This window comes from Mirounga angustirostris, unplaced genomic scaffold, assembly GCF_029215605.1.
Source record: "Mirounga angustirostris isolate CCGP_5_RB_7025 unplaced genomic scaffold, mMirAng1.0.hap1 SCAF_7, whole genome shotgun sequence".
NCBI lineage: Eukaryota > Metazoa > Chordata > Mammalia > Carnivora > Phocidae > Mirounga > Mirounga angustirostris.
Window position 1 is genome coordinate 58,003,827 of NW_026991715.1, and position 568,344 is coordinate 58,572,170.

Here is a 568,344-nt window from a genome sequence, read left to right on the forward strand (position 1 = left end):
AGATCTGAGTGAACGGCATACACCAGCTTTCTGCCCAGTTCCAGTCCTGAAAAATCTGAGGAGGGAGTCGCGCTGGTGTCTGTGATGGTGGCCTGGGGGCCAGAATGTTAGAAGATCAGAGATCAGAGACAGATCTTCTGCCTCTGTTTACCCCCGTCTCCTCCCCGCCCCCACCCCAGCTACCCTTGATCTTGCCAGGGAGCAGATTCCAAGAGAGAGAGCCACTTTCCGAACCCTGGGTCTGCCTGCCTCATTCTGCCCTTCATCCAAACTGTGTTCAGTCTAGAGATGGTCGGTCGTCTCCGTTGTTGTAAGTTGCAAATGAGGAAGAAGTCCACCCTCTAGAGGCGTTTGGAAAGGCAAAATGCTGCCTTGAGGGTACCACCTTTCTGAGGGACGGCGCCCCCGCACCCTTGACACTGGGCTTTCTAGCTGGTAGCGCTGAAGTGGGTCTTCTTCCTCTAGCTTCCACTAGTCCTTGTGCTCCCGGCTGCCAGCTCTTGAGTGGAACCCCAGCCGGCTTAGTCCAAGCAAGGGGCCCTCTGGCGGACAAGGTGGTTTGGGGCTGCTTGCTTTACCTCTGGAATCCTCCTGGCCCTGGAAGACAGGTCAGCAGGACATTCCCATGGGCTGTCAGCTCTGCGACCTTCTCACCCCTCAGGCCTGCCCCTCCTCCAGGCTCATCCTTTTTATTCATCTTCTTTGAAATCTGAAGCCTCCTTATAGACTTGCAGCAGTGACCAGCAGCCAGGAATAAATCCCATATTAAAACAGTATTCCTGTTTTTAACTCTGTCTTGTCAAAGGGTTATCCTTGTTACTTATTATAGCATTTCCAGCAGGCTGCAGCCCCGGGTCCCCGGGAAGGGAGAGCCTTTGTTTCCAATAGCCATTCCCTTCAAAGCCCCATCCTGACCCCAAAGGCCCTCTGCCTCCTTCTCCCCTTCCTAATGGTGCTCCTGGAGCTCCAGAGTGCAGAGTTCTGACTCTGTGAAACATTTCTTGCATGAACATAGCCATGAATCGATCACCCCTTGAAGTCATTCAGGTCTGTAAAGGGGGCAGCCTGGTGTTGGAGGCTGGCAGGAAGAGGGTGGTTCCCTGGGGAGGTCAGCCCAGGGCCAGAACATCAGCAAAACGCCAACCCCAAACTGCAAAGGTGGCAGAAAGAGGGAGAATCAGACAAGACTAGATGAGATCTCTTGGGCTGATGCCAGCAAAGCAGGGAAAGAAACGGAACCGCCTCTCACTTCTGCCTCTGTAATATTCCTGGAGAACAAAGCTAGCATTCACACAACCCGGGAAGGTAGCCTGTATATTATTCTTCCACGTGGATTCATTTCCCTACCTACCTACCCCTTGATTCATCTTCTTCAAAAAGGCGCATGTGAGGACCCGAGCAGGGCTGTTTTAGTTGAACACAGCATGTACAATCACAACTACCAAAGTAAGATGTGTTTGTTCATCAGCCCATTCAGAAGCAAGAGAAATGTGCATGGATGTCATTGTCTCTAGTCTTCTTAGCTTTCTGAAAGTTAAGATGGTCCGGTAAGCAAAGTCCACTATCATAAATGTCTCACATGTCTGTTGTAGCACTAAATGTACAAAGTCTCCCAAGCTGCAGAGCTTAGCAGATGCAGAGTTTTATTTGAACATTGGCTGGGTCAGAATGAGATTAAATGAGCAGAACCCCACTTTGTGAGACCTGACACCATACATCCCCTTCACAAGGGCCTTTCTTGGCCTTCCCGTCACTTGATCCAAGCCTCGCAGGTGGCCCAAGAGGGATCTATTCTAATCTCCTGGACAGTCTGTGGTCACAAACCTTCTTGGTCACCACCTTTTCCACCTTCCACGCAGTTTTCTCTGCCTCCTTTGCATTGTTCCCATCACCTTGATTTTCTCTGAGAGAGCTCAGGTTGTCCCCGAAGTATGTGGCAGGGCCTGTCTGGCTTGTTGTGGGGTTAGCCAGCTTAAGATAGAGCCGTGAGATTACACAGGAACTCAGCTCTGTCCACGGAGCAGCCTGCTGGCGCCGGGACCTGTGACCAACATCTCGTTTCATCCACAAAAGAAGAAAAACGAGAGTATGTGCCAAAAGGGAAGCCTAGGAAACCGTTCCACTTGCTCCTGTATTTCTGACTCCTTTTCTATCCAAAATGTCCTCCTAGCTCTTTGGAATCAATCCAGAATGCCAAACCCAGAGGCCGGGGATCACCTTACACCCAGAGTAGTGACCCTGGGAGAGAAGATAGATGGGCCCTAGCCGCCTCCTTCATGCTGGACTCATCTTCGCAAGCACCAAATAGGTTTAGTCTAGGAACGGACAAATTACCAAGTAGGCAGGTTGTTTGGGAAGCCCCTAGGAATAGGCCAGAAAACATAGTTCCTATATTGTGTGTGTGCTGCCCGCTTCTTAGGATCCTGAACATTATCTCCACTCAGTGCTGGTTTGATGGTTATCATTGCCTGTTCAGGAAAGGGACCCACCCCCGCCATGGACACGGTTAGAAAACTCTCTGGTCACCATGCTCTCCCAAAGGCTGTCCCTGTAGCTGTCCTCTTTTCTCCCGTTTGTTCTTGAAATAGGAAGACCTAGGGCTGCAGAAACTGAGTCTTGAATTGATACCCCTAAGTTGGCAAATGCACCTTCATTTACAAATCTCACCAAAGCAGACTGCAAGTATGCACCAAAACCTGCTTCGCTGCTTCTCTGGATGTCTTTAGAGATCATGGGAGAGGTGGGGAAAGAAAGGTAGTGTCGGAGACAGTGCAAGATACCGCAGAGAAGGTTCCAGTGAAGGGCACACTGGAGCCTTTCTAAACCCTGGGATCATTTCAGAGTCATTTCGTGGGCATACCTTTTGATTCCCTCTGCCAACCAAAATAGAATATGACAGTCTCCAGTCTTTTCTATTTAATATCAAAATGGCCCTTATCTGTTCAATGCACTAAAGGCTCTGAAGTCAGAGATGTCTGATTTTGGCTTTTACCTGGTATCCTAGAAAGACAAGTGGTCGGTTGGTAAGGTTCATATTGGTGTATATTTGGTTTTCCTCTAACCCCCATGTCATGCTGAACTTAGTTCTGTGACCAAAGCTACAGAAACACAAGTTATGTGGCAACAACAGAAAGAACTCTACACCACAGGGCACTCAGATGAACTATACATTTCTTACGGTTTTCGCTTCTGCCAAACAATGTATGTTTTGAGAAAAGCTTTCCTCGCAGTATGTATGACGTAGACAAAAGAAAATTCTCAGTGTCTCCTAGACATATGTGTCCCTTTATTGTCCCGGGTATGGAGTGCCAGTTCTCCGTGTGATGTTCTCTTGCTCCATCCCTCCTATCAGCAGCATCCCACCAACCAGACACAGCTTTGCCAGAGCCTTCTTGGCTCTTTCTCCGACAATACCTAGATCTCAGTAATCCCAGAATTCTGAGTTACAAGGATACGGTTCGTGGATCTGTCTAGGCCCTTGTTTAAGGCCGGCGAGGCTGGGTGGGGCAAAGAGGTGGCGAGAGCATTGCCTGGTCTCTTGTCCTTTCATGTGATTATTCAGTACATACTGATGGAGCTCTTCCCTGTGCTGGGTTATAAGCCGCTAGTGAACGCTTTAGGGACTTGAGTGAAGGCAGAGGAAATGGGCGTGAAAGAGAAAACAGCGGCTATGGGGTCTCATATGGAAGCCCCTGCCCTATAAACACCAAGTGTTGTTTTCCCAAATTTAAAAGAAGCCCTAGCCTACGGTGGGCAGTCGAGAAACTACTCAGGCATTGGGACTGTCTGTGACGGGAGGAGAAGGCCCCTCAGTTTCTGGGCCTTTGTTGGAGGGACTGCTAACTAATCCTTGGGAAATGAGAGAGACGAAGGCACACATGCTGTTGCGTTGAGTGCCTGGGCATGAAGTCGCACTGAGGTGTCACTCAAGGGAAGGTAGCAGCCACAGAGATCGCCCCTTCTCCGTAGAGACGCTGGCTTTTAAAGTCCCGGAGTTCTTTCCATGGCCCGAGACGAGAGGTGGGGGCTGGGAGGTCTGGCCCAGAGCGAAGTCAGCGCCCCCCTCAGCGGCAGCCCTGTGCCCTGGCCTCAGCTTCCCGAGCTGTTTCCTTTCTGATTCTGAAGACTGGCGTCCACTGTCTTTGCAGATAGGCTGCAGACGCTTTGCCCCCTCTCTCCTCGGCAGATAAGCTCCCCAGAAAACAGGTTCTGACCGTTAGTGGCCTGAGCTTTTTGGATTTCAGTTCAAAACCAGTGCAGAGCTGTTGCCAAGCGTCTTGAAGGCACAAGGACCTTTGGGGCTCTGGGGCCTGAGGGGAAGCAGAGCAGAGAGAGTAATTAATTGGTGGGGACCCCCTCCCCTCTGGGAGCCCCGATTTCCTCTTTCACCCACAAACCCTCTCCTCCTTACCTCCCCGCGGCCGTACACACTCACTTCCTTTCTTTTCCATCTATTCTTCTTCCTCCTTGCCTCCTCTGGTCACCTCTTGACTCCAGCCGTGCACAGAGGCCAGGCCGAGCTTTCCTGGCACACTTGGGACTGAAGGGTGCGCCCATCCATTCCTCTGGTGGAGGCCCAAAGGGTGAAGAAGGTGTTGAATGGCAGTGGGTGCGGGGAGTCTAAGCTCCAGACTGTGGGTGTTGACACAGCTCCGTGAACCAGAGATTTCTAGCTGCTTCTCCCTCCCGTGCGTGATGAGATGGCCACCATTGGCATGGGACCCGAAAGAGGCCCATTTCTGGGGCAGAAGTCTGAGACCTTAGCATTGGACTCCCAAAAGAAGGACGAGGTAGCCCGCAGCAAGGCTCTCGGAATTCATTGACCCCTGGGAGGTAGGGGCACTGCTCCGGGCCTGCAGAGGGTCTGCTCGGTGCCAAAGGCTGGGGGCTTTCTATTCCGATTTAAATGCTGACATTGCAGAGGCTGCCCGCTCCCTGCCTACCCTGCCAGTCAGACTCCCCTTAGAGCCAAGAGTGCCCAAAACTAGGAGGAGGAGAAAGCAGCCCTCGGCCCTCTGTTCAGACTCCGACAGGGCTTAACACCAGCCTAGCAGACCACCCTAGAAGCAGGGGTGTAGAGTGACTGGCGGAGCCTGCTCACGGGGATGGGGGCCCCGAAAGCCAGCGATGTGCGGGAGCAGACTCAAACCCGTTCCCCAGAGGCAGTCCTTTCGGGCATTTTGTGAGCCAGTTGGGAAACACAGCCATTATACTAAACATTAGACTATGTAAACTTACAATAATAAATATGCGAAAGTCATCGCTTTCTAATTATTTTACCACACGTTAGCATCACCCGTGTCCTTGGGGTGATGGACACTGTGGTCTCTGGATGGTAGAGATGCTGTAGACTGTTGCACACATCTTCCCAACTCCACATTCAGTGACGTCACATTCATAGCTTGGAATCAGCCGGTGGGGGTGGAGGGGAGGATTTACACCGTGGAAATCTACCAAGGCTGCCGAGCAGACTCTTCGCCCCGAAGCCCCGACCGCTGTGTGGCCTCCCACAGCACGGACCCAGGCCACACCAAATTGAGTCCTGTAGGTTTGTGGGTCAGCATCGCCCACGTGTCCGAGGGAAGGAAAGACTTAGCAAGCTCAACCTCACGTCAGTACACGAAGGGTTTCTTTCTGCATTTGTATTGACTCAGAACAGGACCCACCGTGCAGAGAATCTGCCGCTTCCTATGGGTATTGCTCCTTCGGGGAGAATGTACAGTAAGTTGACTAATGTATGCTGTGCGAACAAAAATAAGCTCGTTTGAAGCTATGAAGTGTCTCCCCTCCCACACCCAAGTAGGTGTCCAAGAAGGAAACTCCTTCCTTGCCCTTGACATTCACCAGGCCTGCCTGGATAGAACTGGACAGATTTGCTTAATCTCACTTCCACCACTGTTGTTAGACATTTATTGTGCCAAATCCTATGTCCTGAATCAAACAGAAGAAAAAAGAAATGTTCTTTCTTGATACGTGCTTTTATGACATCTAAAAAGTGGTTATGTATCCTCGACCTGACCCGGGAACATGTTGAATAGATCATGTGTCCTTCACTGATGTCTAGATACTGTAAATAAAGTCCTGCGAGGGCTTTTTTTCTTTCAGGTAAACCTCCATTTTTGGACACATGCTAAGCCCACCATCCACTCTCCTTTGCAGTGAGATCTTGGCAGGGGTCCCGTCCTTGGTTTTGGCGTTCGGTTGTTTTGTTTTGTTCTGTCTTGTTCCTTTCCTGTTTTCACTGCTCTGTAAGACCTCCTGCTGTGAATGTTCTAGTTACCCCACTTGTACTGTATATATGTGCTGCATGTGTGAACCCCAATAAATTCTGTTTCAGGTTTCTGGAGTTTCCATCTTCCCTACAGCTGGTCCTATTGTGAACTCATCTTTCTGGTATGCTCCTCTGTGTCTGATTCCCGATAGCCAAAATGTTTGACCAAGTATGTTTTAACAAATGTCCCGAGACATCCATGCGTATCCTTGTGAACGGGCATGCTCCGTGTGGGATGACTCGTGTACAGCATAAATCTATCAGATGTGGAAGTGTGCATACATTTACTTGCCAGATACCTAACACTCATGTAACAGCTGCAAAGATATTTAATGTACATCGGATTATTAATAAAAGAGCATTTTTTGCTCCATTATATTCAAATAAAGATTGCCGTGCGACTGACTTCTCTTCTAAGCATGAATTGACCCTTTAAAAATAAGGACTGTCCTTTCTATGCTTAGGCATCAAGAAAATCTGTTTCCCTTGATTCGGGCTTATTTGAATTGTTTCTGTGGGCCGGGATCATGGGTCCTGAGGTATTGTTGATGTTACAGGAACACTTTCTGATTGTTAGCCAGGACCATTGGGAAGAAAGTGTTCGTGGGGGAGCTGGGGGCAGAGCACGTGTCTGTGTTCTTTTGCTCTAGAACAGGAATAGCAAACAGATTTTTATCTAGCCTATTAACTCACTTGTCTGATGGTGGCTGCTTGGAATGGTCGTCTGAGAAGAATGATGAGAAAAAATGCTGTGTTTCGTAGCACTGCTATCAAAGGCAGAAACACGGACTAATCCCAGAGGAATACCTCTCACTGCAGGTCACCGAACCCCCAGCTTCAAATATCCGTAGGAATAAAGGGAATTGTTATTCCCTATAACGAAGACAATTCCAAGGTTGGTTATGACATAGCCAGTCAACGTCACTGAAGACCCAGGTTCCTTCCACCTTTCACATCGGCCATCCTCAGCAGACTTGCCTTTGTCCCCTCAGGGGCATGAGAGAGTTCCAGCAAGTTGAAGCATCAGATATTCGCACAAAAATATAAGAACCAGAAGACAGACTATGCCCTCTTTAGGACCCTTTTTGGAGGACATTCTCAGAATCCTCTGGCAGACTTCCTGTTACATCTCACTAGCGGGACTTGCATTATTTGCCTATTCCTCAACCAATCACTCTCAAGGGGAATGTAATGATCATTTCTGGCTTAGACTGATAACATTCCCCTCCCTCTAGAGAGCTCAGAAGGAGTTCTCTCTCCCCTAAAACACATGGCTTCTGACTACCTGAATAAAACTGAATTTAATGAGCAAGAGTAAAGGAAGGTAGCCATTGAGTAGGCAAGCAATGGTGGGCCATGACTTCCAGAACCGTTCTATGTAACACTCTTGCCATACTCAGCTATTTATAGTTACACCTAAAATAACTACAACTAAGTTAAGAACTCCATTGCTCAGTCATACCTAACCACATTTCAAGATGCTCAGTTGCCACATATGGTGGGCTAGTGGCTACCTTATTGGACAGCACAGATATAGACCATTTTATCATCACCAGAGGTTCTGTTGGACAGCACTCCCCTAGACATTGTGCACTCGCTTCCCTCTTGCAGGCTGTTCCTTCTTCTGGGGCCTGCTCACACTTCTTCCCAGGTTCTCTCTTCCAAGGTTAGATCCTCTCTTTTTGCTCTAGCAACTTTGTTCTCCCTTTCCCTTCTCCCCACCAGACTGGAGATAGCCAGCCCATCACATCATATTGGTCTTCCCCCTTTCTCCAGCCCCAGCCCACCTGATTTAGAACCAATTGATTACTCAAGAAAATTTACCATTTGCCCCCTTTTTCTTTCTTTCCTGTTTTATGATAAGACTCTCACATGAAGAGGAATAGAGGATTCCACAGGCTAAAGAAACCTAATAGTATCAGGGGTTATGGCAAGCATGGGAACTCACCAAAAGATACTGAAGGTGCCGATGAGTTTCCCCAAGGATCATTGTGAGATCTGACAGAAGCATCCTCAAGCCTGGCCTAGACCAGTGGGGGCAAAATGCCAAATGTGAAATTCCCAGCAATCAGTATGTTAACACAAGGCAACATTAGTCTTGAAGGAATATCTTTTCCTGCACAGTGATGTCTGAGACAGCGAAGGTGCTATTATTATCTATATTAATTTGCTAGGGCTGCCCTAACAAAGTACCACAGACTGGCTCGGGCTTATTTTGTTACAATTCTAGAGGCTAGAAGTCCAATATCAAGATGGAAAAAGGGTTCATGTCTTTGGAGGCCTTCCTCCTTGGTTCTAGATGGTCTTTTTCTCTCCATGGTGTCCCATGGTCTTCACTTGGCAGATGTCTGTGTCTTAATCTCCTTTTTGAATAAGGGCCCTTGGATTAGGACCCATCCTAATAACATCATTTTAGACTAATTACCTCTCCAGAGACCGTATCTCCACAGGCAGTCACAGTCTGAGGTACTGGGGGTTAGGACTTCAACATAAGAATTTCTACATAAGGACACAGTTCAGCCCAGAACATTAGCCCAAATGCCACTTATGCTATTGTGTATGTATATTGTGTATGGGATTGTATGGTATGTGTGTATTGTGTGCAGAATGGGATTGAATTTGCCTGTGGTCACATGGCAGAATAGCAGGGCTATCTTGGATGTGTTCACTCTTGTGTGTGCTATTCATTCAGAGGGGGACATAAAGAGAGACAGATTGGGGAATAACCCTTGGGCCCAGCCCTCCTAAGCCAGAAACAGACAGATAACTCTCGAGGATACCCCAGGGCAGGCTCGCCAGCCTTTGAGGCTTGTGTTATGCTGTTCTTAGACCTGTGAGTCTCCCTCCTCAGGCTCTCTGCTTACTAGAATTCCAAATGAGACCTGCTCTGTCTGTACAATAATTTTCTCTAACCCTGGAGTCGGCAAGGGTGGCTCTCCCCACGCCACCGCAGCCTCTCGTGGGCCGGCAGGAGGAGGGTGGTGCTCCCCACGCCAAGCAGCTTCTCGTGGGCCGGCCGGTGAGGCGTCCTCCACGACTGTGACCAGCTCGGGCGCTGCTTGGCTGCCAGGGGAGCGGGGGGCGGGGCGCCCCGGGAGCGGCAGTCGGCCGCAGTCCCTTTGTTCCGTGCGGAGAACCGATGCAGCGTCCCCTCCTGTAATCTGCAGTCCAGACACCAGGTGGAGAAGTGAAAACCACAAAGAGGACAAGTTCTTGAAGGAAAGGCCGGCTCCCGCCCTGCAGCTGCTGGAATGGCCTTGGCCGGAACGAAGGGTGCTGTGGGCTGGGAGAGCTCGGAGGACGCAGTCAGCCCCACCCCTGACTCCAAGGGCACCAGCGGCCACCTGCCTTCAGCCCTATTTCTGTGCTCCCTGCCCCCGAGCCCCCAGGGCGGCAGAACAGACCCTATGTACAGCAGTTGCACTCGCTCCCAGCTGCTCACACCTGCATCCTTGCTCCTGAGAGAGCGCCCAAAAAAGCCCTGAGAAAGCCAGTGAAGTCTCACCGGCAAATTCCATTTGCGGCTGGACGGAAAGCTACTGCACATTGCAAAAAGCGAGGCGATTTGTAAGTTTCCGCACCCCCTCTTCTGGCCTCTGAAAACATTGGATGTGTCCCAGGGCAGGCCAGGGCTTTGTGTGCTCTTGCACCCTAGGCTGGAGGATGCTGGCGGCCTCCCGTGTCCCTTAGAGGACGCCTGTAGCACTTTCTAAAGTGCAGGAAGCTGGGGCTTTTCCAGACCTCAGAGTCCCATTTCTCCATCCACACAGAACTGGTGAACCTACCGGAGGAGGGGGCAGAATACCACTGTTGCTAAGAGCATGAGTTTGAGCAGCGTCAGTTCCAGGTTTGGGGGTTTCTCCTTAAGAAGATTATAATCAAAATGTTAGCTACCAAAGTAACTATTTAGAATGAGAAAAGAAGAGGGGCACCTGGGTGGCTCAGTCGGTTAAGTGTCTGCCTTCAGCTCAGGTCATGATTCCAGGGTCCCGGGATCAAGTCCCTGCCCCACGGGGAGCCTGCTTTTCCCCCTCCCTCTGATGCTCCTGCTCTCTCTTTCTCTATCTCAAATAAATAAATAAAATCTTGGGAAAAAAAAGAATGAGAAAAGAAGCTCCCACAATTTACAAAGTTTTAAAAGCTGATATATATTGCAGACCGTAGCAAAATTCCGGAAAAATAACACACTATTATAATTAATTAACTGCCTGATACATCTATTTTTTTTCCTGTATTATTTGGCTGCTTATTCTCTGATTGCCTCTTCATATGGTAACAGTTTTGTGATATCATTGTCTAGAAAGGGAATAGAAAGATACAGATTAGTTTTGATTACTAATAGTTTTGGGGTGTTTTCTTTTTTTTTGAAAGTTTCTTGTTTCTTCTCCATTTCCCACATACCTCCTGTGCTGAAGACAGACACCACATTCACGTTTGCAGTCCAGCCTCTGGCCCTGTGTGTTCGAGTCACAAGGCCAGGTGAGTGGGCACTGGGGACAGCAGGAATATTCCTGGAAGCCATTCCTTCAGAGAGACAGCCTGCAATACTTAACGATCACAGAAGTGAGTGTGAGCTACATCAGTGTATCTCACCAAACCCAAACTCAATATCTCATATTTACCCAGCTCAAATTCCTCTCAGCCAGCTTTCCAAACTGCCTAGCTCCACCCAACACCGGGGCAAGTTTGAGGGAGAGAAGAACGGTAGCAAGAAATGGTAGTTTTAACTGACTAAGGAAACCAGCTATTAAGGTTTTCTTTAGTTTTGTAAAATTTTAAATAACATATGACCGTTTGAATACGCTGTTAAGGCCCTCCCAAGTGCCTCGAAGGGACCTGCGCAAATGGGGGCCTTGAGGTTTATGCTTCATTAGCTTTGTGGTAAGCACTCCTCTGAGTTTTGGAGTCACAGATGTGGGTTTGAATCCTGACCCTGCCACTTAGCAGCTGTGAGGGCATGGAGGAAGCTAAAATTAGTCTTTCTGCGTGTTCATTTCTAGAACTATACATTAGAAGTGATGCTGGTTTGTATTTCGCTGGGATTTTTAGGGATTGAGGAAATGTGTGTAAAAAAGCTTAGCAAAGCACTTGACACGAGTCCTCAGGACGTGGCAGCTAGTGTGATAAGCCAGATTGGCTCAATTCTGCTCTTGGAGGCAGGTCTGCACTTCCCTTCACTCTGAGGATGTTGAAGAGCTGTGATAACGGGAGCCAGATCCTCCTGGAGGCCTCACACAGGATGGAGTCCTGCCATTGTCTGGCTCTCACAAGGCTTCTACAGGATCCGGTGACTACTAGCTTCTCCTGTCCCAGGCAGGCCTGACGGGCACCTGGACCTCTCCTGACCCTGGCCGCAGCTCCAGGTGACTTACCCACAACCCCCAACTCAGCTGTCATTCCGCTTCCTACAAAGACAGCACAGACAGCGCTCTGCCTGAGAGCCGGGGTGCTCAGCTCCACAGCAGGGGCTCTGGCAGCCGGGAAGAGAAGGAAGGAAAAGTGGCGGCACCCACACCAGATGCCAGGACCTCCCCGACTCCAGCGGCCCCTGAGTAGACCGTGTGGACCTGGCACTTCTCCTCAAGAGCTGCCTCCTCCCGGGTGGCTGGGGCTTTGCCACTCAGCCTGCTCCAGACACAGAATGTTGTCCGAGTCTTCTCCAGGTACAGCTGCTGTGAACAGAGCCCAGAGGAGACTTGCTTCTTCGGGACTAAGACAAAGGCCAAAGAGCAATGGTTCCCAGCAGGCCAAGCTCGCAAAACGGTGGAGGAGGAAATGAATAATTTACGGGGAGGAAAAAGAGCCATGTTAAGTGCCCCCTGCGCACAAGAAGGCACGACGAGAAGCCAGGGATGGCCCAGGTCTGGAGCCTGACGCTGTGCAGGCCCCACAGAGGACCCTCTGGAGGTCCAGGTGCGACGCCGCACCAGCAGGAGTCAGGAGCTTGGTCTCTAGACTAGGTGGAACCTGAATTCAAACCCTGGCTTCCCCACTAGTAAGCTGTGTGGTCCAGGGCGAGTTGATTAACCTCTCTGAGCCTCAATTTGTCATCAGTAATAGAGGGATACTTACATCACTCACCGAAAGGACTGAATGCAAGTGTTTAGCACATTGTCTTCGTGATGTCTTTTGATGCACAGAAGTTCCTAATTTTAATCTACTCTAATTTGTCAACCTTTCCATTGTAGGTTAGTGCTTTAACGATCATATAAAAAATCGTTTTCTACCCTGAAGTCATGAAGACATTCTCCTCACCTAGCTACTTTATTGTTTTTCATCGCACATTTAGCTCTACATTTAAGCTGGAATTCATTTTTGGGTACCTTCAGTATCGATCAGAAGACCAAAAGACAACATTAATAGAGTGAAAGGGAAAGCTGCAGAGTTAGAAGATGTCAGCACTTTGAATAACCAACAAAGAACTTTTATCCAGAATAGATGAAGAACTCCTACAAATCAATACGGAGAAGACAGATGACTCAATAGAAAAGGAGCAAAGGTCTAAATGGAAACTTGAAAAAAGATGTCCAGAAGAACATGGCCATTGAATATATGAAAACAAGGGGCGCCTGCCTGGCTCAGTAGGTGGAGCATGTGATTCTTGATCTCGGGGTCATGAGTTCAAACCCTACACAGGGTGTAGGGCTTATTTTAAAACAAAACAAAACAAAAAAACAATGAATCTCATGAGTCATCAGGGCAATGCAAATAAAACCATATTATGACACCACTAAATACCCTCTGCCCCCAGAATGGCTAAAATTGAAAAGACTGATAATACCAAGTGTTGACAAGGACCTCTCATCAAGGAACTGCCACTTACTGGTGGGAAGGTAAATTGGTATGATCGTTTGAAAATGGTACAGAATTCCTCTCTTTGGTATATGCTCAATAGAAAGGTTTCTATACTTGCATCAAAGACATGCACCATAATGTTTGTAGCAGCCAATGCCAAATATGGAACAGGCTGAGGAATTCCTACCATTGTATTCCCAGTGCCTTGGATCATGACTTACACATAGTAGGCACACAATTAATATTTGTTAAATGAGGGACACCTTGGTGGTGCAGTCATTTGGGTGTACGACTCGGTTTCTGCTCAGGTCGTGATCTCACGGTCATGAGATTGGGCCCTGCGTCAGGCTCTGTGCTCAGCGCAGAGTCCACTTGGGACTCTCTCTCCCTCTCTCTCTTCTCCTCCCCACTCCCTGGGCTCTCTCTCTCTCTAAAATAAATAAATGAACTTTTAAAAATTTATTTGTTGAATGAGTGAACAATCTGAGGATGCAGTCCAGCCCGTCAGCCTGCATACGAGGCTCTCTATGATCTTGTCCCTGCGTCCTTCCGCAGCCGCCTTCCCCTCTATCCCCAACTGCATACATCTCCCTGGCACCTAGGTGCTGGCAGACACTGCCAAGCCTCGCTCAGGCCGCCTCTCCACCTAGAAGACCCTTCCACCTTGCTCGCTTTCTCAGGTCAGGCTTCCCCAGAAATAGACTCTGGGAGAGAGATTCTCAGGAAGGAAGTGTATCGGTGAGTGCTGTTGGGAATAGTGCCCATAAAGGAGTGAAGAAAGCTGCCCTGGGCAGAAGGAAAGTTTACTGTGACAGAACTGCACCAGGGGTGTCCACTGATCCCACGCAGCTCTGCTTATGGGACAGCTTTCAGAATTGTCCCAAACTGAGGCAATGGGGTATGGCCTTTGTACTCCTACCAATGACCTATGGCATGAGGCCATCTGAGGAAGGGGACGACCTTGGGTGAAGCAGTTCCCTTTGACAAGGGAAAGGCCGGGGAGGGATTCAACTGTGAGCTGTGGGCAGACAGCGCTCAGGGCAGGAGGGGAGCGAGTGCTCCGGTCTCAAAGCAGGATCTGTGCTGTGCGTCGCAACACACACTGCACCTCCTCATTTCTCACAGGTAAGATTGCAGCCTCACCTGCCCCCAGGAAGCCTACCCTGACTTCCTCTACTGGCCCCCTCAGCAGCTGAGCTTCCCTAATCTCCAGGGTTCACCTCTTTGTGGTAAAGGAGCCTGTGTGTCTGTCTCTTCCAGCAGACTAAAAGAGCTGGAGAGAGGAACTATATTTCATTTACATTTGTCTCCCTAACACACTTGATGCCTAGCTCGACCAGAGACCATACATTCATAATTTGACTCTATATAATAAAACTAAATCTACAGGTGTCTCTATTTCTTTTTTTTTTTAAGATTTTATTTATTTTGAGAGAGAATGAGCGAATGTGGGTGTGGGTGTGGGTGTGTGTCTGTGTGTGTGTAAGCAGGGAGAGGGACAGAGGCAGATGGAGAGAGAGAATCTCAAGCAGACTCCATGATGAGCACAGAGCCCCACAAAGAGCTTGATCTCAAGACCCTGAGATCATGACCTGAGTCAAAATCAAGAGTCAGATGCTTAACCAACTGAGCCACCCAGGTGCTCCAGGTGTCTCTATTTCTCAATATAGTGTAGCGTAATGGTTAAGAGCATGGATGCTGGAGCCAAGTTTTCTGGATCTATTTCCTGGCTCTGTCACTTTTAGCTGGATGACCTCAGACAAGTTGCTTGACTGCTCTGTGTGCAGTGTTTCAGCAATAAAAACGGAAAAATAGCAACTACCTCTTAGGATTGGTGAGTCAATGTGCAATGCTTAGAGCAGTGCCCAACACATAGTAAGCTTGCAATAAATGTGAGCAATTATTACGAAAGGCATGCATATTCTTAGCAATTCCGTTTAGGCTGTGGGGAAATGACCGAGTAGAAAAAAGCCCTTGCAAGTCTTGGCTCTCAACAAGAACTCCTAGAGAGATTTTTAGCCTTCATTTCCATTGCGACCTTTTTCATGGTCACACACTGGGAGGCCGTGTCACCAGACATTCCAGAGCAAAGACTCCAGGTAGTCAGCTGAAGACTTTCTTTAGCATGTGGGAGTCAGAAGCATTTGCACACGCGGGCAATGGACACCAGCTCCTCGTCGGTAATGGCATGACCACAGCCATCAATTCTTGCTGACATTCAGATGCCAGGTTCCAGTTCTATGGAATGAAGGATACCTGTCATCCTCTTTGTCTTGAGCTATTTTCTGAGCTGTTTGTTGAAAATGATGCAAGAATCAAACAACCACAAATCTGCTGTCCTGAGTGCCCGCTTCCCCACCCCACTCTCCATGCTTGCAGTTCTTCTTGAAGGGCCATAGAGCTATGGAGTTTTCCTGCCAGTACACCTGTCTACCTGACTGTTAGCCTCCATTCTCCAGAAGAAGCAAAGGGAAGGAAAACGAGAAGAAAGACTGGGGATATGGAAATAGGGGGGGATTTTCCAAGGAGGGAAAGTCAAACAGGTTCCCCTCCTTCTCCAGAGCAACCCTTTTCCTGAGGCCCAAGATAATGTCATGGTCCTGTTGAGATTCTAATGAGCCCAGCAGCCGAGTTATGTGGTCTTATTTTTCCTGTGTGAAATCCTTCATTCAAGTTGGCTCAAGAAATGATATCCAGATGGGGAGGAGAGGTCCAGAGACCCCAAATTGCTGATCGTTGCAAGTTTATTAACCCACTAAAAAATACCAAGGAACTACTCTCTACCCCAAATCACTGTAGTCACCAATAACAGATAAGACAGACATGGTCCTCCCCGTTTTCAAGAAGCCTACATTATAATGGGGTAAGACAGACAATAAGGAAACAAATAAACAAATTAATTAGGATGGTCTACAGGACTGATACACAAAACACAAAGCTGGATGATACCCCTTCCATCACCAGGTAGGAGCTACTTTAGATCAGATGGCCAGGGAAGCCCTCTCTCAAGAGGTGACCATTGACCTGAAGAACAAGAAGACATCTCAAAGCTCAGTCCGGACTAGAGCGTGTTTTGCTCTGGAACTGTCTAAGTGAGGGAACCCCTTCTCCCCCACAAGGAGACAGCTACAAAATCAGCTGCTGGGCTGTATCAGGAAGGGAGTGGGGACTGTGGCAGCAAAGAGAACTTGCTGCTCTCCTACACGCGGCCATCTTGGGTTCTAGTGGCCCCCTCTAGGGCTGCTCGTGGTTTTCCCATCCCAGACACTGAATCCGTCCATAGTGCAGACACCAAAGCTGTGACCAAGAGCCACGTTGCTGTTCCATAGCTCTAGTTGTGGTGCAGGCAGACGATGTCTCTGGACTCTGCTCGCAGACTCCTTGGTGTTGTGTGGCAAGCTCAGCACCTGCGGAACAGCCCTATTCCTTTCAGTGCTGTTGCAGAGGGATGGTACTTCGTGGGTGCTAAACCTCAGCTTAAAAAAGAAAAAGTCTCGCATTACCCAACAACCGGAAAAAAACGAAAGACCCATCATGAATGTCAGCAACCCCACCCACCCAAAAAGAGAACTCACAGGACAATAGATTTTTTTGTATCCCTCCAGATTCTCTTTTCATATTTGTTAATGTGCAGGAATATATTTTCCACAATTTTGATCAGCATCAATACACAAGTTTGTAGCTTGTTTTTTCTACTTTACGTTTTTCCTATGATACATTTCTCCTCAGTAATATTGTTCCCAAGTGTCATTTTAACAGCTTAAGAGAATCTAATTATGTTGCATTTCATCATTTGTGTTTGCTTGTTTTTATTACATTTTTGAGGACTGAGATTATTTGAAATTTGTGTGTGTTATACAAGGTCCTGCTAGGGACATGTGGGTAAGACTTGGTTTTTCTTTTCTTTTTTTTTTTCTTTCCCTCTCTTTTGCCTTGTGGAAATATTCCAGAGTGAAGTGACCAAGTCAATGGGTGTAAACAGTTTTACAGCTCTCGTTAAATTTACTAGACAGCTCTCAGGAAAGATGGAGCCGGTTTATGGCACCAGCCAATAGTGGGTATGTGCTCCTTTTCTTAGATCTGCTTCTCAACTGGACTTTATCCATATAAAGAGATAAAAGTGCTGCAAGCAATTTGAAGGAATTCCTTGTTTTATAGAAGAAAAAAAAAAACCTCAAAGCCTTCCTTTAAACCCACTGGTAGTTATATAACCTTAATTTAACCTTAGCCCTGATACTCCATAAACAGACCACTCTATGTACCCTTGTCTCAGGCAGGCCTTTGTCTTCACTTCTCCCTCCTCTGAAAACTCTTTCCAGAAAATCACGTGGCTTGCTTGCTTACTTCAGTCAGGTCTCCTCACCGCACCTAAAATGCCACTCTGCCCTGTCACTCTCTCTCCCCTCACCTTGTACACCCCTCCCCATTGCCTGACACAACGTGTGCCTTCTTTTTTCTATAGATAGTATCTGTGTCCCTCTTCTAGAATGTACATTTCTTGAGAACAAAGACTTAGTCTCTTCTATTTGCTTCTATGTTCCCAGTGCCTAGAAGATGCCTCGTGCACAGTAAATATTCCATAACTACTGCTGAATGAACGAGGGAGTGAATGAACGAAGTGTCTGATTCCATCATCAGTCTTGACATTCTGAAGAGCAGGGTCTGGAAACCTGTGTGAGGCTCACTGGTGAATCTAAGAGTTTGCTGGCCATAAGTTCCTAACTCAAATGAAACTGATGAGTCCTCTCGCCCCAAAAATGTACACTCACAGAACTTACTGTGTAATTTCGAAGGGTTCTGCCTGGCTGAAGCTCTTGGTGGGTCCAGAAACCTCAGCTTGGGAACTTGTGCTCCACCGACCACAGCATAACCCGGAAATCACTGATGGGCGGCCTTACAAGCCCAACTTGTTTTAGTTGGGCCCGTAAAAGATTAACCGGCACAAAGGTTTTTAAAGTTTTGCACTGGTTGCTCCATAATGAAAAAATCTGAAAATTTCATTGGAAAACCAATCCATATTTCTCAATTCTCTTGGAAATTCAGAAGACCTGGCAGCACTCAGCCCACATTCCTAACTGAAGATAAGCAATCACGGCCCCAGGTGACATCTGTCCCCACTGCTCCCCCTGCTTCTCTGGTTAGAAGCTGAGTGTTCATGGCTATTTGTTACTGGGCTCAGACTGTTGTTTTCTTAAACCTGAGTTGAGGGGAAAGCAAAACAGACCTCTGCCTCTTATTTTTCTCAAGCCACGTTCACTTCACGTATTGATGTTACATGCCTAGCCACTGCAGGAATTTGACTCGGGACCCCTTATCTAACTCAACCATGAATTATAAGTTGAGGCAACTCAGACCCAAAACGGTTAAGAAACTTGCCCAAGATTACATGGGGCCTGACTTAAACTCAGGTTTCCTAAATCAATACTCTTTCTCGTGCACTGTCTTCTCAACTGAATAAAGAGCCGAGAAATGTATCATGTCATTAGAAACCATGCATGTCTGCAAATCTCTCAGAATCGGCTAAGTTTTTCAAGGTCATCTCTATACACCTGCCAAATGCTCAGAGACATCCAAGCAATGCCTGACCTAGTGAATGAACAAACGAATGAATGAATCAGTTTTCAAATTACAGTTTAAGCTGGGGAAAAGTGGGATTCATTTAAAATTAAGCCACCTTTCACGAACAATGGAGGGTATAATTTTAATTCTGACCACTCATTTTTCTTTTCTTTTTTTCTTTTTTAAAGGAGATAGAAGTGTATTGACTACACCACGAGGGAGCAGCCAGCAGGACACAGAGGAGAGACTGTGTGCCACAAGGCGGTGAGGCCACGGTTACAGGGCAGGGGGGGGAGTATGGGGATATACAGGATTTTCCTTTTCCCGTAACTGTGCCTGGTCAGAAGTAGCCCATTGGTCAGTTAGAGCCTGTGGCTTACTGAGCCTGTTTGCGTTCAGCCTGGTGGTCGGTCGCTGGGGGCCCTTTTACCTCACTCAGATGTCCATTGCTCAAGCCTGTGCCTAAAAGCGGTATCTGCATCCCCCCCCCCCCCCCCCCAGCGACAGAGCGGCAATGACAAATCTCTGGCATTCGGGCAGAGGTCTCGTCTTTAGCAGCTGCTATTCATGCTGGCCGGAGGCGGGGGGGGGGGGGGGCACTGTCCCTCCCTAAGCTTGTCGGTCCGTCAGGGGTTCTGTGCGCTTACCGACCAGAGCAGGGTGGTATATGAATGCGCTGGCAAGCCATTTCAGTGAAACTCCTTGGTGGCCAGGTCCACGGGATTTAGGGGGAGGGGACCCTCTGGTGGTATGGGCTGGGATCCTTGCTGAATCGTCATTCGTATATGGATTGTTGGGTTCGCTCAGACACGTGGGACGGTATTTTGCCGGTGGATCAAGGTGGCAGCTGGATGGGCAGGAACAAAGGAGAATGGGGAGGGGGCTGAAAGAAGCTAGGTGGCTGAGAGTCAGCCAGTGTCAGGAAGGGCCCCAGCCGAGTCTGAAACACGTGCAGATTCGCCCCGATGAGCTTCTGCTGTCAATTGTTCTGCACACTGGGAACGGAGGCCTCAGGGGGAACAGAGTGGGAGAGGAGAGGAGAGGGGTCCTTTGCCCTCATCGGCACGAGCAGTCGGACTGTCGGCTCTCAGACCTTCAGACCACACCAGGGAGCCGCCCCGGCCAGAGCTCTTCAGTTGTCTGACGAGTACTAGGGTTAAGGTCCACAAAGAGAAAGGAGAGGGAGAGAAGGGCCCCTCTGAAGGGCAAGAAGGGAAATCCTTCACCCTTCCCAGGAAAAGGGCGGTCTGGCTGGTTCTCCCCTGGGGCTTCGGATCCTAACCGAGGAGTAACCTCCGCCGGAGGTCATCAGTTCCCCGAGGAGTCCTGGGGTCGGTCCACCAGGGAAGGTCCCCAGAAATTCCCAGAGAATCCAGGATGAGTCCCCGACCAACCGAGGGTCCCTGTAGGGGCCACCAAATGTGGGGTGACCCGATCGGGTGGGAGCTGGTGGCGAGGGCTATGGGATCCACCCAAGGCAGAACAAAGAGATAGAAGTTTATTGAATCCACTGCACAGGAGCGGCCAGCAGAGCAAAGGAGAGACGGTCGTGCCCACTCATTTTCATTTTCCATGGGATCAGTTCTATTATATGAAACGCACAGCTCTAGCCCACCACGTGAGATTGGTAGCCAGCAAATCGGGTAGGGATTAGCCACTCCATCTTCTGGAGGACACAACTGTGTTTCATTACCCTCATATGTTCATTTGATTGTAAACACTACAGGCTCCTTTAAATTTCCCACAGCTTGAGTTTCAAGTCATCAAAACTCATGATTTGTCCTGATTCCAAGAGATAAGAAGCAGGTGACCCGAGCCGCTGGTGCTGGGAGGTGCTGCAGAGGTTGCCTTCCTTCGGACCGCTGACGCTAACCCGGCTAGACACGGGCCCCGACTGTTCTGAAAATCCATTCCTCTCAGTCTCCGGCTGAGTATTGCCTCCCTGTGGGAAATTATTCTCCATTTTGACAGTGGCAGTGTTTGCCCTAGAGTAATAAATGAGAGCCAATTGACCTTTTTAGGAAAGTCGTTATCATTATTATAACATCATTTTAAAAAGCATTTCCTCCTGAATATTTACATCATCCAAACCCTGAGGACACTAACTGCCACTTCCAGTGGCCCACGTATCTGTTTTCTTCTACTTTAGGAATAGATGACCTGTTTTTAGCTAAATACACGGCCACAGAGTAAATACCACATTTCCCAACTTCCCTTGTAGCCAGAAAGAGCCATTTGTCTAAGTTCTAGCCAGGGGCATGTAAGTAGAAGTATCGTGTATAATGTCCACAAAGATCAGGCTGCCTAAATGTGGGCATGATGGCTGGATCTCAAGCAGTCATTTCAGACCATGGCGCAGAAGCCAAACTGAGGATGGCAGAGCAAGAAGCTAGAAGGAGCTTGACTTCCTAATGATGATGGAATTCCCTGTGATTTTCAGCTGAGTCTAATGCTAACTAAAGCAACTAAAAATTGGTCAAGAAGGCTGAAAATCATTTTGGTAAGTAGGCAGTTAATTATATTTAATTAAAGATCAGTGCATGAAGTTCCTTTTCACCATTTCCAACGAGAACACTCACTTCTGCATTAGGGGTAAGTGAAAATGATGTTTCCCTTTCTTTACATAAAAATCAACAAGTGCTGAAAAACTTCTGTAGCAATTTTTATGTTTTATTATTTTTTGAGGTATAATTGACGTAACATCTAAGTTTCAGGTGTACAACATAATGATTTGTTATTTGTATATAGTGCAAAATGATCACCATAATAAATCTAGTTAACATCTGTCACCACACATAATGACAAAACCTTTTCTCTTGTGATGAGGACTTTCATGATTTTCTCTCTCGGCGACTTTCAGATATGCAGTACGGTATGGTCACTATCTGTACAGTACATCCCCATGACTTATTATTTTATAACTGGAAGTTTGTGCCCCTTGACCTTCTTCATCTCTTTTGCCCCACCCCCCACCCCCACCCCACCCCCACTCTGGCAACCACCAATCTGTTTGCTGTATCTATGAGCTCAGGGGTTTTTTTGGTTTTGTTTTTGTTTTGTTTTAGAGTCCACATATAAGTGGGATCATATAGCATTTGTCTTTCTCTGCCTGACTTACTTCACTTGGCATAATGCCCTCAAGTCCATCTATGTTGTCGCAAATGGCAAGATTTCCTTTTTTTATGGCTGGATAATATTCCAGGTGCATGCGCGTGTGTGCGTACCACATTTTCTTATCCGTTCACCCTTCAGGGGACACTTAGGTTGTTTCCATATCTTGGCTGTTGCTATTGCTGCAGAGAACATGGGGGTGTATATATCTTTTTGATCGTTTTTGTTTTCTTTGGATAAATACCCAGAAGTAGAAAAGCTGGATCATATGGTAGTTCTATTTTTAATTTTTTGAGGACCCATTATAGTGTTTTCTAGAATGGCTGCACCAAGTTGCATTCCCACCAACAGTGCATAAGGGTTTCTGTGTTGTCACTGCTGTGCCCTCAATATCTGGTCTAGCTCCTAACACTTAATGGAACTTAATAAACATTCATGGAATGAATGAACTTTTGTTATCTGAACAGAATGTTTTTCAGTTAAGAAAAAGATATGGGGGTGCCTGGATGGCACAGTCGGTTGAGTGTCTGACTCTTGGTTTTGGCTCAGGTCATGATCTCAGGGTCGTGGGATCGAGCCCCGCGTTGGGCTCCACACTCAACAGGGAGTCTGCTGGAGATTCTCTCTCCCTCTCCCTCTGCCCCTCCAACTCGTGCTCTCTCTCTCTCTTAAATAAACAAATAAATCTTTTTTTAAAAAAAGAAAGAAAAAAGGTATGAACCCCAGCAATCTCAGTGTTGCACAGAATCCAAATAAAATGTTTTAGGGTTACATTAGCAACTTTAGAAAAATTGGTCTTATGTCTGGACTGGTGGGATGATTTCCAGGTACATCCTTGGGAAGTGACTGCCACTCAGGCAGGCAGGGGCCCGGCCCTGCGGGGAATCAAGCAAGAAACAAGTAGGGGGAAGAGGCGACAATCCCCCACCCGCACACCATCCACCCTCTGACTCCCCGCCTCACCCCCAGCCTTGCCTCAGAGCTGCCGCTGCAGGGCCACACTGGGACGTCAAACATGGGATGCTGTTTGCCAGCTTGGCTAAGAAACAAGGCCTCCTTCTGACCATCCCCCTGCACAGTCATAAAGGAGAAGGACGCATTTAAAGTGGAATTGCACACGTTTCCTAGCGGGATTGCTAGGCTTTAAAGGGAACGCCTCAGCTGAGCATTGCTGCCTGCAGTGGATGAGAACATCTACCCCAGCCCCATCCTTGGCACCTTTGCTCCCAGTGCAGGTGCCTTCCCTCCAGCAGCGAGAGCCAGCCTGGACCAGTCGCTGGGAGCCCCTGCCAGGGCAAGAGGTGTGCTGGTACTCAGGCCCATGTTGTCAGGTGCCTTCACGGAAGGATCTGGAGACCCCTCGGGTTGGTTAGCCAATGGTGAAGTATTTTAGGATGTGCAGAGAACTAAGGAAGAAGGACCTAGCCATACAGCTGCGCTTTGTGCCCTCCCCCCAGGACATCATTCTGGATAGCAGAGCTCCTCAAATATCTCAACCCCAGTTCCAGAGTCATTCTCTGGAATTCTCACACTGGGGTTTCTCCTCCATTGGGTTGACTCAGCTTTTCTCTCTCTCCACTTGTCCCTGCTGACTAATTCTCTCTATCACCCTCCTCTCTGCCTCAGGCTTCTGCTGCCTTTGCCCTATGGCCCCTCTTTAGGACCATCCTACTGTCCTTTTCCCTGTCCATGCCTCACAGACTCCCCGACAGTAGTGTCTGATGGGTCCAGCCTGTTACCCTAACAAAGTTCTCGAGCCAGACCTTGGCCATTGGCCAGCCAGTGGGAAGCTGCTGTCGGGTTAGGGGCCAATTCCCAGCTCGATCAACTGTAACTGAAGCCACACATGCAGAGTGATATGGTAGAAACCATTCATTCATCAGGTGTGGGAGTCTACATGCCGGGCTCCACCCTGGCATGGAGAGCAGAGCAGAGCAGTGAGGAAAAACACAACACAAGCTTCAGGCTTCACGAACATCACTCTCCGCTGGGGGTGAGGAGGACTGACAAGAAACCGACTAAAAAGGGAAACATGGGATAGATGTCAGTTAATGTGATGGGGAGAAACCAAGCCAGACACGGTATAGAGAGTGCAGGGAGCAAGGGGTGGGGGTAGGGGTCAATTTCAAGTAAGGTGCCAGGGCAGGTCCATGCGAGAGAGTGACATTTGTGTCATTAGGGACATAAAGAAGGGCAAGAAGGAAGCCTCACAGGGCATGGTAGGCATGATAAGGCTTCTGGAGACACGGCCATGTCACTCGGTATTGGCTTTGTTGGCACTGAGCATCACAGGAAGTCCTGTCCTCTGGTGCCTCACAGAGAAGAGGGAGGTGCCTCCATAATGTACAAAGTGCAGCATCTGATGCTTGAGTAAAGTCAAGAAGGACCGGAGCCCAAGGGGCATTGAAGGAGGGAACCAGGGGACAGGCACCATGCTCTGTGTGCACCTGTCCCTGCTGTCCCAAAGCCTTCCCACAGGAGCAAGGACGCGGTGGACTTCCAATTAGGGACGATCTGGTTCAGTGGGCCCTAACCTGAAGGGGGGTCAGGACACCTGGGGGCCTCGCTACGTTCAGATTGCCGGGCTGTCCCCAGCAGTGCTGACTCGGGAGGGCTGGGTGGGGCCCAATGTTGGGCACATCGAACACTTTCCTGGGGAACGCTAATGCTGCTGGCCCCGTAGGGCCCTGTGAGAAGCTCTGCTCTCCCTTACACTCTCATGCCTCCCGGACCCTCAAAGTCTGCTCTTGCCCTCCCCTCTGCTCCCTCCTCTGCTTCTCCCTCAAGCCCAGCTTAGAGCCACTTCCTCCAGGAAACCGGCCTTCTCTCCAAGGCAAAATCCCCCTGTGCCCTCCTCAGCCTGGGTTCATGCCGCCCCATATCTATTTGCTTGTGGATGCAGGTGCCTGAGGGCAGTTTCTCCAGTTCCAAGGATGGGCTAAGTGGTAAGCGGAACCGTTTGAGACCCCTGGCATTCTCCCTTGGCATCTGTGAGGAAGGCCCTGCTGGGACTGCATCCCAGCTCTGCTCCTCCCGGGCTCTCCCACTATTGAGACCCCATTCTCACCCGAGCTCCCCGACTCCCCCCAGACTTCCTTGTTCCAGCAGGTTCAGGCCCACTGTTGTCAGAACATCTGGCCATCCAGGAAGCTGAAATTCTTTCTCTGACAAAACGATCTGTCGTTTGAAGTTTGAGGACGGCTGTTTTACTCAGAGACTCGAATAAGCAAAATCAGGCCCCAGAAGGGCAAAGCATGCACGGGTCAGCGAGAGACTCGGGGGACCCAGTCCTTCCACCATGCCTCTGCCACAAGCTGCGTGGCCGTGGCCAAGCCCCTTCACGTGTCAAATGAGGGAACTGGACGAAGGTCCTTCTCAGCTCTCCAATTCCAGGATGACAGAACTGAGTTCATGGAGATGCTGAGCAAAGACACCCAGCCTTTCAGCAGGAGGGGGCCAGCCGTGGACGGAGATCTGTCCTTCCTCCCAGGCATTTCCTCATGTTAGCTCTGCCCGTGGAGTCAGAGGTCACTCCCTCACGAGTCCAGGTGAACTGTCGATGGAGGTGGCTGGGCGTGGAGACCGCAGAACTACATTGTCACCCAGTGGAAGTGCATAGACAAGGGTTGGAATCTTAGCATCACCGCTGGGTGACTTTCAGCAAGTTATTTAATTTCTCTGAGCCTCAGTTTCTTCATCTGTTCAATGAGTACAAAACCAGTATCTATCTCAGAAGACTACTGCGAGCATTCAGAGAAAATAATAAACAGCAAGCACCTAGCACAGAGGCCGGCACAGCACGTATGTTCAGCAACTGTTAGTTCTTTAGTCCACGTTTGCTTCCAGGCTGGCCCCTAAAGGAGGAAAATATCTTGTACTCTGAACCCCAAAGTCCTTCTTATCAGCTTCTGGTCACTCCCGATGGCCTTGCTGGTCACTTATTCATTCAACCTATGTTTATTGAGCCTCCACTGAGTACCAGATATGGTGTGAAGACTCAGCACAAGTAGTTACAACACAGTCCCTGTTCTCAAGGAGCAAGAGCTCTGCTTTCATTAGCATTATAGACAAGTCAACAGCCATGATGTGATGGGACACATCTATCAGGTGTAAGCACTGGATCTAAGCAGGTAAGAGAGATCAGAGGAGACGTCCTGGGCAGGTGACATCCAAACTGATTCTGGAAGGGTGAGGGAGGATTGGCTGGAATGAGGGGTGGCAGGGTAGAGGCTTCTAGGGAGAGGGGGAAATGAGTCTGGACAGGTGGGAGCAGGATCATATCACCAAAGATCTGTGTCCTATAATATGGAGTTGAGACTTTAACTTAGGAGTAATACAGAGACACTGCAGGATTTTAAGCAGGGCAGTGGCAGCATCAGCTTTGTATTTGAAAAGCTCACCGTGGCTGCTGGGTGGAGAACTAATGAATGAGAGGTAGGGGAGGTGGCAAAAACTAGAAGAGCGGAGAGCAGTCCAGACAACACCATGCTGAAGGTGGTGACAATGGAGAGAAGAGGAGGAATTTGAGGAATGATTACAGGGTACCATCTGCAAGACTCAGCAGTTAACTGGGAGACTGAGTGACAGAGAGGGAGGAATCAAGAATGATGCCCAGATTTCTGGTCTGGGCAGCCAGATGGATGCTGATGTCATTAACCAAGGTGGTAACCACAGGAAAGATGGGCAGGCTGGGGGTGGGGTGAGATCAATTGTAGGAGATACAGGGCATGTGAGGCTGAGGGGAGAGACTATTAAAGGTGGAGCATACACTGATTCCTGAGAGAGCCTTAGAAGAAAAGGTTAAGGACAAAAAAGGAAAGGGGCCAAGAGTCAATGGTGTGAAGGCTCTGGACGAAACCAAAGGACATACAGTGCAGAGCATGGTGGGAGGATGAACATTAGACAGGGGTGAGGCCTACCTTGGCTCTTGGGATGAAGGGAAAGATGTAGCCACAGGTGTGCGAGTACGTCAGGTCTTTCTTGACATGGGACCCAGAAGCCCTGCCCTGCAAGGTCCTGCCCCACCTTGAACACATAGTTGGCCTCGGATAAGTGACTCTGTGCTTCAGGTTTCTCATCTGTAAAATGCAGACAACCTGGAAGGGTGGTTGTGAAGCTTAAATGAAAGTATGTGTGAACATGCTCAGAACAGTGGCTAGCATCCAGGATGCTGCTTACGACATTAGCAGTCTTCCCCGATGTGAGCTGACCCACACTGTGTTTACCTGAGTGCTCTAGGGATCTTCCTCATCCGAAGCGCCTTTCTGTTTCATGCCCTTTCAAAGGTGGAATTTTTTTTTTTTAGCTGTCCATTAAATTCCTATGTCCAATCTTCTGTTCATCTGCAAAATCAAAGATAATAAATAAGCTGTGCAGTCTAGTGTAGGGATTCTACAAATGGCCCAGCACTTAAAAAAAATTTCTGGCCCTGTCAGTTTCTGGGATTTAGGGCCATGGAATCTGTATTTTTTAAAAATATTTTATTTATTTATTTGAGAGAGAGAGAGTAGAAGCAGGGGGAGGGATAGAAGGAGATGGGAGAAGCAGACTCCCTGCTGAGCAGGGAGGCCCCTGACACGGGACTCGATCCCAGGACCCCAGGATCATGACCTGAGCTGAAGGCAGATGCTTCACTGACTGAGCCACCCAGGTGCCCCAGGAACCTGTATTTTTGACATTGGTGTGATGAAAAGAGCAGAGTTTGTAGTAAGTAGAATCAAATTTTCATCCTGGCTCTACGCTTAAGTAGTTGACCTTGGGCACTTGTCTGAGCTTTTGTTTCCTCTCCCATGAAATGAGGGAAGAAAAACCTGTTCATGGAGTTACAACGAGGATCAAATAAGATAGCACAGGGCGAAGCCCCCTGAAGGCGGTCCTGTGCCTTGCGGGATGCAGGATACTCCCACTGTGCTCCGAAGTCAGCTTTGATTTGATGACTGAGCCCTCCAACGCGTCCAGGGAGGCGGTTTACCAGAATCCCCCACCATAACAGCTCTATACCACTCATAAGAATTTTTGAGCATTTCTTATTATGGTATTACATGCCATCCCCTTGAAAGGAAGTGGGATGTATCTTAGTTAAATTTATATTCACCATCCCCCTTGTTGGGGGTAATACTTTTTTTTTTTTTTTAATCTGTCTTCAGCTAAATTTTGTTAAGTTTCAAAGGGAAATCCTCTCAATTTGGTGTCTGAAGGACTCCAGTTCTGCGGGCCAGGATTTCGTTTATTTTTAGTGGGGTTTCTTACTTCTTGGCATCAGCTATTGCACTCTGGAAGCCTCATAAAGCGGGTCCTCCCACAGGCACCCCCCACCCCGGGAACCTGCCCGCCATCCTCCTTTCAAAGGGTCGAGGTCTTCTGCCAGAGCTCACCCTGTGAAGCTGAGCGGGAGGGCTGCTTCTCCGTGCTTGCATCAGAAACCCCAAGTGCAGTGGCCGACCAGACTTTGACCACACTACCCCAGGAGGTCACCCAGACGCCAAGGGGAATTTATAGACAAGGAAAATGGAGCTGTGCTTCACCGGGATCACAGCCAAGGGCAGCTCAGACTCGGCCATCCTCTCGCTCAGGAACCTGTGGGCTTTCTATGGAATGAGATACTCCACAGGTAGCCCCTTTGAACTTGAATCTTATAGTTCCCTCACGTGTCCTTATTTTGGTGTTGAGTCGTTTTTCCCTCGGTGATCCTGGGTTTGAAGGGCTAAATCGAATGGTTCTTTGTAGATAGGAAGGACTCCATTCTGTCCCCAGGGAACGCTAAACAATGGGGTGCCTCCGTTTCTCCTTCACATACATTTATCTCAAATTTGCTTCCTCCAGCCTTCCTTGGCATTGTATTAGTGGAATGATTGATCATCGGTGAAATCGATTCAGCTTGCCATCTATACTCCCCAGGCATGGATTTGGCTCCGTTTGTGGGTTTTTTAAGTTTTTAAATGGACAATGCTGATTTTAGCCCCACGTTGCTCCCTCCGCAGAAGGTCCAGTCACTTCTTTCTTTTTTGCCTGTGTCTTTTGTTCTATACCAACAATCCTCCTGGCCACTGTCACACCCAGTGCCCGGCCCCAGCCCCACAGAGGGGTGGGCAGTCGAGGACTGAAGGAATCCCCGAAGTTCCGTGCCCTCTGCTCCCTCAGGGGCCTTCAGAACCCAGAGGGAAGCAGGAAGCAGAAGGATGTCCCAGTAGGTTGGGAAGAGCCTTCTTCCTTTAATATTTATATATTTTTTTTCTAAAGATTTATTTATTTATTTGAGAGAGCGAGAATGAGAGAGAGTACATGAGAGGGGGGAGAGTCAGAGGGAGAAGCAGGCTCCTTGCCGAGCAGGGAGCCCGATGCAGGACTCGATCCCGGGACTCCAGGATCATGACCTGAGCCGAAGGCAGTCGCTTAACCAACTGAGCCACCCAGGCGCCCTAATATTTATATTTTAAATTGAGTAACTTTTCAAGTATTTATCTGTTTTCAGGTTCAAGGGCAGCCACTATGAACCTGGATCTTCAGTGAGTGATGAAATCTGAAGAGTCTGACCTCTCAGCTGCCTGGCAAGTGGGGAGACCAGATAATGTCATTCCTGGCTGAAAACTTCCCCATGGCTTCCCATCTCCTCTAGAAGGAAATCCAAAATCCTGCACAAGCTGCCCAGCCTCCAAAATCCATCCCCTCTGGGCCTTGCCATCTCCAGCCACACCTGCCTCAGGCCTTTGTCTTCTCCCTGCTGCCTGGGATACCTTCCCTTCTTAGCAGCCTCTTTTTTGTTTGAGGTCTCACACTTATATTTCACCTACTCAGAGCCTGTCTCTGGCCACCTGGTCTGGAACAGCCTGGAACAAGGGCCCTGACTTCAGGGCACAGGTCTGTCCTTGCCATCTTGCCTCTCTTCCTATGTTTTCCCCACGACCCTACTAAGAACCACTGCTCAGGTCCCCACCTCCACTTCATCTCACTCCACAACTCGGTAGCATTCCCCCGACGTCTGCCAAACATCCTCCCATTTCTTTCTTTTCCCTCCTGTCTCTTCCTCAAGAAAAATCATCTTTCCCTGTGTCCTATCTCTCCAGGATCCAGTGTTGGGATAAGAGCTGGGACTCTGGAGACATAAATGCATTCAGCAAACCCTGAGAGACTATGATGAGCCAGGTACTGTGCTGGGCCCTCATTTACCCCAGCGCTTGAATCCTAGCTTTTGAAATTACTACTTGGGTGTAATGGTCCTAACCTCTTGGACCCTTAGGCTTCTTATCTTTAAAATGGGGCTAGTAAAGTCTATGGTGATGGCTAATTTTATGTGTGAACTTGGCTGGGCCACAGTGCCAGATATTTGGTCAAACATTATTCTGGATGTTTCTCTGAGAGTGTTTTTGGATGAGATTAACACTGAAATTGGTGGCCTCGGGTAAAGCAGATTGTTCTCTATGATGTGGGTGGGCCTCATCCAATCAGCTGAAGGTATGAATAGACCAAAAGGCTGACCTCCCCTGAGCAAGAAGGAATTCAGCCAGCAGGTGACCCACAACATCAGCTCTGCCCTAGGTTTCCAGGCTGCCAGCGCACCCTGCAGAGTTTAGACTTGGAGACTTAGTCATATGAGCAAATTCCTTAAAATAAATCTCCCTATGTATGTATATATCCTACTGGTTTTGTTTCCCGGAAAACCCCAAACTAATACAATTACCTTGTGGGATTTTATAAGGGCCATTGGCACTAATAATCGTTGAGTGCCCACGGTGTGCCACCCACCTTGCTAAGGGTTTACCATACATTATCACAGGTAATCCCCAACAGCCTTATGAGCTGGTCTCGTTCTTATCCTCCGTGGACAGCAAGACGGTGGAAACGTAGATGGCCATCACTGACAGTCAGTAAAGACTGGCTTGACGGTGGTTTGAGGGGGCAGTTCATAGAGGAGAGACGTATGTGCGTGACCAAATGCCTGGACTTTGTACACTCTCATTTCGAACCGGTCCACTTAAATAACTTCTCACTGATAAGCTCGTACACTCAAACAAGCCGCCCATGGCATGGCCAGCTGCCAGCGAAGCAGAAGGTCGGGGAGAGCCGCAGCTTGCAGGGGACTGTGGCTTACAGAGCAGCGGCCAGGGAAGTGCCGCTCCACATTCACCACAGGACTGGCCCTGTCCGCCCTGACTGCTGTCGCCGTGCAGTGGGGCAGCACTTGGCCTGCTCTGGGAAGCAAGAGCCCCCGGTGAGAGGCTGTAACTCCTTCCGTAATGGTTCTCTTGGCTGGCCATGCTAGATGTTTCCCCAGAAAATTCCCTTTACCCACGAACAAACTTTATTTGGCCCTTTTCTTCCCAGTTAAAAAAAAAGGTTTTTAAGAAAAAACTTGGAAAAGTCTTTTAAGGCAGGTAAGTGTGCAGTTTTCTTCCATGCAAATTGGAATGAATTGTACAAAATCAGGGTCCATTTACTATATTCCATTTAGCGTTTGGCTAAGAGCTGTTCTGTGTTTTCTTTTTTGACGTGCCCACAATCCTGTGAAATAGGTATCGCTTGACAGATGGCGGCACAGTGGCTCGAGGGACATGCAGACTCGCCTGGTCACACTGCTGTAAGTAATGTAATTGTTAAGCCCGTCTCGCTCCAGTGAAGGAGCCTCACCACGAGTGATGGCCTGGCAGCTCTGGGGAGGGCTGGTGACTCATGATTCTCTGCTTCTGCCGGGGAGTGTGCCTCGGTGGAATGCCTGAAAACATTCAGACCTATTTGCTTTCTTTACCTGAATTCATTCATTCTCTCATTCATTCATTCAATGAGCACACACACTTAGTCTGTGTCAACATGTTCTAGATGCTAGAAAAAAGACAGTTCCTGTCTGGCCAAATGCTGGGTTGACATCACGCAGACGGTAAAACATTGTAAATGCCAAATTCAGCAAAACCTTCCCTGAAGGATCTCACTTTCTCTTTGTCCTAAAAACTTTTTTTTTTTTTTTAAGATTTTATTTATTTATTTGACAGAGTGAGAGAGACAGTGAGAGCAGGAACACAAGCAGGGGGGAGTGGGAGAGGGAGAAGCAGACTTCCTCCCTGAGCGGGGAGCCCAATGCGGGGCTTGATCCCAGGACCCTGGGATCATGACCTGAGCTGAAGGCAGACGCTTAACGACTGAGCCACCCAGGCGCCCCTGTCCTAAAAACTCTTAACACTGCTTTTTGCTAAGAAATATCCTCATTACTACACTGTTCTGTCTGTTTGGTTAATATTTGTTTTCTTATTAATCCTTTCCAAAATCCATGCCTTCTGAAACCTGGGAAACTATGTAGGAATTCCTTGAGAGCAGAGGTCATGCACTTACCAGCCACTTAATGAATATGCTCTGACTTCACCCAAATCATTTCTGACGCCCAGTAATTTCCCTGTAGAATCAAAATGTGCACACTTACACAGTCATCAATTTTATTTTTAAGCATTGAGGTGCATGCTCTCAGTTTTCCTATCACATTTTTTTCTCCGGGATCTAAATCAGACTGTGAATCCCCGTGTGTGGAGTAATAATCTATGATATAACCTGACATGCAGCTCTGTAAATCTCCCATTCCTGCAAATCTAGGGAAATCAGAAATGTTTGCCAGGGACACATTAGCTTTAAGAACTTGTTTCCAGACTCCGTGTTTGTTCCGGCTCTGTCTCTCCTCCTTCCTTCTTTTGCAGTCCCTTGGATCACAGTGTGATTTTTCATACAGTAACTTCTGGGCTGTGAACAAAGACTAAGTGACTATGAAAAAGGCCATTGCTCCCTGCCTATTGTTCCTTAGCGTTCCCAGGCCCCAGCCGGGTTCTTGTTTAAACACAAGACTTGTTAAGTACTTCCTAAAGCTAGAAGTTTGGAGAAGGAGAAGGAAAAGCTGTAGGAACTGAACCAGCTGCCCATCTGGTGATCATAGTACAGAACATATAGAGGTCAGCCATGATGGAGGGGACAAGGCAGAGGGGGGAATGTAAGTTAAAGAGCCCCCTTTCTCCCTGGGCTGTGGGAGCCCATGCCTGTCCTCACCTTGGCAGCGCTCCAGCCTTGTTTGACCTTGGAGCTCTACCTGCAGGGCAAGGGAGAAGCCAGTGTTTCCCTCAGCAGTGCTTGGTAATGTGCCAGGAGGCCTGGCGCCCTGCCAGAATCACAGGTGATTCTACCTGACTTCCGGTCAAGGCCGGCCCGGCCCCAGAAGGAGGCCCTGACTGAAGTTCCTTGGAGGGGACCTCGGGAGGTGGCTGTGGGGCTGCGGAGCCCTTCTCTCCTTTCCTGAGATGGCTCTGGGAGGGGCGTAACCACTGCACTACCCTGCCACCTGGTCATAGTTCTCAAATGTTGGTAGGGATGGCACTCTCAGGAAGGGATGGCACCCCCCCCGCCACATACACACCTGAGGCTGGCACAACAGTCAGATCTGCTGTACAAAAATCTCTCTCCGCCTGGCCTGTCACCTGGTCTAAAATTCACACCACTGTACTCTGTCCGGTAGGTCCAGAAACCCTATGAGGATGAACAAGTGTCGTTTGAGAGTGTAAGATTTAAGCCGTGCGCTGATTGGTCGGTAAGACCGTCTAGGGTGAGGATGCCACCTACAAGAGAGCAGGGCTTTGAGAGCCAGGGCGGAACTCTGCAGGGGCAAGTCTGAATGCACGAGTGAGTCAGAAAAGGCTGCAGCACCACGTTCTCAATAGATATTGGTGCTGATAAAAGTAGGGGAGGAAAAAGGCTGTGAGGCAGGACCAGGCTGCACACTTAGCCCCGGGGGGGTGGGAGGGTAGAAGGGCCTGTGGGCTCTGGCTGAATGGGGGCCCATCTCCCACCGAAAAAGGCAGTCACCGACCACTCCCAGCCATTGCTGCCACATGAGAACGGGGACCCCACTGGCCAGCTTTGGCCTTTTTTTTTTTTTTTCAAGGAGAAGGGAAAAACCACAACCAGCTTTTTTAATATGTTGGCATCTAATTTAATTATTTACAAACACTATATGGGCCTGCATAGTACAAGCTAAATAAAATATCCTTGGGCCTCATTTGGCTACTAGGAAATAGCGAGAGAGTAAAGGAAGCGACTGCCCAGGGCCATACAGGGGGCAGCTGAGACACTGTTCTTCCTAGCTCTAGTGCATAACATAAAATGATTTAACAGGCAGGAGACCCTTCACAATCAATCAAACCCATTTAAGCCAAGAGCCAAGTGCAGTATTGTCAACCTCTTTACACCTCAGATCCATGTCTTGACCCTGAGAAAAAAAAATAGTTCAATACATTCTTTTGTCTTCTTTCTCCTCTTCCAAGCTAAAAAAGAAAAAAAAAAAAGAAAGAAAAGAAAAGCTAAAATGTAAAGCTTCAGCAGGAAAATTTCTCTGGAAAGGTGGCACTTAATTCTAGAGGAGACCTTTGTCTCCCAGTCATTAGTCAGGAATGTTCCAGGTGAATCTCCAAGCCAACAACATTTAAAACTTGGATCAAAGCCCTGAATGACCTTGGGCAAGGTTCTTAGCCTATTTGATTCCCTTCTTTTGCTCACTAAGAGAAACTTCTGTTGGGCAGAAAAAGCACAAAACCAAGAATGGCTAGTCATTTCCCAGACACCTTGCCTCAGTTTACTCCTCCATAAAACTAGTGGAACAAACCTAAGGCCTTTGAGGGCCAAGGGTCTCTCAGCCTTCTACATAGCGCACTCACCTCTGTGGAAATCAGGATTGTCCTCCAGCCAGAGTGTGAAATGGGTGATGTTTGAATTCTCCGAGCTTCATCCTCCCTCCTCCCAGGTCTGGTTACCTGATGCCCTAGCTGAATTCTGGATGCCCTAGGGACACCTAACTGAATAAAAACCTGGTTATTTTACTAAGTGACATAGCAAGGTATATGTATATGAACATAAAAAGATAGAGAATATTATGTATATGTGAATATCACTTGGACCAAAAACTATATGATGAATTTGTGCCCCTTTTTTAAAGGTTCAGAATGTCCTAACCACTCATTTTAGAAATCACATTCAGGACTTTCATGTTGAATACCATGAAGTGTTTAGTGTTTGGAACTATCTGCTCATCCTGACTTGGAAGCAAGTTTATTTATTCAGCATAAAAGGAAGTATTTGAACACACAGTGTGATTCTCTCCAACATTTAAAAGCAGCAAGACTGGACAAGTGACTTTTAGGACAATAAGATATATTTCTCTGTTCTGAATACCATCTTGCCACCTTAACGAAGCTCAACGTGAAAAAGGACATGAGTTTTAGTAAACATAGGGATTTATTTAGATGATAAAAATGAGCTCTTTTTTCTAAAATTCCCTTCTGTTGCCTTCTTCATTCAGTTATCTAGTTTTGAACCACTCTTTTGTAAAACTAAACATGTAAACAAGGTTTTTGAGAATATCACATTATTGCCCGGGTGAATAGAATGACTTTCCCATCCCACCTTTATTACTTTACCTAGCTGGCCTTTTGGAATGACAGATTTGCATAGAAATTGGGATAAGAGTGGGGCGCCTGGGTGGCTCAGTTGGTTAAGCATCTGCCTTCAGCTCAGGTCATGATCCCGGGGTCCTGCATTGGGCTCCCTGCTCAGCGGGGAGTCTGCTTCTCCTTCTCCTTCTGCCCCTCCCCCTGTTGTGCTCTCTCTCTCTCTCTAATAAATAAATAAATAAAATCTTTAAAAAAAAAAAAAAAAGAAAGAAAAATTGTCTCATATGCAGAAGAACTGAACCAGAGAAAAGTCCAGCACCTGCTGAAGGAGATGATGCATGAGGATGAGAATGGAACAGAAGGCAGGTTGAGCCCCAGGTATCCCTGCTCTGGGGAGAGGGCACACCCGTCCTTCCTGCATCTCCCCGGGGCTCCTCTCTCAGATACTTTCTCCAGGGCACACTTTCACCCTGTTCACAGCTCAGCTCTCCCACCTCCATTCTAAGAAGCCAACTGATTCTCTTCAAGCCCCTCCTGGCTTCTTCCTCTCCCCCAAGTGATCATTTTCATCACCCCTTCTAGATTCTTCCCTAATACATACAGCCTTGCTTAATCATTTGGTAGCTACCAGTAAGGAACGACGTGGCCCGGAGAATTCCATGGAAGCTCTCTTCTAAGCCAGTGAGTGGAAACCAGCATCACACTCTGTGCCGTACCGTGTTTTGTTGAGGCTACACTTGGCTCCTTGCCGCCTATGAGCCCCAAGACTTTTCTTTTTCTATTCTTAGGCATAACCTACCATTCTTCTACCTTTCTTTATGAAGCTTGTGTTTTTCCTGGCCCTTCTTTTTGCCCTGGCCCCTAGACAGTGGAGTGATTAGAATGTGCTGACAGAACTTTTGTCCCTCGTTGTAGCAGCGCCTGGAGCTGGAGCCTCTGCAAGATGACTCACTGCTTCAGCAGCATTTTTCTCTCGCTGGAGTCATGCCCGCCACGTGGTCCTGTCCACAATGGGCAGCTCCTGGACAAGACAAATCCATCATCTCGTTTGTTTCATTTTGCTTCCTCTTTCTGGAAGTTGAACAGATTGGCTGGTTGGTATGAACAACCTTGCACTGAGGACACGCAAGTTACTTTCCAAGGGGCTCCAAGATGTTTTTCCTTCTCGGAAATGTCAGTTACCCCTCTTTTCTGGATTTCATTAGAATGTTACATGCAGGGGCGCCTGGGTGGCTCAGTTGGTTGGGCGACTGCCTTCGGCTCAGGTCATGATCCTGGAGTCCCGGGATCGAGTCCCGCATCGGGCTCCCTGCTCGGCGGGGAGTCTGCTTCTCCCTCTGACCCTCCTCCCTCTCGTGCTCTCTGTCTCTCATTCTCTCTCTCTCAAATAAATAAATAAAATCTTTAAAAAAAAAAAAAAGAATGTTACATGCAATTCTTCTATGCTGCTGCTCTGTTCTTTCCTAGGTGGAAGATATTGCAATGCAGGTACTTATTACTTTGGGTGCAGGTCATCTACCAAGGTTTAGCTCTCTGCTGCAACCAGATTCTGCTTGAACATTGGCCATTTACGAGATTCATGGTGTTACTGAATTTCTCCTCCACAACAAGGCTTGTCAGCGTCAAAGGGCCAGGGAAAGGCAAGAAATTGATCTCAGAACCCCAGTTTGAGGGTGTACCAAGAAATTAATTTTGGAGAGAATTGAGATTGAAGTTAATCACTTGTTGATTTGATGAATATTTATTAGGTCTCTACTATATGCAAAGCAATGGGTTTATAAGCAATTATTGATAAAAGTAGAAAGCAGTTAAACCATAACAACAGATGATTTGTTAAGAGCTCCAAGACATGGAGACCCAAGAACTCTTTGAGGAAGAAATGAAAATTTTCCAGAAATAGTAATTTTATATTTTATACATTAGCTCTTCTTCTACATTTTCCTTAAAAAAAAAAAGTCCTAAAATAGTCCTAAAATAAGACTCTTTTATCAATGAAGCCTGACAGAAGCATCATGGGAGAAGAATCAATGCCCACTTGGTGTAAGATTACAGGAGCCATGGGGAAGTGTGACCTCTTCTCTTTGTGGCCCTTGGACACTAGAGACTGGGGATTTTTTTAAAGATTGATTGATTGATTGATTTAAAAGTTTTATTTATTTGAGAGAGAGAGCAGGGGTGGGGGCAGAGGGAGAGGGAGAAGCAGATTCCGCGCTGAGCAGGGAGCCCGACTCGGGGCTCAATCCCAGGACCCCGGGATCGTGACTTGAGCCGAAGGCAGACGCTTAACTAACTGAGCCACCCAGGCGCCCCACAGTTTATTTACTTATCTTAGAGAGAGAGAGGAGAGAGGGAGAGCATGCTAGCAGGGTTCAGGGGACAGAGGGAGAGGGAAAACAGATTCCTGCCGAGCTTGGAGCCTGATTCGGGGCTCGGCTCGGGACTCCACACAGGGCTGGATCTCATGATCCTGAGATCATGACCTGAGCCGAAAGCAAGAATGGGATGCTCCATTGACTGAGCCACCCAGGCGTCCCTGATCCTGGAGATTTTTTAAGGGACTGAGCAACTTAATCAAGGGAAGTAAACATGAGTGGAATTCTGAAACCTAATTTTTGAGACCAAGAACTATAAAACTGACCAAGACCCTAACACAGATAAGATACCCAGCGTTAGCTAAGTTCTATTGAAAATTATATTATCACAGAGATGCACTAGCTCAAATAGAGGAACCAGAGAATTTAATGCTACAATAGAATGAAGAATGGAAAAATCATTTAAGATTTATTTGTAAGTATGTTTACAAAGAAATTAGTGCAAAAATCAAAAGGAAAATCAAAGTGAGCTCGGGTCTTCTGGCGCATTGGAAGTTTGGAATTCTAGGTACATCTGTAGTGATCTTGAAAAGGAATGGCATGTGAACTGGGGACAGATTTTCAAAATTTTGATCAAAGGTTTTGTTGCCTAATGAAGACTCCACCCAATGGAGGAATCCTCTCTATAGCAGTTCCAGCTAAATGCTTTCTTTTCAAAGAGCATCTCATATAATTTCAATGAAGTATTTTTTAAACCTCAAGTTTATTCTAATTAACAGCTTTTCCGAGAAGAGCTTGACCCACCACATTTTAAACGACACTGAAAATTAACGTTGTAGTTTGAAAAAGGTAAATTCCTAACTCTTTTCCATTTTGTTTAATTTTACCTCCTGGAATGTTCTCAGTTCTCTCAAGAGATTGTAGAATTCACTCTCAGAGTGAAAGCAATTTAAATTCATTTAAAAATTATTTGGGGCACCTGGTGTCCAACTCTTGCTTTTGGTGCAGGTTGTGATCTCGGGGTATTGAGGTAAGAGCCCCTCATCGGGCTCTGCTCTCAGTGTGGAGTCTGCTTAAAACTGTCTCCCTCTCCCTCTCCCCTACACGCATGCTCAAGTACGTGTCCTCTCTCTCTCTCTCTCAAATAAATAAATAAATCTTTTAAAAAAATATTTGATACAGGAATTTAGAGGATGAAATAAGCTAAATTGAAAGAAGGAGAAAGTCAACACACGGGAATAGCCATTGGAACAGCCCAGGTAAGAGCTTGAATCTGAGTGGCAGTTGTGAGGATGAGAGCAAAGAAGAAAGAAGAGGGGCACCTGGGTGGCTCAGTGGGTTAAGCGTCTGCCTTTGGCTCAGGTCATGATCCCAGGGTCCTGGGATCTAGTCCTGCGTCGGGCTCCCTGCTTAGTGGGAGGCCTGCTTCTCCCTCTGCTTGTGCGCTCTCTCTGTCATATAAATGAAGATCTTTTTTTAAAAAAGTCTTAAAAATGGGTCGCCTGGGTGGCTCAGTTGGTTAAGCGACTGCCTTCGGCTCAGGTCATGATCCTGGAGTCCCGGGATCGAGTCCCGCATCGGGCTCCCTGCTCGGCGGGGAGTCTGCTTCTCCCTCTGACCCTCCCCCCTCTCATGTGCTCTCTGTCTCTCTCATTCTCTCTGTCTCAAATAAATAAATAAAATCTTTAAAAAAAAAAAGTCTTAAAAATGAATACAGCAAACTGAGGAAAGATCCATTAGTAGATGGGGAGGAGGCTGAGTGGAATTGGTTGATTCTGATTGTTTTATCTGTTGAGTTTGAGGTGATAGTCGCACTTATAGTATGGCAAAGGGCAGGCATTGGTGATATCTGCCTTCCTTGCAATGCTTTCCTTGGTTCACTATTGGCTTTTACTCTTGGCCTCGGGCTGACCAGATCCAGATGTGAAGTTAACTCTTAGCAAGCCTAGTGACTGAGCGTTAGCAGCTGGTTAACTACCAACAAAACACAATAAAGTAAGTTGGAGAGGCGTTAAAACCAAGAGACACCATCAAAATGTTTAAGCAGTGGGGCACCTGGGTGGCTCAGATGGTTAGGCGTCTGCCTTCGGCTCAGGTCATGATCCCAGGGTCCTGGGATCGAGCCCTGCATCGGGGTCCCTGCTCGGTGGGGGGCCTGCTTCTCCCCCTCCCTCTGCTTCTCCCCCTACTCATGTTCTCTCTCTCTCTCTCTCTCTATCTCTGTGTCTGGAATGAATAAATAAAAAAATCTTAAAAAAAATGTTTAAGCAGTATTTTGTGATAAAGTGAGGCAATATCTACTTAGACAATAGACCAATCATATGGTCAACCTTCCACCCTTTCATGAAGCGAACAGTTATTCTTGTTGAGCCTTAACAGGGGGACCAGGAATCATTACCCAATCTCCAAATAGAAAGGCAGTCATCAGGAAATGGGTCTCAGCAGCCCCTTAGGGAGCAGTTGAGTTTTGGGGTAGACACTATAACCCTCATCACCAGATAATAAGCACCTTGCTAGAAAGATGTGTATGTTTGCATAATCAAATTGCCCTTATCAATATCTCAATGAGGCTTTGTTTTGAAATAATGTAGATTTGCCTTAATCAAGAAAAGTAAATGAATCTGAACTTTAAAAGCTGGTAAACCAACATTTTAAGACATTATATGTGTTTTGACTATGTTAACAGAGTGCATATTTCTTTTAAAAAATATTTTGAAAAGCATTCCAAACATACAGGAAGATATAAAGTGCCAAATACTTACATGTATACCACCTGGATACAACACATGCCATATTTGCTTCTGTTTTTAAAAAGGAAATGAAATGCTCAAGTACGTGTGCTCTCTCTCTCTCTCAAATAAATAAATAAATCTTTATTTATTATATATAGAATTTGATGTTCTTTGTCTACCTTCTCAGCTTCCTTTCCCTCCCCTAGTTTCTCAGAGGTTATTGCTATTCTGAAATTGGTATGTTCTTCCTGTGCATGTTTTTATACTTTTGCTACATGCCAATGTCCCAGTATGTATCATATATTATTTTGTATGTACATAACTGCACACAAAAGCCATCACATAGTATTTTCTTATTCTGTCATATTTTTATATATCACAATGTATTTATCCATTCTGCCAGTTAGGGACATTTAGGCTATTTCCAGTTTTTCCTGGAATGAACATCCTTGTACACATTTACCTGACTGTGGAAGCTTCTCTAAAGGATCTTAGTAGATGTGGAATTACTGAATTTCAGGAATTGTACATCTTTACCTTAACTAAAGATGGCCAAGTCATTCCCCCAAATGATTGCTCAAAGGACACCCCTCCTGACACTGTATAAGCATTCCTAATATTCCACACTAGTTATACATGTTAATTTTTGTCAACCTAGTGGGTGTTTTAATTTTCATTCCCCGATAAAGAGTGAAGCTTCTTTTGGAATATCCAAGCTCTTCTAAGTGAGCTAGAAGTTTGTTTGCCTCTCAAAACAAAGTGTTCCTGAAAGGGAGTATAAGAGTCAGAGAAAATGAAAGCTAGGACTAAAAACTACTGCCAAAGATAGATCAATCTGAGATTAAGGTAAAAACATACTTGAAGTTACAGTGAGGAGGAAAGCATGAATGATTTTTAAAAATCATTTTGCTGAGCACCTTTTAGACCTTATCTAATTAATACATATAGGACCAACAGGGAACTGCAAGGGATTATCAGTAAAACTATAATCAAAATCAGTGCCTGGACACAAACTGGACCCCAGGTCTCTAGTTCTTTGTGATGGCATATACATGATGATAACTTGAGGGCATTTGTTGTAGGTTCTATAGCATTCACCTGCGTAAAGGAAATGTGTCTAGTAGAAGGTGAACATCTTGAAATTTGTAGTTCAATTTCTTAGTCTAAAGAAGGGAGATGAGCCTCTGTGCTGGGGGAAACAGTTTAGACTCAGATAAACCCAGTGCTGTCAGTTACCACTGTGAGGCTCTCCAAGTCTCAGTTTCTTCAGCACTGCTACAGGATTGAAAGTAACAACTATTTCTAGTCTACTCCGTGGTACACCTAAGTAGGTAGCAAATTCATGATTGTATCAAAATAATTGAGCAACCACTACATTCCAGGCATTGCTGCAAGTCCTGGGCGCACAGCAGTGAACATTAGATCAAGTTCTACCTGTCAAGAAGTTCACATTCTGGGACAAACAATGAACAAATAATCCACTATGTGGAATGTCAGAGGATAAATGCAGCTGAGAAAATGAATTCGGTGTCAAAGGGATAGAAATGGAAGGGGGTCCCCTCGAATCAATGCTGCATTCTCCTCTTGCTCATTGCCAGGCTACCCTGGGAATCATCTTCTGAGTCACTGGAGTTCTAACCTTCTTGAACTGTGAAATGGGAAAATAATAATAGAATTGTGTGTGGTTTTATTTACTTGCTAAAATTAAAGTTTAGACAGTCTTTCCAAACTTTGACTTGCTTAGAACTTCCACTTTAAAGCAAAGGGAGAAAGGTACGATTGCTTACTGATTTAACATTAACAAAATAGTTGAAAGTTGTCCAAAATTATACAGATTTTAGTGGAGTGAAAAAGGACATGAATGAAAAAAAATGTATATATAAACAAAATGTGTAAGGTACAAAAAGCAATGCTTGGAGACTCTCAGGAGGCCTGGAATTTAGGCTCTATTCTTCCATAGCCAAGGAATCTCACAACCTCTCTGTGTTGCTCAGCCATGTCCATGCAATGATGCTACGAGGCCATCAATCCTACAGTTATTAAACCCCCTGATACGACTACTCCTTCCTTTGTTTTTGAGAACTGAAACACTGATGGTTGCATTTATTTGTTCTGATTCTTTTTTTTTTTTTAATCTGATGTTGGACTGTAACAATTTCCTTTTTAGCTATAGAAGTCTCCCTTGCAAAGAAGTGCAGTTCCTGCTTAGCCTCTCTCTTTTTCTGGGACAGGGTATGAGTTAGAAAATCTTAAACAACTCAAGGGCTCCCAGGATTTGGAAAAGGCTCTGAATCATTTCTTTCTTGTCATTGCTTCATACTTCACTTCTTTGGGTAATGCTATGAAAGCACATTGTTCACTATTCTGTAATGTTAAAATGATCAACAACACGATATTGGGAAATCACCAAATTATTTCAAAGGCGAATGGAATGTTAGAGCTGCAAGCCAAGACTTTTACTTAAACATACTTTTTTTATCCTGTTTGATGCTCTTGATATTATTAATCTGTTATAAAAACAAAGTTACATTTTTTCCAAACACCTTTATGTTCATTTCAGTTTGTCAAGAGGTAAGTCTTAGAAAACCATCTTTTAAAAACAATGCTGCAGGGCGCCTGGGTGGCTCAGTCGTTCAGCTCGGGTCATGCGGGTCATGATCCCAGGGTCCTGGGATCGAGCCCCAGGCTTCTCCCCCTACCCCTGCTTATGTTGCCTCTCTCGCCGTGTCTCTCTCTGTTAAATAAATAAATAAAATCTTAAAAAAAATAAAAATGATGTTGCTTTAAAATTGTTTTACTAGGTCTAGTTTTTCAAGGTCATCTTTTGTTTCACATGAAAGAAAAAACTCTTTTTGCTTTATTAAAAAAAGATTTTTTTACTAGGTGGCTTCAGTTTTTGTTTTTAATATTCTTGCGAGCACAATCAGATGGCAAAGTACGCTGACACAATGCCTTGTATTTATTTGACTCCCTTTCCAATATCAAGCCTTAAGAGAAAAAGTAGCCCAGAATTCTGCAAATAAGTTTGTTTTCTGAAATTCTGCAGAGACGTGATCTAAGAGATAGTACTGTTACCCAGTGAATGCAGACTGAAATCCCAAAGATGAATTCTAGCACTTGCAAAAAAAAATCAGAAGCATTTGCTTTTATGGTTTCTTCTTAGTGTTAAGTTCTCCATAGAAACATTAGTTGTGACAGAGCTTAAAACCACCCCAGAGCCCTCAGAGAAGAACTGACCAGCTAGAATGTGAACTTAGAACGACTTTCCTGCAGAGCACCTATTTTTGCTTTAACCTTAACTTTCTACCATTAACAGATATTTACTTATTACATCTGTGACATCCATCTAATTGTTGATGGCACCAACTTGCTTGTGTTAAAACTCCCCCTTTATCACTTACTGACGTGGACCTCACTGAAGTTCTCCTCTCTTCTACCTCTGCCACAGTCCCTTCTCAAATCCAGCCCATAATCTGCCGCAAGATTCCCTGAACTCCCTTTCATCATGCAGCTCCCATACCCAAAACATTAAGGGCTTCCAAATGTCCCTATGATAACATCCAGTCCCCTTAGCCTGACGTCAGTGTCCTCCATGATCTGATTCCCACTCTGAAGCTCCCACCCTCACCTACCCTCATGCCCTACCCCTTGACCTTTGTCCTTGCGGGTCCTCCTGGAGCAGACATTGTGCATCCAACTCTTACCCACTCTCCAAGGTCTACCTCAAGGCACACTTTCAAATCTTATCACCTTCCTTGACCATTCTAAGTTTATGAGTTCCCCCTCATCTCTAAAGAGATAGAATACACACTTTCGGGGGGCCTTAAAATCTTCCACTCACACTGAACACTGATATGTGCAAGTAAGAGCTTCACAGTTAGTACTTAATACATGGAATCACAGAGATGGAATGAACTTTAGATTATCCTCCAATTCGGCATCTTCCCAAGTGTAGAAAGTTCTCCTTGAACATATTCAGGTCTGGGTGAACACTGACTGACAGGGTGCTGTAACCTAAAATGTGGCTGTTTCACCCTTGAATTGCTCTTATAATTAGAGGCATCTGCTCTTTAGGGAAGAAAAACCCCACTCATTCCATTCCAGTCAGGTGAGAATCTAATGCTTCCAGAAAAAGGAAAAAAGGGGGGGGGAGGGGGAGAGAATCCTCTTGCTCGCCTGAGTGAGAGTTCCCTGAGTCCAGCAGAAATCCCTTGTGCCTATTCTCTCCCAGAACCACTCTAAGCAAGGTCTGCACATCTGCCCTGTCAGCATCACCCGCAGCTTGTTAGAAATGCAAATTCATGGGCCCCAGCCCACACCAACTGAACTAGAAACTCTGAGGGTGGGGCCCCAGAATCAGAGTTTCAAGGGACTGCATCACCCCTATGAGATGGAAAGCAGCTGGCCGTGGTCTGAACCTTTGCATACTTCAAAAGAGTGTCACTATGCACTTTCTCTCCAGTTAAATAGTCTCGCAACTCTACCTCAATTATTTTATTTTGCCAGCACGTGGTCACCCATGCATCCCACGTTTGACAAACAGGTGAGGGCACAGGTATAGAACAGTCTCACGTGCCTCCAGATGTTATCACTCTGGGGCACAAAGAGAAAAAAAATAACAGCTCCAGGGGACCGCGTTAGAAAACCCCTTTTAAAAGAGCCACAAGCAGTTGAATTTCCTTTAAAGCTTAGCCGGAAAAGGGTTTTGTGGGGTGCGACCCCACCTGGGCCCGGCGACGGTTCCGTACCCTGCGGGGGTGGCGTGGAGGGGGAGCGCGCCGGAGGGGAGCCGAGGATGACTCGCAGTTGTGTTTTGAGCGGTTGCTTGGGTAGTGTTTATCTTGCTCTCCCAACACACACGCACACACTCTCAGTTTCTTGTCATGAAAGGGGAACCCTGCATTTTGTAGACAAAGAGTCGCAGAAGCAACTTTCGAAGGAAAAAAAACAAAAAGAAAGAAAAACAAAAAGAAAGAAAGAAAAAGGCACCGCGCAATCTCCCCAGAGGGCAAAGAACCGCGCTGTTTGTTCTGTAACTGAGCAACACCCCGGGCGACGGGCGCTGCCTCTGTCTTCTGCGGTTTTTCTAGCTCTTCCCCGCGTGGGTTCACTTCCACCCTCAGAACCCTCCAGAAGTGAAAAACCAGGCGGGGCGGCCGCAGCCCTCAGGCGGCCAGCGGAGCGCGGGCCCCAGCTGCAGGGGATCCCGGCCCAGCGTCGCGCTCGGCCCCTTCCTCCGCCCCGGCGGGTAAAGGGGCGGGCTCACGCGGCCCGGCCGCTGCGCCCCGCTCGCGGTAGGGGTCGCTGCTACGCGGCGCGCGCTCCCACCGCGGAGAATAACGGGGCCCGGGCGGCAGGAGAAAGGAAACCTGCCCGGGACGCGGCGGCGGCCGGGACGGAGCGAGGGGCGGGAGCTCACTTTTGCTCGGGTGGGAGCGCGCGGCGGCTGCAACGAGCGCCGACCGGGAAGCACCGAGGGAGCGGGTCGCCCATCTCGGGGCGACCAGGGGAGGGCAGCGAGAGGCCGGATACGAGCGCCCCGGAGGGGCGCGGAGCCGGCGAGCCTGGCCAGCGAGAGGAGCCGCGGGGGGCGCGCCTCGGGCGGGCCCCCGGAGCCGCGCAGGACGCCCCACGAGGAGTTGCCGTCCCTGCAGAGACCCCGTTATGGCTGTGAGTACACTGGGCGCGCGCGGCTCGCGCCGGCCTTGGGGAGCCCCCTCCCCGGGGACCGCGTTGGAGAAGCCGAGGGAGCCGGGTACGCGCCGCGGAGGGAGCGGGAGGGCAGCGGCTGTGTGGTGGACAAAGTTGAGAGCCGAAGTTGCAAAAGGTAGTGAGCAGCGTCCTCCCGTTCTCCCCACAAACTCCGGTTCCTCAGCTGGTCACCCCAGTCCGTCGCCCGGAAAACCCCACTGGGGAGCGTGGGCAGCGCTGGGTCGCGCTCTGGGACAGGCCAGGTTGGGGGTTTAGGGGTATCAGGTGAGGAGCCCTCGGAGCTCCCGGCCGTTGCCGGCTGGGGCCAGGGGGTGGCGTAAGGGACCGGATTGTTCCGACTCCGGAGGAAAGTTTGTTTGCGGTGGCTACAGGTGGGCACCGCACGTACGGTGCCCACGCACTCCACCAGTGGCGACGTCGGCTCTCCTGGAAGGGCGGGCGTGGGCTTCTACCCTGCTCCCTCGGACTGCACCTGAACCTGAGCAGCGAGAGCCAGTTTGCACCCCACCGCCGTGAATCCCATCCTGGTGCTGCTGCAGGGGGCAGCGCCGGGCCCAACCCCTCTCTTCCCCGCTTCCCTGGGACCCTGTCGGGACGCGGAGCTAGGCTTCGCAGGATCCGGCCCGAGCCCGCGGGACTGGGCCGAGATGGTGTAGATTACCCAGCCAGGGGCTGCCGTTCGGGGAGGGGTTGCTTCGGCGGATCGTGAGTGGATAGAGCCAGATTAGCACCACGTGGCTTCATGCACAGAGTTCAGAGTCTTCGCTAACCGTGTGCCAGGAAGTATTTCCTTTAAAACAAACAAAAAGTTGGCGCTCCGTCTCCACGGTTGGCCCTGTCAGTGAACCGATGGCCGAAGACCACTGGTTAATCTTTTGCCCTGGCTGGCCTTGTGACAGAGGAATCACGTTTGGGTTAAGGTGGTGATACCTGCTGCAGGGTTGTTACGTGTGTTTGGGAGGGTGGGGTGGCTGGTGGGGAGGGCCACCGGCTTGCCTAATTAAAAAAGGGGAGTAACTTGTGTAAGTTCTTCCTCCGCACTAGGCTGGGAATGGAGTGTCAGAGATAGGAAGTTCGTTTTTGCCGTGTAACCCTTTTGGTGTCAGGCAATGAGGAAGAAGCCCGAGGAGCAAGCTGCAGCCTCTGTACAGTAGTGAAATGCACAGAACAGTTCACCAGGACCCAGTTCTTTGCAGCCTTGATTGCACTTTAGTAAACCACAGAGACAACTGAGCTCCTTGGATTCAAGGAGGCATGCTGTGGTCATTCAATGTGTGTGGTGTCAACCACAGGTTGGTGAAAGTCTTTTATTTATGTGACAAGCTCCCAGAACATATGGCAGCTTCCCTGCGTCCAATTATAAGATGACCACAAAGTCTGGAAACGAGGCACATACACACCAAGAAATGGCTTTCGATACCACATTTTAAAGCATGGTGTGTTTGGTGGGTCATGTCTTACTAGTTCAGTATGCTTATGCAAACTTGCAGTGAATGAAGGGCATGAATGCAGCGTCTTCACCCGCAGAGACAGATGGATCTGTGATGTTTGCTTGATTTTATTTTTTCCGTCGATGTACCTGTGGACTTAGCACACTCCAGAGGCAGCAACCAAAGAGGTTTAGATCATACAACCACAAAGAACACTCCACATCGCCACTTTCTCTGGAAATCATTGTCCGGCTTTTCTCACGAGTCTGGTGCGATGGAGTTGGAATCACTCCCATGTCCTTTCCCCTAGCTCACGAAGCGCTTTGGTCATGGAGTAAAATAAACATGTTTGATGGTTTCCACACTTCATGGTCACCCTAAAATATTAAGGCTTTAATAAAGTAGCCTGTTCTTAAAATGAGCATTTCTGTAATTTGCTACCGGGTTCATAGTTTATTTGAAAAAAAAATCTAATTGAACACACTCTACTGTTAGCCAATGTTAGGTAACACATACTATTTGTGCAAAAGGAGACTGTGATGTATCAGAATACATAATTTTGGTAGCGGATTGATTTTTTGGGGGGAAGGGGACCCTCCGTCAACACAACACTGCAGATATGCTGTGAGCTTTTCACAGGAAGTCTGGGGAAGGAAAATGCACTGTCCTTGCTGAGTTGTTTAAAGAATTGTGCTTTTCTTGTCTGTGGGTTTGGTAAGTACAGGTTCCATAAGACCTTGAACTATACCAAACAGGCTTTATCCCTGACACTTAAAAATAAGCAAAGCCCCAATATATGCCCCATACATGGTTGTTATTTCAGTTCTAGTACTGGACATTCTGAGTGAAAGGTATTTGAGACTGGGCTTTGAAAACTTTTTAGTAGTTGGTATTAACTGTTAAACTTGTTTTAGGTCTGGTCTTCTGCCATCTCTCCTCCCCTTGAAATGTAATTTAATTCAGTAATTCTTGGACAAAGTAAATTCATGGACCTCAGGGCTGTTACAGTATCTCTCTTCTCCACCAGGCTGAGTGTCTGCAAAATACCACATAGTAAGTTGTACTTGAGGGATTTCTCGATGAGTTCTCTGTGAAGGCACCTTTCTGACAGGAGAGATTGCTGATGTCTTCCTGATTGGCACACTGGAGCACTGAATTAAAATTAAATAGATCATTTCCTATTTAATTCCTGCTTTTTCCATTTTGGCCACATTCTCCTGCAGCCTTTCAAATTACTTTGTGTCCTGTTACTACAGAACAAAGCTGAAATAACTGCTCGTTCATGCCGTGCTGCAGGAAAGCAGTGGCAAAAGGTAAAGGTGGACATTACTTTAGTAATTTAGACATAACCGGAATATTGTATGATAGACTATCATAACCAGAGTATCTTTCCCCTACGTTCAAAACCAAATTTATTTTTAAATATTTTATTTATTAATTTGAGAGAGGGCATGAGCAGGGGGAGGGGCAGAAGGAGGGAAAGAAGCAGGCTCCCCACTGAGTGCAGAGCCAGTTGCCAAGCTCCATCCCAGGATCCTGAGATCATGACTTGAGCCGAAGTCAGACGCTTAGCCCACTGAGCCACCCGGGCGCCCCCAAACCAAACTTAAATGACACTTCAGCTTAGGTATGATTTGCAAATAATTTTTGTGCTGTTGTAATGAACTATGATGAATTAGCCAAAGTAATGCTCAAAACATGTTGCCGTCATGATCTGTCAAAAGTTTTCTTCCAGTTACTTGAGAGTTAAGAATACCACTGATAGCACAAGAGGGGCTTTGTGATTAGACTTAGATGATCTCACTCAGAATTGCTAATTCGGTCAACATTTAAGTGCCTACTGTGGGTGGGTAATCAATGTGCTTTTAGCAAGAACTGTGGTTATTTGCCCTGGCAAAACTTCTCTCATGAGAAACATTGTAAAACTAATAGTGATCAATGTTGCACTGTTTCTTTTAAAAAGTGCAACCTGGGCCTAATAGAAGGTGTATGTATGTATGTATGTGTGTGTGTGTGTGTGTGTGTTGGGCGGGGGCTGTTCTGGCTGTTGCTTTGAGCTTTTTTCTCTCTCTCTTTTTTTTTTTTTGGATAATGCTCCTGTTCGAATGACGAGATTTTTCCAAATCGCCTGGTGACTGGAGTATTGGGGTGGGTAACGAAACTAAACCTCTTAACCCTTTCTCAGTACTAATCTGAGAAGAAATCTGAGTCCTGAACAGGTTAAATTCAGGCATTACATCTGTTTAGTGCATCTTGGCTTCAACATGACATCGGTGTTTTCATGTGACTGCAAAAGATTTAAGATATCTGCTGTGTTATCATGTGATACTGTCATTAGAAAGTCAGGTCACTCCTTCATGTGCTGTTGTTTTGGTTGAGTTTTTCAAAAGGATCTTCAGGGTCAGCCACTAAAGTGTTATTTTAGTATGCCTTTGATTTTAATTATACATGTTGTTAGCCAAAATGACTTGTTTGGGAGAGTTTAAGCTTGTAATACCAAGTTTGTTCTAGAATTTAGTATTTAGGGTGTTAGCTAACCCCTTTTTTCTCTAGGGAACCTTTGGTTTGCTGTTGCCCCTTACCCTCCCACTATGCAAGCTTTTTAACAGCTCATTTTACTTAAAAGTCTAGTATACAGACAGATCTAACGCACCAAGTCTTCATGGTAACCAAAGGAGAAACAAAGGCCGTTCAACCTCTGATCTGATAGTCAGGTGTAGTCCTACAGGGCAGGCAGCCGGGGGAATTAAGGTTAGTGAGCTTTGCAAGAGCTGGTGCTTTTCATGTACAACTGTTACCATCTGCTCATTATTACCTTAGAGAGCGCCCGTGTTTCCCCATTTCACAAAGGAGCTGAAATCCATGATAATGTCTCAAGGCCACACGGCTGGCTGGTGACAGTGGGAACTTGAAAGCTGGTGCTATCAGAACCTGAAGGCGCCTCTTACTGGCTGTTGTCAATTTGTCTCCCCCGAATTACTCGGAGGGGTTTCACCTCTTTCTGTTTCAGGTGTTGGGCATGATTTTCTCAAACTCCAGAAACCTGTAGCTATTTGGATAGTGTGTTCTCTTAAAAGTAGATGCATAGCATTGTCTAAACTGGATTTTGCCTCCTCCCCGCCCCCAAGGAAAGCATGGAAGAATACCTGAGCTTTTTATAGAGTACATCCAGGCTTCATCAAAGGGTTTTATGTATGTGTAGAGACATCCCACCTCCCTGCGAGGCACTGAAATGAAAGAAAGGTTTTTCCATAATAGTGGTATGCTCCAGTGATTCCAAATGGGATAATTTGTAAAACACACTTGATTACGTATACTGGCCGTGCCTTAAAATCTGGAGTTTATGAGAAATCAGGCAGAAGCTTGCAGTGAGGTGACCGACTACTGAGCCAGGACTTTTTCACTTAACCGTTCTAGTTTATTGTTCTCCCTTGAAGGGCAGAGTGGTGGCCGTGAAATGGCAAAAGCTTTGGAGTTAAGTAGATGTGGGTTTGAATCTTGACTCCAGCACTGAGTGCCTGTGTGGCCTTGGGTTTTTCTCCTGTACCTTGAAGGGGGGTGTTTCATATTTCTGTAACGGTGGCTGATGTGGTTCTTGGCACACATTGCTAAACGAACTGTGGAAATTTCAATTAATTGAGCACCTAATCCTACAACAGATGATGGGTGAAAGAAAAATGATGAAGATGGTAACAGCTGTAAGAGAAACTGGGAGATAAAGAATAATGCTTATGCCTCTGAGTGCACTTCCTAGTTCTGTGGAAGTAAAGACACGAGAGTGATAGATTTGGATGGGGCAAAAGGAAGGCTTCATGGATCATGAATTTGAACAAGACCTTGCGAAAAGTGGGAGGGAGAAGTGAAAGGCATCTGCATGTATTAGTTGTGTGGGCAGTGTGTGCGGGACGGAAGCTTAGGTGGTAGGGATAGTTGCTGGGGCAGAGTCGTGTAGCCGGAAGGGCATTGATCCTAGAATCCTGTATTTGTAGACAACAAAGGGCAATTAGAGCTGTCTTGAGGGAAGTAGCTCCGCTCAGTCTCTTACTGAAGTATCTTTTTCTTTGAAACATCTTTTTTTTTTTTTTTTTTAACTTTTCATTAGATTTTTGAGTGGTGAGAGGCCCAGTGAAGTGGGGAATGGAGGGAAGGTTAGGTGTGGTTGGAGTGCCTGGTGCTGGAAACTCCAGGAGGGCAGGTGAGGTTTGTGCATTTGGTGTCCACTCTCTCTGCTGCTCAGAGGTCCCCTCACCATGCTTCTAGGTTTGGGGATTCCTATGGATGGGCAGGTTTGTCAGAGAATTTTGCTCAGGGTAGGACAGACGTTGCTGAATGATGATGATGCTTATGGTACTGAAGACAATGAATACAGAGACGGGTAGGCATGGACCCTACTGGTCGCTCGTCGACTCCAGCCAGGGAGACAGACAACTAACTCTAAACGATCCCAGCTTCTGTAAATTCTCTGAGAACAGGTGAGAAGAAAAGGTACAGTTACAGCAGGACCGGGATCTTGACAGGTAAATTATTGGGCAGTAGGGTTTCTGGCACCTCTTTTTTTCATTCTCTCTATTACTTGGGGCAACTTTTCCTTCTAAAATTTTACTAGAGATATCGTGCCCTCAAACGACCTGCATCTCAGTTTTGTGGGAAGACGGCTAATACCACCTTTCCAATTCATCATTTCGATGTAACGGAACTCTCAGCGGACTCTCCTTTCGTCTCGGAATCATGGATTAGGCTGTGGGGGTCAGTGTGCCTGAAAGCATCTGACAGCTGTTGCTCCGGACAGCGCAGTGGTTTCAGGGAGCACTTTCTGGAGGAGCAACAACAACAGAGCATCACCTGAGAACTTGTTGCAAAGGCACCCCCCCCCCCCCCCGGCCTTCTGAATCATCATCTAGGGGCGGGCTCACCGCCATTTCAGTGAGCCTTGTAGGGGATTCTGTTGCACTGGTCAAGGGCAAAGGTGAAAAGATGTTCCTAATACACAGTCACCCTCCTCACAGTGCTTGCAGGTTTTCGTCAGATAAGTGTAAACACATGGCTCCGATACTGAAGGCTTTATTTAACTTACTCCTTGTGTGTTTGATTTGAGCACACACCTGGCACCACATACAAGCCCGGGCATTGATTTCTATACAGATTTGTGTTTATCTTAGAGGATTTATTTTTGTCTCTCTTTAAGGTTGCTTTTCTCTCTTCTGGGAAACGAATGTGATGTGGAAGATAAAGTCCAAAATCTCCATGGCGGAGGGATTGAGACCCACTTCCCAGGAATTTCTAGGTGGAGGTAGTACTCTTAGGACCCACTGGGAAAACTTTCTGTGTAAAAGGGAGGCGCTAAGTTGCAATTCTGAGCTCTAATACTGGCATGGCGCCTGGACAGGAAGGGTTAAAGGATGTCCTCTTCCTCCATCTTTTTCTTCAGAACAACTTGAAGTGTTTTTAATTCATTCACTTATTCACTGTTTTTAGAACAGTTGAATATGCTAGCAGAAATACTGTTGGACTCAGGTCATCGCCACACTGCAGGGAAACTACAAATCTGTTCATTTTGCTACTGATTATGGACAGGAGGACATTCCTATGATTTGATTGGATTTTTTTCCTTAGGGTCCTCAAAGATGACTTTTTTTTTTTTTTTTAAGATTTTGAGAGAGAAAGAGCAGGGGGAGGGGCACAGGGAGAGAGAGAGAATCTCAGGCAGGCTCCCCACTGAGTGCAGAGCCCCACATGGGGCTTGATTTCACAACCCTGAGATCATGACCGGAGCCCATCTCAAGAGTTGGATGCTCAACTGACCGAGCCACCCAGGTGCCCTCAAAGATGACTTTTAATTGTTCTCCTTTATCCATTACTATCAAATTTCTCAAGGAAGACCTTTTTATATCATTTAAAAAAGTAAAGATCAATTAGTTCCTGGTAATTTTTTCCATTCCCGTGTGTTTTTTGTTGTTGTTTTTTACAGATATGAATTCAGTCTTAAGTAATGTCAATGCATTTCCTTAGTCATCTCCATGTAAAAAGACTGGATTTGCAAGTGATGGAAGCAACATATATTTCAATCAAGTGATGTTTATGTTCATTATCAAGCTGGTAGCTTGGTATCCTGGCACTGAGAAAATGTTCAGTAAATATTTGCTGTTATTACAGGTTTTCCTTAAAGCATCTGTACTGTTTCTCCAAAGATGGAACTTGTTTCTATTATCTATTAAAGATAATCAGAGCGGCTTTCAAGTGCCAGGCAAATATTTAATGTTTAGATTTGTTTTCAAACTGTGTGGAAATTAGGGAAGTTATTTTCATTTCTCTGTGCCTTAGTTTACATACTTGTAGACTGCAAGCGGGAAGGTCCATGCTCAGAGGGTGAAGTGATGTAATACATGGAAATGTACATGTTCAGAATGTGCCTCTGCAGAGTCTGTGCTTGAATGTTGGAGGAGCGAGGGTCATGGCGGTGGCAGTTCTCCCTCATCATTCCTGCCCCATGCCTGTCTCCCCTGCTCTTTACCTTTTCCTCTCCTGAACAGAAAGTGGACTTAAAATCCTGGGCCCAGGTGTGTCTGGCTGGCTCAGTCGGTAGAGCATGCCGCTCTTTCATCTTGGGATTGTGAGTTCAAGCCCCACATTGAGGGTGGAGTTTACTTAAAAAAAATTTTTTTTTTTTAATCCTGGGCCCATATTATGTTGAAAGCGAATACTTATGGGGAAAATTTTTTAGTTATCTATGGAAATTGAGTGAATCTTACTTTGAGTGGAGATCAAATTATCCTTGTTAATGTATATGTATAAAAAAAAAAATCCCAACGCGTTTCACTGCTGTTTCCAAATGATGTTGGACTAGGATTGGATTCCTGCACTGTGTTTTTCTGTCTTCTTAAAAATGATAGTGAAGTTGTCAGCTGCACATCTGAGTGAGGAACTGTTGCTTTGCATTACTAAGCATCCTGTTGTCTCTTTCAGGGTTAAGTCGATTGCTTTCGTGGCTGCTGCTGGTTTGAAAGCCCAAGGGTTTGTGATGATCTCAAGATGGGCAGGAACTACTTGAAATAAGTGTTAGTATTTATGCTTGGTTCCCCTTGTAGAGTTTGGCGTGGCGAGCAGGGTCCATCTTGTGCTGTGGGGGTTTGGAAGGGAGGCGAGGAAGAGGAGGAAGTGCACTGGGTTCGTCTGACCTCCCTCAGGCCTTAATGCCTCTAGAAAGTTAGTGAAACTTAAATTCATGGGCCCAGTGAAGCTCAACGGATAGGAATAACTGGGGAGTGTGTTGGACCCAGGAGAAATGGAGAATCTCGGCTGCTTTTCACCTTGGCACTTGGAGATGACTCATTCATTCAGCTCTCCTTCTCTACCAGGCATTTTATTCTAGCATGTTTCCTATAAAAGTTTTCTGTCAATCCCTCTAGTCTTCACTGTCTCAAAAAGGGAGACTTGAGACCGGCTAGACTTCAGTGCTACATGGCTGTTGGTTACATCTGCCACTTTCTCGTTCCTGGCCTGAGCCCTGGGCTGACCAAGCAGGCCTCACAGGGGTGGGGTGAGGGGGCTGAGAAATGTTTGTCATATAGTCAGCCTCACGGGTTAGGAGTTCTCCTTTCAACCACCCCTGAAACTGTACTGCCCCTATATGAGGTCCAGGCAGGCGGCTTCCCAGAGATTTGCTCATATTGAACGCTTAGAAGTTTGTCTGAGTAACGGTTATTAATAAAGCTAATGCATGCATGCTTTAGCTTTCATTCTGTAGCTGAGATTTTCCGAAGGACAAAAAATTACTTAAACATATATAGAGATAGTTACCTACCATGGGAACTGGGGTGACACCCATCCTTTCCTTTCCTTTAGCACTAATTCTGGGTATAGTCTCAGATTTCTTCCTTCATTCTCTAATAAAATGTTTGCTGTTGTCTGTCTGAATTAGCCAGTAATTTGGAGGATTGTGCTTACATATTCCTCTTCAATGTAGGCTCTGGCAGGGGTGGGAATACTATTTTAAATTGATTTACCATGAACTCAAATCAGTTTTGAAAAATAATGTACTACATAGATTACTCTAAGGAAAAACATGGACAAAATAAAAAAAAAATACCCTTGAGGGTCAGGACTGTGTTTTGGTTACTGCTGTGGCACATAGGTCAACTGTCATGTCAGCAGTTGGTCTAGCTAGGTAATGAGGTAATGGGTGAATTAAAAAAAAAAATGTTTTTCCTCTTCAAATTTTTTATGAACATGTTTTTTATAGTTAGGTTATAATAGTTACCCTTACCTGATGAAAATACAAAGTTCTTGTGGAGAAAATCAGAGTCTGAAAGACAGGTCTGTTGTCAGGGAAGGATTCAGTGGAGATCTGATTTTTAGGGGTGTGTGTGTGTGTGTGTGTATGTGAGAGAGAGAGAGAGAGAGAGATAGAGAGGGAGATGGAGAGACCGACTGAGGGGTGAAGTGTTTAGAGGTCCAGGACTCGTAGTTGTTAAGCTGTTGGAGATGGGATAGAGATGATAGGTTGGATGAAAAACAAAGATCAGCAAGGTCGGGGCCCCTGGGTGGCTCAGTCGTTAAGCGTCTGCCTTGGGCTCAGGTCATGATCCCAGGGTCCTGGGATCGAGTCCCACATCGGGCTCCCTGCTCAGTGGGAAGCCCGTTTCTCCCTCTCCCACTCCCCTGCTTGTGTTCCCTCTCTCGCTGTGTCTCTCTCTGTCATATAAATAAATAAAACTAAAAAAAAAAAAAAAGATCAGCAAGGTGATATTAACAATGGTGACAAGAAAAAAAATCCTAGCTGGGCAGTAGCTATTTAAGGTTTTCTGTTTGTTTAGTAATCTCCACACCCAAGGTGGGGCTCAAACTCAAGACCTTGAGATCAAGAGTCCCATGCTCTTCCCACTGAGCCAGCCAGGCACCTCAGGTTTTTAAAATGTGTGAAGGGAGGGCGCCTGGGTGGCTCAGTTGGTTAAGCGACTGCCTTCGGCTCAGGTCATGATCCTGGAGTCCCGGGATTGAGTCCCGCATCGGGCTCCCTGCTCGACGGGGAGTCTGCTTCTCCCTCTGACCCTACCCCCCCCCCATGTGCTCTCTCTCTCTCTCAAATAAATAAATAAAATCTTAAAAAAAAAAATGTGTGAAGGGAAAGTGTTAAGGAACCTGATTTGTCAAAAGCAGTAATGACCCCAAAAGTAGTGTGTCCACAGTGACAATAAAGATGGTCGACATGACAGTAGGGGATTATTCTCTTGACTCACAAGAAGTCTCAACAGCCTGTAAAGAGGTAGACTACTATTTATTTTTCTTTCATTCAACAAGAAGTGCAGCATGCTGTGAATACGATGGAATTCACACAGTTTGCAGACCAAATGCCTTCAGAGGTCAAGTGTGATCCGAGTCTTACATAAAAATAAGAAGCTTTGGAGTGTCCCTTCAATGGGAGATTGCATTTGCTGCCTTAGTCACTCAAATTGGGAGGAAAATAATTGTGAACAGTACACAGATAACCGTGCTCAGGAGTCCAGAAGCCTATTGGCCTCTTGGAAGCTGCCATTGTCCCCTGCAGTATCTTACACAACCCAGGTCGCCATGGTGTAAGGATTGTCACCCTGGAACCATGAGAAACGTGAGGCACTGTGAGGACAAGGCCAGCCTCTAGCATCGGAGAGCTTAGGTGAAGGTTTCACTTGCTTTGTGACGTTACCTGTGACTTCCCTGAGCTCCTGTCTGTATCTGAAAAGTGAGTTTATGTTTACCCGAAACGGGATACGAGGTACGGGAGATTGCGCTGAAAATGATTCAAGTGTGTATATGTGTGCTCGTGTCTGGGAGTAATTTTGCCACTTGAATAACTTACTGGTGTAGTGTTACTCATGTTAGTGTTGATCACTTACTCATAGATCTGCCTCGAAGGCAGCGCCACTCAGAGGTTTGTGACATATGCTGTCTTTGGGCCCATATTTGAAATGAGATTTCTTTTCTTCTTCCTCTAGTTTGAAAGGCAAAGATAAGACTTGCGGTACCATTACCTGTGAGATGTGAACTTTCTAAATCCTACACAGGATCTTTGGCCAGATCCTTCCTTGTCTGGCTGAACATTTCTTTTACCAGGAAGTGTAAATAATGCACACACAAGTGAACAGGAGGATCTTTAAATTTGAAAAGACTTGTCAAGAGTCGTGTCTTTGAGACCTGTGCAATAGGCAAGTGTTGCATAAAGGGAAACTACTTTATGGGACAGGGGAAACCTGAATGCTCAGCAGTGGGGGATGAAGCTAGGGAAGGCAACTCTGTTTCTCAATCTGATGCTAGAACTCCTTTCTTTCCAGGGTGCCTGTGTGGCTCGGTCAGGTAAGCGTCCGACTCTTGACCTCAGCTGAGGGCTCGATCTCAGGGTCATGAGTTCAGGCCCCACGTTGGGCTCCATGCTGGGTGTGGAGCTTACGTAAAACAACAAAAACTCTTTTCTTTCCAAAGTTGAGATGCTGTGATTTATTTTTAAGTAAAGGAAGGGTGGACGGCAGGGCAGCTGGGGTCATTTGGGGCTTGAGCCGAATTCTCAGGTCTGCTGGGTGTCAATAGTGGGCCAGCTTGCTAGGTTAATAGCACATCTTGGTCGAGGACTCGTGTAATCCGTAGTTAGCAACCTCGCTGCCTAGTAGAATCTGCACAGGAGTTTTTGTTGAGCAAAATGTTGATTCACTGGATCCCATCCCCCAGATACTCTGTTTATTTGTTTTGGTATAGAACTCTGATGTGGGTATTTTTATTTTGTTGTATTTTTCAATTTTTTAAATAAAATTTTCGAATCCCCAAAGCCTCCAAGTACAATACAGTGAACACCCGTTCCTTTCACTTAGCTTCACCAGCTTTTACCCTCCTGCCATACCACTCCATTTGCAGACACTGGCCACTCACTGCTAAATGCTCAGCTTCCATCTTACATGCCAACAAGGACCTTCACCTCCCCAGCTGCATCCCTAGTACCACCAGTACCGTGCGTTCAAGTCCATGGTCCAGTTTGAAATTCAACACTAGGATTTTCCCCAGGTGTACTTCATAACCAACTTTATGGATCCATGGTCCAGTCAACTTTCTCACATTGTTTTTGGCTGTTAGGCCCACCCCCCACCCTAGCCTTCCCCAGCCTGAAATGGCCACTGTCACCTCCCTATCAGTTCAAGGACACTGCATGCCCCGAGGAACTCAGGCCCATTTCCTGGCATGAATGCCTTATGAGCGATGTGGTTTCCTCCCAGCACACCGCATCAGGAGGCCACCGGGTCCAACCTCCTGCTACTGGTGATGAATAGATAGTTTTAAAAACTCCGTAGAAGATTCCAACGAGCAGCCAAGGTTCGAAATCCACTGAATTAAAACCCCTCGCTCTGTGTGTATGCGAGTTTATCGTAAAATACACAACATAAAATTTATCATTTTAAGCATTTTTAAGTGTACAGTTCTCGGGCATTGGGTACACTCACAGTGTTATGCAATCATAACCACAGTTCATCTCTAGAGCTTTTTCATCTTCTGAAACTGAAACTTTGTATTCATGAAGCACTAACTGCCCATTTTTCCCTTCCTCCCAGACCCTGGCACCCACCCTTCTCCTTTCTCTATGATTTTGATTACTCTAGATATTTCAGGTAGGTGGAATCTGTGATTTCTATCCTTTTGTATCTGGCTTACGTCACCTACTGGAATGTCCTCAAGGTGCATCCAAGTTGTAGCATGTATCAGAACTTCCTTTTTAAGGCTGAATAATATCGCATGGCATGTATAATATACATGGAGTAATATATATGGTGTGGTGTATATACACACACACACACACACACACACAGCATAGTTTGTATATCCATTCATCCATTGACGAACACTTAGTTGTTTCCACCTTTGGCTATTATGAATAACACTGCTGTGAACATAGGTATGTACAAGAATGAGTCTCTGCTTTTGCTTCTTTTGAGTATATACCCAGAAATGGGATTGCTGGATCATATGGTAATGCCCTGTTTAATTTTTATAGAAACTACCACCCACCTCTCACTTTTCAGTAAAGTGAATTGAAGAAGCCTCAGAAGGGTAAAGGATCTGGAGTTTAAGGAAGAAGTCAGCATGCAGGCCTCTAGGCTCCTGTTTCAGTTACCTCCCCAGGGGTGTGTGTGGATCGATGTCCTCTTCATAGGGGATAAAGACCAAGGGTGGAAAATCTAACTGTGGCAAGGTTTACTCTCTTACAACCTCAGGTGGTATGCAGAATAAGGGTTAGAGTGTAGTATTTCCTTAACTGTATGCATAACTTCTTAAAAGAGTTTAGTTTTGGACTGGTAATTTAAATAAATAGTATTAGTCCATAGAAAACAAGTTGCCCTTGGTTTCTGTAAGTAGTGCAAAGGGAGGTAATAGATTGCCTCTCTGGGGCTGGTCGGATTTTTAAAACAGAATATTTTAGTTAGCTCCTCCAAACAGTAAATGTGTGGCCTTGGGCAAAGTCTTAACTTCCCTGGGTCATGTTGTGCCAGTGTAAAATGGGGATAATGACAGTGGAATGAATTAATCTGTATAAAGTCCTTGGTTTCTGATACAGAGAAAGCACTCATTCAGTGCAAGCCATGAATATAATTCCATCAGTTTCAAAGATGTTATTTAGATCCGATTGTCTTTGGAAGCATTATTTGAAAGCGGGTATTTCTAAAGTGAGTTACGACTATTTTACTGGACTTGGCATGTGTTTGGCGGTCTGTGACGGGCAGCCTGCAGCCTCTAGAATGCGGATTCTTAATCTGAAAAGTGGCAGGCGCGAGTGAGAGCCAGCGCTGTGAGCAAGTGTGGCCTGAAAGTGAGGGCGAACTGTTTCCCAGGGCTGAGTATGGGTCATTCTTACCTACAGCTACAGCCGTGGGGTCCAGAGGGAGAACGTGTGTTTGGCGGGTTTTGTGTTCACTGTACCCTGCGTCAGGTGGATCCAGGACCGGGGAGCCTACTCTTGGGGAATGATGGTGATTTTTCTGTTTCCTGGTTGAACATGAGCTGAGAATTTGCAGATCATTCTAACTCCATCTAACCAAGTTGCTGTGTGTTAATGATAAGTCCGGAGCTTGTGCTAAATATAGCGTGTGAAGTCCCAGGGATTATTTAACAAGAGAAAATGTTAGTTCTGCAGAGCCAGTAGCCTAGGAAGTATTGAAAATTGGACAGTTGCAGTTGAGTGGGAAACCCTGATCTAACCCTGGTCTTGGGCCTGTCTCTGGTTGCCTTGTACAGTCTGGGGAGGGACGTCCCGTGGTGCTTCATGTGTTCTGGGAGTGGACGGGACCACGAAAGGTGCAGAATGTGTACACAATTCTAAAAAGAGGGCTTGGCTTCTGCCTTGTTCTGTCAGTTTAACTTCTGAAGATGCTGATGATAACATGGAGACAGAGCCTTCCAATGCTATTAGAAGCATTCGATATGAATCGCCTGATTTAATCCTCACACTGACCCTCCGGGGTTAGGAATGTTATCCCTGTTTTATAGGTGGGCAGAGTGAGGTACAGAGCAATTAAATGGCAGAGTCAAGATTTGAATCCAGGAGTGTGACTCCAGATTTTGCCACCACCATTCCTGTTGGATAGGAGTTAAAATTCGGGTTTTGGCGCTTGGGACTCTGTCGTTTGGTATTCCATTTAGCTATTGTATTAGTTTCCTGTTGGTAACAAATTAACACAAACTGGGGGCTTACCTGCAGTTTGAGTAATGTATTTTCTCACAGTTTTGGAGTCTAGAAGCCCAGTCAAGGTGTTGACTGGGCCATGCTCCCTCTGAAGGCTCTGCTGGAGGATCCCTGCTTGCCTCTTGTCTTCCTTGCTTCTGGTTGTGGCTGGCAATACTTACAGTTACTTGGCTTTTAGATGCATCACTCCAATCTCGTCCTCCGTGATTACGTAGCATTCTCCTGGGTGTCTCTTTGCTCTTCTTATAAAACACGAGTCACTGGACTAAGGCCCATGCTAATCTGGTGTGACCTCATTTTAATTCATCGCATCTGCAAAGACCCCATTTCAACATAAATTCACATTCCAAGGTTCTGAGTACATGTGAATTTTGGTGGGGGGCGGGGAGCTCTTCGACCCAGTTATGGCCATTAACTTGGGGAAAAGGAAGAATTGTAGACATGGTAAATCTTGAGCACAGTGACTTTGGCTGCTCATAAACAGTTGGTAAGTATAGCCATGAAGAGGTGCTGCATTAGGGGGTTGATTGGTACCTGCTATTCTGTCAAGCATTTGCTTATCACCAAAGAGATGAAAGAAGGAGGTGCAAGCAGGTGCAGGGGGAGCAGATAACAATAGCAAAGAAAGGGTCTGGCGGCCTGGAAGGGTGATGATGCTATGGCGGGAGCGAACCTAGTGGGGACAGCTGTGATAGCAACACCAGTGAGCAGCAAGCGCCTCGTCCTCGTAATTGAAACCTTCTCTCAATGACGTAAAGTCTTTTTCACGCATTCTGATTAAGAGCACTGGGTGGTGTGGGGTCATTTCTAGAGCAGTTGGTATCATTTACTTAGCAGTGTCCGTAGGCTTAGCCAACAGTTAAGCAGAAAATAGGCTCATTTAGAGGTCATTTGATTGGGCTGGGTGGCTGAGATATACATTGTTCCCAACATAATTTCTATGGCAACAGGACTTTCTGACATTAATCCATAACTCAAGTTTATGAATATCCACTTCCCATGTTTTGCTTTGGCCTGATAAGCACAGAACCAGACTTGGGGCCCATGGAGAGGACTTGTGAAGGCATGATGCATTGCTTTCAGCGTATTTATATTCCTTCTCCCTTCATTGCTCTTGTTTTTTTACCGTTTTTCTTTATTTATACTGTTTTTGTTTTGTTTTTTACTAAATATCTTGGTTGACCTGCTCAAATACTCTTAGGAAGGAAGTGAGACATAAGTGTTCATGCAATGAAGGAGCACTTAGGGCGGTCTCTGCCCTTCAAGAGCTGACCTCCACCAGAGGAGACAGCACGGTGTCGCAGAGCCCTGGCTTGTTGCTCATTGTCACTTGGCTGGGGTTTGCTCTCCTGTGAAATCAGAGTGTACCTATCAGGTGGCATCATTAGGACAAAATGGGAGAGCCAGGGTGAAGCACTTAGCACAGGGCCTGGCACGTACAGAGTGCTCAGAGGAGCAAAGAAGGGTTCCAGAGAGGGGATGGCATGAGCTGAGGCCAGAGCTGGGAATGTGTGTATGCATGTGGGATTCATGAGAGGAGAAGGGAGCAGAGGGGATGGGGGATCTTGGCTGCCATAAGGCCAAGGATTCCTAGGCTCTGAAGACACAGTGACTGGGGCATCATTTCTGCTCCTTCCTCCTCTAGCATTCCTTCTCACCTGCAGTGACTCTAAACCCATGTGCACCTTGCTTTGTCTGCCCCTGGATTTGCTCCATTTGGAGCATGTGCTAGCTCGGAAAATCAGGAGGCCTGTCCTCTTCACTGATGCCAGCAGAATTGATGGGGGAGATTTGAAACCCCTGGTGACCAAGACTATTTTGGGAGATGGATTCCTCATTAAAATTTTATTTCTTTAGTTTGCTTTTTCTTCTCCATCCTCTTTATTTACTGCCTTCTGTTATATATAAACTTTTGAAGTCTGCATAGCGGACAGCTGTTAATGTTGCCATTGGAGAACCACAGACACAACTTAAACTGATTTTTTAAAATTTTTTTATTTAAATTCAATTTAGTTAACATATAGTGTATTATTAGTTTCAGGGGTAGAACTGAGTGATTCATCAGTTGCATATAACACCCAGTGCTCATTATATCGTGCACCCTCCTTAATGCCCATCACCCTGTTACCCACCCACCTCCCCTCCAGCCACCCTCAGTTTGTTTCCTAGAGTTAAGAGTCTCTTACAGTTTGCCTCCCTCTCTGTTTTTATTTTACTTTACTTTTCTTTCCCTTCCCCATGTTCATCTTTTTGTTTCTTAAATTCTACAGATGAGTGAAATTGTATGGTATTTGTCTTTCTTGGACTTGTTTCACTTAGCGTAATACCCTATAGCTCTATCCACATCATTGTAAATGGCAAGATTTCATTCTTCTTGATGGCTGAATAATATTCCTCTTGGGGGTGTGTGTGTGTGTGTGTGTGTGCACGCACACCTCTTTATCCATTCACCTGTGGATGGACATCTGGGCTCTTTCCATCGTTTGGCTATTGTGGACATTACTGCTATTAACATTGGGGTGCATGTGCCCCTTCAAATCACTGTTTGGTTCTCTGGACAAATACCTAGTAGTGCAATTGCTGGGTCATAGGGTAGCTAACTCTTCGAGGACTTCCATACTGTTTTCCAGAGTGCCTGCACCTGTTTGCATTCCCACCAACAGTGTTAGAGATTTTCCCTTTCTCCACCTTCTTGCCAACATCTGTCGTTTCCTGACTTGTTAATTGTAGCCATTCTGACTGGTGTGAGGTGGTATCTCATTGTGGTTTTCATTTGTATTTCTCTGATGCCCAGTGATGTGGAGCATTTTTCTGTGTGTCTGTTGGCCATTTGCATGTCTTCTTTGAGAAATATCTGTTCATGTCTCCTGCCCATTTCTTGAGTGGATTATTTGTTTTTTGGGTGTTGAGTTTGATAAGTTCTTTATAGATTTTGGATACTAGCCCTTTATGGTAGGTCATTTGCAAATATCTTCTCCCAGTCTATAGATTGCCTTTTGGTTTTGTTGATTGTTTCCTTTGCTGTGCAAAAGCTTTTTATCCTAAAGAAGTCCCAGTAGTTCATTTTTGCTTTTATTTCTCTTGCCTCTGGAGACATGTCTAGCAAGGAGTTGCTGTGGCCAAGGTCAAAGAGGTTGCTGCCTGTATTTTCCTCTAGGATTTTGATGGTTTCCTGTCTCATTTAGGTCTTTCATTTATTTTGAGTCTATTTTTGTGTATGGTGTAAGAAAATGGTCCAGTTTCATTCTTATGCATTTTGTTGTCCAGGTTTCCCAACACCATTTGTTGAAGAGAGTGTCTTTTTTTCCATTGGATATTCTTGCCTGCTTTGTGGAAGATTAGTTGACAACTGACTGATTTCCAATGACACAGAGAAATGCCTATAAAATAAAGTGAAAAGTCATGATGTACCAAGGGTAAGTTAGAACTTAAATTCTATAGGGGAAAAGACTGAAAGGAAGTACATCAAATTGCTAACAGTTTCAGATGGAGCGGTTTCCTGTTCTTTATCTTTACTAGAGAGACCTGTAATGCTATTAAAAACAGGGGAGAAAAGCCCCACATTAGATTTCATATCATTCCTTCTGATTGTGAGAGACTAAGTTCTTTCCTATCTGACTTGACTGACTTGGGTGAATATAGCCTCAGGTAGAAGTTGTGGTGTGATCCAGCAAATTGCTGATGAATCATCTTGCCTTGATTTTTCTGCTACCTTTTCCCTGAGCCTGGAAGCTCCATAAAACCATCCAGACCTCCTGGGTCAGAGTGTGTGTGTGTGTGTGTGTGTGTGTGTGTGTGTCACCTGGGAATGGGAGATTTTCGTGTGTGCTGGTGTTAGAAGTTGGAGGATGGACTGAATTTGATTTGGAAATTGTTGTGTAACTAACTTCATGGCTCAGGTTGAGAGTAGGTTTTCCCATGGCCTGTGCCAATACCCTCTTTCTTGACACCCTCAAATCATAAGATTAGAATGCCTTGGCTGAGTTCTGGGTTTCTCTTCATCGCGTCCAGTCGTTTTCAGTGAGCAGAGTTTCGGTCAGCTGGCATGTCACCAGAAAGGGCCAAATTAGACCTAATTGCACATCAGCTTTACTTTCAGGTCTGTTGCTTACTGTGCTGTGCAGAAGCTCGCCAGACCTGGAGCTTTGTGCTCCCTGGGAATAGCTTGCCCCAGAAGAAAGGTTACAGTGGAATTCATCGTCCAGACCCAGACATCTTTGTGGGGAAAGGCGAATTCTATCTAAGGTGTCAACTGGGCCATTGCTGGGCAAACTGAGACCTAGGGCCCCCCTGCCCCTTAGGATGGATCTTTCTCTGTCCTGTGACATGAACTGCCCTTTCCTAGATAGCAACCTTGGGAAGAGAGGAGAAGCCAAACCAGTTGGAGAGTATGCGGGGCATTTGAGAAAAGGGGAGGCAGGGTGCCTTTTCAGGGAAGTTGAGCTAAAAATAGAGCGCGGCCATTCAACAGTTGCTTGGACACTTCAGACGCTGGGGTTTCTGCCATTGTTCCTTTTCTCTGCATTCCGTGAGTCCCCGTCTCATTTTCCTCTGTGTTACAAAGGAGCCTGTCTTCATGCTGCGTTGGCTGGGATGCAGCCCCTTTAATATGCCGAGGGAGCTGGACGAGAGGATCACCGAGGCCTCTCGAAGCTCTCTGAGCCTGTGATGTTATAATAGGTAACCTAAGGCCTGCGCTGCATGGGTAATGAGGAGGCGACAAGCGGGAACCCTTCCTGCTGAACGGGCAGGGCCCCAGATCCTCTGTCCCTCTGTCCCTAGCTTTCACACACTCAGGGGCACGCTCCTCTCAGAGCCAAGGGTGGGAAGCCGTTGAGCGAGGGGAGTGCAGGCCTTTTACTGGATAGGGAGTTTCTTGGTGGGGTGAGCAGTAGGTCATGGGGATGCCGAGGGGGAAGAGAAAATGACAGTATAGTTAATTCTCTAGGTTGGGCTTTCTCAACCTCAACCCTTGGGACATTTTGGACAAGGCAGTTCTGGGTTCCGGGGGCAGTGCGGGGAATGTGCATTGTGGGATGTTGAGCGGCATACCTGACGCAGAGGATGCCAGTAGTCCCCACCCCCACCCCCACCCCCGTATGACAACCCAAAATGTCTGCACACATTGCGGAATGTCCCCAGTCAGGAATCTGCTGCAGGTAAAGAAACAGAATTGTTCTCTGGATATTGCTGTGTTGCTGGGTTTTGTTCTGGCCCAGCTCCCACCTTAAGCTTTTATAATACCTTTTACTGGACCAATTAGTGTTTGTGATGGTGGGTGGCGATTTAAAATGAAAGAGCCTCACTTTCATGCTCTGGGATTTGGCTCTGAAATAAAGTGAGCTGAGCTCTTCCCCCTTCCCTTTCCCGAGTGCATGCATAATGAGGCCTTTCTCCTGGGAATGGGATTATGTTTTTTCCCACCTTTTAGACCTTTTTTTTTTTTTCCAGTATTTCTACCATGACTAGAATAACAGGTTTTATACTGAGAAAAACGTTAAACTTTTAAAAAGGGTTCTCTAATAGAGCACATGTCCCATGTTGAGGTGCTCATGTGTCCTGTGAGGACTTCGTTACGCTGCAGATTCGGGAGATCGGGGCATGAGATTCTACAAGTCAGATGAGCTTCCAGGTGCTGCCCACTGTTGGTTCATAGACCTCACTGTACATAGTGAGGCTTTAGGAAGGACCAACTCTTGACAATTAAAGCAAAGTTGGCAAATAGGTCCAGCAAGATAACAGAACACTCTGAATGAGGGCAGCATAAGGCTTTTGGCAATGGGCTCTGCAAGGGGCTGCCCACAGACCTTTCTGTGGGCCGGACGTGATTGTCTGAGCCTGGCTGTAGCCTCGTGGACCGTCAAGCCGCAGGAGGACCAAAGCTTCCAGCCATGTACCTGGCACTGGGCGGAGCAGGTGAACAGACCAGCCTGGGACAGATGGCTGCACCCTCTGAACGGGCACTGGAGGGGCAGGCCAGCTCTAGAAAGGCAGCAGATGAGACCATTTTAGACTCTGAGCTGTTTGCTGGCTCCCTGGCTCCAGTTTGAGTAGAGAGAGTCACACAGGGGAACCGGCCCCTGTGAACAGTTTTGCTCTAACTTGGTATTTGCTCAGCTCTGCAGGGACAAGAGCAGCCAGGCACCTGCTCTCCTACCAAGGGACTCTCTCCCAGCATATTAGGCAACATGAGCAGTTGGTGCTGTTCTTGTTACCCTGAAGCCTTTGTTTCCGTGGGTCTGCTGGTACCAGGGATGGAGTGGGAGAAGGTACTTGGAACTGTGGGAAGAGAGGAAAATATTTCCAACTGGCGATGCAAGGGAAGGTGGGAGCCCAGGCCACCCACTGTTCTTGTGCCTGGAGTGGGCATTGGATAGCAATCTGCAAGGACAGCAGTGTCTTTCTATGGCTTGTTAAACCAACTAACTTAAAGAATATATGTCATGGAAGTAATAAATTGTCATCCAAGTAAAAAACCTGAAATGTAAAGAAAAAATTTCAATAATCATTCATGTTGTTACCCAAATATAATTATTTTGAGGACTCAGACATATTTCTATCCAGTTTTTTTTTTCCTTCTGTATCTGTTTTTTTTTAATCTGTGTTAAAATTAGTTAACGTTCCTATCACCCTGATGAGGGTGTTAAAAGTAAATTTGTGTTATTCATAAGTTTTCTAATTTTTCAAAATGAGGAGAGTGCCAATCTATGCAAGTCTTTGTGGGAGAACAGAAATCAGTGTGTTCTTAGACTCTCCAGAAGTCTAGAGATCCTAACTAAATCTTAAACCCCAAGTTCACAGGGGATTTGCATTTGAATATCTTTGTGCCAGCTGAATGAAAAGGGACACACACACACACACACACATTTTGTTTATGTTGGATTTTAGCACTTTTAAAAAAATTTTTTTTAAGACTTTATTTATTTGCAAGAGAGACAATGAGAGACAGAGAGCATGAGAGGGAGAAGGGTCAGAGGGAGAAGCAGACTCCCTGCTGAGCAGGGAGCCTGATGCGGGACTCGATCCTGGGACTCCAGGATCATGACCTGAGCCGAAGGCAGTTGCTTAACCAACTGAGCCACCCAGGCACCCGATTTTAGCACTTTTTTTAGTTCTCTCATAGTATCCCTCTAAGAAGGGAAAGCGTAGGCCCCTCTAATTTATAGGTGAGGACAGGAGAGTTACAAGGGTTTTAAGACTAATAGGAGGTACTAGTCCAGACCTCATCGTCTTTCAACATGTCTTTACAGCAAAAAGTAATAAGATTTGGGATAAGAGAAATGTCCTTGCCTGAGTTAGGCACATAGGCCTATGTACACTGATTCACTTGGATAGTGCTATGTAACAAATTACCCCAAAACTTTGTGGAATAAAACCACCCCTTTCTTACAGTCTCTAGGTTGGGAATCCAGGCAAGGCACAGTGGAAAGGACATGTCTCTGCTCCATTAGCTGGACCAATTAGCTGGAAAGGACTCAAAATTCTGGTGTGAGGGGAGACCGGAATCATCCGGAAACTTAGCCACTCAGATGCCTGGTACCTGGGCTGGAATCACCTGAAGGCTGAACTCACCTGAACTCAGGAATCACCTGAAGGCTGTTCGCCAGAGCACCTATGGGTAGACTCTCCCTGTGGCATGGTGGCTGGCTTCAGAGAGGGAGGGGTCAAGGAGACCAAGAAGAAACTGCATGGGCTTTCATAACCTAGCTTCAGAAGTCCAACACTAGGGGCGCCTGGGTGGCTCAGATGGTTAAGCGTCTGCCTTCGGCTCAGGTCATGATCCCAGGGTCCTGGGATCGAGTCCCACATCAGGCTCCCTGCTCCTTGGGAGCCTGCTTCTCCCTCTGCCTCTCTCTCTCTCTCCGTCTCTCATGAATAAATAAATAAAATCTAAAAAAAAAAAAAAAAAAAAAGTCCAACACTAACCACTTATACCACCCTCCATTGGTTGAAACCATTGTGAGTCTGCCCAGATTTGTGGAAATGGGACCTAGACTCTGCCTCTTAATGGAAGGAAGCAAAGAAATTGTAACCACTTAAAGGCACATAAACTATTTAATTCACGCTATGCTGAAGCACTGATTCAATAAAAAAGTTACCTTGAGTTAAAGTTAGCAAAGCCTTATCAAGAATGAGTTCATGGTAAGGAGGGAAATAAAAGATGTGCTTTGTATGTTGTGAAGAGTTAGTGAAAATAACTCTAATCACATTTATTAAACACAGTACAGGAAGTCCAAGCCACAGCAATCAGACAAAAAGAAAAGGCATCCAGGGTGGGGGGGGGGTGGGGGGCCTGGATGGTTCAGTCAGTGGAGCATGTGACTCTTGATTGTGGGTTGTGAGTTCAAGCCCCACATTGGTTGTAGAGATTACTTAATGAAATCTTTAAAAAAAAAAATCCAAGTGGGTAAGGAAGAAGCACAATTGTCACTGAGACTACACTAAAATAAGAAGATTTTGCACAGCAAAGGAAACCATCAACAAAGGAAAAGGCAGCCTACTGAATGAAAGAAGATATTTGCAAGTGATATAACTGATAAGGGGTTAATATCCAAAATATGTAGAGAATTTATACTACAACACCAAAAAGATCCAATTTAAAAATGGGCAGAGGACGTAGATAGACACTTTTCCAAAGAAGACCTACAGATGGGCAACAGACACATGAAAGGATGCTCAGCATCACTAACCATCAGGCAAATGCAGATCTCAACCACAGTGAGAGCTCACCTCACAAGAGTCAGAATGGCTATATCAAAAACACAAGAAATAATGAGTGTTAGCCAGGATGTGGAAGAACAAGGAACCCTTGTGCACTTGGTGGGAATATAAGTTGATGCAGCCACTATGGAAAGTAGAATGGAGGTTCCTCAAGAAATTAAAAATAGAAACATCATATGGGATGCCTCGGTGGCTCAGTTGGTTAAGCGTCTGCCTTCAGCTCAGGTCATGATCCCGGGATCCTGGGATTGAGTCCCACATCAGGCTCCTTACTCAGTGGGGAGTCTGCTTCTCCCTCTGCCTCTGCCTGCTGTTCCCCCTGCTTGTGTGCTCACGCACGCTCTCTCTCTCTCTCTCACAAATAAGTAAATCTTAGAAATATCACGTGACCCAGTAATTCAACTACTGGGTATTAAAGAAAATGAAAACACTAACTGGAAAATACATATGCACCCCTATGTTTGTTGCAGCATTATTTACAGTAGCCAAGATATGGAAGCAATCCATGTCTACTGATAGATGAATGGATAAAGAAGTAGTGTGGACAGACACACTCACATACATACATACAATGAAATATTACTCGGCCATAAAAAAGGATGAAGCTCATTTGCAACAACATGGATGGACCTAGATGCTGTTATACTAAGCGAAAGAAGTCACAGAAAGAAAACTACCATACGATTTCACTTATATGTAGAATCTGAAAACAACAACAACAAAACCCAAACAGAAATGGGCGCATAAATACAGAGAACAAACTGGTAGTGGCCAGCAAGGGGAGGGGGGATGGGCAAAATAGGTGAAGGGGAGTGTAGGCTTCCAGTTATGGAATGAGTAAGTCACAGGGATAAAAGGTACAGCCCAGGGAATATAGTCATTTGTACTGTAGTAGTGTTATATGGTGACAGACGGCAGCTACACTTGTGAGCGCAGTATAATGCATGGAGTTTTTGAATCACTGTTGGTGTACTTAAAATTGATGTATCATTGTCTATTAACTATATCTTAATAAAAAATAATTAAAATAGTTGAAGTGAACAGAAAAATTGAAGTTAACCTAAGAGCTTGACAGCTGGGGAGTGGTTTAATTTATGAAATATGTGTGTTAGCAATACCACGCAGCCTTTAAAAAGAATGATGTAGCTCTATATAAAGTGACATGGAAGTATGTCCATCTATTAAGTGAAAATACTATTTACAGAAAAACATGTACGCAGTGATTCATTAACATTTTAATATTACTTAGACGTATCTGTGAAATTTTAGGAAACCATCTTAAAGGAGCGCCATACTGTTAGTGGAGGTTTCTAATGGGGACCGGAATATGATCTGGGTGGGTCTTATGTGTGAAGGAAAGGGAACTCACTTGTTACTCTCTCTAGTTCTATGCTATTTAAATTTTATAGTGACTTTAGTATTCCTATCTTGCTCTTAGGAGTTAGTATGTGAGATTTTAACTTTTTTTTTTTTTGAAGATTTTTAAAGATTTAATTATTTTAGAGAGAGAGGTGAGCCAGAGAGAATGAGTGGGAGGGGCAGAGGGCGAGAGATTCTCTAGCAGAGTGCATGCTGAGCACGAAGCCTGACTCGGGGCTTGATACCATGACCCTGAGATCATGCCCTGAGCCAAATCCAAGAGTCAGATGCCCAACCAACTCTGCCATTCAGGCACTCCGAGATTTTAACTGTTAAAATGTCATAACTTGACTTATTTCCCAAAAGCTAGAGCGCAAGGGGTCCCATGGGCTATCCATAATGGCCTGCCTCCTAGGGCACAGAGTATGGTGGACTCTTGGTGAACATGTAAGTCAAGAGAGGGAATTGCTTGCTTCCTGGGCCAGCTCTTACACCTTACCTTCCTTGTCTTTTATGATGCGAACTGCAGCAGTAAGTGTGCTATTTGCGCGGGGAGGAACTGGTCCGCTTAGCGTGCATTGTAGGTGCCAGAGAGATTTAAGAAAAACTGTCTTTTTGTCGTTGATTAGTTTTGCTTTCTCTTCTCTGTTCATCACCAAAAAGTCTCCTCAATGGCCACACAGTTCCTGAAAGGCATGGTGGTTCCAAGTGACCTTTCCACAAGGGCTTTATTAGAAGTTAAGAGTAGACATACTCAGGTTGGGTTGAATCATTTAAGCTTGTATTATCTCTTAAATGAAATTAACTATACTCCTGTAATCAAATTGGGGAAATTCAGTAGCATTAGAAAAGATTTACAGCTTTAATAAAATTGAAACTGGTTTATTTCTGAGCTACTCTTCTCGGGTTGGTTTTTTTGAGCATCGCAAACTCCTCAAACTAATAGAACAGGTGGAAGCATGAATATAGACCCAGATCTGTATTTTCAAGGTATAAGCCCTCTACTTTTTGTCTTGCACACAACCCACATACCTTATTTTTTAAACAGTCTTATTATTTAAAATAATACCATAATGAGAGCTGGTAAGGGGACTTAACCAATGCAGCGACTCAGCTGTGTCCTGGCTTGGCAGATGCTTTCGCCCTTATTGAATTTACCATGAGTAGGATAGACAGAGACCTAAAATAAGGGATTATGAGAGGATTGGCTTACAATACGGGGCTGGATATTTTGTTTGCCCTTTCTGACCCACCATACTCTGTGCCCTAGGAGGCAGGCCATTATGGATAGCCCATGGGATCCCTTGCACTCTGGCTTTTGGGAAATAAGTCAGGTTGTTTATTTTCCTTGCTTCCACCTTCCCCAGGCTGTTGGTTAGAGGTGGTGCTGGTTTCCTCTGCTGAAAGACACAACTCCTATCAGATGGCTCTCTCCTGCTGTTGTTGCTTTTAAGTTCTTGATGCAACTACTTTGTCGTCTTGTCCCTTCAGACCTAAGAGAGGTGATGGCGCTTCGCTGTGGCTAGCTCCTGGGGATCTCAAATCCTTGCTAGTTTGCTTTACCTTGTTCATGCCTTTATAAATGGTTGCTTTCATTAAACTCTTTCCTTTTACCCTGTTTGAGTACCATTTCTTTCCTGCCTGTAACCTGAATAATTAGATAATATCCAGATGAAGAATTTGAGGCTCAGAGAACAGTGAATCTCAGAACTGGGATAAGAATCCAGTCTGTTTTGTGTCAAAGCCTGATTCATAAACTCGGTGTTTCACTATTTGCCTATAGTGACTAAGATTCTCATCGTCCTCTTGAAATGGAAGAGAGACCTGAGGGAAGTTTGCCACCTGTTAGATGTGATTGTTGTTTGGAGGCTAAACAAGAAACTAGCTCTTACACATTTGAATAAGCAACCTACTTCAACTTCCATAGTTGAGAGTTTTTTGTTACTTTCTTTTGGAATTGCCATGAAGATAATTTTATCATTCAGGAAAGGGAAAAATATCTAAAGTAATGTTCAGTTTGCCACTTAATTTTCTAGACTTGGCTTGGGTTGACTACTGGGTGTTTGCAAACATCTGATCCCATCTTTAAGGACGAAGTTTCAGGATTTTTAAAAGAAATGCATAATTGAGTTGAAGGGCATTCCCAAAGAGACATCTAAAAATGTGCTCAGTAATGGCAGCCAAGTTGGAATGAACATAGAACTTCTTGGGCAGCTATTTTGAAAGATAAAATATTTATTTCTGTGTGTGATCTCTTGACTCAGAAATACCAGAATTTAATCGTGTTACCTGAGTCTTCTCTCACTGCATCCTGACTCTGTATTCATTTACTTGACCTGCAGAGGACTTCTAGGCCAACTAGGAAGATGGTGTTTGAGGGCGTGCCGCTCATTTTTGCCATATAACAAGAGTGATCTTTGAGGTAACACAGCCTAATGGTTAAGAGCTGGGCCATTGAGCCAGACTGCATTGGTGCCGGTACGAGCTCCACAGATGCCTGCTCAATGTCATGGGGGCTCTGTGCCTTGGTTTCCTTATTTGATAAGTGGAAATAATAGTAGGTGCCTTACAGTTTTTGTGAGGATTACATTAATTATGTAAAGGAGAATGTCTAGCACAACTATAAATGCTAAATCGTGGTTAGCATGTTGGGTTTTTTGTTTATCTCTGATCATCATCACCATCTTTAGCCTGGACTCCATGAATTCTTCTGCCCTTTGCGTAAATCACATTCCTTCGTAGACCTTGTCCATCAAACTTGACTAACCTTCTTGGAAAGATACAGAAATTAACTCCCTATTCCTTCCTACTTTTGAAGAGATTGTGTCTAAATCATGGAATAGGAGAAAAGGAACCAAAGGAGAAAGAAGAGATGATGAGCCTAGTGGGAAAGTGAGCATGCTGGGAAGAGAAAGCCTACCTCTAACAATGTTGTTTTTTGTTGGTTGGTTTGTTTGTTTTCACAAAGCCAGTACTTCAGCTTCAAGCACATGTGTGGGGTGGTTCCTACTGCATCTGTTAACAAGCCCGGTACCCTTTGCCATTCAGTCACTACCTTTTGTGCCTCTGTGTTTTCAGCTTGCAAAGTGTTGTTAATATCTGTTACTTCCCTCCCTCCTGGTTAACTTTGGTGGACCTGTTGCAGACAAGCATCCCTCTTTTTTTTTTTTAATTTTTTATTGTTATGTTAATCACCATACATTACATCATTAGTTTTTGATGTAATGTTCCATGATTCATTGTTTGTGCATAACACCCAGTGCTCCATGCAGAATGTGCCCTCTTTAATACCCATCACCAGGCTAACCCATCCTCCCACCCCCCTCCCCTCTAGAACCCTCAGTTTGTTTTTCAGAGTCCATTGTCTCTCATGGTTCATCTCCCCCTCCGATTTCCCCCCCTTCATTCTTCCTCTCCTGCTATCTTCGTCTTCTTTTTTTGTTTGTTTCTTAACATATATTGCATTATTTGTTTCAGAGGTACAGATCTGTGATTCAACAGTCTTGGACAATTCACAGCGCTCACCATAGCACATACCCTCCCCAGTGTCTATCACCCAGTCGCCCCATCCCTCCCACCCCACCCAGCAACCCTCAGTTTGTTTCCTGAGATTAAGAATTCCTCATATCAGTGAGGTCATATGATACATGTCTTTCTCTGATTGACTTATTTCACTCAGCATAACACCCTCCAGTTCCATCCACGTCGTTACAAATGGCAAGATCTCATTCCTTTTGATGGCTGCATAATATTCCATTGTATCTATATACCACATCTTCTTTATCCATTCATCTGTCGATGGACATCTTGGGACAAGCATCCCTCCTGCATCAGACATGCAACAGCTATCAAAGTTAAAGGAATTCTGCTTTAAGAAAACAAGCATGAAAAACCCCGTGTGCCATAAATCAAGAGGGCATTCAAAGCCTGAGTGTTGAGTAGGAGTTGGAGCAGGATGGCACATGGGGAATGAAGTTCAAACCTAGGAGGAGTGGGGAAAGGGCATCCGGCTCTCCCTGTATTAACTCTAGGGATCAGAAAGAGCTGTTCTACCCACAAAATGGGGAGTTGAAAAACTCTGCCCTCTGGCTAGGGAATTGCCATGGGAAAAGAGAGGAACCCATCAAAAACTGGGACCCAAAGCTGCATCACTCATAGATGAGGCAGTGGAATTCCCACCAGTGTGATCTGAGCCCCTCCATCTCAGATATGATCACAAGGTTGTCTAAAACCGGTGGGGAAGGTTAAGGGAGCTATAAAAAGGGATTGGGCTATAGAATCCTCGTTGATACTCTAGCTACTCTACCTCTCACATTTTCTGTAGGGGATGTTGTAATTCTCTTCTTCCCATCCTTCCAATTAAAATAAAAACGTATGGTATGATTTATTATAAGAACTCTTTCTCAACTTCCAATAGCCTGATCTCATTTTCTTAAATGAAAAGAGTATTGCAGTAAAACTAGGTTATAACATTTATAGTCTTGGTCCTGATACAGACCTATGGATTGACTTACCCCCGTGAATAGCTCCAGGAATGCATAAGTATGCTGTGTGCATGCTGGGTGTGTGGAATGGGGAGGGGGCGGAATGTGAGTCCTTACTCAGAGTAAACTGAACGTATTTTTAGAGCCACAGGTCAGGTCTGAGAGTGCACTTGGCTACTCGTGCTACCTTCACTTGGGCTGAGAGGTTAAACATTGGGTGTGTGTAACCTGTCTCCTCACTTACTGAGTCACTACTCAGCCAGAACCTCTCCCCCCTTCTGGTTTTTTTTTCTTCCAAAGTTTATAATCGTCAAACAGTAGGATATAGGAATAAAGACCAAGTTCATTCTGCTTGGATCTAAAGAGATACATTGAAAGCTTAAATAAACCATGTCCTGGTTGAAATTTTTTTCTGGAAGAGGCTGTACAATGGGAGTGCCACAGTTTATAATGAGAAAATAGAATCAAGTTAATATCCAGAGTTTTAAATCATCATTATAGAACCTCATTTCAATCTGGGGCGCCTGGGTGGTTCAGTCAGTTAAGCGTCTGCCTTCAGCTCAGGTCATGATCCCAGGGTCCTGGGATTGAGTCCCTCATCAGGCTCCCTGCTCAATGGGGAATCTACTTCTCCCTCTCCCTTTGCCACTCCCCCTGCTTCTGCTCTCTCTCCTCCAAATACATAAAATCTTAAAAATATATATATAACAGTTATCTGACCATAAAATGGATGGAAGCAGAGGTTATGGTAGATGTATAAATCTTAAAGTTAAACGTTGTCCCCTTGCATATATACAGAGAGACAGAGCTGTGTATGGAAGAGCATGGGTTCTGCTCTCTACTTGGAAGGATAAAGATAATTCATAACAGATATGCTCACGCCAAGAACTTATTTAGAACCAAAAAGCTTTTGGGTTATATGCTGGGATGTGTAGAGAATGAGCTTGCTTAGTTTTATCTACCAAATTGGAGGACATCTACCTTCCAAGAGTTTTGAATAACTTGAATGAAGAACAGACTTGGAGCATCCAACATCAAACAGCCCATATCTGAAAAAAGATGTATAAAAACAGATGGAATGAGCTATCCCACTCATGGGATAAGTGGGTCAAGTGCCTCGAATGGGATACTTCCCAGGAACAACAGATCCCCGCTGGTTGTGCATCTCAGCTGCCCGCACATGCGCAGCCAAGTGTAAGCTAAGCTGAGTCAGCGTCGAGACCTGTACGCAGTGAAACCCGGGGCGGGTGGTGCGCAGGCCCGTGCGTCCCGCCCCGTACACTTGACACGGCTGCTTGCCGTGCCCGCCTTACCGAGTGCGGAGGTGGGGACTCCTGTTTTAAACACTGCACCACAGATGAGCTGGGGACTAGAATGCACAGTGGCTGATTTCTGAAAGTGAGACTGAAATGAGACAACTCGTGCTTAGTGGCCCTGAAGCTGTGCCCTGGGCACTTCTCTTCGTGCCCCGTTTTTTCCATGCGTTCCCTCTTTTCTGCACGGAGGGCGGTTTTTTTTAATAAGAAAAGTCATGAATACGCGGTTTGGGGGAACCTAGAAGTGTTCAGAGGTCGAGAGACGGCCCAGAAAGGCAGGTTTGCGTCTCCTGAAGGCGATGGGCCAGTAAGTCCGGGCGGGTGCTAGACTCCTTCCCACGTGTCAGCCGTGATCTCAGACAAGTGATTCAGCGGTTCCAAGTCTCTGTTTCCACATCTGTATAATGTCACAGGATCACTGTGGGCTCAATGCAGCAATACTAGTGCCAGGAGAATCTGCCATGTGAGCACTGGGGGAGGGGGGGGCGGTGGAAGGGGGATGTGAAGGAGCCAAAACCTCACCAGCTGCTCCCCCCAGCCCCTCTCCTGGTTCCTCTCCTCACTCAGTCCTGTAGCCCCGCTTCTTCACGCTGTCAGTCACAGCCGCCTTTATTTTCTTTCTGGACCTCTTCTTTCTGCCCTTCATCATCTTCTAGATAGCTCTTACTCTTCCCAGCATGACCGTGGAGGGTGGGGGGTGGGGATGCTGGGTTGGGGGAGGGTCTGGAGCTGCCCAAGACCATGGCAGAGGAATCTGCCTCAGAGGGCAGAAACCCAGGTAGTGCTGCCCGGGGCTCTCTGACTAGGGGAGACTTCAGGATGGAAGTGGATGGTGGACTCGGAGAGGGAATGGGAAGCCTGGATTTTGAAGAGCAGATCCAAGACTTTTGGTTTAATCTCCATCCCCACCTCCCGTGGAAGCAATGCTGAATATGTGCCAAGGGAAAGCAAATCCTTGTTGACTGAATACTGGTGAACTGGCAAAATAAGGAACTTGGCTTGAGTATTTAATAGTAATTACAGTAATTTTATGTCACTGCCTTAACAACTGAGGCCCAATGAACTCTGTATGATTCCCTTGCAATTATGTGTATTATTAGATGTGCTAGGTTAGCTTTGTTGAAAGAGCTTTTTATCAATAGAGTGAAACTCTGCCCTGCTCTTGGAGTATGAGCTATCATGTGGTGCCATCAAACAACTGTTCTCCTTTCAACTACACTGCTTAGAAGCAGCAGTAAAGTGTGCTGGATAGTGTTCCTGTTCCTCTCAAGAAATGCAGAGACCTTTGCGAGAGTGGGGAGGGGCAGAGCGGAGACTCTGAAGGCTAAGGAGTGGGGCAGTTGGGGCAGAAGACAAAGCACAAGACTGCATCTTGAGTGCGTGTGCACTTCACTCATTCTTCATTGACTTCTCTACCTGTGTCTCCCCACCAAACTTTCTCTCCTCTTTTTCAAACCTGACTTCAAACACTTGTAATCTAGAAAACTGGCCCTGATTAATCCCATTGCTGAATAATCTTTGCTCTTCCCCTTGGCTTTTCTGTTCTCTGTCCTGTAACTAATTTGTCCTTTTTCCAAAGGAGCTTTCCAACATGTCTCTGGCATTAAATAGGCGTTCTGTTAGATCGTAAACTCTGAGGGGCACAGAGTCCTTTCTCCCACCCCACTCCATCCCTTCTCTCTACCCCTGCCATGCACTGGAACTATTCAGCCATTAGTTAGAGACTTTGCCACATACCAAAAGAAACATATTCTGTTGTTGTTGTATTTATTGGATTTTATTACAAGGCATTTGGAACGCATTTTAGGACTCTGCATCTCCATTAATTCTCAGTCAGCATTTTGCACCTAGTGAACCAATAGTAAGTTTCCATCCTCACTGGGCTTCATCATCATGGACACTTGCGCTACATAAATGCTAGCAAGGTTCTCATGTCTGGAGTAGAAACAGCGACTTAATTCTGCAATTGTATTCAAATCCTCTAGGGAGCTGGTGGCTGACACACACTTTGGCTGTCTCCTCTGATGTGCAGTAAACATGTGGTGTAGTTTATGTACAGTACCGTGGTCCAGTCCCCAGCCAAGAAAGAACTGCTGGAGGGAGATCAGTTATTAATTTAAGTCTGAAGCAGAAGAGCATGAATTCTATTTTACATGGTTGCTGTTCTGGCTGTTGTATAAAGCTTTTCAGTCTTGGACCAAAGAAGCATAAGATCTTGAAAACCTTGGTGTCGTTCATCGTGCTCATAGAATATCCACTTTTCTAAACTTGGGACCTTGTACTGCATGTTAGAACAAAAAGCACACAAGCCAAAACCAAAATATTTTCAGCTTTGTTGCCCAAGTGGGGTAAATTCTTTCCCACAAGAGGGCCGTTCCCAGGGTATTTTATACCCTTTTCGAGAAGTTTACAAAATTAGGGTTTGTATACATTCTCTGCAGCCTGCAGACTTGACGTTAGCTTCACCCACTCTTGCCAGCTCAACTCCTTTCCCACACCAGCCATTCTGCTTCCTACTACTGCTCCCTGTACTGTTGACATAAAAGAGTAAAAATATGTTTGTCCTAAGAGAATAGGGTACTTCCAAAAGTTTGTTAAAAACTAAACACGAGCCAAGAGTTGGTTTTAAATACAAACCAGGTCTGTCATCTAGCTCTGGGACCTTGAGCAAAGCATTTAAACCATTTTACTCTTAGGCAAGGGGAAGTAATTTATACTTGTCCATTTATCTGTTAGGGCTGTTGCCATTGTAGGAGACAATTTTTGTGGTAACACTTTATGAATGTATAGGACTTCTCTGAAACAAAGAGCCCGACTTACTTGGTTTAAGTCCTGCTGTTTGATATTGGCAACAAAGAGCCCGACTTACTTGGTTTAAGTCCTGCTGTTTGATATTGGCACCGTATGGGATGTAACATGATTTCTCACAAGTCTGGTCTCCCACCAACCCTCGATGTGTGAAATGATGGTGATTTCATGTCCTTCTCAAAAACGGAGAAACTTTTTGATCATGATAGCTGGCCTAAATTGCATTAGCCAACAATCCAGTTGAAACGTATTCTTGATCCATGACTGTATTGTCAAAATATCTCCATTTGCATGGTATGATCCATTTAAGAGCTGAGTTTTGGCATAGTTAAAAAATTGACGGTCCTGAATCATGTGTTAATTCACACTCACTAACAAACAGCATATGCTTGCATTAATAGTGCCCTTATGTTCTACATCCTAGCCTTCTAATTGAGTCTGTTATATTAAACTTGTCTTCTAAATATACGGTGAGATTGGAAGGCAGCTCGTTAGTATATTGCTAGAAGAGTGGGATGCTTCCACTTTTCTTCTCTTTAATTAAACAAACTTAGCGTTCATGTAAAGTGGCATATCAGGGGACTTTCTGATGCTGAGCCATTTCTACCTCCACCATCTGAAGTCACAAAATGAGTTGGCTGCTCCTTGTTGGCTTCTTTTTTCTTCCCCTGTACCATGCTCTACTTCATCCTGTTTGTTGCCAAATTCTGCCCTTGCAAAGCATCACGCTATGTTTTTCATTCTTCTCCCTGATCCAGACTTGTAAGGTTTCATGTCACACGGGTGTGTTGGAGCCTTCTCTTCATTTTTCAGATGAGGTCCCCTTCCATTCATTCCATTTCACTTTGGTCTTAACCCCACCTGTTCTCTCCCATCAGCTTGTCTCACCCAAGCATTTAGGCATGTAAGGCCTTGAGACAGAATATCATGGCCTTAGTCGTCTTCCTCTCTGCTGTTTTTGAACTTCCGTGATCTTTTTTCCTCATTAAGCTGATTAATAATCGTTGCACATTTTCAATTGTCTGATCCTTCTCCAGAAGTTCAAATGGAGCAATTAGTGCATGGAAGGCATGCTTCACAATGGAACTGGCTTTTTTTTTTTTTTTTTAAGATTTTATTTATTTGAGAGAGCGAGAGAGTGTGTGTGCAAGACGAGTTGGGTGAGGGGCAGAGGGAGAAGCAGGCTCCCCGCTGAGCAAGGAGCCCAATGTGGGGCACGATCCCAGGACCTTGGGATCATGACCCAAGCCGAAGGCAGAGACTAATCAATTGAGCCACCCAGGCGTCCCTGGCTGTGACTTTCTAGATACAAGGATGATGTGTATGATTCAAAAAAGTTAAAAGACCCCAGAGGACTCCTTTTAAAAACAAGTGCTTTAACATTTACTATTTCCTTTTAGGCATTTTTTCCCCTCAATTACAGTGCATGTAATAACATAACCTTACATAATTATTAAGGATATATACCCATTACATACTGAGTTTGTGTATACATGTGTGGAATTCAAATTTTGCTTTCTTCAATTTATGTAATTTCAAATACATTCAGTTTGCAAATTATATGGGGCTACACACTAAAGCCATTGAGTGAAGGGAAAATTAAGTATAATCAATTATCCTTGAAAAACTAGCTGATTATCTGTTGTCTTTATTATGTATATCTATATATTTAATATTTTATAACTTATTTAATAATTGGTTATATTACAGTTTAACTGTAAAATAATTTTAAATGTATGTGATTTTTTAAAGTATTCATACAGCAGTTTCATGGGGTGGGTGGCATTATTCCCATTGTACAGATGATAAAACTGAGTGTCTAGTGTAGTGATCTATAACTGAACGTGGCAGTATTACAGACATATTTAACCCCAAATCCACTTCCCTTTCCACTCAGCCACACCTCTTCATCACATGTTTTTGTCCGTGTATTCAGAAATTCACCTTTTGGGGGGAAAGAGAAGTAGAATAAAGGAGGGCCCCTGAGGAAAAAAAGTGTTTAATTTTCTTAAATGTGTTCTCAGTATTTATTGATCATATAACTTTGCTTATGATGTGATGTATCACATAAGCACGTTAAGTACTTATGTTGACATTTTTGTTTTTATTTTGCCCTTCTTACTACCCCTACGTTCCTGGTAAGTGTAACTTGGCAATGCTGAGTATTACCTTAATATTTTTTTCCTTCATTGAACTAAATTTGAGATGACTGCATCTCTGAGAAATAAGCCTCTCATTTTACTTTCTATACTTTTTCAAGATAGCATTAATTTACATGGTTTGCAGTAGGAAGAACAAAGTCACATAAATCTATCTGCTGGTTAGTAACATCCTCCGAAAAGCTTAATCACCACTGGGCTGGTCATCAAACACAGGCAGGGAGGCAGTGATATTGTGGTATAGTAGAAAGATCAGAACTTTGGAATCTGGGTTGTTTGGAATCCCAATTCTGCCATTTACCGGTCTTTGTGATCCCTGGATTACCTAAACCTGAATTACCTAAACTCCCTGAGTTTTTTTCCCACTAGAGAAGTAAAGATTGAAATTCCTATCTTAAAGGGGGGATGCAGGGACTAAGAGATAATATATATAAAATACCTGGCACATAGTAAATGCTCATTAAGTGTTAATCTCTTTCATCTGCTATGTTTCATGCATGCGTTACAAGGAGCTCACACTGATTAGAGAAATAAGACCTATGCCCTTGGGTGATTGGGTGGCTCAGTTGGTTAAGCATCTACCTTTGGCTTAAGTCATGATCCCAGAGTCCTGGGATCGAGTCCCAAGTTGGGCTCCCTGCTCTGCAGGGAGTCTGCTTCTCCTTCTGCCTCTTCTCCCACTTGTTCTCTCAAACTTTCTCTCTCTCTCTCTCTCAACTAAATAAATAAAATGTTAAAAAAAAAAATATGCCCATGAAACATGCAGGAAAAACACCCTACTCAAAACCAAGAGGTGGTTTTGTTTTCTTGAATAGTTGTGATTGCTTATTTTCTCCTAATAGTTGAAGAAAAATTAGACTAAGACTCGGTATTCTATTGTCTTCTAAGGCTCAAACAGCTTTGTAGAAATCTCTGATATTCTGGTTTACTTGGGGTAGTTTTTCAGAGGGTAGGGACAGAGTGTTAGCAGTGACTTGCTACTCCCTGAGAACAGCCCAGGGAACTGTCATTATATAACCTGCTAAGTCTGTTCAATAATAGTAAAATATCATAATTCCTATGAGGTATTTAAGTTACAGTAAGGGGTACCTGGGCAGCTCAGTCCGTTAAGCGTTGGACTCTTAGTTTCGGCTGGGGTCATGAACTTGGGATGCTGGGGTCAAAGCCCTGTGTGGGGCTCTGCCCTCAGCATGGGGTTTGCTTGGGGTTCTCTGTCTCCCTCTGCCGCTCCTCCTGCTCATGCACGCTTGCTCTGTCTCTTTCTCTCTAAAAATAGATTTTTAAAAATCTTTAAAAAAAATAATCTATGTCCTTATCTATAGAGAACAGGGAGAATAATTTTAGGACTGGTTCTACATAATTTGGAGCATTTTGCACTGACCATCTTAGGCATAAACAGTTCATACTCAAGTAGAGATGACTTGAATTCTTTTCTCTTTTAAAAATAGTAGAAGCTCATCCAGACGAAAGGTTTTACAATTCCTTCTGAAATTTTAACTGTTGGAGCTACAATTTTTAAATTGGCCTTGGAAACTTGACAGTCTTTTCTTCCTTACTGAGATCTGTGTAAGGATGATGGAGTGTGTAGGAGCAGGCAGTGAACAAATGGAATTTTACTTGTGCCTACTTGGAAGCAAAAGAAGTGCTTTTTACTCCTCAAATATTTTTTGAAATAATGATTAAGAAATCCCAAATCTAGGGCGCCTGGGTGGCTCAGTTGGTTAAGCGACTGCCTTCGGCTCAGGTCATGATCCTGGAGTCCCGGGATCAAGTCCCACATCGGGCTCCCTGCTCGGCAGGGAGTCTGCTTCTCCCTTTGACCCTCCTCCCTCTCGTGCTCTCTGTCTCTCATTCTCTCTCTCTCAAATAAATAAATAAAATCTTAAAAAAAAAAAAAAGAAATCCCAAATCTAGCAATCATTGCCTTTAGTTCTTCCCTCAATTGGAACAAAGTCCTGGATCCTTCCCATCCCAATCTGCGGGGTGGACCTTAATAATCTCTCTATGGACTGCTTTGAATTTCTAGACTATAAAAAGTGCAACATTCTTCAGGGGCACCTGGGTGGCTCAGTCATTAAGCGTCTGCCTTCGGCTCAGGCCATGATCCCAGGTTCCTGGGATCGAGCCCCGTGTTGGGCTCCCTGCTCAGCGGGGAGTCTGCTTCTCCCTCTCCCACTCCCACTGCTTGTGTTCCCTCTCTCGCTGTGTCTCTCTCTGTCAAATAAGTAAGTAAAATCTTTTAACAAAAAAGTGCAACATTTTTCAGATTTGCACAGTGAACCAAAATGAATTTTATTCTCTGTGGAGATGTAGACATGAGGTTCTGTTCTGAAAAGGTGTCCTAAGTTTTGAGATTCAGACTTGGTAGAAACTGACGGCATTTTAGATGCTCAAGCAAGACCACATTCTTTTTTTTTTTAAAGATTTTATTTATCCATTCGACAGAGAGAGACACAGCGAGAGAGGGAACACAAGCAGGGGGAATGAGAGAGGGAGAAGCAGGCTTCCCATGGAGCAGGGAGCCCGATGTGGGGCTCGATCCCAGGACCCCGGGATCATGACCTGAGTCGAAGGCAGACGCTTTAATGACTGAGCCACCCAGGCGCCCTGCAAGATCACATTCTTGTGGGAAACATGTTTGGAACCTTTTGTTTCCAAGTGGGATCAGAGAACCCTCTTTTGTAGGTATGTCTGAAAGCAATGTATGTCGAAAGCATATTTGCAGAAGAGGATTAACACAAAGCCTGAGATATTTTGTTCTTTTTCTTGAGTAAATATGACAAAGAGGTTTCCTAAGTCTTCTGGGCCTTAATAACCTCACTGAAAAAGGAGGTGGGTGGCCGGAGACTCGAACTCTTATAAGTAACTTGTGTAGTTTTGGACGGTTACCTTCTTTCCTCACCTAGGAAATTCTCCTTCCAATGCTGAGTTTGAAGATTTAGGGCTTTGCCTTATTAAAGGAAGCAACCACAGTGTCTTATAACCCTGTCTAACCAGAATATCCTCTGAAGTTGTGTGTTGCTTTACAACTTTGGAGAGTTCTTAGAAATGTGTGATGGGAAAGAAGTTCCAGGAAAAGTGTGGAGGGCAGGCTTTAAAGTTCACCTTCCCTTAGGATCTGGCCAATGTGGCTGTGTTACCATTAGGGCATTGGACTTAATAGGACTAAACCTGTAAAGGACACAGCATCTCTGCTTGTGAGCACAAAGCTGAGCACACCACTTAGCAGCTTTTATTGAGCATGTACTACTTACCTGGCACTTGGTAGGGGTGGATGAGGTAGGAGCCCCTGTACTCAGTGTCCCATAATTTTAGGCACTTGGTAAAACTTCAGATGTTTTTAACACATGTCGTGGCACTCTGTATCATTGTTAAAAATTCTTTAGAGTACCTGAGAATATGCATCGGGTTGCATACAACTTCAACCTCAGTTTTGTATATTTTTCAAAAGAAGACTCAGATTAGGGAAGTTGGATCATGTTAAGATCAAGTAGCTGGGAAATGCTTCAGGAAGCTGGTGTGAAGCCAGAATTTATCATGTGTCAAGTTTATTGAGTGTTTCGCCTTAGTGGAAATTTTGGACTGGGGGTTCTCTCATCTTTATATTCCACCCCTGTCACTTGCTCATTTTAGGGTCTTGGAATCAATTCTCTTCCTTCTAGTTCATTCCTTGGGGTATCTGTCTCTGGTAGCCATTCTTTAAGTCCCCAGAATGGGGAGATAACCACTTGGCTATGCTCTTCTGGCTAAAAGCTGATCACAGATGTTCCAAGCTGGTTCAATACACATTTGAATTGAATTACATATTCAGGACTGAAGATTTTCAGGGCTCCTTAAAGAAATTTTGAGTCACCCAGAATCATAATGTGTGTATAAAATGCTAAACTCTAGTATGGTACTATGAATTGATACTTTATACCATATTTTTAACCTGCTTTTCCTTAAAGGGACATGTTTTAAATACTACCATTTCATCAAATAGAGCTTCCCAGTCCTGGTGTTTGTGATTCTTGCTGACCCATCCTCCATTGGAGGGAGTATATCCCTACCTATCCAAGCATCCTGCAATTATGTCACACTTTGAGTTGTTTATAATAAAAACTTGCTGAGGGACCTCCTGTGTCATGCTTTGTATCCAGTCCATAGAACAGACTGGCACAAAGCAGCCCCTCAAATACTTGTTGAACAAGTGAATGAATTTGAATACCAAGGAGATGGTGGCTTTGGTGTCTGTGAGCGTGAAGGAGCAAGTAGCGGAAATATAGTGACCAGGCAAACTCCTTAATGAATGAAGTAGGTCTTCAGGCTGTTTTCACATTGGATTTTGTGGGCATTCTTTGGAAAATGTACTTCTTAAGTTTCCTTCCATCGCTAAGAGTCTTACTTTGAAACCTTCTCTACCAATTCTTGTTCTGCTCCTTACACCTCTGAATAAGCCCTCTCATGTGATTTCCCCAGAATGTTAGCACTTTAAAATACCATCTTTTAGCCGGCGTCCGCTAATGTTACAAAAGGCATTTTGTGAGTTGCTTATAGTTCTGGAAGCTGTTCTTCACAATGTTCTCGTGCCTCTTAGGGTTTGAGGCAGCAAGTAATGGTGAACTTCAGAGGAAATCACAGTTAGTCAAGCTGCCTTAAGTTAAAAGTGGTTCTGAAGGCCCTTGGGTTTGGTGGTGACAAGCGTCTGTCCTGGCTCACTCTGATTTAGCAGCGGCGGGGCCTGGGGCAATGAGCAGCGGCTGCAGAGCTGAGGGATCTGGGCTCCAGCCCAGGCTGTGCCAGTGACCCAGCCAGTAACCGCACGCCATCCTTCCCCTCGCATGACCCATTTCCTAATTTGTAAGAAGGAGATAATGTCTGTCCTTCAGGGGGATGATGAGGGCCACACAGTAACAGAAGAGAGTGCTTAAGTCATGTTGAAGTGAATGATTTTATCAGTTCCGTGAGGCTCTTTAAATGGCAGGGTGATTATCCACGCCAGGGGTTCTTATCAGAAATTGCTACTTAGTCCACATTGAATAATGCAGAAAAAGTAGCAGGCAACTTCTGTGCTCCAGAAGGATTGCCTTCTGCTGTGATTCAGACATTCTCACACTCAGAACCTTAGCATATGCTTTGACCATAGGTCATGAAGGCAGGAAGGTGAGGCTGAAGTGGCTGTGGTTGGGAGGGCAGTGGCCAGATAGGTGGTCCCGAGGGCCAGGTCGGAAGGGAAGGAAGGTGTAAGCAGGCAAATCAAACTACCCACATAGATACTTCAGAGCCCTCATATTCACCATTCCTCCTAAGAGATGATTTGTTTGTCACATATTCTTATCGAGCACATAGCCGGTGTAGGACAGTGAGCCCGACACGTTGAGGACACAAATTTGCCTTCTAGGAGTTTACTATTAAATGAAGCAGTATAGGAGGTGCCAGGAGAGAGCACATTTTGAGTGGGAGCAGACAGGGAAGACAGGGAAGGAAGTGATCGTTGAGTTGAGCCGTCAAGATGGGCAGAATTCTATCAGCTGTGGCCAATATGTTGGAAACTGCCATTTAAAGCTTTGTGGGGTGTGTATGTGTGTGTTAATTCAAGCATTAAGTCAAATCTTCCCTTTGGATGGGGTGATGTCATAGTTAGAGAGCTTCTCAGCAGCTTTCCTGGAATGGTGGGTTCCTGCGTGGCTTGTGCAGGGAGTTGGGGGTCGAGGTCTAGGAACTGAGTGCTGTTAAGACTTCTAGTTCCTCCTGGGTCGGTTGATTGAGGTGGGAGGAAGTAGCAGCCAAAAAGGAAGGTGGCAGTGAGAGTGGCTCCTTTAGAAAGTGACTCCTGCACTCCTACTTAAAAGTTGGGGAGGGTAGGACAATCGCGTGGATTCATACTAGGAGTTTTATATTGTTTTCAAGCTTTAATGTGTCTGAAGTTACTATAAAATGAAAGTGTCCTGTCAGAAATAGGAGACCATCTTTAGACTGAAATTAGAACAAGAAACTAGAAATCATGAAGTGTCTTGGGGATGAAGTGTTAGGAACAGTGGAAATGAAGGAATAGGTGAGGATATGTGGGCATGCCAGTTGCCTTCTAAGAAAACACAGGATAAGAGAAGCATAATTTGCAAAATATCTTGATTACGGGATGATGCTGAGCTCACTTCATGAAGGTAATTTTTCAGCACAGGGTTTTGTGTTCTCTGTCTTCAGGGAACCGTGATAAATGTGAGGGGGGCATGTAGATGAATCAAGAGTCCTTTCCAGTACAGAACCCATTTTGTAGAGGGAGATGTGACTGAGCTTCTGTGATGAATGATGTAATAGAAAGGTGAACAAAAGTGCTGGGGAAATTAGGTGTATCCTCACTTGGAGATCCACAGAATTTTGCTTGAGAAGATGTCACACACAGAAGGTGGGAGAATGGCTTTCCAGGCAGAGAGAAAGTGGAATGCAGAAGCACTAAAACCTAAAATGTTGTGGTGTGGTGCTGGAATATAGCGCTCTCTGGAAGAAGTGGCTGGAATGCAGCCTTCTTGTAGGGCAGGAGTAGGAAAGTCTGCTTGATCTTTGTTCTGTAGGAAATGGGGATCCATCACAGGTTTTGCGAGAGAGAATAACATCTGCAGGACTGTGTGTTTGAAAGATGCTCTGGTGGTAGTGAGGAGAACGAGTGGAGGAGGGGTGTCTGTGAGGTTATTTGAGGGTGTTTGCAAGAGTCCAGGGGAGAGGGGTGCCTTGGTGGCTCAGTCGTTAAGTGTCTGCTTTTGGCTCAGGTCATGATCATGATCCCAGAGTCCTGGGATCGAGCCCTGCATCAGGCTCCCTGCTCAGCGGGAAGCCTGCTTCTCCCTCTCTTCTCCCACCCTGCTTGTGTTCCCTCTCTCGCTGTGTCTCTCTCTGTCAAAAAAAAAAAAAAAGAGTCCAGGGGAGAGACAGCAAAGACCTTCGATCTTGAGGTGGGGGTGCAGAGGAGGTGGTTCCAGAGCTTGGTACTCCTCCTAAACTTGAGATCTCTCTTTTAAAGTTCATACCAGATTGAGTTTATTAAGAAAAAGAAGATGCTTTTGACAAACACGAATCTTTGTTGACCCTTATTGATACTATTGGTCCAGGATGAGGTTTCCCTGTTTGAAGGAATGGAGCCACACTGGGAAGTTGAGAGTGGTAGAAAGGGAGGATAGGATAAGGGTGGTGAGATGTGTGGAGACATCTGCGTCTTTGGCCCCAATTTTGTTATACCCAAGCCTGTCCTGGTGCTCTTCCACATCTCCCCTCTTCTGCTGGTTCCTTTTCTTCCTCATTTATAAAAAGAGACATTTTCCTAAGTTCTTCCATTCTGTTTTTTTTTTTCCCTATCCAATCCACACATTAGATTCTAGCCCTAATGTTTCTACTTTTCACTTGTGCAAATGACTTCAATCCTGTTTGCTCTGTAAAGTGGGACAAATTACCTGCCTCATATTGTCATGAGACTTACATGAGACAGTTCATAAGAAACACGGCCTAAGGGCTTGAAACAAACTAAGCACTTGGTAAATAAGCATCTAGCATGTTTTTATATGCTTAGGGAATTTTTTTTTTTTAAAGATTTTATTTATTTATTCATGAGAGACAGAGAGAGAGACAGAGGCAGGGAGAGAAGCAGGCTCCCCGCGGAGCAGGGAGCCCGATGCGGGACTCGATCCCAGGACCCTGGGATCATGACCTGAGCCGAAGGCAGACGCTTAACCGACTGAGCCACCCAGGCGTCCCATGCTTAGGGAATTCTGCCATATTTTATATTGATGTAGATTTAAGCCCTTCTTTTTTGAGTTCTTTAAGGGTTCTGGTATTATTTTTAGATCTTAAGCATTTAGCATTGTACTTGCTCCAGTAAGAGTTCAAAATTTGGTCTTCATTCCTTTTGTTTGCCACGATGATATTTTGGACTCATCAGTAGGGCACGGGATTGGCCTTTCTTAGGGATGGACGGGTGACTTTAACTCTTCTGCTTGGAACCAGGGGTGTCATTTATGAAATGGCTGATTGGAACTTGTAGCTGCAGAAGAAAAGAGCATACTGACATTCCTGCCCCATGTGACCATATCCCTGCTACACACATATCTTGTGTTCATTGGAGGAACAATGTAACAAACTGGAAACCAAATTGATTTTATAGTTATCATAATTAAAGTTCAGGATTGAAGAAGGAAAAGGAGTTCCTTGTTATGAGAAAAGAATGTTGTCATGAAAATGGATAGCTAAGAGTTGGCAGATGCGACAGGTGAGTGCTGTTGAGACTCTGGGCAGAGGAAATGCGCTCAGGAAATGGGGAGGCCATGTTCTCTATAGAAAAGCAAAGCTGAATTGTGGAAGTTTATAAACTAGGTTTGTGTTGGAATAATCTTTATTATTATAAAGATAATAATATCTTTATATTTGTGGGCTTGAAAACTGCTCACTTGATGGCTCCTTTGTTTTGTTCTTTTGGATACCTGTTGACCAGGAAGGTTAGCCTCACGAAGGCCAAGAAATATGTGAAGGAGGAATCTTAGAGTTTGGCATCTATAAAATAGGGTTTGCAATGGATGAGAAGCTTTAATTCCTTTTAGGAGTGGGAAAACACATGTCCTTGTAGATTATTTGTTAAACCTCAGAATTTCCAGGAAGGTCCAAGCTGAGCCACTGGGCCAATTCTACAAGCTTGTTAAGGAAAGTTGTTGCAAGTGGACCATGCTCTAATTGACTTGAGACTGTCTAAATTCTATGGCATCATGTCTATGAACTATGGCTGTTCTCATTCTATGTAGTAATTTTAACCCATACTGCATTTTTTTTTTTTTTGCTAGCAATGACATATTGTAATAACGCAAAAGCAAATCTTTCTATGCCTGATGTTTCAATACCCCTGTCTTTCAGGGTCCAATGTTGAATTGTATGAGTTTTTTTTCTAGTTGTTGTCTCAGGTGTTTATTTGATGAATTCTGCCCTTACGAGTAATGTGACTCTCTCCTCCGTTTTTAGCTATCGTGGATGATGAAAGGCTCTCTGCAGAGGAGATGGATGAGAGGAGGCGGCAGAACATTGCTTATGAATATCTCTGCCACCTAGAGGAAGCCAAAAGGTAAGATCCCAACGTAGCCTATTTGCGCACCTTCTCTTAGATGCTCTTTGGGATCCTACACTTTTAACACCTCATTTGCAGTCTTATTGGTAGCAGTGTAACAGGAGAAGGACCACCTGTTTTTTTTGTAAATGGTCCGGGGAATTGAGAGAAATTTGCTGCCACAACCAGGGTCAAGGCACTAGGGAAGCAGCTAGTACTTCTTCTTCCTCAGATTCTCCCAGGAAATCTCTGGCCAAAGTGCAGATTTTTTCAAATTCCTCATCTCACTGGTTTGGATGTGGGGGAGCAGCAAAGACTTAAATCAGCTTCCCTTTTTTAAGTTTTTAATTTGAATTCCAGTATTGTTAACATACAATGTTCATTTTAGGTGTGCAGTATAGCGATTCAGCAATTCTGTACGTTACTCAGTGCTCAACGCAATAAGTATACTTTAATCACGTTCCCCCAGAGCTATTTTTCTCACCCCCACCCCAATAATTATAAATGCCCTATAGGACGGTATCATTTTGGACTGAAGTCCATCGGTCACTAGGTTAGAGAGTAGGTTTATGACTGCAATCTCCATTTTAACCCATGGGTGTGTGACCACTTAGGATATGTTGTCTCTAAAATCATATTGACTCTTGAAGACTTTTTAGATTATAAGTAAATGTTGGTTTCTCTGAGGAGAAAGTGAAGATAAACTAATTTGTACTTAGGACTCTGTGTCAGAGGACTCAGAAGGACTTTGTCCTATGCTGGGTGAATACTGCTACAATGCTCATATGCCATGAATTACATTCTCATTTAGTGCTTCCTGCTGTGATTGAACAATAGTATTGTTCCATGGACAGATTATATGTTCCAGCTTTCTTAAGTATATAGAAAATATTTAGGTACTGGTCATTGGTATTATCTCTAATCACTGTTAAATAGCTATCTACAGAGCTAGAAGAATGAAGTTTTTTTTTTTTTTAATTATGTTCAGTTGGCCAACATAGAGCAGTACATCATTAGTTTTTTTGTTTTTGTTTTTTCTTTTTATTAACATATAATGTATTATTTGTTTCAGGGGTATAGGTCTATGATTCATCAGTCTTACACAATTCACAGTGCTCACCATAGCACATACCTTCCCCAATGTACATCATTAGTTTTTGATGTAGTGTTCAACAATTCATTAGTTGCAAAGAATGAGGTTTTAAATCAGTGTTGCATAGAAGAACATTCAGTGACACATGAGCTAATTTGGCCTCAAAATTGCATGAAAGGGGATTTCTCTGGGTTGTTTAATATTTTAACAGTATCTTATAGATCTAAGCTCTGAAGACTACATTTAAAGGTTATTAAATATGTGAAGTTGACAGGCTGCAGGTCACTGAAGACTCAATATCAGTAAGATTATGAAAAACATGCTTTTAGTCAAGTTGTTGATAACAAAGTTAGATAAGGAGAGTGATTCATAAACATTTAAAATAAACATGCTTTCAGAGAAAACATTGAGGGAGATTTACCGGAAATTTTCTTCTTAAACACACTTTGTGTTCTAAGTTTTTGCCTCTTGTTTTTTTCTAAGTGAGAAGCAGTGTCACACAGAGGAGATGTGTGACTGGGAGTCAGTGGACTGGATTTCCTGGTCCCAGCATTACCACTTAGGAGCTCTGTGACCTTGCGCAGGTCATCTAACCTGTGGGAAATTCAGTTTTATCTCCTCTCTAATGGGATGATAAATATGTTAGCGCAGTAAGGAGTTTTCATTGTGTCATAAAATAAAATGCTTAAATAATAAAATCTGTTAGTGCCCCCTGCCCTACATCCTGGGGTTCCCCTCCCTAAAAATCAACTAAAATCAAAAAGGCATAAGTGTTCTACAAACTAGAATACCAGTCAGGTATATGATGATAAGCATAGTTTTCTCCTGAATGTATCAAATGTATCAATACAGCTTGGAAGCTTGTCATATTCTTTAACATTTTCAAAATTTTGTAGTTGAATTTTGTTTTAGAAAAGTCAACAATTGGTCCAGGTTCTTTGAAGAAAGTTTAAGAATAGTTTTATTGAAAGAAAACACTATAAAATACACAACTTTTCCTATAAGATGGTTTTATAAATTTTTTTACAAGAAGAGATCAGATGTAATATGTATTTATGAATCTTATTAATATCTGGACTTTTTTGTGACTTTCAGGGAACCTGATTCTTGGTCATGGAGTCTGTAAAAAATTATGTGGTCATTAATACATATGTGTAAAATGTGAGCTATGTATGTGAACTATGATTTCAGAAAGCGTAATGTATAGAATTCTGATGGTCCTGAACTCAAGAAATGGGTGAATTAGTTTCTGTTCAAAAAATTGAGAGGGTTTGGCACACGATTGTTTTACAATGCTCACGCCTTCGGAATATGTCATAGTGGATTTATTATAGTGGGTGCATGTGCATGTGTTAATGTAAGTGTGGTTGGCTGTTTCTTGTTTCTTAATTCAGTTGAACCGACTTTGGTGTATTTTAACTAAAAATGTGTAAGTTCTGTCTTTGTGCCTCTCTTTTTTCATTCCAGAGGTGAGAGCTGGAAGGATATGTTGTATGTCCTGTAACTCAGCATTTGTAAAAACTCAAAATTGTAATAGTCCATTATATATTTAACTTTGCTTTTATTAATTTCAAAATTCTGTGATAATTATTAAACTATTTAAAAGTTGCTTCATTCAGAGGAAATACCGGTACTAACACAAAAAGAATGATGGACTACTATGAACAATTATAAGCCAACAAATATGTTTAGGATAACCTAGATGAAGTGGACAAATTCCTAGAAAGACATAAACTATCAAACTGACTCAGAAAGAAATAAAAAATGTGAATAGACTTATAACAAGCAAAAAGATTGAGTTAGTAATCAAAAAATTGCCCATTTTTCCAAAAAATACTAGAGGAGGGAACACTTTCCAACTCATTCTACTAAGACCAGTCAGTATTTCTTTGATACCACAACCAGACAAAGGTAGCTCAAGAAAATGATAGACCAATATCCCTTATGAATACAAATACAAAAATCCTCAACAAAATAGTAGTAAACCAAGTCCAGAAACATATATAAAGCATTATATTCCACTAAGTGGGATTTATCCTAGAAATGAAAGTTTAGTTTAACTCAAAAATCAGTCAAGGGGCGCCTGGGTGGCTCAGTTGGTTAAGCGACTGCCTTCGGCTCAGGTCATGATCCTGGAGTCCCGGGATCGAGTCCCGCATTGGGCTCCCTGCTCAGCAGGGAGCCTGCTTCTCCCTCTGACCCTCCCCCCTCTCATGTGCTCTCTGTCTCTCTCATTCTTTCTGTCTCAAATAAATAAATAAAATCTTTAAAAAAAAATCAGTCAAGACAATTCAGTGAAGAAGAAACTGTCTTTTCAACAAATAATCCTGACACAACTGGTAATACACATAAAAATGAATTTGGGTCCCTATCTCATGCATAATCTAATCTAAATGTGAGAACCACAACTACAAAACTCCTAAAGGAAAACAGGAGCAAATCTTTGTGATTTTGGGTTAAGCAATGGTTTCTGAGACTTGACACAAAAAGCACAAGCAAAAAAGAAAATAGACAAATTAGCATCATAAAAATTAAATCTTTTTTGATTCAAACGGTATCATCAAAAAAGTGAAAAGTCAACCCATGAAATGGGAAAAAATATTTGCAAAGCATGTATCTGATAAAAGATTTGTATCCAGAGTAGATAAAGAACTCTTATAATTCAACATAAGTAAAAACCTAATTTTGAAGTGGGCAAAGGTTCTGAATAGACATTTCACCAAATAAGATACAAATGTACAATTAGAACACGGCAGGGTGCTTAACATCATCTGTTAGGGAAATGCAAAGTGAAACCACAATGAGGTACTACTTCATACTAGAATATGTATAATCAAAAAGACTGACAATATCAAGTATTTGCAAGGATGAGGGTAGGTGCTGGTTGGATTGCAAAATGGTGCAGCTACTTTTTTTGTTTTTAAAGATTTATTTATTTGAGAGAGAGAAAGAGTGGGGTAGGGGCAGAGGGAGAGGGAGAGAGAATCTCAAGCAAACTCCCTGCTAAGCATGGAGCCCAACATAGGGCTCGATCTCATGACTCTGATATCATGACCTGAGCCAAAACCAAGAGTCAGACACTCAACCAACTGATCCACCCAGGTGTCCCAGTGCAACTACTTTTTAAAACATTCTGGCAGCTCCTTAAAAAAAATTAAATATGGAGTTACCAAAGGACCCAGCATTTGCACTACCAGGTATATACCCATGAAAACCGAAAACCTATGTGCACACAAACCTACACACAAATGGTCATTGAAGCATTATTCATAAGAGCAAAAAATAGAAATAATCCGAATGTACATCTACTGATGAATAAACAGAATGTGGTATATCCCTACAATGAAATATTCATATACAAAAATGATATTAGCAAATCAAATTCAATAATGTATAAAAAAAAGACTATATCACAACCAAGGGAGATTTATCCCAGGTGTGCTAGGCTGGTTGAACATTTGAAAATCAGTTAGTGTGATCTATCACATTAATAGGCTAAGTAAGAAAAATTACATGATGATGTCAGTATATCAGTGCAGAAAAGGCATTTGACAAAATCCAACACTTAATCATGATAAAAGTTCTTAGTTAAAGAGGAATAGAGGTGAACACGCTCAGTTTGAGAAAGACTCTGAACAAAAAAATATCGTTCTTAAAGTTAACATCATACTTAATGTTGGGAAACTCAAAATTTTCCCTTTAAGGTCAGATAAAAGGCAAAGGTGTTCTCTCCCCACTCCTTTTTAACATTGTACTGGAAGTTCTAGCTAATACAATAAAATAAAAAAAGAAAGCATATACAGATTGGAAATGAAGATATAAAACTGTATTTCTTCACAGATGACATAACTGACGATACAAAACCTGAAAAAACTAAAAAAAAAAAAAAACAAAAACAAAACTAATAAACAATTACAGCAAACTTGGAGGATACAAGATTATATATAGAAGTCTATCGTTTTTCTATATACCAGCTAAGAACAAGAGCAATTTGAAATTAAAAACACAACTCCATTTACATTAGGCTCAAGAAGTGACTTAGGCATAAATTTAATAAAATACACACAAAATCTATATGAAGAAAACCATAAAATTCTGATGAAGTAGAAGAAAAAATTAAATAAATCGAGAGAGATTCCATGTTCATGGATAGGAAGACTTAATATTATTAAGATGTCACTTCTTCCCAACTAGATCTATAGATTTAATACAATGTCAGTCAAAATCTCAAGTTAGTTTTTGCATATTGACAAGGTGATTCTAAATTTTACATGGAGAATCAAAAGATCTAGAATAGCTAACACAATATTAAAGAATAAGGATGGAGACTGACACTTCTGGTTTTCAAATTTAATATAAAGCTCCAGTGATGAAGACAGTGGCATTGGTGAAACATTAGGCAAATAGATCAGTGAAAAAGAATGGAGAACCCAGAAATAGACCCCTATAAATATAATCAATTGACCTTTGACAAAGGAGCAAACAAGTACAATGGAGCAAAGATGATCTTTTCAACAAATGATGCTGGAACAACTGGACATGCAAAAAATGAATATAGACCTTAGACCCAATACTCTTCACAAAATACACCATTATACCCTCCACAAAAAATACCTCAAATGGATCAGACTTATCTGTAAAAAGAAAAAGTATAAAACTTTAAAAAGATAACAGAGGAGAAAACTTAGATGAAATTGAGTATGGCAGTGGCTTTTAAGATGTAGCACCAATGGCATGATCCATGAAAGAAAAAAAAAGGGAAGCTGGATATCATTAAAATTAAAAATTTCTGCTTTGCTAAAGGCAATGTCAAGAGAATGAGAAGACAGTCCACAGATTGGTAGAAAATAATTGCAAAAAACGTATCTGATAAAGGACTCTTACCCAAAATTTGCAAAGAACTCTTAAAACCTAACAGTAAGAAAAGAACTAGATTAAAGAATGGGCTAAAAACCTTAATAGACACATGACTGAAGAAGACATACCGATGGCAAATAAGCATAGAAAAAGATGCTCCACATCATATGTCATCAAGGAAGTGCAAAATAAAACAAGAAACCACTGTACATTTAGCAGCATGGCTAAAATCTGAAACACTGACAACACCAAATACTGTGAGGTTATGTAGCAACATGAACTCTCTCATTGCTCATGGAGATGCAAAGTGGTATAGTCACTTTGGAAGACAGTTCTACAGTTTATTAAAAAACTAAACATACTCTTACCGTATGATCCAGCTATCATGCTCCTATTATTTATCCAATGGAGTGAAGTCTTAGGTCCACACAAAAAAACTGTACATGGATGTTGATGAAAGAATTTTTTTAAAGATTTTATTTATTTGAACGAGAGCGAAAGAGAGAGAAGGAGAGTGCACAAGCAAGGGGAGGGGCAGAGGGAGAGGAAGAAGCAGACTCCCTGCTGAGCAGGGAGCGTGATGGAGGGCTCCATCCCAGGACCCTAAGATCGTGACCTGAGCCAAAAGCAGACACTTAATCGACTGAGCCACCCAGGTGTTCCTGAAAGATTTTTTTAATAATAATAAAAGTTGAACATGACCAAGATGACCTTCAGCGGGTGAAAAAATAAATACACTGTGGCATATCCAGACAATGGAAAGAAATGAGCTATCAAGCCATGATAAGATCTCAAGGAACCTCAGATGCATACTGCAAAGTGAAATCTGAGAAGGCTACATCCTATATGATTCCAGCTATGACATTCTGGAAAAAGCAAAACTGTGGGGACAGTAAAAATTATCAGTAGTTGGGGGAGGAGGATGAATAGATGGAGCACAGAGGATTTTTAGGATAGTGAAAATTCTCTGTATGATGTCATTATATATTTGTCCAGACCCACAGAATGTGTAAGACCAAGAATGAACCATGATGTAAACAATGGAATTTGGATGATTATGATGGGTCCATGTAGGTTTATCAATTAGACCAAATATTCCAGTCTGGTGCAAGATGTTGATAATGGGAGAGACTATGCATGTGTGAGGGTGGGGGGTATATGGGAAATTTCTGTACCTTCCTTTCAATTTTGTTGTGAATCTAAAACTGCTATAAAAATGGTTGTAAAGAATGAAATACTGGGATGCCTAGGTGGCTCAGTCGGTTAAGCATCTGCCTTGGCTCAGGTCATGATCCCAAGATCCTGGGATTGAGCCCCACATCAGGCTCCCTGCTCACTGGGGAGCCTGCTTCTCCCTCTCCTCCCCGCTTGTGCTCTCTCTCTCTCGCTGTCTCTGTCACTATCTCTGTCTCTCTCACAAATAAATAAAATCTTAAAGAATGAAATATTGATACATGCTTCAACGCAGATGGACAGTGAAAATATACTGAGTGGAAGAAGCCAGGCACAGAAGGCCACTTACTCTAGAATTCTGTATATATGAAGTGTCCAGAAAAGGCAGATCCATGGAGACAGTTGGTAGATCACTGATTGCCTAGGCCTGGGGGGATAGAGGAGTTGGGGAGTGACTGGTAATTGGTATGAAGTTTGTTATTGCAAGGTCAAAAATGTTCTTAAATTGATTGTGGTGATGGTTGCATAATTCTGAGTGTACTAGAATTGTATACTTTAAAAGGGTAAAGGTATGGTATATAAACTATATCTTGTTAAAACTGTTATTAAAGTTCCTTCGACCAGACTAACTTGGAGAAGACCTTAGTAAAGCTGTTAAATAAGATTAAATGGTATTTAGCAGACAAAATAGGAATAGAAAGTATGCTTATGATACATGGCTTGTCTAAAATGTTCATTTTATAGTCTTTTGAGCATCTACCATGTTATAAACAGCTACAGTAGGATCACTTTGGGGGATGGAGATAAAGCAGCTAATAATGTGCTCAAAAAAGCTTACTGTTTGGCTAAAGCTTTTATTCATGAGCTTTAAATTCTTTCCTTCATTTACATTTGCTCTGTTAATCTCTCTGCATGTGTATGCATGAGTATCTCCCTGTATCCAGCCCACCATTCTCTTAAATATCTCTGCTATGTTCACTTCTTTCCCTCATCACGAGCCTCTTGAAGCCTTCTAACTTCTCTTGCTGGATTAATTCAGTGGTCTCTGACTGGTTTCCCCACTCCTCTGGCTTCTTTATCCTTAATCTGTATCATAGTCAGATGAATTTCTTCAAAACTCTGATGTGTTGTGGCCAACTCCATTGAAAACCACTCAGTGGTTATTTAGTGGTTAATTCTCATGGAATAAACACTAAACCCTCTTACAGGGCCTCATAAGCTCTGCATAGTCCTGTCCTTACAGCCTGGACTCCAGTTTTATATTGTGCCCTGTTCCCTAATTGTCTGTATTCCAGCCACATTCACTCCTTTTCCATGTTCCTTCCTGTGCAGGACCTTTGCATGTACTATTCCCTTTTCCTGCTTTTTCATAGTCAGTTACTATGGTCTTAAGATCTCAGCTCACTTTTTCAGGGAGTCCTTCTTTGACAGGGCCATCTAGGTCAAATACCCCTATTACAAGGTACCATAACATCATATCTGTCACATACTTGAATGAAATACTTAATGCCCAGTACTGGGTTATTATCATTTGCTTACTAATTAGGGTTAGTTGTACTTCGTTTTCTGTATGTTTTCGTTTTCCTGGAGGTAAGAAGTAGATGTAAATTAGATTCAGCGCAGACAAGATCCTAGATAGTTTGGCTAGACTTCCAGCCTAAAGGTAAAATTTAACCTTAGTCTCAGTGAAAAATTCTATGTTGCAGTTAGATGGTTCCTGCCATCTGTGTGACCCAATGGGTTATGAAGCTGGGAATCCTAGACATTGAATGATAACACAGTAAGCTAGAAGTTACCCAGAGAAGGACATAGAGTATTTTTCGGTGAAAGAAAGAACGACTGACTGAATGAAGAGAGGGAGAGGTCACCTGTATATTAAGATGACTTATGGCTGAAATTATTGCTCCTAGTTGATAAAATTATGACTTATGGGCATATGGACTTTTAAGTCTCAATACTAATATTAATGACAAGGAAAACTATGAAAGGCATATTTTTAGGACCAAAAAAGAGAGAGAACTGCTTTATAAAGTGGCTCTTGACCCAGTGTTTCTCCATAGGCTAAAGGGTTTACATGATGTTGTGAAGAACCAATCATAATTTTGTTGGGAGGCAGAGGATATCTGACATATATACTAGTTACCCATGACTTTGTAACAAATTACTCTAAAACTTAGCAGCTTAAAACAATGAACATTTATCTCACAATTTTTGAGAGTCAAGAATCTGGTCATATTTGAACTGGGTCCTCTGGCATTCAATCTCTCATAAAGCTGCAGTCATCACAAGGTTTAAACAGGGCAGATCTGCTTCCAAGCTCAGTGATAGTGTTGGCAGGATTCAGTTCCTGATGAACGTTTGGACTGAGGACCCCGTTCCTTGCTGCTATTGACCATAGGCCTCCCTCAGTTCTTTGACAGATGGGCCTCTCTGTGGCGTAGCTCACAATATGGCAGCTGGCTTTCTTCAGTGAGCAAGCAAGAAAGTGAGTAAGAGGGAAGCCAGAGCCCTTTTGTAATCTGTTCTTGGAAGTGGTGTCCCATAGTTTGCTGTATTCCATTCACTAGAATCAAGTTCCTAAATCCAGCATGTGTTCAAGGAGGGAAGATTACAGAAGGGCATGAGTTCTAGAAGGCAGGAATCATTAGGGGCCACCTTCCAAGCTGCCTTCTATAGGGTGTATATATATATCCTTTTGCAGCTGACCCCAGAAAAAGTACCTAAGGGGGTGGAAATCCTCTTTATTACTATCAGAAACCAAATCAGGAATTGGATGTTGTCTTGGTCTAAATGATTATGGTACTAAGGCTATTTATTCCTTGATATTTTTGAATTGTGAACTATTTTGGACTAAGCATTTCATTCTTCTGCCATTTTAAGTATTATGAAATGGATTTTTAAGTTTTTGTTCAGGTAGACCCTAAAAGCTGTCTTGGTAGTTTCTTTGCTGTGAGTATTTTGCTGAAACGGGGCTGTTTAGACAAGTTGGAGTAACGGTACTCATACAGGCTTTGAAAGTCTCTCTCTGATGCAAGAAATCCCACCATTTAAATTAAAGGAGCTAATTTTCCAAAAAAAGAATTAGTTCTGCTGAATAGATTTCATATTGACCTCTGCAAAATATATTTGAATAATGAAAATGAGTCTATTTTAAGAACTTCATTTCTTTAGTTTTTTAGGACAACTGTGCAAAAAATCTGAGATGGAGAACTTTCTTTGGGAAAACTCTGGGTTGAGGAGGGAAATCAAACTGGAGCCATTATGAAGGTCAGGCAATGGGATTGGGTATCTTGGCAAGAAAAGGACAGGGACTATGCAAATCACACTTGAGCAAATAGTTATGAATGGGGCTGCTGTTTGTTTCCCAAGGAAGTTCCTGAAACATTATATTTCTTTTTTAAGGAAAGAGAAGATGCTGGAAATCCTCTGGTGTGCTTACTTTTTCTTTCCTACCCCTGAAAATAAACAAAGCAAAAAAAGCCTTCCCTCAGTGATGGACTTGTTTAGAAATATCATCTTCAAAGAACTCTTTATATGAGCCAAGCTGTTCTTTGTATTCATGAGTCTGGGACAGTTTCGTATGTGTCCTGGAAGAGAAACAAAACACGGGTGTGAGTCCTTTTGTGTCCATGCTTACAACTCAGATACCAAAAAGACACCTCATTGATTAGACCAAGTCTCGAGCTCTGGCCTTACCTAGTAGGGAGGTAGAGAATTAGATCTGAAAGGAGAAATGCTTCAAAGGTTGAAGCAAGTGAGAGCGGTGAATACGGGTTTACTTAACACCGAGTATTTGTGACTACTTTAAGAAAATGAATCTTACGACTGGGGAATGCTTTGGAGAATCCATTGGATTTCTTCTACAGGCTTGGACCTCACTGTCTTTTTTCCGAAAGATGCTGCCTATGGCTTTGCTCATAAGGGACTCTGATAGAAACTAGGAATTTGGAAGAAAATAGCTTTCTTGGTCATCGACCCATTGAGAGACTTGTTGAGGCTCTATAAAAAAGGTTAATGAAATACTAAGGAATTCTTTTTTTTTTTAAAAGATTTTATTTATTTATTTGACAGAGACACAGCGAGAGAGAGAACACAAGCAGGGGGAGTGGGAGAGGGAGAAACAGGCTCTCTGCTGAGCAGGGAGCCCGATGCGGGGCTCGATCCCAGGACCTTGGGCCAAAGACAGACGCTTAATGACTGAGCCACCCAGGTGCTAATACTAAGGAATTCTCAATGGCATTTTCAAAACTTAAGTAGCTTTTCTATTTCCATGGCATTTCCCCCTTCCTCCTTGTTCTCTTGCTGGCTCTGATGTCACCTTGGCCGTCCAGTGAAACAAGATGAGGTGCAGGGTTGCTCCACACAGTGGCTGGCAGGCTGGTGGGGTGGTGGTACCGCTGAGTTGAGAGCAGGGGCCCTTCTCAGGGTCTGACTCCCAGCGAGGGGTGGAGGGCCTGCCTCGGAGGAGTGGCCTGTTTGGACCTGCCTTCCAATTAGCTTGCTTTGGGAGCCATATGCCATAGAGGTCCAGGCCCTTTTTGACAGCCCAGGGCTTGTCCCCTTGAGGTGCATATCAACAATAGGGAGATGGAGTCCCCTCTGAGGAGAACAAGTCTTCAGAATTAGCCATCAGGGGATAATCTCAGATAAGATTTGGTCTTAATGGGGTGTATCCATGGCACAAGAGGAGGTGGGGTACCGGCCAGCCCAGCCTGCCAGGGTGTGATGCTTGCGGCCAGGCCCTCAGGGGCAGTGTTGGTGCTGAGGTCCAGCTGGGCAGTAATCGGGGATTGTGTTGTGGAACTGGAGTAGAAAGGTCAGATACTAAGGATGTAAAGGGAGAAGCCGCAGGGTTTGGCAGGGTACTAGATTTGAGGGACAGAGGACACTGAGGAGTCAGATGCTCTGGGACAGATCCAGGGTTCACCTACCCGACTCAGTCACACACATTGTACAGTCTCTGTCAGGTGAGCCTGGGGTTGGAACACATAGTTGAGAGACTTCTTTAGTTGCACATATTTTGTGTCCCAGCCTTGGGTATATATTGGGCAGGTGCCAGTCAGGTGTGATCTGACAGATCAGAGCTTAACTTTTCAGAGTGCTGGTATTTTTAAATATAAACCATCAATACTAATCATCTCCAGCCAAAGAGAAGTTGAGCAATTGATATTTGATCCCAAAGTTTATATTTGTTTCTCGGGCTCTTTGAAGTTGGAGAGCTGGGACAGGTTAGGAATTTTCCATGGTCTCAAACATACTTTACTATAAGGGTTATTAGGTGAGTGTCCACTCACCAGGCACAGTCCCCAAAGCACTCAACTTACAAAGGGTTATATCCCCATTTTATACATGGAGGAAACAAGTCCTGGACAAACAAGGAATTTTTCCAAGGTCACAGCAAATAGGTGAGGTAAACAATATTGCAACCCAGGTCTGTCTGATTTCAGAGACTGTGCTTAAAAACTAACACACTGTCTCATTTCCTTATTTCCTAGTGTGTTTTAATCATGTCTTTATTATAAGTTCAGAATTGTTTGATTTTGGCGGTCTTGGTTTTTTAGGTTCTATATAGACTAGCTTTCTTCTAGGTCTTGATGAACTTTTACTGCTGGAGCTTTGATGGAATTAGCACATATGACCAGCCATTGTGTTGCTGGGTTTTTTTTTTTAATTTTCTTTCCCTTTCTCCTCCCTCCCCCTCCCCTTTTAACCTTTTCTGTTGCTTGCTTGCTTGCAGATGCTTAACGACTGAGCCACCCAGGTGTGGGGTGGCTTTTTTTTTTTTTTTTACCTTAACATATAATGTATTATTTGTTACATAGGTCCAGGTCTGTGATTCAACGGTCTTACATAATACGCAGCGCTCACCACATCACATACCCTCCCCAGTGTTTCTGTTTTGTTTTAACTAGTACTTCGACTAGTAGTTCTGGGAAGAATTTACCTCCCTCCCTTTCTTGTCTCTTATCTGTCTGTGTTCTAGTAGATTTCTTGAAGTTTTAGTAGGAATTGGCACTTTTCAGTGAGGTAGATTTTCTTCTCCTCTAACCCAAGCTAGTTCTGGTGCATCTTTGTTCTTGGTTGGGTCTGGATTCTACATTCATTACATCATTTTTGTTTTGTTTTTTTTTTTTGGTTCTGCCACTACTAAAAATGGCTTGAAAGAATGCTTTGCCTTCTTGTTGAAACATCAAAAGGTACAAATGGCAAACACCGCTGAGGTCTCTTCCTTCCTGTAGGCACCTCCCCACCAGATGCTGTCTCATGCTGTGATGCTTATAATTCATAAAACAGTGTCATTATTCAAGGCCTTAGGGGAGGAGGGCTGGTAGGGAAAAACAGTTGTAGAAATTTGCTAGAGATGATTTTTTCGTATCTTCCATCTGTAGAATGGTCTTCTGTTGCTTTTTTGGTGTGAATACTTGTTATCCTCTAGCAGAGTACAAATTCTCCACTATGTATATGGGGACAGTGAGTCTCAGAGCAGTTCATCAAGTCACTGATCCATGGTGGAGTTCCTGGTAGATTTGGGATCAGGATAAAGTCTCCTGGCTGTTTGACACCTGTTCTTTTGTCCCGTGATTCCAACTCAGGTTGATTAGAAAAAGTATTAGTCGAAAGTTCAATGGTGAAAATATACAAAAATAAAAAAAATTAAATTTAGGTTGTTTGGTAAATTCAGTTGAAGTTTTCTTTTAGTTATATATTGAATTCATAGTGTGAGGAAGTTAGCCATTTGTCCACTTTTTGTCAATTTATCTTATATTTTGCTGAGAAACTTGAGCGCATTTAGGTGCTAGAACAGGAATTCAAGAGTTCAGTTCTAGTCACTTCTGTACCCTCCTCATTTAGTCTTGCTTGGCTTAAATGGTCATTGATTTTTCTTCCTTTCAAAGAATTAGCAGTACAGTTGTTCCTGCCTCAAAGATTTCACGGGGCAAAAGTTGAAGCAGACACATTACCCAAGTGAGAGGGTGACTTTGGAAAGTGAAGCTCAAATTCAATTGTCTCCTGCATCAGGATCACAGGGGCACTTGTGCAAATACAGGCTTCTGAGGCTTATTCCAGACCCTACAAATCCATCTCTAAGAAGTGGGGCTCTGAGGTCTGTATTTTTTTTTTAAGATGTTATTTATTTTGAGGTCTGTATTTTAACAAATGGCTCAGGTAGATGTTCATGCACACTGAAGTTGGAGAATCACTCTCTCAAGAGAGAAGAGACCAGCATCTAGGACTGATGCTGTCTCAGCAGCTCGGGCTCTCCCACCCCAGCTCAGATGAACCCAGATACCCCTTGCTGTGTGACCAGAGGGGGAGGGGCAGGGTATTGACGTGTCCTCTGCTGCAGTGAGAAGGATGGAGGAATGAAAACAGCTGCTGTAGAAAAAGTGATAGTACGTCAGCCAGGGTTGGGTAGGGAGCCTGGGCAGTTTTTAGAACTTTGGTTGGCTTTCGAGTTTTCCTCATGGAGCCAATCAGCATATTCATGTGAATTCTTCCAACAAGATGAAAGGAAATGAATCGGGCAGCTGGGTTCAGGGATTGGCATGTTGGCTCTGAGAAAGTCACAGAAAGAGGAACCTCAGGGTATTAATGTGTGAGCATCACTGACATTGGATGGCCTTGAGATCCCATCTTGATAAGGAAGCTCGTGAAGCCAGGATGGCTAAGATGGGGTGGCAGAGCCAAGGAACTGCCTGTGATGAGGATGAAGGGCAGGACCTGTCAGAATAAGAAGTAGAGAAGTGGGTAAATGGAAAGCTACAGAGATTTGGAAGCCTACCTCTTACGGGGGTAGTATTTGGGGGTAATATAAGGTCCAAGGTGGGGCTCGTGTGTGGCCGAAGTGGAATGTAGGGGAAACCTTTGCATGAAGGAGGACGTCTTCAAACCGTGCTTTGGGTGTTCCCAAGGTCCTCCATCTTCTTGAAGCTTCTGCCAGCAGAGGTGAGCAGGGGAGGAACACAGTGATTGTGGCAAAACAGCAAAGTTCTGGAGGTCAAGAGAAGAGCAATGAAGTTGGGAAGTGAAACAGAAGTAAGGTGGAGGGAGAGGACTTGGAACAGAGGTGATAGGACATGGCCTGGAAGAAGGTAAGCTCAACTGGGAGGGTGATAAGGGACCCTTTCTTCCCTGGTCCTGTGAGTTAAGGAAATTGAGGGAACAACCATCCTGCTTTATGGGAAGTAGTATGATGAGGGAAAGGCCAGATTGCCGTTAAGACAAGCAGGTAGGGAAAGTGTAAACAAAAAGTTGAGAATATAGGAATATTACATTTTTAAAACGGGTCAGGAGTTCCAGAGGCACATTAGAAGGAATTAGTCGATCTGGGGCGCATATAAGAGGACTGTTCAGTAGGACTCCGTGAAACAGATGAATGTATCCAAAAGAGTGCTGTGGGTCAGCACTTGTCAAAGTTAAGTGGGAGACTGAAACCGCTGAAAAACAAGGTTAGGTTTACTTAACTATGGATGGGTTCCTTAGAGATCTTCTGTTACTAATTTATTACTGTGACGTACACTTTAAGCAAGTGACTTTAAAATCCTGTGACCCAGAGTAAAACAGGTTTATATCATGACCCCAGATAGCTGTGTGATGATGTGTGCATGTGTGTCGAACTAAACAACAAACATTCACAAAGCCACACTTAGCCTTTAATATATACAACACACCCTGACATTTACTGTTCTGTTCTAATTCATTTTCTCAGAAAATGCTGGTCACGATCCATTGATTCATGATGCATGCAGCGTTCTGCCTGCTGCTGGACAGACGTGCGTCTACTGTCTTAAGCCTGCTGTGGTAATACTAGGTGCTGCTTCCTGGGCATCTCATGCATGAAGAATATTCATTTCTTTGTGTTGATCATAGTTAGAGCTTATTGTGTGATCAGGAAGAAGCCAAGAAGTCTGTTTGGTCAGGGCATTCCTGCTTAAAATCTTTATTGGCTCCACACCTCCTACAGGTTTGAAATGCACCTCCTTAGCCTTGCACAAAGGTCCGCACTTGTCTTACCTGATGAAGTCTTCCTCCAGTTAATCATTCCCTCCTTGTCCTTTTCCCACTGCACTTAGTAGAGTTGATGATAATTCTTAGTACATGTTGCCCTTCCCTAGCCATCAAGGAGCTCTTTGAGGTAGACTTTTTTCTCTCAGAATCCCCGGTGCCTCACCCAGGGCCTGGCACAGAATGGGTATTAGGTTGGTTTGGCTGAGCTAATGATGTAGGGATCTCAGAAGTCCTGCCTGCCATTTCTTGTCCAGGGTGGTTTAGCCTAGAGGGGCCTTGTGAGGGGTGCTAATTCTCTTGACTGAATAGTTCTTGCTGATAATGGGTGATTTTCACTTGTGAATTGTATGGGTCCCTTTGGGCAACACAGACCAGCCAACTGCTTTGGCATTTTATTGTGGAAATGGTGGTCCCAAAATGGTTGTAGTCACGTTTCATATATATACTCCATTACCCACAATACTCAGTGGTGTTCATGCCATTCCTTTCATGGTTTTGGATAATGTAGGACTGGGTGCTGCTCACCTTTCCATTTTAGTGGGATACTTTGTCTAGTTGTGCTCTGTATTTATGATGTAATGGAATAGGAATTTTAAAAGACCTCTGTGCAGATAATGCTGCCCACCCCTGACGATGCATTTTGCACAAATAAGTTGGAATAGGCTTTTTGTGGATCAGAACTGCCTACGGTCTAACACATACCAACAAGAAAGATTCAAGGATGGATTAGCAAAGGTTCAGCAAACTTCAATGATAAGTGGGGACACACAGAAGTCCAGCGGCTAGGTCAGACAATGAAATAAATTGATTTATGTAGTGTAGACCTGTGTGTGTGTTTTGAGAAACTGTAGACAAAAACAGTAGATGGAATATTCTTTTCTTGTTCCTGATGTGCCTCCAAGGCTCGATATAGCCAGAGCAAAGGGAAAGTAGTCAGGCTTAACTGGGGATGGCAGGAGGAGGGCAGGCAGGAGTGACATCGTTTCTAGTAGTCCCATGAACAAATCAACAGAAAAAAGTGCAGGTAACTTTAATTTTATTTAATCCAGGATATCCAAAATATAATTTCAATATATAATCACTGTATAAAACTATTGAGATAAATTCCTGTCTTTTTTTCCCCCAGCACAACTCAACTCAGACTAGCTGCACTTGAAGTGTTTAATAGCCACGAGAAGTAGGGGCTACAACATGGTTGGGACAGGCTCTATATGCTGAATGCTTTAGTCTCTGGGGGCCTCCAAGGAACTTCTGACCATGCCAAGCAAACAAAGGGTGCAGAGGTAGATGTGTTTTGTGTACATTGGAACCAAAGTAAAGCTTTAAGAGAGTAGAAATGAAGAATTCACCAATGAGGTGAACTTGACTTTTTTCTCTCAATTTCCTTCCCACATTCACATCTAGAACAGAAACGGAACTTGCCAAGATTCTTGAGGAAATAGTAAGTGATATGCAGTGCATTCCCCTTTTCTGTTTTTAGCTCTGCACACACCTGAGTCACAGTTTTCAGGGATGAGCAGGTTAATACCACTGCATCTTTGCAGGAGACATTGTGATGGAGGATGGGGATTCCTGCCACTTCATCCTCTGCTTCTGGTGGTTTCTTGCTCTGCTCATGAAGTTTAGTAACCAGAATAGACACTGAGAAGGTAGTGATCAGGAAGTCACTTACTGACCAGCAGCCTCTGTGGGTATCAAATCCATGTCGCTTTTGTCCTTTGCTCTTACTTAATAAAGGACTTAATGATGGACTATGACAAAATTGGCCATCATATTTTGAGACATAATGCAGTAAAATGAAGACCTGTCTACAATGCTTAATTTTTACAAAGGTGGTGATGGAAAGAGAGGAGGTGGGTAGTACAGGCATAAGAAGTAAGCCAGCCCAATATCAACATTTTAACACCCAGGACTAAGAACAAAGTCTCTACTGTTTAATAAAGGCCAAGAAGGATGCTCTTTCTACCTAGGCAGACATTTTCTAAATTTTATTCACAAGACCGTTCCTTGCGTACAGCTGTAGAAACAATAGAAAATATAGCCTCTTTGTTATCAGAGCAGCATTATCTAAAATGAGCAAGTTCAGTGTTCTCATCTGGCCTTGAGTGAAAGGCAGGTGTAGAGGTGACATGCTGATTTTGTCCTCACCATATGAACTGTATAGTTGATTTCTTTTCCCTAGTCCTGACTCTGTTAGTATTTGAGTGACCTTGAGCCAAGCACAATCTTGGTGTCTCAACCTCCTTATTTTTGAGGTGGGTCCAGGAATACCTTTCATACCACCATCCATAACTTTACCTTTGATAAGCAGGCTGAGAGTTGAGTAGTACATTGGTGTAAATTATAAAAAAGTTGAAACATGAAACAAAATACCTCTTAAACTCCACTGTTTATTACAAAAACATTTTCAGTGGTAGGAACAGCTGTGAGTCAGACATCCCACCTTAATTAGAGTCAAAGAATGTGTGCCTTCAGCTGCTTTTTATTGATTCCGTTGGCACGTTTACTTCCTGTCTAGTATAAATAGAGGTGGAGTAAGTTTATGCAGGGAAGAATGAACACGTCCAAACAGCCTAGAAGTGGAATCTTCTTTCTGTAAACAGTGTATTTGATACCAGATACAGGCTCCTCTTTTATAGCGTGAGGAGAGGAGGAAATTGCTTTTTAAACCTGGAAAGACACACATTGGTTAATTATACCTTTTCATGGTAGAGTATCCATTGAGGAAAAACTGTGACCAGTGTGGCATAAAAAAAAATCCAGCTTTTCAATGTAATTCTTATTGGATAAGTCATCATCTCTTTCAGGGAGAAAAATAGGGTGGTTAAAAAGTGTTGGCCCTTTGACCCTACCGCCTTGGGTAGGGCTGGAAGTTAGTCCCTGACTATGAGAGGTGACTTGGGCAGCAGGTCACTTGGATTTCTTTGAGTCACGTGCAGAGATGGCTGCAGGTTTCCTTCTGGCCATCTGGAACACCACAGGATGGCACGTTTTCTGAAATAAATCTGAAATCAAGCTCATTTGGGTTCACCTCCGCTCCCACGCTTCCCCATAGGTGGAGTGTCCATGTACGCCTGCTCCTCCCTAGCTCTATTCTTATTTGTGTCCCCTTATGCTAGTCCTGATGCCTCTTCTCTCCACCCCTGCCCCCATCCCATGCCAGTCAAGCAGAACTGGGAGGTTGGATGGAGGACTCCACATAGACAACTCCTTGGCTGCTCAGAGGACTGCCAGGAGTTGCCGCAGAATGGGCAAGAATGAAAATTTTCCACCCCCCTGTGAAACCTTCTATAATTATTAAAGTAATAGGGGGCTGCAGTGTGGGTAGCAGGGAGAAGCCTGCCTGACTTGGGGTATCAGGAATGCAAGTTTTTTGAGGGCAGAGACTGTCTCATCAGTCATATTTCTTCTTTTGCTCTGCAGCACTTGTTTTCCAGCAGGTTCTTTTAAAAGGTGTGGTAACTAAAATGAATTTCAGCTTGGGTCCCAGATGTTCCATTGGATGGGTCCTGATTTAAAACCTAAATTTAAGTTAAGCCCAAAGTAAAGAGCAAACTGAAACTTCAAAGAACCCAAAACAGAGCATGTAATTTCATGTGCTATGAAGACTTATGGGGGTGCTTCCCCCAAGTGCCAACATCATCTTGGGTCTATAGGAATAATCTAGTCCAGCTGTCATTACAGATGGGTGGGGCAGGTTATGACAGGTGGCTCTGAAAAGCCCCCCAGATGGGAGGGGTGTCTAGAATGCCAGCTGGCCTCCATCCATCTTCTAGATGCTCTCTTTCCCAAACCTGAGCACCACATTCTCATTCTTTCCTGGGGTGTTGCCCTGTCTTGTTGGTAGGCATCAGAACATGGAGGGAGTTCTCTTCTCCACCCTGTGAAGCAGTGACTAAATGCATCAGGCCTATCAGGTGGTTTTAATTCTTTAAAATAGTTGCATCTCTGTTTTCTCTTTAGCATGGTAAGGTTGGGTGCTGATGGGCAGAGGCAAGAAAACTGATTTTCAGAGCCCAGGCCAGAATCCACTTCTCCAGATGATGGTGCTTCTTGCATAACTATCTTGAACCTATTGATCTGTAAAGATTTATTAAATAACACACAGAGACGTGGGCAACAAAACACTATTTGCGATGGCTTTGAAATACTTTTACATTAGTGGTAGGTTCTAATCAACTGTGGTGTGGTAAGGAAAGAATTTTTTTTTTTTCCTACCTTTTCATTACAATAGGGAGTAAACATATCTGAGTTTTCCTTGTTTGTTTGTTTGTTTTTAGTGAAAACTACTTAGTGTTGCATTTGCCTGGTGTTCTTAAAGCCTTAAGTGGGGTCCTACTGTTCGGGGATTTTTATAGAAATCACTTTTCTGTGTAATACAAACACCCATTGGGGGTCAGAAGTCTGTGGTCATAGGAGAAAAGGTCAGAGCTGGGTGTCAGAGCAGGTCTGGTCAGATCCCTCCGTGTCTGTGTGTCCTTCCTGTCGAGGTGCTCCATGTGCTCGGTGCCCTGGGCAAGGCTCCAGTGAGAAAACAGGTGTGTGCTATCAGGCACAGCCTGTTCTCTGTTGCTTCTGGATGGGGGGGTGGGGGTGGGAGTGGGAGTTGATCTTTTCCGATTGTGTTTTAGATACTTGACATATTTAAAGTACAATTTACCCTTGAGTCTTAATTTTGAGTTTCTCATAGCCTCATGGGAAGATTTTCAATGACTTCCTCAGGACATAGACTTTTTCTGGTTTTAATATTTGGTGGTAGAGTGTTTTTGTTGAAAATTTAGTCCTTAATGTTTAGATTCACCTTTTTCTCCTTGTAAAAATCCTATCAGGCCAAATTATCTAGAGTCGCTATGGTAACTTTGGAGAAATTGAGAAAGCATATTAATGCAAAAACCAATATGCTTGAATAGTCGATTGCATTTAAAATGTGGAGGAAGAATTAGCTTTGGCGTAAAGATGTGCAGTTGAATCTTCATGGAAAAAGGTGATAAGGACTAAAAAAACAAAAGCTTTATAGCTTGAATAGCTTTTCCTGAAAATTTTAGCCATCTTTTTTGTTTTTAATGACTTCAGGATCTTTTATTCTGCATTTTGGAGTCTCCTGCTCCTCTAGCCATCTTTTGAATAAAACAAAACTTAATTGGTTACAGCCAAGAATAGTATCGGTTTAGATTCTGCTCTGGTCTACAAGACATTGATTTAAAATTCTGCCCAATTTATTTCCCGCTCCCCCCCATATCATTTCACCCATAGAAGATTAACTTATAATTTTAGTTAAAATTCATGCTTATATTAATAGACTGCTTTATGTTGAAATAAACTCATATTTTCCCCTGAAACATAAATTTCATCAGTTTCAGCTCCTGTGATGCAATTATGAGCCTATTAGGTGCTTCTGTTTGTCTTTGAGTAAGTATTGCTGAACACCTATCAATTAATTAGGGAGAATTTTCCTAAATAGCTTCCTGGATCCTTTGCCAACTATCTGGAATTTTGATATATTATTGGTCTTGGCAGTGCAGAAGACTATTACAATTCAATTTAAAAAAAAAAAAAATAGTCACTCCCTTAGTAGAATGAGTGTTATCATATCCTCCAAAGTGACAACCATTTAAAAGAAGCTGATGACCTATTTGAATATTACATAAAAGATGACTGATTTTAAACTTTCTCCAAAAAATTTACTTTTATCCCTGTAGCCACCATTACAAGCTCAGTTATAAGTGATAAGCTAGCTTTTCCTTCTCACACCTGTCCCAAGTACAATTTTTTCACCTACCAGGTTAATAATCATTTAATCTATAAACCATCTGGAATATAAGATGTTTAATTTTTTTAGTCATCAGCATTTTCTCTTTTTTTTTAAATTTTTTATTGTTATGTTAATCCCCATACATTACATCATTAGTTTTAGATGTAGTGTTCCATGATTCATTGTTTGTGCGTAACACCCAGTGCTCCACGCAGAACGTGCCCTCTTTAATACCCATCACCAGGCTAACCCATCCTCCCACCCCCCTCCCCTCTAGAACCCTCAGTTTATTTTTCAGAGTCCATCGTCTCTCATGGTTTGTCTACCCCTCCGATTAACCCCCCTTCATTCTTCCCCTCCCGCTACCTTCTTCTTCTTCTTTTTTTTTTTCTTAACATATATTGCATTATTTGTTTCAGAAGTACAGATCTGAGATTTAACAGTCTTGCACAATTCACAGCGCTTACCAGAGCACATATCCTCCCCAGTGTCTATCACCCAGTCACCCCATCCCTCCCACCCCACCCCCCACTCCAGCAACCCGAAGTTTGTTTCCTGAGATTAAGAATTCCTCATATCAGTGAGGTCATATGATACATGTCTTTCTCTGTTTGACTTATTTCGCTCAGCATAATACCCTCCAGTTCCATCCACGTCGTTGCAAATGGCAAGATCTCATTCCTTTTGGTGGCTGCATAATATTCCATTGTATATATATACCACATCTTCTTTATCCATTCATCTGTCGATGGACATCTTGACTCTTTCCACAGTTTGGCTATTGTGGACATTGCTGCTATAAACATCGGGGTGTATGTACACTTTTGGATCCCTACTTTTGTATCTTTGGGGTAAATACCCAGTAGTGCCAGCATTTTCTCTTAACTGAGTGCTTACTCCATGCCAAATGCAGGAGTGCTATTTCTACTCATTGTGACCAATGTGTGTGTGTTTATTGGTGTTGAGTATTGTCAGCTTGAAGGCTGGGGGTTAGTATCACTCTAAGACAGAAGCTGAGCTTTTTAATATCTTTTATTGAGGTGGTTGTTTGTTTATGTACTGGTATGAAAATCTGAATTTGATAATGTTGTCAACTGGCTGCTGAAGGGGTGGAAGGGCTCGACTCCACCACGTGGCAGTTTGTCTCCTCCCACTTCTCCATGGCCACCCCAGCCCACTGGAGCTGAGGGCACGTGGAGCTGGGGACACGTGGGCACGCTTTCCTGTGATGGGGTTGGAGAGTGGAGGGCAGGGTCTCTTTCTAGTGTAGAAATAATCTCATGTTCTTAAACTGTACTTTGTAAGAGATTACAGACTAACCGAAGGGAAATGGGGTGAAAATCCTGATCCCCTCTGTGATTTTGTTGAGGTAAGCCAAGAGACCGGGAAACAACTTGAAATGGACCAGGTGAGGATATTTTTAGAACAATGGCCATTACGCATGTATAGTAGTATGTGTCTGTGATGGCTGGAAGTATAAAAGCTATTTGGCTGGAAAATATGGTCATTATTCTGAGTAGCGTTGAGCTCATCCAACACCTAGAGTCCTGTTTACTGAAGAAGGGGACAAATGGACGTTGGGTAGGCGATAGCGGCTCTGCCTCATGCTGGCTGTACCACCTCATACCAGGCCAGATGTACTTTGCTGTAGGCAACACACGGCCCGCCCTTATGGCTCTCCCAACAAACAGTTGCCCAGCTTATTTCAATGAAGGGAAGGTTGAGGATGCTAAGTTAGCATATGACAGGGAGACCTAGTCAGAAGATGAACAAGAATAGTAAGCTTTCATTGATGGTGTGTGTTTCTGAAATCAATCTCCTAGAAGGAGGTTTAAAAATTAATGGTTGGTAAGGTCAGGTACGTACTATGTGGGCTGTTCATTTAACTGAGAAAGATCATAGCCAGTAAGATACTCATTAATAACCAACGGACATGCATTGTGGTCTTCATCACAGCTGGCTTCCTTCCAATGGAAAAACAAAGTGAGTCTGGTTATTTGTATGTAATAACTGGTGGTTGTAAGGAGCTTTATGGTTCAGTTTATTCCTCGGAGAACCTTGTGAGGTAATACAACTGATTCTTGAGTTATTTTATGTTCCTACAAGAAAAGAGAAATCATTTCCCCAGCATTGGTTTATATTTATATTTTGTTCTCTATTAAAGTACTACCAGTCCAGCCTCCTCGTATCAGTCAAATATGTCAATTGAAATAGCAGTCAGCTGAATATATAGACATAAGAATTATCTTTTGCTATCCCTGAGCGTTCACCTTTGCTTGGTGGCTGATCGGTAAAGTAAGCATAAAATTGGCCCACAGAGGTGTTGGGAAGGTAGAGTGAGAATTTGGGGGAAATGTGTGTTAGTGATGAGAATAGAGTTTACAATCAGTTCTGAAGTTGCACTGTGTATCTTTTAGGTGAATTTTACTTCAAAAGTTTTTTTATTAGTTGTAAATGGTCAGTATGAGTGTACAGTTGACTGAGTAATGGCTCCTAAAGATACTAAGTCCTAATTCCTGGAATCTATAAATGTTACTTTATTCAGGAAAAAAAAAGGTCTTTGCGGATGTGATTAAGGATCTTGAGGTGGGAGAGTTTCCTGGGTTATCTGGGAGAGCCGTAAGTACAATCACAAGTGTCTTGTAAGAGTAAAACAGGAAAGACAGCCATATACACAGGAGGGAACTCGACTGATGTGGTCACAATAAGCTTAGGCACTCATAGTTCCCTACTTTTAGGAGTTAAGCTTCTTGGCTTCCAGCTCTCATTTCAGGGTGTTGACTATGTATGTGGGCTGGGAATCGGGAACGCCTGGAATGAGGATAGAGGGCACGTTGGTCAGACATTGTGTTCTCCCCTCTGTCCTGGTGAGGGGCTGCAGGGTGCAATTCCCCCTCAAGAACAGAAAGCCCAGAGCTGAACTGAAACAGTGATTTAGAAAACACATGTGTCCAGTGCTTTCAAAATTCAAAATGATGGACTTATACTGGGAAGTCCTGAGATGGGTTGCAGAAAGATGCTGGGTCTGGAGAAGCTGGAAAGGCGTTCTGGGCTCTGTGGAGCTGCAGGAAGGCCAGAGCTTGGCCTTACTTACATCTGTGGGTTACCCTTCTCTAACCATGGGACCTTGAATGATTATGAACCTCTTATCAGTGGTTTCCTAACTGAAGGGGGAATAACACCCATGTCACAGGACGGTTGTGGGACTAGAAGTACCACTGGATAGAGAAACTGAAAAGTTTGCGCACAGTTTCCTTGGGGATTGGGTGTCCAGTGCTTGTCAGTTCTTAATCCCCACTTAAATTATTATAAATGAGAGGTGTGAAAAGAAGGAGAAATTCTTGTTAGCAAGTAATTAGTGTGCTATTCAGTATCAAATTATCCGTGACACTTGTTTCTTATGTCTATTAATCGCAGCTAAGGTCCAACTTAATTCTTCTGTAGACTTGCGTATTTTCTTTAAGAATTACCAATTAATAAGCTCAGGGGGGAAAAAAAACAATCTATAATAAACACCTATCTTTTAACATTGGTCTAAAGTGGTAGGGTAGAATTTAACTTAATAGTTGCTCTACAAAGGATTCTCTGGTTCTGAATAACTAAAGGTCAGCTTTCTGGAATAAAATTCTTCTGGTCTGAAAATATCCCAATTTAGGGAAGGGAAAGAGAAACTGAGATTCAGTAATTCATCTTTCTGGAATCCGTCCTATTTGTTTAGGTCATTTTGGGGAATGGCGTGATGAGGTTCTGCTTTAGTAAGGGAGGCGTGAAGGTCCAAGGTACACGTTGCCTCAGAGGAAGAGGTGGTAGATTTGCCCTTTCCCTGTAATCCTGTAATTCCAGACTAATCCGCAGCCTCTATTAGTAAGATTACCCATCTGTTAGCTTCAAAACCAGAGGCAAAAGTCTTTGCTGCCAGATTCTCTTGGTGTGTGTGTTTGGGAAGGGACAAAGCTAATAAATACCACCTACCTTGACAGGCCAAGCACCCAGCTAGGTTTTTATATCCATTGGTAGAGCCATTCTCATAGCAGGCCTATGACGTAGGCATTACTCCCCACTTGAGTTAGAAAACCAGTGATAAGAGGTTACATAATCTTCAAGGTCACATGACTACAAAAGAGTGGGGAAAAAACCCTCCAGATGTAAGGTCAGGCTCCCACCCCAGCTCTTCCACTGTGTCCTAAACACCTCTTCAGTTGGGCCTGATACAGCTTTGGTCCCCCCATCCCCCCACTCCCCGCCCAACCTCTTAGTTGGCAGACTTGCCAGAAACCCACATTTTAACCGTTGGACCTGTGGATAAGCCGTTCTGGAGAAGGTAGGCCTGGTAGGAGCAGAAAGGCCCCTTCCTTCCAAACAGAACACGCAGTCTTCGTCTCACCTGCTTCTGTGTTCCCTGGTTTCAACCCTATAGTTTTTGTCTTCTAGACCTCACTCGTTTCCTGACACTTGTCAGTTCTGAAGTAGTTTTTTGCAGGAAAGCATCATTTGCCAGTTAAGATGGCCTTTCATCTTTCTCTCTGACCTCTGTGACATAAACTTGCTGAGAAGAATACTCTGTCTTGATAAAATTGGGTTGAGCCCAGTACTCGTTGAGTCAAGCTAAGCTATTGTTTTCATGAGGATTATTTCTGACTCCTATTCTCATTTCCCTTATCACCCCCACTCCCATTCACACACAGAATCCATGTACACGCCTCACATACACTACACAGGTCACCTCCCACCTTCAAGATGAGTCACTTCAAAATGAGACTTTAACCCGGCCGCAAGGAAATTTCTTAGCCCTTCACATATGTGTGGAGAAAGCTCCTTTGGCAGTCTACCTTGCTGTTTGAAATGGATGCCTCAAACTTGAGTGTGCTGGTTGGAAATAACAACTCACTTTAAGCAACATTGTTCACTGAAATGTAAATTGCCTTGTCCGTTCTCATTCTTGTAAAATTCCCAGGAAGAAAGTAGGTTTTACATTAGCAGTGTTCAAGAAATAACCTTTCTCCTCATATCTCTTTTTCAAGCATATAACAAGATTATAGATGATTGATTTATGCAGCTCTGATCTGCTATAAAGGTTTTTATATCTAACAACAGTAAAAACATATTCTTGGGAATTTTACCAGTATGAGATTGTTAGTAATTTGGGGGAGGAAAGGTAACTTTGGATTTAATTCCTGAATTAATAAGCTGCCATCACCCTGGAATGCCGATTTTCTTTTCAGTTGTTCCTTTACCCACCTGTGAAGTACATTAAAGCATTTATCAAATGGTGATTTAAATCTAAAAATACAATGCGGTAGGACTGAATGTCCTGTGTTTGGAGTGCTTTTAGAGAGCATTGGGATTTACAAGGGGTGAGGTATACACGGAGAGAAGGAAAGATTCCATAATAACTGAATAAGACCTCAAAAGTATCACTCAAGTACAAAAATATGGCCTAAAGCATAATAGGGCCTGTAAGATAAAAGCAATTTTGTTGTTATTGTTATAATAGCCAGCAGGCGTTATGTATATTTTAGGTCCTTTCAAAACTTTCCTTCTGAATACTGTTTTATTCCTATTCTGACTTTCAAACATGATCATTCCATTTTTAAAATAGTATTGAATCTGTGTGGCAGAATATATTTAAGATGCATGAATTACATTCAGAAGACTTCAGGACCAAAGGGCTGAGCAGCCTTGAGCATTCTTCTTTAAATATGTAAGCTTAAAAGAGTATTCCTTAGCACCCCTGAAAGGAAAGTTCAGTAAAATGAATGTAGCATTTGAGATTTTTATCTTGCATTTTTTAAAATCTTGGGTTTATCAGTTGGAAACTTTTTTTTTAAAGATTTTATTTATTTTAGAGAGTGCACATGTGTGAGCAGGGAGAAGAATAGAGGGGGAAGGAAACAGGAAGGGAGAGAATCTCAAGAAGACTCTATTGAGCGTGGAGCCCGATGAGGGGCTTGATCTCACAACCCCAAGATCATGACCTGAGCCAAAACCAAGAGTCAGACGCTTAGCTGACTGAGCCACCCAGGCGCCCCCAGTTGGAAACTTCTAATGGCATTATCACAGGTTTTTTTAGTAGTAGTGAGGGTGACGTGAGTAGTATGTGCTTTAAAATGGACTTGCTTCCTCTGCTTCCACAAACTTTGCTTTCTCTCTCATACATTGTCCTTGATGTGTTTAATGTCACATTTGTATAGACCTGAGGAAACCCTACTGTCACTGTTGCTTCTCCAAATGGTCAGATGTGGATGTGTGTTTTAATTGCTTGCCAGATCTTGAAAAGTCTGATTAGATGGAATGTAATGGGAGGCACTGAGAAGATGCATTTCTTCTCACACTTCCTTTATGAAAAAAATTGAAACCATTGAATAGATGTCTTTGATAGTTGTGTGAAATAGAATTGGTAACAGTGGTAGGGTTTGTAGGGTTTTTCATCAGTTTGAGAAGGTACAGACAATCCCCTCATAGTGTGTCTTATCTTCACATAACGTTGCTCTTTGTGTCCTAACATGCACTTGAGCCTCTGTCATCGATAAATAGGATTCCTGTCAGTTGTTCTATCCCTTTCCTGCTCGCCTACTGCCTCCTTCCTTCAGAGTGAGCTCCTTGTGGTTCTCTGCCTAATTTGTAGATCTTTGAACACATTGTCCGCTCTGCTTTGAATGTCTGTCCCCTTCCTTCTTGCATCACTAGGTCTGACATGTCCCTGAGGACATTTGAGTTGAGCCTTGGCCTTCAGAAGTTCACCCTGGTTTTCACTTGTTGCTTCTGGCAGCTCTGCACACACAGTGATTCTTTTTTGCCTTTTCTTAGACTCCTGCAACCCCTGATACACTTTTCTTACCCTTCCTGTACTGAGTAGTTGTCACTGGCTTGTTCACCTGCCGTCCTGGCCCACTCCCGTGGCCACCCCAAGCACACAAAGCAGTGTCTGCAGTAAGACACAGCCCTGTTCATTACCTTGGTAAGAATTTCACAAGAGCAGGTCATCAGTAAATACCCACCAATGATGTGACTCTGTTGAGGCTGTGGTAGGGGATTCAGAGAAGTCGGAGATGCTCTTGGCCCCAATAGTTCTTTCTCAGGCTTGGGAAATAAGGCACGCCCTTATTTCCTTATTTCCCAAGCCTGGGGGAGAGTGGCTGAGTTGGTAAGTTGGTCGGCTGTAAGTGGGCCAGGGTAGCATGAACCAGTGGAGTGTGTCCAGGCTTGCTCTCACCTGGGTGTGAGCTGGGAGTGGCTCACATCTCCTGTCCCCAGAGGGTGGGGAGCAATCACGCCTGTGGTGCTGAGATTTGAAACTGAGTGAAAGGGTAGCCCAGGGATATTGCCTTGAGATGAATGGGATTTCTTTAAGCTGGGGGGGGGGGAGGAGCACAAGGAAAAGATTAGCTTTGAGAAGGGACAAGGTATTTGGGCAAAAGGTTGGAGCCCAGACTTCCTGTTCCAGAATTAGTAGTGGGAGGGAAGATGGCACGGTACGCGAGAGACCAGCTCTGGAGAGCCTCGACTGGCAGGCTAAGATGTTTGGATGTTACTCTGGTATGCAGAGGAATGTTTGAAGTTTTTGGAGTTGCAAAGTGAAAGAAGCCAACAGTTACAGTGATGAGAGGGGAGGGAGATTGGATAGGGAAGGAGGTTCTTAAACTAGTCTAGGCAAGAAGCAAAATATAAGTCCGTCCCCCCCCCCGCCCATTCACTCCATCAGCAAAACTGAGCCCTATGTGTCAGGCAATGCGGATTCAAAGGTAAGTGAAGTAGGGTACCTTCACAAGAAAAGGGTGCGAAAATATCAACATCACCTCCATTGTCAGGCTGAGAGTGAGAAAATTGCCACCTACAGGAAAAGGCATCGGTGGTGATGGCGTAGTAAGGTGATAGAAACTGCAGCCGGGTTATAGGATGATGCCAAGATCACACATGGTAGATTGGGCTTCTGTTCACAATGAAATGAGTGCTATCCTCTGTGTGCTAGTAGTTTCTGCCAGGAGTTTGGTCCCTTTAACTGGTCCTGCTTGTTCTTTCCTTGTCCCCCCACCCACCATACTTTGTTCGCAACACCCAGCCAGGGCGAGCCTTTTTAATTGCAGGTCCGATGATGTGACTTCTCTTCCCCAAACTTTGCAGTGGCTCCCGTCTAAGGGTGTGAGCCACGGTCCTCATGGTTGTCCACAAGGCACCCTGCCCGTTACCTCTCTGGTCTCAACTCCTCCTGCACGGCCCATTCTGCTCTGGCCCCTCTGGCCTACTTGGTGTTCCTCAGATTTGTCTAGAATGCCCTCCCTTGAAGCCTCACCCCTGCATGTCTCCACATCTGATCTCATCTACTTGAAGTTGGCTCATAGGTCAGCTGACCATCCTATTTAAAATTGCAATCTGGGGCGCCTGGGTGGCTCAGTTGGTTAAGCGACTGCCTTCGGCTCAGGTCATGATCCTGGAGTCCCGGGATCGAGTCCCGCATCGGGCTCCCTGCTCGGCAGGGAGTCTGCTTCTCCCTCTCCCACTCCCCGTTTGTGTTCCCTCTCTCGCTGTGTCTTTCTCTGTCAAATAAATAAATAAAATCTTTAAAATAAATAAATAAATAAATAAATAAATAAATAAATAAATAAATAAATAAATAAAATTGCAATCTGTCCCCAAACCCTTGCCTTGGCCCTCCCTGTCCCTGTGACCCTACTCTACCTGTTTATATTCATGACTTTAATTGCTTTCAAACACAATACATTATTTATTACTACCTCTGCTCTTACTAGTATTACTGTTCTTCATCGGACCTCTCCACATTGCTCCACCCATATGTAGGCTCTTTAAAGGCAGGAATCATCACCTTTTTATTAATTGATGCATCACAAATGCTTATGGAAGTGCCTGGTACGGAGTAGAAGCTAGAAAATATTTAAATGCATTGTGGTTTTCCTGCTATTACTCATAAGGCCTAGTTACCTACCCCTCCCCACCCCATTTTAAATGGGTTTTGGTCATGGAAAAGGATAGTTGATCCTATCATGGTCTACATTTTCTATATGTTTTACCTAATTTTTGCTTTCTTCAAGTGACCGGCTTTCTCTGAGATTTTTAGAGCAAAGTCTTATGAAATATGTATGATAACTAGAGAAGAAAATTTGAAGTCCGTTTTTCAAATAAAACAAAGTTATGTGGCAAAAGGTTCCCATCACATTATATCATAGAAGTTTTGTGATCTGCAAGGCTGAAATGGACTTTCCTATAAGAATCTGGCAATGCTGAAAGGTAAGGTCCTCTGCTGCTCTAACATGCATTCCCTGGATGCATTTCAATAATGCTTGACAGTGAGCTCTCCATCATAACTGTCTTGGGGGAAACTGTTACCCCCACAATTGTGTATGACCTTTATCATTCTATTACCTCTTAATTCTGGCTCTACACACACACACACACACACACTGAAAAAAACTAAACAAATGAGACAGAATACAAGGTGGAGAAAGACTAATTGCATAAAAGGACCACAGTTAGGGGATTATTTTTGTTCTGCTTTTTGTCACCTCACCTGCTTTTCTTCTGTGTGCACACATAGCCTGACATCTTAGAAGTAACTTCCAAAGGTGAGTTCAGGGCTCTTTAGAGTCTGAGATGGAAAACTTTCAGGCAGACTATGTGAGTGTTTTTTTTTCCTCAGTGAAATAGTTCCTTTTCCAGAAGAACTGTTACTACAGCTTTTTATTGTATAACTCATTCCTCAATGGGGTTGTTTATGTGCAGGGGGGCAAACATTGGTTCTTGGGAAGCAAAAAAACTGTGTATAAAGGACAGATGTATACATGGTCCATAAATAAATACACAATATTGCTATGGCGTTAAAGTTTCATGGAAGGGTAATTAAGAAAAATCTAAACTCCTGGGGGGTGGGAGCAGTAATGAAAATAAGGTTCTGTAAAACCACTTTGACCTAGACTCAGAGGCACCAGCCTGGGAATGGCCTCTTCTGGACATTCATGCTTTTGTCTGGGGTGGGGGGAGTTATTTTGATAGTTGAGGAGTGAGCTGTGTCCAAGGGCCTGAGTCTGTAGGCAGAACATGCAGATCCATTTGATGTGTCAGGCTCTCTCTAGTTGAACAGATTGAATTGCTCAGGTTACCTGGGATCCTGCAAGGCTGAGTGGAGGATTCACTGAGCTTGCAGGGACTGGCTGGCAGGAGCAGCACTGGGGAATGTGAAGGGTGTTTGGAATGTCCCACATAAGCGACCTCCCCAAGAAACAGCTGATCCCTTTTTCTTGATGCCCTTGCCGTTAATGTCGCTCCCTTTGCTCTCTTGTGATTCTTCCTACTTGAGTTTCTTTTTCTAACTCACCAGTCCTCCTCTCCCCATTTCTGTTTCAAAGTCCTGGGAGAGAATCGAGACAACGAAGTCCTGCCATCCTCATCTGAGCAGAGCTGAATGCAGCGGCCGGCAGGCCAGACCCGTGGCCACCAAAGATGGGCAGCGCTCGGTCAGCTGCTGTGTCAGCCCTTGTTAGGAACAGGAGGGTGCCACACAGGGTTTGGACATAGCTGTCTGTGACTCAGGAGTTTCCTGAGGCCGCTCTTCTGATGATTGTGGTCATGATTCCCTCTGAATGTAGCTTCCTGAGAGTGAGGTGCGGGCATCCTGAGGCTTCACCTGCCTGATAAGAGGTCTGAAAAATTGGAATGAGTGTTTGGCCTACATGGTCATCACTGAAGATTTTCTATTGGGGTTTCTTTCAGCATCTACTTGGACAAAGAATTAATTTTAAAGTTTTATTCAAGCGTCTTAAAGCTTGTCTAATTCCTTAACATCAGGAGAGGAAAAGTTTGCCCAGACTTTCCAAGTATCTCAGAGATGGCCCTTACAGCTCATATGGTTTCTTTCCTGAAGTGATTGTGAGGAGCTTGAGGGTTGAGCTTATTATTCTCGTCTGTTTCTTTAGCAGTTACTACAGCGTCTGACATTTGGAAATTTTCCAGTAAATTATGTGATACGACAGTGGCCTTGCACATGGAAGAGGTGATAGGTAACTGAAAATTTGAACATCATCAAAGGACAAATGCTACAAAGATCTATTTTATCTCAAGTCAGGCTATAAGGGGTCCTTACTTTGGAGTATAGGTCTGCACCTTAATATTTATTAGGTTACTTTTTAAGAGTGTTTTTGTTAAAAATTTCTGAGCATCTATTATGAAAGAAAAGAGGAGAGGGAAAGTTGCAGAAGTAAGTAAGACAAAGATGAATCTCCTTAATATATAGAGTCTCTTTCAAATAAGTAAATAAGAAAAGAATATTCAGTTGGAGCTTTTTTTTGCCCACCTTAATACATAATTCATGTTTAAAAAAAGTAAGCTTATGAAACATTCAAACTCATTGAAGAAAGGCAAATTATATAAGGATCCCATTTTGCCTATCAAATTGACAAGGACTAAAATCTGATCACCACTCATAGGGTTAAGGGAAACAGGTATTAATATCTCTTATGTAGGAGTATAAGTAATATATAATCTTCTGGGAGGATAATTTGGCAACAAATATTTTTATGACTCAGCACATTCCTCCACAAGAATGTTTGCCACATTTACAAAAGTGAGAAAATAAAAGCAACCTGCCTAAAAATAAGTGACTGTTTAATTACATGATATAAGCAAATGATGGGTATTTGGTCATTAAAAATAAGTTTGTGGGGGCGCCTGGGTGGCTCAGTCGTTAAGCGTCTGCCTTCGGCTCAGGTCATGATCCCAGGGTCCTGGGATCGAGTCCCACATCGGGCTCCCTGCTTGGCAGGAAGCCTGCTTCTCCCTCTCCCACTCCCCCTGCTTGTGTTCCCTCTCTCGCTGTGTCTCTCTCTGTCAAATAAATAAATAAAATTAAAAAAAAAAAAAAAAGTTTTAAAAAATAAGTTTGTGAAGTCTAATATTGTGTAACTAAATAGAATCTACAGAATCATATCTATAGTATGTGCTGTATTCAGAAAAATGTATTTTTAATGTTATATGTATTACTGGATCAAAAATTACACTTCTTGATAATTTTCAAAAGTTCTTGTTATTTATTTATTTATTTATTTTTAAAGATTTTATTTTATTTATTTGACAGAGAGAGACACAGTGAGAGAGGGAACACAAGCAGGGGGAGTGGGAGAGGGAGAAGCAGGCTTTCCGTGGAAGAGGGAGCCCGATGCGGGGCTCGATCCCAGGAACCTGAGATCATGACCTGAGCCAAAGGCAGACGCTTAACCGACTGAGCCACCCAGGTGCCCCAAAAGTTCTTGTTTTTATAATATCATTTTATACAATATCATTTCCATAATCAGGAAAGTTATTTGATAATATAAAACACAGTATATGGAAGTGAGAGCAATCTTGGTTACTTAATAGATTACACATCACTATAACATATTAAGGATGACTTTTCTTTAAAGATTCTTCCCCAGCGGTTAAACAAGGAAAAGTAGTTTAATAAAAAGCCCTTAATGTTCACATAAAGTATTTAATAGGTTACTGAAACAGAAACAAGTAGAGGCAGCATAGAATCGTAGACAGAACACACATTTCTCAGATGATCATGGGTTGGGATCATGGCTGTAGCTGTGGGACCTTCGGCATTGGACCTACAATTTCCCCACTTATGAAATGAATATATTAACCATCTTTGTCCTCATAGGAGTGTTGTGGGGTGCAGTTACTGTGTGGAGGGCACTTAACACAGAGTGTGACTCAGTGAACAGGTGGCTCTTCTTAGGAGGAGCAACCTCTTAGGAGGAGCAACCTCTCAGGAGGGGCATAGCATTTTCTTTAAGAGAAACAAACATGAAAGCCATTCATTAGGAAGTGATTGCTCACCCTACAAAAAATGACAGTTGTGACGGTGTGTTACTTTTCTGTTACCTAAACTTAACAGCTTAGAACACACACATTTATCATCTGATGGTTTCTGTGGGCAGAAGTCTGGCCATGGCTTAACTGAATCTTCTGCTGGAGGCTACCACCAACATGGTGACTGGGGCTGGGTTCTCAACTGAAGGCTCAACTGGAGAAGCATCTCCTTCCTTACTCTTGAGGTTGTTGGCAGCATTCTGTTTCCTGGGGTTGTAGGATTCATAGCAGCTTGCTTCTTCAGAGCCAGCAAGTGGGGAGAGGAATAAAGACAAGCACAAAGGCTTGTGAGAGCAGAGTCTTACATAATGCAGTGTAATCATGGGGTTGCCAGTCTATCACCTTTGCCATATTCTTTTGGTTAGAAGTACATCACAAGTGCTGCTTGCCCTCAAGGGAGGGTGATGACACAAACATGTGAATACCCTGAAGGGGGATCGTGTAGAGGGGTTGCTTTGCTGCGAATGATATTCATATGTGTTCCAAACACCAAAGGGAATGGGCTGTTTTAGAAAGTGATTTGGTGGAGGAAAATATTGGCTTATATCTTAATAACCTTGGTTGGAAAGCAAGATGAAACCGCCCTGTGCTTTATTCATATTAACCCTTAAAGGCCAGCAGCGCTGTCATCTGTGGTTTGGAGATTGAGAACGCAGCTCTTCTCCTTGAAAAACCTGGTTCTCCTCCAACCCAGGGAGCTTTTCCGGGTCTCAAGGCTCATTACTTTGTAAGTAATCGGTAATTGAAATATTACTTCAAAGGTGACTTTTCTTTTTTAAAGTGTAGGACTTTCGTCTTTTGTTATTTCTGCACTCTTTATAATAAGTACTCGTTCCAGTGAAAATAAACTTTGCTTTGTCTCACCCAGAGTCATTGTTAAGCTTTAAACTTTCATTTGTTCTCTAGATTGAAAAAAGCCATTTGTTTTGCTTTTAGCTTGGCATTCTCAAATGAGAAGTGTGGCATTTTGTGTTCTCTGCTGGGCTCCCCCTCCTTGCACTGGCTCAAGTTATGATTAGTCAACTCTCCTCTGTATGGGAAGATGTTGATGAATAATGCTAAGAATTTCATGGGTTTCATAAAAGCCCAGATGAGATTGCTGTTTGAGATGACTACACTAAAATACAAAATGTAATGTTTTGAAGGTACATTCATAATCCACAAGATGCAGCTGAGTGTTGGATCACACCCGTAACCAAGCCATTGGAGGCCCAGATGAATATCGGAACTTTTTTCCTGTTGTGAACAGATGTACCAGCTGCCCCATTAACAGCACTTGTAGTGGCTGCAGGGTGGAGTCTTGCTGATTAGACTCTGGAGTATTTTATAACATCTACTTATCATAGCCTAAGTGTATGGCTGACTGACCAAACTCAGCAAGGCATGGTTAAGTCATGCGCCATCTTACAGTAGTAGAACTCCTGTGTGAGGAAAAACCAAACCTCCCAACTCTCGTACCAAAGAGACTGTGTAGTCCTTGCTGTACGCATTCTGATAATGCCCAGCATCTGTATTAGAGTTCAGGACAGAGAGATGCCCAGCATTCTCTTGGGCTGATTATTTGCCAGAACACTGGATTAGATAACAAGTATCTACACGTTTCCATTGTTCTTAATGCCACACGTGTGCGCAGCGCTTAACTTTTCAGAATGTTTTCGTATCTTTTGATTGAATGAACACATCCATACTGGGGACATGAGTCATATGGTATTATCTCTATTTTATAGATGAGGAAACTAAGGCTCAAAGACTTGACTTTCCAGGACTGTGTCACACAGAGACAGAAATAGAGCCAAGGACACCTAGGTCTAAACCTCAGATACCTTTTCTGAACGAATTGTGGTGAAGGGCAGGGAGTCCATTTGAATCCTACCTCTTCTGTGTCCCAGCTCAGTGACCTTGGGCTTCAAAGCCTGGGTTTTCTTATGTGTGACATGGAGAGACTGGGGTTGTTAGGGCAAAAGGACAGTTTAAGTGCAATCTCTAAACCTGGTGAGCACCCAGTACGTGGCAGCCATTGATAGAATTTATTCTGCTCTTCTTCTCACAGCTGGGGTGTTGGTTGGGCTCCCTGGTGTATCTCCCTCAAGCCCACAGGATCTGGGTATCTAAAATTCTAGGCCTACAATCCACAGTCAGTGAAAAAGAGAATGCTGGTGACTTCCTAAAAGTTATTACACTGGGAGTGACTTGATCTCTCGGGTCCTAGATCATCCTCCCCCCACAGGAGAGTTGCTGTGATGTGGCACAAGATCCTTTGAAGGCAAGAGGATGAGCAGAGCATAGTAGAAAACGTAGAAGGTGGCTTTTGGGCAAGCCTTTGGATTTGCTATTCAGATAGATTAGCACTTTGTTTAAAGAAAAGTGGAGTAGGGAGGCATGATGGGTTTTGGTGTGACATCCAAAAAAAAAAAAAAAGTGAATTCTAACCACCTGGCAGGGGTTTATTTAGATTCGGATTTGCCACTAGTACATATAGCACAGTCCTGACTGCATTAACACAAGAAGCCATCTCTTCTTACCCACTCTCAAAATCCATCTCGTGTGCTAAGAGCAAATATCCTGCTGTGATGAAGTCTGTGTCTTTCATGTGTGTGCCAAGGAAGGTTACTTCTGGGACGCAAGCACCTGGGCCCTCAGTCCTGCCCTCTGTCTTTGAATCACAGGGAAGCTCTACCCATTGACTTCTGAGCAGATGTCTTTTTAAACCGCATTAAAAGCATTGTTGCCCCGTATCCGGATCTTCTTGTACCCATTCAAAAATAAAGCACCTCCGTTACGAGGAGAGATCCCTCTGCTTTCCTGCATGAGATCTGAGACATGGTGCAGAAAATCAAATTCTCTGAGCTCTTTTAAATTTGAATACCGTAGCAAGTTGTCTGTGCAGTTGTATGTGTGGTTTTTTTTTTAAAGCATGGCATCATACATAGGCATGTGCCCACCTGCATTTGATGAAAGGCTAAAATTTCCAGCTAAGACAGTATCATCAAAAAAGCTAATCAGTGCTGTAACCCAACTTAAGTGTTGGGCAAGTTGCTTAAACTTTCCAGGTTACTTATAAAATGGGAATAAGAAGAGGGCGCCTGGGTGGCTCGGTTGGTTAAGCGACTGCCTTCAGCTCAGGTCATGATCCTGGAGTCCCGGGATCGAGTCCCGCATCGAGTCCCGCATCGGGCTCCCTGCTCGGCAGGGAGTCTGCTTCTCCCTCTGACCCTCCCCCCTCTCATGTGCTCTCTCTCATTCTCTCTCTCAAATAAATAAAATCCTAAAAAAAAAAAAAAAAGAGCTGCCTCCTAGAACTGTTACTGAGAAGATAAGCTCTCAGTAAAAACTCATTTGTTTTTTTGTGTTTTTTTGGTACCTAGAAGCCCTTGTTTTACTTTCTTCTATCGCTTGCCCCTACTTTCTGAGTGTGGATGTCTCCTAAATAAAGGTGAACGCGGGTGCTGGTTAGCAGTGCTGTATTCACTCACCGGTGGAGGACGGGGTCAGAGAAAGGGAGTGTTCTTCCTGCTGCAGCTAGAGTATGCCTCTAGTCAAGGGCTTGGTGGGGTAGCATTGTCATAACAAGTTCTTTGTTCTTAATATAGAAGCTTGGAAAATACAGAAATGCATAAAAGTTATTTACAACCTTACATAGAAAGAATGAGGCCTCTTGGTGTCTTCACTCCCTGTGGTTTTTTGACTTCAGATATTTTTGCGTGTGAAACGTGTCATGCCAACAGAGGTACATACGACATATGTGCACAGCTTAAGGAATACTACATATGTGGGTACCCATCCCCCAATCGAAGAGCTAGAACATTGCCCGTTCCTATAAACCTGTGCACTTGGCTCTTCACTTATTTCATTTTTTTAAAATCAAGGAGGTTTGATTTATATAGTTTCCTATTGTGTTCTTCTGCCTACTTTATCATATGCATTTACTTATAATGTCATCATTTTAGGTTGTTTTCTTATCTTTGGAGCTTAAAGGAATGATAGATCATGAACTGGCCTTATCCTAATGATAATTGCTGCTGGTAACCTAATATATGCCGGGCACTCTTTCTAAATATTTATTTAATTTTACCACACCCTATGAGCTGCAGTAGTTCCTCCAACTAATGGGAAAACGGAGTTTCAGAATGTTAAGTGAGTTGCCAAGGTGATACGATAAGCAGCAGATCTGAGATGGGAGCCCAAGGCTGTCTGATTCCAAATTCCTTGTCACTTCTACCCCCACCAAGCTGACTTAGGGACTATATATTGGAAGTGCCATGCACATTGAAGGGATTGGCCATTAAATGTAGCATTTTTGCCTAATTCTAAGCAAGAATAACACACATGATGAGGCTCTAGTTTTTAGATGGTGCTTGTGCCAGAGAAAGCCAAATGGAGGCAAACTTCAGCAAGAAATGTGGGAAAAGAACAATGTCTTGATCATCTGAACGGAATCCCATGTAAAAGGTCTGCTTTTGTTTGGCGGGCCCGTTGTGTTGGGTTGTCTGGTCCTCCCCCGCTCGCACTCCACCCCCATGTTGTGGTGGAGTGAAGTCTGGGCTTTTATGTTCTAAGTCGCCCCCCTGCTGTGTTTTCTGTATCTGTGCATCTGTAATTACGGCACAACCTGGGGGAACAGCTCGACTCCTTGCTTTGCCCACAGAGACACTGTCCTGTTGAGTCTCGAAGACTGAAATGGTTGCTATGGTTGCCGCACAGGGACAGTGTCGAGCTCCGTGGGACTTGAAAGTCACACTGCTACGGAGTGTGGAAGGGCGGAGACTCAGTCTGGCACAGTTACAGTTGCTCATTATATTCTGTAGTGTAGTCACTGTGGCATCCTTGGTCTATCCCGTGAACTTGAAGACATGTACAGATACAGACTGTGAATAAGAGGCTGTGTTTGTTTAGGTAGAATAGCATGTGTCCTGGAAATAATGTGTAGTCCCCGCATGTTATGCTGTAGCTGTTAAAGTTAGTGAGGCCACGGGGCTTCCACGGACAGGAGTGTTCGTTGAGACAAGCCTCACCTTCAGCTTCATTATAGTGTCTTGAGGTACGGAAATCCACTGCCTGGGACCAGGGGGTAGCAGAACACTGTTAGGATTTTTCTCAAATAGCCATTAAATGCCAACAGCCACCACCACCTGCTGAGGAAAATAAAAGGAGTGGTGGAAAGTAGCCACCATTAAACAAACATATTGATAGGTTTGAATTCCTACACTGTGGGTGTCCAACCTATATGTATTGCTGTAATCAGAGTTCATGCTGGAGTTAAAATAGATTTTTCAAAATGTAGTGGGAATAATGCAACATAAAGAGTTTAATGTGGTGGCGCCTGGGTGCTCAGTGGGCTAAGTGTCTGCCTTCGACTAGGGTCATGATCCTGGGGTCCTGGGATCAAGCCTTGTGTTGGGCTTCCTGCTCAGTGGGAAGTCCGCTTCTCCCTCTCCCTCCGCCCCTCCCCCTGCTCGTGCGTGCTCACTCTCTCCTTCTCAAATGAATAAAATCTTTTTTAAAAAGAGTTTAATGTATCTTGACTTAATGTCTGAAGTGTGAAATAATTTTAAAAACTTGGAGAATTGCAGAACATTCTCTTATGAGAGGTTACCCCTAAATAGAATAAACCTAATGAAGTTCAGATTGACTTTTTAATTTTTTATTCTATAAAACACTTTATTTTCTTGGGGTGCTGGGGTGGTTCAGTTAGTTAAGTGTCTGACTCTTGATTTCGGCTCAGGTCATGATCTCAGGGTCGTGAGATGGAGCCCTGTGTTGTGCTCCATGCTAGGTATGGAGCCTGCTTAAGATTCTCTCTCTCCCTCTCCCTCTGCTCCTCCGCCCCACCCCACTTGCACTCTCTCTCTCTCTCTCTCTCTCTCTCGGGAGATGAACCATGAGAGACTATGGACTCTGAGAAACAAGCTGAGGATTCTAGAGGGGAGGGGGTTGGGGGATGGGTTAGCCTGGTGATGGGTATTAAAGAGGGCACGTTGTGCATGGAGCACTGGGTGTTATGCACAAACAATGAATCATGGAACACTACATCAAAAACTAATGATGTAATGTATGGTGATTAACATAACGTAATAAAATAAAATTTAGTAAAGATTATTCTTAAATTTTTAATTTTATCATGGTATAAATGACTCCCATCCTCCTCCCCCAAATGACTTTTGATGCCTTGCTTTCTTATGTTGGTATAGAGTCTTAGTAAGCAAGTCTCACGGGTTGCTTTTCTTTCAAGCTAGACTGGTAGTTTTTGATGGCGGTGGGCAGGGGGGCGGGTATCCTCCGTTGGATGGGGCTATCTGGAGAGGTCTACCTAGAATTTTACATCTCACAAGAATCCATCTCATTGATGGATTCTTTTCAAATTGCCCCGCTAAAGCTGCTGAATCCCTGAACCATCAGAGCTGGCAGCGTCTTTCACTGTGCCCTTGACCCAAGACCATCATGTGCTAACTGAGGAGTGTGCGTCACTAAAATGATGTCAGGATATGTTCAGGTGTCAGGCCCACGAGTGCGTTCCTTCCACCCAGTCCTCCCCACCCTTGCCTTCCATCAGCCTTCTGCCACTGACTTCTGACAACTCTTTTTTTTTTTTTAAAGATTTTATTTATTTATTTGAGAGAGAGAATGAGAGACAGAGAGCATGAGAGAGGGGAGGGTCAGAGGGAGAAGCAGACTCCCTGCCGAGCAGAGAGCCCGATGCGGGACTCGATCCCGAGACTCCAGGATCATGACCTGAGCCGAAGGCAGTCGCTTAACCAACTGAGCCACCCAGGTGCCCCTGACAACTCTTATCCTGGTGCTGGGGAGGCAGACAAAATCTTAGGGTCAGTACTTCAGAGTGAGCGAGGGCAAGGGAACTAGTCACTCTGTTTCTCCACTGCTCAGGTTCCCTACTCATAGGCCTTTTTGGCCTTCCTAATTGTTGTTATTGCTACTGTTGCGCTGTTCCTCTCCCCACCGGCCCCCCATGTGTGCGCTACTCCGTCTAACCAACGTTTACATGTTCATCAAGACTCAGCTATGGGGGGCGCCTGGGGGCTCAGTGGGTTAAATACCTGCCTTCAGCTCAGGTGGTGAGCCCAGGGTCCTGGGATTGACCCCGCATTGGGCTCCTTGTTCAGCGGGGAGCCTGCCTCTCCCTCTCCCTCTGCCGCTCCCCCTGCTTGTGCTCACTTGCTATCTCTCTGTCAGATAAATAAAATCTTAAAAAAAAAAAAATTCAGCCCTCGGCTCCCTTCTCTCCTTAATCTATACTTTCTCTTTGTGATGTAGATGGATGAAAGTAAGATTTCTTCTTTAGGAGATGACTCGTAAGCGTCTGTTTCTAGGCCAGGCTACTTCTCTGAGCCTCAGATCTGGCTGTCATTGCAAACTCAACATTATCTGCTTCTGTGTGCTATTTCAAACAAGCATTGAGATCCAAACTCATGACTTTCTAATACCCCCCACCACCACCACCATAATCCTTCCCCCAGCAACAGATGTGCTTTCCTCCATGTCCTCTTGCCATGAAAACACCAGTATCCACTCAACTCCACAGCCCAGGAGTCCACACCACCATCTCTCCCTCACCCTCTATGCTCAGTAGTGCCCACTTTCTATCAGTTCTGACTCTTCAATCTCTGCCCTTCACATGGTTCCATCTAGTGATCTGGGCCTTGCCTCCCTCATTCATCTCTAGCACCCACCCCCACTAGCCATACTCCTCCTCACCTGTCCCTCAGATGGACCCTTCCCACCTTAGAGCCCTCACACAAGTGCCCTCTTCCTGGCTACTGCACACCATCCTACTGGTTTCATGTTAAGGGCTGTGTCCTTAGAGGAACCTTCCCCTGATGCTTAGAGGAGGCCATTCTTGGTGATATAAGCTCTTAGGACCTGCATGGCTCTCTCAGAAGAGATTTAGTCCCATAAGAATAAGAACTGTGTCCTTGCTCTCAGCACAGGCTTGGTGCCTAGAGCAGGGCATGGCACTGGGTAAGCACTTGGCAAATACTTGCTTAGTGAATGAATGAATGAAGCCAGACTCAGTATCTAGCAGTTTACATACATCATCCCATTTGAGCCTCCAAGTCATGTTCAGAGTGCTTAAACAGCTTGCCAAGGCCACTCTGGAAGCAACAAAGCACAGCAGGGAGTCACCCCAGGGCCGGGGAGTCACCCAAGTCTAGGATCTTGCTGCTCCCATCACCCACTCTCTAAAGGAAGAAAAAGTTACTGCTGTTAGATTTAATTAATAAGTTTGTGATGATAAAAGGAGACAGGAGCAGGGATTCTTCATAAGGAAAAGTGAGGGAGAGTTCGAAGAGATTTGAATTTTACAGGTGCTTATTTCCTTAGTTTCTTTTTTAAAAAAACCTCATACATCATCAGCTTGGGGAACTGCGGAACTGGATCAGCAGATTTCGCTGCCAAACCTCTTAAGTGACGTTCCAACTCCACCTTCCACTGCTTCCTGAAATGTCTGTCCTTCAGAGCCACACAGCTTATTCCTGATCTCCAGGCTTGTAGCATTTCATCAAACCACTTTGAATCTCTTCACTCTCCACCATTTTAGTTCTGGTCTTTTGAGACCCCTTTTATCCACTGAAGAAATATCTGTTGACCACCCATTATGTTCCAAGCACTTTTTTTGAGAAATCAGAGAAAGGTCCAAAGTGAACTGGAAAAGGAATGAAGGAAGAATGGCAAAGAACATGAGGGCACGGCCCTGCTTAGCACCAGTTTGTGCTAAGATGGAAGCAGGGCAGGAATTGAAGAAAAGAAGGCCTTCATGATACAGTAATACAAGGGTGGTTTTCAGAGCCCCTCCAGAAGCTAAAGACCAAGTCCTGGAACTGAATAAAGATCAAGTGAGATGCCTACAAATTCATAAGAAAAAACCAAATGCTTAAAAGATATGTGGCCAAAGAACAGGCCAATTCACAGAAAAGTAAAATGACTTAAACTTGTAACATGCCCAGTTCTACAAAATGACATAAAACCACTGAAATTTTTTTTTACCTGTGAATTTAATAAAATAATGCAAAAACACACCACATGGATAAAGCTCCCATCTGCTCCCTCTGTCTTAGGTATCCTTATCCCTTTGCACTTGGGTGGAACCCTTTTGGTGAACAGTTGGATGATGTGTGTATGTGTGTAATCAGACATGTGTTTTAAAAATATATGTACTATATATACATATATGTAAAACTAATGTTTCTCTTTAAATTCTGCTTAAGCAATCTCAGATACAGTAAAAGCCACATGCTGTCCTAGCATCACTGATGATAGTGAAGAATTGGCAATGGCATAAATGTTTATCATACATTTTTAGATTTATTTTAGAGAAAGAGAGCGTGTGCAATTGTGGGGGAGGGGCAGAGGGAGAGAATCTTCAAGCAGACTCCTCACTAAGCATGGAGCCCGACGTGAGGCTCCATCTCATGACCCATGAGATCATGACCTGAGCCGAAACCAAGAATCTGATGCATAACCGACTGAGCCACCCAGGCCCCCCGTTTATCATATTTAATCTAGGAAATCATTGGAGCATTAGGTAGACCTTACAAACAATGGTTAGAAAGACTGTATAATAACACCAGAAAATGTTTGATTATGTTGAGAAAAGCAAGACACAATTGTACCTTATAGACTACCTCTATTACAGTATTTGTCATCTTGTGTTGAAATTACTTGTCCTTACTTGACTGTCTTTGTGTCTAGACTTGGGAGTGCCAACGGCAAAGAAGGGCTCATTTATACTACAATACATGATAAGTGTATCCACAGTGCTTTGCCCATGATAGATAGTGCTGAATGAATAGTAAACTTCGTTCCCACCAGACAATTCCCAAGAGCTAACCATTTTTCATGTTTTGTAAAATTATGACAAATGGTACTTAAGAGATTTTCTTTTTTACATTGTATACATTTAAAGTATTTTCTTAGGTTTCTTGATTGAATGTTAAATGAAAGCATTGATAAAAATTCTCCAATGTAGTATTGTAACTACAATAAAGTATCTACCTTAAATGAATGTTTAGAAATGATTGGTGTATGGTCCTCTTACAGAAATCATTAGGGCAAGAACATAATACATTTTAGATACTCTGCCTTAGAGCTGGATTCTTCTAATTCTTACTCTCATTGTCAGAAATACAAAGTATTTGGAGACAAATTTTAGTCAAACTTGACCATTAACCAAAAGATAGAATATGCTACTAAAGCAGAGGGTTCTCCAATCTTATCCCAAGAGAATTACTGGGCACAGATGGTGTGAGACTCAAAGTGGGGATCTCACACTTTGTACAAGGCTTTTGTAACATTGGAGGGGAAACTTTAAAACCCCTAAGCAACCCTGGGCTTGGTGTGTTTGGATCCTTCCTCCATGCCAAATTGATGAACGCTTATCTTTCTGCTTTAGCACTTTGTATTCCATGAAATCAGAACCTTGTAATTGCCTCCTTTATTGGTGACCTTTAAGAGATAACCTGGGCTTCTTGGGATCATTCTGTAAAGAAACCACAGCCTAAAGTGTGATATCATCTGTTGCATTAGGAAAAAAGCTAGTTAGAACTAGAGTGAGACTGGAGAGCTTCTCCAGTGCTATAGCCTGAACTGAGGATGTGGACATTCACAGATATTTAGACTCACAAAGAAGCTATAAGTCAAAATTTTTATTAAAAAAAAAAAAAAAATAGTTCCTTCTAACTATTGCAGTGTTTTGCCCCTAATAGCTATTTACTATGTATATGAGTTTTAGAAAATGTTGCCTTTGAATTCTCAGTCTTGGCTAATTTTAATGATCCTTCATTGGTAGGAAATTCACAGACCATGAAAAAAAATTAATCATTACTATTTATTGAGTGCTTCCTCTGTGCCAGGCATGTTTTAGGTGTATTATTTCAATCCTTATAGCACTCCTTTGAGGGGCACGGTATTGTTCCTGAAATACATTTTTAAAAACCCCTGAGTTTTTAGAGGTTAGCTTGCTCAAGGTCAAAGCACTAAGGGAAAGTTCTGGGCTTGACAGAGGTCTGTCTGTTATCAAAGCACCACTCTTAAAAAAGATGATGGTGGGCGCCTGGGGGGCTCAGTTGGTTAAGCGACTGCCTTCGGCTCAGGTCATGATCCTGGAGTCCCTGGATCGAGTCCCTGGATCGAGTCCCGCGTCGGGCTCCCTGCTCGGCGGGGAGTCTGCTTCTCCCTCTGACCCTCCTCCCTCTCATGCTCTCTGTCTCTCATTCTCTCTGTCTCAAATAAATAAATAAAATCTTTAAAAAAAACAAAAAAGATGATGGTATTAAAGAGGGCACGTACTGAATGGAGCGCTGGGTGTTATACGCAAACAATGAATCATGGAACACTACATCAAAAACTAATGATGTATGGTGATTAACATAACATAATAAAAAAAAGAAGAAAAAAAGGATGATGGTCTGGAACTGTGGTAAAATTTAGTATATTAAAACAATTAAATTGGTTTGTGGGTATGTTTCATGTGGGAATTCCAGGAATTCCTTGTAAAATAAATTGTTGATACTGAAGTTCAATAACTTCCCATCTTTCAAATAAGCCACAGAAGTATTGATCTGACCTTGTAGAAGAGTTAGTGGAAGCTTTTGGGCCAGCTGCCATCTAAGAAAAAAAACTGTATATTCCAACTATAATACATTCTGGAGAAGTTAGGGCAGTGAAAACTATTGGGTATAGTACTATTAATAGTGGATATGTCATTATGCATTTGTCAAAACCCATGTATTAGAATGTGTGACACCAAGAGTTAACCCTAATGTAAACTATGAACTTTAGTTAATAATTATATCTCAGTATTTATCAGTTGAAACAAATGTACCACCCTAATGCAAGATGTTAATAATAGAAACTGGGAGGTGGGGGTGGTAGACCTATCTGTCCTTTTCCCTTGATTTTTTTTTTTTTTTTTTTTGTAAATCTAAAACTCCAAAAATAAGATCTTTTTTTTTTTTTTTAAACCTCAACTCATTCCCTCCAATTCCAGGATTTCCTTCATTTTTAAAATTACGGACCCTGAGTCCTAAAACATCAAATACATTTAGGATTCCATTGTCGTTCCTCCCACTCCTGGTCTTTTGCTATCTGTGGATGAGCTTCTCCATATACACTTCCTCTGTCTTTCCAGCTGCCAGTATGCTGGCTGCTTACATTTGATCTACCCACTCTCAGCCTGCCCTGCATGCTGACATTGGATTCCTCTTCCTGCAATGTAGCCCTGATTATCTCCCTCCCTTGGCCAAAAACCATTGTTTCCCCTCCCAACTCACAATTTCTTTATCAGCATCAGGCAGCCTGTACTCCTTGAAATTTTGTTAGAAGCAATTGTTTCTTGAAATCCCAAGTGATGTCTATCAGTACACTGTTTACAACTTTTTGTTGACATTGACTCTCATGGTCTTAGGTTAACATTATGTTGTACCTGCCTTTTTCTCCCCGTGCAGTTGGACTATGTTATTTGGTGGTAGGGACTGTATTTTCCCTCTACCATTGTTCTTGAATCACTATAGTGCTTTGAATACAGAGGGCCAAAAGGTTGCATTCAGCTCAATTCAGTGTATCTATGTTCCCAGTCTCCTTAGAGCTCTGCTGTTAGGTGAAATGAAAGAGAAACCCATTGCCCACATGACAGGCAGTGTGATACACAGAACAGTGGCTGAGATGTCTAATGTTACAGTGTTTTCATTTATTGGTATTTGATCACTGGCACATTTATGTGGGGTTTGTAGCCACTACTTTCCCCTATTGTGTCTTGAATTAAGAGTTTAGATTAGGGGGGCACCTGGGTGGCTCATTAGATTAAGCATCCAACTCTTGATTTTGCCTCAGGTCATGCTCTCAGGGTAATGAGATCGAGCCCCTTATCAGGCTCCACTCATGGAGTCGGCTTCTCTTTCCCTCTGCCCCTCCCCCCACTAGTGCATGCTCTCTCTCTTCCTAAAATAAATCTTTAAAAAAAAAAAAAAAAGAGTTTAGATTAGCAGTAACAGTTTTAACCAGTACATTTTGAAACAAACATCTATCCACGTGCTTTTCCAGAAGAAACTCTTGTTGCGTAGTAAATGGGTGCTTTTGTTATCTTTCCTATTAGAAGATTGAAAATGATATTTTAAAAATATTGTTGCTTTGAAAACTTTACATTCTTAGAGGATTCTTGTGACTATTTGTCAAGTAATTCTTAAATTATTATTATTATTATTATTATTTTTTACCTTTTGTGGCTTAATTCCAGTATAAGATTTTCAGTGGAGTAAAAGGAGTTGTATGTATTTTCTAGGTCTTTTTCTTTATCCCAAGTAGAAGGTGGAGTGAGATAGAAATACTTATAGCTCAGTTATTACCTCCAACATTTAAGAGTTCAGCTTGAATAAAAATAATTGACTGGAAAGAATAAAGAAGTATGCATCTATAGAACCAAATTTGTTTCTTATTTGCTTTCAAAACTGTGTAAGCAAAGCACATTTCACCAAGATGAACTTCAGCTTGAGAGATGTCCAGATGTTAAATGGCAGGACTCCAAATACTGAATGTGCTGTGCTTTTAGAAAAATAGTCTTTTTTTGTTTTGTTTTCTTTTGTTTCTTTAAAAATAAAGGTCAAGAGAGATATCAGCAGGAAAGTCAGAACAGAAGTGGATTTGGAGATATAAATGTTCTCACTGAGGAATAAAGGGGGTAGTCTTTTAAAAAGGAGATGCAGTTTAATATGTAGGAAATGGGCTAAAGATTTCAGTTGACTATAAACTCAAGTCAGTAACAGAATTTGATGCCAAAAAAGTACTAAAACATTAGGTTGTTTTAATCTGTTTTACTGTTTTGAGGAAAGATAAGCATTCTATTAAGGTTTCAGGTGGTACATACATTTTTAACTTATGCATTTGTTTGACTTACAAAAATGACAAAGCTATGACAAAACTCATAATAGTTTTCTCATCAAATTTCAAGTCTATTGGATTATAGTTGAATTAAAAATTATTTCCTAATTCTCCAAGATGATAGAAATAGTAATTGGTCAGAAAAGCCCAAAATATAATGAGAATTGTAGAAGAGGTGTTGGGGGTGGAAAAAGGGAAGAGATGGGTGAGATGGAAAGTTGTCCAAAGCATTCTCAGTGCTTTAAAATAGAGTAGAAGGTAGCCTTAGAAGATGTCAAGTGACTATTTGACATTTGTGAATTAGATCTTAGACCATTTACAAGAGAATTTCCTTTGCAAGTGGTCTGTAGGTGGTCACTTTTGGTTGTCTGGTGGCAAGAGGAGTTGCTACCTTACTTGAAATTTTATTTCCAGTTCCAGAAAAACATTGTATTTTAAGATTTGGTAAAGATGATTCCATTTGTAAGTGCTTGGTTAAGCACACACATACACACACACAGAACGCAAGATAGTGATCCCCTTCTCTATAAATGTGGTATGCCTAAGCAGCTGAAGATAGAGGGAACTGTTGGTAAGACAGATAGTGAAGAAAATGGCAGCCAGATACCAAGTAATGGTAGTCAGTAATAATTTCAGTGTTCTATTTAATCTACAAGGAGGATAAAATAACTTTTTTCCCTGAGGCAGATTAATGCTTAAAGGATAAAGGAAATACATTAGGGATTTCATATGCCCTTAGTCCAGAATATTTTATGACTTTATATATCACTGGATGCCTACATAAATATGATTCATCCATGTGACGTAATTTCAGGGAGATGAGTACACACCTACTCCTTTTGAACCTGCTCAGTGTTACTCCAAATTTTGTTCCCTCTAACTGGAGTCAACTCTTCATAAGTAGATGATACAACGTGCATATGCAAGTAACAGTAATGTATGTAGTGGGTTTTGCATTTCAACCTGTTCTGGTTTTAGAATGATTTAAAATATTAAGTATATAGGAAAGAAAACTAAAGCAGAGGTTTTTCTTTTTTTTTTTCTTTTTTTTTTATTTCACTGGAGGAGTTGGGAATTAGAGAGTTGGGTAGCAATAAATAGAAGTTAGATCTATCAGCCACTGAACTGCATGATCACTGAATTGTTTCCTAAACTGGAACATGAGCTATTGTAAGGGTTAAGTGAAAACCTACCTACTACAGCATCTAATTTATAGTAGGAACTCGCTGAAATGGCAGTGTTGCATAAGTGGAAAAACGGGTATAAAGAGAGTTTGGGGTTTCAGCTTTTACATACATTCACCTATGGTGGTTCCGCCTGCCGATACTTAGTAGTAATTGGACCAAGGTTATCTGCACAAAGTCACCTTGAGTTTATCAGCTATGTTCTGAAAACCATCGACGAGTCAGTGGCACCACAGAAAAGAATCACTTAGAATATTTTCACTTGATTCTCAATATTTAGGGGAATGATAAAAATTCTCTGAGAGAGCTTTAAAATTTTGCGTTTGAATTTAGTTCACCAAAAATGACATTTGGGTCTAGTGTTAATTTTAGTAAATTAAAATGATCGAGTTTCAAGTGTTTGGTTTACACATGTTTAAAACTTGTGAGTCAGCACATTTCTGTCAGAAACTTAGCATTTTAAAACTAAGATCTACTCACACACCAGAAGACATAGGACAATGAGTTGACTATCCCAAGAAAGGCATTTTTACTATATTTTAAAGTAACATTCACTAAATTTTACTTTTTTGGTGTAAAGTTCTGCAAGTTTTAACAGTTGTATATATTTGTGTAACCATGACCACAATAAAGCTACAGGACAGTTATATCACCCCAAATATCTCATTTGCACGGCTCTTTTGTAATCATACCTTCTCCCTTCTTCTTACCCTTGGCAACCCCTCACCTTTTTTCCAGGAAGTCATGTGAATGTAATCATAAAGTAGTAACCTTCAGACACTGGCTTCTTTTACTTAGCACACTGGCCACATTTGAGATTCATCTATGTTGTTGTGTCTAATATTTTATTCCTTTTTTTTTTTAAAGATTTTATTTATTTATTTGAGAGAGAGAGAATGAGAGAGAGCACATGAGAGGGGGGAGGGTCAGAAGGAGAAGCAGACTCCCTGCCGAGCAGGGAGCCCGATGCGGGACTCGATCCCAGGACTCCAGGATCATGACCTGAGCTGAAGGCAGTCGCTTAACCAACTGAGCCACCCAGGCGCCCTATTTTATTCCTTTTTATGGCTGTGAGTAGTACTCCATTGTAGGGAGGTACTACAGTTTTTTTGAAGGACAGTTGGGATGTCTTGGGTTGTTGGTAATGGTGAATAAATTTATAGAATCCTATAAATATTCACATACAGTTTTGTGTTAAAGTAGATTTTTCTATCTCTGGTATTAGTTTCTAGTAGTGGGATTGCTGGGTTATATGGAAAGTACATGGTTAACTTAATAAGAAGCTGCCAAATAATCTTCCAGGAGGGCTGTGCCATTTTTCATTCCTGCCAGAAATGAAGAGTCTAGTTGTTCTGCATCATCTTCATTACCACATATTGTCAGTGTGTTTTTTTGTGGTTTTCTTCCTTTCTCTCTTTCTCTCTCTTTCTTTCCTTCACCATTCTGATAGGTGTGTCGTAGTATATTGGTGTGGTTTATAATTTTATATTTTCCTAATGGCTGTTTTTTTCATATGTTTATTTGGTAAAGTTCTCGGCTGAATTATTGAGCCCATTTTTTTTTAAGATTTTTATTCATTTGCCAGAGAGAGAGGGCACAAGCAGGGGGAGCAGCAGGCAGAGGGAGAAGCAGGCTCCCCGCTGAGCAGGGAGCCTGATGTGGGGCTCAATCCCAGGACCCTGAGATCATGACCTGAGCTGAAGGCAGATGCTTAACCAACTGAGCCGAGCCACTCAGGCACCCCTTGAGCCCATTTTATTGTTGAATTATGGGACTTCTTTATATGTTTTGACACCAGTCCTTTGTTGGATATATGATTAGCTTTTTTTTTCAGTCTGTACCTTGTCTTTTCATTCTCTTTAACAGTGTCTTTAACTGAGCCAATATCTTTAATTTTGATGAAGTCCAATTTATCTTTTTTTTTTTATGGTTTATGCTTTTGGTGTCCTGTCTCAAAACTCTCAGCCCAAATCAAGATCACAAAGATTCTCTCCATGGTTTTTTTTCCTAATAGTTTTATAGTTTTGTGTTTTACATTTAGGTCTTCGATACATCTTGAGTTAATTTTTGTATAAGATACAGAGTATAAGTAGAGTTTCATTTTTTTGAGTATGGATTTCCGATTATAACAGCACTATTTGTTTAAAAGACTCCCTTTTTACTGTTGAATTACTTTTTTTTTTTTTTCTTAAATTTATTTGACAGAGAGAGAGAGACAGCCAGAGAGGGAAAACAAGCAGGGGGAATGGGAGAGGGAGAAGCAGGCTTCCCGCAGAGCAGGGAGCCCGATGCAGGGCTCGATCCCAGGACCCTGGGATCATGACCTGAGCCGAAGGCAGACGCTTAACGACTGAGCCACCCAGGCGCCCCTTGAATTACTTTTGTACTTTGAAAACTCAGGTCGTCATATTTGTGTGCTTTTATTTGTAGACTCTATTCAGTTCTTTGATCTAGGTGTCCATCCTTTTGCAAATACTACAGGAAGTCTTAAAACTCAGCATGAGTTCCCTTGATTTCTTTTTTTTTCCCTAAAATTGTTTTAGCTATTTAAATCCCTCACCTTTCTGGGGCACCTGGGTGGTTCAGTTGGTTAAGCATCTGCCTTTGGCTCAGGTCATGATCCCAGGGTCCGGGGATGGAGCCCCCTCATCGGGCTCCCTGCTGGCGGGGAATCTGCTTCTCCGTCTGCCTGCCTCTCCCCCTGCTTTTGCGCTCTCTGTCAAATAAATAAATAAAATCTTTTAAAAAAATAAATCCCTTTACCTTTCTATGTAAAGTTTATTATTGGCTTGCCTACTTCAAAAAGAAATCTGCTAAGATTTTTATTGGAATTGTGTTAAATCCATAGATCAATTTGAGAATTGACATCTTAACTAGATTAAGTCTCCTAATTCATGAACGTTATTGGTCTCTCCATCTGTCTAGATCATCTTTGGGTGCTTTCATCAGTGTTTTGTAGTTCTTTGGTTTTTTTAAGGGGTGAGGGTAAGAGGGGCAGAGAGAATCCCAAGCAGGCTCCCCACTGAGCGGGGCTCCATCCCAGGACCCCACCCATGATCATGACCTGAGCTAAAGTCGAAAAAAAGTTAAAGTCTATTTTTAAAGTAAAAGCGTTCACTGATTCTGATGCCTTAGGATTTTTCACCTTTTTTCTAACAAAAATGTGGTTTCTTTAGAAATCTGATTTCATCTTCCTTTACTGCCGCAGGAACACCAGGAAACTCAGTCACTCTAGATTTTTATCTTATTTAGTGCTGGACCCAGGCCCTTAATGATAGAATGCCCTCCCTTGATAGGACAGTGACCATATAGACCAATTTTATTTTATTTTATTTTTTTTAAAGATTTTATTTATTTATTTATTGGAAAGCGAGCGAGAGAGAAACAGCATGAGAGAGGAGAGGGTCAGAGGGAGAAGCAGGCTCCCGCCGAGCCGGGAGCCCAATGCAGGACTCGATCCTGTGACTCCAGGATCATGACCTGAGCCAAAGGCAGTCGCCTAACCGACTGAGCCACCCAGGCGCCCCCCAATTTTATTTTTTAAACCAGCTTCTTGTAAGCTACAACAGATTAGAGAGTGTCCTGACATCACTATTTCCTATTTCTCTTCACTTGAAGTTATGGTTTCTGTCCTTGGGGGAAAGCAGGCAAAATCTAATTTGTAATGGACAGAACTAGTTGTCCACTTAAACAATAGAAAACTGAGTCATAAATTCTGTCTTCATAAAACTCCTCCATACTTTTGGAAAATGAGTCATTTTTAGGCAGCGTCTGCCATAGATAGTTGCCAGAAAGTGATCTAACTTGGATAAGCCTGATGCTTTGTGAAAGTTTCTGGGCCCCTGTAGAGAAAGTGTTAGGAACTAGAGATCATTTTATGCATGTCTGTGTGCCAGGGTAATCAGTCCCTCAACACAAGTCAATGTAAAATTGGAATGTTCTAGTTCATTTCTTCTCCAGCATTAGCCTGTTTCAGAATCACCTGGAGAGCATGTTTAAAAGCAGGTTGTTGTGTTGGGGCGCCTGGGTGGCTCAGTCGTTAGGCATCTGCCTTCAGCTCGGGTCATGATCCTGGGGTCTTGGGATTGAGCCCCGCATTGGGCTCCCTGCTCGGCAGGGAGCCTGCTTCTCCCTCTCCCACTCCCCCTGCTTGTGTTCCCTCTCTCTCTGTCAAAAACAAAAAACAAAAAACTTAAAAGCAGGTTGTTGTGTCCCACTACCACAGTTTCTGATTCAGAAGGTCTGGGATGGGCCCTAAAATTTATATTTCTAACAATTCTCAGGAATTGCTACGGCTGCCGGTTTGGGGACCACTTTGAGATTCATTCCTTTAGTTTCTCACTAAAAAGACTTGATATTTAAAAAAAAAAAATACAGCCAACTGAATCTCCCTAAGATCTGGTTTATAATGAAATCTTGCTCATAAGTGACATTCTCAAGTATTTGGGTTATTGAAAGGGAACAGGAACTCCTCCACTCAAGAGCCCAGTCTATTGGAAACGTGGAGGGAGGAAAGAAACTGTGTCATGTTGCCTTATGCCCTCTCCTTTTGTCAAAACAGGATGGGATAGATACCTAGAAATTGAACTGCTTACTATCTTAAAATTGGAGATCAGGTGCTCTTGCCTGTGGGAGGTGTAGGATGTTTGAGTGTATTTCTTTCATTTAGTCAGAGAATTTCATGTTAAATAATTTTGTAGGTTGAAAGCAGACCTGACTCGGATGCAGGGAGAAGAATTTAGCAGTATTCAGAAGGAATTTGCAAGGGGACTAGGTGATTCATTCTAACATGCTTACCTTGACCTCTGTGTGTCTTGGGTAATATGATAGAGTAGAAAGATGGATCATAAACTAAGAAACTATGTGGTGTTGTGTGCCTCAGACACTCAGTACAATGGCCTTGGATAAGTCATTTAATTTACTTGAGCCTTGATTTGGCCAGGAAACAGGAGCTTTTGTCTTTTAAGTTCCTCTCTGGTCTTGAGATTTTGTTTACTTACAACTGAGTGATACCCTGTTTTAATCCCTTACCACCATCCATCCCTATTATAAATTGAATACCTTTCTGAGAACTGCATAATACCCTGATGTCAAAATGACAGGAAATGTAATTAGCAAATTCAAGAATTTCCTTTCAGTCCTAATTTTCAAAAGAAGAGCTGTTTGAACCATGCTCTATGTTCTGTTCATTAGAGATCTTGCCATATCACATTCATATTGCCTGTGTTGAAATACAGAATTCTCGCATCTTTCTAAAATGTACACACTTACTTTCGTCTGCAGATGTCAGGTAGACAAGGCCCAGCTGAATAAGCAATGAGGATGTAGCTTGTCACAAGTATGGAAGTGGAGGAGTTTCTAATACTCTCTGTTCTATCAGCTATGTAGTAATAGCTCAGCCTTCTTCCTGAATAAAATGATAGAGCCTGTTCTGGAGCCTACTTTTCTAAAGTGCTTTGAAGAGAAGAATTTTCATCTAGTAAGTAGTAAAGAGCTCCTGATGAATAATCGTGTTTCTTTTAATTGGCTTAAATTGAGATGATTAGGAGGAAACAAAGGTGGGGCAAAGATTTGGGATTTTAGAGACTGGTTATATCCTGATTTGGTGGTCATATATACACTGGGCCTAGGACACACTGCAGGCTTTACTTAACCTGCTTTTTGACGTAGACGAGATTAGATAGATACTAAGTGCCATTTGCCCAATGAACATTTACCTGTAGATTTAAGAAATCTTAAACTCAAGCAGGAACCTGCACACAACCTGATCTTTTTATGAATCTTCAAATCTGGGGCACCTGTTCTGAGATGGATATAAGCTTTGTGGGCTCACTCACTGTAGGAAGGGGTTCCACTACAAGGCATAGGACAGCCCACTCTCAAATTCACCTCAGAGTTCAACAGAATTAATCCTGGTCTTGATCACGTGGGGAATCAAATAGCATTTGCAATTGAATGAAACACGGTACCTTAGCTGAAGGTCTCACTCCCAACCTCTACCCGACGTCTCGTGTGCATGACTTGATTATCTATGCTATGTATCCTAAACATTTGACTTTTCAAAACTCATGAAGCCTGGGCTAATTGTTGTAGCATGAGAAAGCCACTTGATAATCCATTAATAACAAACCCAGAGACCCTGCCAGGGTTTCTGTTACTGCTACTCTCTAAAAGCGCCCTGTGTTGGAGAGTCAGCTAACACTGATCCAATGACGCACAAACTAAAACACGAGGATTATGGAAAAACAGAACTGTAGGCAGTGTTGACCATTCAAGCCATGTGTCTGGGCATAGTGTAGGCCACAATTTCTCACTTTGCTTTTAAGATGGAACCACAAGGAATTTCTTTGTTAAGAATCAGGGAACATCGGGTTGAACAAGCCAGAGGAAGACATGATATCATGGGCCAGTTAAATCAACTGAGAAATATTTTTATATTAAAGAAATTCTTCAACCTTATAACCTCGGCATTCACATTCTTCTGTGTATTGAATGGAAGATTCTTTTGAAAAGGAAGTTAACATAAATGGCCTTGTCAAAGCTTTAGGGAAAAATCTATAATGTAAGACTCACTATTGAAAATCTGTAATTTCCGACTAATCTTCTATATGTTTATGATAACATCAGGATGTTGACACCCTGCGATCGCTTTATGCCCTATCACAAATGTATGCCTTGTGCCAATGTATTCAGTGAGGAAGCTCTCTTTTCCTCTGTCTTCTCGTTGAGGGAACCCATGGCTGTACATTATGTATGAGTCTGGTGTGTTATGCAAGCCCACTCCCATGAGACTGCCATTAAGTCTGGCCGTGGGGGAGAGCTGCGTCTTTGAATTTTCAAACATCAGGAAGATGTTACCTGATACTCAAAGAATCTTGGCTGCAGCTGAGCAGCCATCTCTGGATTAGTTTACTGTTGTTTTATAAGACTGCTTTTTGTTTTAACCTCTCATGCCATTGTTGGCTGATGGGAATCATGTCATGCTGGCAGGCAGTCATGGGGCAGTTCTAGGATTTCTGATAAATGGAGTTGCCCATGTCATTCTTCATGTCAGCAAAATGCTAAGTTGGGTTTTGGGCCATCGTACTCAAAGCTAATTGGAGACTGAAAATCTGGAGCCGTGCAAATTAATAAATACGGGTACTCCTTAATAGTAGACAGTACATTTCATTGATTTAGTGGTTGAGTCTTCAATGATTGCCCCCCTTTTTTTAAAAATTCTGTGCAGGGAACCATCTTATGATAGTTTGGGAAAAGAGAGAACCAGGGAGGAAAGGAGGATGAGGCAGGCTAGGTGGGGAAACGAAGAGAGGGAGAGATTCAGGGGTTAGAGCAACACTTCTTCTGTATGTATGCCAGCAGCTAAAAAAGCCTGGGTTTTTTTTAAAGATTCTGTTTATTTATTTGTCAGAGAGAGAGCACAAGCAGGGGGAGCAGCAGGCAGAGGGAGAGGGAGAAGCATGTTGCCCGCTCAGTAGGGAGCCCGATGCAGGGCTCGATCCCAGGACCCTGGAATCACGACCTGAGCCGAAGGCAGACACTTAACTGACTGAACCACTTAGGTGCCCCCAGGATTATGTTTTAAATGCATAAAATAAGGCGAAAAGGACTATAGAGGAAGCCAATTACACTGAAAAACAGTAACCAAAATATTGAAGAAAACAAATATGCGTTGGAGTAGTATGTGCTTGTTTATTAATGCACAAAATCACAAGCTCTAGTGGTAGATCTAATGACTGTTAAAATTTATAAGTAGTGATGAGCTTTAATAATTCTTCAAAATCAATAGCAACTGCAGAGTGATATGGACATTTCTATTGGTGACAAAGTCAGGTTCTGCCAGTGCCTATGCTGGTTGGTTGCTCAGATCCATCATTAAAGGAAAATGCTAAATTTCAGGTAGAGATTAATGAAAAATAAAATGTCCTTATTTTCCTGTCCCAGTCCCCAGACCAGGAGTCCATAGATCTCAGGTTAAGATCCCCCTGGTGAGAGACGTTTGGCTTGAATATTCACTAGAGCATTACTGTAGGCTGTTCGACCTTGGCCAAGCTAGCTTAACCACACATAGTCTGTTTCCTCCTCTGGAGAGGGTGGATGATACCTACTTTGCGGAGTTGATGGAAAGCCTTAGAATAGCTTGCCCAGCCTAACTCCTTGGGTCAAGGTAGTAGGCATGCTGGTTCCTCTGATGGGCTTTCCTTTAATAGTTAAATGATGAAATAACACTCCTGCTGACAGGTCGGGACTGACTTTCTACTAAGGAGAGAAACCAGAAACAGATTATACTGACAGAAGAAAACTCCTTTTACCTTTAGATTCTCTTAATGGTGGTTGACCTGTAAGGGGCATAAAGAGTGGGGTCATGGTATAATATGAAGGAAAGGAAGCATTACAAAATTTGAGGGAACGAATGTATTAGGAATTTTCCTCCTTGCCTTGTGATCCACAGCCTTCACTTGCAAAGAAATAGCTTTCTGCTCATTATAGGGGTTTGAACAGGAACTCGAAGTGACTTTGCCATGTAGCCCATTGGGCATGAGCTTTTCCATTTGCCCCATAGGTCCCTGGATGCTTGATTGGCTGCATGTTTGACCGGCTGCATGTCTTGGCTGTTTCTAGAAGAGGCAGATTTACTACCTTCTTAGATCACACGTACTATACCCACAGAGCCCCCAGAAGTCTGGTTACTCTATTAGATTCCGGTTTAATATGTGAGGTGTGGGTCTAGTTTTATTAAGGAGAAACTCAGAACGGCGGATGCCCTGGTTTTGTATGAATATTTTCTTAAGCAAACTTACCTCCAGGGCACAAGGATGTGTTCTCTTTCTGGCTGGCCACACGAGTAGGTCTGTGCACACTGCCAGGCAATCCTTTTCTCTCTGATGACTTTTAAAGGCAGGATACTGTGGCGTTTGATCAGTCCCTTTAGTGGGGGTGTGAAGTCTGGGAGGTAGTGGAGTTTCAGAGTTTCCTTGTCCCTTGGGTAATACTAACACCCCATTTAATGTCTCCTTTTCATCAAAACCAGATTTGTCGTCTCACTTATTTCCCAGTGTCTGGCTGAGATAGTGATCTTTATGAAAACAAACTGGCAGTAACTCAAGCCAGATAAGATGGGAGAGCTGCGCCTCGGCAGAAGGAAGCTGTTAAGGGAACAGATGGAGACAGTATATAAACAACTTCGAGAAGGTGTATGCTTGCTGTCTCCCAAGGGCTGTTTGAATCAGGAGAGCTGCTGGGGAAGCCTCCCCCAGCCCTGCCAGCCACCCTCCTTCAGCCGAGCACTTCTAACAACCCCCGATGCCCACAGTAGATGTCTCCTATTCTTGGACATTTGTGAATGCAGAAGTGGGGTCCAGAGAGCAAATACGGTAAACTGTTACAGGGTATGGTTAGAAAAACAAGGTGTTGCAATTTGTAGAGAGTTACCAAATCCACTGTGTAGAGATTACTGATTTTCAACATATCATCATTTATTAAATCACCAAAGGTGAAGGCCATCCTTGTCATGATAAGCTCAAGGAAAAAAATAGGACTTTTAGGAGGTTCCAGTGCATTGCCCATCGCTCTGATTGTTGATTATTACTAACCAATTTCCTGACTACATATGGATGGGAAGCTCTCAGGACAAGGGATGGAAACCTCTTATCTGCATTTATGAGAACTTACGTCGTGGCTCTCTGCAGTTTTTACTCTTCTGTTAATCTAAATTCAGAGTACCTAAGCTCATGCCTTATCCTGTATTAACTTGCTAACTTACCTCCTTGTCTCATGATTTTCTTTCTTCTGATCCAACATGTCCAATCAGAAGGAAGATTTTATATCCCCCCAGTGTTACTTTCATAATGTCAGCCTCTTATTTAAGAATCTTCCTTTGCTTCCCTATCACATCTCAACTCCTCTGGCCCTCAGGCCCTCAGGTGATACCCTTTTATTTAATCTTGTTCTCTGATCACCAGTGTGGATCTTTGGCTTCATGAGGGTGGCTCGGTCATGGTCAGATACAGCTTGTTCCTTTTTATCCTTTCTTTGATGGGATTTTCTCTCTGCCAAATTCCACACGTTCTCCCAGACTCCACTCTGGTTTGTCCTCGAGCAGTTGTATCTTGGCCCACAGTGCCTCACCAGCATCCTTGCAGCCCCCTCTCACACATTTGGATTATTTGGTAAATTGGGTTTTATATTGGCCTTCTGTTGTTTCACATAAGTTGGTTGACTTGTTTCCCCAGCAGGTTAAAGTTCCTCAGTAGAGTGGACTCTGCTCTATTTATTTTACGTGTTACAGTTGCCAGCAAATCATCAGGACATGGTAAGTGTTCAATAAATACTTAGAGGGGGCTGGCAAAAGGTGCTGAGAGTTAGATATGGCACAGGAGGAGAGGGAGCTTTGATGTGGTCATCAGGATTAAGTGTGTCTGTTTTATAGAACCAGAAACTCAGTTTTCCCCAATTTATTCAGAGTTGATCCAGGATCAGCTCAGGGAACTAATTTATTAAAGCCAAGCTTAGGGGCACCTGGGTAGCTTAGTTGGTTAAACCTCTCACTTCGCCTCAGGTCATGATCTCAGAGATCTGAGATTGAGCCCCACGTCTTGCTCCACGCTCAGCGGGGAGTCTGCTTCTCCCTCTCCCTTTGCCCCTCCCTCAGCTCGTGTGTTCTCTGTCTGTCTTTCTCTCTCAAATAAAGAAATAAACACTACATCAAAAACTAATGATGTATGGTGATTAACGTAACATAAAAAAATTTTTAAAAAAAGAAATAAAGTCTTGAAAAATAATAATAATAGATCAAGCTCAGGTTAGTGATCACTAGTTTACTCACAGTAAGAAGTGTGACTTCTGGGCAACTGGCACATCTGTGTCAGCTGATCAGGGCATCCTTTTCCCGGATGCCTTAGGATCCAGGAGGATCCTGGAGGCAGGGTTGCCAGAAGATTGCTCTAGGGCCCTGCATGGCCAGGATTACCGGCTTGAAGCTGCTCCGAAACCGTAGCGTGTGCTCTCTAGACTCCGGGGACGTAGTGCCAAGTTATGCTCTTGAGTTGCATATCTCCCTAGTAGGTGGCTCTGCTTTTAGGAATTGAAGGGCTGATCTACACCGTTGGGAGTAAAACCTGGTTAGTGGCATTCTAAAGGCCAGATCTGATTTGCTGGGGGAGGAAGGGGAAGGTGACTTTAGACCATAGCACAGGTGCACTCAAAGGCCTTGGATCAGAATTGCCCAAGGTATAACCAGCTATGTGACGGGCTGAGGTCTGTGCATGAGATGAATGTCATCACTGCACTGAAAGCATGTGTGATTGTATAAGGGGGGTGCATTTTGGAAGGGGCAGGTGGGAGTGCTGTGTGACGCTGAGGGGAGGGGAACACGTTGGTAGACAGGTATGACTGATGTCTGCTAAGTTTGTTTTCCTGAGGCTAATGGGGCCAGTAATTTTCATATGAATAAGGGATGTTATGAATAAGCTACCTTCAAACTACTTTTACTGAATAAAAAATTTTACATGGAACTTAAGAGTGTACAGAATAATATATATATATATATATATATAGGCATAAAATGCTTATTTTATTTTATTTTATTTTATTTTTTTAAAGATTTTATTTATTTATTTGACAGAGAGAGACAGTGAGAGAGGGAACACAAGCAGGCAGAGTGGGAGAGGGAGAAGCAGGCTCCCCGCTGAGCAGAGAGCCCGATGCGGGGCTCGATCCCAGGACCCTGGGATCATGACCTGAGCTGAAGGCAGACGCTTAACGACTGAGCCACCCAGGCGCCCCATAAAATGCTTATTTTAAAAGTACAGTTTAATGTGAATCATAATGAGTTGTGGTTTATTTATTTATTTATTTATTTATTTATTTATTTATTTATTTGCGAGAGAGAGAGAATGAGAGAGAGCACGAAAGGGAGGAGGGTCCGAGGGAGAAGAAGACTCCCGGCTGAGCAGGGAGCCCGATGCGGGACTCGATCCCGGGACTCCAGGATGATGACCTGAGCGGAAGGCAGTCGCTTAACCAACTGAGCCACCCAGGCGCCCCATAATGAGTTTTTTATACTCTAAACTGGCAGAAGCTGTGGGGGATTAATTCCCAGAATACACTTATTCTTTTAACACTGAGTATCTTTAGAAGCTTAGAGCTACATGTTTTTGAGGACCTTCTTTGTCCCATGGACAGCATCAAGGGGGTGTTTTGAAGTGGCTCAAGCTCACAAAGGCTGGTTGAATAAATACTAATTGATGGGCTGATAAAGGAGGGTTTACCACCTCTGAGCCACTGATGATCGCCAAATGTATATAAGAAGCTGAATGGGGAGCTTTTTGCAACTACCAGTAGTGATGTTTGCAAATGGGAGTAAAGAAGGTTCACTTGGTCTAGAACAGGTGTTGGCTCATTTTTTCTGTAAAGGATCAGATATTCTTGAGAGCCACGGTGTCTCTGTTGGAATGACTCAACTTGCCTTGTGGCATGGAAGCAGCTGGAGACATACAAAAACAGATGTATGTGGCAAAGTCCCAATAAAACTTTATTTATGGATACCCCCCTGAGATATTCATATCAACTTAGTGTCCTGAAATACTCTTTTTTCAAAGTTTTTCTACCATTTGAAATATAAAAAATACCCTTGACCTACAGACTGGAATGTGCCAATTCCTGGGTATAATGTAGAAATAGGATGGGTTTAGTTAGGGAAGAAACAGTACAATATACAGGCTACTCTATGTAGTAGTGCAAAAGGGACCTTCACCCTTTTCTTGGCAACTGATAGTTGTTAGACTATTCAATTTCAGAACCCATGATGTTCTTAGCTGGTTTCTTCAAACTGATTAACAGCTGTCCTAAGATACTTGATCTATAACCAAACTACTGTTTTTGTCTCTGGATTCACAGGCTGTGGTTTAGTATTATTAGGTTTCTCCTGTTGCAAAACACACTGTGTATGTACACAAATGTGTGTGCAAATGTACACACACACACAAACATACACACACATATGCACGTCAGAGGGAGGGCTCTTTACCTTAAAAACTTGAGGTTCTTCTAATTTTTTTTTTTTTTTTTACCCACCGCTCAATGGTTCTTCATTCATTTATTAACCATGTGGCAGTTTATATCCGGATGTACATCTTAGTTTTCTTTTGGTAGAGTCCTGTTTCTTCCCACTCTGGCTGACAGAGGAAACCACAAAAAGACTTCTTAAAATTAAGAAAACAATGTAACTTCAGTTGTGAATCTTGTCTACTTTGAGAAGGATCAGAGTTTGAGGTCCACGGTCGATAGCCACGCCCCAGAGAGAGAATTCACTCAAATGGGAGCATGTTGTGAAGAGAGCTGAAACATGGCAGACAGACCTTAACCAAATAGCCCAAAGGTGTGTGTATCCTCCTGGTGAGAACTTCTGCTGATCCATGATTAGCAGATTAAGACAGATGGATTCTCTTCCTGGGAACAGTGTTTTTGTTGTTGTTGTTGTCTTTAATGCATTTAATTATTCAAGGAATACATGAATGTGGTTTTTTTTCTTTTTTTGTTATTGTTATGTTAATCACCATACATTACATCATTAGTTTTTGATGTAGTGTTCCATGATTCATTGTTTGTGTATAATACCCAGTGCTCCATGCAGAACGTGCCCTCCTTAATACCCGTCACCAGGCTAACCCATCCCCCCACCCCCCTCCCCTCTAGAACCCTCAGTTTGTTTCTCAGAGTCCATCGTCTCTCATGGTTCGTCTCCCCCTCCAATTCCCCCCCCCCTTCATTCTTCCCCTCCTGCTGTCTTCTTTTTTTTTTTTTTTTAACATATAATGTATTATTTGTTTCAGAAGTACAGGTCTGTGATTCAACAGTCTTACACAATTCACAGAGCTCACCATAGCACATACCCTCCCCAATGTCTATCACACAGCAACCGCACCCTCCCACCCCTCCAGCAACCCTCAGTTTGTTTCCTGAGATTAAGGAAGTGAGGTCATATGATACATGTCTTTCTCTGATTGACTTATTTCGCTCAGCATAATACCCTCCAGTTCCATCCACGTCATTGCAAATGGCAAGATTTCATTCCTTTGGATGGCTGCATAATATTCCATTGTCTATATATATACCATATCTTCTTTATCGATTCGCCTGTCAATGGACATCTTGGCTCTTTCCACAATTTGGCTATTGTGGACATTGCTGCTATAAATATCGGGGGGCACGTACCCCTTTGGATCCCTACTTTTGTATCTTTGGGGTAAATACCCAGTAGTGCAATTGCTGGATCGTATGGTAGCTCCATTTTCAACTTTTTGAGGATCCTCCATACTGTTTTCTAGAGTGGCTGCACCAGCTTGCATCCCACCAACAGTGTAGGAGGGTTCCCCTTTGTCTGCATCCCTGCCAACATCTGTCATTTCCTGACTTGTTAATTTTAGCCATTCTGACTGGTGTGAGGTGGTATCTCATTGAGGTTTTGATTTGGATTTCCCTGATGCCGAGCGATGTTGAGCACTTTTTCATGTGTCTGTTGGCAGTTTGGATGTCTTCTTTGGAAAAATGTCTGTTCATGTCTTCTGCCTATTTCTTGATTGCATCATTTGTTCTTTGGGTATTGAGTTTAAGAAGTTCTTTACAGATTTTGGATACTAGCCCTTTATCTGATACGTCATGTGCAACTGTCTTCTCCCATTCTGTCGGTTATCTTTTGGTTTTGTTGACTGTTTCTTTTGCTGTGCAAAAGCTTTTATCTTGATGAAGTCCCAATAGTTCATTTTTGCCCTTGCTTCCCTTGCATGTGGCGATGTTTCTAGGAAGAAGTTGCTGCGGCTGAGGTCAAAGAGGTTGCTGCCTGTGTTCTCCTTTAGGATTTGGATGGACTCCTGTCTCACATTGAGGTCTTTCAACCATTTGGAGTCTATTTTTGTGTGGTGTAAGGAAATGGTCCAGTTTCATTCTTCTGCATGTGGCTGTCCAATTTTCCCAACACCATTTGTTGAAGAGACTTTTTTCCACTGGACATTCTTTCCTGCTTTGTTGAAGATGAGTTGACCATAGAGTTGAGGGTCCATTTCTGGGCTCTCTAGTCTTTTCCATGGATCTGTGTGTCTGTTTTTGTGCCAGTACCATACTGTCTTGATGATGACAGCTTTGTAATAGAGCTTGAAGTCTGGAATTGTGATGCCGCCAGCTTTGCTTTTCTTTTTCAACATTCCTCTGGCTATTTCGGGATCTTTTCTGGTTCCATACAAATTTTAGGATTATTTGTTCCATTTCTTTGGAAAAAGTTGATGGTAGTTTGATAGAGATTGCATTGAATGTGTAGATTGCTCTAGATAGCATTGACATCTTCACAGTATTTGTTCTTCCAATCCATGAGCATGGAACGTTTTTCCATTTCTTTGTGTCTTCCTCAATTTCTTTCATGAGTATTTTATAGTTTTCTGAGTATAGATTCTTTGCCTCTTTGGTTAGATTTATTCCTTGGTATCTTATGGTTTTGGGTGCAATTGTAAATGGGATCGACTCCTTAATTTCTCTTTCTTCTGTACATGAATGTTCTTAATGAGGATGAATCTAATTTCACATTTGACATTAAGCCCCCCATCCTATTCCACAGAAGGGTAACGGTTCTCAATTTTTGTCCTTCTAAACCCTTTTCTATGTGTTTATGTACATAAATGTTCACAAAATGTGTTTCTTAATATAAACCAAATCATACCCTATGGATTATAATGAAAATTGCCTTTAAAAAAAAATAATACATCTTAGAAAACACAGGTCAGGATCTTTATTTTGGCTATGCTTTCTTGAGAATGGGAGTGAGAGGATGGCTGAGGGGACGGGAAAATCTTTCTGTGATGATGCTGTGGTGAGTTGGCCTCTGTTCTCAAGGCCTGAGAGAATTAAGCTGACTCTCTCATGGGGTGCTCTTCAAGGGCCTCATCCCTTACTCCCTCTCAGCCCCTGGGAGCCTAGTGGTCCACCTCCAGTTCTGCCTCATGACGTCATGTTGCCCCTGCAGATAGCCTTACAGGTCTAGACCCAAGACAAGCCATGGACTGGCTCATTCTTGCCTGGACCATCTCCGGCCCATGGAAACATCTAGCACTCTTTGCTCGAACAGACTCAGAGGATGAGCCAGTCCCCGTGTAGCTTTAGCATTCCTTCACTCCCTAGTTATGAAGTCAGCTAGCCACACTGCCTCTTGTGTTCTAGATTCCCAGGGTTGAAGTCAGACACCGGCTCTCTGTGCTTCCTTAACCATGGAGAACTCCTGTGCAACTCCCCAGTTGGTCTCCCCAAAAACCATCTCATGAGGCAAGAAGGTGATAGTCCCACCCTTCGTCTAATGGGGAGAGGGAGCCATGTGGGGGTCTCATAGAAAATCTTTCCAAAGAAATCCTCCTTCAGATCTTTCCCTGGAAGCTCATTATGGGAGAGAGACTCAAGTCTGGTTCTTCATTGTCTCCCTTTGGCACACTTTCCAGGGTAGCCTGTCTTATAACTCACTTTGATACCTGGTATTGCTAGTTTCTTATGTTACAGTAAAAACTTCCAGTGTAGCATCCTCCTCATGTGTGTAAGGTCCGGTTTTTCTCTTCTCTGAGGAAAAACAGAACTGTTGGATTGTAGGGGTTGTGTGATAGAAGACTGTCAAATTATTCACCAGTAGGGTCTCAGGTACATGCCACACACTTGCCAACACTTCATAAAATTGATCTTTAAATTTTTTGCCAATCTATTAAATAAAAACCTGTGTCTCACTATTAAAAGTTTTTCTTTACTAGGCAGCTCTTGATGTGTTTGTCAGGCATTTTTAGTTTTCTTTTCTGTGAATTGCCTTTTAATATCCTTAGCTCAATTTAAAAAAATGTCTTCTTTATTGATTTATAGTTCTTTGTATTGTCTGAATACTAATCCTTTGTTATGTGGTAATAAATACTTTCTCTAAGCCTCGCCCTGCCTTTTAACTTTGGGAAACTGGACGGCATCAAAGATACCATAAATAATTTTCCTTTGTATGATTTTTTATTATGTCTGACTTAAGAAGACCTTCCTTCTCCAAGGTTATAGACCTACTCCACTATGTACTCTTCTAATGTTTTCATAATTGAAATTTTTTAATATGTAGATCCTTAATTCACCTGGAATATTTTTGTGAACAGAACTCTTAATTTTTTTCTCACATGGAGAGTCAGTTCTCTCAACACTGTTGTGAAAAGCCAGCAGCATGTTCTTTGGCTACTGGGATAAGAGTATTCAAAGAGCTAGTTAAGAGGATGGGGTGGGAGAGAATGGCACATCATTGCTAACCATCCTAAAGGCCAAGATGAAGAGACCTCTCAGTCCAGAAAAAACTGCTCTTGTAGCAATGGACTTTGAAGATCCACAGTATACCAATGGATTGGTATACTGTCAGAGTATTAAAATAGAGGCAGACTAAAATTGCAGGCAACTTATCCATAATTGCCCATTTTTTAGCAAGAAAAACCTTATTAAACATTTTCTACATGAATATTTTATCACCTCTAATAGTGAAATTTCTTCAAAGAATGTTTATGAGATACTCTTTTTTTTTTTTAAGCAAGCCCTTCATTCATCCCCAGTAACATTTTTTTTCAGATTAAGACTTTTTTCTAGAGTAATTTAAAGTTCACAGCAAATTGAGCAGAGGGCACAGAGATTACCTGTATGCCTTCTGCTTCCACATGTACACAGCTTTTCTGCTTCTCAACAACTCTCACCAGAGTGCTACATTGCTTAAATTTGTGAATCTGCTTTGACACGTGATAATCACCCAAAGTCCATAGTTGACATTATGGTTCCCTCTGAGTGTTGTACATTCTATGGATTTAAACAAATATATAATGATGTACTTATCATTATGAATACAGAATACTATCAGAGTACCACGTAGAGTGGTTTTACTGCCTTAAAAATTCTCTCTGCTCCACTATTCATGCCACTCCCTCACCTGGCAACAACCAGTCTTCTTACTGTGTCCACTTTCTCGCCTTTTCCAGACTGTCTTATACTTGGAATCATACAGCATTGTAGCCTTTTCACATTGGCATCTTTCACTTTATAATAGTATTTAAGGTTCCTCTATATCTTTTCATGGCTTGAAAGCTCATGTCTTTTTAACTCTGAATAATACTCCATAATCTTGATGTACCACAATCTGTTTATCCATCCACCTACTGAAGGACATCTTGATTGCTTCCAAGTCTTGGCAATTATGAATAAAGCTGATATAAATGTGTGTGTGTGTGTGTGTGTGTGTGTAGGTTTTTGTTTGGAAATAAATTTTCAACACCCTTGGGTACATAACAAAGCACAATGCTGAATGTGTGGTAAGAGTAGGTTTAGTTTCTTAAGAAACCGACTGTCTCCCAAGGGGGCTGTACCATTTTGCATTCCCACCAGCAAAGAATAAGAGTTCCTCTTGCTCCACAAATACTACAGTATTTGGTATTGACAGTGTTCTAGATTTTGGCCATTCTAAAAATGCGTAATGGTACCTCATTGTTTTAATTTGCATTTCCTTGATGACATAAGATATGGAACATCTTTTCTTAAGCTTATTGGCTATCTGTATATCTTCTTTGGCGAAGTCCCATTAGTACTTTCCAATTTATTTTTCCAAAACCCTTCCAATTTGTTTACAAACGTTGTGTCTAAGAGGTCAGGGAAGATGATAAAAATGACCAGTTAACCTGTGCTGAAAGACTTGAAAACTGACCTTTCCTGCATCTTCCTATCTTTGCCCCAGATTTCCTAGGTAGATGGAGGCTCATTGTCCTCACCATTGGAAAAGTAGCCCCCAAAGCATAGCCTAAGTGAAAAATATTTACTAAGAATTCTAAGCCTTTGTCAAAACCCTCTGGTGTTTCTTTGATGATATAAAAGCTAGTAGTGATTGCTGATTTGAGTCCAGGATTTTTGCTCTATTTTATCTAAATCCTTGCACATAGAATCAAATGTTTGTCCCTTGGGCAGAGGACAGCAGGTGTTAGGACTATGTGGTGGGAACGGAGCAGGCACTTTCTAGAAGCTGAAAGAAGGCCAGTGAGGCCAAGCATCAGGCAGGGGCTGGAGCTCAGAGCCTTGTGTCCACCTGAAGTCTTTAATGGGCCTGGTGCTGAAGGCAGTGGATAAGTCATTGAAGGGTTTTAAGCAGAGGAGATCAGTTTTGTACTGCACAAGAACTTTGGCTGTGTGAGGGCAAATTGGCATTGGGCAGCCGCAGATCCCAAAGAAACAGTTGAGAAACCTTTGCAGTTATCCAGGTGAAGGATACTTGAGTACTTTACCTTAATTGTGTTTGAAAGTTTAAAAATATTGGGGCACCTGGATGGCTCAGTCGGTTAGGTGGCTAACTCTTGGTTTCAGCTCAGGTCAAGATCTTGGGGTCCTAGAATCGAGCCCCATGCAAGGCTCCGTGTTCAGTGGAGAGTCCGCTTCAGGATTCTCTTTCCTTCTGCCCCTCCACCCACTTGCTCTTGCTTTCTCTCAAATACATAAATAAATCTTTTAAAAAAACATTGAGGTCCGTTTTTTAAAGTAGAATAAAAGCCTTATAAGTTACAAGTATGGTATAGAGTAAAACTTTTTAACCTCAATGCCATTTTTTAATTTAAATTTAATTAACGTATAGTATATTATTTGTTTCAGAGGTAGAGTTCAGTGATCCATCAGTTCTATATATACACCCAGCGCTCATTCCATCATGTGCCCTCTTTAATGTCCATTACCCAGTTACCCCATCCCCAACCCACCTCCCCTCCAGCAACTGTCAGTTTGTTTCCTATGATTCAGAGTCTCTTATGGTTTGTCTCCCTCTCTGATTTCGTCTTGTTTTATTTTTTTCCTCCCTTCCCCTATGATCCTGTTTTGTTTCTTAAATTTCACATATGAGTGAAATCATATAGTTGTCTTTCTCTGATTGACTTATTTCACTTAGCATAATACCCTCTAGTTCCATCCATGTCATTGCAAATGGTAAGGTTTCATTTTTTTGGATTGATGAGTAATATTCCATTGTATATATATATATACCACATCTTCTTTATCAATTCATCAGGGCTCTTTCCATGCTTTGGCTATTGTGGACATTGCTGCTATAAACATTGGGGTGCAGGTATCCTTTCAGATGACTATGTTTGTATCCTTTGGGTAAATACTTAGTAGTGCAGGTGCTGGGTCATAGGGTAGCTCTATTTTTAACTTTTTGAGGGACCTCCATACTGTTTTCCAGAGTGGCTGCATCAGCTTGCATTCCCACCAACAGTGTAGGAGGGTTCCCCTTTCTCCGCATCCTCACCAACATCTGTCGTTTCCTAACTTGTTAGTTTTAGCCATTCTGACTGGTGTGAGGTGGTATCTCATTAAGGTTTTGATTTGGATTTCCCTGATGCCAAGTGATATTGAGCACTTTTTCATGTGTCTGTTGGCAGTTTGGATGTCTTCTTTGGAAAAAAATGTCTGTTTATGTCTTCTGCCCATTTCTTGATTGGATCATTTGTTTTTTGGGCGTTGAGTTTGATAAGTTCTTTACAGATTTTTGATACTAGCCCCTTATCTGATATGTCATTTGCAACTATCTTCTCCCATTCTGTCGGTTGTCTTTTGGTTTTGTTGGCTGTTTCTTGTGCTGTGCAAAAGCTTTTTATCTTGATGAAGTCCCAATAGTTCATTTTGCTTTGGTTTCCAGCTTGCCTTTGGAGATGTGTCTAGCAAGAAGTTGCTGCCGCCGAGGTCGAAGAGGTTGCTGCCTGTGTTCTCTGGGATTTTGATGAATACCCGTCTCACGTTTAGGTCTTTCATCCATTTCCCTCAGTGCCATTTTTAAAAATCATATTTGTTCAGGCCTGGTTACAAAACTTGCAGGGTCCACTGCAGAATGAAAATTCCATGTTCAAAAGTTAAGAATTTCAAGGTGGTTACAACAGAGCATTAAACCAAATGTGGGGCCCATAGAACTGCCCTGTAGCTGACCCTGAGTCCATGTGATAGAGTGACCTGAGTCAGTTCCTGAGAAGCTTCTCTGCCTATTCCAGTGTAGGGCTGGTGACTCCCTTGCTGTAGGCAAAGGGGCAAAGACAGAAGCAAGCTCGTGTAGCTAAAGCCCTTCTTAAGCTTACTAGTGGTGCAGAGAGTGTTGAAAGCCAAACTGAAAATAAGTATTATGACTGAGCTAGCTGAATGAGGATGATGGTAGAAATTATCAATCTTTATTTCTTGTTTTGATGGCTGTGGCTGATGAAAACATAATTAAGAAAGGGAGGTACTATTTGAATCTGTTCCTTAGAACTGTTCCCTCCCTCCCGCACCCATTTAACTGGTTTTCTTTTTTTCTTTTTCTTTTTTTTTTTTAATTTTATTTATTTATTTGACAGAGAGAGACACAGCAAGAGAGGGAACACAGGCAGGGGGAGTCGGAGAAGGAGAAGCAGGCTTCCTGCTGAGCAGGGAGCCTGATGCAGGGCTCGATCCCGGGACTCCGGGATCAGGACCTGAGCCGAAGGCAGGCACTTAATGACTGAGCCACCAAGGCGCCCCATGGTTTTCTGAGAACATATTCTTGCATAGCTTAGGAAACACTGGTTTGGGCAAAGAAGATTCCTTTCCAAAAAAATTTTTTTCTTTAAAGAATTGGTGAGACACAGCTTTTCATCTCAGTTTGAAGTGTTACACCATTTTCCTTTTGTTTGGTGCCTCTAGAAAATGGTATGAAGAGCTTGCTGGCCTTTTCATAGGAAGTATCAAAAATTTCAAGTTCTTTAATTTTGAAAATTGAAAGTATAATGTGTACATACATTTTTACCTACTGATAGCACAGAGGGAAGGATAGTGGCTTTGTCATTTGGGATATTCTGAAATTGGATGCTGTCTTTTTTATTGGTAATAAGTTGTCTTGGTGAGCTCAGTACCAGAGATTTCTTGAGGGCAAAGTGTGAGAACACCTTTTAAAGCATAGCTTACATTTCTAGGGAGAAGACCTTGTGCTCACTCACTCAAGTCCTTTTCAGCAATTTTCAGTGACTCAGAGCCCTGATATTTGCATAGTGATTCAACCAGCAAGGAGACTGGCTGCTGAGATAATTTGGTTAAGATAAGTCCTCTGGTTAATACTTTTAAAAGGTTAATAAAGGCCTTTCCTGAGTAGTGCACTCTATAGTGGTTTCCAGCAACTTGTGATTATCAAAAATGCTACCTTCAGAGCTGGGTAGTAATAGTGATATTTAAATATTCTTTCAGAGAGACCCACAAGGCCAGTTCTGGACAGTTGACATTAAACACTGCAAAATTCCACACGACAGCTTGGCAAGTTTGATTCGGGTGCATTCTGTTCAGAACTAGTTTCTTGTTTTTTGTGTTTTTTTTCTCAATAGTGGTTTTGTCTCTCTGCTAAAGGTCAGACTGCAGTTGTCCAGTACTGGTGAATTTCCTTTGTGAGACCAGGGAAGGGGGTGGACATACTGACTTAGTTTTATTATGTATAATAAGCTACCACAACACCAGGTTTTATAGACTGGAAAATGTAAATAAAATCATCTGCGCTTTAGAACTGCTGGTGAGCACCTGCCAATTCTAAAATCAGTTGGGACATGTGTAGGCCTCCTCTGGGTCCCTTTCCCCCTCTCTGCTCTTTGGTGTAGTGGGGCCGAGCCAGCGTGGGTTTGGTTTAGAGTCGGGCTTAGTTTGAATCCTGGTCTCATCGTTTGGACCATTGAGGTAGCACAGAGATTGAGTGGCTTCGGTAATGTGGGGTACCACCACGACGTGGCAGAGCTCTTAAGTGCCTGCTATATAGTGGGGATGGCATATGCATTCATTCAGCCGCTCACCACGTAGGAGAGGGGGCAGGATTTGAGGGTAGACCTGTGTGGGTCTGGTTGCATGCCCTTTCTCTTCCCAGGGCCTTGGGGGTTGGCAGAGGGCTTTAGCTAAAGCCGCTCCCTGCGAGAGTTCGACCAGGGGTGGCCCGTAGTGAACCTTGGCCTGAGCAAAGCTGCAGTGTAGTCCTATCGTACAGTTTTGCACCTGCACAGAGTTTAAGAAGAGTTCATCATTTACGTGTACTTAGGCCCACTTTCAGAATGACTGGTTTCTTGAGGAGCCTCACTCAATCTGTTCAGGGTAACAGCATGAAATAGCTTTCAGGCACTTTCTAGGCACTGCTTATGACTGTGCTCTGTCCAATCCCAGTTCCAGTCCCTGGATGATCTGTATTGGCCATGTTCTCTAATTCTTCAGTCTTTCTAAAACTCCCTAATCTCATATCCAGTTCAAGCTGTGTACCTCTCCTCCTCTCTTCAGAGCTCTAGTTCCTCCCCATGTGACAGGAAACATAGCAAGGGTCCAGCAGTTATTGAACTCGGCAAGTCACAGTCGGTGGTGAGAAAGGACTTCCATCTGGTTCATTCTGAGGTTAGGGGTCTCTGCGCAGATACTTTATATGGCTCTCTTGGGGCTGTGCTTAGCTTCCCCTCAACCTCTCCTGCACAGCACCTGTTCGGGGGTTGCTGCATCTCACTTGGGCATTGCTGGGTGTTTCTGTCCCGTTCATGTTCCCAACTCCTCCTCAGAGTCCGGTGCCCTGTTGCCGGGCTCAGCAGCTGCCTGGCAACCCTAGGGCTCCTGCCCCACTAACTTGAACACCTCGAAAAGGAGTTCTGCAACTACAGGGTTCCCTTCCCACTTTGCCCAGGGCTTAGAATGAACTGGAATGGAGTGGAATATTCCCACCTTCTTTCCTGAAGTACTACACCTGGATCCCTCTAAGTTCTGCTTCCATGCAGCTCCTCCAGCGGGCTTCCCACCTTCCACATCTCTAGCTCAGAAATGGATGCCAGTCTCTGTGTTGATGGGTATCCTCCCAGTCCAGGTGATGGATGCCAAATTCTCCCAAGTCCCTAACATGCCCCTTTCTGCTCTTCTGCCAACCTGGAGTGGGTCTGTGGGTTCTGCAGCTCAGCAAGCAGCCAGACAAGGAACAGGATACCTATTTCCCCTTCTTGCACGTACCCCAGTCTGTCCTAGGGATTGTCTCAGAACCCCTCCCAGGCTCCTAACTCATTGGAGAAGTAGGTAATGACCTGCACTAGAAACTTGCCCTCTACACAAAGCCAACATCAACCGTTCTCCCTTTTCTTGGGGGCTGGATGGAGAGAGGGGCTATGGTCAGCTGGTAGGACTATTCCTGTGATCTCTGGGTAAGCAATATGGGGCATTGTCTGTCCCTACATGTTTATGGCTTTCTAAGTAGAATACTTAGCCTCATTGTCCTCAGCCTTGGGTCTTGGCAATAAAGCTAAGAATAAGAAGAAAGTCCCATTCAATTATTTCCTCTTCATATTAGTAATATTCCCTTTCTTTAAATACCTGCCATCGAGGGGCGCCTGGGTGGCTCAGTCGGTTAAGCGGCTGCCTTCAGCTCAGGTCATGATCCTGGAGTCCCCAGATCCAGTCCCGCATCGGGCTCCCTGCTCGGTGGGGAGGCTGCTTCTCCCTCTGACCCTCCCCCCTCTCATGCTTTCTGTCTCATTCTCTCTCTCAAATAAATAAATAAAATCTTTAAAAATATATATATATTAAAAAAAAAAAATACCTGCCATCGAGTGCTGGGGTTGTTTTTTTCCATGCATCCTTTTTTGCAGAACCAGGTTAATACTTAGAAGTACTGGTAGGATTTGAGTTGTAGCCTTAAAAATAAATCAAACTTCAAGAAGGAACCACAGGAGTCTCCATGGACTTTTCTATTGTGTGAATGTTTGTGTCCTCCCAAAATTCTTACGCTCAAATCCTAATGCCCAATGTGATCGTATTAGGAGATGAATTTAGGAAATGATTAGTTCATGAGAGTGGAGACCTCATGAATGGGATCAGTGTTCTTATAAAATAGACCCCACAGAGCTCCCCAGGCCCTTCTGCCATGTGAGGGTATGGGAGTAGGTGCCAGCCATCAGCCAGGAAGAGAGCCCTTACCAGACCATGCTGGTGCCCTGATTTTGGTCTTTGCAGCTACCAGAACTGAGACAGACATCATTAAAAAAAAAAAAAGTATTTATTTGAGGGAGAGAGCGCACACAAGCACAAGCAGGGGGCTGCAGTGCAGAGGGAGAGGGTGAGAGAATCCCAAGCGGACTCCCCACTGAGTGTGGAGCCCAATGCAGGGCTTGATCTCACGACCCTGAGATCTTGATCTGAGCCAAAATCAAAAGTTGGATGCTTGGGCGCCTGGGTGGCTCAGTTGGTTAAGCGACTGCCTTCGGCTCAGGTCATGATCCCAGGGTCCTGGGATCGAGTCCCACATCGGGCTCCCTGCTCTGCGGGGAGCCTGCTTCTCCCTCTCCCACTCCCCTTGCTTGTGTTCCCTCTCTCGCTGTGTCTCTCTGTCAAATAAATAAATAAAATCTTAAAAAAAAAAAGTTGGATGCTTAAGCAAGTGAGCCCCCCAGGAGCCCCCCAAAATTATTATTAGCTGTAGGGTTGGGAAGTTCAAGCTTCTCTGAGAGGCCTTCAATTTCCATCAACTGACTCCTTGCCAGTAACTTGGAAATGTAAAGGTATGTTCTGCTGGAAAGATTGTTTGATAACTGCTACTTCTTCACTCACCTAAGAAAGGGAAAATCAGAACAAACTGACAGTCACTCCAAATAATAGATTTGACAATCGGGAGTGAGTAAGCTACTTTATTGTTCATTTATTCAACACATACAAGAGAGAAAAGGGAAGTCCCTGGAGGTATGTGAGTGAAATGGTGATCCCTGTCTGGGGAAAATTAATCTGGCAGCGGTGTGTAAACTGGATCATCTGGGGAGGGGTTGCTGAAGATACGGTGCCCTAGTCAGAGGTCAAAAGCCAGACCAGAGGTCAAAGGGCCTGAATAGTGTGGGTGACCATATAGTAGAGGGCACAGGAGAGATGAAGGGAGAGAGATGCAGAGTTGGTAGAAGCCAAGAGCCGACTGGAAGGGACATTGCATCATGAACAGAAACAGAGAATTAGAAAGGAAGATCAGTTTGAAGGTAGGCAAGTTCAGGGCCACCATTAGACTGAAGTGCCTTTGTGAGAAGGAAAAGGCACGAGCGGGGGTGGAATCCTTGGGCCCATATTGGTTGCTGAGAAAGCCAGTAGGTAAGAAAGGCTCCTCCTCTTGACTACCTTCTCTATGTATATCCCTGTTGTTCTTTTTTTTTTTAATTGTAGTAAAATATACATAACAGACGATTGGCCATTTTAACCATATTTAAATGTACAATTCAGTGTCTTTAAATGCATTTATAATGTTGTATAACTGTCACTACCATCTATCTCCTGAACTATTTCATCTTGGAAAACTGAAACACATTCCTCATTAAACCCTAACTCACCATTCCTACTCTGCCCAGCTCCTGGGAACCACCATTCTCCTTTCTGTCTCAATGAGTTTGACTGTTCTAGGTACTTCCTATAAGTGGGATCATACAGTATTTGTCCTTTCATGTCTGGCTGATTTCACTTAGCATAGTGTCTTCAAAGTTCATCTCTGTTGTGGTATGTATCAGGATTTTATTAAGGCTGAATAATCCATTGTGTGGATTTACTGCGTTTTGTTGATTCAGCCATTGATGGACACTTCGGTTGTTTCTACCTATTATGAATAATGCTGTTCTGAACATTGGTATACAAGTATCTGTTTGAGTCCCTGTTTTCAGTTCTTTTGGGTATGTACCCAAATGTGAAATTGTTGGATCATATGTAATTCCGCTTCACTTTTTGAAGGAACCGCCAAATTGTTTTCCACAGTGGCTGCACTATTTGGCATTCCCACCAATAATCTAGGAGAGCTTCAATTGACCTACATCTTCACCAACATTTGTTATTTTCTGTGTGTTCTTAAAACAGCCATGCTACTGGGTGATAGATCACTGAGGTGACACATCGTTGTGGCTTTGATTGGCACTTCCTCAATGTCCCTATTATACTTTTATGCAGCTTCTAATGTAATTTATCATAAATGTACTCATTGTGTAAATAGAGTGTCTTGCCTAAACTATACTTTTCAAGAATCTGCTAAGAAAGAACATCTGTTAACCTTGTACATTTATGGCCAAACCTTTACCCATCTGAAAACATACTCACGGGGCATGTTTTCACTTCCCTTTGTAATGTAATAAAAGTTTAAGATGTGTTTCATTCGACATGCAGAGTGTTTATTTCTTAATTAGTTCTGAGCATTTAAAAATCAGAAAAACTTGTAAAAACTTGGATTTCCCACTTACAAGGAAATCTTGAAGGTAGGGCCCCAGTGGTTCCTGCCCTCACAAGGCAGCAGGGCTGAGTAGCACATAGCCCTCTCCCGGCCCAGCTTCACCCCTTGCCAATAACTGCCTCACCCCTGCAGTCATCTGTTTGCAGGGCCTGCTAGAATGGATTTTCTGAGGCTAAAGTTAGTCTCCATTTATTCCAGTTTATATTAATAATTTAGGCGATTAGAAGTGACTGATACTTATGCTCTACCTAGCTACTTAATACCGCCACTGACACTTTCCGATAAATTCTGAAATCTTGTATCTGTCGTTGCATGCCGCAAGCCCTTTGGCGCAAGTCTTGCCAACACATTGGTCCCAACTGGTTAAAGGTTGCGTCAAATCGGAGTGTTTCTTCTTAGCTGAAATAATTGGAAATCATGTTTCTGTATACGCATAAGGCACAGGTACGCTTCTAGGTCTCTCACGGGCTGGCATAGTGGCTCTTCAGTGTGTCACCCTAATTCTCAGTCCCTGCTTGTTGTTCTGGTCCACTGGTGATCATACTGAGGAAACTGCTCTTCACCTAAGCGTGATATTTGTGTTTCTAGGTGTGTGCCCATCCATTTAATATTCTGTGTATCTGCCAAAATTATGGCTTCCGACATAAACAGAGTGGATGCCTGTGGTCTGGAAATACAGTTAGCAACGTCTGTCGATACTGCGATGGTAAAGCTGATCAGTGATCGGCTTCGGATCCTGTATCTTCCAGATAATCAGGACTGGAAGGTGTTAGGTGAGGCTGCCTTGTGGCCATAATGGAGGCATCGTGACACGATGGGCCAGCCCCACAACGCCCTCGCAGCTGGATTTGTTATTGCACGGAGCTGGCCGGACTGTCGATCAAGCCACATTTCCTGAAACCTAAGAACACCAGGGTGTGATCATGTTCTCTTATAACCGGCTCCTGTTCCCTCAGACCTTGGCCTGACTCTCCTTGTGGTTTGCAGCGTGGCTCTCTCTGTGTGGTCGCGAATGACTTCTTCCTTGAAGGTGAAGCGCTAGGTGAACAGGAGGGTCGTGGTAGAAGAAGGATGTGAGGAGGCCTCTCAGTGCTTGAGGGGGACTCCGCTCCCGGCCTCCGCTCTCCAGGTTTCTTCTTTGAAGCTTGTTTGGTCATTTGTCTAGGCAGCTGAGCTGGAAGGCTCGTTGTCAGAAACCGAGTTGGCCCCAATGGTTTGTGCTTCCTGTCAGAGGGGAAACCGGTGTGTGTCTCTCAGCTGTGTGTGTGCATCTCCTGCTTGCCAGCCAGTTTATTTTTGTGTCTACCACTCTTTGCCTGTCGGTTGTCTTGTCCCTAACTGCAGCATAGTTTGAACTTCATTTTCTCACTACTCTAGAAGTTTCCTTTCTGGCTTCTTGCCCCTCCCCACTACAAACGCCACTTGTGTGTCACTTTTTCCCCACAGCGGGTGGGACAAGATTCCTTTTTATTCATGTGGTGGACTTGCATTCCCCTCCTCTTTTAAGGGTTTGCCACAGAAAAAAGTTTTCTCTATTTCTGATGTCCATTTTAATACAGAACAATGAAGAAATTGTTAGACAAGTGAAGTAGTACTTAATTATCTGTCTGGAAATTCTGGCGTAGCTCAAAGGCTCTCTGAGTGAGAATTCACTGTGGATGGCAATTAAGGTGCCCAATTCTCGAACATGCTGTAAGAGTAGATCCCACAGGCACCATTGGCCTGATGACCCTGTCTCCTCCCTCTTCATGGCCACTGCACCCCAGGTAGCTGCTATTTTGACTCAAGAGCTAGCTAGCACACAGTAAAGAAATTGACTTCTACGAAAAGGACCCAAATTGGGGGCACCTGGGTGGCTCAGTTAAGCGAACGACTCTTGATTTCTCCTCAGGTCATAATCTTGGGGTCGTGAGATCGAGCCCCACATCGGGCTCTGTGCTCAGTGCGGAGTCTGCTTGAGAGATTCTCTCTTTCCTTCTCCCTCTGCCCCTCCCCCTGCTCACTTTCTCCCTCTCAAATAAATAAATAAAATCTTAAAAAAAGAAGAGGACCCAAGTTGAAAAAATTTTTTAATATGGCTTTGTTAAGATACAAGATACAAGGATTCTGGGGCTCCTGCCATCAAATCCCAGGGGCATCTATACTTCTCAGTGCCAAGACCTACAGACTCAAGGGTGGGGACATGTAACAGAGAATGTAATCCCCAGCTGCTTTTGGTCCTGGGAAGATAATCTAGGTGGCTTTAATTAATAATTAACCTACATATAAAATCAAAGATGTCCAGCCAAGTACAGCAGCCAATGCTGCCACCTGGTGAGCTGATTCTGGTTGAGCAGGGTGAAAAGGACCTGGGAAGAATGGTATCTAGCCAAGGGAAACCAGGGTAGTCGCTTAGAGAGAACTGGGTTGGAGTCTTACTGATTCTGGTGTAATTGGAACATTTTGCTTCTCAAGCCAATTTTGTAATATTATGTATACAGGGTGGGTGGTTGTTTAGTGCTTTGAAATGTTTATTTGGTCATACATGCACATGGTACAAAATTTAAAAGGTCCAGAAGAGAGTACACAGTGGGAATTAAGTCTTCCTTTTTCCAGTTCCCCTCCTGAGGTAGCCACTCTTGATAGTTTCTTTTGTAGATTACAAGTGTAATTTCTGAATAGTTACATGCAGTTGTAATACCACATATATAAATATATAAACACTTCATACACTCACATCTTATTCTATTATGTGAGAATAGATTGTTATGCAATTGTATGACACAATTGTGTACACAATTGGGAACATGATTAAATAGTTTTCAGTAATGATAATTTCCTGTAATCTTTTAATCGTGATTTAAGCAGAGGGAAAATTAGAATCTGGGACTGAACAGAATGGCCATTCTATAAAGCAGCTACTGTTGGGGACCATGGAACATGTCTTAGGAAGTGACAGGTGCAGAGGTTGAGCCAATCACACTCTTGAGGGTATGGTACATAGTCTGACAGGTCACACAGTGGTGTCCACGGGTTTGTGCTGGGCTCTCTTTAAGTTCTTTGTAGCCTTAGTTTCCTCCTTCCCAGAGGCTACTATTGGGATATGTATAAAATGTACCATTTAGGTCTGTGTGCATTTTTGTATCTCATCTTGTGTGTAGGTACAGTTGATCCTTGAACAACACAGATTTGAACTTAAAAATATAGTAGACCCTTGAACAATGTGGGGATTATATGATAAATACAGGACTGTAAATATATTTTCTCTTCCTCATGATTTTCTTAACAATTTTTCATTATCTGACTTTATTATAAGAATAGATAAATAATATATCTAACATACAGAATATATGTTAGTTGACTGATATCAGTAAGGCTTCCAATCGACAGTAGGCTATTTAGTAAAGTTTTTGGAGAGTCAAAACCTATATGCAGATTTTCAACTGTAGTGGTGAGGGTCGGTGCCCCTGACCCCCATGTTGTTCCAGGGTCAACTGTGTTTTTAATTTAGGCAAATGTAAGGCTATCTTAGTTTTAGCTTTTAGTTATTTTTAGTTTGAGGGTTTTTTGTTTTGTTTTACTAGGCTCTGAAAGTTCCATTCTTATTGCTAGGTGTACATCTACTTTGCTGCTACCTATCCTGGTGTGGCATAACTGAGATTTTTGAATATAGTTGAAGCAGTTGTGGTGACTTTTACCCCAGTTTTTCTTTGATCTTAGTTTTTGTTTATCATAAACACTTTGAAAGAAATCTAAGAAACCTTAAAATTCCCCCAACCTAGTGTATCAACTTTTCTAACTTTTTCATAGGTGGATATACCTGGCAGAATTATAACCAAAAAAACCATAAATTGGCATTATTGGTTTTTTTTTTCACTTCACTACATCATTGTTCCTCCATTTTTCTAAGCTACCATCATAAATGTTCATGGCTACATAATATTTCATCTCTATCTATAATATCACAATCTCTTCCGTGAAACAACTTCTAACTGGTTGATGTTTTAATATCACTGTAATTAACATCCTTGTGCATACAGTTGGTCTTTTGTTCTTGTCATTTTCTTCTCTTATTTTGCCAGAATAGATGGGAAGCAGGGAATTACGGAGTCAAGGAGAAACGTTGTTCTGTGGCTTATGATGCATGTTGCCACATTCTTCCCCTCTCTGTGTTTCCAGAAATGAATGCAAGTGTCTGTCTTCCATTTAAAGCGACTTCTTTTATTTTTAGAGTGTTATAGTTGGAGCTGTTGCCATGGAAATTGATTTATCAGTGTCATGATGGTCAGCGGAGAAATGAGGAACTGCGGGTTCTCTGTGTCGAGAAGGAGTTGTGGAGAGTGCCATCTGCTACCTGCTTGTGTGCCCTTTCTCTGCCGCCAGGCCTCCTGCATGTGCAGCCCCTCGTGAGTCACGAGCCCTTCCGCCCTACACCGTCTGGGTCACCAGTAGCCAGCTGGTGCACAGCCCTGCTTCAGTCTGGCCTGGGGAGCATGTGAGCTGGGAACTGTAAACATGGTCAAGCATATGGAGGAGAATGGTGCTGGGGGTGCTGCTCCTACTCTCTGCTCCTCATGTATCCCAACTGAAGGGCTATTAAAAAGTGGCTGGCTGCTTATAAAGATGTATATCGGTGAAGAGGAGGTGGTGTGGGAGTGGAGCGTGGAAGGCGTTTGCAAGAACATTTGTTGGATTCTTTTCATTCTCCTCTTGGTGACAATGAGTGATGGCATCTAGTGAGTCCCTGTTTGTCATTTTCCTTGGTACAGCTGGCAGTGAGGGTGGGAAAATCAGTAATTACTGGGCAAAGGACATAGCTGGAGGGGGAAGGGGCTTTGGGTATGGTACTGAAATCACACGTCTGGCTGGTCAACTTTTCAGTAGTGTCTTCTCTCCCTGTTCAGTACTATCCGCTGAGAACTACTATTTTTGGGATCTGTAAGACTCCAGAACTAGTTCTTATATCTCTGTCTGATTTCCCATCTCCAGGAGAGGGTTAACTTTGAACACAAGATACCTGTTGCTTAAGGGAAGGAAGAGAAGAAAGGAAATTCACACTGGATGCAGTTTGGGCCAGTTACGTTTCTTACGTTTTAAAATATGGCCTGGCTTTAGCTATGGCATTCTCTTGGTGTTCTAGAATGTCTGTTTAATAATTCGATATTGCGTATTTGGATAGAAAGTAGGAGAGGGTTGTAAAAAAGAGTTGAGAGTAGAAAGGAGCTGTGGCAAATTACCTAAATTCACGATGGGCTTATTAACCTTGTTGCTTTCATTTTCCTGCGACGTTGAGGCAAAGAAATGTTGAAAAGTGCAAGAACAGTGATTATTTTGTGGTTAGGTCATGTGCACAATGCAGACAAAACCAGGAAGGAGAATCTGCTTCATCAAGCCTTCAGTTGTTATTGAGGCCAAAATTTATGCGGAAGCCTCAGATGAGTGATGATTTGCCAGGAAACTGCTCCTGCCTAGTACTTGATGTTCTTTTTCTCTGCACCCCGGCTCATGGTTGCCTTGCCAAATGGAAGGTGTTTTGCACTGTATGTGAACATTACAGCCTCATCTCACCTGTAGCAGGTTCTGAGAAGCCAACTAGGCAGAATCCAATATTTTAGTTCACTTTTCCATAGCACTTTGATTTGCTGGTTTTCCCGCAAGGTGTCCTACGCTCCAGTAGTCTCCCTCCAGAGGACTTGGGACCTTACATGTACAGGTCAGTGTGGCCAGACTGCTCAGATGCATAGGAGAGACCCTCCTTGGAGAACACGTGGAATCTGATGGATCCGTTGGAACATTACACTTGAAACTAATGCTCACCTGCCTACCTCCTTTTTCTTCCTTTTTATGAACAACTATTTCTTGAACACCTATTGCATGGCAGGCCCTTTCTTTCCTGGGTGACTCCACATAGGGTATCTGTTTTAGTTCTAATGACATCTCTGTGAGGTCACTGGTGTTGTACCCAAATTTCTGGAAGGGGGAGCTTTGGTCCAGGTTGATGGTTACCTGCCAAGGTAACATGACTAATGAGTTGTAGAACTAAGTTTGAAGCAGGATTTTTGGGGAACCCATAGCCCAGTGATGAGCTGTACCCCACAGATACCTCTGAAACTGAAAGTCTTTCCAGCCAGTCCCAAAGAAAATATTCTCTCCATCTTGTGTGGAGAGAATACAGCTCACTTTGGGAAAACCAGTCTGTGAAGATCTAAACTGGCTTATTTTAGTTTCAAAGAAGGCTTCCTTGTGAGTTCCTGCTTATGAAGTGAACATGGCCAGGAAGTGAGTGTGAGCCCTGTTGAGCCCACTCATCACAAATGATCTGTCAGAGCCAGTGCAGTGTGGAAGACACGTGTACTGTGGAGGTGACAGGCTGGACTGAAGTCTGTTTACGGGCTTCTGTGAGCAAAGTAGGACTTAACTCTCTGAGCCTCTTTCCCTCTCTATCAAAGGGAAGTAATACTGGGGCGCCTGAGTGGCTCAGATGGTTAAGCGTCTGCCTTCGGCTTAAGTCATGATCCCAGGGTCCTCGGATCGAGCCCCACATTGGGCTCCTGGCTCAGCGGGGAGTCTGCTTCTCCCTCTCTGCCTGCCTCTCCCCCTGCTCGTGCTCTCTCTTTCTCTCTGTATCTCTGTGTCTCAAATGAATAAACAAAATCTTTTAAAAAGGGGGGGAAGTAATACTGATCTCATCAGGTTAGTGCAAAAATACATTCACAGAAGGGCTAAGTGCCTGCTAAGTGCTGAGCAGCGTGCTAAGCCTTGCGTTGCAATCCTTTGAGAATGGCATTACCAGTCTCCTGGGAGCCCCCTTAGAGTGCAAACCTGGCTCTCACACACATGTATAAATATTTGTAGAGCCTCTACTAAATACTATTTAAATCTAAGAAGGAAAGAGGCTAAGAGAGGAACGCCTTGCACAGTATGAGTCAAAGAAAGCCAAAAAACCTGCACTTGTTGCCAAGTCTTCCATATTACTAGATGTGAAACCTTGGGACAATGAGACAGATATGGCAAAAGTAGAGGAGTGCGTCCAAAGCATTCAGGCAGACGGCTTGGTCTGGGGCTCTTCTAAACTAGTTCCAGTGGGATATGCAATTAAAAAACTTCAAATACAGTGTGTAGTGGAAGATGATAAAGTTGGAACAGATATGCTGGAGGAGCGGATCACTGCTTTTGAGGACTATGTGCAGTCCATGGACTTGGCTGCTTTTAATAAGATCTAAAATCTACATCATAGATCATTGCCCTTAAATAAAAGCTTAAAAGACAATAAATAAATAAATAAATAAATAAATAAATAAATAAATAAATAAATAAATCTGTAACTTGTGTAAGGTAATAGCTCTGTGTGTGTGTGTGTGTGGTGTGGGGCTGAATTAGCTAAGGGCTGCCACAGACTGGCGAGAGGAAAAGGCGTGTTTGACATGGTAGAAGGCTAGCATAATTGCTGCCTCAGGAGAAAATGTGTGGCAGGGGACAGCGAAACAAATAGTGCTGAAGGACAGATGTAGTCAGTGGGTTTTGTTGGCGGTTGTGCAGAGGGTGGTCCTGGGAGATAGCAGTGAACAATAAAAGCCATGGATAGCTACCACTAAAGGGACTTACGACATGCTAGGCGCTGTTCTCATGCTCTTCTTCTATTAACCGACAGCTCTCTGAAGCAGTAATACTATTAGCCCATGTTACAAATTAGGAAACTGAGACACACAGGTTAAGGGACTTAGCCAAGCTATGGGACAGATAAATGGCAGAGTTTGGGTTCAGTCTCAGGTAGTTGGCTCTAGAGTTTGTGCTTTTAACTATTGTGCTTTATGCCTCTCAGGTACAAGGACCTTGCTCTTACAGAGTTTACATTTAAAGTAGGTGTCAGTCAGACAAATAAATATGATATAATCTGCCAGTTAGTAATAAATGCAGTAAAGGGAAATGGAAGTGAGTAAGGGGTTTTAGAGGATGATGGGGTTTGGGGTTCTAGCTAGTGTATTTGCTTGGGCTACCATAACAAAATAGCATAGAATGAGTGACTTAACACAAATTTATTTCCTCAAATTTCTGGAGGCTAGAAGTTCAAGATCAAGGTGTCAGCATGTTTGGTTTCTTCTGAGGCCTCTCTGACTTGTAGACGACCATCTTCTTGCTGTGTTCTCACATTGTCTTCCCTCTGTGTGTACATAGCCCTGGTATCTATCTGTGCTAATCTGCTCTTGTAAGAACACAGTCATTCTGAATTAGGGACTGCCCTGATGGCCTCATTTTAACTTACTATCCTCTTTCTCCAAATATAGTCACATTCTGAGCTACTAAGGCTTAGGATATCTGCATATGAATTTGGAGGGGACACAGTTCTGCCATAAGACTCCACCCTCTAGACGCCCCAAATTCATGTTCTTCTCATATACAATATGCATTTGTCTATATCCCAATGGCCCTCAAATCTTAACTATTCTAGCATCAACTCTAAGTCCCAGATCTCACCTAAATACCATCTAAATCAAGTGTGGGTGAGACTAGTGGTAAGATTCATTCCAAGGCAAAAATTCCTTTCCAGCCATAAACCTGTGAGACCAGGCAAGTTACATGCTTCCAAAATACAGTGGGGGGACAAGGACAGGCCCTCCCATTCTAGAAGGGAGAAATTGGAAAGAAGAAACGGCCCATGGATCCCAAACAAGTAAAACAAGCAGGGCAAGTTACATTAAATTTTAAGGCTCAAGAATCATCTGCTTGACACTCTGTCCTTCAGGCCATCAAGGTGGTGGCCCTGCCTTCCAGGCCCACTGGGACAGCAGCATGGCCCGCTGAAACCAAGGAGCATACAGACGCTGGGCCTGGGGTGGGAGGGCAGCCCTGTCCATCTCTGAATCACCTTCAGGCTCATTCTTCCCTTATCTTGTTCATAGCCAGGTAATTCTGTTGTCCCATCCATAAAATCCCAGAGGTTTGACAGCCTGTCTTCATCTTTGCCTTACCTCTTGTCATGGTCCAAGTGGGCAGTGTCTGCTGGTATCGCCCCATCGGTACACATTCCTGACTGATGAGATGAATGAGGGGCACTCTCATGCACTGATGATCCAGCCATACCCTTGGTGTTCCCTCCAGAACACGCTTTCTTATTTTTTGCAAGGTTGAAAACCTGAGAACTTTCCAAATCTTCAAGTTCCGCCTTTCTGCTTAACTATTCCTTCTTCAATTTCCTGGTTTCCTCTCGTGTTTTACTATAAGCAGCAAGGCTCATCCAAGCTGTGCCCTTGATTTGTTATTGTCTCATTTGTTATATTCATTAATGATGAATCTTGCTTTACTTTCCAAGCCTTGAACCCAGGTTGTGGACACGGTTAGAGGTACATGGAAAGACACATGCACTTAATGTTTGCCTTCAGAAGCAGCTGTATTAGGTGTGTCAATCAATAGGCTTGTATTTAAAAAAAAAAAAAAAAAAAGTTTAGAATGTTTTCTTTTAGTCTTGTCCTGCTTCCATCCTCCATCACAAACTAGATTACATCACAAACCACCATTTTCCCCTCTACTCCCATTATTCCAGCTTTTGTCAGTATTTTAGTGTTTGCTACCACAAGACTCTCTTTTGGCTCAAGTGGTCTGGTGTAGTCAGCAAACCAGCTCTTTTGTATATGCAAAAGAGACAGGAACTTGAGAATATACGTTATTTCATTATTTTCTCTTTATGAAGTCGTACATAGTTAGGAGAAAAAAATGATACATGAAAAGATTAAAAGTCTGCCAGTTATGTGATTACACAAGAAAAACTGCTGTTAATATTTTGCAATATATTTTCCAGTCCATGTGCACTTATTTAAATATATGTCATTTTAGAAATAGAATTATGCATTTCATAATATTGCATCCTGTCCTTTTCTCCTAAATTTACCACCAGTATTTTTCCATTTTCTTTTCTTTTCTTTTTTTAAGTAGGCTTCACACTCAGTGTGGAGCCCTATTTTTCCAGTTTCTTAAATATTTTTTGAAAGTATCATGAGTGGCTGTATAACATTGTAAACAATGGTTAGAACATGATTTTGTTAGACACGTAGGTTATTTGCAGATTTTGTGTTGAACAGAAATCCTGGACCATAGCTATATTTATTAAATTGTATTCACAAAGTAAAACACCTGGGTTATATTTTAAGTTTCTTCATGTATTCTTTCAAGAAACATATAGTGTGGTGGTTAATGTACAAACTTCAGAGTGATCTTTGAATTCATACTTTGCTTTTCCCACTTATATACAATCTTGGACACTATATTTCATCTTCCTTGGTATCTGACTCCTCATGGCTTCTTTTTCCATTTTTTTTAATTCTTTCTTTTTTCTGGCTCCACGGGTTTTTTTTTTTTAGGATTTTATTTATTTATTTGACAGAGAGCGAGATAGCAAGAGCAGGAACACAAGCAGGGGGGAGTGGGAGAGGGACAAGCAGGCTTCCCACCAAGCAGGGAGCCCGATGTGGGGCTCGATTCCAGGACTGTGGGATCGTGACCTGAGCCAAAGGCAGACGCTTAACGACTGAGCCACCCAGGTGCCCTGTGGCTCCACATGTTTTTAAAGATGATAACTCACTGGGTTACAAGAAGAGTAAATGAAACTTTATGAAGCACCGTGACCAGAACTTAACAGGTGCGCAATAATTGTTTACTATCGTATCATCAGATTGCTTTTGAAAAAGTTTGTACTAGTAGACAATAACTGTTTGAATGTACTGGGGAGAAGATTGTGTATCTAAGAACATGCAGGCATGTATATTGGACACCAGCAGAGGGCAAAACACATTGGAAGATTCTAAGAAGGTATGACTTGTGGCCCCTCTCATTCTTACCCTGATCTCTGGATCCCAAAGGCTCCAAGGTTCCCAACACTTGTTCTCAACTATATGTATATCTTTTTTTAATATATTTTATTTATTTAGTTGACAGAGTGAGCAAGGGGGAGAGAGAGAGCGAGCGAGCTCACGAGCAGGGGGGAGTGACAGAGGGAGAAGGAGAAGCAGGCTCCCTGCTTAGCAGGGACATGGGGATCAATCCCAGGGGCTCGATCCCAGGGTCCTGGGATCATGATCTGAACCAAAGGCAAATGCTTAACCAACTGAGCCACCCCGATGCCCCTCACATATATGTATTCCTTTAATCCCCACATTAAAAACAAGTACATGTTTTGGGTTACATTTTTTTTTAACCTTATAGTCTCTTTGCTTTATGGAGTGTCTGCCTACCTAGAAATTTTAGAACACGTAAATGTCTTTTTTGTGTTTGTGTATTTGTATATGCCAAGCCAGCCATGTGTGCAAGCATATTGTACCATCCGTACATCCAGGTAGGTGTTTCGCTGGGCCAAGCCTAAACAGAAGTACAGTAAAGTCTGATTTGGGCCTGGAGTTAAGAATGATCAATAGAGGGCGCCTGGGTGGCTCAGTCGGTTAAGCGACTGCCTTCGGCTCAGGTCATGATCCTGGAGTCCCGGGATCGAGTCCCGCATCGGGCTCCCTGCTCGGCGGGGAGTCTGCTTCTCCCTCTGACCCTCCCCCCTCTCATGTGCTCTCTCTCATTCTCTCTCTCTCAAATAAATAAATAAAATCTTAAAAAAAAAAAAAAGATCAATAGAGCATGTATGTGAGCAACTGTATTCTGTAAGATAATTTACCATTTTTTTCAAAATCTTCAAAAATTAATCCAACCTGTTAGGAATTGGGCTCCAAAGTTTGCAGGCTTTCTTATATCATCGTCTCAGGCCGGTCTGCTTATTTCTCTTTCTTCCTTATCCCACGCCTAAGGGAACACAGGGAAGGATAGTACCATTCATACATTCAGTATCCTTCTCTAAGCAGTAACTCACCCACAAAGATTCCCTCAAAGAAAAAATTGTTTAAAGAGAAGGGAACCATACGCATGACTTCCGAGGGCCAGCTCTCTGCCCAACGCTGTCCTGGTGCTATTCAATTTAATCCGCAAAGCAACTTGGGACCCTTGGCTTCCTAACGTCATTGATAACCTGAGACTCTGATCTGTAAGCCGAGGGGCTTTGCCTGATCCACCACTTGGAACAGTGTCTGGAAAGTAGTAGACTCTCAAAAATAGTAATTGGATTAAGTCTCTCAGGATTCTACATCTGGTAAGGGAATAGGCCATATTCAAACTCGAGGCCATCTAATAATTGTGGCTAATGTTAGCTGAGTTCTAAAACCGGGTGCTGGGCACAGTGCCAAACATTGTAATGTATGCTAATTAACTCCTTGCAACAGCCCCTCCCACCACCACCACCACTGAGGACAGATTCTTTTAAATATCCTTGTTTTAAAGAGAAGTCACTGGCGTAGGGCTGGAACTAGAATTTGAGCCCAGAAAGTGTAACCCCTATTGCCATGGTTTTAGTCAGCAAATTGTACTGTATCTTTTAGTTGCCTGCTATTTCATTATATGAAATGTTGCTAAGTGTTCTAGGAAAAAGGGGTTTTGTGGCCCAAAACTTCGGGGAAACATTAGGTTAAAGGAAATTAAACTTGGTTTCCTACTTTAGGAATTTTCTGAGCTTTCAGCATACTACTGCCGCTTAGGAATCTTCAAGACAGGATATAGAACATAGCGTTTTTTAAAATTTACTTGGTCCCCCTTTTCCTCCAAGGACACTCTTAGCATCTCCTGGAGCCGGCATTCTGTAGAACACAGTGGGGGAAATGCTTGCCAAACTCAACAGATTCTGCTGTATCCTCTCCCTTCTAAAGAAGAGAGTAAGAAATACATCCACCCTGGGCCGCCTGGGTGGCTCAGATGGTTAAGCGTCTGCCTTCAGCTCAGGTCATGATCTCAGGGTCCTGGGATCCAGTCCCGCATCGGGCTCCCTGCTTGGCGGGGAGCCTGCTTCTCCCTCTCCCCCTACTGTTCCCCCTGCTTGTGCTCTCTCGTTCTGTCAAATAAATAAATAAAATCTTTAAAAATAATAAAATAAAAAAATAAAAAGAAATACATCCACCAAAGTCAGCTCCATTCCAGTTAGATCGTGGAGTTATCTATTGATTCTTCTCATAGTACTGCATGTCTGTGTTTTAAAGAAAATAATTAGTGCTTTTTTTTTTAAACATTTCACGTCACTTACTTACAGTGAACTAATTGAGTATTGTATGAGAATAGGATGGACCCGCCTTAGTTTTGCAGTGTGTGATTCCCTGCATCCCTGTTCCCCTGAGCTATTAAGGCTGATGGAATTGTGGTCACCATTTTGCATCAGCCTCCAGCGAATGAGAAAGGTTGACCATGAAAACTGAACCCAGGCCTCCTGACATTTTACTTCTTATTGGCACAAAATGTGACCAATTACACTACATGTATAAAAATACCTGGTCTTTGTTTTTACTCTTTTAAATAATACCTCCTAAACTGATTTTCAAAACATTTAAGGAGACAAATTGACTTACAGTACTTGAAAGTTCACGAAACAGAACATTGGGGTAAAATAACGTTTGTACAGGGAAAAAACACATACTTTCTGTTTTTTGGCCAGCAGTTGTACTTTCAGGGTATTTCTTCCATACAGTGCTGTATGATAGAGACCAAGATTTATAGTTGGTGATTTCCTGAATAACAATTCAGATAGCAAATGCCTTGGTGAAACAACTTTCATATGTTCCGCAAGGCACAAAGTAACACAGTAGAATGGATCATTTGTCTCATGGTTTTTATAAGGGTTTTTTAATTTTGTTTTTTGGGTCTCTTTCAAGACAAAATGACATTAGTTATTTCTCTTTTTCGCCTTAATCTAGAAAATAAAAATAAAAAGTAAAAGATGAGGAGAGGCTGCTTAAATGAAAAAAAAGGAAAATTCCTTTCACTTCTCAATCCTCTGTGCCCAGTGAGTGATCTGAGCTTTCCCTACAGAGAGAAGGGAAAACAGACCAATTCTGGTTTTCATTCCTGAAGGTTTTTAGGTTGATTTTTTTGAAGACAGGCTCTTGATGACATGAGGTCTTTGTAACTTCATTTTGTATGTACATGCTGTATGCCCTATCCATATGTAAATCATATATAGATCAATAAAATAGGAGTCTAGAAATAACTTTCTACATTTGCAGTCAATTGATTTTTTTTTCTTTTTAAAGATTTTATTTATTTATTTGAGAGAGAGAATGAGAGAGAGAGAGAGAGCATGAGAGCAGGGAGGGTCAGAGGGAGAAGCAGACTCCCTGCCGAGCAGGGAGCCCGAAGCGGGACTCGATCCCGGGACTCCAGGATCATGACCTGAGCCGAAGGCAGTCGCTTAACCAACTGAGCCACCCAGGCGCCCCTTGATTTTTTTTTTAATAAGGACGCCAATTTAATGGGGGAAAGTATTGTCTTTTTAACAAATGGTGGTGGGACAACTGTAAGTGCACATGCAAAAGAATGAATTTGGACTGTTTAGTCTCAAAATCTATAAGAAATAACTGAAAATGGATCAAAAGTCTAAATGTAAAAGTTAAAACTGTAAAGCTCTTAGAAGAAATATTTGTGACCTTCAGTTAAGCATCGGTTTCTTGTATTTAACACCAAAAGTACAGGCAATGGAAGAATAAATGGGACCTCGTTGAAATTAAAACGTGTTTTGTTCTTCAAAGGACAACATCAAGAAAGTGAAAAGACAACACACAGAGTGAAGAGAGAGATTCAAATCAGTTATCTGATAAAGGACTTCGATACCAAATATATAAAGAACTCATATAACTCCATTATAAAAAGACAACCCAAGTAACACATGGGCAATGGATTTGAATAGACAGTACTCTAACAGTACTCTAACAAAGATATACACATGGTCAATAAGCAGATAAGATTTTCAATATCATTAGCCATCCAGGAAATGAAAATAACCAGAATGAGGTACCACTTTGAATCTACTAGCTGTAATCAAAAAGACAGCTAATTGTGGGCAAGAATGTGGAGAAATTAGAATTCTCCAACATTCCTGGTAGGAATATAAAATGTTACTGCTGCCCTGGGAAACAATCTGGAAGTTCCTAAAAAGACTGAACACAGAGTTGCTTTACAACCCAGCAATTCCACTTCTAGGTATATACCCAAGAGAAATGAGAGCCTATGTCCATCTGAAACCTCGTACACTAATATTAGTATACAAGTTAGTAGCATTGTTCCTGAAAGCCAAAATGTGGGAAAAACCCAGATGTCAATAAACTGATAAAACGTGATATAGCCATACTGCGGAATATTACTCAGCAATAAAAAAGAATGCAGTACTGATACATCCTACACCATAGATGAACCTTGGAAACAGTATGGTAAATGAAAGAAGCTAGTCACAAAAAGCCAGATATTGTAGGATTCCCTTTAAATGAACGTACAGAATCGGCAAATCAATAGAAAGTACATCAGTGAGTTGGGAGTAATGGGGTAAATGGGGAATGACTATTAATGGGTATAGAGTTTCTTTTGGGAGTGATAAAAATGTTCCAAAATTGATAATGGTGATGATCTCACAACCCCATAAATGTTTAAAAATCATTGCATTGTACATCTTAAATGGGTGAGTGTATGGCGTATGGATTATTTCTCAATAACACTGTTAATAAAACAAAATCATATTACATAATTACGCTGTCATACTGAATTCCATTATAATTTTAGACTCATGGGCTAAAATTTAGTTTAGACTTTTAAATGACCTGTTCCAGTCCATCCAGCTACTGATGGCAGAGACAGACTTCCTGAACATCAGGCCAGTTGTCTCTCCATTGTGATCATTAGAGGAAATTTGACCCAATAGGCCATAGAAATCATGCTAAGGAATTGGTATTGGTTTGGCTGGAAAACACTGGCTTCTGTAACAGATAAGCCACTGAGTTGAGGCTGACAATAGGAGTGTAATTCTTGCTGTGTAAAGTTCAATAATGTAAGACAAGGATGAGGAGGCACAGGGGCTTCTTTACCACAGTTATTTAGGGACCCAGGCTGATGGGAGTGCTTCTACTTTCTCTTTCAAAGCTGCCATGAGCTTTATTTTATTTTTTTTTTTAAGATTTTCTTTTTCTTTTATTTCTTTATTTATGTTAAGTAGGCTCCACACCCGGTGTGGGGATTGAACTCACAGCCCCAAGATCAAGAGTCACGTGCTCTACTGACTGAGCCAGCCAGGCGCCTCCTCCCTTGCCTTGAGCTTTAGTATCCTGCCAGCAGGCGGCGGAGGAGACAGTCGGGGGAGCTCATCTCTGGGAGACTTCCCTGAGGCACGCCTAGGGACAATGCTCATCATTTCCTCTCCTAGTCTGCGGTCAAAACCCAGCCACGTGGCCCCACACAGATACCGCGGGACTGGGAAATGTGGACCCTGGCCAGCAGCCACTCCTAGCTGTCTCCTAGCTTCTGGGATGTCTCCTAGCATTTGGTATCTCTGCTCCAGGTTCTTTCCTTATACTTTTGAAAGGTAGATTGGAAGGATTCTCAACCCACATGACTGTGTCCTAGTTTAGATGTTTGCACATTATAGTTTGTGCTTCGTTGTGAGGTATTTTAATACCTTCAGAACAAGGTTAAGTAGCCAGTCTATCTGATTTTTTGGTCAGAGTTTACCACCTGTCCCAGAAGAATAGTCTTGCTCTCAATTTTTGTTCATCATCCACTGACTAATAATTAAGAGGAGTTTCCAAGTAGTATATTTTAAAGGCTCTTTGAGATCTTGTCTAGGCTTACGGGAGTTCTCTAGGAGGTGACTCCCCTTGGAGAGGCTCTAAGTTTTTCATACCCTGCTTGAAACATTCCCTGCTTGAATCCCTGCATGAAACAGCACCCATAGGAGGCAGCCTATGCTATTTACCATTCATCATTTCAAGGCAGGTGACAAAGAGGGAATTCTAAGAGGATAATTGACACCCCAGGAAATTTACTCAACTTTGACAGTCCCTGTACTCTTCTCTGACCCTATCCTGAAATAGCGGTAACACATATGTCTCCAAACCGTGGAACTCTTACTCCTACTCTGGAAGTAGCCCAGGTGAGTCGTGAGAAGTTCAAAGTTAAAATTAGAGGAACAGAGGCCCTGGCACCTTTTTGAGGTCTTTCGGTTACCCGTTGTGTGGCATGGGGCTTTACTGAGCCCCAGGTTATCATCTAAAAATGGTGATCTTTTTTTTTTTTTTTAAGATTTTATTTATTTATTTGACAGAGAGACACAGCGAGAGAGGGAACACAGCAGGGGGAGTGGGAGAGGGTGAAGCAGGCTTCCCGTGGAGCAGGGAGCCCGATGCGGGGCTCGGTCCCAGGACCTGGGATCATGACCTGAGCCGAAGGCAGACGCTTAACGACTGAGCCACTCAGGTGCCCCTAAAAATGGTGATCTTAATAGCACCTCTTCTTTATGAGGTGATCTTGAGGATTAGATGATAATCCCCATGAAGTATTAAATACAGGTTCTAGCACAAAATAGTGCTTTAATATGAGCTGTCATTGATACTAATAGCTTCATCATTTATCGTTCAAGGAAGTGAAAGGAGATAGCCCCATTGATGCTTAATGTTGCAAAAATGCTGCACTGACATATCTTTGGCAGTGTCCTGAAGATTTTATGATGCAGCTGTGATGCTTGCAAAAGTTTTTCTTATGCACTCAGAATCCGTCATTAAATAACAATTTATGGGGTACCTACTATGTGTAACCACATTGCCAGGCACAAAGGGATTAATTATAAACTTGAAGAAGAGATGGCCTTTGCCTCGAGTAGTTCATAATGCCGTAAGCATTAGCAGTGGCTGTATTTTAAATAGGCTGTAGCTAACCTAACTTTGTAGTATCCATAGTGTTTGAAGCTAACTGCACATATATTCTAATATAGACAGAAATAAGTGTAATCATCTTTTTGTTCGCAAGCCCAAGTCTAAAAAATGCCATATTTCACTTTTTATTTTAGCTTCCTGCCCTTTGTTCTGTATTGTCAATTTAACCCCCTCCACTACCAATTGTCAATTTACCTCTCACCCACCCCTCACACATACTCTCCAGTCATGGGATTGTTATAAAGCAGTTATATATTGTGTGAAAAACAGTTTCTTAAATTGTCAAGCTAATTATTCAAAAGCAGATTGTGTTTTAAAATGAATTCTCATAATGCTGTGATTTGTAGTTTATGTAGATTAGAAAACTGGCCTAGCACAGTGGATTTTAACTTGGCCAGATTTTTATTTAAAAAGCAACATTATTATTGATTTCTTAATTTTTAAAGAATTTCTCAAGCCTACGTGCTCTTACTTCAGTAATGTGAAGCAAGGCTCCTATAAACCAAATACCCCTTATACACCTTGTATGTGATATGTGAAAGCCAAGTTCTTCATCTCGTTCTACCAGTTCCTTATTCTCCCAGTTTCACAGTTTCCCCCTAGGATCTTAAGTCTGGGAAAAATATGATCATCCCATCCCTCTAACTCTCTACCCCTTTAGCAGAGGAGAAAACAGGCCCCAAGAGGTTCCGGTACATACTTGGGGGCACACAGTTAACATGGGGTTGGATCCCCATGCAGAGGGCTCTCTTCACACCAGACCCCTCGCTCTGGCCAGCAGTGTTTTCCTTTCCTCTGACCTCCTTTTCTAAGCTGTCACCAAGTCCTGTTCTTGCTTCCTCAGCGTGTCTCCTGGTTTCCCTCCTTCCCATTGCTTCCTATCTAATTCAGCCCCTCTGTTCCTCACAATGGAAAAGGCCTGAAAGAGCGCTTTGTCTCGGGGCATCCATCATACAAGATTAATTTTCTCTAATTACCGCTGTCAGCGTGTCACTCCTTCGCCGCGAGGCTGCCAGGAGCTCCCTGCTTCCTGTGGCAACAGATAACAGCACTGCTCCGGTGCTAGGTCCTGCCGAGCCCAACTTTATATACTCAGCTTCATTTCCTTTCTCCCCCTAACCCCAGAAGCCCAAAGTCTTCTCTGGGTTTTCTCCATGAGTTAGCCCATGTTTCCTCTATGCCTTTAGTCTGTCTCGCTCCCCAGTTTCTGGTGCTTCTCTGCCTTTGCAAATACTCCGTTTTTCTAGGCCAAATCCAGGTCCCATCATCTTTTCAGTGCTTTCCCTGATTCAGTCCAGTGATCACCCAGTTACCCTCCTTTATTCCCAGCCTTATTCTTAAGCACTACCATGTAGCATTGGGAATAATAACCTTTCTTGTGTGCTTCTGTGGTTTTTCCTTGGAATCTCATTGCGTTTTCAATTATATCTAATGCTCTTTGAAGGCAGGGCTTATGTTTCTATTTTTCTCATATATTCCACATTTTACGATGCCTAGTAAGTGGCCAGTAAATACTGTTTATTAGGGCCTCTCTGAGCTTTTAAAAGCTGCTGTCCAGAGCTACAAGCAGTTGGGATATTTTGCAGTGTTCACTGCTTGGATCAGGATCAGTTGTTAATATTGCAGAACAGTGTCCTTCTGTGCCAAATGCTGATAGGATCAGCTGTAGATGTGTGAATGATCCTCAGGCAGGGACTGGCCATAGAGGGATGGTACTCACACTAATAGTTCCTGATTTGTGGATCAGTGGCAGGGAGGTGAGGGCTCCTTCACTAAACACCTGCACATCTGCCTCTTGGATCTTACAGTAGGTAATAGTTACTTGACAATGGATAGGAATAGCATTATCTTCATAAGTCTGGCAAATTCTTGACACACCGGTGTGAAATGTGAGCTGGCCCAGTCTCCCCTCCCACAGCGTGTCTTTGAGCACGTAATGACCTTGGTGCTTTTTTTTCCTACAACATTGGCACAGTGTCCTAAGATTTAATCTGATCTTTTTCTGAGATATTTTTTCATAACTCAGCAAATACTGCATTTTCCCTCCAAAAGTAAGAACGTTGTAGTAAGTTTCCAGTATTGGGAAATGGAATGTGTATTATTTGGGGAAAACATTCTGAATTTTTGATGTTCCTTTTCCATGCCTTCTTACCTTTTCCGGTAGTCATTTCTGGACTGAGGCAACTACAGATTTTATAGTACCTTGGACTCTGCTTTCCCCCAGGCATCAGCCCTACAAGTCTCTCCTCCACTCTGGGTTTATAAACTTGGAATTATTTTTTTCTATAATGTCAGCAGACTAATTCCACCCATACAAAATGGTTTGGCCATTTTCCTCTTTGGCACAAAAGAGAATTGGCTGCGACTCAGGCAAAGATGAAGTTGACAGGCTCTGGCATGGAAGTGAGTTCAGTGGCTCTGGGCTCTGAGTCCCCTTTTTTCATCTCGTATTCTGAATCCTTGCCCACCCAGAAAGTCCTCTCTTCCCATCTCAGACAGCTAAAGATGTTTCAGATCCTGCTCTGTTTGTTAATTTCTCCAACACACGTAGCAAAATGCTGCGTCTCTTCATCTACACAAAGTGACCCAACTGGAATGACTTGAAAGTTTTTTTTTCTCATCCTTCTAGGTGGATGGAAGTCTGCTTAGTTGAAGAATTGCCACCAACCACTGAACTGGAAGAAGGGCTCCGGAATGGGGTTTACCTTGCAAAGTTAGCCAAGTTCTTTGCCCCCAAAATGGTATCAGAGAAAAAGATCTATGATGTGGAACAAACGCGTTATAAGGTAACTGAGATCTAATTGGTTTTGGCTTCCATCTAAAAGTGAAAGTTCAGTATTGCCTTTACTTTCCCTGCGTTTACTCTTAGTGTTTCTACAGGGATTTTGTGGAATGGGAGGCGGGGTGTCCTTCGTCTTTGAAGCCTGCTAATAATCATTCCTGAGGCAGCAGCAGTTTTAAAAGCAGAATGTTTCTATTTCTGGGCTGAGGCTGAGACATGTCTGATTTGTCGGGCTTCCCAGCCCCCTTCCATTATTCCTTCATGGAAGTCATTTTTATTAGCACCAGTGAATGTAAAAATGAGGGCGTTCTATCCCCTCTTTTTTTTCCCACCACCGACGCAGTTTATTACTCCCCTTGTTCTCATCAAGGAGTAAAGTACCCAGCTGGGACTTGAACTTGTGGCCCCAAAGAGTTAGGGCCAGTGTGATCAAATGAGCAGTAACACTGAATAGTCAGGTAGGAATTCTGTTCCATTGAATGTTTAAAATAAAACAAGACTAATTTTTTTGCACGCAACTTGTTTTAATTATTTCATGGCTAATTTGGGAGGACACATGGGGAGAAAACAAGACCAAAATAAACAACAGTCTTGACTTTAAATATGATTGTTTGAGAGACACATGTCTAAGTATTGACAGATAAAGGGATACATCTAGGATTTGCTCCAAAATAATCAGGAGGAGGATGGAGAGAGATTCGAGACTGACCATGAGTTCATAATTGTTGAGGTTAGGTGATGGGTACATAGGAGTTCATTATACTATTCATCAACTTTATGTTTGACATTTTTCATTAAGAAATGAAGGAGGAAAAGGAAAGCAGCAACCTAAAAGACCCCTCCATTAGATATGTCTTCAAAAGGACTTTTTAAGTGCATGGTATTCTCTTCTGGAGTAAGATATCACTTACTTTGGGCCAGGATTTCTAAAGCTTCCTTGAAATGTAATTCTTTATATTCTTAATTTATTATACAGTTGACCCTTGACAAATGAGCAAAATTTACTTTTAAAATGTGTATATTTAGGGGCGCCTGGGTGGCTCAGTTTGTTAAGCATCTGCCTTCGGCTGAGGTCATGATCACGGGGTCCTGGGATCTGAGCCCCACATCGGGCTCCCTGCTCAGTGGGGAGTCTGCTTCTCCCTCTCCCTCTGCCCCTCCCCTTGCTTGTGTTCTCTCTCTCTCTTTCTCTCTCAAATGAATAAATAAAATCTTTAAAAAAATAAAATGTAGATTTAATTCAGAATAAATGTTTGAGTAATCATTTAGGCTAACCATAGACAAGAGGAATTAAGACATCATTTATGAGTCTGTTTTCATATTCTCGTCTAAAAGATAACTGAGTAAAAGTTTCTGCCTTGGATAATGGTAGGAATAAATGTGTTTGTTAAAGTACTTTTGAGTTGATTAAGTCATGTGTTCCTCCCTAGAGTCTTAGCTCATTCTGTTAGCTTTTCATAAGGCTTACCTGAATCAGTGATCGAGTCAGGCAAAATTATTTTATTTAACTTTGAAAAATATTTTTTTAGTTCATAAAAGAACAGAAAAAAATTATATCCCCACAACACAAAATAAATTGTCCACATTTTGCAGCCTGATTTTTCTTTCTTCATTGCTTCTATAATGGTTATTACCATGCTCCATGCTCTAGCCCTATTTCTACTAACAGCCATGTAGATTTGATGACAGAGTTCAAGTGTAGTTGGGCTGGGCTCCAGCCCGTCCTAAAAGGGGGCTGTGGGTATTTTGTTTTGACATTGCCAGAAATGAGAATCAGGCCAGCAAGAGCGTCAGTGGATGGTGAGCCTCCAAGGAGAGGGTGGGCTACCTCTTTTCTCTTCTTGGCACGTGATACACCTTTGAATAGAAGTGTCTCCAGTTGAGCTGTGGACCCTCTCATGGCAACTCAAACAGGCACCACTTCCTCGTGGCATCAGAGAACCTACTGTTTGAATGAACAGTAGCTTCTCTTTGGGATGGAGACAGGGGAAATATTTCCAGTCTCTTGTTACAAAATGAAATACCTGTGGAGCCCAGGCAGGTGATGACATTCCTGAACAGAATACTGAGACAGAAGTATTGTGTTTGCCACCCCCGCCCATCATGTCCTGGAGGACGGATATGTGGAAGAAAGGATGATGCTAGGAGAAGGGCAGAGAAAAGGGAGGTGTAGCAGAGGGAGGGGGGTGGTGTCAGTTGTGATGTGGGAAGAAGTACAGGCCCAATGGAAACTCCCCCTCTCTTGATTCACTGGACAAATGAGCCTTTTCCCCCTCTTTTATTAAATCTCTGAGAATGCCTAATGTCTTTGAAAGTTTTTAGTGAGTTACCATGTAATCATAAAATTTTAAGGCCATTTCATTCGTTTTACAAAATTGAGAAGAGTCAAATATTAGTGAACAGGAGACTTAGCTTCCTGTTCTTGGGTTCCTTAGGACTAAAGCCCGTCCTGTGGTCCTTTAAAGGAGCCCTGAAAATCACGGGACTGCAGCAAAGACGTTGAGACACAAGGGAATGTTAGTTAGCCCAGCCCCAGCCCCTGGATATGCCATCTGGCAACCATGAGTTCAGGGAGCACGGGCTCTGACAGCAGGTTCTGCTTAGACTGAAGCCATAAAATATGAGCAGCCTGTTAAGCAGTGTGTCTCTGAGGCAAGAGCTCTGTCCTCGAACTCTAAAGGCCTCAGTTTGGGCAATAATGGCTCTGAGTTAAGCAGATGGGAGCTTTCAGTGCTGTTCTCACCCTCTTTGTCTGCCAGCTTAAATAGAACCCTCATTATTTTAAGGTCAGAAAAATGTCCTAGATATTAGATTTAAACCTTCTAATGACGAATATCCTTTCCCTGGCTACGTCCACCTCCCACTCCCTCCAGGTCCCTGTTCTGGGACTGTGTGACATGCCATGTGTGCTCCAGGTCCTGGTCCTGTCCCTCTTGGACACACCGTGGTATACTGTAAAGATCGCCTTGTCCTGAAAGCGGGGACTGTGTGTGTCATCTTTGCACTATCCTCAGTGAGTGGTGAGGGATGTAGCCCATGGTAGGTGCTAGGGAAATAGCTGTGGGGTAAAAACAAACAAACAAAACAAAACAAAACAAATGACAGTAGTTTCAAACAAGCCAAAGGACTCCATTTCTTCTGTGCTTATTTGATACTTGGGGTGCTTCGAGCCTGACACTCTTCCTCCAAGTGTGATACTAAAACCTGCTGCAGGACCACACTCGATGGGTGTGTTTAAAAATGTGGACTCGTGGGTCCACCCCACCCCCAGACGACTGAGTCAGGCGGAATCTCTTGGCCAGGGACCCAGGAAGCTGCATTCTTAATAATCACCCCAGGTGATTCTTTTCTTATGTATTACTTGGGTTTGAGATAATCAACCATTATCTAATGGTAGATAAATAATATAATAAATTTTAATAAAATTATAGGGAGGGCACCTGGGTGGCTCAGATGGTTGAGCGTCTGCCTTCGGCTCAGGTCATGATCCCAGGGTCCTGGGATCGAGTCCCGCATCGGGCTCCCTGCTCGGCGGGAAGCCCACTTCTCCCTCTCCCACTCCCCCTGCTTGTGTTCCTGCTCTCACTCTCTCTCTCTCTGTCAAATAAATAAATAAATAAAGCTTTAAAAAAAAAAATGAGGGACGCCTGGGTGGCTCAGTCGGTTAAGCGTCTGCCTTCGGCTCAGGTCATGATCCCAGGGTCCTGGGATCGAGCCCCGCATCGGGCTCCCTGCTCCTTGGGAGCCTGCTTCTCCCTCTGCCTCTGTCTCTCTCTCTCTCTCTCTCTGTGTCTCATGAATAAATAAATAAAATCTTTAAAAATAAATAAAACAAGTACTCTAAGAGCCCTGAATTAAAAAAAAAACATATATAGGGAAAAAAGATAAAATTTTACTATGATAGAAATACATACGGGGTAGAATTCATTTATCCATACAGCGCTTATCCCACCGGCCATGTGCCAGGCACTGTTGTGTGCACTCAAGGCAGAGTAGTGAGCAAGGCAGACATGATTTCATGGCAGTTAGGGTTGGGGAGACAGACTATAAGTAAATGAACAGTTGTAGGTTGCGATGAGTGTATGAAGGAAGAAATTAAAGCCAGTGTTACTGACAGATAGCTACGGGCAGAAGATGAGCTTTTCTGAGGAAACATTTACTTCTGAGGCAGGAAGAATGAGAAGAAAATCATTCCTGTGCAGCTTTAAGGGTGGGAGAGTAGGGAGGACAGTCTGGAGACAAGGAGACAAGGAGCCTGTTTTTGAGAGACTTGAGGAAGAAAAGAGCTTGGACAAACAGAGTGGCTGAAAGTCTATGGTGAGGGACAGTTGTGAAAAATGAGACCAGGATGGAAGATATGTGACTTCATCCTAAGTAACTACAGAGGAAGCCACCGAAATGTAAAACAGAGGCATTATGGCTTGTGGAAAATAAATGCTATGTGGAAAATAAATTAGAGGATGAGGGTGGAGGCAGTCCAGTAAGGGTATAACTCAGCCTGGGTTACAGGTAACAGTAGCCTGTGTAGACAAGAAGTAAATGGATTCAAGAGGGAAAACAACCTGGAGAGGGATTAGAAATGGATGGAGGGCCATGAAGAGAATATGGCTGTGTGGACAGTGGGATGTGACTAAGGACAGAGTGCCAGGTCTAAAGGGGGTGGAGTGGTGAAAAGGCCAAGCCTTCCATGGTGAAGGCTTGAAAGATGAGTGCGTGTTCCCAAGGTGGTTAAGATGGGCAAGAGAAAGAGGAGGAGGGAGGAAGAAGGGCATTCCTGGAGCTTGATGAGGACAGAAAACAGTATCTTTCCAGACACGACATTGATAACTGTAGACTTATAATAGATGTTGACTATTTAGGTGAGTGTTAGGTAGGGAGAGCATATACAATGGTTAGTAGTGTGAGCTGTAGAATCAAAATACTTCAGAGGCTGGCTTCCTCACTAACTTTGCCTCTGTGAGCCTCAGTTTCCTCACCTGTAAAGTGGGAATAATAATAATAGTAGTAGTAATAATAATAATAATAGTATCAACCTTTGTAGAGATATTGCGAGGAAAATATGTGATCATCCATGCAAAGTGCTTGGCACAATGCCTGATGGAGGTGCATGCACTATGAAGCTTAGAGGTGTGGTTGTGAGGCTCTGTGACCAGTAGACTGAGTAGATTATCTGTTTGGACTTGGAGTCAGGAGTCCTACAACCTGGTCTTGACCCTGAGCTTAACCAGTTAAAGCAATTCAAGTATCTTAAATTCTTGGACCCTGCTGTCAGTTTCATCCTCTACAGAATAAGCAAATCAGAATAATTATTGGCTTCTAAGCTACCTCATTGTTCCAAAGTGCTTTGATTCTCTTGTGTAAGAAGTTACATCCAGAGAAGACTTCAGTAATTCCTCATCTGTTCAGTTTAAGCTAGAATAACCTTATTTGCTGCTGAAATAGCAGAAGAAAATCAGCATGTACTTTCTAGCCCACCAGCTGGAAGAAATTAGGTGGATGGACATGAACAACTCTTGCCTAAATAAGACGATAGACATGCCACCTAGTCTAGTATGAATGCGTAGGGCTGGTGAAAAAAAATAGACAAGGTGAAAGTGGTTATCATGGACTAAGATTATTTTGGACTAAGATATAAGAATGTTTAGAAGACTATTTTTGTTCTAATTGAAGTAAATAAATTGAAGATGTTAACAACGCACATCACGCACTGAACTTTCTTAAATATGTACACCATAGGATTCTGAAGTCAGCATTCCTCAGATGTTTAAAATGGACAAAGGATTTGAAATCTCATTTTGTTTACTGCAGAAATAGGACCAAGATAACCTCCCTTTCTCAGTGTCTCTTTCATGAAGCGCTAAACCTTTTTCTGACCTTGAGGTGAATAAAAGTTGCAAGCCTGGTCTTATAGCATATAATAATTATAATAGCTAATATTTATTGCCTTTTTAGGGTGCTCTGTGCAACTAACTGCTCTATGTGTATTCTCAATTCATCTCCTCAACTCAAAGAAGCATACTGTATACCCATTTTATGGCTGAAGAACCAAGGTTCAAAGAAATTTGTAACTTTCCTGAGGTTACCTAGCTAATAAGACCACCAAATGGACAAGGGTGTCCGTTTCATGATTTGGGTCGCTGAAGCCCACCAGACGAAGACTGCCCGGAAACCAACCTTCAAACAGGGGTCAAACAAAATCAGGCTTATTAAACTTGTTGTGGCAAGACCAAAAAAAAACCATACCCCTGAGACTATAAGCAGGAGAGAATAGGGGCTTAGTGTAGAGTTGGGCTTGTACTGGTGATTCTAATATGGATTTAGGGAAACAAGGACCAGTTATCTTCGGGGAGTTGTCAGGAAGCAGGATCACTGTGGTGTTTCAGTACTTTTTATCTAGGAGGTGAAAAGTTAGAAGGGAACTAGACTGTCATCCATCAACACAGTTGTTCATCTTAGTTGGAACAGCAGGACGATTAGTTACTTTGTGCTGCCTAGGGTCCTCTTCTCTGTCTTGATGTGATTGTGGATTGTTTCCATCTTGTCCCTCCATGGTCACAGAGTGGCTGTGTCTGAGAATTGTTTGTATTCCGTAACAGTTGTTTATGCTGAGTCACCCTCAGACGGTACCCCCTGGCTCTTGATTCTCTGGGCTCCCTCCTACTCCCCCTCCCTCTCTCTCCCCCTTGCCCCTCTTCCCTCTCCTGCCTCTTCCCCTCTCCTTCCCTCTCCTCCACTATTTCCTCCCTCTATGGATTTCATAGTAATTGCTGATTTTTTCCGTCTAAAGAATAATCCACCATCATTAGGTCCTGTGTTCTGTCCCCAGGGAATGTTAGCACAAGGAAGGTTTTCAGATTCAGAGACCTCATCTTGAATCTCAGCTCAGCCACTTAACACCTATTTGACCTTAGGCAAATTAGTTGATCTTTTTGGCCTAGGTTTCTTCATCTCTAAAAAGTGAAAATGATAATTGCCTTGCAGAGTGTTTTGAAAATCTGAGATAATTTACTTACAGTGCTTGACACACAGAGTTCAATCTGACCACTGTTAAAAAGGCATAAACATTTGTCTAATGTTAATTTGATTTATACTTCATAAAGTAGAAGTCTAACAGCAACAAAAATATTTTCTGTTACATAAACTATTTGATTGTGGAAGGTCAGAGAAGATGGGAAGAGCCAGGCTTTCTGAATGTGATTCTCTACTACTGGATATTATATAATGAAACTTGCTGTAATTACTGTTTTTACATATATTAAAATTAAAAAATGCATAACGTTATGCTACTCATTTAACTAATTAAAAATACAAGGTAGTGCTAAGGCTCTCAACATTTCAGTACCTGATAAAACTGGATGAGATACAGGAAAGGTTGCCACAGTTACAGACTGTGCAGGAAAAAATGGCGGCTGAGGAAGTTTGTAAAGAAGAGCTGAAGACATAGAAAGCCTGTCGTCGTTGTACGCACAGTAACAGGTCTTGTAAAGCATTTCCACTGCAGGTTTACTTTTTACACAGGCAAAGGTTAGGATTAAGTCATAGGAGGATGAGCTACTAAAATTACCCCTGAACTGGGGGGTGGTTTTTGTTTCCATCTTTGTTTTTTTCTGTATATTTTTCTACCTTTTCCAGGTTTTCTACAGAAGTCCTGTTCATGATCAGACAAAAAAATGTTTTGGCAGAACCAGAAACCAGGACGAAGGCATTTAGTCTTCTAAAAATCCTGTTTTTCCTGAAGTTGCGAGGTTTCTCAGCCATAGTTGCCAAAATCTTGACACTGTGTGTGTGTGTGTGTGCGTACATGTGCACACGCGTCTCAGACATCCTGAGGCATGTGCTAGACGTTAAACGGTCCTTGAGATTCTAGTTCAGAATTACCTCACATATGTGAATTGTGGAAACTGGAATGGCCCATTACAAACAGTGTTGCTGAGATCGCCCAATCTTCTTTGTTGTGTCTCCAGTTGTTTTATGATTTAATAACTCTATTTTAAGAGAAATACAGTTGGAAAACATCCCGCTAATGAAAAAAAGTTGTTACAAATGACTCACTTTCCGTGTGGTCCCTTCTTCTCCCCCCTCCCCATCCCTACTCTAGAAGTCCGGCCTTCATTTTCGACACACAGATAATACGGTCCAGTGGTTAAGGGCAATGGAGTCTATTGGTCTACCCAAGGTAAGCCTGAACTGGGAAGCCAAAAGGGGTCATGTAAACACCTCATTATGAAAAAAGATGTGGCACACTGAGATACGGTAATGCGGCAGACGGCCTTTTTGACTCAGGCACGACAAATGTGAGGACTACACAGAAATGTGGAAAGGCCTGTACAAAGTAATATATGGCAGGAACTCAGGATGAAGTATGTACACAGATGGAGAGCAGCTAGGTTAAAGTGAGTATAATATAAATTCACAAGGTCAGAACAAGCACTAGCTGGTAGATAGTTCATTTGAAATAGCCACCTCCTTTTTAACTTCAGATTCTGTATTGTACTTCCGTATATTGTATCACTGTACATTATAATGACAAAGGCATTTTTATAAAGTATTACTATAGATCATATTATCATTTTGAATGTTAAAAGCTAGAGGACTATAGCTCTTCCTCTTGACATAGCTGTGCGAAATAAAACTCAGCAAATATTCAGAGCTTGTTAAATTGAACGCGTGGGTGCCCTTAAGCCTGAGACACAAATAGACAAGTAGAGGAAATGAGGAAATAATTACATTTGTTAGAAATTGTAGAGTGATTTCTTAAACTTCTTATTTTGAAATAATTTTAGATTCACAGGAAGTTACAAAAATAGTACATCTGTGTGTATTCTTCATTTAGCTTCCCCCAGTGGTGACATCTAGTAATTGTAGTAAAATAATAAATTGACATTGTTATGTTACTGTTAACAAGACTACAGACCTTACTTATATATGCATTGATTTTTGTGTGTGTGTTTCTATGCAGTTTTATGCCATGAATGTATGTGACCACCAGCACGGTTAAGAGACAGATACCACAGAGGAGTAGGTCTTGACATGGCATCCTTTCCTAGCCCTGTCCCCTGGCAGCCACTAATCCATTCTCCATCTCTGTGGTTTTGTCATTTTGAGAAGTAGGTAATCTTTTGAGATTGACTTTCTTCCAGTAAGCATAATGCCCTCGAGATTCATCAGGTTTTTGTAGGTATCAATAGTTCACTCCTTTCTATTGCTTATTATGTACAGCTGTTCTGAAGAAGTGATGTAGGAGTGATCCTGCTTGAAGGCAAGGGGACAGGCTACTGATGTAAGACCTTTGTTGATGGTGGTATTATTAATCCAGGTTTGAATTTAACAACCCTACCACAACAAAAACAAAAAATTCCTTAATGTAAATTATGAAGGCCTGTTTTTCAATCTATTCGAGCTTCTACCTGATTTAGTTCAGCTTATTTTATCTCAAAATAGTCAATATTGATTCAATATTGATTTCTCCTTCCATTTTTAATCACATTACTTTCCCTTCTCCTAAAATGCCCAGAACGTTAATTGCTGTTCCCATCTGGGCACTAGTTATAACATAGAATTCATATTTCTAGATTATCATTTAGCAAGTACTAACTGGGTAGTAAACAGATTAATAAGGAAAGAAAAAAAATTCAAATAGGATTTTCCTGTATGAGGCAACATACTTTAAATTAGGATAATTTTGTTACGTTTCATAGATTTGATTTAAACCTTATCAAATTGTGTGTGTTGGGCCAGGTTTTCCTTAATTTTAGGCCAAATAAGTGATCCATGTAGCAGATGCTGTTTTAACACTGATTTTTTTTTTTTAAGTGCTTGATCCATTACATTGCAGGGATGAGAGACCAATAGTGTGCTGGATTGATGGATATATTTGACCACTACTAATGTCTTCATTTACCAATATTAAGTGCCTACTCCGTGTTCAGCATTGTGTTAACTTAGCTGGGGATACGGTGATGAGTAAAATGTTCTGGGCAACTCTATGAATTGATCCCATCTTACTGCTAAAAGAAGTCCTATTTCATAAAGATTTTTCAAAAGAAATGAAACAATATTTCTATAAATACATATTTCCATACAGAGAGATATAAAGAAATATAGAAAGTTGTTGAAAAGAAAGGGAGTGGGGAGCCATAGGGTTCAGTTCTGCTTCCCCAGTAGACCTGTTCTTCTGAACTGGGAATCCTCTTCTGATGGACGCTGTAACTGTAAACGGGGTTGAGGGAACATTGAAAAGAAGTTTTCGTTGTTGAAGTTTCCTAGGCTGCAGACGTTTCTTTAAGCGCTCGGTGGCTCTACATTGTGGCTGAGGAAACCTCGCTGCTTTCTTCTCAGCTTTTTTCAATGTCCAGTAGAAAATTGCACTTGAGTATCAAGTGCTATCATATGATAAAGGATGTCATTTTAGTTTTTATGTCAACTTTTATAAAATATCTGCTGAAAGCCAGCAATGCCAGTATGTTTATCTTTTTCTTAGAAGCTTCAAGGCTAATTATTCATTTTTTGGTGCTTAGGAACAGAGAAGTTTGGTGCCCTATTCTGAAATCTGTTTCTTATCAAGCTTTTAGTTTCAGGTTTAAAAGTAGTGTAAATGTGTATTAAAAGCCTCAGTGTTCAAACATATTTAGGTGTTTATGCAAAAAAGTGATCAGGTGTTCAGAAAATACAGGGATGTTCATTGCAGTGAAATTTAATAGGGACAAGTTGGGGGCAAAAAAAAAGTTCAGCCTTGGAGAACTAGCTTAAATTATCATTCAAAAAAATAAAAGAATCACAAACATCTATTAGAAATAATATTCTAGTAGAATAATGAAGGGGATGGAAAACAGTCATCTTCTATGGAACTATAATAACACTATACTAACTGGGGTTATAGTATTACAGTTTTGTTTTCACATACAGACATAAACATAAAAAGAGACACATATTGAAAAAAGACTGGAAGAAAATATACCAAAAGGCTAATGGTAACAATCTAGGAAGTGAGATTATAGGTAATGTTTCTTTCATGCTTCATTTACTTTCCAGATTTTATTTGGTAAAATGTATTCCTTCAAGCAGAAAAGAATATCAGTGTGTGTTGTGTGTGTGCATACCTGTATACACAAGTGTGAGGCTAGGTGTTTAACGTTACAATAAAACACTGTACGCTGGACACCCTTCTCAGGCTAGGGTACCTGTAGGCAGTCACAGGAATGACCCTGCTACAGAGAGCACAGCCTGACCGGGCTTACCACGTGTGGAGTAAAACTGCCACCCAGCCTTGTGGATGCAGCCTTCTGGCAGTGGCCTCCTGGAAATCCCCCGATCTCCTGAGCCCACTAGGAGGCATGCTGTCAGGGGACCAGATGCACCAATGGGTCTGCCTGTAGAGCGAAAGGGAGCAACAACGGAGGGGTTCCTCTACATTTAAATAAATACAGCAAAGACAATCCAAGTAGCATCATTTGGGAGATTTAAAGTAACTGTGCAAAGCAGAACATAATAAAACACATTGTTTCTTTTGTTTTCCAGATATTTTATCCAGAAACAACAGATGTCTATGACCGGAAAAACATACCGAGAATGATATACTGCATTCATGCATTGAGGTGGGGGAAAAAGATACAACTAAGAGTCGAGGAAGTAGATTTAAATGAAACTGTAGTTTCTGTTTTAGAAGAGGGATTTTAAGTTACTTAAATAAGCTAAAGAAATTTTTATTGGATTGGGTTGTTTAGAATTTGGCACGAATTTTTTAAATTGTCACATAAGTACAATCCTTGAACTGGAAAAATATTTTTCCTGATTTTTTAAATCTAATTCAAAACAGAATACCAGAAAATTAATGAAAGACCTGTAAGTATAATGAGAAAATTTAAGTTGAAACTTCTAGGGATCTCATAATATGTTGCCATGTTCATATTCTTGAGTTGTGATCTAGTTTACCAGTCTAGCGAAATACATCAAATGAGCAGCTTTAATGGTCATTTTAATTTTGATATTCTTAAATTATCATTTTGCTTCAATTCTCATTATAGACTAAAGAAGTCCAATATAAGGATAGTTTCTTTTGACCTTTGCTCAGTAGAACTTGCACCATGAGGGTAAAGAAGAAGCATAAGAGTTGCTTTGAGTTAGTCAAATCAAGATATGTTCTTTTTTTTTTTTTTTTTTTTAAGGAGAGGAGGAGGGCAAAAGGGAAAGAGAGAGAGAGGGAATCTTAAGCAGGTTTCAGCCCAGTGTGGAGCCCGACTCAAGGCTGAATCTCACAACCCTGAGATTATGACCTGAACCAAAATCAAGAGTCGGACACTTAACCAACTGATCCACGCAGGCACCCCAAGATACTATCATTCATTAATTTAAAGCAATTGTTTGGTAACTTAATTTTTGAAAATGCTTAAATTGTGCTAGTTCACAGATAATTTTTTATCTTACTGGACTGGAAGAAACGTTATTTTTAGATGGTAACAAAGATGATTTTAAAAATCCGGTTTATGGCTGTCATCTTGCATTCACGCAGGTAATGGCTGGAAGACTTCATGTCTCATTAAATTTTAAAATTCTTCTAGAACGTCTGCCTTGTGTTTATATCACTAGAAGTCATTTTCCTGGCAGAGTCTTCTGTGTAGAGGTTTATATTAACTTCTTCCTGGCTCTTTTCCTCTCCAAAGGAAAAGGTTTCTACAATAATTCATTGCACTGCTGGCCTACTAGAAAAGAATTTTGATTCTATCATGTAATTTGACTTTTCCCCCTGATCAGTACTTATGAGATTTCTTTGGAAGATGACAGTTGCTAGAAATACAGACCAAATGTAGGTGCCTTTCTTTTTATTCTAGTAATTTAGAATGGGGTAGAGGGCGGGATCCCTTCTATGCCTGCCACCTCATGTGTGGCTAGTATATCATTATGCCAGCAGTGTTTCTAAAAGCTTTCTGTGCAAAAGTGCTTGTCTTGAGGAATATTTTCAAATGGGTTGCCCAACATTCCTTGTCAAATATTTTTCAGAGCTTAGAATGATCACTTAACACTGCACTTAGTACTGCTTTTGTGACCTGCTAAGCCAGCTCCCATTAGTTAATGTCATTATCATATCCACCCATCGTAGTGCTAATCTCCAAATCTGTGGCATGCTCTTGGAGTATCTTGGACAAGCTTAAATTGATTTCCCGACACCTGGGGCGTTAATGTTAAGCTGCTTATAAAGAAATGGTGTGCTAAGTTCCTTTTTAGTGATGTCACTCTTCTTGCACAGAAATTATATAGAACTGCACTGAGGCTTACAAATCGGTTTGTGTTCATTTCAACAACAACTTCAGCAGCTTGGTAATTGAAGAACAGGCAATTTCTTATTCTTGCCACTTGTATGCGAATGTTGGTGTGATATTTTCTAGGACTGTTTTTCTCAGTCATGCGATTACTCATGGAAGTCTCCATTACTGTTAATCATTCTGGAGCAGATTCCTCTTGAGCCTGTCCCTCACCAGATCTGACCTTAGGAAGGATCTTTACTGTTTACTTAATAAACAGCATTCCCTGGGAGACTTTCCTTCACTTTTCTCTGTCCTAAACTTACTGTATGGCTGCTTCTTGGTATAGAATGGAGAAGTCTCAAGTATATCTAAAGTTTTTGTCTATCAAAATTTTTTCTCTCGGGACACCTGGGTGGCTCAGTCGGTTAAGCGGCTGCCTTCGGCCCAGGTCATGATCCCAGGGTCCTGGGATCGAGTCCCATATCGGGCTCCTTGCTCAGTAGGGAACTTGCTTCTCTCTCTCTCTCCCTCTGCTTGTGCTCTGTCAAATAAATAAAATCTTAAAAAAAAAAAAAATTTTTTTTTCTCTCAATGGTTTAGAATGCAGTCACTCAAATGAGGCTGATATTCTGCTCTGTTGGCCAAGACACATTTGGGAGCTGGGTAGCAGAGCCCTTTAATAAGGACAGTGGGTTCGCTCTCACTGAATAATTAGAAGTGATGCTGGAAATGAACACATACATGTCTGGCCATTATATCCTGGCTGGGGATACAGCAACATTGCTGGTGTAGAAAGTCATCATTACTGGACAGGGAATTGGGCAGGTCAGAGGTTCTGAGTATAGATCAGGAGCCAATGGAAAGATCCCCCAGGTACCCAGGCACTACCTTCCTGCCACCCCAGCCCATGGGCCTGGTGTGATCTGCAATGTTAGCTCTCAGCCTCACCAACTTCTCTTCTGCTCCCTGTCTTCTTGATTTGGGCTTACCAACCTCATTAGGATCCTCTGGGGTTTTGCCCTTGCTTCCTGTTTGTATCTGCTTTCCATTTTTCCTGCCTGGTCCTCACCTTTTCACTCTTATTTCTGACCCTGGTCTTGTTGCCTGCCACTCATTGATCCCTTTGTGTGCAGCTTGATGTTCTCAGTGAAATGCAGCCAGTGACGGTCAGCACAGCAGCCCCAGGGGAAATCCTCAAGCTTCGCTTCCTGTAGAAAAACTCACCTCAGTGAGAGGTGACCTCATTCTTTTTCCAGAGAAATGTTTGTTATCTTTTTCTTATTCAAAGTAAAAAATATAAATTCTCATCGTGGGGAAAAATTGGAAAACTCCAAAAAAATACCAAAGGAAAAGTTAGCTAACGTACCCATTATCACAACACCGATATATTATGACTGTTTGGTGCATTTGCACTTAAAATGTGTATAGGGCATGTTTTCTTTTTGTGGCTTCATTTGGAATGTATGAAAGTCTGCAATGAAAAGAAACAAGTTCAAGAAGTGAGAGCCTTGCTAACAAGTTACTGCTAATGATTTTTTAACTGGGCGCTTATGCTTGGAGAAAGAAGAACACTTTTTGCCTGTTGTTCGTTGCTCAATTTATAAAACATCCATTAAATGTTTAAACATTGGTTATAAGATGAAATTAGTTGAAAAATTTTAGCAGAACTGATATTTGGAACACGTCAGATATACCTTAAGGGCAGATGAAATACCCGGATATATCATTACACACTGACACACTTAAACCCATTCTGAAAGATCCACACTGCAAGTTTCACTCATTTAATTATTGATGCACTAATTTTGACTCATGCCAGGACTAGAATATATTGACACTTAGCCAGAGTTGACATGATCATAAGGGCACCAAAACCCAAAGACCTTCACACCTGCCCGGGTTATAGACCTGGCTTCTGACCGCTCAGTTGTCAGGCAGAACATGGTCCCAGTTTGGCTTCTTTTTCCCAAGGTGAGTCAGGCCCTGGCTACCAGGCGTCAGTCAGACCTTTATAATTTTCAGTATATGGCTTCCAGGTAGGTTTTTATTTCCATTCTGGTCCCCACCCCCAGCCCACCCCGCTTCCCCCAGAAATGATTTACGGCCTAAGTCTCGCTTGGCCAGTGTTACATAACCCGTTGTCCTGTCATAATGATGTATTGGCCTGATCTGTTAACATTATTAAAAGCTTATATATGCCTTTTGAATATTTTCGTGAAATTGGTTGGGCGTTCTGGAGGTTCCTCACCCACGAGATGAAGGATTGACTCTACCTACCGTTCTTTGGTAGATTGTTCATTTGGCTGATTTATCATCTCAGACTATGTTTCTGGATCCTCTGTCTGCTTGATGATGATGCGATTGTCAGTGCCAGACCCTCTTCTTCCCTGGATGTTTCTGTCTTACACTGTGTGTTCTTCAGGCCTTTCTTATCTTGGGTCACTTCCTTGGTTTTCCATGACACTCTGGCTTGGAGTTCCTGGTTTTTACTCTTTTGGTGTAAGTGTAATATAAATAGTATAAAAATATGTATGGTCCATAGACAGATATAGAAAAAACAAAGCACCTGTATTTTTTTTATTATTATTATTTATTCATTCGAGACACAGAGATACAGAGAGAGAGAGAGCGAGAGAGCATGAGCAGGGGAAGAAGCAGAGGGATGGGGAGAAGCAGGCTCCCCGCCGAGCAGGGAGCCCGATGTGGGCCTCAATCCCAGGACCCTGGGATCATGACCTGAGCCGAAGGCAGACACTTAACCATCTGAGCCACCCAGGCACCCAAAGCACCTGTATTTTAATAATATGTCCCATCTTGCTAAAATCAGTACAAGTAATTATCCGTGTCTTACTTTATCAACTTGTATTACAATTTCCTTTCTGTACACTTTGTATCATTCTCTTTTGATGATGGTTGTGAACTCCTGGCCTTTCACAGACTTCACCAGGGATAGTATCTTCTGCTCTGATGGATCGGATTGATTTACTTTGGTCAGTGGGAGCTCTTTGGGACCAGCGCCTTTGTCCTTGTAGCACTGTCCCTGACATTACTGGAACTATCCTTGCTTTGTGGTCACAACAGGATGTTCCAGTCCTATCGTAATTATTTCTGCTTCCAGACATGAAATCAACTCCCCTCCAAGGAATCCTTTACAAGTCATATGTTCATAATGATTTATCTCGTTTGATAGATTAGGGTTTTAGATTCTGCTTTTCTTACCATACAAAGTTTCTTGGACCATTAAGACACTGACAGCACCAAGCTGAAGATCAGCCTGCCTGCCCTCTGTGTCATGGTTGGTGCTCCTGCTGCAGATCATGTCACAACCACCCCAACAGTCATGTTTTCAAATGCAGTGATGATGCCAAAATAGCACACGTTTGGGGCTTGCATTTGTGATCATGGCACTGGTGACCCCAGTCCCAATTAACCAGTTGTCATTCCAAATGCACTGATTGCTCAGGGAAGAAGGGCCCCTCTACAGCACACAGCAGTCAGGTAGCTGCCTTGCTTACCAGGTTGATTAGGTATCTGGCCCTCAGGCTTTAATGCCGAACTCTCTTTGTCTTACGCTCTATGCCCTAAGGACCTTTTACCTTTTAAAAAAAACCAGTTGATGGCTTATACCAGACTGATGGTGGGTCTGGCAGAGAACATACTTGTATTTATAAATAAGCTTCCTAGAAATAGTTTTTAACCCAAAGGGCAGGTTCTACTTTTGTGTCCTCAGGAGGGATATGCGGAGATGGCAATATTTGGGATTAAGATGAGAGGGATGATGACACTTTATGTAGCTTTCAGATCACTCCTTGTTCAAAATTCCCCACACTCTAGACCGTACTCTCTCCTCCTCTTCCTATCCTGAAATAGTATCAGGACTCTATCTTCTTGTCCTGCTAAATTCTAAGCTCTTCGAGACCGTGAACCATGCCTTGTCACCTAACGCAGCACATACACACCACTGATGCTAAATTAAGTCTCTCGAGTTCATATTTTTTAAAATTTTAGCTGGGGTAAGTGTGCCTCAGGATTCTTTTTATTTTTGATTGAATATTAGGTGAAGAACCCTGGATTTTGACATGATACTGGCAGTGATGTATGTGGTTAAGATGGAAAAATAATTTGGTTCTCTAGATAAAACTATTTGAAACATGGAGCCAGTGAGGGAAAATAGTAAAAGGTTCTTAGTGTTGAAAATAGGGAAACTGCTGTGATAAGTCCTTAGGAAGTTGTTAATTATTATTAATTGGTTATTAATAAAGGACACACTTATTTAACAAGATCATAGTAATAATAAAAACAAGTATATGCCTGGTACTGTTCAAAGTACTCTACAGGTAAAATCTCATTTAATCCTCACCATATACCTATGTGGTCCATATGTTTAATAATCCCATTTTATCACGAAGGCAGTTGAGGTACAGAGAGGCTAAGGTCACACAACTAGTACATGGCGGAGTTGGAATTCAAAACTAGGCTGTGTGACACCAGGTCCTGGGCTGTTACTGGCTTAGTCGTTGGCCTCAGAAAGGAGTCACGTGTTTCCATACTACTAAGAAAACTCTAAAGACAGCATCCGACCTGAACTTGAGCACAGGCTACTCAGCTGTTAATTTCAGGAAGTTTTAAAATGAGAAATCACGGAACCTCAGAAATGGAAAGACCTTGAGAAGTTTCTTTTGTCCAGGTCTTCATTTCGGAGATGAGGGGACTGCAAGCAGTGGATTATGTGAGGGGCTCAGAGTTACACATCTAGTTGGGGCCAGCCTGGCAGCCAGAATCCGAGTCTTAGGATACTGGTCCCATGGTCTTTCTGGTTGGCCCCCAGGCTTTGATTTATAAGCATTCATCTCACATACTACACCATAAAGTGAACTGCACATGATTTGATGCAGAAAAGCTGAAATAAATTCAGCTCCTACCTTGTAAATTTGCATTTCATTACTATAGCACCTTTTAATGTGTATATTGAAAGTAGTAGGAAAAGCCCTGATAGTATTTTTTTTTTTTTTTACTTTATTGCTTCCTGTACTTGAACTGATATTATTTGTACAAATGGGAGCACATGGACCAGAGAGGCTTCAGCTACCTCAGGACAACCTCTCTGTAACTGGCCTCTAAGCTACACAAGTGCGCTGTCCCTTTGGAGTATTAAGAGCCTCCCTATTCCACACCAAGTACTTTCTTATTTGGGGAAAGCTAAGGGATGGTGACGTTCATTTCCTTGGCTTCCTTTGGAACTGCCTTAGCCCTTTGTATTGGCTCTTAGGCACGAAAGGTGCTTAAAAAGTTGTGTGGAAGAGCTCCAAGAAATTGGTGTCTTTTATATTGGACAGGCTCTTTTTTTTAAGATCAAGACTCTGGATTTCCTATAGGCTTCAGGTAGTGAATGGCCTCATTTGAATTTAAATGCTTGGGAAGGAGTGGGCTGCTATGGCTGATTCTTCTAGGCATGGGAATAGTGGGTAAGTACTGAGTAAACTGCCCTTTTGAGTAATCTGCTTGGAAGTGCCTCCCACGCAGAAATTTGTTATAAAACTCCCACACAATGAAAAGTGGCGTTTTTTAAAAAGCTAATAATTTAAGCTTCAACACTGGAGGCAATAAATGTAGAAAATGGGAGCCAGATAAAAAATATACATTAACGTTTAAACATTTTTGGTAGATGTATATATACGCAAATGAGATTTCTAATTGATTCATACCAATTTCAGAAAATCTCTTATTTAAAATCACTTTAAAAGCCAAGATTGTTTGATCCAAAAGGTAACTTCTCAGCACCACCTTGTGGTAACTTTTAGTTAAACCTGGATGTTGGCTTACGGTAGGATTTATATTAGTATTACAGCGTACAATGGAGAAGTAGAAAGTGTAATTGGAAATAGCCACCTAATTTCTTCAGTACCACAAGGGGAAATTAGTACTCTTGTTTCGTGTAATACTTATAGTTCCTGTTACCAACAAACCTGTATTTTGTGGAAGCCTAAACACGTTTATTTTAGGAACAGTGTAGCAGAGAAAAATATTTTTTATGTAGTGGATATTCCATGCATAGTAATTAAGTGAATGGATAAACAGAGAAGATAATGTGAAAACAATTGACCTGAAATTACTAAAGTAGTAATTTAAAAAAAAAATCATTTGCCATAAGAAACAATGCTATCCACTGACCACACAGACGGGATGGGATTGACTGGGAAACAAGACCGAAGACCACAGCCCAGAAATCCCAGGATGCAGCAGAGCAAGGAGCTGCCCTGGGGCTTGCTATAGGCAAGCCAGAAAAAGAGATCCCAAAGCCAGCATTAACCCAGAAGCCCTGATGTGACAAAGCAAGACATGGGGCACCCTCGTGGTGTCAGCCCCGCATTCCCACAGGGTCTCCTTAAAACTGGCGCCTGTCCTGGGAACCTGTGGTCAACAATGACAGAAAGCCAGTCCCAAGCCCCAAGATGAGCCCCAGATCAGGAAATGCCAGACATTTGAGGGAAACCAACCCTCTGAAAGTGGCATTAGATTCAACAAGAAGAAGTAACAGTCAAGGAATAAAGGAAAATATGAAAATAGGTGCTATTGGTAATTTATTCAACTCATCTACTTAACAAGTACTTATTGAACACTTAAGCTTACAAAAACAAAGCTAAAATTAAGAAAGAGGAAAATTGGAGGGGGCACCTGACTGGCTCTGTCAGTGGATCGTGCAACTCTTGATCTCGGGGTTGTGAGTTTGAGCTCCACGTTGGGTGTGGAGATTACTTAAAAATAAAATCTTAAAAAGAAAAAAAATGGGGCACCTGGGTGGCTCAGTTGGTTAAGCATTTGCCTTCAGCTCAGGTCATGATCTCAGTGTCCTGGGATCAAGCCCCAGTCCAGCTACCTGCTCAGCGGGGAGCCTGCTTCTCCCTCTCTCTCTGCTTTTCCTCCCCCCACAACCCCGCTCTGCTCGCTCTCTCAAATAAATAAAATTTTAAAAAACAAACAAAAATCCCCACGGTGTTAAGCAATTATAGATAGAAAATTGGTTGTTAGAAGACATTTTATGGATGCCTCCTACTTAAATTTTATTGTCACATCTTCAAAGTTTCTCCCATTAAATTATGTTTATATTTTCTTTGTAGATTAGTTCATGTATATTTTTAAATTTAGTTGTAAAAAGAGAAGAGAAAGATGCAAATCAGATACTATGAAAGAAATTGAAGAAAGAATGATTTTTCTGTCATTTCTTAATGTGTGGCTTTTATTTTCCTAGAATTCTTTTGCAGCTTTGCCATACCTATCCATTTAATTCTGTTTAATTTTGTAGTACGTGTTAGTACAAAGGAACTGTTGAAGAGGTTGACATTTCATTTGTTCCGCATGATGTGGGCTCCCTTTTAACAGGAATATTTTTTCCATGTAATAATGAGTTGAGAAGTGGTTCGTAAAATATTATAGTTTTGAAAATGTCAGCCTACTAGTTTTAATCCCAATGACTTGTTTGGCGTAAACCTTAGCTAATAAAGGCTTCAGAGGCTGTGTAAATAGTTTTATATCCCTGAGTATCTCTAAAGACCTAAAATTTAAACTAAGGAATGTGGGGCACCCGGGTGGCTCAGTTGTTAAGCGTTTGCCTTCGGCTCAGGTCATGATCCCAGGGTCCTGGGATCAAGCCTCACATTGGGCTCCTGGCTCAGCCAGGAGCCTGCTTCTCCCTCTCCTGCTGCCCCTGCTTGTGTTCCCTCTCTCGCTGTCTCTTTCTCTGTGTCAAATTAAAAAAATAAATAAATAAAATAAAATAAGGAATGTATCCTGTCTTTCTAGCTTTGAATTATGAATACATAATGCCTATATTATACTGAAGAATGTTCAGAGTCTAATATGTTTTCCACCTGTGGGTAAGATACGAAAATCATATTGGAATTTAGTACTAAAATTACAATTACCATATGTTTAAAATGTCATTTGTTCTTTGTTCTCTGGTTGTGGTTTTGAGGGAAAAGGGGAGAAACCAAAGAAAAGTAAACTCGCCCCCTCCAAAAAATATTTAAAATTCAAAAAATCATTAATAGGCTTTTCCTGGAAGAAAGGGACATAGAACAATTTGTGTTTGAAAAAATGTTTATCCTCAGAACTAACAAAAGGGAATGCAGACTTAAATAACATTTTTGGCTATCAGATTTGCAAGATTTTCACTGCTAGTATTCTGTGGTAAGTGGACCAAAAAAATGGCGTTCTCATGTGGTAGAATAAGGTCACACCCTTCAGCAGGTTCTTAGGTTTAGCTAAGCATTCAGTGTCTCCTAACTGCCGTAAACCATGTCTGGTACCAGTTGCTCAGAAGGATCGAGAAGCCGGGAAAATCAATCAGCTGGAAGGGCAGCATTAGGGGTTGCTCTTCAGTGGGAGACTTCATGACACTCCCCATAGCTGCCCACACAGCCATCTGAAAGCTGTTTCCTTTGGTACCCCAGGTGACCGCTTAGGTGCTGAGAAGTGACGCTCCTCTTGGTGGGTACGGGAGCCTCCCTGCTATAGAGCCTCAGCCCCCTGGAGCCATGGTCTATTGTAACACCTTCCCATTGGGTTTCCCAGTTTCCTGCAAGGAGTGTGGGAGTTAGAAGAGTCACCAAACTTGGGAATACCTAAGCATATGATGCCTGCTAGATATTTATAATCCCTTCAAATCATTTATCAATGAGGGGTTATTTTTCTCCTCAGCAGTGATACTTACTAATATGGTTATCAGTGTACCTTTATCAGGTTCCTAGAGGAACAGAGCTAGAAATTGAAAAGTCAGATTCTTTCACAGAAGGGAACGGGGTTTTGTTAACCCTTTACTCACAAAGAATGAGTGTGATCTCTTTTTTAGAACACAATTTAACACTATATACTGAAAGCTTTGATTGTGCGTATATCCTTTCAATCCAGCAGTATTGTTTTTAGGGATTTATTGTAACAAATACGATGTATGCGCAAAGAGGTATCTGTATATAGGTAGGTTATCACGGTATTATTTGCGATGGGGAATAATTAGTGACCGTCTAAATGCAGCTGGTTAGGAAAAATACGCTATGTTCATATTATGAATACTCTGTGGGTTTATGGAATAAGTTTTTCCAGGAAAAAAGACATTAAAAGTCTTTATATCGAAATATTTAGTGTTTAACTTTGATGTTCTGCTGTGTAATTTTTATTTTAGCCACGAATCACTAATTTTTAACTTTGACCATATGTTACTTTTCTAAATGATTGTGTTTTACAGAAATGACCAATGAAGGTCACTTTAAATACATGCTTCTTAAATTAAATAATCATACATTTTAAGAGTTTAATACCATTTAAAAAGGCTTGATCTTGAATTCCTTTAATGAAATTTTATACATTTTATAATCTCCTCAGGTGTATCTCACCTCAGCATCTAAAGTGATGATCTCGAAATGTATCAAGCCAGTGAAATCATTCTCAGTTCATTTTCTCATATAAGTTATTGTATAATTTCTAACTTCTAATTAAAATCTCATAAACTAAAAACCTATCAAAATTGATAAAGTGAATACAGATTTTTTTTTTTTTTAGTTGGTCTATAGGATTACTCTTTGGGGCTGAGGAGGTTAAATCATTATGGAAAGAAACTGTGGTTCAGTGATTAAATAGGAAAAAGCCATATAACCACATATTTGCATATTTGGTAAAATTTAGATGCCAGCCCTCTGCTCTTTTTGTCAAGTTATGGGTAGGTTAGTGCATACCATCATTACGTCCTAAGGGGTTTTAAATACACAAAAAAACACACACACACACAATTTATTTTCCATCTTCCACTTAGTAGTATGCCCACATCGTGGTTTATCACCCCATCTGCTGACAGTCTTTCCATTCTGTTTGTTTCAGAAAATATAAAACAAATAGGTCCTCAAGGGGCATGTGGTACTTCAAGGAATATTGAAAAGGAAAATATAATTTGAGCTGTACTTTCAACAAAATAAGAATCATAGAAGGAGGATCCAAGGAAATGTTCATTGGATTTATTACTGCCTATTTTGTACTAATTGTGTTTCTTATTCTCCTTACAAATGGGTAGTAGAGAATTAGTTGACCCTATGGAAATGCCATGTACTGAAGAAGATTGGTCTTTGGGACTTAGCCTATGATTGTAGTTCCTGTCCATCAGGGACTGTTACCTCAGGACTCAGTTTCTCCACCTAAGAAATGAATGGATTAGATGAGATAATCTCTTAGGTCTTTCTCAACTAAAAAAGCCCTTAGGACTTAAGTAATTCTTAATGCTAAGATTTATGATGATAAAACTTCTGAACTGATAATTTTATGTTCTGTCTTTCAGTTTATACCTGTTCAAACTAGGAATAGCACCCCAGATCCAGGATTTGTTGGGAAAAGTAGACTTCACAGGTATTACTCTTTATTTTTACGTTGTCATTTTACTAAGAAATGTATCAATACTTGTCCTTTTGATAGCATCGATTCCTGTTTTTCCTCTATATTGATCAGAGGAGAAAACTTTATTATCTTGTTTGTATTCGACCACTTTTCCTTTCACCACATTTGTGAAATGAGAAATAGGCTGACTTCTTCCTAAGGTTCTTGTTTAGAAATGCCCCACCTTCTGGATGAAGACACTTTTTTCCCTTTTTTTTTTAAATAATGGCACTTTTAATATTCTTTTCTGTTTTTTGTTTTTTAGAGAGAGTGCACACTCGTTGGGGAGGGGCCGAGGGAGAAGGAGAAAGAGAATCTTAAGCAGGCTCCACGCCTAGCGTGGAGCCCAATGCAGGGCTTGATCTCACAATCTGAGCCAAAATCAAGACTCGGTCACTTAACCGACTAAGCCACCCAGATGCCCCCTTTAATATTCTTTATTCAGAAAAATAAGCCTCGGATTTCTGGGAGAGAGACCGTGGGATGATGACATTTCTTGATGTAAATATATTCATTCCTGTTTCCATCTCTGTGTCTTTCTTTGATATTATTTGTTGTTGTTCTTTTTCAGAGGAAGAAATTAGTAATATGAGAAAGGAACTTGAGAAATATGGAATACAAATGCCATCTTTCAGCAAAATAGGTGGGATTCTGGCTAATGAACTGTCAGTGGATGAAGCTGCTTGTGAGTCTATTTAAAATCAGAGCTTACTATTGACATGAGACTTACCTATACCTTATTTCTTGATTTTGGTTAAAAGAAGGAATATTTAGAAGATACTTTCAGCCCCCTTTTGAAGTTTTTATTGTATGTATTGTAGATGGTTAAGTTGAGCATATGAGAATATAACCATGTAATTGATTTATTAGACTTTAAACATCTACATGTGCAATGGGAATAAGAGTTTTCAGAAATACCTTTATTCAAAATATTTCTTTGCCGTTTGTGTGTCATCAGATTTTAGTGGTAGAGTATATTGCTATATTATCCTTAAGTGTTGCAGGTTACATTGCCAGTATCATTTGGAAACAAACTGGTACTTTAACAATGTCCACATACCCCTTCAGCCCTCAGGGGTTGACATAGGGCTTGGTTCATTTTAGCCATTCATAAATTCATAGGGATGACATGGCAGATGCTGAGACAGGACCCGAGCGAGATGGGCAAGTGGAGAGGTTGTCAGAGGGGTGCTCTGTGAAGTGTCTAGGGTGTCTTATTTGGCCTTTTTAACTCGAAGCCAGAGAAGAAAGTAAAACTGCTTACATTCATGCAGTGTCCCTGCAACTGTCCATGTTGTCTTTGGCTCATGAAAATCCTTTTTTTCCCTCTTCCCAGTGCACGCTGCAGTTATAGCCATTAATGAAGCTATTGAAAAAGGAATAGCGGAACAAACCATTAAAACATTAAGAAACCCAAATGCAGTTTTAACTTTAGTAGATGACGGTCTCGCACAGGAATACCAGAAGGAACTCTGGGAAGCCAAGAAAAGGAAAGAGGAAAATGCAAGACTGAAGGTATGTAATTAGATTCTCAGTAACACGGCTCTGAGTGGCTAGTTTGAAAAAGCCTTGAGGTTACAAGCGATCATTTTCGATCACCTGGCAGTGGTCTCTACAGTGGTCTGTACAGCTGTAAGCAGTTGGTTTGCCTGGAATGTGAAGGGCAAAGCAGACCGTGCACTACAGAAAGAAAGGAGGCTTCCTTTTCTGCTGATTCTTGCAGGCTACAAGGATTGAAGGTCATGTCGTAGACTTATTACTTACCCGGGAAGTGTGGAAGTAATGGCTCAAGATCTTGCCTTGTTCGGCATCACCTGTAGACCTTGTATTAGCTGGGTCACCTGTAGATTTATTGATAGAGGTTCATGATTTGGTGTGGTAAAGCTGAGAGCTGGTGTTTTGAATTCACTCTCACATTTTGCCTTCCCATCTCTGCAAGGCAGCCTGACCCTGACTTGATACTTCTGCCTTCCCTCTAGTGTTACTGAGGACTTTGTTGACGTACAGAGCTTCCACTTCCTGGCCAGCTTTCTCCTCCTTAAGCTCCTGCCATGTCAGCCTCAGCTCCGTTAGCAAAACTTCCCACTTGATCTTACTGCCTTCTCTGACCTGGTGGCTTCTGCCTGCATGTGGCACGCTTGCCCACCCTGCCCGCCTGCCTCAGTGTTGGCTGCTCGGCTGCCAAGGTTCTCCTCTGCATCTCTCAGTGTCTTCTCTCCCTCCTGCCTCTGCCTACAGGGATTTTGTAAGGCCTGACCTGCAGTCACTTCGGTCTCTGTTCCTCCTCAGACAAGCTCATCCACTTGCTGAGGAAATCAGCTGTCAGCTTGATACCAGGCCCCTCGAATGCTCCTCCAGATGACTTCATCTCTCTGTCCCATGCACCTTGCCCCTCATCACCTAGGAAGAGTGTTCATCTCTACCCTGCCCTTCTCACACACGTGCCTCTCGCTGACCTGCCTCTGGAATGACTGCTACGATGTTTTAGAACTCTGCCCACGCCCCCCCCCCCCCACTCCTGTATTCTATCCGTCACTGCATTCTATTGCCTCTTCTTGCCAGGCTTACATCTGTCCCACACCTTCTAGTCTCACCACTCTGGCCCCAGCCCTGCCTCCCAACCGTGCCTCAGTGTTCTTGCACAGCTTCCTTACAGGTGGCCGTGCTTCCTCCCATCCTGCAAGCCAATCCCTCTCAGAGCTAGAGATTGCAAAATTATTTAATCTTTAGCTACAGATCAGATGTCAGCCCCCACAAAGCTCCCTGGGTTCCCTACTGCCTACCGAGTTAAGTATAGGCCCTTCGCTTGGCTTTAAGAAGCCTCCAGAATGCCCACCCAACCTCCCCATCATTCTGGCTAACCCCGAACACACGCTCTATGCTGTAGCCCAGCGTGCCAAGCTGTCTCACCTTTGTGACCAAATCCTGTGGTCTACATCCTGCTCCCTGCTCTGCCCTTAACATCGCTCTGTTCCTCCAAGCCCTCCTCAATTGTTTTCTCTTTTTCAAGTGTTGTTTTCCAACTAAATATGTACTTCTCCTCTAAAATGTATTCTCTTCTATGTATAGCTGTTATTTATGGTGTCAGTTTTATTAGACTGAATCAAATGAAATTGCCAACATTCCACTGACTTCAGTCTACCAAAAAATGGCAGTATGGTCAAGTGGTCCAACATGCTGTTTGCCACGTTAGACAGGCCTTTTCAGAGAGTCACTGGGGCTGCTGTTTGTCTTTGCCAGGCCTATCTAACCCTAGTTCCCTGCACAGAGCGAGCACTCTTCAATGCTTATATTGAATTCAAATGAATATAAGTAAACGGTTTTTCTCACTCTTTGCATTTTGCTTTTGAATACCGAGCTTTGGACATATTTTATTTAACCTCAGGAATCAGTGAAGACTTTGTTTTGTAGAATAACTGTATTTCAGAAGAAGAAAGAGATGCCTATGAAGAACTGCTGACCCAAGCAGAAATCCAAGGCAACATCAATAAAGTCAACAGTAAGTAGTGGATTGCATGAAGGAAATGGCTACTGCTAAAACACACAAATTCTCCTCGTCAGAATCTCACCAAGACTCTCAGCTGGTATCCTTGTAACACTGTCTTATGTGATGAAAATTCCACTCAGTGTCAGTGTTGTTCTTAATTATGGTGCATGGTCTGGCAGTTTCCCATGGAAATTTTAGGTGATCTTGCTCCACTGCCCATGCAAAGTATCTCAGAGTATCTTGAAGCTAGTTTAGCTCTCCCTTCCTGTTTTATCATAGGTATAGTGTATGTCATATTTTGAACCTATCCCTTATTGGGCTAACAGGGAAGGCTATCTAGTAAAAGATTATGACTTAAGGATTATCATTTCTTGCCCATGATTATGTGTCAGTGTTTGGAATTGAAAAGGTATTGTTGACACCTCTGCTCTTTATTACTTCCCAGTCATTAGTCTGCAGTTTGTAAGAATTGTTTTCTTACAGCGTGTAGAGTTTTTTTTGGCAAGTCAATGAGACTGGATAGGCAATGACATTGCATGGTGACGGGTTTGAATCCTATGTCAGAAAACTCAGGTAATTAAAATGAGCATATGCAAGTTCAGAGACATTAATCTCCTTATTAGTCTCTTCTCCCCTCTAATAAAATTTGGTTTCACTTGAAGCAGTAAGGAATTCTACCTGACATTTATTTCCCCTTGGGCAACCTAAAGAGCCCCTATATACACAAAAAACAAATACGTGAAAGATCATTTAGCCCATTAATAAAGCATGTGAACCATCTGCCAAAGTTAAACTTGGGAGTATCCACTAATTACAACACTCCTAAACTTTCTCTTTGATTCAACCTCATAGATGAGCTTTGAATGTTCTTAACACCTTCAAAGAAACTATAGATTTTACCATAAAGTTTGCTCCCAAGTCACGGTAGAGACCTATCGAAAGGGTTCAAACAGTAATTAAGGAGGCCCAGAGAAAATTGATGTAAACATCTAGGAGTTAACAACTAAGTAGGTTTGAGAATTTCCCTCACACACAAAACTGCTGAGAGCCCCCGGTAACTCTTTTTAAGGGAACACCTTAACACTGTAGAATGCATGTTCCTCTTCTTTTATTCTTATTTAATTTCGAACCTGTTGGTGATGATACATGAAACACAATTTTAAGTTTCTCTTTCTGCTCTGTTTGAAAGATGAGAATTTCATTATGCTTGACAGAAATGAATCGCAGGAAGAAATTAATATTCCCAGCAAGACAGCTGAGGTCTATAAACTCAGTGAAGAAGTGATTCCATAGCCATCTGCCTGCCATCCTTTATTTTTGAAAAGTTTATAACCACTAAAACAGGTTTCTTATTTATTTTAAATAAAAGGCCTTGTATAAATGTTTTAATACTTACTGACATAATTTCCTGACCACAAATTTAATGCCACGTTGCTTATACATTTTTAAATAAAAGGTATAAGATGATTTGCACTAATGCATAACCAGCTTAAATTATGAAGGGCATTGCCGTGTTTGATGGCTTTAAATGTGTAGAACATGATGATTCTGAAGTTTTTTTATCTCTCCCCATCTGAAAATTTATAGTCAAGCGGAACTAAGAAGAGTCTTGAAAAACCCCTAAAGTATATTTTAATCAGTGACATGACAATAAGACAACTCTATGCTTTAAAATATATGAGTATAGCTACTTGACAAGCTTTTTCTCAACCCTGTAGGTTATTATACTAAAATGTTAAGGTGTCTACGTTCATAATAGCCAGAGAAGTGATGTAAGTGACAGTTTTGACAGCAATGTCACCGGATCTGTCAGCGGAAGCTTCAGCTTTGTCTGACCTGCAGTCATTTAACTTTGGGTTTGGCCCATGCATTCCATTCATTACAAGACATATTCTGTTAAGACCAGGGCTGGAAGTTTGGTTAAATGCACAGTATAAAAGAGTGGGACAGCTCACTTTATTTTTTTTAGAAGAAATGGTTCATAAAGAATGTCTTAAGGGTATGATTTCTGGTACTCTTTTACCATCCAGTGGTGCAAACTCACAAAATGGAGTTTTCAGAGGGGAAGCAGGATCCTATCCAGAATAATGACAGACACAGCTGAGAGGCCGTGGGTGACACTCACAGAATAGCAGGGGCCACGCGTGTCCACTGACCTTCCTTTCTGGGATTTTTTTTGTTGGCTGCATCAATTCTTATAACAGAAAAAATAGGTTTAGGTTCTTAGAGTCCTTTAGAAGAAGTTTAAGTTTTTGGTGGGTGTAACTAAGAAGATTGCATTGGCTGGAAGTATTTCCTGCTATTGAATGATGTGTCTCAGGAGAAAGGTTATGGAGGGTAGCTCCTTGTGAATGAGTTACAGAAGGTGAATTGTCATCTGTTCAAATGGTTAGAGTAATCTTAGCTGCAATCTAGTCATGTATTAGGGAGACAGACTAACCCTTGAAAAGCTCTAGAAATCTATGGGTCTGTGTTATTTCTGCTATCCTGAAACCTCCTTTTTTTTTTTTTTTTTTTTTTTTAAGATTTTATCTATCTGTTTAGAGAGCATGAGTGGGGTGGAGGCAGAGGGAAAGGGAGGGAGAGAGAATCCCAAGTAGGCTCCCTACCCAGAGCACAGAGCCCGACATGGGACTCGATCCCACGACCCTGAGATCATGACCTGAGCCAAAATCAAGAGCGGGACACTTAACTGACTGAACCCCCAGGCGCCCCTGAAACCTTCTTTATGGGGCAGAATGGTGCTGTTTCTGTCCAGTTTGCCGTTGCCTGGTGGCACAGTTGCCCGCTCATTCTCCCAGTTCATCAGCAATTCTCTTCGGTTTTCTGAAAACTATGAGGAATCTCCTGTTTCAGGCACTCTTGGTTTGGTTATTAAAATTCAGATCTTGGGGGGCGCCTGGGTGGCTCAGTCGGTTAAGCGTCTGCCTTCGGCTCAGGTCGTGATCCTGGAGTCCTGGGATCGAGCCCCGCCTCAGGCTCCCTGCTTAGTGGGGAAGTCTGCCTCTCCCTCTCCATCTGCCTCTCTCCCCTGCTCATGCGCTCTCTCTCTCTCTCTCAAATAAGTAAATAAATAAAATCCTAAAAAATAAATAAATAAAATAAAATAAAATTCAGATCTTGGGCAACCCTCTGGGGTCCCCTCCCTCTTTGGGAGCTTTGTACTCTATCACTCAATAAACTTTACTATCTGTCAGTAAACTTTACTACTGGTCAATAAACCTTGCTTTGTTGCCAGAAGGAAGGAAGGAAGGAAAGAAAGAAAGAGAGAGAGAGAGAAAGAAAGAAAAAGAGAGAGAGAGAGAGAGAAAGAGAGAGAGAGAGAGAAAGAAAGAAAGAAAGAAAGAAAGAAAGAAAGAAAGAAAGGAAGGAAGAAAATTAAAATAAAATAAGATTTTTAAGGTCTTCATAATCTGAACATTGCAGCTGGTGGAGATCTCATGGAACTTATGATCCAATCAGATAATGTAAGCCGACACATTTCTGTGATCAAGGTTTTTGGGTTTTTTTTAAGGTGAATTGATACTGGCACAGACTTACTTAATCATAGAAATTTTGGTTATAATATTTTTAAAAAACACCTCTGAAATTATTTTTTCTTAAAATCACACTTCACAGAACACAAGAGGTGAGAGGGAATGTTCTGAGAAAAATAACATCAGGGGGGCACCTGGGTGGCTCAGTCCGTTAAGCATCTGACTTCAGCTCAGGTCGTGATCTCAGGGTCCTGGGATCGAGCCCCGCATCGGGCTCCCTGCTCGGCGGGGAGTCTGTTTCTCCCTCTCTCTCTGCACCCCCCACTCATGTTCTCTCTGTCTCTTTCTTTCGACTAAATAAATAAAATCTTCAAAAAAAAGGAAAAGAAAAATCCCATGGAATCAAGCAGCACTGTCTCCCAGTGCTAACTGTGGGTTTCCATTGGTGCTGCTTCCGAGGGAGGATACAGCAGTGGGGAAAGGCTGGCTTTGGGTGTTGACATAGCTTCAGTGCCCTTGCAAAGGCAGTACTAATACACAAGGAGTATTCAAGAACAATGCCTATGGGACCTCTATGGCCCAGCTCTAAACACTGTGGGGTTCCCCAAGGTGTGAAATCCTCAGGGACTAGAACAGTGGAAGAGATGAGACCAGAGCCGATCCTGACGGGCAAGGTTTTGTAGGGAAGTCATGCTAGACAAGAGTGATCTTCTAACTCCAGCTCTGTCAATGCTGAAGTCCTTTTAGGGACTTTCTGCAAGGACTGGCCTGACTTCCAGTTACTGAGCTACCATCTTCAAGTCTTGGCCTGCCCTCCAGCTGCAGCTTTTGAGAGTTCATGGAAAGGGACTGCCTAGATTCTAATCCTTGGAAAGATGGGCTGGTTGGGTCAAGCAGCATGGAAACAGCGGACACTCTGACGGAATGTGACACCCCCAACCCCCACTCAGGGCTGGCTGCCGTAGACCACATCAATGCTGTCATTCGGGAAGGTGACCCCGAGAATACACTGCTTGCACTGAAGAGACCGGAGGCCCAGCTGCCCACTGTTTATCCCTTTGCTGCTGTGATGTATCAGAATGAACTTTTCAACCTCCAGAAACAGAATGCCATGGTAAGTCTGAGGACACTCCAGCTACAAAGCTGTTAATTCTGAGTCGAAGCCATGAGGAAGGCTCTTTAGGAAAGGTGAACGGGGCGCAGAGTCTTTAACTTGTACCAATCCCTGTTCCCCTGGCCTCCCTGTTCCAGGTCCACCGACTGCCTTCCTCTTTAACTCCCGCTTTTCTTCTCCATAAAGAGTCTGCCTAGTTAGGAAATGCAGGCAGCAGTCTACACAAATACACGTTGAAAACAAGTTGCTCTTATTCTCTTAGTCTCTGATTTTTGAAGCACTTTGAATAATTTTTTAATTGTACTGAAATTTTTTAAAAAATATATCATGTTTTTTGATATAGAATAATTAGCTGCGAGTCTGCATTTCTAGAAATGAAGAACATTAGCACCATGACTTTAACTTTTGCAAATTGAATGCTGCTTGATATGCTTATGGTATTAAGTAGTAATATATAAGGTTACAGTAATTAAAACCATGTGTACTAGTACAGGATTAACCCAAACAGTGGAATAGAATAAAAAGTACTGGAAGCAGAGCCAAGAATTGAATATATGAGAACGCTAGTATTTCAAAAAGGTGGAGAAGAGAATGAAATCCTTACGAGTGTTTAGCCATTTGAAAAAGAAAACATGACCTCACTACGCATATCAGAATAAATTCCCAACATAAAAAGTTAAATGTAAAAAGTAACTTAAAAAATTGAAGTTCTAAGGAAATGTAGAAGAACATTGGATCTTAAAAATCAGAAACAGCACTGTTCCACAAAAAAAAGGGAGGGGCGGAGGCCAAAAGCATGAACAGCCAAATCACAAGGATCAGCATATACAATGACAGACACACACACACAAATGTTCAAACTCAACCAGAAGTAAATGTAAATTAAGATACAGTTGTTTTGGGAAATCGGATTGGTAGCACTGAGAGATCTAACGTCGTGTAGGCATAAATTTGGGGCAGGAGGCATCTCCTCCATGGCCGATGGAAGAATGAATGGGACACCCTTTCTGGAAGGCTGGTCTCAGTTAAGTGTATGCAGGTCTTTTACCCATTATCCTGACAATTACATTGCTAGGAAAAGAGCTTAAAGAATATGAATCAAAAAGTTGTATTCACAGGGATTGTTTCACAGCATGTTCTGTAATACTGAGAAGCAAGAAACAAACCACATGTTTAACAACAGGTTGCACATGCTAATATCAAGTGGAGAAAATGAGATTAAAACGTCATTATCTAGAGGGTTTTTTGTACTATGAAAATTCTGTTTAAAAAAACCTCTATAAATGTTTGTATGAATTAAAAATAAATAAATGGATATACACTAAAGGGCTTGGGTGGGAGGATTTGTTTTCTTATTGCATACCAAGACTTCTTGTTTTCTAAATAGAAAGATACTGTTTTGTAATAAAAGAAAAATAGGTCATGTTCTGAAATTGCGCTTAAGTTCTTTCATTGATAGTTTCTCCTGTACCACCAGCTTTGAAGCCCAAGGCTACTCACACTCTAGCCCAGCCATTCATCCCTAACTGGTCAATGGTCAGCCTATGGTTGTCCAGTCCCACTGCTTCTTTATTTTCCCTTATCCTTGCTGCTGAATACCACGTTAGATATTTGTGGACAATTACTGGAAGGGGTATAGGAGTTGAATCTCAAAATGTTTCCATCCTGCTCTTTTACTTGTAATTTTATACCTCCTTTATGTGTTAAACTTGTAGTTAATATAAGAAACTTGGACAAAATTTGCTTACATGCTCCCTATAATAACCCCTTCTTCCCATTTGCTTTGGAAGGTAAAATTATGCCTTGTTACTCTAAAATCCACTGCTGTGGGATACCTGTGGAGATCCAGAGAGCTATAATGCATTTTAATATAAATATTACATTTTATATATTAAATACAGAAAATATCCTAAATGTAAATCCTGTTTTTTCTATTAATTTTCTGCTCCCTCTGTGTTCCTTCAATATAATGGAAGAAATAACCCTTTTGAAGTTGAACCAAATCAGTATAAAATGGTTAAATGGAAGAGAACATTGAAGGGGGAAGCTGTTCGAAAGTCTCAGGATGTGGTTTTCTAAATTTTATTTGACTGTAGTTGACACACAATGTTACATTACTTTCAGGTATACAAGATAGCCACTTGGCAAGGTTATACTGTATGCTATGCTCACCACAAGTGTAGCTACCATGAGATGTATTTTTTAAGCCAAATCCAGAATTATAAATCATACTTGCTTTATTCTAAGATTGACTTCACATTTCTTCAAATATCCAGACTTAATAGTATGTTTTAAAATTTCTACCCAATTATTGGGGCATCTGGGTGGCTCAGTCAGTTGAGCATCTGACTTGTGATTTCTGCTCAGGTCATGATCTCTGGGTTGTGAGATCGAGCCCCAAGTTGTAGGGCTCCATGCTCATCGGAAAGTCTGCTTGGAGATTGTCTCCCTCTGCCCCTGCCCCCACTCACTCACTCTCGCTCTAAAATAAATCTTTAAAAAATTGTAGAAAATAACATTTCTACCCAGTTATTAAAAAGTGACTCAGATTAACTTTTTTGGCACTAGAATTGATATTCTTAGCATAATGAGTTTGGTTTACTTTTCTGGGGTTATAACTTGTAGGTAAAACTCTCCCCTCTTTGCCTTACCCTTACTTTAAACTGAAAATCACTACCGAAAATCTTAGCCTCACACTCTCAGACAGAGACAGGCTTGTCTAATCCTTCACTTAATTATTTGGTAAGTCTGAGCCTGTAAGCAGCTAATAGAATGGGTGGTGGGAATCAGCTAGGGCAATGCAGATGTTTGAGGAATCAGAACCTCTGGTTGTCATTAATTCTGTCCCTTAAATGATCAGCTAAGAAAAACCCAGAACCTGCTCACTTGTTCTTTAAAGCCAATGAAAAACAGGTGGCCACTGAGCCTTCTTTCTCCTGGTTTCTCAAAATCTTTAAGTTTTCTTTGTTCTTTGAAATACGCGTTCTAAAACCCACCACATACCTGAGACTTGTAATTTGGGAAACTTGTATTGCACATATTTTCCAGCAGAACTACTTGGCCCATGAGGAGCTCTTGATTGCAGTGGAAATGCTGTCTGCTGTTGCTTTACTCAACCAGGCCTTGGAAAACAGTGATCTCGTTTCTGTGCAGAACCAACTCACAAGCCCAACAATAGGCCTCAACAATCTGGATGAATCGTATGTAGAACGGTAAGGGAACATCTTCCAAGACTCCCTTTAATACAGAAAGGTGTGTTTGGCAGATCTTGCAAATTAAAGATTTGCTCCTTGCTGAAGAAATCCATAGATCTGTACTTGATTCCTCAAAAACTAGTCTACTTCAACAGTCCTAATATGAATCCTTTTTTACAGTATTTCTTTTAGGGGGAGAAAGAATCTAAAAATGACCATGTTGTGGCAATTACTGACTGACTTTGTAGTTACCAAAGATGATGTGATAGGCTAAAAATAAAAATGAAAACATACCTTCCTGGGGTGCCTGGACGGCTCAGTCGTTAAGCGGCTGCCTTCAGCTCAGGTCATGATCCCAGGGTCCTGGGATCGAGCCCCGCATCGGGCTCCCTGCTCTGTGGGAAGCCTGCTTCTCCCTCTCCCCCTGCTTGTGTTCCCTCTCTTGCTGTGTCTCTCTCTCTCTGTCAAATACATAAATAAAAATCTTTAAAAAAAAGAAAACATACCTTCCCTTGGGCTTTTTTTTTTTTTTTTTTTTGGAGACCACTGAATGTAGAAGAGTTGGAAGAAACTTTAATCATGATCAAGTCCAGTTATTTTATTTTACTGATGAGGAAACTAAATTTGGATTTATGGACCCACAGTTGGGCAACTGAAGCCCAAACCCCATTGTTTTGATTGTTAAACCCAAAGAATCCTGAGAGCACAGTGGATCATGGCAGTGGGTGACAATCTCAGTTTAGTGTCTTCCATTTCATGTCTCTGAAATATGCTACTAGATAGTACAGTTGATAGTCTAAAACACTACAGGAGCTCTAGAGAGAAAATTAAGGGGCCAGAATAAGGAGTCCTTTAGAGATTCTGTAAAACCGAAGCCCAAGTTAAAATGAGTGATTTTGTAGCCTGGATTCTCGATAACCAGTAGGGGGCGATGTCTGCATAGATCCTGACAAAAGCTCTTTTCAGTACTGATTCCAGCTGAACTGCTTAAATAGAGACTGGGTCATTCTCTTGGATCATGACAGTTGTACAAGAAAATGTAAAAGACTTTAGATTTTTTTTAAATGCTTGACTCCTCATCTGTGTAGAGAATGGCCCCAAAGTAGTAGGACAGAGGATTTTCTTTTTTAGTCTTCTTGGGGAAACGGATGTTCTTGTTCTACTTAAATTTGGCCACCTGATGAATATAACTCCTGAGTCTGTTCCCAAGGTAATTTATTTTATTTCTCATGGCACCATTCTCTTCCCCAGGCTTAGAAACCTCCGGTTCTACTCGTTTTCCTCTGCCAGGCACCCTTGTGCTGTGAACAGCCTGCTTATTTCTCCCCATCAACAGCCATTGTGTGTGTGTAAAACCTGCAAAATGTTGCCATTTCCCAGCCACCGCCTAACTGGACTTGTCACCTTTGCTTCCGTAGTAACTTCCAAACTGGTCCTCCTGTGTCTTTAATGTCCTCCTTCATTTTCACCTAACCAGACTTGGCTGCCGTCCCTCAGTGCTTGAGTGGAAGACAGAGCTGGTGAGCTGGTCACTTCCTTATGAAGCTTACAGCCCAGTGGGGCTCTAATGGGACATCTTGGTGTGGTAATTGTCACGACTGTCCCACAGATTGCACATCCTGGCCACTGCCCTCTAAATAACTGTACTGCCTCCCTCCATATCACCCATTTTGATTACCAAAATTCCTCCATATCCGCCCCCCAATTTACAAATAACCCATCAAGGAAATGGTCTCACACCCCATTTGAGAACCACTTTTTCCCAGGGGAAAACCACAGATACAGCCTCAGAGTTCAAGTATTCTATATGGGAAAACTTGAAAAAAAATTGTTCATTTTAATCATGTTTTTAAAATTTGACCTAAGCACTTTCTGGGTCAGCAGAATGACCAGTACCAACATGAGATATCAGGGTCCCCTTTGGTTCTTGGGCTGACAGTTGATCCAGCCCCAAGTGATCTTCCACAACCTCAGCATTTTACCTTCATGGTCCACTTTTTAACCCAGTTCTTGGAAGCCCAAGTTTTCAAGTTGAAGAAATGAGGCTCCATCTGGGCCTCTCCCCAGGGTTGTCCAGGTTCTTCATAGCACCAGGGGTGGGGCAGGGCCACCTTGATGAAGTCATACAGAGTATCTACCTATTTGCCATGGCCTCCACCTTGGCCTGTGGTTCCCCAGAAAGACTCTTCTAATTCTCACAAAAGTGATGGAGAGCTGGTATTGGCTCTGGGCATCTGCCGTCCCAGATTAATTGTTCCAAAATGTAGTTACGGTTACAGTGCTCTCTATTTGATTGTTCCTTGTTCTCAGCTGCAATAAGAACAGACTCCTCTCTCTAAGCACATTCTGACTTCGCTCCAGTTGCATCCCTCCTTGTGTGTCACGCTTCCGTCAAGCTGCATGTGAACACACTGTGTACTTGCTGGCCTGTCTACTGTGCGTGCTCCTCTCGCCACTGGGAATGGGGTGCCTGTCACCTCTCCGGGCACACTGCTGGAGCTGCCTACCACAGATGATGCTTCCACAGATTATTTCCATGCTTCTCCCCACGCCAGCTAATGCCATCTCTCCTGACATTAGCGTGATGTGGTTAAAGGAACATAGACAGCATCGGGGCCAAAAATATTGGAGTCTGACTGTTGACAGCCTTTTCTTCATCTCTAAAGTGTAGAAACCCCTACCTCTGCATCAGAAGTCTGTTGGAAAGGCGCTGTTCCTGGTCTGCCCATAGCCACCAGTGCAGAGTGCTCTGAGAGGCGTGGAGGGACAGGACTTGGACCTCTCTGTGAGGGTGAACGGCAGAGTGTTTTCTATAGCTGATGCCTTAGTCCTGGAGACTAATGTTCACATGGAAAAGGCTTTGCAGCTCTGTTGGGTTACTCCTAAAAAGCTCTTTCCTTTGGCTACTGTTTGTTTCTCTCTAAAGAAACGATGGGCGATGATGAGGATTTTCCTGTGTTCATCCTTAAGCTTTCTGATTTTATTCCCCCTGGATCATTTAGATGTTAAGCATGTGAAATGCCCATAAGGATTTTGCCCTTGCTTACAGAATGGTCTCTGTCCCAAAGCGACACTCAGGAGTGCAAGTTGACATTTTGTTATTGTTATTCAATATTATTGTTTATGTATTACTAGTGTAACAGAGTGTTTCTTAGGCTTATAAATTTTGGTAAGGTAAAAATCTCAGACGTGACCGTTAGCCACTTTCAGGCCTGAATCTGGTGACACCTTATTCAGCCACAGATTAAAAGGTATCACTACCACTTCCTATTTTGAATGTTTTTTTCTCTCAAACTACCTTCTATAGAAGGCACCGAGTGCTACCTTAAAGCATGCAGAATTTTGACAAAATCGGTCACAACCAGGAAAACAGTTTTAAACTTAATGTGATGTTACTTTTTCTAACCTCTGCTGTTAGCAATCCAAAGGTGCTATTCAGAAGTCAAAATGCATGGTGAATAAGTATGCACATAGAAGTTGGCCTTTATTTCCCTGGTGTAACGCTAAAGCAAACTAAACTCTTGACTTTCTCTACTTGGGGCTAGAACAGCTCGTGTTAGCTTATGTTTGTAACATTGGTTCTGTGATTTTTAAATGGGAAAAATGACTATTGAGAAATGGGTTTCTTAGTACCATATCAAGATGGATAATTTTCATCCCTAAAATTTCCCCAAACAAGACAAGTAATTGAAGTGGCTGATCAAGCTCTCTTTGCCAGAGGGTTGTGCATAGTGAGGAGGGTCAAGGGTCAGAAATGAGGGGCAAGAATGCTATAGCAGTGAGCGGACACAGAGGGAGGTTTTTGAGTAGCTGCTGTGAAGCCTGAGGAGAAATGGACAGGTGAGGAAGGACTTTACTCATGTCCTACATCTTCGAGAAAACATACATTGAAGATCTGTGTTACTCAGCAAGGTTTCTGGAACTGCATTTGTATTTTATTTGATTCCTCACTGGGCATATTAGGCCTCAAGGTAACGCAGCTGGGTTAAGGTTACAGGGGTAAAGGGCTCTAAAGCTCAGATTTTGGAAGGAACAAGAAAAATTATAAAAAGAACCCTTGATGCAAAGGTTGAGAACCATGATGGTTCTAAATTTTACCACATAAAAGTTATCTGAAGCCTGAGCAGAGCCAAAACAGGCAAAGGGAAGGAAAATAAGAAACTGAAGGGGAAAAAGTGATTTCACAGAGTTGAGAACTTAAGGGTTTTTTTTTTTTCCCCCTTTTTCCTTGAGTTAGGTATGAGGTTGGATTTTGAAGCAGTTTCATTAAACAGCATTTGTTCATAAAGTATCATAAAGAAAAAACACCATTAATATAAGTGAACTTGCTATGTGTTCACAAAGTTGCGCTAGACAATTTTATGTGCCTTTCTACTCTTAATCTCATAACATCTACTTTTGGTCACGTGCCAAATTTAAGATGCATGAGATGAACAAAGAATGAATGTCTCTGATAAGTATGATTGTTTTCTCTTCCACAGTTACACAAACACACTACTCACCTTTAAACTGGAAGCCTTATCCCAAGGGCAAGATAACTTAAGCTGGAATGAAATTCAGAATTGTATCGATATGGTTAATATTGAAATTCAAGAAGAAAATGACCGTAAGTATAAAACACTTTCCTTCTCTCAGTATAATGAGAGAATAAGGTATCTGCACAACTTAGTTCCCTAGATTAGGGCTGCAAATTTTTGCACATGGAGTTTATGAGAGCATACTCCCCTGATAGGCATGCATATATTTATATATAAATTTTATGCCTATAATACTGCACCAACATATTACATACATTACAAAACATACACAAAAAGACATAAAAGGATAGAATGAAAATGCGTAAATAGAAGTCCTCATGTTTTCTTATTTATTCATACTTCAGAGATGACTATTCTAAATAACTCAGCTTTTTAGGCACTCAACTTCATTTTGACCTTTCATTTGGACATTTTTTAAAAATACAACATATGTTGCTACCCAAGGGAAAAATTGGAATGCAAGTCTTTAGGATCACAAATCATGAGGATTCACTGTGTATCTAGAAATTATGAGCTACCTGCAGGAATGTGGACAATCCCAGGAGGATATGCCCTGAAACATGCTTTCTTGAATGTCACCTTACCTCCTTATCTTGCTTACAAAAACAGAGTGAAGAATGGGGAGCTCTGTAACTCAGCAATCAGTGTAGTCACTGCTTTTCTGTAGCATGAACTGTCAAATTCAAGTGTAGAGCGGTCTTTTCCATCATAAAAACAAACAGCACCATCATCTTTGGCTTTGTCTGAGCTGTTCGATTTGTCGGCAACATTTGGATTAAGATGGCTGATGTCACTGACCTCCCCTCTGTTCTCCAGCTTTCCCTTATTTTTCTAACTTGTCCTAAGTTTGCTCACAGAGTAAACAGATACTTCTCTCACAAGCTTAGGCTGTTCTAGTGTGTTTTGGTGAGGTCTTAGTTCTGGTCTTCGAAGGCAGAACCTAACTTTGGGATAGTAAAATCACTCTTGACGTAAAACATACGACTTTGTTACTTGATTGCATTTGCATAATTTTCTTTTCTTTCTTGACTGTTTCCTGTGAGCCCTGTGCCCAACATCAAGGCAGGGTTTGTTTTGTTGTTGTTGTTGTTGTTGTTAAACATCTCACTCAAAGTCCCTAATAGATAACAAGAGTTCAGATATGCTGCCCTGACATCCAATTCACAGATGTACCACTGTTCCACTGATCCCTGGACAGTTTCTTCATTGTATCCTTTTTAAGTTGTTTAAATCTTCAGTTCCTCTTCTCTGACCACACAGCTTGCTGCTGCCTCTGCATGTCCTTGGAGGGAGGCATTGCAGGAATCCCTGTGATCAGATGCTTTGCACACAGCCCACTTAGCTCTTTTCCGACACATTGCCTTGGCTGGTGGTTCTTGCCAGATGTCAGTCAAGAGGGAAGCACTAATTTGAGCAGATGTTCAATATCATCTGGTCTGGGGGCCTGTTACAAGGCTCAAACCCCCAGCCCCTTGCCCTCCTGCCCTGCTACTTGACCCTTAGCTGCACACTCTTGAGTTACCTGCACTGGTGGTTTGGGTGCTTTGGCTAATGCAACTCAAGGGTAGGACTCCTCTGTTTGGGTAAACAAAACAAAGAATCAGGTGCCATCTTTCTTTTCTAACTTGTCCCTAGTTCTTTCTGACAATACTCTGTCCAAGTCTGCTTTGGTGATTTCTATGTTCTGCTAATATGGCAAAGGTGTGTTAGTTCTCAGTGCTAAATGGTTGTATTTTTACTCTCAATCTTTTTTTTTTTTTCCTTTAAGATTTATTTGAGAGAGTGAGAGTGTGAGCAGGGAGAGGGTAAAGGGAGAAGGAGAATCTCAAGCAGACTCCCTGCTGAGCGTGGAGCCCCATGTGGGGCTCAGTCTCACAAACGTGAGATTGTGAGGAGCTGAAACCAAGAGTCGGACGCTTAACCAGCTGAGCCACCCACGCTTCCTTTTACTCTCATTCTTAACATTGATTAAAAAGCTGGGTGAAGGATGCCATTTTGTCCCAGACTATCAAATAGAGCCTTTACTTTTTTTCAGGAAAAGAAAAACAAGTAATGTTTGTATAACTTAAAAAAAAAAAAGAATTTTTTTTTTTGTAGGTGGGTATTATTTCTAAGCAACAATATCTTTGGATTGATAAGGCATTATCTCTCTAGGCAACTGCACTACTGCTCTTTTCCATGGGCTGTATCACATAGCCACTATCATATTTCTTCTGATAATCATGTTATGAAGGGCATATGCCATAACCACAACAGTTATTTCAGAGACTTCCTTATCATATTTCCTTTCTAGAATTGGTAGCATTCAGTGCAGAATATTTAATACTCTGTGCTTTGGCTTGTTTAGTTATGTCAAAATGAGGTATTTTCAAAGTTCTTGAAGTATTGAGTTTGATATCCTATGTTTAGGTAATTTCTTTAAAAGCTAAATAAAATAATATGCCATTATGAACTGGCATGAATTGCACAATATAGTAATTAAATCATCTGAAAGAGCTAAGGATTTTTCATGGACATCTTGAAAGTGCATTATCCTTCCCAACCCACCCGTGCCACACACTCCAAGGTCTAATCTTGTGTCTGAATTGTGATGTGGATAAGGATATGCAGCTAATGGGACATGATAAATGTGGGAGGAGAGTTTAATGGAGAAGCTGCTAAATACATTTCCTCAGACTTGGATGCTCTGTTGATTTCTTACTGGAAAGTTTACTTTTCCCAGTAGAGCCATAGAGGAGCTTCATTTTAACTATGTAGCATAGACAAGGTAGTTTTCTTTCTTTGAATTTTTGCTTCAATTTGGTAGGTACCCTTCTTTGTAGGTTACCTCATCTGATGTCTTAAATATACAATCTGTAAGAGAATGCCCACTCTTTCATTTGACGAGAACGTTATAGTCTTGTATATGTTTTAAAAAATTGGGTCATGCATCTATATACTGCCTATGAGAGATTCATTTTAGACCTAAAGACACCTGCACTTTTGAGGACATGGAGAACCATTTATCATGCCAATAGACATAAAAAGAAAGCCAGAGTAGCCACACTTATATCAGACAAACTAGATTTTAAATCAAAACTGTAACAAGAGATGAAGAAGGGCACTGTATCATAATAAAGGGATCTATCCAACAAGAAGGTCTAACAATCATAAATATTTATGCCCCCAGCATGGGAGCACCCAAGTATATAAGTCAATAACAAACATAAAGAAGCACATTGATAATAATGTAATAATAGTAGAGGGCTTTAACATCCCACTTACAACAATGGACAGATTGTCTAAACAGGAAATCAATAAGGAAACAATGGCTTTGAGTGACACACTGGACCATATGGACTTAACAGATATATTCAGAATATTTCATCCTTAACTGGCAGAATACACATTTTTTGAGTGCATGTGGAATATTTTCCAGACTAGATCACATACTGGGTCACAAATCAGGCCTCAACAAATACAAAAAATTGAGATCATACCATGCTTATTTTCTGACCACAATGCTATGAAACTTGAAGTCAACCACAAGAAAAACTTTGAAAGACCACAAATACATGGAGGTTAAAGAACATCCTACTAAAGAATGAATGGGCTAACCAAGAAATTAAAGAAGAAGTAACAAATACATGGAAGAAATGAAAATGAAAACACGACAGTCCAAAACTTTTGGGATGCAGCAAAAACAGTCTTTAGAGGGAAATAGATAGCAATACAGACCTACCTCAGGAAGCAAGGAAAATCTCAGATACACAACCTAACCTAACAAACTAGATTTTAAATCAAAACTGTAACAAGAGATGAAGAAGGGCACTGTATCATAATAAAGGGGTCTATCCAACAAGAAGATCTAACAAGGAGCTAGAAAAGGAATAGTAAATGAAGCCTGAAGCCTAAAGCCTAAGGGAACTAATAAAGAGCAGAAGTACATGATGTAGAAACAAACCAAAAAAACAGTAGGACAGATCAATAAAACTAGGAGCTGGTTCTTTGAAAGAATTAATGAAATTGATAAACCCCTAGCCAGACTTACCAAAAAGAAAGAGAAGGGACCCAAATAAATCATGAATGAGAAAGGAGAGATCACAACCCACACCACAAAAACACAAACAATTGTAAAGGAATATTATGAAAAATTGTATGCCAACAAATTGGGCAATCTGGAAGAAATGGATAAATTCCTAGAAACAACTAAACTACCAAAACTGAAACTGTGAGAAATAGAAAATTGGAACAAACCCATAACCAGCAAAAAAATTGAATCCATTATCAAAAATCGCCCAACAGGAGCACCTGGGTGGCTCAGTTGGTTACGCATCTGACTCTTGATTTTAACTCAGGTCATGATCTCAGGGTCATGGGATTGAGCCCCTCATTGGGCTCCACACTGGGCAAGAAGCCTGCTTGAGATTCTCTCTCTCTCTTCCCAACCTTCTGCCCTGCCCTACTTGCACACTCTCTCTCAAACAAAACAAAAACAAAAAAACTCAAGTGAAAGTCCAGGGCCAGATGGCTTCCCATGGGAATTCTACCAAACATTTAAAGAGTTAATATGTATTCTTCTCAAACTGTTCCAAAAAAATAGAATTAGAAGGAAAATTTCCAGACTCATCCTACAAGGCCAGCATTACCTTGATTCCGAAACCAAAGACCCCACTAAAAAGGAGAAGTACGGGCCAATATCCATGTTCATCCGGGTGAATCTTCTCAACAAGTACTAGCAAATCAAACCCAACAGTACATAAAAATAATAATTCACCACAATCAAGTGGGATTTATTCCTGGGTTGCAAGAGTGGTTCAGTATTCGCAAATCTATCAACGGGATACACCACATTAATAAAAGAAAGGGTGAGAACCATATGATCCTCTCAATAGATGCAGAAAAAGCATTTGACAATTACAGCATCCTTTCTTGATTAAAATTCTTCACAGCGTAGGGATAGAGGGAACATACCTCAATATCGTAAAAGCTATATGCGAAAGACCCACAGCTAAAATCATCCTCAATGGGGAAAAGTGAGTAAAGTCTCAGGATACAAAATCATTGTACAGAAATCTGTTGCACTTCTATATACCAATAATGAAGCAGCAGAAAGAGAAATCAAGGAATCAATTCCATTTACAATTGCACCAAAAACCATAAGATACCCAGAAGTAAACCTAACCAAAGAGGTAAAAGATCTGTACTCTAAAAATCGTAAAACAGTTATGAAAGAAATTGAAGATGACATGAAGAAACAGAAAAAAATTCCAAATAGAAAAAATTCATGAATTGGAAGAGCAAATACTGTTAAAATGTCTGTACTACCCAAAGCAGTCTACACATTTAATGCAATCCTTATCAAAATACCACCAGCATTTTTCACAAATCTAGAACAAACAATCCTGAAATTTGTATGGAACCATAAAAGACCCCGAATAGCCAAAACAATCTTGAAAAAGAAAGGCAAAGCTGGAGGCATCACATTTCTCGACTTCAAGCTATATTACAAAGCTGTAATCATCAAGATAGTATGGTACTGGCACAAAAACAGACACATTGATCAGTGGAACAGAAAAGAAAACCCAGAAATGGACCCACAACTATGTGGTCAACTAATCTTTAACAAGGCAGGAAAGAATATCCCGTGGAATAAAGACACTCTCTTCAACAAATGGTGTTGGTAAAACTGGACAACAACATGCAGAAGAATGGAACTGGACCACTTTCTTACACCACACATGAAAATAAATTCAAAATGGAGGAAAGACCAAATCTGAGACAATTTGAGACAGAAAACCATCAAAATCCAGAGGAGAACACAGTCAACAACCTCTTTGACATCAGCTGTCACAGCTTTTTACTAGACATTTCTCCCGAGGCAAGAGAAACAAAAGCAAAGATGAACTATTGGGACCTCATCAAGATAAAAAGCTTCTGCACAGTAAAGGAAACAACCAACAAAACTAAAAGGCAATGTATGGAATGGGGGAAGATATTTGCAAATGACCTATCTGACAAAGGGTTAGTATCTAAAATCTAAAGAACTTAACAAGCTCAACACCCCAAAAAAACCAAAAAATCCAGTCAAGAAATGGGCAGAAGACATGAATAGACATTTTTCCAAAGAAGACATACAAATGGCCGACAGACACATGAAAAGATGCTCAACCTCACTCATCATCAGGCAAATACAAATCAAAACTATAATGAGATACCACCTCACACCTGTCAGAATGGCCAAAATTAACACAGGATACAACAAATGTTGGTGAGGATGCAGAGAAAGGGGAACCATGTTATACTGCTGGTGGGAATGGTGAGCTGGTGCAGCCACTCTGGAAAACAGTATGGAACTTCCTCAAAAAGTTTAAAAATAGAAATACCTTATGACACAGCAATTGCACTACTAGGTATTTATCCAAAGAATACAAAAATACTAATTCAGAGGGGCACATGCATCCCGATGTTTATAACAGCATTATCAGCAATAGCCAAATAATAGAAAGAGCCCAAATGTCTATCTCTTGATAAATAGATAACGAAGAGGTGATGTGTATATATATATATACACATGTGTATATATATGTATATATACATAAAATGGAATATTACTCAGCCATCAGAAAGAATGAAGTCTTGCCATTTGCAACAACATGGATGGAATTAGAGTGTACTATGCTAAGCAAGCTAAGTCTGTCAGAGAAAGACAAATACCATATCATTTCACTCATATGTGGAATTTAAGAAACAAAACAGATGAACATACGGGAAAAAGGTAAAGAATAAAAGGAGAGAGGAAAACAAGCCATAAGAGACTCTTTTTTTTTTTTTTTTAGATTTTATTTATTTATTTGACAGAGAGAACACAAGCAGGGGGAGTGGGAGAGGGAGAAGCAGGCTTCCCGTGGAGTAGGGAGCCCAATGTGGGGCTCGATGTGGGGCTCGATCCCAGGACCCTGGGATCATGACCTGAGCCAAAGGCAGACGCTTAACAACTGAGCCATCCAGGCGCCCCACCATAAGAGACTCTTAATGATAGAGAACAAACTAAGGGTTGATGGAGGGAGATGGGTGAGGCATGGATTAAATGGGTGATGGGTATAAAGGAGGGCACTTGTTATGATGAGCACTGGGTGTTATATGTAAGTGATGAATCACTAAATTCTACTCCTGAAACCAGTATTACACTATATATTAACTAACTAAAGTTTAAATAAAAACTTGAAACACTAAAAAAAAAAAAAAGTTGAACAAATAAAGAGCTCCGTTTTGGATGTGTTGTTGTTGTGGGAGACATCTTACGTAAGCAATAGACATTCTAATTCCTCTGTTCTACTTCTTGTATCTTATGTTTTGATTTTGGTCACAGTAATTGAGTCTCTTTTTTTCTAAAAGTCATCTTTTATTTACATTTTTTATGCAGATGACTTAGCAAATTCCTAAGGATATAGTTAGTGCTTAATAAATGTTTAATAATGTTGTCAAAAATAAACCTCTTTTCCCCTCAAAAAAAAATAGAGAAGTGGGTCATGGCCTAAGGCTCAGCAGTGGGATTTTCCCTTTTCTTATAAACAGAGGAAGTGATACAGATGTGCCCAGGGTGCTTCTGGGTAGGTCTTTCAGCTCCTGTGAGGTCATTTACTATGACCTCAGCAGCTTGTATTCTTAGAAACGTAACAAACAAAAACTTAAACAAGTGATTTCAATCAAGTCAGCTGGAATGCACTCATTCCCAGGTGATTGGCCATTAGGAACACGCGTTCTCTTTCTCAGACATAGTTCTGTTAAGATAATTTTTGGATGGGGTGTTTAAAAGTATTTAGAACAGTCTACCAAAGGGATTTCATGTCCAGGGAATGACATGAAGTAGTCTATGTTCTCCAGGTTATAACTCCTACAGGGTAAAATGATAATACCTTATATATATGGATAGTACTTACTTTCCTGAATTCTTCCAGTGTTTTGATATAATGTAACTTGCATTTTAGAGAAGTGTTTTTGCTTATTCTTCAAATATATTTAAGTGTTATAATCTGGAATAATTTCTGGGCATTTTAAATTGTCCCTTTCCTTCTACAGATAAATCTTTTCATTCTTAGCAAGGTAGTATTTATGGGTCATCTATTCAGGAGATATTTAGCTAAATATTTAACTTGAGCATCAGAACAAAGATAGTTCTTAAAAATTACAGTACCTACTCTGTTTCATAGCATGTCACGTTTGTAAAGTGACTTGTGATTATGTTTGAAAAGTAGCTAACAAAATGACAGTAGTTTGGCTCTAAGAATGTTTATTTTGTAAGCACTGCTTGTTAATGTGTAGTTTCTTTACTAGTTCTTATCCGTCAGCACTAACCTGGGAAGCAAAAGCCCCCTGTTAGTGTGTGTATGTGTGTGTGTATGTATGTGCATGGATTTTTTTTTTATCAGTACATTACTGTTAATGTATTTTGTCTTCCTTATGATTTTCTTAGCATTTTCTTTTCCCTAGCTTATAAGAATACATATGTAACACATAAAAACATACAAGATACTTGTTAGTTGACTATGTTATCGGTAAGGCTTCTAGTCCATTGTAAGCTATTAGCAGTTAAATTTGGGGAGAGTCAAAAGTAATACATGGATTTCTGACTGCATGAGGGGTTGCTGCTCCTAACCCCCACACTGTTCAAGGGTCAAACGTATATAAGTATATTCATGCAGATACATGTATACGCTGTAGTATTTTATGACTGGCTGATAGTTTATTTTTAATAATTAGATGGTACTAAGAGGGGGCCTCCAAATAGATATCCTTTGCTAGAGTTGTAAAAACTTGTCAAATTCCATAGCTTGGCTTCTGTATTTTTCATTCCTGTACCCCTAGGAATTGTAGCTGTAGGACACATCACAACCGTACCATTTCCTCTTTCTACCAGCAATGTATGAGAGTTCCAATTTCACCACATCCTCACAACACTTGTTATTGTCTCTTCTATTATAGCCGTCCTAATTGATATAAAGTGGTATCTCATTGTGATTTGGATTGCATTTTCCTAACAGCTAATATGAGTATCTTTTCGTGTGATTATTAGCCATTTGTATATCTTTTTTCAAGAAGTGTGTGTTCAAGGCCTTTATCCATTTTAAATTGGCTTTTTTTTTCATTGCCCTGTTATAAGAATTCCTTATATTTAGGATACACATATATAAGGTATACAAGTCTTCATCAGATACAGAGCTTGCAAGTATTTTCTCCCAATCTTTAGATTATCTTCACCTTCTTTGGTGTCTGAACTTCTGTGTCTGAAGCACAGAAGTTTCCATTTTTACAACATCCCATGTATTTATCTTTTTCTTCAGTTGTGTTTCTGGTGTCACAGCTAAACTTATTGCCTAACCCAAGGCCGCAAAGATTTACTCCTGTGTTTTCTTCTTAAGTGTTACATAGTTTAAGCTTCTACACTTAAGTCTGTGACCCATTTGGGGTTATTTTTTGTGTATGATGTGATGTAGGGAGTCCAACTTCACTCTTACGCATCTGATGGCCAGTTGTCCCAGTGCCGTCTGTTATAAAGACTTTGACCTATTGAGTTGTCTTGGCACTCTTGTCAAAAATCAATTGACCATAAATGTAAGGGTTTATTTCTGAACTCTAAGTTCTTTTCCATTGATCTGTACATCTGTCCTTATGTCAGTACTGTGCAGTACTGATTAACTGTAGCTTTGTAGTAAGTTTTCAGAATGAGAAGAGAACTCCAGTTTTGTTGTTTTTCAAGATTGCATTGGTTATTCTTGGCCCCTTGCATTTGCATAGTAATTTTAGATTCAGCTTGACAATTTGTTTGAAAGAAGAAGGCAGCTGGGATTTTGAAGGGATTACACTGAATCTATAAAGCAGTTTGAGGAGTATTTCCATCTTAACAGTATTAACTCTTCAGATCCACGAACATGGGATGAGTTTGCAATTTATTTAGGTCATCTTTAATTTTTTTACATGGTGTTTCATAGTTTTCAGTGAACATGTCCCGTGCTTCTTTTGTTAAATTTATTCCTGTTTTCTTTAAGTAATTAGAGTGTATTTGTGATTGGAACCTATTCCAAATGGAATTTTCTCCCCCATTTCATTTTCAGATTGTACAATGTGAGTGTGGAGAAATACACTTGATTTTCCTACATTGATCTTGTAGCCTGCAGCCGTGGCGTGCTTGTTTATTAGCTCTTACAGTTTGTCGGGGGGCGGGGGGAGGGGCCCATCCCCCTTTCTAACTAAATCTTTGTCATAAGTGATTCTAGAGAACTTATAATGGACTGTGACTTAAGAAGAAAACTTTTTTTCCCCTAGGAATTGTGGCTGTAGGACACATCAATGAAGCTATTGATGAAGGGAATCCTTTGAAAACTTTAGATACTCTGCTGTTACCGACTGCTAAGATTAAAAATGTAGACCCAGACTGCGCCCAGCACTACCAGGATGTTTTATACCATGCTAAATCACAGAAACTCATGGTGAGTCTCAGTAGGTTTGTTGCTTTTAAATTTACAGAGTGGCTTGGGGAGGGGGGCTGAGAGGGAGGATTTGCTTTACTCGTGTTTCCTAAAACTTATGAGCTGCTTGTCCCAGCAATTGCCTATGGATCAAAATGGAAATAATAGGGCTCTTTTTATTTTTGTGTCAAACACGAGGAGGAAGGTGGCTCCAGAGCTAATTACTACTTCTACTTTAACTAAAAAGTCATTGGTGGTTAAGTTCTTGTTCAGAGTCCAAGTCATTGGATATTGACTGAGCACATACTGTATGCTTAGTACTGTGTATAGCATCCGGTAGGGGGGGAAATGATACAAGGAACACATGACATTTGAAGTTCTCTGTCCTTATCCTTAAGATGCTTAGAAACTGAGGCAGTGGGCATTCTCATATAGAATAGTTACATAACAGTGAGAGAAGTGTATGTCAAAACAAGTCCTGCACAGAGTGATGCAGGGACAGGGGATTGTTGTGACCTAAGAGGAGTGGTCGTGGAGACAGAACAGGAGCTGCACCTGAAAGGGAAGGAGGAGCTGGCTAGGCGGGTGGAAAGCAGGAGGGTGCAGGGAGGGAACACAGGGCCAGGAGGGTGTGAGCATGGTTTGTTCTCCGCACGGGAGGAGACCGACCTGGCTACAGTCCCCTTAAAGAGTGGAGGGTTTTTTCCTCGCTACAGAGCTTATACTGATCGTGGGAGGAATTCCACAGACGCTAGCCCCTCTTGGAAGGGTACTAAGTGGCGAAGTTTATGACCTCATCCCTGAGAGTGGTAGTGATGCTACCTGGGACCTGTTCGTAGCTGCCATGTCCCCAGGTGCAAACCAAACCCCAAAGGGTGGATGTTTCCTCTGTATAGGTCTTCACAACCCAGAAACGGCCTCATCCAAAACAGGAAAAACATCTTTGACTAGAGCAAACATTAACTGAGCACCCGCTATTTGCCACGCATGGTACTAAGTACTTGTATGCATACCATCTCATATAATCATTATAATCCATAACAGCCATATGAATGAAATCTCTTTATTATCATCTTATAGATAATGGAACTTAGACTAAGTCATGTGTCCAAAGCTATCCAAAAAGTAATTAGTTCTGCAACCATGACCTGGTCTGATTCAGAAACATATATTGTTGTGCATTAAGGCAGATGGAAGAAGATGTTTATTGAAGCACTATAATAGCAAAAGACCCAGAACACCATAAATATCCATCAAGAGCGGGTCAGTTAAGTAAACTGCAGAATATCCATATAGTGAAATACTCTGTGGTCATTAAAAAGAATGCGTGAATCTATATTGGACAATCTTCAGTATGTATATCGTTAAATAAAAAAGCGTGTTTCCACATGCCTCAAAATGGGATACACACGAATTGTAAGCATATGCTTGTATGTGCATAAAATATTTATAGAAGGAAACATCTTCTGGAAGGTGAACTAGAAAGCTGGTGTAGATGGGAAGACACTTTTTTTTTTTTAAGATTTTATTTTTAAGTTATCTCCACACCCAATGTGGAGCTCGAACTCGCAACCCTGAGATCAAGATTCGCATGCTGTACCAACTAAGCTAGCCAGGTGGCCTGGGAGACTTCTTTCTTACTCTGTTGTGCTGTTTGGGTTTCATTTTTTACAGAGGGAATGTATTACATGCTGAATGTTTCTAAACTTAAAAAGCAAAACAAAAAATAGTGTAAAGAACTCACAGAGGGCTGTTTCCCCCTGTAACTTGGTTTCTGGAATAAGACCTACTGGCCCAGTCAAAGTGTTCCCTTCAAAGCAGCTAACTTCAATACAAGTTATTAGAAATACTTTGTCATAATGTAGTCTCGAGCAGCATTCAGAAGCGTTGCCTCTGGCAAAGAGAATTGAGTGGTGAGGGGAGAAGAAAAAATATTTTTCAGCATTTTAAATTTTGTACCATATACTACCTATACAAAAATAGTTTTAATAAATTTTAAAGTGTCTATGTTTATATGGATGTATGTGTATTTATATATACACACGTATAATCGTATACGTGCGCGTGGGCACGCGCATGCACACACACACACATCCTAGTCATCCCACACTACCGAACTGGCTCCTTACAGGTGAAGAAAAATATCCCCCGATGTGGGGACTTCTGAGATGTTGGGCTTCTGACAGGGATGGCCGTAACGTTGCCTTACCCCCTGGGTGTTAAGGATGCCGTCAGTAAATCATCCTCATCTGACCCTCCCAGCAGCTGGGGGGCTGGGCCCCCTCTCCCCTGATGTGAGGGAACATGAATGTTAAATCGCAGGCCAGGGGATAGAAAGGTGAGACTGAAACTCAAGCCTTGGGTCCCCACATCCCAGGGAGGGCAGAATGGGTCTCCTCCGTCTGCTGTTCCCACGGATGGAGCCATGGTCGTGGCAGAAGCCACACTTGCCAGCATTGGAAGATAAAGTTACTTACTTTGGAGACAGACAGGCACCGCTCCAGGATTGGCTTTGTCACAGAATAACCAGAGATTTTAGTCAAGTCCCTCAAACTCTTTGTGCTTCCTTTTCCACATGGGTCAAATGGGTGTAGTAGTGCCTGTCTTAAAGGATTATGGTAAGGGTCAAACGATGATATGCAGGTGTGATAATACATCTTTGTATGTTTATATATTTCTATTTCTACATATCAACATATAGTTATATCCAATTGCGTTAATTATGAATATAGCAAATATTACCGTGGGCCCTGACGGGTTGCCACACAGGTAAGGGCTGAGTGATGACTGTGTCACAAGGTCCTTACTAGACACACAGATTGCTGCACCCGCAAACCACACTTGGGATCTTCTGGGTACAGGATAGAGATAGACCCACAGCCCACATGAGGTTTGTCCTTGAAGTGAACTTGACTCCACACACCTTTCATAGGCAGGCTGTGGAAGTCCCCTCCAGAGCTTTCCAATCTAATGACTTGAGGTCAAGAGGGAATGTCACAGGACCTCGCTAGGACACTCAGAAGCCTTTGCTGAGTGTCCACACTTTGCCAGCTCTCTCTCAGGCTTGCTTCCTAAGTCTAAGAGCAGTAGCTTTAGTAGCGGAAATAGAACATTAAATACGAGCCTAAGGATCTGGGTTCTAGCTCAGGCATTAAACCACTTTTGGCCTATAAAATTAGGAGCTTGAACTGTATTGGCAATAGCTAACACATTGAAAACATTACCATTCCAAGCAATGGATCTGGTTTGGTTAAATGGCTATTTTTTAAACACTGTTTTCTTTCTCTGCCCATTTGTTTTGAAACTTGGTTTTTCTCAGCCTGTTCTTTCCCTGGAAAAAATCTGATTCTGTTATTTATTTGATGAGGTCTCTATGTGTGTTTTTTAATCTCTGCTATTTTGTTACCTAGAAATTCCAGTTTTTGATGGAGGTTATTCTGTGCATTGCCTTCCCAAGGTCTGGCCTTGGAAAATAATAGAAAAAAAATTATATTACTAGTACTGTCAGTATAAAGTAAAGTTTGTGTGAAAGTATACAGCTGTTAATGATCACAATGGATAGCGTCTGCATGGAACTTGTGGCCAGCTTTATAAAAGATTGAGAACATTGATGTAAGTTGGTGAGAATTCTTGATCCTTGTTAATAATATTTCAAGTGTAACCTTGCCTGGGCACCAAATTTCTTTTGTCTCATGGAGAAAGGCTGGGCTATAGGCATCTTAGCACATACTTAGCAGAAAAGACATTTTCTATGTCTCTTCACTAGAGGCAGTGAATTGTGAGCTATTTTAAAATTAAAGGCTTTCCTTGAGAACTTAGGAATTAGACCCCCCAAAAAAGTTTGGTTTTGCTACATGTATATTTACTACATAAGAGTTGTGTGCTTTTTTTTTTTTTTTTTTTAAGATTTTATTTATTTATTTGACAGAGAAAAACACAGCGAGAGAGGGAACACAAGCAGGGGGGAGTGGGAGAGGGAGAAGCAGGCTCCCCGCCGAGCAGGGAGCCCGATGCAGGATTCGATCCAGGGACTCCAGGATCATGACCTGAGCCGAAGGCAGTCGCTTAACCAACTGAGCCACCCAGGCGCCCGAGTTGTGTGCTTTTAACAAGTGAATATTGGCTGCATTTTTCTTCCCTAGATAAAACTGTCTTCCACATGGTGACTTTATTTGCAGAAACCAAGTCCTTTCATTGAAGTTTTTGTCATCTTAAAACTTATTATAGGTTTCTTTTTCTTTAAAAAAAAAGTTTGTTTTTTTTTAAGTAATTTCTATACCCACCATATCTTTACACCCAACATGAGACTCAAACTCACAATCCAGAGATTAAGAGTCTCATGCTCTACCAACTGAGAGCCAGCCAGGTGCCCACAAGTTTCTTTCTCTTGCTTGCTTTAGCGTTTAACTGATTTTTATTCTTCATGTAACCACATACCTACTATAAAAGATAGTCATGTGTGGGGTTTTTGTAGGGTTTTTTTTTTAACTAAATCCAATGAAATAGGAAAGTCTGAACAATAAAACAATTCTTTTAAGATATTTTATTGTTTTGATAGTCACTACAAAGTATATGGTCTATGCACATTCCCATGGACTTGAACATTTATGTCAGCAATCCTTCATATCCTTAACTACTAATATCCCATCTCCTATCTAATCCCTAAACTAAGAGAAGTGTCATTGACTTATAGGAATATACTGGGCATTTATAACAAAATATTTCCCCATTAAAAACTACATATAAGGAAAAAATATTGGAGATGTTATTTTAAACTTCTAAATGACCTCATGAGTGTGTTCTAGTTTAGCTTTTTTTTTTTTTTTTTTTAATGCCCAACTAAAAATGATGTCTGATGCTGTACAGGGTACCTTGCCTTCTCAGTAAGAATTGAATGGGCTTTCATGATGCTTAGATGCTTTGGGATTTTATTCATTCACTCAGCAGCATGATATACAAAGCATGAATCTGGGCCCCACAGAGAAGACTTGGACCCTGAGAAGACTTGGATCTACAAGAAGCTAAAGAAGGGAGAGGATGAGCCCCTTCTTTACGTGGTACTTAATTGTTAATGAAATTAATATTTGTATGTAAAGGAGCTACATATAAGTGTCAGAATAAAAATACAAGAAAGGGAGATGAGAAAAATGAACTTCTAGCTTGACAATCAGAAGAATGGTCCATTGAAGACTTTAAGAGATGGAAAGAATTAAGGCAAACATGTTAAAAACAGCTTTATAGTTAAGAGGCAAGAGCAAAGAGTGGAGAAATCAAGATTACAACAAAGCAAGAAGCTTGGCCATTGCCTACTTGGCAGGCAAGGTTTATTGGGAAGTAGAGTTGAAATGTTAGCCCTGAATGGCAAGCTAGAGATTTCTAGTATATTCCAAAGCAGTGGACAGTCAGTGGCAGTTTTTGAACTGGGGGTTTTGAGTGATGTGCTCAATCTGCTATCTGAGGAAGAGTACTCTGGTGGTGGCCAGTGAAATGGAGGATAGGCTGGCAGTGAGGAGAATGGCAAGAAGGCAAAGGTTGGACTAGGGTAATGGACCCTAGTGATAAAAATAACTCAGAGTGAGCTGACGAGGTAGCCACCAGCATGAGAGTGGAGGGAGACAGAAAAATTAAAAATGATGCCAGATAGTGAAAACGGAGATCTTAGCTTCTCCCTGTGCTTCATTGTGTCCCACCTCCCCCGCCAAGACACCTAGAGCAGAAGCCTCATGGAAGTGGGGAAGATGGAGATGTAAAGAGCTTGAAGTACCAGTCAGGCATGTGTGTCAGTTGCCCTAAAGAAAATGGTGATATCTTTGTTCCTGCAGTGACATTCTTAAAACCCTGAAAAAGTATTAAAGTAAAAAAGTGCTCTTGTAATATTTTATTCTGAAGCAGTATTTCTTAGGAACTCAAAAATGGAGCGACAGGATAGAACTCCTTGTACTAGGCATATGTTATCCTAAGAATGTATGTTTTCACAGATAGCCTTCCTTATTCTCTAAGATGATTTCACCATCGTAAGGTAAACAGTGGAGTGATCTATGATTTTTGACATGAGAAAATAAAGGAGTGGATCTAGGCAACTATTTAGGCTCCCAAGGCACAAAGCTATGAGATAGATAAAATATAAGCCATCAGTGTTGTTGTAGTAGTAGTTGGCATGGTGAATAATAAGTATAATATTGCTTGGAGCAAAGCAAATGGTAAAAATCACAACAATGAGGAGACTCGCCTTAACATAGCACAACCATCTGTCATCATATGTATTAAGCCTCCGAATGATGGCTGTGTAGCAGTAGATAATGACCACAAAGGGAATTAAGAATCCAAAGAATGCCAAGGAGATGAAGTAGTAGAGCTGGAAGGGAGACGAGGACTCGCATGTGTTGTGGACATCATGGCAGGTGATGATGTCCTGCTGGACAAGATAATACTCCTGCTCCAGGATGAGAAATGGCAGCATGTATAAGAAAACCATTGCCCACACCAATCCACATGTTATGAAGGCATAGGTGCGCTTGGGCAGCGCTCGGTAAGTAAAAGGATGAACGATGGCTAGGTAGCGGCTGATACTAATGCAGGCGAGGAGCAGAATGGAGCAGTACATGTTGCCATAGAAGACGAGTGTGGTGGCCCGGCACATGACCTCTCCAAATACCCAGTTGTTCCCATTGAGGTGGTAAGCTATCTTAAAGGGCAGCGTGACACAGAAAAGAAAGTCTGCAATGGCCAGGCTGGTGTAGAAGATGGTCATACAGATAGATCTAGTCCTAAAGAAGAGCATCCACAGGGTCACCGCATTGGCTGGCATACCTACTGCAAACACCAGGATGTAGATGGCAGGTATCAGTTTGGTACTTAAGGAGCTGCTCAGGTAACCCATGGTAGAATTATTCACGTGAAGATTTGAAACACGTTCTTCAGGGCACTTAATTTTTACAGTTGTGGTAGTTTCTGTCCAGCCTTCTATGGCAGAAAGGGGGAAGTCTTCAAAAGAACTGAAGGGGTCTCCACGGAAGGTCTTAATAGGTAAGGTTGGTTCTGCCAAGGTGCGTACATCATTTTCCATGCCTGTAATTGAGAAGAAGTATTAACATGGATCATTGCTGAGCCCATGGCTAAGGTTCAGGAGACAATAAAACTAAAAGCCTTAGGCTACATAATTTCTGTAGTTGTAGAATTGAGGATCATTTTTATTGTCAAAAATCACTATAAATCAGGTAATCAACAGGAATGCATTTGGTATATATCATATGCCCCAGCACTGTGCTCACCCATGCAGGAACAAAAATGAGATGGCAACTCCTTGCATGTAGAAAGTTTATAATACTGCTGGGGAAAACAGTAATAGCATATCAGACCTCTACAGGCCAAAGTCATGTTGACTATAAATCATACAGGCATCCAGACAGTAGTTAACAGATTTAAATGTTTGAGCAGAATGTCAGGAAAAAGATGAACATGAACAAAGATGAGCAAGGTTCATGGAGAGATGGAAATTAATAGATGAGTAAGAATCTGGATGGTGAAATATGGACAGAGGCATAGTGTGGGCTGGTATGGGATGTGGGAATGTCAGATAAGTTAATTCCCCAAATGTTTATTGCATATTTATATGCCAGTGATAGAGTTTTAAACTCTATGTCAGACTAGTGGAGAAGATGCACAAAAACATGTCCTCTTACGCTCACAAGGTGCATCTGAGAGATGAAAGAGTAGGTTCCAGCCAAATCTCTGAAGGGCCTCTTACCTATACTAAGAAATGACGTGCCCATTCTTAGATGCTGGGGTTATGCACATACAAAATTGTGGACAGAGGCATGGCCACTGTGGCAGACAGCGTGATGGGTCCCTAAGATTCCACCTGCTAATGCCGGGAACTGTTGAATATGTTATTTTATATGGCAAAAGGGACTTTGCAGATGTGATTTAGGATCTTCAGATGGCATCAGTGTCCTGGGTTGGCTGAGTGGGCCAAATGTAATCCTAAGACTCCTTGTAAGAGGGAGGCAAGAGAGTCAATGCCAGATATTTAAAGATGCTGTGCTGCTGGCTTTGAGGATGAAAGGGGGAGCCATAAACCAAGAAATGCAAGTGATCTCTAGAAGCTGAAAAAAGCAAGACAACAGGTTCTCCCCTAGAGTGTCCAGAATGAACACAGCCTTGCTGACACCTTGACTTCAGGACTTGTGACCTCCAGAAATATAATCTGTATTGTTTTAAGCCACTCAGTTTGTGGTAATTTGTTCCAGCAGCAATAGCATGCTAATATAACCCTGATTTGACTTATATTTAAGATGACTTTGGTGACAGTGTAGAGAACAGACTGAAAAGGTAAGAAATTAGAGGCAAGGGGGACTGATTTGGAGGCTACTGTAGTCATTCAAACTCAAGGCGGACAGTAATGGATTAGAGCAATGGCAGTAGAATGACGAAGATGAACACTTGAGACTGATGGCACCTCCAAGGACTTGGCATCCAGTTGGCTCTGGTGGCAATAAGGGAGAGGCAGGAGGCAGGTTTCTCCTCTAGATGATGTTGGCCAAGAAGATGGGACAAGGGACAAGAGGAGAGGAAACAAAGGAAGAAAAGATGGAAATAGAGAATATAGTCAATGATCTCATAACACTGTATCGTGACAAATGGTAATCACACCACACAATGTGTAGAACTGCTGAATCACTAAGTTGTGTACTTGAAACTAATGACACACTGTATGTCAACTGTACTTCAATTTAAAAAATTCCATTTATGAAAATTGGAAATGGAACAAAAAGGAATAGAGACACAACTACATACTATAAATGTTGGGCATTGGTTGGCAGGCTAATTTTAATAATCCTAACTTATGCAAGAGCAATTTCAAAAATACACTAGACCTCAATACTCAAACCGATTTCTCATTATATAATTTTTCCATAAATTAATCTTGGAGATGTACAGAAAGTAGATCCTGTGAAATTTCTAAGATGGACTTTCATGCTGATTTCAAACCTCATATTAATTTAAAATACTGTTGCTCTACCAATTACATCTTTTCCCGTGACCTCTGGATTCCTACATGTTGAATACTTGGAGTTAGTGATTAATAACCTGGTTCTCATTCAAAGCCAGTTTCTCTTCTTGCTGTAATCTCTAGCAGTTCACCCCCAGGTGAAATTGAAGCCTCCCTCATAACCTTGAGATTGCACACACTGAATTCAGTGTATAAGACAGAAAGTGTTGCCTGAACAAGGGGGGACAGGGAGGTGTTCAGGTGTCATTTACGGGAGAAGAGATTAATGAAAAAGAAAGAAAAATCTGGGAAGTGTTCTGTGCCTGTGTTTGGATGTGAACTCTGAAGGTGTGTTGCGTGGTGCTTGAGTTCAGCCACACAAATCGTTCTCAATTTTGCATTTTGGAAAATGCTTAAATTTGATATCACCCATAGAGAAGTGCCTTGGGAAGTAAGCACAAAGCTGGAAGACGGTGGCTGACCAACATGGTGTACAAGCTGTTTCCTTTCAAGATCTGATAAGAGCTGTTTGAAACGAAGTGTTTGTCAGTTTGCAGAAAATTCCTGTGGTTAAGCAAGACATGGTGCCTAAAAACAGAGTAAACAGTGACTTTGTGAAAAAGTCTTGATTCCTTTTTCCATGAGAATTCCAGATCTGGTTCAACTTAAATAAGTCTTATTCCTTGGAGTCTGGTGCGCCTTCAGAATAGTACTCATTGTTAAGTTTTACATATTTTTTAAAAATTTCGATGAATTCTTTTTTTTTAAAATGTTTTATTTATTTGAGAGAGAGAGAATGAGAGAGAGAGAGCACATGAGAGTGGAGAGGGTCAGAGGGAGAAGCAGACTCCCTGCAGAGCAGGGATTCCCAATGTGGGACTCGATCCCGGGACTCCAGGATCATGACCTGAGCCGAAGGCAGACGCTTAACTGACTGAGCCACCCAGGCGCCCCTCGATGAATTCTTAATACAGTCTTCCATTTGGCAGAATGTTTCTGAAATGTTTTTAACTTGGGGAAAGTTCTGAGAAAAGGACTGATCCAAGGGGACCAGATTTCAGCCTCTAAACAATCGGTTCTTTGCTCACGTTTCTCCCCCCACCCCATGGAAGAAAGCAGATGCACTGCCTTTTCCTTTGTCACCTTTAAATGCCCCCTGTTCACCTCTACGAAACCCCACCAGCATCTTGAAGGAACCCCCTTCACAAACTGCTTTTCTTTTGCTTTTCTGCTGTATTCGTGTTCATCCACACCCAGAAAGAACAGTCACTTGTCCTTTTCATTAATCACACATGTGCTATTGCTCTGAGTGGGTTCTCTTGGGACTGTCCTACAACCACCTTGGCAACTGAAGCAACGTGCCTTTATGGAGACTTGGTTTTGCTGCATTTCTGTTTATTCTACTTCATCGCTGCCCCTCACCCCAGCTCTCCCGCTCTCCCGCTCTCCTGCTCCTAACAATGTTGGCAGGAGAATGACCTAACAGTAAAAAAAAAAAAAGTTGTGGATCCAGATCTTTTGCAAACTGGTTTATTTTGGAGTAAGCAGGAGGTGACAGGCTAACATTGTGTTGAGTGAAATAGGAAACACATAAAGAGTTGAATAATAGTATCTGGGAGATCTCATTTCTCAAACTATAAAAAATCATGTGAATGTAGGGAAAACTCCGTGATACAAGAAAAAGTCAAAAAAGGTATTTCATTAAGAAACACTAACTTGTTAGCATTACTCATTGAAAGACCACTCTTTCTTTCTGAGAATATCCTTGTTTCCCACCATTTGTGCTTCAAGAGAATGTATAAACTTGGGACTTTTTTAAATTTCTTGAAAATGTGCTATTTTTGTTGATTCAGAGGAAATTCTTAGAAAGTCAGAATCTTCTCACAAAGAAATTTGATTCTTCATTTTAGAGATCTAAAATCTTGCCCACGCCACAAATTTTTAAATCTCAGCAGAGAACATTAGCTTTTGGCAAGGGTTGAATAGAGTGAACAGACCATAGCTATTCACTTCTGTGATGCTACCTTTTAATAACAGACACTAAGCTCTGCCTTTGGGGTTGCAGACTGTGTGAAATGCAAAGAAAATTGGATGCAGTTCATTCTTGCTACGCAAACCAGCACCCCCAACATGCCCCATAAGAAAAGAGCTTACCGCTTTGACAAAAAGTGGGCGACAGAAGTATTACTCCAGCAGCGAAGATGAGGGCTTTCATCTTGGTGACCTGAGTTCTGTTTCCCAGATGTTATTAAATATATAGAACTAGGGAGCACAGTTCCACCTCAGTTTCATGTGTTAACAGCAAATGGAAGCCTTGTTCTCTCCTTAAGAGTGTGCTGTCCTGGGCTCCGCAGACTGGGAAACTTGCCCAGGTCCTCTGAACGGAAAGGATGTGACGGTGCTCATGTTGCAGTGTGCATGACTCAGGCTGAGCCTCTGAGCACATTACTTTATCCCCAGAGAAAATCACTTAACTCTTACCCACCCCTAATAATCCGTTCAGAGTAGATGCTGTAATTCCCAACCATTATACTTCTGTGCATGGAAAGAATGTAGGTAACATACAGTCCTTTCCAGAAGTAAGCTGACCGTAGATGTTGAGTAGCAGTTAGTTTTGAGACTGTCACCTATCTCAATTTTATCCATTTATAAAAAACACACTTCCAGAGTGTAATTTCTACTCAGCAATTGAGCTGTCAGAATTTATCCTTTCCTTATCCTCCCAGCTCTTTCAAATCGTAATTCTTAAACTCTTTACATAATTATAAATGAAATGAATTATGGAAAACAAGCATTTTTTAGGAAGTTAAATGTTAGAGCTTGATTACTTTGAAAATTCTCCATCAGTGTCACACTGGTCTGAATTTGTCATCACTCCTTGGCCAGACTTGGTTTTATGGTGTTTTGTTTTGCCGTAACTCAACATACTTGTTGGTTAAACTGAAATCATGATACAACATTGAAACGCAGAGAACTCTGTTCATTCCATGGTTGTTGGTGAGCAGGTCTATAATAAGCTTCTTTTTTTAATTGTGGCAAAATAAGTGTAACATGCAATTGACCATCTTAATCATTATTAAGTGTACAACTCAATAGTATTTAGTATGATCACATTGTTGCACAACATATAAGCCTTTGTGAGTAGTTACTTCCCGGAGGATATGATTTAATGTTTAGTAAAAAAACAAAACAAACTGCATTATAACAGGTTTTTCTGTAATTAACACAATTTAAGGTTAAACACTAAGCCAAACGATCCAACAGCATGTTGCATATAAAATGCAGCAAGAATCAGAAAGTGCAGGTTTCACCTAAGACTTACAGGCTGAGGGATAAGCCAGGAAGGAATTGATCTGTGTAAACTTTTCACACTTGATTAAATTGTGTCACAGGAAGAGTTTCACAATCAAAAGTCAGTGTCAGATATTTCAACTACATAATATATGGTAACAGAAGCTGAGGCCAAAAGTTATTTTATCCGCAGAAATAAAAACCAAAGTGCCACAAAATATTGAAAGGGGTACTTTTTTGTTTAATTAAAATTGTCTAGGACTCATCTAAATTCAGGAATTTATGTCTTGATTTACAGATGGTCTAACTTCTCTTTACTTAATCCATTTGTAACTCATATGCTCAATCTGGCTCTTTAGCTAGAGGTGGAACCCTGACCATCCTATAAATATAGTTCCAGACTTCTAGTGAGCAATTTAAAAGGAGACCTTAAACTGGTAGGATTCAGTTTTTACTCATCCTTTAGTGTAATGAGTCATGATTTAAGCTGTTGACTTAAATTCATTTGCTTTGTCAGTTTCTCTTTGGTTTGCCCTATAAAACGGATACTTTAAGCTTTGAAGTGGGATTGTTAACTTCTCATCTGGGCAAAAGTTTGTATGGTGTATCTTCTATAGCGATAAGTTATGGAGGAATTTGGTAAATACTCTTCAAAAAAACTGAAACATATATAAATGAACTTGTATGGAATGTAGTTTTTAGGCTGTATTTGTCTCATTTCAGAGTGCTTTCCGCAAACATTATCTCAGGTTAGTCTCTGAGGGAAATAGTATTGAAGCCTGCTGGAGGAGCTGCTGCATGTTATTTCTCCTTCCTGAAACCCATCCATCTATCATGAGTCTGAAATGATGGAGCTGGTTCTCCATAGCTCTGATGAGCTACTTTCTGTTCATCACAGCCTTGCTCTTGCATTTAGCACATGACACTTAATACTACACATGGGCAAATGTCTCCAATTGTTTAAAAATAAATGTCTCTTCTTCCTTGAAAATATTTAATTTTTCCTGATAGTATTTACTTGTAATCTTGGGCAAGTTTATGTAATCTTGGCAGTTACTGTCTGGAAGTCCCATTTAGTTACATTATATGCCAGCACCATGTTTGTAGTATGATCATCACAACCAACCCAAAAGTAAAATGAATCGTAAAGATAACTTAATACCTTTTGATTGCTTTTATCACTTCTGTTCTGAAGCTGTCCTTAGCTACTGTTTTCTCCCCCCTGTAATTCACCCCTATATAAGTTAATCCTTTCTTGACTGTAGATCATGTATCTACAGCTATTATTACCATGATCACATTGTATTATAATTATTTTTACATAAATGTATCTTTTCTACTAAACTGTTAGCTCCTTGAGGGTTCTTTGCCTTGTTTTTGTCTCTCTGTCTGATAAATGTCATTGTATTTCCCTCAAATTTAAAATATCCTGTGGTACTCTGGGCCACCTTGGGTACCACAGTTAGTGATTAAGGGAGAGAGTATTCAGAGAAGGCTTTTGAGGAGGAGGTAACATTTGAATTAAGGCCTGAAGGGTCAGAAAGAATCAACAACCACACAGCCGGGGTAGAATGCTGGGATCTGAAGGAGGCTGGTGTGCACGCCTGGGACAGGCAATAGAAGAGTGTGAGTGAAGCCAGAGGGGTCAGCAGGGCTGGATCGCTAGATCCCCACAGTCCCTGGGAAGGGAGTTTTGTTTTCTCCTACATGCAGGGGAGAACCTGTGGAGGAGTTTAAGCAGAGGGATTGTCTAGTGAGATGTCCATTTTGAAGAAATCATCTGCTCCCCTGTAGAGGACCACTGTGGTAGAGGGCAGTCTTGGAAGCAACAAAAACAAATAGACCAATGCACCCGTCCAGGTGGGATATGATGGTAGGCTGGACTAAAGGGGTGACAGTAGAGAAGGGAGAAGAGGTTGGATTTGGGGGTTATTTCATTAATAGTTTGTACAGTGTTATGACAGTGCTTGGTAGGTGCTGAATGAGAGTTTGTAGAAATTATAAAAAATAGGCTCCTGAAAAGCAGTTACTGATTCTGTTTCATCATCATTCACTATTCTTTCTTTTATTCTGTGACAATATTCCCAGGACTCGGAGAGTGTTTCCAAAGTTCTTTGGCTGGATGAGATACAGCATGCGGTCGATGAGGCCAACATGGACAAGGACAAAGCAAAACAATGTAAGCCCTCATCTCCTTTTGCTGGCCCCATTTGCCTTGCTGGTTAAGCCACTGAATTATTTTTTATTTAAATAATTTTTTAACTTCTGTAGTTTTAGTATCTGAAAAGATTTGGATCCTTAGCAATTTCAGTTGTTGAGTGTCTATACAAAAATAAGCTTCACTGGTGGTGGCACTCTTTTCAGTGATTAGGGGCTAACTAATGAAATGTGAGGGTGTTGTTGAACAAAATCCAGAAAGCAAAAAATGGTTCCTAAACTCTGAAATTTGTAGTGTGAGCAAGCCCTTTTTTTATCTTGGTCCTTAGGAAACTAGCCCAATCTGCTTAGTAAATGCCTTTCCTCCCTTCCATGTCTTCCATTGTATTAGTCAGGATTTTCCAGAGAAACAGAACTACATACATATTTTTCTCTGGGGGGAAAAAAAATAAACACAGCTATATATATAGTCCTATATCTGTGTGTATCTGTGTGTGCGTGTAGATAAATAGTTGTTTCTCTGGAAAGTATGTAGTATTTATATACACACATATATAGAGAAAGAGGGAGATTTATTTTAAGGAATTGGCTCATGCCATTGTGGAGAGCCTGGCAAGTCCAAAATCTGCGGCAGGCCCTAGAGGCCAGGTGGCAGCTCTTAATCACCAGAGGCAAGTGGGTGTGGTTGCTGTAGTGGAGAGCAGAGTCAGAGCCGTCCTCAGAATAATCTGACTCACACAGAGACCAATGGAATTGGCTGATTGACCATGGTGTTCCTAGAAATGAAAGAGACCGTCTCCTAAATTCATACTTGATTTATACAAGTGGAAGAAGGGTTCTAGGTCAAATGAACAGAAGTGTAACTTGAATAACAAGAGCAGAGAGTCTTGTCCCCTAAATCAATTCCCGTATTTAATCATTTACAGACCAAGAACCCCTTGAATGAAGGGGAGACCCAGTCCTCTTGAGAATGGACTGCTACACTATCAAAACTTTACACAGTTCATCTTTCTTCCAGGCTTCCCCTAAAGAGGTCTACGATCTTTGACTGTGGTGGCTGTGCTGAGGTGAAAGGACACAATCAGACTTTTCAGGGATTATAGGACACTGGCTCTGAACGGATACTAATTCCAGGAAACCCAAAACATCCCTGTGGTCCACCAGTCAGAGTAGGGGCTCACGGAGGTCAGGTGATCAGTGGGGTTTTAGCTCTCTCTTCCAGTGGGTCCTCAAACCAGCCACGATGACTTCCCCAGGTCTAGAATGCCAAAGTGGAATGGACATACTCCGCACCTGGCCGAATCCCTTCATTGGCTCATATGATTAAGCTTTTAATTTTATTCTAAGCCTCTCTTTTCATAGAGGAATAGTGTGAAAAAATCACATGGCATTCTAGAGTAGCTTCGAGAATAATACACTAACACTCTACATATACAAATAACCTACCTAAATGAAGATTCCTGGAAGTGTTGTTCATTAACCTGTCCATTCATGGCACAATTAGGATGTAAGGTCATAGAATGCTGTTGAGATACCTTAGTCTTGCCCCCAAAGATGTGCTTTTAAACTTTGGAAGCATCCCTGGGGAACATCTGGTTTTTATTTCCTCAGCCTGGGAAAATATGTGCCTTTCTCCAACCTGAACTTTTATACCCTTAGGGTCTTTGAAGTCTTTCCGTTCTAGCACTCTAATCCTTAAGAAAAAATAAGATAAATTTGAAATGTGTCCTTAAGAGATTTAAATTTAAATATAAACCTAAAGGAAGCCATAGTTTGGAGAAATACTTTTAAGAAATGAGGTGGTAAAAATAGGCACTCAAACAGCCTGAAAGGGTTACCCTTTTTCTCTTAGAAATCAAACCAATTTAGAAGTCATTTCGTTCATTTTTTTCATGTTCTTCCTACCTGTGGCCTGAAAGTGTGAAGTTGGTTCTGTTTTTTCCATTGAGACACTCATGGTTCTACTGACTCTGAAAGGCAGAGGCTTTCTCAACTATGTGTGATGGTGTACTCCCGACCTACACATTTAAAATCCTGTCTTCCACTTCTGTCCTGTGCCTTGGAAGAGTTGACGTAGTATCTTCTATGATAAATAATACCAAAAAGATGTTCTGAAGTAAAACCTTCTATATTCTGACATCGAGATGAGAATTTTCCAGTTTGTCAAAAAGGAGTTTAATCTTACCTTTAAAAGCATTCTTCATTCTTTGTATGAAGACTTGAAACAGATTCTTGTCACATGTTGTAAGCCTCAAACCCACTCCCAGATAATCCAATAAAAGAAAAAGTGTTGCCCTATATGTTTTACCACAGACAAGACTTAAAAGGACAGAGTAACTCAAGTCTCCTACGTTTGGGCCCATGTTCATGTCCACTGGAGCCTCTTGTTTTCTTAAAGTAGGTCTGTCTCTACTTTTGACTCCTGAGAGCAGTATTTCCCAACCTTCTCCCATCATTGTACCCCAAGGAATCTTTCTAGATAGATTTTCCCTAAGTACTTCCCACCATGATATTTTAATACCACAGATAAATTGTGTATCTGTTCATGTACCATATGTAGGCCTATGCTTTATACACAAAAAGATGTTTTGCCCCCTCCCCCCAAAGAACCAATTTTTTGCCCTGCTAGGGATTATTTCACCTCTTGGGAGAGAATACATGCCTTAGAGAAAGACTGCCAGTATATGGCTTAAGATGTAACACAAGCAGTTCTTTCAGGTCTCTTAGGAGATTTATGGGAGGTTTCTTAATTTGTTCTTTACCACAAACATCCCTGACTTTATGTAGACCATTTATCTGACATCTTCAATTATCTGGAACTAAACCACATCCCACAGATGAAGCAAAAAAGCAATCAAAATCGATGTCTCAAAGCCTGTGCCCTGGACCTGGTTTCCTCTACTCGTTGGAGACCCCTCGGACAGATACCTGGAGCCTGTGTGTTCTTCTCTCAGGCGTGACACTAACAAGTTCGGTTGTGTCTCTTCCCAGCTCAGAGCACATCAGAAGCCACAAATTACCAGGCAGTTAGGTGTTGGCTGCTCCGTGCAAACACAGCAGCAAGAAGAGAACTGGTGGGGCAGGAGGGGGCAATGAAAAAGCAGAGGGGTTTGAGGCCATTTAGTGCAGGAACAAAGAAGCCCAAACACCTCCATAGTACTTGAGCCACTCAGGGTATTATAGCACAGTATAGTGACAAGAAGGACTCTTCTGGCAGCCCTCAGCAAACATTAAGCACCTACTGTGGACCAGGGACTGTGGATAAAATGATGAGCAGGAAGAGACACTGTTCTCTTAGGGTTTTCTCCGGGGCTTTAGATTTTTCATGGAAAATGGTTCTTTTAAGAGGAAGAAGAAGCTTCAGTTACCTAGAAAATGAACCTGTGGACCCACCACTCACAGGTCAGTACTCCATGATAAAGCACATTTCTAGATGCAAGAAATGGGTGCCTTTATTATACCCATCTTTTTTTTTTTTTTAAAGATTTTATTTATTTATTTGACAGAGAGAGAGATAGCAAGAGCAGGAACACAAGCAGGGGGAGTGGGAGAGCGAGAAGCAGGCTTCCCGCCGAGCAGGGAGCCCGATGTGGGACTCGATCCCAGGACCCTGGGATCATGACCTGAGCCGAAGGCAGACGCTTAACGACTGAGCCACCCAGGCGCCCTATTATACCCATCTTTTAAGGAATACACCATTCTACTGGGTTAGTTGAAGCTGTCAGATGTAATTCACATGAGGATTCTTTGTCATTTACTTGTCCCTCCTGCTGCTTTGAGACCACAAACCTCTCAAACACCAGGACCACATTTGTCCCATCCTCGAAAGCTTTCCTGGAGAAGAGGAAAGGGGAACTGTTGATCCATTCCTATTAACTCTTATAAACACAAGAGCATACTGCTTTGCCTTTTGTTCTGCAGCAGTTGAAGTTTGCTATAGAAGTTCTTGATTCTATATGTACTGTTCCAGATTTGTGTGACCTTGATTCTACGCTGTTGAAAGTCAAACTCCATTTTTCTTGCCCCTTCAGCTTTTGTACTTCCATGTACGTGTGAACATAATTTGATGACATCAATATACCATTAAGCATGTGTATGGTAGAGTTTGACATGTGTGTGTGTTAGAAAAAAAAAGAAAAGAATATCCACCTCTCCCCTTTTCATCAAAAACTTTTTTTGTCTATGAAGTATTTTAACCTGGTTCCTTCCATTTTTTCGTTCTAGATTTCTAACTCAGTGCATTTATGGTTTGTGAAAACAGTACTTTCATTGGTTAGGCCAGAATATTCTTAGCTGGAACTAAAGTGGATAATAAAGAATTCACCATGTTAACTTTGTTTAGACATGCAAGAGTTCAGTGTGGTTTGATTTATGGGGAGAGACAGAAACTTAAAATGGGATAAGATGTTTTCTAGGTCTAAATTGGCTTCAGAATTAAGTTGATTGTGTATGCCCACCAGCTATACCTGTTGCCTTTCTAGAACATGTGTTTAGGTGGTTAATGACAAATCTTGTGAAGTGTACTAGTGCTATACAAGAAAATATCAGGATTTTTACTTATTCTAAAATAAATAAATGTCTTCCTAAGATTAGTGACCTACATAAGGACTGCATATCTACTGTTGGTATGCATTTACTCCACTTAGAGATCACTACAGTGAGTAGGACCTAGTGTCTTCACACCACATGAGAGTAACCTGGTAATACCATGATTTTTAATAAACTGTGCTTCTGTGGGACCTTGTTCTTCTTAAAACCTAAACTGGTAGGTGAGTTGGTGACCGTCTTGGGTATATGTGTTGCATACTCCGAAAGGGTAAAAAAGGTTTAATGCCAATGCGTTCCTGAAAGGTTGAATTGTATCTTTGCGCATCTCTAGGGTAAGTAGAAGATAACCATTAACAAACTTTTTTTTTTCCATGATGCAGGGGTTACACTGGTCATCGATGTTAATCAGTGTTTGGAGAAAGAAAAGCCAAGTGATATTTTGTCTGCTTTGAAGTCTTCTATGTCTAACACAAATGACATAATCCCTGAATGTGCTGACAAGTACTGTGATGCCCTTGCAAAGGCAAAAGAGCACAAATCTAAAAGTGGTAAGCTTTTTAGTCATTTAACACCAACTAAATGTCATTTTGAATATGACGCTGTCTGTAGTATTGTATTAATTTTAAGACAAATACTGCTTTAAAATGAACATTTCTAAAATATTTTTTTGTCTCGGGCTTCTGGGTGGCTCAGTCGGTTAAATGTCTGCCTTCGGCTCAGGTCATGATCCCAGGGTCCTGGGATCGAGTCCTGCATCAGGCTCCCTGCTCAGCGGGGAGTCTGCTTCTCCCTCTCGCTCTGCCTCTCCCCTGGCTTGTGCTCACTCTCTCTCTCTCTCAAATAAATAAATAAAATCTTTAAGAAAAAATAATATATTTTTTTAGACGTAGTTTTTTTTTTTTTTTTGAAAAGCTCAGATTAACTTGGTGGCTATACATGGGTGTTACCGTAACCTTGAGAAAATACAGTATTTAAGGAGATTTTGCTTTATCTAGGGCTTGCTTATTGATCCATTTCTCTAATGATACAAACTGATTTTGACACTAATATTTCTCTTTATCCTTTTTGAAACAAATGGTCCATGATTGCACAATCTTAAGTAGGAGTAAAGAGTAATTTTGAAAATGTGGAATAAAGTAGAATGAACTGGTCTCCAAGGGATCAGATCAATAACCTCAGCAAGTATTTATGCCTGTTCAATCCAATGGCAGACCATGAAGTGTTAGCTCTGGAGAGTAGCTTTGAGATCATGAGCCTTATACTCATTTTTCAGATTTAGAAACATATTCATGAGATTGTGGTCAGAGGGAGACTATGACAAACCCAAAGAGGTTAATTTTTGATAGTCCACCGTTCCTTTAGTAGATTGTTACTGAGCACTTCATGTCCTATCAAGGATCCAAGTGTCTCCTGACTCACAGGCTAGTGTTTATTTGCACCACGTCATAGGTCATGGACTACTCTTCTTTGGGAAGCTATGTGAATGGCCCAAGAAGTAGAATTGGAGGATAAAAAGGGTTTTTTTAGTTCAACGAGAGGTCTTTCCCATAGTACACTATGTACTTCTAAGTTTATCTGATGTATTTCCAACTCAGAGATTGCACCCCTCAATTCAGCAAATTGCCCATTAATGAAGTGTGAGGAGGGTTATTGGCCATTCTTTCTAACTTGGCATCTGCTCACCTTTGAGCTCCTCTCTGTTCCCTTCACATCTCTTCATCCAGAGTCACCGTAGTGTCCCCTACCTCATCCTTCATGGAAAAAGACTTATGCAACAGTACTAATGCAGGGGTTAAGTTCAGTTTCAAGTCCATCTTGGCCTAAGCTTAATTAATCTTCTGTCCACTACCCTTGCCTACTCCTCTTCCTTTGTGCCATATTCTGGTGCATGTAGTCATATATCCCCAGATTCCCAATTCAGAAACCTAGGAGTTACCTCAGATCCATAATGATTACTTGTGATCATCCTCATTTGACTGTACAATATATGTTCTAGTAGGCCAGCATTTCTACACAGATAACAGCTGTCTGCCCGTTTGGAAAGAGATACATCTCTTTTCCTGGGCAGTGACACACAGAACAGTTGAGAAGCACTTAAAACCAAATAAAGAATCAACACACATTCAAGGGCCTTGAAGTTACCCCTGCTTAGTTATTTGAATCCATTTAAATATTGTATAAGGAAATTCACTTGAACTTCAATTTCCCTATAAAGACATTTACTCCAAGGCTCACTTGACAGCAGTTGGTTTAGATTGATCCAGGTCAGATCATTTTTATGTTTATTTTTGTGGTTGTTTTACCTCGCTGGTCTGGGACAGGAATCATGGCCATTCAGCAAAATAAACAGATTTCTAAATAGGAAATAAAGCCCATGGATTCATGAGGAGGAGATACTCTTCTTAACTAATTAAGTCATGAATGCCATAGATTTTTTTTTCTAGTACATTCTCCGCCCCCCCCAAATTAAGTCCTTTCTGCAATTTTTTTTTTCTCATTTTGTGTGGTCATGTAGAGCAAGGTGAGGCAAACCAGGACATTTTCCTTCTCCGTACTTAGTGACCTTAGTGTTTGCATATGCCAGTTTTTACTTTAGATAAAGTTGTCTGTAAAGATGAGTCACTTCTGCATTGGTTTAATGAAGATCATTGGCTTTCCCTAAATAATGGGTCACAGTCCTTCCAGGTCACTCCTTCTCAGAGAAGTTGCTGGAAGACTTTCTAAGCAAAAAGATTCTTGCTCATTGGTCTTCTCTGTCCATTTTTCGTGCTGTTCACATCTACCAGGGACATATATTCTTTGTTTGTTTTTCCTTCTTGTTGGCCGTTTATGACTCTTCTCATCCTCATGAGACGTTTGAGGTCCAGAGCCCTAGCATTAGACATCCCTCTGTCCTCCTCTTGATTTGGCTGAATTGAGAGCTGCCATTGAAAACATAGAATTCACTCATTTTAGTGAGTCATTTCTCATTTTTTTTTTTATTTAGGCCATCTGAGTGCTTGGTGAAAAATTGTTCATTAGATTATTTTATGTATTGGAGAAACTACATTAATGTTGAAAAGTTCAGTGTTTCACTCTAGAATATAACAAATTTCTTTCTTTAGTGTCGACTGAAGGTTCATGGCTCAAACTTAGCCTGCAGGATAAATATGAGTACTACTACAACATCGATTCAAAAGAGAGTTCCTGGGTCACACCTGAACCATACTCGCCTAAAGAATCATGGCTCATGGCAAAAGAAATTGAGGTAGGAGGTTCGTGTTTAATGAAACTGTACTATGAAAAAATAAGTGTGATTGCCTTTCTATTTTTGAATCATGGAAGGGATGGGAGGAAATAACGGATTTATCGAAGGCTGGACATAAAGTAAAGTCTTCATGAATGCAGTTGGATGTGGTTGCGTGGCTACTAACTTTTACAATTATTTCTGTGTTGGCATACTACCACCAGACAGATCAAGGGGAAGAAAGCTTCTGTCGCTTGTTTGGAATGGTACATGATCCTAAGAAATCAATCTTCAGGTTTGCCCTGACCCAAAAGTTCAGTTAGTAGTAATTTCTTGGTTATCAGTATTTGGAAAGTCGTATTTCTTTCCCCCTCACAGCCTACCACAGAGACATGTATGTCCTTTAAAAAGTCAGTAATGCTTTCTGGGGGGAAATACTCTTGAAAAGATGTTCACAAGATTGCTTTGGACTTGAGACCAAAGTTGGACCCACAAGATGTGACTATTGCTGTTTGATGCATGCATTGTAGTATGTTCAAAGAGAAAATACTAATAATAGTTTAGTCCCATTTCAGAAAGAAAGAACACACAAATGTAGGTCTTACAAAATTGTTAAAAGTCACCAGCATCAAAGATACTGCAGTATAGCAACTTTGTGGATGGAATCACCAGTATATTTGCTAAAACTCCGGAAAAAGCCTATGGCCTGGGGCTGAGAGAGCCACCAGAACTCCTGAATGACGAGAAGACAGTTAATTAACTAATTTCAAATATTCAAGATTGCCACAGTTTACAAGAAAATACTAAGGTGGCAGTGCATTATCGGTGCTACTTTGTAGAAAAATGAAACTGTAAAAACCAGATGCTGTAGTTGAAAAGACGTGTCAAACTGTGAAGAAGCAGCATCATAGGGTTATAATTCGGAGCCAACAATAGCTCCAATGGCGTCCAAAGATGCCTTAGGAGTCACTTTGTGAAACTGAGCATCATTCTATTAGGATTATTGAAAAGTGGAAGATCTACACTGTTTAAAAAAATTATTTCTTCTAGACAGTCTAAAAGTACTGATTTCATGAATGTGAAAATGTCTTCTTTTGAAGGTTTTTAAGCATTTTTTATGAGATCAGTTTTAATTTTTTTAATTAGCCACCCATTGATTGCAGTCACACCGGATGAGAGCATCAGCCATGGAAGTGAGTCCAGTCTTGGCTTGCATCTCTCAAAGAACATAAAAAGCAAACGCATTTCGTAATCCACATAAAGACTTTTCACAGTCCCCCCTTCCTCCTTTTCCCTCATTCATTCTCGTTCAGACAGTTTTCCCTGTCTGGTCATGGTAGTGCCTGTCTCTCCTCTCCCACCCCCTTTCCTTCTGCCCCAAGTCTTTTATTTTCCCCCAAGTTTATTTTGAGCCCCTGGCTCTTTGCAGAGGTCTGCCAACTCTGGCCTGGACAAGAAAGGGGGCAGAGGAGCCAGAAGACTTCATGGCCACTGCAGTCTTTTCCTTGGCAGCCCTGGCGAGGGAGGAGGTGATGCATATGCATATTCATACTGTAATCATCCTTGTCCCGTTTACATTCTGGAGCTCAGGCCTCACACCTGGTCCTTGCCGGCACCTCCGCCTCCAGATCCTGAGATCACTCAACCAAATTCTCAGAGCACCTGAGCACCAAGTTCAGAGGATTCCAAAAGCACGTTGCTAGAAAGAAGCTAAGCCAGTTCATCCCTTGGCTCTGGTCAAATCTGTTTTTAAACCAGGCCAGAAAGAGTTACCCATATCGTTTTCTCAGAGATATAATCTCCAGACGCTGTTCTCTATGCTCCTTTCACCTGATGTGTGAAGTGTAACCATAAGAAATATCTCTTGCCAGGACATCGTTGAGAAAGTCACAACAGATTACGCTCGCAAGAAGATGTGGTCTGCGTCTGATGATTTGCTTCTTCGCCTTCAAGCCACAAGTGCAGGATCCCTTCTTAGGAAAGAGTACGAAGCTAGGAAATCATATTTGTATGAACAAGAAAAGCATGTGGTCAAAATACAGGTATGTGAACCACCTACCACTAGTTACAGCAAACTGTACTATCCCCCTGAAGATGCTTCATTTGATAGTATGACAGTCAACCACCAGCATTCTAATTAACAAATCTGACTGCAGATTTCTCCCTTAATCATTGCCCCCAAATCTGTTTTAGTAAGGCTCAGAGATGGGAAAGACGTTAAATGATTTTTCACCTTTGGAGACCATCAAGGGGCACTGTGGACTCGCAAAGGTCTGCCTGCCACCAACCTAGTCGGAGCCAGAGGGACTCCTGAGATCGGAGTTGAAATCCTGTTTCTCTAAGAAGCTGGATCTCCTTGTATCATCTACTCTCTAAACCGGGTGCTTTATGAATTGGTGTTTCGGTGGCTAATGGATGTTGAGTGGCCCCTGTTTCTATGTTCTTCTAGACAGAAAGAACAGAAGAGCTAATGAAATGGATTTAGCCTCTCCAAGAATACATTCTCCCTTACATACTCTTCATTTAGGCCTGCAGGAGAAATCCTCCTTTCCTGACTGGTTGGTTTTGAGCCGTTCTTAAGCTTGCATGACTACTCTGAACTTTCTGGTTGCCAGGAGAGGGACTGGCCAAATTTAGATATTTTCTCCTCTGTATTTCGCTACCACCCTCTACCAACCACCATGCTGGCTTCCAAAGGACTATGTGTCTTTTTCTGTGCATCCAAAGTGACACTATTATTGACGGGAAGCATTTGGTGGGTTTTTGCATTGGCCAATAACTAAGAAATTTCCCACACTGGAAGTTTTTAAGTTGAAGATTCCTCTTTTGTGATCACTGGTGTACTTACCTGCTTCCTTCACCTCACTATAATATTGTTCCAAGACAGGAAATAACTTTTTTAAATTTTTATATTCTTGGGTCCTGTGTATGATAAGCGCTCAAATATTTGGATTTGTTCAGAACTTAAGATGTTAGAAGGCAGAAATGATTAATTTTTAGAAGAAATTTCTTTCATGAGCCTGACAAAGAATTTTTATTAGCTGAACCAGTAAGTTTTCCACTTTATTCTTCTTTAAACAAATGGTAGGCAAAACATACAGGAAGTGAAAAAAAAAAGCCTGAAGATAAGATCCTCTACACTGATGCTAAGGCTCTAATTTTACACAGAATTATAGATTGTCAGCCAACCTGACACAATTTGGACCAACCCTAAGCTGTCCACTCTCGGGCATGGAGCTGTATTGTATTTGGAGAACATTCTTTGGGGCACGTTGGTATAAAATCCATCTGATATTGGGACCCAGGGCCGAAGTCATGAGAGGGCTTGGGAGAAGGGCAGAAGCAATGATCTGCAGCCTTTTTTCCTCCATCTTAGCAGAGCCAATAATACTGAAGAAGAAGCCATAGAACTGTGAAGTCGCCCTTCCTTCCTTTTTTTTTTTCCTACTCTTCTAAGGGTTTTCTAAGGAGGAGGGCAGGAGGTATAAGGGCAAGCTATAGACTAGAGATGAATACAGATTCAGCAGAAACTTGCTGACCCACTAAACCAGAAGAGCATGAACCAAAGGGGATTATGCTACTCTCATTTTTTTGTCAGTGTGTCCAATCTACCCTGAACTAGGGGAATGATCTGAAATGTGAGGACTTTTCCATAAAAGAGCTCCATAAAAGAGCTCAATCTTCCTAGCTGGCTGAATGAGTCCCAGACACAGTAGTCTTAACAAATTCAGAGAGAAGGCTCCCAGGCTGAGGGTAGCCACACCCCAGCTCCACCACCCTCGGTCTCCTCCCAAACAACTGAATAGTAGTACAGAGAATATATGGCGTCATTAGCCAGTCCTCTGTCTCAGTACTTATGGAATATATCAGAAGGTATCCAAGGTGTCTCATGAGAAAGTCACTGTCATTCATAGGATTTTCCCCCTGTAATGTAAGGTGTCCTATCTCTCTCCCTGTAGAGAGACAGAGAATCTCTTGAGAGCAGTGAGAGAGAAAAATGCCATACTATTTTTGAGCGGTGAGAAGGCCCTGGTAATCTCTACATTTACAAATGAGTGAGCCAGAAAATAATCTCAAACAAAAACGAGTATTTTATGGGGCACCTGGGTGGCTCAGTTGGTTAAGCGACTGCCTTCGGCTTGGGTCATGATCCCAGGGTCCTGGGATTGAGCCCTGCATTGGGCTCCCTGCTCCGCGGGAAGCCTGCTTCTCCCTCTCCCACTCCCCCTGCTTGTGTTCCCTCTCTCGCTGTGTCTCTCTGGCAATTAAATAAATAAATAAAATCTTTTTTAAAAAGTAGTATTTTATCTCAAAAAAAAGGAAAATGAATATAAGTTGCAAATATAAATTAAGTAAACTAATATTTAAGGACACTCTTGTCCAGGAGACAGAAGAATTTTTATGCTGAAGCTCTTTCATGCTTTCAAGGAATTGAACAAGACATGGACTTAGTGAAACAAGACAAAACGTCGAAAGACAACTGATATCGAAAGAGGGAAAAAGAAATAGTGACATTATAGAATGTAAATGAACTCACGACTGCAGAATGCACAACCAACACTGAGAATAACTGCAGCATGTGGACAGCTTGAGAAAACTCTCAAAGTTGAGGAAAAGAATAGATCATTTGAAATGTCATTCTCATCTGAAAATGATAATACTCATTTTGTGGCTGGGCTCTGAGAATCAAGTGGGATCATTGACATAACAGACTTGGCACAGTGTGCAGCCCTTAGGTGCTCAGTAGTGTCAGATATGAGGAGTTGATGGCCCCAAGGACAGATAGCAGAGCCAACATTGAGACTGCTGTTATGATAAGGGAAGACATCAGCAAAACTGAATGGGGAAAAATAGATAGCTGTGGTTTGGTTTTGGTTTTTTTTCCTTGAACTGAGGAATGCTGGAATGCCACTTCTTAGGAAAAATCATAATAGTGACAAACACCCAAACTTAGCCCTGGGAATTAGGGAATTACTGAACTTCAGAGAGTGCCACAAGCATCCTGGCACAGAAAGAGAAGCAAGCTTCTCTGAAGCAACCTTCAGATGGCCCGGAGCAACAGGAGAGTCTGCAGGTGGGGAGGAAGGGGATGAACTGGTGGGACAGTTCTTCATCATGTTGGTTTAATGTAAGTGACTACTCTAGAAGATCAGTGGATTTTCTACCTTGAAACTGAGAATGAAAAGAGATCAATGTTGAGGGCTTTCTTGGCTAAGAGACCACACAAGAATTTGTGCTTCAGAAGTTGGAGTTGGTAATTTGAATATTACTGTCCTGGATGCCCAATTACCAAGCAAGGCAACCGATTTAGCAAGCCAAATTTTCTAGAGATGGACAATTATAAAATCTGTAAAACAGAGCAGTAGCCTCTGAGGTCTAGATATTTTGAAAGAGTACTTTGTTAAATATGCATTACACAGAAAATATATTTATGGTAAGAAAAAAAATAACAAAAAGATGGCTGTTATAAATTTTCCCGCATGTTCTGATACCAGTCAGAGAAGGAGATTGACACTTCTGTAGACACATTCTGTCTCTAATTGTCTGCAAAAAGCTGCTTGTAAATGGCTTAAAATTTTGTCTCCTTTTGCATTTTCATCAATAACTCCTTTCTTCCAACTTTATACCCATAATCATTTTTAATAAACAGCATCTAATTAGAAAAGCCTGATTAGATAATCAATCAATGTGATACAATACATGAATGAAAGAAAGAACAAGAACTTCTCAATAGATGCGGAAAAAGCATTTGACAAAGTACAGCATCCTTTCTTGATTAAAACTCTTCACAGTGTAGGGATAGAGGGTACATACCTCAATATCATAAAAGCCATCTATGAAAAACCCACAGCAAATATCATACTCAATGGGGAAAAACTGAGAGCTTTTCCCCTAAGGTCAGGAACATGGCAGGGATGTCCACTATCACCACTGCTGTTCAACATAGTACTAGAAGTCCTAGCCACAGCAATTAGCAAAAAGAAATAAAAGACATCCAGATCAGCAAAGAAGTGAAACTCTCACTTTTTGCAGATGATATGATACTTTATGTGGAAAACCCAAAAGACTCCACCCCAAAACTGCTAGAACTCATGCAGGAATTCAGTAAAGTGGCAGGATATAAAATCAATGCACAGAAATCAGTTGCAATTTTATACACCACCACCAAGACAGAAGAAAGAGAAATTAAGGAGTTGATCCCATTTACAATTGCACCCAAAACCATAAAATACCTAGGAATAAATCTAACCAAAGAGGCAAAGGATCTGTACTCAGAAAACTATAGAATACTCATGAAAGAAATTGGGGAAGACACAAAGAAATGGAAAAACATTCCATGCTCATGGATTGGAAGAAAAAATATTGTGAAAATGTCTATGCTACCTAGAGCAATCTACACATTTAATGCAATCCCTATCAAAATACCATCCACTTTTTTCAAAGAAATGGAACAAATAATCCTAAAATTTGTATGGAACCAGAAAAGACCCCGAATAGCCAGAGGAATGTTGAAAAAGAAAAGCGAAGCTGGTGGCATCACAATTCCGGACTTCAAGCTCTATTACAAAACTGTCATCATCAAGACAGTGTGGTACTGGCACAAAAACAGACACATAGATCAATGGAACAGAATAGAGAATCCAGAAATGGACCCTCAACTCTATGATCAACTCATCTTTGACAAAGCAGGAAAGAATGTCCAATGGAAAAAAGACAGTCTCTTCAACAAATGGTGTTGGGAAAATTGAACAGCCACATGCAGAAGAAAGAAACTGGACCATTTCCCTACACCACACACAAAAATAGACTTAAAATGGATGAAAGACCTAAATGTGAGACAGGAATCCATCAAAATCCTTGAGGAGAACATAGGCAGCAACCTCTTCGACCTCAGCCGCAGCAACTTCTTCCTAGAAACATCCCAAAGGCAAGGGAAGCAAGGCCAAAAATGAACTGTTGGGACTTCATCAAAATAAAAAGCTTTTGCAGAGCAAAGGAAACAGTTAACAAAACCAAAAGACAACCAACAGAATGGGAGACGATATTTGCAAATGACATATCAGATAAAGGGCTAGTATCCAAAATCTATAAAGAACTTACCAACTCAACACCCAAAGAACAACTAATCCAGTCAAGAAATGGGCAGAAGACATGAACAGACATTTCTGCAAAGAAGACATCCAAACTGCCAACAGGCAGATGAAAAAGTGCTCAGCATCGCTCAGCATCAGGGAAATCCAAATCAAAACCTCAATGAGATATCACCTCACACGGGTCAGAATGGCTAAAATTAACAAGTCAGGAAACAACAGATGTTGAAGAGGATGCGGAGAAAGGGGAACCCTCCTACACTGTTGGTGGGAATGCAAGCTGGTGCAGCCACTCTGGAAAACAGTATGGAGGTTCCTCAGAAAGTTGAAAATAGAGTTAACCCTACAATGCAGCAATTGCACTACTGGGTATTTACCCCAAAGATACAAATGTAGTGATCCGAAGGGACACATGCACCCCAACGTTTATAGCAGCAATGTCCACAATAGCCAAACTATGGAAAGAGCCTAGATGTCCATCAACAGATGAATGGATAAAGAAGATGTGGTATACACATAACACACACACACACACACACACACACACACTGGAATATTATGTAGCCATCAAAAAAAACCAAAAACAAACAAACAAACAAAAAAACTGAAATCTTGCCATTTGCAATGACGTGGATGGAACTAGAGGGTATTATGCTAAGCGAAATAAGTCAATCAGAGAAAGACAAGTATCATATGATCTCACTGATATGAGGAATTTGAGAAACAAGACAGAGGATCATAGGGGAAGGGAGGAAAAAATGAAACAAGACGAAACTAGAAAGGGAGACAAACCATAAGAGACACTTAATCTCAGGAAAAAAACTGAGGGTTGCTGGAGTGGAGGGGGCGGTGGGAGGGATGGGGTGGCTGGGTGATGGACAATGGGGAGGGACATACCTCTATGTCCATACCGCTATACCACCACTATAGTATGGTGAGCACTGTGAATTGTGCAAGACTGATGAATCACAGACTTGTACCCCTGAAACAAATAATACATTATATGTTAATTAAAAAAAATTTTTTTTTAAAGAAAAGCCTGCAATCTCATGGCCTAGCACAGGAGTTCTAGTAGCACTGAATAAGAAAAGCCAGTTCTGGTGGAACAAAAACTTACAAACTGAAAAAGAATGTGTAATTTTGATAAATAAGAGGCATATAGTATTCTACTTCTAGAGACCAAAATCTCTATACCCAGCAAAGTTGCCTTGGTTTGGGAAGGTAACAATAAAAATACTCATAAGTGTAAAATGATTCCAGAGAAATCTACATAATCAATAAAGAGATGAAATACAAAATGAAATCTCCAGGAAAATCCTGTTGTTGAGCATTGAATCCTTAGTACATTAAAAAATAGTACAGAATGGACAAATGGGTTCGTTCTACCAATATAAGAATGCATCAATATTCCCATCAGCCTTTACTATAACAGATTATTCAGAAGGTTTGTAAATCTGAGCTAATAAGATTAATAGTGTTTCTGGAGTTCAGATAATTCCAGAAAAGCAGAAGGAAGAACTTGAGCTAATGCTAATACCTTATTTGCTTTCCAGTTTGGATTTAAAAGTGGGGTATATTTATATTTATATATTTTTTTCACATTTCTGTGCTTTAAAAGTGCCACCCACAAAAACAGGAAGCACCAATGAGACCCATCACAATGAATGTGTTACTAGTTAACTTGCCGTGGAATCCAGTAACCCACAGTTAGGGTCCCCTTCCCCTAGTCTCTATAGCCATCAGGACACTTTTGCAAGCAGTTGTTGATGACATCAGAGATCAGTTTTTCCAATGATCTCAGAAATGCCATACCGAGAGATCCCATGGTGGCATTTTCTAAATGGGCCATCAACTAAAAATCCTTTATCTTTGCTCAGATCTTTATTACTTGAAGTGTAGAGCATATATAGCACTGTCATTACCTGGAACCCCCACCCACACCCACTAAACTCAAATCTGCATTTTAAAAAGACCCTCTGATGATTTTGTATACATATTACAGTTTGAGAGCACTGTGAAGCTCACTCCAGTTTTAAATCCTCAATAATTCACCTTCCTGTATAATTCTTTATCATCATAATAGCTTAAAAGAGAAAAACACGTGCTCATTTCAATAGTGCAAAGGCAGCTGATAAAGTTCCAGACCCGTTCCTGAATTTTCTGTAATCATTACGCTGAGGTTTTAGTTCATTCGAGGAGATTGGCATCTTTACAATAATGAATTTTCCAGTTCCATAATCAGTATATCTCTCCATTTATTCATCTTTCCCACCATATAGCATTAAATTTATTCCTATTTCTTAGGTTTACTCCATTAGTTATTTTTTGCTATCATAAATGTCATCTTTTTTCTGTTGTATTGTTTATTTTTCACATGCAGAAAATTAATCAAGTATATATATACATTTTATAACTAATCACCTGGAAGAACTCAGTTTTAATAATTTTTCAGGTGGCCCTCTTGAATCATAACTACTTTTTAAATTTCTGATTTTTTTAATCTTGTAATCTATCAAGGAATAAATTCATATGGCCTTAATAGTTTAGGAAACTCTAAAACATTGGGTACTTAAAAACTATTTGGGCTTAACTCCCACTTCTGGGAATGTAGAATACAGCTACTTTTCCCTATTCTTTGCCTAAGTACAGCTAAAAGCCCCAGATATTATTTGTAAACGAACATAACACTGTGAAAAATGGAGAGAGGAAAGGCAGACAGGCTTGGGAACCTTGAGACCCAAGGAAGGACATGGAGGTGAGTTCTGTGGTTTTCTTTTAGCTTCATATATCTCAGACTTGTTGCTGCAGAGGCTGGCAAAATGGAAATGCCAGTGGGTGCAGGCAGAAACTCCAGCAAAAGCCTGCTATCTGTAGCCAAAGGACCAGGAAAGGTGCAGCCCAGAAAGACAAAACTTTTAGACAATAACCACTCTACTCTAGCCAAACAGCACAGGAAAAAAAAAAAAAAAAAAAAAAAAACTGTGACCCCATACCTACCACTCATGCCACAAAGTCGAGAGCTTGGCCTTCCACCCTAGTAGACTCTAACAAGGTACCCAGATACCCACAGAGCCTGAATTTCCATGCTCACAAACGTAATGTGGCAGCCCTCCCTTTCCTTGCTAGGTGGTGTCAAAGAAGGCATGGTGGAAAGTCAGGACTTTGATGACAGCCCAGTAGTAATGAGGCCACCTGCCAGCAAAGCCTTCTGCTATCAGTGGAAGGCACATGAGGAGTAGTAACACAGCCCTCCTGGGCAAAGTGGAATTGGCACAGCCTTGGGGCGTAGTTAGAGCTCCCAGCTCCCACGCAGCAGTAATAAGCAGCTCCCACCTCAGATATCAATAGAGGCTAGGTAGAAAACCTGAACTTCCACCCCTCCTTGCCAGTAATGAGGCAGCACCACCACCCCCTTCCCTTGGCAGAACAATGTCAGGGAAAACCACCTAGAACAGGTTAAATAAGATCCAGAGTCTTATTAGTCATCACATAATAATCCGATTTGTCCACATTTCAAACAATAATAAACATTTCAAGAACCAAGACAATTAATAGATGCCAATACGGGGGCGCCTGGGTGGCTCAGTCAGTTAAGTGTCTACCTTCGTCTGGGTCATGATCTTGGGGTCCTGGGATCGAGCCCCATGTTGAGCTCTCTGCTCAGCAGGGAGTCTGCTTTTCCTTCTCACTCTCCCTCTATGTTCCCCCCTCCCACATAAATAAATAAATAAAATCTTAAAATATATATATGCCAATACAGATGACAGAGATGTTATAATTTAGCTGACAAAGATTTTAAAGCTGCCATGTTACAGTAAGCAATTATGAACACACTTGAAACAAAGGAAAAAATATAAAGTCTCAACAAAGAAATAGAAGATAGAAAAAAAAACAAATCTTAGAACTAAGACATAGAACAACATATAAAAAACTGAATGGATGGACTCAACAGCAAAATGAAAGGAACACAGGACCAAATTAGTGAACTAGAAAATAGAATGATAGAAATTACTAGATCTGAACAACAGAGAGAAACGATTAAAAAAACAATGAACAGAGCCTCAAGGCATCTGTGGACCATAAAAAAAGATTGAATGTTTGTGTCATCAGAGTTTCAGAGGAAGTACTGAAAAAACCTGAAATAAATGATGTCTGAAAAGTTTCTGTGTGTGGTCAGAGACACAGAACCACAGATTCAAGAAGCTGAGTAAACCCCAAAGAGGATAAAGTCAAAAAAATTTACCCAAAGATGCATCACAAACTTCTGAAAACAAAACAAAAAAAAATTAAAAATCTTTAAAACAATGAAACAGAGATGACAGCTTAGCTATAGGGGGAAAACAGTTCTCATGACAGAAGATTTTTCATAAGGACCTATGGAGATGAGGAGGAATGGCACAACATGGAAAGTAAAGAACTGTCCAACAAAGTATTTGTTATCCACCGAAAATACTCTTTAGGAATGAAAAGGAAATCAAGGCATTCTCAGATGAAGAGGAAAATTAATAGAACTTGTCACTAGCATACCTGCCCTAAAAGAATAGCAAAGAAAGTTCTCTAAACAAAAAAGAAAATGATAAAAGAATTTTGGAAAAGCAGGAAGAAAAAAAAACAAAGTAAAATTGTGAGTAAACATATTTTCCTTCTACTCTTGAATTTCTTTAATTATGTTTGACAGTTGAAGTAAAAATTTTAACACTGTCTTATATGGTACTAAAAGGTATATAGACAAAATACAATTGTATTATAAATGGGGTAGGTATGTGCAGGAAAGTAAGGTTTGCTGGAGATCAAAGTATAAATAAAAATGAAGAGCAGTTTTTATCAGTCAATTTGGACAGCATCAATCTTTTTCATTTTTGTCAGTTCAGTGAAACCCTGGGGAAAGAACTGTCTATCATACACTCTTTGGAGGGCAATTTGACAGTAGCTATCCATTTTAAATATCAACTATTGAGCCAGTAATCCCCCATCTATTAACCTATCTTGATGGAATAATCCATACAAAATACATAATAATGTGTGTACAAGGTTGTTTACAATAAGAGTATATATGCATATCCCTATGTTTGCCCATTTCAGAGAATACATAGCAAAAAATTAATAGTTTTTTTGTAGAGTAGCTACAAAAGTGGTAGGTACATAGGCATATTTTACCTTACACCTTTTCTCTACTATATCCTAGTACATCATTTTCTAGGCATTGAGTACAGATTCTTTGCATAGAAATAGATATTATTTATGTTTTTCTTTTTTTCTTAACAGGTCATATCATAGTATTTGTGGCAAACTACAATTTCCTTGTTTTCTTTGCATTGTATCTTGGAGATCCTGTTGTTCCTCAAGATACAGAACATTGCTGTAGTCAATATATGTGACCCTCTTTCATTCTTCTTAACTGCCATGTAGCATCGCTCACTAGGAGTGCAATTGCAGTTGATCTGTTTCCCCGTTTGTAAAGATTCTGCTCTATGCACATGTTTAGTATTACAAGCAATGCTGCAGCAAAAACCCTTACATATATTTCTTCTGTAGTGGTGCCTTTCTTAGGCTAGATAAAAGAAAATTAGAAATACTTGGTGATGGGCGCCTGGGTGGCTCAGTTGGTTAAGCGACTGCCTTCAGCTCAGGTCATGATCCTGGAGTCCCGGGATCGAGTCCCGCATCGGACTCCCTGCTCGTCAGGGAGTCTGCTTCTCCCTCTGACCCTCCTCCCTCTCATGCTCTCTGTCTCTCATTCTCTCTGTCTCAAATAAATAAATAAAATCTTAAAAAAAAAAAAAAAGAAATACTTGGTGAAAGACTAAATAATGTTAAATCTGATATTGCTAAATTCCCTCAAAAAGGCTGTATTCCTTTGTACTTTGCCTGAACCCCACTCTCCCATCTCTGCTATTTTATTCACTGCTTGACAAGTGGATAAGGTAACAACTTACCCAAAGTTATTCTGAGTGCGGCCCAAGGCTCCCTCAAGGTTATAGCCATCCTACGTTGTTTGTAGATGGTCTTACATTTTGGTAGATGTTGGTTCTGTGGTTTCCTCTTGAAGTCCAATTCCAGCTACCTTCTGTCTTCCAGGATCCCTCAGAGTTATTGATCCATATGCTTTCTTTTCTAAGACTATAGTGATTAGCTTTAAAAGCCTATTTGTGAAATGTTACCATTAGGGGAACTCCATTATTTTTGGAGTTTCCTGTGAGTTTCTAATTATTTCAAAAAGAAGAAAGTATTTTTTAAAATACGTTGTCATTTCTAAGGATTTTAATTGAGAGGAGAAGTCTGGAACAAGTGCTTAGTTGATCATTTTTTTTACTGTACTATTTTGTTTTGAATCATTACAAGACATATTTTTGAAATGGTAATAAAATTCCACATACCTTTTTTTAAAAAGAATGGATGAGGTAGATTGACATATGTAGACATGAAATTTATAAAAATAATTTGATTTTTTGGGGGCGCCTGGGTGGCTCAGTCGTTAAGCGTCTGCCTTCGGCTCAGGTCATGATCCCAGAGTCCTGGGATCGAGTCCCACATCGGGCTCCCTGCTCAGCGAGAGGCCTGCTTCTCCCTCTCCCACTCCCCCTGCTCATGTTCCCTCTCTCGCTGTGTCTCTCTCTGTCAAATAAATAAATAAATAAAATCTTTAAAAAAAAAAAAATTTGATTTTTTGTATTAGTCCTTTTTAACAAGAAACTTGTATTTCATTTCTAACATGAAAACAAAACCAGAGAATTGAAGTGAGTTACAAAGTTAAGTTTCAATAAAAAGATTCTCAAAAATGAATTGGAATAAACTTAAATTAGTTTTGTATTTAATCATTCTAAACATACCAGTTTGTGTCTAGTTTTTGTAAATGTCGCTTATAAAAGTTCTCTTTAATGGTGATAACCTAGTAAAGCTTTGTTGATGAAACATCACCAAACTTTATGTAGAAATAGATAAGATAATAAATGATCAATCACAGCACTCCTTTTTTCAGGGATCCAAAGTTACAAATTAGTCAAGCATTTATCTTCCTTGGTCTGGGCCATCCACGGTGGGGTACTTGCTGGAATAAAGATACTAGTCATTACTTTGAAGGATCTTCTGTTGTTACCACATGATAGCAATACTCAGTTCATCTCTTTGTATGTTTCAGAGCAATTCCATTTTATTATTACTCTTGCCACCCAGAGCCTTGGTAAAATTAAGCTTTCAAATGGGAAACTGGGCTTCTACCTGGTAAATGTACTTTCCCAAGTTTGGGATAAGCTGTGAGCTCGTACATGCTGTTCAATATAATGTCCACCTCCCAGTGAGGGTGTCCACATGCTATTTGGAAGGGAAGGCCCCTGGCAGTGTTCCAACTCACTGTCTCCTGAGATGTACTCTGTTCTTGTGCTTTCTAAAATTAAGTGGGAAACTGTTACACATAAGTAATTCTGTTACTTGATCTTTCCCACAGGCTTGTTGGAAGGGACATAAACAACGGAAAGCATATTCGCGCAGGCGGCAAATGTTGATTGATAATACTGATTCCATTGTGAAGGTAAATATCCCTTCCTACCTTATCCAGTGCTTGACTTAAACCTTTCTCTTCATTTTAGTTTTGCTCCTGGAATACAGATTATAAAAAGAATACATAAGAGTCTTGAAGTCAGAATTAAGTCCCAGGTTTGAGTCCCATGTCCATTACTCAGCTGATCATCTTCAAGTCTGTTAAAACACCGTACCTGGCTCAGGTCCTTTATGTGGTTTTGAGAATCAAATGTGCAAGTATTTCATAACCTGTAAATGCTCTTTCTCTAGGAAATCCAAAATGATTATTTAAGCTCTGGAGGAAAACTGTTATTTCACATGCATCTTACCATATTCACTAATAATATTTACAAAACTTAACGGTACAAAACTTTAGTTGTTAGGCAAATGTAAAACCAGTGACAAGAAGAAGTAGAACTAAATTAGGGCCTGTATGTGGGAGGTGAGCAGGTCTAGCCCAGCTCTGGATCCAGGCTGATGGCTCTGAGTTTAGAAAAAGAAAAGGCCCTGGGGTACCCACTGCCCAGTGCTAAAAACAAGAGGACTGCCCAGAAATGAACTTGCAGACAATGTGGAAGTCCAGATTAGAGTTGGAATGGCAGGGCTGGAGAGATTGGAATCAAATGAAATTAATTCAAAAGACCTTTTAAACTGTGAAGGCATTGAATAACATCATCTAGATCCATTGTGCTCCTTAGTAATGTGCTGTGCTTGCCATGGATCACAAGCCTGTTGTCTCGGAAAACTGTAGGTCCCAATCGGCCCCTCATGAGAACTCTGGACATGTTTTCCTGTAAAGACCTAAAGGATCCTGGATGCCTTTAAGGGATGCTGGAAGAAACCCTGGACTTGGTTTTTGATTCCCTGACCTATTGCAACTGTCAGCAAAATGCCTTGCCCTCTTGGTTTTTATTTATTGAGATGAAAGCAAAATGGTACAAAGCTACATTACCTTCCCCACCAAAAGACATAAAATGCTTTGAAACCCTAGGAAAAAAGCAATGAAAGAAGTAGGAGATGAAGATGAGGCTTAGGATGTTAATTATTTGGTGGGCTGCTCACTTTTACTTTTTTATCAAAAGACCAATGTTATCTGTAGAAGGACTGTGTGAAAAGTTTAAAGGTTGTTTAGTAATTGCCTTGATTTCTCCATTTAACTCTTTTTTAGATTCAGTCCTGGTTCCGGATGATAGTAGCACGGAGGATATACCTTGCACGACTGCAGTATTTCAGAGATCATGTAAGAGACACGCAAGTGGATTTTCACCCTGGTTGAGAATGAGCTGAATGAATGCTTTGTTGAATGTTAACATTGAATGATTTCTATTAAATGGTAGAAATGTTTTTAGAAAAGAACCGAGTGGAAGACTGTTAGTATATTGTATATGTTGGCTGCATGGTGTTCCTATCTAGTCTTTGTATTAAATAGAATATTTTGTCAGTTCAGGAAGAGAAAATGAAATGTCTTCTTTCATAAATTTTTTTCATGCACTTGCTTCCTTTTGTCCTAAGACACACACCAAAGCTTTTAATTGGGTTAGGTGATATTTTCATATCTCCCCAGCTGCCTTTGGCTCAAGTTCTAAAACATCAGTGTCACTTAGTTGGATGGACAGTTGCAATCTATACATCAGTAACCTAACATTTTTTTTTTTAGAAGTCCAGAGCTAAATGGTGGGAATGAACAGTAGGAGGAAACAACAGGTTTTAAGAATTCAAAGTGATAATATTTGGAGGCTTACTTTTTTTTATTCAGAACTCATGTTCAGAGTGAGACTTCACTATTTAGGACTGCATAGGAAATGTGTGAGAAGAAACGAATGTGGACTAGTAATGCCAAAGAGAAAAGATTCCAGACGAGAATTTTCCAGCACTGCTTGTAAAGCTTTTCTAACTGCTAACTGATAAACTTAAATAGAGGCCCACAGGAAGAATTTTTTTCAGGATCTTTAAAGAATAGATAAATGAACATAGATTGAATCATCTAAATTTGGGGCTAAAATTCTTTTTCCTTTTAGATCTCTTTATAAACAGTCCCATACAATCTTGTCAATACTTTTAGCTAACTTAGCTGACCCTTTCTCTGCAAAGAAAATGCAAAAAATAAACATTGAATACACTCCATCTAAATACTGCCAGTTCTAAATAGTTTTTGTTCTTTTAAAAAAAAGATTTTATTTTTGAGAGTGTCCGGTGAGGGAGGGAGGGAGCTGCGAGTCCTTCGCTGGGGAAAGACCAAAGACTAGCTTGTAGGAAAAACCAGTAGAAGCCATGTTTTGGAGACCTGTATTAGAGGCATTGCATGAGTTTGTAAGACGTGAGTCTGAAATAGCCAGCAACTTGGTTCTTGAAAGATCTCTGAACCATGTGCAGCTACTTGAGCAAGTGGGTCGGGACCCCGTCATGAAACAGGTGGGAGGGGAAAACCCAGTCACAGTATCTTCTCTAGCAGCGAATGAGATGTGGCGGTCAGGGGAGAGTGAAGTACACCAAATGGGTGCTGTCAGGCAGAAGACAACATGGCACAGAATATCAGTATTCCAACCAGGCATGGTGTATCACCATGGTATATCAGTATGTGGAATGGGGTCCCGAATTTATGGGGAAAGGAAAGGAGACTATGGTGAATACACAGATGAAAATAACATGAGGTGACAAGCAACACAGTCAACAGTTGATAACATAATCTGAGTGACCAGGGGTGCCTGGGCGGCTCAGCTAGCTGAGCGTCTGACTCTTGATTTCAGCTCAGGTCATGATCTCAGTGTGGTGGGATCGAGCCACACGTGAGGCTCCATGCTCAGCTGGGAATCTGCTATTTTCTCTCTCTCTAACGTAAATTAATTAATTAATTAATTAATTAAAATTCTGAGTGACCAGACCAAAGACAAGGCATAGAGTGGTTGGTTCTTCCTTGGCCATTGTTTGGTACAGTCTCATTTCCAAATCATGTGTAGTCTTTGTAGTTCCTAAGGACAAGAATTAAAATATTCTTTTATATAAAATGAAAAAAAAAAACATTTTAAGTAATCTCTACACCCAAACGGGGCTCGAACTTAAAACCCTGAGATCAAGAGTCATATGCTTCACCACATGAGCCAACCAAGTGCCCCTAAATAATGTCCATTCTTAAATACTGACAGTTCTTAAGTAGTTCTGAACTCTACAATTGTGGAATAGATCGGCCTTGGGAAGATAATGACTGGTCTCATTCTTTTGCAGAAAAATGAAATTGTGAAAATTCAGTCACTACTGAGAGCAAACAAAGCTAGAGATGACTACAAAACATTGGGTAAGTAGGACAGATCTCCCTCCACTAACAATGGGGTTACGTCCTAATAAGTCCATCATAAGTTGGACAATATCCTAAGTCGAAAATGCATTTAACACACCTAATAGATGGAACATCACAGCTTAGCCTGGCCTGCCTTAAGTGTGCTCAGAGCGCTTATATTAGCTTACAGTTGGGCAAATCACCTAACACAAAGCCTATTTTATAGTGAAGAGTTGACTGTCTCGTGTTACTTATTGAATACCACACTACAAGTGAAAAACAGAATGGTCGTGAGTGTATGGGTTGTTTACCCTGGTGATCACATGGCTGACTGGGCTCTGGCTCACTGCTGCCACCCAGCATCAGAAGAGAGCATCCTATGGCATGATGCTAGCCTGGGGAAAGATGCAAATTCAAAATTCAAAGTACGTTTCTAATTGAATGTGTATGGCATTTGCACCATCATGAAGTCAAAACATAGTAAGTGGAGCCATTGCTTGCTGGGGATCATCTATATTCTGAAACAAAGTATGGGTTCCTTATAAACAAGGCAAAAACAAAAACATCTTAGTCACTTTAGAGGCCGCTCCAGGAACAGAAGTTGTCCAGTGTTTCCAGTAAGTTTTGACCATCTCAGACCCCAGGTTCTGAACTGGTGCACAAAGGAACACTGATGGCAGGAAATGGGCCTTCCTGTTATAAGTGAAAGGGTAGGTAGAGTGGATATGATTTCTTCAGAAAGAATGGAATTGGTATAAATGCTGATATTTTTATATTAAATTTGAGCTAGAGTCAGAAATCTAATGCAAAGGAGTTAGCCAGAAGATAAGCTTATATTTGAACTGTTTAATCTGTTTTGTTGGCCTACAATTTTTTCCCCTTGTTTTAAGAATAAAACACGTTTGTATAAGAAATTTTGGAAACATGAATAAGAAGGAAAAAATATGAATAAGAAGGGAAAAAGCTCATCTCCTAAAGATGACTATGAACATCTTCCTATAATTTCATTCTAGACTTTCCATGGTCCCTATAGTTTTTAAAATAGTTTTTATTATAATACTAATATATGCCATTTTCAGAAAGTTTTGAAACAGCAAAATAAAAATCACCCAGAAATAACATTGACATTTTGCAACTATTTACAGTCCCAACTTTGCATATGTTCTTCTGTTCTTTACAAAGTGAACATCTTTTTTTTATATGCTGAATTTTTAACATTCTTACTATCACAAGAACATGTGACAGATGAAGAACTTGCTGATAAACTTACTAGTATTGCACAAACTTTTTAAATATTTTGCTTAGTCATTCCGAATTAGTTTTGAGAGGGTAAAGAAAAATCATGACTTGTGCATCTTAGTCATGAAAATGGCCATTATACTGTATCTACCTCTGTCTTGCTTCTTCTTATTGTTTGGAGGAAGTCAAACTTGAGTAATGTAACCAGCACAGTGCCTAGGAAGTAGTTTAGCTAGTGCCATTTATTGCCTAAAGTCTATCTAAGTTTTGAGATGAAATATATGGCTCAAGAAAGGTTTTCCCTGGTACTTGTTAAGGAAAAACCTCAGGAAGATTTAGAGGCCAGGTTCTGCCTCCAGCCTGCAGAATGTATTGGATTACACATCCTTCTGCTGGATTCCAGAATTCCCTGTGCAAGCTAAGTAAGGAAAGGCCAGCTAGTCTTTTTAGGGCCACACTTCTCCATTGTTGAATTAATGAGATTCATCTCTCGGTGGATACCTTTAAGTGTTTTACAAGAAGGCTAAATAGGGATTTTGTTTTCTGAGCCCTAACACACTAAAACAGGTTTGCTACTGCCTTTGCTCATGAAAGACAATTTAAGAATAAATTTTCCAAATGAACACAGGCTGCTTTTTGTTTCATTCTAGGTAACATGTTTTTGTGGTCAGTTGGGGGGATGCTTTTTACTTGCTTACATTTTTTTAAATTGTTATTTATTGGAGAGAGAAAGAGCATGAGAGGAGGAAGGGGCAGAAGGAGAGGGAGAGAGAGAATCTCAAACAGACTCTGCGCTGAGCACCAAGCCTGATGCAGGGCTCGATCTCATGACCCTGAGATCATGACCTGAGCCAAAATCAAGAATCAGACACTTAACCAACTGAGCCACCCAGGTGCCCCTTTACATTTTTTTTTAATTAGAAGACAAAAGAAATTCCAATTAAAAAGTCCAGGTGATTTTATGTTAAAGCATAGAAGGTAGATAGAAACTATGTTAGTGAGTAACTTAGATCTAAGCTGCTCTGGGCTTTAGTAAATAGGGTGGTTTTGTTGTAACTGAAATGTAAATTTTCATTTCTTTCTCAATTCACCATCTTTGTCAGACTAAGGCATTTTTTTAAAGATTTTATTTATTTATTTGAGAGGGAGAGAGAGAGAGAGAGAGCATGAGCAGGGGGTAGAGGGAGAAGCAGACTGATCAGGGAGCCTGACATGGGGCTTGATCCCAGGACCCTGAGATCATGACCTGAGCAGAAGGCAGATGCTTAACCAACTGAGCCACCCAGGCACCCCAAGACTAAGACATTTTTAATCTGAAAAAAAAGTCACTTTTATTAGTCTGTCATCATCCATTTTCACCCATTCCTTCTGGAAAGGGTTTGAGTAACTTCAGACTTGGAAGTTGCTGCAACTGTGATTTGGCCACTTGTCAGTGCTAACCATCACGTTAGGTGATTCTCTGAAACTAAAAGTGATTCCCAGCCTGAAGATGTCACAAGCCTACTGTTGACAGAGGAAATATTAAATTTGGGCCATAATAATTAGTAAAGCTAAAATACTAATTTGTTTCTAACGTGTTTATTGGCACACACAGAGATAAGCAATCCTTAGGAGCAGAGAGAGAATTTGAGACCAAATGAGCTGGCTCGTGTTCTCCGAACTTAGCTACATACACATGAGCTCTGGAGCATCACTCAGGCTTTTTCTGAACTGGCCATGTCATTAGCAATGTCTTTGTTAGAAATGGTAGAAAATAAATTCACATGTGCTTCAGTGATCAGGAAAAGAAGGGTTCCAAGAGCCAAAGTAATTTCTCCAATAAAGCCCATCAGAAGTGGCAAAATACTAATATAGATGCCCCTAGATTTGGTTGTTCATGTGGGGTTCATGCTGTTAGTTCTTTGTGTTGTTGGTTTAACTCTTTTTATTTCTTGAATGTCAAAACACCCCAGAACCAAGCTGGAAGTAAAAAGAAGATGGATTAGGGATTCAGTGTAAAGGAGAGGATGGTGATGGAAGTCACCATAATGGGGCTGAGCTTTTTCAAGTCATCTTCGTGTTGTTGTAACATTCATCCCTGAAGGTCCAGATCATTTATTCTTACATTGACCCAGTGTTCACTAAAACACTTTAACAAATGTATTTTTTGTGAAGTCAGAGTGCCAGGGAATTAAAGCATAATTAATGTTCAAAGCACTGAGGGGAAACTCTTTTAGAATTTAGAACCCCCTCTCAACAGCTGAGGCTGGTCTCCCAAGCTCTGAGTGCCCTCACTTGGTCTGTGCTGAAAGGACAAGGACCAAATTTCAATTTCTAAAATCCTTTTATTTGTGCCACATAGAATGTGCATTCCACTTGTCATTCCATTGGCTCCTGTCTGGTCTTACAGGTCTCCTCTCATTGACTTTTTCTAATTCACCTTTCACCTAATTCCTGCTCTCTCCCCCATGGTCTTTTGGGCTGAGAGAAGCCACTTTCTGTTTCCTCTAGCAAGAACAGAAATCGCTTATCTGGCTCAGCCACAAGGTCTCAGAGATAACTCCGTTAACATGCATTCTCAAGTGCCTCATCAATAAGGCACAGATAGGTAGAACTGTCTTCTCCGTGGGAGAGTCCTGGAAGCAGTGTGGGAGAAGGCTGATAAATGAGAATTAGATAACGAGAAGACAGACCAGATGGCATTTGTGTGCGGTTATTTACATGATCAGGTTCCCTGTCCAGATTTGACATGGGCAGAATGAGTCACTCCAGTGACCAAGTACTTCCGTTGCTGTATTTTTATAGTAATGCTTTAGTGAAATACCTGATTCCTCTCCTATTGGTGATAGTTCCAAACATGCCTAATTAAAGCATGCCTCTTCCTTTCTCCACAGTTGGCTCGGAAAACCCACCGTTAACGGTGATCCGAAAATTTGTACACCTATTGGACCAAAGTAACTTGGATTTCCAGGAAGAGCTGGAGGTAGCACGGTTAAGAGAAGAAGTGGTGACCAAGATCAGAGGCAACCAACAGCTCGAGAAAGACCTGAACTTGATGGACATCAAGATTGGGCTCCTGGTGAAGAACAGGATCACACTGGAGGTCAGTGATGTCTGTGGGGCCTCTGGCTCCCAGACGAGAGAAGGGGCCCTTGTATTTGCCTGCAACACCCTTTCCAGCTAAACTCATCAGGAATCCAGGATATGTTGTCCAAATTCACTGACCATCTTTCTCATGGTTCTCAGACCTGCAAAATTTTAGGCCCCCGCCCCTTATAACATATTTTGTAAGACTTCTTTACCCTTCTGAAATGAATAGTATATGAAACAAAGCCTACTTGCATATGTACCTTCACAATGAGGCTAAGGCCTTTCCGTGAATATAAAAAAGTCACTGATAGTAAAAGCATGGTTTTCAACATGAAAGTACGTGGGCCCAGTGCCCTTGGAAGATGAGATCAAGTTGCCTGAGGCTTGAGCCTCTTCCCAGAGTACCCACACTGAACAAAGTACTAATAGCTGCAGATGAGACTGATGCTTGCGAGTGGGGGAACTGTCAGTGATTTCATTTTCAGAGTGGAAAACAACTCTTTGTAAAGTTCAGAATAAGCCTGTCACTCTCCCCCTGCCCCCACCCCCGGCCACAGAATTACAGTCCTAGAAAAGTCTGGGTATGTTAAAATTGGGGAGAAATGTATCTTGCTTCTATCTAAAGCAATTAGTTTTTAGGCTCAAATAATCACAGAATTTTGACCTACATGAATGACCAGCAGGACACTGAAAAATCCAGTCGTGCGAAATGTGGAGAATTTACGCAGGACTGTCCTACAAATTGCAGGACAGCAAAGCGTCCCTGCCCCTACCCACTAGAAACCAGTAGTAGCTTCCAGTTGTTAGGATGTTAAAAACAAAACAAAACAAAACAAAAAAACACCTTTTCGGGGTGCCTGGTGGCTCAGTCGGTTGGAGATCCAACTCTTGATTCCAGCTCAGGTCATGATCTCAGGGTCGTGAGATCAAGCCCTTCATCGGGCTAGGCGCTCAATGCACAGTCTGCTTGAGATTCTCTCTCTCCCTCCCTCTGCCCCTCCCCCCACTCACACATACACTCTCTCTCCTTAAATAAAAAAATTCCATCTTTAAAATAACAAACACCTTTACACATTTTCAAAATGGCCCCTACAGAGTGGACTGCCCCCAAAACAGCCTCTAAGTAACTAATGCTATAGTTTTGTATCTGTGTGAAAACTGCTCCTTTCAGAGCTCTCTCAAACCATGTGAAAAGTTTCATTTTTACCCAAGAAAAGAGATTGGTAGTGTAAGAGGTCTCTCCATGTCCCTGTTCCAGTGCCACATCAGTTTTCAGAAAACGGATAGGTTGGGAGGGGCATGGGAAGCTAACCTTCTGGAAACTCCGAGAAAGCTACCATGGGTCAAACAGAGTGCCATCTGCCACGGACTTGAGTCTGTGGTTCTGGGAAATGCACGGCTCAGGAGGCCAGCAGAGAAGTGGATGTGAATGCCCCACTCTTGTCTCTGGCCCTCAGAGAGAAATAGTGAAATAGTGCACAGAAAATAAGGAAAATAGAGCAGTTTATAAAATAGGAAATGATGGTCTTTTCTAACTATTAAGTACAATTTAAGTGTTCTGTATTAAGTCTGTTTTTATCATTTTATCCAGAAAAATAGTACTTTTCTCCTTTTAAAAAAAAGTGTATTATTTGACAAACATGAGAATTTGTAAAGTATAATATATTCCAGAAGGTCCTTCAGAAAATGCCTTTTATAGCCTTCAACTGCTGTTTTACCCTACTCCATAAAGTTGTAAACAGGAAATGCCTTGCCTTTTAAAGTAAAGCCTAGTTGCAAAACACTGAATAGTAGACATAACATGTAGCTTGTTATTCATGTGGAAAATGAAATCATGGCAAATTTTCAGGTCCTTATGAATGTTTAAGATTTTTTAAAACTATTCCCAATTGGGGCGCCTGGGTGGCTCAGTCAGTTAAGCGGCTGCCTTCGGCTCAGGTCATGATCCCAGGGTCCTGGGATCTAGTCCCGCATCGGGCTCCCCGCTCTGCAGGGAGCCTGCTTCTCCCTCTCCCTCTGCCTACTTGTGTTCTCTCTCTCTCTGTCAAATAAATAAATAAAATCTAAAAAAAAAACCAAACTATTCCCAATTGATAGCATTGTGAATCAGAGCTAATTTTTCAACTTACCTTTTCAAACACCAAGTATTGATTACTTGTTGGAAATTAAGTTAATGATTATTAAGTATATGGTCTTATTACTGATAGTAGTATTTTTAGTTTGATGATAAGAATAGTACAGTTGAAGCTTTATAGTAGTGAAAAAGTGAGAAACAACCCAAACACAAAAACAATAAACAGAGAACAACAGAATTAGTTTAACATGTACGTTACATACCCACTAAAAATAATTTTTCAAAGAACATTTTTTTTTTTTTTATAAAGATTTTTATTCATTTATTCATGAGAGACAGGGAGAGAGGCAGAGGGAGAAGCAGGCTCCCAAGGAGCAGAGAGCCCGATGCGGGACTCGATCCCAGGACCCTGGGATCATGACCTGAGCCGAAGGCAGACGCTTAACCATCTGAGCCACCCAGGCGCCCCCAAAGAACATTTTTAAGGGCAGGGGGAAATGTTTGCAATACAAGAGAGAAGACAGTTACTTAAAACAGTACAATTTCATTTGTTGTGAAATATATATATATTTTACTTAAAGCTAGGAAAAAAGTTAAGTGATTTTTCTTTGGGGGGCTGGTAAAATTAAACTTCTGAGATTCTTTTTTTTTTTTTAATACTGAGCATGTTGCGACGCCTGGGTGGCTCAGTCCATTAAGCATCTGCTTTCGGCTTAGGTCCTGATCCTGGGGTCTGGGATTGAGCCCCAGCTGGGTTCTCTGCTCAGCAGGGAGTCTACTTCTCCCTTCCCTCTGCCTGTAGCTCCCCCTGCTTGTGCTCTCTCTCCCTCTCTCTCTGTCAAGTAAAAAATAAAATCACTTAAATGCATACATACATACATACTTACATACTGAGCATGTGTTTAGTTAGGAAAGAAAGGTTTTTAAAGGAAGTAGCTTAGTTTACAAAGAACAACTCCAGCTCTAAAATTTTTCTAAAATTGATGTTCCTCTCCTGGCCGCTCAGTTGGTACAGCATGCAACTCTCAATCTTGGGGTCATGAATTCAAGCCCCATGTTGGGCATAGACCTTACAAATAAATAAATAAATAAAAATAAAATAAGGGGCGCCTGGGTGGCTCAGTCGTTAAAGCGTCTGCCTTCGGCTCAGGTCATGATCCCAGGATCCTGGGATCGAGCCCCACATGGGGCTCCCTGCTCTGCAGGAAGCCTGCTTCTCCCTCTCCCGCTCCCCCTGCTTGTGTTCCCTCTCTCACTGTGTCTCTCTCTGTCAAATAAATAAAATCTTACCAAAAAAATAAATAAAAAAAATAAAATTGGCATTCCTCCTATAAATCACAGAAAGTCAGTGGGTGAATGAAATGGCTAACATTGGTTTTAGGCAAAAAAAAAAAAAATGGCTTAGAGATGGAGACAAAGCAACTGAAGTAGAAGTTTCTTAGAGAAGTAGGGAGGAAGAAAGGTATAAATTCAAACAAGCTTGAAAGAAAATCTGAATAGAAAGTAAAAGTAATCTTGGGGCACCTGGGTGGCTCAGTTGGTTAAGTATCCAACTCTTGATTTCAGCTTAGGTCATGATCTCAGGGCTGTGGGATCGAGCCCTGCATCCGCCACTTGAGATTCTCCCTCTCCCTCTCCCGCCACCCCTCTCTGCACTCACACGAGTGCACGCGCTCTCTAAAATAAGCAAATAAATCTTTTTTAAAAAGAAAAAAATAAAGTCAAAGGAATCTTGAACCCCTGAAAGACCTTGAGGCCAGGGCTACCGAAAACCCAGGGGAAGACTAATTTTACAGCTTAATTGTACCATTTCACTGTGGATATAAGCATGTTTCCTTGGGCATGTTTCTTAACCTCTCTGAGCCTTGTTTTCCCTGGAAAATGTGCTCAATGCTTCCCATATGTTGTTTTTAACCTTCACAGCAACTGAGACTGCAATCATTAAGATTTATAGATTTTATAGATTTAGGAAACAGGCTTAGAGAGGTTAACCTGTGCACGGTGGCAAAGCTAACAACGCTGTGCAGGTAGCCCTACTTTCATGTCTCCAAAGCCCAAACCCTTTGTACTACTCTACACTCCTATAAAATTTTTCATACCACAGCCTCTGACCTGCACGCAGGTATCCTGTGATCAGGACAAAATGGTGGCCATTGGGGCAACATCAAAATGAGGGAACATCATGAACAAGTTAAATACTGTTGCTCCTTCAAACCACTGTGCTTCCCATGTTCAAGACTTATTGGTAAGAATAAAGGACGTGAAATTTCTATTAGTGAAAAGCATATGCGTTTGGAAGCCCTCCCTGGTTGGCCTTTGTCTCCTCCTTTGAGCTTCCCAAAGAAAACTTCTGTTGACACAAGAGCAGTCTTGAGCAAGGCATAATTTCAGGGAAGAAGGAAGATGGGCTTTCTGCCATGCTCCCCACCATTCTGCAGTGGGATCTGCCGCAGACACTGTGTCCCATCCGCCCAGCTGCTAGCTCCCCCACCCTTTCCCCTCCAGGGCTCAGCATCTGACGCTTGGCTTCCCGTCCTGGATTACTGTCCCGGTCCTGCCCTCACCAAGTCTCTCTTCTAATGCAAAGGAGTTTAGTTCTGCTCCAGAGCTTGCTTGCCACTCCCCACCCTCTCTTCTCTCTCCTCTTCTGTGTATGTCAAAAACCTAACACACGGATGAAGTCCAAGAATAAAACAAATGAAAAGTCTTCAGTTTCCAGAGCCACCTCCATTGAAAATAATTGGAGGGGGAGTTAAATACCAAGATTTTATGTCTGCCACATATTTAAAACCAAGATAATCTATTTACTTCATGTATTTGAGAGACTTGAATGATGACTTGAAGAGAAGAAAGCTGGGATAGATGGAGTTGTAAACCAGACTTAATCTAGTGATATTTTAGGACTTCTTGTCAATAAGGATGTCAAGCAGCTACCTGCCCAGACTTCCCCTTTAATCTCCAGCTGGTGCTTAGTACACTTCCTTTCTTCATCCTGAAATCTTTCATATGCTTATGAAATAAGGGTGAAAATGTTGCCTTTTTTAAAAAGTTCATGGAAATGCAAATGAAATCCCCCTCTTTCTGCATACTAGCAGTTAGGAGGCCAGATATAAGGGATAAAGTCCAGGTGGCCCCTCCCTAAGCTGAGAATGGCAAAGAATAAAATCATAGACCCACAAGACAGTGAGTATAACCCACATGGAAGCTTCTGAGAGCAGAACTCCAAGGGGTGTTTTTTTTCCTACCCGTGGATTGACCATAGCTATGGGAGAACGGGATGCTAGGACGTAAGAAGATTTAGAACCTGTACGCAAAAGCTGACCGTGGTTCTCATCCCCAGGGGCAATTGGAAGTGGTGGCAGGCACGTTTTTGGTTGTCCAAATGACTAGGGGTCCCTACGGGCATCTGATGCACAGGGGCCAGGGATGCCAGATGGCCAGTGATCCAGGGATGCATGCGCAATGAAGCATTGTATTATCTGAAATTCCCGGAGTCCCCCTCCTCGGGAACCACGGTCAAACATCCTGATGCTGGCTGCAAATCAACTCCTCACATGGAGGCTGGGCTAAGAGCTCAGGGAAGCAGATGGAAGAAGATTTAGGAAAAACAGCTTTATTGCCACCTACTCTGGGGGACAGTGACCCATGGTTACATGGCAGAGGAGGCAGGCATTCTAGAGCACTGGCTTTCATTTGAGTCCTGTGCCACTGGTGGGTCATGAAAGCAATTAAGCGAGTCACATCAGCAATCTTTAAAAGTTGAGGAGAATAAAAGCAAATTGAAGATATCAAAGTGTATCGCAGTAGTATGGATAAGTATTTCATATTGCGTGTGTGTGTGCATGTGCGTGTGTGTTTACCAGCAAACGATGTAAGATGTATTTTGTGCTGTGGGTCCCTGTAAAAGTATTTGGTAGACCCTTACCTGAGAGTCCTGCTCTTGTTCATGACCCTTTACACACTTGAAGGGGACACAATAGCCTGAAACGACTACTTGACAAGATTTGCAGCCACGCCTTTTCCAAGATTCTGTTGAAAATGGTTAAAGGAGCAAGATTGAGAAAAATAAATTTTGTTAAATATTTAGGGGATTCTGGGTGCCTGGGTGGCTCAGATGGTTAAGCGTCTGTCTTCGGCTCAGGTCACGATCCCAGGGTCCTGGGATCGGGTCCCGCATCGGGCTCCCTGCTCCTTGGGAGCCTGCTTCTCCCTCTGCCTCTCTCTCTCTCTCTCTCTCTCTCTGTCTCTCATGAATAAATAAATAAAAAATTAAAAAAAAAATTTTAAAAAGGAGATAGGATGGGGCGCCTGGGTGGCTCAGATGGTTAAGCGACTGCCTTCGGCTCGGGTCATGATCCTGGAGTCCCGGGATCGGGTCCCACATTGGGCTCCCTGCTCAGCGGGAAGCCTGCTTCTCCCTCTGCCTCTGCCTCTCTCACTCTCATGAATAAATAAATAAAACATTTAAAAAAAAATTTAGGGGATTCCTTTCACTTCCATCTCTAATTTCTACATTACATATTTTTTGCAAGTGCTTTTATAGTTTGAAAAGATCTAATTCATTCTTTAAAAGTGTACACTTGAGGGCGCCTGGGTGGCTCAGTCGGTTAAGCGACTGCCTTCGGCTCAGATCGTGATCCTGGAGTCCCGGGATCGAGTCCCGCATCGGGCTCCCTGCTCGGCAGGGAGTCTGCCTCTCCCTCTGACCCTCCTCCCTCTCATGCTCTCTCTCTCTCAGTCTCTCTCTCTCAAATAAATAAATAAAATCTTTAAAAAAATAAAATAAATAAATAAATAAAAGTGTACACTTTAGTGGTGTTTAGTATATTCACAAAACTGTAGGACCATAACATCCATAATTCTAGAACATTCACCCCAAAAAGAAACCCCAGAGAAAATGTTCTCAAATTAGATGGTATGTGAATTTTATCATATGTGAATAACAATTCACTTCAAAAAAACAAAGAACACCCATGTTCATTAACACTTACTACCTATTCTCCCCTAAAGCAGAGCAACTATTAATCTACTTTCTGGCCAGATTTGCCTGTTATGGATATTTCATATGAATGGAATCACACTGTATGTGATCTGTTGTGACTGGCTTTTTTCCCTTAGTATATTGTGTGTTTTAAGGTTTTAGCCTAAATCAGTACTTCATTCCTCTTTATTGACAAATAACATTCCATTGTACAGATATACCATATTTTGTCTATCCATTCATCAGTTAATGAACATATGAGTTGTTTCCTCTTTTGGGGTATTATGAATAATTCTGCTGTGAGCATTCATGTACACATTTTTGTGTGGACACTGGTCTTCCATTCTCGGGTATATACCTAAGAGTGGAATTGCTGGTCATATGGTAACTCTGTGTTTAACTTTTGAAGAACTGCCAAAATGTTTTCTAAGTGGGTATACCATTGTACATTCCCACCAGCAAGGTATGAATTGGGAAAATGTCTATTCAGATCTTTTGCCCATGTTTGATTGGGCTGCCTTTATTTTTGAAATGCAAGAGTTCTTTATATCCCTCATTCAATGTAAACATTTTCTCCCCTTCTGTGGGTTGTCTTTTTATTTCATTAGTAGTGTCCTTTGAAGTCAAAGGTTTTACTTTTTATGAAGTCCAATTTATTTTTTCTTTTGTCACTGGTACTTTTGATGTCATATGTAAGAAACCATTGCTTAATCCAAAGGGACAAAGATTTATGTCTAGGTTTTCTTTCAAAAGTTTTATAGTTTTAGCTCCTACCTTTAGTTCTTTGATCTCTTTTGAATTAATTTTTGTTTATGGTATGAAGTCAGGGTCTGACTTCTTTCTTGTAAATGTGGATATCCAGTTATCCCAGAATCATTTGTTGAAAAGACCATTCTTTCCCTATTGAAATGTATTGGTGCCTACATTTCATCTTAAGAACAGCTAAGTACAGCTTTAGAGAACAAATATTACAAAAGCCAAATTCACCTGCAAGCTGAGTTTCCTTAATGTAACATTCTCTCCTTTGTTTCTTCCTAAGGGATATGTGGAAAATTAATCTTTCCAACACATGTGTTTTGAGGTGTGTGTGAAGGGAGGAGGTAAAAAACAGCAGGATAAAAAGTAATCATTTCATAAATTTTTTCTAGGATGTAATTTCACACAGAACGAAGCTGAATAAGAAAAAAGGTGGAGAAATGCAAATACTGAATAACACTGACAACCAGGGAATTAAAAGTTTAAGTAAGGAGAGAAGAAAAACACTAGAAACATACCAGCAGCTGTTTTATCTTTTACAGGTGAGAACAATTGCTTTCACTAAAAGCTTTGGATCAATACTATATTCCTTGTTGGTGGTTTATAATGGATCTTTTCCCAATGTAAAGTTGTAGTCGCTGACATGTTTGAGCTACTACTAAGTACCAAGTACTATTCTGGATGCTTTACATACATCATATCTTTTAATTCTTACCACAACCCTCAGAACACAATAATTATTGTTATTCCCACACTATAGATGAGAAAACTGAGATGCAGCCAGTAAATGGTAAAGCCAAGGGTATTGGAACCCAAGCAGTTTGACTTTGGAGCCCTTGCTTCTGAGACTGTTATATTACAGTTATGTGCAGAGACAGTATAAACCTAGACATAAAATAAGCAGATGCTGTCAGCCATGAAAAAATTAAAGTATGTGCAAAATGGATCTTTACCTGACCCAGCCTGCCCTTCTTTTGAGAATAGAACCAGAGAGTTTGGATTAGGGCAGTAGGGCATCTTTTTGATTTCCTTATTTTCATGGCATTACTACGATGTCAATGAACAGTCATTTTCCACTGCTTCCAGGGTGCAGGTGAGAATAAGTTGAACTGCTTATGGTTCAACTGTGGTGGACCAGTTACTGTTCTGGTTAATCACTAATTCACCTTAACTGTCCTACCAGCACATCCACTTAGTCCCAAAGGAAAGTGAGTAAGCACTGAGTAAGTAAGCAAAACAAAGTTTATCACTTTGTTTAGTGATAAACAAAGTCTTCCCTTTGGCAGGACAATTTTCCCTGAAAAGGTGGCTCAGCAGTTCTTCCTAGAGTCAGGTGTCCCTTTGTGTAATGGGGATGCAGCTGCTGTTGGTGGTGACTCCCTCAAGGCCTGAAGGTCCCTGAATCTTTCCTTGGGGACCACGCTGACATTAGGTATACAGAGAACACGTTACCCAAACCATGAATGAGGCGTGGTTTGCCACATGGAAGAAGTTACGTTAATTTTAGTACAGATGAGAATTCTCAGTCTGGAGTGACTGGCGAGCAGGTGTAGTACCACAGATGGCCACGATGTGGCAGCATAGAAGGAAAATGTTAAAACAGTATTATTGTTCATAGAATCCATTGCTTAATTAACCCCAGCAAACCTTCCAGAAAGACAAGGGGCTCCCACTGGGTAGGGAAGGGTTTTTCTCTACCTAAATTAGAATAGTAGTCATCCACCAGTTGGAAATTTAATCTTAGGCATTTATTTGTTTTGACCTCCATGAACCTCCCAAATGTATGAGGCTTCTTTAGGATATAGTTTCTCGTGGTAGATTTTGATAGAATTTGTGTCCTAAGAAAAGTGAAACTGTGGTCATTGGCCTAAGACTTGTATTTTTTACCTTGTTCTGTAAGTGGACACCCATGAATGGAAAGGGTAAAAAATGCAGGAACATCTTGAGAATAATTCCACCACTTTATTCCCCAAACAACCCAAAACTGCTAGTCCCAGAGCTCTACCATTCAGTTGTACTGAGTGAAGTGTCTCTTGAATTCATGTAATTTTCTTTACCTTTTCTCGGAGACATTAGCCTGAGGTCATTGAGGAAACTACAGAAAAGCAAATGGTCTAGATTCCTTTGGCCTTTGAATGATGCCTTGGCAAGAAGTCTGAGCCAAAGCACAAGTCAGCTAGTAAAGGTTTTGCTTTGCGTTTGCCTCTTCAGTCTCAGCCTCCATGGAAAGTGTTCAGGTCATCTGGGAGGCATGAGGAGTAGGCTTTTTAGCTTTAGAGTGAGTTTCCTTTCTCCTAATCCCATATGCTTAGTGTGGGAAAAGAATCACTGCAGAACTGTAAAGAAAACGTCCTCAGCTACTGCTTCATAAAGTTTCAGACAATCATGATGAGCTTGAAAGTAAACCTAAGTAGTAAGGTAAACTAGAATTTGGATTTTCCTTAAAAACTTTAAAGCCAAACTGCTTGAGTGTATTAAATGAAGACTAGTTTCCACATATGGAAAATTTTCTTTTCTCATCAGCAGGAAGATGAAGAGTAGAGATACTTAATTTCTCTATGTAAATATTTTCCTCTATAACCTAAATAGTAGTTGTTTTCCTCTAACCTCATCTGGTTGGTGTAGCTCCTGGAGAAAACCCATATTACATGAAGGCTGCTGGTGTATCTCAGAAACTCCATCCTCAGAAGAGCCCTCAGGAATCCACGTCAATTTTTTTTTAATTCTTGAGTTTTAAGTTGTCTTTTTTTTTTTTTCTGTCACTTCCTTCTGCCGTTTCATCCATCAGCTATCCTGACCTTCACCCCTCCCTTCAGACTCCCCACCTCACTTCTACCTTCTCTCTCCTTGTAAAACATCCTGGCCATCCCACTGTCTCTACATGTAAATGTATCCTTTTCTTTTTCTTTCTAGTCTCAGAATATGGGACGTATTTCCTTCTGTTCATTCATTAGTCCTTCTAGAATAATCTATGTAGCTGGTCTCTTGGTTCATTATTGCCAGTCTCTTCAGATACCGGATTCTATTGGCCAACCCCTCTCTCTTCTGTGTCTCTACATTAAATATTAATATGTAGCCTGAAATGGTTAACAGTGTATAATGTACATAATATAACTATATTTCATTAAATATATAGCATATAAAACTTAAATCCTATTGTAGCTTTATAATATAACTTCCTATAGTATTAATTTTAGCTGACACCTTTTAAAGTCTTATTATGTGTCAGATACTCCACTATATGCTTTATACGTATTAAAGGGAATTGGGTACTCCTCTCTGTTTTAATAATATATTAACATACAGTTTTGTTTTTAGACCAATCCTTTATACCTGGCTAAGCTGATTTTCCAGATGCCACAGAATAAATCAACTAAATTTATGGACACTGTTATTTTCACACTATACAATTACGCTTCCAATCAGCGAGAAGAATATCTACTCCTCAAGCTTTTTAAGACTGCTCTGGAGGAAGAAATAAAGTATGTATATAAATATATATGTAAAAATATCAATGAATAGATCATTTTAGTGGCAGCTATCTCTGATTTACTAAAATAGTATTTAAATTATTCTTATAAGTTACTCATATATGTTCAAGTATATCAATTCACTTAAGAAATTTCTACGTCACTATAGGTATTTCCTGGTACAGCTTTCTCCCACCAGTGATAGCTTTTTTAGAGCTAAATTATTTTTGACTTTGCAAGTAAACAGCAACTTGAAAATCAAAAGCTTTTTTGAAAGTCAGTGGAAAAAATTTAACTTAATTAAAATTCTGTGAGTAATAAAGCTGTAAACAGATGGGGATAATAGTCTCTGCCAAAAAGTCTTCTTTTACTTCTCTTACTGAAACTTAAACTGATTTTTGCTGATTTATTTTCTGATTCAGTTAATATAAAAAGGAATGTGCAGATGCCTATATTAAAGGGGCCAAAAGAATACAGGAAAAATGCCCTTAGCCAACAAGATGGATCTCAGCTGCCTTCCTGGCTTCTTATAACTTGAGCTATACTGGTTCCTATGGATCTCAGAAGCATATTAGCTAGGAACCTCTGCCCTCAGGGTATCTGTAAGCCAGCCTGAGAAATAGGACACATGAGAAATAGGAATGTGTGCACTGGAATAAATAAGTACTAATGAATGACACACACAGTATAACAGATCAGAGGGATGGAGGGAGAAGTTACAGTTCCAGTTACAATTGTAATAGCAATTTAACAATGTAATGGGACCGACACAGCTACACTTATGGGGAACATAGCATAGTGTATAAACTTGTCAAATCACTAAGTTGTACACCTGAAACTAATGTAATGTGTGTCAACTCTACTCAAAAGATAATAAATAAGAAAGGGAGGAAGGTAGAAAAGTTCCAGTTAGGTCAGCCGATAAAGACTTTAGGGAGAGGGGCGCCTGGGTGGCTCAGATGGTTAAGTGTCTGCCTTCAGCTCAGGTCATGATCCCGGGGTCCTGGGATCAAGCCCCGCATCGGGCTCCTGGCTCAGCGGGGAGCCTGCTTCACCCTCTGCCTCTGCCTCTCCCCCTGCTCATGCTCTCTCTCTATCTCTGTGTCTCAAATGACTAAATAAAATCTTTAAAGAAAAAAAAAGTTAAAAAAAAAAAGACTTTAGGGAGAGGAAGTAGTTGATCCAAATCCTTCAAGAATATCTACAGTTTTTTATAAGAAGAAATGGAAAAGGGAAATAAGAAACAATATTGACAGAAAGAGCATGGGCCAAAATCGGTGAAAGAACGTAGGATCAATCTCACCAAAATGTGATTTAACTAGTCACGAACAGGAGATGGAGCTAGAAAGATAGGTTGGGCCAGATCACGGGAGCCACTGAGCCCAGGCCCAAGTGCTGAGGCACTGTTCACTTCCTTGGAATCCCTGAAAGGTCTTCGAGCAGAGTATAGACATGGCCACGCGAGGTTTCTAGGGGATTGGTCTGCTGCTGTTTATGAACAGAATAAAGGGCAGCTGCACAGGTCAGAGAAATAGGGGAGTCAGAAGGAAAAAAAATACAGTTTGGATTTTTAACACAATGAGTATGAGCTACAGGTATAGAACGTGAAGGGGAAAATGTCCAGCAGAAAATCAGAAATCCAAAACCAATTTCCAGGAGAGAGAGATGGATTAGACGCTGAGCTCAGAGGACAAGTTCCAAGGAGGTGGTCGTTGAGATTGCACATGAGTGACGTCTGAGGATAGATCATGTAGAAAGATGTGAGATCGAACAGTTAAAATGTGGGGAAAGGAGCCAACAAAGGAAACCAAGGGAACAACTGGGTAAGATGAGGACTGGAATACAGCACTCTGAGACGCTGAGGGGAAAGGGGGTACACAGGGAGCACGTGGTCACGTGGGAGGGTGAGAGGCTGCACGGAGATGAAAGGGAGGCGGGTCAGGGAAGCTCACAGGAGTTGGCAATCAGCAGTCAAGAGCAGCTCTCTCCCCCCATGTGAGGTAGCCAGAAGCTTCCCTGAGGAGAATTTGAGTGTGATTTGAAGAAGTGGATTTAGTTCATTGAATCGAGAACGTTGTTTTTGAAATGTGGTAACTAGATGGGACACAGTACTTGCACGGTGGCCCCCTGGCTTCTTCTTAGTGTCAGTCCATTTTTAGTTCCTTCCTGCCTTCTAGATCGAAATTAAAGCCGAGCACTTATTTTTACATCCTCGAGTCCCTCGCATAACGAACACACATCTTACAAATGATTGCTTGCTTTTAAACCATGCCGCCTTTGATTTTCATGGAGGAAGTAGAGCCCCATGAAGTCCTTGCCCACCAGAGAGAACATAGGCTGTTTAAAACTCTGTCCATACAGGCAACCCATTTGTTTTGGTCTGGGCTTCTTTTAGATCAAAGGTGGATCAGGTACAGGACATAGTGACTGGGAACCCCACGGTCATCAAGATGGTTGTGAGCTTCAACAGAGGTGCCCGAGGACAGAACACGCTGCGCCAGCTCCTGGCTCCAGTGGTGAAAGAGATCCTGGACAACAAGTCCCTGACCATCAACACGAGCCCTGTAGAGGTGTACAAGGCTTGGGTGAACCAACTAGAAACACAGACTGGAGAAGCCAGGTACCTGAGCCCGGAAGATGTTGGTTTTCAGTCATGTTTTATGATCATTTTTACATGGTTATGATATATATCCTCTTAAACTCTCTTAAAAGAACAAAATTTACTGTCCAGAGGCAGTTTTCAACTGAAGATGTTCCCTCCTTTAATGTACCCATGCAGGCCACATTCTTGGACCCTTGCGCATCTCAGTATGACATGGTACTTTCAACTTTCAGTCCTGGTTGACCCCCAAAGCCACAACTTCTGTAATTCTCTCCCTTGGTTGCTCTGTGTGTGTTTCTAAACCTAGACCTAGAAATAGTACAGACTTTCTCTTCACCTGATGATACATACTTTTTTACAGTTACCAAGTGAGTAAGTTTCCTGTGTAAGCATTAATAAGCCAGGTAGGATAGGCTTATTCTGGGTGGTAGTTAGTAAATCTAAGCAATCTCAGCTTTTTATCTTGTGCAAAAGGATGCCTTGTGCAATCGTTAATATACGCACAGAGAATTACGTGGATGGTTCTCACAGCACTGTTTGTAACAGCAAAAAGTTGGGAAAAGTCAAAATATTTAGCTTTGAGGAATTTGTTAAATAAATGTTTGTATAACACATAGTAGACTTAGTAACTGTTTGGAATAATGGTGTAGAAATATTTTTATTGGCATGGAAAAAATGTGGTATAGTTTTCAGTTGTAGTTGAGTACAATAAACCATTTTCTGTAAAAATTGTGTGTGTGTGTGTGTGTGTGTGTAGGATCTATATGGAATGTGTATATGTATCAACTCTATTATACCCATGTGTGTGTTAGGCCCACATACACAGATGTATAGAGTAGGACTTAGAAATTTATGCACCAAGATATGAAAGATGGTTGTCTCTGGGTTGGTATTATATTCTTGTTTGTTTATATGCAATTTTTTCTGCAATGAACATACTGTTTTTTTGTAATTAAAAAAAAAGAGGGATGGCTGGGTAAGCATCCAACTCTTGATCTTAGCTTAGGTCTTGAGCTCAGATTTTGATCTCAGGGTTGGGCTCCATACTGGGGGAACCTACTTAAAAGAAGAGAGAGAGAGAGAGAAAGTTAGCCGGGTCTGTATCACTTGAGTCTCCTGTTATTTTGCCAGAAGAGTCCCGAGAGAGAGCCTGGAGTCCCCCTCGTCCACTAGTGGCAGGGGAACTGTCTGGACACATGGGACCTCCCCTCAGTTGGCAAACATTTTGCGCCTGAGGTCAGTGGGTGAAGTCCACTTCACTGTACAAAACTTGATTGTCCAAACAGCTTGGCAAGAACACAAATACTTGTCCCTAAGCCCCCAATTAATTGAAAGCCCTTGTGTTTTCAGCAAGCTGCCTTATGACGTGACCACCGAACAAGCTCTAACATACCCAGAAGTGAAAAATAAACTGGAGGCATCCATTGAGAATCTGAGAAGGGTCACCGACAAAGTCCTGAATTCTATCATTTCTTCCCTTGATCTCCTGCCGTAAGTTGTACATGTAGCTACTTGAACGTTCTTCCCTCAAAGTTCTTGCAGCACGATGTTAAATAAATCCTAGCAGTCAAGATAGGCATTTTCCCTCATACTGTTTTAACATGATTTTATAAGTTTGCCTGCGTTTGCATTTTAAGTTCATAACTGTTCTCCAAAGAGGGAACACTAAAAACAGTGCTCAGTGACTGTCATCAGTGAAGGTCCTGTGATTCTGTTACCATCTCATTTTATGTTTAATTTTTAAGAAAACTGCTCCACTGTAGTTGACTAGAACAACTGCTTTGTGTTTCTTTCTCACTTAGCCTTTTCCCATTATTTTCTTTTGTCATCTGTTTTACATGTAGTTATGGATTGAGGTATATAGCCAAAGTACTGAAGAATTCGATCCATGAGAAATTTCCTGATGCCACAGAAGATGAGCTATTAAAGGTAGATTTTCAAGGGTCATCTCACCATAGCTTCTGTTGGGGGCGTGAGCCAAAATTATCAGCATTACATTTTGTGAGATTTTCTTTTCCCTCCACATGACTGTTTATAAAAAGCTGCAGGTCTTCTGTTTTGAATGACTGTCAAGATTATTGATGATGCTGAAATTACTTTAGAGATCTTACACATTATTGAGAATCTTTGTATTAGAGTATTTGGGGACAATATGCTCTAATTATGCTATTTTTCACCAAAAATAATTTGGTTAGCTATATTGGTAATGTGTGACTATTTTCACTACCTTTACAGAACTCCTTTTTAGGATTCAGATCAGAAAATGATCTTTCTTGGGACACGGCAATGAATATTTACTTCAATTTTTAAAAATCTAAAACTCTTGAGTTGTTTCTCTTGAAAACGGTCTTTTCCTCTGCATTCCTCCAGATTGTGGGAAACCTCCTATACTACCGGTACATGAACCCAGCTATCGTAGCTCCTGATGGCTTTGATATCATTGACATGACTGCTGGAGGTCAGATCAATCCCGACCAAAGGAGAAACTTGGGATCAGTGGCCAAGGTTCTTCAGCATGCAGCCTCCAACAAGCTGTTCGAAGGAGAAAACGAGCATCTCTCTTCTATGAATAATTATTTATCAGAGACCTATCAAGAGTTCAGGTGAGAGGGGTGATTACTTTTGGAGAAACTTGCAAGATGATGAGCAAAAGTCATGTGTGTTCTGTACTCAGAAGTGAAGTTGGGGCTGAGGGATAGGAACCTCAGGTGATGGCATGCATTTCTTCTTGCTGGCGCAATGGGGAAAGAACAGGCTGGGTCACTTCAGTCGGGGGCTCCCCATCCCACCCCTGCCCCCAGTGCCCCTGCTACCCTGAATCATCCCCAGATGTTTGATTTCTGCTGTGGACAGAATGAAATCTTTACTCTTCCTGGTGCGCTACTGGCTTATAGGACTTAGAAGTCAGAAAAGCAGATTTCTTCTTCATTGAACTTAAGAAGAGGGTTTTTGGTTCTGTTTTCTTTCTTTTTTTTTTTTTTTAAGATTTTATTTATTTATTTGAGAGAGAGAATGAGATAGAGAGCATGAGAGGGGGGAGGGTCAGAGAGAGAAGCAGACTCCCTGCTGAGCAGGGAGCCCGATGTGGGACTCAATCCCGGGACTCCAGGATCATGACCTGAGCCGAAGGCAGTCGCTTAACCAACTGAGCCACCCAGGCGCCCTTGGTTCTGTTTTCTTTACAAATGTGTCCAATGAGAAAGAACTTGCTTATCTGCATCAGACAATAGTAGGACACTGAGTATTTGGTTTTCAAAAGGCTAGAGAGATCCAGCTTTTATATTTGTTGAGGATTGTATAGGAGTGTGTTCTTTTCTTTAACCTCTGTTACCCATGTAAGACTTACGTCCATTGCCTTGATAGGCATTTCCAAATTCTATCACTGATCTTTCCATGGGAACATGAAAGGAGTGGGTCTGGTAGGAAGATACAGTCACCCTGAAGCTCTCCGAGGAAGCATATTCAATTTGGTGTTCGTTTTTTCTCTTGTTGCCATTCCATTGGTAGGTCGTAGAAATAAGACATAAATGCAGCCTCTGTAACTCCTCACTTAGAAAATTGATTTCCCATTCCTCAGTTTTCCTCTGAGGAGTGGATCTTCCTCTGGAAGAGTGATTTATCTGCTCACAAAGGTAGTTCATGATCATTATTCTCTGTTTAGAATTGTGGCCTCTTGTGAGAAAATTCCCTCCAAATCCTCTTACTACAGGAAGATTTGATATCTCGAGCTGCTAATTTTAGTTCTTCTCACAGATGAAAAATGTACTATTTCTTGTAAATCCTTATCTGCTACTACAGCTTCCCTTTACTTCCTTTTTTCTCAGATTGTTCTTATCAAACATCTGTGGTTCCAGCTCTTCTTCAAAAAGAAACAAAACCAAAGTCCCCCCCACTTCCTCTTAAATTCCTATTTTTTCCTCTCACACTTGTATTTATCCTATGTGTTCCTCAGCAACCTATTAAAAGTGTAGGAAGACAAACTGTCAAAAAAGTGTAGGAAGACCAACTGTCACATGGAAATGTGCTCTTCTCCCGCACCAACAGGGCTGCCCACGATTTAACCTCTTCACCTTTGGGCTGGGAAGGTAGAGGCCTTTTTGGTGTATAAGCCTTGGGTACCCTTAGGAGATAGACCAAAGATAATTTCAGGCATATGAAAATTTACTGCAGGGGCACCTGTGTGGCTCAGTCTGTTAAGTGTCTGACTCTTGATTTTGGCTCAGGTCATGATCTCAGGGAGACTCTCTCTCTCTGCGCCCACAGCCCCCCTACCCTGGGCACACGCTCTCCCTCTCTGTCTCAAATAAATAAATCTTTTAAAAAATAAAATAAATCGGGGGGAAAGATGGCGGAGGAGTAGGGGACCCTATTTCAGCTGGTCCCCGGAATTGAGCTGGATATCTACCGACCACTCTGAGCACCCACGAAACCAGCCTGAGATGTAAGAAGATCTGGATCTCTACAAACAGAATATCGCAGGCGGTTGGTTTTGAGGTACGAAGCGGAGAGCCGTAATTCCGCGGGCAGATATCGGAGGATAAACGGAGGCGGGAGGGTGCCTGGACGTGGGGATCCTACCCCGCTGGTGAGTGACAGCCTCAGGCGCTGCGGGGCACAGACTCGCAGACCGGTGGCGTCGGGAAAGGACTTTAGGGCAGCCCCCGGGGGTGGAAAACCAGACCGGCGGGGTTGCGCGCACGCGAACTGCAGGCCCCCCGGACAGAAACCGGAGTGGCGGTTGCACCCACGTGAACTGCAGCCTCCGAGACGGAAGCCTGGTGCACCGGGGTCGTGCCGGTGAACTGCAGGCCCGGGGTGGAAACCCGGAGTGGCGGAGTCGCGCGCACGCGAACTGGGAGCGGCTGGGGGTTTTAGAAGCACAAAGGGCAGAGACGTGCCCCGACCTGGAGGCAGGAGTGGGAGCGCTGCGGAGGGGCGCACAACCCAGGCCCCTGCAGTTTATAGCAGCACGGACAGAAACGGAGACAGTGTGGCCTGGAGAGCTCACTGAAGAACAGACTGCGGTCTCTCTGCTCTGAGGCAGAGGGTTGGAAACGGTCTCTTCTGCTCTGACTCGCAGAAGAGACGTGGAAAGCCGCCAGGGAAAGGCGCCAGAGAACAAAAGCCCCAAAGACTGATTCCCCCTGAGCCCATCCCCCGCCACAGGGGCGCAGGGCAACTCCGCCCAAACAGGGTTGTCGCAGGCCCATCCCGCAGAAGACAGGCTGGGAAAACAAGAGGCCAGCAACCCTAAGGTCCCAAGAAAACAGGTGCATCTTGCTTGGGTTCTGGTCAATAATTTGGACTCTATACATTCCCTCAAACACCCATCAACAGAATGACTAGGAGGAGGAGCCCCCAAAACAGAAAAGACTCAGAGATTATGACTTATGCTGCAGATTTACAAATGGATGCAGACATAACCAAGATGTCAGAGATGGAATTCAGGCTAGCAATTGTGAAGACGATGGCTAGAATGGAGAAATCAATTAATGGCAACATAGAGTCTCTAAGGGCAGAAATAAAAGGTGAATTGGCAGAACTTAAAAATGCTATCAATGAGATCCAATCCAATCTAGATAATCTAACAGCTAGGGTAACTGAGACAGAAGAGAGAATAAGTGATCTGGAAGACAGTATAATAGATAAAAAGGGAAAAGAGGAGGCCAGGGAAAAACAGCTCAGAATCCATGAAAATAGAATTAGAGAAATAAGTGACACCATGAGGCGTTCCAATGTCAGAATAATTGGAATCCTGGAGGGAGTGGAGAGAGAGAGAGGGCTAGAAGATGTATTTGAGCAAATTATAGCTGAGAACTTCCCTAATCTGGGGAATGAAACAAACATTCGAGTCCTAGAGGCAGAGAAGACCCTCCTAAGATCAAGGAAAACAGGCCAACACCCCGGCATGTAATAGTAAAACTCGCAAATCTTAGAACCAAGGAAACCATCTTAAGGGCAGTTAGGGGGAAGAGATTCCTTACGTACAGAGGGAGGAACATCAGAATAACATCAGACCTAACCACAGAGACCTGGCAAGCCAGAAAGGCCTGGCAAGACATATTCAGGGTACTAAATGAGAAGAACATGCAGCCAAGAATACTTTATCCGGCAAGGCTTTCATTTAGAATGGATGGAGAGATGCAGAGCTTCCACGACCAGCAGAAGTTGAAAGAATATGTGACCACTAAGCCGGCCCTGCAAGAAATATTAAGGGGGGTTCTATAAAAGGAGAAAGGAAGAGTGATCTACAACAGAAACTTACAGGGACAGTCTATAAAAACAACATCTTCACAGGCAACATGATGACAATTAATTCATATCTTTCAATAATCACTCTCAACATGAATGGCCTAAACGCTCCCATAAAACGGCACAGGGTTGCAGATTGGATAAAAAGACAGGACCCATCCATATGCTGTCTACAAGAGATTCATTTTGAACCTAAAGATACATCCAGACTGAAAGTGAAGGGATGGAGGTCTATCTTCCATGCCAGCGGACCTCAAAAGAAAGCTGGGGTAGCAATTCTTATATCAGACAAATTAGATTTTAAACTAAAGTCTGTAATAAGAGACACATAAGGACACTATATCATTCTTAAAGGGTCTATCCAACAAGAAGATTTAACAATTGTAAATATCTATGCCCCCCAACATGGGAGCAGCCATAAGCCAACTGTTAACCAAAATAAAGAGTCATATTGATAACAATACGTTAATTGTAGGAGACCTCAATACTCCACTCTCAGCAATGGACAGATCATCTAAGCAGAAAATCAACAAGGAAACAAGAGCTTTGAATGATACATTGGACCAGATGGACCTCATAGATATTTACAGAACATTCCACCCTAAAACAACAGAATACTCATTCTTCTCGAGCGCACATGGAACTTTCTCCAGAATAGACCATATACTGGGTCACAAATCAGGTCTCAACTGATACCAAAAGATTGAGATTATTCCCTGCATATTCTCAGACCACAGTGCTCTAAAACTGGAACTCAATCACAAGAAAAAATTTGGCAGAAGTTCAAACACTTGGAAGCTAAAGACCACTCTGCTCAAGAATGTTTGGGTCAACCAAGAAATCAAAGAAGAACTTAAACAATTCATGGAAATCAGTGAGAACGAAAACACATCGGTCCAAAACCTATGGGATACTGCAAAGGCGGTCCTAAGGGGGAAATACATAGCCATCCAAGCCTCACTCAAAAAAATAGAAAAATCCCGAATTCACCAACTAACTCTACACCTTAAAGAACTAGAGAAAAAGCAACAAACGACGCTTAAGCCACGCATTAGAAGAGAAATAATTAAAATTAGAGCAGAAATCAATGAATTAGAAACCAGAAACATAGTAGATCAGATCAATGAAACTAGAAGTTGGTTCTTTGAAAGAATAAGATTGATAAACCACTGGCCAGACTTATCCAAAAGAAGAGAGAAAGGACCCAAATTAATAAAATTATGAATGAAAGGGGAGAGATCACGACTAACACCAAGGAAATAGAAACAGTTATTAGAAATTATTATCAACAACTATATGCCAATAAACTGAGCAATCTGGATGAAATGGAGGCCTTCCTGGAAACCTATAAGCTGCCAAGACTGAAACAGGAAGAAATTGACAACCTGAATAGGCCAATAACCAGTAACGAGATTAAAGCAGTGATCAAAAACCTCCCAAAAAACAAGAGTCCAGGGCCTGATGGATTCCCTGCGGAATTCTACCAAACATTCAAAGAAGAAATAATACCTATTTTACTGAAGCTGTTTCAAAAAATAGAAACAGAAGGAAAACTTCCAAACTCATTCTATGAGGCCAGCATTACCTTAATCCCCAAGCCAGGCAAAGACCCCATCAAAAAGGAGAATTTCAGACCGATATCCCTGATGAATATGGATTCCAAAATCCTCAACAAAATCCTAGCTAATAGGATCCAACAATACATTAAAAGGATCATCCACCATGACCAAGTGGGATTTATCCCCGGGATGCAAGGGTGGTTCAACATTCACAAATCAATCAATGTGATAGAACATGTCAATAAAAGGAGGGAGAAGAACCATATGGTCCTCTCAATTGATGCAGAAAAAGCATTTGACAAAATACAACATCCTTTCCTGATTAAAACTCTCCAGAGTATAGGGATAGAGGGAACATTCCTCAAGCTCATAAAATCCATCTATGAAAAACCCACAGCAAATATCATCCTCAATGGGGAAAAGCTGAGAGCCTTTCCCTTAAGATCAGGAACACGTCAAGGGTGCCCACTCTCACCACTGTTGTTCAACATAGTACTAGAAGTCCTAGCAACAGCAATCAGACAACAAAAAGAAATAAAAGGTATTCAGATTGGCAAAGAAGAAGTCAAACTCTCTCTTTTCGCAGACGACATGATACTTTATGCGGAAAACCCAAAAGACTCCACCCCCAAATTACTAGAACTCATCCAGCAATTCAGTAATGTGGCAGGATACAAAATCAATGTACAGAAATCAGTTGCTTTCATATACACAACGCAACTGTAGAAAGAGAAATTAAAGAAACGATTCCATTTCACCAAAAACCATAAGATACCTCGGAATAAACCTAACCGAAGAGGTAAAGGAGCTATACTCTAGGAACTACAAAACACTCATGAAAGAAACTGAAGAAGACAGAAAAAGATGGAAAAATATTCCATGCTCATGGATCGGAAGAATAAACATTGTTAAAATGTCTATGCTACTCAGAGCAATCTATACCTTCAATGCCATCCCGATCAAAATTCCAATGACATTTTTCAAAGTGCTGGAACAGACAATCCTAAAATTTGTATGGAATCAGAAAAGCCCCCGAATTGCCAAGGAGATGTTGAAAAAGAAAAACAAAGCTGGAGGCATCACATTGCCCAATTTCAAGCTGTATTACAAAGCAGTGATCACCAAGCTATATTACAAAGCATGGTACTGGCACAAAAACAGACATACAGACCAATGGAACAGAATAGAGAACCCAGATAGGGACCCTCAACTCTATGGTCAAATAATCTTTGACAAAGCAGGAAAAGACATGCAATGGAAAAAAGACAGTCTCTTCAATAAATGGTGCTGGGAAAATTGGACAGCCACATGCAGAAGAATGAAACTCGACCATTCTCTAACACCATTTGCAAAGATAAACTCAAAGTGGATGAAAGACCTCAATGTGAGACAGGAATCCATCAAAATCCTAGAGGAGAACATAGGCAGTAACCTCTTTGACATTGGCCACAGCAACTTCTTCCAAGATACATCTTCAAAAGCTAGTGAAACAAAAGCAAAAATGAACTTTTGAGACTTCATCAAGATAAAAAGCTTCTGCACAGCAAAGGAAACAGTCAACAAAACAAAGAGGCAACCCACAGAATGGGAGAAGATATTTGCAAATGACACTACAGATAAAGGGCTGGTATCCAAAATCTATAAAGAACTTCTCAAACTCAACACCCAAAAAACAAATAATCAAGTCAAAAAGTGGGCAGAAGAGATGAACAGACACTTCTCTGAAGAAGACATACAAATGGCTAACAGACACATGAAAAAATGTTCATCATCATTAGCCATCAGGGAAATCCAAATGAAAATCACACTGAAATACCACCTTACACCAGTTAGAATGACCAAAATGGGCAGGGAAAGAAAACAAATGTTGGAGAGGTTGTGGAGAAAGGGGAACCCTCTTAAACTGTTGGTGGGAATGCAAGTTGGTACAGCCACTTTGGAAAACAATGTGGAGGTTCCTCAAAAATTTAAAAATAGAGCTACCCTATGACCCAGCAATTGCACTACTGGGTATTTACCCCAAAGACACAGATGTAGTGAAAAGAAGGGCCATATGCACCCCAATGTTCATAGCAGCAATGTCCACAATAGGCAAACTGTGGAAAGAGCCAAGATGCCCTTCAACAGATGAATGGATAAAGAAGATGTGGTCCATATATACAATGGAATATTACTCAGCCATCAGAAAGGATGAATACCCAACTTCTACATCAACATGGATGGGACTGGAGGAGATTATGCTAAGTGAAATAAGTCAAGCAGAGAAAGTCAATTATCATATGGTTTCACTTATTTGTGGAACATAAGGAATAGCATGGAGGACATTAAGAGAAGGAAGGGAAAAATGGGTGGGGGGAATTGGAGGGAGAGATGAACCATGAGAGACTATGGACCTGAGAAACAAACAGGGTTTTGGGGGGGGGGGATTGGTTAGCCCGGTGATGGGTATTAGGGAGGGCACGTACTGCATGGAGCACTGGGTGTTATACGAAAACAATGGATCATGGATCACTACATCAAAACCTAATGATGTATTGTATGGTGACTAACATAACATAATAAAATTAAAAACTACTGGGGCGCCTGGGTGGCTCAGTTGGTTAAGCGACTGCCTTCGGCTCAGGTCATGATCCTGGAGTCCCGGGATCGAGTCCCGCATCGGGCTCCCTGCTCGGCAGGGAGTCTGCTTCTCCCTCTGACCCTCCTCCCTCTCATGCTCTCTGTCTCTCATTCTCTCTCTCAAATAAATAAATAAATAAATAAATCTTTAAAAAAATTAAATTAAATTAAAAACTACAAAAAACTAAAAATAAAAAATAAAAATAAAATAATCTTTCCTTCTCCCTCTGCTCCTCCCCTCTTGCACTCTCCCTCTTAAAAAAAAAAAAAAAAAAGGAAGAAAATTTACCACATTATAGAATGAAATACCTTCTCTGCCTGTACAAAAGGATCACTTCTATACCATGACCAGAGCCCCTGGCTGTCTTGAACTCCCTGTCTAAATTTGCTATTATTCAAAGAGCAGACTTTTTAGAATCTGATTATTGGGAGAATGGGACATGGTACATATTAGTGTGTCTAGCCTTAACAGTGTTTCCATCAGTCAGCAACTATTGCTTGGATCAACTAGGAGTAGAGTAGGCTTAACTTGAATTTCAGTCATGTTGGCAACAGAAGCTCTGAAGGGTTATTAGGCCCAGGAGCTGTGCCGTTTAAAAGAGTACATTTGGGCGCCTGGGTGGCTCAGTCCTTAAGCGTCTGCCTTCAGCTCGGGTCATGATCCCAGGGTCCTGGAATCGAGCCCCGCATCAGGCTCCTTGCTCAGCAGGAGAGTCTGCTTCTTCCTCTCCTTCTCCCTGCTTGTGCTCTCTCTCCCTCACTCTCTCTCAAATAAATAAATAAAATCTTTTTAAAAATAAATAAAGTAGCACATTTGATAAATTGCTTTCCAGATTATTTTCTCTAGAAAGACTTGATTCTTAGATCAAAGACTATCAGTCTTGACATTTTTGTCTAAATTTCAGAGGCCCTGTTTTCAAAATAACATTTTCTAAAATAACCATAATTTGGGCTCCTGGGTGTCTCAGTCGGTTAAGCGTCTGCCTTCGGCTCAGGTCATGATCCCAGGGTCCTGGGATCGAGTCCTGCATCGGGCTCCCTGCTCAGGGGAATCTGCATCTCCCTCTGCCTCTGCCTGCCACTCCCCCTGCTTGTGTGCTCGCTCTCTCTCTCAATCTCTCTCTCTGTGTCAAATAAATAAATAAAATCTTTAAAAAAAATAAAAAATAAAAATAAACAAAATAAATGAAATAAAATAACCATAATTTGACTACATTGAGTCACTAACAGAACCTGAGGCTATGTTGCTCTCTCTATTCCTGCTTGAGGAGCTGGGTCCAACATACAGAAACATGGACTCAGCTTCCATAGTTAGGAGCCATTCTGGAAGATGATGTAACAAGTTCCCCCCTCCCCAACACACACACACACACACACGCACACATGCACACACACACACATAGTTTGGGATGGAGAATAAAGCACTAGTCATAATTCATGATTTCCTCAGTGTTTTGACAAAGCTATTTACCTCAGGAATTTGAACTCTGTCTTAAGAATTTGTTTTCTTTGTTAGGAAATATTTCAAAGAAGCCTGTAATGTCCCTGAGCCAGAAGAAAAGTTTAATATGGATAAATACACAGATGTGGTGACAGTCAGCAAACCAGTCATTTATATTTCAATTGAAGAAATCATCAGCACACATTCAGTAAGTGGGGTTGGAAAAGGGTCTTAGCACGGTTCAGATGCGATTTTGTTAAAAATGCTTAGTCTCTATGGGGCTTCCTGTAAGCATGTGCTAATAATACTCATACTCAGAATCCTAAGAAACCTTCGATTATTTATTCCCTGACTTACACATGAATAAGATTCCTTTTCCCAAACAAGCCACATTTACTTTTTACATGGTGCATTTATTCCCTCTAGTGCATAATAAAGCTCCTCCCAAATCAGAAAATTTACTTCTTACATGATCTGTTGACAAAGTCAGATTGTGAATGTCAAGTTTAAGTCCTGAGCAGGGATAGGCCCTGCTATTTCCTCTACCCACCAGGGCTGCACTGCCTGAACCCCCACACTATTTCTCTTCCCCTTCCTAGAATCTTCCCAGCTTTTCCAGTAAAATTCTGGGATAATGAGAATATTCTCTCTCTCCCAATATTGAACATAAAGATAGGGAAAATAGGCTGTTTAAGGTTAGGAAAGAGAGGACACCCCACCCAACATTAGCTGCCTGCAAAGAATCATTTCTGTTGTTCTGGAAAATCCCATTTCTCAAAGGCAGTTTCATAGTCTGTGGTATGTCACAATGTCTCCATCTAGATGGCGTGCAAACGTCACCACCATCAGCCATGAAAAGAATATTAAGTGTCTGTTGGGGTCAGGGCACTTAGCTCAGCATGGGAAAGCCTTAGATGGCTCCTCAGTCATTTAAAGTAAAAAGAGGCTAAACATTGAGAGTTTCTTTGGATTTTTGTTTGGGTTTTTTTGTTGTTTTTTTTGTTTGGAAAAAACCAATTGGAAAGTATTTCCTGAAAAACCTGGTTCCTAAAAGATAATCTTTTTGAAAATAGCTTACCACCGTGCTCCTCCAAGAGAAGTCTTAGGGACATGTTTAGAAACATACTCCAGACCTCCCAATTCAGAACTTACACTCTAACAAGAACCCAGGTTCTGCAGATACACACTAGAGGTCAAAAAGCCCTCATTAAGGGTATACTCAGTTGGGATTACACACAACTACAAGGAAAGCATAACAAATACACACCTCTGAAAGGTCCTATCCCACCCCCATCAAAGCAGATACACTAACAGGAGGCAAAATTGGCTACTAAAATTTCAGTCCGTGTTATTAAGCTCTTCTAACTAACAAACTAAAGCTTGAATACAGGTTTTGAAAAAAGATTGGACCTGCTTTTGGTTTCCCTCTTTCAGGGATGGAACAAGGAACCACCCTGACATTTGCAACAAGCTCTCCATGAGTATTTTGAGTGACCTTAAACAAAGGCGGGTCTGAACGGCCAGCCAAAGGAGTGAGTTGGTTGATCAAATGAAGAGGCTATACTTCTTTTCTCTATGTATAAACACTCAAAATCATAAAACATGTCCAGCAATGCAACATTTGCAAAACTGCTCTAATGAGCAAGTGGACTCATTCATATTTGAGCAACGACTGTTGTCTTTTTTATGGTAGATTATCTGTCTTAAAAAAATGTCCACATCCTGGCTACACATTTGTTGAGGGCAGTATCTTCATGCAGAAAAAGCGGGGCGGAGTTATCTTTTAGAATGAGACATTCTTTCCCAGGGATAGCCATGAAAAAAATGTTACTGTATTCAGCTAGACTGTTACTCTTTAAGGAGAAATCATCTGTTCTTTTTGTTAACAAAAATTGAAAAGAGGGGGTTCTGTTTTCCTGGGAAATCTGGCTTGTGACCGGTTTGGATTGTCTTCATGTGTTAGGCTGGAAGCAGATGTCTAACGTGGGAGTACTGTGACTGCCGAGAAAGACTATTCTGTTTACAGTCTGTCTCAAACGAGGAGGTGTCCACATCTACACAGAAGCCTGGCGGCAGCTCAGCCCACACAACCTGTGACCCCCTGCTTGCCCCTTGTCCTCTAAGGAACATGTAGACCCTCAAAATAAGCTCCTTAAAGAGACATTTTCAAGACAGTTTTCTGTTCTGTAATCACCAGAATAAAGGGTTGAAACTAGCTGCCTAAATCCTCACTCCCCAAAGACAGCAGCCGAATCAGCTCTCCTGTCTCTTCAGAGAACAGGAACTTAAAGTTATACCTTATTTTGTTCTGTTACTAATGTACCTTCCCCCAGAAATATGCATCCTACCATTCCAGATGTCACTATGTCATTTTATCACCTTTATTACTTATGTAATGCCTCTCTTTACACGCTTCGCATCCTTTTGGGGATTGCGTACCAGAAACAACACCTGGTACATCTAGGTCTCAGGCCAAGGAAGCATACAGGCGTTTCTGTGATCCCTACCCTTGAAAGATCTTCAATTGCCAGGCAGATTGAAATAGCTAATGTGGTGATTTTTTTTTATATATAGCCATACTGTTTGATTACCACTTAATTTTTCCCTGAAGAGATATGGAAATGTGCTTCCAGTTTATTAGCAGAGAGACTTCTGCCTCATTTTAGGCACTTTCCTCCCCACATTTGACCTTTTCTGTCAAGGTGGGCTGGAGCACGGGGTTAAGTGGTAGAAGGCTTCTTGGAGGCACATCTCACCAGATCTTGCCGAAAGAGGGTTTTATGGGCACCTTTCACAAAGCTACAATTTCTTCACGTAAAGTAGGCATTTACCTCTAAGACAATATTAAAAACTGTGTTTCCCTGTGGTCTCTAATTTTAATAAATGTCAAACTTGTAATTAAGATTCAAACAATAGGGGTGCCTTACTCCTCTGCCGGTAGAGTATGGGACTCTTGATCCTCGGGGTTATGAGTTCAAGCCCCATGTTGAGCATAAAGCTTACTTTAAAAAAATAAAAATAAAAATAAAACAGTATTAGAAGAAAATTATCTTGAAAAACTGGAAAGGGAACTTGACGTAAAAATGGTAGCACTTAGGAATTTACTTTTAATTGTTTGTGTCTCTGTGTTTATTGCTGTTTCTGTAAAGCTCCTGTTGGAACACCAGGATGCAATTGCACCTGACAAACAGGACTTGCTGAATGAACTACTGGAATCCCTGGGAGAGGTACCTAGTGTGGAGTCTTTTCTTGGTAAGAGCTTCTGCCTTCTATTTATCCTGTGGTTTGTGTTTAGTTGTTCAGTTTTCCTATTCTAGATCAAAATAATCTTAATATGTAACCTTACTTAAGAAGATAACTACACTAGCCCCTTCTTACATTAAGAGTTCTGTAATTCATAGTGTCCTAGGTTACAAATCAATTAGATAGCAATTAAACTCTAGATGCATCAAAAGGGATTAGTCAACCTATATCATAAAGAAATCATTAAAGAGCCAAATTTATTACAAATTCCTTGCTGTATTTTATAACGATTTCTTTTATTAAGTTCTCTTTTAGTAATATTTTCATGTTTTGAGTATCTGTGCCCCCATGTTATTTTACAGTTTAAATCAAAGACTTTTTAAGGGGTGACTGGCTGGCTCAGTCGGTGGAACATGCGACTCTTGATCTTGGAGTTGTGGATTCGAGCTCCGTGTTGGGGGTAGAGATTACTTAAAATCTTTTTAAAAAAAAAAGAGAGAAAGATTTTAAAAGCCTCTTGGAATATATTAGTATATGTTTTGTTTTGTTTATGAAGACCATTATCCCCTGTACAACAAAGCCTGTCTTTCCCATAGAACATTTATCTTGCTTTGCTGATGCCAACACAATGAGTGAATGGTAAGAATAACAATGTTTTATTTCTGCAGGGGAAGGAGCAGTTGACCCCAATGACCCTAACAGGGCAAATACACTAAATCAACTCTCAAAGATTGAGATTTCCCTTTATTTGACAAGCAAGTACGACCTAGGGGACGGTGAAGCTATAGATGGCCAAAGCCTCATGATAAAGTAAGTTTGGGGCATAATGGGCACATTGTGTCTCGGATTATGCATCTTAAAACATGCAAATTTAAATAGGCTGAATCCCCAAATAATTCGTTTTAATGTATCTAAATATCGAAATACGTTGTTTATTCATCAAACATCTGACCAAAGGATAATAAATAGACTACTTATCATTTAAGAGGGAACTAAATGTTATAATAGTTTATAAAGCTTATCTTGTTTTTCACTTTTCCATGTAGCAATTTGATTCCTTTCTTTTAAGAAACAAAGTGATTAATTCTGCCTGTAGAAGTCCTTAGGTAACTGAAGGGAAATACCTGTTTCAGAGTGGTAAAAAGATTAATGAGGAAATACTTGAAAGCATATTTAATGTCTGGGATCCAGTGTTAATACAAAAGGCACACCATGGTAAGACCTAACACTATCATCTGCTTTATTAACCTTCTTTCCTATTACTCTAAGCCCGGATATGTTTACCAGCTTTGACTTATACCCTAGTTCCTGCCCCTGAGCATTTATAATGAAGCATTCATGCTTTTATACTGTATTGTTTCCATCAAGGCCTCTGGATGTTCCACACCAGTCCTTTACACACGGAATACGAAAGAATGAGATCCGTCACCATAAATCAAAACACCATAAACCAAAACATATGCTCACCAAACAATACAGTTTTTAAGAACTTACATAAACAAAAGGGTGCATGTTAAGTCAGTTGTGTCTGAGACTGAGGTGGAGAATGGAAGTGGGAAATGGGGCCAAAATGGAATAATTATGTATTTAAATAATACTTCACAAATTACTTCTAAGTTGCATGTCCTGAGTTCTGAGGTGGTTTTCATTTGTAACAAGAGCTTTCCTTTCTGCCCCTGACGGGATTCAAACAGTGCTCATCTCCAGTTAAGTTTTTTCCAGATATTCATCATCATCCATTAAAATGGCAAAAAAAAAAAAAAAAAAAAACTTATTCAGTGTCCTATGTTGCAACCTGTGCTTCTTCTCTTCGGCTTCATTAGTTTGTGCTCAGATTTTCTAAGGTTTCATCTACGTGTGTAGCAAATCCTCAGTACCTGCTCTGTGTCCATGGCCCTGGCTTGATGCTGGGGAGACAGCAGTAAGCAAGCCATTAACGGTCTCTGCCCTCTGGGGGTCTGAAGTCTGCCAGCGGGGAACAGGACAGAGGCCAAGCTGCAGGACTCTTACACAACCTTGCCCTCAGAAGAGGTGAGGGCAGTTCCTTAGACTACTGAAGAGCAAGTCAGATTGAATTTGCAGAGACGACACAGGGCAGCGCAACAGAGAAGGGCCGGGGAGGAACCGTGCAGTCTGTTCTCTGGGTTCCTCGGGGAAAGTGCCAATTATAAAGGTAACTGAAAATGCAGATTGTGTGGTTCTGCCATACAAATTAAAGGAGGCCAATGGGGTGCCTGGGTGGCTCAGGCGTCTGCCTTCAGCTCAGGTCATGATCCCAGGGTCCTGGGATCAAGCCCCGCTTCGGGCTCTTGGCTCAGCAGGGAGCCTGCTTCTCCCTCTCCCTCTGCTCATCTTCTCTCTCTCTCTCTCTCTATCTCTGTGTCTTAAATGAATGAATAAAATCTTTAAAAACAAAAACAAATTAAATGAGGCCAAGCATCCTATGATCTCATATGCTTTGTCCTTAGAAGTAATGGGAAGAAATTTTCTCGTAATTGGTTTGGTCTGTTATTTGAACATCATTTTCTAAAGGCAGTCAACTCAAATATGTGCATTAATGAATGGAAATCACAATGTGGGTAGTCTAAAATATCACATAATTTCAATATCCTGTATTTATATATATTTATACAGTCTCCATGGGTCTGTGAACTTTTGGAATTCATTTTAAAAGCAAAACCATGTAAGTCAGGCCTGTTGGGCAGCCATATGTCTTAGCTAGAGAAACCTGGTCCATTGTCCTACCTGCCTCAGCCCTTGTGGGGCTCTGTCACAGCTCCCCACTGTGTACGGGAAACAAATGTTGTCTATTCCTGTAATCACTATACTAAGTAGAGCCACTCATTTTTTCTTATTGTAGTAAAATACACATAACATAAAATTTATCATTTTAACCTTCTAAAGTGTACAATTCAGCGGTACTTAGTACCTTCAGGATGTTACACAACCTTCACTACTTTCTAGTTCCAGAACATTTTCATCACCCCAAAAGTAAACCTCATACCCATTAAGCAGTCACTCCCCACTATCCTGGGACATCCTTCCAGGCCATGCTCCCTAGTCCCTAGTCCCTGGTCCCCGGGCCCTGGTCCCTGGTGCTTTCTGTCTCTGTGAACTTGCCTATCTGGGTATTTCATATAAATGGAATCATACACTACGTAGCCTTTTGTGTCTGACTTCTTTGACTCCGCACAATGTTTTTGGCTGAATAATATTCCATTGCATGGATATACCACATTTATCCTGGACATTTGGGTTGTTTGCACCTTCTTGTGACTAATACTGCTATGAACATTGGTGTGCAAGTTTTTATTTGAACACCTGTTTTCAGTTCTTTTGGGTGTAAACCTAGCAGTGGAATTGCTGGGTCTTAAGGTAATTCTAAATTTAGCTTTCTGAGGAACTGCCAAACTTTTTTCACAGTAGCTGTACCATTTTATATTCCCACCACCAAGGTATAAGAGTTCTAATTTTTCCACAGTTTCACCAATACTTAAATTCTCTTTTGTGGTGTTGTTATAGCCATTCTAGTGTGTATAAAGTAGTATCTCATCATAGCTTCGATTTGCATTTCCCTGATGATTAATAACATTCAGTGTCTTTCTGTGTCTTTGTCAGCCATTTGTATACCCTCTTTGTAGAAATGTCTGTTCAAGTCCTTTGCCCCATTTTTAATTGGATTGTTTGTCTTTCTGTTGCAGAGTTCTAAGAGTTCCTTCTATATTCTGGATAGTAGACCCCTACCAGATTTATGATTTGCATATATTCTTCCCCTTTGATGGGTTGTCTTTTTAGTCTCTTGGTAATATTCTTTCATGTACAAAAGTTTTTTAACTTGGCAAAGGACAGTTAATGTATTTTTTTGTTGTTACTTGTGCTTCTCGTGTCATATATAAAAAATCATTGCCCAATCTAAGGTGATGAAGATTTACTCCTATGTTTTCTTCTAAGAGTTTTACAGTTTTTGCTTTTATATTTAGGTGTATTATCCCTTTTGAGCTAATTTTTGTGTTTGGTGTAAGGCAGTAGTCCAATTTCATTTTTTTTTTTTTTTTTTTGCATGTGGATGTTCACTTATCTTACCACCATTTATTAAAGACACTTTTTCTCAAAGGTACAAAGGTACCCTTGTCAAAAGCCAATTGACCACACACATATGCCTTTCTGGACTTTCAATTATATACCATTCATCTTAATATCAGTCCTTATCCTAGTCCCACATTGCACTGATCACTGTAGCTTTGTAATAAGTTTTGAAATTGGTAAGTCCTCCGACTTGTTCTTTTTCAAGAAGCCTTTTGTTCTTTGGGGTTCCTTGCAATTCAGTGTGAATTGTAGAATCAACTTTCTCATTTCTATAGAAAGGTTTTTGGGCTAGTGTTTTAATAATTCTTAATAATTCACTGCTTTCCTAGACCTCTGGGGTCTAGACAGCCTTCCTCTGGGCATACTCTGAGATCCTGCTGTAGGCAGAGCCCTTCACTAAGCAGCCCAGTTAGTGGTCAGTGTGGGATGACAAACTGAAACAACGATTGACCAGGTGGCCTTCTGTGAAAGTGGAATTTGGGTATTGTCCAAAAGATTCAATAGAATTAGCTCCATGATATTAGCCAAACCTTACTTTCAAAGACATTATACTTTAGGTATATATTTGAAAATCTTGCTAATAATAGATAATTATAAGATGTGTCAGTGATAGCAAGCTTAGAGACCATCTAGTCCACATCTGTATCTTTGAGGTGAGGAAATGTAAGTCTAAAATTATGGGAAGCAAGTAACTAGTCACTGACATGCTTTAAGTTCATAAGCCCTTTATTATGGATATTCCATTAATAGACTCTTTAAATACTGATTTGAAAACTCTTATGGGGATGTCTTTTTTCCAAGCTAATAAACCAAATTCCTAATTCAAACATAATATATAGTTCTTAGAGATCTTCATTACAGAACCAAACTTAACTAAAATCAGACAATGCCTTTCAGAAGTTAGTGTGAAATGGACAATCATGGAATGCAGAGCATTTAAGACATGAAAATACCTGGCTTTTCTCTATAAAAAAAAAAAATCCATTTTGCTTCCTCTTTAAACAGGTTGTGTTTTTAACTTTCAGAAATGTCTTCTTATGATTAGTTACAAATAACTAGCCTTACAGTGATGAGTAACTCATCTCCATGGGGGCAGGACTTACGCTAGTAACTTTATACCATGCTAGCTTTATAATTCTTAGCGATTAGCTGAAGATGATAGCAAACACCTATGAAGTGCTTACCACGTGACAGGCACTCTCTTACAGATTCAGATAGATAATAATATACATGTGTATTATATACATATATATTCAATTATATATAATATTCCATAGATATGATTTATAGATATATAGAGATATATATGAGATTTGTCATTTTATACTCTCAGCAACCATAAGAGGTAGAGGTGATTACCTATATTTTACATAGAGGCACAGAACAGACAAAAATTCTTTCCTAGGTAATATGGCTAGTAAGTAGAGAATAGATTCAAACTCAGATGATCTTAACTCTTCCAGGGCCTGCCCTCACAAGATTTTACAGCTCATTGAGGGCAAGGCTCTTTGTACTCTTGGGAATCTTAGAATAAATAATGAGAATGATAGCAGAGCAGTTACTTCATAACCGATGCTGGGGCATCTTTCCAGGCCAGAGAGGAAGACAGACCGACCGATGGGAGGGACATGAAGGCACAGATGGGGGTAGGAAGAACATTGTGTTTCCCTTCTGTATATATATGGAATAAGGAGCCTGAGTTTGGGCTTTTGCCATTTTGCCAAGACTACCAACCCTGCTGATTACTAAAAGAACAAACCAGAAAAGCCTGGTTGAGACCTCCTGGGGAGACCTGGGATTACAGCCTCCATCTGGCACTTACTAGCCATAGAACTCTGAGCAAGTCACCTTAGCATCAGTCTCCTCATCTCTAAAATGGGGAAGAAGGCAGAGGGAGAGGGGAAGGAAGGGATACAATGAGCCAAAGAAGGCATGCATTAACACTGTATAAATTACAGAAAACTACACAATTCTAAATCTCTCTCATTATAATTCATGATTCTACTTAAAATATGTGAACTTTGGGGCGCCTGGTGGGCTCAGTAGGTAGAGCAAGTGATTCTTGATCTCGGGGTCATGAGTTCAAGCCCCATGTTGAACGTAGAGCTTATTTTTTTTTAAAAATGTGATCCTCATGACCTTTATTAAGCTTGTTTTTCTACAGGAGTCTGCGTGCTTTGGTAGAAGGCACTGTTTGTGGATTTAATCAAACTTAACTGCCCGGGTGCTTCAGTTGTCATTTCTCAAGAACTTTTTTTCCTATCCCATGATTCAGTTGAGGCATCTATCATCCCACCTGAAAGATTTCTTTGCTTTTGGTACAAACTCGCATGGGCACCAAATGGCTAAGGTGATATTTGCTGTCTGGTGATAAAAATGTGTAATCATGTTAGAAGAATTTTAAACAACTGGAAATATTCCTTAGATTGCACAAACATGAATTCCTTTTCAAACTTGGACAAGCTGTAAGTCAGATGGCAGAGGGGGAGGCTCAGCGATGCTACCGGTCAGAGCATCATAAAAGATGCCTTATGAGCGGAATGGCCAAATCTAAGAGGTCACACCGGTTTACAAGCACCACGTGGTCTCATTTATCAACAATAGGATTTGAACACAGCTGCGATGAACAAACTCCCCACTGTATTTCTTTTCTTCTTAATTCTTCCTCAGAATTAAAGTCCTTGGTTTGATTGGCCTATCTTACCTATTGTTTGAACAGCCAGGGAGCCAGTCCTCTCCACCCAGTTAGTTGATTTATGGTGGTTAGACCATATCTAGAATATTGTGTTTGCATTGGGGTGAGGAGGGGACACATCTTAAGATCTTTGACAACAGATGGGAGCAAAACTATGAACTCTTTTTTTTAATCCTATTGTGAAGAGGCTTAAGGAACTGGGGGTTTCAGGTGCAAAAAGAAAGGACTGGGGGATGGGGACACAATCTGGGCCCCTCTCTGCAGGTTTGTGAGGAGCTGATGATATGGAAAGTGAATTCAACTTGTTTTTTGCAACTCTAGAAAATAGTGTGACCTCTGTGTAACTCTCGAACCTCTTACATCTTAGTTGCTTCATTTGTATAATCAGGGATTGGACTGTTCCCCAAAGGTTCCCCTCAGTGCTGAAGTCCCATGACTAACCAGGTCCAGTGAGTGGGATTCACTGGAAGGCAGGTCTCTCAGAGTGAGCTGCCTGTGTAAGAATGGAATGTTCCAGTGTTGCTCTTGCCAAAATAAATTCGACACGAGCCACGCAAGTAATTTTAAATTTTCTAGAAATTACATTTTAAAAAGAAACAGGTGAAATTAATTCCAGTATATTTTATTTAATCCAATATGTTGAAAATTTCATTACTTCACTGTGTAATTTGTGTAAAAAATTGTTAATTTTTTCATACTTAAACGTTCATAATCCAGTGTGTGTTTTACACCTGTAATACATCTCAGTTTGGACTAGCCATGTTTCAAGTGGTCCATTGCCACCTGTAGCCAGTGGCTGCCATCTTGGGCGGCAAAGCTTTCATGACCATGTGAATGCTTACCACACGTCAGACCCTAGTGAGTGGCTTTACATGGGACTTTTCATTGAGTCCTCACTAAGTCCTCTGAGAGATTCCGATTCTATAAATGAGAAAACAGACTCATTGAGATTATATAATTTGTACAAGTCCACACAACTAGTAAACCACAGGAGCCCCAAATGGACCTTAGATCTATCTGATCCCAGTGCCCTTAACCATTAGGCATGCTGCAGGGGAAGATAGTGAGTTCCCTGTCCTGAAACAGGATGGTTACTTACATGCAAGATGTCTGGGGTGGAACTTTGGCAAGTGGATTCCACTGGCTTGACATAAAGTTGAATTCCTGAGAAAGATGCAGTATAGGCAGTTCGTCCTTGAGTGACTCCTTAACAAACAAACATTCTTTGTCCCTGGCAGGGCACGCTTTAGTGACCTGGGTCATTTTGGTCATCAGATATCCTCTCTAAAGAAATGAGCTGGGAGTTTTCTGGAAAGATAGATCATAAGTGGTTCCTAGAATATTTTTTCAAATATGGAACTGTCATTGTGTTGACATTTTTAAAATCATCCAGTGCTTTTATTTTTAACTTGATGTTTCTGTTGAAGACATTAATGATGATTGGAAGAGGGAGTGGTGTAAGGAGGAAACGAGACTTGGCTAAGCTACAGCCACCTTAGGAACAGTGCCCTCTCCCGCATGGCTATAATTAGCTGTGTGTCCACCTTGGACTCTCAGGGGAGTGTTCGGACATTCCCAGACAGCCTGTAAATCCCCAGCAGTGAAAGGTCATGGGTCAGAGGAAATGGCTGTAATCATTCTTCTCATACAGACCTGCAGTAAGTAAGAAATGACAAAAATAATGTTTACAGATGGCTTATTGGATTTTATCCTATTTTCAAAAATAAGATATTTGGACTTCACTTTGAGGGCTTCCTCTGTCATTTGCCCTGATGATTCAAAAATGAACAGTGTTTTGTTTTCATTTTCCCATTTTCATGCCATGTGAACATTTCCTGCTGTATGAAGAAGAAAGACATCATCCAGTGATGGCACACAATGCCTTTGAAAGAAACGATGTTAAATACAACAGAGCAGCAAGAACAGTGAAACTTCAATCATCAGTTAGACCTGTTTATAATTTAAGGCAGCTTCTTTTTATGTCTCTATTTTTTAGAAAGGAAGCTATATCCAATAATAATTTTCCCGCTCATGTAAAAGTACACACACAAAGGGTCAACCCTTTGCCTTTTATGCTGAAATCTTTTCACATCATTACACAACCTGATCTTTGAGTAGGATTGCCATGAAGGACACATGAGAAAAAGTATTGTGGTTTTAGTGCTTTCAGTGGAGTTTCCTAGCTGTTAACATTTTATTGAGCAGCTCCTCTATTTTCTGCCATCTAAAGACAAGGACGCAAGCCCATCTCTTAGCTCGTCCACCAGACCTGAGGTTCTTGAACACCATCCGCCTCACTGTTGTGTCAGCCGGCAGCCAACGCCGCCCCAGCCCACCTGGGACTACTGCTCCCACTGGCCTTCCAACTGTTCCATACCTTTCTCAGACCAGGAAGAGTAACCACTGGACTAGCTCCTAAAGGTTTATAAAGTATTAAAGAGGCTCAGAAGCTTAAAGTTAGTAAAGTCAGGAAAGGGGAGAGGGTATTAGATATCATTCCTGTATCCTCCACAGTTGCAGGCCATATCAGCTGCACATCCCTCCTGCTCATCAAAAGTAGTCTCTGTCTACAAAGAAGAAAAAGTACTTAGAGAAGGAATCTACTGACATACTTGTCCCCCTGTTACTGACAGCATAATCCCACAACATCCAGTATGTAAAACCCGGACTTTGATTATCAAGCACTCACAAACTTGCAGGAGCCTCAGAGCAGATGTGAATTTCTGAAAGACCGTTCTGTTTTAAGGGATTATCTTTGAAGCTTCATTTTTGTATGCGATCGTGTAACACATACAAAGAAGCATAGGGGAGAAGCAGATTGTTGCACGTCAGGACTGCCGTCTGAAAGTCTGTCTCTTCTCAATTTTGTAAGGACCAAAAAGCTGATAATTGATGTGATCCGGAACCAACCAGGGAACACATTGACAGAAATCTTGGAGACACCAGCAACGACACAACAGGTAATTGGTCTTTGAGTGTAAAATAATAAGTACCATGTATGTGAGTTGACTTTCTTAATCTTAATGTCCAGTGTTTACTGTTACTGCAAAGACCATGTAACTGACATGGTTTGGAAGTAAGGAAATTTATGTGTTACTCTGGCCAGCTGAGTTCAGTCATAAATATAAAATCCCTATAATGGGAAAGAAATATAAAATGAGCACCAAATGTATGCTAAATGTAAATTTGTCCTAGACTAGGAAGATAATTTTAAAGCCTCTGAATGTTCATCATAAACCTCATATAGGGGCGCCTGGGTGGCTCAGTCGTTAAGCGTCTGCCTTCAGCTCCAGTCGTGATCCCAGGGTCCTGGGATCGAGCCCCACATCGGGCTCCCTGCTCGGCGGGAAGCCTGCTTCTCCCTCTCCCACTCCCCCTGCTTGTGTGCCCTCTCTCGCTGTGTCTCTCTCTGTCAAATAAATGAAAATCTTAAAAATAAAATAAAATAAAATAAACCTCATATAGTGGGTGGGCAGATAAGTCAGTTAAAAGATAGTTCTGGTCAATAGGATGTAGAAAAATACCTTTCATATCTTACGTATTTGCTAAATTGAAACAAATGTCTCACACATTAAAACTGTTTTCCAAATGCTTCAGAAGTGAATGTCTTGAGTCCATCAGGTCAGAGCACCATGATCGTGCTGTAAGTAACTAAAGGTTCCTAACAATCTTGCATTAAAGTTGTTATCAACATCTTTTAAAATGCCTCATTGTTTATTTAGTTCATTCTGAATTAAGTTAATTCACTGCTCTTGCTTTTGTATCAGTAATTACCACTTGCTAAACAAAAGTGAACAAAATTATCTAATTAGATACTTCTTAGCAGAGCGGCACATAATTTTCCTGAATCATTCTTTTTTTCCTTTAAGATTTACTTATTTATTTGAGAGAGAGAGAGAGAGTGCGCACATGTGAGTGGGGAGAGGGGCAGAGAGAGGGAATCCTCAAGCAGATTCCCTGCTGAGCACAGAGCCCGATGTAGGGCTCAGTCCCATGACCCTGCAGTCATGACCTGAGTGGAAATCAGGAGTGGGACGCCCAACTGACTGAACCACCCAGGCACCCCATTCCTGAATCATTCTTCATTTAATTGGTTGCCAAGAAATGACTGTTTCTAATTTACAAAACACAAAGAATGAAACCAAGTTATCTGGTGTTTGTTAATGTGTGAATATTTTTAAACAATGTGGGTGGAATATCCTACTAATTTAGTAAGAGAATTTTAGTCCTTATTGAATATTTAATTTTTCCCCAAATGTAGCATAGTCACAAGAATGCAGACTCCCAAGATCAAGTATAGTCCTGCACCTCCTAACTATGTAATTCTAGGCACTTAGAAGGATTTCTCTACCTCAGTTCCCCCAACTATAAAAGGGAATAATAATGGTGCTTAATTCATAGCAAGAACAAATGATTTAAAACATGTTAAGCGGGTAGAATAATAACTGGCACATACTAGGTGTCCAATAACATATTAAGTGCTGCAGTTAATGTTGACCGCTGACCTGTAAACTATTCCTGTGTTAGTCTATCTGTCATCTAATAATATTTGTATCCTTAGACTTTATATTGTGTCAATCAGTTGTCTAATAAAATGAATTGGGAAGATCACCAGTCTCCTTTTATTACTGTTTTTTTTTTTTAATAACCTGTCCAAATTCTATTCATTCATTCATTTACTAATCAATTACTTGGAAACTTAGGATGAACTAAAATATTCTTATTCCCTTTGGTTCAAAGACACCCTGCAGGCTTTTCAGAGTTGATAGTTTGAGAATTATTCCCTTATTAAAATAAAGGTCTCTGCCCTCATGGTTTACCAATCTCCATAAATATGCTGATGTGTGAGAGTTCAGTTGGGTTCTGGATGTTTAGGGTGTTCTCACAGCTGTGTTTTAATGAATAATGTAGTTTTAGTTTCCTCAGCTGAACTGTCCAGGAATTGAAATCCTTCCATCCAGGGACTTCAAAAATATCAGTTATCCACTATAATATATTCATTACTAAGGTGATTTCTCATCTTAGCACTAAAGTAGCCATTGAGAATCTTGCTCAAAGTAGGCCTGCCACCATTGTTATATTTCTCAAAAACATGAGATAATCCCTTCCCAAAGACCTATTCAAATTCCATGAAGAACATAAGCTGATTCTGGTCTTTGGACTCTGACTTGAGACTTCTTTTATTTTGACATTAACTTGTCTTGTACAGTTTATGAATTTGTGAGACTGGGGAATCAGAAAACAGTCAACATCTTGATATTCCCTTTTCAGGAAACAGATCATGCCAAAGATATGGTGAGCCGTGCAATTATAGATTCCCAGGCTCCAGAAGAAATGAAGCATAGTCAGTCTATGGTTGAAGATGCACAGCTACCCCTGGAGCAGAAGAAGAGGAAAATCCAGAGGAATCTTAGGACTTTGGAACAAACTGGACACGTGTCATCCAAGAATAAATACCAAGACATTCTCAATGAGATTGCCAAGGTTTTTGGAAATAGTATTCTTCCTTCTTCACTTAGCAGACATTTGCTAATCTTTGGTCACATGCTAGGCACTCTCTGAGGTGACATAACAGATTCATAGTTGTATTGCCATGATCAATATTATAGATTTTCAAAGGCTTCAAAGCCACTGATGACTTTTTTTTTCTTTAAGATTTTATTTATTTATTTGACAGAGAGAGAGACAGCGAGAGAGGGAACACAAGCAGGGGGAGTGGGAGAGGGAGAAGCAGGCCTCCCATGGAGCAGGGAGCCCGATGCGGGGCTTGATCCCAGGACCCTAGGATCATGACCTGAGCCAAAGGCAGACGCTTAACCAACTGAGCCACCCAGGCACCCCATTGATGACTTTTAATAGAAAAAATTCACAACTTCCCCAAGTCATTAGGACATTTGACACACACCAGAAATAATGCTCAGGAAATTTAATTGACAGGTCTCATCTATACCTTTAAGCAATACCTATTAAGTTTGGGGGTTTTTTTAAGATTTTATTTTTTTGGTAATCTCTACACCCAACATGAGGCTCAAACCTACAACCCCAAGATCGAGTCACATGCTCTATCAAGTGAGCCAGCCAGGCGCCCCAATACTTACTAGTTTTAAAATAAAAATGGTACTTCAATGAGAGTTCTCTCTTGTTAGTTGTCATATAGCCCAGTTGCTCTTAGGACCTGCCACTGAGATATTAACTCTGTGTCCCTGAGAATGTGCCGCTGAGCAGTTGAGCCTAAATGCAGTTAAGACTTCAAGGGTGCTTTCTGTTTTCTCATCCCATATTTTTACAGTTGGGAAACTTCCTGAGAAAGGGATCTCAAATTAGTGTGAGGAAGCATCACAGGAAATGGCTAAGATCTGTATGCCAAGGATAAGGAAGTATATATTTGAGTCAAAAGGACATTTCCTTCTTTTTATCCAAATATGCAAATTAAAATGGGTCTGGAGGTTAAAGGCAGTTAAGTGATCAGGAAAAAAGTAAATGTTCTCACCTTCTTGGTGGAAAATCAACTCCGCTTCTTTCTTCCATGGAAAGTTATGGTCACTTAGAGCAGTAGACTTAGTCCTCCTAGCCTAAGTGACTCAAGGGAAGTCACATTTCTTTCCATAGCTCTGGGGTGGAGAATATTGCTCTCTGGGAATAATTAGTAGAGAAATGAACGCTTTTGCCTTAAAAAAAAGGTCTACCATGAAGGCATCCTCCAAAAGATTCTGTTTACTGGAGAATTGTTATTTAAGGACGTATGCATGTCTATCTGGATTCCTAGGTAAATGTGTTTTAATCTGTCCACATAAGGAAAATCATAGTAAACAAGCGCCATTTTCTTAAATGAAACATTTTCATGATTTACCCGTTAGAATTACAAATAAATCTTATGCCTATAAGTTTAAATATAGCCTAGCTCCTGTAAGTTATAAGCAGTTTGGACAACTTAATGTTCTCCTAACTCTATTTAAATCCAAGGAATAGTTACCAGAGTTATATCTTTCCCATCAATCTTGAGAGCTCAGTTGTTTTTGGAAACCGAGAGAAATACTTCTCAGATTAAAAAGTACATTGTTTTTTGTTTGTTTGTTTGTTTGTTTTACTTATTTCTAAAAGGAATGCATTGATTACGTGTAAACCTTTCCAGGTAAAGTATCCTTCCAAGTGGAATGTTGAACACATTCTGAAGAAATTGCTGTCTCCTAGGAAAGTCTTCCTTGGGCCCCTCTTAAAACACTATTTTTCCTTAAATTAATTGTATGGTTATTCCAAAAATGCTTATCCGCTTTTCCATTAAGGAAAAAATAAACCTTAGCAACTCTGTTAAAGTGAAATATGGACCCTTGCCAGTCTGAAGTATAAGCAAGGAAGGAGGGACACTTTAGTGTTCAGAGATGAAGGTCACTGAGGGAAGCTACAGGTTAATGGTCACAAATAGGGATTCAATAGTCCACAGTCTTCTTGTCCCACATTGGCAATATCATAAAGTCAGCTTCTTAAATCTCGTATCATAGCCTTGATTTGTTCTTTTAGGACATTCGAAATCAAAGAATACATCGTAAGCTTCGAAAAGCTGAATTGGCCAAACTTCAGCAGACCCTGAAGGCACTCAATGAGAAGGCGGCATTTTATGAAGAGCAGATTAATTATTATGACACCTACATAAAGACTTGTTTAGACAACTTAAAAAGAAGGTAAGTTAAATTCCTATGTCCGTTTGTGGTGTCCTGGTGTATAGGGGTGTCCATTCTTCTACAATCCTGGACAGTGGGGCTTGGAAGCAAACTGCTTGCTTTATTTTATAACCAAACACTAGAATCTCAATCTTGTGATTTGCTGCTGTGATCTAAGAAGTCAGAAGTGCATTTAGGAACTTTTGAATTGCCCATCAGCATTGGAATTCGAGTAGCTCAATTTGTTGTATTTTAAGCAAGTAGCTTTAACACCTGGGGAAGCACTTTCCTTTTTCCTTTTGTCTGTTTTAGTCAAAGGTGTCTCTGAACACTATGATAAAAATTAAGCTACTCTTGTTTTTTGAATGTTTACAGTAAATGATATTAATGTTAGATAACTCCAGGTGTTTGCTAACAGCGAAGACAGCCTAATGATTTAAAATTGCTTAGTGGGGCCCCTGGGTGGCTCAGTCAGTTAAGCATCTGACTTGATTTCGGCTCAGGTCATGATCTCAGGGTTGTGAGGTAGAGCCCACATTGGGCTCTGCGCTCAGCACGGAGTCTGCTTGAGATTCTCTTTCTCCTCTGCCCTTCCTCCACTAACCACCCCCCCCACTCGTGCTCGCTCGCTCGCTCTCAAATAAATTTTAAAAACCTCTAAAATTGCTTATGGGTTTACAAAAATATTATTGACATAAAAGACAAAATTTGGCAGTTGCCTATTATCCGTTAGCATACATATTACAGATTTTTTATACGCAATGTAGCCACTTTTAATGAGTATTCTTTGCTCATAATTGTTCTTACTTCTAGACTAAGATTGATACTAGTCGAATTTTAATTACCCATTTAAATATGTAATGCAATATTTTCACGTAATCCATGTAATCAAATTGACAGTAGGAAATGATGCTGTACAGAAAAATCAACTGCATTAATCATAGAAGATTTGATGAAGGGAGATAAGCAAATTTAAACCGCATCTATTTGGGCCCCACTAGCTCTGAATTTTAATTCATTTGCTTGCAGCCTGTAAATTACTTTTACTCTGTTCCTGGGAAGAAGAAGTTGATCAAGCTAATAATACCCAGAAGAAATAGGGTTGTTAGAGGGGTTTTTTTTAATATATTTATTGCAACTACTTGAAGGCATTTTACAAGCTCTGCAGTTGGGTGAGCTGGATTTGCATTCTAATTTCCTCTTAGATTGTGTGATCTGTGACCCAGCCCACTGAATGTCTCTGGAACTTCAATTTTCTCATCTTTAAGGTGGCAGGAGTACCAGCTTCACAAGCATTGTTATGAGAGCTAAATGAAACAATAAGAAAGGGATTTATTTATTTCAAAGTACTACGGAAATGTCAATTTTGCAAATGTGAGGCAATATTCATAAAGTACTTAGAACATTGCTGGCCACATAGTGTTTATTAAATAAACTAAAAAAGTCTTAATAATACCTTTACTTAAGAAGTATGCAGTTCAGGGCGCCTGGGTAGCTCAGTTGGTTAAGTGACTGCCTTCAGCTCAGGTCATGATCCCAGGGTCCTGGGATCGAGTCCCGCATCGGGCTCCCTGCTCTGCGGGGAGCCTGCTTCTCCCTCTCCCACTCCCCCTGCTTGTGTTCCCTCTCTCGCTGTGTCTCTCTCTGTCAAATAAATAAATAAAATCTTCAAAAAAAAAAAAAAGAAGTATGCAGTTCAGATTAATGAACCAAAGCTGCTTGCAGAATGACTTAATATAGCTACGTATTTCGACATGCCTGAGAAAATAGAGGACAAGTTTTATGAAAAATGTTAGTCTGTAATTCAAACTTCAGTCACTTTGAAAATAGCTTTCTCTTATATTTCAGTAGTGAGGTTTTATGGTCTAGGGAAAATTGTCACCTACTATCGCAAAATCTCGGAAAAATCTCACCTTAACTGTTGCAAAATAAAAAGTTTCGTATTCAGGGCAGTGGGGCCCAGTGTGAGCAGTGGTGGGCACCCTGACAGGGTTATTGCACCACCAGAAACCTCTGACTTTGCCATCATGACAACAGACAGTTTATTCTTTTGTCAGAAATTCTCGAAGATCAATTAAACTAGATGGAAAAGGAGAACCCAAAGGGGCGAAAAGATCCAAGCCGGTGAGGTACACGGCAGCAAAGCTGCATGAGAAAGGTGTCCTCCTGGGGATAGACGACCTTCAAACAAACCAGTGAGTGTGACCCAGAATCTACACAGAGCACAAGCGCCCTCTATTCACTCCCATAAAATCCGACTCCCTTCTCTTAGGTTTCTTGTGGCCTTTGAAGAGAGCTTCATTTGGTCTCTAGTCTTCCCATCAGACCCCAAACATCTGGTGCTGTGGGTTGTAGGAAGTGCTGAGCGGGTCACTGTGTTTCCCATGGCTGGCCCGGTGTGTTTGGATTTGCCCGCCTCCCCTTTCCCACCAAAAGGACTGAGTCATATCAGTGAGAATGAAAAGCTGCCTTTTGGTCTTGAATGATAAGAGTTATTTACAAGTGCAAAATAGTACCTTTCTCATTTCAAAGCCACAGATTGTGTGCCAACACCCGGGTCAGGGCCATCTGCGGTGTGCTGTTGGTGTGTGTATTTGACCTAGAGGGGAAAATGGAAACCCTCCGCTGCAGCCACGTACCACGTGCCAGTGGGTTCTCTGTGTTAAAGGGACCATGAGCCTTGTGTCCCATCACCGTTGGGGGGGAGCCAGACTCCCCATGTGCCCTCCTCTCCAACTCCTGCCTTCTCTCCAGAACTGGGCTCTATTCCACTTATCCCAGCAAAGCTTCTCTTGACTCCACCCACTCAGAGAACATGCTTCCTCATCTTTATAGTTTCTATAAAAGAAACCATCCATAATATTCAACTGGGTGGTTCAGTCGGTTGAGCGTCTGACTCTCTTGATCTCGGCTCAGGTCTTGATCTCAGGGTCGTGAGTTCAAGCCACACGTTGGGCTCCACATTGGGCGTGGAGCCTACTTTAAAATGAAATAAAGTAAAGTAGAATAAAATAAAATTCAACCGACCTCTCAGCGGTACAAGTCAACATTTAATCCTCACATTCTGTGAACCTCCTATTTCCAACTATATTTTATGATCTTTAAGAACAAGGATGACATTTTAATAGCATTTCTTTTATAATAAAGGACCTACTTCAGTGCTCTCAGCTACAGTCCCAACAAGAACCATTAAACCTAGGTTAGTGAGCAGAGTGGGGAAGGGGTATGATAGGAGGTTTGGGGGATTAGGATTTTCCCAGTGGACCTTGCACTAAGCCTGCTAACTAAGGATTCCATTAACTGGTGTCAGCTTTACACATAAATTTGCAGTTCCACATGTGTGAGTATCCCTTTCTTCACTAGGTTTAAAAATGTTACATTTGATATCGTATCTACTGAAGATGTGGGCATCTTTGATGTCAGATCCAAATTCCTTGGTGTCGAGATGGAAAAGGTACAGCTCAATATTCAGGTAAGCTGGGATTTCTGCAAAGTGGGGGTGAGTTTTATAATGTGGGGCATTTGTGCCTCCCCTGGCTTCCACCCTTCATAACAGTGATGTTCACCGGAAGACCCCTGCAAGCCTTATTTGCCAATATTAGCTTTTTAAGCATTGATGGTTTTTTAAAAAGCTCTGATTTTTCAAAATATTAGAACTTAAAATGCTTTTAGATGGCAAACCATAGTGGTCAGTATTTCTAAGGCATGTTTCCATTTTGAAGCTTAGAGGGTAAACATAGTATAAAAGTATTGAGAGCTATATGAAGGCTGGCAAGTTTTCTTTTATTAGGAACTTGGATTTCTTTCTAAGACTACATATGCCCAGGATTGGAACTTTCCTGACCTCATTTCTCCTTCTTTCTCCTTCTTAGAATCATTTTTACATTAGTGTATTAAATCAATTAAATGCTTAGGGGGCACCTGGGTAGCTCATCTGTTGAGCATCCAACTCTTGGTTTGGGCTCAGGTCCTAGTCTTGTGGTCAGTCATGGGATAGAGCTCTGCACACTGAGTTTGCTTCAGATTCTCTCTCCCTCCTGCTTGTGTGCTCTCGCTCTCTCAAATAAATGGATAAATAAAATCTTTTTAAAAATTCTCTCCCCCTCCGCCCACTCACACATGCATGCTCTCTCACTCTATCCTTCTCTTTCTCTTTCTCTCTAAAATAAATATATCTTTTTAAAAATATCTGTTAAATGCTTAGGATGATAAGAATGAAAGACACTGTGCAAAATAGTTATCTATAAGTAGAAAAATGGTGTCTGCAGTCTGAATTATTGCCTTTTACTCATAAGAACCACATTTAAGCTAAATATACTTGAACAAAAACTGAGACATCCAATTTCTGTGTCCAGAAAACCACCACAACAACAGAAAATGAAGGGAGTGTGCAACCAAATGTTTACTCCCAACCTCTTCTTAATCCTTAGTGTACGATCGGCTAAAAGAAGTATCTGGGGGGCCCCTGAGTGGCTCAGTCATTGGGCATCTGCCTTCAGCTCAGGTCATGATCCCAGAGTCCTGGGATCGAGCCCCGCGTCTGTCTCTCTGCTCAGCAAGGGAATCTGCTTCTCCCTCTCCTCCCCACTTGCGCTCTCTCTCGCTGTCTCTGTCTCCGTCTCTCAAAAAAAAAAAAAAAAAAAAAGAACAAGTATTTGAGTTTTTCTTTTTCACATAAGAGGTTTTAAATGGAAATAACACCTAATTACCTGGGTCCCAAATTACTTGTAAAATGGTTCCCAGGTACTCTGTGTGTATCTACACAAACCATCTTGATGAGCCCCTGCAAGTGACAAGTTCTAGCCTCACCGCCCGTGGAGCCAGTGGCCGAGAACCCTGAAATGACTTCCCCCTCCTAGGAGCAGATGCCAATCCCTTCTTTTCTGTCTAGCATTCCTTGTAGCTTAAAAGGAAAAATTAGAAGTGAATATGATAAGGCCATTGAGATAATGGAGTAAATTAGAGTGTAGAGAGAAAATGAAAGATAATGTGTAATTATGAAAAGTATATATAAGTACACAGTATTGTTTTCTACCTTATTTTAAATGTCACTAAATGTATCCGTCTAACTATTTAACTGAAAAGCTTGAGTGACCCTATGTACCACTTAGATAAATATGGGAAGAGAAAACCATCTGCTCCAAAGTGGATTGTCTTGGTTAGTCCTTCTTCTCTAGAAGTGGCAAAGACATATCATGTGTTTGTCAAGAAGGAAATGACCCAAGGCCAATCAACATCAACTGGACAGACGAATTCCAAGTGACCAGGAGACACCTGTTCAGACAGGCCTCAAGAATTCCATGGGACTTCCTTTGAACAGTGGAGCAGATACCAAGCTTCACATGCTCCTTTGTTAAGGATTCAGTATGCAGTAGGATTAGCTATTCACGCCGTTCATCTATACACGTAATTGATTGCGAAATGTTACTGCTTAGCTGCCCCAGATTTTGAAAGTCATTAACATATCACCAGGCTACCTACATAATTTGCAGGGCTTGATGCAAAATGAAAATGTACAGCCCCTTATTCAGAATTATTGAGAATTTCAAAATAGTAACAGGAGAGCATTAAACGAAGTGCAGGGCCCTACTGATCATGGGACCCTGCGCAGGTTAAATGCCCCAGTAGCCAGCCCTGCATCTAATAGCTAATAAAGTCAGACTTCTGTTTATACAGAAGGCCTTCAGACAATTACATTATCACATGAATTACCAAAGAGGACATGATGGCCAGGTCATTAGTGTGAGACAAGGCCTGGCAACAGGACAGAAATTTGTAAGAGAATTAAGGGAGATCGCTTCTAACATTATTTCTAGGTCTTCTTCTCCCACTCTTTCCTCAGTTCCTAAAGATTATATCCTAATTAAATCCTATATGTATTGGCAGTATACCTAACAAAAGGGTGCGACCTAAGTGAAGATGTTCTCCTGTCACAGATAATGGCCAGTGTTCATCAAGGGCTACAAGGTTGACTCGCTTCCTTTCCCAGATGAAGAACTGAGAGGTTCAGAGAGCTCGTTATACAAGAGGCAGCTGGAGTCCAAGTTCTTCATCACTCGGCTCCATTGCCCCTCTCACAGGATTCCAGTTAATCCTGACAAGGCATGGGTGGCTTACAAAGAGCTTGTGGACCTTGATCTCCTGTGCCCAACAGCACGCCTGTGAAGTAGGCAGTGTTCTCACAATTTGCACACACACAAAATACAGAACTTCAGAGAGATTGTGTGATGTTGCAAGGTCATAAGATAGCAAGTGGTGGGGTTAAGTCTCAAATCTGACCTTCCATCCACAAGTTCGGTCATTTCCTTTGCTCTCCACGTTGGGGGACCATCTGATTCCCCTGCAGACACCTGCAGGTGTCTCTTACTTAGAGCTGAGTACAGTTGGAGGTAATTGAAGAAGTGGAGAAGGAAGCTGGGAACAGCCGAAGTTCTCTCAAAGATGATTCCAACTTCTTAATGGAAGTTAAGCAAGTGGCCTTGCTTAATGTAGATACAAGACATTATCATTAAGAACCAAGAAGTTTCCAGAGCTAGAAACAAGAAAATGAGGTCTTGGGTATTAGTCTGTGGGAGTTCAAGAATGATATCTTCTATTTGGGAAAGACCTCCCTGTCCTGTGGTGTTAGGAAACATTGCTGCTTATCTCATGCATATGACTGGTGTGACACATTTACTAACTTTAGCAAGAGGTGATTTCCTTTGTTTATGTGGTGGCAGAATGATTGACTTGAGAATAAGGACTTGTTCTCAATACAGGAACAGAAGTAATTTGAATCAGGAAGGATTTGCTTTATACAGGAGTCTCCACATTTCTATCACACAACTTCAGTACATAACATGATCATTAATGCCCATTTGTACATACTTATTTATAAAGTATACATGCCCTTACTACTATACTCTATAAAATATATATACAAAATATAAACGTTTAAAGAATGATAAAAAATAAGAATAAATAGGAGTTCTCATATTCTTTTTGCTTCCCAAGGAATTGCCTTTCTTGCTCCACTTTTTTTTTTTTTAAGATTTTATTTATTTGACAGAGAGAGACACAGCGAGAGAGGGAACACAAGCAGGGGGAGTAGGAGAGGGAGAAGCAGGTTTCCCGCAGAGCGGGAGCCTAATGCGGGGCTTGATCCCAGGACCCTGGGATCATGACCTGGGCCGAAGGCAGACGCTTAACGACTGAGCCACCCAGGCTTCCCTCTTGCTCCACTTTAGAAAACACCACTGTTCTAAAGGCTAGAACCCATCTCGCTTGAATATTTATATTTTGAATTTTTCGATTAAAAAGTATAATTACATATCTGATATTAATTTGATGATGGTTTTCTGTTATACAGTGCTTATCAATTCTAAAAATCTGTTTTCTTTCACTTAGGTAAGTGATTCTCAAAGTATGGCACTCAGACCAACCATGCCATCATCACATGGGATCTTGTTAAAATGCATATTCTTGGGCCTCACCCCAAAGCTACAAAGTCAGAACTTCTGGTGGATGGGGCCCAGCGATCTGTGCTGTAACTGGCTTGTGTTTTTAACGGGATGATTTTGATGCACACTCCGTAGTTAGGTCAACTGAATCTTATTTTTGTTGACAGATTCTTCTAGAATGTTTTGTAAATGTGCAAAATGACAAATTTGAGATTTAATGATGATCTTCACAATTTCAGGATTTACTTCAGATGCAGTATGAAGGAGTAGCTGTAATGAAAATGTTTGATAAGGTTAAAGTGAATGTGAACCTTCTCATATACCTACTGAACAAGAAATTCTATGGAAAGTGAAGTGCCTACAGAAATTTCATGGAATCTGTATCATCTGGATTAAGAAATGAATCTGTTTAATATTTTTGTTGTTAAACATGATTGAAATCACTGCTTATAAGTGTGTGGTTTTTTAAAAACAAAACAAAACAAAAGAGACCAAAACTGTTCTGAAGAATGTACCCATGTGCCTTTTTGATAATTTAATACTATGGTAGAATAATCCAAAAAAATGAATTAATGTAAACACTTCCACATTATACTGTGGTATAGGGACTCTGATTTAAAACTTTGGACCTTCTGTGATTTGTTTTAAAGTAGGGAGAAAATAAGTTTAGTTGACTAGAGACAAATCTGTAAACCTATTTTCCTATGAAAAAAATTTTAAATGTCCCATTTGAATAATGTAATTCTTCATAGATTTTTTTTTTTTTTTGGTCTGTGGAGAAATAGAAACCTAATTATTTGTAATGAATTATTTACACAGATATTTAGTTCTAAGCCCTACCTTCTGGGAGTTACCAATTTTAAAGAAGTTTTGTGCAATTCAATATGAAGTTTTTATAGGTAATTGAAAGTGATAATACAATAACACTTTCTGTATAAAAGTATATATTTTATGTGATTTATTCCTACTAAATGAAGTGCACTACTGCCTCATGGTAAAGACTCTTGTTCCAGAGCCTTTAAGTGACTAAGGAACACCACGGTAGCGATCCCCCCTAAGCCCCCACCGCCACCCCTCACAGTTTATTTGAATACTTAAATTGCGCCTCTCAATTTTTTGTAATGCGATAAAAATCAGTATCTAGATGGTTTTTAAATGTATTCTTTGAAAATTGTTTTCTGTAAAATAAATGTTACTGAATTACACAAATTTGGCTTTTTAGTTGTCTTAATCTAAATCTGTTGAGTGGGTAGAAGGTTCTTGGTGGGGCTTATCAGGAAAAGAAACAACATGCCTGTAGCTGTACTTCGTAAGGTGCAGAGTAAACTGCTGTGACCAAGAAATCCAAAACCCTGTGGCTGGAACAAGAGAGAAGTTTGTTATTGTCAAAGTCGGCAGTTCAAAGGTAAGTGATCAGGCCCACAAGATTATGTAGGGCCCAGGCTGGCCATTTGGCTCTCTCCTTATCACTGATTCCCAGCCACAGAAGAGGGAAAGAAGTCCAGGGCATGCATGTTGTTTTAAGTCACTCGTGTCACTTCTGCTTACATCCGATTGGACAAAACTTAGTCATGCTGCCACAGCTAGCTTCAATAGAGGCTGGGAAATAAGGTCCCCAACTAAGCAGACAGGTACCCAATCAAAAGCTGGGGTAAGGGGTGCCTGGGTGGCTCGGTCCGTTAAGTGTCTGCATTCCGCTGAGGTCATGATCCCATAGTCCTGTTTCTCCCTCTCCCTCTGTTGCTCCCCCACCCAGCTTGTCTGTCTGTCTGTCTGTCTCTCTCTGTCTCAAATAAAATCTTTAAAAAATAAAAAGCTGGGTAAGAGGGGGCTGCTATTACTGAAAGAGTGATTGCTGGAGACAGGTTAGCTATCTCAAGACATGACCATAGTAATCCAGACTCTCAGGCTGGAACCCCCTGACACTTGTATTCTGTTCATTGATTCAACACACTTTATTTTCCACAGGGATTTGCAAAACATTGAGAAAGTGTAACTTATGCACATTTGACACGAATGAACTTTAAGTGTGAGGCCAACAGAATTTGGAAAGTTCAAAGTTTTAAAAGTAGAATCTGCCCTTTTAGTGACTGTTTCCAGTTGTACATATTTTTAACAAAGAGAAAATGCTCTTTGTCAAAACAATGCTCAAAATAGTGCTCACTATCTTAACAGTTCATGGATGTGTGGGGGGTGTTAATGCATTAACGTTAACGTTAACACAGACCTTCATACCTAAAAGGAATCAAATAAACATACGGTTGCTTAGGTGTCATCTTGTGAATAAACCACGTCCTCCCTGAAGCTACCTGACATGAGGAACAAGAAGAGCCAGGGACAGTAGGAGGTGGGTTAAACTTCCTCCCTTGTGCTCCAGGAAAAACTGTTAATGGAAATGTGTCAGAGGAGCCAAAATTAAGGGGAAAATGTTGGGAGGCAAAAGCTAACCTTTCACAGTATCTCTGAAGGGAGTTTGTCTTATTGCAACACTGAGCGTCATGTTTGAATGTTGTCTGTATTAATATAGACCTTTGTACCCTGCCAGTACCCTCAAGGAATGGGGTGAATATTTTCCCTCCGTTGGCCCACAGTATGAGGCTGTTGTTGAAGATACTACCAATGGCTACTTGAGATCTTTAAAGCACATGAATGAATGAGTAACCCAGAGAAGGAGAACCGTGATGAAGAAGCGCGAACAGGAAGAAGCCAGTGGAGGTAAGGATGTAGAGACGGTTGCCGCCAAGGCGCATGCCCCTCCCAGAAGGACTGAACCCCAAGCAGGGACAGGTGTACCTTATAACCCTGAGCCACTCAAGACTCCTAACCTTTGTAGGGGAGGAAAAATTTTCCCTCCCTCCTCCTGCGTTCGTGGCTGAGACGCCCTGTAATAAAAAATTATCAAGAGAAAAACAAATACCAGTTTAAAATTCATGCCTCATGTATACATGGAAAATGCCCAGGAACACTGAGAAAAACTCCTTAAAGCAGCCCAAGCCCCCGCCTTAGAAGGATGTTGGGGAGTGGGGGCCGGGGGAGGGACGGCGTTGCACTTCAGGGGAAGATGATGAGAAGAGGAAGAGTTTGGTGAGATTGACCTTGCCTGGAAGATAAGCCAGGTGAGTAAGTGATGTCCAGCAGTAACTCTCTTCCTGGTACAGCCTCCCTTTCTAAAGCAAATTTTCTTCATAAATGTAAATTGCCATTACAGAAGGATAACTTTTATTTTCAGAGCTTCTCTTGTGTCAGCAGTTTCACAAAATAATCACTTCAAAATAAGACATATGCCAAAGAGGCCTATTTTATTTATTTATTTTTTAAAGATTTTATTTATTTATTTGAGAGAGAGAGAATGAGAGGGAGGAGGGTCAGAGGGAGAAGCAGACTCCCTGCCGAGCAGGGAGCCCGATGCGGGACTCGAACCCGGGACTCCAGGATCATCACCTGAGCTGAAGGCAGTCGCTTAACCAACTGAGCCACCCAGGCGCCCCGAGGCCTATTTTAGAATGACACATTCTGCTACCCTTCACCAGCCTCGTCCCCAGAGCTCATAACTCTCCTTATTCAGTGAGAAGAAAAAAATTTTTTTTTGCTTTTGAAACACTTAGCAGTTGAAACTCTAACTTGATTAAGTCTAAAGCTGACTCCTTTATTTTGATGTATGTCTAGCCATCTTTCCAATATTATGAAAACCGTCTTCCATTGGAAGGTTGAGAGTCCGTGCTCCCGTGAACTCCACTTTTAAGCACCTAGACATTAAAAAGGCAAAAAGGACTTAAGCTGCATTCTAGCTACTCTCAAAGGATGTGTTCTAGTAATCTCCAACAGAGAGAAAACCTGTGCATATTTTAATATTCTGGAAGTTTGTGGTGAAATAGAGACCAACTCAATGTGACCAGTGTCTGACATGAAGTCGTTGAAAGACCAGAACCATAACGTCTGTGTTAGTGTGTGTGGGTGGTTGGGCCCTAATTAGAGGTGCTATTCATGATGCAACTTTTACGACTTTGGCGGTGGTTAAGCGGGGATTTGTGGTACTACTCAAACATTCCAAGAGGTGAACCACGGAACTCTGAATGTTGACAGTTGCCTGTATTTTAAGAGATTCTGGTGAGCATTGGATCCTATACTGCTGATCAGCTTTTGAAAACCCATTGCCTCTGTTACTGAAACCAGGATTTGGTTAACAGGTTAAGATAGAACCAGACCTTGAGCTGAGACTTCCATTTTCTCCTGCCTGTACACACTGAAGTTCCCAGTTCTTAGGCCTTTGAACTCTGGAATTTACACCAGCAGCACCCCTACTCCTCCTCGGGCCTTCAGTCTCTGACTGGGAGTTATGCCCTTAGCCCCCCCTGGTTCTCAGGCCTTCGGACTGGGACTGAATTATATCACCGGCTGGTGTGGTTCTCCAGCTTGCAGACAGCAGATTGTGGAACTTCTCAGCCTCTCTGTGTGAGCCAGTTCCTGTAATAAATCTTCTCTTTTATGTATATCTATATACATGATACAGATAGATGATAGAGATTGTTGGGTTTTTTATCTAGAAAACCCAGACTAATACAGAAGGGAAATGAATACGAGAAGAGAAAGATACTGAGTTCAACACCTTATATACCTGGAACAAAAGTTTTTGTAGTTGTTTTCTTTAACAGATACTAAATTTGACCTTTTCTTAGCACCCCCACCACAGGGAGAGTCTAACCATTCTATCCATGATATAATTAGTGAAAATACATTCGTTGACCGATTATGAGAGACTAATGTTACTTATTTTTTTAAGGTTTATTTTAGCGCATGTATGAGTGGGGGGAGGGGCAGAGGAATAGAACCTCAAGCAGACTCCCCTCTGAGCGCAGAGCCTGACTCGGGGCTCGATCTCTCATAACCCATGAGATCACAACCTGAGCCAAAACCAAGAGTCTGGCGCTCAACCAACTGTGCCACCCAGGCACCCTGAGCTTAACTTATTTCCAAACTCAAAATACCAAAGCAGATTTGTAACAACAAAAGGCAGAGACAGGTCTCCTAGGGACTAGCTTGTAACTTGATTACAGATATGTTTGCTTCAAAAACAAATGTGGAGATATCTGCACAGAACCTGGAGTATCTCACACCTAATTTGAATACTACTTAATATTAGTTCACATGAGATATGAGCCCTGCTATCACCACCATTAGCTTCCAAAAGGTTCTTGGAAAGTTCTTGGAACATATTGTTGTCTTTGGAGGCTTCCAACAGAGCAGCTGTAAGCAGAATACCAGAAGCAGGTAGATCATCTAATACGTTTAAAAGAAACGGCTTTCACATCATCTTGGGATTAAAATTTTCACCATTTTGATGTCACATTTGTTTTAAAACAGTATTAAATACCACAAACACTATAAAAGGACAGCTGATGGCTCATATTCTTTGGTGCCAGGTAAGTTCAAACAGAGAAAATGAAAAGGGGGAGTCAGTATCAGATGATTTCAGTATGAATGATGCTGCAATGTTGAGATTTCACTTCTGAGGAATATCGACATGTTAGGTAACCTCCAGGAATGTCTGGTTAGGTAGATTTTCTACTCTGGGGAACCTATACACATTTGCTGTGAAACTGTCAACAAAGGGATTTTGGTATGAGTGATATAGAACAAATGAACTAGAGATCTCTTTCAAAAGCTCTAACGAGCACACAAATATTACAGGAATTTTGTAGAGTATGCAAAAAAAAAAAAAAAAAAAACAGAACATTACCAACAGACCATAATATAATGTTAGAAATTAATCACAAAGCCAGTCAAAACTTCCAATAATGTATGCGTAAGAAGAGTTAGTGAAGTTGACAAAAGTATTTTTGGCTGAATTGCATATATATACAAATCAAAACTTACAGAATGCAGCTGAAGTGTTCATTTGAGGGAGAAAGAGTGAAAATTAAACTAAGCAATTGGTTCAAAAGTTAGGAGAATAAGGGGCGCCTAAGTCGTTAAGCTTCTGCCTTCAGCTCAGGTCATGATCCCAGGGTCCTGGGATCGAACCCCAGATGGAACCCCGGGTCGAGCTCCCTGCTCAGTGGGAAGCCTGCTTCTTCCTCTCCCACTCACCCTGTTTGTGTTCTCTCTCTTGTTGTCTCTCTCTCCCTGCCATATAAATAAATAAAATCTTTAAAAAAAAAAAAAAGGAGAATAAGAGTAAATCCAAAGAAAGTAGAAAAAAAGAAAATGATAAAAACCCTATGTGAAAATTATTGTTGAATAATTATTATTGAAACAATTATTATTGAAATAAATGATAAAAGCAACAAAACAAAAAGATGGGCATTGGAAAATGGCCATTTCCAACCTCTGACTTGATTAATCAAGAAAAGAAAAGCAGTGGTGCCTGGCTGGCTCAGTCAGAAGAGCATGCCCCTCTTGATCTCAGGGTTGTGAGTTCAAGCACCACATTGGGTGTAGAGATTACTTTTAAAAAAATAAAAATCTCTGGGGCACTTGGGTGGCTCAGTCGGTTGGGCATCTGTCTTCGGCTCAAGTCCTGATCCTGGGGTCCTGGGATAGAGCCCTGGGTTGGGCTCCCTGCTTAGAAGGGAGCCTGCTTCTCGCTTTCCCTTTGCCCCTTCCCCGCCTCGTGCTTTCTCTCTCTCCCTCTCTCTCCCTCCCTCTCTCTCTCTCTCAAATAAAATCTTTAAAAATAAAAATAAAAATATTTTAAAAAGAGAAGAGAAAAAGTAAAAATAGACTATGTTAGGTGAAATAAATTGGACAAAACTTCAGATAAAATAGTGTTAGAAGAACAAAATGCCATATATACATACAAAGGTATACCATAAAGAGTTTAAAAACAATTAGATATAAAAAAAAAAATTAGAGGGGCGCCTGGGTGGCTCAGTCGTTAAGCGTCTGCCTTCGGCTCAGGTCCTGATCCCAGGGTCCTGGGATCGAGCCCCGCATCAGGCTCCCTGCTCCGTGGGAAGCCTGCTTCTCCTTCTCCCACTCCCCCTGCTTGTGTTCCCTCTCTCACTGTGTCTCTCTCTGTCAAATAAATAAATAAAATCTTAAAAAAAAAAAAGCAATTAGATATATGTATACCAATCAGGTAAATCTAGAAAAATGAAAACTACAGAAGTATTCTGAGTATGTTACTCTGTGTAAGTATTTAGATCATACAAAACAATACTAATTTTTTGGAAACAAATGTAAAAGCACAAAAACATGAATAAGAAAGTTATTCTTCTGGGCAGGAAAAAATGAAATCAGAAAAGGGTACCAAAAAAGCTTAATCAATATAAGAATATATATTTACATATATATGTTAATGCCAGGTTGTAGGCTCATGGGCGTGATATTAGGCTCTGTACTTTTCTATGCTTGAAATGTGTAATTTAAAGAAGGTCACACAAACTATATGTTCAATTCTTTTGACCTCTCAACGCAGTTTTCAAAGTGTGTCCATCCTACCCACCCCTGCCCCATCATCTTCAGCATCTGCATCACTGGGGAACTTGTTAAAAAATGCAAATTTTCAGACCACACCCCGGACCTCCAGAATCAAACTCTGAAGATGAGGTCCGGCACTTTAGTTTAACAAGTCTTCCAGATAACTGATCCATGCTAAAGTTTGAGAACCACTGTCTTAGAATAATATTTCTCTAAACTTTGGGAACCCTCAAACATCACCGTCACCTGGGGTTGCTTGTCAAAAATACAGAATCTGATTTCATAGTTCTGGGATGAGGTTCAGGAATCTGCACTGTGTGTGATAAAAGTTAAAACCACTGTTTCTGGGGCACCTGGGTGGCTCAGATGGTTAAGCGTCTGCCTTCGGCTCAGGTCATGATCCCAGGGTCCTGGGATCGAGTCCCACATCGGGCTCCCTGCTCCTTGGGACCCTGCTTCTCCCTCTGCCTCTCTCTCTGTCTGTCTCTCATGAATAAATAAATAAAACCTTAAAAAAAAAAAAAAAAACCACTGTTCCTGAAGGTAGGTTTTTGGTGGCTGCTCAATGAGCAATCCCCAACTTACAGAAACACTAAAGTGAGGAAGACATGCCTCATTCTGTTCCACTCTCCACCCTTGTTCACTGTATCTCAGCCCCACTCTTAAGGATGCTTTAATCTAGCTAATATGCACAAAGAATGAAGCATGCATTTCAGCTGCTCTCTGTGCATTGTTCTAATAACTAAGCAAAAAAGTGTTCTTTAAACTTCAGTTTTGTAAAATGGTTAACATCTTCCACCGCTGAAATAGTTAAAACTTAAAAGTATCCTTATAGTATTATCCCATTCATATTTTAAGGAGATACATACATATATATACTTGTATGTGGATACAAATTCTTGAATGATGGACAGAAACTTTTCCATATCCATAATCATCATGGATAAGTGATTCTTAGAAGATGAGGCTGAAGATACTTTTACTTTTCATTGAATATCCTTGAACTGTTAGAATTTTTTGCCACATGTATTAATTACTTCTACATTTTACACTATTTCATTGAGTCTCAGATGGTCTGTATTCGTGTTTAAACAATCCTGAAATTGAGATGTTTCTTACAATCAACGGTATGCCGCAGTTTAATTGGCAGGATTTCTGTGTGTGCTTGTAGTACATAAATTGAGTCTTAAAATCGATGGCATCGTAGGATTGATGAAAAATAGTGTAGCTTAGAGAGTGATGTAATAATACTGTTAGTGGTTCACGTCTCTTGGATATGTTTTCCTCGGAGAACTGAATAGGGAAAAAATTTAAGTAACCTTATATAACAGTTATTCAGTAATTTATTGAGCAGCTTCTACACACTAGGCCCTGTGCTCTGAGGACGATGGGGGGAATATAGAGACAGTCTCTGCTGTATTTTCTCCCAAGTTAAGTGTCAGGGCTCTCCCTGGGGAATGACACTCTCAAAGTGAAATTCCCCTTTTAAAAAGCTTAAACCTGGGCGCCTGGGTGGCTCAGTTGGTTAAGCGACTGCCTTCGGCTCAGGTCATGATCCTGGAGTCCCGGGATCGAGTCCCACATCGGGCTCCCTGTTTGGCAGGGAGTGTGCTTCTCCCTCTGACCCTCCTCCCTCTCATGCTGTCTCTCATTCTCTCTCTCAAATAAATAAATAAATAAAATCTTTAAAAATAAATAAATAAAAAGCTTAAACCTGACCAGTGGCTCTCAAGTACAGTTTATCAGCCGCAGGGTGCAAAACAGGCCCGCACAAATGAGAGGAGACGGGGCTGCGGGTGAGCTTTTCTGGGAAAGGCCGATGGAGGGGACCCATTTCCCCATGCGGTCTGCGAGACTCAGCAGATAAGCTCCCTGAGCCAAAGGAACTGCGAGCTCCCCTCCCCGCCCAGCCCCTGCCGCGACGTCCCCCAGGGTCCGCCGCCCTGCGCCTCGAATTTGGCCACACTGAACCAAGCTCCCGTACTACCGTCCCAGAGAGCGTGAGGGACGCGCGCGGGGACACCGGGCAGCCCTCCGGCCGCAGGCGCCGGGGCAGCGGCCGCGCGCAGGGAACGCGCAGCCGCGGGGCCCCCGGGCAAGGCTGCGCAGGTGCCCCGGCGCGCGGCCGGGCTGAGCGCTGGCGGCGGAGGACGAAAGGTCGCGGTCGCGCGGGGCGGGAGCGGGGGGCAGCTGCGCTTGGCCGCGGCCGGTTACTTCCCCCCGCCGGCAGCCCACCCGCGAAACAGGAAGTGCTAACTTCACCAAATACAGAGAAACGAGGTAAAAAATGTCACGAAATCTTCCCACACAGAAGGGCTCCTTCTCGTTAGGGGCCACCTTATGCCTAGAGGATAAACTTTCTAGTCCACTCTCCCTAAGTTAAAAAAAAGCACGAGTCGCTTTGAAGCTGCCAGCTAAATACCCCATTTCCGAAGGGGCAGCCGCGCTGCGCCTGAGGTGAGGCGCTTGGCACGCGGGCGGTAAGGTCTAGCCCGGGGCCGTGGGGGCCGGCGCCCCGGGGCGCATCCCTGCTCGGAGGTTCCCTGCGAGCGCCTTTGCTCCCCAGGAGAGTAATGAGAAGAGAAGGGAGCAGCCGCCCGGGCCGCGCGGCCCTGTTCCAGGCCCCCGGCAGTGTGAGTCACTGAGCTTCGCGGGTCAGAGGCGCCCAGAGGCAAAGCTGTCTCGTTCGGATTCCCCTCGCGGGGCAGCGGCCGGCTGCCGGGACCCGGCGGGGGGAGGGGCGGGGCTCGCCGAAGCCCGGGACCGCGGAGCGGCGGCCGAGGGGCTCGCGGGGCGGGGGAGGGGGAGGGGAGAGCGCGGCGGGCGGCCCGCGCCTCAAGGCGCACACTCGGCGCCGGGGGGCGCCCTTCCCCGCTCGCGCCGCTCGGCTCCCGTGCGCCGGGGTTCCGCCCCCGCCTCCGCCTGCACTCTCAGAGAGCCGCCGGACACGCCCGCAGACACGCCAGCCCGCGCGGCGACGCGAGCGTCCTCCTCCTGTGCGCGGCCAGCGAGCGCTCTGCCGGCCCGCACGTGCGCCGCGGCCGGCGGCTGGAGCCCGCGGCCGGAGGGAGAGCGCGCGGAGCGCGAGCGGCTGGGAGGCGGGGCCGTCTGCCCGAGCCGCGCCGAGCCTCCGGACAATGGGGCCCCGGCGGCTGCTGCTGGTCGCCGCGGGACTCAGTCTGTGCGGCCCCCTGCTGTCGGCCCGCGCCCGAGGCCGCAAGCCCGGTGAGAGCTGCCCCGGTATTCCCTCCCGGCCCGCTGTCGGCCCCGCAGCCGAGGCCCCCGCGGGACTGGGGCGGGCGGGAGAAGGGACCGCAAGGGTACAGGCTGCGCCTCCTCCTCGACGGGGGGTGGGGGTGGGGGGTGCTCCTGGCCTCACCCTCTGCCTCAGGTTCCTCCAGAACCCAAGCAGGTATTTGAGCTGAGATCCAGAGTCTCCCCCAGTCAAATCCAAGCGGGGATTAGGACCCCTGCTCCTTTGGGCTTGGTTTCGAAGGGTGCAGCCTTCCTGAGAAGTGGTGTTGGATGGGGAGGAGGAGGAAGGGGTCACGTTTTCCTGCGGAAGCCTGAGGCGCCTGGCCCCTCGTTGCATTTGTTGCAGTGTGACCTGTTTCTCCCAGGACCACCCCACAAAGAACTGGTCTCACGTTGCTCCACCAGTCAGCGTTCTGGCCCTTGCAATATAAAGTGGAGAAGGGCTCCCGTTGGAGTTTTGTTTTGTTGGAAAATTGGGTTTTTTGCACATTTTACAGAGGTGGCCACGGCGAGGGAGGCGGTGGTGGTGGCGGGCGGGAGGTTTTGTTACCCAGAACCCAGTCTTCCAAGCTGAGTTAAGGAAAGAGATTCCTCCCCAGAACCCGGCTCCCTTAGACACTCTGGGATTTCAGTATTTCTCTTTCTGGCCTGCTGCAAGGAGGAGGTTGCCGCACCTAGAATACAATTCCCACCCGTAGTGTATTTGTAAGTATCTGGCTACTTGGCCAAATAAATGTATTTTCCAAACTTTCCCCCCATAAAAGCAGGACAGAGAAGTTGTTTTTAACTGGTAAAGACACTAGTTAGAAACTGAGGGGGAAAAAAAAGTTTCAATTTCTTTATAGCGATAGTGCTTTATAAGCTTTTAGCCCGTTTTCTTTTCCCCACGTAGAAACAGATTCTAGCTGGTTTTCTTATCGGGGACAGATTGTGTCCTTTACATTGTTTTCACACTGGACCTAGTGTAGATGCATCAAGAATAAGAGGTGACGAAGACAGTGTTTGCTCTCCATCTTTGCTCTGGGTGAGTTTGTCGGGGGCGTTTTGGGAAAACTCCAAGCTCCAGATAGGGGCCCAGTTTTGCCCCAGCTCCCAGGGCTGCTGTGGGTAACATTCACATTGTCTCCTGGGGTGTTTGAGGAAACATAGAGAACTCCTGAAAACTGTATGGTGTTATGTGACTTTGTACTTTTATTTTGGGCCAAGCTCTTGAGAATACAAAGTGTTGTTTGAGATTTGGATGGTGAGGTCGGGAGTAAGTTTATACAAGCCTGATCCCCTGTAGTCACCTTCCTCACAGCGGCCCCCAGGAAGATCTTGGTGCAGGTTAGGGAGTGAAGTTTAGGCTGCTGTTTGTGCTCTGCTTTCATCCTTGTGAACGGAGAAGGTGCATGCTGAGATGGACAAGGCAGTGTAGACAGTAACTGAGCAGACATTGGCTAATTTACCTACACTGGATTCTGGAACCACTTTGGGAGGGAAAGAAGAAAGGAGGATGAGAGAGGAAGTGCTGAGTGTCCTCGTCTGTGTCAAACCCTGGCCTGGGAGGCATTTGCCCCTCGGATGATCTGATTTCACCCTCTCAGAGACACTGTTAAGGCAGGTGTTTATCCCTCATTGGCATCCTGAAACGAAGGCTCAGAGACAATATACCAAAATTCCAGATGGAGGAGGGCGCCCTGCATGCAGGAAGTTAAGTGGGGCCTTGTCTTCAGAGATTTAAATCACTAATAAAATCAACTAAAAATAGGTCTGCTTTTTTTTTTAATCACCGTTCACAGGCAGTTCTAAAGAGTATCTGTCATAACAAGCTGTATGTGCTGGGCGGAACTGTAAGACCCCAGGCGTGGGAAGACCCTCCAGGCTGCCCTGCCCACCAGTTTGAGCTTTCCTGAAGCTCTCGGGACTTTTTTGTCCCCACTCATTTTGGCATTTGCTGCACCGTCACTATGTGGGTATCTCATCTCCCCGGCCAAGATTATAAACTTCCATTTATCCCCAGAAGTCTAGAACCAGTGTCCTGGTCCACTCAGCAACAGCAAATGGCTGTTGAGAAATTCTTAAGTTCAATTAACCAGTTTCCTTTCCTTTGTCCAGACAGTGTAAGTGAGATGACTCATCTTCATCAAAGAGCGCCAGCATCCACGAGGTGACGTTTGTAAATTTTTTAAGGATCTGATGGCTGAAAGGGTCCAAGAATCGCTGACGATGACAGTGGCACAGGGGATTGGGTGGGAGATGCCCCGTGCTGCCCGGCCGCCCACCAGCCCGAGCCCCATTCCTTAGCATAGAGCGAGGTGCCCCTCTATCCACCCTCCTCTGTTACATAACCTGTTAGATTACCTGTACTCCACCCAGCCCTACCTTCCAGTTCCTCCTCCAAGGAGCTATGCTTTCTGTGACATCTGTCCCCCTGCCACTCCCTCTGGCCAAAATGCCCTCCCTTACACCCCACATGTTCATATTTAATTAAAAACAGCCACTCTATATCAAGCACCTACTACAGCAGCATCCTGCTTAGGTACTTTGCATATACTATCTTGTTTATTCCTCACAACAATCCTTTGAGTAGATGATGTCATCCCCATATCACAGGTAGGTAAATAGGCCCAAAATGGTTACGTCACAGGTCTGGCAAGAAGTAGAACTGGCCTGTTTTTCCGAAGCGCAGGCTTTCTCTATCCACCCCTATAGAGAGGAAGCCGTCCAGATGCCCAGCAGTAGAGAAGAGTAACTCTCCTGTGCTCCCCAGGACCCCTAGAGGACCAAGTCTGCACCCCGTTGGTGTGTAGCCCTGGCCTAGCACAGGGAGGTGTTTAGTGAACATTTGTGCTTGGGTCGTGGTCTCCTGCTGTTTACTTTTGCAAACACATGATAAGGCAGGCTATAAATAGATCCCTACTCATGAATATGCTAATTAATTGGCTGTTACCGAGAGACTGTGGTCCTAAGCCTAAACAAAAGACACAAACAGGACAATGATTCTGCCCTAAGGGGACCAGAAACCTCTATAAAGCCTGAAAGCCAAATTTCTTAGGAAATAGCAAGAAGTAAATTTCTACTCTAATATCTATCTAAATTAATTTCTTCCTTCTCTCTCTCTCCCTTACTCATTCATTGTTTTCATTCCCTAGTGCCTTCGACTTTACTTTTATAGGACATATTCCCCCCTAAATTAGTCCAGTCTTCCTTTGTATGAGAGAATATTTTGGAGGCATGGGTTAATTAGCCCTTTCTCAGGAATACTCTCAGGTCCTCTCTGCTGTCCTCTTCCTCCCCCTCCATCTTTCTAATTCAGCACTTCTCGGCCCTTTATGCCTAAATGGATCAGCATTCTGTGAACCCTAACTTGCACTTTCTCAGCAGCTCTGCATTTGCTCCTTTTCCAAAACGCTTCTGGCCAGTCTTTGTCCCCGTGCCCTTTCTACCCCTTCCCCTCCCTCAGCCAGTTCATCTTTATCTTTGTCACCATCACACACCAGAACTCAGCTGAACCTTGAGCTGGGTGGAGTTCCACAGGGACAATGGAGTCCCCACAACCCTGGGCTTCTAATCATCCCCCCTCCTCCACTTAGACACACATCCCTCTTTTCCGTCGGAACTCCTTTCTTTCCTGGATTTTTAAATCGAGGCAAAATTTACATACTATTAAATTAACCATTTTAAAGTATACCATCTTTAGTGGTATTTGGTGCACTTACAATGTTGTGTAATCACCACCTCTGTCTAGTTCCAGAATATTTTCATCACCCCAAAACAAGCCCTGTATCCCTTAAGCACTTAACCCCCATTCTCCCTGCCGCCAGTCTCTGGCAACCACAGATTTGCTTTTTATTTCTATGTGAGTTTACCTCTTCTCTGCATTTCCTATAAATGGCAGCAAACAGTATGTGGCCTTTTGGGTCTGGAGGACTCCCCTTTCACTAGTTTTCATGAGTGTGTGGGTGCCCCCTTTGCTATGAATACTTAGAAAAACACCCTGGGAGAGTCATTAGGAACCACGGCCCTGGTTTTGTTTTTTTTTAACTATGATGCTGGTATTGGGGGCTCCACAGTTTCAACATTCAGAATTTTCTGTTTATTTCCCTATTTTGAGGTTTCTTTCATTCTGCCTTTTGCCATCTCTTGCTTATGACTGGAACTGTCAGAGCAAATAGCTCTCTCTGAAGGCTGAGATTGTTTTTTCTGGGTATGAGCTTCCACTTCGTTCAAATACTCTCTCCCACACTGACCTTGTGATGGTACTTGCAGAAACCCACTGAAGTTACAGCCTCCTTCTCCATCCCAAGACATCCAATGAAGTTTTGTCACATAAAAGGCCATCGCATCCTTTATGCATTCTTCATGTAGGTTGAAAATAATCTGCCCTTTGAAATAACAGGAATAACCAGTAATTTTCATGTGCAAATTTATTTAACTTTAAGAAAGGACATTATATCATCAATATTTCAAGTCCGTGATGAATTAGAAATCAGGTATTATAGTATTGTAGAATAGTGTTTTCCCGTATTTTCTTTTTTTGCTAGCCAACAGACAGAACTGTGAGGAATATACTTTACATTGTGACACAGTAGTTGTGTGTGTCTGCAGTAAATATGTATGGGTAATTGTTGTGTATACGTAGATTTGAAACAAAAGTTCTACCAAACCGTACTCACCTTTATCGCGTACTATGCATTCCAATATTTTCTACACTATTCTATTTTTTTAAAAGATTTTATTTACTGATTTATTTGACAGAGAGAGACAGCAAGAGAGGGAACACAGCAGAGGGAGTGGGAAAGGGAGAAGCAGGCTTCCCGCTGAGCAGGGAGCTGGATGTGGGGCTCGATCCCAGGACCCTGGGATCACGACCTGAGCCGAAGGCAGACGCTTAACGACTGAATCACCCAGGCACCCCTACACTATTCTGTTTTTTTTAAATGCTTGTTAAATCCTGTAAATTGATGTCATAAGCACTATGAAGTCTCCATGGTCTTTTAAAACCTACTGTAGAGGCACAGTAAATCATCCCAGGGTTAACTCAGTTGATGGCCTTACTAGCTTTACGAGAGGAGTTTGCTTTTCAGGAAGTGCCGTTTATGACAGTTTCTATCACAGCCTAGAATCTACTTCGTTTGAGTTCAGGTTTACAAACTGCAGTGGGACTTGGGCGGGGTTAGAAACAGAGACAGCTTGGTACTGGGAGGAACTGCTGATTATTAACATCCTTTACAGTGAATTAGTTTTCGTTTTACCTTGTTGTTTTAAGAGCAACATTCCCAGGACACGGAGCTCAGGGCCTGTAACTTTTGGTGCAAAACAGGCCTGGAAGAATGGGAAAAGCCAGGGAATCAGAATGGTTCCCAGAGAGGCCTGCTACGGCCCTAACACCACCCATCAGGCCCTGGCCTCCAGGAGGCTCCAGGCCGGGGCCCCACATGCTTCTCTTCTGTCATCCTTGTGCCTGTTCTACCTGAGTGTGCTGACATTTAAATTTTCTGGTTGTCTTTATCTTACGTTCCCCTGTCCCCTGTCGCCCCTCTCCCAGTTAGGCTTGCTCTCCTATGCTTCCAGCCGAGTCCCGGCTCCAGGATGTGGGCTAGGAGGGGAAGCGGCCTCTGATGCTGGCCGCCTTTTCTTAACCCTGCAGTCAGTGTTTACCTTATTCTACCTTTAGTTCTGGTTTTTCCATAGCAGAGATTTTTGTTCACTTACTGCTTTTGCTTCTGCCCCATCTTGAACGCTGTTTTAAAAATTTATTTTTCTGTTTTGTCCTTGAATGGCCACAGCTGATGTGTCTGTGAGCGCTGGGTTGTTAGCATGTGATTGGTGTGTAGCCAAGGGCCGCAGGACTCCTGAATTCCCAAGCAATAGCTGTGGGCATCGTCAACTTAAGTTACATAATCATATGGTCGTGTACTGCCTGCTATAGTTACGAGGGTAGACAGATTCATTTATTTGGTGAAAAGGTTAGAGGAAAATAAGTGTAGTATTTCAGGAGTAGGTCATATATCTCAAGTCTTTTATTTATTTATTTTTAAAGATTTTATTTATTTATTTATTTTGAGAGAGAGAATGAGCAAGGGGGAGGCATAGAGGGAGCCTGACCCAAGGCTTGATCCCAGGATCCGGGATCATGACCTGAGCCGAAGGCAGACATTTAACGGACTGAGCCACCCAGGCGCCCCCAATCTCAACTCTTTTAAAGAGACAGGGTCATGAGGTGTGGTTCAAAGGGTATGAGCTTTGGAGCCAGAAGATCAAGATTCAAATCCTGGCCCCTCCACTTACTAATTCTGTCTTTGGATTAGTTACTTAGCCTATCTGTGCCTCTGCATGTTGGCCATAATACAAGGATTATAATGCTTATTTTGTAGAAATGTTAGAGTTACATGAGGTAAGATATGAAGTACCTAGCACATAGTAGGTATTCAACAAATGTTAAGTGTTTTTCATAACAATTCCTCCATATTCCAGAAAGGCCTTTGAGGAGTTGGTATAACGTGAATTTATTAAATGTAAAACTGTGTTCCTGAGGGCGCCTGGGTGGCTCAGTCGGTTAAGCGTCCGACTCCTGATTTCAGCTCAGGTCATGGTCTCAGGGTCCAGCGATCAAGCCTTGCATCTGGCTCTGCGCTGACCCTGGAGCTGCTTGAGATTTTCTCTCTCCCCCTCAGCTCCTCCCCCTGCTCGTGCATGTTCTCTCTCTCTCTCTCTCTCTCAAAAAACAAAACCCCAACTTTTCATGCAAACATTCAAGAACTTTTATTCCATCAAGACTGAGACAAAAGCAAAAGAAAAGCAAAAACCTTTGTCCTTAGTTTCTAGTAGCAAGTAAATCTGCATATAATATTTGGGGGTTTTTTTTTACCTTTAATTATGAAAATTTTCAAATATACTCAAAAATAAACTGTATAATTACTCCCCATATCTTGTTTTATCTACACCTCACTTTTCTTCTCCCCCAACTGGGAGAAAAAAAAGCAAATCCCAGACATATATGTCATTTCGTCTGTAAATACATTGATACATATCCTCAGAGATAAGAACTTTCTTTTTTTTTTTTTTTTAAAGATTTTATTTATTTATTTGACAGAGAGAGACACAGCGAGAGCAGGAACACAAGCAGGGGGAGTGGGAGAGGGAGAAGCAGGCTTCCCGCAGAGCAGGGAGCCTGATGTGGGACTCGATCCCAGGACCCTGGGATCATGACCTGAGCTGAAGGCAGTCGCTTAACCAACTGAGCCACCCAGGCGCCCAAGAACTCTTTCTTCTTAAAGATTTTATTTATTCATTGGAGAGAGAGCATGAGTAGGGTGAGGAGCGGAGGGAGAGAGACAGGCAGACTTCCCATTCAGCAGGGAGCCCCACTCAGGGCTCCACCCCAGGACCCTGAGATCATGACCCGAGTGGAAGTCCAACACCTAACCAACTGGGCCACCCAGGCACCCCAAGAACTCTTTTTTTATTTTTTATTATTTTTTTAAGAATTTATTTGAGAGAGAGAAAGAGTGCACAGAAGTGGGGGGCTGGGGGGGGCAGAGGGAGAGGGAGAAGCAGGCTCCCTGCTCAGCAGGGCTCAATCCCAGTACCCCAAGATCATGACCTGAGCCGAAAGCAGACACTTAACTGATTGAGCCACCCAGGTGACCCTCTTTTTTAAATATATAACCATAATACCATTGTATCACCTAAAAATATGACTGTCGATTTCTTAACATTTTGCACTGTTGAGTCAGCAGCATTCAGATTTCGCTGATTGTCTCATAAATGCCTTTTTACAGTTGTTTTATTCGAATCAGGATCAAACAAGGCCAACCACTGCATTTGGTTGGTGTGTCTCTTAACTCTCTTTTAATCTGTAACTGTTTCCCATCTCCTCCTTTCTCGTGGCTGTGTATTTTTCAAAGAAACTGGGTCATTTGTTGTAGAGACTCCCCTGCACCCTGGATCCAGCCAGCTGCGTCATGTAGGGATGTTCAGTAGGGCACGTAGCATGCCCATCTGTCCTTGGCGTTTTCTGTCACGTGGTAGGTACAGCGGGAGGCCTGTTCAGATTCGGGTTTGGTTTTTTGCAAGACCGCATCAGCAGTGGTGCTGTGTGTACTTCCTGATGCATCTCAGGACTCTGTTTTCGTGCTCTTAAGATTGATTACTCAGGGGATTCAGGCGTTATCCACTTGCTCCAGCTGTTATGAAATTCCCCATCAACCTTTCACCCAGTGGTTTTAGTGACCACTGGTGATCAGACTCAGTCCATTAGTTCACCAAGAGCTTCCAAATGATGCTTTCCTAAATCTGTCATTGTCTCTGAGTTTAGGAGCTGGAATTATTTTACAAAGAAGAACTTTCTGTCACTGACTGTTTTGCTTCCCTGAAATATCATTTATGTAGAAAAGACAGGATAAGTGCTTGAATCTTGCTTTTATTTACCAGGTTTCATACAGGGCCCCCTAATTTCCTCCAAAGGTGACCAAAAATGATGCATCATTTTCCTTCGAGTATCATGATGAACTCATGGATCTTAACATATATGACATGTTTCAAATGTTTTAGTCCACTTTTGTCCTTATTCTTTTGGTGATCAGTGTCACACCTTGGCCAGTGGGCCCCCTTTCAGATTGACTCCAGAGTCTTTCTGACCTGACCCTAATATTCTTTAAAGATGTTCAAGGCTCATTTTGTACATTTCCTACCCCGGATCTAAAAACAGCCATTTCTTTCAGGTACACTGGTTCTTTGCATTAAAAAATGGTGTGCAGGGGGCGCCTGGGTGGCTCAGTCATTAAGCCTCTGCCTTCGGTTCAGGTCATGATCCCAGGGTCCTGGGATTGAGCCCCGCATCTGGCTCCCTGCTCAGTGGGAAGTCTGCTTCTCCCCCTCCCGCTCCCCCTGCTTGTGTTCCCTCTCTTGCTGTGTGTGTCTCTCTCTCTGTCAAATAAATAAATAAAATCTTAAAAAAAAGAAAATGGTGTGCATAGGCTTTTGAGGCAGTGGAGTATTACAGTAATACTGCTATTTTCCACTTGATGGAATTAATATGTTTCTATTAATTTTCCATCATTCTCTTCTTTATTTCTCTTTAGCCTGTAGCGTTGATCCCCTAGTGGAGAAGTGCAGGGTACAGCTATTCTGCGCCATGTGGGAATGTGGGCAAGGTCCTGGCACTTCTGCTTTGTTAATTTGTGAACCCTGTAGGGCAGAGCTCTGAGTCAGAACCAAGGCCGGTGCTTCGGGGGAGGCTGGCATAGTATAAATCCCAAGATCACATGGGACCTTGATAATGCATCTTGTCACCGCTCTGCTTCCCAGCCAGAGCTCATCAAAGATAGAGGAAGCCTTGCCTGACTTTCTAATTTTTAAAACTCTCCAGAGTTAGAGAGTCCATATTGAAGCATTTAGCAGTGTGCTACATTGAATCACAAAACTACTCTAGAGCCATTTAAGAGAAACCTAAATTGAGTAAAAATTAGCAAGAAGCATGAGAACTGATTTTAGGACCTGAGCTGCTTTTTTGTGTGTGTGAAATCATAGCTTAACAACAAAACCGCAGATGAATTACAAGAGCTTTTGGCACACTGACAGGCATTTTCTCCTTGACCTCTGAGCTGTGCCAGGACGGGAGGAAAAGGGAGATACGCAAACTCAAATTGCAGCCTAAGGTGCTTGAGCTAGTTGGATGTGTCTAGTTACTTGGAATTGGTTTTGTTTATTTCCTTGATGCTGGTATATACTTAAATTAAAAAAATTTTTTTGCTGACATTTTTTAATTCCACAAAAGCCAAAATATCAAACCTATAAGAACAAGAAAAGGTGGGGTGCCTGGGTGGCTCAGTCGTTAGGCGTCTGCCTTCTGCTCAGGTCATGAACCCAGAGTCCTGGGATCGAGCCCCACATCGGGCTCCCTGCTCTACAGGGAGCCTGCTTCTCCCTCTCCCACTCCCCCTGCTTGTGTTCCCTCTCTCGCTGTGCCTCTCTCTGTCAAATAAATAAATAAAATCTTTTTTAAACAAAAAAAGAACAAGAAAAGGTGACACCTTAGGTGATGATATTTAATCAAGGGATTATGCATTCCTCCTGGGTTCCAGCCTGTAAAAATTTCATGTTTCAGTGGGTATAATGTTTCTGTTACAAACACCGTACTGCCTAAAAAGGCCTAGCCAGGGAAGCCATTTTTAAAATCTTTTTTTTTTTTTTTAAGATTTTATTTATTTGACAGAGAGAGACAGGCAGAGAGGGAACACAAGCAGGGGGAGTGGGAGAGGGAGAAGCAGGCTTTCCGTGGAGCAGAGAGCCCGATGCGGGGCTCGATCCCAGGACCCTGGGACCATGACCTGAGCCGAAGGCAGACGCTTAACGACTGAGCCACCCAGGCGCCCCGGGAAGACGTTTTTTAAAACAAATACTTAATGCCAAAGTACTAAATACAGAGTAAAATCCAGTGACAGTTTTATTTTCGGACAAAGTGATAGAATCTAAGAGGCTTAGTTATGAGTGTCCAGTAGTTTTCAAATTACAGCGTTCCTCTAGGTAATGCCTGGATTCATACCTGTCTGTGCACGCCTGTGTGTGTACTTTTACCCTTCCCTGCATGACAGAAGTCCTTAATCTATCTAGCCAGGTTCCCAAAGTGCAGAGAAAAGTTGTGTTATCTTCAGGTTCTTCTGGGTCAGCATTTTTAAGGACACTTACCTTTGTGGTATTAAAATGCTAGAACCGGGGTGCCTGAGTGGCTCAGTTGGTTAAGCATCTGCCTTCGGCTCAGGTCACGATCCAGGGTCCTGGGATCGAGTCCTGCGTCGGGCTCCCTGCTCAGTGAGGAGCCTGCTTCTCCTTTTCCCTCTGCCTCTCCCCCTGCTCATGGTCTCTCTTGCTCACTCTCTCAAATAAATAAATAAAATCTGTTTAAAAAATGAAATAAAATAAAATGTCAGAACCCATTCATTCTTTCCTGAGTAAGTTAGATGCATCACAAAGGGAAGAAAGGGATACTTCTGGAAAAGGCTGTGAATTTAAACTTTGATAGACATCTTTGAATCTGGGGCTAGCTACTCTTCAGCCTGTTCGTGTTCCTCGTCATCCTGAAAAACTAAATATTGCTGAGTAGGAGGAAAGAGACGCATAGATTCCATTTTAATTTAAAATAAATGAGAGTACGGGCGCCTGGGTGACTCAGTCAGTTAAGCATCTGCCTTCGTTCGGCTCAGGTCATGATCTCAAGGTCCTGGGATCGAGCCCCGCATTGGGCTCCCTGCTCCGCGGGAAGCCTGCTTCTCCCCCTGCTTGTGTTCCCTCTCTGGCTGTGTCTCTCTCTGTCAAATAAATAAATAAATTCTTTAAAAAAAATAAAATAAATGAGAGTAAGCGAATAATTGAGTCTAAAAGCAAGTTGCACTGAAGTGATAAGGATAAGATTAATTTATTACATTGATTAGTTTGTATAGTTTACAAAGTAAGCTCAAAAGGGATACACCTGGCTGCCAGATTTGTAGGTCAGACAGGTATTGGAATCCCACTTTAAAGATTCTGAAACTGCGTTCAGAGGGGTTAAGTGACTCCTGGCAGCAATATTAAAATGCAAATCTGTGATTAAAAGCCAATTTAAGGGGGTGCCTGGGTGGCTTAGTCGTTAAGCATCTGCCTTTGGCTCGGGTCATGATCCCAGGGTCCTGGGATCGAGCCCCACGTCAGGCTCCCTGCTCTGCGGGAAGCCTGCTTCTCCCTCTCCCGCTCCCCCTGCTTGTATTCCCTCTCTCACTGTCTCTCTGCTTGTCAAATAGATAAATAAATAAAATCTTTAAAAAAAAAAAAAAAGCCAATTTAAGGAGCACCTACCATGTACAGGGCGCTGGAGATTCAGAGATTCATAGGAATGGTTTCTTGTTTCTTACCCTTGAGGAACAATATAGACTATCTATTTTCTCAGAAGCTCATTACTGGAGACATTTGACCTTCCCTGTGACAGATGTCCTGCCAAGCCACCCCTTCACCCTCAGGAGCCCAGTTATGACCTTTCTGAGAGAGCCATACCTCCACCTTTCACCACCAGGCACCCTGTTCTATTCTACTCTCCTTATTTTGGAAATAGATGCCACCTTATTGTATTTTACTTTCTAGTTCTACGATTTCCATTGGTCGGTTTCTTTGCTGATAGTTTCTATTTTTTTTTCATCCATTTCAACAAGGTATTTCCCTTTACTTCATTGCAACACATTCTTCAAAATCCTTATCTGCTAAATCCAACATCTGGGTCTTCTTGGGATTGGTTTCCACTGATTATCTTTTTTTCTTGAGACTGGGTCACATTTTTCTGTTTCTTTTTGTATCAAATGATTTGGGATTGCACCCTGGCCATACTGTAAAGACTTAAGATTTTGTTTTATTTCTCCAAAGGATTTTGGTGTTTTTGTTTAGCAGGCAATTAATTTGGTTGGACTCAAAGTGCAAACTCTCCATCTTGAGCAAAAAATATCACTTCAGTTCTTCTATCTTTAGCAGAGCTACTTCACATCGTCCCTTACATGTGCATCGTTCCAGAGTCAACCAAAGCCTGTGGCAAATTCACGTTAGAATTTAGGGCTGGCTCCCTTCTCTGACTTTTCCTCCCTGGGATTGTCTTCTCACTTTCCAGTGACTATGGTTGCCCTGAACTCTGTCCTCTGGTTCTTCAGGCCGGAAACTGTGGGTTTTCTATCTGAGTTTTAGCCATCCTTTGTGGCATTGATTCTAGCCTTCTCTTGAGCTTACCATGAAAGTCAAGAAAACAAAGTCACCGGGCACCTTCCTTTCCTTTAAGAATCATTTCTCCTCACCCCAGTACCACCTTGGGAACCTAAATGCCTTCAGGTCATTGATTCGGGGGGAGGAAGGAGGTCAAGGGTTTTTAATTTTCATCTCAGGGATGGTTGGGTCTGGTGTCCTTACAGAGCCATTCCAGAACGAGAACTATCTCTTGTATTGCATTATGCCTCTCTGTGTAAGCTTTTGTTTGCACAAAGGATTCACCACTGAAAATTAAGACCAAAAGTTTGAAAATCCACTGTACTTACCCAGTTTCTAGCCAGATTTTAAATCCTCTAACATCACTTCTGAGTGACCTGCACATCCAGTGTTTGTTGCGGCACCCCCAGTGATGGAGGCTTCGCCCCTCTTCCTCTGTGCTTTCTCTCCCTGGTCCTCAGCTTCCCAGGGCCCACCAAAGCTCTTCGTCCAACTCTCCTCAATGACAAAACTTGAGCAAAAGCTCCTCAGCAGGAAAAGCTGGTTGAATTACAGCAGCTAAGTGTTGCCTTTCTCTGATGAACATTTTAAGTGGATGCTTTTGGTGGAAGAGGGTGATGAAAGGAGGAAGTTTGCAACTGAGCCTTTATTTTGACTTCTGGTTGACACTCAGGAAAGCCTGACTGGCCTGGCATCAGCCTAAAACACCTGCTCCTCCACAAGCCTGCTCAGGAAGGAGACAGGAAGATGACTGAGAGGGTGTGCACCTGGTGGTTATGTTAAAAGATAACCCGAGGGACTGTTGTTTGGGTCCAAATATGGTGAAAGATTTGGAACATCCTACAGTATAAACAAACTAAAGATAGTAGAGGAAAACTACTGTCACATAGACAATGGCCATGGAAATGGAAGCCCTCCGTCCTACTCCGAATTTGCCTCTAGCTCTGTAACTTAAGAAGTCCCCTCACCTTTCTGTGTAGATGTTTCCATTGGGAACCACGGGTTTCCAGGGGTGTCTGCAAACTCAATGGAGGAAATAAAGGCCTATGGAGGAAAGCCAAGTCATAGAGCCTGGGAGGGATTTGTTTATAGAGACCATGGCCAGAATGGAAAAGAAGTCACTGATTTTTTCCTTTATGTCAGCCACTCAGCCTTTTCTGATGTCTTCAGGGTACATCTCTGAAAGTGTATCATTTGCTTCTGTCCTTCTAAGGAGCAGAGTTTTAAGTGTTTGCTTATGCCAACAAAAAATGCTGTACAGTATTTTGAGTGAGCTAATTCCCTGATAAGGTCTGTAATCCATTTGTACATTACTTGCTCTTTCCCACCCACTCTTCTAGTAAGAGCACTAAAAATAAAATGTATTCTTTTTGTCTTTTTGACTTTTTAATTTTTTATTTTTTTTTAAGAGTCAAAAGCAACCAATGCTACTGTGGATCCCCGGTCATTTTTTCTCAAGAATACCAATGATATATTTGAACCATTCCCACTGGAGGACAATGAGGAGAGAAACGGGAGTGAATTCCCTGAAGACAGACTAAGCTCCATCAATATAAGCCATCCTCTTCAAAAACGGCCCCCTGGGTCTATCACGGAAGATGCCTCAGGATATCTGACCAGTGCCTGGCTGACGCTTTTTGTCCCCTCTGTCTACACTGGCGTGTTTGTAGTAAGCCTTCCTCTGAATGTCATGGCCATCCTTGTGTTCATCTTGAAGATGAAGATCAAGAAGCCCGCTGTGGTGTACATGCTGCATCTGGCCACAGCGGATGTGCTCTTCGTGTCGGTGCTCCCGTTCAAGATCAGCTATTACTTTTCCGGCAGTGATTGGAAATTTGGTTCTGAAATGTGTCGCTTTGTCACCGCGGCCTTTTACTGTAACATGTACGCCTCCATCATGCTCATGACAGTCATAAGCATTGACCGGTTTTTGGCCGTGGTATACCCCATCCAGTCCCTCTCCTGGCGTACTCTGGGGAGGGCTTCCTTCACTTGTCTGGCCATCTGGGCTATGGCCATCGCGGGGGTGGTGCCTCTCCTCCTCAAGGAGCAAACCACCCAGGTGTCGGGGCTCAACATCACCACCTGCCATGACGTGCTCAATGAAACCCTGCTCGAAGGCTATTATGCCTATTACTTCTCAGCCTTCTCTGCTGTCTTCTTCTTTGTGCCCCTGATCGTTTCCACCATCTGTTATGTGTCTATCATTCGATGCCTTAGCTCCTCCGCAGTAGCCAACCGGAGCAAGAAGTCCCGGGCTTTGTTCTTGTCGCTTGCTGTTTTCTGCATCTTCATCATCTGCTTTGGGCCCACAAATGTCCTCCTGATTCTGCATTACTCATTCCTTTCTCAAGAGTCCACGACAGAGGCCGCCTACTTTGCCTACCTCCTCTGTGTCTGTGTCAGCAGCATAAGCTGTTGCATTGATCCCTTGATTTACTATTATGCTTCTTCTGAGTGCCAGAGGTACCTCTACAGCATCTTATGCTGCAAAGAAAGTTCTGATCCCAGCAGCTACAACAGCAGCGGTCATTTGATGGCAAGTAAAATGGATACCTGCTCTAGTAACCTGAATAACAGCATATACAAAAAGCTCTTAACTTAGGACACGGGACTGCTGGTGAGATAAAAGGAAGAGGTTAAAAAAGTGAATAGCCTGAGGATTCTATTAGTCCCTGCCAAAAAGGTATTTACGATCAAAAACGACAAGTCTATGATTTGCATGTCTCTTTCTTACGAGAGCCATTGATCATATCTATTTGTTAGTTACAGGAAAAGATAACAAGAATAGAAAACAGTATCATTCCAAGAGAGTATCGCCAATGCTACAATAATAACTGAATGTCATTTTTTGATACTTAGGTGACTTACTGTATCTATGTGTGTGTGTGTGTGTGTAGGTGTGTATACACATACTTGTATCATTTGCAGTGCAGTATAGAATAGGCACTTTGGAACCCTCCCTTTTTTTCCACCAGAGATTAAGGAAAGAAACGTTTAGGTTGGTGGAGTTTAGCCCTGAACATCTGAAGATGTTCATCATTTGGGAGGGATTCTGTGGTTTGGACTTATATAGCTTTTGCAAATAAGTGTATTTTGAAATTGTTCAACAGCAATGTTTAAGTTATTAAGGGATAAGACTTAGTACTATCTGTGTGTAGAAGAAGTTCTACTGTTTTTCATTTTAAACATACCAAGGTTTGAATTCTTTAAATTATGAAAACAGATGATATGGGTAGCATTTTTGATGTTTTACACTCTGTGTCTGTAAACCAAGAATGAGCGTAGGTCCCACGAATGACCTTAGGTTGGCTTTCAAAGTAACCTGCCCTCGATGGAGGACTCCAAACAACAGATACAAAACAGGGCCGTTTCAGACATGGACTGGCCAGAAACCCTCCAGCTGAGCCTCCCGGAGGTCAGGACTGGGACCACCACAGTTGCTCTCTCCTCCTGAGGTTCCCTCAAGGGGTGGGTGTGAACTACCTTGTTTATTAGAAATTGGCAAAGTAGGTTGTGCTATCCCAGGAGATATAAAAGACTTCTCTGCCCATTTTAAGAATAGAGAAAGAAGGCCCACTCACTTCCAACAATTATCCCCCAAGGAGCATTCTGGAATGGGGACACTCACGGAGCAAACATGAACACACATTTTGTGCTCTGGTCACAAGGATGGGTGCTGGGCATACAGAGTTGACTAAGACTGAAACCTGCCTTCAAGGAAAACAAAGTAGACCAATACAGAGTGTGGCATGTGTATAATAAATAAATATGTCCTTCTATAAGAAGTTTTTTTAGCCAGATGTCACTGTGCAAGTTTCATACAAGCAAGGATTGTCAGTGAAGAACATAGAACGTTTGTGTTACTGCTTCCTCTGGTTATAACTTGAGATGAAAACATAACACAATACAGGAAGCATATTTTAAAAACAAGTCCTCCAGTCTATATTGATTGGACATGATTTATTTACAAATGGTTTCAATAAATTAAATCTTTTTTTTAAATCAGATTTTTAAAAAAAGAATCCATTATGCTGGTTTGATGAGAAATAACAGAAGAAAATGAAACGGACTTTGAAATCTAGGAAAATGATTCTGTATTTTCCATTCACTTTTTTTAAGAGTTAATGAGATGATTTTAAAAGCAATTTTTAACCCCCGGATTAGTATCAAGTACAGAAAATCCTCATGGATTTCACAAAATAATTTGAAAACTAGGTTGAAAGGTATATTTTTTTCTTATGAAGCAATGTTGGCCTTTTACACAAACGAAAAAAGTGAAAAGTTGCAAGGCAAATGCTTAACCTATTTAAAAGAGCAAACTATTTCCAAATGCCATAGAATAATGTACATCAAATAACATAATGTAAGTATAAGCTAGCATTGATTTTATTTTTTTTAGCATTGATTTTATTAACTTAGTTACTGTATTTTATCCAACTCAGTGGAGATTTACTTCTTTATTCAATCTGAAATATTAAAATACCTCTGACTTAATATGACTATCATTACTATATTATTAGTCTGTACTTATGTGATTGTTTTTATGTTCTCTCTTTTTTAAAAATGTGTGTAACCTGGGCGCCTGGGTGGCTCAGTCATTAAGTGTCTGCCTTCAGCTCAGGTCATGATCCCAGGGTCATGGGATTGAGCCCCACATCAGGCTCCCTGCTCAGTGGGAAGCCTGCTTCTCCCTCTCCTACTCCCCCTGCTAGTGTTCCCTCTCTCACTGTGTCTCTCTCTGTCAAATAAATAAATAAAATCTTAAAAAAAATAAAAATAAATAAATAAAAAATGTATGTAACCTATATTAATAAAGATGGAAGTTTGCTTGGTATCTGTTTGGAATAAATAAATAAATAGACTGTCTTTCAGAGCCACTGGAGGAAGGCCAGGTCTTAGGGTTTAGCTGAAGAGTGTTTGATGAAGAGGCAATGTGCAGACACTGACAGGGTCGAGGGAACCACCAGGGGATGGTGAAGCACCCCACGGGCTAGCAATTAGGGAAGCCATTACCACCCCAGGCCCAAAGGGGTGGAGGAAGGAATACCTCCTCTCCTGCAACCCTCTAACCTCCCGCTGGTGTCTCCTGGTCTTGCTCCCAAACTCAGAGGTCAAGGGAACCTGGGTTGGCTTAGTCCATAAAGGTCTGCATCTTGGGACATGTAGAATGGATCTGGAAGAAGAACAAAGGGATTGGGTGATGAGCTTTCTGTGTCTCTTTGTTTAATCCCCTCTTAAGAAAACTAGAGGTTGTGTCATTGAGAATATGTTCAGATTCCTGGATTGTAGGCATCATGAACAGTCTGCAGTTCTTTGCTTGGGAAGAGAGAAAACAAATTACATGTCAGAGCCAAGAGCCTATGATGAAAGCCCAAGGAGGACTGTCCTTTGAGGGACAGCCCTTTGTCGTCCAGTGCTCCCTGGGGCAGGGAGGAGGAGAGCAAATTAAAAGTAAAATAATAAGTACCTCTGAGATTTGAAAATCAGTAAGAAATATCCTAATATATTTCCAGATTCATAGTCAACAGAAAAACTGTTTTCAGTTGAAGAAGAATTCTGTGAACACAGAGTATTTTTAAGTTAATACACAAGCTTAAGTTTCTGAGGCCTGGACACTCAGAAGGTGTTTCAGGATTGGGTATATTAAAGGATGCCCAGCTTGTGGCCGCCAGAAATAGGATCTCTGCCCTAATCAGAAAGTGACCTTTCGACTCTTCTATTGTTATTTTTCAAAATATGTTTGAAGTTAAAAAATAAACCACACTTGGGGCACCTGGGTGGCTCAGTTGTTAAGCGTCTGCCTTCAGCTCAGGTCATCATCCCAGAGTCCTGGGATGGAGCCCCATGTCGAGCTCCCTGCTCAGCAGGAAACCTGCTTCTCCCTCTCCCACTCCCCCCTCTTGTGTTCCTGCTCTCGCTATCTCTGTCTCTGTCAAATAAATAAAATCTTTAAAAAATAAACCACACTTGGGCGCCTGGGTGGCTCAGTTGGTTAAGCGACTGCCTTCGGCTCAGGTCGTGATCCTGGAGTCCCGGGATCAAGTCCCGCATCGGGCTCCCTGCTCGGCAGGGAGCCTGCTTCTCCTTCTGACCCTCCCCCCTCTCATGTGCTCTCTCATTCTCTCTCTCAAATAAATAAATAAAATCTTTAAAAAATAATAAAAAAAAAAAATAAACCACACTTGAGGGGCACCTGGGTGGCTCAGTCAGTTAAGCGGCTGCTTTCGGCTCAGGTCATGATCCCAGGGTCCTGGGATCGAGCCCCATGTCGGGCTCCCTGCTCAGCGGGGAGTCTGCTTCTCCCTCTACCCCTCCCTCCTGCTTGTGTTCCCTCTCAAATAAATAAAATCTTTAAAACACACACACACTTGAATTTCCTTAACACAAAAATGCTTGTTTTTCTGACCAAGTCAAAAATAGAATTTTTAAGAAAATAGAATATTTGGTTGTTGATAAATGTTGAAATTTTTAGGTTATACTTGTAAATGTAAGAAATTAAGAAAAGTGTGGGCATATCTTTCAGGGATATCTTTGAGCTCTGAGATCAAGTGGAAAAAGTTAAGCGGTGTTTATGACCAAGCTTTTTAAGTGTGTGAGGCCTGGACCCTTCACTAGAAGCTTATCTTCGCCCAGGTGTCATAGTAAAAATTAAGGGGGAAAACAGTCACCAACAGTAATTTCCTGGCAGAATTGGCATCACTGTGTGGCTATTCCTTTCAAAACTACTAGACCAGATGTGTGTATGGAGAGTGAGCACAGGATAAATCTAATTGTGTTTCATGAAGGAAGTGTGGTTGAGCAAGCTGCAGTCTGAACAGAGAAGAAATGTTCCAATGCAGTGATTCTGAGTCCTTGAGACCATTGTGGGAGATGTATGAGGTCAAAACTATCTTAAAACACTGACGTGTTATTTGCCTTTTCTTGGTCTGATTCTCTCACGACCAGATAGTAGAGTTTTCCAGTGGCTGCATGACATGTGATATTGCAACAGACTGAATGCCGGAGATAGGAAAATCTGTCTTCTCTCAAAGCCAGCCATTACAGAAATTTGCAAAAATAGAAAACAGTGCAACTCTCCTCAAGAAATCATTGTTTTGGGAAGAAAAATTTTTTTGTGAAAAAATAAGGTATTTATGTTAACATGTCATGGATTTATTGTTACTTTTAAGTGAAAGAGATATTTTCAAAAGTTCTCCATTTTAATGTCTAACATGGTAAATGGTGGATATAATCAGTGTGGTTTGCTGTGATCTCCAGAGAAAGAAAAAGGCCCCTGTACAGAGCCTTCAAAAATTTCCATAGTGTAAATACCCTTCTCGGCTGCCAATTTCAAGCTTTCAATGGTTCGACATTGGGCTTGAAAAATTCCTGAATATCGAATTCTGATACAAGCTGACTCCAACACACCACTGGATATAACTTACATAAAGGAAAAATCTTTAGGGTCCTCTGTAATTTTTAAGTGTATTAAGGTCTCCTCAGTCGAAAAAGTTTGACAAACCTGCTCTTATGTAAGATTTCCCAACTTTATTGCCTTCAAGAAGACATAGAAATCAGTCATAATTAGAAAGCAGTTATAAGGGTAAACACTTGGCTCACAGCTGCAAGCCACCACATTGAATTTCTGGCAGCCTCACAGCTGAAAGGATCAGTCCCTTAACAGCAATAGCGACGGATTCAAGCAGGTCCAGTGCGGCTTGGAAGTCGGCAAGTTTCGTGTGAGGCCTGTCTTGCAGCCAGCCACCCAGGGCAGCCTCACTGATGTGAACATCAGGCTCCACACCTCTCGTCATGGGGACTGTCGGCTGCATGCTGGTCTTCCAGAAACACAGAAAACCAGAGGTCAGATTCGGCAGCATCTCGGAATTCAGATAACACAGTATGTTTTTAACCAGGGGGCTGTATGCTCATCACTTCAGGAAGTGACTCATAAGCACTGTGGAGATTAGCTTGGAAAGCTGCATTTGGAGCCTGAAGGCATCAGGTGGTGGCAGGACCAGTCTGCCTGTTTTGCTCATTTTAATAACCGCAGTATTGGGCCTTTTTAGCATGCTGCTGTGTGACCCATGTAGGGAAGTGAGAACATGACCGAGGGTGGCATAGCCAATACTGTGACGCATGTAAGAATAAGAGCCTGGGGGGCGTGTGGGGAGGGAGGGGGTCAGTCGGTTAAGCGTCCAGCTCTTGATTTTGGCTCAACTCATGATTTCAGGGTGGCTTGGGGCTCTGTGCTCATCGGGGAGTCTGCTGAAGATTCTCTCTCTCCTCCCTCTCCTTCTCCCTGCACTCGGTAAGCTCTCTCTCATAAATAAATAAATCTTAAAAAATAAATAAATAAATAAGACCCCAGAATGCCTGGCTGGTTCAATCAGTAGAGACTCTTGATCTCTGGGTCTTGAGTTCAAATCCTACATTGGGCCTAGAGCTTACTTAGGGGAAAAAAAAAAAAAGACCTCAACTGTTCTGCATGTTTTTTTTGTTTCTTATCCCAAGATTGTTCTTGAAACTGGTCTGCGTGATATATATATGTGTGTGTGTGTGTATTTATTTATTTATTTTTTTTTTTTTAATGTACCCCTGTTTTCCAGGAGCTAAAGAGGGTTGGAATTTAATCATAATATAGAATACTTTGTTAAGAAGCATGGAATTTGGAGACCTCATCTTAGAGTTTTAGCAACTCTGCCTGGTTAGAAGGAGGTTTTGGAAACTTTAGGTCAGTTCTCATCTCTGGCTGCACATAGAGTCCTTGTAGAGCTGCTAAACAATTCCAGTGTCCAGTCCCCACTCTCAACCACTATGAGTCAGCATCTTTGGGGTGGGACCTGGACATCCATGTTGTTTTCAAGGTCCTCAGGACATTCTAATGTGTAAACCAGAGTTCACACCACAGCTTGAAGAGAGTGATTCTTGGGCCACCTGGCCGGCTCGCTCGATAGAGCATGTGACTCTCAATCTCAGAGTCATGAGTTCAAACCCCACATTGGGCATAGAGCTTACACTGAAAAAAAAAAAAAAACTTCTCGGGCACCTGGGTGGCTCAATTGGTTAAGCGACTGCCTTCGGCTCAGGTCATGATCCTGGAGTCCCGGGATCGAGTCCCGCATCAGGCTCCCTGTTCAGCAGGGAGTCTGCTTCTCCCTCTGACCCTCCCCCCTCTCATGCTCTATCTCATTCTCTCTCTCAAATAAATAAATAAAATCTTAAAAAAAAAAAAAAACTTCTCAAATGTAACATGCATTCACATTATCTGGGGATCTTCTTAACCGCAGTGGGTGTGGGGTGGGGTCTGCATGTCTAACCAGTTCCCAGGCGATGTTGACACGGCCGTTGACGTGGCAGTTCCTTGGACCACACTTTGAGTACCAGGGCCCTAAGGGATGGCCCTGAGGCAAACTTCAGCCATGCTTAAGGTCCAGGCCCTCAAAAAATTCAATTCTCATATCCTTAAAATCATTTTCCGAGGCATTATTTTTAACTGTAGTAAAATTAGGGCGATTTTTAATGTAGCAGGAGCAGAGGTGCTTAATCAAAGTTTGTTTTACGTGATATCTATCTTGCTGTATTTTTTTCCTCCACTCTTGGATTCTCTTCTGGGGGGAGAGATAGCTTAAAAGGTTCTAATCTCCTACATAAAACCAATTCACAGGAGGCTGGGGATTTAGAGTGGCGACTCCCGCCTCTCGTTTGTAATGATAGTGCCCGGCAGATAGCAGCAGGGCCTGGTTACCAGAAAGCAGATGTGTTTCTTGTTTCTGGGTCTGGCCTCAGGGACATGCTGGGGATACTAGTCAGCATCAGGAGCTTCAGTCTTGATGGTGCTGGAATGAATGGCTATGGAAACCCTCAGGCAAATGAGTCAGCCCATGGGTCATCCTGAAGGGATACATGGCTCCCTATGCCTGGGAGAAAACAAAAGTTTAGGAGGTCAAGTCTCGGAACCTGCATTTGCAGCATGTACACGTGCCATACATTCTGGGGTAAATTCTTCATTCTGGAAGCCCTTTTACAAGCTGATGAAAAAACTACTAAATGGTAAAAGAAGAACTGTAAGTTGTATGGAAAAAATATTGTATCTCGGCAGTAATCATTTATCTGCAATTTAACACCAGGGAGCTCTGGCTCCTGTCTAATTAGCAGTGGATTTTTTCTATGATGGCTATAAGCAGTTCCTAAGGAAGGAAGGCAAGAAGGAAAATATAAAAACCGGTGAGAGTGGGGCGCCTGGGTGGCCCAGTCAGGTAAGCGTCAGATTCTTGGTTTCAGCCCAGGTCATGATCTGGGGTTGTGAGATGGAGTCCCACATCTGGCTCCACACTCGGTCCAGAGTCCCCTTGAGACTCTCCCTCTCCCTCTGCCCCTCCCCTACCCCCACTTGCTCATGCTCTCTCTCAAATAAGTAGATAAAACTTAAAAAAAAAAAAAAAAAACAGTGAGAGTAAGAGAAAGCTGGTGGGCATGCTTTAGGAAAGCAGTTTGACAAAATGTCATCACCCTTTAGATGTCCATAACCTTGGGCCCAGTTGCATGACTTTTGGAAATCAGTCCTCAAGAGATCATTTTAAGTAACAAAAAAACCCACGATAGACTTACACATTTTAATAGCATCCTTATTTGTGTATTAGTAAAAGTCTGGAAACCCTTCATGTGTTCAACCCTAGACAATTATACCCATTTAAAAGGCGTGACTGATGTGCATATAATGGCACTGAGAAGTGCTTATAATATTTAATCTTTTATAAAGCAAGATGCAATGATGTATATATGGTATGAAACCCACAATATGAGGGGGAAAAATAGGTCTCTGTGGGATTGATTAACAAAAGCTAATGGGAAATATACCAACCTGTTTAAACTTGTGTTTGGAGAGTAGGACTACTTTTTTCCTTTTATGTTTTTTCCTGCCTCTTTCCTGAGTAGGTGCTACTTCTCTAACAAAAAAGCAATCACATCAAAACAAAGCAAAAATCAAATAATCAAACAAATAGGAAAAAGCAAGAACAAAAACTCTGTCACTACATTCTTCTCCTCCCAAAGTGCAAAGGTGCGTGGTGCTACCCCTGCTATGATTTTTTACCAGACACTCTTGAGTCGAATTAGTTCTTCCTGCCTCACTGTGTTATTCAAGCAGGGGATAAAAATGTTAGAAAATTCTAATTTTAGAATTTGACCCACATTTGACATCTTCACAATTATTCCAAAATCATCTTGTGGAACAATGAAATTCTCCAAAACTTTCTGAAGACATAAAAATGTCTTGAACCAGCCAGACTCTAAAACCAGAAACATCTCTACTTGTTCCCATATCTACCAGAATGTTCAGCACAGCATTTTATCAACATATGTAACCAGAGCTGGACTTTTTCCTCTAATAAACTTTATACTTACACCAAAAGGGCTGGTCACTTATTTTCCTGTGGAATTCATCTTTCCTCATCAAGTAGTAAACATTATTTTCTCAAAACTGAAGCTTTATTTTGACTGATTGCCTAATTATATTAGTCTTCTTCTTATTTATGTATTAACCCACATACTATTTAGTATTTGAAGAATCTAATTAATTATTCCATAAGCTCCTTTATTTATTTATTTTTTAAAGATTTTAGGGGTGCCAAGGTGGCTCAGTCAGTTGAGCGTCTGCCTTCGGCTCAGGTCATGACCCCAGGTCCTGGGATCGAGTCCCGCATCGGGCTCCCTGCTCAGCGGGGAGCCAGCTTTTCCCTCTGCCTGCCACTCCCCATGCTTGTGCTCTGTTTCTCTGTCAAATAAAATCTTTAAAAAGAGAGAGAGAGATTCTATTTATTTATTTGAGAGAGAGAGCACGAATTGGGGGAGGGACAAGCAGACTCCCCACTAAGTAGGGAGCCCGAAGCGGGGCTTGATTCCAAGACCCTGAGACCATGACTTGAGCCGAAGGCAGACACCATAAGCTCCTTTAAAAAAACTTCTAGAGTGGGGCGCCTGGGTGGCTCACTTGGTTAAGCATCTGACGGTTGGTTTCAGCTCAGGTCATAGTCTCAGGGTCATGATCTCAGGGTTATGAAATCAAGCCCCACATTGGGCGCAGGGTCTGCTTGAGACTCTCTTCCTCTCCTTCTGTCCTACCCCCCAAAATCAATCAATCAGTCAATCTTTACAAAAGTCCTAGAGCTTTATTTAACTTCTACCTTACTTGACCCGTGTTTTTGGGTACTTAATTTCACTTACTCCTTTTGTTATAGTTACACATTAAATTATCTATTTGCTGAGAGTGAATCAAGCACCCACAGATTCGTTATTTCTCTATAGGGAAGGCAACATGGGTACTTGATAGAACCACACAGAAGTGACTACACCGAGTATGTCTCAAAACGGAATCCATGAAAATTATTTGAACTGCTTGTGATAATGCAGATTTCTGGGCTCTATCCCACACCTATAATCAGAATCTCTGCAATGGGGACTGGACCATCCACATTTTTAACAAGGGGCAGAGGTTTAACAGAGGGGCAGATCTCAAAGGCCAAACTTTGAGATCAATGGAACTAATATTTATTTATTTATTTACTTATTTAAGGTTTTGTTTATTTATTTGTCAGAGAGAGAGCGCATACAAGCAGGGGGAACAGCCGGCAGAGGAAGAAGCAGTCTCCTTGCTGAGCAAGGAGCCTGATGCGGGACTTGATCCCAGGACCCTGGGATCATGACCTGAGCCGAAGGCAGACGTTTAACCAACTGAACCACCCAGGCCTCCCTGGAACTAATTTTTTTTTTTTTTTAAAGATTTTATTTATTTATTTGACAGAGAGAGACAGTGAGAGAGGGAACACAAGCAGGCAGAGTAGGAGAGGGAGAAGCAGGCTCCCAAGGAGCAGAGAGCCCGATGCGGGGCTCGATCTCAGGACTCTGGGATCATGACCTGAGCCGAAGGCAGACGCTTAACGACTGAGCCACCCAGGCGCCCCGGAACTAATTTTTAAAAGAAATCTCTGATCTAGTATATTTTGTGGTCGGGAAGTACAAAACCACAATTTCTGTTAAAATGCTAACATTTTTCATTACCCTTTAGATTATCGTGTCTATCTGCAAAGCTATTAGAGTATTAAGATTTTGTAGATATTTCTCCCTAGATACTGTTCCTAATTATCTAACTATATCTGTTGAAAGATTTAGCCTTACAAATAATTGTCTCTATCATTTACTTTACCTTTTATGTATAGAAATGGACACCTTCTCCTCTAGAGATACAACTCAATGCTCTGCATTCGTGTAAGATTTTAAATGTAATTTTTGAATATGTAACACTCATATGGTTCAGAACAAAAGGATGTACAGTGAAAATTTCCCCTCATACTCCTATTATTTCCTCAGAGGCAACCACACTTAACAACTTCTTGAATATGGTGCTGGATGTATTTAAAAAATAATCTGGAGGGCGCCTGGGTGGCTCAGTTGGTTAAGCGACTGCCTTCGGCTCAGGTCATGATCCTGGAGTCCCTGGATCGAGTCCCGCATCGGGCTCCCTGCTTGGCAGGGAGTCTGCCTCTCTCTCTGACCCTCCCCCCTCTCATGCTCTCTCTCTCTATCTCATTCTCTCTCTCAAATAAATAAATAAAATCTTTAAAAAAAAAATCTGGAAATGGGGTGCTGGGCTAGCTCAGTTGGTGGAGCATGCAACTCTTAATCCCAGGGTCCTGAGTTACCCCACGTTGGGCATGGAGCCCTACTTAAAAACAGCCACAACCCCCGTTGACATACAGATATCAATCAGGCATTGCTGCATAACAACCACACAAAACCCCAGAGGTGTACCAATAAGTGTTTATTACTCATGCTCTGGGATAGTCGGGTAGATAGTTGTGCTGACATATTCTGGGCATCTGTTAGCTGACTGAGGAAGGCCTGCACTGGGATGACTGGGGTGACTTGACCATGCTCCATAGGTCTCTCATCTTCAAGCCAACTAATCCTGACATATTCTCGTGGCAACGGCAGAGAAGCAAAAAAGGAGGAAACGTGCAGGACATCTTGAGGTCTGGAATTGGAAGTGGCCTATCCTCACTACAGTCATATTCTTTTGGCCAAAGCAAGACACAAGCCAGTCCCAGATTCAAGGGGACGGAGAAATCGACACTGCCTCTTTAGTAAAAGGAATTTCAAAGCCACATGGCAAAGGCATGTCTATAAAGAATGGTGAAGAATTGATGTCACCATTGAAATTTGTACACAACGTCTGAGAACTTAACCATGATCCTTTTTTTTTTTTTAAGATTTTATTATTTGCGAGAGAGAGAATGAGAGACAGAGAGCATGAGAGGGAGGAGGGTCAGAGGGAGAAGCAGACTCCCCGCCGAGCAGGGAGCCCGATGCGGGACTCGATCCCGGGACTCCAGGATCATGACCTGAGCCGAAGGCAGTCGCTTAACCGACTGAGCCGCCCAGGCGCCCCAGTGGAATCTTTTTCTTTTTTTTTTTTTAAGATTTTATTTATTTGCACACGAGAGAATGAGAGACAGCATGAGAGGGAGGAGGGTCAGAGGGAGAAGCAGACTCCCCGCCGAGCAGGGAGCCCGATGCGGGACTCAATCCCGGGACTCCAGGATCACGACCTGAGCCGAAGGCAGTCGCTCAACCAACTGAGCCACCCAGGCGCCCTTAACCATGATCCTTAAAGAAATGGCTTAGCATTCAGATATCGTACTTTCATAACAACATGGCTATGATCGCTGAAGATTTTTTCATTGTTTAGATAGTTTTTAATGTCAACAGAAAGACTATAAATACTCATGTCAAAGCGCTGGGTCCCAGACTCAGCTCAGCCAGCGCATGTGTTACCATGTCCTGTGTGCGAGAGGAAACGACGAGTCCTGACCCCGGGGAGTCGTTGAGGAGACATGAAGTATAACGCTTTAAGTCCGACCAAAGAAAAGTGAGGATTTTAATGGAAGATTTGCTCTCAACTCTCTGACTTCCTTGGACAAGGGTGCTGACGTCCTAACAAGCCACTTAGGGGAAAGTGGTGTGATCACGTACAGTTTTCACCCTTCTTTGTCAACATGTTTTTTAAGATTATTTTTAGTGTGGGGCGCCTGGGTGGCTCAGATGGTTAAGTGTCTGCCTTCGGCTCAGGTCATGATCCCAGGGTCCTGGGATCGAGCCCTGCATCGGGCTCTCTGCTCCTTGGGAGCCTGCTTCTCCCTCTGCCTTTCTCTCTCTCTCTCTGTCTCTCATGAATAAATAAATAAAATCTTTAAAAAATAAATTTAAAAAAAAAGATTATTTTTAGTGTTTCAGTACTGATTCAAATCTTGGCCTGTTTAAAATCAGAATAGCCATGCTCACAAAGTGACCCTTAAGAAAGGTTCATGAAACAAATGTCAGAGTTAATACTGGCTTCTGCTTCCCATTTGACTTAATTTCAATTTGCTATTTTGCTGATTTTAATAAACTCTTTCTTAAGATAACAGTGCCTCAGATGCTATCGGTAGCCTCATCCAGATGTTAAAATAATAATAGTAATAACCTTTTAACTAGAATTTTCAAATACTCTAATCTGCCTGTGGAATTATTTAGACACTTAACATTTGTGGACCCGACCACACTCAGTACCACTGGCTCGCGTGCTGACTCTAGAAATGGAGCATTTCCCTCTGATAATAGGTGAGACGCAGGACTCGGGGACACACAGGGATCAGGGCACACATAGTTCAGGGGGTCTAGACATACACTTCCCAGCTCGAAGCCTGCTCTGCAGGTTTGGAGATGGGGTTGGGGCATAGAGCAGCCCTGGAGGCAGCAGGCATTTCCTGTGGACACGGCCCCGCTGACATCAGATTGGAGCTACGCCTGTGCTGAGTGAGACACATACAAACTGCACACAGCGTCGTCGTACGGAGACACGTGCCTTCTCCACTTCGTCCTTTCCCTTCGCACTTGCCACTGGTGCCCGCGGGCATAGTGTAGGACCCATTATTGGTGGCCCTCTGAACTCAGTCAGAGGAAGTCAGAGAAACTTTCTGACAAAAAAAGGATGGAAGCACGCCCTGGCATAGATGGGAAGCAACTGAAACTCGCCTACATTGCTGGTGGCACATATATTTAAAACGGCACAACCTCAAGGGCGCCTGGGTGGCTCAGTCAGTCAAAGCATTCTATTCTTGATTTCGGCTCGGGTCATGATCTCAGCGTCGTGGGATGGGGCCCCATGTCAGGCTCCGTGCTTGGCTCAGGGTCTGCTTGGGATTCTCGCTCTCCCTCTGCCTCTCCCCCCACTCACAGGTGTGGGCTCTCTCTCTCTCTCTCAAATTAATAAATAAATAAAAATTGTTTTAAAAATGGCACAACCTCTTTTGAAAAAGGCTTGGCAGTTTCTTTTTCTTTCTTTCTTTTTTGGTTTGCCACTTTCTTTTTTTCTTTACTCATTTGTTTCTTTTTTAAATTTATTTCACTTCAATTTAATCAACATATACTTTATTATTAGTTTCAGAGGTAGAATTTAATGATTCATCAGTTGCATATAACACCCAGTACTCATTACATCAAGTGTCCTCCTTAAGGCCCATCACCCAGTTACCCCATCCCTCACAACCCCCCCTCCAGCAACCTCAGTTTGTTTCCTAGAGTCCAGCATCTCATATAGTTTATCTCCCTCTCTGTTTTCATCTTATTTTATTTTTCCTTCCCTTAACCTATGTTCATCTGTTTTGTTTCTTAAATTCCACATATGAGTAAAATCATATGATATTGTCTTTCTCTGATTGACTTACTTCGCTTAGCATAATACCCTCTAGTTCCATCCACATCATTGCAGATGGCAAGATTTCATTCTTTTTGATGGCTGAGTAATATATATACACCACATCTTCTTTATCCATTCATCTGTCGATGGACATCTGGGCTTTTTCCATAGTTTGGCTATTGTGGACATTGCTGCTGTAAATATTGGGGCACATGTGCCCCTTCAAATTACTATGTTTGTATCCCTTGGGTAAATACCTAATAGTGCAATTGCTGGGTCATAGGGTAGCTCTATTTTTAACTTTTTGAGGAACTTCCATACTGTCTTCCAGACTGGCTGCACCCGCTTGTGTTCCCACCAACAGTGTAAGAGGGTTCCCCTTTCTCTGCATCCTCACCAACATCTGTCGTTTCCTGACTTGTTAAGTTTAGCCATTCTGATGGGTGTGAGGTTTTGATTTGTATTTCCCTGATGTCAAGTGATGTTGAGCATTTTTTCGTGTGTCTCTTGGCCATTTGTATGTCTTCTTTGGAGAAATGTCTTCATGTCTTCTTCCCATTTCTTGACTGGATTTTTTTGTTTTTTGAATGTTGAGTTTGATAAGTTCTTTATAGATTTTGGATACTAGCCCCTTATCTGATAAGACATTTGCAAATATCTTCTCCCATTCCGTAGGCTGACTTTTAGTTTTTAGTGCAAAAGCTTTTTATCTTGATGAAGTCCTCGTTTTTGTTTTTGTTTCCCTTGCCTTTGGAGACGTGTCTAGGGAGAAGTTGCTGCAGCTGAGGTCACAGAGGTTGCTGGCTGTGTTCTCCTCTAGGATTTTGATGGTTTCCTGTCTCACATTTAGGTCTTTCATCCATTTTGAGTCTATTTTTGTATGCGGTATAAGGAAATGGTCCAGTTTCATTCTTCTGCCAAGTGGCTGTCCAATTTTCCCAACACCATTTGTTGAAGAGACTGTCCTTTTTCCGTTGGACATTCTTTCCTGCTTTGTCGAAGATTAGTTGACCATAGAGTTGAGGGTCCATTTCTGGGTTCCCTATTCTGTTCCATTGATCTATGTGTCTGTTTTTGTGTCAGCACCATACTGTCTTGATGATGATAGCTTTGTAATAGAGCTTGAAGTCCAGAATTGTGAGGCTACCAGTTTTGCTTTTCTTTTTCCACATTCCTCTGGCTATTCGGGGTCTTTTCTGGTTCCACACAAATTTTAGGATTGTTTGTTCCAGCTCTGTGAAAAATGTTGATGGTATTTTGATAGGGATGGCATTGAATGTGTAGATTGCTTTGGGTAGCATAGACATTTTAATAACATTTTTTCTTCCAATCCATGAGCATGGAATGTTTTTCCATTTCTTTGTGTCTTCCTCAATTTCTTTCACAAGTGTTCTATAGTTTTTAGGGGTTCCTGGGTGGCTCAGTGAGTTAAGCATCTGCCTTCAGCTCAGGTCATGATCTTGGAGTCCTGGGATCAAGCCCCGCATCTGGGTCCCTGCTCAGCAGGGAGTCTGCTTTTCCCTCTGCCTCTGCCTGCCTGTCTGCCTACTTGTGATCCCTCTCTCTCTCTCCCTCTCTCTCTGTCAAATAAATAAATAAAATCTTTAAAAAAAATAAGTATTCTATAGTTTTCAGGGTACAGATCCTTTACATCTTTGGTTAGGTTTATTCCTAGGTATCTTATGGGTTTTGGTGCAATTGTAAATGAGATTGATTCCTTGATTTCTCTTTCTTCTGCCTCATTGTTAGTGTATAGAAATGCAACTGACTTCTGTGCCTTGATCTTATATCCTGCAACTTTACTGAATTCCTGTATGAGTTCTAGCAATTTTGGGGTGGAGTCTTTTGGGTTTTCCATATAGAGTATCATGTCATCTGTGAAGAGTAAGAGTTTGACTTCTTCTTTGCTAATTCAGATGCTTTTTATTTCTTTTTGTTGTCTGATTGCTGAAGCTAGGACTTCCAGGACTGTGTTGGACAACAGTGGTGAGAGGACATCCCTGTCGTGTTCCTGACCTTAGGGGAAAAGGTGTCAATCTTTCCCCATTGCAGATGATATTCGCTGTGGGTTTTTCATAGATGGCTTTTATGATGTTGACGTATGTTCCTTTTATCCCTATACTGCAGAGAGGGGTTTTTTTTTGTAAGATTTTATTTTTTTGACAGAGAGAGACAGCGAGAGAGGGAACACAAGCAGGGGGAGTGGGAGAGGAAGAAGCAGGCTTCCCACCGAGCAGGGAGCCCGATGCGGGGCTCGATCCCAGGACCCTGGGATCATGACCTGAGCCGAAGGCAGACGCTTAATGATTGAGCCCCCTAGGCGCCGCCAGCAGAGAGTTTTGATCAAGAAAGGATGCTGTACTTTTGTCAAATGCTTTTTCTGAATCTACTGAGAGAATCATATGGTTCTTGTCCTTTCTTTTATTAATGTGGTATATCACATTGATTGATTTGTGGATGTTGAACCAACCTTGCAACCCAGGAATAAATCCCACTTGGTCGTGGTGAATAATCCTTTTAATGTACTGTTGGATCGTATTGGCTAGTATTTTGGTGAGAATTTTTGCATCTGTGTTCATCAGGGATATTGGTCTGTAATTCTCCTTTTTGGTGGGGTCTTTGGTTTTGGGATCAAGGTAATGCTGATGTCATAGAATGAGTTTGGAAGTTTTCCTTCCATTTCTATTTTTTGAAACAGCTTCAGAAGAATAGGTATTAATTCTTCTTTAAATGTTTGGTAGAGGTGCGCCTGGGTGGCTTAGTTGGTTAAGTTTCTGCCTTCGGCTCAGGTCATGATCCCAGGTTCCTGGGATTGAGCCCCGCATCGGGCTCCCTGCTCAACGGAGAGTCTGCTTCTCCCTCTCCCTCTGCTGGCGGCTCCCCCTGCTTGTGCTCCCTTTCTGTCAAATAAATAAAATATTTTTAAAAATTTTTTTAAATTAAATGTTTGGTAGAATTCTGCTAGGAGGCCATCTGGCGGCAGTTTCTTATAAAGTTAAACATATACGTTATTGTCTTATAACCTAGCTATTCTACCCTTAGGTGTTTTCTCAAGAAAAATGAAAACATATTCCACAAAAGACTTATATAAGAATGGTTATAACAGCTTGTATTCATAAGAGCCTTAAAACTGGAAACAACCCAAATGACTCTCATAAATGAATGGATAATAAAATTGTGATGTATTCATATAGTGAATACTACTTGGCAATAAAAAGGAAGAAACTAGTGATATACTCACCAACATGGATGAATCTCAAATATGCTGAGTGGAAGAAGGCAAATACAAGAGTATAAACTGTATGATTCCATTTATATGGAATTCCAGAAAATACAAATCAATCTATACTGACAGAAAGCAGATCAGAGGTTGCCTGGGGTTGGGAGTGGAGGGGACAATTGACTGTAAAGGGTCAAGAAGAGATGATAGAAATGTTATGTATTTTGATCGTGGTGGTGGTTACATGGTGCATACATTTGTCAAAGTCCTTTCAACTATTCAGTTAATGTGGATGCAGTCTATTGTACATAAATTATACCTCAATAAAATGGATGTTTTCAAAAAAGAGAGATTTGACAGCACTAATCATTAATAAAATTCTAATGAAAACTATAGTGAGATATCATGTCCTACCCATTAGAATAGTCATAATCAAACAAGAAGAAAATAACAAATGGAGGAAAGGCACAGCATGAGCAAAGTTCCAGAGGTATGATCGATCATGCCCTAAGGTTCAGAGAACTCCAGTAGCCTGATATCAGAAGAACAAAGTGCACATGCTGAGCAGTCAGGAAATGAAACCAGAAAAGTGGGTTGGGGCCAACAAAGGGGGATCTTGAGGATCATACTTATAGTTGTTTGACTTGGTCTCATGAGTAGCAGTGAACCTTCTTCCAGTGACTTCAAGCAGGGCACTGACTTAAGGGGATGTGAGTTATTGAAAGATGGCTGAGGAGAGATGGGCTGGATGGAGAGAATCAGGCTCCACGGAGGGTGGAGGGCCCTGCTCTTCCAGAGCTGCCCCAGCCAATCTGACCTGTAGCTCTTGCTTTATCCCACTCAACTGCAGATGTCTTACGTGCATGTATCATTCTGAAAAATATTAAATTCTCATACCCTTTAACATGTCAGAAATTTCAAAACAAATTACTTTTCACTAAAAACAAACCAAAGCAGGGGAGCCTGGGTGGCTCAGTTGTTTGAGTATCCGATTCTTGATCTCAGTTCTGGTCTTGATCTCAGGGTTGTGGGTTCAAGCCCCACATTGGGCTCCATGCTGGGTGTGAACCTACTTTAAAATAAATAAGAAACAAAAATAAAAACAATTCCTAATTAAGAATATTTTTTCATTGGGGCGCCTGGGTGGCTCAGTCGTTAAGCGTCTGCCTTCGGCTCAGGTCATGATCCCAGGGTCCTGGGATCAAGCCCTGCATCGGGCTGCCTGCTCCCCGGGAAGCCTGCTTCTCCCTCTCCCCCTCCCCCTGCTTGGATTCCCTCTCTCACTGTCTCTCTCTCTCTCTGTTGAAAAATAAATAAAATCTTTAAAAAAAAATAAAGAATATTTTTTCATTAAAAAAAAGAATATGCTTTCAACTCTAGCTTTTCAAATCTCTGCTACACCATCCCTCTCTTCCTCCTCACTCCGGCTCCCTACTCAGCTGGGAATTGCTGTTCAGTAGCAAACTTCAGAAGAAGGGTCACATGTAAGGTCAGCCTGGGCTATGAGAGTTACTTTAAACAAGTCTTATTTAGACCAGAGCATCCTTGGGCTCTCAGAACCGTACTAGGCCCTGGCAGGCCCCCATGTTAGGAATGACTTCCTAAAAAAAAAAAAAAAGAAAGAAAAAAAAATGGAAAGACTTCCCTTCGATTCATTCTGATTATAAGAGACATACCTGCCAACCGTGAAGGAACATACCTGAACAGCTGAGCTGAGTCTTGTCTGCTATAAGGATGCTCCCGCCTCCCTCCTCATTCCATAGTGTGTCCAGTCATAAGAATCACCTGGGAGGCTTGTAAAGCACAGAGATCCCCAGGCCTGTCTCGGGAGATGGCGATTTGGGAACTGGCACTGGCACCTGGAATGTGTATGCTTCACAAGCACCCCAGGTGATTCTTATGACCAGGTAAGTTTGAGAAAGGCCTCGAAGACTCTGCCGGCCCTGCTGGTAGCCGTGGCTGTTACCCTGAGAAGGGGAAGGGGTTCACAGCACAGCAGATGCCCGAGCGTGCTATGCATTCTGCTGCTCAGCCCCACAGAAGCTTCGGCAGCGCGGGGAGGCGTGGGGCGGGCCTGGGTGCTCCCCCACCGCAGCCTCCTGCTGTCAACCACCCCCCGGCCGGTCCGCGCCCCCAGCAGCTCAGCCCCAGGAGCCAATGGGACACTGATCTCCATCCATGGACTCCTGGAAACCAAGATCCAACAGCCAAGAGAAGAAAACTCTGCCCTGGAAAGGTTTGTTCAGCTTTTCTTGTAAAGGGAGCTAGAGGGTTTGGGGCCATTTAGCTAAACCTTAAGAGAATGCTGTGGACCTAGCTATTGTTTAAGATTGTTCAATTCTGGGACCTGGGAGAATTCAAAGGGAAATGCCTGGTTGTCCCTAAGGAATCTATGAACTGACCTGCTGGTAGAGGGAAGGAGGGAAGGGGAGAAGCAGGGTGCGGAGGGAAGAACTCTCTATAAGAGCCTACCCAAGGAGAAGGGCATGGTAGGAAGAGCGTTTTGCTTTTGCACGTGCACCTCATCTTTGAGCAACACTGGAGAAAAAGTCTTGTTTCAAATATGTAAGTGTTCATGTAGTTGAAGCTTGCCTTCCCACATTAGTGTAAAGTTTTCCACAGGCAGATCCCGACACAGGATGTGGGTACAAAGAGTTTATCTTGGAAGTACAGGGAACACCTCTAGGGAAGTGGGGAAATGCTACGGGATGGTACAGCAGCTGCCAGAAGGTACCCTATTCACCTAGTTAGGCTGGGGGGGGGGGGGTGACTGGAGCCTAACCTAGTGGGGCAACTCTGGGAGCCTGTGAAATGATCCACTTGTGGGGCCACCTGCCTGGAGCATTCTGTAGAGCACGTGACTCTTGATCTTAGGCTTGTGAGTTCAAGCCCCATGTTGGGTGCAGAGATTACTTAAAAATGAAATCTTACAATGACCCTACTTGGGCAAGGGAGCAGATGTATTTATACAACAATATCTGCAGGGTATGGGCTGAGCGTTGCTCCTAGGGTCGAGGGTATTCATTCCCTGGCACTGCTGGACCTCTGCGCAGGACCACATTTAGGAAAGCGATGTTCTGGTTTCAGAAAAAAGCCTCAGAGCAGAGATGGAGGGTTGGCAGGCAGCCAGAGGAGAATGAATCAGCAAGGTCGGAGGAAGGCAGGCAGGGCACTGAGAGCATCGACCGAGTCTGTTAATCCCCAAACTCACTGGAGCCCTCCTGAAATGTTTTCACCCGGTACGTGGAACACAGTTTAACCCTTTCTTCGTGGTTAAAGAGCTCAGCTATCAGTCCCCTCTGGCCTAGCCGCTGTTGAGGCGGTAGAATGATCTGCTTCAGCAGCACGGTTGTCCGCCTCTTGACACTTGGGAGCTCTTGCTCTGCTTTTCCTAGTTCTCCTGTCTCCTCCTCCTTCACCTGCGGGTGAGGTCGAGGGCCTGCCTGCAGCCGCACTGCTCCTTCTCAGCCCCTGACTGGTCTGTGGGGGAGCTGGAAAGCAGAGGCATAATCAAGCTTGTTGCAAGTATGATGGGGAAAAAGGGGGAAAGATGGCAACAGGGCCAGGCAATCTCCTGTGAGTGTTCTGAAAAGTTTCAGGTCCTCTGGCTCATCAGAAGCCATTTCTGCCTCTTCCTTAAAACTTGGCTTCAGGTTATGACTTTGTTGAAGAAAGGACTTTGGGACAAGTAGAGGGTCTCACTTCGGAAGTGACCAGAGGGATTCCTTGTACAAAAATGCATTTGCCTTCTTGACTGAGGCCTAGACAGAAGCAGCTACCACATGGGATCACTGCAGAGACAGGTGACAGAGCCAAAGAGGGCCACATAAAGAGAGGCTGGCTTTATTACAGGCAGAGTGGGACGGTGACTCCTAAGTTATGAGGTCACATCTTGGAGAATCCCTGGAGTTGGCTCTCAAGGCACCTGGTGTAATGTAGACTCCTGGCAAATCCTGGAGCCCACTCCACAGGTAGCCACAGGAAGAAAACATTTAAATGAGACCTAGGCTCTCAAACTCTTTATTTACATAAGAATGTTAGAATCATGGGTTTCCACTACCCCCACTCATGTTGAAGAAGGACATGCCCTGAGACTGCTCAAATGTGGCAAATAAATCTTACAAGCATCTTCAGACCATTTAGGAAAACACATGTCAGTTACAACCTCATTACCAGGGCAGCAAATTATCAAGTAAGACAACCTATTACAAGCCTCAATTTAGAGGTGAAAGGCCATGACAGAAATTTCTGAAGTCACAGTATCGCATAAGACTCCACTGTTCAAATAATATATCCAAACACAACTTGGTAATAATTATAAACAATCACTACATGTCTACACTGAACAGGAGAACAAGATGGATTTTCTGTAAATGCTGTCAATTGAATGATTTATTGGAGAATATTCTTGGAATTAGTTTGAAGATACAGAATTGGTATCTCTCTACAACTATAGAGAATCGGCAATATCATCTCATTCTCTTTCTGACACTTTTTTTTTTTTTGGTTTAGTAGTTAATTAAGAAGACTTGAAATTTTAAAGTTTAGACTACAGAATATCATTAGATTAATTTATAAGGAATAGCAAATCTGAGGAACTCAAGCTTTGTTAGAAGTAATCAAGAAAGGGGCACCTGGGCTGGCGGGTGCTCAGTCGATTAAGTGTATGCCTTCGACTCAGGTCATGATCTCAGGGTCCTGGGATCGAGTCCCACATCAGGCTCCCTGCTCAGCAAGGAGCCTGCTTCTCTTCTACCCCTCCCCCCTGCTCATGATCTCTCACTCTCTCTCAAATAAACAAAATCTTAAAAAAAAAAAAAGAAGTAATTAAGAAAGAGCAGATAGGGTTTTACTCATAAAAATAGAATAAGGGTTGGCCATGTTCTAACTCAGAATTGACGTGGTTATTTTCTTTTGGAACAAAGTCATCAGTCATATTGAAGGTTAAGAGTCAAAGCTGCAAACTGCAGCCCCGACACTAGCCCAGTGTCACACTGCTCAGAAGACAGGGCGAGTCATGGGCTAGTGTGAGTCTTGTCAGCCACGGTCTCCCACACCACAGCTAGCCATCAGCGGCAACCTCTTGCAACAAGAAAGACAGTGGTGGTGACAAACAAGATCAGTAAGTAGGTGGGCAGGGTGTTAGTTTACTCTCTAGTCTGAGTTCTAAAACGAAAGCTAGGAAAAGCACCAAAAAAGACTACCACACACATTCTGAAACTAGTGGTGATGACTGCACAATGTTACGACTATACTAAAAACCACTGAACTATATACTTGTAAATGGTGACATTTATGTGGTGTGAATTTTATCTTCCCCAGAAAAAGCTCTCCAAGAGATCCTAATGCACCACCGTGGTTGAGACCCACTAATCTGGGGGATTACTAGGGTGACTGGGGATCAGTATACTGATTTTTCTTTCTGCCTCGGGCTCTGATGTGGCTTCATACTAAGTGATCCTGTCACTATTTAAATGCTGTTATTTTGCCCGTTGTGATTTTTTTTGGATTTTTTACGTTATATTGACATATTTAGTGTGATTACTGAGTTTTTTAGCACTCCCTTAAATTTTGCATGCTGATCCCAACCCTGGGGCTGAAGGAAATAGATGTAGGGAGTCCTCAGCTTACGGGTGAGTTGAAACCATAGATGTGAATGAGATTGCAGGGGGAGGGGATGTAGAGTAGAAGAGAGAGAGTATCAGGCCAGAATTTGGTGGGGGACATGTGCATTTAAGAGTCAGTAGAAGAGCAGAAGGAAAAAGAAAATCCATAAGGGAGACCTGTAGTCAGCGAGGAAGGAAGAAAACTTCCAGAAGGCAGGGCAGTGATAAAGCCAAGACAGACAAGTTTCCAAGAGAGGATGTCAGACACTCTAGAAGATTCAGGTAGGATGCCATCCAGGAAGAGGCACTGGGTTGGGCCACGGGACTTGGGGTGTGCCGTCCGCTGGACCTGTGAGAGGAGTGAAAGCGAGGTAGGCATGGGGAGGCCCTGGGGGAGAGACGGTCAGCAGCTCCTGGTGACCACTCTCACGGGAAGGAGAGAAGGTGCTGGAAAAGAGACAGTTGAATTGAGATCATAACATACTTCAGCGTGAAAAAGCTCTGAACACGTCTGTGAAAAGAAAAAGAATGCAGACCAAGGGAAGGAGGAAGCTTTGAAGGAGTGAGGAAATCGGGTGGAAGACTGTGGCTTCCTCCGAGGAGGGAGGACATGCCCTGAGGAGAACACAGAATGGACCTGAGGAAGACCGTCTGCGCTGCCCTTAAACCAACCTGTGGCACAAGCCCGGGCCCTGGAAAATGCTGCAGGCGTCCCCACTCTGCTCCACCAACCCTCCCCGCCCCTAATACTCGCCCTGCTTGGCTGTTCTGGTGCTGTGCCGCCCCCCCCACGCCCCCCCCCCCCCCACCACCCCGACCCCATTTTGGCTCCAGGCCTCAGCTCTCACCACCTGCCCAGCCACAAGGATTAGTGACCTAGTGGAGGAGGTGCTCTCTGGGCTTTTATTTTTGTTGTTTCTCTTGGGAACTGTACACCTTAGAATCTGCTTGCCTGGTTCCTAAGTGGGCAGCACCCCAACATCACAGCCCCAGGCCTTTTCTCAGTCAAGCCTGCGGGCACCCAGCTCCTGCCTGAAGTGAATGTGTGTGTGCCCGGGGGGCACATTTGCTCCGGGTGTCTTCACCCCTGAGGGCCCCGCTTCTCACTAAAGCAGAAGGCCCAGTGTTCCCCTCTGTGCTGGGAGGGACAGCGGCGGGGGAGGGGCTTATGGAGAGCCTCCCGACCAGGGATCCTCCATCCAGCGCCCCAAGCGTCCAGCTGGACCTGGAAGCAGGAATTTTGACTCTTCTCCCACGGCATGAAGAAAGACACTCGAGGGCAGGAATTTCAGGTGGGAGGCCTTCATGGGTGGGGATTAGCAAGGCCAGGGCCCTGGGCCAAGCGGGTGTGAGGAAATGGAGGGGTGCGTGAGAGGGGTCAGTGAAAGGGTTGCCACGGAGTCTGAACCAGTTCGACAAGGGAATGAAGCAGGAGGGCTGACAGGCTAGGAGGATGGGCAGGAGGCAAGGGACACGTGGTAACTGCAGGGTCAAAGAGGGGATTTGATGGGGAAGAAGGACAGTGCGAACAACAAAGGCAGAAGGAGGAGTCCCATGTTTCAGAGGTGGGGCTGTCGGGGACACAACAAGGCGGCATGGTGGACCCAGGAGTGGGATGTTGAGGGGAGCTGAGGTGAAAGGCCAGAAGCAGGGAAGGACCAGGAGGCTGTGCGTTTGGGTCAGCGGTGGGTGCACAGGAAAACAGTGCGGGTGGTAGTTAAACGTTCTTCACACCCACAGGGCCCACACTGTGAATTTCATCTCCGTTTTGACTAGTCCTGAGTCTTCAGGCAAGTCACTGAAGTTCACTGGGCCTTGGCTTCCTCATCTATAAAATGGGAGCACAGACCGCCTGGGTGGCTCAGATGGTTAAGCGTCTGCCTTCGGCTCAGGTCATGATCCCAGAGTCCTGGGATCGAGTCCCGTATCGGGCTCTCTGCTCAGCAGGGAGCCTGCTTCTCCTTCTGCCCCTCTCTCTCTCTCTGTCTCTCATGAATAAATAAATAAAAATTTTTTTTTTAAAAATGGGAGCACAGTAAGTGCTTCCTGCCCACTGCTTTGAGGATTAAAATGAGAAGGTATCTGTAATACACAGCACCTAGCCAATAGTCAGATGTGATAAATACTGCTGGTAGTGTGGGCTTCCTTTCCCTGCCCCATCGCCTAAGAAACACCAGATAAAATGTTCGGAAAAGTTATCTAAGAAAACCGTGGTGGACAGTTTTGGTCACCAGCCCCACATCTGTTCATCTTCTTTTCCTTCCTAATAGTTGTCTGATTCTTACCAAGTTTCACAAAGCTCTCCCCACCGCACACAGCCTGTGTGTTTTAAGGAAGACTGATTCCCTCCACCCCCAGACCCAGAAGTGGGCCTGGTAAACCTGAAAGTAATCCAGTCCCCTGGAGCCAGGAGCTATTCAGGAATAGGTGTGTGCCCTGATTCAGGCCAATGATATACAAGGGAGGTGTCCTAGAAATTTCTGGGAAAGAAGTTTCCTGGATTTTAAAAGGAAGAGAGATTTTCTCTTCCTCCAGATTATGTGGATGTAAAGGCTGTACTTTCATAAACTGCTTTCAGTTTCTTCATTTTTTTTTAAGATTTTATTTATTGATGTGACACAGAGAGAGCACCAACAAGCAGGGGGAGTGGGAGAGGGAGAAGCAGGCTTCCCTCGGAGCAGGAAGCCCGATGCAGGGCTCGATCCCAGGACCCTGGGACCATGACCTGAGCCGAAGGCAGACGCTTAATGACTGAGCCACCCCGACACCCCGGACCCTCAGTTTCTTCTTTTTAAAGACTGAATCCAGGGGCACCTGGGTGGCTCAGTTGATTAGGCATCTGCCTTCGGCTCAGGTCCTGATCTCAGGGTCCTGGGATCAAGTCCCATATCCGGTTCCCTGCTCATCGGGGAATCTGCTTCTCCTCCCTTCTCCCCTCCCCCCAGTCATGCTCTCTTTTCTCTCTCTCAAATAAATAAATAAATTTTTTTTTAAAAGAACCACACATTAAAGAATGTGATTTATTTCATCCTCCTTCCTGCTTCCACTAAGACTTAGTAAAACCACCTGGGAGGAAGCAAGAGCGGGAAGATAGCAACTTCTGTTAGTGAGACTGTAACCTCCTGACAGATAGGACCTGGTATGTAGGTTTAGTTTCACATAACACTTCACACACTTTGCACTTGGCAAACTGTCAAGTAAAACAAAGGACCAAGCATCAGAAGCACCTAAAATCTGATTTACTTTTTGACATCCACAAAGAGCTCGACATCCAGTTGCAGCTTAGCTGTCGTTGAAAGTGATCTCTTAGGGACGCCTGGATGGCTCAGTTGTTGAGCGTCTGCCTTCAGCTCAGGTCGTGATCCTGGGGTCCTGGGATCAAGTCCCACATCCGGCTCCCTGCTCAGCAGGAAGCCCGCTTCTCCCTCTCCCACTCCCCCTGCTTGTGTTCCCTCCCTCGCTGTGTCTCTCTCTGTCAAATAAATTCTTAAAATAAAAAGAAAGTGATCTCCTGAGTTGTCCGGAGAGGTCCACCTGCTCTGTGGTAGGATAAGGATGGGGTTTCCGGTTGCGCATCTGACGACTCAGGCCAAGGTAAGATAGCGCTAACATGGAAAGCTCTGCCAAGATTCGTTTTTAAAGGAACGGGTTTCTGTCGCACAAACTGCATATTATTCAAAAGGTCATCCATTCATGTCCAGAGGCCACTTGGCTTTCTCTAAACCACTTTGCTGATGACCTAACGTAGGAAAGAATCTCATGCCTGGGGTCAGTTTCTTTCAGGGAACATTTACTTAGCATTTGAATGAGCTGGCTTCCCAGGAGGGGCAGTGGTTTAACATTGGCCTCTGGTCTGTTCTGGACTCTGGGTTGTTCGGGGTGTTAGTCTAACCTTGGAGGCCCTCTGTTAGGTTCTCAGGATGGGTGCGGAATCCTGGGGCTCTCTGCCTCCCTGCACACTCTGGCTGCTGAAAACTGCAAGTGTGCAAGCACCATTGTGCCCCTACCCCCCACACACACCCACCCAGATGAAATGACAGAAGGCAAAATTTTTGGCCAAAGAGTGCCAGACTGTAGAATTTGCAAGTGTTGGCAACTAGCCAGAACCTGGGTTTGTTCATTGCATGGGTCTAGGGTGAGGGGGTGATTTATGTTCACTTGCTTGGTTTTCTTTCCTCATACATGGTACCTTCCTAGAGTTGGCCGGGAGCCACAGTGGGTGTGCGGAGGGGTGATTCTTGTCTGAGGAGACTGGTGTCATGAGCACAGCCTTTAAAAAATGGCCCCTTGTTCCAGGATTAAGACCTGAGCAGTACCTAAGATACCTCACAAATGACCAAAATGGAAGAGTGACTGACTATGGAAGGATCAGTTTCCCCTTCCACAGAGCAGAACAGAACTCTATAAAAGGAGAGAGACAGGAGTGTACCAGAGGTATTATAACCTAGGAACCAGCAAGGCATTTTCAGATTTTTAGTCTTCAGTCCGAGACGGAGCCTAGAAGGGTTTAGTGAAGCTGATATCCGTGGTCTTCCTTAACCAGCCTCTGAAAGGGCTTGTACCTTCCACTGATAGAGGCAATTCAAAAATTGTCTACATCACTTAGCCCAATTTTTCTTTCCTTTCCTCGCAATGCAATGTCCACATTCCTCAAAAGTGACATGCGTTTCTACCCCACTCATACCCTCTAAGGGTGCCAATCCCAATTAATTTATGGGTGAGATTGCTAAGGCGAGAAGGATCTGGTTAAAAGAATAACAGAGTACTGGCTCAAGGGCTTCACATGACTTCGTTCAACCCCACAACAGCCCAGAGTATAAGTACTGTTACTATTCCCATAGTGCGGAGAAGGACAGTGGGCCCAGAAAAGTTAATACACTTGCTAAGGAGACAGGTTTCAAGGGGATGGGGGACCAGCTTTGATACCAGGAAGCCTAACCCAGGGCTTCTCTTCTGGACAAACTGAAGTATTCTGGGCACTGACTGCCATAAGGCAGGTTCTTGTTTGAGTTCAGCACGTCTGTCCCACCACAGGCCATGTAATGACTTTGTTCTCCTACCCTTTTTCCTCTACTGGAACCCTGTCCAAGCCCACACTTGGGCAGCTTGCCCTGGCATCACGTGGCAGAATCCCATCATTTACCTATGAAATCCCCCTGGCTCCTCTCTAATCCACTCGAAGTACAGTTGGGAGCCCAAGGAATCAAAACACAGAAGGAAAGGTGGGACCAGCAGCCTCTGGGTAGAACTCAATTAAAATGTGGTCATTCCAACAATTTACAATGGGTGTACACTATGTTAAGATTATTATCAATGTAAAAACATGATACTCAGGGGCACCTGGGTGGCTCAGTCCGTTAAGCATCTGCCTTCAGCTCAGGTCATGATCCCAGGGTCCTGGGATCCAGCCCCATGTGGGGCTCCCTGCTGAGCAGGGAGCCTGCTTCTCCCTCTCCTGCTCCTCCCGGCTTGTGCGAGCTCTCTCTCTGTCAAATAAATAAATAAAATCTTTAAAAAACAAACAAACACCCGACATCTAATAGTAAAACTTTCGAGTCTCATAGACAAAGAGAAAATCCTGGAAGCAGCTCGGGAGAAGAGATCTGTAACCTACAATGGTAGAAACATTAGATTGGCAACAGACCTATCCACAGAGACCTGGCAGGCCAGAAAGGACTGGCATGATATATTCAGAGCACTAAATGAGAAAAATATGCAGCCAAGAATACTATATCCAGCTAGGCTGTCATTGACAATAGAAGGAGAGATAAAAAGCTTCCAGGACAAACAAAAACTAAAGGAATTTGCAAACACGAAACCAGCCCTACAAGAAATCTTGAAAGGGGTCCTCTAAGCAAAGAGAGAGCCTAAAAGCAACATAGACCAGGAAGGAACACAGACAATATGCAGTAACAGTCACCTTACAGGCAATACAATGGCACTAAATTCATATCTTTCAGTAGTTACACTGAATGTAAATGGGCTAAATGCCCCAATCAAAAGACACAGGCTATCAGATTGGATAAAAAACAAGACCCATCGATATGCTGTCTGCAAGAGACTCATTTTAGACCCAAAGACACCCCCAGATTGAAAGTGAGGGGGTGGAAAACCATTTACCATGCTAATGGACACCAAAAGAAAGCTGGGGTGGCAATCCTTATATCAGACAAATTAGATTTTAAACCAAAGACTGTAATAAGAGATGAGAAAGGACACTATATCCTATTTAAAGGGTCTATCCAACAAGAAGATCTAACAATTGTAAATATCTATGCCCCTAACATGGGAGCAGCCAATTATGTAAGGCAATTAATAACAAAAGCAAAGAAACACATCAGGAACAATACAATAATAGTGGGGGACTTTAACACCCCCCTCACTGAAATGGACAGACCATCTAAGCAAAAGATCAAAAAGGAAATAAAGACTTTAAATGACACACTGGACCAAATGGACTTCACAGACATATTCAGAACATTCCATCCCAAAGCAACAGAATACACATTCTTCTCTAGTCCCCATGGAACATTTTCCAGAATAGATCACATCCTAGGTCATAAATCAGGTCTCAACCGGTACCAAAAGATTGGGATCATTCCCTGCCTATTTTCAGACCACAATGCTTTGAAACTAGAACTCAATCACAAGAGGAAAGTCGGAAAGAACTCAAATACATGGAGGCTAAAGAGCATCCTACTGAAGAATGAATGGGTCAACCAGGAAATTAAAGAAGAATTAAAAAATACATGGAAACCAATGAAAATGAAAACACAACTGTTCAAAATCTTTGGGATGCAGCAAAGGCAGTCCTAAGAGGAAAGTATATAGCAATACAAGCCTTTCTCCAGAAACAAGAAAGGTCTCAAGTATACAACCTAACCCTACACCTAAAGGAGCTGGAGAAAGAACAGCAAATAAAGCCTAAACCCAGCAGGAGAAGAGAAATAATAAAGATCAGGGCAGAAATCAATGAAATAGAAACTAAAAGAACAGTAGAACAGATCAATGAAACTAGGAGCTGGTTCTTTGAAAGAATGAACAAGATTGATAAACCCCTGGCCAGACTTATCAAAAAGAGAAGAGAAAGGACCCAAATCAACAAAATCATGAATGAAAGAGGAGAGATCACAACCAACACCAAAGAAATACAAACAATTATAAGAACATATTATGAGCAACTCTATGCCAGCAAATTAGATAACCTGGAAGAAATGGATGCATTCCTAGAGATGTATCAACTATCAAAACTGAACCAGGAAGAAATAGAAAACCTGAACAGACCTATAACTACTAAGGAAATTGAAGCAGTCATCAAAAATCTCCCAAAAAACAAAAGCGCAGGGCCAGATGGCTTCCCAGGGGAATTCCACCAAACATTTCAAGAAGAATTAATACCTATTCTTCTGAAACTGTTCCAAAAAATAGAAATGGAAGGAAAACTTCCAAACTCATTTTATGAGGCCAGCATTACCTTGATCCCAAAACCAGACAAAGACCCCACCAAAAAGGAGAATTACAGACCAATATCCCTGATGAACACGGATGCAAAAATTCTCACCAAAATACTAGCCAATAGGATCCAACAGTACATTAAAAGGATTATTCACCAGGACCAAGTGGGATTTATCCCTGGGCTGCAAGGTTGGTTCAACATCCGCAAATCAATCAACGTGATACAATACATTAACAAAAGAAAGAACAAGAATCATATGATCCTCTCAATAGATGCAGAAAAAGCATTTGACAAAGTACAGTATCCTTTCTTGATCAAAACTCTTCAGAGTATAGGCATAGAGGGTACATACCTCAATATCATAAAAGCCATCTATGAAAAACCTACAGTGAATATCATTCTCAATGGGGAAAAACTGAGAGCTTTCCCCCTAAGATCAGGAACGCGGCAGGGATGCCCACTATCACCACTGCTATTCAACATAGTATTGGAAGTCCTAGCCACAGCAATCAGACAACAAAAAGAAATCAAAGGCATCCAAATTGGCAAAGAAGAAGTCAAACTCTCACTCTTTGCAGATGATATGATACTTTATGTGGAAAACCCAAAAGACTCCACCCCAAAACTGCTAGAACTCATACAGGAATTCAATAAAGTGGCAGGATATAAAATCAATGCACAGAAGTCAGTGGCATTCCTATACACCAACAACAAGACCGAAGAAAGAGAAATTAAGGAGTCGATCCCATTTACAATTGCACCCAAAACCATAAGATACCTAGGAATAAATCTAACCAAAGAGACAAAGGATCTGTACTCAGAAAACTATAAAATACTCATGAAAGAAATTGAGGAAGACACAAAGAAATGGAAAAACGTTCCATGCTCATGGATTGGAAGAACAAATATTGTGAAGATGTCAATGCTACCTAGAGCAATCTACACATTCAATGCAATCCCCATCAAAATACCATCCACTTTTTTTCAAAGAAATGGGACAAATAATCCTAAAATTTGTATGGAAGCAGAAAAGACCCTGAACAGCCAGAGGAATGTTGAAAAAGAAAAGAAAAGCTGGTGGCATCACAATTCTGGACTTCCAGCTCTATTACAAAGCTGTCATCATCAAGACAGTATGGTACTGGCACAAAAATACACACATAGATCAATGGAACAGAATAGAGAGCCCAGAAATGGACCCTCAGCTCTATGGTCAACTAACCTTCGACAAAGCAGGAAAGAATGTCCAATGGAAAAAAGACAGTCTCTTCAACAAATGGTGTTGGGAAAATTGAACAGCCACATGCAGAAGAAAGAAAATGGACCATTTCCTTACACCACACACAAAAATAGACTCCAAATGGTTGAAAGACCTCAATGTGAGACAGGAGTCCATCAAAATCCTAAAGGACAACACAGGCAGCAACCTCTTTGACCTCAGCCACAGTAACTTCTTCCTAGAAACATCGCCAAAGGCAAGGGAAGCAAGGGCAAAAATGAACTATTGGGACTTCATCAAGATAAAAAGCTTTTGCAAAGCAAAGGAAACAGTCAACAAAACCAAAAGACAACCGACAGAATGGGAGAAGATATTTGCAAATGACATATCAGATAAAGGGCTAGTATCCAAAATCTATAAAGAACTCATCAAACTCAACACCCAAAGAACAAAGAATCCAATCAAGAAATGGGCAGAAGACATGAACAGACATTTTTCCAAAGAAGACATCCAAATGGCCAACAGACACATGAAAAAGTGCTCAATATCGCTCGGCATCAGGGAAATCCAAATCAAAACCTCAATGAGATACCACCTCACACCAGTCAGAATGGCTAAAATTAACAAGTCAGGAAACGACAGATGTTGGCGGGTATGCGGAGAAAGAGGAACCCTCCTACACTGTTGGTGGGAATGCAAGCTGGTGCAGCCACTCTGGAAAACAGTATGGAGGTTCCTCAAACAGTTGAAAATAGAGCTACCATACGATCCAGCAATTGCACTACTGGGTATTTACCCCAAAGATACAAAAGTAGGGATCCGAAAGGGTACGTGCACCCCGATGTTTATAGCAGCAATGTCCACAATAGCCAAACTGTGGAAAGAGCCAAGATGTCCATCGACAGATGAATGGATAAAGAAGAGGTCGTATATATATACAATGGAATATTATGCAGCCATCAAAAGGAATGAGATCTTGCCATTTGCAACGACGTGGATGGAACTGAAAGGTATTATGTTGAGTGAAATAAGTCAAACAGAGAAAGACATGTATCATATGACCTCACTGATATGAGGAATTCTTAATCGCAGGAAACAAACTGAGGGTTGCTGGAGTGGGGGGTGGGGTGGGAGGGATGGGGTGACTGGGGGATAGACACTGGGGAGGGTATGTGCTCTGGTAAACACTGTGAATTGTGCAAGACTGTTGAATCTCAGATCTGTACCTCTGAAACAAATAATGCAATATATGTTAAGAAAAAAAAAAAGAAGAAGAAGAAGGTAGCGGGAGGGGAAGAATGAAGCGGGGGAAATCGGAGGGGTAGACGAACCATGAGAGATGATGGACTCTGAAAAACAAACTGAGGGTTCTAGAGGGGAGGGGGGTGGGAGGATGGGTTGGCCTGGTGGTGGGTATTGAGGAGGGCACATTCTGCATGGAGCACTGGGTGTTATGCACAAACAATGAATCATGGAACACTACATCTAAAACTAATGATGTAATGTATGGGGATTAACATAATAAATAAAACAAACAAACATGATATTCAGATATTCTTACAGAAAACCAACAAACCTCTGCTAATTTATCTGTAGACCACTGGTGTAATTAAAAAGAGCAAGTGATATTATTCTGTATTGCTTATATTTGTTGTTTTTGTTTTTATTTTATTTTATTTATTTATTTGACTGAGAGAGACACAGCGATAGAGGGAACACAGCAGGGGGAGTGTGAGAGGGAGAAGCAGGCTTCCTGCTGAGCAGGGAGCCCAATGGAAGGCTCGATCCCAGGACCTGAGATCATGATCTAAGCCAAAGGCAGATGCTTAATGACTGAGCCCCCCAGGCGCCCCACATTTGTTGTTCTTATAATATTATTATTATTATTTTTTAAATATTTTATTTATTTATTCATGAGAGACAGAGAGAGAGAGAGAGGCAGAGGGAGAAGCAGGCTCCCAAGGAGCAAGGAGCCCGATGCGGGACTCGATCCCAGGACCCTGGGATCATGACCTGAGCTGAAGGCGGACGCTTAACCATCTGAGCCACCCAGGCACCCCTTATAATATTATTTGTAGCTTTTATTAGAAGGCTAACTATAAATGATTTCATATAAGATTCCTTACCTAAATATGAAAATTCTAACTGATCCTCAGTCCTTCCAAGAAAGGTAAGATCAATAAAATTTATACATACTCTGTGGGAGACTAGACATTGCAATTTTTCTACAGTCACAATTACCTTGCTAAGACAGACTTTTGTTCAAAGAGACAAATTATTAGAATGGACAGTGAAAGGGTCCTGTGAATCATAATGACTTTGCTAATTGGCATTATTTATTCCTCACTGGCTTTGCTCTTTAGCTGGGGGTGTAAACAAAGTATCTGTTCTGCTCTTGGAAATTATAAACTTATCAGGAATGGGAGCAAAGATTTTTCTATATAGAGTGCACTTTCTGGAAGCTTTGGATTCCTAATGGCTTGTTCTGAGAAATAATCAGGGCTGTATCTTCTAACTTGTAGGAGTGATACATTGCTTGTATATTTCTTTTTAACCTTAACCATCAGTTAAGAAATCAGTAACTCCTAAATATCCAAAGGACCTAGTGCAGTTTGCAAAACTGTTATACAAACATGTAGCAATAGTTTCCAGGTTTTCTTGTTTTGTTTTGTTTTGTTTTTAGCAAAATAGAGTTAAATGCAGCTCTGGTATTTATAAAAACAAAAAGGCAAGCGAAAACAACTGTATATGAAACAGGTTCTGATTCAAGAAGTGATCTGAGCATTTAGATTTGTCATCCTTCTTTCCCAAGATTCTACTGAAGTGATAAAGAATGTATAAAGGAGTCTAAATCCATAGTCACAAAGACAGTGAGGGATGGGTTGGGCATCAGCAGTTAAGAGATTGCAACTAATTTCTGGGACATGGAAAGAGGACGTGAGTGTATAGACAGAGGGAGCAAAGTACACAGTGTGTGCAGGAGGGTCCTCAGGGCAGTGGGTCTTCTCTGCCTGACAGATGCCCAGAGTGGGTTTGAACTGAAGTCTGCACGGAAGAAGGGGAAAACTGGGAAAGAGGCTGAAGACAGAATGCTGAAAGGCAAGATTTGCAGGGCATCTGGCTGACTCAGTCAGTGGAACATGAGACTCTCTGGGTTGTGAGTTCAAGCCCCACGTTAGGTGTAGAGATGACTTAAAAAAAAAAAAATCTTAAAAAAAAATTAAAGCAGATAAAGTTCACTTGCTACATACCATTTCAAACGAGCTTGCTTGAGGATGTGCTCCAGTAAAAAATGGAGAGACCCAAGGAAGAGAAAAAAATATAGGAAATACAAGCAATGGAGGAACCAAGCCAGGCTGCAAACGATTAGTGTTTGGACCTCGGGAAGAACCCCAGTAAGAACAACAGACTGGGGCCACCAGGGTGGCCCAGTCAGTTCAGTGGCCAGCTCTTGGTCTCCGCTGCGTTCGGGATCTCGGGGTCGTGGGATCTCGGAGACGTGGGATCGAGCCCCACATCAGGCCCCAAGCTTGGCGTAGAATCGGCTTGAGATTCTCTCTCCCTCTCCCTCTGCCCCTCTGCTCACTCTCTCTCTCTCTCTAATAAATAAATCAATCTTAAAAAAAAAAAAAAAGTACAGCCTGGATTCCAGGCAATATAAAAAATAAGAAACTGGGGGGAAGGGGGATGGGGAGGAAACTGGTGGCAAAGGTATGTTTCTTCTTCATTAAGAAAGGAAGTTAGAAGTCCAAGGAAAAAATCTATGCAAGAAATTGAGAATCCTAATATGAAGCAAACTAAACTATAGTGTAGTTTTGAGCAGTTGATAGAATACGAGAAGAATCTCGATACCTTAATGCTGGACATACTCATGGCAGCATAAGGGAGTACGACGTTACATCTTGTTTCCCTCTGCAAAGAGGGAGACATAATCATTGCTCAAAGGAAAGGAACTTGGCTTTTATGTGGATAATATTTACACATTATGTGGTTATAATAATATAACCACAGTTTACTGATTCTCAACTTTTCAACCCTACCCAACAAGGACAGCTTGATGATTATAGAACAAAATGAAAATGTTACCAGCTTTGAATGTGGGAAAGTGAAGGCACGCACGGCAGAGGGTGGAGGGAGGAAGGGGGGAGAGGAGGTGGGAAGAGTGTGGATTTTAATATTCTCATTCTATTTGTGGACAGTCAGGTGTTTGTAAAATGGGTGGATTAAGAAATAGTAGTTAACGGGGCGCCTGGGTGGCTCAGCCAGTTAAGCGTCTGCCTTCAGCTCAGGTCATGATCCCAGGGTCCTGGGATCGAGCCCCGCATCGGGCTCCCTGCCCCGCAGGAAGCCTGCTTCTCCCTTTCCCACTCCCCCTGCTCGTGTTCCCTCTCTCGCTGTGTCTCTCTCTGTCAAATAAATAAATAAAATCTTTAAAAAAAAAAAAAGAAATAGTAGTTAATGTATATTATTTAGGGGTGCCTGGGTGGCTCAGTCATTAAGCGTCTGCCTTCGGCTCAGGTCATGATCCCAGAGTCTTGGGATCGAGCCCCGCCATCGGGCTCCCTGCTCCGTGGGGAGTCTGCTTCTCCCTCTCCCGCTCCCCCTGCTTGTGCTCCCTCTCTCACTGTGTCTCTCTCTGTCAAATAAATAAATAAAATCTTTAAAAAAAATTTATAAAAAAAATTTTTAAAAAAAGATTACCTATTCTACTTCCTTCCAGAGATACTGTCAGAAGTCTATCCTTGCAGGTGTCTATCTTCTCTTGGACCGACAAAACATGTAGCCTCTGTTGTCCTGGAAACCACACCCTACCCTCTACCTGACCCAATAGGATCAACCACACTGCAGGAGTTTTAAGAGCAAAGACTTGTAATTTCTTATGGTACTAGTACCAGCCCTGTCAGCATTCAGTAAATGCTGTTGACTGAGAAGCCATGGTAAGAAGTAACTTACCATCTAGGACTGCCTAATGTAAATTCTAGCAGTGTAAAGGAAAAGGTTAGGATGAGGGAGGGAAAGATTGTGCAAGGATGGAGATACAGTCAGACCTCCCAGAAAGTCTCATTTCTATGACCTCATTATCATTTGCAGAAAAAACAGAGCGACTGATACCCCTAGAGAATTACGTTAGAAAATGATTGAAAAAATGTTTTAATTAAGACTCTAGGTATTTAAGTGAAGTATCAGGTCAGCACATTTGTGGAAAAATTTCCCTTTTAAAAAGGCTTCAAGGGCACCTGGGTGGCTCAGTCGTTAAGCATCTGCCTTCGGCTCAGGTCATGATCCCAGGGTCCTGGGATCGAGCCCCGCATCGGGCTCCCTGCTCGGCGGGAAGCCTGCGTCTCCCTCTCCCACTCCCCCTGCTTGTATTCCCTCTCTCGCTGTGTCTCTCTCTGTCAAATAAATAAATAAAATCTTAAAAAAAAAAAAAAGAAATAGTAGTTAACGTATATTATTTAGGGGCGCCTGGGTGGCTCAGTCGGTTAAGCATCTGCCTTCAGTCAGCTCATGATCTCAGGGTCCTGGGATGGAGCCCCGCGTCAGGCTCCCTGCTCAGCGGGGAGTCTGCTTCTGCCCCTCCCTACCAGTCATGCTCACTCTCTCCCTCCTTCTCTATCTCAAATAAATAAAACCTTTTTTTTTAAGTATATTATTTAGAGTTATGAATATAACCGATTAAAATAATTTGTCTATGGACAGAATTGGGAGCAGGGGGAGAGGAAAGGCAAGATTTAGTGTAAGTGAACAAAATTCTAATCTCTCAGTGTTAGAAGTTAATAGATACTTTTTGAAGTTAAAAATCAAAAAATAGAGATAGGGGTGCCTGGGTGGTTCAGTCGCTTAAGTGTCTGACTCTTGAGCTCAGTTCAGGTTTTGATCTCAAGGTCGTGAGTTCAGTTCCCATGTTGGGCTCTACGCTGGGCGTGGAGCCTGCTAAAAAAAAAAAAAAAAAAAAGCAGCTTATGGTGGTAATATCCAGAAGAATTAAGACCAGATATTGTTAAAAAAAAAAAAAAGCAATTGTTTCTGGGGGTGCCTGGGTGGCTCAGTCAGTTAAGCTTCTGCCTTCAGCTCAGCTCAGGTCATGATCTCAGGGTCCTGGGATCAATCCCCACGTGGGGCTCCCTGCTCAGTGGGAAGCCTGCTTCTCCCTCTCCCTCTGCCTGCCTACTTGTCCCCTTTCTCCCTGTCAAATAAATAAATAAAATCGTTTAAAAAAAAAATCTTTAAAAAAAAATGATTGTTTCTGAAAAGTGGGAGGAAAGAGAAGAGAGAAAATTATTTTTTTAAAAGAATCTTTTAACTATTGGGTTTTTTTTTTTTTCCTTTTAACCATGTCCATGTATACTTTGATGTAATGGTATGTAATGGTTGAATTATGGAAACTACTGGAAATTTGACTTGCATATCTATCTTTGAAATTACTGTCATCATTGCCTTTAAGTAGTTAGCTCAATGAATTATAGTTGTTTGCTTATTTGGTTTCACAGCAGAGTTTTGAAAATCACCCAGAAAAAGTGATGTGTGGCTCAAATTGACTTTTTAATGGAATAAAATTAAAATTTGAAGTCCTTATAACTTCCCAAAAGGAAACTGGTGACATTATGGTTTCTTGAGTGTAGCCTGAAATCACAGGTGTACATGTGACACCGTGGGAATTACCCAGACACCTGGGCACCCACTTTTGGCTAGGGAAAAATCACCAGAGCTGGCAAATAGCAGAATGGGCTTGTGGGGCCCCCTACTGTCATGCAGGCAAACTGCATCTTCCTGGGCAGCACTTCAGGGTGAATTTTTTTTTTTTTTTTTTTTTTTAAAGCAATAAAAGGAGTGCCTGGGTGGCTCAGTCGGTTAAACGTCCCCCTTCAGATCAGATCATGATCTCAGTGTTCTGAAATCGAATCCCACATCCGGCTGTCCGCTTAGCAGGGAGTAGGCTTCTCCCCCCTCCTCCCCAGTCCTGCTCTCTCTTGCACTCTCTCTCTCTCAAATAAATAAATAAAATCTTTAAAAAATAAAAATATGAAATAAAATAAAATAGCAATAATATGGGGTGGCTGAGGCAGTCGACTCTTGGTCTCAGGGTCTTGGTCTCCGGGTCAGGGGTTCAGGCTCGCATTGGGCTCCACGCTGGTTGTGGCGCCTACTTAAAAATAAATAAATAAGGAGCGTCTGTGGCTCGGTTGATTGAGTGTCGGACTCTTGGTTGTGGCTGGGGTCATGATCTGCCACTCATAGAATCAAGCCCCGAGTGGGGCTCTGCACTCAGTGCGGAGTCCGCTTCAGATTCTCTCCCTCTCCCTCGCGCTCTCTCTCTGAAATAAATAAATAAAATCTTTAAGTAAATAAATAAAAAATAGTAATAATAATCCTCTGAGCCTAAGAGGAGACAATATGAAGGTAGTCGTGGGAGAACTGGAACTCCACCTGCATTTATTTACGTGATTTAATAAATATGGTTTCCAAAACTATTTACATAACAATTTGAGATTTGAACGTGGACTGCATATTAAATGATATTAGGGTATTATTATTAATGTTCTAATAATGATACTGTGGTTATGTAGAGTGTCCTTATTTTAGGAGATTCATGCTGAAGTATTTAGGGGTGGAATATAACATCTGCAGCTGACTCTCAGATGGTTTCCCTTCTCACTTAGAGTTGAAGCCAAAGCTGTATGAGGTCCTTTTCCCATGGAAGTCCATTCTCATCTTGAATAGTTGATTTGTCATTGGGAAGCATCTGCCAAACCCAGGACCACATTTCCCAGATTATTTGCAGCTAAATGGCACACAGTGACTTCTTGACAATGAACTGTATGTGCCACGTCTATGACAAAGACTTTAGGAACTGGTAAACCCTCCGGGTGCCTGGCTGGCTCAGTCTGTAGAGCATGCGACTTTTGATCTTGCGGTCTGTCCTCAGGTCATCAGTTCAATCCCCGTGTTGGGTGTAGAGTTTACTTTAAAAACAAAAACAAAAACAGAAACAGGGGTGTCTGGGTGGCTCAGTGGGTTAAGCGTCTGCCTTTAGCTCGGGTCATGATCTCGGGGTTCCTGCTCGGCGGGGAGCCTGCTTCTCTCTCTCCCCTGCCCCCTGCTTGTGCTCTCTCTCTCTCAAATAAATCTTTAAAAATAAATTAATAATTAAATAATTAAAAATTTAAAAAACCAGAAAAGCTTATGTACCCTCAACACACTCTTTTCCCCTCTGCAGACTGGGTCCCCTATACTGGAGTATAAACCAGCAAAGCATTTTGATGGTACTTACTATTAGTAGTTATATGCATGCCCCATGACCTGGAGACCCACTTCTGAGTATATATCCTAGAGAATTGATCTTACAGAACCTAGGGACACAGGGAGACTTTAGGCATCATGACTGGTCGTGGTGAGGGTCACAATTAACCAAGGTGAGGTGACCATCACTATGGAAACAGTAAAATGTGGGGCCCGCGCTGTGAAATACTACACAGGTTTGAGAAGCCCCAAACTATTTGCACCTAGAAAATATGGAGAAGGCTTAAAACCTTGGTGATAAGTGGGTACCTATAAGAGGGAGAAAACAGGAGTGGAGAGTGGGGCCTGGCACAAACAGAAGGTGACGACCTTCCCTGACCTGGGTAGGTGTTAACCAGCTGATTTCCTTCAACCGCAGCTAACAGATCAGGCACCACCTTTGGGAATCTCCCCTGACTCTCCCAGGAGTCTGGGTCGGTTGGGTCCTCCCACCCCCAGGGGTTCCCACAGCATCCTTTACACAAATCCAGCCCAGCACGGGACTCTGGAGTCTTTACATGGCGGTGCCCCTCCTCTCTTAGGGCGGTGAGCTCCATGAATGTGTTTCATCTCAAGAACCTTTATATTTGTCCTAGTGTTTGGCAAATAGTAAGGTGTTTTTTTTTTTCCTCTCTCTGATACAAAACTTTACGTTAGAGATGGAAAAAAAGTAGTTGTGAAAATAGTTTCTGAAATTGTAGGCCTTTTTAAAAATTTACATATTATTAGTGTATGGTGTTATATTAGTTTTGGGTGTAAAATATAATGATTCAACAATTCTATACTCAGTGCTCATCACAAGTGTACTCTTAATCTCCTTCACCTGTTTCCCGTGCCCCCACCCACCTCCCCCCTGGCAACTACCACTACTCTATACTTATAGAGTCTGTTTTGGGGGCACCTGGCTGGCTCAGTCAGTGGAGCATGTGACTCTTGATCTCGGGGTATTGAGTTCGAGCTCCACGTTGGGGGTAGAGATTATTTAAATAAATAAACTTTATATTAATAATAAAATCTTTTTTAAAAGAGTCTGGTTTTTGTCCTTTTTTTCCTTTGTTCATTTGTTTTGAGCATATAATACAGTTCTCTAATTTGCATTTAATACATTGTGAGCACATGCACATATTAATAACTACACATCTTTTAAAGGTATTAATTCTTGGGGCGCCTGGGTGGCTCAGTCGGTTAAGCATCCGCCTTCGGCTCAGGTCATGATCCCAGAGTCCTGGGATGGAGCCCCGCATCGGGCTCCCTGCTCAGCGAGGAGTCTGCCTCTCCCTCTGCCCGTTCTCCCCACACACACACACACTCATTCTCTCTCTCTCTCAAATAAATAAAATCTTTTTTTAAGTATTAATTATTTGTCATTTGAAAACTCCTAGTTCCCAAGGGATAGCAGCACATGGATTCCACCTGCACTATCCAAGCCTTATTAGTATCACTGATTGTACATTGGTGGGTAAAACAGGAAACAAAACCAAAATGACAGAGGTAAAGAAGAGAGCAGTAATATTTTAGCCAGACAGAAACTACCCCAAATGTAAGAAATCAAAAAAAGTAAAGCAGCAAGCATCATATAGCAAAATACTATGGAAAAGTAATGTCCTTCCATCATGTGGCCCCTAGTAAAACAAAACCAGAATCAAACAAAAACCCTGAAAAAGCAGAAGATGTGATTCTAAATCATCCCCCAACTCACCTCCTGACTCTAGGGTGATCTCAAGCACTTCAGCTGTCTGGGACTCAGTTTCCTAGCCTGTTAAATGAGGAGTTGGACTAGATGCACCCTTGGGTCCGTTCAGCTCAACCCTTCCCTCCTTCTACGGAACCGGATCTTCCTGACCCCTGAAAGAAAGGTGAAAACACCCCAAGAGCACTTGGTAAGACTTCTAACTGGACTTTGGCTAGCAAGCCTTTTCCTTGGTCTCTTGGCCAAATCCATCCTGGAGCCTCTAAATGGGTCAATTTGGATGCACAGCAGGCGCTTTGAAAAGCTACTGATTTAGGCCAAACTAGCAGGACCGGCATGGAGTTGCCTTGGAGATGCAAATAGGGATGGCGGGCGAATCATTCTCTGCCAGACTCTCCTTCTTTGTCCCTCCCTCCCATCATGCTTTCCAACCCTGGGAGCCATTTTCAGGGTGAGCAGAGGAATCTGTGGAATGTTCATTGGTTTCTATTATTTGCCACAAGCAGTCTTTGTTTTTTTAACTTGAGTACCTAACATCCGCTCTTAAAACCAGGACACGGTAATAAAAACTACGCTTCACACTATTTACAAGAGCCAGAAACTGGACTCTCAGATGCCTGTTAAAAACAGAATGGATAACATGACTGGCGGGATAGCCACATAACGAAGCAGTACAGAGGAGTGCCAGGGAGGAAAGGGCACCCACCAGCAGCCACAGGGGGAGTCTCCCTGGCTAAATGAGCAGAAGAAGCCAGAGAACATGATTCCACTTACATCAAATTCAAAAGTTACAAAAGAGACAAAATGAGTCTATCCTTCTAGAAGTTAGAACAGCTGTTACCATGATGGGGACTGACAACTGGAAGGAAGCATATGAGGGGGCCTTCTAGTGTCCTCGTAACGTTCTGCTTCTTGATCCGGGCTCTGGTTACATGGGTATATTCACTCTGTAAAACTTCATGAAGTGGCAGGCTTATGTCCGCTTTTTGTGAGGATGTAACACTTCAACAATTTTACGTACATTTTAAAAATTAAATAAAGATGCGCATATATTTTTTAAAGCTGGAACTCTCTGTGGGAGGAAAAAAAAAGATCATTATATCCCACAGAACATAAAAGCTTTCCAAAGTTCAGAAACACACACCCACACAAACACAAACACACACACACACACACAGTGTGTGGCAAAGGGAGAAATCTTGGTGCTATATAGAAGAAAAAGGCTCTGATTTGTGGAGTCTGAGTATGATGTGGGGGACAAACAAGCCCCTCAAACCCTCAGGAGGTGGGAAGGAAGCAGGCTTGAAAAGGAAAAGGAATTAGCAGTAAAGTATGACTCACTCAAGAATAGGAACAATCCCGCACTGTCCTTTGTCAGTTGGGACTCTGAACAGAAGTGGGTGCAATTATTCTGAGGTGCAGGCGAGTGAGGGGGTGTGCCTGGAGCACTGTGTACTCAGAATGGTTTCTGGCCTGTGGTAAATCAACACTTAGAGCCCACATCAACTCCCTGCTTCCCATTTGAAAATAGTTCATATGCCATCAGGTATATGATGTGATTGGATGTGGGGGTCTGGGAGCGAACAGTCAAGAAAGAATTCTTGAGACATTTTAGGTGCAAAAAAGGTGGTTCTATGAAAGCCCGGGGACAGGACCTGTGGCCAGAAAGCTGCACTGGGATGATGAGGAGTGGTTGATTATATACTTTTCAGTTGGGAGGGGTAGAGACAAAGGAAGTTTCCGAAAGGATTTTCCTATGTTAAAGGACACTTAAAGGATCCTGGAGGCCTGGCTATTGTCAAGCTAAGGTTGATTTTTCCTTTAGCAGGGCATTAACATTAAGACAGTTGGGAGTTCTGGAGGAATGTCCTACTCTGTCTGTCTCAAGTATTTGCCCATGGGCTGTAAGTTATAAGGAAATTTAATTTTATCTGCATTTCCTTTTGCCTTTGTTCTCCACATCAGTATCTACCACATACCATTCTCTGTGATTATTGTTGTGATTCTAACATCCTTCCAGATCGCCAAATCTGGTCAGAATCTAAAGCCGCAGTCCTTTGACTTTAGCATAAATAAGCCTTTGGGGACCTTCTTAAAAATACAGACTTCTTTGAGCAACAACTCTGATTCAGCAGATCAGAGGTAGAGCCCAAGAGTCTTTATTTTAACAAACTGCCCACCTCCCCCATCTGCTGTAAGATTCTGGATTCTATCCTGGACATTGTTGGGATGGTTAATTTTATGTGTCAACTTGACTGGGACCACAGGGCGCCAGATAGTTGGTCATTATTCTGGGTGTGTCTGTTTGTAGAAGTATAGCATTTGAATTGGTAGCCTGTGTAAAGCCGATTGGACTCCCCAATGTAGAGGCCCTCATACAATCCACTGAAGGCCTGAATATAACAAAAAGGCAGGGTAAGACAGAATTCGCTCTCTGACTGATTGTATTCCAGACAGCACATCAGTCTTCCTTTCCTTTGGACTCCGACTTAGACTAGAACTTAGGTCACTGGCTTCCCTGGCTCTCAAGTCTTCAGACTGAGGCTGGAACGACCCCCTCAGCTCTCCGGGGTCCCCAGCTTGCTGACTGCAGGTCTTGGGACTTCTCAGCCTCCATCATTGTTGAGCCTATTCCTTATTATATACCCTATTGATTCTATTTCTTTGGAGAACTGAGACTAATACAGTTCTGAACTGTAAAGATTATGGATCTGTTATGTTCCCCTGAAGATTCCGATGCCTGGTTTAGCAGGCAATTAACGTGGCTGAACTCAGACTCCAGATGCTCTTTCTTCATAGTGAGCAGCCTCTGAAATCCGTATTCAATAGTTTTTTAAATTTGTGCTTGACATACATTATCTATTACTCCTAACAATGCCTATGAAGTAAATATATTATCATCCTCATTTTTAAAAAAGATTTCATTTATTTATTTGACAGAGAGAGAGACAGCACACAAGCAGGGGGAGCGGCAGGCAGAGGGGAGAGGGAGAAGCAAACTCCCCACTGAGCAGGGAGCCCAATGTGGGGCTAGATCCCAGGACCCTGGGATCATGACCTGAGCCGAAGGGAGGCGCTTAACCTCTTGACCGACGGAGCCACCCAGGTGCCCCATTATTTTTTTTTTTTAAGATTTTATTTATTTATTTGACAGAGAGAGACACAGCGAGACAGGGAACACGAGCAGGGGGAGTGGGAGAGGGAGAAGCAGGCTTCCTGCGGAGCAGGGAGCCCGATGCGGGGCTCGATCCCAGTACCCTGGGATCATGACCTGAGCCGAAGGCAGACGCTTAACCGGCTGAGCCACCCAGGCGCCCAGGTGCCCCATTATTATCCTCATTTTACAGACAGGGAAAGGAAAGCTCAGAGAATATTAAGGCGTAGCACAGGAATTTAAATCCAATGCCAGTTGCCAAATCTTTTAGATTTTGGTGAGCAGGGAAGAGCTCTATTTAGCTTTGTTGTGAATTCATGTCTGTTGAATAAACCAAAGAGGAAGGACCTCCAGGTATCTGGCCCGAAGATTGCCACAGGGCAAGTGAATGGCGAGCAGAGAGCCGTGGGGGACGGCGGGACCACCTGTTGGGCATCCACTGCAAGCTCCACAGGGAAGGGCTTCCACCCAGGGAGGCGGTAACAGTAACACAAACAACACTGTGAGCCTCTAATTAAGGAGGCGCCAGGGCCTCAGGATAGTGTACCTGGCAGGTGACCTTGCCCAGGATCAGGCAGCCACTAATTGCCAACCTTCTGCTAACGACCTTGGCAGAAAACAAGGCATCCTCCTCCCTGCACTGGCGAGTCCACCCAAGCCTTCTGTCCCTCACTTCTTGACCCGCCATTTCCCCACACAGTTTGTGGCACATGATGCCGCTCTCATCACTTTCTTTCCTTCCTTTTACATTTGGTATTACAGAAGCAGTAACACATTCATTTTATTAATGGCACAAAGGATACAGAAAGCCCCACTCTCCTCCTCACCACTCCCCCAGGGCTTCCTTCCCCAGAGGTAACCCCCGCCAGCACCTGGGCTTGCTCGCTTCCCTTCCAGCACCTGTGGCCACACAGAGCGATACATGCACCTGACGCTTCTGTTTCTCAGGAGGCGTTTAACCATACTCTGTGCCTGGGTCTGTGACCCGCATTTTTCATTCAGTGGGGCAGAGTTCTGGCTTGTGTATATTTGCGGGGTTTTAAGTGTGGGGGGTCCTCTAATGTAGTCCTCTGTATCCATATATATGCTGAAGCATATATTTTTACTTAAAACTATTTTCTTTAGTAATCTGTAGTCTTTTTAGACATAATTATTTATAGACAAATTTTTTCCTTTATATTGTATGGACCTCTTAAGATTATGTAAATAGGTAAGTTATATTATTTATGAAATTAATTTCAGGGTAGTAAAGAGAGCATTAAATATATTTTTTAAAGGGTGTATAGTCTGGGCTGAGAACCATATCAGTTTCCTTCTTTTCAGATTCTGTGCAGTGATTCCTAACGTGAAACCTTTTTTTTTTTAAATCACACAGACATTTGGCTGTCTCCCAGTTGTGCTGCCTGGACCATCACAGACCCTTTCCTGCATCGCCTGCAGCCCTCCCGTGAGGGCCTCCCTGTGAGTTAAAGATGCTGCCAGCGTTTATAAGAGAAAGCTTCGGAGCTGGCAGTTTCTAAGTCAGGGAGTATTCTTGGTTACCAGCAGCAGAGACCTGCTTGGGCTAAGTTCAGCAGAGAAGGAAGGTGCTGGCAGGTTATTCAGTAGCTCACAGAACAAATAGGAATGTTGGAGAAGAGAGCCAGAACCTGGGGAGGGGACAAAGCAGAGGGCCAACTCGGCCAGATCCTGCCAAGGCAGCTACCACAGCTCCTGGCCCTTGTCACCACTGCCCTGGATGTAATCTTCGATTCTCCAGGCCTCTGTGTACCAGTCCCTCAAAAGTCAGAACTGCTGGATGAGAACATCTCTTTGGACGAGCCTGTGGCATACATTGGTGCGCTGGCTGCCAAGGGAGAGGGGAGAGGACTCACTGTGCCCGCTTTGGCCTGGGGGTGGAGTGCCTCCCACCTTCCCATATTTCCTCAGGAAGCAGGAACTGGGGGGTTGCCTGGGTGGCTCAGTCGATTAAGTGGCTGCCTTTGGCTCGGGTCATGATCTCAGGGTCCTGGGGTTTCTGCTCAGCAGGGAGTCTGCTTCTCCCTCTTCCTCTGCTGCTTCCCCTGCTTGCACTCTCTCACTCTCTCTGTCAAATAAAACAAGTCTTTAAAAAAAAAAAAAAGGAAGCAGGAATTGGTGCCGAGAGGGCCAGCATAAGCCCGGGAGGAATCAACAAGGAAGGAAAGACTTCTTAACCATCTTCCCATCTTCTGCTTCCTTTAGATTTGCTTTTTCTTCCCTTAATCTTCCTCCACCAACCTTTTCATGTAGATACAAAATATTCTGTGCATTGTGGGGAGCGGGGAATTGAAAATGCAGTGGGCTGAATAATAACCACCGAAAGACATCAGATCCTAATCCCTGAAGCCTGTAAATGTTACCTTATAAGGAAAAGGAGTCTGCAGAGAGGAGTAAATGAAGGGTCTTGCCATGAAGAAATTATCCTGGATTATCCAGGTGAGCCTTCATGCCTCATGAGTGTCCTTATACAAGAGAGGCAAAGGGAGATTGGGTTCCCACAGAAGAGAAGGGGGTAACGTGACCGCAGAAACAGAGATTGCAGGGCTGAGGGCACGCACATCAAGGCGTGCCAGCCGCCGCCAGAAGCTAGCAGAGGCAAGGAGCAGGTTCTCTCGCAGAGCCTCCTAACGGAGCATGGCCCTGCTGACACCCTGATTTCCAGCAGGCGGTACTGATTTCAGGCTTCTGCCCTCCGGAGCTGAGGAAGATTATACTCCTGTTGTTTTGATGGCCATTTGTTACAGCTGCCACAGGAAACTCATACAGAATATCATGATAAAGATATTCATATCTTTATTTTTTTTTAAGATTATTTATTTTAGAGAGAGAGAGAGAGAGTGTGTGTGTGTGTGTGCATGCATGTGGGGGTCACGGAGGGGCAGAGGGAGAGGGAGAGAGAATCTCAAGCAGGCTCCATGCTGAGTGCAGAGCCCCACATGGGGCTCGCTCCCATGACCCTGAGATCAGGACCTGAGTCGGAATCAAGAGTCGGACGCTTAACCGACTGAGCCACCAAAAGTATTTTGGTGCCCCAAAAGTATTCATATCTTTAAAACAAAATGGAAAGGGTACCTGGCTGGCCCAGTCGGGGGAGTATGAGCTTGAGCCCCATGGTGGGTGTAGAGATTACTTTAAGAAAATGTTTTAAATTAAAAAATAATAAAACAGAATGGGGGAGAAAAGAGGGAGGGAGAGAGAGGGAGAGAAAAGAAAAAAGAAAGAAAAAGAAACCAAGCCAAGTAGTTGGTAAGGTGATGAAAGCATTATTAGTCATCTATCACACAAAGGAGCGAAAGGCAGACAAATTAATCATGAAAACCGTTCCTCTTTTGAAAATAAATCTGGGATTAGAATAGGGCAGCCTTCGTAAATGCAAGCAAAAGTAGTAACGCTGTTACTCCATCTAAACCAGGTATGTTATCTCCTGACAAACACAGCAGGAGAAGTACTATAGGAAGTTTGGGCTTCTTGACTGCTGGGGTGATTTTTGAAAAGAGAGAGGTGGGGGGACGCTAGTGAAACAAACTGGATGACTCAGGGAACAAATCTGTTCAGATAATTGCTTCCTAATGTAGCGATGATGTGAGTCTGAGTCATTCCAATAGCGCTTCCATGCAGAGAGCGAATAAGCCAGAACGCCAAGTGCTCCACACACCACAGTAACCGGTGGGAAGCAGTTTCCGGTGAGGCCCACGTCATTGACTTGGAGCTGCTCTAGTGTCAGAGCATAATGCTGTGAGAAACCCTGAAATTAGGCTGGATGGAACACTTGCTTCCTGTTGTCTTGTTGCCACTGTGAAGCTGAGTGCTCAGATAAAAAGCTGCTGCACCCCTGGGGAGGAAGGCTGCTGGAAGGCTGACGGCGCTCGCAGCCCATCACAGCCCCTGCTTTTTGTGTCCCCCCCCCCCCCCCCCGGCAAAGGCTTGGACCCTAGGAGGCAGTGGCCTCCAGCTCTGCACGCCTTTCTCTTTAATCAGGGTCAGAAGCCCACTGCAGGCCTGTGCTGAGCTGCTCCTATGGGCCACCGAGGGGTGGAAAGGGAAATGAGACTCAGACCCTGCTCACAATCCAGATGTGGAGGTAAGACATCAAAATTTAAAAAAAATGATGAGAACAAAACACACAGAAGAAAATATTATACTGACATAGCAACAAGGCTCAAAATTAGGGGATAGGAATGCAGCTCTTTTCTTGACTTAGCCCGTGGTTCCTAGGATTTGAGGAAGATGCCTTTAGTCATGGGCTTGTTCTGCTGTGGGTCTTGGCTGCTTAATCAGTGAATAAATCACCCATGTACACAGCTTTGTGCTAAAAGCCCAGGGGAATATGATAGCATAGGGCCCTTGATCCTCAAGGCATTTTGCCGGTCAGCAGGGAAATTTAGACAGCCAAGAATCATCCTAAGCAATGCAGTAGATGTGAGTTGTGTGCTCCTCGCTGATCCTGCCATAGTTTCTAAATTCCTTCATTCAACTAGTGGTTATTGAATGCCTGCTTGGTTTCGAGCATCTTCTGGACCCTGGGATACAGCAGTGAACAAACCAACCCCAAGTCCCTGCCTCCTAGAGCTTGCCTCCTGACGTAGGCTGTGGTAAAGTCAGATGTATTTGAGATACTGCTAGACAGCGAGGGGGGATCAGAGTCAGGAGTCTGGAGACTCAGGGAAGAGATCTAGCCCGGAGTTCAGAGAAGGGCAACATCAGTGGGCTGGGGCTGCTTTGGGGAGCAGAAGAGGATTGAGCGGGGCCTTGAAGGGTGGTCAGAATTAGGAAGGACTGAGAAGAACTGGAGAGAATTTTGGAGGCGGACAGGGAGACAGGCAACAAAGTGACTGAGCCGTGATCCGGGAGGGAGAGGTAGGTCAGGCTGGAAAGTCTGGCTTAGGGGCACTGGCTTACGACAGGTGTAGACCGTGAGTGCAGGTGTAGACAGTGAGCAGCCAAGCCATCCGACATTGGAGCCTCCTCCTGCCTGCAGCCGTAGCTCCTCCCAGTTAACCACTGCCTCTTTCCCACTTCTCCCCTCCTCCTCAGTTTCCGCTTTCTAACTCATATTCTCCCAGGCCCCCTGAGCTTGCCTTTGTGCGTAATGTAATCAGGTCCTCAAACACAACCTCAGAAATAGCTGCTCTCTCAAAACACTAAGAATATCTGCTAAGGCAATAGAAATGTGAACCTAATTGTTAGGTTGAAAAGAGAAATAGGAGAGAAAATGCATGGGAATTAGTATGCTTGTGTTTTTAAAGTTGTCCGAACAGTCTTTTTTTTTTTTTACTTTCATTTTATTATGTCATGTTAATCACCATACATTACATCATTAGTTTTTGATGTAGTGTTCCATGATTCATTGTTTGCGTATAACACCCAGTGCTCCATGCAGAACGTGCCATCTTTAATACCCATCACCGGGCTAATCCATCCCCCCACCCCCCTCCCCTCTGGAATCCTCACTTTGTTCCTCAGAGTCCATAGTCTCTCATGGTTCGTCTTCCTCTCCAATTTCCCCCCCTTCATTTTTCCCTTCCTACTATCTTCTTCCTCTTCTTCTTCTTCTTCTTCTTTTTAAAATATGGAACGCTTGTCTGAACAGTCTTATAAAGTATGTTCCTTGTGTGTACCATTCAGGCAAGTGTCATCTTGTATCATAATAGTGGAAGACTTAGTAAGAAATGCGTGTTTCCTCATGCTTTATTGATTCTTTTTCCCCTAAAAGTAATGTAAACATATGCACGTGTACTTGGAAAATACAGAGAATAATAAGGAAGAAAATAAAAATCAACTAATTCATCATTCAGAGATGATCATAATAAATCAGTCTTTGCTGCATAAGCAACTTTACAAAGGAAAAAAGAGCTTACAACAACAAACATTTATTTTCTCTTTCCTGGGTCCACGGAGGCTCTGAGTCCCCCGCTGGGCTTGGCTGGGCTTGAGTTCTGGCTGAGTTGGGTTAGTTCTGCTCCTGCATGTTTGCTCATCTCTTCAGACCAGCAGTTCCCGATATTTTTTTGCCACGGAGGATCACAAGAATATGAAAGGATGAGCAGAAAAACATGATACGTCTTAAGGTCTTCACTTGAAACTAGCATACTGTAACCACCACCCACATTCCATTGGCCAAAGGCAGTCATCCGGCCATGCCCAACATCAGTGGGGTAGAGAACCACATCTTGCCCAGAGCATTGTAAGTTTATGTAGCAGGAAGAACAAAGGACAATAATCCAATCTTACCTCAACCACTGTTATTATATCGGTGTATTTCCTTCCAGTCTTTTTATGCATACTATTCATGGTTAAATAATTTTATAAAAATAATCTTGTACATTTTTATATCTTTGCATTAATTGCCTTTTCCCTTGTATTCTGCTCATCCACTTTTCATCTGCTTCATTCCTACCTATCTTCTTCCTCTTTCCCATCTGCCTTCTTCTTCTGATGCTTCCCTTCCCTGTTCCCCACCCCCCCATACACACCCCCCCACCATGTTTTATTCTCCCTCTGGGTCCCCTAATGTACTTAAACATCAAGGAAGTGATTTCTTTTTGATTTAGCAGGATAATGTAAGAAATCTGATGACTGAATTCAATAATATGCTGCAAAAATAGAGATCTCCCAAATATCTGGGTGTATAACAGGCAGGTGGAGGAACCACTTTCTTCTGGTGCCACATTTGAAGATTAAGTGGCTGTTAGTATTAGCACTGTTGGTTGTTGGGTTTTTCTTATTTTGTATGAGTGAAAAAAATAGATTCACACTGTTCTACAAAGATAGACGGGGGGGCATAGGGCTAACAGTAACCTAAAGATAAATTAGAAGACAATGATATCGTAGCAAAGCTAAGCCAAGAGATCAGATATCTACCTGTTTTAGGAATAACAGTGGTAGACATGCTGTTCCATTAGATGGGAATATATACATATATTATCCAGAATAAACACATATAAAATAAATAAGTAGGCAGCACTAACAAAATCCCTGTCGTAACTATGGAAAGCAACCTGTGTGGCAAATGGATCCATTTTAAATATGTTAGCTCTGAAAAACAAAAGCAGTCACTCCATCTCCAATTCAGAAGGACAATCTCCTGGGCCGCTGTTATATATATTGGCTGGGGGGCGGGGGGTTCGAAAGTAAACACGTCAACAGAGGAGACTGCACCTTCATGCCCAGAGGTGGGGAACATACAGGTGTGGGTGCCTTAGGCAAATAACGTAAGGACTGTAAGCATTAATTTCTTCATCTGTAACATGAAGGAAGTGGGATGGGATAAGGTCATTGATTTATTGTCATTGAGCGCCTTGTTTTACACAATATGCCCGTCCTGGGTGTGCCACAGAGAATGAGTAGGAAATAGTCCTGGACCTGATTCACTCATTCATTTATCAGGAAGAGTGAGGGGTTCCATCATCCCTTCTCCACCTGGGATCCTGACCTGAGCTGAAGGCAGATGCTTCACGACTGAACCCCCCAGGCGCCCCAAGCCTGTGCCTTTAAGACTTCTTGGAGATCCTGCCCTCTGAACTCCCACTACTCTAAAATTTTGATTCCCACGCCAGGTTCATTTGAAGAATACAAACAAAAGAGGAGCAATAAGAAGTTTGGCATTTCCTGGTGCCCCAGCTGCTCCCTGATGGACGAGTATTTAGGGCTGTCCGGACACTCTCTCAGGACGGGAGGAGGCTCCTGGCGTGGGGCAGGAACAAGCTTCCATAGTTATAAAACCCCCATGTGACCCTCCAGAGGGTCCCTTCTAAGGTCTGGCAGTGTTCAAGCAGGTCCACCGGTGGCCTCCTCTAAGACCTGCCCCAGAGCTGGAGCAAATGAATAAAGACGTTGTCGTAAAGATAATCGCTAGACAAGGCCCAGCCAGTGTCAGGACGGAGGGCCGCCGCTCTGTGCAGGTGGACGCCCTGTGCGACACGGCTTCCAGCCAGTCGTTCCGCTGAGGAGGAGGAATGGCAGCTCTGGGCCCGAGCGTCCCCACACACTGCCCCACCTGGTACCTGCCGTCAGCCAGAGCCACTTCTCTGAGCGTACAATCACGTGGACACAGAATCGTAGGTGAAAGGCCTGCCCCTCCTCCCTAACCCCAGTGTGAGAGAAAGACCTACCAAGTAGTGAGAAACAAAACAAAACAAAATAGCCTCAGGGGCCCAGGAATTAACTCATATAATTGGAACAACTTAATTCCTCCATGTTTATTCTAGGCCTACTATTTGGTCATGACCCATGACTTCCAGGAGCGTGAACTGTCATTTAAGAGATAATATATGGCAGAATTAGAAAATACAGCACAGGGCGCCTGGGTGGCTCAGTTGGTTAAGCGACTGCCTTCGGCTCAGGTCATGATCCTGGAGTCCCTGGATTGAGTCCCGCATCGGGCTCCCTGCTCGGCAGGGAGTCTGCTTCTCCCTCTGACCCTCCTCCCTCTCATGCTCTCTGTCTCTCATTCTCTCTCAAATAAATAAATAAAATCTTTAAAAAAAAAAGAAAAAAGAAAATACAGCACAATATTTCATGAAGTGATTAATCATATCAGAGAATTGAACTCTGAGATAATAAGTTATCATTTTTTGCTCATGGTCTATGTGCTGTATTTAGATGGGGTATCTCATGTAATCTTCCCCACAGTCCTCAGAAGGAGGTTCTTATTAAGTCTATATTAAAGATGAAGGGACAGATGCTCAGATACAAAGTGACTACCCGCCAAGGCCAGACAGCTAGTAAGTAGGAAAATCTGGGTTTGAACCAGGAAACTGGGGTCACCCAGCTCTTACTTCCTCTCCCTGAAACCAGTTCTCCATGCTGTGCATCCTCTGGCAGGGGAAAGATGTGCATTGCTTAGGATTATAAAGAAAGGCCTCATGAAAAAAATGATACTTGATAAACCTTGAGCCAATAAATCAACCACCAGCTCATCTTTATTAACCACTATGTATAGTACTGGAACAATGTAAATAGACAGTAGGACAGTAAATGCTTTTTAAAAAAAATTTTTTTTTTACTTTTATTTATTTAGGTAAGTAATCTCTACAGCCAACATGGGGCTCAAACTCCTGAGATCAAGAGTTGCACGCTCCCCTGACTGAGCCAGCCAAGTGCCCTGACAATGAATGCTTTTTGAACTAAAATATTTTGCTTAACTAAGAGTTAGCTATTGAAGGGTAGGGGTGTGTGTGTGTGTGTGTAGAAATGAGGGGGTGGGGAATGCTGTTTGGAGGGCATGTAAATTTGCCAACAATGAGCTCAATGTGTGTTGGGGAAACTGAAAAACCCAGAATGTTGAAAATGGAGAGTTCACTCAGTCATTCAGCAAAGGGTTCTTGAGTACCTGCCAGGCACTGTGTTTGAGGTTAGGGATACAAACATGAGGAAGACACAACCCCAGCCTTCAAATGCTTCACAGCCTTGAGGCTGGGGGGGGGGGGGGGGCTGGGAGGAGACAGACAGGTGCAGATGGGGACACAGAAGTGTGCCATATAGGCTTATAAATAGTTTAAGAAGGGTCTGGAGAAAGAGCTGAGGGTGCATAGAGGGAGAACTGATGGGGCATGCGATAGAGAAGTTTAGCAAGGATGGTCAGGCCCCTACAGGCAGTGAGATGGAGAGGGCAGGGGTTGGGGTGAGCAGCGAGAATGAGGAGATCCTTGGCGGATGACAGCAGCTGGGTCGCGAAGCCTGGCCAGACTCCTCAGTTGCACAAGCACTCTCAGGCCACGAACAGATAGATGCCTTCAGAAACGATCCTGCTGTAAGATTTACAAGACAGCTGTTTTCTGTGTTTTCAGACAATTTCCAAGAAACACTTATGCATATATCTTTCTTTTAACTCCCAGTGACCTCGTCATAGAAAAGAGTAGGAAAACAGAGAAAGACATGTATCATATGACCTCACTGATATGAGGAATTCTTAATCGCAGGAAACAAACTGAGTGTTGTTGGAGTGGGGGTTGGGGTGGGAGGGATGGGGTGACTGGGTGATAGACACTGGGGAGAGTATGTGCTCTGGTAAGCACTGTGAATTGTGCAAGACTATTGAATCTCAGATCTGTACCTCTGAAACAAATAATGCAATATATGTTAAGAAAAAAAAGAAGAAGAACAAGAAGGTAGCGGGAGGAGAAGAATGAAGCGGGGGAAATCGGAGGGGTGGACGAACCATGAGAGACGATGGACTCTGAAAAACAAACTGAGGGTTCTAGAGGGGAGGGGGGTGGGAGGATGGGTTGGCCTGGTGGTGGGTATTGAGGAGGGCACGTTCTGCATGGAGCACTGGGTGTTATGCACAAACAATGAATCATGGAACACTTCATCTAGAACTAATGATGTAATGTATGGGGATTAACATAAGAAAGAAGAAAAGAAAGAAAGAAAGAAAGAAAGAAAGAAAGAAAGAAAGAAAGAAAGAAAGAAAGAAAGAAAGAAAGAAAGAAAGAAAGAAAGAAAGAAAGAAAGAAAGAAAGAAAGAAAGAAAGAAAGAAAGAAAGAGAGAAAGAAAGAGAGAAAGAAAGAGAGAGAGAAAGAAAAGGAAAGAAAGAAAGAAAGAAAGAAAGAAAAGAGTAGGAAAAACGGTCATGCTCTTAACCTTTCTGCATACTTTTCTTCAGCATCAGAAGTCAGTCTATAAACCTTCACAGACTGCCTTCTACATGCCAGACACAGCAGTGAATTAGATCCCTGACTTCATGAAGCTCACATTCAAATGGGGCCACAGACACAGCCAAGGGAAAAAAATAGATATACAAAATGTGAGGGGGCGACATGCAAAGGGAAAGAAAGCAGGGAAAGGGGAGAACGATGTTGGGAGGGCTGTTCTCTGGGGGACAGCTCTGATGGAGTGACCTGGAGCCAATACCTGAAGGGGGAAGGGGGAGCAGATGGCTGGGGACAGAAGAAACTGCTGAAGTGGGAGAGTGCTCAGTGCATTCTAGAAACAGCCAGGAAGCTGGCGGGACTGGAGCAGAGTAAGCATGGGAAAGGGGAACCCAAGGAGCCAGGGGCTAGATCCTGCAGGAGGCTTTGGCTTTCCTTCCACCTGAGGTGGTGGCCTCAGACAGTAGGAGCAGAGATGTGCCGGGGTCTGGTGTAGCTCTTAAGGATCCCTTTGGGACAGAACGCAGGAGACAGGGTGGGCTGGGGAAACCAGTAGGAGACTATTGCGACAGCCCAGGTAAAGGAAGATGATAGTTGGGACTAGGGTGGTAGCAAGCAGAATTTGTGCGATGATCTTATTCTAGAGATATTTTGGAGTCCGAAAGGATTTGCTGATAGATTAGGTGTGAGAGAGAGTGAGTAGTCAAGGATGATTCAGATTCCGAGGATTTGGGCCAGACTAACTGGGAAAACTGCCATTTATTAAGACAGGAGGACTTCTTGAGGCTGGAATTCAAAAAATTTGATTTTGGACATATTAATTTGAGGTGGCTGTTAGGATACATGAGCCATGAGTTCAAGGGAGAGGCCAGAGCTGGGGACAATAGTTATTAAAGTAAGGACAGGTAATTAAAGCCATGGGACTGGATGAGGTCACCCGGGGAGTGGGGGCAGGCAGGAGAGAGGTCTGGTCCTCAGGGCAGGACAGTGTGTGGAGGAGGAGGAGAACCAGGAGAGAGTGGTACCTTGGAAGTCAGTTGCTGCTGAGAGGGGGATAAGCTAAGCAGTCAGGCTAACCCTTGGTTTTGGCAATGGAAGATCACTGGGGACCTTGACAGAAACGTGTTTAGATGGAGTGGGGGTATGGAAGCCTGGTGTTGCCATCAGGGTTCAAGGGAAAACATGGGAAGAGAGGATGAAAAGATGACAAGAGAGGACATCTCTCTTAAGGAATTTTGTGTAAAGTGCAGTTAGGGAATTGGGGGGGGGGGAGCACCTGGCTGACTCAGTCGGAGGAGCCGTGACTCTTGATCTCAGGGTTGTGAATTCGAGCCCCGCATTAGGTGTAGAGATTACTTAAATAAATATATAAATACTTTAAAAAATGAAATTAGAGGAAGATCAAGAAGGAAGACATCATTTCATAATGGTAGGCACTGGAAATGAACCAGCTGAGAGGAAACAATTATTCATGCAGAGAAGAGGAGTGAGGACTTCTGGAGTGGTGTTTTTATTGTTGAGAGGGGAGGGGACCCAGTGCGCATGTGCAGGGCTGGCCCAGGTGGGAGCACGGGCAGCTCACCCATTGTCAGGGGAGGGAGGTCGGAGGCTGTGGTTGATGGATTTGTTGGTGGAACATGTGAATGTTCTCTTCTGACTGCTGATCTTTTCCTACAGCTGTTTGTATGTAGTAATGATGCTGTTTTCATGAATTCTAAGATGCAAATTTCTATATTCTTGCACCTATGCAATTGGGATAAATCTTATATTTTTTAAAGATTTTATTTATTTACTTGAGCGAGAGCGAGAATGCAAGCATGAGCTGGGGTGGGGGGGTAGGCACAGACAGAGATGGAGAAGCAAAGAGCCTGATCTGGGGCTCGATCCCAGGACCCCGAGATCATGACTTGAGCCGAAGGCAGATGCTTAACCAACTGAGCCACCCAGGTGCTCCTGGAATAAATCTTAAAATCAAAGCATTTAATTGTTAATATTTACAGTCAACCCTTGAACAGCAGGAGGGTTTGGGGCACCAACACTCATCCCCCACATAGTCGAAAATCCACGTATAACTTCTGGCTCCCCCAAAACTTAACTATTAATAGCCTACTGTTGACTAGAAGTCTGACCAATAACACAGTCGAGTAACACATATTTTGTATGTTATATGTATTATATACTGTATTTTTACTGTAAAGTTAGCTAAAGAAAATGTTAAGAAAATCATAAGAAGGGGAAAATAGATTTACAGTGCTATACTTTAGCAAAAAAAAGTTTATAAAAAAATGTGTGTATAAGTGGACCCGCACAGTTCAAACCTGTGTTGTTCAAGAGTCAACTGTGTTCTCTCTGCAACAGAGAAGAGTTTACATCAAAGTGGACTCAGATTCACTTTCCTTTGGGCCTAACTAGAGTTGTCCATTGGAGAGGTGGGCCCTGCAAATGCTGTTCACCTTGTGAGCCCAAGGGGAGATGTCAACATTTTCAGTAAGAAACTTGGGGCTGTAGCTATCTGTCTGGTACAGATGCATCCAGCCCAAACTTCTCAAGAAGGGTCTGGGTGCCTGGAGAGTGGGGGAGGGAGGCTGGCCCTCTGCCCACAAGCTGCAGAGCTAACTGTTCTTCCTCAGGGGAATATGAGAGACCAAGGACAAGGCAACTAACACTCCGCCCACGCCTGAACCTGGGCAGTGAGGCCTGACTCAGAGACCAAGTGCTTCCTTCAGTCAGATAAGATCTTGGCCCCATATCCTGTGTGGTCAAGACAAGGAGAAGTCCAAGGGTCTGAGAACAGAGAACCGTGTCACGGCATAGTTCTTGGGGTTACTTCAGCTTTATTGAGCGCTAGCAGGGGAACTTTTACTTCTTGGGTAAGTGGAGCTGGGGCCCCAGTCCCCCTTTTCTGTAGCTGGAGTCTAGGAATGGTTTGGGAGATTCTCACTGTCCAAAGAGTTGAGTGCTTACCATATGCTGTGCTAGCTGATCACTGGGTGCACAGGACAAGCAAACCCAGACAGGGGCCTCGCTCTCAGAGCTTACATCTAGTCAAGGAGATGTAGTCATAAAGTAATCATATATATATATTTTTAAAACTTTAAAGAAACTATGTGCCAGAACATGTTCTGAGCACTTTACAAAGATTAACACCGGTAGTTTGTACAATAATCTAAGAACCAAGTGCTATTACCATTATCCCTGCTTTACAGAAAAGAAAAACTCAGGCACAGAGAGGTTAATTATCTTGCCCAAGATCACAGAGCTCCTAAGTGGCAAAGTTGAAATTCAAACCCAAGCAGTTTTGCCCCGGGGGAGTCCTAGCTCTTAACCAATGAGGCCATGCTGCCTCTCGAGTTATTTTGTCTAGCACAGTTATATTGAAATGCAAAGTCCCTTTGGAAATGGAAATGCATCCTGGAAGGAGGCATTTTAGCATCTGACAAGGCAGCAGCAGCTTTGAAGGCGGCTGGGGAGACTGCTGCTCACTGAGCAATAAGGAATTTGCAGTGCACTTCTGTGGCGTATTAAACCTTAGGCTTCTCCTCCCATTGTCTTCACAGCTCCCTCCTCTGTGGGTTCCTCCACCTCCTCCTCACCTTGCCTTGCCTTTGATGCTTTTACTCTGCCCGCTCAAGCTTTACTGTTTCGGGGCCGAGGCTTATTTTTCTCTTCGACCATGCCGCTGCAGTGTCCTTGGCTAAATCTGGCAGAGGATTACACCCGAGGGAGAGCCCAGTCAATGGAGGGGGCAGGGGGCAGGGGAAGAGAAGGAGAGAAAGATCGGAAACCAGAGATTGGGAACAGAAGCAGCTTTAGACCAAGACTGCGTCTACCCTGGCCAAGAGAAGAGAGTCCTTGCAAAATCTTGCCTATTGCATGGACTGGTTCAGTGGCCTGCAACTTACTCAGGACTCAGAGCTTTTATAAAACTGAGTGTTCCGTTAGTACTTTCCGTTTTTCCAAACCCATCTGTAGTCCTGATCTCCTTTAGCTCCAACTGCAACCCCCCGGGAGGTATTCCTGGCAGAACACAGCAGGCTCCCAAATGGTCTTCAAAGCCACAGTGTGACTTGTCAGATGCTGATTCCATACTCCTGGGTGAGTCATTTGCATGTCTAAAGTGAGTCTCATTTCAGAATAGCTGGGCTGAACTGTGGCTATGTAACACTGCGGTAGAGCTGGCAGGACAAACCTGGGATCCTTTGTGCTTTAAACTCCACGCTCTTCCGGGGTGGGAGGGATGGGGTGACTGGGTGATAGACACTGGGGAGGGTATGTGCTCTGGTAAGCACTGTGAATTGTGCAAGACTGTTGAATCTCAGATCTGTACCTCTGAAACAAATAATGCAATATATGTTAAGAAAAAAAAAGAAGAAGAAGAAGAAGAAGAAGGTAGCGGGAGGGGAAGAATGAAGCGGGGGAAATCAGAGGGGTAGACGAACCATGAGAGACGATGGACTCTGAAAAACAAACTGAGGGTTCTAGAGGGGAGAGGGGTGGGGGGATGGGTTAGCCTGGTGATGGGTATTAAAGAGGGCATGTTCTGCATGGAGCACTGGGTGTTATGCACAATGAATCATGGAACACTACATCTAAAACTAATGATGTAATGTAGGGGATTAACATAAGAATAAAAAAAAAAAAAACCTCCAGGCTCTTCCACTCAATCTGTCTCCCTTTCCGAGGAGGAAGACAAGACAGTCTCAGATGCAGACCTGAATCCCTGGATACACCTGCTTGCCATCCGTGGGCTCTAAAGCCAAAGATTGGCCTGGCCTTATTTTTTTTCCCCTTAAGAAATAAACACCAAATTTCTTGTTAGAGTGCAAACATTCGGGGAAGCTTCTGGTAACTCAAGCACGTACTGGTTCAAGGAACGCGCGGCCACTGTAAGGTTAGGAGTTCGGCATCTGTGTCTGAACGTGCTTCTGAAACATGTTATTTCTAACACGAGGGCAGTACCGGTCTCTATTTCATAAGAAACCGTGAAAGTGAGTTAACAATTCAACATGTGCTCGCTTGGGCAGCACATACACTAAAAATCTGAACCCTACAGAGGAGTTTAGCAAGGCCCCTGCGCTAGGAAGACAGGCCAAGTTGCGAAGCGTTCCATACGGAAAAATAAATAACAATAAAAACAAATAATTCAACACGTTACCCATTGCTATTACAATATTTGCTTTTCTTTCCCAAATCACCATGCCTTCTAAATTGGATCAACCACAGAGGTAGCGGAGAACGTGGGCAGTGCCGGGACTGGAGTGGACTGTGGCCTTAGCCGGGCTAGAAACAGCTCCAGGGCGGCGCGGCGTCGGGCACTCACGGGGGTCTGCGTTCGGGAAACCCGGCGGCGCGGCCCCAGCGCTCCCTGCCCCACGCCCAGCCGGCGAGCGCTGGCGCCGCCCCAAGGGCGCCAAGGGCTCGGCGGGCATTCCGCGGCCTTTCCTTCACGTGCTAATGAAAGCTCGCAAACGGAGGACGGCGGGATCGAGCTGGTCTCTGCCGCCTGCCCGGCCCGGCGGGGAATCCTTGCCCCACGCTCCCGCCCGGGATTTCCCGCCCCGCCGTCTCCAGAACCCTTCTCTCTGGGCCTGCCTGTCCCCCGGTGATCTTTCGCACCAAGCCAAACGCCCCAAGTCCCTTGCTCTCCTTGCCACCCTCTCACGGGCCTTTGTCGTTCTCTACCATTTCCCCGGGGATTCCCAGCAAGCGACAGCTTCCTACCATCCCCCACCAAGAACAAAGCACCTTTGAGGAGGGCCCGGCGGCGAAGCCACCCGCCTAGTCCTTTGAACACAGCGGTTCCTGGAGGGTAGCTAGTATTGTCCCCATTTTGTAGATGAGGAACAGAGACGCAGGGTGGAAAAGTGACGGAGCCAAGATTTAACCCAGGCCCGTTGGACCCCCTGGCCAAGACCATGCCTCCTTACTACATATCTCTTTAAATAAAGACAGGAGGCGGGGCGCCTGGGTGGCTCAGTCATTAGGCGCCTGCCTTCGGCTCGGGTCCTGATCCCAGGGTCCTGGGGTCGAGCCCCGCAATCGGTCTCCCTGCTCAGTGGGAGGCCTGCGTCTCCCTCTCCCACTCCCCCTGCTTGTGTTCCTGCTCTTGCTCTCTCTGTCAGGTAAATAAAATCTTTAAAAAACAAACAAACAAATAAAATCTTAAAAAAAAAAAAAAAAGATTTTATTTTTAGGTAATCTCTACACCCAATGTGGGTTTGGAACTCAACCCCAAGATCAAGAGTCGCATGCTCTACCGACTGAGCCAGCCAGGCGCCCCAAACTTCTCCCAATTTAAACATCCAACTGGGGGCGCCTGGGTGGCTCAGTCATTAGGCGCCTGCCTTCGGCTCGGGTCCTGATCCCAGGGTCCTGGGGTCGAGCCCCGCAATCGGTCTCCCTGCTCAGTGGGAGGCCTGCGTCTCTCCCTCTCCCACTCCCCCTGCTTGTGTTCCTGCTCTTGCTCTCTCTGTCAGGTAAATAAAATCTTTAAAAAACAAACAAACAAATAAAATCTTAAAAAAAAAAAAAAGATTTTATTTTTAGGTAATCTCTACACCCAATGTGGGTTTGGAACTCAACCCCAAGATCAAGAGTCGCATGCTCTACCGACTGAGCCAGCCAGGCGCCCCAAACTTCTCCCAATTTAAACATCCAACTGGGGGCGCCTGGGTGGCTCAGTCATTAGGCGCCTGCCTTTGGCTCGGGTCCTGATCCCAGGGTCCTGGGGTCGAGCCCCATAATCGGTCTCCCTGCTCAGTGGGAGGCCTGCGTCTCCCTCTCCCACTCCTCCTGCTTGTGTTCCTGCTCTTGCTCTCTCTGTCAGGTAAATAAAATCTTTAAAAAACAAACAAACAAATAAAATCTTAAAAAAAAAAAAAAAAGATTTTATTTTTAGGTAATCTCTACACCCAATGTGGGTTTGGAACTCAACCCCAAGATCAAGAGTCGCATGCTCTACCGACTGAGCCAGCCAGGCGCCCCAAACTTCTCCCAATTTAAACATCCAACTGGGGGCGCCTGGGTGGCTCAGTCATTAGGCGCCTGCCTTTGGCTCGGGTCCTGATCCCAGGGTCCTGGGGTCGAGCCCCGCATTCGGTCTCCCTGCTCAGTGGGAGGCCTGCGTCTCCCTCTCCCACTCCCCCTGCTTGTGTTCCTGCTCTTGCTCTCTCTGTCAGGTAAATAAAATCTTTAAAAAACAAACAAACAAATAAAATCTTTAAAAAAAAAAAATAAAGACAGGAGGCATTTCTTTTTTGTTTTAGATTTTAAAGTCATCGCTACACCCAACATGGGGCTCAAACTTACAACCCCAAGATCAAGAATCGCCTCCAGCCAGGCGCCCCTAAAGGCAGGAGACATTTCTGTTAGAAGTGGTGATGGCGCAGATGAGTCTGGATGAGAACAGGGTCCATAGAGGTCCCTACAGACACAGTTACTTGAGAGAGACCTCAAATCTGGCCCTGTCTGAGGGCCACCACTTCTCTCCCCAGCCCCCTCCCTCCCAAGACCTTGGTGGGTCTTGGTCCCTGACACTAAGGATAAGTAGCTTTCAGGGCCCAGGGGTGAGAGCGAACATGGTCCTCCACTCCTCTGACGTGTCTGACTGCTTTTCAAGCGTCTTTGTTTCGTGCCCGCAGTTAGTTCCTGAAGCTGTGAGATCCTGGGTGGTTAGGAAGTGTCTCAGAGCACTCTCCCTCTCACCCAGAGGAGTTGAGCACATCTCCAAGACGTTGGTCTAATCCTGCCGGGCTGCAGAGAGAAGACTTGTAATTGACTAGGGATTATGGGATCATTTGTCTAAAAACAATATGATCAGCTATAATATTCACTGTGGTCAGTGACAGCAGGAGTTACATATATATAGTGTTTTCATGGTTTCCAAAGGACTCTTAAACGCACATTTTCTTCTTTCCTTGTCACTGGTCAACCTATGGGATGCACAGCGTGAAGTGTTCCTGTCACCATTTCACATAACAGAAACCCGAGACCAAGGTCTCACTGTTGGCTGACTGTCCGGTAGCTGATCAGTACTATGGACTACGAAGCAGGTACCCTACTCCAGCAATATGGCCACCATCCTAAAGCAACTCTGCTGAGAAAGATCTCCATAGTACTTGTGCAGATATTTATTGATTGCGTGCTTAGATTACGCTTTAGAATTCACAACTCCCCATCTCTTAGGTTCTTTTCACCTCCATAAAAAATCTTTTTCCCTACTCTGCCACTTGAGTATGTGGATATTAATGGTAGGGCACAATGATCAAATTAGTAAAGATTTTTAAAAGCTGTAACCCCCCGGGGCCCCTGGCTGGCTCAGTCCCTAGAGCATGTGACTCTTGATCTCGAGGTCATGAGTTTGAGCCCCATGTTGGGTGGAGAGTTTACTTAAAAAAAAAAACAAACAGTAACACCTAATGCTGGTGAAGATTTGAGGAGATGGACAACTCATACACTGTTGATGGGACTATAAATTACTGCTTTGTTTCTAAAGGGCAATTTGATAATAATCATTAAAAGCTTCTAAAATAAATAATTTTTGATGTGTCATATCCACCCATCTCTAAAAACATTTTTTCCTGAAGAAATAGTCTGAGACTACAGAAAGAGATGCATTTATTAGGATATGTTTATCTCTGTGTTATCTTAAACACAGCAAACATCTGAAATAATCTGGCTATTCAGCAGATCAAATATATTAAGATCTACAAGAAGATGACATTCTGCGATAATTTTAAATGGTGCTATGGAAGAATATTTAACAATCTGGGGAAATGTTCACTCTTGTTGAGTGAGGAAAACTAAAAAAACAGTTAATATAATCTCAATCTAATTTTTAAAAAGATAGGTTGAAGTAGAAAGCTATCTGTTAAGAGTAGTTATCTCTGGGACCACCTGGGTGGCTCAGTCAGTTGAGCGTCTGCTTTTGGCTCTGGTCATGATCCCAGGGTCCTGGAATCGAGCCCCACATCGGGCTCCCTACTCAGCAGGGAGCCTGCTTCTCCCTCTCCCTCTGTCTACCACTCTGCCTACTTGTGCTCTCTCTGTCAAATAAATAAATAAAATCTTTAAAAAAAAAAAAGTAGGTATCTATGAATCCATCCCCTCCCTTATTTTTGTATTTTCCACTCTTTTTTCAATAAACTTTTTTTTTAAAGATTTTATTTGAGATAGAGCGAGAAAGAGAGAGAGCACAAGTGGGGGTGGGGAGGAGCAGAAGGAGAGGGAGAAGCGGACCCTCTGCTGAGCAGAGAGCCTGAGTCAGGGCTCAATCCCAGTACCCTGGGATCATAACCTCAGCCAAAGACAGACACTTAATCTACCGATGCACCCAGGCGTCCCTTCAATAAACTTAATAAGCATGTGTTGCATTTGTGATCAGAAAAGAGAAACCTTTCTCTCTTAGATGACACTGTAAGAATGAACCGCTCTGGAACCACCACAAGGGGTGGATGGAGCTTGCAATCAAAGCTGGAAGCAGAGAAGGAAGAACTAGTCTCTGAGCAACTAAATTGGAAAATAATTATATTCTGGGATTGAAAGGTTGTTTTGTTTTGTTTTTTTTGGCCACTTATCTAAAGAGGATATTGTGGGTGGGGGCGCCTGGGTGACTCAGTCAGTTGTGTGTCTGGCTCTTGATTTCAGCTCAGGTCATGATCTCAGGGTCCTGGGATACGTACTTGCAGGGCTCCCTGCTCAGCCGGGAGTCTGCTTCTCCCTCTCCCTCTACTGCTCCCCCTGCTTGTGCTCGCTCTCTTTCTCATAAATCAATCAATCAATCAATCAATCAATCAATCTTTTTAAAAATAAATAAAGAGGACGTTGGGACTGATTTTACAAGAAAAGTCAGCAGTTAGGCTTCTTCGAAATTGGGCAGGTGGTTTTCACGCCTGGTGGTCAGACCAGGGGAGCTCGGACTCCCTTGTGCCACGGAGAGCCTCTGGAGAAGAGCCTGGTGGCAAAGTCTGCCTTTGGCATCGCCCTCCTGTCCCACAGCAAGCCAGGCCACTCCTGCCCTGCACTGGGCTCTGTCCCAGAAGGCCCTGCTCCCCATGCTTGCAACTCATCTGTCTGAGGTGCTTACTTTGACTTATAAATTAGAGGTGGAGGGGTCCTTAGAAACCTCCTGGTATGAGAAAGAGGAGGCCGAGGGAGTCGTGTCCATCTCCCACCCACCTCCCCACCCCCCCCGCCAACGTATCTCAGCTTGTCAGCAGTGGAGCAGAGGGGTCTGGATGGTAGCCAAAGACTGGAATGGTAATGTAGTCCGTTCAGCTACCCAGAGGCATTCTGGACCCAAAGAAATAATTGCAGGCATTGTGACCAACTACTGTTTACGCTTATGATCCTTGTGTGTGTGTGTGTGTGTGTTTTAACTTTTTAGATTTTGTTTGTTTGTTTGTTCCTGCCATTGAAACAATTGGGGACATTTTTAAGGACGGGAGTTATGAAGAATGTCCACGTGGACTGGAAGTGTGATGGGACAGTGCATCACTGAGAGCAGTGTGACGTCATGGGAAATACAGCCGCAGGCTCACTGTTCTGAAAAGATAATACTGTGGGGAGCAGAACTGGCACCCTGGACCTCATAAAGAGTCAGGTGATGGCATCTGTACCTATGATTACTTAATGAAATAAGCACGTCATCAGGGTGATGGGGGCAAGGAGTAGAGAATGGTCATTATGCCACATGGTGATTACAAAGATGGGAACAGTTGATTGGAAGGGCTGAGTTGCTCACTTAGGCAGCCTTGTGGTGGGAGTTAATCCCTCTTCTCTTCTCTTTTCCTCCCCTTATCTTTTCCATCTACAACCCCAACCAGATTTATTCTTTTCTTTGGTCCCAGAAAGGCCACCTTGGCAATCTCAGTGCTCTGAAGATGGGATTGAGAACGGATAGTTCAGTCTTCAGTGGCTTCAGGATTAAAGTCCAAAGTCTTTTTCATGGAAAGCCCTTTAAAGGTGAGTCCTGGCTACCTTTCTAGCTTTATCACTAGCCACTTTCCTTCACACACACTGGTTTCCCACCGAAGTGTTCCCCACACCCACCACACTTTGATCATACCTGGAATAACAGATTGTTAGCTGTTCACAGAGCTCCTTTTCTCTTCCTTCTGGGCACACAGCCTTCTCTTGCAGTGGGCTGTGGCCACGTGACTGAGTTCTGGTCAGTGGAATATGGAAATGATGGTGCACCACTTTCAGACCAGGGCTGTGGAAACCTTTTACACACGACCCTTCACATGTCCTTCTGTAGTAACCTTGGAAGCCTTCAATTGAAGAAGGCTGAGTCCCAAGATGGGAGAAGCCCCGCTCATTTATCCCCACTTGGAAGAGAGACTCCCACCAAACAGCCTTGGATTTGGCTTTAAGCGAGTAAGAAATAAACATCTATTGCAGTGAATCACTAAGACTTAGAGATTTATGTGTTATAGCAGCTAGCCTTATCTTAAATAAGCTACCCGGTGAACTGTTCAAGCTTCAAGGCTGTCTTCACATGCCCTCTCCTTTAGAAACCCTTTTCTCATTCCCCCAGGCAGGTGTCATTCTGTGTGTGTCCACAGACCTTCAAAGATGTGTCACTTACCACTACCCCCACCCCCAATACTTGACTTAATCTATGCATCTCTCTTCACATTTGACCATCAATTCAATGGAAGCAGAGATACTGATCTTTGCAATTCTAGATTTTAGCAGAATGATAGATAGTAGGTGGGCAGTATATAAAAACTGACTCCTTCACAAGTATGTGTTGAGTTCCTTCTATGTGCTAGACACTATTCTAGCACTGGGAATACAGCAGTGGGCAAAACAGATAAAAATCCCAGTCGTCTACATTTTAAAGGCTCACCTTTGCAGTGTTTTAGACATTGGCCTCCCCGTATTTTAAGGAGTGATTTAAACTGGGACTTAAATACTGATTTGAGGGCGGCTGGGTGGCTGAGTCATTAAGCATCTGCCTTCGGCTCAGGTCATGATCCCAGGGTCCTGGGATCGAGTCCCACATCAGGCTCCCTGCTCAGCGGGGAGTCTGCTTCTCCCTCTCCCACTCCCCCTGCTTGTGTTCCTGCTCTCGCTATGTCTCTCTCTGTTAAATAAATAAATAAAATCTTTAAAAGAAAAAATAAATACTGATTTGACATCATAGAGTTGAGTGTGTAAGAGACCGTTGCCACCTTCAGATGGTGTTATTTCCTCAATCTTTTAAACAATTCTGCAAGCTTGGGGTGCCTGGGTGGCTCAGTCGTTAAGCGTCTGCCTTCGGCTCAGGTCATGATCCCAGGGTCCTGGGATCGAGCCCCGCATCGGGCTCCCTGCTCGGCGGGAAGCCTGCTTCTCCCTCTCCCACTCCCCCTGCTTGTGTTTCCTCTCTCGCTGTGCCTCTCCCTGTCAAATAAATAAATAAAATCTTAAAAAAAAAATTATAAACAATTCTGCAAGCTACAGTGAAAGAAAAAAATCTCTGTAGTCATAGAGCTTGCATCGTGTCGTGGTGGAGGAGCTAGATAGTAAGTAAATACTGGGGATGTGTGCCAGAGAGGAAAACGTTCAGGGAGGGAGGGTGGGAGGGTAATTTTATTTTTTTAATTATTCTTTTATCTTTTTTATTTTATTTTATTTTTAAGTAATTGCTACACCCAACGTGGGGCTCAAACCCACAAGCCCGAGATCGAGAGTCGTATGCTCCACTGACCGCGCCAGCCAGGCTCTCCAGGAGTATAATTTTAAATAAGTAGTTCTTAGAAGGCCCCGCTGAGAAAATAGTGTTGTAGCAAATACTTGAAAGGAGTAAAGACCGAAGCTATGGTCCAGGCATGGCTGGAGCAGAATGAGGGAGGGGAATAAAAGAGATGAAGTAAAAGGGAGTATATGTGTGCATGTGTGTGTGTGTTGTGTGTGTTGTGTGTGTATGGGGGAGGAAGGCAGGATGCATACACTTTTGACAGACTTTGGTTTGTACTCCCAGGGAAGTGGGGAACTACGTCAGTATTTGAAATAAGGAAGTGATCTGATCTGATGCACATTTTCACAGGTTCACTCTGACCACTATATTGGGAGGAGACTGTGTAGAGTGTCAGAGGGAAGGATACAAGTCACAAGGCTATTGCAAGAATCCAGGATCCAAGTGTAGGGACTAGATCTTTGTTTCTCCAGGAAGAGTTTGATGAGTTTGATAAATGGCTGTAGAACTGATTGAATGAAATGGCTTCTTCCTCAGTGTCTGGCCCATCCCATTTCCTACTTTATTTTCTTTAGAACTGTAGAGGGTGGGAAACTGCCCAAACTTCCCAATCCCTGGAAGCCAGACTATCTGGAATTGGCTGTGTTTACTTCTCTGTACTGCTCCATAGCACCATACAATACCCTAAGCCCTTCAGGGCAAAGAAGTCATCAACATCAAAAAACAAATCACTGGAAAACATGGGCAAGCGGACTTAAATAATGCAGTTCATTTAGTCAGGTGGTTGGGAGAAAACACACTCATGAGATAATTAACTCACAGCAGTGCTCAGTAAGATATTTTCTTTGAAATGTTGATGATTCAAGGCATATTTACATAAAATACCAGTGAAATTTTAAGTCAAAACAGCTGGAGTTTTATGCATTGTTCTCTGCCAAGAGGAAGACTCTCCCTGGTCCAGTCATTCTATAGTAACTACTATCTCTTGAGTATTTACTCTATACCAGGAACTGTGCTAAGAAGTATTTATGGGCATTTAGCAAACTAAATCTTCACAACCATCCTACAAGAAAGGTACTATGGACATCCCCAGATTATAGATAACAAAATGGAGCCCGAGAAGGGTCATCATAGGGATTTAGTATCTTATCTTCCCTAGTGAGAGACCCTGTCAGAGAGGACTGATCCTCATGAGGAGGTGTCCCCCGGATAGGATGTGGAAGACCCCTGTGCTGCTGCTGGAAGGCAACTTTTCCTGGGAGGGAGAGAGGGCATCGGCTGTGGCAAGTGGCCCTGGGAGGCAGCATCCTGAGAGCTAGGTGGTAGGTTGGGGTGTAAAGAAGACTGCAGAGAGAAAGGAAGGAAATAAAAAGCCCATCTGCTGAGCTTTCACCAGGCATCAAACATGGTCACTATTTTATCCTCACACACCTTTAAACTAAAAAAATATTGACTCCATTTTATAAGTAAAGAACCGAAAGCTTAGAGAAGGTAAGTAATTTCTGTGAGGTCACACAAATGTTAGCAAGGTTACATGATTTCAAGGCCAAGCTCTTAATCACATTCCCCAGAGAACTGGAGACATAACAGTGAGAGATTCCTAAGAGATGCCCTACTGAAAGGCAGCCAGGAAAAAGAACTCTGGGGGCGCCTGGGTGGCTCAGACACTTAAGTGTCTGACTCCTGGTTTGAGCACTGATCATGATTTCAGGGTCCTGAGATCGAGTCCTATGTGGGGTTCTGTGCTCAGCATGGAGTCTGCTTGTCCTTCTCCCTCTGCTCCTCCCCACCCCTGCTCTGTCTCTTCTGTCTGTCTCTCTCTCATAAATAAAGAGAATCTTAAAAAAAAATCTGGATAGCTTTCGCTGGCCATTCTTGGCTGTATGTGTGTTGAGAGGCAGTCACTCCCGTTATTCATGGAGCAATTATTCCATTCTCATGGCAGGTTCAGGGCCATTTGCTACTCTTTGTTTTCAACCATTTATTTCCCTACTCCTTCGAGCTCCTGTCAGGACCCAGGGAAGAGGCAGCATGCTAACCATCCACTTAGGTAACTTGGGAAATGTCTTTTTGGGCATAGGGTTGGAACAACTGGCTAACATGATATTTTATACAATTTTGTCTGCCCAAATTATCTGGAGCCCACATTAGTTTTGTTTATTGGCCCCATGGTGGGGTCAGTAAGAAGTCACACAGGGCCCTTATCAGATGTGAGCTCCATCTTAGAAACTCACAGGTCTGTGGCCATTTGGTTTATGGTGGTTCAAAAATTCATGATAGTCACCAGCAACTGATTTACCAAACTTAGAGGTCTTCTAAGGAGAATGGTAGACTCTCAGGACTCAAGCCTCTCAAGAGGCTATCTAGACTCACCCAATCTGGCCCCTCACTCTGGGAAGGAACTCCCCTCTCCAACGTGCCACAGGGATGGCCTGGTCCTTTGCTGCAAGTGCTGTAGTGATGTGGCCCTCAATCTCAGCTGACAGCTCTCAGGACTGAGACCAGTGGTACTTGCTAGAAATCTCTTTCTATACTGAGCCACAGTTAGCCTCCCACAGTGGCTTCCATATATTTCTGCTCTCAGGGAGCTACTCAAAATCTGTCTAATCCTCTTCTCTGAGCTAATCCTTCAAACATCTGAGGACAATACTAATGTTTCTCTTTTCTGCTCCTCCATCACCCAGTAGTTTAGCAGGTAACTTTAAACTTGATTTTGCCTTTTCTTTTCTTTAAAAGATTTTATTTATATATTTGACAGAGAGAGAGACAGCGTGAGAGGGAACACAAGCAGGGGGAGTGGGAATGGGAGAAGCAGGCCCACTGAGCAGGGAGCCCGATGCAGGGCTCCATCCCAGGACCCTGGGATCATGACCTGAGCCGAAGGCAATCGCTTAACCAACTGAGCCACCTAGGTGCCCCTGATTTTGCCTTTTCAAAGCAAAAAATATTACCAGGATGATGCTGGCCCTTGTGCACCCACCCCCAAACTCTCACTCCTTTTCTCAACACCCCCTCTATCTCCTTATATATTTCTTTGGACTACCAGCTCCCGATGCGGGGGAGACCCTGGTCGAAGTATTTATAGTGCAGTGATTAATAGAAAGTGGCTGTCATAGACTAGAGATTAAATGTGGTGTGTGTTTATAAACTGTGCCTATAAACTGCGTAACTGTGGGCAATTTATCCAACCTTTCTAAACGCCATTTCCTCAGCTCTAAATTGGGAATAAGCATACTTAATGCGCGGCTCGCGGTCGGTATTAAACTAGTGTTCCAAATCATTAGCTCTTGGCACTTAAGGTAGCTGTCCCAACTATCACCTCACCCGCTCCACCTCATGGACGAGGAAATGGGCCTAGAAGGGGGTGAAGAGGTTTGTTCGAGGTCACAGGTAGTTAACAGCAGAGTGGAAATTCCAGATCCTTGACCCCTCGTCGGGACTCCTTCCTGCTCCCCACCGCTTTCGTTGGTGTCCGCAGCGATCCACCAAGTCTCTGCAGATTATAAACTTACCCCTTCAAAAAAACAAAACAAAACAAACAAAGCGGAAAAAAAAAATCAACAAACTCACCCCTTATCCCCCCCGTGCCCGCTACACTGGGAACCCTCTACCAATTACCAACGACAAAGTCCGTGAGCTTGGGCCTCGGCTTTTTCCATTTAGCAAAGGGGAGGGGAAGACACGGAAGACCCTGGCTCCCCCAAAGTGATTAAAGGTTAATGGGAGTTCTAGGCGTGGCCCGGTCGCAGAGAACTCGTCGTCCCGGCGTTTCTGTCATTTGCATTCCAATACAGCTACTTCACCCGCCCGGCCCCGCCCGCGGGCGGCCCCCGCACCCTCCCGGCCGCGGCTGGCGCACCTGCAGCGCGTAGGTGGGGGCTCGCGCGCCGGGCCAGACTGCCGCGAGCCGGACCCGCGCGTTGGAAGTTCGCAGGGGCGGGGCCGAGCCGCGCGTTCCGCCCCGGGGGCGTGGCCTCGCGCAGGTGCGCCGAGCGCCTCGGGTTTCACTGAAACTTAGCCCTCTCCCGGGAGGAGCGCGGAGAGGCTTGGATTAGAGCAGGTGAGACCGCGGCTTCCTCTCCGAGCGGCGAGTGGGGCTCCGAGTTTCGAATCAGTGGCGGCGAATGCCCTGCCCGCCCGGCGGCGGGGCTGCAGGAAGGATGCGAAGCGTGAGCGCAGCGTGGCTGCTGGGGGGCGCCATCCTGCTGGCGGCCTCTGTGTCTTGCAATCGCACCATCCAAGGTGAGAAACTCGGTCAGGGAGGGCTCCTGCCGCTAAGGAGTGGGGGTCCAAGGCACACGGGCAGGTGGTGGAAGCGGGCAGGGGCGCGAAGGGTGTTCTGCTGCTGCTGCCACCACCTCTCGCATCCCCCTCTAGGTGACTTTGATGGGGATCCCTGCGCCGGGAGGGCCACCTAGATGGGACAAACGGGAGAGGCTGAGGTCCGCGGAGGGCAGAGGAGGGAATGGAGTGCTCGCATCTAAAGGGTACCTAGAGGGCTCAGCCGCCCTTCCCCCTGGTTGGCTTCTTTGTAAACTAAGGGGCTTTCCGCAAATACTGAGGGGCTGGCCCCGCAGGACCCCTTGGAGTTGGTTGGCTCAGAGCGGTGTGGAATGGGTGAGAGCCCGAGGCCTGGGAATCAGCTTTGTCGCTTTTCGCGACCCCCTTCAGCTTTTAGAGCCCCTTCTTCTGAGTCGGCTCACGTGGTTCGAAACCCTCCCGGGGCGCGAAGCTCCTCCGGCACGGTGGATGGCCGGGGTCTAAAAGGGCCGGACCCCGCTGGGCTTGGGGGGTAATGAGCGCTCAGCCTCGAGTTCTAGAGCAGTTGCGAGTCACGCGGATTTTACAAATGGAACTTCTCGGGCCGTGCCTTTTACGCGGCCAGGTGACCTTACGGGCCTGGGTTTCCGGGCCTTTGTGTGCCACGCGTTACAGCCTTTGGCTGGCGCTGAGGTGTGTATGGCGGAGGCTGCCAGCCCCGGGACTGGACCAGCACGGGAGCCGTCCGGCGGTGCTCAGGGGCTGACTTGCGCGGGACAGCTGGGTTCCGCCGGTGTGCTGCCCGGGGTGTGCTCCAGCCTGTCCTCCTGGGGGCGGGGTCTCCCCGGCTGGGCGGGCCTCTCGTCGGGGGATCGGGGGCCGGATATCACGCTCCTGTGCTGCTAATGGGTGGCCGGCTGTTTGGAGCAGCCGCTGTGGCCTTCAAAGGGAGGTTCTCCTTTCCCTGCGCAATTTGCAGACCTGCTGTAGAAGGCGGGGTGTCGCTTTTATCTTCTTCGTAAAAACATTGTAAAAGAGCAAATCACTGTCGATTTGAATTAGACTGAAGAAAGTGACCCTTTTCCCCCTGGAGTTGCAGAGAAGGATGGTGTAGTATATTACTTGAAAACTGCACCACTGTATACATTTTATTGGTCAGCATTAGAATAAAGACATTTTTTTATTAACCAGGAACATTGAAACTGTGGTGAACACTTTTCGTTTTGCCTCTGTCTTCTAGAGTTGGAAACTTAAAATTCGGGAGTAAAACTAAGGTTGTGCAAACATTTAAAAAATACGTAGGTGTAGATGACTGAATGCTATTCTGATTTAGACAGTTCGTAAAGGAAGATAGCCCTGAGTATTTGACTTGCTGTTGTTTACAAATTGAGGGGGCTGGGCTGGGCGGGGGAGCACTGGTTCCTGGAGAATATAGTGAACTTGTTTAACAACAACAAAAAAATCAAGTTACTTGTTAACCAGAACTATTTAATATTGCACCTTGACGGTTTTTTTCTCCACATACTTTTGTTCCTTTTGCATGGTAACTTTCCTAAAGGGTTAGTTAAGTGACAGACATTAATAATGGTAGATGGAGCTTTCCCTCCCAGTCTGAAACTAAATCGAGTATGATTAAGAAATAGAGCATCCCCAAAGTACTTCTGCCCCTTAGCATGCCTCTTTGCTCATCCCCCTTTAGCTTGACCCTTACGCATGCTCCGCAGTTTGCTACAAGGCATATATTAGGTTTGATTTTCTTAGTTTTTTGGGGGGATCTCACGAAAAAGACTGACTCCTAGAGGGCAGCTCCACCAAGGATACACCCTTCTCATTTTACAGATGGGGCCACTGATTTGGGGGTCAAGGCAAGGAAAACACTCCATCAGACCACATTTGCATTCCCGTCCCAACAGTAATTGATAATTATTTGTGTAAATATGTTTAATTTGTTTCCCCACTGGATCATAAACTCTGGGAGGCCAGGGAAACATCTCATAACTCCCCCAATTGCCCCATTCCCCAGCTCCTGACAACCATTATTCTACTTTCTATCTATGGATTTGCTTATTCAGGACAAATTTGTGACTGGCATCTTTTATTTAGTACAGTTAAGGTTCATCCATGTTGTAGCATGTATCAGTATTTCTTTTATTGCCAACTAATATTCTATTGAATGCATACACCACATTTTGTTTATCCATTCATCAGTTGATGAACTTTTGGGTTGTTTCCACTTTTTTAAATTTTAAGTAATCTCTACACCCAGTGTGGTGTTCAAACTCACAACCCTGAACAAGAGTTGCATGCTCTGCTGACAGAGCCAACAAGGTGCCCCATAGGTTGTTTCCACTTTCTGATGCTTATGAATAGTGCTGTGAACATCTGTGTACATGTTTTTGTGTGGACATGTTTTGTTTTAAAGATTTATTTGAGAAAGAGAGGACACAAGCAGGGATGAGGGGGAGAGGGAGCACACCCCCCCCCCCCTGCTGAGCAGGGATCCCAACGTGGGACTTGATCCCAGGACTCTGGGATCATGACCCGAGCCAAAGGTAGATTGCCCAACCAACTGAGCCACCCAGGTGCCCCTAGATATGTGTTTGTATTTGTCTTTTTTTTTTTTAAGATTTTATTTATTTATTTATTTGAGAGAGAGAATGAGATAGAGAGAGCATGAGAGGGGGGAGGGTCAGAGGGAGAAGCAGACTCCCTGCTGAGCAGGGAGCCCGATGCGGGACTCGATCCCGGGACTCCAGGATCATGACCTGAGCCGAAGGCAGTCGCTTAACCAACTGAGCCACCCAGGCGCCCCGTGTTTGTATGTGTCTTAAGTATATACTAGGAGTAGGAATTGCTGGCTCATCTGGCAAGTCTACGTTTAGCCATTTGAGGAACTGCCAGATTATTTTCCATAGAGACAGCATCATTTTTATATTCCCACCGGAAGTACCTGAAGGTACCAATCCTTGTGTTATTTTGAAGTAAATCCAGATATAATTTCATCTTAAGATATTTCAGTATGTATTCATAAAAGGTGAAGATTTATCAAACATAACCACATAACCACTTAAAATAATTTCTTTTTTTTTTTTTTAAGATTTTATTCATTTATTGACAGAGAGTGAGCACAAGCAGGGGGAGCAGCAGAAGGAGAGAGAGGGAGAAGCAGGCTCCCCGCTGAGCAGGGAGCCCAATGCGGGGCTCGATCCCAGGACCCTGGGATCATGACCTGAGCCGAAGGCAGCCGCTTAATGACTGAGCCGCCCAGGCGCCCCAGTACTATTTAAAAAAATTTTTTTTTATTTTTTATTGTATTTTTTTCCTTCTTTCAAAGATTTTATTCATTCATTTGAGAGAGAGAGGCAGACAGAGAGAGGCAGAGGCAGATAGAGAATAAACTCCCTGCTGAGCCGGGAACCCGACATGGAGCTCAAGCCCAGGACCCTGGGATCACGACCCCAGCTGAAGGCAGATGCTTAACCATCTGAGCCACCCAGGCGCCCCAATAAAAAAATTTTTTTTAAGATTTTATTTATTTGAGAGAGAGAGAGGTGCGAGCGGGGGAGGTGGGAGGGGCAGAGGGAGAGGGAAAGAAAATCTCAAGCAGACTCCACGCTGAGCCCAGAGCCTGACACTGGGCTCCATCCCATGACTCCGAGATCCTGATCTGAGCCTAAATCAAGAGTTGGACGCTTAACCGACTGAGCTACTCAAGCACCCCCCACCCCCCACAAAAATGTTTTAAGTAAGCTCTACACCCAACGTGGGGCTTGAACTCACAACTCTGACATCAAGAGTCACCATGCTCCACTGACTGAGCCAGCCAGGTGCCTCTATAAGTCCTATTTTAATAGTTGTTTGAATCAGGATCCAAATAAGGCCGACCACACATTACATGGATTTATAGGTCTTTTAAATTCTTTAATCTGAGAGTCCCTCCTCTACACCTCATTCTCTCTTATTTTTGCTTTGTAATTTGTATTTTGAAGAAATTAGGTCCTTGATCCTGTAGCAGGTTCCACATTCTGGGTTTTTCTGGCTCCAGTCATGTGGTGTTATTTAGTATGTCCTATTGTCTCCTTCATTTCCATTAACTTGGCAGTTGGATCCAGGTGCTTGATCAGATTCAGGTTTGTTTTGTGTTGTTGTTGTTTGGGGGTTTTTTTTGGCAAGGTTAACTTGACAGGTGTTTCTTTTCTTAGGCACATAATATCTGGTCATCATTTTTGTGATGTTAGTAACTGTGGATATCAATGCCTAGATTTTTCTCTTTTGTAAAGCAAGCTACATAATCTTTTTTTTTTTTTTCCCCACTAAAAACAATTGAGTTTTCTTTGTGGTAATTCTAAAATCTTGTTGGCTCTGTCCTACAGAAATACAGGCTAACTCATTGAATTGGTCTGTGGTGGGCTGTTTCTGGGGTGGAGGACCTAGCTCTTTGAATGGCAGAGTTCTCCAGAACCCAGTCCACCGGTCAGTTACCAGCTCTGCCCCCACTCCCTCTCTGGAGAGTTAGTGAACACTTTACAGACAGAGAATTCACAGGATTTTCTTACACTTCTGAAGGCTTCAAACATGTTGATATTAATACAAATAAATATATAAATTATTAGAGAAGGGGCTAATTTAAAGAGAGTGGTTTTTAAAATGGCAAAAATTTACACTTAAAACTTTCAGTTTGAGAAAAAATATTGTGTGGAGTTGGCATGATTTGGTTGGTCTTGATGGATCACAGCATAACGAGTCAGGGCCTCCAAGGTGCAGTGTGGTATAATGGTGAGAAACATGGATTCTAGAAACAGACTGCTTGGTGTTGAACCCTGACTTCGGCCTAACAACTGTTTAGCCTTGGGAAAGTTACTCAGTTTCTTTGTGCATCAGCTTATGGATCTATAAAATGGTGATCTGGTAATAGCACCTCCCTCACAAGGTTGTTGTGGAAGTGAAGTGAGCTAATGCATGTGAAGTGTTGGAAGCAATGTCAGACCCGTGGTAGGAGCCCCTCGGAGGAACACTTCCCAGGGTTAAGGGTTGTATTTTGTAGGGCCCTGCTCCTACAGCACCCCTGCTGGCGCTCCTGTCCTTGTGCGGCTTCCGTAGAACTGGACCAGCCCGGGAGCTAAAGAAATGGGCGGGAGAGCTCTTGATTCTCCCTCGCTTCCTTCCATCGTGTGCCTAGCTGAGCTTCTCGATCCACCTCAGGGGTGTTGAGCACCTGCTATGTGTCAGGGCTATGCCAGGGACTGTGGGAACTGGAAAAAAATTAGGACACAATCCCACAATGAAAGAAACCTATAATCTCATACAGGGACCCTTGCCATTTTGGGTCTGGGGAGAGTTCCGCAGACATCTCATCTGTCTATAAAAAACAAACAAACTAGCCTTCTGAGGAGCTTCAAAATGCATCACTCCGTTAACTGGTTTTGCAAAACATGTAAAGTGGGTCTTGAAGTCAGTGTAGAGGGTGGTGACTGGTTTTTTATAAGGATGAAATAGAATATAATAGAAAGTATTAGAGTGCAGCCTGTGTAATAAAGGTAATTGTTTTGTGAAACTTTTTTCCATTATGGATGATATGTATTAGAACTGGGTGTTTCTTACTGTGGGTTTTAGTCAAGTATCTGAGGAACACTGCAATATGTAGCAATATTTTAACATTTTTATTTTAAAAATAATTCATATTCGTTTTTTTGTTTTTGTTTTGTTTTGTTTTTTAAAGAATTTATTTATTTATTTGAGACAGAGAGAATGAGAAAGAGAGAGCACATGAGAGGGGGGAGGGTCAGAGGGAGAAGCAGACTCCCTGCCGAGCAGGGAGCCCAATGCGGGACTCCATCCAGGGACTCCAGGATCATGACCTGAGCCGAAGGCAGTCGCTTAACCGACTGAGCCACCCAGGCGCCCAAAGCTTCAGTTTCTGACACTTCATTTTAATCACAGGTTATGATCATTGTTCCTCTTTCTTTGATGATTGATATACTTTATTTAAACTCCTAGAAACAGAAAGATGTCACCTGGCTCTGTCCCCAAAATAACAGCAAAAGCCCTCAAATTCACTGTGTTCTTTTTTTTAAAAAATTTTTTTTTAAAGATTTTATTTATTTGAGAGAGAGAGAATGAGAGACAGAGAGCACGAGAGGGAGGAGGGTCAGAGGGAGAAGCAGACTCCCCGCCGAGCAGGGAGCCCGATTCGGGACTCGATCCCGGGACTCCAGGATCATGACCTGAGCCGAAGGCAGTCGCTTAACCGACTGAGCCACCCAGGCGCCCTTCATATTCGTTTTAAAACATTATAAAAGAGATTAGGTCGAACACGAGATGGGTGTATCCTACGCGTTTAGTTTCCTGCGGCTGCCGTAACAGTTGCACTAGCTGGAGGCTTTCAAATAGAAATTTATTCACTCACAGTTCAAGGGGGCAGAGGTCTGAGATCAAGGTGTGAGCACGTCTGAAGACTCGGGGAGAATCTGTTCCTTGTTTCCTCCAGCTTCTCAGGGTTCTTGGTGTTTCTTGGCATTCCTTGGCTTGTTCTCAGCATCGTTCCAACCTCTGCCTCCATTTTCATACTGTTTCTCCTTTCGGCCTTCTCTTCTGTTTCTCTCAAATCTCCCTCTGCCTTTCTCTTATAAAGACACTTGTCATTGGATTTAGGGCCCACTTAGATAATCAGAATGATCTTCTCATCTCAAGATCCTTAATTACATCTACAAAGATCTTTTTTTTTTCTTTTTAAGAATTTATTTATTTGAGGGGCGCCTGGGTGGCTCAGTCGGTTAAGCGACTGCCTTCGGCTCAGGTCATGATCCTGGAGTCCCGGGATCGAGTCCCGCATCGGCGGGGAGTCTGCTTCTCCCTCTGACCCTCCTCCCTCTCATGCTCTCTGTCTCTCATTCTCTCTCTCTCAAATAAATAAATAAAATAAAATCTTAAAAAAAAAAAAGAATTTATTTATTTGAGAGAGAGCACACACATGAGTGCACGAGCAGGGGGAGAGGTGGAGGGAGAGGGAAAGAGACTATCTCAAGCAGACTCCCCACTGAGCCCAGAGCCCAATGTGGGACTGGATCTCATGGCCCTAAGATCATGACCTGAGCCAAAATCAAGACTCAGATGTTCAGCTGACTGAGTCACCAGGTGCCCCCAAAAGATCCTTTTTCTTTCTTCCTTTCTCTTTCTCTCTTTCTTTCTCTCTTTCTCTCTTTCTCTCTTTCTTTCTTTCTTCCTTTCTTTCTTTCTTTCTTTCTTCTCTCTCTCTCTCTCTCTTTCTTTTTTAAGATTCTATTTATTTATTTGAGAGAGAGGAGAGACCGAGCACAAGCAGGGGGAGTGGGAGAGGGAGAAGCAGGCTTCCCGCAGAGCAGGGAGCCAGATGCAGGGCTCCATCCCAGGACCCTGAGATAATGACCTCAGCCGAAGGCAGACGCTTCACCTCTTGAGCCACCAAGGCGCCCTCCGTCACTTTCTTCTGTGGCTCCGTGAACACTTGGTTAGGCAGGATGTAGGCTGGATATGTCATTTGTATGTGGTTTCTAAAGTTTAAGGCAAATACGGGAATGACAGCATACATTGTTCAGCTTGCCATGGTACTTGCTTCAAAGTCAGAGCACAGATTGTCTGAACACAAATAGTGCACCGACCCGTTCAGTGACCCTGAGGTCAGAAGCCTTGCCTGCCTGCTGGCCTTCATAGGAAGGTGTCCAGGAGGCCCACACAGCAGCAGGGCAGTCCCTGCCCGTGGCCTGCAGTGTCCTCATGGGTGCAGAGGGAATGTCCCTTGTGCTGCTGGGGATCTCCCTGTGTCAGACTTTGGGAGAGGGAATGACAGGTAGGCCAGGCTGGATGCTGTCTGACAGCCAGAGTGAGAGAGGTGGCCGTCATTGGAATAGTTAGGAATAACTGTGGGTCGTGTGTAAAAATAAATTTAAATGCTGTCAGTTTTTTTGAGTCCTAGAAATCAGTTTTATATTTCACATGTACCCCACAACCTTCCAATAAAAAAAAAAACCCATTGTAAAAAACAAAAATACAAACAAAACCCAATAATCCCATCACCCAAAGAAAGCACTTGTAAGCCTTTTGTATACTCCTTTTGTCTTTGTCTAAAGTACTTTTATTTAAAGATTTTATTTCTTTATTTACTTGAGAGAGAGGGAGGCACATGAAAGCTTGGAAGAGGGGGGAGGAGAGGGAGAGAATCTCAAGCCGACTCCACACTGAGCATGGAGCAAGGCAGGGCTCCATCTCACGACCCTGAGATATGACTTCAGCTGAAACCAAGAGTTGGACACCTAACCAACTGAGCCACCCAGGAGCCCCTAAAGTACTTTTTATTTATTTATTTATTTATTTATTTATTTATTTATTTATTTATTTATTTATTTATTTGAGAGAGAGAGAGCAGGAGAGTGGGGAGGGTCTGAGGGAGAAGCAGACTCCCTGCCGAGCAGGGAGCCCGATGCGGGACTCGATCCCGGGACTCCAGGATCATGACCTGAGCCGAAGGCAGTCGCTTAACCAACTGAGCCACCCAGGTGCCCTAAAGTACTTTTATTTAAACAATAACCGCTGAAAGATTGATTTCTGTAATGACCCTTGTCTGCCTTGCCTTTTTTGTTTAGGAACCAATAGAACCTCTAAAGGAAGAAGTCTCATTGGTAAGGCTGATAGCTCATCTCATATCACTGGGAAAGGAGTTACCGTGAAGCCAGGCTTTTCTGTGGATGAGTTTTCTGCCTCCGTTCTCACTGGAAAACTGACTACCGTCTTTCTCCCAATTGTCTACACGATTGTATTTGTGATTGGTTTGCCAAGTAATGGCATGGCTCTGTGGGTCTTTCTTTTCCGAACAAAGAAGAAGCACCCTGCTGTGATTTACATGGCCAGTCTAGCCTTGGCAGACCTCCTTTCTGTGATCTGGTTCCCTTTGAAGATTGCTTATCACATACATGGCAACAACTGGATTTATGGGGAAGCTCTTTGCAAAGTACTCATTGGCTTTTTCTATGGCAACATGTACTGTTCCATTCTCTTCATGACCTGCCTCAGTGTGCAGAGGTACTGGGTCATCATGAATCCCTTGGTGCACCCCAGGAAGAAGGCAAACATTGCCTTTGGGGTCTCGCTGGGGATATGGGTGCTGATTCTGCTGGTTACCATCCCCTTGTACGTCATGAAGCAGACTGTGTACATTCCAGCTCTTAACATCACAACGTGCCATGATGTTTTGCCTGAGGAGGTGTTGGTAGGGGACATGTTCAATTATTTCCTCTCCCTGGCCATTGGAGTCTTTCTGTTCCCAGCCTTGCTCACAGCCTCTGCCTATGTGCTAATGATCAGAACACTCCAATCTTCTGCTATGGATGAAAACTCGGAAAAGAAGAGGCAAAGAGCCATCAAACTCATTGTCACTGTCCTGGCCATGCACCTGATCTGCTTCACTCCTAGTAACCTTCTGCTTGTGGTGCATTATTTCCTGATTAAAACCAGGAGCCAGAGCCACCTCTACGCCCTGTACATTGTAGCCCTCTGCCTCTCTACCCTCAACAGCTGCATCGACCCCTTCGTCTATTACTTTGTTTCACAAGACTTCAGGGATCACGCGAAGAATGCTCTCCTTTGTCGAAGTGTACGTACCGTACGAAGTGTACGTACCGTACGGCAGATGCAAATATCCTTCGCCTCAAAGAAGTCCTCCGGGAAATCCAGCTCTTACTCTTCCAGTTCAACCAGTGTTAAAACCTCTTACTGAGTTTTTCGGGCCCTCCGTTGGTTGTTTTACAGGAGGATTTGGAGCCTGCTTAATGTTATGGGTATGTTTCTGTTGTCCCCTGACCAAGTGGGTCTCACCACATGCCATGTATATGGAGCACCTCTCAGGATTGCTGGAAGCTTCCCTGTTTGCATGAGGAAAGTCCCCCAAGTTAAGAGATGTCAGTTTTAGAATTCCGCTACTCAGGTGCTCCCGGAAATGGAACTAACAGAAGCAAACTTTTCAGAAGGCGGTAAAAAAATCAGAAGCTCAGTGACTTGTACAAGCTCTTGGCTGGAACTTACAGCCCTGTTAGAGCTTTAGTGTCCTCAGAGATGATCAGACCAATGGACTGACTGTACAGATGAGGAAAGTAACGAGGTGAAGAAGCTACGCAGAGTCAGAGTCGCTTCCATTCCAACCAGGGGCAGCTGGTTAGCATTGGACCGTAGACTTAGAATGTTAGTGGGGTTCTCCTATCACCTCCTTGTGGAACTTGTTTAAAAATGCAGGTTCGAGAGACTCAGGAATGAGAGAACTCAGGGTCTGAGTCAGGAAACTGCATTTTAACAAGCCTCTGCTGCAGATGCTCATGCACACCCAGGTTGAGAACCACTGGTCTGGGTGCCAAGGGAGAAGCAAACTGCTTTGTGTCCCTTTCATGTATAGCTTGTAATGAGATCTGTTTGTTGTCTCATTAGGACTCTCAGTTATTTATCAGCCCTTTGAGCTTTTGTATATATCCTTATCGCTACAAGGAAAATACATTGAAGATTTTAAATGTGGAAACACAAAGTTCATGTAACTATACTGACTCAGAATCCTAGGTAGTCTGAGTTATAGATGGTTTCAAAGTAAGAGGGGCATTTACCACTTAGTATTTTTCAAAAATTATAGTTGGATTATTTTTTGGCAGTTTTTTTCACTTGCTACAAATACGAAATTGTCATGCCTTCGCTGGATTTGAACACATCTGTTTGGAAAAGAATGCTAAAGAGATGTGATATATAAGATATTCAGAGGGTACTTATTCCAAAGTGAATTTATATAACTTGTATTTGTGATTTTTTTGAAATAATTTTATTGTAATGACTGATTTACAAATAACACATGACCCCCCCCTTTTTTTACAACTTATTTTTGAGTTGTGTGTTTTGTGGGTTTTTTGAGGGAGGGTGTGGGGAAAGGGTAGCTCCAGCATCACTCCTATAAAAAGAAATGATGTGATGCTCACACCATAGTTCTTAGATAAATAAGGCCACGCAGTACATACTGCTTGAGGACAGTTGTTTTCACTTAATGGTTTAGAATTTGTTCCATTCTGTGTCTTTCGGTTGACCTCCATTTTTAATGGATACAGACTTGAATTTGGGGGTATATTGTGATGTAGTTAGTTGTTTCCCTAGCGATGTCTCCTGAAGTCTCTTTTTGTTGTTGTTGTTGTTGTTGTTGTTATTAAAATGGTGCTGCATTGGACATCTGTGTAGACATCTTTGTGAGTATTTCTATAGGATAAGTTCCTGGAAGTAGAATGACCAGGTCAAAAGTCAGATGACCATTTAAAATTTTGGTAATTCTTGCCAAATTGCCTTCAGTAGTTTATATTTCAACCAAAATAGTACATCTGTACCTGTTTCCTGATATGCTCCTCCACATTTGATCTATCAGTCTTTTGGAATTTTGCTAATCTGACTAGAAACAGAATCTTACTGTTTTAATTTGCATTGATGCAGCATAGCCTCCTGGCTAAGAGGGCAGCTCCTGAGCTGGCAGGCAGGGCTGACTTCTGACCCCATCATACCTCGTTTTGTGAGCTAAGGGAAGATCCTTCCCTGTGCCTTAGTTTCTCATTTGTGAAATGAGGAAAATGATATTTTCCTTACGGAGTTATGAGGATTAAATGTTCAGCACACATATGCACTCATAAATATCACTTAGCACTGAGACTGTTACACTGCTAATGGGATTTCATTTCTGCTGCGCCCCCTTTCCCCTCCAGTTCCTGTTTATACCTTGCCTTCCCTGCAGGCTCTGCTTTGAGTCTCATAGCAGGCTTAGGTTGTCTTCATTTTCCAGGTAAGAAAGCAAAAGATGGTGGGCACAGAAGAAAAGGAAGCAGAAGCAGATGGCTCACAGGGGCCCTGCAGGTGGTGTATGGACTGATCCAGTGGAAAAACTTATTTGGGTATTTGCCATTTCTTTTGTTAATCATTTTTATAATACATGCTGGTATATTAAACTGAACAAGAACATATGAAAATTTTCTTTCCTACCTCTGCCCATTCTCTTCTCCCAAAGGAAACAAATTTTTATAATAACTGATCTAGGGGCACCTGGGTGGCTCAGTCGTTAAGCGTCTGCCTTCGGCTCAGGTCATGGTCCCAGGGTCCTGGGATCGAGTCCCGCATTGGACTCCCTGCTCCACGGGAAGCCTGCTTCTCCCTCTCCCACTCCCCCTGCTTCTGTTCCTGCTCTCGCTATCTCTCTCTGTCAAATAAATAAACAAAATCTTAAAAAAAAAAAAATTATTATAATAACTGATCTATAAAATGCATATGTATATTATATATTAAATATATTAATGATTATAGATCTTAAATATTATATAATAGATATCTTAAATACGTGAATATATACATGTGCACGCATGTTAACTTATAAATCCATTAATATGGATCTTCCTAGTTATTTTTAAAATGTTTTTTTAAAGATTTTATTTATTTTAGAGAGCATACACAAGGGGGGGGCAGAAGGAGAGGGAGAGAGAGGATCTTAAGCAGACTCTCACTGAGTGCAGAGCCCCACCCTTGGCTCAGTCTCACCACCGACCGAGATCATGACCTGAGCCGAAATCAAGAGTTGGATGCTTAACCAACTGAGCCATGTAGGCTCCTCTTCCTCATTATTTTTTTTTTAATTTATTCATTTATTTGAGAGAGAGAGAGCACATGAGAGGGGGGAAGGTTAGAGGGAGAAGCAGACTCCCCGCCGAGCAGGGAGCCTGATGTGGGACTCGATCCCGGGATTCCAGGATCATGACCTGAGCCGAAGGCAGTCGCTTAACCAACTGAGCCACCCAGGCGCCCTCTTCCTCATTATTTTTAATGACTAGGTAGTATTCCATGTATGGATGATCATTATTTAGTTCCCTAAGGAAGAGGATTGTTGTTGTTGATGTTGGTTCATTTTTCATCAAACTTTTTTTAAGATTTATCTATTTATTTGAGCGAGAGCGTGCCCGTGCATGTGAGCAAGCAGGGGGAGGGGCAGAGGGGGCGGGAGAAAGCAATCTCAAGCAGACTCCCTGCTGAGCACGGAACTCCATCCCACAGCCTGTGAGTTGAAACCAAGAGCTGGACTCTTAACTGACTGGCCCACCCAGGCACCAGTGGGGTCCAAATTTTTAAAGCGATCTGCAGATTTGAATATTTTGCACTCTGCTGGCTCCACTCGAATTAAGAGGGCCTTCTTAATTTGAAAGCGAATGTGGATTTGTGCCCGCACTAATGCTAAACTGCCTGGTTTGGAGTTGTTTTGTGCATATTACCTGGGTGTCACTTTTGTTGTTTGTAGCAGCAGTTTCAGACTAATTTCCTGGTTGCCAAGAGTTCATAAATCCTGCGGCTGTAATCTCATCATATGCATAGTTGAGTGATTACAACTTTCTTCTTGGAACTTGAACTCACTGGAGGCCCTTGGGAGGATTGAACTATGTTACAGAATCAAAGGTAAAATTTGTCACTGCTCCCCACCCCCCGTCTCACTAATTAAAATTCTGTTTCTGTGCTGCAGAGTTTGGATGTTGTCTTCACAGGAGAAGTCTCTGATTCTACTAGGTCAGAGGCATGTGTCATCCACCCCCAGTTCTGAAGAAAACAAACACAGATCAAGTCCCACATTTTTTTAAGCCTAGGAACTTCACTGAGATGGTTGTTCTATCTAAATGGAAGTGATAGGAGTCCCTCGCACCACACCTTGTCTTTGTTGAAGGAGAGTCTGAGCTGGCTTGGGTGTGAGCTGCTCTTACCTCTACCGGTCAGTCATTCAGTAGAATATTTCCCAGGCTCTGTCTTTATTAGTGAGAAATTAGGCTCAGCTGAAATCACGGGCCATCCCCTTCTGCAGAAGCCACTGCCCCAGCCTGCAGTCTCCGTGGCAAACTCCGGGCGAGCTGCCAGCACCCAGCAGCAATGTAAGTGCCATGAACAGTGTTCAGTGCAAATAATCAGATCAGGGTTCCGGCACTAGCAGTAGTCATGGGGTCAGTGTTCCCAATGAAATGCACTGATATTAAAGACAAAACCAGTTCTCCAGTATTTGGCTACTGGAAAGCCTTTAGAGAATATCAGCCTATTCCAAAGTTAGATCTTGAGAGTAGGAGAAAGTCAAGGAAAACATGAAGGACAAGAAGGCTTGGGAAAGGCCATCATTATGGTTTATCCCTCTGAACACTGTTTTGCTTAAATTTTTTTTTTAAGATTTATTTATTTATTTGACAGAGGGAGACAAGTCGAGAGAGAGAGGGAACACAAGCAGGGGGAGAGGGAGAGGGAGAAGCAGGCTTCCCGCTGAGCAGGGAGCCCGATGCGGGGCTTGATCCCAGGACACTGGGATCATGACCGGAGCCGAAGGCAGCCGCTTAACGACTGAGCCACCCAGGCGCCCCTTAAATATTTTCTTTTTAAGATTTTATTTATTTGAGAGAGAGAGCATGAGTGGGGAGGGGCTAAGGGAGAGGGAGAAAGAATCTGAAGTAGACTGCATACCAAGCATAGAGCCCAACGTGGGGCTCGATCCCACAGCTGTAAGATCATGATCTGAGCCGAAACCAAGAGCCAGACGCTTAACCAGCTGAGCCACCCAGGCGCTCCTTGCTTAAACATTTTAAAAAATAAACTTCTAAAAATTGTAAAAGTAATAAGTGGTCTAGTAAGTAAATTTGAGAATATAAAAGGATATAGCACATATTCCCTCCCTACCCACTTTATCAGAACCCAGTTACTCCCTTAGTGTGCCCTTTGAGGTATTTTCTGGGCATGTATGAGCATGTGTACCAATATGCTTTTTTAAGTAAAAGAGGAGTTATACTATATATATATATAGCTATACTATATAGTATATGTATATAGTATAAATATATATATTATATATGTATATATACAATAACTTATCCAAAAACTTAGAGGCTTAAAACAACAATAAAAACTTACTAAATATGCACAGTTTCTGTGGGTTATGAATTCAGGAGTAGTTTATCCAGAAGAATCTGGCTTGGACTCTCATGAGGCCGCCATCATCATCAGAAGGCTTAACTGGGGCTAGAGACTCTGCTTCTAGTGCGGTTCCCTCACAGAGCTCACAAGTTGATGCTGGCTGCTGGCGGGAAGCCTCCGTTCCTCTCCATGTGCACCTGCCCACACATCTGCTTGAGTGACCATATAACATGAAGATTGGCTTCCCCGCAAACGAGTGCTCCCAGACAAGTGGGAAGCTACAATGTCTTTAAGAAACCAGCCTCAGAAACCACACACCACCATCTCCAGCAAACTCTGTCACAGACTAGCTCCAATTCAATACAGAAAGTGACTACATAAAAGCATAATTACCAGGAGGCAAGGACCACTGGGAGCCATCCTGGAGGCTGGCTACCACACTGTGTGTATAAACACATCTGGACATTATTTCCATATCCACATTTATAGATTGACCTCATTATTTTAGTGGGGTTTTTTGTTTGGTTTTGTTTGTTTTAAGTAGTCTCCATGCCCAGCATGGGGTTTGAACTCATGACCCTGAGATCAAGTCGAATGATCTGCCGACTGAGCCTACCAGGAGCCCCTGCCCTCATAATTTTAAGTAGTGGTATCCATTGTATACATATACTGTAAGGAATCCTCTAGCTTTTAGATAGTTCCCAGTTTTTTGCTATACTTAAATTGCTATGCAAGCAGTCTTTGAGTATCTTTCTATATTTTCGAATACTCGTTCATTCACTAGTCTTCTGCCGTGCACTCTCTGCCAAGTCATGTTCATGGCAGTGAAGGATATTGTGGAGAGCAAAATAGATAAGAACCCTGTTCTTGTGGAATGTACTTAATAATTAGAGTTTGAAATTAAGAAAAATACCTAATACTAGTAAATTCTAAGGGTAAATGCTAAGAGAATTTTTATTAGGTCAGGGACAGTTTCTAAGGGGGTGAAACTTAAGTTGCAGCATAAGCACAAGAAAGAGCCAGCCATGAGAGGATCCCAAGCAAGGGCTTTATGCGACTGGGTGAAGGGAAGAGAATGTGATCAAGTAGATTGGAGTGAGTCAGGTGCTAGATAATTGAAAGGGTTTGTAAGGGAGTAAGGGGTTTGACTTTCATTCAGGGTGGGGCCCATAGGGTTGTTTTACTGGTAATTTGAAAAGTTACTATAGAATATGGATCAAAGAAGGGCAAGAGGGGAAGCAAGAACAGGAGGCAATTCCAGCAATCCAAGCAAGAGATGATGTTGGCTTGAGTTAGGGTGAAGATAAGAGATGGAGAGAAGGGAACTTAATTTGGACTGCTTTATTTATTTATTTTTTAAAGATTTTATTTATTTATTTGAGAGAGAGAGAATGAGAGAGAGAGAGAGAGCATGAGCGGGGGAGGGTCAGAGGGAGAAGCAGACTCCTTGCTGAGCAAGGAGCCCGATGTGGGACTCCAGGATCATGACCTGAGCCGAAGGCAGTCGCTTAACCAACTGAGCCACCCAGGCGCCCTAATTTGGACTGTTTTAGATGAAAAGTTGACAGATGTGAGGAAAGAAGAATTGAGGAACTGAAGAGCATGCCTAGATTTTTTTCTTGATGGATGACGGTGAAATAATTAGGAGTAAGCAGGTTTGGGTGTTGAAAGTCAAGAGTACTATTTTGGCCATGGCATCTTTTCTCTCTCTCTCTCTTTTTTTTTTTTTTTTAAAGATTTTTATTTATTTATTTGAGAGGGTGCAAGAGAACATGAGAGGGGGAAGGGCCAGAGGCAGAGGGAGAGGGAGAAGAACACTCCCCCCTGAGCAGGGAGCCTGATGCGGGCCTCGATCCCAGGACCCTGAGATCATGACCTGAGCCCAAGGCAGATGCTTAACCCACTGAGCCACTCAGGAACCCCAGCCATGGGCATCTTGAGTTTGAGATACCTGTTAACACATCCATCTAGGGACACCTGGGTGGCTCAGTTGTTAAGCGTCTCCCTTCTGCTCAGGTCATGATCCTGAGGTCTGGGATCGAGCCCTGCATCGGTCTCCCTCTTCTTTTTTTTTTAAAGATTTTTATTTATTTATTTGACAGAGACAGAGACAGCGAGAGCAGGAACACAAGCAGGGGGAGTGGGAGAGGGAGAAGCAGGCTTCCTGCTGAGCCGGGAGCCCGATGTGGGCCTCGATCCCAGGACCCTGGGATCATGACCTGAGCCGAAGGCAGTCGCTTAACCAACTGAGCCACCCAGGCGCCCTGGTCTCCCTCTTCTACTCCCCCTGCTTGTGTTCCCTCTGTCGCGCTCTCTCTCTGTCAAATGAATAAATAAAATCTTTATTTTTTATTTTTTTATTTTATTTTTTAAAGATTTTATTTATTTATTTGACAGAGAGAGCAACACAGCGAGAGAGGGAACACAAGCAGGGGGAGTGGGAGAGGGAGAAGCAGACTTCCCGCGGAGCAGGGAGCCTGATGTGGGGCTCGATCCCAGGACCTGGAATCATGACCTGAGCCGAAGGCAGACGCTTAACGACTGAGCCACCCAGGCGCCCCAAAAAAATCTTTTTTAAAAAAACCAAACACATCCATCTAGAACTGTTGAGTAGGACATTTGGATATCTGAGTCTGGATTTTTTTTCTTTTCATCAGAGCTGGAGATAAAGGTTTGAGTCTTTGCTATGTCATTAGCATTTTTATTTTTTCTTTCCTTTATTTATTTAAAGTAAGCTCTACTCCCAAAGTGGGGCTCGAACCCACGACCCTAAGATCAGGAGTCACACACTCTGCCAATTAAACCAGCCAGCCACCCCACTAGCATTTTTAAAGCAAAGGACTTGGCAAGATGCCCTAGGGGAGAGAATATAGAGAAGTGGGCCTAAGTCAGAGGACTTTAGCACTTAACTTTTTTTTTTTTTGGTAAGATGTGTGTGTGTGTGCGCGCGCGCACGCGTGAAAAAAGGTGATTTTATTAAAGTATGGGGACAGAACCAGTGGGCAAAAAGGGCCGCTGCACCTTTTTAAAAAAGATTTTATTTTATTTATTTATTTTTAAAGATTTTATTTATTTGACAGAGAGACACAGCAAGAGAGGGAACACAAGCAGGGGGAGTGGGAGAGGGAGAAGCAGGCTTCCCGCGGGGCAGGGAGCCCGACGTGGGGCTCGATCCCAGGACCCTGGGATCATGACCTGAGCCGAAGGCAGATGCTTAACAACTGAGCCACCCAGGCGCCCCTAAAAAAGATTTTATTTTTAAGTAATTTCTACACCCAACATGGAGCTTTGAACTCACAACCTCAAGATCAAGAGTCTCATGCTCTACTGACTGAGCCAGCCAGGCACCCTGGCACTTACCTTTTGAGCAGAAAAAGAACCAGTTAAAGAGAGTGAAAAGGACTGGCCGCTGGGGCAGGAAGAAAGTCCAAAGAAGGGAAGCCGAGGATGTACAGGAGAGAGTGGTCAACCATGTGGAATAAAAGATAAGAACAGAGAAGTGACCCAGTGCGTCTTACTGCATGGAGAACACTGATGACCTTGACAGGATCAGCAGGCTCAGTCACATGGTGGGACTAGGAAGCCACAGTGGGTGTGTTCAAGAAAGAATGAGAAGTAAGGAAGTGGACAATGACAGACGATCCAGTATAGCAAGTTTAATTGCGAAAGGGAGCAGAGGATTGTGGGACAGGACAAGCAATGAGAGAGATTCTGTTATCGTTAGAATATGCTAATGAGTGTGATTTAGGAGAGCAGGAACTGTTGAGGGTGGAGTGTCTCTGAATATACTGTATTCCTAGAAATAGAACTTTTTTTTGAAATAGAATTTCGTGGTCAAAGGGTATCTAATTTTGATCACGATAAATTATCCTCTGGAGATGTTGCGTCAATTTATACTTGTCAACAGTGTGGGCGTGTCTGTTTACCCATCCTGCTGTAAACACAGTTTTCACGATCTGATCTGCCCGTCTGAACATCTTGGGAGAAATGAAGCTGTGTCTTTCCTCCTTTATTTACGTTATGTTTTTCTCCAGCTCCTCACCAGTAAAGCAGTGACATTTGAAAGGTTCTGGTCTGGGGGAAATTTGGTCCCATTTCTCTTGTACTAACTCTGAGAGGAAATCTAAATTGCTTTTGTGGGTGGGCTGCAGAAAACTGTTTGGAACGCCATTTATTCTAGGAAGTTTTCTATCGTTCTTTTATGGAGAATGTGAGAGCATGGCTTTAGTCACCACAGCTGAGGCCTCGGAGTTTGGAGTTTGAGCCCTGGGCCCTGGGCAGCTCACCTGCGGATGAAGGATTAATTCTCAACATTGCTGCGTCTTGGCTCAGTTCCCCGTTCCTCACCCTAGTTTTACCATGTAGCCTGGGGTGAATGACTTCAGTACACAAAAGGGTTTAATTATAGCTTCTGTGTAGCACTGGGTAGACTTAATTACTTAATCCGGAGAAAGCAAGCAGTCGTAGCCAAGCCTTGTGTTCGGAGTTCTTTCAGAAGCCACTTGGCACCTGGAGGGGGCTGCGTCTAGTTCTTACTGTTGACAGACAGGTTTTCACTCCAAAGGTTTTTGTAGATGGGAGACTTTGTTAAAAATATAACTGCTCTATCAGAATTTGTAGTTTTAAAAAAAAATTGCAGGGCCAGGAGGAAAATGGTATTTATTCAATAATGTTTCTGTTAATTAAAACTAGAATTCTTTTTTCTTTTTAAAAACTTAATTATGGAGGATTTTGTACCCTCGCAGATGGTATATTGTGTGAGGAATCTCCATGTATCCATCATTCAGTCCTAACGACCATTAACTATTGTTAAATTCTACTCCATTCACCTCCTCATCTCATTTATTCTGAAGCCAATCCTGGAAATCGTTTTATTTCACTTGTAAATGTTTCAGTACTCTAAAAGATAGGGAATTTAGAAATCATGCCTTACAAAAGGCAATTTCTTAATATCAGGTATCCTGTCAGTGTTCAAATTTCCACTTGTCTCAAATATTCTAATTGGTTTCTTCTTTTAGTTTTTTTAAAAATCACAATCCAAATAAAGCTCACATTGCAACTGATTAATGTCTTTTTTAAGTCTCTTAATTTATCTTTTTTCCCCTTGCAATGTATTTGTTGAGGAAAACAGGTTGTTTGTAGTTTTTTCCACACTGGATTTTGCTAATTGCCCTCCATTGACAATACAAAAAGCATGCCACAGGATTAAAAGGCTCTGTTGACCAAGAACTCTGATTATACATCTGTTCATTTTGCACTTACAGGAAGCAGCTAAGAATGGTAAAATTCTTACGGGTTTGCTGTCTCATGGTGATGTTAATATGCTTCTAAGGATAGGGAAAAACAGAGAATGGGGACCCCTCGCCCCCACTGGCCCAGCCACCATCTGGATCTGGCTGGCTGTGCCTGAGAATTCCACTCTGACAGGATTTATCATTAAATGGCAGTGTGGACATTTCACATGTGCCTTTTGCTCCTACACATTCGTTCTGATCTCCCTAGAATGCCCATCATTCTTTAATTCTACAGTTTGCATACTCTTAACTTTCCCTTCCTCCCTCCCTTTCCCCTTTCTTCCCTCCTCCCTCTCTTCTTTCCTTTTTTGCCTTTTTTTTTTTTTTTTAAGATTTTATTTATTTATTTGACAGACACAGCGAGGGAGGGAACACAAGCAGGGGCAGAGGTAGAGGAAGAAGCAGGCTTCCCGCTGAGCAGGGAGCCCGACACGGGGCTCGATCCCAGGACCCTGGGATCATGACCTGAGCCGAAGGCAGACGCTTAACGACTGAACCACCCAGGCACCCCCTTTTTTGCTGTTTTAACTTAAGATAATTTATTGCAAAAGGAATAGAGAAATGTCACAGTTATAAAAGCACAAATAAAGGAAACCAGGAGACATGAAAGAGACCATTATGAAGTGATAAATATTCCTAAAATCTTAGATGCTAAATGCTTTTGATCTTGGCCTGGTGCCGAATGATCTTGTTTGGTTTGATTATTGTAGTCAGATTTGGGTAATCCTTTTATGGCCTCGGATGCTGGGGTCTTGAGGCAGAATTTCAGTAGAAGGCAGAGAATCCATACCCTCCATAGCACTGTGGGGGCAGCGGTTAGGTCTGTAGCCTCCTCAGCCACAGCCATAGCTTGGGCCTCCCTTAAGTAGCTGCCAGAGTAGCTCACGGTGTCAGGGCTGTTGAGTTTGGTTGCTTATTCAAGGCAAGATCCTGAGCGTGCATGTCAGCACGTGTAGAGGGATGCTTGTATACCTTGGTCAGAGCATGTGATAAATCACGGGTATACCTTTTTGTGTCATTTTTAAATGACCTACTTGACACAAATCATTCATTCATTGTCCCCTGCCTGACACAGGGTAGATCCTCTTTTTTTTTTTTTTTTTTTAAGATTTTATTTATTTATTTATTTCACAGAGAGACACAGCGAGAGAGGGAACACAAGCAGGGGGAGCGGGAGAGGGAGAAGCAGGCTTCCCGCCGAGCAGGGAGCCCGATGTGGGGCTCGATCCCAGGACCCTGGGATCATGACCTGAGCCGAAGGCAGACGCTTAACGACTGAGCCACCCAGGCGCCCAGGGTAGATCCTCTTAATGTTCGTTTTCAGATGGGATAGAATAATTATTTCAGAAAGAGAAATGTTCCAGTCTTCAGAACCTATGATGGAGTTCTTTCCTTCAAGACAGTGTTGTGTGTCTTGGACATTTCCTGAGCTGTGTCTGCCCCTCTGCCTTCTTTTGGGTAGTGGTTCTCTGGGCCAGGGTCTGTGCATTCCCAGCTCTGGCCGCTCTGAGGAGGGGCACACACAGCTCCTGGGTCTTGGGCTTGGAATGAAGCTGGCATCTGGGAAGACATGACAGCACATGACATGACATGTCTGGGAAGACGTGAGATTAAATTAAATCTCGTGAGCAGATCTAGGGAGCCCAGGCTATACCTTGAAGGTACTTCTGGATCCTTCACCCTGGACAGGAACAGGAAACCCTGAAGTTTTCACGGTGAGGGGAGAGTCAAGCAGGAGCCAGAAGGAAGCTAACCGCAGGCCAAGGGGCCTATCAGAACCCCAGGGCTCTGAGCCTCCATCAGGCTGCTCATGGGCTGGCTGTGTGTGTGTGTGTGTGTGTTTCTTTTGTGGCCAAGGTAAGGGCACCTTTTAGAGAGGCTGCCCCATGGCAACTGCCTTCTGCCCCTGTTTGTGCTCCCTAACCCCTACTCTCTGTCGCCCCAAGCCCTCCTCCCTCAAACTCCAACTACTAGATTTAGAAACAAGAATCTTCCCCCTTTTTTTTCCCCCTTTTGACCTTCCAGTTGCCTCTGGGGAGATGAGGTAAGGAGAATGCTCTTATCTAAATTTCAGGGGGTGGAGTTTGGATCTGTCTTCCTTCCCAGCGCTGGGGCGCTGAGGAACCTGGGCTGGGAATCACACAGGTCTGAGGAAGCCTCTGTGGCTGCGAAAGTCCAGACTCAGGGCGTGGCAGGCATGTTCCTTATGACAAAGGAAAGCAGGAATTGCTGTAATTTATGACTTAGAACAAGGAAGGCGCTGAGTCCCTCAAGAAACAGCTTGAGATAGATTTCCTCCAACCCTGCGCCCGCCTCCTTGTGGTGAAGATGTAGTACTTCTGGAGCCAGATGCCCTGGGTTCAAATCCTCACTTCACCCTGCAGTAACCGCTCGGTGCCTTAGCTTAAAGAGCTGTAAACCAGGGCCAACTTTTTTTTTTTGTAGTGTTCCATGATTCATTGTTTGCGTCCATTCAATACGTGCCCTCTTTAATACCCATCACCAGGCTAACCCATCCCCGCCCCGAACCCTGTTTGTTTCTCAGAGTCCACAGTCTCTCATGGTTCGTCTCCCGCTCCGATTTCCCCCCCTTCATTTTTCCCTTCCTGCTATCTTCTTCTTCTTTTTTTTAAATTAACATATATTTGTTTCAGAGGTACAGGTCTGTGATTCATCACTTACACAATTCACAGCGCTCACCATAGCACATACCCTCCCCAATGTCTATCACCCAGCTACCCCATCCCTCCCACCCCCCACCACCCCAGCAACCCTCAGTTTGTTTCCTGAGATTAAGAATTCCTCATAACAGTGAGATCATATGATACTTGTCCTTCTCTGATTGACTTATTTCACTCAGCATAACACCCTCCAGTTCTATCCACGTCGTTGCAAATGACAAGATTTCATTCCTTTTGATGGCTGCATAATATTCCATTGTATATAACTACCACATCTTTTTTTTTTTTTTAAGATTTTATTTATTTATTTGACAGAGAGAGACATAGCGAGAGCAGGAACACAAGCAGGGGGAGTGGGAGCGGGAGAAGCAGGCTTCCCGTGGAGCAGGGAGCCCGATGCGGGGCTCGATCCCAGGACCCTGGGATCATGACCTGAGCCGAAGGCAGATGCTTAACGACTGAGCCACCCAGGCGCCCGTACCACATCTTCTTTATCCATTCATCTGTTGATGGACATCTTGGTTCTTTTCATAGTTTGGCTATTGTGGACATTGCTGCTATAAACATTGGGGTGCATGTACCCCTTCGGATCCCTACATTTGTATCTTTGGGGTAAATACCCAGTAGTGCAATTGCTGGGTTGTATGGTAGCTCTGTTTTCAACTTTTTGAGGGTCAGTGCTACCCAGGGCCAATTATTCTTAAGATTTTTGAGGATGATGGGGCACCTGACTGGCTCAGTTGGTGGAGGGGGGGACTCCTGATCTCGGGTCATGAGTTTGAGCCCCATGTAGGGGTAGAGCTTACTTAAAAAAAAAAAAAAAGATTTGTGAGGATGAAGTGAGTTCATTTAAACTGCCTAGAAGGGTGCTTGGTCAGAGTATGTGTTAATTAAAGTTAGCTCCTATTATTATCCTCTAATCTACTTCCTGTGCAGAGAAACAGGAAAGCCTGAGGCCATGCAGGAGCTTTAGGAGGGCTGGTTTATGCAGTGCGGTGAGTGGGGGTATTGCTGTTGACAGCAAATCAAGGAGGGTCCCATATGGGCTAGAGGGCTTAGGATGCCACAGAGTGCAAATGACACAGTCTGGTGTGACTTGGGGGGTGAGATGCTGAGGGTGTCCTGCAGTCTGTTTGTTTATACTCCGCTCTGCCCCAGGTAGGATTTAAAGCGATACATAAGAATACACAAAGTAGAGTAAGAAATTGGAAATTAAGTAGAAGAGAAGAAGAAAAAACAAGACTGAAATGTAAAATGGGGGTGGTGGTGGAGTAAGATTAATACAAAATACACCACAGAAAGCAGAAGTCACAGTCGGCTGCGTTCAGCTGAACTCCACCGTTCGGATTGGCCTGCAGCTTTGTCTGTTTCTTTTCTTTTCTTTTTTTTTAAAGATTTTATTTATTTATTTGACAGAGAGAGACACAGCGAGAGAGGGAACACAAGCAGGGGGAGTGAGAGAGGGAGAAGCAGGCCTCCCATGGAGCAGGGAGCCCGATGTGGGGCTCGATCCCAGGACCCTGAGATCATGACCTGAGCTGAAGGCAGACGCTTAACGACTGAACCACCCAGGCGCCCCTGTCTGTTTATTTTCAGTTCAGTGTGTGTGTTTGTTGTTTTGAATTGTAGTTAAAATCCAGGCATTCTCAAAAATTAGGATTCCTGGGGTTTTTTCTAAAAATAATGGAAGTTCTGGGAGCTCTGAGCCATATTCTAGTCTGGCAGCAATCATCTGAATATGAGGAGCAGTCCCCATTCCTAAGAGGGCCTGTCCTGTCCAATTTACCAGCGTCCTCTCTAGTCCCTTTTGCTCCCCAACACTGAGGCAGAGTGTCATTCCCACTTACCATCATGGACTATTTCTCTGAACTCAGATCTCTATCAAATGTGAATAAAACAAAAATAGGTCAAGATTTTTATTTCTTACTTTTTCTCTCTTTTGCCTGTCTGCATTAGCTTCTTGGCCATCAAGGCAGACCTATGCTCAATATTTTTAACTGCTGTCAATTCTGATTGGTACCTGTGTTGTACTTGTTGTTGAACAGTTCGAACATAACCCCTGCTTAGGTATTTGAGTTTATATAGGTGGTAAAGTCATGTGTTTGGCCTTGGGGCCCCCAGATTTGACTCTAGTCCTTCTAACAGCCAAAGAAAAAGAGTACACCTTATCGGCCAGGCAATTTAATGTCCATAAGATAATTGCTTAGGCAGATCAGGACTCTTCTCAACACAAAGACCGCATGGAAATTTCTCCTGAGAGTTTTCTTTCTTTCTTTATTTTTAAGATTTTATTTTTATTATTTATTTGACAGAGAGAGAGATAGCGAGAGCAGTAACACAAGCAGGGGGAGTGGGAGAGGGAGAAGCAGGCTTCTTGCAGAGCAGGGAGCCCGATGCAGGGCTCGATCCCAGGACCCTGGGATCATGACCTGAGCCGAAGGCAGTCGCTTAACGACTGAGCCACCCAGGCGCCCTCTCCTGAGAGTTTTCATAGAGAGTGAAGGGTATGTTCAAACAACAGCCATCCCCCTCTTAGACTTGTTTTAAGACTAATCCTAGCAGCTTCCCTCAACATAGTCAAGTGACAGTTTCCCAAAACACCAAATTGCTTAAGCAGTTTTTGGGGAGGCCAGTCTGATACAGTTCAGAAACTTCTTTCTCTACTGTGTTGACTGAATACAGGGATAGTTTTAGAAAATTTAGAAAGTCTGGAGACATGGATGGATTTCTCCAAATAATCCTCCATAGCTAATCCAAAGATACAACGCCTGGACTTGAGACAGCCACTTTGTGACCAGGGGACAAGTCAGGGATGAGAGCCAACACACGGAAGATGAAGAGGACAGACAGAAGATCTTGGGTCCTTGCTGACATTGTTGAAATACTGAAACAACCAACCCTTATTGTGTGAGATAACAAATGTCCTTATTAAGTTTTAAGTACCTTTATTCCTTATTCTAGTACTTGCTGACAAATGCATTCTAATGAGGATAGCCTATAACCAATTCAAGTCCAAAGAAAGAGCAATAAAATTCACAACCTAATTTCTCCTCCTGGAGGTTTAAGTATAAAAAGGGATAGGTGTAGAGGACAACTTTTAGGCAAACAGGGTTGAGCGATGGAATGTAGAAGGTGCCAGGCCCCTCAGGCGCCCCACCTCAAAATAGCCATAGGCCCTAACTGACCAATGGGCAACTGAGAACCAGGCACAGTTCCCAAAAAAGGAAAAATTCCATACTCGCCATACCTCCGCATCTTCCCCATTTAAGAACAGCCCCCACCCACTGCCTCTGCTCAGCTGTCCCGCCTGCAGCTCCCTCGTGGCGTATTCCATAAACTTCTATCTCCTTTGTTCCGCCTCAGGTGAGTTCCTTCACCTCCTGTGCCATCGGCTTCTACCCAGTGGTTGCCTCACATCTGGGGTCCCCCATCCGATTGAATGATACCTCATTTGGGCACCACAATAGGCAAATAGCTAGGCTATGCAAAATACTGGCGTGTCATGAGAAGTTGTAGGTCTGTATTGTAGGTGAATGGAAGTAAAACAGTACTGATAGGATTCTCAGGGGTCTCAGGTCAGAGTTGTTTTTTGTTTTTTTTTTTAAGATTTTATTTATTTGACAGAGAGACAGAGACAGAACACAAGCAGGGGGAGTGGGAGAGGGAGAAGCAGGCTTCCCGCCGAGCAGGGAGCCTGATGCGGAGCTTGATCCCAGGACCCTGGGATCATGACCTGAGCCGAAGGCAGACGCTTAACAACTGATCCACCCAGATGCCCCTCAGGGCACGGTTGAGGAAGTAGACTTGGGAACTGGAATTTTATAGTTTGAAGGCAAAACGATCACAGTAGATAAAATTGCCTACGTTGACCACATAGAGCGATGGAGAATACCCACATTTAAAGGGCAGACGTTAGAAGGCAAGATTCCTGCAGAGGAAAGGAAAGGGAGGAAGAAGAGTTAGAGGTTGGAGGGAAACCAGCATAGTAAGAGATCATGGGAGCAAAAAGAACAGAAGCTTTCGGAAGGCAGGAATGGGAAATAGTGTCAAATACAACCCATGCACATAGGACTTGCATATATCAAGTGAAATCTGTGCTTCCATATATTCATTCTCTGTCTGAAATGGATCCTGTAGATAAAATTTTCCTGTTCCATGCCGTTCTTGTTTTTAATAATCAAACCTAGACTCTTCTGCAGGAGCTTTCTTACCAAGGTTTTTAGAAAAAATAAAAATTGTTTATAATAAAATATAGGTCCATGAGCTCCTAGGCACATCTTTAGTTAAATTTGCCTGCCATTTTCTTTTCTTTTCTTTTTTTTTTTTTAAGATTTTATTTATTTATTTGACAGACAGAGACACAGCAAGAGAGGGAACACAAGCAGGGGGGAGTGGGAGAGGGAGAAGCAGGCTTCCCACCGAGCAGGGAGCCCGATGCGGGGCTCGATCCCAGGACCCTGGGATCATGACCTGAGCCGAAGGCAGACGCCCAACGACGGAGCCACCCAGGCGCCCCTGCCTGCCATTTTCTTTAGCCAGTTTTTAAAAGGGCTCGAAGGAAGTTCTTATCTATCCAGAATTTGAAGCCATAAAGATTTTGCTGGCTAAAAGATGCAACTGCCAGGACCAATTTCAATTTGTCAGTTACCTTTTGATGGGTACAAAGAGGGTGGGGCCTCTCTCTTGAGGCGATCACAATTAAGTTCCAGAGTATGTGAAACTCAAGGGATTTCCGAGAGTCCTCCATTCCATCTCAGTCTTCTGCATCTTCTCTCACCAGTCAAGTCACGGCACAGACTGGCTCAGGGAAAATCAGGCCAAGAGTAAGGTGAGGGGAAATGGCTGATCCATCTGAGATCCAGTGTGTTACCATCCAAGGGCAACAATAAGCAGGGTGGGGGCTAATCATTCTGAAGTCTAAACACAAATTCTTCAGAAGTGGTCTCTGAACTTTTATTTCAAAACTATAAATTATGGGGGCGCCTGGGTGGCTCAGTCGTTGAGCGTCTGCCTTCGGCTCAGGTCGTGATCTCAGGGTCCTGGGATCGGGCCCCGCATCGGGCTCCCTGCTCGGCGGGAAGCCTGCTTCTCCCTCTCCCACTCCCCCTGCTTGTGTTCCCTCTCTCGCTGTGTCTCTCTCTGTCAAATAAATAAATAAAATCTTAAAAAAAACCAACTATAAATTATGTTTATAAGTATGGGAGTTCTTCAACTCACATTCCTTCACAGGGATGATACATAAGAAATAAACATTTTGGTAAGGTTGTAGACTCTAAAGAGAAATGTCTCGACTTGGTGGATACATAGAATATTAAAAAATCTAAAAGATTATTCAATTGTAACCAAATAATTTGCTTCGGCTAAAGACAAGTAAACATTAAAGTATATCATGTCCATATAATTGGGAGCCAAATCAAGGTAGGAGGAATATATCATTATTATATGAACTTGGGAACTCAGAGTGGACTAAGATTAGGATATTTGAGCAATTTTACCACCACCAGTCTATTTCTGAGCTGCTGTGAAAAGGAGGAGTTCATGTCCTGAAAATAAGCAAATAACTTCCTTGGAATCCAGGTCGTTTGGAGGCATATGTATTAAAGCCCAAAAGAAAAACAAATGATGCAGGATCTTCACACCGAGGACCCCATCCCGCTCTGCTTGAAAGTGAGGAGCCTTGGGGCACCTGGGTGGCTCAGTCGTTAAGCGTCTGCCTTCGGCTCAGGTCGTGATCTCAGGGTCCTGGGATCGAGCCCCGCATCAGGCTCCCTGCTCAGCGGGAAGCCTGCTTCTCCCTCTCCCACTCCCCCTGCTTGTGTTCCCTCTCTCACTGTGTCTCTCTCTGTCAAGTAAATAAATAAAATCTTTAAAAAAAAAAAAAAAGTGAGGAGCCTTAGTCACATGGAGGCAAACACCAAACTCCAGGGAATCTGGGGGTCGAGAAAGATGCAACCATGAGGCTCTGCAAAATTGCATAGGTTTGTAACTTAACCTGAAACTGGCAAATCCAGTCTGTGAGGACCATTTCTTGTGGAGAGTCTGCTGCTCTCTGGACTGAGGGCAGGGCTCCCTGGAGACTTGATCAACTTATCAGAAGTCTGTCTTTCGTTTGTTTGTTTTTACTTTTTAAGTAATGTCTACACCCAATGTGGGGTCCGAACTCAGCCCCCAAGATCAAGAGGCACGTGCTCGGGCGCCTGGGTGGCTCAGTCGGTTAAGTGACTGCCTTCGGCTCAGGTCATGATCCTGGAGTCCCGGGATCGAGTCCCGCATCGGGCTCCCTGCTCGGCGGGGGGTCTGCTTCTCCCTCTGACCCTCCTCCCTCTCGTGCTCTCTGTCTCTCATTCTCTCTCTCTCAAATAAATAAATAAAATCTGTAAAAAAAAAAAAGAGGCACGTGCTCTCCTGACTGACCCAGCCAGGTGCCTCTACAGCAGAGTGTCTTGGATGGGGCAAATCACTCAGGGTTCTTTACTGCAAGCAATGCAAGCTGCGTCTAGCTGCTGAAGCAGAAAAGGAATTCGTTGAAATAAACATGAGTGGCTCTCAAAATTCTGGTGAGAGCTGTAAAGAAACAGTGTTGGAGGTAGATCTTCCAAGAATGATGGCCAAAACCACACTGCAGAACCGGCTGGAGGAGAGAAGTCCCTCTGTGGCCACAAAGCCTGGAGATGGTTCGTTGCCCTCCTTGACTCTGCAGCATTGCCATTGTGGCCAGTAGGTGGGTCGTGTCCATACCAGGAACTCTCACCTCATGTGTGGAAGAGGGTAGAGGGGGAAATGAGCCTCGCTGCAGATCCAGTTTCAGAAGCAGGAAACTGGGGGTTGCCATTTATTGGAGGAGGCTGGAATGGAAGGCGGAGAGACCTTTGGCCCTAAAGGCTCTGAGATGGGCACTGCTCTCTGCTTTTCCCTGTGGGAAGCGGGGAGGGGCTGGTGGAAGGCGTTTGGAGCTCAGCGTTGTGTATCACAAAAGCAGACAAATGAGACATCAGTGCTAATGCACGGCAAAGAACTTGGGGCATGATCAAGAGAAGTTTTATCAAGCCGACTTTGCTCGGATGACGCTGAGGAGACTACTTTGTGATCTGAGGTGATTTTTGGCTAAACTGCACGTGTTCTCTAAAGCCCTGTATTAACTCTGTTAAGATGTTCAAGGAGGTCACTTGCAAAGAACCCATTGTTACTTCCCCTAAATTTTCACTGCTGCTTTGTGGAGAAAGGTGCTGTAGAAAATAGGAAACAGTGCCCTCTCCTGTCAGAGCTTGGCATGTTTGTCCATTCTGAAACCACATACGAGAATTTCCTCACATTTTTATTCCTGAGAACTTCTCATAGAAGGAACCTATTTATTTACATGGCACCATTTTTCTGAGGAGTCATGTAGAAAAGTCATGTAAAAAAACACCATTAGCTATTGTAGATGTCTGTTGTTTCATAACAATTGACCCCAAATTTTGCTTAAAACAACATGTATTGTCTTATATAATTTCTATGACAGAAACTTGGGAGCTGTGTAGCTTTGGCTGTGACTTGGGGCTTCCCAGAAGGTCATACTGCAGTCATGTGAAGGCTTGACTCTGGCTGGAGGACCCCCTTCTAAGGAGCCTCGTCACATGCCTGGCAGGTTGGTGCTGCTTGTTGGCTGGAGACCTCTGTTCTTTGCCACATGGATCTCCATAGGGCTCATTGGGTGTCCTCATGACGTGGTGACTGATTTCTCCCAGAGCATGGGATCCAAGAGGAAGCAAAGCAGAAGCTACAATGTCTTTTTTTTTTTTTTTAAGATTTCATTTATTTATTTGAGAGAGAGAGTGCGCACGAGTGGCAGGGAGGGGCAGAGGGAGACGCAGACTCCTCGCTGAGCAGGGAGCCCCATGAGGGGCTTGATCCCAGCAGGACCCGAGCCGAAGGCAGACACTTAACTGACTGAGCCACCCAGGCGCCCCTCCACAATGTCTTTTATGCTTTAGTCTTTTTTTTTTTTTAAGACTTTATTTATTTATTTGACAGAGAGAGACACAGCAAGAGAGGGAACACAAGCAGGGGGAGTGGGAGAGGGAGAAGCAGGCTTCCCGCGGAGAAGGGAGCCCGATGTGGGGCTCGATCCCAGGACCCTGGGATCATGACCCGAGCCAAAGGCAGACACCTAATGACTGAGCCACCCAGGCGCCCCTCTAGTCTTTTTTTTTTTTTTTAATATTTCATTTATTTAATTGAGAGATACAGAGAGAGAGAGAGAGAGAATATGAGTGGGGGGAGGGGCAGAGGGAGAGGGAGAAGCAGACTCCCCGCTGAGCAGGAAGCCCAGCACAGGGCTCAACCCCAGGACCCTGGGATCATGATACGAGCCGAAGGGGGAGACGCTTAACCGGTTGAGCCACCCAGGCGCCCCTGCCCTAGTCTTATAAGTCATACACCATTTCATATTGGTAACACAGATCAGTGATGTTCACTGTGGGAGGGGACTAACACAAAGGTGTGATTACCAGGAGACAAAGATATTTGGGGGCCATTTGGTAAGACTGGAACCTTGGAACCAGTGGAACCTTGTTTCAGCATCATTACAGAGAATGGGTGTGGTTTTAGCTAACAATGGAAGTGTAATTGTTGGACTTGCTAATGGCTAGTCTGAGCTGAGGTTCAGACCTATGGAATATATGCATGCCACTTGCCCAAACACGTTCTATTCTACCTGCTTTTTTTCTAGTCTAGTCAGTGTGGCTGGCTAAGGTTCAAATCAAGATTCACCCACCTCCTTTTGCTTAAGAATATATTTGGGCAACCAATAAGCATTAATATTCTAACTTCTTAGCCATCATGTAAAGAACTATTTCAATCTCTATTTTCAGTGAAAGAATTTCCTTAGCTATCTTCTCCTAGTAATTTATTTCAGTGTTATAATGGCCTTCATTATTGGGGAAGTTCTTATTCCTATTACTATGTTTAACATTTTGTTCTTCATCTGAGTGCAGAGTGACAGAAAGCAAGTGGCAGGTTCTCTATCAATAATCCTCCATATGGGAACGCCTGGGGGTCTCAGTCGGTTAAGCTTCTGCTTTGGCTTGGGTCATAATCCCAGGGTCCTGGGATTGAGTCCTGCATCGGGCTCCTTGCTCAGCAGGGAGCCTGCTTCTCCCTCTCCCTCTGCCGCTCCCCCTGCTTGTGCTCTCTCTGACAAATAAATAAAATCTTAAAAAAAAATAATCCTCCATATGTTCAACCCATTAAGTTCCTTCTCCTCTGCTGAAATAATTTCAGTATTGTTCACATGCTGACAGGGATGGGGATTTGTGTGTGTGTGTGTATACACACTTTTTATTAAGGAAAGTTTCAAACATATAGAAAATACAAAAGTAGACTGAAGAACTGCCATGTATCCAGCTCCCAACTTCAGCAGTTAAAATGGACTCATGGCCAGTAGGGTTCAATGTCTTCTCTACCCACTTCCCACCGTAACACCTACCTTCCAGCCACTGAAATATTTTGAAGCAAATTGCCAAAATCTTCTCACTTCATCCCGGAAACGGGTGTTTGACTTGTAAAAGGCAAATCAATATTCAAACCCTTGCCTTTACAATTCCTTTTTTTCTTTTTAAAACTTTTTTTTTAAGATTTTATTTATTTATTTGACAGAGAGAGACACAGCAAGAGAGGGAACACAAGCAGGGGGAGTGAGAGAGGGAGAAGTAGGCTTCCCGCCTAGCAGGGAGCCTGATGCGGGGCTTGATCCCAGGGTCCTGGGAAGGCAAATGCTTAACAACAGCCATCCAGACATCCCTTTCTTTTTAAGATTTATTTTAAAGTAATCTCCACACCCAACATGGGGCTCGAACTCACAACCCCGTGATCAAGTCACATGCTCCACTGACTGAGCCAGTCAGGCCCCCCTACAATTCCTCTTCTTTTGGACTCTTAGCTTTAGTCTTCAGGTAGAGAGCAAGAGGAAATACCTTTCTTTCAGCAGTGAACTCAGGGATGTAGGAGACATCACTTAAGGGAGAGAGAAGGGAAGTCTCCTTTCTGCAGTGCCTGGAGCAGAGACAGACGTTCCTGACAGAAATGTGTGGCCAGTCCCCTAAGGCTGTTTTTTTGGACCACAGGGGTGAGGACAAGTGTGTAGTCACCGCTCTCCTTGGAGTTCCTTGGGGCACCTCTGCCCCCAGGGGACCTCTGTCCTTATCCTAATTGTTTTCTGAAGGAGGAAAAACATGAAGGGCAGCCCACTCACGAACGTAAACACACAGGCTGGTCCTTAAACTGATTTTGTGTGTGCGTTTTTGTTTTGTTTTTTTGTGAGAGAGAGAGAGCACGAGTGGGAGGGAGAGGCAGAGGGAGAGGGAGAAGCAGGCTCTGCACTGAGCAGGGAGCCCGATGCGGGGCTCGATCCCAGGACCCCGGGACCATGACCTGAGCCGAAGGCAGATGCTTAACCGACTGAGCTGCCCAGGCGCCCCTTAAACTGCTTTCAGAATAAAAATTTCTGAATCTGAAATTTCCATTTCTCTCATTCTTTGCACCTTTGTAACCCTTTTAGCCCTAAGGGTTATGACTCATGCCAGAAAATGAAAAGTAAAACTGTAGGGGCGCCTGGGTGGCTCAGTCGTTAAGCGTCTGCCTTCAGCTCAGGTCATGATCCCAGGGTCCTGGGATCGAGCCCCACATCGGGCTCCCTGCTCAGCGGGGAGCCTACTTCTCCCTCTGCCTCTCCCTGTAGCTCCCCCTGCTTGTGCTCTCTCTCTCTCTTTCTCTAATACATAAATAAATTCTTAAAAAAAAAGAAAAGAAAAATCAAACTGTAAGAATTAATAGAACATGTAAAGTGCTACCTGACGACCCTTCTGTGCTATAAACAGATGTGTGTTCCCTGCCCACCCGGGGATTTCGTGTCGCTTGTACATTTGTGTTCCTAGCCTGACAGGGTCCTATTAAGGCTTTTGATGTTATCTTTGTTTAGGAAAGGCTCCTGGAGGGCAGAGGCTGGGGCTGGCTTACATCACAGATAAGCCCCTGAAGGGCCAGGAGTCTCTACACAATTTCCAGCACATTCTGGGAATGAGAGAGCTTCCAGATGCAGTCATGCAGCCGGACACTAAGGGGCAGCATGTACCAGAAGGAATATCTAGCTCTGCTGAAGCCAAGCACAAACCAAGTAGAAACCACCTTGTTTCTAAACCCCAAGAGCAAAGAATGTAGAGAGCACATTCTCATCTCTCGAATCAGATTATAACGTTACAATTTTAAATATCTATTCTATTAAGAGTTTTGCCTGCCAACTGAATTCTCCAAGTAAATTAATTTGTGATCAAATATGATTTAAATATACTGCTAAGACAAATAAAGTCTGTAAAAGTTACCCATTTGACTTCATTTATAACTTCAGCAGCTTAATCTGAAAATATTTAATTCCAAATTCAAACTCTATATTCTTTGAGATGACTGTTGTCTGTCTGTCTCTTTCTCCCTTTGATGAAACAAAATGTTTTGTGTGAAATAAAGGCAATCAAATAATTCTTTAGACAATTAAACTCGACAAGGCTAAACTCTTTGGAGATCTTACAGTTTCCCTTCTGGGTCATTTGCTCATTAATCCATCCACCAGCAAAGATCTCTGAGCATTTCCCTCATATCGTTGGATCTTGCACTAAATGCAATAGAATGCAAAGATGGACCAGATATCAGATCTGCCATCAAGGGATTCATTCAAAGTCTGGAGAGTGGGGAATATATGGGCAGACTTAAAAAAAAAAAAAAGATAGATAGATAGAAACTGATTACAGGAATGCGTACTAAATGAAATAACAACGACAAAGAGATGCGCCAGTGAATAAGAGAGAACACAGGCAGGCACGTACCAGAGGTGGGAGGTTGGAAGTAAGGAAAGTGCTGGAAAACTTCCAAGAGGAGATATTTGAACTGAGCTTCAAGGAGTACCCAGAACGAGCATTCCCAGAATGTGCCAAGGCAAGGAAGAATGAGAGAGCCCAGCATTCTGGTCAGTTTGTAGGCAGGGTTGGACTCGTGAACGCCCGGGGTGAGGGCATTGATTTGTGTTTTCGAGAAACTAGTCTGACAGCAGAATGGAAATGGGAATGGAGAACAGAAAGGAGAGAGAGCCGTAAGGAAGCTACCTCTATTTTGGTGATAGAAACCAAAATTATGAAGCCCGAGGTGGGGAAGAATAGACAGAAATGGGTGAGTTCAACTGATGTTTTAAAACAGTGGGGGCAGCTGAATGGTGGGTAGGGATGGATGTCTGAATGGCCAGTGCAGCAGGTGCAGGTTTGGGTGGGGAAGGAGTGGGTTTAATTGAGTTTGAGGCACTTGTGGAACATTGAGGTAGGTCCTGTAGGCAGTTGGATAGATGGTTCTGGAGCTTAGCAGAGAGACGTAGGCCAAAACATATGATTTGGGGAGTGATTGAAATGATAGGAGTAGCTGGAATCATGGTGGGGTGGTGGTGGGGTAAATGTTAAGCTCTGGAGAGGAAAGAGTGCATTTAGAAATGAGGAGACCCAGAAAAGTATGGTCACAAGGCTATAGGCATTCTTGTATAGGAAGACCCAACATAAAATAGCTGCCAGTGTTCCCTGCATTCTATATATTTAACACGATTCTGGGAAAAACAAGGGGACGCCTGGGTGGCTCAGTCGGTTAAGCTTCTGATTCTTGATCTCAGCTCAGATCTTGATCTCAGGGTTGTGAGTTCAAGCCCCGCATTGGGCTCCACGCTGAGCATGGAGCCTACTTAAAAAAAAATTACAACAAGATTTGCGCCAAGGGCAAGTTTCTTCTGTCATCTTTACACAGGGCCTGGTGTAACAGAAATGCCTGATAAATATTTCTTGCCTATATGTAGGTACATTCATCCGGTGGAATAATATGCAACTTTTGTGAAGAATGGGCTAGATTTATGTGCTGATATAAAAAGATTTCTAAGATATGTTAAGTGAAAAAAACAAGGTGTACCACACATGGATACCATTGTGTATATATATGTTTAAGGACACATATGTAATATTATGTATCTTACATAAATTGTAAAGATATGTATGTTTTTTCTGTAAGGGTAATAATAGCTGACATGTGCATAGCATTTACTATGTTGCAGGCACATATTTTAACTCATTTAATGCTTTCTGTTAGGTAGGTACTTTTGCTATCCCATTTATACAGACTGGGAAACAGTGTGGTAAGTGATGAGCCTGGGATCACCCAGCTGGTTAGTGGCAGAGCTGGGAGCTGAAGCCAGGGAGTCCCAGCGTCTCCGCATCATGATCCTGCCTCTCACCCAGGAAAGTGTTAATGGAAAGGCACTAGGGTGAGGAATGGTGGAACGAGAATTTTACTTTTATTTTATACTCTTGAGTATTGAAGATATTATTTTAGCACATGCGTTATTCCTTTAATAATAAAACACTAATTTAAAAATATTTTTGAGAATTGGACTTTAGGTAGCTAGTGAGAACATCCCTGGGGATCTCCAGGGAGGTTTCAGTGAAATGTGGGGGTGGTAAGAGGGAGGGGAATGGGCTGACTGCGGCTCCATCCCAACAGGCTTGTTGAAAGGAAATACAAATATTACTTTTTATATAATTGAATTTCAGTCCTGAGAACACAGGCAGCATTTAAAAGCACAGTGGCCAAGGGGTGCCTGGGTGGCACAGTCAGTTAAGGGCCCCTGACTCTTGGTTTCTGCTCGGGTTATGATCTCTGGGTTGTGGGATCAAGCCCCGCCTCTGGCTCTTCGCTCAGCTCAGAGTCTGCTTAAGATTCTCTCCCTCTCCTTCTGCCCCTCCCTGCAGCGGTCTCTCTCTCTCTCTCTAGGATAAATAAATAAATCTTTAAAAAATAAAAATAAAATAAAAGCACAGTAGCCAGTTTCTGGCTTTAGTTTTTCTTTTCTTTTTTTTTTTTTTTTAAGATTTTATTTATTTATTTGAGAGAGACCCCAAGAGAGAGAGCACAAGCAATGGGGGAGCAGCAGAGGGAGAGGGAGAAGCAGGCTTCCCGCCTAGCAGGGAGCCCGATGCGGGATCATGACTTGAGCCAAAGGCAAGACGCTTAACCAACTGAGGCACCCAGGTGCCCCTAGTTTTTCTTTTTCTTTGTTAACTTTCCTCTCGCTTGGAACCCTACCCCGTGTGGTTGCCTACATATACAGCAGCTCCGGGCTTTTTTTCTATTTCAATTTTTTGACTAGGTAATACATTCCTTTAACTGAAAAAGTTAAAATCAGTTGAAAATGTATAAATGAGAAACTTACTCCCAGCCACTCTGTTCCACCCTCTATCCCCCTAGCTCCTTATAGCCACACTTCTATTTCTTATGCATCCTTTCAGTGACTCCTTGGGCAAATGCACATATATGTGGGATTTTTTTTCTTGTTACACAGCTGGGATCACTTTGTTCCTTTTTAACTTGCCATGGAGAGCATTCACATTCTTTTTCTTTCTTTTTTTTTATAGCTGCACGACTGTTCACTGGGTTAGTTTAACTAGTCTGCTTTATTTATCCTTTTGACCTTGCTTTGGCCTTGCTAAGAAGTCTCCAGGTTTGAACCATTGTTTCTTCTTTTCTCCTCTATTTTCAGAGTTCTTCCCAGTCATCACCTTCCTAGCACCTGGCTCTAACTTCCACTCATGTTCCCCACTGGGAGGGTATGGAAGGCTTCCTCCTTGCCTCTCATTGCCTTCTCACCTAATGCACACAATGGGTGTCAGCCCTAGCTTGGGGCCCTCAGGGCATCAGGACACACCTGTTCCTTCTGATGCTTAAAAACAGACACAGAGGCACTTCCAGTTGTATCTCTCGTCTGGTAATTTTGGTCTTCTTGGGAACAGGTGTGCATAGGTGAAACCCCAGATATAAATGAGTAGAGTTTAATTATAAACACCTGTTGACAGAGCTATGCACTGGTTGAACAGGTACGAAGTTGGCTATTTTCTTCGTCTTCTATTTATTTTTAATCGATGTTTTATTTAATTTAATTTTTATTTATTATTATTATACTTTTAACCTATGTTTTGATATGACTCTGTATTTGCTGTGTGATCGCTAACTTGTGAACACACTGGACCTGCTAAATTTGGGGGGAGTGGGGATTAGGGAGGAGAAAACTCCCCTGTCAAAGGTCTCCTCTGCAGCCTGCCCTAGACTTGCAGAAGGCTTTAACTGAAGAGCATTACGGTTGAACAACCATCACCTGTGGCATGGGGGACTCGGGGGGACTTGCTGCCCCGTCTGCTTATTTTGAACAAGTGTTTTTTTTTCCCTGAGTTCGGTGGCCCGTCCCTGGAGCGGCCCATTTACCATGCCCGCTCAGCTGGAGCTGGTCATGAACCTCATGATTAGGATCTTCCACCAGTACTCTTGCAAGGAAGGGGACAGATTCAAGCTCGACAAGGGGGAACTGAAAATGCTCCTGCAGCGAGAGCTCACGAGATTCTTCTCGGTGAGTCGCAGCTTCTTGCCCCATGCGGTCAAGGGTGGATGGGGTACACGTCCAAGGAGAGCGTCTATGTACCGTTTCCTATGACCCTGCCACCAACAGTGCGGTTGGTATTGAGATTCAAAGCCAGGGGCAAGCAAACTCTGGAGTGCACTTGATCCTTGAACAACGCAGGTTTGAGCTGCGTGGGTCCTCTCATATGTGGATCTTTTACAGTGCAGGACTGTAAATGTATTGCCTCTTAGGATTTTCTTCATAACCTTTCTTTTACTCTAGCTTACTTTATTGGAAGAATATAGTACATAATTCATAGAAGACACAAAACATGTGTTAATCTACTGTTTATGTTACCAGTAAGGCTTCCTGTCCACAGCAGGCTATTAGCAGTTGAGTATTTGGGAAGTCAGAAAGTCACAAGTTGTAGGCAGATTTTCTTCTGTGGGGGGGGGAGTCAGCACCCCTAATCCCCATGTCGCCGGAGGGTCATCCATACAATAGCACGTACCCTTCTCCATGTTGCCTGTGGCTAGGGTTTCCAAGGGTTGTAAATGGTATTTCGGCTTGCCTCAATGATGCACCATTCTGGGGCAGAAAAGATGCAGCTAGTTCTACCAGGAGTTAGAGTTAATAACGAGTGGCACTAGTTATACCTAGAGCTTCGTCCACCTGCCTGTAAAATTAATATTATGTATTGGGCCAGAAATGAAGCCCAGGGTACTTTTGCTGTGGTGGCAAGTTTTCTAGTGAATGACAAATACTTAGCTTTGTCAGACCAGCCCAGGCTGATTCCGAGGGACAGAAAGGGTGTGTCTGGCCGGTGACCAATTGAGTAGCGCAGAGGTTCACATCTCAAAATAGCCAGGAGTTCAGTAAGTCTGCACATGAAGGCTTACAATGGAGTGTTTGGGGGCTCATCCCTCCTGAGGAAAACCCTTTACTCTGATGTTTATGCAGCCGCCTCGAATTGCCTTTAGCACAGCATGTTATCCTTGTATGATGTTATTTGTCCAAACCCTGTATTAAGACTCCTGTATTTGTAACTATAACACTCTTTTCTCCCTCTATAGGAAAACCTTAAAGTAAAAAAAAAATTTTTTTTAATCATCTCTGCCCACTGTGGGGTTTGAACTCATGACTCTGAAATCAAGAGTCACATGCTCCACCGACTGAGCCACCCAGGTGCACCTAAAGTAAAAATTTTTTTTTTTTTTTAATTTTATTTATTTGACAGAGTGGCAGTGAGAGAGGGAACACAAGCAGGGGGAGTGGGAGAAGCAGGCTTCCCGCGGAGCAGGGAGCCTGATGTGGGGCTCGATCCCAGGACCCTGGGACCATGACCTGAGCCGAAGGCAGACGCTTAACGACTGAGCCACCCAGGCGCCCCTAAAGTAAAAATTTTTTAACAGAGTAATTCTTCACAGTTCCTTTTTAGTGATTTTAGGAGCCCCTAGGAACATTTTTTTTTTTTTTCAAATTTAGTTTGGCTACTGGATTATATAACATTTAGAATAAAAGGCTCAGCAGGTCAAACTTGGCACATTGATTTATTCAAGTGAAATTTATCATTGTTTTTGATCAAACTGATTTTGATCAATTAAAGTTTCCAACGTTTTAATGGTTGGTGCTTTTTGAGAGCAGTGGGAATTCCTGGAGGGAATGAACTACTTTTAGAAATATTTCTCAGCAACCACCAAGCATAGGACAGGTGAATGCTTCAAGTCCCACCCATTCTGAAGCCTGACCTCTTCTATGGGCTCCTTGCTTTACTTTCCACCCCTATAATTCAGTCATCCTTATAAGATCTACCCTTTATCATGGGCCTCTTTTGTGTGTGTCAGGTGTTGTGCTAAGTAAGGCTGCAGATAAAATATTGTATGTCCCATGCAGTATTTGGGACATACTTAAAAATTTTTTCATTGTTCATCTGAAATTTACCTTTAACTGAATGTCCTGTATTTTTGTTTACTAAATCTAGCAAGCTGGTGCTAAGCACTTTTAAAAGGGTTGATGTCTCCCACAACTTTGTAGGGAGATATTCTTCCCATTTTATAAATAAGGAAATTCAAAAATGTTAAGTGATTTGCTCAGAGTCCCATTGTTGGTAAATGGTAGAGCCACCTACTATCCCCTTTTGGCTTTAAAGCCTGCTTTGTTCCATGTCCAGTCCTGGCCCCCCGACCTTTGGAGTTGTGTAATGCATTTTCAGGATCAGCAGCTCATGATGCTAAGATGCTGTTTGCTCTTCTTTGTGTTTAGATCTGAGCCAGAATTACATGGCCCTGGGGCAGAAGGCTAGACCGTTTAGAATTGGTGCTTGGTTTAAATCCACCTGCACATGAGCTTTTGGAAATTGTCCTTAGATGCTAAAATGGAAACAAAAACTTGAATGTAAATAAAAGGAAAATGCAATTTCAGTTGTCATGAACCTCAAAGCCTGGGAGTTAGAGATTTTCTTTTTCCTTTAAGTGCCAAAAAAAACCCCAATTGGTTGATACGATAATGCAGGACCTGGATGCCAATAAGGACAACGAAGTGGATTTTAATGAATTTGTGGTCATGGTGGCAGCTCTGACAGTTGCTTTGTAACTTTGTAGAACAATTGAAGAAGAAAGGAAAATAAAGATAAGTAGTAAGCTGGGGTGCCTGGGTGGCTCAGTCGTTAAGCGTCTGCCTTCGGCTCAGGTCATGATCCCAGGGTCCTGGGATCGAGCCCCACATCGGGCTCCCTACTCGACAGGAAGCCTGCTTCTCCCTCTCCCACTCCCCCTGCTTGTGTTCCCTCTCTCGCTGTGTCTCTCTCTGTCAAATAAATAAAATCTTTAAAAAAAAAAAAAGATAAGTAGTAAGCTTATCTAAGGGCAGAAATATATCCATAGTTATTTGCTTCCTCTTCATCTATAGTCTTGAGACCTATAGTTATAGTAATGCCATTTATAGATATAATATACATATAATTAATTACTAGTATTATTAAATGATGTGTACCTTAATAAATTGATTTAAATATTCCAAATCTTACATGCCCTACTTGAAATTCTCCTATACTATTAAGGATGTTTATGCTTTTTTTTTTTTTATCTGTCAAAGAGCAAGCATCACAAAATTTAGCTCCTTTCAAAGGAGACTAAAACTTAGCAAACTTCTAAGAGACATTTATCTCCCTTAAATTGTATTTGGAACTTCTTATCCTATTAACGAAATTAAGTGGCTCTCCCACCCTCTAGTGATTCTGCTTCAAATGGAAGAAGTTGTGCAGATCTGTAAGCAGAAAGGTTGATACATAGAAAAAAGTGCTGGCTTTGTCCATGAGTTAGGTCAGGAGAGGGGGTACATTCAGGGCTAGGTATCCAAGCCAAGAGAACTAAAGCCAGCAACTCTTGAAGGCTGGTGTATAAATACCTTCCCTTGCCCCTTGGGTCTCCTAATTCTGGGGCAAGTGTTTCACACCATTTCCCAGTGCTTCCCTTGGGGTTAAGGTTCAGTCGCCTGCCCTGCCCAGGGAGCCTGGCTTGATGTCATCCTTCTCTGTGCTCCCTCCCTTTCTTTGTCTCACTACATACCCCCACCCTGTGTGTCTGCACTCTCAAATAAACAACTTGCATGCAAATCCTTGTCTCACAGTCTGGTTAGGAGGAAACCACACTATGACAGATCTCTTGGAGAATTTTAGAAAGAAAATGGTGTAATGAAATTTATACTTTTTCTTTTTATAAATTTATTTTTATTATTTTTTTAAGGTTTTATTTTTAAGTAATCTCTCCATTCACTGTGGGGCTCAAACTCACAGCCCCAAGATCAAGAGTCACATGCTCTACCCATTGAGCCAGCCAGGCCCCTATATTTATACTTTTAAACACTTAACCCTGGCTAATGTGTGAAGAAAGGGCTATCGAGGACCAGTGTGGAAGTGGGAGACTAGTTAGGAGGCTGTCCTTGTGTTCTGAGCAAGAGACGATGGTGTCTCAGCCCAGGATTCAAGCAATGGAGATCAATTTGTTAAGTGCTTTGGAGGCAGGCGCGATAGATAGGACATGCCAGTGGACTGGTGAGGAAGTGTCAGAAAAGAGAGCAGTGCAGGATATATCTGTTCTCCCTTTCTTCCATATATTAGAAGCCTAGTTTGTGCAGGGTAGCAATGTGCCCAGCTAAAAAGTTCTATTTCCCAGCCTCCCTTGCAGCTGAGGTGGAGCTTTTAACACAGTCTAGGCCCTGAGACATAAGCAGAAGTCTCCTGGGAATTTCTGGGAATGTTTTGTTATTTCCATATCAGTTCTGTGCCTTCCACCTTGTTAATTCCTTGCTTGTCTTCCCATTGGAATGTAGATGCAAGGCTGGAGGTGAGGCTGCCAGCTTGCAACCATAAGGACAGTGAAGAAAAAGAGAGAAGGAGCTGGGACATTGTTGTCACTGAGGAGGCACTGCCCAGCCCTGGTCTCCCTGTTTCTGGTTCTCTTATTATGTGAAAAAAGAATTACTGCTCTCTGGTTAAGTTGGATTCTGTTACATGCTGCCCAACACAGCCTCTAATGTTTAGATTTTTGGTCAAGCAAATTTATTAAGTGGGAAAGGCTGGGAGAGGAGCAGCTTTGGAGTGGGAACATTAGGGGGAATAGCTCTATTTAAAAAATGCCTATTGGACATCCAAGTGGACATATTACATGGGCAGTTGGATAGATGACCTAGTCTAGAGCTCAGGGTAAAGAGAGGAATTACAGACACAGATTTGGAAGTCATTAACATCTAGATGATATTAAGCCACAGGACTAGAGAAGATCACTTAGGATGAGAATATAGATAGGGAAGATGAAAGGTCCAACAGTTTGCTGTCAGGAAAATAGGAGCCAGCAAATCATACAGCAAAGGCATGGCCAGGAAGACAATAGGAAAACCAGGAGAGTATGGTGCCTCAGAAGCCTAGAGAAGAAAGTATCTGAAGAAGGAAAGGAGGTAAAATCTATAATTCACTGAGAGAAGGAGTAGGATGAGAATGGAGAACTGACCATTACATTTGCCAAGGCGGAGATCATCAGAAATGTCAGTGACCCTGATGAGAATGAGTTCTCTTCCAAAAGTATCTATCCCCCGTGCTGACAGACAGTGGATGCTCAATAAATATCTGTTAAATGAACAAATGAAAGAACCTGCCGGTTGTTGATTTTCTAGGGCTAAGACCTGTCATTTTTTTCTTTTTTTTCTTTTTTAAGATTTTATTTATTTATTTGACAGAGAGAGACATAGCGAGAGAGGGAACACAAGCAGGGAGAGTGGGAGAGGGAGAAGCAGGCTCCCCACAGAGCAGGGAGCCCGATGCGGGGGCTTGATCCCAGGACTCTGGGATCATGACCTGAGCTGAAGGCAGCCGCTTAACCAACTGAGCCACCCAGGCGCCTTTTCTTTAAGTAGAGTAATATTTTTGTCTCTCTCAAGCCAGATCTGAGCAGACAGGACAGGGGGAATTTAGATGTCAGAGCATTCAAGAGAAGAAATGTATACTCTTGGTGTTTACTCCTGTCTCTCAAAAGGTTGGGGAAAAATGAGAAGAAAAAAGTGGACCACATATTTCAGACGTGTTCAGACGTTTTTCATACAAGATGGCACACTACTTATGCAAGAGAAGGTCTGAACATTTCTGTGGGGCTTCTAAATATTTCATTTTAATTTGGGCCGAAGTTTACATATTCTAAAATGAGTCACCAAAACATGAAAAGTAAATTCAAAATTTTCCTCGTGTCCAATTCAAGGAAGGACATTCTCAACATAGAGAAATAAATGAAAAAAACAATGTTCATTTCATGCTTTTCTAAAAATCAATCAAAAGGGAGGAAAAGCAATTTATGTGTGAAGTTAGATATCAGATGAGTAAGGATTACATGATGCACCAAAAGTTCTTTCCTAGTGAAGGGGGTGGGGCGGGGGTGGGCTTTCTTTTGTGTGTGTGTTAAGTATGCACAGTAAGTTTGTAGGAGGCAAAACTGATTACTTCTTATGCCTGCAGGCACTGGCTTGTGCATTTGCTGCCGTTTAAATCAACTTGAAACAATATTCAAGGGTCCTCCCTGCATCAGCACATTCTGATGTTTAACATTTCTCCAATATACTTAATGGAAGACAAGACTTACAGGAGACAGTAGCCTAGGTTTGATTGGGGCCCTGCATGTAAGATGTGGCTGGCAACACAAATAGCTAGAAATACTGGGGTCAAGGAAGGCCTTCCAGAGGCAGAAGCCTGGAGTTGAGTCTTTGACAAGGGAAAGAAACGGGAAAGTTAATTAACGAGAATTTGGGTGAAGTCGTACAGGTATAAAGCAAGGGGCGTCTTGGGGGCAATGCAACTGGACTGGCGCTCCCCCTAGCGTGTGGGGGTGGGAGAGCAGGAGATGGGGCTGAGAGGCCGACAGGACTCATAATCTATCAAAGGGCCTTTGGTGCTAATGTGAGAAATTTGAAATTTATCCTGAATGTTATGGGAAACCATTATACAATGTTATGTACATTTGCTTTTTACTCAAAGCAGTTTTGTTTCTAAATACTCCCCTAAGATTTTTTTCAAATCTTTAAAGCAGTGATTTTGTATCCTAACTTGACTTTACACTCACATGACATATTATTAAAATATATATGAATAGGGGCACCTGCGTGGCTCATATGGTAAAGCATCTGCCTTCAGTTCAGGTCATGATCCCAGGGTCCTGGGATCGAGCCCCACATCAGGCTCCCTGCTGGGGGTGGGGGAGCCTACTTCTCCCTCTCCCACTCCCCCTGCTTGTGTTCCCTCTCTCGCTGTGTCTCTCTCTGTCAAATTAGTAAATAAAATTTAAAAAATAAATAAATAAAAATAAAAATATATATGAATAAGCTCCACCTTCCACAAAGATTCTGATTGACTTTGTCTGGGGATAGGACCCAGGCATCAGGATTTTTAAAAGAGCATCAGTTGATTTTAAATGCACCCAGGGTTGAAAATCACTGCTTTTATGGTGATTCACTTAATCAAAACAATCAGATCAACATCTGGCTGGGAAGTGTCTAGGAGAGCAGCTGTTGAGACTTTAATGTGTGTGAATCACCTAGGATCTGATTCAGCTTCAGTAGGTCTGGGCCAGGGACCTGAAATTCTGCATGTCTAACAAACTCCCAGGTGATGCTGATGGTGCTGATGGAAGTGGTCTCAACTCTAGGGTGAAGAAGAAAGAGTGGAATGTCATTTTGGAAGCAGGCACCTGTAAAATTGTTCCTGCTGGGGCATATTCCCTTTGGAAGAACATAAGACAACACAGACATTAGGCTCAGAGAGGGCTGGGGAAGTGGAGAGACAGATGGGAGAAACCAGGACAGACTATTCCCTAGGGCCCTGGGGGGGAGGGGGAGGGAAAGGATGCTCCAGACTACCTCAGGTCAAAGGTCTTGGGCAAGTCTTTGAACTTCTTTGAGCCTCATTTTTTGGTTTGTTTGTTTGGCAGGCTTCAACTATAGTGGTTCATCTGCATCAGAATCAACTAGGGGCTCTTTGAACACTGGGATTCCCCGGGCCCCACCCCAGTCCTGGTGAATCAGAGGAGGAGGGAGGGCAGCTTCTGCATTGATGATGATTATGCAGACTTCAGTGGCAGACCTAGAGCTCCAGGGGTTAAAGCAAGGTAGCAGGTGCCCAGGACTCCGTGAGCGCTCAGGAAGTGGTGGCATGAAGATGAAAACAGTGGTAATGGTGACAGGGCAGACTTCTCTGGTCCAGCCTAGAGTCTGTGGGTTTTATCCAACCTGCTCTCTCAAGTTGGTGCCCACCAGAGATATCTGCTAGATGCCTGCAGTGGGAAAAGGCTGTTCCGTCCTTGACTTCTCCAGCTTTCTCAGAGAATTTCTTTTCAAGAGATGGACTGCAGGGTGCCTGGATGGCTCAGTCCGTTAAGCGTCCGACTCGTGATTTGGGATCAGGTCAAGAAACATCCCACGATTCAAAAAACGGGGGGTGGTGCTGGTTGCTTCTTACCCCTCCCTCCCAACTAATCCATCGGTTTTTGTTTTTAGTTTTGCCTTTTCCAGCATGTCATATATGTGGAATCATACACTATATAGCTTTTGAGTCTGGCTTTTTGCACTTAGCGTAACACATTTGAGATTGCTGATTTTGTATGTATCAGTAGTTTGTTCTTTTTTATTGTTGAATACTCTTTTTCATTATACAGATGTGCCACAGTTTCTCTATTCATAATCAAAGGACATTTGGGTTGTTTCTAATTTTGAGTGATTGTGATGAAATCTATTAACAGGTTTTTGTATGGACATAAGTTTTCATATCTTCTGTACCTAAGAGGGTCTTGCTGAGCAATATGGTATCCTGGATTTTTTTTTAAGATTTTATTTTATTTATTTATTTAGAGCATACATGAGTGGGGGTGGGGGGCGCAGAGGGAGAGAGAGAATCTTAAGCAGGCTTCACGCTCATCAAGGAACCCCCAGGCAGGGCTTGATCTCACAACCCTGAGATCATTACCTGAGCCAAAATCAAGGGTCAGACACTCAGTCGACTGAGCTACCCAGGTTCTCCTTGCGATTTTATTTTTAAGTAATCTCTACATCCAACGTGGGGCTTGAACTCATAACCCCATGATTAAGAGTCGTTCACTCCACCCACCGAGCCAGACAGGCCCCCTGATATTATAGATTTTTAAGTTTTAACCTTCCTAATAGGCGTGAAGTGGTGTCTCACTGTGGTTTCAATTTGCATCTTCCTAATGACTAATAATGTTGAACACTTTTCTTTTTTTTTTTTTAATTTTTTTTTTTTTTAAGATTTTATTTATTTGCGAGAGAGAGAATGAGAGACAGAGAGCATGAGAGGGGGGAGGGTCAGAGGGAGAAGCAGACTCCCCGCCGAGCAGGGAGCCCGATGCGGGACTCGATCCCGGGACTCCAGGATCACGACCTGAGCCGAAGGCAGTCGCTCAACCAACTGAGCCACCCGGGCGCCCTGTTGAACACTTTTCAATGTATTTGTTTGCCATCTGTGGGTCTTCTTTGGTGAGGTATCTGTTCAGATCTTTGGCCCATTAAAAAAGTTGGGTGGTTTATGTTTTTATTCTTTTTTTTTTTCATTTTTTAAAATTTATTATTTATTTTTATAAATAATATAAAGTTTATCATTTTAAAAAATGGATCATGCTTTTGATATTTTATCAGAGAAGTCTTTGCCTAACTCAGTAGTTTTCAAATGGAAGCCAGTCCCCTTACCCCAAACATTTGGCTATGTCTGAAGACCTCTTTTACTGTTAGACTGAAGATCTAAATCCCCTCTTAAAGCCGCTGTCTCCTAATATGGTCACATCAGGGATTAGGGCTTCGACATATGAATTTTGAGGGAACAAAATTCAATAGCAGAGTCTATTGTAGGGTTAATTCCTAAAAATGGAATCAATTTTTTATGTCAAAGATATTTATATTAAATTTCTTGGGCGCCTGGGTGGCTCAGTTGGTTGAGCGACTGCCTTCGGCTCAGGTCATGATCCTGGAGTCCCGGGATCGAGTCCCGCGTCGGGCTCCCTGCTCGGCAGGGAGTCTGCTTCTCCTTCTGATCCTCCCCCCTCTCATGCTCTCTCTCTATCTCATTCTCTCTCTCAAATAAATAAATAAAATCTTAAAAAAAAAAAATTTCTTATTGTGTCAAATTTCCATCCAAAAACTTCGTACCAGTTTATACTCCCAGCATTTTCATGTGAGTCTTTTTTCTGTATCTTCACTAATGTTGCATATTATCCAACTTTATTTTTTGCCAATAGGTTTTTTTAATTTGTGTTTTAAATTCTGTGAATGTTTTAGAGTACCTTTTTTTTTTTCTTGAAATGCACATTTTCCTTCAGTCGGCATTAGAAGTTGAATCCACTGCCAAGACTTCTTCCCCACCTGCATGCACGACGTAATGATGTACACAGTGCTTTTCTTCATTGGAATTTGCCTAACTTGGAACATGGCTGCCCACTTCCATGAAAGGCTGTGCATCTGAGCATAATGGAGTGCTACTGACTCTCTGCAGTGCAGAGCAGAAATAGTCACTGAGAGCAGTACATAATCTACAGTCAGTGTGCCCAATTTAAATGTTACAGTAATCAGCGAGAAACATACGACACAGCCATTGGCTGGATTTCAAGCAACTGTGTGGGCCTGTGTGTCAGGAAGTTCCTGAGTGCTCATCAAGGGCTAAACGAAGTGGAAAGCATCTTTGAAAAGCATCGCTCTCAGGAGGGGGTCTGCCTGGAATAGTACTTGGCTCCTCTCAAGCCGCGCCTAGCACCTGGGGGCTTTGGAACAAACTGCTCACACTGGTAATTGTGGAGAGGGCAGTGAGGAAGTGTCCGGGTAGCATGTCAGCCCTGTGGCATGAAGAGCAGTGTGATATGGATTCTCTGATTTTACCTTGAAATTCACAACGGCCACAATGAAACCTTTTACCATTTCTCCTTACAGAAGTAATAAAAGTTTTTGTTTTTTTTTTTAAAGATTTTATTTCTTTATTTGAGAGAGAGACACAGCGAGAGAGGGAACACAAGCAAGGGGAGTGGGAGAGGGAGAAGCAGGCTTCTTGCTGAGCAGGGAGCCCGATGCGGGACTCGATCCCAGGACCCTGGGATCATGACCTGAGCGGAAGGCAGACGCTTAACGACTGAGCCACCCAGGCGCCCCTGGAAGTAATAAAAGTTTATTGTAGGGGGAAATGTGGAACTTTTTTTTTTTTTTAATGCCATTATCACACGTAAAAAAAAATTTTTTTAAGGGCGCCTGGGTGGCTCAGTGGCTTAAGTGTCTGCCTTTGGCTCAGGTCCTGATCCCAGGGTCCTGGGATCAAGCCCCAGGTCGGGCTCCCTGCTCAGTGGGGAGCAGGCTTCTCCCTCTGCCTGCTGCTCCCCCTGCTTGTGCTCTCTCTCTCTAAATAAAAAAATCTTTAAAAAAATTTTTAAGTTTATTTATTTATTTTTAGTAATCTCTACACCCAGTGTGGAGCTTGAACTTAAGACCCTGAGATCAAGAGTCGTGTGCCCCTTTCACACCTAAGAACTTACTTCTGTAGTATCATCTAATACTCCATTCAAAATCAAATGTCCACAGTTGTTTCAAAATGCCTCTTCTTGTGGGGCTCCTGGGTGGCTCAGTCAGTTAAGCGTCTGCCTTTGGCTCAGGTCATGATCCCAGGGTCCTGGGATTGAGCCCCGCATCCGGCTCCCTGCTCGGCGGAAAGCCTGCTTCTCCCTCTCCCACTCCCCCTGCTTGTGTTCCCTCTGTCGCTGTGTCTCTCTCTGTTAAATAAATAAAACCTTTAAAAAAAAATACCTCTTCTTGTACTTGGTTTGTTTGAATTAGAAACCAAACAAGATCCACAAATTACATTTGACTGGTAAGTCTAATGCATCTGCTTATTCCTCAGCAGTCCCTTCTCGTGTTCCCCCTCTGCCCATGTTGCTGAAACCCAGTAGTCCTGTGGAAAGCCCCATATCCCAGATTTACTCATTTCCTTCCTTGTAGTTTTATATAATTGGTTTCTCTATCGCTACGTTTCCATTCAGTGAAGGTGAGCTCGAGAGCCTTGATTAGCGTCCACTTGGACTCTCATTAAAATGATTCTGCTGGGGCGCCTGGGTGGCTCAGTCGGTTAAGCGACTGCCTTCGGCTCAGGTCATGATCCTGGAGTCCCGGGATCGAGTCCCGCATCGGGCTCCCTGCTTGGCAGGGAGTCTGCTTCTCCCTCTGACCCTCCTCCTTCTCATGCTCTCTGTCTCTTATTCTCTCTCTCGCAAATAAATAAAATCTTAAAAAAAAAAATGATTCCGCTAGGGCGCCTGGGTGGCTCCCTGGTTGAGCGACTGCCTTCGGCTCAGGTCGTGATCCTGGAGTCCCGGGATCGAGTCCCACGTCGGACTCCCTGCTCGGCAGGGGGTCTGCTTCTCCCTCTGACTCTCCCCCCTCTCATGTGTCTCATGTGCTCTCTCTCTCTCTCTCTCTCTCATTCTGTCTCAAATAAATAAATAAAATCTTGGGCGCCTGGGTGGCTCAGTCGTAAGCGACTGCCTTCGGCTCAGGTCATGATCCTGGAGTCCCGGGATCGAGTCCCGCATCGGGCTCCCTGTTCAGCGGGGAGCCTGCTTCTCCCTCTGACCCTCCCCCCTCTCATGCTCTCTGTCTCTCATTCTCTCTCTCGCAAATAAATAAAATCTTAAAAAAAAAAAAAAAGATTCCGCTGGTGGGGCTGCGTGGTCCGTGTTGGGCAGGGGCTGGGCAGTGCCTGGTCGCCTGCTTTTAGAGTCTCGGGGGCCTGTGCTGCACCACCCAGATGGTGGGTGGAGGGCAGTGCCAAGGCGAATGCAAAACACTCTCCCACTTGTGGTGGTTCCTCTTCCAGCTGTGCCTCGCTCGGGAATGTAGACCCAGACTTTGCTTTGAGATGGGGGCAGTTTCCCGACTCAGCTCACAAAGCCAGCAGAGCTCCGACAGAGGCAAGCTCTTTCCTGTAGCCTCGCTGTTCAGTGTCTGTGGACCAGCAGCCCCAGCATCATCTGGAAGCTTATTGGAATGCGGAAACTCTTGCCCTAGAATTACTGAATCAGAACATGCATTTCTTTTTGAACACCCCCCCCCCCCCAGTGTGGGGCTTGAACTCAAGACCCAGAGATCAAGGGTCACATGCTCTTCTGACTGAGCCAGCCAGGTGCCCCTCAGAACATGCATGTTTAACAAGATTCTTCAGGTGACTAGCATGCATTTTAAAATTTAAGAAGTACCAGTCGATAGGACCCAGATAAGTTAGGTACGGATGAGAGGGATGATAGATGTTGTATAGATACCTGCTGTTATGTAACAAACTACACCAACACTTACCACCCTCTTGTAAGCTCACCCATGCGGTTGTTGGCGGGGACTTCAGTTCACTGTCACAGGGGCCTTTCCTTAGGGCTGTTTATGACATGGGTTTTTTTTTTTTTTAAGATTTTATTTATTTATTTGAGAGAGAGAATGAGAGAGAGAGAGAGCACATGAGAGGGGGGAGGGTTAGAGGGAGAAGCAGACCCCCTGCCGAGCAGGGAGCCCGATGCGGGACTCGATCCCGGGACTCCAGGATCATGACCTGAGCCGAAGGCAGTCGCTCAACCAACTGAGCCACCCAGGCGCCCTGGGTTTTGTTTTTGTTTTTTTTTAAGATTTTTTATTTATTAGAGAGAGAACATGAGTGGGGAGAGGGGTAAAGGGAGAAACAGGGTCCCTACTGAGCAGGGAGCCCTCGTTCTCCCTCAGCCTGACTCTGTCTCCCTCTTGCTTCTGTTGCATTTGCACGATTTGCTCTCAACTTCCCATTTCCCACAAGTGCTTTTTTTTTTTAAGTTATAGGTTTCCTTTTCATTAACTTATTTAGATGGATGCTGCTTGTCATAGAAGAACTTAATGGCTAATAGTAAGAAATCGCTGAATATAAAATTACATAAAAACATACAGGTACCATACTTCAGACATTCTACAGACCATTCCATTTAGAATGTGTAATTGTGATATCTAGGTTATGGAGCGGAGCCTGGAGGTAAAGGTCACTGGGACTAGTGGGAGATGATTTAGATACATGACCATGGAGAAGCTTGTTCTTTCTGAAAAGAATGAGGAGTAGAACTCACCTGGTGTCCTAGTCTGCTGTAGAATGATCCAACCTGGTGGGTGAAAAAAAAAAAAAAAAGAAAATACAAACCAAGTTCAGGTTTCCCCAAAATTCAGACAATGGGTTTAGGGGGAAAGATGAAAGTGGTAGCTCATCAGGGGAGCTAGGAAGGACTGAGGGAGTGAGTGGGACTGCCATTTTGCCCCCCAGCCACCAGGGAGCTCCTACAAGACCTACAGGAAAGCGCCCCATCATCCCGTCAGGAGACCTGGGGCTGGGGAGAGAGGCTCCAGAGAAAACTCAGTGTAAAGCTTAACACCCATGTATGCAGATACTCGAGGAACAGGCTACATGGCCAAGATGGAAAAAGGACAGATTGGCCCTAGAACAGGAGAAGGCCTGGATGAGGGGTGCGGGAGAGGGGACAGGCTGAGGACACCAGACGGAAATTCTCTTCTCCACATAGTAACAGCGCAGATCAAGGCAGTAGAGTCAGCCTTTCAAAAGAGAAAGGAAAAGATTCCCCCTGAAGAGTTGCAAAGCTCTCGGGTTTATTATTTTTTCTTAGAAATTTCCATAGTAAATAGAAGGACTAGATATTTGCTCTCCCAGCTTCCTGTCTGTGTTTCCTTGTTGTTGTTGTTCCTCTGAGTGTTCCGTTACTGACTTCATCCTGGGTTAGGACAGCGTCTAACCACTCGATGCCTGGGCCAACTGTCCTCATTCGGCCTGTTGGTGATTCTCGGAGGTATGTGCAGACTTAAGGCTTTTCTGCTGCTTTGTTCTTATACTAATAGCAGGAGGAGCAAGACATCAGGACCCAAAGCAAAGATGCTGACCCACAGGAAGTGAAATGTGCAGACGACTGTCTTTGTCCAAAGCAAGTGGTGTTTGAATCTCTGAGGTCTTTTGACGTTCTGGGTGAGATTATTCTAAAGCCCATGCTCATCCTGGCTTACAAAGCCCTTGCGATCTGGCTTCTTACCTGCCTCTGTACCCTCACCTCACATCGTTTACCCCTGAGCTCCAGTCACCTGGCCCCTCTCCGGGGGCAAGTGTGCGGTCAGGGATACCAAGCTGTGCTCTCCCTCTGCCCAGGTCATCGTGTGGTTGGCTTCTTCTCATCTTTCTCATCCCTGTTCAGATGTTACCTCCTCAGAGAGGCTGTTCTGGTCTCTTCTCCAAAGGACCCTCCACCAATCACTCTTGGTCCTATTCCTTTGCTTATCTTCATTGCACTTCTGGTATCAGAAATTGTCTGGTTTATGTGGTTGATCATTAAGTGTCTGCTATGAACTAAATGTGTGCCCCCCCCCCACCACCAAATTCATATGTTGAAGCCCTACCTCCCAATGTGATGTTATTTAGAGGTGGGGCCTTTGGGGGGCAGTTAGGTCATGAAGGTGGAGCCCTCATGATGGGATTAGTGCTCTTACAAGAAGAGACAGGAGAGAAATGATCTCTCTCTCTTTCCCTCTCTCTCTCTCTCTGCTATCTGAGGACACAGCAAGAAGGTGGCTGTCTATAAACCAGAAAGAAGGCTCTCACCAGAACCCAACCTTGCTGTGATCCTGATCTCAGACTTCCAGCTTCCAGAATTGAGAAGTAAATGTTTGTTGGTTAAGCCCCTCAGTTTATGGTATTTATTACTACAGCCTGACTAAGACAGCCTGTCCTCACCAGACTGAGTTCCAGGAGAGTGAAACTGAGTTGGCCTTGTTTACTGCTCTTTTCCTCAGCATCTAGAATGATGCCTAGTAGATAGTGCATGCTCAAAATGATTTACTGAATGCATTGTGAATGGTGAAGAGTTCCAAGTCTCAAAAGGTCAGGCTGCCCCATCCTTCCCTTTACATTAAAAAAAAAAAAAAATTATTTGCCAGAGAGAAAGAGAGACAGTGCACAAGCAAGGGGAGTGGCAGGCAGAGGGAGAAGCAGGCTCCCCTCTGAGCAAGGAGCCCGATGTGGGACTCGATCCCAGGACCCTGGGATCATGACCTGAGCCAAAGGCAGATGCTTAATGACTGAGCCACCCAGGCATCCCTTCCTGCATGTAAATCCCTTCCTGGTAACATCCTAGGCCTCAGCAACCAGTCTGCATTGCCAGATCATTCACCTCAAGGGCTGGAGCAAGTTAATGACCCTCCTGGTGGTGGCTCAGGCTCTTGAAGAAAACTGTTGGAAAATTATAGAAGGAAACCCACAGAGCATTTGGAGAAGGAAGAAATGAGATAAGGATCTGAATTTTAACATATGAAGTGGCAGGTGTACAAAGGGGGGATTCAGGGAGATGAGGACTGACATTGGTTATGGTCAGGCCTTGTCCCTGTGTCATACCCATGTTGTGACACTGAATCTTCTCGACAAGCCCACGAAGTGAGGATTAGGACTGCTGTACAGATGAGCAAACTGAGGCTCAGAACAGTAAAGCAGATTTCTCAGGATCATATATAGCCAATGTGGGAAGGCCGGGGCTCAGGCTGAGGTGTGCTGACTCCAAGCCTGTATGTGTGTGTGTGTGTGTGTGTGTGTGTGTTCTCCATCCCACCCCCTTGCCCTCTCTGGTCCAAGGACAGGGCGGAGAAGGTGGGATGCTGACATTACACAGGTGTAAAAATACGCATGGGAAAACAGATGGAAGGACACCTCCTGTGCTCCCCATCTCTATTGATTTCAAGTACCCTTTAGAAGCACCTGAGTCAGAACTGCCTCCTCTGTTTTGAAACAAAGGGTCTAATTCCGTCATTTTTATACAATAGAGACCTCTATAAATTATAGCTTTTTGGTTTTTCAGTTGCAAAGGAAACAAGGACTATAACTGAGCCATCAATAATCTCCCCTATGCAGAGGAGGTGAACACATAAGCGACAAAAGATGCCTGAAATTTCAGAACTTGATTGCTTCCCGAGTCATCTTTACTTGGCAGAATGAAACGTAAATGGTGGTGTGCCTCTGGTACCAAAGCCCGTTTTGAAAATGAGATCATGCATCTCAGGGCGGGAGAGAGAATCCTTTGTCCCTCCTGTCGTATTTTATAGAATAACGACAGAGGCTCTACCGAGAAGGGGTGAGGCAGGAGGGGGAGGCCACTTAGACTTGTCACTCTCTTTCTGAATTCCGGTGCAGAGAGGAGCAAACTGTCGGAGCCACTCACAGCTGCCAGTTCCCCTTCCGAAATGATGGCGGGTGAGTTAAAAACAAGAGCTCTTTTCATGTCCACGGGGGGCTCTGTCATCTGCAACCTCCCAGTGTCCCTTACTGGGTTAGAAGCTATTTAGCTCGTTCTTGTGTTACGTTCACTGGTAGAGACTGAGCCACAGTAGGAGGAGCTTACCTGTCAGCCTGGTTGGTGGATACCCTAGAGAGAAAATTACAGGGCCACGAATGTGGAATGAAAGCTTCTAGCGAGCCGATGCCCCCAACATGGGCAAACACACAGGGAAGGTTGGTCTTTGAATTGTATATTCAGCCTGGCTTTTTACATGGCAGGGAGAAAATAGATGCACAGTGCACTCTTTTGCTGAAAAAACTTCTTGAGTGAGGCTTGTGTGAGTGTGTCTATGTGTGTGTGTGTGGCCCCCTTCACCTGGAAGCTTCATTACTAATTCAGGGAAAGAAATGACAACCCCCTTCTACTAAAGGAAGAGGGTGCAATTAATAGAAGGCCCCAGAAACAGATGAAAGGGAAGGAAGGAGGTATGTGTACACCTTTACGTGAAGAGGCGAATGGTGACGAAAGCATCTTGAGCATCAGCATCCTAAGATGGTGTGGACACCGGCCTCCAGCCTGCTCTTTCTGTAACATGGCAAGGCACTTGGGGTAAAGACACCTTCTATTTCGGCCCAGAGGAGTTCTTCATTTGTAAATCAGAGAAATGCGAGAGCTAGAAAAGACCCAGCAAGCTCCTGACCCAGTGTTTCCTCAATCCCCCTGTAGAGCAGAATCATCGTGAGGTACCCCCTGGACTCTGCCAGCATCTCTGGAGCCGTGGCTAGGCCCTCTCTGTTGTTGAACAAGCTCCTTTCCTATTCCTCAGCCTCAGCGGATCTGGTGAGTGTGTGAGCGCAAGTCTGAATTTTACAAAGGAGGGAGCTGAGGTCCACACACATGACACACCCAAGGGCACAGCGGAGCCGGGACTGAACTCAGCTCCGAAGCACGTTAGATCCTAATCTCACCTGATTGCCATGGTAAGCGGGCACAGATCTCACCGTGTGGGGTTCAGGGCTGCAGAGTCGAAGATTTGGTTGTGTAGGGCAAGAGGCAATTTGGATCAACCCCCCTGTTCAGTCTGCAGCAGGAAGTTTTCACCAAGCTCCTGATCGAAAACAGCTCGGGGCGCCTGGGTGGCTCAGTCAGTTGAGCGTCTGCCTTCGGCTCAGGTCATGGTCCCAGGGTCCTGGGATCGAGCCCCGCATCAGGCTCCCCACTCTGCAGGAAGCCTGCTTCTCCCTCACCCACTCCCCCTGCTTGTGTTCCCTCTCTCACTCTCTCTGTCAAATAAATAAATAAAATTTAAAAAAGAAAAAGAAAACAGCTCTGAGAATTCCTGAGTAGTACATCAGCTGCAGCTACTTTATCTTCAGGTCATAACTCTGTTGAATACAACAGATCTCTGGTCTATTGATCACTCAGTCTGACTCACCGCTGATATTTCAGAGCAATTGTCTCAAGTGCACTTCAAGGGAAGGGGGGAGATCTAGGGAGAAGAAGATTGTTTGTCCTACAATTCCGGGCACACTGCCCATCTGGGGGATGGTTTAGGAGTCCACTAGAGGAGACATTTTTTAAAAAAGATTTTACTTATTTATTTGCTAGAGAGAGAAAGTACAAGCAGGGGGAGCGGCAGGCAGAGGGAGAAGCAGGCTCCCTGCTGAGCAAGGAGCCCGTTGCGGGGCTCGATCCCAGGACCCTGGGATCATGACCTGAGCCTAAGGCAGGCGTTTAACCGACTGAGCCACCCAGGGGTCCCTAGAGGAGACATTTAAAAAAAATACAGCATGGCAAGCTTTTTGTGGAAATTGATACCCAGGTTAATTCACGAGCAGCCTAGAGAGCTGGGAAGGGGTCTGCCAAGTTAAGAGCTTCCTTGCCGGACGTTGTGGAGACAGTGGGATGCTGAGGTCTGCACGCTTCCAGAAACTGCAAAAAAGCAAAGGAAGTCAGATCTGTCTTTAAAGGGGCCCCTTTGGGTCCTTTCAATGATGATTTGTGATCTGTGATGGAGAAACAGTTGTGGATTCAGTTATATTAGTATGTTTTCTGTCTAAGATGTTAATTTAAGATAGGGATATTCATTCCCCTCCACCTTTTTTTGTGGTATAAACCTGTGGTTTCTGCATTTATCCTAAGTAGAGTCGTAAAAGAATCCCCAAACTTACAAAATTTAATTGATGTTGACTTGTATTTTTGCACAAACATGATACGCCGTTTGTGGTTTTGAGGTGGGGTCAAGAGGCTATTTTGAAGTCAGTGGGAGTAGGTTTGAAACCTGTGCACCCACTGTTAGCAAATAAAGAGTAATACAAGAGACAAGCACATGCCCAGTTCATCGGTACTTCTGCTTTTTGCAGGGACAGTGGCATTTCAGGAGGAGTGATTTGTGCGGGCCGGAAAGCCCTCTAAACACACGTTGATGCCTTAAACTCAAAGTGATCTATTCTCTTTATGGTTAAGGACTCTGAGCTCCTTGGCAATTCAATTAACTCCTGGGAGAGGAGCACAGCCTTTAGCTACATGGAGTCTGTTGCTCAGGCCGAGAAAGAGTGGAGACAGGGCCCAGCATTTGCTGAGTTCTGTCTTGTACCCAGAAGAATTCTAAAGCTTCCAGCATATTACTTTAGTTGGTCCTCTCAACAGCTCAGCAAAGTGGGTAGGCGTATCTTGCCTTTAGAGATTAGCCCCAGGCCCAGAGAGGTGAATAAATGGCCCTGAGTTGCACAGCTAGAAGGTGGTGGTGTTTCAGTCAGCTCAGGCCACTATAACAAATACCACAGGCTGGATGGCTGAAAACAACACACGTTTATTTCTCACTGTTCTGGAGTTCGGAAAGTCCACGATCAAGGTGGCAGCAGAGGGCGCCTGGGTGGCTCAGTTGGTTAAGCGACTGCCTTCGGTTCAGGTCATGATCCTGGAGACCTAGGATGGAGTCCCCCATCGGGCTCCCTGCTCAGCAGGGAGTCTGCTTCTCCCTCTGACCCTCCCCCTTCTCATGTGCTCTCTCTCTCTCATTCTCTCTCTCAAATAAATAAATAAAATCTTAAAAAAAAAAAAAAAAGGTGGCAGCAGATTTGGTTCCTGAGGCAGGCCTCCATCCTTGCTCATAGACAGCTGTCTTCCAACTGGGTCCTCACAGGTCCAGGGGAGAGAAAGCACACTCTGGGCTCTCTTCTTCTTCTTCTAAGGGCTCTAATCCCATTATATAGACCCCAACCTCATGACCTCATATAAACCTAATCACCGCCCACAGGCCCACTTGCAAATACCATCCCGTTGGGGGTTAGGGCTTCAAGGTATGAATTTGGGGGTATAAAAGCATTTAATTCATAGCAAGTGCCCTCACTTTGGCCCCTTCATGTGGTTGAACTGTGGCGTGGGTAGAGAGGTGCTATAGAAAGGACCAGGTGGGTAGAGAATCTGAGAACACTGGTTTTGGGATTGGGAGGCCGCCGATTGTGGGAGCCTGGCACCCAGAGGCAAGGGGCAGTCTTGAGAACAAGATGAGATCACTGGGGCGCCTGAGTGGCTCAGTTGGTTAAGCGACTGCCTTCGGCTCAGGTCATGATCCCAGGGTCCTGGGGTCGAGCCCTGCATCGGGCTCCCTTCTCTGCGGGGAGCCTGCTTCTCCCTCTCCCACTCCCCCTGCTTGTGTTCCCTCTCTCGCTGTGTCTCTCTCTGTCAAATAAATAAATAAAATCTTTAAAAAAAAAAAAAAAGATGAGATCACTTATAGGGAAGAAAGAAAGTTTCTTTTCTTTTCTTTCCTTTTTTTTTTTTTGTTTGTACACCTAAGATACAGTATATAAAATCTGACACCAATGTACACACACTCATATTCACACATATACACATGCAGAGAGATACAGAGAAATAGGATTAGAGTCTATGACAGTGGTTTTCTCTAGATGGGGAAATTATGTTATTTTTTTCATTCATTTGTAGTATATATATATAGAGAGAGAGAGAGTTTATACCAAAAATCCTTCCAGTATCTTTTCACAAGATGTCAGTTGTTTTTCAAAGGTCATTTGTATTGTGTCTGTGTATCTCAAAACAGTAGGTTGTAAATTCAAGCATTTAATGTTGACTCTTTTTATTGTTTTTCTTCCCTCAAATTGATATGAGATTTGTTGTTCTTGTTCGTTTGTTTTTTGTATAAGACTGACTAGTTCTTTTGGTATTCTATAGGTACAACCTACATAATATAATTCAGTTAGGTTGGAGAATAAGTGTTTTTCTGAGCTTTTCCCCAGGCTTTCAATAATATGAGATTTTTTATGCCTTTATAGTGACCAGACAGGAGTGAATGTCATTTATGAAACTCTCATTAGAAAAATAAAGCCCCACTGAGCTTCTCCCTATCCCCATTCCATAGATGAACGCTTCATTATTACCCTTTTCAAAGAAAAGCCATTTATTTATTCATCAACAGTTTTAAAATAAAAAGGAAATGAAGCTAGATTTTTTTTTATTGGTGGGGTTTAGGAAATAAGAGTTTAAAAATCAGGAAAAGAAAAGCTTTTAATGATTCTTTGTAATATTTAAGACTTAAACAAAGCAGCTCCATACCAGTGGGAGCTAAAACTAATTAGAAATCAAAATTATATTTGCTTATCAATATTAAATCCAAGAGAAAACAAAGAGGTGTTTTTGCAATCAAATTTAATTTAGTGTAATAATCTTAGTTCCTGCTGTTTGCAGCCGTGGAAGTTTTCTTTAAAAGAATGTTTAAAGATGTATTTTGTAAGGAGCCAACGATTTGCTAAGTTTTGTGTAGAATTGAGATGATTCAAAGGAGGGAGAATAGGGCATCAGAACAAACTTATGAGGTGAGATCCAAGCAGTTGCTCAAGACCTGCATCGCTGGTGGGATGCCTCAGAGAAGCCAGGCAGGAAGCCTGAGGTCAGGTGGGTCCCCAGGGTATGGCTCCCCCCACCCCAACCCTACCGCCATCTTCTTCTCAACTGTGTTGCTGGGCAGTTTTGCCTCCCTCAGGAGACGAGAATGTTATCCTAGTGGTGTGTTTCCCCTCATGGGAGCAGTGGCACAGGGAGAATCTTCTGGAGTGCCCGTCAGACTCTTCTAGAAGTAGTGGAACAGCCTAGGAGAGGTGGGGCAGGGGGGTCTTCGCCTGGACAGTTTGAAGGCACCTCAGAGAACTGGGAAGTCACTGATCTGATCGAGCCTGGGCTGCGTGAGTGTTGGTATGTAATGACTCACCCTCAGTACACCCCGGGCAGCGTTGCTATGGACAGGAAGGAGCAGTTCCTGTTACTCAGGCAGTACCACCATCTACCGAACTTTGGCCACATGCCAGACCCTGTGTTAAGCACTTTTCAAATATTATCTTGCTTGATATTCACAACCACCTTAGGGAACATTAATTGTTATCCCCATTTTTAAATAATACAACTCCTCAATTCTCATTTCTTCATCGCCACATCTTTCTTTTTATTTTGGTAAAATACACATAAAATGAAATCTTCCATTTTTAACCATTTTTAAGTGTACGATTAAGTGGTACTATAAACATTAACGTTGCTGTGCGACCATCACCACCATCCATTTCCAGAACTTTTTCATCATCCCAAACGGAAACTCTATACCCATTAAACAAAAACTTCCTTCCATCCCCTCAACCCCAGCTAACCACTATTCCACTTTCTGTCTCTATGAATTCACCTATTCTAGGTCCCTCATAGAAGTGGAATCATACAATGCTTGTCTTAAGTCTGGCTTATTTCACTTAGCATAGTGTCTTCAAGGGTCATCTATGTTGTGGTATCCCCATTTTGTTTTGTTATTTTTTTATATTCCCCAACCCCATCCTACTAACTGATAATCTTTGCATTTTTAACAAGCTCCTGAGTTGATTCTTATGGAAAACTAAAGTTTGAGTATTACTTCATGTTTTTTTATTGAAACTGCAACTGCAAAGCGATGGTAGCGGAGAAAACAAACGCCCAGGAACACCCTCAAGGCCAGGTGGTCTCACTAACAGGAAGAAGTGAGTAAACAAGGTTCCAGGAGTTCTCAGAGCCTGTGTATTCAGCTGGCCTCTGCTGGGATGATTTCCATTGTGTCCACCCTGTATCTCCTTTGTGGCCTCATGACCTATCCTTGTGGGACGTGAAAAGGTGCATCTTTTATAGTTCTGCTGTATTTTTCATTCTTATTTTTATGGATCATGTCAACTTGCATTCTGTATGAAAACCAAACTAGCTTATTGTTCACAGCTGTGCAAATACAGCATCTGATGTGTGGCGTCAGAAAAGAAACATACCAATGCAGAGTCGAGACGCTGGCAAACCAATGCACAGGGTAACCAGAAGACATGCCACATTTAGTATGGGACTGAAAACTCACCTTCAGGAAGACTTTCACCTTGAAATCTGATGATATGTGGAGCAGATGTTTTAATTTACCTATGATAATTTGCATAATCAATTTAACATATGGTTTATCAAACCTGCCAAAGAGCAGGTGACAATATGGAATTAATATGATCACTAATTTGACACATCATTGAGATTAATTTGACCCTTCTTGCTCTCAGAATACCCAGAGGTCTTCACAGACAGGCGTGTGTTGTGCTATGACGGGATGCTATACGTGGTAATCTAAAATCCACCATTTAGCCTCATAAATAAGGCAACCCCTTTGTCAGCGTGCCTCATGCTTGTACTCTTCTCCTTTCGGGCTCTCTTCTAAATGGGAAAGAAGGCAATGCATGAATACTGGGGGAGGCATCCAATTCTGAGTGCTCATGACTTTGTGGAAAGTAATTGATTTATTTCTCCTCCAATACTATAAGTGGTCTTACCTTCTCCCTGCTCTTGGTTTATTCTTGATCCCAGACTCAAGAGTATCACCTTTAAGAATCCATAGTGAAGGGGTGCCTGGGTGGCTCAGTTGGTTAAGTGTCACCTTCAGTTCAGGTCATGATCTCAGGGTCCTGGGATCGAGCCCCACATTGGGCTCCTTGCTCAGTGGGGAGCTGCTTCTCCCTCTCCCTCTGTCCTCACCTCTCCTGCTTGTGCTCTCTCTCTCTCTGTCAAATAAATAAATAAAATCTTAAAAAAAAAAAGAATCCATGGTGAGGATCCATTTAAGACTGTAGCTTTAAATCTAGAGAACCAAAATAAAGGATTTTAAATTATGCATGTATTTGATTACAATAGTTAATTATTAGAAACAATAGAAATGTTCACCAATAGGTGATTGGTTCAATAAAATGTCATGCCAATAGAATGCTATACCATTTAAGTGATGTGGGAAGAGTATATTTATAACATAAAAACAGGTTTGTGATATATGACATGCAGAAATCATACTGCAAAATAGTGTATGTACTATAATCTCATTTTTGTAAGGAAAATTATGTCTATATCTCTCTGGAAGTATAAATACCAAAATGTTAATCATGGTTATATCTACATGGTAGGATTAAGGATTTTTACTTGCCTATATATTTTTTTTTTACTATGAACATTTTAGAGAAAAAGAATGAATATTTCTTGTAATTGTGAAGGAGGGCAGATTGAACTCAGCATCCAATTTCACTCTCTCCCAAAACTCCATTAAATTTCCTATAAATGGGTTCACACACACACACACACACACACACACACACACACTGTGGGAGTGGGAGGGGGGAGAGAGAAAGGTTGAAAGTGGAGATGGGGAAGAAGAGGGAGAGGGAGCGAGGGAAGAAGGGGATAGAGAACCAACTGTAAAGAAGACAACAGTAACAACATTCTGGAAGCCAGAAAGCAGATAGGAGAAGAGTAGCTGGTTTGAGGCTAGAGAAAGCCTAGTCTCAAGGCAAGCAGTGGGGGATGCTACAGATCAACCTGCTCAAAGCGACTGCTACTGAAATTGAGCATGCCAGGCATTCTGGACCAGCCAGGGAGGAGTTGAAGGCACCAAAATAAACTGTGCCGAAAGCCTTGGAGAAGCTTCTAGATCTCAAGAGGCAATTTCTCATCCTTTCTCAGCCCTTGAGCCTGTTATCCATCCCCCTGCCCCGCCCCCCAGAAGTTTGATGGTTCATTCTCTGCAGAGGGTCTCTGTACTATGGACACCAGACACTTGAAATTCTACTATATACCAAAAACAGAACAAATGAGTGATCTTTTGCACACAGAATCCCAAATGCAGAGCTCTTCCAGATCTTTCCATTTGGCTCCAGAACACCAGCACCCAGACTTTACCCTTCTAGATAAGAGATTGGAAAAGGCTTCCTCACAGATTAAATTTACACCTGTTCCCGAAGGCTTCAAACTTAAACAGTATAGCACTTAGGGATATGTATCTAGGTGACCCACAACCATAGGAAAGTAAGGGATAAACACTTGGTCCCTGTGACAGAGTTAAGTAAGGGGGATGCAACTGGGGTAGACCCCAGTAGTGTTCAGTTTCTTAAACCGAGTGGTAGGAATATGGATGGTAATACGTCTCAAAATTATTCTCATTTAAACTATATATACACTTAATACACTCTTCTCTATGCCTTACATATTTTACAATTCAAAAAATGTTGGTGCTATCTCAGAAGATAGCACTGGGATAGGACTGTGAAGGGCACCCCAAGACCTCTTTCCTCCGTCTTTTTCCCTTTCTCCTTTTCATTCTTGTTCTATTTCCTCTGTTCTCTCATCCCCTCTTTCTTTCTCTAAGCTCTCTTATTTTTACCGTAGATCTTTTAGTTACTCCTCAATTGGCTTCCTCAGGGAACAAAAGTGTTGGTGTCTCTCATGAAGCTTTTAGAAGGTATCATGCATTTTTTCACCATGATTTTGATCCCCAGTGTTTTTAACTGAGGTATAATTTATGTATGATAAAATACACAGATCTTAACTGTACAATTTTATGAGTTTTGACAAATGTATATACCATGTGACCACCATCCCAATCAAGATATAGAATATTTCCTTCCTCCCAAGAAGTTTCCTTGTGCCCAGTCAAGCCCCCAACCCCAGAGGCAAACACTGTTCTGATTTCTATCACCACAAAATAGTTTTGCCAAGTCTAAACTCCAGAACATTGCAAACATGCAGCATGTACTCTTTTTGTCTGGCTTTTTTCCCCCTCTCAATGTAACTTTTTGGGATTCATCTGTGTTGATACATGGATCAGTAGTTCTTTCTTTTTATTGCTGAGTACTTTTCCATTACATAAGTACACTACAATTTGTTTGCCTTTACATTTTTCTTAATGTCAGTTTTTTAAAAAGTTAATGTTTTCTTTTTAAGTTAGAAACTAGTAGATCTTTATGTCATCCTTGTATTTACCAAGCTGTGGGTAATATCTGGAAAATGTGACATAACCCAGGTCTTCTTTTTTTCATTTTTCTTACACTGGTGCAGCTCTAGTTTTCCAGATGGTTGTGTATTTGGCACAATGACGCAGATAAGGGCGCACTGTCCTGGCTCTACTTTAGATCGTATTAGGCAATAGCCTGGCTAGAGCCCGGAGGCACGGGGTCTAAGACTTTTGCATTAGTTTCTTTGCATATGAGCTTTGATCTCTTCACACTGAATTTTGTGAATGGTGAATTTTAGATTACTGGTTTTTGAGGAAAGGATATAACTCAGAGTTGGTTGGAAGAGATGCATAGGGCAAGCTATGGGGAAAGGGCACCGAGCTTCGGTGCTCTAGGGACTCCACTCTCCCCAGATCTCCACCTGTCATCAGGGTTTTTTTTAGTTTTATTTATTTATTTTATTTAAGATTTTATTTATTTATTTGACAGAGAGAGATACAGCAAGAGAGGGAACGCAAGCAAGCAGGGGGAGCGGGAGAGGGAGAAGCAGGCTTCCTGCAGAGCAGGGAGCCCAATGTGGGGCTTGATCCCAGGACCCTGGGATCATGACCTGAGCTGAAGGCAGACGCTGAACGACTGAGCCACCCAGGCGCCCCGGTTTGTTTTTTTTTTTTAAAGATTTTATTTATTTATTTGAGAGAGAGAGAATGAGAGACAGAGAGCACGAGAGGGAGGAGGGTCAGAGGGAGAAGCAGACTCCCTGCCGAGCAGGGAGCCCGATGCGGGACTCGATCCTGGGACTCCAGGATCATGACCTGAGCTGAAGGCAGTCGCTTAACCAACTGAGCCACCCAGGCGCCCTTTTTTTAGTTTTAATTCAGCTCTTCCGAGGATGTGAAGTGGTATTTCATTGTGGTTTTATATTGCATTTCCTGCTGACTAGTGATGCCAAGCGCCTTCACATGCACTTATTGGCAATTTATAGATCTTCCTTTGTCAGGTGACTGTTCGAGGCATTTGCCCATTTTATTTTATTTTTTAAAGATTTTATTTGAGTAAGAGAGAGAGAGCACACGCGTGCATGGGCATGAGTTGGGGGGAGGAGCTGAGGGGTGGGAGAAGCAGACTCCCCGCTGAGCAGGGAGCCCGATGTGGGGCTCCATCCTAGGACCCCGAGATCATGACCTGAGCCGAAGGCAGACGCTTAACCGACTGAGCCACTCAGACACTCCCACATTTGTCCATTTTAAAAATAGAATTGCTTTCTTTATATGATTGATTTGTCAGATACATGAATTCATTTTCTTTTCTTTTTTTTTTTTAAAGATTTTATTTATTTATTTGACACAGAGAGAGACAGCGAGAGCAGGAACACAAGCAGGGGGAGTGGGAGAGGGAGAAGCAGGCTTCCCTCTGAGCAGGGAGCCCGATGTGGGGCTCGATCCCAGGACCCTGGGATCATGACCTGAGCCAAAGGCAGACGCTTAACGACTGAGCCACCCAGGCGCCCGTCTTTTCATTTTCTTAATGGTATCTTTTGATGAGGAGAAATGCTTAATTTTAACAAAGTTAAATTTATCAGTTTTTCTTTTATGGTTTGTACTTTCTGTAACCTAAGAAATATTTGCCTCTCCCAGGATTACAAAGATATTCTCCTATGTTTTCTTCTCTATGCTTTATAATTTTAACTTTTATGTCAATGTCTGTGATCCATCTCAAATTAATTTTTGTGTATAGCGTAAGGTAGGGATCAAGTTGTGTGTGTGTGTGTTTTCCATACAGATATTCAGTTGTACCAGCACCTCATGCCTTTAAGCTGACTGAATGTGCCTCCATCCCTTTGGCCATCACACAAAAAGTATTCTATTTTTTAAAGATTCATTTATTTATTTTAGAGAGAATGCCCATGAGCGGGGGGTTGGGGGGGCAGAGGGAGAGGGAGAGAAGCAGACTCCCTGCTGAGCATAGGGCCTGACCAACCCAGCCTCAGTCTCATGACCCTGAGATGATGACCTGAGCCAAAATCAAGAGTCGGACACTTAACCGACATAGCCTCCCAGGGGCTCCCAAAAAAGTGTTCTAAACCTAAACCTGAAATCCCAGGATTTGCATCTTTATCTTCCACGTCCTTTGCCTCCCTAAAGCAGAGCCAATAACTTTAAGTGCAAATTATTATATCCCCCAATTACAATGATTTGCTTTTTTAGAATCATATATTTCAAATTTAGAGAGAGAAAAGATTTTGTAAGGAAAAAACTTTTCAGCTTTTCTTTGACCCTGCCCTTCCAATGTTTAAGATGCAGACAAAATCAGCTGTTGAGTTTCGTGCCGCAAAATTGTGTGTGTGAGTGTGTATATGGTGAAATAATATGAAATAAAATTGGCATTTAAATCATTTTTTTGGTGTTTTCAAAGTTAGTACATGTCTGGCTTTTTTTTTTTTTTTTTTCCAGAAAATCAAGTTTACCGGGGCGCCTGGGTGGCTCAGTGGTTAAGCGTCTGCCTTCGGCTCAGGTCATGATCCCAGGGTCCTGGGATGGAGCCCCGCATCGGGCTCCCTGCTCCGCGGGAAGCCTGCTTCTCCCTCTGCTGCTCCCCTTGCTTGTGTTTCCTCTCTCCCTGCCTCTCTCTCTGTCAAATAAATAAATAAAATCTTAAAAAAAAAAGAAAAGTGCTAAGAAGGAACCACAGAGATGGTTCTAGCTTGCTGGGTAGCTATCCTAATGCCTAGCTTGCTGGGTAGCTATCCCTACTGATTTCCTTATTGAGAACATCTCCTGTCACTCCACATAATAGGCAGACTTGTCTCCTTTAGATTTCTTTTAAGTCACCAAGAAATGAGACTCTCTGCACTTCGTTTCTCTTCCGTCAGAGCAGAGGCTGATGTGATGTGCTGATGCGCGTCACCACTACCTAATGACAAACACACCAACGGTTCTGGACCCGGCTGTACTTTTCCCTTTGATGCAGGCAGTGAGGGATTATTAAATTGCATTTCATCATGATCTATTGGCTGGATGTTAGTCACGGCATATTTTGGAGTAAGCCTGAAGGAAGTTGAGATAACGGTGTCACTCCAAAGTCAAGGAAGCCAACACACAAATGTGAACAATCCCCAGTCTCCTTTGTCCTTACTGATCTGCCAGTATCTTGCTTTGCGCTGTACCATCTCACTTTTTGCTGCTAGTGTAGTCATTTTTAAAGCCCAAAATAAAATTTGGCGGGTTAATTTCCAGGGATGTTGTCTTTGAAGGAAGATCAATTACCTGGCTGGAGATAGGGAGATCTTTTGCGTCTAGACTTTGTTTCTGACTCATGGTGATAATCTGGAAGGATCATTTAATCTCTCATTTTCTCCTATCATCACTGTTTGGCAGCTTTCCTTTGTGTGGAACATACAATATTTAATTCCTAAAATAATACTCATTGTAGATCATCATTTTACAGGTGAGAAAACTTATGATCAAAGAGGTCATTAAACTGGGGTTGTTTTGTTTTTTTGGTTTTTTTTTCAGTCTTTTGAAGATACCTATTATTTTGTGAAGTCAGCATCCCTTCTGGAAACTGCTTCTCCCTACTCCATCCATATGGCTGTAGTGAGAGCAGTCATGTTATGACAGGATCTTATCCCCTGGACTCTGAGCCTTTTCCCACAAAGCTGTGTGGACTGGGGATGATGAGAACATTGATTCAGGGTGTTTTTTTATTTGTCAAATGGTAACATGTAAAGCTTAGGAATGGTTGGTGGCCAGTTTACTGCCACAGACTGCACGTAGGAGGGGAAGGCAGCCTGAGGCAGAGAGACTGGAGAGTAGGCATTCAAACCCTTGTCTCCAGTGTTCTGCCCATGCAGTGTGCAAGATGTCCGTGTGTCCTGATGGTTCCCCTTTTTGCTTAAGTTCAAACTTGGTATCAGTCACTTGCAACCCCCCAAAATCCTAATCTTTACTCACTGCTGGTTATCTTTTTTTTTTTTTTAAGATTTTATTTATTTGAGAGAGAGTGAGAGAGAGCATGAGAGGGGAGAGGGTCAGAGGGAGAAGCAGACTCCCCACTGAGCAGGGAGCCCGATGTGGGACTCGATCCCAGGACTCCAGGATCACGACCCGAGCTGAAGGTAGTCGCTTAACCAACTGAGCCACCCAGGCCCCTGGTCATCTTTTTTTAAACTTTTATTTAAATTCAGTTAACATATAGTGTATTTTTGGTTTCAGAGGTAGAGGTCAGTGGTTCATCAGTTGCATATAACACCCAGTGCTCATTACATCACGTGTCCTCCTTAGTGCCCATCACCCAGTTACCCGATCCCCCACTCCCTCCCCTCCAGCAACCCTCAGTTTGTTTCCTATGAGTCTCTTATGGTTTGTCTCCCTCTCTGATTTCATCTTGTTTTATTTTTTTCCCTCTCTTCCTCTCTGATTCTCTGTTTTATTTCTTAAATTCCACATATCACTGCTGGTCATCTTACGTAGAACAAAAGAAGATAATGGATTTGGGTTGAAAATCACTGACACATGAGGGTTTCATTCAAAGGTTGGTTTATACTAGTTCCCCAAGTGTATTTGTTTAGTTTCTTCCTTCCTGATCTCAAACACATCTGAAAAAGAAATCTTATCTATTAAAAATGGTTGCACGCAAACAATGAATCATGGAACACTGCATCAAAAACTAATGATGTAATGTATGGTGATTAACATAACATAATAAAAAAAATGGTTGCATTAAAAAATAGCCAAATTTATTCAAATAGCAAGTCAGCTTGAATGCAACTGAAAATTAGTTTTTTGTTGTTGGCTAACAATGAGTTTTATTCAGTCATCTTTCTTTTTTTTTTTTTTTTTTAAGATTTTATTCATTTATTAGAGCGAGAGAGAAAGCACGAGCAGGGGGAGAGGCAGAAACAGACTCCCCACTCAGTGGGGAGTCCGAACCCAAGACCCCAAGATCATGAACTGAGCTGAAGGCAGATGCTTAACCGACTGAGCCACCCAGGCACCCCATGTCATCTTGATTTCTTAAAGAACTCAATCATATGTACCATTTCCCAACTTCTTTTCATATCAGTCAGGAAAGGAAAAAGGAAGGTCTTCTAAAGCATGTATCTATGGTGTTCTCTGTTGAAGTGATTAACAAAAGAAAAAGTTTACTACTACAAGCAGGGAATACTTAAGGGGGTCTTGGGATTGACCCTACAATAGAAAGAGATTTGGGATTATGTAATCTCCTGCTTTTCCTGATACCTCAGTGTATAAGATGTTGCAGACTCCATACGCTTAACACTTGGCTGTCACAATCACATCATAGACCATGTGGGTGACTACAGAGTGCCCCCCTGCATACTTAGAAATTGTCTGGGTGAGCCTCTTCAGTCTCAGCACAATTTAAAATCCTGCCCCACTGCCCATGTTCATGAATTGAATATGAGTCTATATTGTGTGGCCACCTTGATCTTCAGACTTTAACACAGGTGACAGTTTGCTCTGGGGATTTGTGAAAGAAAAAAATGTCTTAATCCTACCTAACAAAAAGAATGTCTTAACCCCACCCAACAGTAGTTTAAGACCTAAAAAGCACTGATCAGGGACTGTACCAACATCAACATTAAAGAGGTTGTCTCAAAAAATATGGAGAGAAAAAAAATGTGTACAGAGAATGGAGGTGAATATGCAGATAATTTCCAACCAGCATGCCTAGGGACACTGGGCTTACTAAGAATGTATTTCAAAATAACCGGTCAATTTGGTTGAACAAATGGCTTTGAAATATTACGCTAGTTGTTTGAAAACATGAAAACATGTTTTTATGAAAACAATTCCTCTTTTGTCTGTGGATATAGACCTACTTATTTTCCAGAAACTTTTCTTCTGTCTCATCCAAATTACTCTCCCATTGCTTTCACCCATTTTTTTTAAAAGATTTATTTATTTATTTATTTATTTATTTGACAGAGAGAGAGACAGCGAGAGAGGGAACACAAGCAGGGGGAGTGGGAGAGGGAGAAGCAGGCCTCCCATGGAGCAGGGAGCCCGATGCGGGGCTCGATCCCAGGACCCTGGGATCATGACCTGAGCTGAAGGCAGACGCTTAACGACTGAGCCACCCAGGCACCCCTCACCCATTTTTTTTATACTTTTGCTCATAGAGAATGGCTACCTGGCTTGGCTTCTCTTTGACCCCTGTTCAGTTTTCTTAGTTTTCCCTTATAGGTTCTAGTTTTTATACTTACTCCTTTTTTTTTTTCTTTGAGTAGAGTTGACACACGTTACATTAGTTTCAGGTATACAACTTAGTGATTTGACAAGTTTATACATGATGCTATGCTCACCACAAGCGTAGCTACCATCTGTCCTGTTAAATCACTATTACAATATCATTGACTGTCTTCCTTATGCTCTGCTTTTTATTCCCATGACTTACTCATTCCATAACTGGAATCCCCTTTACCCTTTTCACCCAACCCTGCTCTCCTCTGGCAACCATCAGTTTATTCTCTGTGTTTTACAGCTCTGATTCTGTTTGTTTGTTGGTTGATTGGTTGATTGACTGATTGATTGGTGGAACCGTATGATATTTGTCCTTCTCAGTCTGACTTATTTCATCTAGTATAATACCCTCTAGTCTATATATGTCATCTCAAATGGCACCATCTTATTCTTTTTTATGGCTATGCAATATTCCATCATGTATATATACATTTCCTTATCTGTTCATCTGTTGATGGACACTTTGGTTGCTTCCATGTCTTGGCTATTATATTTAATACTTCAACAAACAGGGGATGCATATGTCTTTTCAAGTTAATGTTTTCATTTTCTTCAGGTAAATACCCAATAGTAGAATTATTCGATCATATGGTATTTCTATTTTTAATTTTTTAAAGAACTTCCATACCGTTTTCCACAGTGGCTATACCAATTTACATTCCCACCAATAGTGCTTGAGGGTTCCTTTTTCTCCATATCCTCTCCACTTTTTGTCTCTTGTATTCTTGATTTTAACCATTCCAACAGGCATGACGTGCTACCTCATTGTGATTTTGATTTGCACTTCCTTCATGATGAGTGACATTGAGCCTCTTCTCATGTATATATGTTGGACGTCTCTATGTCTTTGGAAAAAATATCTGTTCAGCTCCTCTTCCCATTTCATTTTTTTTAAGATTTTATTTTTAAGTAATCTCTACACCCAACATGGTGCTCAAACTTACGGCCCCAAGATTAAGAGTTGCATGAGCCAGGCAGGTGTCCTTTGCCCATTTTTTAATCAGATTGTTTGTTTGTTTTGGATTGTTTGGGGTTTTTTTGATGTTGACTTGTATGAGTTCTTTATGTATTTTGGATAGTAACCCCTTGTCAGATATATCATTTGCAAATATCTTCTGTTGTTACTCTTAATAATAATAATAATAATAATAAAAACACAAGAAACAATTTCTGTTGGATTAGTAGACATTTGCCAAGCTGGTGAACATGACACCTTTTGTGGAAATAAAGTTCATCCATATGTGATAATTTGTGGGTTGTTATATAAAATAGAATATTATCTATCTGTGGCTATGTTTGCCCTCATATATCCCAGCTCTTCCTGTGTGTACTCCCTGAGGAGAAAACATCATGAATGCATGTAGGAACATCATTGGTGTGTGTGTGTGTGTGTAGGGGCAGAAGGAGGTAGAAGACTATCTCCATGGTGATGCTACCAAAGCCAGACCCCCAAAGTGGGATAAACAGGAGTCTCCAAAGCTGAGTGCTGGGCTAAATCCTGGGAGCAGGCCAAGGCCATAGCTAGGTTGACAGAAAAGGAAAATGTGTCCATGGCATGTGGGATGAGTGTGCCTGAGCTTTCTCAGGCATGAACAGTGAGGGAGAGAGGCCTGAAGATGGCCTGACATGTTTGAGGCCAAGCAAACTGGTCTTAAACCATTTATTTTTCTACTGTTTTATTCCTCTTAGGTTTCTTTATATCCTCTCTGAAATTCAGACATCTAAACAGTCCCAAGATGGGGAGAAGGACATGGTGCCCAGGGTTCATGACCTTTGGGTACCATTCCCCTTCAGGCTCTCTGTGGTCTGAGGACTGTTTCCAAAATTGGAGTATGGTAGGAAGGCCTTCCAGTTGAACAACTAAGGGGCAGCCCCTTTAGAGCTCAAATAGTCTTTTTTTTTTTTTAAAGATTTTATTTATTTATTTGACAGAGAGAGACACAGTGAGAGAGGGAACGCAAGCAGGGGGAGTGGGAGAGGGAGAAGCAGGCTTCCCGCAGAGCAGGGAGCCTGATGCAGGGCTCGATCCCAGGACCCTGGGATCATGACCTGAGCCGAAGGCAGACGCTTAACGACTGAGCCACCCAGGCGCCCCTAGAGCTCAAATAGTCTTAAATATGAAAATATCAAGTTCCAACACCACTAGGTATATTACTGCTTAATTTTGAGTATTTATAAACTAAAAATATAACCATTCCTTGAGTGAAAACTTGTATTATGGTCTCATTATTTGTACTAATTTTAATAACAAAGAAAGCTAAAGGTAGTATCATGTTTTCAATCAGGCAGAAAGAGGTAAAACAACATGATGTTTTTAGAATTTGTAGTTGCCTTGCTTAGCACATAAACTGGAAAGCCAAAATTTTAGCATCCCCATATTTCCCACAAATTTTGACATAAAGGGGAAACAACTGTCTTCTATCTAATCAGCAAAGATGCTTATTTCTGGATCTCTAAGTCATTTGTTAGCCCTGTACATTTGCTGAGAAGCAGTTATAATAAAGCTGCTGGGCAGTTCTTTCTATCAGAATATCAAAATAATCTACGTATTTGAAGGTGTGAAATACAATGATTTCATCTCTCACTGGTTCAGATGGATGCCAAGGTCATGGTCACAGTTCGCTGGCCCAGGAGTGTGTCCTACCATGTATACATTTGGGCTGAATGACAAAGCTCAGCTAAAATCCAGAAGTTCATAGATGCCTGAGTTAGCTTTCCATTAGGGAAATGCTTACAAGAAACTGGACCAGGATAAAGCAAAGACGAAGGGAGAGAAAGAAAGCTTGAGTTGCATTATAGCCATCTTCTGCAAAATCAGACTTCAGCTTCTGTTCATAACTAAAAACACCTCATGTTTTTTCCTGAGACATGAGCAATTGCACGAATACTATATTCTCTGAGAGGCTCCAGCATGATTCCATCCAAGGTTCTGTGACAAGCCTGCATGATAAGGTTATAAGTGTTTGGGTATTTTATGCATGTGTGTAACTTTGTCACTTTGCTTTGCAACACCGAGAATTCCCTAAATATCCACAGGAGGAGATAATTCAGCATTTGGCAGATCCAGCAAAATGCCCTCCTTTATTCTCTAGCCTTCCCTCGTTCTTTCTCCCACAGTTTAGTTCAATAAGTTGTAAGTGCCTGAAATCATTCTTGGTGAATAATGCTGGACCACTCTGAAAATTTGTGGCTGAGAGGGGGACCCTCGTCATCAGCACGCACTTTGTCACTGAGACAGAGTAACCCGTGGTTACTGAGCTCAGATCAGTTAGGGGGCAGAGAGCCTCCCCTCCTCACTGCTCTATAAAAGAGACCCAGCAAAGGGACCCTACCAGCTTCTAGCTCTCAGCCTGGGCGAAGGTGTGGGAAGCAAAGCCTGAGACCTTCAGGGAGGAGCATACCAGCTGCAGAAGTCAGGCCAGCATGTCTCCTTCTTTCAAACTTCAGTATCACTTCATTCTGATCTTCCTGATGGCTCTAAGAGGGGAGAACCGGTACCTAGAGGTGAGCTATCTCCAGCCTGACCCATCACATCTTCTGCGTGTGTGTCCAGCCCTGGGGGATCGATAAGCTGCCTCAGCTCTCAGCCTTTGTTGGGGTTAGCTCTTTCTTCCCTATCTTTTGCCCCTTCTTTCTCCTGGTTTCCCCTGGACTGGTCTTCCTCCCTGCCTCTCCGTCCTTCCCTTGGCCCCTGCGGATACCTGGGTCTCATGGAAAGGGTCTAAGACTAAGGGAGATGTATCCCGTCACTTTATTCTCTTTGCTGCGCGGCAGGGAGAGTGCCCCGCTGCCAGTCCCCTTGCCCACCTCTTGAACTTTCCCGACTGACTCGTTTTCCTTGCCAGCTGCGGGAAGCGGCGGACCACGACCCTTTCCTGCTCTTCGGCGCCAGCCTGAAGCGGGAGCTGGCGGGGGCGCCTCTGTACCACCGCGCTCTGCGTGAGTCCGGGCTGCCGGCGCGCGTCCGCGGGCAGCGGGGAGGTGGCGAGCTTGGGCTCGGCGCCAGGGCAGGAGGCCCCGGGCACCGCCGGGGCGGGGGGTGCGATTCCCATCTGGGGTCCCGCCGGGGACGGGGAGTCGGGAACGGAGCACGTGAGACGGGCTGCCCGGGAGCCGGTGCCTCGGTGGCCGCAGCTCTGCCCCCCCCCCCGGCCCCCCGGCCCTCCCGCAGGGTGCCTGGACATGCTGAGCCTCCCGGGCCAGTTCACCTTCGCCGCCGATCGGCCGCAGCTGCACTGCGCCGCCTTCCTCATCGCCGAGCCCGAGGAGTTCATCACCATCCACTACGACCTGGTCTCCATCGACTGTCAGGGCGGCGACTTCCTGAAGGTGAGGCATCCCGCCCGCCCCGCCCTCGCCGCGGGGCCTGAGGGGCGACGGGCCGGGGTGCGGTGCCCAGCGGGGGCCTGCGGGTGGGGAGCTAGCGCCCGAGGGGCAGAGCGCCCCCGGACCGAGCGAACCGCGCCCCGCCCCCGAGGGCCTGCGGCCTCGCGCGTCGCAGTGCTTTAAATTCCCCTCGGTGCGCTCCCGGGATCCCGCGCTTCCGGACTTGAACTCGTGGCGTGGAGCGCTGTGTTAGATGAAAAATGACACCAACTAACTGGCACCGCGGCTCGGGGCCACCTGGAGGGCCCGCCCAGCTCGAAGGCCGGCCCGCGGCTCTGGAGCTGTGCGGGGCTCGCGGAGGCCGTCCTCAATGCCCGGGTGACCCGGTTTGGAAGCAGGAGGGCTCTGGCGGCTGCGGCGGATGCTGAGAGGGGGGTCCATAGTCTGAGGCAGCTGGGAGGCGAGGACAAGTCCCCCAACCGTACCACATGCCCGCTCCTAGTCGTCCCCGTGAGTCTGACCGCTCTGCTGGGGCCGGCTGATGGGGCTACGCAGGCCCCTTGCGATGGTCACGGTGAGAAGCTCCCAGGTGGAGTGATTTCGGAATCTGTCCAAGTCCCTAGAAGACGACTAAGTGTGATGAAGTAATCTGTAGCCGGTGATTTTGCGAATGTGCACTAGGTTGGACTCACTCCGTTGGAGACCTGTGGTGACTTTAGGAGTACTGTCCGTCGAGCCTGACCTTTCATCTAACCACGAACTTGAACAAAGTGAAGGGGGAAAAAAGGTCCTAAGTGGCATAACAGCCATGGCTGTCTGAGTGTTGAAGTAGTTCTTGATAGTTTAACGTGAAATAAGAGTTACAAAATGAGGGAAGTGGGCATATTACAGCCTTTGGCAAGTAGGTAAAGTTGCTGCTCCTGTTTTTTGCTTTTGCTAGTTTTGAGATGTTTTGTTAATATGTTGACATGGAGAAGGAAGAGAAAGCTGAAACCCAAATTATGCTTGTGTGGAATTCTTCGGAAGATGGGATGTGTGGAAAACGTGACCAAGATAAAAATGTATATTGTCTACAGTTTCATACCAAGGAGGCTGAAGTTATAAAATAGAGTATAACAAAGTTTACTTACTTTGGATACTTTAAGGTTTATGAAGAAAAAAATCATTAATAATAATACTTGCAAACAAGTATTGGTCAAAATATATATACAGATGGAAAGCAAGTGGTCAGGGGAGTGCGGGCTGTCAGTTGCCCACTTAGGCCGGAAGGCTCATTGCTGGGTAACTCCCCCCTTTCCAACACACCTGTGACTTCAGGAGTTGATGGAAATGATCATCTACATCTGTGTGTTTTTTTTTGTTGGAAGGTATTTGATGGTTGGGTTCTTAAGGGGGAGAAGTTCCCCAGTTCCCAGGATCATCCTCTCCCCACAACCGAGCGGTACATAGATTTCTGTGACAGTGGTCTTAGCCGAAGGAGCATCAGATCTTCCCAGAATGTGGCCATGATCTTCTTCCGGGTTCATGAACCAGGAAATGGATTCACCTTCACCATAAAGACAGATCCCAACCTCTTTCGTAAGTGGACCCCCTCTCTTAGTGGGAAGGCAGGACTTGGAGGGAGTGTCAGATCTGCTTTTCAAAGGTAGTGCGATTGCACCAGACTTAAGAAATTTGAAGTGAGGAATGATTTGAATGGAAATTCTTTTGTCATTAGAAATGACTTAAAGGATATTTCCTAGTCCTTACTCCGAAAATCAATTCACAGTTTTTAATGGATTTCCCAGGCTAGGTAGGATATTAATTTTTGGTGGGTAAAATTTTATTTTTTTTCTTTAGTCTTTTTCTGATCTTCTGAGGCACTATAATGGATTCAGTGACGAACTTTAATCCCTCTGAGTCATTCCATTGATCTGGGATTAGCTTGACCCAGCAAATATTTATTCAGACATAAGCCTGCTTTCTGTTTTTCTCAGCCTGTTTTGTAACTATTTTTTTATTTATTGACTTCATTATTTTAAAAATATCATTATGGTTCCAAGTTCAGTGAATGAAGCTTTCTGGCAGGCAGGGTTTGAGTTCTGGCCTCACCTTTGAGCTTTTATTCTTTCAGATTTACAGCTCAAATTTGGACCCTAGTTAATGAAGTGTTTCTAGAACTTCTACTAGCTAGTGTTGTTTGATTGTTACTTTATGTCTCACGATTGTTGTAAACAAGGTAACTCCTTGAGATTGAGATTAGAAGCCCCCTTGCCTCCCGGGACCAAATTGCCCTTGTGATACCTATTCTCGTCCACAAAGGCCCTAGACCCTGAATAGGAGCCTAGAATAAGGATAGGATAAATTTCTATGAAAACCCAGCATACCAAATAGTGAAAATGTGATTTTGTTTTTCCACAAAGCCTGCAATGTGATTTCCCAGACCCCCAGCGGAAGGTTTACCCTGGTAGTCCCGCATCTGCGGCAAAACTGCAGCTTCTCCATAATTTATCCCGTGGCGATCAAAATATCGGATCTTACCCTGGGACACTTAAATGGTCTGCAGTTCAAGGTAAGTTGCTTTCTTACTTCCCAATCATTTACTGAGGCCACAGCTTTATCAGAGGAGAAAGGAAGCATACAGGGTAAACGTGGACATTAGCAAATTGCGGGAGTGTGTCCTTCTGCTGGCTGTCAGTCCCACATGGGCTGTACCCTCACTGCTTTGATGAAAGCCCCCTTCTGTTTCCCTTACACTGCATGTTGCGTACTCAGGTGCCCCTTCTGATTACTTGAATACTTCTCTTGTGATGTAAGAAATGTGTTCAATTGGGAAAGTTGTGGCATATAATTACAATTGAACTCTCTTGTACTTGCCTCTTTTACAAAAATTCTCTCCTAGCAGAACCTAGTGTGAGTCATCTACACAGCTGTTTTTCTGAATTTTGGCATTTTTTTTATGACATGAAAGAAGTATCTCAGTGATAGAACTGTGTGATGAAGGAATGCTAAGTGTAGCATAAAATACAGAATTGGATTTTTATATTACAAAATACAGTAAAGTTTTGAAGATTTTTTTATATTACATTCTTAAAAAAGATTTTATTTATTTATTTATTTATTTATTTACTTACTTACTTATTTATTTATCAGAGAAAGAGAGTAAGCACAAGCAGGGGGAGTGGCAGGCAGCGGGAAGCCTGCTGAGCAAGGAGCCCGATGCGGGGCTCGATCCCAGGACCCTGGGATCAGTACCTGAGCCAAAGGCAGATGCTTAACCGACTGAGCCCAGGCACCCCTTCTTTACATTACATTTAGTTCAATACATTTGGCATGAAAATATTAGTTGAGAATCTCTATCAGTCTATATTTCCATGGACTTCTGTATGGACTCCACAATTAATGCTGAGTTTGACCACTTTTTTTTTTTTTTTTTTTTTTGGTACTGCCGGCTTCTTCACTCTGAGTCATTCTCATTTTCTTTCACTTTTTCATATTCCTTGGTTAAGATGGCTGATATATTTGCTGACATCAAAGACATTCATTGTTCCTAATCAGGCAGGTTTCAGTGAAAACCAAATAAATAGGACCAGCACTGAAGAAAGGTGTATATCTAATTTCCATTAAGCCCTAATTTCATGGGCCAGTGCCTGTTTTTGTTTGTTTGTTTGTTTGTTTGTTTTGATTGGGCCTTAGTAGAAGAATAATCCTTTGATAAAGACCAGAATAAGCAGATGTCTTTGGCGTAGCCCTCTTGCCTGAGATTGTTTGTATGTCAATCCTGATGTTTACCACAGAAGATGGATGGCAAGCACCATCCCAGACTGGGAGATCTGCACGTTAGTTGTTCTTAGCTGTGTGGAGTAATCTTGGCGTTTCCCCTTGAAAAAATGTTGAAGTCTGCAGTGTTCTAAACATCTATTCTTTTACAAAGTGGTTTTTGGGTTCTTCCTATGTGCAAGGCACTATTCTAGATGCTGGAAATAGCAATGAACCACACAGGTCCTGCTCACATGGAAGCTGCACTCTAGTGGGTTGAGATAAGCAAAAGTGTAATGCGTTCGAAATAGTGATGAGTGCCCAACAGAAAATGAGGCAGAGTGCTGTGATAGACAAGGGGAGCTCCTTGAGGTAAGGTGGTCAGGAAAGAAAACCTCTGAGAAGGAGACGTTTAAAGTAAAATGTGACTGATAGGTAGGAAGGAGCCAGCAGCCCCTGGAAAAGCCAGGAACACAGGGGACAATAATGCAGAGACTCAGAGGGAGGAATGGGCTTGCTGGTTTCCAGAAATAGAAAGGTAGAGTGGGAGGCGGGGAATACTGGACAGCATCAGGGAGAAGGGCAGAGCCAGGGTGTGGAGAGCCCAGCAGGGCATATGAAGGAGTTTGAGTTTATTCTAAGTGCACTGGGAAACCACTGAAGGGGTACAGGCAGGAAAGCGACATAATCAATTTGATTATGCTCAGGTCCGGTGAGGGTGGTTGGGAACTGCTGATCTCGTGACCCAATTAATTAACAAGGTCCGTGGCGGGGGAGGGGGGGCGAGAGGGAGAGGCTTACCTAAAGGCCATTCTGGCTGGTGAAGGGGCTGTGGGGACCAGAGTGGTGCGGGAAGGGCCATTGTCACAGTTTAGGCAAGAGATGGTAGTGGCTTAGTCCAGAGAGCCAGAACCTCAACAGAGAAATCTAGGAGCTTGTTGCCGAGGAGCTGAACACAGCAGGGTAGTGTAGTACTTCTCATTCCTAAGACTAGCTGAGAGGTTTGGGAAGAGCAGAGAAAAGTCATTGAACATCAAGGAACAGGTGTGTCCAACTTCTTTGTTTCTGCTTGGTTCCCTCATTTTAGCTCCTACTTCTTCCCAACTTCCTTACTTCCCATTTCTCTCTCTGGGGCCTGCCTTCTCCCCTTCACCACCTCCCGCTGAAATTTAGAACCTGAAGAACCAAGTGGAAAGTTTAGTCTTAAGGGATGTTCCCCCTGGATATCCTCTCCTGAAGGGAAAGGCAATTAAGATTTTTTTCCTTCACCTCTCACTCAACTCTTGATACAAGAGCATGAGCCCTGTACACAGGAGGGCTAATTAAGCCTCTATTTCATTATTGGATGAAATTATGTGTAGAGCATCTAAGCATTGGACCCAAGATAGAGTAGGCACTTAAAAAATGTATGTCCTCACCTCCTTCCTTGTATTAGCCAGACAGTTGGTGTTATATATTATTTCCTAAATTGTTGTTTAGTTCTAGTTGCATTTCAGTGTCTTCTAGATGTTTGAATGTGTGTTTATATATGTGTGTGTTTAACATTTTCTATTTTATTTATTTTTTAAAGATTTATTTATTTGAGACAGAGAGAGAGCAAGAGAGCAGGGGCAGAGGGAGAAGGAGAAGCAGACTCCCTGTTGAGCAGGGAGCCCAACATGGGACTCGATCCCAGAACCCCGAGATCATGACCTGAGCTGAAGGCAGACACTTAACCGACTGAGCCACCCAGGTGCCCCTAACATTTTCTATTTTAGATGTTGTTCCCTATGTGGCAGGGTCTACGTGGTTCACCTCTGAGCACCCTGCCACTCTGCACTAGATCTCGCGATAGTGTGCCTCAGTGAAGGAGAGGATCACAGGCAAAGCTAGCTATGTAGTTATGGGGGACAGTGCAAGATGAAAATGTGTGGGCCCTTATTTTAGAGTTATTAGGAATTTCAGGATGGTGACAGCAGAGCCTTCAGCCAAGCACAAGGCCCTTGTAAGTGTGGGCCCGTGGGCACAGGGGGCCATGCCAACGAGGCCAGCAGCCCTGATCACAGGAGCTGGGTAGCCCAAAGTGCAACCTTTGGGACTGAGAGTAGCAGCTTTATTTTTGTGGGAAAGTGAAGTGTAGGAATTGCTGTGGACAAGGCAGTGTGGAAAGGATGAAGGGAGTGGAAAACAGTTAACAGTGGATTACATTCTGGAATACATTCTGGTTTTGAGTAGCTTGAAATAAATTTGTTTTAGTTGGGAGGAGAAAGACCCTGGTAACTCTACCTACCTTGAGCCCCAAAGGAGGGCTCTATTCTTTCTTTAACATTCTTAGAACTAATCTGAATGCCCATTAGTAGAAATGATAAGGATTGTCCCAAGATCAGGCTAAGTCCTTTCTAAAGAAGAGGAAAAGGGTGCCTGGGTGGCTCAGTCGTTAAGAGTCTGCCTTCGGCTCAGGTCATGATCCCAGGGTCCTGGGATCGAGTCCCACATCGGGCTCCCTCCTTGAGGGGAAGCCTGCTTCTCCCTCTCCCATTCCCGCTGCTTGTGTTCCTGCTCTCGCTATCTCTGTCTCTGTCAAATACATACATAAAATCTTTAAAATAAAAAAATAAAAAAAAATAAAGAAGAGGAAAAGAGGTGAGTTGAAGGAAAAACTGATGTGAAAGCCCTGTTTATAAATGCTGACTGCATGCATTAAGAAATTCGAATAATTCCATATGTATGTCCAGATGATTTATTTAAAAAGCAAAGCATTTTCAGATTCAATTTTCATTCATTTTATGTGGAGTTTACAGATTCCCATTTCATCATTCCGGTCCTTGAGATTATAACATTTTTTTTTTTTTTTAATGCACACACATTTAAAGAAAATGATTGCTCAACTGATTTAGAAGAGCAGTTCTTACGATTTTTTTTCCTTATAAATGTCTTTTCATTTCCGGAGTCCTGGATGTTCAATTAAATGGCACTGCCAACATGGCAAGGCTGATTGAGGGAATTCACCACCTTGCGGTTGGTCAAATGGTCTGACTTCTGTAATTGGTTGAAATATATCTTCCTCTGCTGCTTTATTCTCTTAGAACCCCTCAGCAGGTTGTGGGGGAATAGGAGACTTTGTGGAGCTGCTGGGAGGACCTGGGCTGGACCCTTCCAAGATGATGCCTTTGGCTGACCTCTGCTATTCCTTTCATGGCCCTGGTGAGATATTTCTTTGATTATTATTTATGAGCCTGTCAAGATTCCTTAAATAAAACTTGATACTTCCTTAAATAAAACACCTCAGATTTTTTTTATACATGGGAAGGCAATTTCCACCCTAAAAACTTGGGTTTTGCACCTTGAGCCAATGTAAGGATTTTTACATTTGAGCATATGTATGGTATTGACAAGGCATTACCAAAATATCTGAACCTGGGAGAGGAAGCTTTGAAGAAAGAAGGGTACGTGTTTAAGGTTGGCCCTAAGAAAACCATGAAAATGACAGTTTTTATGTTCTGTGCTCTTTCCACCTTCTTGAAGGTGCCTGCTTTCATCCTCTAAAGACGAGAGAGTTTACTAACTGAAAACTATGCTTCAGATAGATGTATCATCAGTTAGTAAGAGTATAATAAAGAAGTAATATCTTGTTTAAATAATGGAGTAATATCCAAATAACTTTTCCATATATATATATGGAATGTGTATGTGGATATTACTCATAGTACATAAATTAAAAAGTTATATGCTTTATTAGAAATTCTCAGACTTGCTAAATGTCCCCAACTTCTAGGGGCAAAAGCAGAAATACGTCCTGAAACCTAAAAGTGGTCACTGGTAATGAAAGACCAGTTTAGTACACAGCATGCCAAACAGAACCAGATATTCTTTGTGAGGGATCAGTGACGATTTTCCATTGGATGATGGTCAGGTGGGGTGAGGGTGGCTGGGAATTGCTGGTTTAAACAGTCAGTCCATGTGGCTTTTCTCGTCTCTTACTGTGTTCTCTGAAGCACTGGATCCTTCCATGCAGGAGGGCACCTGTGAGGAGATGCATTTGCTCTGGGTAAGAAGAATAGATTAAGGTCTAAGGAATACTCGTGCCTTAAAATTTAGGTTACTGAAACCAGAGTAATTTTGGTGCATTTATGTCAAATAATAAGTAAATCAGGTGCACATAACAAAGGAAATGGATCCTGATATATATATTAAAGTTTAGAGTAAGGTCAGAAAAAGAATAACCTTCCAAATCATGTAAAGAAAATTAAATTTGGATCTCCTCATCGCTTAACCAAGACTCCCAGGTGCTTATATAAAAATAATTATAGGGTTTATATTTGTTATGTCTCTAAATTGACTTTTATCTCAATTAAGTATCTGGCTGTTTTACTTCATTTGTCATGCAATAATAATGCTAGTGTTTCTCAGGCTGTAGGCCTGACAGAGACAAGGGGTCGGGGGGAGACAGACAAAATAAAACAACAGAAAAAATTATTGTCAGGCAGATAAATCTTGCCTCAGGACCCAGCTTGACAAGGGAGAAATAAAAGAAATTTTCGATAAAACTACTATGAGTTTTAACATACAAGTGTTCGGTCACAGCTGCACTAGAAGATATACATAAACATTGCCAGATGCTTACACAAATAATACAATTTAAAAAAACAAATAATGAATAAGATTGGATTTAAGAGAAGTAAGGATATCAAAAGCCATTCCATATAAGAAGCACAGAAAAAATGAGTCAAAAGGTACAGGTGGACAATAGAACAAAAACAAGTATATTAGTGTATATCTAAACTATGCAAATTATTTTTTGCTTTTATGTAAACAGAGTTATTATCTAGGCTCAGAAAATAATAAACGGGTGATTTTTTTTTTTTTTAGTCGGCATAAAATCCTGCAGTACACTCCATCCTCTAGCCCTGTCCACTAAATGCCACTTGGCATCCTCAGATAATGACAACCAAAAACTGCCCCTGCAAATTTCCAACCTGTCCCTAGAGGGCGGTACTGCTCCTGCTGCGAACACTGAGCTAGAGCAGAGGTGTAGGGGTAGGTAGACAGCTTGCCTGCACTACGGAAGCCTTGCAGGTAGGAGAACATGAAAAGTGCAGAGACATCTTATTGCCTCTGTTAAATAACAATTCCACTGAATAGATTTTAAAGATCTCATTGGCTTTATTAAACAATTCATGAATGGGGCAACATTCCATCTAGCAGGTAGAGGGGTCTCCAAGGCATTGTACAAAATGGAAGGTTTTTATAGAAGGAGGGTGGGGCAAGAAATTTGGCAAAAGAAAAAGATTGTTCCAGACAAGGGCACTTTCCCTTAGGGGGAAAAGCAAGGTGTCTTGTCATGCAGATTGCCTCATCCTCCTTTTGGGGGATGGAGAGAGCCCCTGTAGCTGACTCGCTGACACTGATAGAAAAATTCCTGACTGACTGGTTAAGGCTACCTTTCTGGGGGAGGTTGAAATTACAATTAGATTAGGTATTAAGCCCCAGTTTCATACGTTGGCCTAAAGGGCACCATTTTGGGCCTGTGATTTTCTTTCTTTCTTTTTTTCCCCCTGTGATTTTCTTTTTAACTCCTCTTTCCAGCCAGTTTTTTTTTTTTTTTTTTTTTTAAGATTTTATTTATTTATTTGACACAGAGAGAGAGAGAGACAGTAAGGGAGGGAACACAAGCAGGGGGAGTGGGAGAAGGAGAAGCAGACTCCCCACCAAGCAGGGAGCCTGATGCGGAGCTCGATCCCAGGACCCTGGGATCATGACCTGAGCCGAAGGCAGACGCTTAATGACTGAGCCACCCAGGTGCCCCTCCAGCCAGTTTTATTTGGCTAACAGTGTTTTTGCACATGAGGAAAACTGAGTTCACTTTCAGTATTCTACAATTAATTATATATTATAATAAAAATGCAAACAGAACTTTTCATCTGATGGCAGGAGCATGGTTTGAGTATGTGAGAGGAGCTACATCCTCTCGCTTTCTTTGTGTTTAAATGATCTTATCGATGGAAATGGTTTGTGTGGTTTCTAACCTGCAGGGAACCTTTTACTTTTTTCATGAATTATAGCCCAAATGAAAATTGGCTGTGACAACACGGTGGTGCGCATGGTGTCCAGCGGAAAGCACATAAATCGTGTGACTTTTGAGTACCGCCAGCTGGAACCGTATGAACTGGAAAACCCAAGTGGAAACAGGATCCAAGAAATCTGTTTGTCTAGTCGTTGAGTAACCAACCCCAGTGATTTACAAGCTGCTAGCTAAGTGAGTTTTTAATAGCTATTATATATGATTTTGATGACCAGCTAGTTAAAAGCCTTTCATACTCAGTATTCCCAGGCTTCAGCACACATTAGACACATACACAAAACACACACACACACACAAGCATACATTAATTTTTGTACCTTGCTTCTTTTTCATTGTAATATATGAATGACCACATGGTGGCAACTAGCCCCTCTTTGGTAGAAAAACAGTTTTCTGTAATTCTTTGGTATGCTACAAACCTGAACTGGTAAGAGAAGCACAAAGCAATGGGCAATAAGAAATTGTATCTCAAAAAAAAAATTGTATCTCCAGAGAAAATGCCATAAAGGAATTAAAATGGTGGTGTTCATATCAGTTTTGGAGCAGAAAAAAATTGAATGTCTGTGTATACCAAATTAGTTGTATCTGTTGGTTTTCTGTTTGTTATTCTAATAGGCAATAACTATAGCTATTCTTTATTGATTTGTAGCATCTTGTTTCTAACAGAACTTTGTAGCATGGAAAAAGTTTCCATCCACAAATACAAACATGAATAAATATATCAGAATGTTGGCACCTGACATTGTGCTTTGTTTTCCTGAGTAGTCCCCTCCTTTACTACCATCAGAATATAATGTTCTCATGTGATGCAGAAGCAAATGCTGAGCTAAATCATTTTAGACTTCTTACAGCCAGTAGAACTCTGGGCCAGGGGAGTAGAATTATTTAGAGCACAAGGCAGAATTGCACTAACTGGTGCGGGCAGCAGGATGCCGAAATCCTCTTTCTACTGTCCTCCAAGAGAACTGAGAATACATAGTTTTATCCCTGTGGGATGTACTTCTCAGCAAGGACAGCATGGGTCTTACAGCTCTCATGGACATTTGCAGATATTGGAGGACTTCTTTGGTACTGAGGGCAATTTACTGTTGACTAAGACTTGTCCACGTCTCGCTGGAGACTATGGTCTATAAAAGACAGCTTGGGGCCAAAAATGAGGTCCTGAGCAAAAAAGGAAATAATCCGTACTGAACTCTTTTCTTTGGATTAATGGGTAGAAGCTGCAAACTCTACCACAATTAATGGCCTGATTATGATTCCTGAAACATATTTAATATAAAGGTCATTTTATAATGAAATGTACTGGAATCCAATACACTGGGCTTGTTAACACAATTTGAAAACCAGGCAGAAAGAAAACTACTGATTGAGGGTGCTAAAAATACCCAGGATTTAGCACAAATTTTGGCAGAGTAGATATTTTGGAATGAATGAATTAATGCCTGAATGGATGAATGGGCGGACAGATGAATAAATGGTAGGATAAAGGCTGGGAGGAATGAATAAATGCCTGGAAGGATAGACTTCCTGGTGAGTTATATCAGACATTGGATTTCTCATTTCATAGAAAGTAAATTCTGTGAAGTTGAACCCTTTTCTTTTTCACAGTCCCTTTAGCAACCTAAAAATGAATGCAGTCACATCACTGTCAGCAGTTTCTGGCTCTTAACCCTCATGATCCTGTATGCTGAGTACAGAAAATGATCTGAGGTAAGGAGGCAAGTATTTTACCGTGGACCTTGGGACAACCTGCTTTTATTCCTAAGGGACATTATGCAAGCTACTCAACCTCACTGCACTAAAATGGGGAGGACTGGTGGCCCTTCCAACGCTGACAGTCTGCATTCATCTGTGACATTATTTTACTTCAAAGCTCATTACTGCAGCAGAGCACACATTCTTTAAGAGGATAGCCACTCCAGTGAACTGTCCAAGACATTCTTTGGATATCCATGTCTTAGTCTTCATTCCAAAAGGATGGGGCAGTTCTCTGGAAACAAAATGGTGGATGAGATCTCTGGGGAGCGTTACATGGTGTGTCCGTCACCAAGGGAGTGAAGGCATCTTCACCAAGGGAGTAAAATGTTATCTGAAATTCTGGCCAAATTTGACTTTCTGAGAAAAGCAGTATGCACAGTGGGGAAGGTCATTGACTCTGGAGCCAGACCTCTGCCACTCACTTGAGCAAGTTACATATAAGCCTCATTGCTCAGCTTTTAATCTGTAAAATTGAGGTAGTAGAGATACCTCCTTCAAATAAACACTTTTGTCAAGATTAAGTGGGTAAATATATATGAAAGCCCAAGAACTATGTCTTACACATGTCAACTGTTACTTTTAATTATTATTTATTACTTATAAGCAAGTATGTCACTGTTAGTGAAGCATTTGCTCTGTTCCCTGAAGGGTTTGTACTAATTCATTGCCCTTTTTCATCCCAGGATATTTGTGAGGAAGCTGGGGTTCATTAGGGTTGTTGTCTGTGAGTGGGAAACAGTATGAAGTTACTGGTAACATTTGAGGGTGGATCATATCAGGCCTAAACAGGTTCCCATGAGCTTCTCCTGATAGTTGACCCCTGTCTATAGGCTCTGCACATCTCTAGGACCATTCCTGACCTTGGACAGGAGGAATTTAAATAGCCCTTGTTCAGCATTCTGTTCATGATGGAGTCACCTCACAAATAATCTGTCCTCTTTACCTTTGTGTGCAGCCCTCATCTCTGTAATGTAACCTTCCTGCTCTGGGTTATCTCACTCTAGGTAGAGATGCCTGGCGGGACTCTTATCCTCCACTCCTCGCCCTAGGTCTTCCTGAATACTAATTAGGTGACTTGGACTCTGCTATGGATCACTGAATTCCCAAATGCCTCTTGCCTCCATGCCTGACTTTCTGAGCATTTTTGCTCCTAAATTTTATGCCACTGTGTCTGTCCTATCCTCTGGACACTTTTCGACCTCCTGCCTCTAGTGCTTACTGTTGGGGGAGTATGTTGGTCTGCCTATGACAGTGGACTTTCTCCCAGTATCTAAGGCAGCATGTCTTCACCTCCAACTTCTTTCTGGTCGTGGTACTGTGGCTTCATTTAAGAGGATAGGGCAGAAATGCTATTGTGTTCACCAAAAGTCATTTCTTCTACCCCCACTTAATATACAGCTAGACTACAATTTCCAGCCTTCCTTATAGTTAGGTTTGGTTATGTGACTGAATTTTACCTGAAGGAATGTGAATAAAATGATGTCCAATCCTCATGTGATCCTCCATGCCTCTCTCTCCTCCCTTACCTATGGCAAGATACCAAGGTTTTTTAACAGAGGAATCCAAGACCATACAAGAAGACAGAGCCAGACTGCCTGGGTGGCTCAGTCATTAAGCGTCTGTCTTCAGCTCAGGTCATGATCCCAGGGTCCTGGGATTGAGTCCTGCATCGGGCTCCCTGTTTAGCAGGAAGCCTGCTTCTCCCTCTCCCACTCCCCCTGCTTGTGTTCCTGCTCTCACTGTCTCTCTCTCTCTGTCAAATAAATAAATAAAATCTTAAAAAAAAAAAAAAAAGAAGAGCCATAGGATGCAGATCCTGGATCCCTGAATGACCACATGGAAGGCTGCCTATTGACCAGGAATTGGACTTGGTGTGAATGAGAAGTAAATTTTTATTACCTTAAGTTACTGAGATGATGATGATGATGATGATTTGGTACAGCATTGAGTGTTACCATAGTTCATACAAGGGGCTTGCCTCAATCCAGTTCTCAGCTATTCTCTAATTTTCCTGTTGGGTTTTGTTGCAACTGTCCAGACAAGCCTGATCTTTGTCTTCCAGAGAAAGATACCTCAAATGCACATCTTTGTTCTCACAAACACCAAGGTTTAACTGAAATCAATGTATCCAACTTTTCCATGTGCCTTAAAGAATCTTCTAAGAACACTGATTCTTAGACTAGACCCCTTTGAAAATTTGACAGAAACTACAGATCATTTCCCAGGGGGGGAAAAAGAGCCCAATATACTTAAGAACACCCCCAAATTTCTGAGCATTCACAGGACCCTGAAGCCCATCCAAGGTTTCAGGATAAGAATCCCTGCTTCAGGAGTAAATAATGGATAAAAGTAATTTAAAAGTAATTTTTTTTAAACATTTTATTTATTTATTTGACAGAGAGACACAGTGAAAGAGGGAACACAAGCAGGGGGAGTGGGAGAGGGAGAAGCAGGCTTCCCGCCGAGCAGGGAGCCTGATGCGGGGCTCGATCCCAGGACCCTGGCATCATGACCTGAGCCAAAGGCAGACGCTTAATGACTGAGCCACCCAGGTGCCCCTAAAAGTAATTTTTTTTAAGTTTTTATTTTTTTTTTAAGATTTATTTATTTATTTGACAGAGAGAGAGACAGCGAGAGCAGGAACACAAGCAGGGGGAGTGGGAGAGGGAGAAGCAGGCTCCCCGCTGAGCAAGGAGCATGATGCGGGACTCGATCCCAGGACCCTGGGATCATGACCTGAGCTGAAGGCAGCTGCTTAACCAACTGAGCCACCCAGACACCCTATAAAAGTGGTTTTTAAACCAGTCTTCTCAAACTGGGCTGCCCTTTCTTCAGTATTAGTTAAAAACATTCATTGGTTAATTCAGTGCAAAATGAGTCCATAATAGCAACAACTTAGTGTTTCTGCTTTTGTATTTAATTATTTAATTTTGCCTTTCACTACTACTCCTTCTGCCTTGTTAGGTAATTTTTCCTGAAGGAGGAAATACTTTTGACACAGGACAAATTTTTGTGACAAAGATTGTTCCAGATTCTTCTCTCTCAATTTCAGATTTTCTTTTCTTGCCATTTTAATAGGTAGGCAACGTTCCCAGAGTTTGCCTGCAAAGTAGAATCTTTGTGAAAGAAAAATAAAATTTGATGGACAGGATTTATTGGTAGGCAGTTTGTGTGCTTAACAACACCTGATAGAGAATTGTGGCTAGAAGCTCCTATTATAGAGTAATCACATGAAATTATATCTGAATACACTCTTACCTGTTCAGTGTAGTATTTCAGAAGAGAGAACCGCCTTTGTACATTCAAATAAGCAGATTGAACAGCTCCAGTTCTAATGGGTCATTTGTAATGATTACCATCCATTTATCTCTTTGCATTTAAATGTTTTTTCTTCAGGTGTTAAGACAAACTATGCAAAGAGAGAAGCAGAGAGGCGAAAGAGGAAATCCGGGTAAGAGAAAGAAGGCTTGATTTAAGCATTTGAAAACATAATGAAAATCAAGGTCTCAAAATTGGACTCTGGGCTTTGCTCTTGGTAGCAACAGTGTAGTCAATCCCTCTGCAGCTGAAAAATTGAAAATGAGAAGTGTTTTGTGCTTTAAGGGGAAGATTTAATGCCAATACTAGGACAAACAGCTGGACAGGCTAGAGAGAACCGCCATCTTTGTGACTAGTGGGTTATGAGATACAGGGGTTCCCTAGTAAGAAGGTGGACTCCTCTCTGCCGACTTTCCTCCCCTCTCCAGGTTTGTAAAGTGTAAGAAAATGTGTCCTATGTTATAAATGGTTTTGATGTAATCAAGCCAGCCAAAGCATAAGCCCATATGATGGTTATCTATGTGTTATGATTTGAGGGACAGCAAAAGACCCACTTGACTGAGAATATCACCAAAATTTGTACCCTTAAAATTCTTCTCCTTTTGTTCTTTAGGATGTTTGTTTGTGGGTTTTGTTTTTTGTTTTTTTTAGAGAGACAGAGTACACTAGAGCAGGGGGTGGGGGCCTGGGGGTGGGGAGGGGCCCAAGGAGAGAGAGAATCTCAAGCAGGCTCCATGCTCAGCTCAGAGCCTGATATGGGGCTCAATCTCAAGACCCTGACATCATGACATGAGCCGAAATCAAGAGTTGGTCACTTAACTGACGGAGCCACCCAGGCACCCCTAGTATATTTTTAATTAAGCAAGTAATTCATAAGTTCTTTATTGCTTTAAAAGATTCAAACCATTTAGAGGTAATTAGTTAATGAAATAACTTACAAATCAGTAATTAATTTGAACCATTTAAGATATTGCTGAGCATTATAACGTGACATAGAATTGGCTGGTAGGCTTTGAATAAAGGAGAGTGTGGTGTGTGGAATTAAGAATGGGAGATACTGAGAGAAGGAGACAGACTCACATGAATGCCCCATTAAGGCTCTTGGGAAAACCAGAAAGGAACTGATGAAACCACTAGCTGGCTGAGAGTCTGTAGGGGGAAGCCAAAGAAAGCTTGCTGTGGAGTTGGGGGTGTTGTCAGAGACAAATTTAGTATACTTCCTTACTTTTGCCAAGATTGGAGTACAATCTTGCCTATGTAGAATAGATGGACCAGAGGTGCAGCTTTAGAAACAAGATCTAGTCCTATGAGAGCAGGCATTGTAATGGGGGGTGGTGGGGAGGAAGCCAGACTTCAAAACCAGACCTGAGGCTGAGTTCTAGTTCAGCCACTAATCACCCATGTGCCCTCAAGCAAGTCATTTTACCTCACATGTAAAGTATAAACAGGGGCACTCACTTTTTTTTTTTTTAATTTTATTTATTTATTTGACAGAGAGACAGCAAGAGAGGGAACACAAGCAGGGGGAGTGGGAGAGGGAGAAGCAGGCTTCCCACTGAGCAGGGAGCCCGATGCGGGGCTCAATCCCAGGACCCTGGGATCATGACCTGAGCTGAAGGCAGACGCTTAATGACTGAGCCACCCAGGCGCCCCTGGGAGCACCCATTTTAATTAGATAGCTTCTGTAAGAGTCAAGTACCATTCTAGACACATGGCAGACATTATGAGTGTATCTTTCCTGGAAAGGTTGTTTATCAGTCAAGGTGCCCCAAGTGTCTTGTGTTCACCAAAAGTCATTTCTTCTACCCCCCTAAATATACAGCTAGACTACAATTTCCAGCCTCCCTTATAGTTAGGTTTGGTAATGTGACTGACTTTTGCCCGAGGGAATGTAGGTAAAATGATGTCCAATCTTCAGGGGATCCTCCATGCCCTCTCTCTCCTCCCTTACCTACTAGCAAGATACCAAGGTTTTAAAAGAGGAATCCAAGGGGCACCTGGGTGGCTCAGTTGGTTAAGCGACTGCCTTCTGCTCAGGTCATGATCCTGGAGTCCTGGGATCGAGTCCCACATCAGGCTCCCTCAGCAGAGCTGCTTCTCCCTCTGACCCTCATGCTCTCTCTCTCTCTCTCATTCTCTCTCTCAAATAAATAAATAAAATCTTTAAAAAAAAAAAAAAAGAGGAATCCAAGACCATATAAGAAGGCAGAGCTATAGGATGCAGATCCTGGATCCCTGAATGACCACAGGGAAGGCTCAGGTGCCCCAAGAGGTGGCTCTTTTAAGTGATGAGTATTTATTTGGTAAAAGGAAAATAGCTGATTGTTTTTGTAATATCAAATTGTTATATATATTTTTTCTTAGAATGACCTTCCTGCTACAGTATTTATTCATCAATTTATTAAAATGGGGTGGTTCAGGAGTGCCTGGCTAGCTCAGTTAGAAAAGCATGCAACTCTTGATCTCAGGGCCATGAGTTTGAGCCCCACGTTGGGTGTAGAGATTACTTAAATAAATTTAAAAAATGGGGTTTTTCATTTGTAAGGTTCATAAAGGTTGCCATCTGCTAGTGAAAGCCAATCTTTCACCCATCCTGTCCTTACTTATTAACAGGAACCTCTCCAATTCTTCCCTCTCCTGGCCTTCCTAGTGAAGAACAACTTGCTTACATTGAGTGCCCCTTAAGGGACCCTGAAATGTCAACCCCAGGGTAAAGGTAGGAAGGGTTGATACAAGTATCACTTTCTATTAAGCCACAGGCTTAGAAACAAAACAAAGAAACCAAAAACCTCTCTCAGATGGACATGCATTAAGAAAATGTTTGGCTTTGTTATTAATTTAAGGGAATAATAAAAGCTAATATTTATTGAATACTTAAGATGTACCTTGCACTGTTCTACAGACTTCCAATGAGTTAGAACATTTAAACCTATCTCCATTTTATAGATGGAGAAAATGAAGCAGAGAGAAATGAAAGTAAATTGCCTCAAATCACACAGAAAGCGGTAGAACCAGGACGCAGACTCCTGTGATCTGACATCAAAGCTTGACCACCATTTTACTGCACTACCCTGCTAGAGACTGTTATTAGACCGAAATATGAGACAGTGCTTTCACGGAGGGTTTCTGCCCGCGTATCAGTGACATTGAAAGCTTTCTGGTCCTTATTCCTTTATCAGAGCACACCATTCACAGTGATTTTAGGACATTTGTCTGAGGATATTATAACAAATCAGTCCCAGTTTCAGTTCTCAGAGTGGCCAAATGTGACAGCTAATATTTTGTGTCAACTTCGCTAGGTCAGGATACCCTGATATTTGGTCAAACACTTGTCAGGATGTAGCTGTGAAAGTATTTTTCATATGAGATGAACATTTTAATCCATAGACTTTGAGTAAAGCAGATTACTCTCTATACCCTGGATGGGGGCCTCATCTAATCAGTTGAAGGTCCTAAGAGAAAAAAGATGGAGATCCCTGAGGAAAAGGAAACGTATCGGTTCTATTTTTCTAGAGAGCACACTAAATACTACTAATTTTTTTTCTCTTAAAATCTTTCCCTTGTACTGAAGCCATAGTGTGCTGTAAGCAAAGCTGTTGTTAAATCGCTATTTACCAATGAAGGATCTGAGGTGATTATGTCTTTTCTTTCTCCACATAGTCCCAAATGACTTTCCAGTCACAATCACACTGACTTTCACGTACAGGAGCACAAAAGAGCAAAGGAATGGATGCCAACAGATTTATTAGCACTTTCCCCACATCACCTCTGTCCACTTAACCTGAGAGGCAGGTGTTGAAGATGGCAAGGGCCAAAGTAAAACCCAGTTCTCACCCAAATAAACTATCTCTAAAAAGGAAATCCAAAATAAAAATGGTGTGAGGTGTCATTGTCCCATATTTAGGAGGAACTGTAGAAGAGCAGCCAACAGTCACACAGATGCTTAAGATTATGCCTATGTAAATTCCAGGCAATATTCTGATTATAACCTATGCTAATTAAATGTTAACTCTTAACATTCATGATTAACAAAAGGTTTCTGGCTATTGTCAAATCTTAAGTGAAAAGCTTTTAGCTTCCTTCATTTCTTACCAATGAAACCAATTTGGAAGACTCTTTCAAAGCAATGTCTTTAATTGGAAAGGACTCCCTCATGCATGAATGAACAATGTGTTTCCTCAGGCCACTAATGAAATGTGCCCTATCCAGGATTGCAGAAACATCTGGGATGAATATAATAAGACAAGAGGAGAACATTATGGGAGGAAGAAACTCATTTTTTTAATTTAATTTGATTTTTTTTTTTTTTTTAGGAAGAGAACATGCGTGCGGGGGGGGGGGGTGGTGGCAGGGGGACAGAGGGAGAGGGAGAGAGAGAATCTTAAGCAGGCTTCACATGGAGCCTGACATCGGGCTCAGTGTCACAACCCTGAGACCATGACCTGAGCCGAAATCAAGACTGAGCCACCCAGGCACTCCTGAAGATTCATTTTTTAAAAATGTAATAAATTTAAGAAATGAAGAAAAGGTAGTAAAATATAAAGTTCAGTGGATGGGTTTGATAGTAGCTCAGACAAGCTGAGAACATCAGTTCTGGAAGAGGTTAAGAGATATGGAGGGTAGAACAGGATGCTCTGACATACATCTGAGAGGGGCCACTGCATATTAAGCATTTTGTTTCTCCTTGTTCTAAAAGATTAATATTCTCAGATACTTTGCAGATTTTAAAAAATAGTTCTCTTAAAATTTACTATCTCAAAAAGTGATGTCCATAAAGATGCTGTGAGGAACTGATTACTTCTATTAATTAAATGAACGTAGGTAAACAAAACTGATAATTCAGGGTAACCTCTCTGCTACGGAGGGGTTTGTGGCCCCCCCAGAATTCATATGTTGAATCCTCATTCCCAGTGTGGTGGTAGTTTGAGGTGGGGCCTTTGGGAGGTGATTGGGATTTGTGCCCTTATAAAAGATGCTTGAAAAAGCTCCCCGGCCCCTCTTGCCACATGAGTTTATAGGGAAAAGATGACTCTCACCAAAAACTGAATCTGTTGGTGCCATGATCTTGGGTTTCCCAGGCTCCAGTGCTGTGAGATATAAATGTTTATTGCTTATAAGCCACCCAGTTTATGGTATTTTTGTTGTAGCAGCCCAAACAGACGAACTCTCCCAAACCTGATCCATCTGCTAATTCCCCTTGAAGTCATTTTTGTAAAGTATCTCAATTCTTCATTTCACTTCTTTATGTATGTAGATTTTAATTTAAATGATACCCCAATTTTTGCTCTAGCACATTCTTTTATTTGTTTATTTTTTTAAAGATTTTATTTATTTATTTGAGAGAGAGAGATAGAAAGAGAATGAGTGGTGGGGAGGGCAGAGGGAGAGAGAGAGAGAGAGGCAGACTCCCCTACTGAGCAGGAAACCTGATGGGGGCTTGAACCCAGGACCCAGAGATCATGATCTGAGCCCTGAGCCAAGGGCAGACGCTTAACCAGCTGAGCCACCCAGGTGCCCCGCATTCTCTTAGTCTCAGAACTTACTTCTTCTCTGTATAATAATAAATCTAACATTCATTCAGTGTTTATTATGTACCAACCCTTGTAAAGTGGTTTGTGTTACCATATTATTTCATCTTAAAACAATCCACAGAGGAGGTAGTATTATTATCCTCATTTTACCAATTAAGAAACTGAGGAAGGAGGCACCTGGGTGGCTCAGGGGTTGGGCGTCTGCCTTCGGCTCGGGTCGTGGTCCCGGGGTCCTGGGATCAAGCCCTGCATCAGACTCCCTGCTCAGCGGGAAGCCTGCTTCTCCCTCTCCCACTCCCCCTGCTTGTGTTCCCTCTCTCCCTCTGTCTCTCTCTGTCAAATAAATAAATAAAATCTTTAAAAAAAAAAAAAAAGAAACTGAGGAAGAAAGAGGTTTAGACATTTACCCAAGGTCATACAGCTACCCATTCATAATGGAAAACAATTCACATTCCTTTGTCAAGGTTAATTCATGGCAACAATGATTCATTTTATTCCTAATTATCAATTATCAATCATTCTTTTGTACAACCTGTTTTACAGCCTCAGCTTTCCTCTTCCATTACAATCCATCCTGTCCATCCTCCCTTCTCCCAAATTAAAAAAGCACAAAGTCTGGTAAAAAAAAAATCTAGATAGTCGAATGGGTTTGATTTTATTATTTGCTTCTTAATGGAAAGATCTGGGTCATTTCCCTCATTTTTCATTTCATTTTAAGACCTGGTTTGTGGTATTTCATATGTCTGCTAGGAATGAAGGAAAGTCCTTCAAACTGGGTGTTTTGACTATCAAAACATTTTCATAATGATCCTTATGTTAAGGCTCAGACCAGAAATCATCGCTGTGATGAATAAGAAGCAACAGCGTGACCATCTATCCTGGCTAAAAGACATAAAACTTGCTTTTGAGCGTTTCTTTGGCAAAGTTTCTGGGCAGTATTTCTAGAACAAAAGCCTCCTCCATTTGGTGCTGCAGAAATATGGTGCCTGATTCTCTGACGGGAGTCTCCCAGCTGACTGGGTGAGCCCAGAGTCCAAGGGACCTATCTCCTAAAACTAGACAGGGCACAAGAAAAGTCTGGGGACCAAATACCTGGCACCGCTTAGAAACTTATTTTCATGATAAACTTAGCCTAAATTACCAAGAATTCCTATTACTGCAGAAAACAGTGACTATTTTCCACTTTAAAAAAAACCTTATCAGGCCACCAAGGCTAGTGAAAAAAAGGGGTGTCTCTCCTGAGGCCACTGCAGGTGATGTTATTATCTAAAGGAAAGTCTATATTAAACTTTAATGTGAATGTGAATCTCCTGCAGATGTTATCAAAGATCAGATTCTGATTCAGGGGTGGGGTCTGAGATTTTGCATTTCTTTTTTTTTTTTTTTAAAGATTTTATTTATTTATTTGAGACAGAGAGAATGAGATACAGAGAGCATGAGAGGGAGGAGGGTCACAGGGAGAAGCAGACTCCCTGCCGAGCAGGGAGCCCGATGCGGGACTCGATCCAGGGACTCCAGGATCATGACCTGAGCTGAAGGCCGTTGCTTAACCAACTGAGCCACCCAGGCGCCCGAGATTTTGCATTTCTAACAGCTCCCAGGTGAGGCTGATGCTACTGGTCCATGAGCCCCTATGGAGAAATGTATGGAGAAAGGAGATTACCTTTCTTTGTTCAGTTGTTTTCTTTTGTTTGAGAGAGACAGAGAGAGAGAGAGAGACCCCGCACATGCACGAGAGCACGGAGGGGGAAGGGGCAGGGGGAGAGGGAGAGAGAATCTTAAGCAGGCTTCACACCCAATGTGGAGCTGGACACAGGGCTCTGTATCACAACCCTGAGATCATGACCTGGGCGGAAATCAGGAGTCGGTTACTTAACAGACTGAGCCACCCAGGCGCCCTGGGGGATTACCTTTCAATGTAGCTAGCCCATGGTTGGTTTATTTGTTTTTTCTTTTCTTGAAGGCTGGTGCTACATAATAAAAGCTACCTCACTTTCTTTCCACCTTATCACTTGTGTTTGGAGCAACAGAACGAGAGGGCAAGCTGTAACTTGTGAATAGCAGACATATTAATAAAAGAAAGCTCCAGAGGGAGAACCCACGACCAGCTTGTTGCCATGACGCCAGGTTAAAGACACAGCGCTGGAAGAGTGATTCTCTCAGGAGTAGGTATCAAGTGACACCATCTTAATTACCCATGGAAAAGACTGCCCCTTTCCCAGCAAACAGTTATTTCCTGATCGATACCCCTGTCTTGTTAAGTATACTCCCTGACCATTTATTACCAAACATCTGATACGCTTTGCCTGAGAAGGAGAACTACCTTCTCAGTTATCGCTCCTTATCAGCAGTCCCAACCCACTGCACACGCCAAAGCTTCTACATGCAGCTAGTCTGAATTGTTTGAAACTCCTCGTTATTTGTTATGCCTCAGTGACTTTTGACTATAGACGGAGAAATAAGAAGGGCACACAACTTCCCTTCTAGCAACTTCTTTTATGCTTGCGGATGAAGCCTCAGTTTGGGGAAAGGAAAGAGGATTGTCTCCAGCCCTCTCTGAGACATCTCCTGACCTGGGCCCCCTGCCACTCGCCCACTCCTCACCACCGTACTCACTTCACTTTTGGTTGTGGCGCACAGGACTCGTGGATTGCTGTCGCATCTGACACCTGATAGATATGGGTTAGGAGGGCGATGCGGCTCTCACTTCCCCTCTTGGTTCTCTGTTTTACTTCCCTCCAAAACATCACCACACTGCATTGATATTTTCATTAATGAGTGTCCTGGGTTGAATAGTGTCCCCTTAAATTAATTTCTACCAGGAACCTCAGAATGGAATCTTGCCTGGAAATAGAGTCTTTGTAGATGTAACTGGTAAAGACGAGGTCACAGTCGGTTAGGATGAGCCCCAAATCCTATAACTGGGGTCCTTATAAGAGGAAAGGACACACACATACTCAGAGGAGAGGGCCATGTGACAGTGGAGGCAGAGATTGGATGCAAGCCAAGGAATTCCGAAGAGTGCCAGCAACCATCAGAAGTGAGGAAAAGACAAGGAAGGATTCTCCTTTAGAGGGAGTGCTTGATTTCAGAATTCTAGCCTCCAGAATCATGAAAGAATAAATTTCTGTTGTTCGAAGCCACCCAGTTTATGGTACTTTGTCACGGCGCCCATGGGAAAGGATACCATGAGTGAGGGAAATTAAAGGCATTAAAAGGTACGCTGGAAAGAATTTAAAGCGGTGTGGAAAATGTGACTTCTCTTACAATCTAAAGAAAAAGTCTCTGAGAAGCCCTTCATAGAGCTCCATTTCCTCACCTTGTGCAAGGTTCAAGTCAGGACTTCCCATGGGAGCATCTTCTTCAAACCTCCACAGTTCAGATCTCTAACCACCTCTTGGGAAATTTCCCACACAACCACTAGGGATTGGTTTGCCAATTTCAAGCCCAACCCCAGAAGCAGAAGCAGAAGCAGAAGCAGAAGCAGAAGCAGATGCAGATGCTGCAGCCTTAACCAGCTCCCACAACTGTATAATGTCTAGTTCCTATGTATAACTCATGGTGGTTCTGTTTCTCCTACTGAACAGTAACCAATCCAGAATTTGGTACCAGATGTGGGGTGTCCTGGTTATCTATAGCTGTGTAACAAAACATCCCAACACTTATTGACTTAAAACTAATATTTTATTAAATCTCATGATTACTGTGGGTTGGGTATTTGGTAAGTTCTTAGTGTGGTAGCTCTGTCTTGGTCCCTGCTTTTAGACTTCTGCTAATGGTTTTCTCAAGGCCCTTCCATTTCTGTCTGCCAATGCCAATGGCAGATGCCACTTGTTTTAGGGTTTTGTTATGGCAGCATTCAATTTCCAGGTACCGAATCTTCTTCTGGTATCTATTACTGGCTTAAAAATCATCCACAAACAACAATAATCATTTTATTATCTCTCATAGTTTCTGTATATGCGGGATTTGGGAAGAAGGACTTGACTGCCAGGCTCTGGCTCAGAGTCTTCATGTGGTTGCATCAGGTGATGGCCGGAGCTGGAACAGCAGGGGAATGGAGCAGCTGGGGGCTAGCCAGGCATCTCTCTCTTTACCTGTAGTCCCAGGGCCTCTCCATGTGGTTTCTCTGCATGCACCACCTCAGTGCATTGTGGCCCTGTAGCAGTGAGCCATTCATATGGACTGAAGGCTTTAACAGCAAGGGAATAAGGCAACACCTTTAACGACTTAGCTTATTTTTGTTCCGAGAATATGTCTTCTCTTCCTTCTCCAAAAATATTAATAATATTTTTTCCTTTTCAGTTTTCATCTCCTCCCATAGTTTGTTTCCTCCAAGATTTTTTGTTTGCTCTCTTTCATAAGTGTCATTATTTTAATTTGGTTCTATTTCATTAACTATGAGTTAAACCTTTTAAAGCTGCTTATGGGTCACATTCACTTTTTTCCTTTTTGAATTACCTTTTCATTTCTTTTGCCCATTTTCTAATTGTGGTGATTGTCTTTTTTTGAAGGTTTTTAAGAAGCCTTTATATGGTAATGACACTGTTTGCCATTTATATCGTGCATATTATTCTCCCATTAGTTGTCATATTTTCCCCAAGCTAAAAACTAGGATAAATGCTATATGAAAGGATGTTTATCTGATTTACAAATGTATATGTAGAGAAAGAATTATAAAAATCTATAAAAATAAATTCCAGTTATAATTTAATAATTTGCCTTTAAAGAAAATAGTAAAAATTCCTGAAATAACTCTTCCTAAAGATCCATACCTCTTAGATAATGGTTCTCAATTCTGGCTGCACATAAGAAGCATTTTAGGAACTTTCAAAAGTACTGATGTCTGGGTGCTAGCCCCACAAAAGACTGGTCTCAAGATGCTAATGTGCAGCCAGGGTTCAAAGTCCTTGCTATATATAAATCAATCCTCTTAATCAGAGCTGGCTACTTGTGGGTCAAGTTTCCCTTCAGAAAACTTGGGGCTGGTCATTGCACTTGGGTCTTATCCTTCTGGGTTCTTCTGAGCAACTTTTTTTTTTTTTTAAGGTTTATTTATGTATTTGAGAAAGAAAGAGAGAGAGAACACGAGCGAGCTTGAATGGGGTGAGGGGGCAGAGGGAGAGCGAGGGAGAATCCCAAACAGACTCCCCGCTGAGAGCAGAGCCCAACTCGGGGCTTGATTCCACGACCCCAAGACCATGGCCTGAACTGAAACCAAGAGTCGGAAGCCCAACCGACTGCACCACCCAGGCGCTCCCTGAGTAGCCGTTTTATTGATCGGTTACAGAGAGTCCATTTGCTCCTATGCGTCTCCTCTTCCTCTTCTGTCACCAGCTGCCTGAAATTCTCAATATCATTGTCAGTCCTTAAGGATTCTTCTCTTAAGGTGTCCTGTTGCTTGAGAGTTTAATGCATTGGTTACCTAGTTCCTTGCTACTCAAAGTGGTGTTCTTGACCTGCAGACCCCCAGGTTCAAACCTAGACCTAATGAATCAGAGTCTGCATTTAAATCAAATTCCCAGATGATTCATATGCCCATTAAAGCTTGAGGAAGGCAAATCCACAGGGAATTGTCCACTAGGATGTAAACTACATAGGGCGGGGACCCTGTGTATCTTGTCCAGTGCTATGCTATCAGACCTACAGTTATATATGTTGAATGAATGGATTTGCTTATTAAAGGAAGTTAAACATGTTACATAATATGAGTCACATAATATGTATCAACAAGGCTTTCTTTGGGTGCCACTATGACAGGCAGAATCATACTGTGGATATGTTTTGCTCAATGCAGCATGATATTTATGTATGCCGTATTAGTATGACTCGGGTTGCTTGGCACAGTTGTGCTCTAACAGGTGGAGTGACTTATTACTACTAGTTGTATTTTTTTTAATGTTTCATAAGGGGCTTTTGTGTATCTTTATTTATTCCCTACAGTGTGCAAGGACTCAACTCTGTGAACCGGGAGAACATGGGTGTCTTCACTTAAGACATAGGCAAACATGAGGGGCACCTGGGTGGCTCAGTCATTTAAATATCTGCCTTCGGCTCAGGTCATGATCCCGGGGCCCCAGGATCAAGCCTGCATCAGGCTTCCTGCTCAGCGGGGAGCCTGCTCAGGGAGCCTGCTTCTCCCTCTCCCTCTGCCTCTTCCCTCTGTGCTCTCTCTTTCTCAAATAAATAAGCAAATCTTTTTTTTTTTTTTAAGATTTTATTTATTTGACAGAGAGAGCACAAGCAGAGGGAGAGAGAGGGAGCAGGTTCCCTGCTGAGCAAGGAGCCCGATGTGGGACTCAATCCCAGGACTCTGGGATCATGACCTGGGCCGAAGGCAGCTGCTTAACCGACTGAGCCACCCAGGCGTCCCAATAAGCAAATCTTAAAAAAAAAAAAAAAGACGTAGGCAAACACGAGATCGAAAAATTGAGAGTGAATTAATGCCAAACTAGAATTTGCACTCAAAACTCCCAAGTTTCTAGAAAGACTACTGTCTAACCACCTGTCATTGAAGTCTTGTATTTAGAGCTCAGCAGTGTATAATGCTAATGAAGTTCAAACTTCTGCAGCATGAACATGAAAGAATTATAATATAGGTAATAAAACATTTCATTTAAAGGCATTTCCCCTAGTTTTCTATTCTAATACATTTGGTTTCAAGTAACTAATTAAAGCCTACAGTAAAACCCCAAAATGAATATTGACAATACAGACCTGTAAGGATTTCACGAAATAAATTTAAAATAAAATTGTCCTGGGTATTCATGAGAAAACTAACATGAAATTGCTCTGCCTTTTATAGCTCTATATCCTTATGAGCTGGGAAGAGAACATATTCTGTGCTGTGGAAATGTCACTTTATTTTTTGCCTCAGAAAATAAACCTTCATTCCTTTTTGATGACACCCAGAATAATCTCTGATCATATAATTTACTTCTCAGTTCACCAGAGGATAATTGTAGCGAAGTGAACTTCAGAGATGGATGTTTAGGATAATGTTATGACGTTAGAGGCGAGGTAGATAAGCGGCATTTGGAAGGAATTCGTGACGATGTGATAATCTTTTATAAATGATTCTGTCCTTGACTATTTTTATATGGGAGTGTCATTAGATGCATCCAACTATCTTTTTCAATAGACTATATTGTTTAAACCTGAGATTGAGATCTGTTTTTTAGTTGCCTTCACATCCCTCAGAATTTTGTACATGACACTGCCTTGTATTTGATATGAGTTCCACAAATAGTTGTTTAATTGAATTACTCAACTGTAATGTGAGACCCCATGTTTACATTCTTTAGATGTAGACCCCTCAAAACCTAAAGTAATAACGATAAACACTAAACTCAATACAGACTCTTAAGACTATCCTCAAATAGATTAAAATGGGGGTGTTATTAAACTGTAAGTTTAACTTCTATGAAGTCGGCCCTTAGAGCAAATACCATCCATGGCCCTCTAGCACCACTTCCTCCCTGGAGCTTTCTTCCTTGTACCCTTGGTTAAAGTAGAAGGACAACAATTTGGACATGGCAGGTGGGTCATGCACCACATATCTGGATGTGCTTTATTCCAGAAATGAGTGACAAATGTAAGCAAAGTTTTACCTGAAGAGATCTGGAAAGAAAAAGCAATGGCCTCCATATATTGAGAACTTATAAGTATCAGGTGCTATACTAAATTCTTTATAAAAACAAACTCCACTATTACTGCCTCCTATTTACAGATAAGGACAGATGGAGGAACCGAGACCAAGAGCAAGTAACTTTCCAAAGCTCGTGGGTGGCAAGGCTGGGATTTGAACTCAGGCTGTCTGGCTCCAGCCTTGTTACTCTCTATGGTACACTGCCTCTCCAAAATGATTGTTAAAGTTTCTTTTTTCTTGTACAATGAATTAAGACCTTTTCCACACCTTTTTAGAATTAATTTGTCCCCTTCCTAGTTCACTGGATAAGCTTATTCATAAAGCCTATCATTAAAAACCTGCACCCTAAAATGAGCATGGGAAGCCAACAGTTTAAGGGACTCCAGTAGCAATTAGCTTTCCCCAAATAGCACACTTTGTTTAGCAAGGATTCTGGAAAGCCAAAGAAGTCATGATAAATCACCGTGATATTAGTGGGCCACAATGTTGCTGAACAAGTGGGATGCTCCAATGGTTTCTCTCTCCTGGTCTAAGTGTCCCTGTCTATATAACAGGGAATTTGGACTACATGATGGCTAATGTTCCTTCCATGCCTCTACCACCTACCTTGGCTTATCGCTGTTTCCCAAGGTTGTGGGGTGGGCCCATGACTTCCCAGGGCTCTTTGATATTCATCTACAATTCTGGACTGCTCTTGAAGCAAGTGTGAAGGACAAGAGGCCAATAAAGTAAAACACATATATGTAGTGACAAAACAAGACACAACTGATGGAGAGTAATGCAAAGAAATTTCATGAAACCCATATAAATGGATAAATGATACAGGCATTTGTTGGTTCTCCTAGGTATGACAAATGCAACAGGCATTAACATGGAAGACAAAGCTCATGACAGCTCTTTGTTAATGATCCTGTAGAGTGCTGGCTTCTACTCCTGACCAGGGATCACCTTTTTCTATACAATAAATACCTATAAAGCACTTACTATGTACTGGACACTGTTTTAGACATTGGGATTAGGTCTTAGTTCATTTGGGTTGCTGTAAGAAAAATGCCATAGGGGCGCCTGGGTGGCTCAGTTGGTTGGGTGACTGCCTTCGGCTCAGGTCATGGTTCCAGGGTCCTGGGAATGAGCCCTGTGTCGGGCTCCCTGCAAGGAGGGAAGCCTGCTTCTCCCTCTCCTGCCTGCCGCTCTGCCTACTTGTGCTCTCTTATCTCTCTGTCAAATAAATAAAAACCTTAAAAAAAAAGAGAGAAGAAAAATTCCATAAACCAAATAGCTTAGAAGCAACAGAAATTTATTTCTCACTGTTGCAGAGGCTGGAAAGTTTAAGATCAAGCACTGGCTGATTCCATGTCTGATGAGGTCCTCTTCCTGGTTCATAGATGACTTTCTTTTCATTATAACCTCACATGGTGGAAGGGGTGGGCTAGCTCCCTGGGGTCTCTTTCATAAGGGCACTAATGCCAAACATGAGGGCTCTGTCCTCATGACCTAATTCCCCCACCTCTCACTACCATCACCTTGGGGGTTAGGATTTCAACACATGAATGTAGGGGGACACAAACATTTAGTCAATAGTGTAAACAAAAGTGAAAAAGATTCTTGTTCTCATGGAGTTCATATTCATTTTAGATGGAGCCACTCTTTGTTCTTTTTGTTCAGATGCCTCTTTGTATTTTGGGTCCTCTTAGTGGGTAAAATTCGGCAAGTTGCATAAAATGAGGCAACAAAGGCATTACACCACAAATGGCCCCGATTCTCTGACCAGTAATGGCGCCCGAGATATCTGCGGCGGGACGACCATGAGGTGAGGCATCTCCTGTGCCAATGCGAGCATCTCCCAGGCATCTCCCGGGCTGTCTGCATTGGTACTGCTGTAGATTCAGCTTGGGAGCTTTCTTCTTCTTGGGACAAAATGGCCGACGAATGTGGATTTTTTTTTTTTTTAATGGCGTAAGGGGCGCCTGGGTGGTTCAGTCAGTTAAGTGCCTAGCTCTTGATCTCAGCTGGGGTCTTGATCTCGGGGTCATGAGTTAGGCCCCCGTGTTGGCCCCACGCTGGACTTGGAGCCTACTTAAAAAAAATGGCCTAAGATACCTTAAGTCTTAGATACCTTAAGGTTGAAAAACAAAAGCAGAACAGCAGTTCACCTCAGCAGGTGGAGGCTGAGAGTCCTCTTGGTATCCCTCCCGAAGTCACCTTACCCTGGCTACCTCTCCAATTGCGCTCTTGCCCTGTGCCGCCCTTCTCATCATGTCCCTTTCCTCTGTGCTCTTAGAACTAGGTGTGACAGAATGTGCAGAGAATAAACAGGCCGCCAGCCTTCCAGCTGCGGAGTGGTGCTCAGCGGTGCGGTGGACAGGAAACACTCCGTGGCAATGGCCATTCCAAACAACTGGCTGTGTTTAACAGTTGTGGATTCTTCACCTGCTACCGTGATGCTCACAGACGAAAGTCTTGTCCCTGGAACCTGTGACCTCCGCTCCCAGACTCCGGACCAGTGAGCTGCGGCCTGACTTGTGACGCGTAGCTGAGCTTGGGAGAAAACAGCTGGAGACACTGATGATCTCACAGTATGTATTATGAACAGGAAGTATGGAGTTATTCTTTAAGTTATGGCTGTCCTTCATTTTCCTGAAGGTACCGTCTGCAAGCCATCTCCTGCAGCCACTGCCCGTGGGAGTTGGACCCTTGCGGGCCTCACTGCTCTCTCCCCCTGGGTTCCTAGCCAGGCTCTGGGAAGGAGCTTCTCAGAGTGCTTTCAAAGTGTGGGGCTCACCCGGTCCTAAGACGGGCACATTATGCACCCAGCTCCTCTTCCACTTGCCTACTCCCCACCCCAGGGCAGGGGATGAGGGGGTTTGGAATGGAGGGCTGAGCATGGGAAAGTTCTCTTGCTTTTAGAACTAAGGCGTGATGCAGCCTGTCCACCGCCTGCCTACAGGATATGACTCAGTGGAGGGGAGTGTAGCATTTCCTTCCCATGCTTCTCTCCTCGGAGCTGTGTGCCATCACGCAGGGCAGTAAGCGGCACTGGCTTCCCAAATCCCACCTTTACCTCTCCTTAAGTTCATCCTCTCAGGTCTCCTGACCTCGCTGTGATAACAGTGGGGAGTGGGTCTTAGGTGGCTCACCCGTGCATTTATTATGGGAGTGGTGTCAGCAAAACCGCCAAAGGATCTGTGTTTCCTTATTTGGACGACTGGCGAATTAGGATTCCAAGATGTAGAGCACAGCGCAGCTGTGGGTCGGAAATGACAAGCATGTCCCAGAAGAGGCTGTTGCTTATTAGGTAGTCGGAAAGAGTCTGGTTTGAGCTGTAAGGCCAGCCTAGATGTTCACTTGGAGAAAAAGAAACATCTGACATGTTCAGGGAGCCATAAGCCGAGTTTGTTTTGCTAACATCGTGCATCTGGTACTGGGAATCCTTTAAACTAGTTGCTCAGTGGTCCCTAGAGGTACATTCTGAGGTTCCTCTACAGACCCTTTTGATCTAGCAAGTCTGAGGTAGGCCCCGGGGGTACATTTTTCACAAGCTTCCTACCTCCTCTTTCCCCGCTCCAGGTGATTGTTTTCATTAGGGAAGTGGAGAAAAGGTAGATTTAAACCGGTGATTCTCAAACTTCGCCCGCCCCACAATGGCCTGAAGGGCTGGTTAAACGCCCCTTCCCCCTGGAGTTCCCGATTTTGTCGGTCTGGGCGGGGCCGAGTGCTCGCATTTCTAACACGTTCTCGGGTGGTAGGGACCACACACCGTGAGAAGCACTGACTTAACAGTTGCCCTGTGCCAATCCTTTGCCTCGGCGTCCCCTTGACAGCCCTGCTAGGCCTGGGCGGTGGCTGGACGCGTGCGGAGCGCGGAGCTCGGGAGTCGTACTGCGGCGTGAGAACGCCCGCCCGCCCGCCGCCCGCGGTGGCTTTCGTGCCCCTCGGTGCAGCCGCCCCCCACAAGGCTGGCCCCCGCTTCCTGGAGCCGGACGGTGGCCCGCATCTGAGCCGGCATCTGAGCCCCTTGTGCCTGTGTTCCTCCGGCCGCCAGAGGGGTCGCTCTTGGCCTGTTACCGACATCATCACATTCGCGGTGTCCGCAGCGGTCGGCCTCTCATCTGCAATATAAGAAAAGACGGCTTAATAGCAGATAGCTTTTAATAAGAAAGTCCTGACTCGCCAAAACCACTAGAGCATAATCCCCCTTGAAGGCACAGCCGCACATACATTTTAAAACCCTAAATGTCTAAAAACTTCATGTTCAGGAATCTTTTAAACATTGGAAGGGGAACTCTGTAGCCAAGGTGGGAAGGAAGTGTTTTTCCATGTGCTCTTTTTTACCGTTTGAATCTTGAATTTGAATGAACTCTTGAAATAAATTCATCTTGGGGCGCCTGGCTGGCTCAGTCAGTAGAGCCGGAGACGCTTGCTTGATCTCTCAGGATCATGAGTTCAAGTCCCATGTTGGGCATGGAGGCTACTTTAAAAATAATGATAATAAAAAGGAAAAAGAAAAGAAAGTCATGTCAAAAAATGACAAAAACAAAACCTCTAACATTGCACCATAGCGCCAACTGGCATAAACATTAATCCACCTCCCTGTTTTCTTTAAATTTTTCATTTATTTATTTATTTTAAAGATTTTATTTATTTATTTGACGGAGAGAGCGAGAGAGCACAGGCAGAGGGAGCAGCAGAGGCAGAGGGAGAAGGAGGCTTCCCGCCGAGCAGGGAGTCTGACACAGGGCTTGATCCCAGGACCCCGGGATCATCACCCAAACTGAAGGCAGATGCCTAACTGACTGAGCCACCCAGGTGCCCCTCGTTTATTTTTTAATAGGGAATATATTCATATAGTTCAAAAAGTTTGAATATATAAAGACATATACAGTATGGTTTTTTTTAATGGTATGTTTCTGATTCTCATCCCCCTTTTGACTGAATTCTTACCCTTCCTCCCTATAGCTAATCACTTTTATTAGTTTCTAGTATATCCTTCTAGAACATTTTATACCGCCCTCCTCTGCCACTACTGTGTTCCATTTCTCAGTCCAATGACAGTTTTTTGGGTATCCTTTCAGAAATGTTTTATGTGTATCCGGAATATATATGAATAGCTGCAAAAATTAGTTTTGGCTTTTCGAAAAATGGAATCTTAAACCAGTCAGTTAGGAATCACTTGATCAGTACTAGTCATATCTGCCTGGTAGACTCCCTCCTATCCCCTAAAGGAAAGGACCCTTGAAATAATCAACTCACTTTCTTGCTTGTCCCCCCTCCCTTCTGCCTATAAATTCTTTCATTTTGTATAGCTCCTAGGAGCTCCTTTCTGTCTGCTAGATTGGGTGCTGCCCAATTCATGAATCACTGAATAAAGCCAACAAGCTCTTTAAAATTGACTTAGATGAATTTTGTTTTTTAGTAGTGCTTCAAGATGATTTGTCTGAAACTGATGCATAAGGATGGATTGAAGTAGAGGAGAGCAATTAGCAGGTTTTGCTATAATCCCAAGTGAGGGTATATGACCCTGACTAAAACCATGGGAATAAGAATGGAAAGAAAGGGGTTAGAGAACATTGGGTAACTTGCATGGCAAAAGAAATTTGCAGATGTAGTTAAGGTTAAGGACCTTGGGATGACAGAGTATCCCGGTTTGTCCAGATGAGCCCAGTGTAATCAATGAGTCCTTAAAAATGGAGATGTTTTCCTGGTTGTGGAGAGAGGGAGATGTAAACTTGGAAGAATGCAATCTTGCGATGTTGCTGGCTTTCCAGATGGAGGAAGAGGGCCACAAGCAAAGGGATGGGGCAGGCCTCTAGAAGCTGAGAAAGGCAAGGAAATAGATTGTTTCCTTGAGTCTCCAGAGAGGAACACAGCCCTGTTGACACCTTTAGTCGGTGAGACACATGTTGCACTTCTAACCTACAGAACTATACGATAGTACATTTTCTAAAATGAGGTATAATTGATGTACAACACTATGTTAGTTTCAATTGTACAATATAATGATTTGATATTTGTATATGTTGTGAAATGATTACCACAATAAGTCTAGTTAACATCTGTCACCATACATAGTTACAGACTTTTTCTTTTGTGATAAGATTTTCTAAGATTTACTCTCTTAGCAACTTTCAAATATGAATTTCACCATTCCCATGACTTATTTCATTTTGCTTTATTTTAAGATTTTATTCATTCATTTGAGAGAGAGAGAGAACGTGGGTGCAAGAGAGCATGAGCCAGAGGGAGGGGCAGCAGAAGAGAAAGAAGCAGACTCCCCACTGAGCACAGGACCCCCAGGATCATGACCTGAACCGACTGACTGAGCCACCCAGGTGCCCCATGACTTACTTATTTTATAACTGGAAGTTTATATCCTTTGACCCCTTTACCCATTTCACCCACTCCCCACCCCCATCTCTGGCAACCACCAATCTGTTCTCTGTATTTATGAGCTTGGGTTGTTGTGGTGGTGGTTTTTAGATTCCACATATAAGTGAGAAGATACCATTTGTGTTGTTTTAGGCCATTAAGTTTGTGGGAATTTGTTTTAGTGGCAATAGAAAACTAATATATGGGGTAAATGACTGCATACATTATAAGGTATTTCTGTTTGCCAAAAAGTCCTCCATCCTCCATATAAATCAGGTTAAGTAGTGACTTCACATGTGTTCCCAGCTTAACTCACTGCCTAAAATGCCCTCTCCATTCCCTTTTATTTATTTAAGATTTTTTATTTTTAAGTAATCTTTACACCCAACATGGGGCTCAAACTCACAACTCCGAGATCAAGAGTCACATGCTGTATTGACTAAGCCAGCCAGGCACCCCTCCATTCCCTTTAATTTAAATATTCTCTGCCATTCAGGTTCAGCTGGAGACCTATTTCTTTCAGATTACTCTAATCCCTTCTTTCCAAAGTACTGTCTGCACTTAACCATTACTTTCCTACCTTGTTTTTCAACTTTTTAAAGTCTCTAATGTCTTGCTTCCCATAATTAGATTTTAGGCTATTGGAGGACTGGGACCATATTTTACATTTTTTGTGTCCTTTCCTGAGAAAACTACATATACATATGTGATCAGACCATAATGAATAGTTTGTTAGAAAATTGTTTAAAAAGATTTATTTATTTTAGGGGCGCCTGGGTGGCTCAGTCAGTTAAGCATCTGCCTTTAGCTCAGGTCACGATCTCAGGGTCCTGGGATCGAGCCCTGCATCAGGCTCCCTGCTCAGTGGGAGGCCTGCTTCTCCCTCTCCCACTCCCCCTGCTTGTGTTCCCTCTCTCACTGTCTCTTTCTCTGTCAAATAAATAAAATCTTTAAAACAATTTAAAAAATTTAAAAAAAATAAAAAGATTTATTTATTTGAGAGAGAGAGAAAGACAGAGGTGGGGAGAACCAGAGAGAGGAAGAGAGAATCTTAAGCAGACTCCACACTCAGTGGGGAGCCCCCACATGGGTGGGGCTTGATCTCACCACCCCAAGATCACAACCAGAGCCAAAACCATGAGTCGGACACTCAAGTGACTGTACCACCCAGGTGCCCCGTTAGAAAATTTTTAAAGTTAAAAATTTTTAAAGCAAATTATTGTCAATCAAAAAAGAATCATTGAATTCTAAATTATAATGCAATTCAGTGAGGAAACAATCCAACTGTCAAGTAGCTTTTGCCAAGCGTATACCCATTGCATAAAGAAAGGCCTATCTGTGCATGTTTTATAGCGAAGTGGCAAGTTAAGCTGTAAGAGAGATGGATGAGCTATCTCCAGTTGCAAATGACTTATATATACTTAACTACACATGAATAGCAACATAATACTCTCCTACCAGCTTGGGAAAGAGATCAGCCTGCCCTGCAGAGTAGAATGGACAGGTGTATTGTTAGCGATAGAAAAGCACTTGACAATGTAGGATAAACTCTAGGTGTGCTGCACTTACAATTCTTAGCCAGTCCTTTGTTCACACCTTCATTCAATTTAATTTTGTTTTCTTGGAACAGGAAAATTCAACCTTTAATAAGTTGCTGCAGTTGACATCCTACTCAGTATTATGCATATCAGAAAATGATCCCAGACCTGAAGTTTTGCCACAAAGTATGTGTACCTTTAGTATCAGCCAAATGATCAAGAGGGTTCTTGAGCCTCATAATTGAGGAGAGCAAGGTGAGTCATGAAGGAAGGGTGAGACAAGGTGTGAGATTATCTGATGTTCTTATAATATTGTTGATAGCCTGATGCACTCATTTGCTAATCCTTGTACCAGTTTATACATAAGAGGACATTCATTATCATAATCCTTTGCATTCTGATGATTTTGATAATTATCAATTCCATTTGCATGTTCTTTTTAACCATGTGATTGAGCTCCAAGGACAGAGGATAATTTGCAGCAGGGTCTGAAATTGAGCAGAAGAGCTTTATCTCCATGTGCAACACTTGGATAAGCAAGGGAGAGAATGCAGAGTGCATGCTACTAAGCAACAGTGAGTCAGTCCCCTGATGGAAGGTCACTGGTGTGATCTGGTGAGTCAGTCGATCCCTTTTCAACAGCCACGGCTCTCTCAGTCCACTGCCTTTTTCTCTTCGTCTAGTGGGCAACTAAACAGTTCAATTTGGATGGAGTCCCCAGAAAGGAAAAATTCACCTTCCTGCTTTCCCCCCAGATTTTATTTTATTATTAACATATAATATATCATTTCAGGGGTACAGGTCTGTGATTCATCAGTCTTACACAATACACAGGGCTCACCACAACATACCCTCCCCAATGTCCTTCACCCAGCCACCCCATCCCCCCATCCCCTCCCCTCCAGCAACCCTCAATTTATTTCCTGAGAATAAGGGTCTCCAATGGTTTGTCTCCCTCTCTGGTTTTGTCTTGTTTCATTTTTTCCTCTCTTCTCCTATGATCCTCTGCCTTGTTTCTTAAATTCCACATATCAGTGAGATCATATGATAACTGTCTTTCTCTGACTGACTTATTTCGCTCAGCATAATACCCTCGAGTTCCATCCACGTCGTTGCAAATGGCAAGATTTCATTCCTTTGGATGGCTGCATAATATTCCATTGTGTGTGTGTGTGTGTGTGTGTATACATATATATATACCATATCTTCTTTATCCATTCATCTGTCGATGGACATCTTGGCTCTTTCCATAGTTTGGCTATTGTGGACATTGCTGCTATAAACATTGGGGTGCACATACCCCTTCGGATCCCTACATTTGTATCTTTGGGGTAAATACCCAGTAGTGCATTTGCTGGATCGTATGGTAGCTCTATTTTCAACTTTTTGAGGAACCTCCATACTGTTTTCAGAGTGGCTGTACCAGCTTGCATTTCCACCAACATTGTAAGAGGGTTCCCCTTTCTCCGCATCCTTGCCAACATCTGTTGTTTCCTGACTTGTTAATTTTAGCCATTCTGACTGGTGTGAGGTGATATCTCATTGTGGTTTTGATCTGTATTTCCCTGATGCCAAATTATCGATAGCCAGGCTACTTATTTAGGTGTCCCTAAATAAGTCTTCCATGCATCTTCGCAGCTGTCTGCTAGCCATCAGCCTACTGTTCATGATACACTGGGCATATTGCTGGGCATATTGGTTCAAGTGATAAGAAATACATCTTATCCATTAAATGATAACACATCCAGATAGTTTCCAATGAAAGCCTAATACCAGACTTTAGCAAGAGCTCTTGCTTGTTTTGATAAGTTTATAGCTAAAACAGTTCAGGAGCCTGAGCATAAAGTTGGTATTTTATTTAAGTAGAAGACTGGACTTAGCTCTGCCATCAGAGACCCCCCAGCTTGGTTTGGGTGTAGCACTGAAGCCACACCCCAAAGCATGTCCTCACAGGTGAATGGTCACCTTCTCAGTCTGTTTTGTGTTTTGTGTTTGTCAAGTGTCTCATCAGCAGTCACTGACCCCTTCCTCTGTCTTCCCACAGCCCCTTGTCTGTTCTTTTCCTGTGTCTTTCATTCTGCCTCTGGATTAATTTTCATTGTTTATATGGATGCCTCCACCTCTACTAATTAAGTCCTTGACAGTAGAAAAGTTGTTAACGCACATTTAAATCTCCCTCAGGACATAGCAAAGATCAGGGGTGCTTGGCTGGCTCTGTTGATAGAGTGTGAAACTCTTGATCTCGGGTTTGTAAGTTCAAATCCCATGTTGGGCAAAGAGTTTACTTAAAAAAACAAAGAAAAAAAAAAAGGACATAGCAGGGGCCCCTTGGTGGCTCAGTTGGTTAAGTGGCTGCCTTCGGCTCAGGTCACGATCCCAGGGTCCTGGGATCGAGCCCTGCGTCCGGCTCCCTGCTCAGCGGGGAGTCTGCTTGTCTCTCTCCCTCTGCCCATTCCCCCACTCATGCTTTCTCTCATTCACACTCTCTCTTTCAAATAAATAAGTAAAATCTTAAAAAAAAAAAAAGGACCTAGCAAAGGTCTGTGTACGTAGTAGATAATAAACATTTGCTGAGTATCTTTTGAGTGAATAATGCTAACTGAATTAAGTGTTAACTTTTCAGATTTCTATAAGTTCTGCTACTATAGGTTCTCCCTTTTTTCTTTCATTTATTCTTTTTTTTTTTTAAGATTATTTATTTATTTGACAGAGAAAGACACAGCGAGAGAGGCAACACAAATGGGGAGTGGGAGAGGGAGAAGCAGACTCCCTGCCGAGCAGGGAGCCCGATGCGGGACTCGATCCTGGGACTCCAGGATCATGACCTGAGCCGAAGGCAGTCGCTTAACCAACTGAGCCACCCAGGCGCCCTCTTTCATTTATTCTTTAAAGTTTTATTTTATTTTTATTTTTTAAAAGATTTTCTTTATTTGTTTGACAGAGAGAGACACAGCGAGAGAGGGAACACCAGCAGGGGGAAGTGGGAGAGGGAGAAGCAGGCTTCCCGCCCAGCAAGGAGCCTGATGCGGGGCTCAATCCCAGGACCCCGGGACCCTGACCCGAGCCGAAGGCAGATGCTCAACGACTGAGCCACCCAGGTGCCCCTAAAGTTTTATTAATATAAGTTAATTTTAGAACCTGGGAACTCTCCCCACTTCCCCAAAAGGGAAATTACCCATTATCTCTCAATAAGCTAGAATATAACCATATTTAACACTGATATACATTATGGTGTTTATCTATCTAGGCTATTTTCTATCCATGTGTGCACATATGTAGAAATGAGATACAGTGTTTTGCAATCTGATTTTTCACACTAAAAATATGCAATCTGTATGCATTTAAATATAATCAAGGGGTGCCTGGCTGGCTTAGTCAGTGGAGTGTGTGACTCTTAATCTCAGGGTCATGAATTTGAGCCTCACATTGGGTGTGGAGCCCACTTAAGAAAAAACATTTTAAATATACATAATCAATATATCCATATATTACTATCTTGACAACTGCAGAGCGTTTCATTGTACGGATGTACTTTATAGTTCTACATTTATATTCCTTTCTAATTTTTGTCTTTCAAAGCCAGCTAAGATCTTGTTTTTTGGCCTCAGCTATCTTGTTAGCTTGAGGTCCACTCATCAAAGAGATCCACAATGTCCTTTGTGGTTACAGCAACCCTTAAATCCATCATGACCCAGAAGAGTTACCTGGTGGTTGGTTGCATAAGATCTTTTTTGTATCCTTAACCAAATTGTATGGAATACAGTAAAGAAAACTGTATTAATCCATTAAATCTACTTCATTCTTTTCATAAGGAAAATGTATCTGGGGATATTTGAGACTTAAAAATGACCATTCACTGTGGTGCCTGGGTGGCTCAGTCATTTAAGCATCTGATTCTTGGTTTTGGTTCAGGTCATGATCTCAGGGTTGTGAGATCAAGCCCCAGTCAGGCTCCATGCTCAGTGTGAAGTCTGCTTGAGATTCTCTCCCCCTCTCTCTGCCCCCTCCCCACTCTCTCTCTCTCTTTCTCTAATAAAGATAAATAAGTAGAATCTTTAAAACAAATAATCATTCACATCCTATGACACTTAGTATCTGAATGGGATTCATTGTCTATAGAGGTCTCTCAGTAACTTCAAACTCTGGGTCAGTTGTAAAGAAACACTGAAGAAACTGAAATCAGTCACAATGAATAAGACAAAAAATGAATGTGGGAATTCATTCAAATACTCAAATGTTTTTTTAAAAGATTTATTTATTTATTTTGGTGAGGGAGGGGCAGAGGGAAAGGGAGAGAGAGAATCCCAAGCAGACTCCTCTCTGAGCGAGGAGCCTATTGTGTGGGATGGATCCCATGACCCTGATCATGACCAGAGCCAAAACCAAGAGTCCAACACCCAACTGACTGAGCCACCAAGATGCCCCAAAATTCTCAAAAATGTTAATGGTTTCATACTCGTTTCTTTCCTTTTTTTCCCCCCTCTTTGAAAATGATCATTAGTTAATCTGTGTAGTATTTTACATAAATAAACTTAAACCCCACACTAAAAACTTTTTTTTTAAGTCATTGGCTGATTAAAACAAACTCTGCTGGGGGGTTGTCTGGCTGGCTCAGTTGAAAGAGCATGTGCCTGTTGATCTCAGGGTCATGAGCTGGAGCCCCATATTGGGGTAGAGGTTACTTAAATAAATTTTTAAAAACAAAACAAAACAAAAAGCTCTGCTGGTTTTTCTCACTGCAGGTAGGCAGGCAGGCCAGGGTGAAGTTGGTGATAGTTATTGGCCAGTCCTTCCCTGCAATGGGTCACACCCTCCCTATTATAGGAAAGCCTGCTCAATAGAGACAGTTTAGGGTGAGGAACTGGGGACTATGGCAATGATGAGCTGAGAAAGACATATCACAGTCTCTTTCTGTCCATTAACCTAGTCAGAGTACAGCCCCATGTCACACTAAACCAAATAAAAGAAATAACCAAAGATAAAAGTAATTGAGAATATTTGGGAAATGACACAAAGTAGTTAATAAACCTGTAGAGATCTTTGACTCATACCTTATGAATTAAATTGTATAGGTGCATAATGTATTAAAGAAAAGGTACTGGGTCTCTGAATACCATGTGTTTCTGACATTTTACAGACCTTGAGATCAGATGTGAATACTCAGTCAATCCAGCGCTATATCCTGCCACTGTAATTAAGACTAAGTGAAATTAAAAGGCTTCTAACAAGTGTGTCATAGAAAATGCTATGATTTATCTACCTACAATGGAATTAGAATTCTGGAAATACGTTGCCAATTTCTTTGCCATTAGAGAGGACTGAATTGTCAAAAATGCATTGTTATTTATGACTCAGGTCTAAGATTTTTCTTGGTAAATGAATACAATCTTTATATAACTATTAATCTGATATCTGGTGTTTTATAATAGCAAAGAAAAAAGAAAGTGTCGATATTCTATAATTTGTTGCTGAAGGAAGCCCATAAAATGCAATGTTGTCATTTCATTGTTTTTTGCTAAGGGCCCGTCCCAATTCCTATAATAAGTGTGCACAGATTAACTTTCAAGCAGTGTAGGATAATTGAATTTATTTACATATTTTTCAAAACTTACTGGAACTTAGAAACATTCTGTGAGTAGCAGGAATCATTATTTTATTTGAAGATTATCTGTGTTGGAGGGAAGTTGTTGGTGTATTAGCTCTGGGTTGGAATCACACACATTCTGTCACTTGCTTGCTCAATGATCCTTAGGTAGGTTACTTAGCCTCCCCAAGCCTAGTTTCCTCCAATGTAAAATGGGAATAATAATAGTATTGGCCTTGAAGGACTTTTAACTTTTTTTTTTTTTTAATAATTGTAGATTCACAAGAAGTGGCAAGAATAGGACAGTGAGGTCCCATGTATACATCACCTAGCTTACCCCAGTGGGGGAATCTAATTTAATTATAGTGCATGATCAAAAACAGGAAATTAATTGGCAAATCTAATTAACTAGACTACAGTTTTTACTCAGATTTCACCAGTTTTTCATACACTCATTTTTGTATTGTTTTGTTTTTGTTTTCTTTTCTTAAGTAAGCTCTACGCCCAATGTGGGGCTGGCACTCACAACTCCAAGACTAGGAGTGACATGTTCTACCAACTGAGCCAGCCAGGCACCATATATATACATCACTACAATCAAGATACAAATATGTGGGTTAAATACAACTAAGCATTTAAAGTGCATACACAAGAGGTAGCATATAGAAGGAACTAAGTAAATGTTATGTATCATGATTATTAGTTAGCTGAAATCAGATGGTCTTGCTTATTCAGTGCTTCCTAATTTCGTGAGTTGGTCGGTTGACGGAAAGAGTGTTTTGGAAGCTAGAAGCAAAGCACTTTATATTAATCATGTTTCAACTTTTTTCCTCTATTTTATGGTGCTTCGACATCCTGGGGCCTTGTAGACACACAAAAGGAGTGGCTGCCCCTCCCAGGGTTAGCTACTTCCTAGAGATAGCAAACCGGTTGCCTGCAGAATTGCCTTTGGTATGCAAACTACACCCCCGTATGTCTCCTTTCATCAGACTCCTGAAGTTATCCCCCACCCCCCCCAACTCCACCCTTGCTCCTTGGCTATACATTTCCACTTCTCATGGTCTTTGGAGTTGAGTCAAATATCTTTCTCCTATTGCCCTACTCTGGGCAATACTCCTGAATAAATTCTTCCTTACAAGTGGCAGAAAACCTTTTTTCCTTTATGAACTCCAGGCCCAGTCTAGACTAGACAACACCAATGTGCATTTCCTAGCATTAAGGGAGCCTTCTAGGGGTCTTCTTGATTGCCTGGAGTGAATGGTGAGGGGGCCAATTAAAGGGTATACCATTTCTCCCAGTAGTTCTTTGCCATTCCTTATATGAAAATCAAAGAGAAATCATATTTTTAGATACAGAAAAATGGGTACATAGAAAAACTTCATCCAAGGGCGCCTGGGTGGCTCAGTCGTTAAGCGTCTGCCTTCGGCTCAGGTCATGATCCCAGGGTCCTGGGATCGAGTCCCACATCGGGCTCCCTGCTCTGTGGAGGGCCTGCTTCTCCCTCTCCCACTCCCCCTGCTTGTGTTCCTGCTCTCGCTGTGTCTCTCTCTGTCAAATAAATAAACAAAATCTTTAAAAATAAAAAAAAAGAAAAACTTCATCCAAGAGTTAAAATAAGATGATCACAATATCCCAGTAGTCATCCCATTTATGCAATAAAGTTAACTTAAATGAGGATTCCAAGATGGGGATATACTTTTCAGATAAATGACCTTGCTCCCAGAGCCCCTGTGTTTTTCCAATGGCAGTGCTGGTCACAGTGCATCCCCATAATCTGTTGTCTGAGGCTTGGCTCCTCTAGGGCAGGGACTAGGCTGGTGGGGATAGGGAGGTGCCCACAGGATCTGGATGATCAGAACCTCCAGGCAATATTTTGTCTCTTGGATATGCCACACCTACCAGAAGTTAATTCTTGTGCCTGAAATCTTTGGTAAATACCAATGCTTTACTGCCACCTTCTGGTCAAAATGTGTTTTGTCGTATTTCTTCATTTCATTTTTTTGGTCTTGGTAAAAAGGATTTGAGAAAAGTCCCCTTCAGGTCAGCAATCCTACATTGCCAGTAGCAACCGACATGGATAGAAAAGTATATAACTCTTGAGAAACTTTCCAAGGATGTGCATGCATGTATATGTCTATTTATATCACACACAAATGAATACTATTCTGAATCTGTGAGGGTCCCAAAACCAGATCATTGTAACCTATATTTCTACAGGTTTTTAAAAAATAGTTTATAAAATGTTTTCACATTTGGTCATTCTATTAATATGAGAGGCAAGTAGGGATGATTAATAAAATGATTTTATTTATTTATTTATTTTTAGAAAGAGGGTGGGGAGCACTGAGGGAGAGGGAGAAAGAGAATCTTAAGCAGGCTCCATGCTCAGCACAGAGCCCGACGTGGGGCTTGACCTCATGACCCTGAGATTATGACCTGAGCCGAAATCAAGAGTCAGATGCTCAACCAACTGAGCTACCCAGGTGCCCCAAGAAAATAATTTTATAGCAGTCCCTTAAAAAAGACAGGGAATCATTAAGGAGCCCTTAAACTTCCTCACAGATGTTTTGTCCTACTAATCTTTTTTTTATTAATTTAAAATCAATTAATTAACATATAGTGTATTATTAGTTTCAGAGGTAGAATTTAGTGATTCATCAGTTGCATATAACACCCAGTGCTCATTACATCACACACCCTCACTTAATCACTCTGTTACCCCATCCCCCACCCACCACCCCTCCAGCAACCCTCAGTCTGTTTCCTAGAGTTAAGAGTCTCTTATGGTTTGTCTCCCTCTCTCTTTTTGTCTTATTTTATTTTTCCTTCCTTTCCTCTATGTTCATCTGTTTTTGTTTCTTAAATTCCACATATGAGTGAAATCATGATATTTCTCTTCCCCTGACTGACTTATTCCTTTTAACATAATACCCTCTAGTTCCAACCACGTTGTTGCAAATGGCAAGATTTCATTCTTTTTCATGGCCGAGTAATATTCCACTGTGTGTGTGTGTGTGTGTGTGTGTGTGTGTGTTTCCTCATATCAGTGAGATCATATGATATGTGTCTTTCTCTGATTGACTTATTTTGCTCAGCATAATACCCTCCAGTTCCATCCATGTCATTGCAAATGGCAAGATTTCATTCCTTTTGATGGCTGCATAATATTCCATTGAATATATATACCATATTTTCTTTATCCATTCATCTGTGGATGGACATCTGGGCTCTTTCCATAGCTTCGCCATTGTGGACATCGCTGCTATAAACATTGGGGTGCATGTGCCCCTTCGGATCACTACATTTGTATCTTTGGGGTAAATACGCAGTAGTGCAATTGCTGGGTCGTAGGGTAGCTCTATTTTCAGCTTTTTGAGGAACCTCCATACTGTTTTCCAGAGTGGCTGCACCAGCTTGCATTCCCACCAACAGTGTAGGAGGGTTCCCCTTTCTCCACATCCTTGCCAACATCTGTTGTTTTCTGACTTGTCAATTTTAGCCACTCTGACAGGTGTGAGGTGATATCTCATTGTGGTTTTGATCTGTATTTCCCTGATGCCGAGTGATGTTGAGCATTTTTTTCATGTGTCTATTGGCCATTTGTACATCTTTGGAAAAATGTCTGTTCATGTCTTCTGCCCATTTCTTGACTGCATTTTTTGTTCTTTGGGTGTTGAGTTTGATAAGTTCTTTATAGATTTTGGATACTAGCCCCTTATCTGATTAGACATTTGCAAATATCTTCTCCCATTCTGTAGGTTGTCTTTTAGTTTTATCGACTATTTCCTTCGCTGTGCAAAAGCTTTTTATTTTGATGAAGTACCAATAGTTCATTTTCATTTTTGTTTCCCTTGCCTTTGAAGACGTGTCTAGCAAGAAGTTGCTGCAGCTGAGGTCAAAGAGGTTGCTGCCTGTGTTCTCCTCAAGGATTTTGATGGATTCCTGCCTCACATTTAGGTCTTTCATCCATTTTGAGTCTATTTTTATGTGTGGTGTAAGGAAATGGTCCAGTTTCATCCTTCTGAATGTGGCTGTCCAATTTTCCCAACACCATTTGTTGAAAAGACTGTCTTTTTTTCCATTGGTTATTCTTTCCTGCTTTGTTGGAGATTAGTTGACCATAAAGTGGAGGGTCCATTTCTGGGCCCCCCAATCTGTTCCATTGATCTATGTGTCTGTTTTTGGACCAGTACGTACCGTCTTGATAATGACAGCTTTGTAATACAGTTTGAAGTCTGGAATTGTGATGCCACCAGATTTGGTTTTCTTTTTCAACATTCCTTTGGCTAATCATTTTTTTTTAAGATTTTTTTTTATTTTTAAGTAATCTCTACACCCAACATGGGGCTCAAACTTAACCCTGAGATCGAGTCGCATGTTCTACTGACTAAGCCAGCCACTTGCTCCTGTCCTATTAATTTTTTTAAGTTTTCTAGAACGATTCCATACATGCTTTTTTTCATTAGTAAGCCTACTTCTGCACTTAAAATATAATTTTGTTTTCAAAAGTGACATACACATTTTATGAAAACATCTATTGTGTAGAAAAAAACTTTACTAATCAATAAACATATATACATTAATGCCTTGTGCATCATATTCAGTTTATGGCTCAAGACAATGGTGCTGATGAGGATGATGACAATGATGCTAAGGTGCGGAGAACTGATGGCATATTGCTAAGAGCATTGCCCCCTGAAATCAGATTGTCTGAATTTTAACTGCCAGCTCTGACTCTTACTGGCTGGGTTATTTTAACGAAGTTCTCTAATCTCTGGGCTGCAATTTCTTCATCTGGAAATGGAGGTACCTATCCCATGATTGTGGGATAGTGATAATAATAGTACTTATTCTACAGGATTGTGATGAGAAAAGAGTTAATACCTACCTGGTGCTTAAAGCATACCTACCACATAATAGTATGTAAATGAATTATTTTTGTAAAATAATTAGACAACACCTGGTATACAGCAAGTACTATATAAACATTTGTTAAAGAAAACAATCATCATAATAATTAATATTACCATGTGCCAGGTTCTACATTTAGCACTTTACCTGCATTATTGCTTTTCATCCTCCCACCATCCTCCGTGAAGGGTATTACTTAATCTCTGTTTTGCTTATGGGGAAACTGAAGCACAGTGTGCTTAAGTAACTGGCCCAAAGTCACACAATTAGTATGTAGCAGAGCCAAAATTCAGTTGACATGCCTCTATCTAAAAGTTACTTTACAGGGCGCCTGGGTGGCTCAGTAGGTTAAGCGTCTGACGTCATGATCTCAGGGCTCCACAGCTGGCCCGAGTTGGACCACATCAGGCTCAGCACTCAGCAGGGTGAGTTTCTCCCTCTCCCCACCCCCATCCCCCACTTCTGTGTGCTCTCTCTCTTTCAAATAAATAAATAAAATCTTTTACAAAGTTACTTTACTAACCCACACATGTCCCTGTTGCTTTATACCACTTCACTAATTTATCAAGTTAATTCTACACAATTATGTCCTCTGTAACCCCAATGAGCTGCATAAACACCCAATTTTCTGTTTCTTTTTTAGGGTTTTGGCATATATTCAGATGAACCTTAATTTATTTATGACTCTGTCATATGAAGATACATTTAATGCCAAATGGAATACCATGACTACATCTCATCAACATACAAGGATAATAAAGAAGTGGTTAGGCCCACAATCTGCCTTTTTTCTTATGAGACCATTTCAACAAATGAATGCTATGACTTTGGTGAGTAAATAATCCTTCATTGTGAGCTCACATTTAATTCTCATGAACTCAAGTGAAGCAAGAAGTACATGTATTTCAGTAAATGATAGGGTTGCATCTAGGCCCTACCTCAAAACATCAAGAAGGTAAATCTGTATTCTTGGCACTTCCTTTGGTTAATCTTAATTTTCTATTTTATACTCTCAAATAGTTTTAATTATTACTAGAGAGTTGTTAATAGCTACTACTCTATCCTATGGAGAAAAGAGCAGGGAGGGAAGAAGGCTCTTCCAGCATCAAGATACATTCAGTTAGCAACCCCCACCTCAAGTACAAGTGTGTGATGCTTCTCTCTCCTAACTCCACTGGGGGGTCCAGTATAGGATCCCATCAGTCCTCTCCCTATCCTATATGTTCCCCGGTGTCTTGAGGTATTGTGTGCATTGGGGAAATGCCACATGGGGAGAGGGGGTGGTCTTCAAGTCCTCCTAGGCAATCCATGGGGGAGGATGCAGCAGGAATGGAGTCCTCATGGATCCCAAGGGAAGGCAGTCATCAGAGTCCCCTGGTGTAGGTGGTAGAAACATTCCCCTGAATGAAAGCAGGACAGGGCGCCTGGGTGGCTCAGTTGGTTAAGCGACTGCCTTCAGCCCAGGTCATGATCCTGGAGTCCCGGGATCGAGTCCCGCATCGGGCTCCCTGCTCGGCAGGGAGTCTGCTTCTCCCTCTGACCCTCCTCCCTCTCATGCTCTCTGTCTCTCATTCTCTCTGTCTCAAATAAATAAATAAAATCTTTAAAAAAATAAAAAAAAAAACCAAAAAACCACCTTTAAAAAAAAAAAAGAAAGCAGGACAAACTGCAAGTGATGATGGCTCAGTTTCCAAGCAGTTCTTGGGCCCTGCATCAATAGCCTTCATGGTGGTCCTTCCTCTGACCCACCTGCCTAGCTCTTCCAGGGCAATGCATGCTCTCCCTTCTTGAGCAATGTTTCCTTGCTCCCAATCCAGCCCCTAAACCTGTCCTTTTTTTTCAAGCTCCTTACCTTCTCTAAGGATATTTCCCTTACTCTGTTTTCTCTGATAATTTTTAGTACTTTTGTCCTTTAAGCATATCTTCCACTACATTTTTAGACTTGTGGTTCTATGGAACAAATTGCATTCAATGGATGATACGGTTCTAGTGGTATAGTAATCTCATTTTATAATTATACTTTTGTGTGATTTCTTGAATAATGTTTCTCTCCCCCACTAGACTGTAAATGACAATGAATTGACTCTATTTTCATTCACCATTGTACCCCCAGAGCCCAGCACCATGCCTGGAACATAGCTGGTGTTCCATAAATATTTGTTGAACAAATAGATATTACCCAAGTTGGCCTTTAAAGCCCATCTTGAAGATTTCATGCATATTTTATTTTATTTTCTTAAAGATTTTATTTATTTATTTGACAGAGAGAGACACAGCGAGAGAGGGAACATAAGCAGGGGGAGTGGGGGAGGGAGAAGCAGGCTACCCGCTGAGCAGGGAGCCTGATGTGGGGCTCGATCCCAGGACCCTGGGATCATGACCTGAGCTGAAGGCAGATGCTTAACGACTGAGCCACCCAGGCGCCCTCATGCATATTTTAGAAATAAAGATGAAGAAGAATATTAGCAGAACCATATTAAAGGCCTATGTCTTATTCTGTGTTCCCAACTCTCTAGTTCTTACACAGATGATTTAAGGTTTTATCACACATGATCATGTCATTGATGGGTCATGGCCATCTAGGTAGTCGTGTTGAGGATTATGAAGGACAGGGAGAATAAGAAGAAAGAGAAGAGTCGAGGATTATGAAGTCAAGCCTGGGCTCAATGGAAAGAGCCAAGTGCAGAGTGGCTGCATCCTTGCGACATATATGTGGATCACTTGTTGTGCTGAGAAGCAGTGAGACCATGGAACAATCACACATCTCCAATGTTTCACATATCTTTTTTCAGCTTGTAAACTCTGACTTCAGCAGTTCTTTACCACTCCAGCCATCTGTTTAATACATAACTCGGGTCCTCCTGTGCACTTTACATGCTTTACCTCAATTCAGCAAGCATATACTGAACACTTGCTATCTTGACACAGGGATACCGTTTGCTACTTATTTTTTAAACGGAATTTATTTTTAAGAGCAATTTTAGCTTCACAGCAAATTTACTACTCATTTGTAAAAGCTTGAATCAAACAGTTATTTGCAGATGTAACAAAGTGCAATTTGCACTTTGAACCCATGTAACATATACAAATGCGCACGCGCGCGCACACACACACACAGTCAGCCAGCCTCCTCTTTCCACCCTGGTTACAACGTTGATACTCATTTCTTGATTAATATTTAGCAAAGGGGAAGAATAAAAGCCAAAAACGTCAAAACACACCAGGAACACTTTTATATCACATCAGGTGGAAAAAATCCACAAAAATTTCTTTGCAAACTCCTAGTAAGTTTTAAGATATTAATTGTTGGGGACTTGTCAGTTAATTAATATTTGACTCCTGGAGAAAAGTTTGGAAGGTATAAAACTTTCATGTCTGAGCCAACAGAGATGTTTCTTAACTGGAAATTTTCCTAGACCTGTCACATGGAGGAAAAACAAAAGATGGTCAAAAGAAAAAGCCTGCGTATTCTCAAATCTTCCATTGCTAATCAAAACAACACCAGGGGGCGCCTGGGTGGCTCAGTCGTTAGGCATCTGCCTTCGGCTCAGGTCATGGTCCCAGGATCCTGGGATCGAGTCCCACATCGGGCTCCCTGCTCCGCGGGAGGCCTGCTTCTCCCTCTCCCACTCCCCCTGCTTGTGTTCCTGCTCTCACTATGTCTCTCTGTCAAATAAATAAAATCTTAAAAAAAAAACCAAAACAACACCAGGAAGTCAGAAGTTCTAAAACTTAGTGTCATTTTATCAGCAGTCATTGCTTGAGTGAAACTTTTATAAAGTGTGCCTAGAGACCAGTGTAGTAAATGCTTTACTCATTTAAAAATAAGGTTATTAAAAATTATGAAGACATCTAACAAGTAGATGAACTACTCTACATAAAAAGGACTATGTCATTTAGGCCTTATATTTGGCTGAATGCACTAGAAATCCAACCATGGTGACTTAATTAAAAGGGATTTATTTTTCTTACCTAAGAGGAAGTCTAGAGACAGGCAGTTCACAGTATCATCAATATCTCAGGATCCTTCTGTCCTTCTCATTTGCTTTCCTTAAGATGTGGTGTTCATATTCATGATTGCCTCATGGTCACAATGAGGGTGCTCTACCTCCAGCATAATATCCACTTTCCAGGTAGAAAGAATAAAAAGAAAGAAAAGGGCAAAGGCAAAAGGCTGAATCTGTCCTTTTTTATGGGAAAGTAATAGCTTTGCCAGGAACCTTGCCTCTAGACTTCTAATTACACCTCATTGGCTATAACTCTGTCACATGGTCACCCAGCTTAGGTGTGTTGTTACCCTGAACAAAATTCAGGTTCTCTTGTAAGAAGGAAAGAGAATGGCTATTGGGTTAACAACTAGCAGAATCCCACAAAACACATTTTAAAATTAAATCCAGAAAGGGTTTAAGTCCCAGGATCTTTGGAGGTAGTGAGAAAATGAATGAAGTTAACATTTTGAATAAAAGTTTCTTACAGGCTCAGTCTCAGGACAAAGATATTATCTATGTTCCCAGCTTTGGACAATTAGACAATAGAAAGCCAGGGCCTTCCCACTTATGCTGTAGGATGCCTAAAAGGCACCACCAAGTGATGAACGCCTCAAAAGAATTTAGCAATGATGCATGGTTGCTAGCTTTCACATTTTTTATCCAATTTTAATACTAATGAATTCCTGACCTGATGACCAGTAGCATTCAAAGAAGCACTGCTCAAGTAGCCAAGTAACAAAATACTCAATCTTTAACTTGCATCTCTTGAAAACTAAATATTCAAGGGGAATCATTTCATACTACCCAGTGACACCTCTTGCATCCCTTATTTTCTCCTATTCACTCATAGATTTTGTTGTATTTTACAAAAGTATCAATCCACAATGAGGTAGAACTTTTTTTTAATTGTCCTTCAACATAGAATTTGAGAAAGCACTGTTCTAGTCTAAAGCATTGATTTTGCCTCTTGAAGGCCTAGAATCAGTCCAGTGAAGATGGATTCTCCTCAGAGAGCAGCATTCTCAATATCGGGGATGTGTGTAGGGAGGTGGGGGGGGAGGGGTAGCATGGGAAAATTTACAATATAGTAATTTTAAAATTCATTATACAATCATAAAATGAAAGTGCAAAATGTAAGTATTTCAACTGGGGGTGAAGAGGGGCTTGCCTCGTTTCCTTTGGCTTCCTTCCTTTACCACCAGTCCATTGTTTTAGTGTTACACCCACCCATTCTTTCCTTAGGTCTCCAGGGGAGGGAAACAGGTAATGGTCAATTGACCAAAAGTAATATGGAGCGGCAGAGCAAGATGGCAGAGGGGTAGGAGACCTAAATTTCATCTGGTCCCAGGAATTCAGCTAGATAGGGATCAAACCATTCTGAACACCTACAAACTCAACAAGAGATTGAAGAAAAGAAGAGCAACAACTCTCTGAACAGAAAAGCGACCACTTTCTGTAAGGTAGGACGTGCGGAGAAGTGAATCCGAGGCAATATTTGGGAGGATAGATGGCGGGGGAGGGGGCCTCCGTGGGCCGCTACTGGCAAGTGACAGAACCACGGAGCCCAAAATCGGAACTTTTAGAAGTTGGCTCCGCTGAGGGACGTTGCTCCAGTGGCTAAGCGGGGAGTGGAACCCTCACCGGACAGTGTGGTCTCAGGATCCTCGGGGTCACAGGAAGACCAGGGGTGCCTGAGTGTGGCAGAGCTCCCAGGTATCGGAGCGGGGAAGCTGGCTGCAGAGGTGGAGCCGAGGAGCGGGCTCTCAGCTCGGGGTGGCCATAAACCGTGATCCGCGGCACCGTCAGGCCCCTGCTCCTCCAGCAGGGACCCAACAAGCGGCAGATCCGGGGAGACTCACCTTCCTTCTCCGGGAGGAGCAGCGCGGGAGCATACCGCCAGGATCTGCTGGGTTTGGAGACTCCACACGGGGTCGGGTGCCAGAGATAGAAACGCGCAGTCACAGGCCGGGTGAGCACAGAGTGTGGTCGGAGACCGGGGAGATGGGAGTGACTGACTGCTTTTCTCTGGGGTGCACCGAGGAGCGAGGCCCCGTGTTCTCAGCTCCTCTGGGCGGAGATTGGGAGGTTGCCATTTTCACTCTCGGCCTCCAAAGCTGTAGGGAAAGCTTTCAGGGAACAAAAGCTCCCGAGAGCAAACCGAGCAGATTACTTAGCCCTGACTGGGCAAGGGCGGGGCAATTCTGCCTCCGGCAAAGACATTTGGGAACCACGGCAACAGGCCCCTCCCCCAGAAGATCAGTGAGAACAGCCAGCCTCTTAAGACCAAGTTTACCCATCAAAGAGAATGGCAGAACTCCAGCTCTAGGGGAATACTGCACATAGAATTCATGGCTTTTTTTTAACCATGATTCTTTAGTCTTTCAAAGTTAATTTTTTTTTAACTGTCTTTTTTTTTTTAATTTTTCTTTTTCCCTTTTCAACCAACATCTTATCAATCCCTTTTTAAAAAAACATTTTTATTTTTCATTTTTAGAGTCATATTCTATCCCTTCATAGTAGTTACCCTTATTTTTGGCACACATATATAAGTTGTTCTCTCTTTAAAATTTTGAGATAAGTTTCTTCTAATAGATCAAATTAAACCGTAAATCTCTAGTGTATGGTTTTGTTCTACTCTCCCGCCTGATCACATTCTCTCCCTTTTTTTTTCTTTTTTTTTTTTAAATCCTCTTCTTTCTTTTTTCAAACGACTTCTTATCAATTCCTTTTTTAATTTTTTATAATTTTCATCTTTACAGTCATATTCCATCCCTTCATCATATCAACCCTTATTTTTGTACATATATAAATTTTTCTTTCTTTAAAATTTTGGGAGGCACTTTCTTCTAACAGACCAAAATACACCCAAAATCTAGTGTGTGGCACTGATCTATGCACCAGCCTAATCATATTTGATCATATTCTGTTTTTTTTTGTTTTGTTCTGTTTTTGTTTGTTTTTATCTTTTTCTTTTTCTTTTTTCTTTCTTTCCCTTTCTTTTCCCCTGGCTTCAGGTCTTTTCTGATTTGTTTAGAGTATATTTTCTGGGGACGTTGTTACCCTGTTAGCATTTTGTTCTCTCATTAATCTATTCTCCTCTGGACAAAATGACAAGATGGAAAAAATCACCTCAACAAAAAGAACAAGAGGTAGTACCGACTGCCAGGGACCTACTCAATATGGACATTAGTATGATGTCGGATCTAGAGTTCAGAATCATCACTTTAAAGATACTAGCTGGGCTTGAAAAAAGCATGGACATTATTAGAGAAACCCTTTCTGGAGAAATAAAAGAACTAAAATCTAACCAAGTCAAAATCAAAAAGGCTATTAATGAGGTGCAATCAAAAATGGGGGTACTAACTGCTAGGATAAATGAGGCAGAAGAGAGAATCAGTGATATAGAAGACTAAATGATGGAAAATAAAGAAGCTGAGAAAAAGAGAGATAAACAACTACTGGATCACGAGGGCAGAATTTGAGAGATAAGCAATACCATAAGACAAAACAACATTAGAATAATTGAGATCCCAGAAGAAGACGAAAGAGAGAGAGGGGCAGAAGGTATATTGGAGCAAATTATAGCAGAGAACTTCCCTAATTTGGGGAAGGAAACAGGCATCAAAATCCAGGAAGCACAGAGAACCCCTCTCAAAATCAATAAAAATAGGTCAACACCCCAACATCTAATAGTAAAACTTACGAGTCTCAGAGACAAAGAGAAAATCCTGAAAGCAGCTCGGGAGAAGAGATCTGTAACCTACAATGGTAGAAACATTAGAATGGCAACAGACCTATCCACAGAGACCTGGCAGGCCAGAAAGGACTGGCATGATATATTCAGAGCACTAAATGAGAAAAATATGCAGCCAAGAATACTATATCCAGCTAGGCTGTCATTGAAAATAGAAGGAGAGATAAAAAGCTTCCAGGACAAACAAAAACTAAAGGAATTTGCAAACACGAAACCAGCCCTACAAGAAATCTTGAAAGGGGTCCTCTAAGCAAAGAGAGAGCCTAAAAGCAACATAGACCAGGAAAGAACACAGACAATATACAGTAACAGACACCTTACAGGCAATACAATGGCACTAAATTCCTATCTTTCAATAGTTACTCTGAATGTAAAGGGGTTAATTGCCCCAATCAAAAGACACAGGCTATCAGATTAGATTAAAAAACAAGACCCATCGATATGCTGTCTTCAAGAGACTCATTTTAGACCCAAAGACAGCCCCAGGTTGAAAGTGAGGGGGTGGAAAACCATTTAACATGCTAATGGACACCAAAAGAAAGCTGGGGTGGCAATCCTTATATCAGATAAATTAGATTTTAAACCAAAGACTGTAATAAGAGATGAGGAAGGACACTATATTCCTACTTAAAGGGTCTATCCAACAAGAAGATCTAACAATTGTAAATATCTATGCCCCTAACATGGGAGCAGCCAATTATGTAAGGCAATTAATAACAAAAGCAAAGAAACACATCGACAACAAAACAATAATAGTGGGGCACTTTAACACCCCCCTCACTGAAATGGACAGATCATCTAAGCAAAAGATCAACAAGGAAATAAAGACTTTAAATGACACACTGGACCAAATGGACTTCACAGACATATTCAGAACATTCCATCCCAAAGCAACGGAATACACATTCTTCTCTAGTGCCCATGGAACATTCTCCAGAATAGATCACATCCTAGGTCATAAATCAGGTCTCAACTGGTACCAAAAGATTGGGATCATTCCCTGCCTATTTTCAGACCACAATGCTTTGAAACTAGAACTCAATCATAAAAAGAAAGTCGGAAAGAACTCAAATACATGGAGGCTAAAGAACATCCTACTAAAGAATGAATGGGTCAACCAGGAAATTAAAGAAGAATTTTAAAAATTCATGGAAACCAATGAAAATGAAAACACAACTGTTCAAAATCTTTGGGATGCAGCAAAGGCAGTCCTAAGAGGAAAGTATATAGCAATACAAGCCTTTCTCCAGAAACAAGAAAGGTCTCAAGTACACAACCTAACCCTACACTTAAAGGAGCTGGAGAAAGAACAGCAAATAAAGCCTAAACCCAGCAGGAGAAGAGAAATAATAAAGATCAGAGCAGAAATCAATGAAATAGAAACTAAAAGAACAGTAGAACAGATCAACGAAACTAGGAGCTGGTTCTTTGAAAGAATGAACAAGATTGATAAACCCCTGGCCAGACGTATCAAAAAGAAAAGAGAAATGACCCAAATCAACAAAATCATGAATGAAAGAGGAGAGATCACAACCAACACCAAAGAAATACAAACAATTATAAGAACATATTATGAGCAACTCTATGCCAACAAATTAGATAACCTGGAAGAAATGGATGCATTCCTAGAGATGTATCAACTACCAAAACTGAATCAGGAAGAATTAGAAAACCTGAACAGACCTATAACCACTAAGGAAACTGAAGCAGTCATCAAAAATCCCCCAAAAAACAAAAGCCCAGGGCCAGATGGCTTCCCAGGGGAATTCTACCAAACATTTAAAGAATTAATACCTATTCTTCTGAAACTGTTCCAAAAAACAGAAATGGAAGGAAAACTTCCAAACTCATTTTATGAAGCCACCATTACCTTGATCCCAAAACCAGACAAAGACTACATCAAAAAGGAGAATTACAGACCAATATCCTTGATGAACATGGATGCAAAAATTCTCACCAAAATACTAGCCAATAGGATCCAACAGTACATTAAAAGGATTATTCACCAGGACCAAATGGGATTTATCCCTGGGCTGCAAGGTTGGTTCAACATCGCAAATCAATCAACGTGATACATTAACAAAAGAAAGAACAAGAATCATATGATCCTTTCAATAGATGCAGAAAAAGCATTTGACAAAGTACAGCATCCTTTCTTGATCAAAACTCTTCAGAGTATAGGGATAGAGGGTACATGCCTCAATATCATAAAAGCCATCTGTGAAAAACCTACAGTGAATATCATTCTCAATGGGGAAAAACTGAGAGCTTTCCCCCTAAGGTCAGGAATGCGGCAGGGATGTCCACTATCACCACTGCTATTCAACATAGTATTGGAAGTCCTAGCCACAGCAATCAGACAACAAAAAGAAATAAAAGGCATCCAAATTGGCAAAGAAGAAGTTAAACTCTCACTCTTTGCAGATGATATGATACTTTATGTGGAAAACCCAAAAGACTCCATCCCAAAACTGCTAGAGCTCATACAGGAATTCAGTAAAGTGGCAGGATATAAAATCAATGCACAGAAATCAGTGGCATTCCTATACACCAACAACAAGACAGAAGAAAGAGAAATGAAGGAGTCGATCCCATTTACAGTTGCACCCAAAACCATAAGATACCTAGGAATAAATCTAACCAAAGAGGCAAAGGCTCTGTACTCAGAAAAGTATAAAATACTCATGAAAGAAATTGAGGAAGACACAAAGAAATGGAAAAACGTTCCATGCTCATGGACTGGAAGAACAAATATTGTTAAGATGTCAATGCTCCTAGAGCAATCTACACATTCAATGCAATCTCTATAAATACCATCCACTTTTTTCAAAGAAATGGAACAAATAATCCTAAAATTTGTATGGAACCAGAAAAGACCCCAAATAGCCAGAGGAATGTTGAAAAAGAAAAGCAAAGCTGGCGGCATCACAATTCCGGACTTCAAGCTCTATTACAAAGCTGTAATCATCAAGACAGTATGGTACTGGCATAAAAACAGACACATAGATCAATGGAACAGAATAGAGAGCCCAGAAATGGACCCTCAACTCTATGGTCAACTAACCTTCGACAAAACAGGAAAGAATGTCCAATGGAAAAAAGACAGTCTCTTCAACAAATGGTGTTGGGAAAATTGGACAGCCACATGCAGAAGAATGAAACTGGACCATTTCCTTACACCACACACAAAAATAGACTTAAAATGGTTGAAAGACCTAAATGTGAGACAGGAGTCCATCCAAATCCTAAAGGAGAACACAGGTAGCAACCTCTTCGACCTCAGCCGCAGCAACTTCTTCCTAGAAACATCCCCAAAGGCAAGGGAAGCAAGGGCAAAAATGAACTACTGGGACTTCATCAAGATAAAAAGCTTTTGCACAGCAAAGGAAACAGTCAACAAAACCAAAAGAAAACCAGCAGAATGGGAGAAGATATTTGCAAATGACATATCAGATAAGGGGCTAGTATCCAAAATCTATAAAGAACTTATCAAACTCAACACCCAAAGAACAAAGAATCCAATCAAGAAATGGGCAGAAGACATGAACAGACATTTTTCCAAAGAAGACATCCAAACTGCCAACAGACACATGAAAAAGTGCTCAACATTGCTCGGCATCAGGGAAATCCAAATCAAAACCTCAATGAGATACCACCTCACACCTGTCAGAATGGCTAAAATTAACAAGTCAGGAAACAACAGATGTTGGTGGGGATGTGGAGAAAGGGGAACCCTCCTACACTGTTGGTGGGAATGCAAGCTGGTGCAGCCACTCTGGAAAACAGTAGGGAGGTTCCTCAAAAAGTTGAAAATAGATCTACCCTATGACCCAGCAATTGCACTACTGGGTATTTACACCAAATATACAAATGTAGGGATCCGAAGGGGTACGTGCACCCTGATGTTTATAGCAGCAATGTCCACAATAGCCAAACTATGAAAAGAGCCAAGATGTCCATCGACAGATGAATGGATAAAGAAGATGTGGTATATATATTCAATGGAATATTATGCAGCCATCAAAAGGAATGAGATCTTGCCATTTGCAACGACGTGGATGGAACTGGAGGGTATTATGTTGAGTGAAATAAGTCAAACAGAGAAAGACATGTATCATATGATCTCACTGATATGAGGAATTCTTAATTGCAGGAAACAAACTGAGTGTTGTTGGAGTGGGGGGTGGGGTGGGAGGGATGGGGTGACTGGGTGATAGACACTGGGGAGGGTATGTGCTATGGTGAGTGCTGTGAATTGTGCAAGACTGTTGAATCACAGATCTGTACCTCTGAAACAAATAATGCAATATATGTTAAGAAAAAAAAAAAGAAGATAGCAGGAGGGTAAGAATGAAGGGGGGGAATCAGAGGGAGAGACAAACCATGAGAGACGATGGGCTCTGAAAAACAAACTGAGGGTTCTAGAGGGGAGGGGGGTGAGAGGATGGGTTAGCCTGGTGATGGGTATTAAAGAGGGCACGTTCTGCATGGAGCACTGGGTGTTATGCACAAACAGTGAATCATGGAACACTACATCAAAAACTAATGATGTAATGTATGGTGATTAGCATAACAATAAAAAATTAAAAAAAAAAGTAATATGGAGCAATAAATCAGAACTATTGAAATGCTATGGCTCCCCAGATATTCTTGTGTGACATCAAACAGTAGGGTCAGATAGGAGAGTGTTGGCTACCCATTGAATGCAACATAAATTATGACAGGTGAATGTTCATTAAATATAGAATTGAAGACATTCTGAAAGAAACTGAATATAAATCAGGTTTTATTTAATTGACAATATTCCTCTGTTGCAGAATATGGGAATATCCCTGGTACTTGGCCTGCTGAAACTCACAGGATCCTGGAGTGGCTCTAGATCAGGTTGAGTATCAGTTATTGCTACATACAAAATACCCCCACACTTCCAATAAACATCATTTATTATTTCTCCCAAGCCTGGGGTGAGTTGGTAGCCGGCTGATCTCCACTGGGATTGCCAACAGTCTGAGGGTTTCCTGGGACCTCTACTGTAGGCTGGCTTAGCTGGATTATCTCAGCTGGAACAGATCTGTTCCAATGGTCATTTATCCCCCATTTAAGACCAACAGACACACCTGAGCATGTTCTTCTGGCAATAGAAGAAATCCAAGAAAGCAAGCAGAAATACTGGGGCCTCTTGGGATGTAGGATTAGAACTGGTCCACTGTTCAGGAAATCACCTCATTCAACTGGCCAAAGCAAATCACATGGCCAAACCCAGGTTCAAAGGTGGAAGGGAGATTTTGCCTCTTTAGTAAAGGGAACATACAGCCATTCTGGAAAGCAGCCTAGTGGAATAGAGTGAAATTAAATGTTTGCTCTAGAAACCAGAGATCACATGCCTTGCAACATATTCCAAAGAAATGAATGCACAGGCCAATAAAGTGGAATGAATAAGGGTTTTCATTGTGGTATCAATGGAGAATAATTTATATCTCAGTTGGAGATAACTTAGATGTTGACAACTAATGGATAAATTAAATGTGGTATACTTACACTTTGGAATACTATACAGCACTTAGTGTATATATGGCAATACATACGAATTTTAAAAACATCTTTTTACCATGGAAAAAATAAGAAACAGTTTAAGATTTAAAACCAAACACTAAGGGCACCTGGGTGGCTCAGTTGGTTAAGCATCTGCCTTTGGCTCGGGTCATGATCCCAGGGTCCTGGGATCGAGTCCCACATCAGGCTCCCTGCTCAGTGGCGAGCCTGCTTGTACTTCTCCCTCTGCTTGTTGCTCCCCCTGCTTGTGCTCGCTCTTTCTCTCTCTGTCAAATAAAATAAAATCTTTAAAAAACCCAAATACTATTTATGTAAAATGAATACAGATACAAAACATGTAAGGATAAATTTATATTTACGGACATATAGCAGACATGTAAGAGTGGGTGCCCATTGGCAGAAAGGAGGTAATGAGACTGGGGACTGGGGATATAGAGTGACACTAAAACCAAACCAAAACAAAAAGATAGAGGAGCCATTCATGGGCCAATGTTGATAATATGTTGTGAACTAAGAACTGTGACTACAATCTGAGGTACAAAATAATAACTAAGAAAAAAATATTACAGAATCAAAATCAAATTGTGAAGAGTGTCAGCTAATTTGCATCTGTAGGGCACTGGCCCTGCCCACTACAGTAAGTCACTTTTGATCTGAAAACTACCTCTGGTAAAAACTGCTGTTCACCTACTCACCCCATGCACTTCCCCCTCTCTTCCATATTTATAGAACCCCTCATTATTGGGAATAATGTGTCCAGCTTAGAAAGACACACACACACACACAATTCCTAGCCACACTTGTAGCAAGGGTGGGTATTGAGATATAAACGGAACTCATTGAATGGGGCTTTGGAAAAGTCTTTTTCTTTTTTTAAGATTTTATTTTTAATTATTCTCTAAACCCGACGTGGGGCTTAAACTTGCAACCCCAGTATCAAGAGTCATATGCTCTACTGAGCCAGCCATGGGTAAGTCTTCTTGTCCGATGCTATCTTGTACAGTGAATTGACCTGAAGGCTGGAACTAATGCTCTGAGGCTAGCAGAGCAGAGACAGATGGAGCCTGTGTCCTGAAGACCTGGTGAAGCCACTAAACCAGCTCTGGACTTCTTTAATAGAATAACCTCCTAATTTGTTTAATAAGCCACTGTAGACTAACTGCTGTTTCTAATCTTAATGCAATTCCTGATACACAAGGCTTTCTCTTTTTTCTTAAAAAAAAAAAAAAAAAGTCACTCTTTTCTTCCAGACTAACAGAGGTTATAGACTAATAGCATGATGAGGCCAGAATTTAGGCTTAGATGGATTACCTTTAAGACAAGCCAAAGAAACACTGCTTCAAGTAGTAACTAATAAGTATTTATTCACTTGCAAAATTAAAGGTTAAAACTTGAAATTTCTCATCTGTAAAAACAGGACCTAGGAAGTACACTCTATCTTAAAGTTACCTTATAGGTGGTATTCATGGGATTTCTTATCCCCCAAAGGTGGAGAAAGTGGAAAATATAGTTTTTAT

General features: G+C 42.8%; 8 protein-coding genes and 1 non-coding gene across 18 annotated transcripts in view; 8 read left to right on the forward strand and 1 right to left on the reverse strand.

The window, feature by feature from the left end:
• Positions 1-18,857, forward strand: part of SV2C (synaptic vesicle glycoprotein 2C) — a 219,948-nt gene extending 201,091 nt beyond the window's left edge. For 2 of the 3 annotated variants that reach the window (XM_064596255.1, XM_045896690.3), the window contains one exon: positions 1-6,676. This exon is cut by the window's left edge and continues 805 nt beyond it. Coding sequence is in view for 1 of the 3 variants with exons in the window: in XM_054512472.2 (XP_054368447.1) it covers positions 18,814-18,820 (7 nt within the window). In the remaining 2 variants the exon portion in view is untranslated. Of the gene's footprint in view, positions 6,677-18,813 lie in introns of those variants that run through there. The other variant, XM_054512472.2, reaches the window with a different exon arrangement.
• Positions 18,858-45,529: 26,672 nt separating this feature from the next.
• IQGAP2 (IQ motif containing GTPase activating protein 2) lies at positions 45,530-335,002 on the forward strand. 4 transcript variants are annotated; one of them, XM_045896728.3, is made up of 36 exons: positions 45,530-45,859; positions 90,851-90,950; positions 188,369-188,525; positions 196,620-196,697; positions 200,039-200,115; positions 212,084-212,151; positions 212,750-212,863; positions 213,515-213,693; positions 215,590-215,677; positions 220,092-220,255; positions 223,304-223,467; positions 227,931-228,055; positions 238,293-238,456; positions 252,807-252,897; positions 257,804-257,971; positions 260,528-260,670; positions 262,521-262,691; positions 275,185-275,268; positions 276,427-276,498; positions 278,481-278,550; positions 282,645-282,853; positions 291,044-291,193; positions 293,970-294,133; positions 296,517-296,741; positions 298,074-298,214; positions 298,568-298,652; positions 299,094-299,326; positions 308,670-308,802; positions 311,744-311,846; positions 312,506-312,647; positions 321,491-321,578; positions 323,890-324,102; positions 326,137-326,297; positions 328,334-328,471; positions 329,640-329,748; positions 333,955-335,002. In XM_045896728.3, exons 2-36 carry the CDS (start codon positions 90,886-90,888, stop codon positions 334,066-334,068), a joined length of 4,650 nt encoding a protein of 1,549 aa, XP_045752684.1. In that variant the 5' UTR covers positions 45,530-45,859; positions 90,851-90,885; the 3' UTR covers positions 334,069-335,002. The 4 variants fall into 4 exon arrangements, with proteins under 4 accessions (XP_045752684.1, XP_045752694.1, XP_045752675.1 ...); XM_045896738.3 differs by having other exon boundaries at positions 223,307-223,467; XM_045896719.3 differs by lacking the exon at positions 262,521-262,691 and having other exon boundaries at positions 45,725-45,859.
• Positions 242,771-249,807, reverse strand: F2RL2 (coagulation factor II thrombin receptor like 2). Its single transcript, XM_045896750.3, has 2 exons — positions 249,582-249,807; positions 242,771-245,503 (listed from the first exon to the last, which is right to left on the reverse strand). Exons 1-2 carry the CDS (start codon positions 249,640-249,642, stop codon positions 244,431-244,433), a joined length of 1,134 nt encoding a protein of 377 aa, XP_045752706.1. The 5' UTR covers positions 249,643-249,807; the 3' UTR covers positions 242,771-244,430.
• Positions 277,440-277,913, forward strand: LOC123859170 (single-stranded DNA-binding protein, mitochondrial-like). The gene has a single exon (XM_045896761.1). It carries the CDS (start codon positions 277,530-277,532, stop codon positions 277,911-277,913), a length of 384 nt encoding a protein of 127 aa, XP_045752717.1. The 5' UTR covers positions 277,440-277,529.
• An 8,278-nt stretch (positions 335,003-343,280) lies between the features above and the next one.
• F2R (coagulation factor II thrombin receptor) lies at positions 343,281-361,928 on the forward strand. Of its 5 annotated transcripts, XM_064596259.1 has the most exons (3): positions 344,076-344,359; positions 346,487-346,538; positions 358,501-361,928. In XM_064596259.1, the coding sequence occupies exon 3, from the start codon at positions 358,782-358,784 to the stop codon at positions 359,694-359,696; it is 915 nt and encodes a 304-aa protein (XP_064452329.1). In that variant the 5' UTR covers positions 344,076-344,359; positions 346,487-346,538; positions 358,501-358,781; the 3' UTR covers positions 359,697-361,928. The 5 variants fall into 5 exon arrangements, with proteins under 5 accessions (XP_064452328.1, XP_064452330.1, XP_064452329.1 ...); XM_064596258.1 differs by lacking the exons at positions 344,076-344,359; positions 346,487-346,538 and adding an exon at positions 343,281-343,414; XM_064596260.1 differs by lacking the exons at positions 344,076-344,359; positions 346,487-346,538 and adding an exon at positions 343,743-343,767.
• Positions 361,929-420,055: 58,127 nt separating this feature from the next.
• LOC123842651 (U6 spliceosomal RNA) lies at positions 420,056-420,163 on the forward strand. Its single transcript, XR_006790455.1, has one exon. It is a non-coding gene; the product is annotated as a U6 spliceosomal RNA (small nuclear RNA).
• Positions 420,164-431,772: 11,609 nt separating this feature from the next.
• On the forward strand, positions 431,773-443,156 carry F2RL1 (F2R like trypsin receptor 1). The gene is made up of 2 exons (XM_064595594.1): positions 431,773-431,983; positions 440,608-443,156. The coding sequence occupies exons 1-2, from the start codon at positions 431,854-431,856 to the stop codon at positions 441,735-441,737; spliced, it is 1,260 nt and encodes a 419-aa protein (XP_064451664.1). The 5' UTR covers positions 431,773-431,853; the 3' UTR covers positions 441,738-443,156.
• A 27,082-nt stretch (positions 443,157-470,238) lies between these two features.
• Positions 470,239-472,962, forward strand: S100Z (S100 calcium binding protein Z). Its single transcript, XM_045886999.1, has 2 exons — positions 470,239-470,379; positions 472,843-472,962. The coding sequence occupies exons 1-2, from the start codon at positions 470,239-470,241 to the stop codon at positions 472,960-472,962; spliced, it is 261 nt and encodes an 86-aa protein (XP_045742955.1).
• Positions 472,963-506,040: 33,078 nt separating this feature from the next.
• Positions 506,041-517,606, forward strand: CRHBP (corticotropin releasing hormone binding protein). Its single transcript, XM_045864138.3, has 7 exons — positions 506,041-506,256; positions 506,598-506,691; positions 506,924-507,081; positions 508,446-508,656; positions 509,481-509,629; positions 513,882-513,999; positions 516,858-517,606. Exons 1-7 carry the CDS (start codon positions 506,176-506,178, stop codon positions 517,013-517,015), a joined length of 969 nt encoding a protein of 322 aa, XP_045720094.1. The 5' UTR covers positions 506,041-506,175; the 3' UTR covers positions 517,016-517,606.
• Positions 517,607-568,344: the final 50,738 nt, after the last annotated feature.

Coding starts and splice junctions, on each gene's coding strand:
- F2RL1 (XM_064595594.1), top strand. CDS start 431,854: ATGCCCTGCCCGCCCGGCGGCGGGGCTGCAGGAAGGATGCGAAGCGTG. Junction 431,984..440,607: donor CATCCAAGGTGAGAAACTCG/GTCAGGGAGGGC, acceptor TTTTTTGTTTAG/GAACCAATAGAACCTCTAAA.
- F2R (XM_045896775.3), top strand. CDS start 344,272: ATGGGGCCCCGGCGGCTGCTGCTGGTCGCCGCGGGACTCAGTCTGTGC. Junction 344,360..358,500: donor CGCCCGAGGCCGCAAGCCCG/GTGAGAGCTGCC, acceptor TTTTTTTTTAAG/AGTCAAAAGCAACCAATGCT.
- F2RL2 (XM_045896750.3), bottom strand. CDS start 249,642: ATGAAAGCCCTCATCTTCGCTGCTGGAGTAATACTTCTGTCGCCCACT. Junction 245,504..249,581: donor GCCCACTTTTTGTCAAAGCG/GTAAGCTCTTTT, acceptor TCTCAATTACAG/GCATGGAAAATGATGTACGC.
- LOC123859170 (XM_045896761.1), top strand. CDS start 277,530: ATGTTTTGGAGACCTGTATTAGAGGCATTGCATGAGTTTGTAAGACGT.
- CRHBP (XM_045864138.3), top strand. CDS start 506,176: ATGTCTCCTTCTTTCAAACTTCAGTATCACTTCATTCTGATCTTCCTG. Junction 506,257..506,597: donor GGGAGAACCGGTACCTAGAG/GTGAGCTATCTC, acceptor TTTCCTTGCCAG/CTGCGGGAAGCGGCGGACCA. Junction 508,657..509,480: donor GACAGATCCCAACCTCTTTC/GTAAGTGGACCC, acceptor TTTTCCACAAAG/CCTGCAATGTGATTTCCCAG.
- S100Z (XM_045886999.1), top strand. CDS start 470,239: ATGCCCGCTCAGCTGGAGCTGGTCATGAACCTCATGATTAGGATCTTC. Junction 470,380..472,842: donor AGCTCACGAGATTCTTCTCG/GTGAGTCGCAGC, acceptor TTTTCCTTTAAG/TGCCAAAAAAAACCCCAATT.
- IQGAP2 (XM_045896728.3), top strand. CDS start 90,886: ATGGATGAGAGGAGGCGGCAGAACATTGCTTATGAATATCTCTGCCAC. Junction 296,742..298,073: donor ACACAGACTGGAGAAGCCAG/GTACCTGAGCCC, acceptor TTGTGTTTTCAG/CAAGCTGCCTTATGACGTGA. Junction 312,648..321,490: donor GGCCAAAGCCTCATGATAAA/GTAAGTTTGGGG, acceptor CAATTTTGTAAG/GACCAAAAAGCTGATAATTG.